The 555758-nt window shown below is 48.8% G+C and overlaps 6 protein-coding genes across 29 annotated transcripts; 4 read left to right on the top strand and 2 right to left on the bottom strand.

Moving 5' to 3' along the window:
- Positions 1-82714: 82714 nt before the first annotated feature.
- Positions 82715-120884, top strand: ELOVL3 (ELOVL fatty acid elongase 3). Of its 7 annotated transcripts, none has more exons than XM_050960310.1 (9): positions 82794-83008; positions 83421-83603; positions 83958-84062; positions 100935-101057; positions 102041-102180; positions 111478-111609; positions 116485-116636; positions 117192-117276; positions 119767-120884. In XM_050960310.1, exons 5-9 carry the CDS (start codon positions 102074-102076, stop codon positions 119951-119953), a joined length of 663 nt encoding a protein of 220 aa, XP_050816267.1. In that variant the 5' UTR covers positions 82794-83008; positions 83421-83603; positions 83958-84062; positions 100935-101057; positions 102041-102073; the 3' UTR covers positions 119954-120884. The 7 variants fall into 7 exon arrangements, with proteins under 7 accessions (XP_050816261.1, XP_050816265.1, XP_050816262.1 ...); XM_050960309.1 differs by having other exon boundaries at positions 117192-117505; positions 119767-119875; XM_050960304.1 differs by lacking the exons at positions 82794-83008; positions 119767-120884 and adding an exon at positions 82715-82776 and having other exon boundaries at positions 117192-117638.
- A 19189-nt stretch (positions 120885-140073) lies between these two features.
- PITX3 (paired like homeodomain 3) lies at positions 140074-232507 on the bottom strand. 4 transcript variants are annotated; one of them, XM_050960292.1, is made up of 4 exons: positions 232503-232507; positions 163061-163204; positions 147518-147723; positions 140074-142423 (listed from the first exon to the last, which is right to left on the bottom strand). In XM_050960292.1, the coding sequence occupies exons 2-4, from the start codon at positions 163167-163169 to the stop codon at positions 141860-141862; spliced, it is 879 nt and encodes a 292-aa protein (XP_050816249.1). In that variant the 5' UTR covers positions 163170-163204; positions 232503-232507; the 3' UTR covers positions 140074-141859. The 4 variants fall into 4 exon arrangements, with proteins under 4 accessions (XP_050816249.1, XP_050816248.1, XP_050816250.1 ...); XM_050960291.1 differs by lacking the exon at positions 232503-232507 and adding an exon at positions 183827-184137; XM_050960293.1 differs by lacking the exon at positions 232503-232507 and adding an exon at positions 181421-181480.
- Positions 197614-368328, top strand: GBF1 (golgi brefeldin A resistant guanine nucleotide exchange factor 1). 12 transcript variants are annotated; one of them, XM_050959900.1, is made up of 41 exons: positions 197614-197795; positions 203958-204063; positions 205463-205529; positions 295014-295145; positions 310809-310927; positions 311568-311676; positions 312065-312125; positions 316278-316332; positions 317652-317750; positions 324134-324281; positions 328785-329014; positions 331125-331293; positions 331492-331703; positions 332703-332801; positions 333321-333515; positions 333933-334119; positions 339703-339840; positions 340449-340537; positions 344166-344368; positions 344524-344647; positions 344955-345080; positions 345816-345898; positions 346842-347078; positions 347929-348022; positions 352874-353050; positions 353569-353633; positions 353737-353860; positions 354498-354569; positions 355302-355396; positions 356067-356220; positions 357280-357502; positions 359429-359592; positions 360100-360346; positions 360872-361071; positions 364002-364152; positions 364902-365032; positions 365473-365574; positions 366250-366363; positions 366596-366773; positions 367052-367168; positions 367758-368328. In XM_050959900.1, the coding sequence occupies exons 1-41, from the start codon at positions 197788-197790 to the stop codon at positions 368039-368041; spliced, it is 5688 nt and encodes a 1895-aa protein (XP_050815857.1). In that variant the 5' UTR covers positions 197614-197787; the 3' UTR covers positions 368042-368328. The 12 variants fall into 12 exon arrangements, with proteins under 12 accessions (XP_050815857.1, XP_050815858.1, XP_050815859.1 ...); XM_050959901.1 differs by lacking the exon at positions 197614-197795 and adding an exon at positions 197802-197900; XM_050959902.1 differs by lacking the exon at positions 197614-197795 and adding an exon at positions 197822-197910.
- Positions 368329-375040: 6712 nt separating this feature from the next.
- LOC127054249 (transmembrane protein 150A-like) lies at positions 375041-405879 on the top strand. The gene is made up of 7 exons (XM_050960311.1): positions 375041-375124; positions 381324-381371; positions 390300-390371; positions 393991-394058; positions 395396-395523; positions 400493-400670; positions 405514-405879. Exons 1-7 carry the CDS (start codon positions 375060-375062, stop codon positions 405756-405758), a joined length of 804 nt encoding a protein of 267 aa, XP_050816268.1. The 5' UTR covers positions 375041-375059; the 3' UTR covers positions 405759-405879.
- Positions 405880-410195: 4316 nt separating this feature from the next.
- Positions 410196-437124, top strand: NFKB2 (nuclear factor kappa B subunit 2). 3 transcript variants are annotated; one of them, XM_050960078.1, is made up of 23 exons: positions 410196-410248; positions 424430-424487; positions 424845-424923; positions 425538-425578; positions 425875-425973; positions 426374-426525; positions 428122-428228; positions 428639-428797; positions 429428-429532; positions 430246-430331; positions 430582-430720; positions 430891-431010; positions 431195-431407; positions 431594-431735; positions 432377-432491; positions 432975-433182; positions 433626-433795; positions 434270-434372; positions 434962-435194; positions 436021-436090; positions 436235-436407; positions 436486-436597; positions 436713-437124. In XM_050960078.1, the coding sequence occupies exons 2-23, from the start codon at positions 424467-424469 to the stop codon at positions 436850-436852; spliced, it is 2787 nt and encodes a 928-aa protein (XP_050816035.1). In that variant the 5' UTR covers positions 410196-410248; positions 424430-424466; the 3' UTR covers positions 436853-437124. The 3 variants fall into 3 exon arrangements, with proteins under 3 accessions (XP_050816035.1, XP_050816034.1, XP_050816033.1); XM_050960077.1 differs by having other exon boundaries at positions 410246-410272; XM_050960076.1 differs by lacking the exon at positions 410196-410248 and adding an exon at positions 422845-422885.
- Positions 437125-437556: 432 nt separating this feature from the next.
- Positions 437557-554889, bottom strand: PSD (pleckstrin and Sec7 domain containing). Of its 2 annotated transcripts, XM_050960138.1 has the most exons (18): positions 554798-554889; positions 518571-519651; positions 518341-518443; positions 517099-517591; positions 516735-516737; positions 511166-511609; positions 468942-469136; positions 468249-468329; positions 467547-467659; positions 466480-466538; positions 465848-465937; positions 447035-447078; positions 444505-444683; positions 443003-443073; positions 441821-441978; positions 441171-441315; positions 440159-440302; positions 437557-439565 (listed from the first exon to the last, which is right to left on the bottom strand). In XM_050960138.1, the coding sequence occupies exons 2-18, from the start codon at positions 519537-519539 to the stop codon at positions 439326-439328; spliced, it is 3531 nt and encodes a 1176-aa protein (XP_050816095.1). In that variant the 5' UTR covers positions 519540-519651; positions 554798-554889; the 3' UTR covers positions 437557-439325. The 2 variants fall into 2 exon arrangements, with proteins under 2 accessions (XP_050816095.1, XP_050816094.1); XM_050960137.1 differs by lacking the exons at positions 516735-516737; positions 517099-517591; positions 518341-518443; positions 518571-519651; positions 554798-554889 and adding an exon at positions 531922-531964.
- Between the last annotated feature and the right edge of the window lie 869 nt (positions 554890-555758).

The following is a 555758-nucleotide window of genomic DNA, read 5'->3' as shown; positions in this document are numbered from 1 at the left end:
CTGCCTGTTCCCCACCCTGAGGGCGTGGTATGGAGGTAACGCCAAGGACCAAGTGCCTGCAGCCACCTGAGCTGTGCGCTTGGGAGCCAAGTTGTGCTCTAGTCTTACAATCTACCTGCAACTGTATGGAAAATGCACTCGGCAATGCCTTGGAACCAGCATGAATGTTTCTGCGCTGGCAGCTTGGCCAAGCCTGTCACAGGTCTTGCAATAGCTGGCCCGTTATCCCCCCTCTGCCAATTGTTCTGCTGTGTTTCCTGGGCCCATCCCAGTCTGTCCTTATCTGAGTATATCTGTGGGACAGCACCTAGATTGCTGTCCTGAGTGTCCTGTATTGGAACCGGGCTCCACTGATGAATGGGTAGGGGCACTTGGCGCTTGCTTGGATTTTAGCTGGCTCAGACTCGTGTCAAGCTTCATGTCCTTCCAGTGCTGCTCAGCTTCCTATGAGGCACGAGTAATCACCCTGTGTACAACAGGCCAAATTCTAGCCCCTCCCTTACACCTTCTTGACATCACTGGGATGATGGAGAAGAGATGGTCAGCTGGTGTCCTCTGCTCTCTAGGACAAATCTAGAGGGCAAACTGGAGGGCATCTGTGCCCCCTCTCGGTTACACAGTGAGAGATGCTGATGTAGACCCTTGTCTGCTTACTGAAGTGTCATTTATGCTTCACGGGGATTCTTGCACTTTTCAGATGCATCTGTTCCTGGCTGCTGTCTGAGACCAACAACTGGGCTACCTTGGACCCCACTGGTTTCATTTTCTGGCAGTCCTATGTAACTTGCATCCCTTCTAACTTGAGACTGCTGAGTCTGAATGGGTGTAACTTGCATGCTGATGGGGCAGACAAGGAGCGTGGCAAGACAAGCAACTAAGAGGAGGTGTATGGAGGAAGAATAACCTGCTCCTAGCTGGTGGTAGAGGAAAGAGGACTATGAGAGTCAAGAGCGCTGGCTACCCCTGGCCTTCATGCCTTGGCCTAGAGATGGTTGAGATAAAAGGACTAGATGGCTTTTCAAAAACACAGTGTAACAAGTTTCACAACATGCCTGTCCTAGTGCAGCTGTGTCCAATACATCAACTATGGGTCACTGATCACCCTGGAGCAACTTGGAATGCGTGGGTGTCTCATGGTGGGAGGCAAGCTCATGTACTTCGTTCAGCTCTTCAGCCCCCTGAGGGGTGGGCCGTCGGTAGTTCCTCTGCAGCCCACGTCGTACCTCAGCGACTTAGTTCAGTGCAGCAAGGCTGGGGTCCATGGCTTAGCTGAGTTCCATATGCTGTTTGTAGCCTGAGCCAGCAAGGAGGCCAGTGCTCAGTACTGGTTCCCAGTAAGCCTCGCTGCTTGGGCAGTTTCTCTTGCTGTGCGCCGGGTCTGTTTTCACTGTCCATTCGCATTCCAGGTACAGAGCTAGTGCTGTGGAGAAGAGAGGCAGGGTTGGCCTTGCTTTCCTCTACAGCACCCTCTTTGGCCAACAAAGGAACTGCAGGAGTGAGCACCAAAGTTAGGTCTAGCTCGTATTCATCCTGGAAAGATATTGGTCACAGTTTTTCCTGGGGCAGGAACTCCGTGTGCAGGGAGTGGGCTCAGCCATGGAGGGGATGTTCCCATTTCCCTCTGCGAGTAAAAGGGCAGCATGTTTGACCCAAATGTTCCCTTTGTGACCTGCAGATGGCTAAGCAAGAACCCAGCTTCACCAGTGACTTGCTGTGTCGCTGTCAGCAAATCACTTAACTTCCTCTCTAAATCAATTAATTGTCTGTAAACGGTGCCCTCCTCTGTCGAGAGCTACAGAGGACAACGTGCTGTTGTATATCAAGCCAAAGCTATGATTTGTGGGGTACCAAGCAAGAGAGGTGCCCACTGGGAGACATGCCTCCCCATTCCTATCCTGGGGTCAAGAGGGGCAGGGCAGCTAAGCTCAGGAGCTGGGAATCTGCTCTGGGCCCCATGCTGCTATTTTGTATACAAAGCTGGCCTTCTGTCTGGCTCTCTTGGTTTTTGGAACAGAGTGCTTCAGGGGAATGCTGAAATGGTAGCATTCTTGCTGGTGTATGCAAAATCCCTCAGCAGGGACTGTGGGCCTCTTTAGGGGTGGAGATGTGCGTAGGGAGTGAATTAACTTGCTTTTCAGGTCTAGCTTGCATGGTCAGGTTCTTCAGAATCCCACTTAGCAATGAGGAAAGACCGGCTTGTGAACAGAGATCGCATCTCAAGACTCGGTGGGAAAGTTACTTTGGAAAGGACCAGTACAACCCTACATAGGCACTGCAGAAACTCTGGTTGGGAGAGTGTGCAGCTACTCCCTTTTCTAGGCATCTCCCTGCAGCGTTGGCAATGCAGCCATGCTCTAACTACTGGGCCTTTTCTGCAGCTTTCAACACCGTAGACTCCAAGGTACTGCTAACCTGGCTAGCGCAGCTGGAGAAGTCAGTGCATTGCTACAGTGGCTCCAGCTGATCCTTTCCAGCAGTCACAGAGAGCAGTGCATAGCTGCTGCTTCTCCCACAGGCCTGTTGTGCTGTGCTGCAGAGACCCAGCCTATCTCCCCTTCTGCATATACACAGATGTTATGGGCTTTGCTGCCAATAATGTGATGCTGGCATTTAGTTGGGTGCCTCATTTTTCACAGCTGCAACCAGGGGCACTAAGCTGTCCATGTTCAGAGAAAGCAGCTCTTGCCTGAAGAGCAGCAGCTCTAAATCTGCACAAGCAAGGATGAAGCTGTACAAGCTGGCTGGAAGGGGGAAATGTGTGGACAACCTAGCAGTGGTAACCCTTCCCTGAGTGGTACAAAGAATTAAGCCCTTTGTCTCCTCCATTTAGCCTCAATAAGCTGCTAGAGTATAACTAAAATCTTCCCCCTCCAGCTTGCTTGGAAACTTTCCTTCCTCCTAGCTGACCGATGCAGACTGTGGAGTCTCTGCAGATGCACTATCCCCCCTTCCCTCCACCATGCCTTAGGCTGCTGTGAGATCATCACCGCTGTGTCGTAGTGTGGTGCTTTTTTGGGCACCTAGGGCTGAGAGTCACCTTGTCACCGGCTGCCTTCAGCGGGAGGGAGTCGTGCCTGTGCCAGCTGGGTGTTAGCTTCTAGCACAAACCAGCCTGTCAGCCAGTCCAGCACTCTTCTCCAGGCTCTGCCATCTGACAGTAGATGCACCCCTGCCAAACATCTGCCTATGGTATCCATCCCCTGATCATCAGCTACCCCAGAAACGCCGCTCCTCTGTTCCCAAAGCAACAGTGTGCCCCACTTGATAAGTTTCATCTTAGCCAACCACTCCTGTGTCACACACAGCACATGAGTTTGATTGTAGTAAAACAAAAGGAAATGTATTTTTAAAAGATTCAGATAGAAACAAAGGCAAGTGATGGAAACAAATGGTCACATACAAACCCAAATCCTAAACCACAAACTAGGGCCCACCCTTATAAATTGTTATCTTTTGTAGCTAATAGATTCTAACCCAAAAGTTCAGTCTTTTGCAGCCTTGGCTGGTCCTAAGGAACTAGGCCCTAGTCTTTTACATAACCCCTGCCCATCCCTTGACAACTGGCACTACTGGGCCTTCATGTCACAAGGAGTCCCTGCACTAGCTCCCAGGCAAAAGTTTTGACTCTCTGTGTATAAGGCACACTGCAAGACCCTCCTCTTTGATGCTTTTTCCACTGTAATCAGAATGTTACCCTCCCCCATCTCCAGCAAGAAACCCTATCCCAGCCAAGAACTTTCTGTTGGCAGTATAAGTCTAACCACTAGGTGGCGCTGCCTCCTAGAAAACCTGCTGGTGTGCAAGCTGGGATGAGCTCAGAACTGTCCTTGCCTCTCCCACCAGGAGACACCGGGGATAGTGGTTGAAGGAATGGAGTGTTCCAGTCTAAGCCATCTTTGGGCAATAGGGATAATGTTCTGTTTCTCTAGCCTGGTGTCTCCTGTTCAGGGGAGTGCGGAAATGCTGAGCTTCTTCAGGGGTAGTCCCACCAGTAGGGGTCATGGCAGGACAGTGACTCAATTTGTTTTGTCCATGAGCTATGAAATGGCCAAAAACTTTGTCCCGGGACCCACCAGATTCTGCAATCCTTTCTGCTCTGTGAGCCTGGTTTGCCAGCCATTTTGTGGATGGGAGGAATTGGTAGGGGGTGGCTGCAGTGTCTAGTTTCTGCTCTCAATGCTCAGGCCTTGGAGCGCAAAGTCAGCTCATGTTTCCTGTTGTCCCAGTCTCTCCAAGGCACCGCAAACAGCTGACATGGATAAGCGGGGGTTGTGCTAGGAGATTGATGTTGATTTATGCAGATGATGAAGGAGGGGTGTGTGCTGCGGTGAGGGGCTGCATGTGTGCTGGAGTTTGTGGGGTGGGTGGCAGTGTTAATGTGTGGGGGTCAGTTTGTGTTGAGTTGTCGGGGTGTCAAAGCAACCTTTGAGAAGCTGTGGCCAAGTAACCCACCAACAGTGCAATCTCCCTCATTTCACTGACTCAATGCAACCTGTGAAACTGTTATATGCAAATTAGCTGCAGAGGAAGGATGGTGATTGGTTGAGTGACCTATGAAGTCACAATTGTCTCGGACCGTTGCTGCAGATAGATACATGGCGTATTGTTTTATTATATGGAGATTCTCTCTCCCTCTCTCTCTTCCTGACATAAATGAGCATGAGCTGTAGTTCTGAGTCAATGCCAAAGTTTACATGAGCCTTATCCAGTGTCTCACTCCCTATTTGTATTTCATGCCATCACATCTGTTAGCAGAGGTCAAGAGGTCCGTTCTCCTTTCCCTCAGCTGGTGAATGCAGAGAATCACCACAAAGAGATCCACCCATTCATAAGCCAGGGAGAGTGATCCTTCTGTCAGATGCCAGATGAAGAACGAGGAGGGCTCATTTAGGTCCCAGCCCAATCCAGGCGATGGGTAATAGAAAGTGAGCATAGCACACAGTAGCTGGAATACCTATGTGAGATCTGAGCACTTCCTTCCATGTCTGAGAGACTTGTTCTGGGGGTGACAGTAAACCTGTCAGATAGGGTTTGGATAAATTGGGAACAATATGATCAGCCCAATCCCAGAGAGAAAATCACCTGTCCAAGGCAGAGTAGAGTTTCCTATCTCTAGGTGCACTGCCCATCAAGGGGAAGGTTAGCACCCAGGCTCCCATGGCAGAATTTGGACTAAGCAGGGTGGAACCTGTACCCAGATATAGCCTCATTCATTGTAATTCAATTTGATTGGCTGATGAGTGACCTCTTTGTTTCAAGAAGCAGGAACACAGTGCCCTGATGCCTCTCAATGTGTGTGTGTCAGGATCAAAGATACAAAGTGCTGTATGATCTCTCGCAAAGCTGGCCGAGGTTTCTGCAGCATGTCCTCCTGTCTTTGCTGCTGCTCTTGCTCCCCCGACTATACAGGAGAGCAGGAGAGTGCCAGTGATAGTTTGTCCTGACTGAAGAAGCTGAGATTCTTAACTTGATTGACCTAGCATTGGACCGGCTGCTATGTGAGAAGCCAATAAACAAGCCTGTAGACAGGATCAAAATGGGCACTTGGATGAGATGATTAGGCCAATCACAGATCTTAGAAAAAGGTCAGATAGAACTTATCCTACTGGCAGAAGCAAAATCCATAGTTTAATTGCCACATTGAAGTGAAACAGCTTTGAATCCGTCTAGCAGGGCTCTAATGCTGGTGTATGAGTGTCCATCCGAAATGGTCCAGTGTGTCCATTCTCAGCCTGTTCAAGAAAAGGAAGTTTGGTGCAAGCCCCTGGCATTAGAACCTTAGAACCTCACTCTGGTCCTTACCTGCCAACTGTGTCATACTTCCTATCTATTAAAACAGGCCTCCTGGGAGCTACTACCAGATGAGTTCATGAAGCTGCACACACTCTCCGCTTTTAATTCAGACAAGTTGTCCTTAAGTGTCAGAGCCTTCGTTCCCAAAATAAATGGAATAAATATTCTTCTGTCAGGCATCAGAATCCAGTTTGTAGGAGCACTGACTGTGTCAAGGCAGAGAAGGCACAACTCCTGTATTAAGATCTACCAAGTGGCCATCAATAGCTATTCACCAAATTCTACATACTACTCATCAGTTGTTGTCCAATACCTTTTTTTTGGCAGAAGTATTTTCTGTGCCTCAGTGGCCATGCTTCCAGGGTGGGTAGATAAATAACTTACCCCACTGTGGCTGTCCCCTGCAACAAAGCTACCAGCACCCAGCCTGTAAACAGAAAGTGATCATTTCTAGGCCCAGTACATCCCTGCTTGCCTTCAGCCAGGAAAAAACAAAGGCCCAAACTCACAGATGGGGGCACGGAGCTTCCCAATACTTCAGTGACCAGCACTAACTCAGACCAAAGCAGAGGAGATGTTTGTTTGTCCCTTCAAGACATTATTTTTCCATAGCATTCGCCAACTCAGGCCAAATCTGAGCAATTTTATGTGCAATGTGAGAGGAAAATTCAATATGAAGAACTGTCTCTAAAAGAGGGGAGGCATCCCCCCGCTCAATGCAGCCTGTTTGTGCACTGACTTCTTCACTCTCCGAAGGTTCAGCATTAAGACTGGTCCTTTGCCCTGTGGGGACTGGTGCACTGCAAGCTAAAGTTCATGTGCTTCCCATTCCAGGGAGGTAATATCCATCCCTCCAACTTCCACTCCCAGCCTGGACACCAGAGCCAAAGTGCACTCTGCCTAAGGAGTGGAGTTTACAAGTACCCAACACAGTCCCATGGTTGTCATGGCAACCATTAAATAGACCAATCCAGAAGATTACTGTACATGGGCCCTGAAGGCTCCATGCATGACCAGCATTGGCAACTCTCATGCCACTCTAGTGAGAGAGCTGATCAGCCCAGGTAGGGTCGCGGTGTTGGGTCTGAGCAACCCTCTTTTCACTGGTGAGATTCCAGGTGGGAGACATCTGGACACTCAGAGGAGGTAGCTTTGTAGGGGGAGCCCATACATTCAAGGATAAATGAAAAAAACATAACTGCCAGCCAATTATTTTAAACCTACTTATTGACTTGCAGAGTCCCATGGAACAGCATTTTCTGCGCTCCCCACTCCTCGCTCAATGTTTTCCTCAGACCCAATTACTGAGAAAGAGGTACAGTGATGGAGGTGAGGGGCTAGAGATACTCTGCTCTGGGAACTTTGGTTGTTAGCAATACAAAGGTCCAGTGCAACTGAATGCAATTCCCTGGATTACACCTGGGGAGTGGTGGCAATTAAAGTACCTTTTGGTTCAGACTCTCAGCCATAAACTTAATGACTCCTAGATTCTGTAGAATGATGTAAAACCCTGCTCATCTTTAATGGTATTCCTTTCTCCACTTGGCAGCTGTCTGTAATATAGTGTGCTTTGCCCTTAGGCTAGGGCCACCCATATCTGTGTAGCCAAAGATGACATTAAAAGAGCATTAAGGCTGCAGCATCAAGCATTCAAAAGTTAGAAAATGCCAGACCAGGACTGGCCTTAGGGGTGGGCGATGTGGGCAACCGCCCAGCGTGCCATGGTCAGGGGGCCACCGTAGCCCATGCGATGTCCTGCCTCAATGGAAGGGGTGAGTGGATGCCATTTTCCCTATGGCCGGCTCTGTGCCAGAATTAAAGTTGGCTGGGCAACCTATTGCAGCCCCATTATATGTATGCATGATGATACGATTTCTAATGACAGGATCATATACTCTGTTCCAACCACAGGACCCCTGCCTCGTTCAGTGCATAGGATGGGCTGTGCACCGGGAACAGCTATTAAGTATTTTGACTTATCCCCATTGCTCAGTGTGTGACCCTAGGCCTTATTTATTGCATGCTGATTAAACCCTGCTCTGAAGACATAACTTTCCTCACAGGCTTTTCTGTGGTGCTCAGCACTGTGGTATCTGAGTGCTTCGAACCCTACAGAATTTATCTTCAAAATTCCCCTGTAAAGTGAGAGTTGGTATTATCCCCTATGTAGAGGTGGGCAATTGAGGCACAAGGGCCCAGATCTTCAAAGGTAGTTAGGCACCGAATGCCCATTGATTTCAACAGGCACCTAAACACCTTTGAGGATCTGGGCCAAAGAGATTAAGATCAAAAGTATCCATCAACTTCGGGTGCCCAAGTCGAGACCCTTGGGACCTGATTTTTTTCAAAGCACTTATGACGTGATAGATTATTATTATTAATCAGGGCAGTGCCTAATGGCTAGCCAAAAAGGGGGACCGTTGTGTTAGGCACTGTACAAACACACAGTAGTAGATGGCCTCTGCCCTAAAGAAATTAGAAATGAAATACACCAGACAGACACCGGGTAAGGGAAGAGGTAGAACACAAGCAAATGGACCAACGTGATGGCAGCAAATGCCATGTTAATGCCACGATTTGGGAGTGGGGTGGACTTGGGAGGGGATCAGCTAAGTGGAAAGAAAAGAGAAGAGGGTGAAGGAGACAGTCAGAGAACTTTCTACAGTTTTGACTGGACTGTCCAAAGGTGAGAAAAGTCCCTGCTTTGGCTGCTCCTGTTCCTACTATGAGCTACAGTCAAAGCCCAGCGCCCATTGACTTCAGTTGTACTTGCAAGTGCTCAACACTTCTGCAAATCAGACCCCAGAGTCTCAAGGTAGGTGCCCAGAAAATGAGGCGCACAGTTAGTGAGCACCTCTGAAATGTTTGGTTTGCGATTTGCCTAGCGTCACAGAGGAGGGATAGAATCCAGTTCCCCAGCGCAGCATTCAACTGCCTTAACCATGTGACCATCCTCTCTTGCTGCATCTCTGCCTCATTCACTACCATCCTTCCAATTGTAACCAATAGGGTAAGGGTCCTACAGACAACAGTCTCCGTGACTATACATCCCTGATTCACCTCCAGAGCAGGTCCAACCTGTGCTCTGAGTGAGGCAGGGGTCCTGTGGAAAATACAGCATGTGCCTGTGGTTAGATGTTCTGCTGTGTGTGTGTGTTCTTCGTATGTGCTGTCCCAGCTCTGCTCAGACAGCTGACACAGCAGACCTCAAGTGAATCGCCCAATGACCACGAGATCCGTTAAGGTACAAAGACACACAGCCAGGTTTATTGTCGATAGAAGCACTGTACTAGTATTCCACAGACTGTAGCGGATCACTAATACCTGTATGACTGTAACAATGGATGCAGCTTAGTCAGTGGCGGGACTTTCCACTGCCCCCTAAACTGGACAAAGACACTCCCTCTGAGACTCCATTTTATACATCAGTACAAACAAGTTACGTGCTGCCCCTCTGACATAGTTAGCTGACACCCTCTGACATAGTCGGTTACCACCCATCACCTTGTGCATCTCTATCCATCACACTCATCCTGACCTTATCTTTAGGAGGGGGTCAGTGTATTCCTGTCATCTTTGGGGAATGTGTTTGTACCATTCTTGGTATGGGGTGTTCTGGTACCACCCTTCTGGAATGTGTTTGCATGTGTGTTTTGTGCCTTGCACTTCTTAGGAATGTGTGTTTCTGCAATATCAGCCCTGTTCTTGCCAGATTCTGTGAGCAAGGCCTGCTTCTTGCTCACAACTTAACTTTGCTTTATAGCAACTGCCATAACTTTCCTACTCAGATCTGAACTTTAGAGTTCAGAACATGAGAAGCTAGCATGAAACCTCCAAACTTAATTACCAGCTTGGATCTGATATCGCTGCCACCAGCCAGAAAATTCCAGTGTCTGGCTCACTCTGGTCTCCCCAAAACCTTCCCTGGGGAACCCCAAGACTCAGATGCCCTGAGTCTCACCACAAAGGGAAATAACCCACTTCCCTTCCCCTTCTTTATCTCCTCCCAGATTTCCCCCCCCCCGGGGACCCTAGGATAGTCCCTGCTTCAAGTCCTTGAAACGCCGCACCGAGAAATCAAATATTTCTCTTCCCTCACCCAGAGGTTAGGCAAATTCAGGCTTAGTAAATCTAACACAAAGAGATTCTCTCTTCCCCCCATCTTCTTCCTCCCACCAATTCCCTGGTGAGCTGCAGACTCAATCCCCTTAAGCCCCCACTAAAAAAAAATCCAACAGGTCTTAAAAAGAAAGCTTTATATAAAAAGAAAGAAAAAGACATAAAATTGGTCTCTGTATCAAGATGACAATATACAGGGTTAATGGCTTAAAAGAAAAAAAATGAATAAACAGCATTAGCCAAAAAGAAATACAGTTTAAAACATTCCAGCAACTACACACATGTAAATACAAAAAAACAATATAAACCTATTGTCTTACTATCCTTGTACTTACAACTTGGAAACAGAAGATTAGAAAGCCTGGAGATAGAGAGATCACTCTCAGAGCCGAGAGGGCCACTGAACCAAGACAAAGAACACCCACCCAACAACTTCCTTCCCTTGACATTTGAAAAATCTTGTTTTCTGATTGGCCCTCTGGTCAGGTGTTTGGTTCCCTTTGTTAACCTTTTACAGGTAAAAGAACATTAACCCTCAGCTATCTGTTTATGACAGCAACAAAGTTTTGATGGCTACTTTAGCCCATGCCTCAAGCCTCATACCAGGCCTATGATACAAGGACTTATGTTCTTTGAGTGGTTTCCTGTGGGTGCTCCACTTCACGTGGTGGTGCATCCTGGTGCCATCGGAGATTTTTGCTATCAGTGTCTGGTCAGGAGGCCCGTGCACAGGAGCTGTCTCCCTGTGCTGCCGGCACCTCTTCTGGCAGGGGCACACCCCAACCCACTCAGTTCCTTCTCAATCATCCTTGACAACCAGCATATTTACCTCAGCAAAATCACTGAAAAAAGTAAATCTCAGATTTTTTCAGTGGAATCCCCTTGTATATGGCATGTATTTCTCAAATATTTATAGGCGACCGCTTATCTGGATTGGTATGCATTGATGTGATTGTTGATATAAATCAACATTTAATTTTCTTATTCATATCCAGTGTCCAGTTTGAATTATGTGTATTGCTGCTGACACATGAGAGCTTATTTCCTGAGTAAAATACATTTTTATTTCCCAGGCTGACAATCACAGCATTCTACTCGTCAAAGTCACTCTCGTTGGCCATGTTATCATTGTGAGTGATGGGTCTAGCAGGTTTTTTGCACCTATCTTGCACTTCTGACACACAAGTCTGGGCAGAAAAGCCCAGCAGCAAGACAGGAACCTCTCCCTGTTTGATATTTCACATGCTTGCAGACACAATGAACTGCCTGCAACTAGGGTGACCAGATAGCAAGTGTGAAAAATTGGGACAGGGCGTGGGGGATAATAGGAACCCATATAAAAAAAAAGCCCCAAATATTGGCACTGTCCCTATAAAATCGGGACATCGGGTCACCCTACCTGCAACATACTGTCTGGAGCTGGACTTCTCATCACCCAGCTGATGGGAAGCTCCTTTTTTTCTAAATGCCATCCATGCCCAACAGAGGAAGGAGCATTCGTCCTGTTAACAAGAGAGTGCCTCATTGTAGCAGCCTAGTAATTTGCCCACTTGCTGTGTTGGTGTAGAGCAGCACATAGTGGTGGCATGCTCTGTTCATTCAGCAAAGATGATACTGGGCAGAATACCTTGTATGTATCAGGCATCACTGACATCCTGTGTTGGAGCTTGGTCATGCAGATGGACACACATTCTCAAGGACACGGTCTGTATGTGTGGGGGCTGGTAGGGGAAGTTTGCTGGGAGAAAAGCTAAGCCCTGGTTGGGGGCGGGGCTTCTCTGACTAGGCTTCTCTGACTAGGCTTCTCCTGTAAAGGTAGCCAGCCAGTCAGACAGCGGCATAGACAGCTGCAGCGGCACCAGAGCCAGCAAACAGAGCTGTGAACAGGGGAGTTTGACTGGGAGTTTGGGGGAAGACTGAGAGGCAAGAAGAGGAACAGACAGGCTACTGAAGGGAGTGTGTGGTGTTCTAGCAGTGTCTTGGTGCTTGTTGGGGGTTTGTTTTGCTGTGGGTGGTGGTGTTTTGGGTTGGTTTGTGTTTCCCAGATTTACAGGATTTAGGTGGGAAACCTATGACAGGTACAGAGGCAGCAGTTGTAGTGACCCAAGCAGTGGAAGATACAATGAAGATGACTGGCTGTGGAAGCTGCGGCATGTACGTGATCCTGGAGGGGGTACCTGGAAAGAGTTTAGTCTGCATGAAGTGCCACCTGATAGAGCTGATGGAAGAAAAAATCCGAGGATCTGAGGTGCAGGTGGAAACTCTGGTCGAGTTTAGAAGGGAATTAGAGTGGATGATGGAGCAAAGTCATGATGAGGCTGAAGGGAAAAGTTCCAGCTTGCAGATGGAAGCAGGACCAAAGAATTCTGAGGGGGGACTGCTGGGTGAGGAAAGTGGACAGTGGAAGCATGTGACTAAGCGAACCAGGTAGAGTGAAGGAGCAAGACAGCTTAGGAACAGGTTTGCGGAGTTGGAAAATGAAGAAGGGGCACAGCAGGTGGTCACCGAAGGTGAGAGGGCAAGGAAGAAGAGAAGAGCAGCTAATCCTACAGGAAAAGGGGAAGAGTCAATGGAGATGACATCAAACATGAGCCCCAGGAGGATACGGGATGGGTTGCAGAGGATTGCAAGGGTGAATAGGAATCAAGAGGACTTGCAGACAGAGGGCATATGGGATAGACCAGATAATCGCACTGTCACCAGGAAAAGGCAGGTCTACGTGACTAGGGACTCCTTACGGAGAAGAATAGACAGGCCTGTAACCAGAGCTGATCCAGAGAACAGAAGGGTGTGCTGTCTGCCGGGTGCTAAGATACGGGATGTGGACCTGAGGCTGAAGAGGATCCTAACGGGAGCGGGAAAGAATCCGCTGATTGTCCTTCATGTGGGAACAAATGATACAGCTAGATTCTCGCTGGATCGTATCAAGGGAGACTATGCCAGGCTGGGGAAGATGTTTAAGGAAATCGAGGCTCAGATGATCTTCAGGTGGGATTCTGCCTGTTCCTAGAGAAGGGCGACAAAGGTGTGACAAGATTATGGCGATCAACAGATGGCTCAGGCAGTGGTGCTATAAGGAGGGCTTTGGGATGTATGGCCACTGGGAAGCATTCATGGACAGATGACTGTTCTCTCAGGATGGACTTCACCTGAGTAGGGAGAGAAATAGACTTCTAGGATGGAGGCTGGCACAACTGATTAAGAGAGCTTTAGGAATTGGGGGGAGATGGTTGGGAGATGTCCAGATAATCTCCACACTGGATTTTAACATTGAGAGGGAAGAAAACGAAGCAAGAAAGGATACAGCCGTGGGTAGGAGAATGGACATAATGGAGGAAGGGTAATGTAGATACAATTCTAATAGGTGATACTGGCGGTAGAACATCTGGGCCTAATTGAGTAAAGAATGTGAGTGAAGCCAAGCAGCAAGAATTAAGATGTTTGCACACCAATGCGAGGAGCCTAAGTAACAAAATGGAGGAACTAGAGTTGCTGCTGCAGGAAGTGAAACTGGATATTATAGGGATAACAGAAACATGGTGGAATAGTAGTCATGACTGGAGTACAGGTATTGAAGGGTATGTGCTGTTTAGGAAAGACAGAAATAAAGGCAAAGGTGGTGGAGTAGCATTGTATATCAATGGTGAAGTAGACTAAAGAAATAAGAAGGGATGGAATGGATAAGACAGAGTCTGTGTGGGCAAAAATCACATTGGGGAAGAAAGCTACTAGAGCCTCCCCTGGGACAGTGCTTGGGGTGTACTATAGACTGCTGGGATCTGATTTGGATATGGATAGAGACCTTTTTAACGTTTTTAATAAAGTAAATACTGATGGGAATTGTGTGATCATGGGAGACTTTAACTTCCCAGATATAGACTGGAGAACAAGTGCTAGTAATAATAATAGAGCTCAGATTTTCCTAGATGTGATAGCTGATGGATTCCTTCACCAAGTAGTTGCTGAACCAACAAGAGGAGATGCCGTTTTATATTTGGTTTTGGTGAGTAGTGAGGACCTCATAAAAGAAATGGTTGTAGGGGACAACCTTGGTTTGAGTGATCATGAGCTAATTCAGTTTAAACTAAATGGAAGGATAAACAAAAATTGATCTGGGGCTAGGGTTTTTTATTTCAAAGGGGCTAACTTTAAAGAATTAAGGAAATTAGTTAGGGAAGTGGATTGGACTGAAGAACTTGAGGATCTAAAGGTGGAGGAAGCCTGGAATTACTTCAAGTCAAAGTTGCAGAAACTATCAGAAGCCTGCATCCAAAGAAAGGGGGGAAAATTCATAGGCAGGAATTGTAGACCAAGCTGGATGAGCAGAGAAGTGATTAAGAAAAAGCAGAAAGCCTACAAGAAATGGAAGATGGGAGGGATCAGCAAGGAAAGCTACCTTATTGAGATCAGAACATGTAGGGATAAAGTTAGAAAGGCCAAAGCCATGTAGAGTTGGACCTTGCAAAGGGAATTAAAACCAATAGTAAAAGGTTCTCTAGCCATATAAATAAGAAAACAAAGAAAGAAGAAATGGGACTGCTAACACTGAGGATGGAGTGGAGATTAAGGATAATCTAGGCATGGCCCAATATCTAAACAAATACTTTGCCTCAGTCTTTAATGAGGAGCTTAGGGATAATGGTAGAATGACAAATAGGAATGAGGATATGGAGGTAAATATTACCACATCCGAGGTAGAAGCCAAACTCAAACAGCTTAAAGGGATGAAATCAGAGGGCCCAGATAATCTTCATCCAAGAATATTAAAGCAACTGGCACATGAAATTGCAACCCCATTAGCAAGAATTTTTAATGAATCTGTAAACTCAGAGGTTGTACCATATGACTGGAGAATTGCTAACGTAGTTCCTATCTTTAATAAAGGGAAAAAAGGTGATCCAGGCAACTACAGGCCTGTCAGGTTGACATCTGTAGTATGTAAGGTCTTGGAAAAAATTTTGAAGGAAAAAGTAGTCAAGGACATTGAGGTCAATGGTAATTGGGACAAAATACAACATGGTTTTACACAAGGTAGATCGCGCCAGACCAACCCGATCTCTTCCTTTGAGAAGGTAACAGATTTTTTAGACAAAGGAAATGCAGTGGATCTAATTTACCTCAATTTCAGTAGGGCATCTGATACAGTTCCACATAGGGAATTATTAGCTAAATTGGAAAGGATGCGGATCAATATGAAAATTGAAAGGTGGATAAGGAACTGGTTAAAGGGAGACTACAACGGGTTGTACTGAAAGGTGAATTGTCAGGCTGGAGGGAGGTTACTAGTGGAGTTCCTCAGGGATCGGTTTTGGGACCAATCTTATTTAATCTTTTTATTACTGACCTTGGCACAAGAAGTGGGAATATGCTAATAAAGTTTGCAGATGACACAAAGCTGGGAGGTATTGCCAATACAGAGAAGGACCAGGACATCATACAGGAAGATCTGGATGACCTTGTAAACTGGAATAATAGTAACAGGATGAAATTTAATAGTGAAAAGTGCAAGGTCATGCATTTAGGGATTAATATCAAGAACTATTGCTATAACCTGGGGAGGCATTAGTTGGAAGTAACAGAGGAGGAGAAGGACCTCAGAGTATTGGTTGATCACAGGATGACTATGAGGGTCGTATTGAAAGGTGAACTGTCGGACTGGAAGGAGGTCACCAGTGGAGTCCCTCAAGGATCGGTTTTGAGACCGATCTTATTTAACCTTTTTATTACTGACCTTGGCACAAAGAGCGGGAATGTGCTAATAAAGTTCGCGGATGACACGAAGCTGGGGGGTATTGCTAACACGGAGAAGGACAGGGATACTATTCAAGAAGATCTGAACCACCTTGTAAACTGGAGTAATAGAAATAGGATGAAATACAATAGTGAAAAGTGCAAGGTCATGCATTTAGGAATTAATAATAAGAATTTTGGATATACGTTGGGGGCGCATCAGTTGGAAGCGACGGAGGAAGAGAAGGACCTTGGGGTACTGGTTGATAGCAGGATGACTATGAGTCGCCAATGTGATACGGCTGTTAAAAAAGCAAATGCGATTTTGGGATGCATCAGGCGGGGTATTTCCTGCAAGGATAAGGAGGTGTTAGTACCGTTGTATACGACGTTGGTGAGACCCCATCTGGAATACTGTGTGCAGTTCTGGTGTCCCATGTTCAAGAAGGATGAATTCAAACTGGAACAGGTTCAGAGACGGGCTACGAGGATGATCCGAGGAATGGAAAAACTGCCTTATGAAAGGAGACTCAAAGAGCTTTGCTTGTTTAGCCTGGCCAAAAGAAGGCTGAGGGGGGATATGCTCACCCTATATAAATATATCAAGGGGGTTAACGTTAGGGAGGGAGAGGAATTATTTAAGTTTAGTACTAATGTAGCCACAAGGACGAATGGGTATAAACTGGATATTAGGAAGTTTAGACTTGAAATTAGACGAAGGTTTCTGACCATTAGGGGAGTGAAGTTCTGGAATAGCCTTCCGAGGGAAGTAGTAGGGGCAAAAGACTTTCCTGGCTTTAAGACAAAGCTTGATAAGTATATGGAGGGGATGTTATGATAGGATCGTTAATTTGGGCAATTGATCTTGAATTACCACCAGACAGGTCTGCTCAATGGTCTGCGGGGTGATGTTGCATGCGATGGGTACTGAGTTGCTGCGGAGAACTCCTTCTTGGGTGCTGGCTGGTGACTCTTGCCCACATGCTCAGGGTTTAGCTGATCGCCATATTTGGGGTCGGGAAGGAATTTTCCTCCAGGGCGGATTGGCAGGTGCCCTGGAGGTTTTTCGCCTTCCCCTGCAGCGTGGGGCACGGGTCGCTTGCTGGTGGTGTCTCTGCAGCTTGAGGTCTTCAAACCATTTTTGAGGATTTCAATAACTCGGTCCTGGGATAGGGGTTGTACAAAATTGGATGGGTGGGGTTCTGTGGCCTGCCTTGTGCAGGAGGTCAGACTAGATGATCAGATTGGTCCCTTCTGACCTATGAGTCTATGAGTCTATGAGTCTATGTGATATGGCTATGATAAAAGCTAATGCGGTCTTGGGATGCATCAGGCGAGGTATTCCCAGTAAAGATAAGGAGGTGTTAGTACCGTTATACAAGGCACTGGTGAGACCTCATCTGGAATACTGTGTGCAGTTCTGGTCTCCCATGTTTAAGAAGGATGAATTCAAACTGGAACTTCAGAGAAGGGCTACTAGGATGATCCGAGGAATGAAAAACCTGTCATATGAAAGCAGACTCAAAGAGCTTGGCTTGTTTAGCCTAACCAAAGGAAGGCTGAGGGAAGATATGATTGCTCTCTATAAATACATCAGAGGAATAAATACCAGGGAGGGAGAGGAATTATTTAAGCTCAGTACCAATGTGGACACAAGAACAAATGGATATAAACTGGCTATCAGGAAGCTTAGATTTGAAATTAGATGAAGGTTTCTAACCATCACATGAGTGAAGTTCTGGAACAGCCTTCCAAGGGTAGTAGTGGGGACAAAAGACATATCTGGCTTCAAGGCTAAGCTTGATAAGTTTATGGAGGGGATGGTATAATGGGATAGCCTAATTTTGGCAATTAATTTGTCATTCACTACTAGCAGTAAATATGCCCAATGGCCTGTGCTGGGATGTTAAGTGGGAGAGGGATCTGAGTTACTACAGATAATTCTTTCCTGGGTGTCTGGCTGGTGAGTCTTCCCACATGCTCAGGGTTTAACTGATTGCCATATTTGGGGTCAGGAATGAATTTTCCTCCAGGGCAGATTGGCAGAAGCTGTAGGGGGTTTTCCCCTTCCTCTGCAGCGTGAGGCACGGGTCACTTGCTGGAAGGTTCTCTGCACCTTTGAAGTCTTTAAACCATGATTTGAGGACTTCAGTAGCTCAGACACTACAGGATACAGGAGTGGGTGGGTGAGATTCTGTGGCCTGCATTGTGCAGGAGGTCAGACTAGATGATCATAATGGTCCCTTCTGACCTTAAAGTCTATGATATAAAAGAAAGCCCCAAATATTGGCACTGTCCCTATAAAATCGGGACATTGGGTCACCCTACCTGCAACATACTGTCTGGAGCTGAACTTCTCGTCACTCAGCTGATAGCAAGCTCCTTGTTTTCTATATGCCATCCATGCCCAACAGAGGAAGGAGCATTTGTCCTGTTAACAAGAGAGTGCCTCATTGCAGCAGCCTAGTAATTTGCCCGCTTGCTGTGTTGATGTAGAGCGGCACATGGTGGTAGAATGCTCCGTTCATTCAGCAAAGATGATACTGGGCAGAACACCTTGTATGTATCAAGCATCACTGATATCCTGTGATGGAGTTTGGCCATACAGATGGACACACATTTCTCAAGGACAAGGAATGTTGAGTGTTGAAGTGTGAAGTCTTTTCCAGGGTCTGTGAGAGCATCAAAGAGCTCTTCACCCTCAGAAGCCACAGCAAATGCCTCTCTCTTTCCTTACCCATAGAAGCAGGACTGGCTCTAGTGTTTTTAGCGCCCTAGGCGCAAGGCCATTTCGCCACTCCGGGCGCTGGTCCGCGGCTCTGGTGGAGCTGTCGCAGGCATGCCTGTGGGAGGTCCACCAGAGCCGCGGGACCAGCGGACCATCCGCAGGAATGCCTGCTGCAGCTCCACTGGAGCCGCGGGACCAGGGGACCCTCCACAGGCATGACTGCGGCAGGTCCACTGGAGCCGCCTGCCGCCCTCCCGGCAAAATGCCGCCCCCCAATAGTCCTGGCGCCCTAGGCGATTGCCTAGGCCGCCTAAATGGAAGTGCCGGCCCTGCATAGAAGGCACTTGCAGAATCACAGCCTGTGAATGTGTGGAGTCCAGTCAAGGAGGTACAGACTCGCGGGCCTTGAGCTGCAATGACTTTCTCCAAATCAATAATGCAGCTTTGGTTCCCAATGTCAGTGAAGAAATTCGAATTGACTGGCAGTTGTGAATGAATGCTGATGCCTATGACTGCAGCATCTGTAGCTGGGCTCAAAATGATTAGTCATGCCTGCCATCACTTCAGTCTCCTTATAACAGTGCTCTCATGTTGTGACAAGATCCAGCGATAAACTGCTGAGTGATTGTGTGTCCATCCAATCAAACCATCTTTGTGTTTGAATCTTTATTGCAGGTTTGTTCAATTGCCTGGTCACATGCGATTTAAGAGAATCCATGTCCACTTTGACATTGGACTGTCCACTGTCCTCAAGCACTGTGTTCTGTGTAACATTCTAGGTGTATGATGGGCAGTTTTTCCATTTCCAGTAAATAATACATAAGAACATAAGGAACAGCCATACTGGGTCAGACCAAAGGTCCATCTAGCCCAGCCCAGTGTCCTGTCTTCCAACAGTGACCAATGCCAGGTGCTTCAGAGGGAATAAACAGAACAGGTAATCATCAAGTGATCCATCCTCTGTCACCCATTTCCCAGCTTCTGGCAAACAGGCTAGGGATACCATCCCTACCCATTCTGGCTAATAGCCATTTATGGACCTATCCTCTATGAATTTATCTAGTTCTTTTTTGAACCCTGTTATAATCTTGGCCTTCACAACATCCTCTGGCAAAGAGTTCCACAGGTTGACTGTGTGTTGTGTGAAGAAATATTTCCTTTTGTTTGTTTTAAACCTGCTGCCTATTAATATCATTTGGTGACCCCTAGTTCTTGTGTAATGAGAAGAAGTAAATAACATTTCCTTATTTACTTTCTCCACAAGTCATGATTTTATAGACTTCTATCATATCCCCTAGTCACCTCTTTTCCAAGCTGAAAAGTCCCAGTCTGATTAATCTCTCTTCATACGGAAGCTGTTCCATACCCCTAATAATTTTTATTGCCCTTTTCGGAACCTTTTCCAATTCCAATATATCTTCTCTGAGACGAGGTGACCACTTCTGCACACAGTATTCAAGATGTGGGCATACCATGGATTTATATAGAGGCAATAGGATATTTTCTGTCTTATTATCTAACTCTTTCTTAATGATTCCCAACATTCTGTTCGCTTTTTTGACTGCCGCTGCACATTGAGTGGATGTTTCAGAGAACTATCCACAGTGACTCCAAGATCTTCCTCTTGAGTGGTAGCAGCTAATTTAGATACCTGGCATAGTTGGCCTGATCATAAGAGGTGAACCAGGGCATCACGAAGAAGATAGCTGAAAGGTGCAATTTCCAGTCAGACTCATGGGTCTCACAAAAAGGAGCAAGATTTGCTCTATGTTGATGTAAGAACTCCAGAGGTCAAATGCTGGGTTCTCTTTGCACTTCCTCTGGACAAAGTCTTCCTATTTCATGACCACGTTAAGGAATTCATCAGCTCTACACAGAACATCAAACAAGTCAACAAGGAATGCTCCCTTTATTTTTTTGATAATCTTTAGGTACTCCTCTGCTTTGCCCAGTGATAATGATTTAAGGAAAGTCTGTAATCCCAGATGCTGCATGCTTTCATACAGAAGTTTGTGTGCTTTTGTAAAGTGATTATAATGGTGATCATTCAGAACACCATTGACCAGGGCCGGCTCCAGGCACCAGCATTCCAAGCTGGTGCTTGGGGCGGCATTCTGCAAGGGGCAGCAGTCCCTGTTGTTTTGCCCTTAAGCAGCGTGCTGAATTGCCGCCGCGGGTAGCGGGGGCAGTCCGTGCGCCTTTAGGGTGGCAGGCGCATTTCCACGGTGGCGGCAATTCGGCGGCAGCTTCTATGTTTAGCTGTCCGCGGCGGCTTCAGCTAAACATAGAAGCTGCCACTGAACTGCCGCCGCTACGGAAACACGCCTGCCGCCCTAAGGATGCCCGGACTGCCCCCGCCGCCCGCAGCAGCAATTCGGCGCGCTGCTTGGGGCAGCGAAAACTGTAGAGCCCGGTCCTGCCATTGACTGATCCTTGGGTGACAACTTCTGACTCTATCAAGATGTCAGTAAGTCCTGCATCTGCAAATCTTTTGCAAGGTAATCTAAAAGTCACATGCAGTAATGGAATTTGCCAAGCTGTATGATTAAACATCTTGTATACTCATTGTCTTTCCATTGGATTTGTTGTGATTTAGCATATATTGCTTGGTCAAAGATCAAGACTACATGTTTAATTTCATGTAGCTGATCAGCAATATCAATACTTTGTTTTAGAATAGTGTAGAAAGGCATTACCTACAGAGATGTCTACTCAGTGACGGGAAGGTAATGGATAGCTGACATCTCAAGTGTACAATCACAATGAAGAGCAATATGAAAACCTGTCCAGCCAGGAAGTGTATGAGCCAGCATTGAGAGCCTTCATAAAAATGTGTGCCAGTCTGGTTCTCAGTCCTGGTTCCAAATTTGATATGCACCTGTCACCTCTAATAGAGCACGTGCAGCACAACTCAGATTTTTTGTACCTTGCCTCTTGTTCCGCTGGTGCTGCTCTGTCGCAAAACTAGGGAGACCTTTAAGAGAACACACTCCTTTTGGCAGTGGGGCTCCGCCTGATGTTGGTGTTGATTCAGAGATGTGGCTCTGCAGCATTATCCCATTTGTATGGTGGGTGGTGCCATGCCCGGATAGGGTTTCTTCTCCAAAATCAATATTATCCCAGTATAGAACTGTTGGCACCTTCTTTGCAAAGCCTGCTGGAACCTCATCAGAACTTTTTTAACAAGCTGTAACTGAGCCAGGCTTGTGTCATGGCTAATCACTGTATTCTAACATGCACAATGTCCCAGTTGGTTTAGTATGGAGGTCACTGAGATGACCCTGTCAAGTGTCTAATTGTCAATCCAAAGCAAAGGGATTTCGGGGTTTGTTTTTGACCTTGGATGCAAGGTAAACAATGTCTTGCCAAATGATAGGTGTTTAAGGTTGACATCATCACATAGTCAGCCAGACTTGGTGCCTCTGATGCTCCAGTAATCCAGACCATCAAAATGTAAAGTTCAGCAAGCACGGCAGACTTTGCAGCATCAACAGTTAAATCAATTTGATGTTGGTGACCAGAGACAGCTCATTCCAGGACTGTCCTCCAGTGTGCTCTTATAATCAGTGTGGCATTATACAGAGTTCTCAGTGACTTCACACCAGGAACTGGTGTGCGTACTGTTGATCTATAAGATGGTAGGTCAGCTTGTGAATTCATTCTCTTCACTCAGAGTTGACTCTGTATCTCTTCCTATCTCTGATGGCTGCTTGTTATAGGGTCCCTGGGCTGGAAGCCAGTATTGAGAGTGGCCCTGGGTTCCCCTACCAGCCACTGGGAAGTGGCAAAGGCTTTGGAGATGCCAGCCAGCCAACTGGTCTGGAAGGACTTTGAATTTGCCAGAAGAGGAGGACATTAGTGACCTGGTTGGAGGGCCAAGCCATGAAGAGGAGACTCCAGATCTGAGAGTGAGTGGGATCGCAGAGCAAGACAGGACAGGGGAAGACACAACTGGATTGCAAGCCTAGTGGAGCCAATTCCCAAGATGGCCAGCAGGAGGTGCTGGTAGCAGTGAGAGTACCCTGTGACTTTGTCATAATTGGTTGACAGCCAGGTAATTTTGGATACTGTGACAGAAAACTTCAAGGTTTCTTGGAGAGAGCTTTTAACACAAGATCTCTCAGGTTATTGCCTACATCAAATAGCATAGACTACATAGTGCCCCACTTTGCAGGAACAGAATGACTCAATAATAGACCTCACCATACAGCTTAGGAAATACCAGAAGAAGGTTACTAAATTTTGTGTATTTGACTTTGCAACCTTAATGTTCTTTTAACATTGCTTATATGCCACTCCCTAGGTTTTTAGAAAAGTAACCTGAAAAAAATGTCAAGTGGCATCATCTTGACACCCACACGATTCATCAGCTGGGCTGGAACCTTTAGATCCACAGCACAGAGCTCTGCCTCTTGAGGTGATGGAGTAGTTTATAGTATTAGTAGGTTGCCATGCTCCATGGACCAGCCACTGTAGGGGGATCAGACACTTTACTGGTCGGTGTCACATATTTGCTGGCAGCAGAGGAATGGTGAGATTCGGGGATTGCATTCCAGGTTCCAGAGGAGAGTGTGCTCTCCTGATCAGACCCTTCTGCCTCTGTTCCTTCTAGCTTGACCTTGTCCCAGTCCCATCTCTTCCCTCAACCTCACTGGCTCCTCATTCCTCTATCATAGCCTGCAGCGTCTTTCTCCCAGTCTTCTACTCTGCTAAACTGACCTGCTGCAAGGCCTCAATTACTGCTCCATCAAAAGGGCAACACTAACAACATTCCTGTTATTTATTCCCTTATGTGATCTGTGTTCTCAGCTCAGCCCCTGTGTTGCTGGTCTGTGAAGGTAATTATGGCTCTGGTCTGGTAAGTCCTGGGCTCCCACAAATAGAGATTCCATCTTGGAGGTCTAAACTCTCCTTTAAATGTGTAAGCTGAGTTTCTTTGTCCCTAGCAGAGGAGGCTATGAAGGACTCCTAGCTAGAGACAGGTAGGGCTAGCTGCTGGTCCTATTAATCCCAAGAGCAAGGCACCACAGGCAGTGACTCCACTCTTATAGAAATTGCAGCATTAGCTCTTTTCAGGGACTGATATTGACTAACTGAAGTCTCTTGAGTCCTCTCTTACTGCACCTTAATTGGTTTTAAGAGTTTCTCTGGAGCAAACTCCCAGACTAAACATGACCTGAGGCAAAGCTAAGCAATCTCCATATAAGATTGCAGGGCAGAATTTCCCATAACCATAGATGGTGCCAGAAGCTCAGAGTGACTGACTGAGAATATTTGACAGAACAGGCAAGAGTATTTAAGGAACTATGCAAGTCAGCTGGCTCAGGTGATACAAGTATTAAGGAGGTTAGCTAAGTTTCCTAACCCTGTCTTTTTGGCAGTAAAGTGACACGCAACAAAGATCAGCGCAATCCTGACAGTCATCATCCAATGTGTGTCATTTCAATCCTTAAAAAAAAAAATAGATCTTGACGTGATAGCTGAGCCTCTATTCTAAGGAGCATAGATCTACTTCCAAATCATGCCAGAAAATTTTGAGAACAAAATTGATGCCCTGTGCATGATAAATGCAACGTTGATGCTCTGTTCATGGTAGATGTGACACATTCAAGGTAACTGGATGAAATTCTAGGGCCTATGTTATGCAGGATGTTAGATTAGATGATCTAATTTTCTCTTATGGCCTTGAAATCTAGGAAAGTGAATTTAAAATTTACAATTTTTACTCTGTAATATGCCTTACTAAAATCTAAGGGTTGCATGTGTTGAAGACTGGCTGAAGAACCCAAGGCCAGGTAACTATCAATCATCATGCATCGTGGTGAGGCAGGGACTGTTGCAATGTTGTTAAGGCCTGTATTCTTTAACATCTAAATTACTTGAGAGAGGGATTAAATTTGTTAATGAAATTTGCAGGTGCAAACAAGTTGGTAAGAAGTTGCATGTACCAGTGAGAACAGAAACACAAATGGATGGATTGGCATAATGTATGTTTAAAGGTGAGTTTCATTTTGTTTCCCCAACCCATCTTCAGGGGCTGCATGGGGAGGAGGGAGAATTCTAAAGAGATATTCAATAGGAGGGAGAAACTTGGAAAGCAATAAAGTTCAAAGGGACCTGGGGGTGAGAGTGTAGAGCAAGTTAGACATGACTCCGATGTGACAGACAGCAGAAAAAACAATGCAGGCACAGTCCCTGTGGGCAGCGCTTGGCACTATGCCTTCTGTTCTACCCGCCATGTAGCCAGAAGGATGGTGACAAACTGCAGGGTTGAAACTGAAGTGATCAGGAGTTGGAGGATTTTAGAGGATGCATTAAAAAGGGCTATAAGTATGACCAGCTTGGCTAAGGATCCAGTCTGGAAGTATCTAAGGCATCTAAGGCCATGTCTACATCTAAAGTTTTGCAGCGCTGGTTGTTACAGCTGTATTAGTACAGCTGTATAGGGCCAGCGCTGCAGAGTGGCCACACTTACAGCAACCAGCGCTGCAAGTGGTGTTAGATGTGGCCACACTGCAGCGCTGTTGGGCGGCTTCAAGGGGGGTTCCGGGAACGCGAGAGCAAACCGGGAAAGGAGACCCGCTTCGCCGCGGTTTGCTCTCTCGTTCCCGGAGCCACCCAGCAAACCGCAGGGAAGGAGATCTGCTTGCTCTGGGCTCCGGGAACGAGAGAGCAAACCGGGAAAGGAGACCCGCTTCGCCGCGGTTTGCTCTCGCGTTCCCGGAGCCACCCAGCAAACCGCAGGGAAGGAGACCTGCTTGCTCTGGGCTCTGGGAACGAGAGAGCAAACCGGGAAAGGAGACCCGCTTCGCCGCGGTTTGCTCTCGCGTTCCCGGAGCCACCCAGCAAACCGCAGGGAAGGAGACCTGCTTGCTCTGGGCTCTGGGAACGAGAGAGCAAACCGGGAAAGGAGACCCGCTTCGCCGCGGTTTGCTCTCGCGTTCCCGGAGCCACCCAGCAAACCGCAGGGAAGGAGACCTGCTTGCTCTGGGCTCCGGGAACGAGAGAGCAAACCGGGAAAGGAGACCAGCTTGATTACCAGAGGCTTCCTCCTTCCACGGAGGTCAAGAAAAGCGCTGGTAAGTGTCTACATTGGATTACCAGCGCTGGATCACCAGCGCTGGATCCTCTACACCCGAGACAAAACGGGAGTACGGCCAGCGCTGCAAACAGGGAGTTGCAGCGCTGGTGGTGCCCTGCAGATGTGTACACCTTCAAAGTTGCAGCGCTGTAACTCCCTCACCAGCGCTGCAACTTTCTGATGTAGACAAGCCCTAAGTATCAAGGAACAGAGCTGGTTCAAACAATGCTGTCAGACCTGCAGCTGCTGGCTTCCTGGGGCCCCACCAATGCTAGTGGCATGTATTGTTCTATTGCCATGGGGTGATTACCAGCTGCTTCAAGTTATCTCAGAGGTCTATGGAAAAAGTCACTTTAGCAATCAGGACATCTCTCCCTTTGTCACAACCCTGGCTGTGGCACATTGTTTTCCCCACACACACAACCCCTGTTTTACAGGAAACTTGCTTTTAGCATTCCCTCTCTCCATTGCGCCCAGCTCCCCCGGTTCTGGACATATCTTTAATCTCTCCACACTGTGATTCTTCTGAATCAAACACTCTGGGTCCCCCTCCCTGCAGTCTGCCTGTGATAGGAATTTGAAGCAGGTGGAGGGAGAAGGACATGCTGAATCTTGGGCCCTTCACATGTGGACTCTGATCACGTGACTGCCAAGGCGTAGACATTTGAACCAAGCATGACCAGGAGAGGGACAAATTTAGGGCAGAATAGGGGAGAATAATTCAGGTTAATGGGGTGAAACAAGACAGAAACAATTTACAGATTTTGAGGAAAAACTTCTTAGCACCGAGTTCTGAGGCTGCAGAACAGTCTCCCAAAAGAAGGGGTAAAAGCCACAAGCAATGGTGCTTCCAAAACCAGAGAGGACAAGACACTGAAAAAGTGCCTTGTAGGGAACAATCCTAGAGTGGGTGTGTCATAAACAGATAGTTAAGGGTTAATGTCTCTTTTACCTGTGAAGGGTTAAGAAGCTCAGTAAACCTGGCTGACACCTGACCAGAGGACCAATAGGGGGACAAGATACTTTCAAATCTTGGTGGAGGGAAGTCTTTTGTTTGTGCTCTTTGTGTTGTTGTTGTTCGCTCTTGGGACTAAGAGGGATCAGACGTCCATCCAGGCTCTCCAAATCTTTCTGAATCAGTCTCTCATGTTTCAGACTTGTAAGTAATTAGCCAGGCAAGGCGTGTTAGTCTTATTTTTGTTTCCTCAACTTGTAAATGTTTCTTTTTGCTGGAAGGATTTTACCTTTGTTTGCTGTAACTTTGAACCTAAGGCTAGGGGGGGCGCCTCTGGTCTATAGGAATCTGAGTACCCTGTAAAGCATTTTCCATCCTGACTTTACAGAGATAATTTTTACCTTTTCTTTCTTTAATTAAAAGCTTTCTTTTTAAGAACCTGATTGATTTTTCCTTGTGTTAAGATCCAAGGGGATTGGATCTGGACTCACCAGGGATTGGTGGGGGGAAAGGAGGGGGATGGTAAATTTCTCCTTGTTTTAAGATCCAAGGGGTTTGGATCTGTGTCCACCAGGGAACTGGTGAAGTCCCTCAAGGCAACCCAGGGAGACGACAAAGTTTTAGGGGAACAGAGTGCCCCAGACACTGGAATTCTGGGTGGTGGCAGTATACCAGAGCTAAGCTAGTAATTAGGCTTAGAAGTGTCCATGCAGGTCCCCACATCTGTACCCTAAAGTTCAGAGTGGAGAAAGAAACCTTGACAGGGTGACCTTGGTTTTTGCATCTCTGCCTTCTTTTGGAAATGGGAGGACATGACTCTGACCAGCAGTCAGGTAGAACAGGAAGAGTTGCATTCCTTCCCATGCTTTCTAAGCATGTTTCAGACTCAATATAACACGTTTCAGAAAAGTGAACACAAACAAACTCAGAACTGGTAGGTAAGGCCCCAGGGGAAGAAAATCTAAGGGAAAAAAGGAGTTCCAGAGAGCAGACAGTGTCTCTGAGACAATATTAAGGGCACAACTGCAAACTATCCTGATGTGAAGGAAAGATAGGAAGAAAAGTCATAGGCCACTATGGCTCCATCAGGAGCCCTTTAATGACCTGAAAATCATAAAGGAGTCCTACAAAAAGTGGAGACATGGACAAATTGCAAAAGAGGAGAACAAAAGAATAGCACAAGCACATAGGGACAAAATCAGAAAGGCTAAGGCACAAAGGAGTTACACCTAGCAAAGGACATAAAAGGCAATAAGAAAAGGGTCTTTAAATACATTAAGAGAAAGACAAAAGAAAGTGTAGGTCCACTACTTAATGGGGAAGGAGAGCTAATAATGGATGACTCCAAGAAGGCTGAGGTGTTTCATGCCTATTTTACTTCAGTCTTCACTAAAAAGGTGGCCAGGTAACAGTTAATATTAACAACAAGAGGAAAGGAAAACAGTCAAAAATAGGACAAGAACAAGTTAAAGTATTCAAGTCAGCAGGGCCTGGTGAAATTCATCCTAAAGTACTTAAGGAACTAGCTGAAGCAATCTTGGAACAGTTAGCAATTATCTTCAAGAACTTGCAAAGGGTGGGTGAGGTCACAGAGAACTGGAAAATGGCAAACATAGTACCTGTCTTTAAAAGTGGGAATAAAGAGGACCTGCAGAATTATAGACCAGTCAGCCTAACTTTGATACCAGGAAAGATACTAAAACAAATTATGAAACAATCAATGTGTTAAGTGCCTGGAGGGTGATAAGGTTTTAAGGAATAGCCGGCAGGGATTTGTCAGTAACAAATCATGCTAAATCAATCTAATTTCCTTCTTTGACAAGGAGACTGGTTTGGTGAAAAGGAGGGAAGAGGTAGATGTGATATGTCTTGATTTTAGTAAGGCTTTGACATGGTCGCACATGACAGTCTCATAAGCAAACTAGGAAAATGCTGTCTAGATGAAATTACTATAAGGTGGTTAAACAACTGGTTTGAAGACCATAGTCAAAGAACAGTTATCAATGGTTTGCTGTCAAACTGGAAGGGTGTATCTAATGGGACTCCACCTGGAACAGTGCTGGGTCTGATACTATTCAATTTTTTTAATGACTTGGATAATGGAGTGTACAGTAAGTTTATAAAATTTGCAGATGACATCAAGCTGGGAGGGGCTGTAAGCATGTTGGAGGACAGAATTAGAAGTAAAAATGAACTTGACAAATTGGAGAATTGGTCTGAATTCAGCAAGATGGAATTCAATCCAGACAAGTGCAAAGTGCTTCACTTAGGAAGGAAAAAATCAAACGTACAACTACAAAATGGGGAATAACTGTCTAGGTGGTTGTACTTCTGAAAAGGATCTTGTGGTTATAGTAGATCACAAACTGAATATGAATGAACCATGTGATATAGTTGAGGTAAAAGGCTAATATTCTGGTGCATATTAACAAGAATGTTGTACGTAAGATAAGGGAGGTAATTGTCCCACTCTATTTGCATAAGTGAGGCCCCAGCTGTAATACCGTGTCCAACACTTTAGGAAAGACATGGACAAATCTGAGAGTCCCAAGGAAAGCAACAAAAATGATCAAAGGTTTAGAAAACCTGCTCTATGAGGAAAGGTTAAAAAAACTGGGCATGTTTAGTCATAAATAAGGGAGACTGAGGGGGGACCTGATACGTCTTCCAATACGTTAAGACTATTATAAAGAAAACTGATCAATTGTTCTCCATGTCCACTGAATGTTGGACAAGAAGTAACGGGCTTAATTTGCAGCAACGGAGAGTCAGGTTAGATATTAGGGAAAACTTTCTAACTTTAAGAGTAGTTAAACTCTGGAACAGGCTTCCAAGGGCGTGGGGAATCCCCATCAATGGAGGTTTCTAAGAACAGGTGAGACAAACACCTGCCAGAGATGGTCTAGGTTTACTGGGTCTTGCCTTAGTGGTCCCTTCCAGCCCTCCATTTCTAGGAATGTTTCTTCATCTCAGTGAAATTTGTGCTGCTCAGTGCAATATAAACACCTCATGCACAAACTTTTTAATGAAGGAGTGCATTTATTTTCCTAGTCTAAATAACCTGGATGTTCTTGCGTCCAAGTGTGGGATGTTTTGCAGTTACTGACCACTCAGGGGTTCTGTCACTGCCTGCCCTGTAACCTTGGGGTGCCTTACCATGCTGCTGTGGTTCAGATCTCTGACACCAGTAGCCAGCCAGCCCACAAGCACAAGGTCTCGGCCTGGCTTCCACCGGCCTAGTCACTTCTTGAATGGTGACACTAACAGGCCTTCCAGTCTCAAGTCTCCTCAAATCCATCCTTCCCAAGTGACTAGCTATCAGGCACATGGGCTTTTCTCCTCTGGTTTGTTGCCCCTCAAGGAGTGAAACCAGCCCCCTAGATACCAGCTCACTTTGGCCCCCACACTCCACCCAGTTTGCAGAACAGAGACCTGCATGGGGCAGAAATAAACAAAAGGTGTATTTGTAAAGGAGAGCAAACACAGACAAGTTACACAGTCAGTAAACACACAGATGCAACCTCAGGCTTTACACTGCCATATTCAATAACATCCCTTTTCTAATACAAGCTACCTATTGCCTTTGAACAGCATCCCAGCATACCTCATAGCTATAGGGAAGATGCAGAGTTTCAAGGACAGCTTCCTGCCTAGAGGCTGTCCCTCAGTTGCTGGATGAAAACACCAAACTGTTGTCTTTAAAAGGCTCTCTGTCTCTGTCTCCTTCTCGCCCCCCACCCCCAGTGCATGACGAGTCATATTTATTCAGAATGTGGAAACCCCCTCTTGACTCAAGAGCCAGGATGTCTCAATGTCTTTCTGTTGTCTCTAATGGTCCATTCTTGTCTCTTCCTGGCCCGGACAAGGGGTCATTTTTTGATGACAAGTTAGGTTTGTCTTTTTTCCCAGTTTGTTTTTACCACAGGAATATTAAGTCTTGTCTTGCTTGTATGCTACTGGTAGACTTATTGGATGTCTTGAAGTTAACATGAACTCAGCCCTTAATTGAAGGGACTGGGAGTGTTAAATCTTTAACATCTTTTCTTCCAGATTTTTATCAGGGGTGTGAAACAAGGCTGGTTTAAACAGCAAGCAAGCAAGTAAAATGAGAGGGAAAGTGACTTCAGACAGACATCTGAATTCTAGTCCAACTGTCCCAATTTCTAAAGAAGCTAAGCAGTTATGGGATGCAAAGCAAAGTTTTATCATGGCTCAGGACTGGCTAGGAGTAAATGATCCATTTGCATGATGAAAAGGCTTACTGGGGTGCATCAAGGTTGTGTACAAGGTTTAATATTTAATATAGTTAATGATCTGGAAAGGCAGCCAAGTAGTGAGATAGCAAAATTTGCACATCACTCAAATTCCAGTCCTCTCTTGTCTTGGCTAATGTAAATAACTGGTCTAAACAAGCTAGGTGAATGGGCAACTCAGCGGCAAAGGAAGTTCAGTGTTGATAAATGCAAAGTAATACGCACTAGAGGGAAAAATCTGAACTACTCATACACCTTACAGGGTTCTAAATTAGTTGCATCGATGCAGGAGGGGAACATGAGCAACATCGATCAGAGGGCTTCATTGAGCTGACTACAATTTGCAGGTGCAGTTAAAAGTCAATTAATCTTACACTGCATAAGGAAGGGCAAGGCATATATTGAGTGTGTATACCTTTATGTAAGTCAGCATTGTGGCCTCATCTGCAACACTGGCCACCCCATTCTAAAAAGGGCATTATGGAACTAGTGGGAGTTAGAGAAGGGGGACAAGAATGATCAAAGGCCTGGAAATATTATCTGAGGTGACTGAAAGGACTGGGACTGTTTACCTTAGAAAGAAGATGAGTAGGAGGGGAGCAAGAATGAGTGGCAATAACAGAGACTACAGGTCTTGAACCCCGCTTCACAGGGTTCTTAAGAGCTAGGCATGCCTGACCTGCCCACCAGTGACCTACTAATAGCTGCTAGAACAGGGGTCGGCAACCTTTCAGAAGTGCTGTGCTGAATCTTCATTTATTCACTCTAATTTAAGGTTTTGCGTGCCAGTAATACATTTAAATGTTTTTAGAAATTCTCTTTCTATAAGTCTATAATATATAACTAAACTATTGTTGTGTGTAAAGTAAATAAGATTTTTAAAATGTTTAAGAAGCTTCATTTAAAATTAAATTAAAATGCAGAGCCCTCTGGACCAGTGGCCAGGACCTTTGCAGTATGAGTGCCACTGAAAATCAGCTCGCGTGCCGCCTTTGGCATGCGTGCCATAGGTTGCCTACCCCTGTGCTAGAATAACAGCTGAACTTTAACAGAGGACTCTAGTCCTGGGATCTGATTGATGGCACCCTGGGTGTCCTGATTGGTTCACAGCCTCTATTTAGCCTAAGCACAGGACCAGGAAGTTGTCCATGCACTTGGTTCTCCCTGCTCAGGATTGTGTCCCCTACAATACCTGCACCTACTACTGATCTCCTACTAACCTGACCCTTCCTGACATCTGACTCTCAATTTGCCCTCTGACCTCTTGGTATCTGACCTGGCATGACTTCTGCTCTGCCCACTAGGTCAGAATGCCTACATCCCAGCCATGACAGGTAGAGAATGTAGATCATGAACTCCTGTTCTTACCCTCTCAAAATATGGAGACAGTCAATGAAGTTGGGTGACAAATTCATAAAACTGAAAAGGAAACACTTTTGTACAACACCATTGTGACCAAAAGCACCCCTGTATTTGTACCCTACACATTAGTGTAATAATCTTTGTGCAAAATATGCCTTGTGAGGTATCACTTAAACACTAACACACTGGTAATCGATATTCTTGTATAATGTAGGTACGAAATGTGTATTAAGAGTTATGACCATAACCTGAAATTATGACTACCGTGTGCTTACCAGACAAGTCTGGGGAGGGGATTTTACAAAGACAAATGACAAGCTAATGCCACTAGCCAGGTCTAATCAAAGATGATGAGCAATCACTTGTGAAGTCGCCTTGCTTTGGCAACAAAAGGGAACAGGAACAGATCGATCTGCATTTTAGCAAATACCAGCATGGAACCTCTTTCACAACAAGACTCTGTGTCTCCATTCTCACAGCTGGAAAGAACTTTGTCTCGAGGTAACCCTCAGGAAAACACATTTCCCAGGGTAACTGGACTATAAAAATAACGGGCAAAATCACCCTAATCCATAGGCGGCAGGTTTGTATAATTTTTGGTGGTGCCCCGAATGGTTGTACCCCCCCGCTCCCGCCCTGTAAGCCGATATAAAATGAAGCTACGATGCGTTGGCACCACAAGATTGCAAGGGTCAATTAAAAGTGAAAAGTCAGAAGCAGCATTTGCCTGCTTCAATATATGGTATTATATTTTGTTGCACCTGTTGTGACAAAGTGGGAATGTTCTTAATGTTTTCTCTGAATAGTGTGTGGGTGCCTCAGTTTCCCCTGCAAGGTGTCAACTGAAGATGTTGGGGACAAAGAGATCAGGTGGCCTCCTTCTCCAGAAGAGACACAAAGGCCAGAAGAGGGAGTGTCAGTTTGGAGCTGGCTGGGGAAATGGGGAGAGGCCCAGAACTTGGGTCTGGGCTCACCACTCCCCAAGATGGACCTGACTGAGGAGTCCTGTTTTCTGTACCTATAAGCTCTGTTTTAGACTGTGTTCCTATCATCTAATAAACCTTCTGTTTTACCGGCTGGCTGAGAGTCACGTCTGACTGCAGAGTTGGGGTACAGGGACCTCTGGTTGCCCCAGGACCTGCCTGGGCAGACTCGCTGCGGAAAGCGCACGGTGTTGAAGGGCATGCTGAATGCTCTGAGGTCAGACCCAGGAAGGTGTAAGCTTCTTGCCCTGGAGACAGTCTGCTCAGAGAGAGGAGGCTCCCCCAGAGTCCTGACTGGCTTTGAATGGAGTAGTTCCAAAGCATCCCAGCATCCCCTTCCACACCATGCACTTCCTGGAAGTCCGCATAGACACTGACACTCCCTCCTCTGGCCTTTGTCTCTTTTCCAGGCATTAGGAGGCCACATGATCTCTTTGTTCTCCAACACCTTTAGTTGGCACCTTGCAGGAGAGCGGCCCAGGTCATCAGTTGCCCGGAGGCTGGAGGGTTTCGGCCATTGTCTGTGCAGATGGCATCACACTGGCCCTCTAGGGCTCTACAACAATCACACCCCCTTATCCCACCATCTAGATCCTTGAGAAATGCATTGGGGAAACTGAGGCACCCACACAGTATTCAGAGAAAACATTATGAACATTTCCACTTTGTAACACCTGTATATGACTAGTTATATACTTTAAAGGTTGTAAAATAATCAAGTATCATGCTAAACACAATGATACTCCAAACTGACCACCAAATTTAAGTTGCACGTTTTTCGCCTAAGGTGAGGGCTCTGAGGTGGGGCTGGGGATGAAGTGTTCACAGTGCAGGAGGGTGCTCAGGGTTGGGATGCTGGGGCACAGGCTCTGGGGTGTGGCAGGACTGGGGATAAGGAACTTGGGGTGCAGACAGGTTGACCCAGGGCTAGGGCCAGAGAGGACCCCACCCACTCATTGGCAGCAGCAAGCTCCAGGGGAGAGACTCCTCCTCCCCCCCCCCCCCCCCGGCAGCACATTCACTCTGCACCACAGTCACTGCACATGCTCCTGGGGCCTCTCTCAGGTCCAGAAAGCCCACTCGCCTCCCCTATGATGGGTACCGGGGAAGAGGGGGGTTGCCATCACGCAGGGCCGGCTCTAGGTTTTTTGCCGCCCCAAGCAAAAAAAAATTTGGCTGCTCCCACCCCAGCCCTGGGCTCTTACCCCGCCCCCCAGCAGTGCCCTCCCCCACCCGCACCCCCGGCCGCCCCAGCCCTGGGCTCCCCCCCACCAGTGCTGACTTTGCCCACTCCCCCCTTGCCTCCAGCTGGCCTGGTGCTGGCCGGGTCGGGGTAAGCAGCAGGACTCCCAGGGTCCCTCCAGCCAGGGCTCCCACCTCCAGGACCAGCCGGGACCTGGGAGGGCAGAGCTGGGGGGACCACCCCAGCAGAGGCCTGAGGAGCCAGGGCAGGGTAGCCCAGCCCCAAAGGGAACGGAGCCCTGGAGAGTGGGATGCGGGCCCTGCAGGGCAGCGCCCCACCCTCTATGGCCCTGCTGCTTCTGGCCGCCCTGCCACAGTCCCTGCGAGGCTCAGCCCGCTTCGCTCAGCCCCGGCTGCGGCGCTGGGGGGCAGCCACTCTGTGGCACCCGCAGGCAGCTCCATGTGCCCCACAGGGCAGCCCCCAGCCCGAGTGTCCCATGCTCAGACCCTGCCCGGCCCAACCACAAGGTGTGGGCGCTGCTCCCCCAAGGTGCTAACTGCAGCAGCCCCAGAGCGCCCCCTGCACAACACGCTGCTGCTGCCGGGCTGGCAAAAAAAAAAAAGGAAAAGGTGTCCAGAATGCTGCCCCTGAAAATGTGCTGCCCCAAGCAGATGCTTGGTTTGCGGGTACCTAGAGCCAGCCCTGCCATCACATGTGGCCTCCCCTGCTGCTGCCCTTCACCATAGCCTCACTGGGGATGGGGCTGCCCCTTGCCCAGTGTGGGGCAGGGGTGGGGACTGCAGGGTGGTGGCTGGGGAGGGGGTAGGGTGTCACAAAGTTCACCCAAGGCCCAGTTGCTCAGGTCTAGGAAGCCCCCCTCCTCCATCTCCCCTCTGGTGGGTGGGTGCTGGGGGGGGGACTGCCATCACATGTGGCTTCCTTCCTCCCCTGCTGCAGCCTGCTGCCCCTCACCCTAGCCTCATTGGGGATGGGGCTGCCCCTTGCCCTGCATTGGGCAGGAGTGGGGGCTGCAAGGGGGAGGGGGTGGATCACAGAGTCAAACCTCACCGAAGCCCCAGCAGCTGCTCAGGTGAGTGAGGTCCTCTCCAGATGTCCATCTCCTGGCCAGAAGTCCCCTTGGTGTCTCCTCCAGGTGGGTGCCGGGGATGGGAGAGGGGCTCCCAAGATGTGCGTGCCTCCTCTCCCCTCCTCTCTCCCTCTCCCACTCCCCCTCCTGAGGTGCTCCATCTGTCTGCCAACCCCTGCTCTCTATGGCCTTAGGCAGAAGCAGCAGCAGGCAGCCGGCTGCACAAGCAAGGGAGAGAGGCATGGGCTGTTTTTTTTCAGGCAGGGAAGCTCCGAGAGGGGTGGGGGGATGACGCTTCAGGATGGGGGGCTCAGGTCCCGCTCCAGGCAGGGCCAGGGGAGAAACCCAGCTCCAAATATTGGTGGAGAACAGCCCCCAGCCTTGAATATTCCTGGTGCTCGGGCACCTTGAGCCCATATAACCTGCCGCCCCTGCCCTAAGCTATCTCACCTTATCTCTCTCTCTCTCTTTCATCTAAGAAGACAAAGGAACCAGTTCTTTGACTTTTGGGGAGTGCCTGACCTGAAGATTTGGTCAGCAATGTTGCTGGGAACCTCTAGTAAGGATTTTACCCTGAACCAAGTCTAGCTGTTAAGTTCAGCTACTAGAAAGTGTTTTTATCTTTATTTCTCTTGTAACCATTTCTGACTTCAATACTTTATTGTTCTACTCCCTTAAAATCTTTGTACATGAATAACGTTTGTTTTAATCAAAACCAATCCAGTGTTGTGTTTAAACTGAACTGTGGGTAAGGCCAGTTAAAGTAGCAAACTGTTGGAAATTGACCCCTTATGAGGCAAGGGACCTCTAACATCTGAACTGCCCAGGAGAGGGCTGGACAGTGCAGAATACGCGTTTTGAGGAACATTCGGGTCTGGAGGTCTGTTGGGGTCACCCTGAAGGTAGTAACCAAAGCTGCTGGAAGCCAGAAGGTGGTTGGTATGTTGCTAACAAGCTGCTAGGGTCAGACTGCTAGACCGGGGATATAGCTACACTCAGACACTCAGGGTGTGACCTGCATTCTGTTAGGCTGTGAGTGGCCCAGATTGGAACCTACAAAAGCAAAGCATTGTGAGGCAGCCAGGGTTATGGGACAGGTGGTGACAGCCTCTCTGGTCTGGATTGCACCCCAGAATGTGACAACTATGTAATAATAGGCTGCAGGGCTTGCTGCTAGAGGAAACTGCTGCCAAAAACTTGGCAACGTTAAAAGGATTTGGACATTTAGTGGACCAGAAGACTGTCCAGAGTTATGATAAGAATTTTGAAAGTGATATTTAACTTCATACCACCTGCTCCCACTCTGCTGCTGGACTTCTACCTGCATTATGTTTACTCTAGCAGGGTTTTATATTTGCTTGGGCAGGGGAGGGGGGCGGTTTATTGGCCTAAGTTTAGAGTGTGTTTGTTAGGTGTATCTGCCTCTCCCACTCCCTCTCTAAAGTCCTTAGCTAAACACCCCTGTTGGGTAGCTCCTCTGGTCACTTAGACAGGGCTGCCCGAGTGGGGGCAAGTGAGGCAATTTGCCTTGGGCCCTGCAGGGACCCCCACGAGAATATAGAATTCTACAGTATTACAACTTTTTGTATGTATGTTATGGAAGGGGTCCCTGAAATTACTTTGCCTCAGGCCCCCTGAATCCTCTGGGCAGCCCTGCACTTAGGAGCTGGCTTTTCAAACCCCTGTTCTTCCTGTGTTAGCTCTGCCCCCTTGGCAAAAGATCCTAAATGGATGAAGGATCAAAGGATAGCAGGCTAGAGCCTGGTTAGGAAGCTCTCAGCCTAGCCTAGCAGGCCTCTAGGCTTAGCACACCACCCCAACACAGACCACACTATAAACTTCAGTCAAGCAGGCTCTCAACAAACTAATGGACAGCATACTCAACCCAAGGATCACATGGTCAGTCCTCCATCCCATGGTCAGCCCTCCATCCCCTGGAGAACTCCCTCGTAGAACTCCATTTGCTAGCTTCCATTGTGTGTGGCATGCAGAAATGAAAGTTGTTAAAACAAGAAAAAAGTGACAAAATCACACAAACGTGAGTTCTGCCCCCTTGCCAAGTGTAAGAGCACACTGAAGTTTATTCTTTCCTATATCCATGGCACAGACTGCTCCACACTGGTTACTGGAGTACAGTCCCTGACTCTGCCTTTCGTTGGAAGACTGTAGTATGGAGTGCAATGCTGTACTTTGGAAATGTTTTAACTATTGACGAGTGACGCAGAGGTCTAGGGACGTGCTTGGCAACATTTATCTGGAAGCCTGGCTCGAATAATAGGCTTTTAGCATGGTTTTGATCCAGCAGCACAGGGTTCCAGGCACGTAAGACCCATCAGCCCAGCCAATGATTCATTCAACACACACACATAACCCTGGTGTCTGCTGGGTTTACCGTGAAATTTTTAATTCTACATTCGTGTGGGAGAGGGAAGACAGCTGCAAACCCACAAGAACTAAATCCAAACTGAACATGGGAAGTCCCCTTCAGAAAAGGGAATGATAAATACACGAGAATTTTGCTCAAGTAGAAACTGAATAAGGATTTCAGGGACTAGTCCTGTCTCTGAAAAGCATCCTGTAAATAATAAGAGGGCTCGAAAAAGAACTAGATAAGTTCATGGAGGATAGGTCCGACAATGGCTATTAGCCAGGATGGGCAGGGATGCTGGCCCTAGCCTCTGTTTGCCAGAAGCCGGGTATGGGCAACAGGGGATGGATCACTTGGTGATTACCTGTTCTGTTCATTCCCTCTGGGCACAGGCACCAACTTTCCTTGGCAGTGGTGGTTGCTCATGCCCCCCCTGCCCCATCCCCACCCCCACCCGCCATCCCTGCCCAACTCCTCCCCCTCCCTGCCCCATTGAACCCCTCCCCAAATCCCCGCCCTGGCCCCACCTCTTCCCCAAGCATGCTGTGTTCCTCCTTCTCCCGCCTCCCTCCCAGCACCTGCCGCGCAAAACAACTGTTTCATGGCGCAAGTGCTAGGAGGGAGGAAGGAGAAGCATGATGCAGCAGCGTGCCCCTAGGAGGGAGGAGGCAGACGCAGAGCGGAGGCGGAGGTGAGCTGGGACGGGGGGGCAGGTCGGGTTTGGGAGCTGCTGGCGCAGAGCACACACCAATTTTTCCCCACAGGTGCTGCAGCCCTGGAGCACCCACAGAGTCAGCATCTATGCCTCTGGGCACCTGGCATTGGTCACCGTTGGAAGACAGGATACTGGGCTAGATGGATCTTTGATCTGACCCAGTATGGCCATTCTTATGTAACACTATTATAGCTTGCGCTACCAGCAGTGCCTATGATTAATGTTGCTTAACACTTTCCAGTATGTGATCCTGTCTAGTTGCTTAAAACCTTGCTGAACTTGAAAGTTTCCCAGGCCAAGCATCTGCCTCAGATCAAATTTATGTTTAAAAGTTTCAGAGGAGAAAGAACCAAACAATGCCCCATCCCTTGCCCTCCGCATATTAAGTGTAAGAATTGTTTCATTTGGAAGCTCTGGTGCCTGTGTGCTTTGGAGCAGGGACTAGCAGGGGGTCAGGCACCTTCCTTTTGCCATTCCCACGAAAATCCACTCAAATCTGGCTAACCCATAAGCCTCTGAAAGTTATAGTTTGCTCATGCTCAGTAGAGTCACTTTGGCCACTAAGTTCCCAGTCTTCTCTGCTGGTCCAGCCATTGCATAGCTCCTATGGTCAACTGGGCTGCACATTTGCTGTGGGGATGGCACCTGAATATGCTCCAGATGGGCTCAAGGAAGGCAGAACTTTCCCTGCAATTGCCCAGTGCCCACACTGCTAGCAGGGAGGGAAAGGTGGCCAGGCTGGAACGCCGGGGAGTGAGGAGCTTGTGGAGGGGAGACAGGGACAGACTACTAGAGGGGTAGGAAGGAAGACTGAGACAGATCAGACTGCAAGACACATGGATAGAAGAGATCAGGTTTGTGGGGGGGAGAGAGGGCAGAAGGATCTGTAACCATTAGCACATACTTTCTGTCCTCAGAACCGGGACCTGGATTCCTGTGTCTCTACATGCTGCTGCTGTCAGTAAGTATCTGAAAACACCTGGCAAAGCATATGTGTTTGCTAGTGGCTGGTCCACACAGAGGATGATAACAGAAATAACTTTTATTTTACTCAGCTAGTTCATGTGGCAGATGCCTGTGGTAGAATCAAAAGGTTCTAGCCCTACTCATGAACAATGAGAGGGTCAATCTGATTCCATGTTTTGTGTGTGTGTGTGTGTGGGTGGGGGTTTTCTAAGTTTGCAACCTTAATGTTTTTAATGTAGGATTTTGCATTAGGGTCTGCAAAGGAACTCCTTCAGGAAGTTTTGTACAGAGAGCAAAACTTTAAGTGCCACTATCTAAAAGTGCTCTAAAATCCAAATTCCCTGATTGTCTTAAAAATTGCTAGGCCACATTAGGGCAGAGTAGATTTGTGATGCATGTTGGGGATCACTTGGATCAGATTCAGAAGGTTTTTTCCCCACCCCATTGTCTTATTTTAATTAGATTGCTCTCAAAGCCACACAGGGGGTTGTTGTCTTGAAAACTTGAGTGCCACAACAGGGCTGAGGGGGAGAACACCCACTGAAATGAATGACCCATTTCACACCCTTTAAAAATCACAAAATACCATTTGGTGTAGCAATGTTATGTGTCATGTTTGGTTCTGTGTATCTAGCTTCTGTTCTGAGTCTCTGGGATGCCCTCAGGACTTTTTTTTGTCTTCGTCAGTGGAAGTTGAAATTCTCATAAAAGCATGACTCCAGGAGCTGGAGCTTTAGGAACATCAAATATCATGAGACTCAAGATAAAACCATAAGATGGCAACACTTCTTTATCCTTTGTATCACTATTAGCTCGAGAACAACTTTGAGATCTGCTAGCACAGTAGTGCAGGAGCCTCCTGCAGATCCCAGTTCATATGCTAGGGAGTAGTTTATCCCTTCATTCCCACCCATTGATCATCAGCATCTTGAGCCTTAATTATCATGACTGGCTTCAGCTGCAAGGGTTCAGAGTGAGGATTACTCAAGCATTGTTTTGAACACACTCTAGGGAGGAGAAGGGAATAGTGAGGGGGAGTGCTGGCTCCAGGACAGTCTGGGTGACATCAGCCTGAAAGAGATCTATAAGAAGCAGGTCAGTTGGGGTTGGCAGTGGCTGTAGTTGCTGCCACTGTCCTGAGCCAGGGCCTGTAAGAGCAGGCAGACCCCTGAGGTAAAGTGCTGGAGTCCCTGGGGAAGGGAGCAAGGGAATTGTGCTGGGGAAGCAGCTGTCTAGGAGGCATTCTGCAGGGCCCAGGCTAGGGACAAAGCAGCAACCTTTAGAGCAGCCCAAGAGGGGAAGAAGGATTATTAGTTTGGATATGTTATTTGGACTTATAATTGAAGCTTCGTCACCCCGGCAGGGGATTGAACTTTTAAGGGACCTAGCCACAGACCCAGGCCATGGGAGACCCAGACAAAGACATGCAAGGGCAGGGCTAAGGAAGTGGCTACCAGCGGGCTGTTACAGATGGGGACCCTGGTAATGCCCTGAGTAGATATGAGGGGTGCATATGAGGTGAGAGTGTGTCATAATACCCCCCGTGATGGAATGCAACTGTGTAGTCACGCCCTACAAACTACTGTAATAATTAGAGCCTTACCAATTGCACTGCTGTGAAAAACGTGTTACGGACTGTGAAATAAGCCCTTCCCTATGAAATCTGATCTCCTCCTACTGCTGGGAGCACCCTAGCCAAGGGGCTCCTAGCTGTGAGTCCCTCCTGGACTGGAAAGGGCCAGGACTTGTCCTTTCCCTGTATGGCTTCTCTGGGGGAGAGGAGAGATCAAACCCACCTGTAAGTGCCTCCCTCTGCTGTAGGAAGCTCTGGAGCAGGGCAGCAGCTGCAGAGGTGCCTGCAGCTAGTGGAGGCTTGTGGAGATGGGTCTGATCTCCGCTTGTTGCTGGGAGTGCCCCAGCCAGGAGGGCTCCTAACTGCAAGTCCCAGCTGGGATGGGGAGGGACAGGACTTGTCCTTCCCCTGCATGGCTGCTCTGGGGGAGGTGAGGGGCGATCGGACCCACCCCTGGGTACCTTTTGGGTTGGGACCCCCACAGTTACAACACTGAAATTTCAGATGTAAACATCTGAAAATGTGAAATTGGTCAATTTCACAACCCTCTAGACACAAAATTGATCAGAATGGACTGAGAAGTTGGTAGTGCCCTAGTAATAATCTTTGTACCAGTTATGCCTTGTGAGCTATCAGCTGAAAACTCCTACCTTGCTGATCATGGTAAATGTATGTAACGATGTTAAGTATAAAGTTGTGAGCTGCAATCATGACTAGGGCCGGCTCCAGGCACCAGCCGAGCAAGCTTGTGCTTGGAGCAGCAGGTTCTACGGGGTGACAAGGCAGCTTTTTTTTTGGTTCGCCGCTCCAGCCACCCTGTAGGGGGCGGTGGCGCAATGGAGGGGAGCACCCTGCCGGGAGCAGGCTGCATGCTCTGCCTGCCCCAGCCGGTTCCAGGTCTGTAGCAAGCCTGGCAGGGCAGCCAGCGTCCTTCCCTCCCCGCCGACCGGAGCGGCACGTCTGCAGCGCAGGGAGTCCCCTGTGTTCTGGCTCTGGCTGCCCCACATGTTTGTTTGTTTGTTTTTTGCTTTGCGGTTCTGATCACCCCAATTTTTTTTTTTTTTTTGCTTGGGGCAGCAAAAAAGCCAGAGCTGGCCCTGATCATGACTGAAGTGTGTTTCCCAGATAGGTCTGGGGAGGGACTAAACCAGTTTCCCAAAGACACAGGGCAAGCTGATGCTCCAGCCAGGTGTCAACAAAGCTGATAGCCCATCACCTATCAGGTGGCCATTCTTTGGCAAGAAATTGGGGCAGAGACAAAGTGATCTGCATCTTAGCAAAGAAACAGCATGAGGTCTCCTTCCTCTACCAGACCTCCTGTCTCTTGGTTCCCAGCTGGAAATGCTTTTCAAAGAAAGACTGAAACTATAAAAAGGAGCAGCAAACACTCCAAGCTACTCCTCCTCTTTCTCCCTGCCCATCTCACTCTTAGCACCTCAGATGACAAAAGAAGCTGCTGTTGAACTCTAGAGGAGGGGTCCTGACCTGAAAATCTGGCCAGTAAAGCTGTTGAAAGCATGTGATGAAAAACTTTGCTTTGCAATTTAAGCTAGGCACCTGAAAGCATTTTTATCTTTATTTTCTTGTAACCATTTCAGATTTTTATGCCTCTTTGATTATACTCACTTAAATCTCTCTCTTTGTAATTAAGAGCGCTATGTTAGTATTTGATCTAAGCCAGTGTGTTTAAGGCCAGATCTACACTACAGACCTATGTCAATATAACTACATTGCTCAGTGTGAAGAATCCATGCACCGGAGCGATGTAGTTATACCAACCTTAACTCCTGGTGTAGACCGTGCTATGTTAAGGGGAGAGCTTCTCCCACTGACACAGCTACCGCCCCTTGGGAAGGTAGAGTAAGTACGTCAATAGGAGAGCATGCACACACCAGCATAGGAACATCTTCACTTAATTGCTACAGGGGCAGAGCTGCCTTGGTGCAGCATTTTAAGTGTAGACCTGCCCTAAACTAGTGTCCTCCACTTCAGGTTTATATTATTCCCTAAAGGAATAACGTACTTAATATATTTGACTATCCAGGAGAAGGCTGGACAGTATAGAATGCATATTTGGGGGGAAATCCAGAACTGAGGGTGTGTTGAAGTCACCCTGTAGTGTAACCCAGACTGGTGAGAGCCAGAGTGTAACCCAAGTGTGGCTGACAGGCTGCAGTTACACTCAGCCACTCCGGAGGTGGGAAGGCCTGCATGCTGGAAAACTGTGTGTGAGCAGCCCAGGTGGGAACTACTTCAGTAAGGTATTGTAAGGCACCTAAGGGTGCAGGGCAGGTGTGACATAGTCCCTCTCTTGTCTGGACTGCACTCTGGTATGTCACAGTGAGGTCAAGGCCTCTCTCCTGGACAGGGCATCTGCCACCGTGTTTTGTTTTCCCTTTATATACACAATTTCCATATCAAATTCTTGTAGTACAAGAGTCCGATGTGGAAACTTGGAATTTGAGCCTTTAGGTTTGTGCAACCAGATCAGCAGAGAAGGATTCGTTAATCCCTGAACTTTCTGTTGAAAAGATAGGGTTGTAACTGCTTTACTGCCCACACAATTGCATAGCATTCTTTCTTTATGACAGAATAACTTTGTTCCATGGGTGTCAATCTCTAGCTTAAGAAAGCAATGGGGCGTTTGTTGTCCTCCCTTGACTGCATTAATGCAGCTCCTAAAACAGCATCTTGTGTTTCTGTGCACAGCTCAAACATTTTGTCAAAATCCAAACTAGCTGGAGCAGGCTTTTCAGACAAGATTTTCTCCCCCCGCTTCTGTTTTTAGCTCCTGTAGGAACTGTGAGAACCCTCCCCCATGGAGTAGAATGCAATCATTCATAGAATGTCATAAATGTAATACAAAAGACACCAAAGATACTGCCTGGTGTTGCAATATCTGTCACAGCCCCTTCATGGAAATAGGGCAGCTGGGCATGAGGTCCCAAGTTCCAAAAGCCAGCACTGATACTCCACCCTCCCCAAGATTCCACATCCTCTCCCAGAGCTCCAAGCATGTGGGTGCGGTGGGTTTACAGTTCACCATCCTCTTCACAAACTGTAATAGTGGAAGGAAGAAGACACACCTACTTTGCAAAGGTACCAGCATACAATCATTCTATTGTTGTTAGCAAAAGAAACATAAAGCTCTAGACAAAATAACCACATCCTGCCTGCATTTCCCTGCCTCCATTTCCTTGCCACCCTTGGGGCTTAGGTCAGAGTCCTCTAAGGAGGCCCACCAACCGCACATTGTGTCTCATCTGCAGCCACAATGCAGTTAAACAGCACCTCTGTGCTGCAAGAGCACGTCTCTTTATCTCTCTCCTGCCCAAGCCAATGTGGTCTCTGTGGGTAGGTCTCTGCTGCAGCAGCAGTGTGATTGTAGCATGGGTAGATACGCCCTGTACGGCTCTAATCTAGCTAGCATAGGTCATAGTGGCAAAGATGTGGTGGTATAAGCTCAAGCTGGCTGCATCAATACAAGTCTACTGGGGACCTGCTGCTACATCTTCATTCCTATTGTTACCTGGATGTGCAAGATAGCACATGGATGCCTATTGTCTACTACTTGGGTTTAAATCAGGTTCCTGAGAGCCAACCTAATGATACAGTATATTGTGAGAGTTTGTCCTGCTGAAGGTCTGCTGTGACCTGTGTGGCATGTCTCATCCAAAAGCATTTTACAGGTAGAGCACATGGAACTACAGTCACCTCCAACAAACAGGCTGCTGCATGAGTTTGAGGGGAACATTGTGTACAACCAGTAAAGCCCGGTCCCTACAGCAAATAAGTGTCAGATGGAGGATGACAACCAGTTCTCTTGGCTCACACACCAACAGCCTCATGCTACCCTTCACCCGCAGCAAAGCCCTAGTTATTTAGTTCTTGTGGCAGCTTTCCCATCTGCCAAGGGCTCTAATATTATGTTTGCATAGCACTTTATCTGCATATCTCAAAGCACTTGACATGGGCGATTGATTAGCTGTTTTACAACCCTAACTAAACAGAGCTTTGAAGTAGTTTCTGAAGGCGCTATGTAGTCTTGTGCTGTATTGCGTCAGATTCTGGGATTGGGTCAGAGCTGCTACAAGATTCCAGTTCAGGCACTTTTAAGCAGTTTGGGTGTCTGGAGCTGAAGATGCTGACGTACTCATCAATGGCTAATTTTGAAGTTTTGAGCCTTAACCTGAGCACGTCACCATCTTCAGAAAATGAATGTAAAACCTATTGCGTCTATGCAGCCTGTGATTTCTGAAGGCTCAGCTTGGGTCAATCAAACCCAGTTTTACTGGAACTCACACTTGTCAGGAAGGGCTGTTTAGCTCCAAAACTGGGTATTGAAATCTGACAGGATAGTGTCTAAATGGAAAACATATAGACTTCTTAAAGTATGAACTGTTCCACTCGTTCTTTGCTCAGTCTTTCACACATTTGATCTGATTAGGTCTGAAACTTTTTAGCCTGATTGACGTTTCAGAAAATTAAGTGACTCAGAAGGCAATTGGCAGGGAGGGGGAGGAAGGAAACCAACCTTAACTATGATCCGTCCCATGCTATATTACTCTGAGTACTCCGCATGCCTCAAGCATAGACTGTTTGAGGAAATCCCCGTGTAACTGAGCTATAAAAATAAAGCATTCCCTCCTCCCAACGTTAATGCCACTTCTTTCTTTTTCACTCCAGTGCATGCCCTCTATGCATGAAGGACCTTACAGCATTGCTGTCCTCTTTCTACTCAGGCCCTTCTAATAAAACTCCTTCCATGCTACCCACAAGCCAAGTTCACGGTAATAGTTTAACAGCTATTCCCCTTTGCAATTCCTAGTGCATCCTATCATCTTTTGTTCAGACACAAGCTCTTTAGGGCAGGGACTGTTTTGATTTCTATTGCGTGTCAGGTCAAGCATGTTATAAGCACTAGAGACACAGCTCTGACTGAGGAAAATCCAGTACTGCCAACCCAAATAAACAAATCACAAGTCAGGCTGAAAAGAATCATGAGTAGCTTAGAACTCATGAGACTTTGAAATATATTTGGGATAATTTTATTTGCCTTCTGGTTTGAGCCACTAGGATGCTTTTAATTCTTGTTTTCAAGCTTTATTCTTGCAACCGTGACGGCTAGAAAGTTTGAAATGAAAGTCGAGATTCGCATTTAATTACTTGCCTGCAGGAATTTTGTGTCTTTCTTTAATGGTCCACAAGAGGTGGAAACACTGGGAAACTGAGTCTCGGGTTCGAGGGTAACGAGGGGCACAGCTGGGAACAGGAAACAGTGGCTGGCTATGCCTCAGCAGCTGCTGTGTTCTAATCTTTTTTTCCCCCCCAGTGTTCACTTGTGTTGATATATGGTGTAGGCAGCAGCTCTGCACTTCAGAAATAGCACGGTTAGAGACATTCCAGCAGACAGCTAGCTATATGGGCAATATATTCTGCTTCTTGAGAACTGCACCAGAGCAATGAATTAGCATGTCTGCAAAATTTAACTGCTCAGACATTTAGTCTTTCAACTTCTATTTTGTCTGCACTAATGCAATCCAGCAACTGCTGGTAACTTCTTGAGCTCTTCCTTTAAATAGGAAACAAGGACGGGCTCTGGGAGGAAGAGAGAAACTCCAGATTTGGGTTTGTGTGGCTGTGGCTATTTTCAGCAAACTGTACTTTGAAACATATATGGTGGTGGTGTTGGACCCAGGTACTCGATAGACAAGGTGGGGGAGGTTTATTGGACCAGCTCCTTTGGGCAAGTCCTGCTGTGTCTCACCATGTCCCAGACAAAGAGCCTCTTCTGCCTGCGGGACTTGCTATCTCACCCTGCAATGTGGCCCTCCCCTTGCAGACTGTGTGGGAAGTGGGCACCAAGTCAGATAGCTCTGCTCCAGGGATGCTTTCTCTCCACCTGCAATCCTAAACCCATGCGATCAGTGCACATGTCCTTTAGAAAGGCCAGTCCAAAGTGCTGTTCAAGTTCCCTGTAAGGAGGAGTTTAGGTGTTTGGTGCTTTGTATTGGTACAGGCATGTCCGTGGCATGAGACAGCCCCCCAGAAAATGAGTTGGTTTTTCAGTTCCTCCAGAAGCATCCATGTAAGGGAGTGTTTGGTTTGTCAGGGATGGACATGCTGTTCTGATGGGGACTGTTCATCTGGTAGCCAACCCCCTCCGCATAAGCCACATTCTCCAGGCCTGCTGAACCACTTCAATTCATCCCCTAATGGTCTTTCATCTGATGACAGCCAGGCTCCACAGTTAGGGTCCCCTGCACCCTGGGTCTGGGCAATGGCTTCTGGGAGACACCTCCTGGAGAATTTCCAGGGAGGTTTGAGGTTGTGCAGGCCTTACAACTGACCACCAACCCCTGTTAAGTCGCTCTGCTGGTTGCTCTGTCACCACCATATGAAATACAAAGGGGAAGGAGAGACACATGAGGCATTTTATACCTTAACCCCACCCAACCTAGCTGACCTAGTAACCTGTTGCCATGTCAACCGCCGTCATTGCTCCATGAGCATTCCCTGCCTTCTCCACCCACCAATCAGCTTTTCCCTTGAGCACCCCCATGTTGTTCCTTATGCACAGGAAGAATTCTGGTAAAATCTGAACAGCTGGTACCTTCTTTTCCTTTCAGCTCTTCTGCCATGATGCTTATAAAACCCAGCCTGACGATTGTGGCTAGGTAGATAAAGCCTGCCATTCCTCACCCCATCTCTCCTTTTCCTACTCTGCCCTCAACAGAAACAAGCTATGATATATGTGACAAAGCTGGGCCAATTCTTTGCCTTATTTGTTTCCTTGCTTCTTGTATTCATGTTTCCAACCCAACCCTGTTGGTCTTTCAACTGGAAACCCTTCAGGGCATGAGTTGTCCCTCATGTTTTGTATAGTGCCTAGCTCAATGGGGCATCTAGCATGCAACCCAAGCAACTATCCAGTTGGTGCTATCCCATCTGGCTTTGACTTCTTGCAGGGGTGTCTGCACTGGGAGGATCATTCATGGGATTCAGCAAGCCCTGATGTCTGAGTCGCCAGAGAAACAATAGGGAGAGTTAGAGAGGGCCACATTGGCATAAAAGAATCAACTTTCTGAAAGGACAGAAGTGGCCCATACAAAATCTGTTGTAAGACATCTTGCCACCCAATGCAGAGTCTGTGGCTGGACCTCTTGTGACCCTCTGTATCCTAGGTGTATTGGGCAGTTCTGGGGAAAAGGGATGGAGGTGACATTCCTGCAGTGCCTTGTAGTCTGAATATTCTGTCCCAGCATAACCGCTCACAGTGAGCTGTTACAAACCAGTGCAACTTGCAACCCGGGCTGGCTGTAAGTTGTATCTGATCTGGGCATGCCCACCAGGCAGGGCCAGCATTTGGCAGCACGAGGGGTACTGCAAAAGCCATCTTTGCCTGCTTACTCTTGTCTGGACCCAAGACAGGAAAGGAGAATTTGGGCCTTGATTTCTGAAACTCTCTTATAATAATGCTAAAAGAACTAGCTTGTATAAGATAAGTCTCTGCTTTAGGGAAAAGCAGTCGTGTCCAAGGGGTGCAAACAGTGGACACTTAAGATGGAAGCTCTGTGAGGCAAAGAATAGTTTGTGTCCAGTGTCTAGCACAGTGGAGCCTCAATCAGGGACTGGGATCTGTAGATGCTACTGCAATTCAAGAATGTGTACACAGACAGTATTGCTCGGGGTCTCCCTCCCCCGTGCTCATAGCTGCCAAATTTATGAAGTCCCATATGGGACATTTGATACAGATTATGTTCAAATAAGCAAATTAGCTTAAGGAACTTGCATATCTGCAAATATTTGGACCATCCTAAACTTAAGTTTAAAGTTAATAGGACATAGAGCTGCACAAAACTTGGTGGCTGGGTGAGGCGTAGGAGGGAAAGCCATGGTGGACATGTTTGTGGGAGTGTCAGAAGGAGAAACTAGTTGTTGAGGGGTTGACCACAGGGCATTGCATTGGCTTTTAGAAGCTGGGGCCAGCCTGGTTTGTGTGGAGCCTGCGCAGAAGCTTCAGCAGCTGGGACCTGGATTGGCCTGGGTGGATGGGAATATCTGAAGGCAAGGCTAAGGCCCCTCACCTTCTGGAGAAGTGCCAGACTCCATGAGGCCCCTCTAGACTCAGTTATTGATTGTAGGTGGAAGGCTTAATAGCATAGTAAGACTGAGCACCACATGACTGAAAGGCCATGCTATGGACCTCACAGGTGGTCCATGGGAGTGAACACCTGTGGGACTAGCTACCAGATCAGGGGCCAGCAAATGAGCTCCTTAAAGTGACAAGAGGCCTTAACAGAAGACAAAAAAAAAATGCCACTCCCCAAGAAATAAGCAGGTGTTGCAAAGTCAAAAGCAATGTTCAGAACATGGTTTTTGTTCAGCTTGGCAATGTCCAGTGTAGCTTGCCACTTGCCCAGTTACTCAGTGGGTAACTGGGCAAGTGGGTAAGCTACGTTGTGTGCGTTGCTACACTAAGCAACAACATGCTCATGTTGTTCCTTTGGGCTCTTCTTCCCACTTCTCCCCACTTGTTTCATCTGCCTGCTGGTGCTTCTTGTCTTTAGTCTAGACTCTAGCTCTGTAGGGCAGGAGCAGTCTTCGTTACATATGTGTACCTCCCCTCGGCCAGTGGGGTATGGGGCCTTCAGGCACTACTGTAAGATAACTAAGAAGGGGGAAGGAAGTCCCTTCAGCGACAGCTGGCATCAATAATCATCCTGTGTATCAACATCCCTTAAGGAAGGGTATGTGTACCTCCCAGCTGATTCCAATGGAATTACAATGAAAACAGATGCTGTGGTGACTCCTGAAAGGTTCCCAGCGGTGAGCACTTCTCTAATTCGGGTCCATATATACACTCACAATCTTGGGAAGAGGATTCATTCTGTACCTTCAAAAGCTTGGACTATTTTAGAGGAGAATTTGTTACAGGTGAAGACTGGAGCCTGAATCCAAAATAAAGGTTCAACCATAGCTGAGTTCATGTATTCCCATGGACTTAAGGCCAACTGGAGAATTTTACATAATTAGTCATACTTTCCTTTAGCTCTAACACATGCACTGATGTGTATTTTGTTACTCATCCTGTTCTGCAGTTATTGATACAATTGAATTTATAAAACAAAACAAAAAAAACACATGGCCAAATCACGCTCAAGTCATGCTTTGTTTGGAGAGCTAGCTTGGGGAACTTAACGGTGCATAGCACTTACACCGTCTTTTAAACGAGATTTGAGAAAGGAAGCTATATGAAAACTTTCAGTGCTTCAAAAGGAATGAAGTATTAACAGGGAATTAATGTAGGATACAGGAAAGCTGTTTTGAACTCCCCAAATAAAGAGAACGCAGGATAGAGTAGCTGTTAAATAAATTAGAGAAATTACATGAACCAAGGAGTACAAAGAGAAATTTTGTAACTTCAAAGAAGGTCAACACTGGCTTTTTCAGTTTGAAAAGTAATTGTTTTTACCAAGTGGAGGGTGTTACAAAATAGGGAAGGGAGAGCATGAAACGGGCATGGAAAAAAACACTCTCACTTTCTAGGCACATCAAAAACGAGCCGCAAACTATTCAAACTTCTACAGAGCTGACTCCAGAAGTGAAATACAAATATAAGTTATAGACGTATTGGAAGATACTACATCCCTAGAGATAGGGGTTGCACTCCAGTTTAATGTCCAAACAAGATGGCTGGCAAGGGTTTTTATAATTTTTTATAAAGCTAGTCCAGAAAGTTCAACACATCTGCTGCTGTGTCTTCAATGTTATATGAAATAGTGTCCTGCTTTGGTGACAAACCTCTATTATAGTGCTTCCAAATCAGAAGAGATCTTCCTATCTGCAGTGTACATGGATTAAAACAGGGGTTCCTAAACTTTCATAGGTTAGACAACTTTTAATGAGGAGAGTCTACATGAGCTGCCTCCTCTCCCACTGGTGACTGAATGGCTTCCTGGTGACACCCACGTGAACTTCATTGGGAGCTGTCAGTACACAGCATCTTTGGAAATCTGGCCTCCAAGCTTTTTGGCAAAATAGATCAATGATGACCCAAAAAAGGCAACCTTTCCTGGAAGAGCTGGGAATAGAAGAGAAGGAAAGGTTTAGAGACTTCAGCTGAAACAATGTACAGTAAAGCTAGGACCTTAGTATGACAAAATTGTTTTTAGTTGGTGTAGAAAGTATATAACTAGCACTTGAAGATTAAAAACAATTTACAGGGACGTTACAACTATCCTTAAATCAGACCCTATATATGGAGAAAAGTCAAAATTAAGGCTGAATATAAGAAATCCAAACATGTTAAGGCCCAGAAATGCACAGTTAGGACACCTAAAGTAACACTGCCCTGTAGGGAAGTCATGCAATAACAATACAGTTTTGAGTGATGTATATTAGTGCTTGTGATCAGGGCCAGCTCCAGCTTTTTTGCCGCCCCAAACGGCGAAGGGGGGAGGAAAAGCCACGATCAGCGGCACTTCGGCAGCAGCTCAACCATGCCACTTCATTCTGCTGCAGATCCTTTGCTCCAACGGGGACTGAGGGACTTGCCGCCGAAGATCCGGACATGCTGCCCCTTTACCTTGGCTGCCCCAAGCACCTGCTTCCTGCGCTGGTGCCTGGAGTTGGCCCTGCTTGTGATCTTAAGTTGGATGAAACCGGTTTTTAAAAATGCATTGAATTTCTTCATATAGATTCCTCAGCATTACTGCAGAGCAGAGTTAAATTTGTTTGGGTGCCTTGTTCATTTCCATACTTTAACATGTTTGGATTTCTTGTAAATTTCACTCTTCTTCTCCCCCTTTCTCCCCTCCCCCTGCTTTTTCTGGACATATAAAGTTTTAGTTCATGTGAATATTACAGTGATTCTGCAATTATACTTACAATCTTAATGTAGTTGCCTGTGAATTTCCTTGTCTTTTAAAAACTAAAGAATTGTTCTTCAGTATTGGCAATCAAAATCCAGTCCAGCAGTTGAAGAATGGTATACAAGTGGAAAGGATCTCCTTCCATAATAGAAATGAGTTCACTGATATATGGGAAGACTTTATAGAAGTGACGAAATAAATTTGGTGGGTTGGCTTGTGTTTCCTTCTTCCAGTACCCTCTCCCTTCCCTTTTTCCTGTTTGTCTCCTATTTCTTTATTACTTTTCATGGCTCTTGTATTTCATTTTGTGTGTAAAAGTGAATATGATAGAGGATAAAACTATGTGGTAACTTCTGCTGTAGTGTTTGGGTTTCCTTCTTTTTTATTACTGTATATACACATTACATTTAAAAAACAAGCTTTGCAGATTTACATAAACGGAAATAGAAACCCAAAGAGGTTGTTACCTTGTGACACTTCTAGTATTTGAAGACAGTTAGTGTCAACCTTAAAACATCTCTTCCTAATTTAATTTTTATTCATTGTCATGCTCTGGCTGCTGTATGCCATTCTGGGGAGGCAGAGTATGTATCCCATGTTCCTCTCCTCTCCATTCCATTGCATCCTCCATGCTGGTTCCTTCTCCTACCTTGCCTGTTGAATAGATCTGGTGCAAGTGTTTCTGATCTTAACTTTCTGCTGAAGAAACAATACATTCTGAAGAACAATGGAAAAGGAACATTAATTTGCAGAATTTATTTTCAAAAACTTCCCAATGTACCAGAGCTACTCAAGAGCCACTTCTCTGCCAGTTTTTGAATAGCTAAAAATACCCAAGCTGAGATCATTTGGGACAAAAGTCCAACGGGGCCTAAATTTCTTAAAGGACATACTTTTAATGAATTTTTAGCTCATTAACCAACAGATTTAAATTAATTCAGTACTGTCCTGATCCAATTTTGGGGAAGATTATTTGTGCATAAAATGTGGATCCCTGCTTTAACTGCACAACAATCCAACCATAATTTTGGCACCGTTACTGGCCCCTCCCAAAAGGCTCAAATGCATACTTTCTAGTACGAACCGCTATTCTGATTCATGTAAAACTGAAGTAAGAAGATTTTAAAAAGACACAGGCTTAAATTCACCCCTTGAGTCAAACTCTGTTGGAGTTAGTGTTGCTTTGGCCAGTAGTGAATTTGGTTATGTGACCACCACTATTTAAGCACCCCTGACAAGTAAGTCTCTTTCATGCAACGATATTGTCAGACCCATCTGCACTGCTGTCCTGTGTTACAGTTTAGATTGGACACAACCTTTATAAGTGTCTCCAAAATATGGACATGTCTGAGGCTTGAGCAGTTACCTTATCGTCCGCTGTACATGACCAAACAGAACTGGGTTGTAATCAAGGCCGATGCCATGGTTATAATTGTAGTGTGGACAGACCCTTGCTCAGCTGACATCATAGATAGCCTAATGCAGGAAATTGTCATACACCTACTCTTCCTGGTTGCTCTCTCTTGTGTGATTAACTGGTGTATCTACCTTAATCACAGTGGTGCTACCTCCCTACTGTAATAACACCAGTGAGAGAGATTTCACCATTTCCCTTAGGACTCTGTTGCATTGTTTAATTGGCCACAGCTTAGCCTTAGTTTTTGGATATCTTGTGTGCAATTGCCCTTGCTCAATTTTTTATCTTTGTCATTTAGTTACTGTAATTCTTCAACCAAATGAAACTGTTCCTCCCCCTCCTTAACCAAACTAAACAATTCCTCCCCCTCTTTAATGCACTTCAGCTATTTGGCTGTGGTTATCAAATCAGCTGGTGGTTTTAGCTTTTCCAAATAGGCCAGTTCTTTTGTGTTCTTGATCACCTTTATTGCCTTTCTTAGGATCCCCTCCAACTTGGCACCATTTTTTGTGGTGAACTAGAGCATGCAAACACACACTCAGTATTTAAAATGCAGTCTAGCCAATATTCTAGCAAAGGATGATCCACAATCAACAGACCAGTCTAGCTTTGACTTTTTTCCACTGTGTTGCTTTATATTTAGGTTCTTCCCCACTGTTGCCTCTAAGGGTCTCTAAGTGTTGATGTTTACTGACAATCTCTTTCTCATTAGATATTGGAGATGGGATCTCCTCTCTGGATGTGGGCTGCACCTTCCTGGTTGAATTGCATTTTGTTACTTCCTGTCATTTTCCGGTATAATCTCTAAATCTGTATCTTCTCTGCTACCCTCCCCAATTTTTCTATCTATCTCAGGCCTGGCCTCAGAGTCTTCAGTGTATTTGATCCTCACAACACCCCTGTGGGGTAGAAAAGTACTATTAGTCCCATTTTACAGATGGGGCACTGAGACACAGATTTGCCCTAGGGCACACAGCAAGTCTGCAACAGATCAGGGAATTGAACTCATAACACATGTCCCAAGTGCCATGCTAGACCCAGGGCCAGCTCCAGCTTTTTTGCTGCCCCAAGCAGTGAAGGAAAGGAAAGAAAAGAAAAGAAAAGAAAGGAAAGGAAAGGAAAGGAAAAGAAAAAGCCGCGATTGGCGACACTTCGGCAGCGGCTCTACTACGCCGCTTCATTCTTTGGCAGCAATTCTGCAGCTGGTCCTGCCTTCCGAGAAGGACCAAGGGACCTGCCACCAAATTGCCACTGAAGACCCAGACATGCTGCCCCAAGAATCTGCTTCGTGCGCTGGTGCCTGGTGCCAGCCCTGGCTAGGTCCTAACCATGGGGCCATCTTTCCTCTCATGCATCTGCTTGTAGGTTTTTGTATCCTCTGTAAACATCATTCACGTGTGTGGTGGAGTTTTTTTGTTTTGGGTTGTTGGTGGGGAGGTTTTATGCATCCTCTCCAAATTGTAATGTTATTTACGATTACCGCATAGTCTTGTCAGGGCAATAGAAGCTAATGACCTAAATTCACTAGCTGAAAAATCCTAACAAATCTGTGATCTTCATATCAGAATTTTTATATTTACAGATATATGGTACCTCTAGGAAGCCTAACCCTCAGGTAGTGGGGGAAGCCCAACCGCTAGGCAGGAGGAGTGGGGAAGTGGGTTCTCTGTTAGTCCTGAGCTGCTGTGAAATGTGGCATTCATCGCTCAGCTCATGAATGCAGACAGTACTTGGCTCGTGCCATGGTCAGGTTAATAGTACTCTTGTTTGACCCTATTCAATTTTTTTTTAATTTTTATTGTTGAGTGGCTAAAACTAATCAAATTGCCAGAGTGAGGAACTAGACACTGGGACACACAAGTCTTGTTTGAGATCCAATTGCCCTCTATAGTGTGCTAACAAAATTATCTGATGGTACAAAGTTGAGAGGCACCATCAATACAGAATAGGTGTGGACTATTCTACAGGAGGAATTGGATGACCATGAGAACAGTAGTAATAAAAATGGGATGAAATTTAATAGTACAAAGTGCAAGGTCATGCACTCATGGACTAAGAACAAGGGGGCCTTATTGGGTGGAAATGACAGAGGAGAAGACCTTGGGGGTATTAGTTGATCACACAATAACAATAAGTGACCAATGTGATGCAGCTGTAACTAAGACACAAAACAAAGAGGCAAGCAAACGCAACCATAGGATTTATCAAGTGAGGTATTTCCAGTAGAGATACAGAAGTATTAATGCCATTGTACAAGGCACTGGTAAGACCTCATCTGGAATGCTGTGCACAGGTCTGGTCACCCATGTTCAAGAGAGATTAATTCAAACTGGACCAGGTGCAGAAAACGGATCCTAGGATGATCAGGGGAATTTAGGGCCTATCTTATGAGAGAAGACTCAAAGAGCTTGGCTTGTTTAGCCTAGCAAAAGGAAGGCTGAGAGGGGATATGATTGCTCTCTATAAATACGTTAGGGGGTAAACACCAGGACAATGTTGGCACAAGAACTAATGGGTAGAAACGGGCCATTAATAAATTTCATTATAGAAATTAGAAGAAGGTTTCTAACCATCAGAGGGGTGAAGTCTGGAACAGCTTTCCAACAGGAGTCGTGGGGGCGAGAAACCTAACCGGTTTTAACATGGAGTTTGACACCTTTATGAATGGGATTGTATGTTGTGGTTGTCTGTGTCTCAGTGACCCAATAGGTCCCTTCCAGTCCCAAATTCCTGTATGATAGGGTTTGACTTTGTGAAAAGGGAAGACTTGTGTTCCTAAAAGCACAGCTGTAGTGCATTCACAATGTGAGCATAACAATTTTGTTAGTGTTTGGACAGAAACTCTTCTTGTTAGAGCAGGAGGGAACCTTTGTCATCTGTCAGTCTTTTACATTGGTTGGAACTAAGGGGGTAATTAAGGGAGTAACTAAGGGGGCTAATTTTGATAGCCTTTTTGAAAAAAATCTGTCTTGCACTGTGAAGGATGATATTGTGATGTGCAGGGGGAAACCTCAAGCAAAGGAATCAGTGTCCTAAAGGAATCTGAATATTTTAACATGCCAAAGACAGACATACCTAGTTCAGATACATATCGTGACTCTTTCAGAAGTGGGGTACAGCTTCTGAGAGGTTTAAGATCTTTCATTTGTGATCATAGAATCATAGAATATCAGAGTTGGAAGGCACCATAAGAAGTCATCTAATCCAACCTCCTGCTCAAGCAGGACCAATCCCCAACTAAATCATCCCAGCCAGAGCTTTGTTAAGCCGGGCCTTAAAAACCTCTAAGGAAGGAGATTCCATCACCTCCATAGGTAACCCATTCCAGTGCTTCGCCACCCTCCTAGTGAAAAAGTTTTTCTTAATAACCAACCTAAACCTCTCCCACTGCAACTTGAGACCTCTACTCCTTGTTCTGTCATCTGCTACCACTGAGTTCCATCCTCTTTGGAACTCCCTTTCAAGTAGTTGAAAGCAGCTGTCAAATCCCCCCTCAATCTTCTCTTTTGCAGACTAAATAATCCCAGTTCCCTCAGCCTCTCCTCATAAGTCATGTGCTCCAGCCCCCTAATCATTTTTGTTGCCCTCCGCTGGACTCTTTCTAATTTTTCCACATCCTTCTTGTAATATGGGGCCCAAAACTGGACACAGTACTCCAGATGAGGCCTCATCAATGCCAAATAGAGGGGAATGATCACGTCCCGCGATCTTTTGACAATGCTCCTACTTATACAGCTCAAAATGCCTTTAGCCTTCTTGGCAACAAGGGCACACTGTTGACTCATATATGCAGCTTCTCGTCCACTGTAACCTCTAAGTCCATTTCTGCAGAACTGCTGCCTAGCCACTTGGTCCCTAGTCTGCAGCAGTGCATGGGATTCTTCCGTTCTAAATGCAGGACTCTGCACTTGTTCTTGTTGAACCTCATCAGATTTCTTTTGGTCCAATCCTCTAATTTATCTAGGTCCCTCTGCATCCTATCCCTACCTTCCAGCATATCTACCACTCCTTCCAGTTTAGTGTTATCTGCAAACTTGCTGAGGGTGCAGTCCACGCTCTCCTCCAGATCATTAATGAAGATATTGAACAAAACCAGCCCCAGGACCGATCCTTGGGGCACTCTGCTTGATACTGGCTGCCAATTAGACATGCAGCCATTGATGACTACCCATTGAGCCCGATGATCTAGCCAGCTTTCTATCCACCTTATAGTCCATTCATCCAACCCATACTTCTTTAACTTGCTGGCAAGAATACTGTGGGAGATCCTTGACTTTAGCAAAGCTTTTGTTATGAATAACATGTCCACTGCTTTCCCTTCATCCAGAGAGCCAGTTATCTCGTCATAGAAAGCAATTAGGTTAGTCAAGCATGGCGTGCCTTTGGTGAATCCATGCTGACTGTTCCTGATCACTTTCCTCTCCTCTAAGTGCTTCAAAATTGAATCCTTGAGGACCTGTTCCATGATTTTTTTTCAGGGACTGAGATGACGCTGAGTGGCCTGTAGTTCCCCAGATCCTCCTCCTCCCCTTTTTAAAAGACGGGCACTACATTAGCCTTTTTCCAGTCATCTAGGATGTCCCCTGATTGCCATGAGTTTTCAAAGGTAATGGTCAATGGCTCTGCAATCACATCCGCCAACTCCTTTGGCACCCTCGGATGCGGTGCACCTGGCCCCATGGACTTGTGCTTTTCCAGCTTTTCTAAATAGTTCTGAATCACTTCTTTCTCCACAGACAGCTGGTCACCTCCTCCCCATAGTGTGCTGCCTAGTGCAGCAGTCTGGGAGCTGACCTTGTTTGTGAAGACAGAGGCAAAAAAAGCATTGAGTACATTAGTTTTTTCCACATCCTCTGTCACTAGGTTGCCTCCCCCATTCAGTAAGGGGGCCCACACTTTTCTTGACCACCTTCTTGTTGCTAACATAACTGAAGAAACCCTTCTTGTTACTCTTAACATCTCTTGCTAGATGCAACTACACGTGCGATTTGGCCTTCCTGATTTCACTCCTGCATGCCTGAGGAAAATTTTTGTACTCCTCCCTGGTCATTTGTCCAGTCTTCAACTTCTTATAAGCTTCTTTTTGTGTTTAAGATCAGTAAGGATTTCACTGTTAAGCCAAGCTGGTCGCCCGCCATATTTACTATTCTTTCTACTCATTGGGATGGCTTGTTCCTGCAACCTCAATAAGGATTCTTTAAAATACAACCAGCTCTCCTGGACTCCTTTCCCCCTCATGTTATTCTCCCAGGGGATACTGCCGATCAGTTCCCTGAGGGAGCCAAAGTCTGCTTTTCTGAAGTCCAGGGTCCGTATTCTGCTGCTCTCCTTTCTTCCTTGTGTCAGGATCCTGAACTCGACCATCTCATGGTAACTGTCTCCCAGGTTACTATCCACTTTTGCTTCCCCTACTAATTCTTCCCTGTTTGCGAGCAGCAGGCCAAGAAGAGCTCTGTCTCTAGTTGGTTCCCCTAGCATTTGCACCAGGAAATTATGCTCTGCTCTTTCCAAAAACTTCCTGGATTGTCTATGCACTGCTGTATTGCTCTCCCAGTAGATATCGGGGTGATTGAAGTTCCCCATGAGAACCAGGGTCTGTGATCTAGTAACTTCTGTTAGTTGACTAAAGAGAGCCTCGTCCACCCCATCCCCCTGGTCTGGTGGTCTATAGCAGACTCCCACCATAACATCACCCTCGTTGCTCACACTTCTGAACTTAATCCAGAGACTCTCAGGTTTTCTGTAGTTTCATACTGGAGCTCTGAGCAGTCATACTGCTCTCTTACATACAATGCAATTCCCCCACCTTTTCTGCTCTGCCTGTCCTTCTTAAACAGTTTATATCCACCCATGACAGTACTCCAGTCATGTGAGTTATCCCATGAAGTCTCTGTTATTCCAGTCACATCATAATTCCTTGACTGTTCAAGGACTTCCTGTTCTCCCGGCTTGTTTCCCAGGCTTCTTGCATTTGTGTATAGGCACTTAAGATAAATTGCTGATCATCCTGCTCTCTCAGTATGAGGCAGGAATCCTCCCTTCATGTGCTCTCCTGCTCATGCTTCTTCCTGATGTCCCACTTACCTCAGGGCTTTGGTCTCCTTCCCCAGGTGAACCTAGTTTAAAGCCCTTCTCATTAGGTTCGCCAGCCTGCTTGTGAAGATGCTCTTCCCTCTCTTCATTAGATGGAGCCCATCTCTGCCTAGCAATCCTTCTTGGAACACCATCCCATGGTCAAAGAATCCAAAGCCTTCTCTCCGACACCACCTGCATAGCCATTCGCTGACTTTCACAATTTGACGGTCTATACCTGGGCCTTTTCCTTCCACAGGGAGGATGGACCGGAACAACACTTGCTCCTCAAACTCCTTTATCCTTCTTCCCAGAGCCACGTAGTCTGCAGTGATCCGCTCAAGGTCATTCTTGGCAGTATCATTGGTGCCCACGTGGAGAAGCAGGACAGGGAAGCAATCTGAGGGCTTGATGAGTCTCTGCAATCGCTCCATCACATCATGAATCCTAGTTCGTGGCAAGCAGCACACTTATCTGTTTTCCCAGTCAGGACATCAGGTAGATGACTCAGTCCCCCTTAGGAGGGAGTCCCCGATCACCACCACCCGCCTCCTTCTTCTCTTGGGAGTGCTGGTCGTGGAACCCCCATTCCTAAGACAGTGCATCTCATGCCTTCCAATTGGTGGAGTCTCCTTCTACACCCTTCCCTCAGATGCATCATATAGTCCACTCTCCAAATTAGTACCCCAAGAGAGAACATGAAAATGGTTTCTCACCTGTTTCTGCATTGCTGGTACATGGATGCTTCTTTTTCTTCTGGAAGTCACATGCTGCCAATTCTCTTCACTGTCCTTCTGTCCCCGCTGCGCAGCCTGCTCTGATTCTTCAGAATGTTGTGCCTGTAGAAGCATATCCTGATGTCTGTCCAGGAAAGTTTCATTTTCTTTTACGCAGCTTAGGGTTGATACTTATTTCTCCAGACCTTGAACCTTTTCCAATATGGAGACCAGTTTGCACTTTGTACAGACAAAGTTGCATCGGTTCTGTGGAAGAAAGAAGAACATGGCACATCCTGTGCAGATCACAACAGCTGATTGCTCACCCTGCACATTACCTTCCTTCTAAGGTGTTAGCTTCATTGGTATTTCCCTGTCTACTGAGTAGGAAAAGTTTTTTTTTCCAGATTCTGCAAGAATTTCTCTTGTTTGGGCACTACTGTCCAGTTTTATGCTTTAGGATAGGTAGGGAGAAGAGGTTAGTCTGCATTAGATAAAACTAATTAGCATTCTTCCAGTGCTCTTGTGTTCATAGAATTGTTGCCTCATGAATGATTCTGATCTGGCTGTAATGAGGGAGTCTAGAGACTTTTCTGGTCTCTGTGACCAGTTTGTATTTCCTGGGGCAGGGTTCCAGGTTCTTTGCTTAAAATGAGGCTATTCTCCTTCCCTTCCTCCAGCTCGGGATAGTTCACCATTTTTTTTTATTGCAACTGTCATGGTATAATTCCCCACTCTGAACCTTAGAGTCTAAAAGATGGGGTACCAGCATGAATTCCTCTAAGCTCAATTACCAGCTTAGTACTTGTAGCGCTGCCACCAACCAGGAATTCCAGTGCCTGGTACACGCTGGTCCCCCTAAAACCTTGCCCGGGGACCCCCAAGACCCAGACCCTCTGGATCTTAACACAAGGAAAGTAAACCCTTTCCCTCACCGCTGCCTTTCCCAGGCTTCCCCTCCCTGGGTTACCCTGGAAGATCACTGTGATTCAAACTCCTTGAATCTTAAAACAGAGAGAAAATCCACCTTCCCCCCTTCTTCTCTCTCCCCCTCCCAGACTCTCCCTAAGAGATAAAGTAATCCTAACACAGAGAGAAAATTAACCTTTCTCTCCCCCTTCCCTCCTTTCTCCTCACCAATTCCCTGGTGAATCTAGACCCAGTCCCCTGGGGTCTCACCAGAATAAAAAACAATCAGGTTCTTAAACAAGAAACACTTTTAATTAAAGAAAGAAAAAACAGTAAAAATTATCTTTGTGAATTTAAGATGGATTATGTTACAGGGTCTTTCAGTTATAGACACTGGGAATACCCTCCCAGCCTAAGTATACAAGTACAAATTAAAATCCTTTCTGCAAAATACAAATTTGAACTCCTTCCAGCCAAATACACATTTGCAAATAAAGAAAACAAACATAATCCTAACTCGCTTTATCTACCTAGTACTCACTATTCTGAACTTATAAGAGCCTGTATTGGAGAGATTGGAGAGAAACCTGGTTGCACATCTGGTCCCTCTGAGCCCCCAGAGTGAACAACCACCAAAAACTAACAGCACACACACAAACTTCCCTCCCTCAGGATTTGAAAGAATCCTGTCCCCTGATTGGTCCTCTAGTCAGGTGACAGCCTGGCTCATTGATCTTGTTAACCCTTTACAGGCAAAAGAGATATGAAGTACTTCTGTTCCATTAACTCTTAACTATCCGTTTATGACAGCAACACATTAATTATACAGCCCTCCATTACTACCTGCTCTAATCCAAGAGAAATATTTGGCTTTACGTGGGCTTCTAATTATTCTTCTTTTTGCATGTAGCAATGGGGATAGTCTTCTCAACAGGTTTTCAGATTTGCATATGTTACCCATGTCAGAGAGGATTTTCTCATCTAGAGCAGAAATACAGGGGTGTGGTATGATTGGATGGCTAAGAGATACAATTGACTCCTGTCATCTGGCCCCCCAAAAGCAACTGATTCTGGTGTCTAGTTGGTCAACGTTGCCATGAAAGGCCATTTCCTCATCTTGTGTAAAATGCTTGTTCTATGCTTGTTTCTTGATAGAGTTGCATTTACAGTTGTCATAAACACATAGTAGGAGTTAATAGAACAGAAGTACTTTATATCTCTTTTGCCTGGAAAGGGTTAACAAAATCAGTGAACCAGGCTGTCACCTGACCAGAGGACCAATCAGGGGACAGGATACTTTCAAATCTTGAGGGAGGGAAGTTTTTGTGTGTGCTGTTAGTTTTTGGTTGTTATTCACTCTGGGGGCTCAGAGGGACCAGACGTGCAACCAGGTTTCTCTCCAGTCTCTCCGATACACGCTCTTATAAGTTCAGAATAGTGAGTACTAGGTAGATAAGGCGAGTTAGGCTTATGAGTGTTTTCTTTATTTGCAAATGTGTATTTGGCTGTAGGGAGTGCAAATGTGTATTTGGCTGGAAGGAGTTCAAATTTGTATTTTGCAGAAAGGATTTTAATGTGTACTTGTATACTTAGGCTGGGAGGGTATTCCCAGTGTCTATAGCTGAAAGACCCTGTAACATATTCCATCTTAAATTCACAAAGATAATTTTTACTGTTTTCTTTCTTTAATTAAAAGCTTTTCTTGTTTAAGAACCTGATTGTTTTTTTTTATTCTGGTGAGACCCCAGGGGACTGGGTCTGGTTCCACTAGGGAATTGGTGGGGGGAAAGGAGGGAAGAGGGAGAGAGAGGTTAATTTTCTCTCTGTGTTAGGATTACTTTCTCTCTTAGGGAGAGTCTGGGAGGGGGAGAGAGAAGGAAGGGAGAAGGTGAATTTTCCTCTCTGTTTTAAGATTCAAGGAGTTTGAATCACAGTAATCCTCCAGGGTAACCCAGGGAGGGGAAGCCTGGGAGAGGCAATGGTGAGGGAAAGGGTTTACTTTCCTTGTGTTAAGATCCAGAGGGACTGGGTCTTGGGGGGTCCCCGGGCAAGGTTTTGGGGGGACCAGCGTGTACCAGGCACTGGAATTCCTGGTTGGTGGCAGTGCTACAAGTACTAAGCTGGTAATTGAGCTTAGAGGAATTCATGCTGGTACCCCATCTTTTGGACGCTAAGGTATAAGGGAATTATACCATGACAACAGTGGAGACTTACTACCCCCCTTCCTCAAGAAGTCTTTGGACACTCACAATTCCCCCCCGCCCCGCCCTTTCTGTCAAGGGCATGTCTTTCCTGTTGATGGTATTTCACATTAAGAGCTCTTGAGTCTTGCTCAATATTATCCCTCTATCATCTTCTTGGTCAGCTCTGAGGCTGGATACCATCCAGATGTCTTTCCACAAGACACTTAGCTGGTCTGTCTTCTATCATCCTAACAACATGCCCTGCCCACTGAAATCATTGGGATTTCAGAACATTTAATATATTTGGTTCTCCATAGACCTCCCGCAGTTCCTGTTAGGTCTTTTCCACACATCATTCTCCCCTACTGGGCCAAAAATTCATCTCACTATTTTATTTTCAAAGGTATTAAGCTCTTTCCAAGTTCTTATAAGTCTGCCTTATAAGGCAGATTGTTTTATCTGAAGCTTGGTCTGCCTCAGTAGTTGTTTTGGAGCTGAAAATTATTTGCAGAAAGAAGTAACGGACCTTCATTTTGTCCCTCACCAAATTGTTGTTGGTGACTAATGCTCCTAGGTATTTAAACTGTCTGACTTGTTGATACATGTGGTCATCAGCTACTAGGTAAGATTATCCATGATCATCTGGTTAATTCACCACCATATGTTTGGTTTTGTCTTCTTTAATTATTAGTCCTGTTTTTCTTGACACATTCTTCAAGTCGCCAGTTATCCTTTGAAACATATCTTCTCTCTTTCCTGTGATAGCCAGGTCATTGGCAGATCCAAAGACTTGGTGTAGGCCATTTAAATTCACTCCATCATAAGGATTTTGCAGTGATTGTTCCACTTTATCCATAACCACATTAAAGAGTACCAGGGATAAAACCTTCCTTAGAACAGTATTGATGTCAAACAGGGCAGAGATGTCACTCCCTACTTATTCTTTACTAGAGTGATACTTAAAGTCCTGATATGGTATTCCCAAATACTTTCTTATAAGTTAAGATTCAAAGTGTGCTTCAATGGAGTCCTGCTAACATCCTCACAGAAAATAATTTACAGACCTTCTGTAACTGTTAGTCACCTAAACATTAGGAAGTTTGGTATCTTGTGTATTCTCCAACTGCTTTACACTTTCATTCACTGTAATCCTCACCATGCTACACTGCTTATTCCACCTTAACTGAACATTTTAAAAGTAATAAAGGTACATAAAACACTAATGATAAAAATGCAGCTTTTTCTTCAAGGAATGCATTTCTCTTATGCTATAAACATTTACACAAACACTACAGAATTATTCAATACATGAAGAGTACACGCAGCATTTCCTCTGCAATATAATTAATAATGCAAATCTAAAAGTTTTGCATACACTTCCTGTTGCCTGATCTTTAGATTATGTATTAATTATATTGATTACTTATGAATCCCAGTTATCACTTTGAGGGTTGACAGGTTCTTGTCTCAAGATCAGGCTCAGTATTTAAATTATTATGTAGTTGGGAACCCCAAGGTGCACAGTTGCAACACTCACACTATAGGAACTCTTTTATATTTACAAATATCATTCATTAATACATTTAGTCCTGTCACAAACACCCCACTCAGTAAGGTAGATAGAGATACTATGGAATGTACATCTGCACATCCATATACTCACACCATCCCTTGTAGAATAACCTGAAATGTTAACCATCATCTTTCTCATCACCATCACTTCACCTCCTTCATCACCACCAGTGACCATCAATCTGGCACCTCCAAAGGGCTACATCGCTCTCTCTCTCCTACTGCCTCTAGGCTGAGATACCACTCTTATAATATGTTACACTGATGCTGCTATGTTTGCTGCATATTCGGTAGGGGATTTTTCCTCTTTTCCTTTTTTGTATTTCCTCACCTTACTAATGTTGGAGTGTCTTTTTCCTATAGGTTACCAAATCAATGATCTTAACTTCTTACTATATACATCCATTCATTACTATGACCCTTTTGTGGTTAGGTATCACATTTGTTATTTCTGTCCTAACTGGTTATTTCGGTTCTTTCCAAGTTGTGGTGTACCTGTTAAGTTCAGACCCTTCTAAACTTAGGAGAGCCCCTATGCCAACCTGCTTTAATGCATCCTCTATGTTAAAGGTCACAGCCATACATGGACCTTATGCTTTAGCTCATCACTATCTATCAAGGTGAAAGGTCCCAGACATATGTATGCTAACTTTGCCTTAGCTCAACATACAGGATGTGGCCTGCAGGTCCCTTGTGTTACAGCCAAAATATACTTTAATATAAACCTATTATAATAAAACAAATAATCAAACCCATAAGAAAAGGTATATAGGTAAGCAAGCAGGCTAGCCTTAGATGTATCTCATGTACTTGTTATGTACATCAGTTTGTTGCCAGGACACTTCTGTGGTTGACTCACATACCTGTGGTCAGAACTTCCCTTTAAACTCTATTTTCAGCTCCCCAAATATTTGTGGTTTTCTGTTGGGCTGTTTACCTGTGCAAAGTTTATCTGTTCAAATTTTATAGGCCTCAAGCCTTATGTTAACTTGCCGAAGCTAATGTCATACAGGATAAAGGCCTGTAGGTTTCTTGCATTACTGCTGAATATAATGCGATGCAGAATATAATGCAAAACAGTGAATATAACAAAGGTAAACTAGCCCAACTGGGAGCTGGAACACAATCAATACATTTCAGAATACCCCACGTCTCGTTCCAAGTCTGCATAGTGGGAGTAGAAGATTGATTTTTATGAACTACAGAACATACTTAACTTCATAGACCTTGAATTTTTCCAGTCAGTTAGGCATCTAATAAGCACACAAGATCACAGGCATGCCTCTAGCAACATATTGATACTAAAGAACAAGACAGGTGAGAAAGTTAAGCCCTGTCTCTGCCTTGCAGGCTAGCAAGAGGTCCCTTGAAGCGTTCCCCTATGATATCCAACCCCTGACATGGGCTACTCACAGAAATCCTAACTGCTCTGCTCCCAAAGAACCTTGTACCCCAGTTTACCAGCATTCCCTTAAATCACCACTCCTGTATAATGCACAGCACCAGTGAGCACATACAGTAAAACAAGACATGGTTTATTTAGCAAGGAATAGAGATTCCATTAGAAATAAGAGTGTGATGGAATCAAATGGTTACAATACAAAACAAAACTATCAAATGGAATCTAGGACCAACGCTTATTAACAGTGACCTTTCCTAGCTAAGAAAGTAGGTCGCTGCCCCCTCCCCTCCCCTCCCCCCACCACCTCCAAAGTTCAGTCCCTTGAAGAGTGGGCTGGCTTTGCAGGAACCAAGATCCAATCTGTCATGATAGCTCCTCCAGATATCTCCACAGTGAATGGATGAAGAGTGTCTCTCCCTCTCTCTCCATCCTGTGATATACTGAATCAGACCTGATCTACCTGAGAAAATTAGGTTGGTTTAACGACATTGGTTCGGGTGTGAAAAATCCACACCCCTAAGTGTTGTTAAGCCAACCTAAGTCCCTGTGTAAACAACTCTAGGTTGATGGAAGAATTCTTCTGTCTGCTTAGCTACTGCCTGTCGGAGAGGTCAGTCACTTACACCGACAGAAGAATTCCTCCCATCAACATAGTTAGTGCCTACAATGAAGCACTACAGCTTGAATGGGCCATCACTGAGACATATGATTCCCTGGCAACTCATTTTCACTCCAAGACCACGAGGGCATAGTTTTCAATGCCACTGGGGCACCGGGCATTGGCCACTGTCGGAAGACAGGATACTGGGCTAGATGTAGTGAGTTTGTCAAGTCTGAGACAGTAGTTGCTTATAAAGAATAGTGAACCCTTTGTCTGTTGGCACCAATTGCCCTCAGCGTCATAGTGCTGATGGGTAAAGTGTTAGTGCAGAAGCATGTCATGGCAGTGCAGGAAATGTGTTGGATCCCTTGACTGCTCATTACCAGACTTCCTAACTTTTTATTAAAACATGTACACTTTAAAAACTCTTAAAAGTAATATTTTTAAAAAGCTGAAATCCATTGAAATACACTTTAAAACTTTAACATAGTTTAAATGAGCACCAGAAACATAAGCAAAGATGGTATATAAAATCTGCAGGATAGGAGCTGCTCTACAACAGACCTTGGAAGACTATGTGGGGTGAGGGGAGGGGAACCATCCTGCACGCAGACCTGAATGTTATGTTCCCATCGTACACTCAAAGAATATAGATTAAAAACCCAAAATACAAGAGTTGGAAGGTTGCACTATGACGCTACTTTATTTCTTAGAATTCAGAAAAGCACACAAGAACCCAAACAGAGAGAGAGGCAAAGCAGGCTGCTCCCTAAGCCTGGGGGAGACAACTCATGCTACCTTCCTTTAGGCTGGCTTTCTTCAGATTGACCGTATGATCTCATACTTCCCTGCAGAGCCCCCATAGCCTGCAAGCAGGGCCAGGAAACACCTGAGCATTAAAGCAACAGCTTACCATTTTAATATAGCTTTCCATACACCACACTGAGCAAAACTATAGGAAATGTATATGTGGTAATTACCTCGAGGTGAGGCATGGAGGGAGTGGAAGTAATAGATAGTGGAATGGAATGAATGGGTGAGGCTTTTATCCACATTAAGCTCTTACGCCTTTCAAAGATTTCTGCATAAGGAGAAAAGCATGAGGATAAGACGCTCCATCTTCCTGTTCTCCTCTAGGCCTCCTCTGGATTTACCCTTCCTCATGCTACCATTTCGCTGCCTCTCCCAGTCCATCTTTGTCCCCTTGCACCCTTGACCCCAGCCTCCTTCCATACACTGCCTCATCTGATCTCTGAATGGTTTAAAATAGGAGTTTGTAACTTTGAAAAACTGAATGCTTTAAAGTGGATCCAGGCTAGGAGGAGATGTGTGGTGATGGACACGGGGGAGAGAGCAGGGCAACATTAACCAGGTAGCAGTCTGGGTTTTAAACCTTTTTGTTTTTCAGTGGTTACAGTGTAAATTGTTTGGATTTTTAAAAACCAGGGCAGGGATCAGTGTTGTAGACTCCACACTCCTCCTCCATCTCCCCTGCTCCTTCGGTACATGGATAGGGAGTCAAAGACTTGTTCCCCCTTTGGACCCTAGTGGATGTTTTGAGGCCCTGGGGGTTGTCTCAGTTGGGAAGAGACATTGATGATGGAATCTGGTACATTTTGATGCAACCATCTTTATTTACAAAGTAGGTACAAAGATCTGTTTCTCCCCAAACTCCAGAGGAACCAAACAAGAGACAATGTCCTTGTTCACAGTGCCATTAGCTTTCTCGGCCAGCACCCCCAAAAGGCTCTCTAAGGCTTTTTCCAGGCTCTGCTCCCAGCCACCTCAGTGCCTCTACACTTGGTTCTCCTACATATACACATAGAAATACAAAAACAATACACAGGGTGTTCTCTGCCCACACAGCTCAAAATTCTGAGTGGCCTCGGGTGTGCACACCCTTCCCCGCTCGTCCCCAGATGTCTTGGAGACCATTGTTGTTTCTTTCATTTAACTTGAATGAAGGGCAGGTGCTACATTCATCTGTTTAAAAGGACTTTAAGCTAATTATAACATGCTTTTAAAGCTGCTCAGTAATTGTTTAAACTAGGAAAGTAACATATGGCAGTTCCCCTTAACAGGAATGTTGTACATCGACTGGATGACTGGTGTAAATATCTCTGCTGCTATGTTGGCGTGTAAGGCACACAGCTTCTCCCAGGAACAAAGACCATATTGGAGTTCCAGATTCTGAGCTAGCAGGCAGGGCAGGCAAAGATGGCTTGATGCCACTCCTATGCATCCCAAATATTGGGCTAGTCTGGGTTCCAATGTGGTCCTTAGATCAACTCTAAGGTCTGCTCAAATCTTTGGCAACTTCTCACAGCTGCTTGACAATACCAGGAGAACAGAGCACTCGAGCCACCCCAGGGTCCTCCTCACCTACAGGGACTGGGCTGCTGCAGGATCCACCCACCGCCTGTCAAGCCTGGGATCTGTAGGATCCCCCTGCTGTGGCTGGGCAGCTGCTGCAGGGTCCTCGCAGCAGGGTGGAGGCTGGGAACTGTGGGGGGGAGAGGGCAGGCAGCTGGGAGCTACAGCCCCGGGGCAGAAAATGTCACGGAGGCCTCTGGAAGTCACTGATTCCATTACCTCCATGACATAATCGTTGCCTTACTTATAAGTCAGAAAAGATAAAGTCCGTCTCGCCAATGAATAGCCCAAGAGAAACTTCTGTGTTTGTTTGCATACACCCAATGAGCACAGCACAAGCAACTACTGGTCACATAGCCACTCTCCACTAGCCACTCCACTAGCATTCTCATTAAACCAGATGCAGGAATGGATTTGACATGTAAACTAACCAAAACTGTTTTTGTGATTGTTCTCATTCGCTAAGCACAAGGCTTGAGTCTGATCAGTCAGCACTTCTGGTACTTGCTTCCTGCATGGGTCCGTGAAGGGGGGTCCCAGGATGGCGTGCGTTGGAAACCCTTCATCTCACACTTGCTGTGGCTTTATATTGAGCCATGTCAGTAGGCAGCTCTTTTTAAATGGTTCTAGGGCCACTTTTCATGAGGACACTATACAGGTACAGCTTGAGTTCTCTGGGGCATCCAGACTTTGCCCTATACAGGTGGCCTCCTGTTGTTCCCTTGCCTAACTCTGTACCTACAACAAGATGAAAGTTCCCCTTAGCTACTGCGGCAGGGGTTCTACCCGCCCTGCCCCCAGAAAGAATCACGCTGGGGTTAGTGATATGTGCTTACTTGGGTTTGAAGAGTAGCGTCTCTGGAATGACTGTGGTTGGGATGTCTCGGCTGTACAGGGAAGAGGAGTACTGATGACATGCAAATGGGGTTTATGGGAAACACCTATGCATTTGGGATCTCTCTGTGCAGAAACTTCCCCTTCTTTGCTTCGCGGTCCTCTTCAGCAGAATGTGTAGAATCCAAACAGCATTTAACGTGTGACTTACACAGACAAGTGCCCCAGACGACTGATGCTGTATTTGGAGTGTCGGTGAGATCTTTAAATGAGGGAAGAGCAATTCCAGAAATCCATGCCATACAACAGCAGTAGAGTTGTGAAAATCCCATCGTCTAAGTGCTCTGTATCTGTCTGCACTCTTAGATCCCTCGTGCGCCCATGACTGAAAGCAAAGTTCTCCTGATTCCAAGCACCCTCCCTATTCAGCTTTGAAAGTTCCCCATTCTTCTGAGCAGCCCTTTGCAAGATCCCTGGTACATAATTTGCCTGGTCAGACACTGTAGCCTACTGGATCAAATATTGTCCTTAGCAGTTGTTTTTACTTCTGCTTTGGCTCTGCTGTGATACCTTGGACAAATCACTTGTACCTCAGCTTTTCCATCTAACATGGTATGACGGGGTAGCCCTGCCCTGCACTAGCCCCAGCAGCATCAGATCGGTAGTTCTGACAGCGGAAGTCCCGCCCTGGCCGTACTGGGCATGCTCCAAGTGCTCTGGGAGTATAAAAGGAGGGAACTCAGCTCAGTCTGGGGTGGGGGCTGGTTGCAGGGGAAGGACCTAATTGGGAAGTGCCTGCGGAGGACCAGCTCCCACTCTTAAAGTTGCCGGGAACTGAAGCTTCTCCTGGCTGGCACAAAGCCCTACTATGGGAGGAGCCCGAGGAGGCAATGGACCCAGGGACCCGTGGAGAACCTAGGGACTTGTGGGAGACCCTAACTCTCAAGCCAGTAGGAAGCAACCCAGGGGGCGGGGGGTGATGGACTGGTACCTTGACCCCAGTAAGCCTCAGCATATTTCAGTAGGACCCTCCCGGCTGAGCCAGTGGCAAGATCCTACCTCACTGTTAGCGCCGTGGGCTGGGGCCTGGTGAAGTGGGAGAGACTCTGGTCATTAGGCCTTGCTGCCCTGCAACCAGGGGTGATTCTATGGATTCTGGCCACTAGACTGTGCTGCCCTGCAACCAGGGGCGAGCCTATAGACTCTGGCCATTAGGATGTACTGCCCTGCAACCAGGGGTGTAAACCCTCACACATGGGATAATAAAAAATTGAAGGTTTTTTTTTTAAGGGTTCTTTTGCTTTCTGGCTTCTGAGCCTTTAGGGTTCACATTTTCAAGGTTTTCTCCATAACCACAAGGGTTAGAAACTTTAGTCTTAGAGTAGTAGCTCTGTTAGTCTGTATCCACAAAAAGAATAGGAGTACTTGTGGCACCTTAGAAACTAACAAATTTATTGTAGCATAAGCTTTCATGGGCTACAGCCCCACTTCATCCTTTGCATGTAGTGGAAAATACAGAAGGAAGATATCTATATAGAAATCTATATATACACACACAAGGAACATGAAACAATGGGTGTTACCATCCACATTATAAAGGAGAGTGGTCAGTTTAGGTGAGCGGTTGTCAGAAGGAGAGAAAAAGAACTGTTTGTAGTGGTAATGAAAATGACCCATTTCCAGCGCTTGACAAGGAAATGTAAGGAACTGGGGGATAAGCATGGGGAAATAGTTTTACTTTGTGTAATGGCCCATCCATTCCCAATCTTTATTCAAACCTAATTTAATGGTGTCCAATTTGCAAATTAATTCCAATTCAGCAGTCTCTTGTTGGAGTCTGTTTCTGAAGCTTTTTTTGTTGTAATATTGCAACTTTTAGGTCTGTAATCGAGTGGCCAGGGAGGTTGAAGTGTTCTCCAACTGGTTTTTGAATGTTATAATTCTTGACATTTGATTTGTGTCCATTTATTCTTTTACATAGAGACTGTCCGGTTTGGCCAATGTACATGGCAGAGGGGCATTGCTGACACGTGATGGCATATATCACATTGGTAGATGTGCAGGTGAACAAGCCTCTGATAGTGTGGCTAATGTGATTAGTTCCTAAGTACTCCTAAACTTTAGTCTGGCATTTAAAACTGAGATTCTTACTTCATAGGGCTCCACATGTAGATTGCCACGTACTTTTATGGGAGAAAGAAAAATGCAGACCTGTTATTTACCAGGCTGCACGTGGCAATAGACTGTATAGGTAAGGGATGCAAGGAGGGTATGGGTCACGATGCAAACTGCAGGCACGCACACAACTAAAATTAATTAATTAAAAGTTTTATTGGGGATAGTTACAAGGGGTAGGGGAGCAGAGTATGATTAGCTAATAGGGTTAATGGAACTTAAAACATGCAATGGCTAAAGTATTTACTATCAAACAATATTTATAAACAAAGATGCAGTAAACAATATTTATAAACACGGATGCAGCATTTAGTAATAACCAATACTTACGAATACAAACCAACTCATAATGACCGGCAAACGTAGAAACTCTGCTTAAAACACGTGAGCTGAGAGGCTTTGAGGTGATCAGGCTCGGTTATGGGTGTGCACAAGGTACACAGGATTCGTTTTTCTTTCTCCTCTTCTGCCTGCACATGGCAGACCAGCCTAAAATACCCACTATGACATCATAGAAGTGTCATAGGGGATGGGGCCCAAAAACTGTGTGTGTTCGTTTCTGATTGGTACAAGCAAAGTTTACACCAAGTAGGGGAGCAGGTGCCTGAAAGTCTGGCTTCGCCCCCAAAAGGTGAGGAAATGCATATAGTTCAGAATGCCTTTAACACTGAATGACAAAGGAAGAGGCCAGGGCAATACCGGTATGGGCAAGTCTTTTAGGATGCAGACAGGAACTTATCTTAACACACAAGCTGAGGCTTTGAGAAAGACACCAAATAATGTGAGCTGGCAACACGGTAATAAGGTTCAGCTTAAGCCTTCTGTCCAGGCTTGGCTACTCTTCAGGACTGCTCAGCCCATGCACTAGCTCCTCACTCAGCAACCACGCTCAGCTCCCTTGTGGCAAGGTTGAGTAATAACTTGCCTCAGGGAATCAATTTAACTTTTCTTCTTCAGCAGGATCATACCTTAACAGGGTGGGATGTTTGAAGGAAACACTTCCAACCTCTTGGGCTTTGCCTCTGCTCTGTGCATCATCCTATATAGGATACCTGGCTGCTGCCCTCCACTGGAAACTTAGTGTAAAGTATTATAGCAATGTGGAAGCTCTTCCATAGATAAAACTGAGAGTCACTAAGGATATGTCTGCACTTATAGAGTTATTGCACTGTAAGTTTCACCGGTAATTGGGAACCGTTAAAAGTAAAGCACTGGTTTGTGTACTCGCTCAATTCCTTAGGCATCAGAGAGTGTTTACACTACCAGCACTTCCATCGCCAATGACAGCAGCACCGTAAGGCAGCTATCCCACAGTGCAGCTCTCTCCTCGCCTCAAAAAAGAGGTGGTCTCCTCACCTCAAAAAAGATATTCTAGCACTAGAAAAGGTTCAGAAAAGGGCAACTAAAATGATTAGGGGTTTGGAGAGGGTCCCATACAAGGAAAGATTAAAGAGGCTAGGCCTCTTCAGCTTGGAAAAGAGGAGACTAAGGGGGGATATGTTAGAGGTATATAAAACCATGAGTGATGTAGAGAAAGTGGATAAGGAAAAGTTATTTACTTATTCCCATAATACAAGAACTAGGGGTCACCAAATGAAATTAATAGGCAGCAGGTTTAAACAAATAAAAGGAAGTTCTTCTTCACACAGCGCACAGTCAACTTGTGGAACTCCTTACCTGAGGAGGTTGTGAAGGCTGGGACTATAACAATGTTTAAAAGGGAACTGGATAAATTCATGGTGGCTAAGTCCATAAATGGCTATCAGCCAGGAAGGGTAAAGAATGGTGTCCCTAGCCTCTGTTCATCAGAGGATGGAGATGGATGGCAGGAGAGAGATCACTTGATCATTGCCTGTTAGGTTCACTCCCTCTGGGGCACCTGGCATTGGTCACTGTCGATAGACAGATACTGGGCTAGATGGACCTTTGGTCTGACCCGGTACGGCCGTTCTTATGTTCTTATGTTTTCTCTCGATAGTTCTTGTGGGAAGGGGGGATGAACAGAAGGCATTCTGGGTCCCTGCTCAGGGCTGTGCGGGGGAGGCAAGTTGTGGGGCCCGACGAGCTGTTCAGTGTTTTTGGTGGCACTTCAGGGGCGGGCCCTTCACTTGCTCCAAGTCTTCGGCGGCGGGTCCTTCAGTGCAGCGGAAGACTTGGAGCAAGTGAAGGACCCACCTCTGAAGTGTTGCCTGAAGCCTTGGAGCGCCGCCTGGTGAGTACAAGCACCACATGGGGAAGGGGGGAAGCCACGGTCGGCAGCACTGAGGCTGTTCTTCTGCCGCCGCTGGTCCTTCCCTCCGAGAGGGACCCAACGCTGATTTGCTGCCAAAGACCCGGCCTTGCCTCAGGCCCCCTGAATCCTCTGGGCGTCCCTGGCCCTGCTTCATATCTCAGGAGCCCCCATTACCTCCTTGTTTCTTCGTGGCATTTTTTTAAAAACTTCCTGCTGTCTGGCTGCTTTTCCCACCATATCTACAAACAGGGCCGGCTCCAAGTTTTCTGCAGCCCCAAGCGGGCAGGGGGGAGAAGGCGGCGGCGCTTTGGCAGCGACACAATCATGCCACTTCATTCTTTGGCGGCACTTTGGCGGCAGGTCCTTCACTCCCTCTCTTCCTCTTCGGCGGCACTTCAGCGGCAGCTCAAAGAGGACGAGATGGACTGAGGGACCCGCTCCCAAATTCCTGCCAAAGACCAGGACGTGCCACCCCGATAGCGAACAGAGTGCTGCCCCTTTTTATTGGCCGCCCCAAGCACCTGCTTCCTTAGCTGGTGCCTGGAGCAGGCCCTGTCTACAAACAAAGGGAAAGGGAGCTTCAAACCTCCCAGGGCTTACAGGGAGAGGGGCGGACATTTCTGCGTCAGAGCAGCAGAAATGCTGGCCAGAGCGGTCGCTTTTGGAACTGTGGGATATCCTCCAGAGACCAAAAGATATTTATGCTGCTAGAACGTGTCTTCACCTTCACAGCAGCGCAAAAAGGACAACGGTAAGCGCTATATGCCTCTCATGAAGGTGGTTTTCTTTTTGCTGTGAAACTTCTGAGGTTCGCCACAAAGAGTCATTAACAAGTATAGCCGCTCCTGCAGCTTTAGCCCAAAAAGGGGACTTTTTGCACTTTAAATGGTAAGTTTAGGCGTTATACTGTTTAAAAGACAACTATTCCAAGTGCTCTAAAATCTATCTGTGCCTCACATTATCTTTACTTTGCTGTGCCTCATGGGGGTATGGGAGAGGGTTACTGGTCCAAATTTGGGATCCTTTGAGCATGGGATTCCTGACATAAAGCCCTGCCCTAAAAATTAACAGCTGATAAAAATTACCTGCTTTTATAATTTCCTGCACTCATGGGATTATCATTAGAGGACAATTCATACTTAATCATGAGCAGTTGAGATATCTCAGCTGGAGCATGGTGCCCATTGCCACTTTGGAGAGTAATAATGACAAAGTTATTTAGGATTAAGTTTAGAACTCTAGGTCAGCATCAGCTAAACTGATGCTGCAAACAGTGAAATGCACATGTGCAGCAAGACTAGCCTCTGTTGAATCTAGAAGTCTTATCATGGAAGCAGTGTGGCTCAGAGTGATGTTTTGTGGTCATTAAACCCGAGTCACACCCATGCACCAAGTCTGAGCCCTACCCCATGGCAGTTTTCAGAGAAAGGTTCATTAGTGGGGCACACAGGGCCAGTGCAATCATTTAGGCGACTAGGGCACTGGCATTTGGGGGGCACCATTTTCTTCAGCAGTGACCGCAGCGGCCGGATCTTCATCCGCCCCAGTCGCAGCCGGCATATAGGCAGAGGGAGCTGGGGCAGGGGAGCGTGGGGAGGGCCGCCTGCTGCAAGTGGCGGGGGGTGGCACGCAGAGGTGGGGTGCTGCCGCAAGGGAGGCACCTCAGGGTGGAGGGTGGGAGCTGCTGTGGGGAGGGGGGCATCTCAGGGCGGGTAAGTGGGCAGGGGGGGCGCAAGGTGGAAGTTTCGCCTAGGGTGCGAAACGTTCTTGCACTGGCCCTGGGCGCACATTCCTTGGTCTGTGCTCAAAACACTGCACAATCTTTTTGGAGTGTGATTAATACCATGTATAACTGAAAGTGCAGAGAGAATTTCAGAAGATAAAAGGTAACTACTTGAGCTGCAATTTGAGCAGCTCAGACGGATTCACACCTGTTTTTATGTGAAGTCTTGGTTCATTTCTGTCTCAGAAGTGTTTGTGTTAGTATAATGGAGACCCCAATCTCCATGTTGATTTGGGAAAGAAGAAAAGTAAAATTTAAGTGTAAAGCTAGTACATGGAGGTGAGGGGGTTGAAACTTCTGTCTCAAGGATACTTAGGCCTGGTCTAAATGAGGAAATTAGGTCAGCATAACTATATTGCTCCAGGGTGTGAAAAATCCACACCCTTAAGTGATGCAGTAAAACCAACCTAGCCTCTGGTGTAGACAAAGCTAGGCTGACGGGAGAATTCTCAGGGAGGTGGAGTATCCTGCTCACGGGAGAATTTCTCCCATTGATTTAGGTAGCATCTTCTCTGAATCAGGACAGTCGCATCACTTCAGCATTTTAAGTGTAGACTAGCTCTAACGGTATGGCTACACTTGCAGCTGTACAGCGCTGCCGCGTGAGTGCTCCTGCGGCAGCACTTTGAAGTGCGAGTGTGGTCTCCCAGCACTGCACGTACTCCACCTCCCTGTGGGGATTAGTTTACAGCCAGTGCTGGGGCACTGTTTACACTAGCGCTTTACAGCGCTGTATCTTGCTGCGCCCAGGGGGGTGTTTTTTCACACCCCTGAGTGAGAAAGTTGCAGCGCTGTAAAGCGCCAGTGTAGCCAAGGCCTAAGTGTCTTATCCCAGACAAAATCATTCTTCTTCCCAGAAATGAGCATGAAAGCTGGAAAGTCATCTCCTGAATAATTCCTTAAGTGTTTCAGATCATCCACTTGCCAAAAACAGTACCCAGACTGTGAGTGTGCAAGGCGAGGTGGGGACAGGAAAGGGCATCTGGAAGAAGAGAGGTTGTAGCTGTGTTTTCTTACTTGGCAGACTTTCTGTTGCTGGGACCATGCCCAAGGGCTATGCCCGTTCATATCACAGCAAAGGTGCAAGAGATTTAGCATAACCCTGCTGGGTTCAAAAAATGTCTGGACGTGAACAAATCTCTAACATAAGATTGTGAATTGGTAAACTTTGGTTTAGGTTATAATTTTATTATCATAAGTTTCCATATTTAGTGGGATGTCTTGCAAACAGAGTAAAACCAAAGGATACTTCCCCAAATATCCCCACTGCTGCTCCTTCTCTGTGACTAGCTGGAGTAAGAAGGAAACTCTCAACCCTCCTGTGACCTGTTAACTCCCTGCTTTAGCACCCCTATGGTTGGAGCTATTGCAAGGGTTCTCACCTTTCCCCTACTCCCCCATAAACCATCTGCTCTTGTGCACGTTCCAGCTCTCCTCTGACTGAGATGTGTTAAGGTCAAGCTCCTTTTGGGGTAACAAAAGGTTTAACTAATGTCCAAAGTCCCAACAAACCAGCCCATTCCCAGTCCCCTTTCTGATGTTACTTACAGTCTCCTCCACAGCTCTGATAGCAAGCCCTGGCACCCCAGACTGAGTCTTCATGAGGTGTCTGTTCCGCTGATCCTGGCTTGGGATCCTTTGCAGGATCCTCTTTGCCTTTCATAAGGCCCCAGTGTCCATTGACATTATCACCGGATCCCTCTGAGCCCTGCCTCCTTGGACTGAGAATCAGCTCATTAATTGCACTATAGATGCAACTTAGATAATGTTTTCACCCCTCAGCCACGAGGTCTTTAAGCCCTCTCCAGCTTGTGGTGGAGTTTCATCCTGCCACACCTCCTAAATTACCAGCAGCAGTGAGGCAGTCTGGGGAGGTCTCAAATGGCAGCAGCAGAACCATAAGGCCACAAGGTGGCAAAAAAACTCACTAAAATCTCTCTTCTAGTGTCATCATCTCCTTCTCAAAGCCACCATCAACTGACATGGCTGGGGGCTCCCTCACTCAGTTGACAGTTACTAAACCAGGGAGCCAGTTACTGGAATCTGGAGCCTGCTCTGAGCATGGCTACTCTAGCGAACTGGCCACGGGTCTGCAATATCCTTCCCCCACAGCTCAGCAGAGGAATGGTGTTGCAATACCACCAGAGAGGTTAGTCCGTCGTTAATTGGGTGTTACACTTTTTGTGGCTTTGTGTTTTTTCTCCCCATTTTATTTCTGTCTTCTAAGCCTCCCATAGGTGGTTTAACCACTGTAAACATGGTTATGGGAGGGAAAGAAGTGATTATATCTGGTTACTGTATTGTCCTAAAATATTTTCTTGTTGAAAATATTTACAGATTTAATATAGGGGGAAATAAGGCCAGCATGTGTGGCCCAGTGGCTTTTTGTCCCTGAAAAGTAGGTCTGAGGGGAGAGGGCAGGAGAAAGGAGGAAATAAGGGTGAAATAGAGGATAAAATGGTGATAACTGGGAATCAAAAGAGGAGAATAGGAGATTAATGCGTGGTCTACACAGTTGGATGGCTTAACTAAGGTGTGATTTTTATTACATTGCTGCAATTTTCTGTAGACAGCCTGGTTTACATGGATTACATTGCTTTTGCTTGCCCTTGTAAATTTATTGGGGTAAGGTTAGCAATCTAATCAGGGTTAAGCCAATATAAGTGTCACCTTTTTTAGCTGAACCAGTGCAAGCATGTGTGTAGACAAGGCCAAGGAGTGGTGAAGGGGATAGGTGCAAAGAGGCCAGAAAAAGGTAGAATACTTCACTTACACCTCCTGTGTTAATTGCTTTTCCTGCTACACACCTATCTTCTGGCTCCTCTGTATGTTAATTGCACCAATTTATATGCAAGGGACCAAATTCTGAGGTCATGAGTTTCCCAAAATCCAGTTATGCTTTTAATTTAACTACAGTGACTTTAATCAGATTAGAATAATTAAGAAAAAAAGTAACAAGCCTGAGATTTTTCTAATATGCCTATGGGGTGTTAGCAAGGCTTAAATTCAGCTGGAACTGTCCGGAGCAGAGCTCTAGTAAATATTTTTAAATCCACAGGGCTGATACCCTGAGCCCCAGCACCTCCTGAAGGGGGCTCTGGGAAATACTCTTTGAGAATTTAGAGTTAGACACCCAACTCCCATTTCAAATTAATTGGAGTTGGGTGTCTAACACCCTTAGACACATTAGAAAATGCAGGTCAAAATAATTTCAGTGAGCACCATAAGAGTCCCTTGTTTATAAGCTACCTCCAGCCTCACTTCCTCTTTCCAGGCTTTAAAGGTGCAGTCACTACAGTTCTTAAAGCTCCACATATCACAAGGTGTTAAGTGGTGTGAGTTGTACCAATGTACAACTCGCTCTCAGTGAGCGAGAGTCTAAGGAAGCAAGAATCTGCCTTTGTAACTTACCTCTGAGTGGGCTGGAAAATGTATGTTATCCTTGGACTCTTCTCTAAATTTCCCCCATGATGGGGGAAGGTCAGGTGATCACCAGAGATCAGACCTCAAGGCTTGATGCAAAGGACCATATTGTAAATAATTGCTCAATAACTGGGGATTAAACTGCTCTGTGATATTTAGAGCTCTGAGGAGACCAGTCCATGAGTGAATGGGAGGGGAGATGATCATTGAGCAATGTTGATCAGTAATTCTGAGAACTTCAAAAGACAAGCATTACTCAACTCATGTTGAAGGAAGATATCTAGACTGTCAAGCTCTAGTGGAATGTCTGCAGATATTATTTATAACTGAGGAGGAATTGAGTTGCTATTGCTAGTGACTAACCTGCGTTGGCAAAAAGGAAGGATGGGAGTGAGTAATCCTCTTTCATAACAAATAATAATGGAAATACCTCTGGACTAGATCTTGTGGGGTGATGCAGTGGGAAACTTTAGGAAGAGTTCTATCCGAGTTCTATAGTACTAACCCAAACTGTATTTTTTTCCAAGGTTTGAAAAGCATTCCCAAAGCACGTGCTCAAATGCCTTCATGTGGAGGGCAAGGAGAAGGCCCCCTGTTTTGATCTTATTGACATTTTGTATAATATCAAATGATCTCTTTATGTGGACATGTCTGAAATAATTTCTGGCTGGTCCATATGAGTTCCTTTTGGCAGTGTTCTGCATAAATATTAAAGCCAAAAAGGACCATTGTGATCATAGTGGTTTGGGACAGTGGATTTACTATGGTTCCTGTCAAGTTCTGTTTTCTAAACTGGTCAGTAATATTGGATCAAAACAGTTAACTCTCTTGACCTTTCTCCCTTCGGGGTGATAGCTGTTTTCTGAGAGGTGCTCCCACCACCGGAGTCTTACAGAAACTTGTTTCTTGAATTCTGTCTAAACTCATCCAGTCAAGGGGATTTTCCGTTGGGGAGGCCATCTGTAACTTCTCTCCCCTTTTCAAACATGCTGGCACCACTGCTCTTTGGTTCAGGGTAGAATTTGGAAGTTCAGGGTGCCCAGGGAATCCTGTCTAGTTACATTTGGACCTTGATTTTAACTAAGGCACCAATCCTGCCACCACTTGCTATTGGGTGAAATCAGTTGAACAACTCGCAGAAGGAAGCACTGCCCCTGGTACTAAGTGTTCGCAGGAGTGGACTCTAAGTTAAAATTGAATCCAGTTGGGCCTGAATATCTAGCAAATCACATGTTCTAGCCAATTTTCCTAGCATAAATATTTGCTGCAGATCATGAAACTTATAAAACAGAGCTGTTTAACAATCTTTTGTTTTCTTGCTTTCGACATGACCTCTTAGAAATGAATACTTCTAACGGCTACCTAAGTGAAACCCACCATAGTATGAGGATCATTTAAATAACTGAAATTACTGAGCACCATCTCAAATGTTACAGACTGTCCATTCAGGAAGCAGGTAGAAACCTCAATTAGTCAGCAGTTCCCTTTGGTGCACCAACTGGTACAAACTAGGGGCATGATCTATTACACGGGTCAGCAACCTTTCGGAAGTGGGGTGCCGAGTCTTCATTTATTCACTCTAATTTAAGGTTTCGCGTGCCAGTAATACATTTTAACATTTTTAGAAGGTCTCTTTCTATAAGTCTATAATATATAACTAAACTATTGTATGTACAGTAAATAAGGTTTTCAAAATGTTTAAGAAGCTTCATTTAAAATCAAATTAAAATGAAGAGCCCCTCAGACTGGTGGCCAGGACCCGGGCAGTGTAAGTGCCACTGAAAATCAGCTCACGTGCTGCCTTTGGCACGTGTGCCATAGGTTGCCTACCTCTGATCTATTACATGATCTATGCACACCTGCTCCCTCACTGCAATATGGTGACAACTGACACAGCTAATTAATCCTTCCCTTGTAGTAGGTAACTCCACTGCATGCCTGTTTGGTCTAACCTAAATGGTCCAAATGATTAAATTAAATGGAATATCAGATGTGATAGACCCTGGCCCATTGGGTACAGCAGAGTAGTCCAGCTGGGTACTGGGAAGTGGGCAGGCAGCAGCCCGCCTACAACAGAGTAGTCAAAGGCAGATATACTGGCCACTGGATAAGCAGTTTTCTGTTCCCTGACTAACCAGAGCAGTGGCTGATCAGGTTAGGCTAATGAGAACACCGGACTCCAATCAACCTGAAAAGAGCCAGGTGAGGCTGTTAAGCTAATGTGAACACCTGACTCTAATTAAGGCCCCTCTGAGACTGTAAAAGGGCTCACTCCAGTCAGGCTGGGGGGAGAAAAGGGAGCCAGAGGAGAGGAAGTGCAGCTGAAGGGCTGAGTAATGAAGACACCATCAACTTACTGGAAAGGGAGCCCTAAGATAAGGGTGAAGAAGGCATTAAAAGAGAAGTGGAAAAGCTGTGGGGTAGTGGCCCAGGGAACTGTAGCAGCTCTGGTGGCAAAAGATCAGCTGTCAACAGTTGCTACTAGTAGGGTCCCTGGGCCAGAACCCAGAATAGAGGGCCGGCCTGGGTTCCCCCCTGCCTGCCACTACAGAAACACCTTCTGGGAGGGGAAGACAGGCACCTGTCAGGACAGGAGGCTAAACTGCTCTTGAATAAGCCCCCAGGGACAATACAGACTGTGGGAAGTTCTCTCACCAATCTCCTTGCTGGGTTATGATAAAAAGGGCTCAGTAGACTGCAACCCTGGCCCTAGAGAGAGAAGGGCTACGTGGAGAGTCACAGTGAGCCTGTGATATCAGAGGGGTAGCCGGGTTAGTCTGGATCTGTAAATCGGCAGAGTCCTGTGGCACCTTATGACTAACAAGCGCATTGGAACATGCATCCGATGAGGTGGGTATAGAAAGCTCATGCTCCGTTTGTTACTTTACAAGGTGCCACAGGACACCCTGCTGCTTTTAGTGCGCCTCTGAGGTCAATACTGGATTTATAATGGCGCCGGGGGCACCCTTCTTCGCGCCCACCCCGCCTGCGGGGTCAGCGCTTAACGCTGCGAACTGCGGCAGCTCCGTGGCAGCCTGGCTCCTGCCCCGCCCCTTTCCCCAGCGTGCTACGTCTGCTTCCTCGCCCACATCCCCGATCAGCCTGGGCGGCAGGAGGAGGCAGCTTAGCCCGTCACTCCGGAGAGGAGGAGGAGGAGGAGGAGGAGAGCAAGAGGCGGGTGTGAGGCCTCTCCCCTCAGCGTGCTACATTCTCCGCCCCCCCGCCGGTCAGCTGGATCAGCCTTTTCCGGCAGGAGGGGAAAGAAGCCAGCCGCAGCACGCCGCTCCGGAGAGGAGGAGGAGAAGAGGCGGGGGTGAGGTGTTGGGGAAGGGGCTGGAATTGGGGCATACTCCCTCCAGCCCCCTGTGTGAGCACCCCCCCACACACATCCAACAGGAATCTTGTTTACCCCCTCCCCAGCCCTGCTGCGCTTGCAGTTTACCCCGATCCCTCCCTAGCTCCTGCCTCGCTGTCCTTTTACCCCTGGCTCATTTTACAATTATTCTGCCGGGGGGCCACCAAAAGTTAATCCGACCCTGTCTCAGGTTAGCATAAACCGCGGGGAAGCATGGGACTCTCAGGGTCAAGGTCGGAGCTCTGCCACACAGAGTACTTAGCAAGTATTCAAAAATATGAATAATTTGTCCCCCAGCTGCTCAGACCTCCTTCCAAAAGCTGATTACTTTCCCTGTTCAGGACAATTGTTTTTAAGAGTCTTGTTAAGATTATGTACCTATAGGTGGATTTCTGCAGTCAGAGAGATCTTCAACTTTTTTAATGAGTGAATGCTTTCTGTTTGTCTTTGTATAACTTATATATTTAAATCTTATTCCTCAAAGGCTGTTGATATAAATCCTTTAGTCTCAGTGGGTCTTGGTAGCAATTTTCCAATAGTTCCTGTAGTGTCAAGTACTGAAGAGTTTCTAAGTGCTTGTCTGAAACTCCTTTTTGTTATAGGTATGAAAAACCTGTTCAGGCTTTTCTGCATATCACAGTATCATTTTAGGCCCAAACTTTCCCATGTTGCAATCTTCTAAAGGTTGGGTTGGTTATCTACTGCTTCACTCAAGCCAGATATTACTGGGGTAGCCAGCCTTACACGGAAAAGGCTGCCAGTGCTGGTCAAGACTCAATCTATAGGTAAACTACAAAGAGGAGCTACTACTTATTAATAAACTTTATGCATTTGTAAATATATGTACTCCAAACAGAAACCACAGGAGATGCTTTTGCTGACCTAACACTAGCAATTACTGAACACTTACTCTGTGATGTTCTGATATGGGATTACTGTCCTAATTAAACATTGGTTAAAACCAGGTCCTATTCTACACCAAGCTCTGCTATCTAGCACATGTGTAGAGCTCTCTACTTTGCTTCTGCATAAGGTGTCTTCATGTTCTGTTATTTTTATCATTTTTCATTAGTCTCATACCAAAAATGCAGAACTGACAACACAATCTTAATCAAAGACCAATTCTTGTTTCCCTTCAGATAGCAGCTGGGCTATTATTGTAGTGCCTAGGAGCTTCCTTATTAACACAGTTGATACTGATAAAATGAGAGAACAGACATTGGATGGCAGTAAACTTAGGCCAGGTAAGTTTTGTCAGCATAGCTGTCTGTCATGTGTGTGAAAATACCGCGCCGTCTAGTGACATCGCTATGCTGGCAAAGTCCTCAGGGATGGTCAACACTAAACTTAGGTCAGCTAGGTAGTTATGCTGACCCAAGCCCCGGTGTAGATGCTGCTAGGTTGACAAAATAATTGTTCTGGCTGCACAACTACTATCTCTTGTGGAGGTGGATTTACTCAGCAATGGCCAAACCCCTTCTGTCTCTGCAGGTGTTCCATTGTAGCCTTTCCAGTGGACGCATACACATAAGCTCAGTACAGAGGCAACTGTGCCGCAGGGTGTGTCTGTTGACGTAACCAACATCACTGTGGTACTGTCCTGCCAAAAAAACTCCTCCTGTCAGCATATGCTATGTCTGCACCAAGGGACTCTTGGTCTAGCTATACCTACAAAGGATTTGTACTGTAGCTGAGGTCTTTGTTTTTCTGTGGGGCAAGGACCGTCTCCTTATCTGTGTTAGAAAACACCTACTGCTGCACGCACTTCTTCAATCTAGTGACTATTCACCCATGGCCTCTGTGGCAGTGCGGCAGCCATTATTACTAGAAGTGACAGTGTCCTTGACATTTTCCTGGAGAACGCTGCTTGGACTCTCCGGCTCTGTGCCTCCTGTCAGCTCCTCCCCTGCCCTGCAGTATTTGCTGCATGCCAGCAGGCCCTGCTTCCGCTTCCCTCCCCATGCCACCTGCCCACAGCAATCAGCTGTTTTGCTGTGTGCAGGGGGTATGGGGAGGAAGGGGGAGTGTGGTGTGCTGGAGGGAGGGGTTGGAACGTGAGAGGAAAGAACAGGGGAGTGCAGACACAAATCCAAGAGTTAAACCCTCAAGCTTTTTTTGTCCTATGCAGTTCTCATTCATTGAACTTGGTGGTCAGTGATGCAGCATCAGCTTCTAGTGAGGCTGCTGAATTTTTTTAATGTAATTCAAAGCATCTATGTATTTTTTCTCTGCATCAACAGGGTCGCCCAGAGGATTCAGGGGGTCTGGGGCAGGGCTGGGTCTTCGGCAGCAATTCAGCAGTGGGTCCCTCTTGGAGGGAAGGACCCACTGCCAAATTGCCACCGAAGAATGAAGCAGCGGCAGTAGAACAACCTTAGTGCCGCTGACCACAGCTTCCCCCCCTCCCCCCATGCTGCATGTGGCTCTTGTACTCACCGGGTGGCACTCCGAGGCTTCAGGCAGCACTTCAGTGGCGGGTCCTTCACTCGCTCAGAGTCTTCCGCTGCACTGAAGGACCCTCCGCCAAAGACCTAGAGCGACTGAAGGGCCCGCCCCCAAAGTGCTGCCAAAAACCCAAAGTGGCTCATGGGGCCTGGGGCAAATTGCCCCACTTGCCTTTTCCTCTCTGGATGGCTCTGCTCATCAATGGCAAATTTTGAGGCAACATCTGCGAACACTCTCTCTGATACTGAAACCACTGAGTGCCACGCGATGGGAAAGTCAAATGGAGGAGATAAAGCCTATCAAACACCAAATTGGGAAGACAGATAATGCCATGGTTGCCATTATGGAGGACAGTGCTATGACAGAACTGTTCATGGGAGAACAGTGGCAGAAGGAAATGGAATCACCAGAAACATACATAACTTCATTTCTGTGTGGCTTAGTGTTGTGACATAATACACTGTTTGAAATAAATGTTGTAAGCAAGACTCCAAGTTGTTGACCTTGATATATCTGGAGCAATGGAACAACTGGACAAAGCAAAGTCATACCTACAGTCTTACTGGTCAGATGAGGGATTTGAAAATGTTCTGAAGAGTGCACGGAAGTTGGCAGAGAAAATTCATACTGAAGCTATTTTCCCACCCATTCAAGTCACCAAAGAAGACATTTTGATTATGAGGCATGGGATAATCCCATAAGAGACCCCAAACAACAATTCAAAGTTGAATTCTTTAACCAGGTGCTAGACTGCAATACAGTCAGTTAAGAATGTTTCATGCAGCTCCAGGAACACAGCAGTATATTTGGGATGTTATCTGATATTCCAAAACTCCTCACTATACATGAAGGAGACCTACACTAGCAATGCAGGGCACTAGAAACAGTGTTGACACATAACATGTGCGATATTGATGCAAGTGATTTAGGTGATGAACTGAAAGCCCTTTCAAGATACATTTCAGCAGGATCAACTCCAAAGGCTGTTCTGGAATATATGTGCACAAATAAGATGACCACTCGCTTTCCAAATGTTTTTGTTGGTCTGCTCATACTTCTAACACTTCCTTTAACAGTTGCCAGTGGAGAACGCAGCTTCTCCAAGCTGAAGTTAATAAAACACATCTATGCTCCACAATGACACAGGAGAGGCTGGTCGGCCTTGCAACCATCTCAACAGAGCATGAGCTGGCCCAGACTGTGGACCTTCAGCAGGAAGCAGTTCAAATCTTTGCAACCAGAAAAGCACCACTTTGATTATTCAAACAGATAAAAATGCCAGTGTTTACTATGCAGACAAGAAAAGTTACATTTGTTCAGGCATTTGAAAGTTGTGTTACTTAAAATATTTGAACAAGGCATTTTAAGTTTAGTTCTCCTTTATTGGGGTACGTAGCAGAGCAGTACCATGAGAGGAGTAGAATTGAGACCTTTCAAAGTTTTGGCCCAAGCAAGGGGGCATGGGGGCGTCATTTGGGCTCCCCGCCTCAGATGCCAAAATGTTGTGGGCCGGCCCTGCTGGCACCTCTGGATTGGGAAACCCTGAATTAAAGTGAAACTCAGGCCCCTACTGACCTGACATTGCATGGGAATTTACAATGTAAAATGGAGAAAACTGTTTGGAAATTGACAGTCAAGTTGTTTGTCCCTGACATGGGTATGCAGTGTTAGAGGGGGAGGAGGCTGCAGGAAACCTGTTCCATTCTGGGTTGCATTCCAGACCAACAAGGGGCTGTGTCACTGCCTGCCCTGCAACCTTACACTGCTTCACTGTTGTAGCTCCCAACCTGCACTTCTCCCAAAGAGCCTGCAGGTCACACCCGGCGCGTTGGTGTACAGCTGCAGTCCTGGTTCAGCAACCTGTTAGTGACACACGAGCCACCCTCTGGCTTCCAGCCACCTATTACTACCCGCAGGGTGATTCAACATACCTCCAGCCCTCTCCTGGACAGTTCAAATATTAAAGGTCTGTTGCTCCTGCTATAAAGGGTCGATATTCAAGGTTGCTACTTTAAGTGGAGTTACTCAACAGTGCAGTTTAAACACAGCATTGGCTTGGTTTCACTGAAAAAGAATAAAACCAATTTTATTTAAAAAAGATGATTGAATTTTAAGTGAATTCAAGTATCAGGTGTGAAAGTCAGAAATGTTTTCTAGTAGCTAAACTTAACACGCTTGACTAGGTTCAAGGTTAAATTGTCACCCCATGTTCCCAGCAATGTGGCTGACCAAATTCTCAGGTCAGGATCTCCCCGAAAATCAAAGAGCTGGTTCCTTTGTGTTGTTAGATGAGAGAGATCCTTTGGGGTTTTCTGCCCCCCTTTTTTTTTATAGGCCAGTTAACCCTTGAAGTGGATTCTTTTGAGGGTTACCCCTCAAAGCAAAGTTTATTCAAGCAGTAAAGAAGGCAACATTGAGTCTGGTGGTGAAGGAGGCTCCCTATGTTTGCTGGAATGCAAATTTGGTTTGTCTCCTGCCCTTTAGTGTCCCAGGGACCCTGCTTACTCCTTCTATGTAAACTGAGGTAAAAACACATTTCTTCATTCAGGATACTTCTGCCTGGGCCGGGCTGTGTGGGTTTGAACACATTAAGAATAGCATGCAGGGGACTTCATACTGTACATCTAATGTTACATACACTTCACCATAATATTATTGGCCTGTGGGCTGTTAGTTTTCAGATGTTTCCCCCACAAGCCATATTTTGTACAAAGATTATTACACTAGAGTGTGGGTGTGAACCACGGGAGTGCTTTCAGTCTCACCTTCCTCCCACTGGCATGGCCCCATGAGGGTCACACAGTTGCAGTCCCTAAAATGGAAGCTGCACAGAGACGTTTTCCTCCCTTGTGGCATCCAGCACACCCAAGGCAACAGAGAGGAGTGAGAGCAAGAGACCATTCCATAGAAGGGGCATAGCAGCGGATGCACTTCCCCCTGCAAGCCAGGATTTCTTAGGGTGGAAGGGAGGGGTGCAGCTCTGCATTGCCCCAAATAAGAGGGGGGAGGAGGTTGGCTATGGAACCTTACCTCTTAATTTCCACGCTAACAGATGCGTGGAGATTTCTTTAACTATGCTGTAATTAGGGGGTGTTTTAGTTTAAGGACTACGTATTTTCAACCTTACCACTATCTAAACAGTGTCTTGTTTGGGAACTGTCTTGTACAGTAAGATGTACATGTAAACACTGCTGATCATGGATTTAATTCAGTGTATGTATTTTGTACATCGCTAGATGCACAGTTATTGGGCATGGAACACTTATACTTGTGTGAGTGTGTGGATGGTGTTCAATATTTAAATGAGAGACTGCATCTTCCTAGATACTGTACAGTGTCACTTTAGCCTGAGGCTGCGGTTGTTACAAATAACTCATTGGCTCCAATTAGCCTTGGGGATGTTTTAAGGTTCCATTTGCACCACATACGTTGTCGTATGTTGTAAAAAGTACTTAAATACAGTATTGCCCTGACTAATACCATGAGGCTTTACTATGTCTGTGCTCCCATAAGCAGACAGGCTGCGAGGGGATCCTTGCATCATTGCTGCTGCTCTCCTATGAGATTCTCTGGGTTTTGCACTAACCATCCCACACCACAGAGCCTGTGGAGGGCTTGAGGGTGGCTGGGAGGCAGTATTGAGACACAAGACCTTCATGTAGGTGACTATGGCCTCCACTGATACCTCAAACTTCAGTGACTAAACCCCTTACCATTTAAGGTGACCCACCCACTCCTACCTCTTGGAGGAAAGAATGCACTGTAAACTCAGGGCACAAACTTGCAGTGTCCCGTCATCCCACCACCGCCCCCTCGAAGTCTGGCCCATGGTGCTAATGAGATCAAACCATGTTAAGGAACTGAGACATGTCCTGGAGCATGATTCCTTAACAGGCTTGTAACTGTTGGTTTCTGTTCAGCACATGAGATCAAACCATACTATAACACAGGCTCTATCACATTTGCTAAAGTACAGTAGAATCTGTAGTCTAGGCAGGGCCTCATTCAAGCAGAGGCATAACTTAATTATTGCTAGCTGGGTTCCAACCCAGGTTTCCTGATGAGTGTGGACTGGCAACTCCTTGCTGGAAGACTATGCTGTGAAACTGTGACATGGATGACTTCATGTCCCTGTAGGATTGTGTCTAGCCCAGTCTTCAGGGATTGTTTTTCCCACAGCATAGACTGTTCAGAAAAGAATGGCAGGACCCTGCTGGAAAGAACCATTTAAACACAACTGTAGCGATGCAGTCCTGCTTACAAGAGATGTATATGCATTAGAAAATTGTATAGCCATTTTGCAGCAGTTATTCAGTTGCACTTCTGCTAGCAACAGTGCAAGCCCTAGTGCATACAATACTTGGCCATTAAAATCTGTTCTGTACCCCCTGTGAGGCAAGCTTGGTCAAACTTGGCTAGAAAGATCAGCTTCCATCTGTTCCTCCATGTAGATGCAGTCCTGCGGAGCAATCCTATCCTTAAAATCAGGATCAAAACCTTGATGTGGAAGGGCTGGATAGGGAGGGGAACTCTGCCTGGGTTAAAAGTGACAGAAGTCCTGTGGCACCTTATAGACAGACATATTGGAGCATAAGCTTTCATGGGTGAATACCAACTTCGTCAGACGCATGTGGTGGAAATTTCCAGAGGCAGGTATAAATATGCAAGTGTAAGCAGAGTCAGGATGAGCTCTACCCTGACATCTGGTGGTGAATTATGGGGAGTGTGGAAAGGAATTTTAGGTATTTGCATTGACACACCCACCCCACCTAGCATAGCCCACGGCAGCCTGGGATGGTTATTTTGACAGCTCTGGTATCCCCAATTTCTTTGTTATTGGGTCAGGAGGAATAAAGTGTTGTCACCCTGATTATGTGAATGACGACTATGAGACTGCTTTATGACAGAAATGTCTCAATATGAATTAAGTAGCACTCGCTGGACAAGGGACGTAGGTGCCAAAACCCATTGAAATGAGAGACACACCAATCCCCAACCTCTATCTGATGGTATGGGCCCCTTTTGCGGGCTTGGAACACCAATTGCACATCCTCCTCTCCCCACTGTTGAAGAGTAGAGCTAATTTTGATTCCATTAGGAGTCCATCTAGAGACTGCTGAGCTGAATTCACGTTGGGCCAATGGTGCACCAGCACCGGGGCTCCCCTACTACAAGCTGAAATCACTAAAAGAGCTAAGCTTACTGAGCTGAGATCACTGAGTGCTGTGTTAACTAGTGGGGGAGCCTGAAGATCTATCGCTAAGCGGCTGGCAGAGCGGAGCAGTTTGCAGCATGTTGGAGCAGCCCATGGAACAGTGAGCGGGGTGGAGCGGTTTGCGGGGACGGCTGGAGTGGCTCACGTTGGCTGGAGGAGCGGCACAGCTGGTGTAGTGGAGCTGGTTGTGGTGAAGGCTGCAGCAGAACTCCACGGAGAGGCAGAGCAGTTGGCCCTGGCCCACGTAAGGTGCCCCTTAACACCCTGTGTGTGACCCCCCCATTTCCACCCAGGCTGGGGGTGGTAAAACTCTGCAGATAAACTTTTGAACTCTGGAGTGGCACTGACCAGAGACTTTCGGGTTGTTGGACTTTGAGGTGATTGGACTTAAGACCCTAAGGGGGAAGCACATTGCCAAACATACTTGGAGGTGGGTTTTTTGCTTATGGTTTGTGTTATAATCCTGTTTGTGGTGTTTCTCCAACGTGATGCCGCATTGTTTCCCTCCTTTTATTAAAAGGATTTTGCTACACTCAGACTCCGTACTTGCGAGTGGGGAAGTATTGCCTCTTAGAGGCCCCTGGGGGGGTGGTATGTAATTGTCCCAGGTCACTGGGTGGAGGGTTGAGCCAGTTATGCATTCTGTTATTGAAATTGAACCTCTGGATACTGAACCCAGCCCTTGTTGCTGCCAACTCAGAGGGGCAGAAGGGTTACACAGGCAAGGATCAGTCTACAGATAACAAGGTTAGTTCAATCAGGGAGGATGAGGCCCTCTTCTAGCAGTTGAGGTGTGAACACCAATGGAGGAGAAACTCCTTTTGTAGTTGGCTAGCCATTCACAGTCTTTGTTTAATCCTGAGCTGATGGTGTCAAATTTGCAAATGAACTGAAGCTCAGCAGTTTCTCTTTGGAGTCTGATCCTGAAGGTTTTTTTGCTGCAGGATGGTTTCCTTTAAATCTGCTATTGTGTGTCCAGGGAGGTTGAAGTGTTCTCCTACAGGTTTTTGTATATTGCCATTCCTAATATCTGACTTCTGTCCATTTATCTGTTCACACAGGGATTGTCCAGTTTGGCCGATAGAGGGGCATTGCTGGCACATGATGGTGTACATTACATTGGTGGACGTGCAGGTGAATGAACCGGTGATGGTGTGGCTGATCTGGTTAGGTCCTGTGATGGTGCTGCTGGTATAAATATGTGGGCAGAGTTGGCGTCAAGGTTTGTTCAATGGATTGGTTCCTGAGTTAGAGTTACGATGGTGCAGTGTGTGGTTGCTGGTGAAGAATATACTTAAGGTTGGCGGGTTAAGGACTGACCTGCCTCCCAAGGCCTGTGAAAGTGAGGGATCATTGTCCAGGATGCGTTGTAGATCACTGATGATGTATTGGAGAGGTTTTAGCTGAGGTGATGGCCAGTGGAGTTCTGTTGGTTTCTTTCTTGGGCTTGTCTTGCAACAGGAGGCTTCTGGGTACACATCTGGCTCTGTTGATTTGTTTCCTTATTTCCTTGTGCAGGTATTGTAGTTTTGAGAATGCTTGGTGAATATCTTGCAGGTGTTGGTCTCTGTCTGAGGGGTTGGAGCAAATACGGTTATACCACAGCGCTTGGCTGTAGACAATGGATCATGTGGTGTGTCCGGGATGGAAGCTGGAGACATGAAGATAAGCATAGCGGTCAGTGGGTTTTCAGTATAGTGTGGTGTTAACGTGACCATCACTTATTTGTACCGCAGTGTCTAGAAAGTGGACCTCCCGTGTAGATTGGTCCAGGCTGAGGTTGATGGTGGGGTGGAAGCTGTTGAAATCGTGAAATCTTCCAGAGTCTCCTTCCCATGTGTCCAGATTATGAAGATGTAATCAGTGTAGCATAGGTAGAGAAGGGGCATGAGTGGACGAGAGCTGAGGAAGCATTTTTCCAGGTCAGCCATAAAAATGTTCACATATTGTGGGGCCATGTGGGTGCCCATAGCGGTGCCACTGTTCTGGAGGTATATATTGTGACCAAATTTGAAATAATTGTGCGTGAGGATAAAGTCACAGAGCTCAGCAACCAGTTGTGCTGTGGCATCAGCAGGGATACTGTTCCTGACAGCTTGTATTCCATCTGTGTGTGGGATGTTTGTGTAGAGAGCCTCCATATCCATGGTGACTAAGATGGTGTTTTCTGGAAGCTCACCAATGCATTGTAGTTTTCTCAGGAAATCAGTGGTGTCATTTTCTCAGGAAATCAGAGCTAGCTCGAAGTGCTGGAAGCATAGGGTCCGAGTAGAAAGTCCACATATCGGACAGTCCTTCAGTGAGAGTGCAAATTCCAGAAATGATGAGGCATCCAGGATTTCCAGGTTGCAGCTGGGATTTTTAAACCATTTGTAGTCTTCAGCAGCAATTTGGGTTGCCCTGCTCTGGGCATGGAAATATCTCCAATTAAAGTATTCACTTCTGACTGTATTTGGAGCAGATGCATTGGGAACTCCAGAACTTTGTTATTTTAAGGGAAATTTCCTGGCTTTACTCAGCCATTGGTGTCCTTTTGTGATTTTTTTTTTTTTTCTGGTTCAAAAAACTCTGCCAAAAATTGAGAATCTGAGAGTTGCTTAGAATAGAGATTTGGATACACAACTATCTTCAACCTAATATAATACATTTGTATCTGATGTTTAAAAGGCAACTATTGATCTGAGACTACAGTTTATTCACCAAAAGACACTCTTTCCAATATCCTGGTCCTGTCATCGGTTAATGATAATGGGCCTCATAAATGCTGACCTGTGTTGGAAATGGAACTCCTTTGGTGCTATATTAACATAAATTTTGGGGGTGCCTCTATATCAAGCATTTCTGGCATGAGGTGGGTCAAAGGACCAATTAGTTATTGGATGCTAACTTGGAGCCCTCCCCCTTAAGTTTTGTTCTTGGATGTATTCCTGATACCTGTAAGGTGACCAGATGTCCCGATTTTATAGGGACAGTCCTGATATTTAGAGCTTTTTAAAATATGGGCTCCTATTATCCCCCAATCCCTGTCCCGATTTTTCACACTTGCTATCTGGTCACCCTAGATACCTGGTAACAATGTGGCATGGTTCCAATGTGCAGCTTTAGTCACTACAAAATTAAGCCTGCACAAATGGAAAAATTGACCTCTACCAAACCTTGCTGCATGGCCCAGTGATATTGCTGGTTTCACAGGTAACACAGGCAGACTTTGTCATGAGGGGAGTTCCATTCTGGCTTGACCCAGCTTCCGCTGATGGCCAGTAAAGACCCAAACCTTCTAAAGTTTTTAAAATGAGGCAGAAAGTTTCCACAGGGGGATATATGCAGAGATGCTGATTCTAGCACATGGGGAAGAGGCATGTTCTGGCAGCTTTAAATAGTTATATTGTGAAACTGCAGAGATCCACAGATATCAGATACAGTGTGCAATGCTGAAATAGCTTCAGGACTTACCTTTTTGGGGAACCACTATGCAGAGATCTCGGGGAGATAATCCTTCAGGCCGTTCAAAATCAATAAGTCAATCAGCTGTTCCTCTCACTCCTAGCCCTCCTCCCTTCCCTCCAGCCTGGGGTAAATGAGTGGTCTCTGTCTTTGGAAAAATCTGAGATTGATTTGCGATTTTGTCTCTGTGTCCCCACCCTGGCCCCCCATCAGCACACTGATAACATCCATTTGCCTGAAACCTTGGTTTCAGTTACAGCCTCAAAGAGAATCCTTCAGTGGTAACCTGAAAATTCCTCTGCCATCACGCCAGGGAGTGCTGTAAATCTTCCACTCTTTAGGGAGTTAAACACCAGCTCATTGAAATAAAGTTGTTATAAACCTTTGAGTGCTAGGGGGAAATGCCAGCTCAGGAGTTCTGGAGTCGGAGATGGACATCCTCAATGCAGCCTTACAGCAGGAACTGTACAGGCAGAAGCCGTGCAAAGTACCCCCACCTCGATCTAGAGAGACCCCCTCGAGGGTTAAGAGGAAAGTCTAGGCTCCAGGTTTCACTTTGCCGTTGGCTTGTCGGTTGAGGTAGGGGACAGCTATTGCCAGTTGTGATAGTGTTTGTGAGGGGGCACTTGTGCTCTAGACACTTGGCTGTGGCCCACCAGGAACACTTCACATGACATGGCACTGCCCTGTCCCTCTTGGATGGTAACAATGGTAATTCTGTTTCGTTAGGCTAGATTTTAACTGGGGACCTAGATGTGAAATAAAGGGGGTGTTTAATTTTATGACAACCTAACTCGATGCTTCAGTGCACTTCCACGGATTTGCTAACTGCAGAGCGCATTGGATGGAGTTTCAGACATGGGAAGTTAACACCTCATCTGGAAAACAATGATAGTCTTGCCCACTCTCCTGTACATACACACGATGTCTCCGCTACACAAGGGCACAGGATTTGTGGCAGGCTTTTGGTGGTGCCGCAGGGTCAAATTATTGTGGCTGATCTTTGGTGGCATTAGCTGTCTGAGGTGTCAAGGGTATGGGCAGTCAAACTCTGTTAAACCAGGATCCTCCTATTTAGCAATACAGGGAGGGCAGGGTATCTGACCCCCCCCCCCCCAAGCCACCTACCCTCCTTTCATGTGTTCACCACCGCAAGTTTGAGAACCTATTGGTTAGGGGATGTTGAAAACATTGTATTTCAGAGTGCTCCCAACCTGTAGCTCCAGAAGAAGCAGAATGGCTCAGAATAAATCTGATTCCCTGACTGGGTATGAGGGAAAAAGCAGTGGAACTGCCAGCATCCTCACCCTCTTGCTTTGGCCTAATAATGGGTGTGAGGGAGACAGAGGGGCTGTCTCATCTAGTACTTGTACAGCCTGGTTGGACAAAAGAGAAATGCTGTTTTGTTATGTTGCATCTACGTCTTCCAACCCTTGGGATTTCTTTGCGAGGGACGATGCTGAGGAAAAGGCAGTGGCCTGAGAGCCACTGGCCCAGCTACTGGAAGGCTTTATACACATTCTGGTGGAATGTTTTCGTCTATTTTTTTATCTGAATATTGTAACAAACACACTGCAAAACAGAGGTAATTTTCAGGCTGCTCTTAGACTGGATGGCCTACCTAAACCAGTAATCTCCTAAATCCCATGCGCTCTGCCCCACTCACTGCTCCTGACACATCATCAATAATAGTGTTGTATCAGTGACATGCACCTGCATGTAAACAAATCACACCCACGATGAGGGGACACTGTTCTTATTGCTAAAATAAGGACAAGCACAACCCCAGTGTCTATATTACTGAAGGGCCCTCAAGAGACCCCACAACCCTCCCCCAGACAGCTCACTGTCTTGTTTGGGAACAACCTGGTAACCTGCTAACCTCTTCTGTCCCTACATGTACCGAGGGTTGATCTGGGATAGTGACCTCATCACATTCCTTCCTCCCTCTACCTGTGCCCTGGAGTTCTCCCCACTCTCCCTTTTCCCTTTCCTCTTTCTTTCATAGCAGTGGCCTCTATTTCAAAAGCAATGGCTCTCAAGGGAATCAAAACACACCAATCAGCTCCTGAATACAAGATCACCCCTCTGCTAGCCTGAGCCCCGGAACTGATCCATGCAAAAAAAGCTTGGAGTTGTAGGCTCCAGGTCTGGTCTCAGGAGCAAAAGTCTGTGCTCCAGATCTGCTTTTTTTCCAGGTTGCTACCAGCAGCTGCACAGAATTGCAGATCTGATGCTCATGTACTTATTAAAAGAACAGGAGTACTTGTGGCACCTTAGAGACTAACAAATTTATTTCAGCATAAGCTTTCATGAGCTATAGCTCACTTCTTCATGTACATATAGGCAACTGCCATAATACATTCCCTTCAAAGAGGCTGTTATGACAATATCCTGGACAAACCTTATGGAAATAAGATAAACACTATTGAACTGAGTTCAATGCCTTTGGAGTCCAAGGTATCAAAAATTCAATTGTTTGTGTTATTGTGATATTATATGTAATTTTGGGTATGCAAATGTAATTCCTCCCATTACATTACAAAGAGCTGTTAATTGTCAAATTAACAGCTCTTTAAAGCTAACCCCTAGAGAAAGAACAGGGGTACTTGTGGCACTTTAGAGACTAACAAATTTATTTGAGCATAAGCTTTCGTGGGCTAAAACCCACTTCATCGGATGCATAGAATGGAACACACAGAAGATATTTATACATACAGAGAACTTGAAAAGGTAGGAGTAGCCATACCATCTGTAAGAGGCCAATCAATTGAGATGAGCTATCATCAGCAGGAGAGCTATCATCTATGAGTCATGTCGATTATCACTTCAGAGGTTTTTTTCTCTCTCCTGCTGATGATAGCTCATCTCAATTGATTGGCCTCTTACAGTTGGGATGACTACTCCCACCTTTTCAAGTTCTCTGTATGTATAAATATCTTCTGTCTGTGTGTTCCATTCTATGCATCCGATGAAGTGAGTTTTAGCCCATGAAAGCTTATGCTCAAATAAGTTTATTAGTCTCTAAGGTGACACAAGTACTCCTGTTCTTTTTGCAAATACAGACTAACACAGCTGCTACTCTGAAACCCCTGGAGAGGTTTGCATATACTAGATCAAACTGAATTCTCCAGGGACCAGCAGACGAAGGACTTGTGATTAAATAAATAGCCTTGTTTTAAACAGGCTTAGGGCCTTCTTCCTGAGCCAGCAAATGGACAGGCCCCTGGAAGGACTTGGCCTGCTGTGGCCCCATAAGATTAGTGCTTTAATTTGAAACTACAGGGAAACCTTTGGGGGGTGGGTGTTGAAGGACTGCTCCTGCCAAAGCCTGTATTAGGGTTGGCGTGATCTCTGGTAAGCTTATTAGCATGCATACAGGTTCTTCTATTGCTTGTAATGTTTTCTCTTGTGTTTTTACCTTAAGAACATGGGCGGCAGGTATCGTAGGCTGGAGGAGGCTAAGCCTCCCCAAACAGCCCCATGTGTCCCTGCCCACACTCCACCCTGAGGTGGCCCCCTCCTACTTGTTGCTTTCCCCCTTGGCCCCAGCCCAAGCAGGCTGCTCCTCTTCTGAGAAGCAGGCTGGAGCTGGGGCTAGGGCACCCGGCATGTGGCTGGGACTTGGGGCTGCTTGGGGGGATTGGGGGTGCTGGGGCCGCGCTGCCCAGTGCTCGGGGTTGGGAGAGGGCTGGGGAGCTGGAGGCACTGGGGCTGTGGGCAGCGCCAGCTGCTCTAGGGCTGGGGGTGCTTGGGTGGGGCAGCCAGGGGCTGTGGGGGGGGGGGCCTGTGGCTGTGGGGGGTGAGGGGCTCAGGTCTTCCGCAGGAGAGGGGAGTGTAATGGGCAGAGGGATGGCGGGGCCTAGGGTAGAAGAGGCGAGTCCAAGGGCTAACCTCCCGCAACAGACAGCTCACGCACTGCCCATACTTAAGAATAAAATAGGCTTGCATAGGAAGTGCTGTGTGGTTACTATAACTATTGGCAGTTACACTGTGTACGTGTCTGAGGAGCGAGAGAGCAGGAAGACCTCGGTAGGCAGCCTGTCTTTGCTAGGAGTAACACAATGAAGGCAGTGAGCTGCTCAACCTGGAAGGACCATGGTCAGAAGGGGAGAGAGAGACATCTCCACCCAAGAGAGGAGACCGCCATGGGAACCAGAAGCCAGAGTGTGGGTGCCTTTGCTGGACCACAATAGGGGATGCCAGGTGCAGATGCCCTGAGCTGTGACAGAGGCTTTAGCCTGGCACTGTCCAGACATTTGGAGAATGCTCTCTCCTCACATCCACCCCTCCACACCCTCTGCTCCTGAATGACTGAGTGTCCTGGTCAAACTCCCTGTGATGCAGGGGGAAATATCAGTGATCTGTGGAAATTAATTTGGATTACTAGAGAGAGATTGACTGGGTTATACTGAAACAAGACCTAAACCATGTTTAGTCAGGCCGAGCTACTTGCCTCAGTATCATGCAGCAGTGTGTTGCCCAAGTTAATTATAGGCTGGATTAAAGAATTTGCTCTATTACCTTTAAAATTGTTGTCTTTTGGTTTCAACATGGCCTTGTGCAATGGGACATGGTAAACAGAAGCACAGAGAATGTTATGTACTGTTTGTGATTTCATACACTTGTCATCTTCTTTTACTCTTGCTAAAGTAAATTGATCTACGGACAAATCCTGCCCTCCGTCACTCAATAGGGCCATTGAATTCCAACAGACTGCATGGCTAAGTAAGTTGAGCAGTTGGCAGCTTTTAAAAGCCCTCCCCAAGTAACCATTTTGGGGGCTCTTCTCTGAACCTGTACTCTCTGATATAGCCTCATGTGATGAGGTAACCAAATTGGACAGTGTCCAAGGTGAGGCTTTGTACAATGCTGCCATATCTTCCATATTCTCTCTCCCTCTCCTTTTAATTAATCCTACTGCCACTCCTTATTGGGGCTTTTCTACCAAGCTAACTCCACTGGCTGATGTATCAGCAGTGATCACAACATGACCTTACTAAGCATCTAGAACAATGCCAAGATTATCCAACTTCACTCAACTCTTAATACTTCACTAGTATAAAATAATTGCATAGCACTATAGATGTGCATAGTGCTCCAGGATACAGATAAGGATGGATTCCTTGCCCTGAAAAGTATAGTTCAGTCAGCGGTTCTCTGCCTCCTGCACACTGAGACCCTATGTTGCAGCAATAAAAATATTGTGCTCACTCTTTTACCTAACCATTAAGAAAGCAAGTTGAGAATCTGTGTTCTAAGTGAAAACAAAAACATCTAAAGGAAGGCAATACAGGGAGGGACAGCAGAGGTGGAAGCCAAGGTAGAGGATATGAAAAAGCAATTAATGTTGTATAAAGAGGGGTGATGGTGCAGAATACAACTGGTGTTTCCCTTCAGGAATCTTCTAGTTTTTGAGTGTGATAAGGTATAAATAGAGGCTTACTTAGTGGTAGCCAGTCACAGGAGTCACTGAGGGCAGTGATCTCTAAGGAATGAGAGCTATGTGGTATGTTACTAGTAAAAGTTTTGAGGAAGGAAAGGTTCTTATAAGAGAAAATTTCAGTTATGCTGTTGGCCAGGTGATGCTTGTAGCACAGGTTACACAAGTCTAACAGGCTGGCTTGGTGCAGAATATTCTGATCTTGGTCTCTGCCTATTGTATTCACAATCACAGTACAACCTTGTCAAGCATGCCTGGTAGATGACAGGAGTGCAGTGCATGCAGGGACACAGACTAGGAAGGCTCTAAAAAAGAAGGTTCCAAGGTTTCAGGCTACAATTTGAGAAATACAGCTCTTTAAAAGCTAACTGAGAATCTTCCTGACCCAGCTGGAAACCCAGCTAGATGTAGTTTAAGAACCCTTGCATATCAACCAGTAGTATGTTTGTATGCACTTTTAAAGCATATACCACAAAAGTAGTCTAGATCAGTGGTTTTCAAACTTTTTTTTCTGGTGACCCAGTTGAAGAAAATTGTTGTGGTAGGGGCTCAGGGCTGGGGCAGAGGGTTGTGGGGCAAGGGTGAAGGCTCCAGGGTGGGATGGGAATGAGGGGTTCAGGGTGAGAGGGAACTCTGGGCAGGGGATTGAGGTGTGGGAGGGGGTCAGGACTCTGGGCTGGGGGTGCAGGCTCTGGCGTGGGGCTGGAGATGAGGGGTTTGGGGTGCAGGAAGGGGCTCTGGGCTTAAATGGGGGGCTCAGGGCAGGTGCAGAAGTGCAGACTTAGCTCCGGCAGCTCCCAGTCAGCGGCACAGCCAGGATGCAGAGGCAGACTTCCTGACTGTCCTTGCACTGTGCCCCGGAAGCAGCCAGCAGTAGATCCAGCTCCTAGGTGGAAGTGCGCAAAAGGCTCTGCATGGCTCTCGCCCACAGGCACTACCCCCCGCCCAGATCCCATTGGCCAGAAACCAGCCAATGGGAGTGCAGAGCCAGTGCTCATGGCAGGGTCAATGTGCAGAGCCCTCTCGTCTAGGACTGGACCTGCTGTTGGCCACTTCTGGGGCATAGCACAGTTTCGGAACTGATAGAGACTAGCCTGCCTTAGCTGGGGTAGCACCGCCAATGGGACTTTTAACCTCCTGGTCATCAGTGCTGACCAGAGCCGCCGCGACCCAACGCCTTACATTCTGCAACCCAGTACTGGGTCGTGACCCACAGTTTGAAACCACTGGTCTAGATGCTAGAATACTGAGCTAGCTTAGTCCCAGTCTGTCTCTGCAACTCACTGACCTTTTGTATAATTGTTTCTACCCTCTTCTGCTTCTTGCGTTTGCTGATGTGTCTTTTTAGTGGAAAATGGTTCAGTGCTGTGAGCCTTATTTGTGTTGCACTAAGGGGAGGCCACTCTTCCGGCAAGTGTGAAGACACAGTTCTTATGCCTGAGAGCTTACTCAAAATAGCAAATGTACAACGTATGGGGTTTAGGATGCAGAAAAGGTAAAATGACTGGTGATGTAGTGTGCACATCGTTTTCCAAGAATCATGCTTATGGTCATTGTTTTCAAATATAGGAACTCTGCCATACTGATTAGTCCAGAGGTCCATCTGGTCTCTGAGGGTGGCAAGGATCAAATGCTTCAGAGTATGGCACAAAACAGCCCATAGCAGACAACTGGTCTCTAAGTGCCTATAGGGTAAGTTTCTTCCTAATCCTAATCTATGTGCTATGTATATTGTTTGGATGCTACATTGTTGGATCAACCAATGCAAATTCTGGAATTAACAGGCCCTCTGAAAGGGAGTGCGTGTTAATGAGACAGTGGAGGTGGCTGGAGAAAGGGCAGCCTGGGTCAGAGAGGGAATCAGGTACTAGGTGGTAGAGCTGTTGGCTACCTTCCAGGTGCTGGGGCTTCCGAGGATAAAGGACCTGTACTAGTGTAACTGAAGGGAAATAATCTTTACAGGGCCAAGGACTCTGGCCCCTTTGATTTACACAGTAACTGCCAGCAGCAGGTTGGTTGCGGGCCAGCACCCTGGGGGAGGCCATAGATAAGTAGGCTGTGAGCTTCTTGCTGCCAGTGCCCTGTATGGGGTCTGGCTCTACGGAAAGCAAGGCTGAGTGTCTCAGAGGAGCGGCAGGGGCGCTACCCCATTTAGGCAGCCTAGGCACTCGCCTAGGGCGCCAGGATTATTGGGGGGGTGGCAGGCGGCTCCGGTTGATCTGCTTTAGGCATGCCTGCGGCAGCTCCACCGAAACCACGGACCAACGGACCCTCCGCAGGCATGACCGCGGCAGCCACTGGAGCCGCGGGATCACCGCGGAGGGTGGCGAAATGGCCGTGCGCCTAGGGCGCGAGAAACCCTAGCGCCGGTCCTGACCAGGCTGCAGCCTTTCCCCGGGGTGGAACGGCAGCGGGGTGTCCTGGTGCAGCCGCCTGTCAGTCATGAAGTAGGTGGGTGGGCGGGGCCACTCGCGCAGTCCGTTTCCGGGATTGGTGGTCGGCGGCAGGCGGGGCGGGGGCGGGGGCGGGGTCTGAGCCGAATCAATTAGTTGGGCTGGTGGCGGGAACACGCCACCTGCAGCCTGGCTGCGGCTGGGGGTCCCAGGTCCGTGCTGCTGCCGGCGGCTCCTCGTCCGGCGCCGGCCCAGCACTGACTCGCCCGCCTGCTCCTGCAGGGCCCGGCCCCGAGTTGCCCGCGTCCCTCCAGCATGGAGCTGCTGGGCGCCAACCTGTCCGCGCTGCCCCGCCTGCAGGAATACGACTTCGAGCGGCACTTCGACGAGCTGCAGGCGATCCAGTGGATGCGGGAGAACTGGTGAGCGGTGGCGGGCTGGCTCCGCGGGGGCACCGTGCTGGGGTGGGGATGGTCGGACTAGAGCTTGCGGTGCAGCCCCGAGGACCCGTCTGCTGCACTGGGACAAGCAGAGCTAAAGCGAGCGAGTGGCCGGAGCGCCCCGTACAACCAGCTTGGCGCTGCTGCTGCTGAGCGAAAGGGATGCAAAGCAAACCCTAGAGCCAGCCTAGAGATTCCCTGTGAAGCTGAGGGGTAACTGCCAATGCTGTTCTGCAGGGCCCGCCTCATGTAAGCAAGGCTGGCAGCTGGACGTGACATTCACAGGCTCAGATTTTTAATAGTGAGGGTAATCCACCATTGGACCAATTTACCAAGGGTCTCCTGATGGATTCTCTATCACTGGAGTGGGTCTCTTCTGTTTCTCTAGTTCACATGGGAATTAATCGGGAAAGTCTGTAAGAGGCAGGTTATGCAGGGGGTCAGACTAACACAGTGGTCCTTTCTGGCTTTATAATCTGTGACCCAACTCAGGAGAAAGTGCACCTGTAGCTTCTGTTAATCTTTTGGGAAAGAGGAGCTAGATAGTAAAATAGGAAACAAAACTATACTCTGAATGAAAGAGTGTGCAAGTACAAAAGCTAAATCCATATAGCCTTCCAGAAGGAGATGCAACTTAGTTAATAGAGCTCTTTAAAGTTTATTGTAACTGTTTAGTTTCAAGCTGCAGCTCTTCACCCTAAAATCTTTCTGCACTCAAGGAATGCAGATTTGGTTAAACAATTGCTGGTGAAAGTTTAATGTTAAACACCTTCATAAACCTATGCCTCTGAGGTCCTTTCAAGAGCCAAGAATTAAACTTCTTATGCTACTGGCTTGAATAGCGAAACCCATTGTACAAGGTTAGTTAACAATTGCTAGATTTCATAAAGCATCATTCAATGTGCAATTGTTTTCTGTGTCTCAAAGGAGATGTTAGAGAGCAGCATCTTTATACTCAATTCTTGTTTGAACTCTTTCTTCCCTTTACACAAGCATACATTGTAAAAAGAATGTCTACACTGCAATTTTTAGTCCCGAGTTAGCTGGCACCGGCCAGCTGCCAGTCATGCTGTGGGGATTTTATCCCTGTATAGACATACTCTAAGTAGCACCTTTTAGAGTAGCAATAATATTGATAATGACTCAGCCATCTTACCTAGTGCACAGATATTGTTTAACCAAATCTGCATTCCTTGAGCCACAAGATTTGTCAGGATTCTAAGCCCCCAAAGGCCTGAGGCGGTTTGCGTCCAGGGTTTTGGTTTGGGGTCCAGCTAATTTGACACCAGAACTTAAAATGCCTGAGTTGTATTGAACTTCATAAATATTTCTTCTGCATGCTGAGATTAGATGACATGCCCACAGCAAACACTTCTTTTTCTTTCAGAATCTCTCCCTGAGCATGGGGTAAAATCCATAATGGCTTGCTATTTGGGGATGCTAATTCTAAAAGAAAAGACTGTACCCTGTTTCCATTGGGACATCTATTGTGTATTCCTATCTCCTAGCATGGAAATATGATGGGTTGGAAGAGAAAGACAGAGATGGGTCAGGTAGTCTCTTTTTTTATTGGACCAACTTCCCTTGGTGAGAGAGACAAAGTTTTTAGCTTACACAGGCTCTCCTTCCGCTCCCGAGCAACACAGGGCATGTCTCCTGAGCAAACTTAACTTGTTTGTTCTTGGCTTAGTGCAGTTTGGAAGGATTTATGCCCTGATTGGGAGGGTGTCTCCTCAAAATGCCAGAGCACTTGATTACTTTGGGGTGAACTGTTGTAAGCATTTGATGGAATGAATGGGCTGGTTTTCATGAGTGCAGTGACTGCATCAGTAACACGTCACATTATGAAGCGTGGTTTAGATTTAGAGCAGAATCCTTCGCTTGCTTAGTCCCATGGCAAATATACTATGGGAGGGGATGAGAGATTCATCCCAAAGCTAAGTTTATTAATGGTATAGATGGAAGAATTCAAAATGAAACCAAGCATTTTGAAATAAAAATTAAACAGTTATTCACAAAACAATCTTATGCAAAACTCACAACTCCTATTTCAGAGAGTGTCTATTCATCCCTTATCTTAGAGTTTCTTACCAAAGTCCCTTAGAGCAGTGGTTTCAAACTGCAGGTCGTAACCCAGTGCTGAGTCACAGAATATAAGGCAGTAGGTCGTGGTGGCTCTGGTCAGCACCAGGCCGTTTAAAAATCCCATCAGCGGTGCTGCCTAGCTAAGGCAGGCTAGTCCCTACTTGTTCTGACACCGTGTTGCGCCCTGAAAGCAGTTAGCAGCAGGTGCAGGTCCAGCTCCTAGGTGAGGGGGGCCACAGGGCTCTGCACACTGACCCCACTCCAAGCACTGGCTCCACGCTCCCAGTGGGAGCTGGGGGGCAGTGCCTGTGGAGGGGAGGTGGTGCTTGTGGGCGAGAGCCGCACGGAGCTACTTGCACACCTGTGCCTAGGAACCGGACCTGCTGCTGGCTGCTTCCAGGGTGCAGCATGGTCCACTGTGCCAAGACAGACAGGAAACCTGCCTTAGCACCCCCGCTGTGCTGCTGACTAGGAGCTGCCACAGGTAAGCCTGTGCTCCATCGCCACGCCCCATTCACCTACCCTAGCCTTGAGCCCTCCCCAAACCCAGAGCCCTGTCCTGCACCCCAGAGCACTTATCCCCAGCCCTATCCCAGAACCTGCACCCCGACCCCCTCCCACATCCTGACCCCCTGCATCAGCCCAGAGCCCTCATGCACACCTTGAACCCCTCGTTCCCGACTGCAGCCCTCACCTCCCACACACTAAACCCCTCTACCCCAGTTCTGTTGAGTTACGGGCTTCACAGTTTTCTTCAACTGGGTTGCCAGAAAAAGTCTGAAAACTGCTGCCTTAGAGCCCTCCTTGTGGGGGATGGAGGAAAGGTTAATTCTGTTGATGGAGAAGAATGGCTTTCTGTTGACATTCACAAGACAGTCACAGACAGCTCATGCATCTGTTGTGGCCAACCTGTGTAACACCTCTGAGCCCTGGCTTGCTTGCTTCCCCCACCTGGCAGGTTTTGGCAGGTGCCTCTTTCTTTGGTTTTTCTTGGGCAAGCTATGTGGCTTCATGCCATTGTGCTGATGCCATGCAGTACAGCTGATCTCTGCATGGGGTGAGAACTAGTAGGGGATCCCATGAATCAAACTGGGGTCCTCACTGGTTTGGCAGTGATGGTCCAGTGTCCTCATTGGCATGTTGACACCTGGACTGCTCCATCCTTCACCTGTGAACCTGGAGGATTCTGGAGTGAAGCAGAGGCCTTCGGATATTTCTCAAGCAAACACCTCAGGAGCCCATGATCTTTCTCATTCTCTAGAGTCCCTGTTCAGCCTGACTTCCCATACACCAAGTCTGTCTAACTTCTGGTTTCAAATTTCTCATTTGCAAGTTGTAACCTCAGCAGAGTCCTTGGGTTGGAGCAGTAGCCTTCTTTTGTTAATACATATTCAATCTCTTTTCTATACCTTCTCGATCACCTTTCTTTATGTTACTGTGATTCTGTAAGCTTTCATCCACTTATCAATTACAGCTCAAACTGCAACTAGGCCTGCTATGTCCTATCAAGGCACCAATGCTACCCTAGTCAGGCCAAAGTTGAGGGCATTGCCAGTGGCTCATTTAGAGTAGAGAGAGCATCTTTGCCATGTGAAATTAACACACCCCCTCCTTCCTGAGCTGTCTAACAACCTGCCTTTGAGAAGTCACTTCCTCAAAATGAGGCAGTGGCTTGTAGGAGAGAAATCAATGTAGCTCCCTTTTGGTGATGGCTGTCTAACATATGGCATTGTTTTAACTGCTAAGCTACTGGTTGGGCCAAGTGTGCTGTGCCGCATACATTTCCTGGCGCCCAAGATCAGCTTCACACCTCTACACTATCAGCACTGAGAGCTGGAATGGAGTCTAAATTCGGACTTATAAAATGAAAGTGCCTGAAGTATTCCTATGAGGGAGGCCCCTTTCCTGGTGGCTGACTGTGTGTTGGGATTGGCTGATGGTTCTGCTCAGTATCAGGCAATGCTGCCAAACCCAGGAAAGATGGTCTTGTGGTCAGAACACTGGATTAGGAATTAAGAGGCCAGCTCTGCCTCAGACTTGGCGTGACCAAATACATTGCTTAATCTGGCTCAGTTTCCCATCTCTTAAATGGATTTAGTAGTACTTCCAGCCTGCCCTTGGTCACTCTTGTCTCACAGGGACAAGGGCTATCTCCTCCGTATGTAGAGAGCCTAGTACAATGTGTCCCTGAGCTCACTTGGGTCTTCCCAAACACTTCGGTATTATAGTTATGTATGGCCACAGGGGGCTTCAGTTTCATCAGGCCGCTTAAAATACTGCTTGGCGACGGCTACTGTCGTGTTTAGTATGAGCAGCTTCGTGTTGACTGTGATTCTGTGGATGTAACTTGAACTTCCTGAGGAACTGGAGCATCTTCCTTCTCTTTTGGCCCTGGCACAAGGGTCCTTCTGTTTAAGAGGAAACTTCTGTCCACTCTTACCCTTCACAGATAAAGCTCTTTTTGGGCATGTTGGGTCCAGTTCATCCTTCGTGGAACTCAGTTCCCATGGGACTGAATGGCCTGAGAGGCTGGGTTTGCGTGAGAGGTAGGAGAATTGCTGGCTGAATCTTGCGCCTTAGAGTCAGTGTGGACAACAGTATTGTTTGAACTGCTTCTCAGACCTGTCTTGCTCCAGTAGGGTGGGGAGTGTGTGAAGTCTTCTAGCAAATGAGCACAGCCCCTTGGGAGGGGATTATATTGACTCATCAGCCTACATGTCTGTGAGGTTACCAGATTGCCAGCTGCATACAAGAGTCCTCCTTGGTATTGAAGACGAAGTTGCACACAAACCACCACCAGAGTGTTTCCCTGGGGCTGCTCAGGCTGATGGGGGTCCCAGTGTTCAACCCCATCTGTGCTCTGCAGCCTTCCATGTTGGCAGCACTTGGCAGAAGTTCAGTACATAGGTGGGAATGGAAAGGGATGGGTGCAAAGGTCAGCATGCGTCATGCACAACTAGTCAATGCTGGGATGCTGGGAGTAGCTGTTTACTTTAGGGGGTGTCTTATCGAGGTGGAGAGGGGTGTTTTCTGGACTGTTCCTTGGAAAGTGGCTGAGATATGACCTTAGTCCCACTTGGATTTTCTTCACTGAGTCAGCTGGCCTCTAGGTACAACTGCACTGCAAAAGCAAAAAAATCTGCAGCAGTAAGTCTGAGCCTGGTCAACTGACTCAGGCCCTGGGGCTCATGCTACAGAGCTAAACATAGATGTTCCTGCTAGGGCTTGATCCTGGCAAGGGGGTAGGTGACAGAGCCCAGCTTCAGCCCAAGGGGATATCTGCCCTGTAGAATGACCCAGAATCAGCTGACCCAAGCTCTAAAACTCACTGCTGCTGGATATTTTTGCAGTGTCCCTGTACCCTTTGACCCTCCCCTGTTAATGAGGGATTCTTAAGTTCCTTTCTTACTGGCCTCTTGAGGATGAGCTGGGCCAACCTGTCATTTTCCTTGCCTCCCCATTCTCTGGACGTGGCTGGAGCTGCCACCTACTTGCTCCCACCTCTACAGGACAGATGAAAAGCTGAGTTGTTTTCCTGAGAGAGTGGAGCAGTGAGATTTCCTGTTTGTTCTGTAACTTACTAAATTAGAAGTCTTTCATATTTTTACGTAGCAGGGGCCATTGTGTAACGCACACCTTCCTCTTCCATTTGGTATCATGTGGCATGCCTCTGACAACTGCGATTGCTTAGGCGGAAAAGTAACATCGAAGTATTTAGTGTATTTTCTCAACGCCTTCCAATGCAACTTGGCAGTTGTAGGAGAGGAGTGAGAACCATGTGACCAGCTCGCTTTTCACTAGCAAATTCCTAGTGGGCCCCACATGACAATTTGGGGAATTTCATGTTAAACCAGGATCCTGATTCCCGTGGGTTTTATAGTGTTGAGGGGTGAGTCATGGCTGGACTGTGGGGAACGATGCTCCTGAATTATAGGCTGGATCTCTGGCATCTTGGATACAAAGCTCACGAGAGCAGAAAGTCTTATCGGAAAACCTTCGGGGTGATGATGAAATGCAGCCATTCAGCCCCTTCTCTTCCACTCACAAGCTGTGAATCACAGAGCTGTTGCTGCAGTTGGCAGCGCTGCAGATCAGTGAAATGTCGACTCCACCCCTGCGATGCCTCCGGCACCAGCTGTCAGTGCCAGTGCTTGCAGGTACACACCCCTGTGCACGCTCAGCAGGAGGGAAAGGTTAATCCTGTTCTTGATCAGTACCAACAACCTGCTGCCGCCTCCTTAGCAAACACGGATGTCATAGAAGCTTAACCCTGTCTGAGCTGGGTTCGCTACTACTTCTCGGGATGCCTTGGCACTTCCTGGTGCTGGGATCCTTCCCTGCCTGAAGCCTGCTTTTGCAGTGATTTAGATACAGTTGGGGGACAGGAGTGGCTTCATGATGCAGCGCTGCCCTAGTGTGGGCTGGGAGCTTCATTTTCTGCCATGCTGTTCGTTATTAAATTCAGCATGTAGTGCTTGAAGGGAGGTGCTGGCTAGAGCAAAGCCTAGTGCAGTTCTATGTATGCAGGAGGTCAAGTCATAATGGTCCCTTCTGGCCTTAATCTATTAATCTTTTTGTTTGGGTGAAGGCAGCATACCTCTGCCAGTACACCACAATCCTGACCTATAACATGTCCTGCTTTTGTCCCAGCCAGCCAGCTCTGCTCATGCATCTAAGTCTCCCTGCTACCAGGGCCGCCCAGAGGATTCAGGGTGCCTGGGGCAAAGCAGGGGATAGCTGCAGTGCTTGTACTCACCCGGCGGCAGTCTGGGTCTTCGGCGATGAGGGACCCTTCAGTCACTCCGCGTCTTTGGCAGCACTGAAGGGCCCCCTCTGCCGAAGACCCAGACCGCTGCCAGGCCAGGGCTCATGGGGCCCCTGTGGGGCCTGGGGCAAATTGCCCCACTTGTCTTCCCCCCTCCCCTTCCCTCTGAGCGGCCCTGCCTGCTACTTCAGTCCAGGCATTTGCTGCCCACCAGGCCACAGCTGACACCTTCAACCTCCTTGCTGTTAAGTGAAGTAGAGTTTAAGTTGGACTCGTGTCTTAGGGGTTGAAAGGTTTGTGCAGTAGCCTGAATTTCAATTGATGTACAGATTCTCCTAAGGCATAGTACCATACATACAGATTCCTGACCTGGGAGTACAGTCCTCGCTATAGTAAACTGTGGGTCGCATTTCAAGCTATAATTCTACTGTTTCCATGGAGACTTGTTCTGAATGCCTCTCTCCGTCCATGAAATATCTCTCTGTAAAACATCTGGCATTTTCAGTCCACATAGACCAGGCATCCCTGTGACTGCAGTGTGAATTCGAACAATACTGGGGCAAAGCAGGGATTCCCTCATGGCAATGCCACTTTTGCCCAGGAATCTGGTAAGCTCATTGCAGTGGGTCCTGGAAGCTAACTAATGTGAAGAATGTTAGACTTAAGCTGATTTGGCCTAGGATCAGAGAAAGGAATGCAGACCTCCCCTCTGCATGGTTGAAGAGGGATCAGGTTGCTTTGGTTCTTACCCTGGATGGGGATATGACTTACGGTGGCTGGAGTCAAGTCAGTGGGCTATGCAGAGCAGGCACATTCTGGTGGTGGTTCTCAACTAAGCCAAATCAAACTCATCAGCGGCTGGGAGGAAGGGCAGCTTCTCAAGGCCAGGGAGAGAAGAAGAGGGGCTCTGAGGAGCATCTGTGTTCTCTTGTTTACTCCCCCTAGCAAGAGGTGGGTATTTAATCCTAGGTCCTGAACTTGGGGATTTAAGAACAAAGTAATATAGGCAGACTGGGTTGAGTGGCTGCCTTGGGTTCTGTCCATCCAATCCACTCCATTCCCTGAAAGAGGGAAGATCTGCCCCTTTTAGAAATGGAGAAGGCAGCTGGTTGCTGGGACAACCCACTGTTACTGTGTTCCTTACAAGGGGCATTTCCGTCCAGCAGCAGAGAAATGGAACAAATAGGATTTTATGGTGCCTTCGTTACAGAGAGGACACAGCTGAATGCCTGTGTCCAGGCTGCTGCTCCTACTGCAGAATCCCCAGGCACGAGAGACTTGTAGGACTATTTGGAGGGGGGAAGATGGGGCATGATCCCTTACTGTGTGGCTGGAATCTTAGATTTTTTGCGAGCTGAGCCTAACTAGATTAGGACTTGGATGGGAGAGCTCCAGGGAACACATCTGGTGCAAGAAGTGGTATTTGTGACCTGCTAAGCTTTCCTCCTAACACAAACTCACAGCCTAAGATTCTGTACTACTCTTTGTTTGGTGGCGTCAGGCAGGCAACAAAGGCCAGACTCCAGCTTGTGGGTTCTGCTCTGCCACCCTAGGTTCCCCTTGCAGCTTCTCTTTGCTTCATGCCCTGTTACGTTACTGTGTGCTAGTGGGGCTGTGTGAGCTGGTATGGGGTTTGTAAAGGTCTCTAGGATGAAAGGCTTGTGAAACTCTAGTTACCCAGGGAGATAATTCTTCAGTTTTTTTTAAAGATAATTTAATTCTTCAAAAATGTATTCTGATGGCCAATATAGAGGACTGGATTTTGTCCAGCCTGGTGAAATTGTCAGGCCTTTTTTTTTTTTTTTTTTTTTTTTTTTTTTGGAGTGGGGAGGGGAGTGGTGGTAGGTTATTTAAAAAAAAAAAAAAATCAGACTGCATTATATGGATGGAGTATCAAAAATGGGGTCCCAAATTGGGGAAACTAAGGCCAGAACACATCACAGCACAACAGAATGTTGTTTTCAGCCAAGTCTGTTGTGAGGGTCAGCCCCCAGCGCTGCCTGTGTAGTACACAGAGGAAAGGGACAGCGTTCTAAGAGCAAGAAACTGTGGCCTCCTCACAAATTACAGTGAAGGAGCTAGTCTGCAGATAAATAAAACTGCTTGTTCTCTCAGCTTGAAATCGTTGCCAGCTGCGCCCTCATTTGAGACCTGAAGGGGCAGGGCAGCATTGTGGAAGTCTCCATAATGGGGGATCCCCTTTCTTTTTCTTCCCTCACCAAGGGTATTTCTACCAGCTCCACTTATGGCCAAAGTCTGCTCCTCCTGACTACAGCTAGGGGAACAGCAGATAATTCCAGTATCCATGGAAATGCATGGCTCCATTAGATTCCTTCTTGTCCGAGCTAGTGAAGCCCCCACCAGGAGCAGGGGGTAGGTATGTGCTGTACCACATGCCAGCTGGTCTGAGAACTCTTCTCCACTCACAGGCGTAAATCTTTCTCGTTCGCCTTGGCTTACGTGTTGCTGATCTTCGGAGGCCAGCATGTCATGAAGCAGCGGAGAGGGTACGACCTGCGCAAGCCACTGGTCCTGTGGTCACTCAGCCTGGCCTTGTTCAGGTAAGAATGGTATCTCTTGCTGTATTCTGCTGCTGACGGTTACTGGGCAGCCGTAGAGCCCCACCGGGCCAGCTGACCCTGGAGAGAGACATGGAGGCATTTCCTTCTGGAATGCTAACCCAGAAGGGGCAATAGGTTTTTGATAAACTGCTGAACCACAGACCATTCCCCACTCCCAGCCTGGCCACGGGGCTTTAATTTAAGTCCTTATTTTAAAACCTTCCTCCTCTTCTCCCCCACCCCCTGCCTCATTTCCTAACCCTGTAGAAGTGATCCCAAAATGGCAGGGGAGGGTCCTGTGAAGTCTCCCCCCCCCCCCCCCGACCCCGAGCCCTCTGGTCTCGGAGCCATCCCTGCAAGGCTTCTCTCTGCCTTCCCCACCAATAGCTGCAGTCTGTGGCAGGCAGGCAGGCAGCAGTGTCGGGGGTGGGAAGGCACTGTGCTCAGTTGTGGCTTTGGGCAAAATGGAGGGTGCTAACACTCAACAAAGCTCAGCCTGAACTAGAGAGAGGAAGTATGGGGATCTGAGCTGCTGCCCCAGATGAGATGGGCCACGCTGGGGCCGACAGCTTCTGTGCTCTTCTGTACAGGTTCTTACAGTGCCCTCGTCACCACAGAATCCGAAACCATTTGGATCTGTTGACTGCTGTCTTCATCTGAGAGCATTGGCTCTCCTAGGTACTCTGGGCCCAGGTGCTGGAGCATCTTGAAGATAAGGACCGAGACCTCTGAACTTGACTGCTCATCCACTCCCTGAGCATTTCCCCTAGCGTTTGGGTGGGCAGAGTAGCAGGCCTATCCCTACTCCAGATGGCTGGCTGACCATGAGCAGAGCAAAGATTGGCCTCTGCTGTGCAGGGCCCAGCTAGCCTGGTCTTGAGGTTCAGGATCCTGAAGAGTGAACAGATAAGTGCACGATCCCTGCCTTGCTCTTTGAGCTGAGACCCTCTGAATCCAGAGGAGAACATGAAAGGGTTTGCCAGCTCCTCTCTGGCAATCAGCACAAGCTGGCTGAATGTGTCAGTATGTACAGGCTTCGCCATTCCTTGTGTTGTCTTTACTGCACTTGTGAGGTGCTCAGGGAAACTTTCCAGTGTGGAAAACTTGCTGCTTGTTTTTTGCAGCGGTGAGGATAAAAGCTGAATAGCAAAACAACAAGGATGAGTTGGCTTATGTTAAACACAGATTTCTTTTGTGAACAGGGTATTATTTTTCAAGTTTCAGCAACACACATCATAAAAGTGAGAGCAATCTTACATCTAAGGTCTCTGTGTAAAAAGATTCAGTTCTTTGTCTTTAAGCAATCTATAAACTGTCCAGAAACATACTGTGCTGGCAGCTCTGGCTTCCTGTAGGCAGGGGTGGCATGTTTGTAGAAATTTTGGTGGTGCCCAGAACCGGCCCCTGCCCAAACTATTTCCCCCCCCCCACCTGCCCAAGGCTCTGGGAAGGCGTTTGGGTGAGAGAAGAGGTCTGGGGTGCAGGGCCTAGGCTGGGGCAGAGGATTGGGGTGCAGGCTCTGGGAGGGAGTTTGGGGATGGGAGCGGTGCAGAGGGATGAGGTGCAGGGGTGAGGGCTGTGGGGTGTGGCTGCAGATGAGGGGTTTGGAGTATGGGAGGGGCTCGGGGTGAGAGTAGAGGTGTGGGGGGACGAGGGCTCTGGCTGGGACTGGGGATAAGGTGTTTGGGGTGCTGGAGGGGCTCAGGACTTGGGCAGAGGGTTGAGGGTGCGGCAGGGGTGTGTGTGAAAGCTCTGACTGGGGGTGTGGGCTCTGGGGTGGGACGGGATGAGTTTGAGGTGCAGGCAGGCTGCTCCAGGACAGGGGCCAGAGAGGAGGACTCCCCCCAGCCCTTTCTCTGCCAGCAACAGCAAGCTCTGGGGGAGGAACCCCCCTTTCCTGCCCCCCCCAGCAGCACACTCACCCCCACCACTGGTGGTGCAGGTGAGTGTGCTGCAGGTGCTCCTAGTGCCCCTCTCAGGTCCAGTAATCTCCCTCGCCTCCCCCGTAGTGGGTGCCGTGGGGTGCTGCGTGCTCCTCCTCCCCTGCTGTTGCCCCTGACTGTAGCCTCAGTGTGGGTGAGAGATGGGGCTGCCTCCTTGCCCAGCATGGGGCAGGAGCAGTGACTGCAGGTGCTGGGGGGCTGTGCTGCTGGAGGGTCCTGCTGGAAAAGGGACGGGTTTGAGGGCGAAGGGCAGGCTGAGAAAGGGGGGCACTAGGACACTGTGGCAGCAGTTGCTGCAGGGAAGCAGCATGGAGGAGACAAAGACAGTGACGCTCTGCTCTGGGGCCCAGAAAGGCGGGTGGGGACAGCAAGTCGGGGCCATGGGACACTTGGGGGGGGGGGGCACAGGTGGGGCTGGGGGAGGTCGCCCTGGCCCCAAATTTTGGTAGAGCTGGGCCCCTGGCTCTGAATATTGCTGGTGCCCAGGCACCACGTGGGTATGGAACTCTCTGCCTATGCCTGTGGGGACTCTGAGAGGAGTCTGCCGAGAATGACTCAACCATAGCTTTGCTTTGTAATTTAGAGCAGAGCCAAGCCAACCTCCTTCAGTTTTCTCACCCTCCTCTCAGCACCTGTTTACTGCAGCTTCTGACTGGTTGGGCAGAGTGACACTATCATCCTCACGAGGTTAATTGGTGTAAGATGCTGAAACGTGAGGGGGATGAAGCTGGCTGGGAGTGATGCTGGATTCTGACTGGCCTGCGTGGTCCACGTAAGAGTGGAGGGTGTAGGGGAAGTTGTGGGAAGCTAGAATGACACCTTGCTGTGCAGTGTCCTGGCACTGATAGTGCATGCACAACCACTGTGAAGCCATGTCCCCGCTGTAATGTCTGACAGCTTTGGGTAACCAGCCCACAAGAGGTGCTTCTTGGCCTGCATGAGTGTCTTTCAAAGTACTTGAAGCTGAAGGTGGGGCAGGGAGCGCACATTCTTCACTTCTCTTGTCAGAGCCATTGCCTGGCGTCAGGGACACAGAAAGCATTTGTATACAGTGGGTTGCTGTGATACAGCTTCTTATCTCTTGTGTGGCATTTTATTGGTGGTGTCATTCTGACAAGGCAGTTCTGGGTGGAAAAACCACAACTGCTTACGCCAGCTCAGACCGCTTTCAGCCTGATATTAGTCATCACACCAGTGGTTTTCAGAAGCTCTCCTACTCAGCCATGCAGTTATGGCACCGGTGCTTTGTACATTAGCCTTTTTCTGAAAAACTCGCTACAAGCGGCTCCGCTCTCAGGAGGTTTGCCTTAGTTGGGGTTGGGGGCTGCATGGAACTTCTTGGTTGAATAGTTTATTCGCTGAAAAATGCAGTTTGGGAGCAACTGAAACTATTTAGTTGCGAATTTGGATCAAATTCAGGAAATAGCACTGAATGAATAAAGAAATTTCTAAGTCAAAGTGGTTTGTTCTAACACTTTTGAAATGAAAGACTTTGACTTTTTATTTCATTTTGAAATGTAGGTAGATTTGTTTCAAAACTTTTTAGATGGGTAAAAACACCCTAAATAAATGAGAATTTCCAGGTTGAACAAAATATTTCATTTGACTGGAAATGATTTTTTTTTTCATTTTCATTTTGCTTGCAAAATGAAAAATGTCAGTTGTTTTGGTTCATTCTAAAACAATTTTTTTTTTCAGTTTTACTTTTTGTTTCGGCCACTGAACAAAAAAATCCATTATTAGCTCAGCTCTACCAAAGGGCCTCCTCTAAACTTCAGTTTCTAAAATGGTGCTAAATGCAGTTAGTCAGCACTTGCAGCTAAAGAATGTGCAGGACTTGCTTAGCTGTCCCTGTCAACAACACACAGAGCTTGTCTAAGCTACAGAAGAAGTGGGGGAAAAACTACTATGTTTAAATACATTTGTCAACCTCTTGATTTCTTGCTGTGTGGAGAAGGAGAGGGGAACCATGGTTTAGCCTAGGAATCTACCGGGGGTAAAACATGGCTCCTTATTGTCTTGTCTGGTTAGTATCTCTAGCATACAGCAGACCTTGAAGTCCGTGCTGATCACTTTCCAGACCCAAACAGGTGTTGATTCCAGCCAGCAGCGCAGAGCCCATGTAGCCGTTAAGAAATGGATTTTTGAGATCCCAGCTGGGGTTTGCCCTGCAGCACAAGCTCTTAGATCACTTCTCAGTCTGTAAACTGAGCCAGCCATCTAGGGCTAGTGACATCGATTTCCAGTCAGATCAGAACCACACATCACATAGCTCTCTGTGTCATGTGTGCATGGAGTTCTTAGAAGTGTGTCTTATGGATGCTAGGAACAGCGTTGGGCAGCAAACCTTTAGAATGGCATTTGTGCATGTTGATTGTAGGGGCCGAGATGAGCGAGTTGAGTTAGTGGCTCTTTGCCTAATTCAGACTTTCCATTATGCTTAAGATGTGTAGTAGTTTTTGTATCCTTTGCTTGTTTGAGGCCCGGGCCTGGCCTAATGTGCTGAAACTCCAGTTAAGAGGTAAGAAGAGACTGGAATATCAGAGCATGTGGTAGCTCACTGTTGAGGTGCCCTGGAAGAACTTGGAGTAGGACTTGGGCAGAAAGGGCTGCAGGCTCAGAACTGAAATGTGTTGGCAGAGCTGCCTGGGGACTTGTGGCTGGCTGGATGGCTGCCCCTGTCTGAGTAGGGTCAAGTAGTTCTGCTAGTGACCCAGGCAGGGTATTTGAATCTGTGCTTCCCAAGACCAGGAGGAGCAGTAACTGGAGTAAATACAGTATCGGTTGCCCTGCAGGGCAGGAGACTGATTACTTGGGCTTCCTACTTCTCCTGTGGAGGAGATGGAGTTGCCAGAGTTTCTGTGGGGGGAGAAATCAGCCTTCCTTGTGTGATTTCATCATGTCCCATGATGCTCATATGGCTCTCTTGCAGTATCATCGGCACCCTGAGGACGTGGGTATACATGGGATTCGTCCTCTCCACCAGTGGATTTAAGCGATCTGTATGTGATCCAGGCTTCTATACTGGCCCTGTCAGCAAGTTCTGGGCATATATGTTTGTCCTAAGCAAAGTACCAGAATTGGGTGAGTGTAAAACCTCCTTTGCTTTTATCTGATGTGGTTATAAACTCTTTCCTTGTTACTGGCACACTCTCTAAAGGGCTCCATCTTCCACAGGAGGGGCTGACTCAGCCACATAAGTTGTCTCCCTTGTTCTAACGTACTGCAGCTCAATGCAGACAGTGTAGCACCATCCTGTGACCTCCCAGGTAACCTCAGTCTAGCTCAGTCCCCCCAGCATTGTCACTTACACAGGAAGGAGGACTTTGAGATAAGACACAAGACTGGCAATTAGGATTCAAGTCCAGACTCTGCCACTAACTCTTTGCCTGGAGGGAGAAGGGGTGGGTAAACATCAGTACCATGAAGTGTACGGTGTTACTTCTGTCAGTGCAGCGTTGTATGTTTGGCGGGGGGAGGGGCTGTCCTCTTGGAGCATGGAAATAATCTGGGCTGAATAAAAGTTCTGGTTGGGTCGAGTGAGGTGATAGATTTAGTGCAATGGTTTATCTCTTCACTGCAGCCTGAAAACACATCAGCTGCTTTGCCTTATCTGACCAGTGATGTCTGTCTCCCAAGGTGACACGATGTTCATCGTTCTCCGGAAGCAACGGCTCATCTTCCTGCACTGGTACCACCATGTCACGGTGCTGCTCTACGCCTGGTACGCCTATAAGGACATGGTAGCTGGTGGCGGCTGGTTCATGACCATGAATTACAGTGTCCATGCCTTCATGTACTCCTACTACACAGTGCGGGCGGCAGGCTTGAGGGTGCCACGCCCGTTTGCCGTGGTGCTCACCTTTACCCAGATCCTCCAAATGGTGATGGGCACAGCAGTGAGCATCATGGCGTACTCCTGGATGCAGGATGGCATCTGCTCCACCTCCTGGGTACAGATCTTCTGGTCATCCATCATGTATCTCAGCTACCTAGTGCTCTTCTGCCACTTCTTCCACGAGGCGTACCTTAAGGGGAGGGGCAAAACAAAAGGGGACTAAAACTGGGGGAGGGGTGCAGCTGGGAGTTGCTGGGACTCTTACTCCCTAGGCTGTTGGCGCTCTGGCACATTACAGGCCTGGTGTGATGATTTGGGGGTCGGGGGGGGAGGAGAAACTGCTTGCTGCCAGAACTTCAGCTGTTGGACCTATGAAGAGGCATTGGTATCTGCCTCAGAGGGGGCTTCTCCTTGGGCGTTCCAGCCAAAGGCTGAGTGCTGTTTGCTCTGCCATCTTTGGAGGGACGGGGGAAGAGAACTGGAGAGGCTGTGAATGCCAGAGAGAGGGTTGGAAGAGTGTCAAGAACCCATTACTGAATTTCAGGTTCTCCCTTTTCTGTCTCGCCAACCTGTCTCTCCTCCGCCCCCCAGGGTTGTGTTGTGTTGTGTTGTTCGTCTCTGGCACAGATCTAATCTTCCCTTCGGTTCTTAAAGGCCAAACTTTCCTAAGGGCGAGGAGTGTCTGCTCCCTGGCATGAGCTTCACACACAAGGGATGGTTGCATGCCTGTTGCACAATGGCTGGCTATGCTAGTTCTGCAGAAGAGGGTTGGGAGCCCAAGATTGAGTGCTGTTGCCAATTAGAGGAAGATCCTTGAATTCAGCAGCTCGCTGGGGCAGGGGGTGGGGCAGGAGATGGCAATGGAGGCTGCTTTGAATGGGAAAACACTCTAGTTTTCTCAAGTACCTAAATCTTTCTCCTGCAAGGAACTGGTGGGTGGAGGAGGGGAGGTGCTAGTAACAACTGGGAAGCCATGGTTGTCCTGATTGGCTTAGAGTCCCGAGGGCTTGAACTAAGGGGTTGAAAGCTCACAGGTACTGACCTTATATTAAGGGTTCTCCTGCTCCCCCAAGCTAGCTGACTTTGACTTGGCATTTCTTTTTTCTCTTGGATAACAAGAATCCTCCTCTTTTCTGGGTTAGAACGGTGAACACCAACTGGGGAAGAGGGGAAAGGGACAGTCCCCAGCTGACCCAGTACATATCTAGACTGCCTAGCTAGGGCAGAATGAAGATCATCCCAAACCTCCCACGTGCTAATTGCAGGAGATGAAAAGCCCTGGGACCTGCTGCTAAAAGCCAGAGCTCTAAGTAGCTAGTTCAAAAATTGATTTCACCCCAGTGATGGTCTCACTTAACTCCTCATGACACTCACTTTTGGTATGAACATGTGTGACTGGGGTGCTGGCCTAGATGTTCCCCCTCTGACATCCTGCCGCTTGTGATTACCTCAAGTTTTAATAGTGGATGGGCAGAGATGGTGTTTAAATCTGGCTTTGTGATCCTGGAGCTGAAATACTAATGCTCCTCATGAGACTGGAGGGGTTGTACCCAAGCTGGACCTTGGAGTTAACGTACACTGGCTGCACTTTAAAAACCTGCTTTCCCCGTTGTGAGTACAGGGAACTGCTCCGATTGGAGTACTGGTAGAGCTGCTAATCTCTGTAGGCCAATTTAAAGCTCCTGATGCTTTATTAATTGAGGTCTGTGTGCAGCACTGAGGTCTGGGTACCAGCCCCAGTTCTAACAGATTCCCTCTGTAGCCTTGGGCAAATCATTTCACCATGTTGTGCCTCAGTTTCCCCACCTGTAAAATGGGGGATGATCCTGACCTACCTCCCATGCAATTTGAGGCTTACTGTCTGTAAAGTGTTCTGAAGACTAACATTGTGCAAAGACTTGTCACTGTGTAATACAGCCCTGCCCCCAGCTTTCATCGCAGGAATTGCCTCTTCCAGTCAAAGCACCTGTCTGTTTCAGGCAGCTGTGCCGCTGGAGGAGGCTGAAGCCATTATCACAAACTCCCAGGGGACACCAAGCCCAAAACTTCTTTATGTTGTAAACAGTTGGAGGCAAGAGGTTTTTTTCCTCCTAAAATCAAGATGGGTGAAACCCGTCCCTTCGTGGCATGCTGTGACTTGTGACTGAAGATAACCAGTGTCCTCTTCCTTGAACAGGAAAATAAAGGGTAAGAGTCCCTGGAGAAACAGCAATGAGTGTTAATGAAGCCAGGAATCTTTGGAGTCCAGGTTCCCTTGCTAAGGCTACTAGAGTGCTGTCAGAGTCAGTGCATGTTTAATCAGGCGTACGGATTCTCAGGGTTTAAACTGCTCTTTCTACTTCAATTAAATCAATTTTATGCTTCCTCGTTTCTCAGCTGTTCTGCTGCTGACTTCCACTGCACCTTGGCATATGACTTCTTTCAGATTCCCCGGCTGGATGGCAATTCTGCAAGAGAATTCACCCCTTACTGGAGGGTGCTGAGCAGCTCCCACTGCGGTGATCTCTGCATGGGCAACCTGCTCCAGAAACCTCTCCCCTTGGGACTTGCATCCGAACACTGAAAAAGGGCTTTGGTGATGCTAGCTTTAACAGCAATACATTTATTATAACTAACGAGCAGGGTCCAGCTTATTCTACAGCATCAAAACTTGCTGCTGTCTTTCCAGACTTATGCAGCCAAATTGAAACTTTCATTTTTAAGTTTCTGGGTGTTAGTTATGAAGAAAACATTAATCTGAACTGAATGTAGAGTGGTGCGGTACTGTCTTCCTCAGTCTACAGCCAGCCAAAGTAATAGCTCTGAGTTAACGCCTTATTTAGCGCGAATGGATGTACACTCTGAAATCTAAGGACAGCAGTTTGCTGACCAATGGACATTTAATGTGAAAGTTAATCTGGAAAAAAACTTCCCGCTAAACTACTTGTTCTGCAATCCCAAATTACCTTCCCTCCATTTTCATCCTACCCGGTTTCCAAGTGTCTATTTCCTCTTGACAATTGCTAAGTGGAGTCCTACATCATTCCGGAGCTCTGCAGCACAGGGCAAAGTAGGTGGCAGTGTAGAATTAAATAAGGAACACTATGCTGATTGTATTATTCATATTTATATTAATAGTATCTGGTAAATTAACTGAGGTTGCCTCCCCATCATCCGTGCCCCTGGAGTTCTGCAGAATCCATCTCTAGCTTGCTGCAGTGTTGCGTGGGACCTTGTAGAAGTGCTGAGTACCTATGACTCCCCTCAGCTTCAGTGAGATTTGCAGGTTTACCCATCCCCGAAGACCAGGGCAAGCTGTAGAAAGGTTAGAAAGAAACTGTCTGCGTGTCGCTGGGTGTTTTGTCCTGGTTGTTACAAGACTTGCAAAGCAGCCAACAGCAAAGAACTGTAAATGTCTCTGAACCAGATCTGCAAATCCATTCCAACTGTTTCTGAAATGGTTACTATGTGATATGTGAATTTGGTTAATAAAGTGTGTGGTTTTTATCACTCTCCTTTGTATCTGGCCTATGTTCTGAATTAGAGAAAACAGCTAAGCAGGACTTCCCCTTTACAACCCTGATTCCTCATGAGGAAGAACTAGCCTGGATGTGGGCTAGCTACTTAACAGAGGCAATTGCAGCTTCACTTGCTGGAGGATTCTCTGTGCCTTGAAGTCTTTAAACCATGATTTGAGGACTTCAACAGCTCAGACATAGGTTAGGGGATTATTACAGGAGTGGGTGGGTGAGATTCTGTGGCCTGCATTGTGCAGGAGGTCAGACTAGATGATCATAATGGTCCCTTCTGACCTTAAAGACTGTTACTCTCTATGTGCTTATTTATATTTTTATCCAGCAACTTTTTCACTGAACTCTTGAAAAGCATCTGGTCCTGCTTTTATACTTCGCACACTGTGTGTCTAAGGGTCATCTTACTCCGTAAAGTAGGTTTAAGGAGAAGCAGAAAACAATTTGGTAGTTGTGGAATAAACAAAAGACAGTTAAACCATAATTATTTCTTGCTCAGTTAAGCAACTAAGAGCTTGCTCAAACCTTGTGAAAGGCCTCAAATCACTGAGCTGTAATGCACCCATTTGCACCAAGGGTTGAGTCCTCTTCATCCTGCTCATCAAACTGATTTTTTTTTTTTAATGCTCTATTGTTTTTGCTTGCCTAGTTCCTCGCCCACCCTTGCAGCCAGAGAATCAGGCTCATGAAATCAACAAGAATTCAGTAAAGACAAATGCAAAGTACTGCACTTAAGGAGAAGAAGAATCACATGTACAACTGCATAATGGGAAATAACTTGTGTATTGCTCAGAAGGAGCTGGGGGTTACAGTGGACCAGAACTGAATGAGAGTCATCAATGTGGTCCAGTTGTGAAAAAGGCTGTATAATTCTGGGGTTTATTTAACAGAAGTGTTGTAAGACAGGCTATCATAACCTTAGTCCCAGATTTGGACCTTAGCGTCCAAAATATGGGGGTTAGCATGAAAACCTCCAAGCTTAGTTACCAGCTTGGACCTGGTACTTGCTGCCACCACCCAAAAAATTAGAGTGTTTTGGGGCACTCTGGTCCCCCTGAAAAACCTTCCCTGGGGACCCCAAGACCCAAATCCCTTGAGTCTCACAACAAAGGGAAATACTCCTTTTTCCCTTCCCCCCTCCAGGTGCTCCTGGAGAGATATACAGACACAAGCTCTGTGAATCCAAACAGAGTGACTCCCCCTCTCCGTTCCCAGTCCTGGAAACAAAAGCACTTTCCTCTTCACCCAGAGGGAATGCAAGATCAGGCTAGCAAATCCAACACACACAGATCTCCCCCTGATTTCTTCCTCCCACCAATTCCCTGGTGAGTACAGCCTCAATTTCCCTGAAATTTCCCAGTAAAGAAAACTCCAACAGGTTTTAAAAAGAAAGCTTTATATAAAAAGAAAGAAAAAATACATACAAATGGTCTCTCTGTATTAAGGTGACAAAATACAGGGTCAATTGCTTAAAAGAATATTGAATAAACAGCCTTATTCAAAAAGAATACAAATCAAAGCACTCCAGCACTTATATTCATGCAAATGCCAAAGAAAAGAAACCATAAAACTTACTATCTGATCTCTTTGTCCTTACACTTAGAAACAGAAGATTAGAAAACAGAAACTACTTCTCCAAAGCTCAGAGAAAGCAGGCAGACAGAAAACAAAGACTCAGACACAAACTTCCCTCCACCCAAAATTGAAAAAATCCAGTTTCCTGATTGGTCCTCTGGTCAGGTGCTTCAGATGAAAGAGACATTAACCCTTAGCTATCTGTTTATGACACAGGCAAGGTAAGGGACAGCTCAGTGGTTTGAGTATTGGCCTGTGAAACCCAGGGTTGTGAGTTCAATCCTTGAGGGAGCTGTTTAGGGAACTGGGGTAAAAATCTGGAGATAACCTCCTGAGGTCCCTTCCAACCCTGATATTCTATGATTATGTGCCAAATCAACTGGGAGAATTAATTTAAGCAGAAAACTGTGAATGATCATTGGAAATCATCTAAGAACACTAGTAGATTTCCCTCAAGTGTGACTTTTGGGGCCAAGTCTGCATTTGGATAAATAAGTGAGCTGGTTTAGAAGGGAAGTGAAGGCAGATGTTTAAAACAAATGGAAGAAGGGGGAAGTTAGTAGTAATGAAGATAAATCAGAAGTTAGAAATGATAGAAAATTGGTAAGGGAAGCAAAGAGACACAAGGGGAAATCTATGGCCAGCAGAGTTAAGGACAATAAGGAATTTAACTCTGTTAGGAAGAAAAGGAATCCTGACAATGATATTGGTTCATTACAAGATGGGAATGGTAGAATTTTAAATAATAATGCAGAAAAGGCAGAAGTGTTCAATACATATTTTTATTCTGTAGTGGGTGGGTGGCAACAAAAAACTTCCACCCCTATGAGAGACTTTGTCTTTTCCCCTCACTTTATTGTTGACAATGAACTAGTGTAGACACTGCTGATTGTTTTGCCTGCCCTGATTGCTCAGTGTTTTGACTGCTGCTGCCCTGCAGGCATGCACCCCTCCCCTCTCAGAGCTCCAGGAAGTTTCTGTGCACTGCTCCATTTGGGGAAAGAGCAAATCATTGGAATGCTCCTGTTCTGCCCTGTACTAGGAATATAGCAGCAGGCAGACTGCTGCTCCAAGGAAAAGGGGACAGACTGCTGTGCTGTTTTGCCATTCCTCAGTATGGAGAGCTCACAGAGCTACCCATGATGCTGCTCTTGGCAGCTGAGAGGGCTGTGGGAGAATTCAGAGAGAATCCCAAGATGTGCAGCGATCAGCTCTTCCTTCCCACAACACTGCACTGTGGGATACATACCCATGGCGCATTGCTCACCTGGTCACTGATGGTGTCCCCAACGTGGACATGATGTGTCGACGAAGGCAGCAAGTGTGAACACCCTTTGGTGATGTTTTGTTGACACTTGGGTGTCGACATAAGTTTTGTCAACAAAACTTGATGGTGTAGACAAGCCTTAAGTCTTGGAATACTGGGGAAGTTCCAAAAGACTGGAAGAAAGCGAATCTTATACCAGTACTTTAAATGCTAATCATAGATCTGTCTGCCTGACATTGATCCTGGGCAACATAATGGAGCAGCTGATAGAGGACTTGATTTCATAATAAAGAATTAAAGGAGAGTAATGTATCTGATGCAAATCAACAGAGGCCTATGGAAAGTAGATCCTGTCAAACTAATTTGATATCATTTTTTTTTTATGATTACGTGTTGGGTTGATAAAAGTAATTGAGTTGATGTAATATACTTAGATTTTCCCTAAGGTGTTTGACTTGGTACTGCATGACATTTTGATTAAAAAAATTAGCCAATTTTTAATCCACTTAATGTATACTAACTGATAGCTCTCAAAATGTAATTGTAAATATGGAAACGTCACTGAGCAGGTGTGTTTCTGGTGAGATCCTCCAGGATCAGTTCTTAGCCCTACGATATTTTAACATTTTTATTCGTGACCTGGAAGAAAACATAAAATCATCGCTGATAAAGTTTGCAGATGATGCAAAAATTGGGGGACTGGTAAATAATGAAGAGGACGGGTCACTGATTCAGGGAAATTTGGATCATCTGGTATCATAGACTCACAGGACTAGTGCCCTCTGCTCGGTACAGTCCCTGAGAGGAACCCCCTTCAGCATTACAGCCCTCTTCAGGATTTACACTCTTTTGGGGGTTAAGCCTTGGGCTCTACCGCCTTCTGGAACCGCACCTCTGAGCCTGCACACCTGACTCTCTGTGAGCCCCCTTTGGGAGTCCACTCGCTCTGGACCCCTGGAGCTTACACACCCAGAGGGAGCAATTCAACCCTGATCTCTAGACTCCAGTGCCTCTCAGTGTAAAAGAGGAGGTTTTACTGAACTTCTGAACACAGCATGGGAAGTGCCCAGGGCCCTCAGGCTTAGAAAGTCAGCACAGTCCATCTGGGCCTGTCCAGCATCGAAGTGGGTTCAGGTTGCTCTTTGTCCCCAGTCCAGAAGCGACCTCCTTCTAGCCCACCACCCTATATCAACTTCCCAACATGCCTTCTGCCATCCTTTGTCTTCTTTCCTGGGCAAACAGATCACCCGGACCCTCTCTCTTCCACCCTTTTTTTCCCCACAGGCCAGAACCTGCTGCCTTCATGCTAATCAGGGCCTTCTCTCCTTAGGCCTTTGTCTTCCCACTGGCCAGAACCCACTGTCTTCCAGATCATCTAGGCCCTCTCTCCTCGGCCCTTTGTTCTCCCCCTGGCTGAAACTGGCAGGCTGCCAAGGTGAGGTGGGTCTCCGGGTCATCAGTTGCTATGTTATGCAATTCCAGGCTGTCGTCCAGACTGCTAGGTGGGGTCACACCTGGCCCTCTGCAACAACAACTACCCTCTTCCACCACCTCATTAAACACGCAGTACAAAGGGAAAACAGAGCCACAGGCTGTACTTATGCAAACCATTAAGAAAATCCCCCACTTCATCACACCTGGTAAATTGAGTCCAGGCATTGTGTATTTTAATACAGTTCAATGTAAATGTATACAGCTGGTGTGACGGCTTGGGTCACAGACATCCCTATGGGACTGCCACCTGTTGTGCTGAAACTACCTCTGAGCCTGTTTTCCTTGGCAGCTTTGGACTTCAGTACCCTGTCTTGTTGGGCTAGATACGCTAGCCTGCTGCAAAGACAGACCCAGGTCTGAACCACATACCCAACAAGCTGCAGGCTTAACTAAAAAGAGCTTAAGAAGTGCTCCTGTCTCTAGCGCCCAGATACCCAGTTCTCAATGGGATCCAAATAAATCTGTTTATCTATATAAAGCTTATACAGGGTAAATGCATAAATTGTTCACTCTATAACACTGATAGAGAGATATGCACAGCTGTTCACTCCCCCAGGAATTAATTATTTGCTTAATAATTAATTAATTATTAAGCAAAAAGTGGTTTTATTAAGTATAAAAAGTAGGATGTCAGTGTTCCAAGTAATAAACAGAACAAAGTAAGTTTCCAAGTAAAATGAAACAAAAACATGCAAGTCTAAGCCTGACATAGTAGAAAACTAAATGCAGGTAAATCTCACTCTCAGATATGTTCCAATAAGCTGCTTTTACAGACTAGACTCCTTCCTAGTCTGGATCTAGCAATTACTCATACCCCCATAGTTACTGTCCTTTGTTCCAGTTTCTTTCAGGCATCTCTTGGGGGGTGGAGAGGCTATCTTTTGAGCCAGCTGAAGACAAAATGGAGGGGTTTCCAGGCCTTATATAGTCTTTCTCTTGTGGGTGGAACCCCCTTTGTTCTCCTGTGTAAAATCCCCTCAACAAGATGGAGTTTGCAGTCACCTGGGCAAATTACATGTCTGTGAATGATTCAGCTTTTTGCAGGTCGACGCCATTGTTTACGTTAGTTTGAACATTCCTAGGGAAGCTCAGATGTGGATTGGCGCCTCCAAAGTCCATTGTAAGTTGTGTTTCTTGATTGAGCACTTACTGAGAATAGTCCTTTCTCAAGAAGTTGACCAAATGCTTCACTGAGGCTACTTAGAATCAAACAAATACATAGCCAATATTCATAACTTCAAATACAAAAATAATACACACATACGGACAGCATAATCATAACCAGCAAACTACAACCTTCCCATAGACACCCCACTTGGCCTCCTCTGTATAAGAACTGGTGCAACCATAGGACCCTGTTTGCAACAATGATCTATACGGTCACAGTTTATGTCAATAATGTCACAGCTAGGAACAAAGAATGTAGGCCATATTTACAGGTTAGGGGATTCTACCCTGAGCAGTAATGAATCAGCTGAACATGAGCTCCTAGTGCGACACTGGGGCCAAAAGAGCTAATGTGATTCTCAGATATATGAACAGAGGAATCTCAACGAGGAGCAGAGAGGTTTGGTTTTCTTCTGTGTTTTGCACTGGTGCACTGGAATCCTGTGTCCAGGTCTGGTGCCCACAATTCAAGAAGGATGTTGATATATCGGAGAAGGTTCAGAGAAGAGCTACAAGAATGATGAAAGGATTAGAAAACATGCCTGATAGTGATACTCAAAGAATTCAGTCTATTTAGCTTAATGAAGGAGAAAGTTAAGGGATGACTTGATTACAGTCTATAAGTGTATATATGTGGGGAACAGATATTTAAGAATGGGCTCTCCAATCTAGCAGAGAGGGGCCTAACACGATCCAATGGCTGGTAGTTGAAGTTAGACAAATTGAGACCAGAAACAGAGTATATGTTTTTAGTTGTGAGTGTAATTAACCATTGGAACAATTTACCAAGAGTCATGGTGGATTCTCCATCACTGACAATATTTTAAATCAAGACTGGATGTTTTTCTAAAAGATCTGCTCTAGGAATTATTTGGGGATGGTCTATTGTCTGTGTTATACAGGAAGTCAGACTAGTCTCCAAACTATGGGGTGTGACACCCCCCCCCAAGGTGGGACACAGAGGAACATTTGAAGGGGCACACGGTGGGGCCTAGGCCAGCCCTCACAAGGGGCAAGGAGGGACCACTACCCAGCCCCGCTCCAGACCCAGGTGCATCTCTGCTCCCCCTGCAGCTAGCTCTGCCTCTAGCCCTAGCTCCTCCCCCACTCCCAGTTCTGCCTCCAGTTCCACCTTCAGCTCAAGCTTCTTTGCTGAGCCCCCTGTGCTGTAATGGAGGAGGCAGCAGACAGATTCCATTGCTAGTAAGGGGGCGCGAGAGGAAAAGTTTGAGCACCAGTGGACTAGATGGTCATAATGGTCCCTTCTGCCTTTGGAATCTGTGAATTGTCCCACTCTACTAGGCAGCGGCGAGGCCTCAGGTGAAGTACTGTGTCTGGGTTTGGACACAAGAAAGATGTGGACAAACTGACGACAGTCCAGAGGAGAGCAGCAAAAATGAGAAAAGGTTTAGGAAACCTGATTGGTCAAAAAATTGGGCATGTTCAGTCTTGAGAAAAGATGACTGGGGGTGTGTGCATGGGAGAGGCATGATAACAGTCTTCAACTATGTTAAGGGCTGTTACAAAGAGGGCCCATGTCCACTGAAGGAAGAGCAAGAAGTAGTGGGCTTAATCTGCAGCAAGGGAGATTTACATTAGATATTAGGAAAAACTTTATAGGAGTAGTTAAGCTTGTGAACAAGCTTCCAAGGGAGGTGGTGGAATTTGTCTTCGGAGGTTGTTAAGATCCAGTTGAGCAAACACCATCTAGGATGGGCCACATTTATTTGGTGTTGCCTCAGCGCAGGGGGCTGATGAACTGCTGAGGTACCTTTCAGTCCTACATCGGTGGGGGCCATGGCTGGGATCTTGGGTGGAAGGAGTGGGCATATCGGGGCAAGGGGGGCTGCATGGCTGGGCTCTAGGGAGGGAGGGAATGTGGGTATCTGGTGGGGGGGCACAGCTGGGCTCTTTGAGGGAGGGATTGTGGGTGTCTGGCCCCCTGGTTGGGCTCTGGAGGGACAGGGAAGGGAGCAGAGAAACAGGAACTGGATTGTCGTTGGGGTTTCTTTAACTCTCTGCTCCTCGGGGAATTTTTGTGTCTCTGTACTGTTACAAACATACTCGCTGACTGGTATTTTGAAATAAATTACCCAAATAATTGAAACTGCCATGATTGTGTAGTGTTATTTTGGCAAATAAAATTTGCAGATTTTTAAAATATTGTGTGGAGAATTTTTATTTTTTGGTGCAGAACTCCCCCAGGAGTAGAGCTCTCATGTCCCATGTTCAGGACAGGGCCTGGTGCGGAGTGAATACCTCAGTAATTTCTCCAACTCAATCCTTCCTGACTGGCACCATGGCCACTGTCAGAGGCATGGGAATTGTGAGCTGACTCCTTTCCATGGGCTAGGAGGACGCCATAGCTAAGCCTAAGATTTTGTCATGGTTATTTTTAGTAAAAGTCACAGACACGTCAATGGCAATAAACTAAAATTCATGGAAACCTATGACCTGTCCGTGACTTTTACTAAAAATAACCATGACAAAATAGGGATTGGGGTCCAGCACCCACCACTGCCGCCACTCATAGAGGCTGGGAGCTGTGGGGTCCCCCCGCCGCCCATGGGGGACAGAAGCAGCTCCACACGCATTGTGGATAAAATAACCTCTACCGTTCAAGCCCTTCTGCAGCAGGTGGGGAGCCCCAGGTGGTGGAATTAATGTTGGACACTGGCTCAGCAGTTTCTATACTACCTGAATCAATGCACTTGCAATACTTTGGATGTGTGCCACTTATTGAATCAAGCTTATGTCCAGTGCACTACTTGCTGAACTGCATTCATGTGCTTGGTTGCTTACCTGTAACCGTGACTTTTCATACATGCTGTGTACCAGCAGAATATATTGTGCAGAAGGGTACTCCTGTCCTAGGCAGAGATTTGTTTGTTGCACGCCACATGCCGGTGGTCAATGGACAGGTTACTCCTATGCCACTAGCACCATGACAGCACAAACACCAGTCTCCGCCCTTAACAAGGATGGTAGAGAAGAGGCCCTTGGCTGTGCATTTGGATTTGTTCACAAAAGTAAACTTTGACCTAATGTGACAGCCATAGCACAGAAATTGCACTGTCTTCCATTTCCAATTGGGGCGCTTTATCACAGGGGCTTAAAAAATTAGTACAGAATGGGATTATTGAAGAGATGGCATCCTCTGAATCAGTCTCACCGATAAAGGTGATGAAGGAGAAAAATGGAGGTATTGATCGTTGCGTGGAACTAAGGGAGCCTAATAAAGCTGTTGTGATTTACAGCCATCCACTCCCCCTAAAAGAAGCGGTCAAGGGACTTTGTGGTGCAAAGATGTTTTCTACTCTTGATCTACAGAGTGCATCTCACCACATTATGCTACAGAAGGAAAGAACAGCTCTCACCATATTCATTATTACGCATGCTGAACTATTCTGCTTTAAACCTGGGCCGTGCAAGCTAGCATCAGCACCCAGTGCTTTCCAAAGAATGATGTCAGTGATTCTAAAGAGCCAGCCTGGAGTCCAGTGTTGTTTGGACAATATTATTTTGTTCAGCAAGACTCCGGAGGAACATGAAAACATCTTCAGGTTGCACTACACTGTATCACAACAGCAGGGCCGCACAAATTAGTTTTGAGACAGGAAACACTTTGATTGTAAATAGCCCAGCACTAACTTTGTTTGCACCTGCATTACCAACAATTGTGGCTACAGATGCCTCACACTACTGACTGGGAGCAATATTTATTCATCTCCACCATGGCAACATGGAAAAGCCTGTTGCATTTGTTGAAAAGGTGGCATTTGCTTGCATATGGGCAGGAGCAGCTCCAGGCCCCAGCACACCAAGCACGTGCCTGGGGTGGCAAGCCGTGGGGAGCGCTCTGCCGGTCACCGCGAGGGCGGCAGGCAGATTGCCTTCGGTGACATGCCTGTGGAGGGTCCGCTGGTCCCGCAGCTTTGGCGGACCTCCTGCAGACTGCCATCGAATTTGCGGGACCAGGGACCTCCTGCAGGCAAGCCGCCAAATACAGCCTGCCTGCTGTGCTTGGGGTGGCAAAATGCCTAGAACCGCCCCTGCATATAGGCTATGGAAAATTGAAAAACTTACTTTCAAACTGCATACAGATCGCAGCCCTTGGATGACATTGTTAACATCTAAAGGACTCGGACAAGCAGGAAGCTGAATCACTCAATGGTCAGTAGAAGTATTGCCTTTCCCGTATGACTGAGTAGAGGCTGGGAATGAAAAATGATTGCTGACCACTTGTCCCGCCTTCCCTTGCCTTTGCCCAACATACAGATGGATGGTGGCAAAGAAGTAGTTGCATTTATTCAGCCTGTTCCTCTTCCCCCAGCTCCCCACCACCCCACAGCATGGGAAGAATGGGACAGCTTCATTCAACAATGCACCAAGTGACTGTTACTATGCGATCAGCCTGATAGACTACTTCAGTAAATGGCAGAAGTGTTATTTACATCACAGGTCTCCACTGCTATGGTGATCAAGTTCCTGGCAGACAGGAATTTTAGACATAGCAGATCTGTGTATTACCCTCAGGCTAACAGAGAAATTGAATGATTCAGCAGAAGCTTGGAAGGCAGTCTGCAGACAGCTACTTTGGAAAGAAAAGCATAGATGACCTTCACTACAGATTTCTTTCATATCTATGGTGCCACAGTGCACACCTCACCAGCTGAATTATTGCATGGTAGGGAGATGTATATTAAATAAAATGTTGCTCAATTACAGGAATATACATCTGATATATCCCTGCAGCTGGATATAAGACAAATTGTTCAACAGGAACTGCACAAATGTAAGACATACAGATAAACAACATGAGGCCTAAGAACCCAAAGTCAAATATGGTTCATTTGTAAGAGTACAACATCTTATGAAAAGGAGACTCCAGGTTCACATCTCCACTGAAAATTGTTGCATAAAAAGAACCTGGCACTTACAAGCTGTGAGATGGTCCACTATGGAACGCCATTCAACTTGCACCTGCTTACCAAGAGCAAAGCAGAGATGTTTCAGACCATCTAACTGGTCCCAGTGATTTTACTTTGCCACTGACAAGGCAGGAGAAGAGACAGGACATTGGATCTGACACACATGCTATCAGAGTCACATGGCCATCCGGATGAACTAGAGACAATATTATATAATTATTAACGAAAAAGGGGACTAGTCCTCAGTTATAACTAGAAATTTATTTATAGTTACATAATTGTTTCTTCTTAGTTACTGTTTATTTATTTGATAATTACTTAATTGGCATTTTTTAATACAGTAGCAAGTTACTGTATTACTATTACTGTTGTAAGATCAGGATTATTCTTGAGACAGGCAAATACGGTGTTGCTCTAGCCAGTATGGCATGCTGGGAGTTGTAGTCTTTGAGTTCAGAAAATTTAACAGGAAGTAGGAAGAGAGTGTGGGTGAGAGAGAGAGAAATAGTTGGGGTCAGGGATTCCTGCTGCAACTACTTCTGGAACAGCGTGGCTGTTTTGTCTAACTAAAAACCTTATTGGATTTCACGCTTTCAGTCTTACCTTCCACTTATCACTCCTCCTGCCCTATAATTTTCTACAACAATTAACTAAACGTTAAACAATAATTCAGCCCAAGACTTTAGCTTTCAGCAGCTTTGGAAGAATCTGATTTCTCCTGTTTTCTCCCACTGATCTGCAGCTTCTCCTGTTTTTCAGCAAGAGACCCAGCCTGATGAAGTGCCAGTCCAGGCTGCCCCTACTGAGACACCAGCAATGCTGAGAAAGTCCTTGCTCACTTTCTTTACATTATGCTGCAACAAATAATCCACACTCCGCAGTCCTCTTCCTTTCCCTGCAGGCTCCTGGAAATAGGCTCAGGCCACTGACTGGGGGGAGGAGAAGGGTCTCTTTCAGAAGCAGCTGGTCTGTGATCCGAAAGTTGCCAGCAGTCCTGATTTTGGAGGGGACAGTCCTGAGTTTTTGCGTTTTTCCTCTGGACAGCCGGACACGGGAACAAAAGTTGGCTGCAGTTCTAACATTTGGCCCCTAGAGGGAGCTGGTGCCTGTGCAGATAGACGGTGCCCGCCGTGGAGAGCACAGGTGAGCGCCAGCAACTCACCCCCTGGGGGAGAGACTCAGAGGCGAGGGGGCACGTGGGGGAGGCCAGAGGGTGGGGGGGAGATAGAAGGGGGGAGAGGAAGTGGAGGACACACCTGGGTGCAAGACCCCAAGAGGAGGACAAAAAGGGGTGCTCAATGGGGGGTTTCTGTCACAAGGAGTGAGCGGTGGTGGGAAGCTGGGGGTGATGGTCCTGGGAGATGGTGGAGTGGGGGAGAATGGCTTGCCCAAAGGGGAGTACCAGCCCACAGGGCCCTCTCATCACTGGAGAGGCCTCTCTTCAAGAAGACAGGTGCAGGTGGAAGGGGCCTAGTGTGGGATGGACTGAGAGGGGTGGGAGGTCCCCAGCCAGGCTGTAGGGTGTGTCTCTGAACTCTGAACTGTGGGGTCTCCCTGTCACTGGGGTCTTTTGGGGCTTTGTACTGTTGGTCCATTCTGTGTCTGTGGTTTCCATGTCCTTTGCCTCATTTGGCCCCGTTGGACAGTGCAAAGTCCTGACTCAGCCTACAGGGCAGAGAATGCAAGGGTGGGGGAGCTTGGGTCTGATGGGCGAAGATACTGGAAAGCAAGGCCTGCCTCGACAACCCTCCTGAGGATTAGTGGCCTTGGAGCTCTGCCTTATGTGGAGGCTGGTCCTTGGGGAAAACCTTTCAAAGTCTTGTGAACTTTAGAGGCCGGGGAAGTAATGACCTTACCCGGAATAGAAGGAACCACTAGGTGGCATCATTGCTCTTGGTTTTACAACTGAGCTATTTCCTACTGCCTGGCTAGGGCCAGATCTCCTAGGGGGCTTTTTACCCATGTCATCTCTGGCTCCTTGTCTCTCTAGGGCTGCTGCCTGGGTCTGGGTCTCTTCCAGCAGTGCTGGCTGTGTGTGCGTGGGGGGGAACACCCATACCTAGCACCACCACCCCTCCTGGGTGTGTGAAGTGGCTCTGTTGACCCACCTAGGGACTGTCAAGCCCGATTGGCCATGGGGCTTTATAGCAAGTGCTAAACTCTGTTTCAGGGACATAAGGACTCCTCCTAGCGAGGGGCATGTTGTCTGGGCTCCTTGGATGTCCCCTCAGTGTAGCTCTGGGCTTCTCAAGGAGCAGGCCCATAATTGTCCTCAGGCCCCTGAATTTTGTGGGAACAGCTGGCGAGAAGGTAGCAAAGGGGAGCGCAGGAGGCTGTGTTGTAGGATTAGTGCTAAGGTGGTGACTCTGGGCGAGCTCCCTGCTAGTGGGTGTGAGAGGGGGCCAGTGCTGCAGATCTGACAGCCAGTCTGTGCTGGAGAGTGCTACACGGCACAGGAGTGGGCCCCTGGGGCCTGTGTGTCTGGGCCTCTCCCGGTGTCTCCCCTCAGTATGGCTGTGATGTGAGCAGACCTGGAGCCTCCAGCTGTGTCATACTGGGCCAGTGGGGACGGTTCTCCCCAGGCTCTGTAGTTAGAAACCTGCCTGCCCCATAATGGGGGGATGGGTAATGCATTCCCGACTCATCGCCAGCTGCACTAACCTCACCTCTGCACCATGGAGCCCCTTCTTGCCACCTTTGGCAGATATCTGGGGCTGCTAGGGAGGTTTTGGCCTAGGGACAGGTCTGAGCCAGCTGGTATGGCTGGGGGAACCGTGAGGGGCTCAGTGCCTGTGCTGGCTGGTGTGGGATGCACTGATAGACTGACACGGAGCTTTGGGGGGCTCTGCATACGCTGGTTGGTAGGTGGGAGCAGGACTTGATAGGCCAGTCACAGGGCTCATTGAAGGCTGTGCATTCCTCCAGGCCCTCCTCACTGTGTTCCATGTGGACTCACTAGCCCCTTCCCTCTCTCCTGTTCCCCGCCCAGATGCCTGTCACTGTGGCCTGCAGTCTGTCTCACTGTCTCCTTTGGGGAAGGTCAGAGGGTGCATTGCTCCATGGGAGGCAGCCAGCCTGAGCCTGTGCCATTCCGGCTGGGGTTTGGGGTTTTCTAGTTGTGATGTCTCTCTCTCTCTCCCCAGTGAAGGAGCAGGGTACAGAGTAACAGACAATCCCTGCCTCATAGTGAGGAAGAGGGCATTGCATGGGACCACCCATTGTGCCAAATAATGGGAGCCACTACCTGCCCCAGGAATCCTCACCAATAAACTGGAGAGGACCAGGGCCAATTACCAGGTTTGCATCTCCGTGAGCAGCCACCATGCCCTTTTCCTCTTCTCCAGGTACAGGCCTCTTGGCATCCCCACTATTTAGAGGAAGCGGGGAGAGACCCAGGTAGATCCTGGGTAGGTACAGAGCTTTGAGATCTCTCTCCCATCTCATCAGTGCACCTCTGTTAGATCCTGGTCTGTTAGGGCCTCTCTTCCCTATGCGTGCCTGCGTGGGGATCAGCTGCAGGTTCCCCTCAGCGCTCTCCCTCTATAGCGGAGGCTTCCTTGCTCGTGCTAGTGGATGGGTCCTGATTGGCTGGAATCTGAAGATCTCAGTTTCCAGAGGAGGCCTGGGCAGGAGCAAGGCTAGCACCAGCGCATCCCTGGGGGAAAAAGAGCTCTGGAGATGAGAGGGGACTTTGGTAAGCACCCCAGCCTGTTCAGTCCTGGGCTTCCTCGCTCAGACTGCCAAGGAGATGCCTGCCAGAGATTTCGGAAGTGCAAGCACAGGATCTGGGCTGAGACCCACCAACTGGTTTCACACAGGGACAGTAGATAGCCACTGACAAGCCAGAGAAATGCCCTGGGACGCTCACACCGGGGCACAGAGGGGGTTCCTTCTCCCTTCTTTGGGTATGTCGGTCTCTGAGCTCACTCGCCAGGGAGGATAGTTTTGGCGGTCGTGTTTAAGAGGCTCTAGTGGATGGAAGGGTCTCTGCTTTATGTGAGAGAATGTATCAGTGATGGGGAAGGTCCCTGCCAGTCCAGAAGATGCTATGGCTTTGACTTGGCTCAGTGCAGTAGCTCTTAGGTGTTGTCTCGTTGGAGGAAAACCAGGGGCACTGCTATCAAATAAGAGAGTTGTGATCACAACGAATGGCCTTGTCATTGTCTCCCTGAGATGACACACTGCTTGGGTTCCATCTCCTGGCAGCTTTCTCTATCAGAAGCCATCCAGAACTGCTTCTCTCCCTCTCTTACCCTGCCTCCTCCCTGTGACACAATGTACCCCTGTGTCCGCACCCTAAAAACTAGAGTAATCATCTTTGTACAAAGACTTTGCCTTGTGAGGGATCATTTGAAAACTCATAATTTGCTGGTCACTATTGTCCTGATAAAATATGTGCAGCAACATTGTATGGGAAGTTATAAGATTCCACTGTCTGGTGCTCTTAACACATGGTCTGTCTCAAACAACAGAACGTGTGCTTTGCTTAGTTTGCATTTAAGCAGTAAACAAAGTCATCAAGCAGGAAGGGTGGACAAAGAAACCTCAAACAGGTGAGGAAAAGCAGCAAGGAACATCCTTCTCCATAGACCCTTGGTCTCCAGAATCTCAGCTGAAATGTTTTCCCCGGGGGTGAGAGCAGAGGAGGGGGAGAGAACGGACACTACAAACACCCTAAGGCACACCTCTTTCTCTGTCCATCGATTCACTGCGCCAGAAGGGATAAAGGAGGCAGCCATTGAACTGGAAAAGGGGTCCTGACCTAAGAAGTTTGATCAGTAAGACTGTTGAGAGCAGGTGAGGAGAAACACTTTGCTTTGAATTTAACATAGTTTGTTAAGTTAAGCACCAGTAGTGTTTTATCTTTGTTTCTTGTAAACAGTTCTGACTTTTATGCCTCATTACTTGTACTCACTTAAAATCTCTCTCTTCATAGTTAATAAACAAGTTTGATTGTTCTGTCTAATCCAGTGTGCTTAAACTGGAGCATCGGTGAAACTCCATTTGGAGTAACAAAGTGTGCCTATTACTTCTATGAAAGAAATACAGACTTTATATGAATTTGTATTGTCCAGGAAAGGGCTGAGCAGTACAGTACACACATTTCTAGAGGGAAATCTAGGACTGATGGTGGGCTAGGGTCAGGGCCGGCTTTAAGCCAATTCCCCCGAATCGGGCCCCTCACCCTAAAGAGGAGTGCCTAATTTAGGCGCCTTTTTACTTTTTACTCACCCGGCAGCGCTACGGGTCTTTGGTGGCACCTTGGCAGTGGGTCCTTCACTCGCTCCAGGTCTTCGGTGGCATTTCGGCGGCGGGTCCTTCAGTGCCTCCAAAGACTCGGAGCGAGTGAAGAACCTGCTGCCAAAGTGCCGCCAAAGACCCGGTGCGCCGCCGGGTGAGTCATCCCTGCCAGGGCCCCATCTAAACTATTTTAATTAGGCCCCGCACTTACTAAAGCCAACAGTATAACCAAGACTGGTAAGAGCCAAGGTGTGGCTGGCTGGCTGCAGCACATGCAGACACAGCTGGGAGTGACTTGCATGCTGGAGGCTGTTTGTGAGCAGTCCAGGCTGGAGGGTACAGCAGCAAGACATTGTAAAGGGCGCCCCATGTTAGAGGGCAGCGGTGACACAACTACTCATTAGTCTGCATTGTACCCTGGTATGCCACACCCCACCTCTTTGTTTTTCCCCTTCAGTTAAGGAAATTGGGGTCAAGTGGCAGGTCCTTCCTTTGTGGTTAGCCAAAGGACCCTCTTGCCCTTGCAGGCTGGAGCAGCTGCACCAGGATAGGCAGCACTCGCCCTTTCTTTCATGTGTTGTCTTTCTTCTGAATTGCCATCCTGCTCAGAAGTGGTTTGTTCTGACAGTTTGCAATGAATCTTGAAAATCTCCATTCCTTTGGCCCCTCTAAGTCAGAACAGCTGACGCTTTGCAGCTGTTCTGCAACTGAGTGGCTGCAGGAGAAGCAGATGGACTCAATCCTGATGGAGAAGCATCAGAACATATGAGCACAGGTCCCTCCACTCCCATGGCGTACTGCAGCTCCTTCTGCAGGCATGAAAGAAGATGGCTACAAAGTTTCTTCCCTGATAGGTGAAGAAGAGGAGGGAGCTGCCCCAGGACAGTCTCTGGCATCTCCAGGTAGGAACCAGGCTGGTCAGATCCAGTCTGTCATCTTGTCATCAGCTCATGGCCATAGATTAAAGGGAAGAGAGGTTGTCACTGTGTTAATGCCAAAAGTAGCTATGGAAATAGCACGGAAAGATGCTCTGGGATCCAGTTACTCATCCCACAGATCTTCTAGCAGGAGAACCATCTCTTTGGGGCTAAGCAAGCCAACTCTGTATGCTCTGCCAGAAACCCAACCCAGCTGGGCAGAGATACCAAGGCGATACAGTTAGGAAGACCATGGCAACCAGTGACATGGAGGCTCTGAGGAAGATCTATGGGATGGAGCTCTCCAGAGCAACTCAAATAGCAATTCTGACATCTCTTCCGAGGACCCTTATGTTCAGCTAGGGTTCATGCTCAATCAAAGAGCGCCCCTAGGGAAGTATGCAAGCCACCGGGGCATGGCTAGGGTCCTGGTGCTAGAAACCAGGCTGCATCAAAAGAATGTCAAGCTTCTGAAATGTAAAACCAGGACATATTTCCCAATGGTGACATGGGGCAAGGAGGTTGTGGGGAGGGATTGGCAGTTCGGAGGGGGATTAAATTGTTGACAAAGGTCTGTGTGGAAGGCTTTGACAGCTGGGAGGTGGGCTTTATTAACCAACTGTTGAACAGTTCAGGACCAGCCTTTTGTCTTTCAGGGCCCAGCCATGGGTGGTCCTTGACAGGCCTTCAGCGCACCAAAAGAACACTGCTGCTGATAGGGCCAGGACACTGTGAGGCTGGGGCCTTCAATCCGCTGTGTGGAGAACCAGGAAGAAAGCTGCTTAGCTATCTCACTTGTAACTCAGTGAGATCTACATGAGCACGAGGTAGTTGAAAAATCACATCCGTCGTCCTTGATCCAGTGTGACTCTGAAGTTCAGTCCGTGCTATTTAGAGACAGAGCTGAACTGTCAGCTACTCCTCCAGCCCTAGGAGTCCCTACCAATGGAACATGGTTCCTGCTCTGGAGTCATCTTGCTGGGCTAGTCTCCATGGCTGGGTACCTTTCCTTTGGCTCCACCAATGAATCCCACCTCCTGACCTATGGGGAAAGTACTCCCTTCCCTGCCCATTTGCAGAATGGACTTGAAATCCCATTACAAATAGCCATTCCCTATGATCCCCACCAATAGGCTTTAGTGTTGACTTGCAGAGAATCCCCTCTCCTGGGTGCAGGGGGAGAGGAGAACCCACGCTCGCCACTCCCTAAAACCTAGACTTTCCCCACACATTGCTGCATCCGTGGCACTGAGCCTGGCCATGAGATCTAGCTTCTGGAGTGAGAAGGGAACCCACACAAATGACGCTTTAGCAGTGAGGAGGGCAAACCAAATTGTTTAGAAACAATTTGTTCAGATCAGAGTGAGTATGCACGCTGGAAGGTGCAGTAGTTAAAGCAGGTTGAAATGGGGGGAGCTCTCCCCACATTAGCTAGGGAGGAGGCCAGTGGGGAAGCTCTGGCTATATGCTTAGCAGCACCAACCAGTGGAAAGGGGGAGCTCTCAGCTCTGCTCCTCACCCCTGGGGTGGGGGGATGCAACAGGCCCTGTAAGACAAACAGCATTTCCCTGAGCCTGGCCACAGTCCCAAACAAGAGGTATGCTGGGAATTGTAGTCCAAGAGACAGTTGGGGCAGGAGGTATAAAGCATGCTGGGAAAGAACACACTATATAAGCAGCTCCATTCTTTCCTGAGAGAGAATAGATGGGAACTGGAGCTAGGGGAGGTACTGGCACCACCTGACAAAAGTCACAGATTGCGGAGGCACCCTGGGAAAGAGGATTTGGCAGCTGCAGTTAGTGATGAACTTTGTGGGGTTTGTTAGGTGCTTCAGTGATGGGAAGGACTTGGACAGAAGAAAAGTGTCTCAGGCAGGGGAGCTGAAAGGGCATGGGGTGGCATCCAGACTGGGTGCTTGCTTCCTTCTTTGGAGCCCAGAGCAGCCAACAGTGGGTGGGTGAAATTTGCTCTTCACACCACTGCATCAAGGGTGGAGGCTTGCACAGGCCCTCTAAAGAGAGGCCGTGACCCAGAGGGAGACTAGGACTGTGTGCCTGATCTGGTCTTCTGGTACTCTGAAGAGGAGTGGCTTCAGCTCGGCCAGAGAGCCGACCACAGAACATGGGCAAAGCCGCTCCAAACCAGCACAGCAGCAGGGAAAGCAAGGTGGCCTCTGCATTCCCACGGTGGTACGGTCAGACTCAGCCACACTGAACTACTGTGTCTCAAATGATTCATTTAATTGAGTAGCTTCTGATTACGTCAGGTTGACTGGGTTCTGTTAGAGCAAGAATAGCCTGTGGTTATTCCACGGCGGACATGAAGGGAACGGAAGCACTGAGGGCCGCCTGTGTGAGTCCCAGAAATGGTTATTGTGTGAAAATGGATAAGGCACTTGAAGCAGGAGGAGATTTCTCCCTCTCCTCAGCAGAGTCTCCGCTTCTGTGGCACATGCAGCCGTTGTGCATATGGAAATGCCAGCAAGCATGTACTGTGTTTCTAGCTGTCTGCTAACTGAACTGAGCCGCTGAAAATGAAGAGGCACCAACACCACGTGCCCAGCCGGCAGATGGCTGGCTCTGAGACGACAGCATCAAAGGGCAGGGGGCACCTCATTTGTCAATTTTTAAACAGCTTCATGCTTATCCATTGGGAAAGGCACATGTGCAGATTCCTTATGACCCAGTGGAAGCAAGAGTGATCTGTACAACCAACCTGCTTCTGCTGTGGTGCCAGGCCTCACCAGCTCCTCCTAGACTCTGCACAGCACAGTGCATAGGTGCCACGCCTCTAGCTGCTCCCGCTATGGCAGCTGTCCTCAAAGGGCACATCCCCCAGAGTAGCCGGGCAAGGCAATGTAAGTTCATGAAGGCTCTGCCTCTATTAAGAATTGGGTGTGGGTGGAGGAGGGGGAATCCAGAAGAGCCCAGGTCTGGTTCCCTACCAGTCCACCCAGTCTATAGCACCATGGACCTGAAACCCTGCAGGGACCCCCAGGAAGGGGCTTCCATTAGTTCATAGGGGAAGGCTTGGTGTAGTTTCTCCTTAATGCCCCCTCCCAGGGTGAGTGAGGAGAGAACCATGGAAATGGACAGTTCTGCAAGGGCTCCTGGGAGCTAGGCCACTGGCACTGTGTTCTCGAAAGCATTCCAGAGCATTTGAATTGCAAACATGTAGGAGGAGGATGGCTCAGTCACATGTGGGGGCCCCCATCCCTTGACTTTGCTTAGATGACTCTTCCCCTTCTGTTACTGGGCCCTCACCAAGAACTGGCGTCTCATAAACAGTAGCCCCCTTGCAGACTCTCCTCTTTCACAATGTGGGTTTGATTTGGACCCTTTAGATACAGTTGCTAGTCTTTCTTTTCCCCACGTTCTCATCTTGTGCGTGCAATAACCAGACAGATGGAAACCTCCAACAGGACTGCTCCAACTTTCATTTTATTGTTGAAAATGGAATTTGGGGGCGGAGAGCCGGGTGCACAAAAGAGGGTAATTTGTTGCAAAAGGGAAAAAAAAGGGATTCTTTGGATGTACATTGGCAAAGGAATTCCTACCCGAGTGGAAATTACTTAAGCAGTAAAGCGGACAGGCTGAATGCTCCACCGTGGTGGACATGCTTGGCTTTTCATCTGTAAGGTCTACTTCATGGATTATCCCATGTACAAAACAAAAAGGTGTGTTATATATATATTTATTTGTGTGTGTATATGTGTGTGTTATTAACACACACACACACACACATCCTACATCCGTACAACTCCTGATCCCTAGGGGGTTCAATTACCTGGCCATGCATATATCTTCAGTATAAAAATGTATTGCTGGCTGAAACAGTACTTTCCTGACTGGTGGCTGGTGAGACTGGCCATATGATAAATAAATGAGTGAGATGCCTCAAAATGAAATCTGACCGCTCACACCTGTGGGTGTATCTGTGTTCTCAGCCAAGCATTGAGAAGCTGCGCCACTTTGCCTGGGTCCCTGGCAGCTTTCTACAGCTGTGCCACCTGGCTGCCTATGCTTTAAACAGGGCTTTTGTGCCAGGGAGGAGCAAGGACAGCTATCACACCAAGGGGAGGGGGGAAGGGACAGATTGACATATGCTCAATTCTGCTGCCCAGGAGCCAGTCAAACTGAATGTCACAGGTTCCTGTTTCCCAGTGGGTCTTCCAATGAGCAGTTTCGGTTGCTTTACCAAAAAAAAAAAAAAAAAAAAGACAGTCAAAATTCACCATACGATAGTTAGACAAGTCTTCACAAAGGTCCATCTGTCTTTCTCTCTCCTGCAGGGCGTACGCTGTTGTAGGGCTAAAGGTCTCCTTTCGTCAGGCTAAGGTCGAGTCCCTGGTTGGTGGAAGGTGGCCCTTCATACAGGCCTGTCTACAGCATATTGGCAGGGGCTCAGGTTGGAAGCTGCCGTCTGAACCGCCGGGTAGGTAAAGTTGGCGTGCTGCTTGGCCTTCAGCCTCAAGCTGGCCAGGCTAGAGTTGCACGTGTCCCTGTACATGTAGGGGCTGGCAGTGGAGGCATAAGGGCAGGCACTGGATGAAACGGCAGAGTTGAGGCTTGGGCTGTTGAGGTTGTTGATGTTTCCCAGGTTGTTGAGGCTGGATCCTGGCACGCCAGTCACTGCTGAGGGGACCATGGAGGAAGGCATGGTCATGGAAGCAATGGAACTGGGAGGGGAGAACATGGGCTGGGAGGAGAGGGGGCTGACATTCATGGAGTTGAAGAAGGGGAAGCTCTTGGCTGACAGGGGGCTGGTAGCAAGCCCTTTGGTAGCCCAGTTGTTATACGAATAGCTGGAATACATGTCATCATAAGGCTGCATCAGTCCATTGAACTGAGCTCCAAAACTGTTCTTACAAAGCTCTGCCTGCTGGTTCCTTTCTCGTTTCCTCCACTTGGCTCTGCGGTTCTTAAACCATACCTGCAAGGGAAGAGAAGAGGGGGAGGGTCATTCCAGTTATTAATGGGGAAGCCTCTGCTTTTGTCAGTCATCCCTCCTTGTACTACCATGGACATCAGGACAACTGAGCATATCAGGAAAAGGACAGGCTGAAGTGAGCGAGGGGCTTGTAACTAGGAGTGATTAGTTAGAATTAACCACAGAAAACTTTGGCTGGATAGCAGGAAATGTTACTTAACTGGGGTATGGTAGGCTGTGGCATGGTTTCCCAAAAGGAGCTGGTGGAGGCCCCCTCACATAGCCCCCCTAAAACCAGAACAGAGCACTGGAGCATGCAGTACAGGGAGAATCCTGGGGCTGTGTGGGTGACTTAGCAGGTCCTTTCACATTCTAATATCCATGATTTGCAGTATTAATGTAGTGCTGTACGTTTGTGTACATATCCGGTTTCCACAGCTATCAGAGAGGCTGGACCCTACAGGAGTGGAAAATTCAGCAGACTCCCTTGACATCCCCTTTCTGATCTCAGTTAGTTTAGTCTAGTTCTCTGTTGCTAGTGAAGATCAGCTGGAGATTCTCCGTGGGGATTTCCACCAGGGCAGGGGACCTCAAACTGGGCTGGATCACAACTTACTAGACAGAGTGCCTCACAGACCCCCCCCTCCATGACCATTTGCAATCATGTGACCCACCTGGCCTTCCATTTTCGATCACACAACAAATACAGCAGTTGCTTACATAGGAAAATATTAGGAAAATACTTTGTGTATTTTTAACTGTGATCTAGCAGCTAGGAGCCGGTATCATATGACTTTGTAGATCTTCATAGACCATGAGCAAGAGCTCTGAGGTGCACGGTTTGAGAACTGCTGCACTAGGGGAATTCACTTTTTGTCTATATCTCAAAATCATCTTGATTTTGTGCTATTAATCTTTTGTATTCATTAGAAGGTGATAAAAGATTAGTTTTGCTGGGGTTCTTCAAAAACTAATAACAAATGTAAAAATAACCCCATAGGAAATAAATCCAAATGTTGACTGAAGACTATTAATGGGACACTGTCAAAAACCCTATTTGAAACTAATTTTTTCTTAAGTTACTAGTAATACCTCAGTTAAAAAATATAATTCGTTTTGCCATTGATGCACTTTGTTTTGTTATGGCATTTCTGTCAGCTTGGATGGTGAAATGACTGGTCCGTTTCACTCCTGGGTTCTTATGCTGTAGCCCAGTGTAGTTGCTTAGTATGGATTTAAGCTACTTGACAAGTTCCCTCTCTGAGAATCGTAATTCCAGTGCTGCCTACTCCAAGCATTCAAAAATCACGAGTCAGAACCCAAAATATCATGTGTCTTAAATTATAATTTTGAAAAACTGTCACTTTGTTTTGTTTTTTGCCTGCCATCTGACTTCCCCCCACCCTACCTTAGGGGGAAGCCACACATTTCCAACTTGTGTGGGATCAGGTTGAATTCAAAATTCAATCACAGAAATGCAACTAACCTGTTTGCAAATACCACCTACCCTCTTGTATCCCTTGGGGTCATTCTTGCCCTCTCTACCTCTTCCCTAGCTAGACAGGGTAGGCAGCTGCCCTATGCACATGCTCCCCTTCCTCATATGTTTGGAACTGGAGAAAGAGGGTCAGACTCCAGGGGAACCTAGTGTGATAGAGTTCAGTAGTTTCCCCATACTGACCCTGAGAGAAGTGTAATCGGGTACGGGTCACTTGCCAGGATTATCTGGTGTAGCTCACTTATCATTTCCGTGCGATTGCAGGGGCTTCAGGCATTGGTGTACCTCGGTCCCTCCTGTTCTCTGCCTTTGGCACACAATAGTCTAGTCTCCTGTGGGCTGTAATACTTTGGTCTAATTTCGGTTGTTTGGTTTAGCATGTGGGTGGTAAAGGTGGCCTGTGATACACAGGCAGTCGGTAGCTGATCTGGGGAGCCCTTCTGGCCTTCAACTCTATGACTGTATTTAAGTTCGGGGTGATACTGAGGGCTCAGGGATGGATGCTGGGGCTAGGCTGCTACCACACAAACTATACAGCCTCAGCATGTAACACTGGCCTCTCAGTCTGTTCAATATAGATCTCTTTCCTACAACTCTGGCTGTCTGCAGCATCCCCTTCAGTTTCCTACAAGTCACGCTCTTTCACTCTGGTACCCATAGGCCCTTTCACCCTCAGTCTGCCTCACGCTATCCACGTGTCCTTTGACTCCTAATATTGCTTCCTGTCCTGTTCCTTAGCTCCATCTCTGCTGCCCCCACTGCCACATTCTCAGCACCTCCACAGCTTCCTGGCTCTTGCTTGGCCTCACATGGTGACTAAGGGTATGTCTACACTGCAGTTAGACACATGCGACTGGCCCATGCCAACTGACTCAGGCTTGGGCTAAGGGACTGTTTAATTGTGGTATAGACTTGCAGGCTTGGGCCTGCAAGGTGGGAGGATCCCAGATCTTGGGATGCAGTCTGAGCAGGAAGTTCTACACCGCAATTAAACATCCCCTCAGCCTGAGCCAGTGTCAGCTGGTGCATACCCTAAAGGGCCACCATGTTCCCTCAGAGCATGGCTTCAGCCCCACTGGTAATAGCTAGAAATGGTGTCCATCTTTGCAGTGGGCAATCTTATACCCATACACACACTCACAAGGGGCATGTCAGCCAACAATTCAGTCTCATTGATGGGGTGACAGGGGCCCTTCCGGATAAGGGTACAGATTTGTGGGAGGAAGTCAGAAATGGGAAATTCATACAAACCCTTTTTAGAAAAAAACTAACCACCTAAATGTCACTGAGACTCATGCTAGAATCATGAGAGTTGGCAGGATTTCCCTTTAAAATGTGACACCCCTGCTTTTCTGGGAACTAATACTCACCAAGACAGAGAAACCTGAAGCCTGCACCAGAGCAAAGGGCCACATCAGGACAGGAAGAGTAAAGAGGAGGGGGAATGGTAGGAAGGGAGGGGGATAGACAAGGGAAAGGCAGGAACACAGGGCATAGGCAGGGTAAGAGTCCAGCGGATGAGAACATACAGAGGGAGATGAAGCAGGGGCATCGATAAGGGTTGTGGTGTTAATCTGTAGTCCCAGCTGAGATCAGAGCCCTTCCATTAGCTACACTTTGTGAGACAAGCCTGCCCCAAAGAGCTGGCAGTCCAAATAGACAAGCTAGAGGTTGCAGGGCAGAGAATGAACACCCGAAGAGAAGTAACCAGCCCACGGTTGCACAATGGGCCAGTAACAGAGCAAGTTATAGAGCCCAGGTATCTTGTCTCCGAGGCAGGGCTTAACATGCATCTGGTGGAAAGTGGGTGCAGACCCACAGATGAAATTTCAGGTACATCTGCACTATCATGCAGTAGTGTAGACGCTTCGTACAATGACAGAAGGGGTTTTCCCGTCAATGCAGTTAATCTGCCACTCCAAGAAGCAGTAGCTATGTGGATGGAAAAGTTTTTCCAACATGCTAGCTGTGTCTACATCAGGGGCTAGGTTGGGCTAATTTTTAGGTGTAGACCCAGCCTTCTACAACTACAACTCCAGCCATGTCACTGAGAGGTGCACACCTCTGCCTGGGAACACCCCCACTGACTGGCTATATTCGCCATTGCCCCACCTCCTGGGCAAGTGCAGCCAATCAGAGCTGCTGCAGCAAGCAGGCAGAGCTGACACATTCTTACAGGAGGGGAGCAAGGAGCCGAAATTGACCAGCAGCTCAGGATGGCTCCACTCCCCCATCTCCCAGACTCCTCCCCTCTCTGCAACATCCAGCCTGAGAAAGGAGAAAGAGGTGAAGAACCCCAGGAGGAGTAGCGATGAGGCTGGGGATGAGAACTGAGGGGGAACTGGACAGAATTTGGAGGTTGGGAGGACAGACATGCTGGACATGGGCCAGGTAGATGTGGGGATGAGAGCTCCTTCAGCGGCAGCCAAAATCCCCTTACCCAATACATTCAGGAGCACTGGAAACACTAAATGTGTGTGTCTCACACTCACATGCTCTCACTCACAGAGCATGGGCAGGGAGAGTTCTGCAGTCAAACAACAGACTGAAAAACAGACTTTTTTTTTTAAATCATTAGTTTTGGATCAATCTCCTGATTTTCTAGTGTCCAGTTCATGATCGTTGAACCTTTGGGGTTGGCCTCTGCTCCTTCCCTCCTCCCTACTCCATCCCTGCAACACCTGGTTTGGGAAAGGGGAGAGGGGACCCTGCTGCAGCCCCCACACCTCAGGCCTGTGAGACAGGGGTGAAGGGCTCCAGGCAGCTGCAGGAGGAGCAGAGATGAGGCTGGTGGGGCAGCATTAATGTGGGACAGGAGGACAGGCAGATGTGATGTCACTTCCATTAGTGTAGGAAATGACAGACCGTCCCACCCCACTTTTTCCAGCCTGCTGCCAGGCCCATGCTCTGGCCACTGGGCAATGCTGTCCCAAGGCAGAGGAACCATTGAGACACAGTGGAATGGACAGGGAAGAGGAATAGGGGATGAGCACTGAGGGGAAGGAGGGGGGAACAAGGCCTGGGATAGGGATGAAAGCAAAAGAGGGGATTGGCAGCGGTTGGGGGACAGGGGATCAGGAGAGAGAGGCGGAGGAAGAAGGGTATTTCCTGAACTGAGTAATGGCTTCTCCTCTGTATTGGGTGAGAGTTCTTCCCCAGGGCCCTCTGACCCTGAGCAGCCCAGGGAGACTTATCTTCCCTGGGGATCAGAGCACAGGAGAGATGTCTGTTTTTATATGGAACTGGAGGAAGATGGACAGTTCTTTGCCTGGGAAGGAGCCTGCCATCAAATCAATCATTCCCAAGGAAATCAAGTGAGATTTCCCTCTCAAACACCTGCCAGAATGATCGTTCTTGTGAACTTGCACTGAATCCAAGATGGCAGCCTGCAACGTGTCTGCAGCTGGGGCCTGTTGGGCACTGAGAGCAAAGTTGGATGGAATTGATGTGCTGGAGAAGCCACTAGTACCCTTGGCTCTCTGTTAAAGGCAGGTTCTGGATTGGTTTGGTGGCTTGCTGCAGAGCGAGTCTTGGGACCCTTCCTCCCCCAAGCTGTGGCTGCATTCAGAGACTGTGGAGCAGGAGATTGGCGGCCGTACCCGGACTCGTGCCTCCGTCAGGTTGGTCCAGACTGCTATCTCCTCCCTGGTGCTCATGTCTGGGTAGCGGTTCCTCTGGAAGGTGGCTTCCAGTTCCTGGAGCTGCTGGCTGGTAAAGTGAGTCCGCTGCCTCCGTTGCTTCTTCTTCAGAGAGCCATCCTCGGGGTTGGAGTCATCAGTCTGGTTCTGCTGGGACTTCTCTGTGTCTGTGAAATGCAAAGGCAGGTAACCCATCACAATGCAGCCCTGGGACTCTGGCACACGCCTCGCTCCCCAGGACAGCAACTTTCCCAAAGCTCAGTGGCTTGGGATGCAACTCTTTCTCATTACCCTGGTGCTACCTGCTCCAGGCTTCCGGCCTGCATCTCTGAGTCCCAGAACTCCAGGGCATCTCATTCCTGGTGCATGTAATCCAGGCATACATGAAAGTCACCTGCCTTCCTTCCCTAATGCAGCCAGCTGTGGTAACTATGTAGGGCTTCAGGAGCAGGCAGCATCCTATTAGACTAAACTCTTCTCTCATCAGCCCATCCTTACAGTCCCACCCATCTCTAGGTGCAGTGGCAGCTCCAGGCCCCAGCATGCCAAATGCGTGCTTGGGGCGGCAAGCCACAGGGGGCGCTCTGCCGGCGCTGTGAGGGCGGCAGGCAGGCTGCCTTTGGCATCTTGCCTGCGGAGGGTCTACTGGTCCTGCGGCTTTGGAGGCTTGCCTGCGGAGGGTCCACTGGTCCCGCAGCTTCGGAGGACCTCTCACAGGCACGCCTGCAGGAGATCCACCAAAGCCGCGGGATCAGCGGACCCGCCGCAGGCAAGCCGCCAAAGGCAGCCTGCCTGCCGTGCTTGGGGCGGCAAAATGCCTAGAGCCGCCCCTGTCTAAGTGTAAGAGGAGCCAAGAATCTATTTCTTGTTTACACACAACTTACACTGTTTTAAACTGATAGGTGGACTCTTGTTTTCATCTGAATACTTTATTGTAATGTAGCTTAAACTGTTCCTAACTGACTTAGGCTAAATTGATATAAGCCTGGGCTGAATAGATTTAAAAGTGTTCACTTAGTGTTTCTTATGCTTGCTTAACTAAAGCAATTTTCAATCACAACGTTTAGCAAACAGGGTGCAATCTTACATCCAGACAAGGCCCCAGAGACTACAAATACAAAGTCCACAGGTCAGGAAGAATGCCAACGGAGAAAGAAAATGGACAAAGGAGTCGGTGGGAGACACATGGGAGAAATGTTAGTCACGTCATTTATTGCGTTTCTGGAAAGCACCCGGGTACTGGGGTGATGGCTGCTGTATAAGAGCCAGGATAGAATAGAACTGTCAAGCCCTGGCTTGAGGGAACAGCAGAGACAAGAAGGGAGGGGAGCCAATCTGCCAGGATCATAAACTGAGGCTCCTACAGTAAGTGGACGCCACAGATGAAAGTAATGACTTTCCAGGAAACTCGGTTCAAATTGCATTTCTATTTAACAGGCACGTACATACATGATGGATATGACAGCTTGGCCTCTCTTGAATTTTTGTCAAGGAGAATGGCCAGGTTATGAAAGATTCCCCCATCCCCCATCCCATTGCCATGTCCCTTACAAGTGAATACTCTTTCCCCATTCTCTACTCAGTGGCCATCTAGAAATCCCTTCTATTGGATTTGTAGACTTCAGTGTCAGAAGGGACCACTGTGATCATCTAGTCTGAGCTCCTGTATAACGCAGGCCAGAGAACTTCCCCAGAATAATCCCTAGAGCAGATCTTTTAGAAAAACATCCAGCCCTGATTTTAAAATTGTTAGTGACAGAGAATCCACCACAACCCTTGGTAAATTATTCCAATGGTTAATTACTCTCCCTGTTGAAAAGTTACACCTTATTTCCTCTCTGAATTTGTCTAGCTTCAACTTCCAGCCATTGGATCGTGTTAGACCTTCCTCTGCTAGACTGGAGAGATCATTAGAAGTACCTACGTGGAGAAAAAATATTTAGTAGAATGTAATTGTCACCCCTTTAACTTCATCTTCGTTAAGCTAAATAGGTTGAGCTCCTTGAGACTGTCACTATCAGGCAGTTTTCTAATCGTTTAGTCATTCTTGAGGCTCTTCTCTGAGCCCTCTCAAATTTATCAACATTCTTCTTAAATTGTGGGCACCCAAACTGGATACAATATTCCAGCAGTGGTTGCACCCGTGCCAAATATAGATATAAAATAACCTCTCTGCTCCTACTCCAGATTCCCCTGTTTATGCATCCCAGGATTTGCTCTTTTGGCCACAATGTCCCATTAGGAGCTCATGTTCAGCTAATTATCCACCAGGACCCCCAAATATTTTTCAGAGTCACTGCTTCTCAGGACAGTGGCCTACATTCTTTGGTCCTAGATGTATACCTTTGCATTTAGCTGTAAACCCTAGTATTCCCACTCATGTTCAGTGAAGATAAATCAGTTCAAAAAACCAAAATATTTTCAAATTGTAAATCTCCTCTTCATAATACAAGCCTTGAAGACTAAAACAACCCCAGCAACCATATTCTTCCCTGCATTGAATCCAGTGGGACTACGTGCCCTGTGAATCGGGACAGAATTTGAACACAAAATTGCCTCTGTTGAGAGACAGCTGAGTGTTTTAATCGTGTGCAGGGATAATCCACCTCACGGAGTAACAGTGCGAGGAGGAAAAAGCAGCATGCATTAAAAATCTTCTAGTATGAGCAAAGATCTAGAGAGATCGCATAACCAATGAATAAGTATTGGAGAGTACTGGAAGTCACCAATCGCTAGTTAGAGATCTTTGATTTGCAGGATGCATTTTAAGAGGTTCAGTGCATGTCACATGTTTATGGGCACCAGAGGGGAAAGTTGATGGCAGAAGAACACGGTGCAGAAAAAGAGGATCCTTGATGGACGGGGTGCTATCCTGGGTGGATCAAAAGGACAATCCATCCACCAAGAGATTAGCAGAGAGGTTCATTCAGAATAGGCTACCATGGTTGCAGATCTCCAATAATGGAGAGGCCACATAAGAAGAAGATGAGCAATAAAGATAACATTCAGTGACAGGCTGGAGAAAGATATTTTGGGGGTGAGGAATAAATAAAGAAATAATCGTGGCTTTATCCCCTCTTTGATCTAGAGGCCTGGGGAAATGTGTTTAATTGAAAACCCAGTTTTCCATTGAAGCTCCTTCCCCTCCTTTTGTTTTTTAAATGGAAATGTTTCAACCAATCCTAACCATAACTGATCACAACACAATTGAATTGGGGGAGAAATCTTAACAAAAACTAGCACTGACACTCAACTTCAGGTGGGGGGATTAAAAAATTGGTGCAAGTCCAAGCACAACAAACTTGTCAGAGATGTTACTTATCTATATAGAGCTATAGCGACCTGTCTAATCACCTAGAAAAATAGGAAGGCTGGAAGAAATACAGGAAGATATAATGGCAAGGTAACAAAGGTTATTCAAATTCAATGGCTATCCTTCAGAAAATGGAAATTCAGCCCTAGTGAAGCCAGCAGAATGGAGTATATTAACTATGGCTGGTAAAATATAAGAAAGAAATTAGGAAGGTTTAAGAATGAATTTGAAGGGCAAATAGCCAAAGATACAAACTGCTAACAAGAATTTCTTTAATTATAGCTGCAGCAGGAAACCTGTGATAAAAATCAGTGGGTCTGTTGAATGAGTAGAGAGTAAAGTGTGCAATTAAGGAAGGTAAGGACACTGCAGAGAAATCAAATCATTTATTTGCAGGGCTCTACCACTAAGGATGGGGGAGGAGAGAGGGTAAGAGGGACTTATTAAGGAGCCCACTGGTCCAATAGATTCTCTTCTTGCATGGGAACTAAATTGGGTGCTTCTCTCTACCCTTCTTCATTTAAAGAGCAAAAAGGCACATGTAATGAAATGGAAAGGCAACCCGTAAAATTGACCAAGAAAAATGCCTTTTTACAAACTGCATATTTAGCCTGCGGAACTCCATGCTACAGGATACCACTGAAGTTAGTAGTGAGTCAAAAAAGGACTGGACACTTATCTGGATAAGCAGGAAAACACCTGCAGTTACATAATTAGGATATAATAATATAATATCCATCATGTTATATGCCAACTGCTAACTGACAGAGTTTAGGAGGTTTATGCCATAGTAGTTCATTAGTGGGCTCTTTGTCCCTTCCTCTGAAGTGTCTGGTTCTGGTTCTGTTAGAAATGGACTTCGGTCTGACTTGGCAGTTCCCAGATTTCCATTCTCTCTTTGCTTGTTCTCTAACAGTAGTTGTGTTTATGGTGCTATGCGTATCCTTGGCTGGTTATATGACATCTTCTCAGGCCAGTCTGCTAGGCTCAGTCCCTGTCCCGATCAGCCTCACTTTCCTGTGGTATCCCATTGCTGTACAAACAGTAGGGCCGTCTATACACCATTGCTGTGCAAACAGCCTTTGTCTAGGAGGTTGTTCGAAATCCATGGCCCAGGCTGAAGGAGCAATGTCTGGATGAGAGGGAATTAGCTGTGAATACAGCTTATTACTAGCAAAGTGATCAAGTACAAGAAGGAAGAGGAGTCCCATACCCAATCTAAACCTTCCAAGCAAATGTGTCTCAGTGTTAATGTGTGAACTGAGTGCTGGCAAAAGACACCGCATTGATCCCCTGGAATAGGGACGTTCTCTATACAGGCTTCGCTCATGCTGCCCCACCAGCCACTTCTTAAGGATGGGAGGTTAGTTCTCTCCATTGCCCATTTAACCCTTGGCCTCTCAGCTGCATTTTAGAAGAAGGGGGTGTCACCAAGTGTGGGGGGACACAAGGTCCTGCACCCCCAGCTTCCTGCAATTCACCACGACTCTTGGCCAGCCAGTAAAACAGAAGGTTTATTTAGACGACAGGAACACAGTCCAAGACAGGTCTTGCAGGTACAGACAACAGGACCCCCTTTAGTTAGGTCCTTCTGGGGGCCCCAGAAGCACTACAGCCCTCTTGGGGGCTCAGAGTCCTGTCCGGGTTTCCCTCCATTCCCCAGCCAGCTCCTGCCACTCTCTCACTCCCCAGCGTCTCCTCCTCCAGCCTTTGTTCAGCTTCCCGGGCAGAGGTGTCATCTGGCCTCTAACCCCTTCCTGAGTTCTCATGTTACATGCTCAGGTCTCCTCCCTCCAGGCCAGTCTCCCATCCCCCAATGCAGACCGTCCTCCCAGGCCAACACTCCCCACTCAGCATTCAAAGACCAAATTAAGAACAGTCCCAGTTCATCACAGGGGGCATGTCAATAGGCATAGACAGCTGACCATTAGGAAGCAGAGTGAGACCCCCAAATATTCAACATAGGCACCTAACCAAACATCAGCTCACGACAGCCAGGCATGGTTTGGCAGTGGAGGAAGGCTCCATGTCCCATCATCAAACCTCAGGCTCAGCCAGCTTCTTCAGCTAATGTTGTTTGAGACTATGAAAAACACTGAAGATGTGTATTCAAAAGGTAGAAATATGTAGTACCTAAAAATAGACCCACAGGAAACTGCTGTACCCTTGTGACACTCTAAGCACTGCTATAATTATCTAGCTGTGGGGACACTGCCCATTGCCTGAGGGCTCTTTGGAAACAGATGAATTTCTCTGGCCTCCTTTGAGTTGACGCTCTTTGACACCACCACCTGCTTTTAATGTGTATGTTACAGTTGTGGTTCCAGTGGAGACTATACTCTTATTCCTCTGGTCTGAACCAGTGTCAGAGGAGAGGGACTCAGCCCTTGTGGGCCTCTGAACAGATTAAAAAGGGAATGATGGTAGATGCCGCCATTTCTGAGCACGAAAATAATGGTCTGACTATCCACGAGGAGACAATATTCAGTTTAACTCTCATTTGTTTTATTAGGTCTGAAACCCTTCAAAGAGAGAAGCATGGGTGTAAGAGCCTGCTTGTGAGAGTCAATGGCAAAACACCACCAATGTCCAAAGGAATTGATGCTAAGGTAGTAATGACGTGCCCCAATCTGCAGGCTTTGCTCAGAATGCCTACTGAGGGCAGGGGAAGCTTGCAATGCACAGGACATAGAGGAATGGTGTAGACATAGCACTCTGCTCATGGGCTAGATCATCCCTAATCTCATGAAATATCTGACTTTGACACCATCTAAGCACCTTTGAGCAGGGGTGCAAGATTGTCCAGGTAATTGTGTGGAGCCCAAGGGGATAAGGGTAATCTTACAAATCTCAGCACACGTCTGCAGAGCAGCATGCCCAGTGCCCTTGGTGCCCTGTTCGCAGTGCCCCGCTCCCAGAAGACAGAAGCTCTGTACTACCAGCTAATGTTGCAAGTGGCTTCTGCAGAGCAAATTTCACATGGTGGTATAGTATTGCCACGGGAGCGCCATGCTTCAGGGAAAACACCTTCCTTCCCACTCTTGCTGGCCCTGGCTTCCCCTGTGTGGTGCTTGTAGGGAAGGAGTTTTGGCATGGCAGAACCAAGAGAGGATCATGCTGTGCAGTTGGAAAGGAAGTAGTGGAATTCTAGCTTCGGTGCAATTACTGCAGTTCCTCCCCGCTGCAGTGTGGAGAGGCACAGGGGACCCTATGGGAATGAGGGAGCAGGAGGGCTTTCACATGTGGGGCCGGAGACAGAATCAGCCCCCTGGGTGAATAACCCCAGGTAACGAAGTCCCCTTTAGTTCATTCAATGGATAGTTTTTATTTCTAGGTCACTCTGTTGTTTTTGACAGCAGTGGAAACCGACACATACAATAGCTGAGCATTTACTGGTAACCGCAAATCATGCATAGAATTATTACATGCGCCTTTCCCCCTCCATTAAACTACTAGAGCCATAGCTGGAATTAGCTGCCTGGCGTAACGGAAATGTCACTCACAGTCAGTCAGGTCAGTGCAATAAGATTATTTAATGGGACAGAACCCATGAATGGACAGTAAAAGCTCCAATCCAAAGCAGGTGACTAGAAGCCAGTACATCCTTAAGGATTTGCCCAGCTAAGGGCTTATCTACATGTGGAAATTTACAGTACAACCATAGTGACAAGAACAGTTATTTATTCTGAAAGAGTGCCCACAGAAGGAGTTACCAGTATAGCTATAGCAGTATAGTTATGCTGGTTAACTTCCCCACCTAGACCAGCCCCAAGACCTTGCACAATGGACAGGAGGGAGCACAAGGTTGTCACAGCCTAGTATGACTGTGAATGGAGGCTACACAATGGGACAATTAGGCTTAGGTGCTAAGGGCCTGATTTGTAGTAGTGTTGAGCACCTGCAGCTCCCATTGGAGGGGTCCTGTGGAAAAACATAGTGATTGTGCAATTAACCAGTATCAAGGCATATACACCAGGGGGCTGAATTAAGGTTACACAACTAGCTGTCATTCTGGCATCTTCTAATACTTGAATCCTTGACTTTGCAACTCTAACGTTCTTTTAATGTTGTTTATGTAATTTAACTTTTTTAAAAACTTAAATTGAAAAAAAAATCCATCATGTGGAACTATACTGCCCCCCCATGGGTCATCAGCAGAATGGGATCTAAAGATTCCACACACACACACCTCTTACCATTTGAATTAAGTGCATAAGTGGTAGGAAGTACCAGCTTTCACCTGCTAGGTGGACCTGCCACAAAAGGGGATGAAGCCACTTCAATGAGTTTCATAACTAAACAGCGAAGGAACTGCGAGTCTCAAATTGGTTTAGTTCCAGGTTCTGTAGTGGTTAGACCCCCTTCCCCTCCCAGCCTCTCCCTACACTCTTCCGCTCATCTCCTGCCCTCCCACCCTTCCTCATCTCTGTGCATTTGACTCAGTTAAGCTTCCTCCTCAAGGCTAGCTGGGCACTACATGGAAAGCACAGGAGAGAGTTTCCCTGGCCTCAGGGCTGGGCCCAGTCCCCCAACAACCTGCAGCAGCAATTTCAGAGAAAGTCCTGCTCAGCCTCTATAATGCTGGGCCAGATCATGCTCAGTCATTCTGTGGGCCTGGCCCATATGGACCAGTCATACACTGGAGAACTGAGGGAATGAAGCATGTCCAGTACTAATGCAGTCTTCAGAGAATTTAGCTGCCAGACTCTTACAAGTCTGAGCATATGTGAATGGAGATTTCTCAGGGGCTTATAATTTGGCCCAATTTGGACAAACTTTCACAGGGATGGTAAAAAATACATCCCTGACACCAGGGCAATGTTTCTGCGAAACCTGAACTCCTTGCTCCATAGAACAGAAGTGCTAGAGTTTCCCAACTGTAAAACTTTAATATGGGCAAAAAATCCACACCTTATTCTTGGAAATGGCTGAATCTTGTTCAGCTTGGAGCAGATCCCCGGCAAGGAAAACATTAGCCTGAACAATTTAAGCTTGGCAAAGTTCTAAGTAGCTGAAAACAGATTTATAATGGAAAGGGTCAGGCAAGCTTAACTGCAGGTATCACAGCCTGTCATTCCAGATGCAGCTGGAGAACTCAGAAGAGCTTCTCTTTAGCACCCTTCTGCAACCCACACAAATCCTCTGATGAACTTGGCTAAATACAATAAAACAGGGGCAAATGAGGGTAGGGGGATGATAATGAGACCTAATGGTCTGCATGTGCTTAGCTGACTCTACGCTGCCTTTTACAGTGGGACAAGTTCAACTGATTTCTCTCTAGCTGGCTGCCTTTTCTATCCTGACGAAAGGTGCTATTTAATTAGTGCATTCTATCCAAAGATGGACACACTAAACACACATTGATTAAACCTCACAGCTGCCCAGGACACTGAAGCTTAAGAATTTAGTCCTATCTGGTAGCTGGGGTAACCAAGCCCCAGAGCAGGTGGAGTGACTTGCCTGAAATCACAAAGCAAATCCAGAGCAGAATCTTGAATGGAAGTCCTGAATCCTCATCCCCAGTTCCAACCAGTACCCACAGCTACTTAGCTGCAAGGGAGTGTGTATCTCTAAAGCAGCAGGGTATTCTTTGCACTGGGGAGAAGGTGTTCATCTGGCCAGGGTTTTTCAACTGAGGAGGAATGGACCTGGGCTCTTGCAAAGAGAAGGGCCAGCCAATTTAGAACAAGGCAGAGAAATGGTGACATCATGGGGAGGCAGCTACCAGGGATGAGGGTAGAGAGAGAAAGAAAGGTAACTAGAAACAATTTGAGTGGAAGAAAAACTAAGGCCTAGGGACAATAGGTTAGAAGAAAGGCGAGATCGAGACTGTCCAATATAAATTTGATTTGAGGATTGTTCAGTTTGTTATGCCACTGGCTGCAAACCAGAGAGAGCCTGCTCTGGGTATCTGCCCAGACCTCTAGCAGGAGTTGTGCGCTCCGACAAACCCCAAGATGATAAATGGCTTTTGTGGCTCCGATATAAACAATTTCCCTTTACACCGAGATTCTAGATGCCTTTGAAACGGGCTCCCGGGATTTGAAGTGTAGTCATGAAGAGGGGGTTGAAAGGCTCTCCTGGGAAACTGGGTAGCGAGGCTTTGGCTCCAAAGGAAGGATCAAGGTGCTAATTACAATTGGTAACACCTGGTCAGAGAGGCAGGGAGACACACCTCGCTGGCACGCTGGAGAGGATCAGTAGGTTGAGAGCAGGGGCAGAGGGGAAGAAGGAGATTTTCATCTCACTTAACCAATATTTGCACTTCAGTTTAAGGCTCAGCCGTTTCTATCTAGGCGCTGCTTAGCTTTGATGGTTGTGTGATTTCCTCCTCCCCTGCCCCTTATTTTCTACCGAAGGCCAAACAAACAGTTCTTAATGAAGATACCTTGGGCTAACTGCGCAGGCTGTTCAATGGGGGAGGGGAGGGTGTTACTTTAGGGGCACTAGCTGGAGACAGCTGGTCCCTTGGGGAGTGGGATTAGGAGAGAAGGAACAGCGTGGGCCAGTCAAGGCTCGCAGGAATTGTTATTCTATCGCGGAAGGAACGCGGGCTGGTGTCTATGGACGGGAGAGCCCGAAGCCCTCGAGAGGGCAGATAGTTGGGGGCGGTGCACGTGGGGCAGGGGCTCGGAAGGATCGGGGACCAGGGGTGGGGAATGTTCCGGAGCGCAGAGGGTGGGGTCAATGTGTTGTTTAGACGTTGAGCTATTGCGGTTCTATTGTGGGTTCTGCCACTTCTGTGCAGCGCAGATTTGGTGCTAATGAAACACGGGGCAGAGCAAACAGCGCGCTGGCCGCTGGCTCTGCTCGTTGGCTACGTGGCACTCGCTGGAGTTACAGTTAGGGGCACGGACCGCTTTGCACGGCGGGCGTGGCAAGCTGGGTAGCTCTCTCTCTTCCACGGGTTCCCTGGTCCTCTGGCACTGGCCTGTGTAAACCGAGCCGGAGCAGCGAGAACTAAACAGGAAGCTGCTGACGCTCCAAACCCAGCTCTGGCAGATAAGGGATCGGTGCACTCTGCCTGAAAAAAACCAGATGGGTTACCTGGGAACCGGGCAGGGCTGGGGGAGAGGCTGTTCTCAAAGCTTTATTTCCAGGGTAAGGGGCAGGGCAGTTTAGAGGCTGGATTCGTTCCTCTTCGGGTTTAGCCGGGTTGATGGGGGTGGGAGGAGTCCGGAGAAGTTTTAGTCCTCAGGCTGCTGTCCCTGTTAGATAACCCTGGGGCTCAGAAAGCCCGTTTGTTGCAGGGAAAGCGCTGCTCAGCCGCCTGCCGGCGTCGGTGACTGAAGAGGCGAAGCGCTAGATCTCCGAAGGGCGCGTTACCTGCTGCTAGGGCTGGAAGGACCCGCCCTGGCCACAGACACGGGGCAGGGGCGCTCGGGGGAGCGGAGACAGGTGGGCCAGACCCCCGCAGATCTCTGCAAGTGTCCCTTGCTGACGCCTTTATCCGATCAGCCCGAGCGGAACCTGGGCCCAGCAGGCGGAAGCGCCCCGGAGATACTTGGTTCAGTGTAAAGCGGCCTGTAACCTAGGCTGCTCCTGAGGGCGGGCCGCAGGCAGGCGAGTCTGGCAGAGTTTCCCCGGGGCTGAAGGCAGCAGGGAAAGGAAGGGCGCTGTGCGCCCCGGTAGCGGCGGGGAGACGGGTACAAGTTTCTGCTCTGTGGAGCTGCAGCTCGCTAGCTCAGAGGCTGCCGCGGAGCGCCCAGCTCTCTGGAGAGGGAGCGCTGCATCGGCTAGGGAGAGGGGGATCCGCCAGGGCATGCGGGAGGCGATGGGCGGGGAAGGCAGCGATCAGAGGGAAACATCCCTTCCTCAGTCACAGTTCACAGTCCCACGAATCTCCTCCCTGCGGCTCTACTGCTCCCCGCTCTGCCTGCAGCGGGCGCTGGCCTGTTGGTGGCGCACATGTCCCGAACCGCTGGGCGTCCTACAGCCGGTGGAGGGGACAGGAGGGCGGTAGATTCCCAGGCAAGCCGGGGACCGACTCCTGCCCTCCCTCTCCTAAAAAGAACCAAGCCACGTTCAGTGAAAAGCAGGCGAGGCATCTCCGGGTGCCCCCGGAACGCTGTGGAACTCACTGCCACAAGGTGAGGCCAAGAGCTGGGTAGATGTGGGGTTGGACATTTACAACGGGTGAGATCGGCGCCGGTTCCATGAGCCATTGAGGATGCGGGAAGGCGGGTAAGGATAAATCCTTGTGGTTCAGGGAATGACCCGCCTGGCCTGGTTTTAGGAAGACAGGTTGATGTAATAATTAGCCGCTAGCAGAGCAGAAAGCGGTCCTGTGGGCTGAGAGCCCTACACCTTTCAGTCAGAACCCCCAAATTATAGCAAGCGAATGCTTTTCCGAGGGTCTGAAAAAGCTACGTACCCGCGCAGGCAGCGTCCGGCTCTCAGCCCTTAGCTCTGCGCCTGGCAATCCGCTTCTAACCTGTCCCTGGCAGGTGCACTAGCGGAGGTGCTACCAAAGCAGGGCTGGGCCCCTGTCAGTGCGCTCCTGCGCTTCCACCAACTGTGCCCGAGGAAGCCATGGCTGTTAACACACCTGCCACCAATACTGACTGCGCCCCATTTTCAACGCAGCTGGTTCCCCTGCGACCGCGAGAGAATAGCGCTGGGCTTGGAGCTCAGCCCTGTCGCGCTCGATCCTAGCCCTGATCGCTGACCCTGCAACCAAGTATCTCCACTGGGGGCTGCTTCCGGGCCGGGCCCTCTCCTGCTTCCCTCTCCAGTCTGCAGGGCAAGCTGCAGCCCCCCGCCCTGGCTCATCTTAGCCCCCTGCCTTCCTCAGCGCAGTTGGCAAGGGTTGGCTAGCCGGGCTCCAGCCTTGCTGTCGGGTGGCACAGCTCACCTGGCCGGTCTCCGCACAGCTGGTCAGCGCTAAACCCTGAAAGATCCGGAGCTGAGTGTCTGCTCGGGGCCGGGCCGGGAAATCGGGCTGCGCTGCAGCTGCCCCCCACTTGCTGTCCCTTTGCCCCGCACACATCCAGGCTGGGGATAAAGGCGAGAGACTGGCAGCGTCAGTGCGAGCGGAGGGAGTTTTAACCCGGTTTCGGCGGGGGCAGAATCGAGCCCAGAAACTGAGCATTTCCTTGTCCCAGTTACTCTCCGCGCCAGATCCAGCCCTCGGCTCCAGATTAATTCACAAAGCTCTCCTTCTACCTCCCAGTCCCTCGAACAGAGTATTTCATCAGGAAACTAACTGCACGGGGGCAAAACTGACCGGATCGCGCAGTTCTCCGGGAAAGAGACCAAAGTCTACAGGTGGGACCCGAAACAAGTTAGATTTGGGCTGGGAAATGTCATTGGAAAGCAAGAAAGCGCGTGTGAAATCCTAGCCCGGGCGAAAGGGAAGCGGAGAAAGCTAAGGAATAGCGTCGAATGGAAAACACCGGTACGAACGCCCAAAAAACTGAAACCAGATTGAATTGGGTCCTATGAAACCAGAACAACAAACAGACGCTCGGACCCGGGATTAATAATTTGAAATCGACAAACAAACCCCAACAGGGGGCCGTGGAACAGGATTTAATCATAAACAGCGCGTGAGGAACAATAAAAGCTCACTGCAAAAATGAAAACCTGACAGCAGCGCAGAGAGGGGGCCGTGCGGGGCACGAAATGAAGCGGGTGTAGCCAGGGGTTGTGTCTGGGGCGAGTTGTTTGTGTGTCTAGAGCTGAGCTGGTCGTGTCTGCAATACGGGGGTATCTCTGGGTCGGGGGGTGCAGGGGGTGTGTGGGCAGTGGATGGGGGGTGTTTGCCGGTGCAGTGTGTGTAGCTAGGGGCTGTGCGGGGCAGCAGGCAGGTGGAACTGTTAGCTGAGTGTGGTGGATGTGGGCGCACTGGTTGACACTGCCTGGCGCCCACATGCGTTCTGTACGAGGCACTTTGATTTGCCTGTTGGGCGCTGTCCAGCGCGTGTGACTTTGTCCGAAGTTGCCCGTGTGTGTGTCCGTGGCCATTTCACGCAGTGGACACTGGGGCGCTGTGAGTGCGGGTGACAGCGCGTTCTACTGCCCTGCGTGGGGGCGGGCGTGACAGCGTGAGAGGGGTAGGAGGGTTCGCGTTCCACTGCCCTGCGGGGGCTGCTCTCTGGGGTGTTGGTTGCCTTTTGGGGCAGCGCCGATCGCGGTCAGCCTGGGAAGGAGAGCGCTGCAGGGGTGCGGAGTTTGCAGCAGAGATTGTAACTTGGGCCTAGATCAAGTGGAAGCTGAACCTGCTAGTAGGAGGAGAGGGAGCGTCTCCCGGCTGCTTGTTGCTATTAAAGCCTCTGTAGCAAGTGTCCCCGGGACACTACAGGGTTACCAGATGGAGGGGCTCTCCAGAGTGCTGCAGGGCTCGCTGCTCTAGTCCTATGGCCTGGCTGTGCCCGGTACCCAGATGTGCCTGCATCCCTCGTCGCTCCGGAACCGGCCCTGGGAGGTGCAAGCCATTTCCGGGTTCTGCTCTCTTAGGAAGGGGGATTCTCAGCCAATGGGAACCTGGCCCTTCGCTTCCAAGGTAGTTGGATGGGGCCTTAAGCGCACAAAGAGCATTAAACCAAAAGTGATCTGGGAGGTTTGAACATAACTCTTTGGAGGAGCCTTTCTGCTGAGAGATTCTCCCTGGGTCTTCAGTGCCCTTTTCCCCACTTCCAGCTTTGATCCAACCAGGGGTGGCTCTAGCAGGGCGGCGTGTGGCGTGAGGCGCTCTGCCGGTCGCAGGTCCCAAAGCCGCGGGACTAGCGGACCCTCTGCAGGCACGCCTGCGGGAGGTCCACCTGAGTCGCCTGCCGTCCTCCAGGCAACCGCCAGAGCGCCCCCCGCGGCATGCCGCCCCAAGCACGCACTTGGCGTGCTGGGGTCAGGAGCCGCCCCTGGGTCCAACTCATTCATGGCGCTAAAACCGCAGCAGAGGAAGCCATTCTCAGCCAGAGGGCCCGAGCACTGAGGGGACATTACACTACTTAGGGACAGATCGATCTTCCCTCTGTCTATGGCTTAAACTGGGAAAGGGTGTGTCTCTTCCCAGCCTAGCCTGCCAAGGTCCAAAAGGGGGACCATCCACCGACCCACTCACAATACATGGTGGTGCCAAACCTTTTAAACAGACTTTGCATTTCTGTGGCCTTTCGTCTGCGGTCTAGCACCAGGGCATCCAGCAAGTCTGTGGCACAACCCAGGTCTCCCAACTTCCCTGCTCTAGATGCTGGACCATGCTCCTTCCAAGGGCCCAATGCTGCTCTCACTGAAGTCAACTGCTAAACTCTAGGTGATGTGATTGGATCGGAAGGGAACAGGGTGTACTTTGGATCGGATGTGTTTTATGCTTTCTATAGGTCAATGTGGGTCTATGAGAATGGCCAGCTGAGATCTGGAGTGAAGCTCTAATCAGAAAGCAAGGAAGTGCAGCGCCTCCCTGTGTGCTGCTAGGAATAGGATAATAAACTGTCCCATTCATAAGCTGGTTTCCTTCTCTCCTTTCCATCTCCCAAGGAGTTGCTTGATCTGCTGTCATCTCTCCTTCCCAGGACACAGGTGTGGGATCAGGACAGATCTGAAGCTGTCAGGCTTCTGACTAACCTTGTCATCAAAATCAGCATCCCTGAAACACACCCACTGAGATGTTTGTAGCCGTTAGCCTGCTTTAATTCCTAGCAGAAATCGAACCCTACAGCCTGTCTGCAAACTGCACAGTCAGCTCTAGGAAACTATCATCTATCTGCAGGCTTACAAAGAAGATACCATGGCCCCTTGTGTTAGTTGCTGAGTTTCTGGGGGAGGTAGAAGAGGGTGGAGCCTTTTAAGAAAGATCCCAAGATCTAAATGTCAAGAGTTGGGGGTGTTTTTTATTGGGCCCACTTTTAGATTGTAATGATTTTGGGTAGGGACTGTCACTGACTCTGTTTATACAGCACCAAACACAATGAGGCCCAGAACTAGTAAAGGCATCTGCCCGGCACCCATTTAACCAGATGAGTGTCCCAGGAGCCTAAACCTCTAGCATTATGTTGAACTGATCCCTGAGGCAGTGACACAGCCAGTTTTCTTGCCAGAGCAACTCCTGGCACTATCACCAAGGAGCATGCAAAACAGAGATGTCCATTCAGTGCAGGTACTATGTGGGAGAGCTGTGCCACCCCTTCTGGCCAGGCAGCAATGTTAGGGAGGGGGAAGGGAAGGGTCTCAAGAGAAGAGCCTGCACTTACCACTATGGTCCTGCCCCTTGCAGCTGTGTTCGTGTTGAGGGGTCCCAGAATCCGAGAGGGACAGAGCAGGGCTGCGAGCTTCTGAGTCTGTCAGCAGGTTGAAATCCATCTGGCAGGAGTCGGTGGTGGGGGAGGAGGAGAGATCTGCAGAAACAGGCACAGAGTGAGTGAGGAGGTAGAGCTCACATCATGCCCCTTCCCTACTCCATCTGGGAAGGGACCAGCCAATTCAGGGCACAGGAAGTTCTGCTAGGAAAAGTAAAGGAAACCTGCAGGAGCAGGACCCCAGCCCAGTCTGGGTTTCCTGGCTGGGAAGTGGGTAGACTGGCCGCAGCCCTCACTAAACTCCACAGTTAGCTGCCCTATAAATCAAAGATTATCTAATGGCACTTCTATTTGCAGCCTTCAGAGAAAGAGCCTCCAATTTATAGGTGACATTCAGACTGAAATAGAAACATTGGGAGCAGGCTGCGTAATGGAGATCTGAGGAAGTGGCCCTGTGGCTGGCCAAGTGCAGTTAGCACCTTCCCAAAACATCCAGCTCTCCCTCTTGTCCTCTTTCTTATCGCCCCCTGGTCTCCCTCGCCTTCTCCTTTGCTTCTTAACAAGCTGCTCTGGTCTAAATAATGTTACAGACATACACAAAAACAGGACTAGGGAGTCCTATAGAATCACTTCTAGGCATAACGCGAACACATACACAGGCATATATGCATAGAGACACATTAACAGAGGGACACAAACAAGAGGGCAGATACACGTGTACAAGTGCTGACACAGAGCTAGAATATTACAAGTGAATGCCATTCTTTTTAGTGACAGGCGAAACCCATCCAGATCCCTGTAAACCCTGCATTAATATAAGAGTAAACACCCTTGGGTGACTGAGGACAAAGCAAGCTTGGTTAAGATAGCCCCTTACTTTTAACCTAAAAAGGACTTAGCTTTTCCTTATGGCCCCCAGGTTCTTCTCTAATGGTGATTCTATGTGACCATATGCTTCCCCTTCTAACCTACAGTATCAGAGTTTGAGCGCTGGTAATGATCAGTGGCTCTGCAGGAAAGCATAGCACCCCCACCCCCTGCCTTTTGTATTCTTCAACCCCAGTGTCTTCCTGCCACACTTACGAAGGGACCAAAGCCCACAGATTGCTCTATGCTAAGGAAAAGCTAAGCTTTCATCCTAATTTTGAGGTACCTGAAGGTTATCAGGGGTCAGCTTCACATTCCTTCCAGACTAGTAAGAGTTAAAGGCCCTACCATTTGTGGCTAGAAAGGGAAGTTTCTCTAGATTTGCAGTAAGGTCTCAAATTTGACCTGTGACCTTGCTGTCAGGCAGCACTTAAGATTCTTATCCAAGTGCGCATGTGCAATATTTTCTGTGCTCTTGTTTCATTAAGAGTGAACAGAACACGCTGATTTCTAAAGTGACCTTTACCTGTGCTAACTGTTCCCATTCTATAACCAGGGAGCCCCACTAAAATTGAATAGCGGCTGACCTGAGGCAATACACTGGGATCCAGAGTAGGATTTCAAAGCTTCCAGAGTATGGGGCTGTTCAGACCTGGAGTTTTGTGACATTTGCATCCTGGTTTGGAAACATTTCCTACATTCCCAAAATTGAGTGGTTTAGGAATTGGGATTTCTAATCCAGGGCATTTGGATGGGATTCTCTAACATGTATATCATAAGCAGGGATAATAATCATTTGTCTACCTCATAGGGGTGTGGATGATAATTACATGGGGTGAGGTTTTCAAAAACGCTCAGCATTTGCCTAGTTCTGCCCTGACTGAAGTCAACAGAAGAACTCCTGTTGAGTGTAACAGGGAGAGAGGCCACTGCTGAGTGCCTTTAGTGCGTGTTAAGTGCTTTGAGAACCACCAGGAGTGGAAGAGCAGGGTTTTATTAATTCTGATTATTATCCAATAGCTGCGATGATGGATTTTGGTTTAAACCCATGAGTGATTTATCCTCACTCCTCCTACGTTCTCATTTAGTCAGCCCCTCGATTCAAAGAGCCCCCAGAGTTCTGATACACGTCTTGACACTGGTCTGAATCAACCTCCCTTTTTTCCCTGCTCACTTTGTAAGGCCTGTGTCTTCCCGAATGGACACAGTTGCCCTAGTGCCCATTTTCCAGTCATCTGTCTTGCTGTGGGCTTCCAATCCCCTGTCCGGGGGGGGCATGGCAGGAGCCCCTCATTTGTTCTGATGCAGGTTCCAGTTTCCACCACACTGCAAGCCTGGCCTTTGATGTCTGCAGACTGCATAAACTCCAGGCAGCGGCAGGGCACAGGCCATTGCTTTTTACCATGTGTATGTACACAAAGTGATGTGACAGGGGCTGTGTTTTCTTTAATACCTTTGCATGGAGTTGGAGGGAGTCCATCTGCTGCTGATATTGCCAAGGCTTTTAGCATTACTCCTGGAATTATGCAGAAACGCGCAGTGAATTAATTCCTTGGATTAAGGCTTGATTAAGATGTGTGTCACTTTGCTGTCTCAGAATTTATTAAGAGCCCTTCCTGAGGAGGCGGCAGATGGAATTTCTGCCCAATGTTTGTAGATGATAATTTCCCCTCTTCTACAGCCATTTGCATATGATTGCATCTGTCAAGCACAATTTCCTCTCTTCTAGGGCTTGACTCTGCACTGGACCAGATTTAAGGAGGAATTCAGACTCCTGCCTATCTGCAGCTAAAGGACATTTTCATCCTATGTGGGGTCCTATTTGCATAGGGGCCTCATTCTCTCTTGTCTTGCATCTTGTGGTGTCATTTACATCTGTGCCAACTGGGATGGAAACACTAGCAGACCAGAACAGGAGCATTTTACAGCCACTTTGCCCGGCTGCAAGTGACACCTAGGTGTAAAACAGAGAATCCAATCCCCATGGTTCAAAAAACACATTCATTTTTAAGCTGCTTCAGGCTGACAGTATAAACAAGGGTAAACCAGTAGTGTGGACACAGCATAATCTGTTTAAATCATGTTAAAATGCTTTTAACTAGATAGGGAACTAAACTAGAACCTGTTTTTAAAAGTGGTTTCAACCCAGTTTGATTCCATCTATTACCGAATCAGGTTAGAAACCATTTAGCTAGAACTGTCTTTAAAGAGAGTGGTTAGATTTCTTTGAAGCTTAGTGGAGTTTAAGAGATGGGTGAATTTTCCCCCTCATATATAGGGAAGACAGTGAAAGGTCTCAGTCTTTCAGACCACTGAAACTCCACCACGGGGCAGACTGCAGGTTAGCAAACACCTGAGAGTACCTGCCCACTCTGTCATGCTGTGGAAAGGATCTGTGATGGGGCAAGTGGCACAACATAAGCATTTACATTGATACAGCTTCCCCAAGATCATCTCAGGCAACTGGTAGAGAGGAGACATAGCCACTATTTCAAGACCACAGACTTACATTAACTTTAATTACTTGAGCTTTATACGGGCAGGGCTGGCGCTTCCATTTAGGTGACCTAGGCAGTTGCCTAGGGCACCAGGATTTGGGGGGGCGGCATTTTGCCACCCTCAGTGGCGATTCTGCAGTGGGGGGGTCCTTCCACGCTCCCGGTCTTCGGCGGCAATTCTGCGGCAGGTCCTTCACTCGCTCTGGGACCCAGCACCGAAGTGCCCCGAAGACCGGGAGTGCGGAAGGACCTCCCCGCCGCAGAATTGCCATCACCGACCGGGAGTGCGGAAGGACCCCCATCTAGGGCGCCAAAAACCCTGGCGCCACTCTTGTATATGGGTCAGGGCAGATTTCATTTTAGGTGAAGATTTTACACACAGAAAGAACACACCGAGCAAGAATATTTGAGCTACACTACACAGCATCACTGGATTTTTACCTTGTGATTTATCTGTCCTTGGGGAAACATTTTACCATTGAAGTCAGCATTTGCTCTGTTACCACATGGTCACATTTGAAATATCACTGTATCGTAAAGATAATGTCAATTTTAAAGCATGAGTTCTCAACCTTGGGAGTCATGAACACTCTAACATGCCCCTACTGCTAAATGAGAGGGGCTCCAGCATGGCAAAGTTCAAGAACCACAGCTTTAAGGGTAGCTACTGTAGTAGTAATATGAAAGCCAGGCTCGCTCACAGTGACTGTTGCTGTAGTCCTTGCAGAGCAGAGAGCAAAGAATAAATGTGTTTCCTTGCAGTGTTTTCATTGGACAAGCTTCAGTCCCTCCCCCAAGGTATTATGCGGAGTTCATGCACGCTGTTTGTTTGTGTGTTTGTTTGACTCTAGTACTGGGGGAAGGTGATGGCGTGACAGTCCTGGAGACAAAAGTTCTCAAGCAGCCTAAGACTGGCACAACATGGACAGTGGCAGGTGTTCTTCACACACTGCTCCGGTATTGCCACCCCACAAGCATTCATAATGGGGCCTGACTCATAAGACTGGTTTAAAAAAAGTTGGGGGGGTTGTGTGTTGCCTGTGCTTTCAGAGCCTTTAGGGTACACTCTTGTTATAAGTACAAGCATCTCTCCACAACAAAAAGCTTACTTCTTCAAAAGGAAAGCTAAGGTTCTCATGTTGTCACATGACTCCAGGAGCTGGGCCTTTAAGAAAAAAATAGTATCACAAGCCTCACAGTATAATCACAAGAGCAGGCAACACCTTCACTGCTTTGCCTTGGCCAGGCTGTAGAAGGAGGTAAGAAGAGACTGATCAGTCTGTGTCACTATCAAGAGATGGGTCAGTACTGGAACAATTTTTACAATGGGAATACCGAAGGTGGAAGCCATGTATTTGGGTTGTTATTACTATTTCAAGCCAGGGGGTGCAGCAGCACCCTAGTTCCAGCACCTACAAATGGGTCAAGACATACTACCCATTATAGCAGCTGCAGCAGTAGGATAAATAAGAATAGAAAGTATAACAGACACCCTAGATCTTCAAATGCTCTGACAGACACAACTACTTACATATAGCCAAGAGAGCCATACGGCTCAGAGAGACAGATTTTAAAATATATACACAAGAGGCTTTTTCCTTCAAATTGCTACCCATCCACACTCCAGGTTTTCCTCTCTCAGAGGCTTTCTGGCACCACCTGCTTCTGTTCTTTCAAATACTAGAGAAATGCTTCCATTGCAGAGGCCTTCAGACTCTTCCCCTTCTTTTCCCAGTGTGCTTTATGAGGCAGTGAAAGAGCAGCCCTTCCGTCTCCCACTCTGGGAGAGGAGTATATTTGTTGTGTACCATGTACTGTCTAGTTTCCTGTCAAGCATTATTCTTTTCAACCTTCATATTTTACCCTCTTTTCTAGTTTTGAGGAAAAAACTCTATCCTAGCCTGGCAATACTGGGTGGGAAAGAGGAGCATTCCTTCTTCTCTAAGGGCTCCCCTCCCTAGCAAACCAATAGAGACCAAGCCATTTGTTTAAAAAAATATGGCTTCTCTTTCCTAATTCTAGTGATACTCCGTCACACCATGGCAAATGCCCCATAACTTCTTGACTGAAATCTAGCAGCTGACATGGAAGCCAATGGTGGTTTACGTAGTGTAGACCAGTGGTTTTAAAACTAGGGCTGTCACTTGTTCAGGGAGAACCCCTGGTGGGCTGGGCTGGTTTGTTTACCTGCCGCGTCCACAGGTTCAGCCAATCGCGACTCCCACTGACCGTGGTACACTGCTCCAGGCCAATGGGGGTTGCAGAGTGGGCGGCCAGCAAGTCCCTCAGCCCACACTGCTTCCTGCAGCCCCTATTGGCCTGGAGCGGCAAACTGCCAGTGGGAGCCGTGATCAGCCGAACCTGCAGATGCAGCAGGTAAACAAACTGGCCCTGCCCACCAGGGGCTTTCTCTGAACAAGCGGCGGCCCTAGTTTGAGAACCACTGTTGTCCACTGAGAACTGCTCGAGACTGCCAAACTCATGACACATACAGGAGCGGCGCCAGGGTTTTTGGCGCCCTAGGCAGGCGTCCTTCCGCGCTCCCAGTCGGCAGCAATTCAGCGGCGGGGGGGAGGTCCTTTCACGCTCCCAGTCTTTGAGGCACTTCAGTGGCAGGTCCCAGAGCAAGTGAAGGACCCGCCGCAGAATTGCCACCGAAGACCCAGAGTGCAGAAGGACCCCCCGCCCCGCCACCAACTTGCCGCCAAAGACATAGAGCGCGGAAGGACCCCCGCCGCCAAATTGCCGCCGAGGGCCACAAAATGCCGCCCTCCCAAATTCTGGCACCCTAGGTGACCGCCTGGATCGCCTAAATGGAAGCACCAGCCCTGGACACATAGGTCCCTTAACTGTAGGGTGACCAGATGTCCCGTTTTTAAATGGACAGTCCTGTTTTGGGGGACTTTTTCTTATATAGGCGCCTATTACCTCCCACCCCCTGTCCTGTTTTTCACAGTTGCTATCTAGTAACCCTATTTAACTACCATCAGATAGCAAAAGCCTTTTCACATGACAATGCTGGGCAGACTTGGACTAGTAACTTAAAGATACAGAGTTGTCTGTCTGGTTGCTTGGTGCTATGAGGTAGGTGCTGTGGCTCACCCCCAAAGTGGCAATGTTTCAGTACTGGCTCGATAGGCTGTCTCAATAACTGCTTAGGATCCATCTTCGAGCTGAAAAGCAGTCTCTAAATGTCATAATATTAACTGGCAGAGGAGAAGAGCCAACCTCTAGTTATCATCTGAGATTAAGGTGCAATTGAATTATTACATTAGATCTCCTAAGGAAGGACCCTCTCTTCTACTCCATCAAGCCAAGATATCAGATGGCTGGAAAGGGCTCTTCTCCTGATGGAGTTTAGTTGATTAATTTCCCTCTCTCTCCTACAAGTCCCTATTCCCCTTGCACTCCTGTTCACCCCTCTCCTGCGGGAAGGTTTATTTTTAGCTGCAATAAACATTCTGAGGTTTATTTCATTGCAGTTTCATGAGGACAATGTGTTTCTCTTCACTTTGGTTCCTGAAAGACGCTGGCCTATGGTAGAACAGCTCTGCCTTCCTGTTCCGGCTCATCACAGGGGAATAGGCAGAGGGTGTGCCTGGGAACTGAGTTCCTGCCTGTCCGATCCAGGAGGAGCACTCAGGGATCCAGATTCAGGGAGTTCAGCAGCTTGGGGGTAGGCCAGCCAGGCATGAGGTGCTCATTGGGCCTGGATTTAAAGTGCCATTGCACCCCAGGCCCAGAAACACATGTGAGCAGGAGAATCCAGCACAAAAACTCATTCAAAGATGTTTCAGCTGCAGTGTCTTTATAGTGACGCTACAGCTAAAAAAGGAGGGCAGGTCCCAATTTTGTCAGGACTGCAGGAATAAGACTAAGGGCAGAATCTTCTGCTGCAAAACCGCTCAGTGTAACTCCCCTACGTTTCTGATCTTAATGGAATGGCAACAGGAACCGAGGCAGCCCATTAATCACTAGAAGATAAACAGCAGCAGCAAACCAGTTACCCAGAGTACAAATCCATTACAGGACAGGAGAGTAATCTGCTGTCCTCTACAGCCTTGCGGCTCTGTGTAGTGCTGGACTGGCTGAGTAGCATGTGCAGGCGCACTCAGGATGAAATGGTTCCCCATCCCTCAGCTCAGACTGAGTCAGTTTATTATAAACTTTTTTCTTGGTTTGGCTCTTGCACTCCCAACTGCTGGTGGGCTCTAACTCCAAACTCGGGCATGCTGGGAGATGACACGTCTGCTGGCCTTGGGACACTTTTCCCCCTGCCAAAGTCCTCGGGCCCCTGGATGTTTGTTGCCTTAGGGTTGGTTGTGGGTTTTTTTTTTTAACTGTCTGTTTATATAGCTGGACAAGTGGCTTCCTCGCACATGCAGATATTTCTGTAACACTGGTTTGTCACCGTGAGCGTCGCTGGGAAAGTGTCACATTAACCCCTGGCAAAGGGAACTCCCAGCCTTCAGGAGACAGAAGGACAAGCTGACTTTCCAGCCACGTTTGACTCACAGGTGTCTCCCTAGCTCGCTGATCACTTGACCTGGGAGCCAGGAGCACTGTCACTAAGTTAGTGAGTCACTCAACTCTTCTGGGCCCTCATTTCCTGTCTCTAAAATGGTGCTAATCATCCTGACCTACCAGGGGCGCTGCATTTCTGTGCTTCCAGGTCCGCAGAGAAGAGGTAACAGGGAAATGCATGTAATTATCAGACATTGCCTAATGCATTGTTGAATAAAGAGTGCCGATGCTGTAGGCAGCTCAAAGGATGGGCTATTCTTTTACTTCTTGCCCCTATTAATGGGCAGGCCACTGGGGAGGAGGGTGATCATTTAACCCTTGGTCCAGGCCAGTGGGGAGGAGGGTGATCATTTAACCCTTGGTCCAGGACAAGAGGTTTAATAAATCACTGGTGACATGTCGCGGTGGATTGTAATAATTACTGTGGAAATGTCCCAAGGATTGACAGCTTCATGTCAGTGTGTCCAGGGCAAAGAATTAGGACGGAATTAAATGTCCTTTATGCTTATTTGATGGTCTGTATTGTGTGCCCCAAGGGAAGAACTGTGACTTAGTGTCCCATACATAATAAGCATCCACCCCAAAAGGGATGGAATGCTGTTTTATATGCTTCCACTGAAACCGTGATGTATCCAGTGTCCTGAGGGACATTCATAGCTCCATTGAAGTGAAATTGTATTAGGTCTGAAAGAATCTCTTAATCGAGAGGGTAGAGTAGAATAGAGCTGGAATACAGCATGTTCCTTAGTTGGGCTATCCCAAAGCAGTTTGCAAAGTAATATGATGATAATAGGAATCTTTATACTCTTTAATGCTGCTGTTAAAAGGTATCAAGGGAAGGTATCAAGAAGGTTGACCAACTGGTCAACCAAAGCAGGAAATGTAGGTTTTATTCCTGACACGTTGTAAAGTAGTTACTAAGCAGCAACCAGAAACTTGGCCTCCCTGCTTCTTTCCACATCGAATGTTATATTTTGCTGTAGACTTTTAAGAATCTGCAAAACCCACTATAGATCTTGCTATGCTGGACAACTTTCCTGTGTGGTACGTGGATATGTAGGTCAGATCTATGCTACAAACTTTTGCCAGCCTAGCTTGTTGCAGAGGTGTAAAGAGGTGTGACCCCAGACCAACAAAGTGGTGCTTGCAAAAACTCTTAGTATGGATGTGTTTATACCAGCAAAATGCTCTGGTGGAGGGCAGACATAAGCTATACCAGCAAAAGTGCATTTTCACTGGCATAAGCTATGTCCTCACTAGGAGCACTTTGCCGATATAGTATCTTGGTATCGTTATACTGCCAAAACACTCCTAGCGTAGACATGGCATAAGGCAATAGGTGCTACAGAAGATTTTTTTTTAAGAAAAAATAATCACACTCATTTTGGTGAGGGTGGGGTTGAAGCTCATTTACCTAGAAATTATGTCTGAAGAAAATCTTGAGATTTAAACAAATGACCTGATAAAATAGAGAGAGATTCCGTGTTTGTCTAATCTGTATATACCTATAGTACTGATCTGTATTCACTGATGCCTCATCTGATCCTGCAGCCCTCACTCATAGGCATATTCCTATTGATTTCAAAGATGTTACTCACATGTACAGCCTCGGGACCAGGCCTATATCAACATGGTAGAAACTGCACTGCTGAAGCTAAAAATGTACAATGAATTCTGACACCCTGGTTGAGGTGGAGGCAGCGGTCAGAAATAAAGATTGCACACAGAACCATGCAGAGAAATGAGAGCCAAACACCACCTGTTAAAGCCCTTTCTCTGACAACCTAAGATCAACATCCTATACTCAACTGAATGAAACACACAAGAACTGTCTCTTCCACTCATGGAATGAAGATTTAGGGCCAGATACTGGCTTTGAAGATTTAGGCCTGGACTAAAAAGGTTTGGGTTTTTTTTTTTTTAGGACTAATACACTATTTTGGTGGGTTTTTTTGTTTTTTTTTAAATCCTGAAATAATCAAACCAGGACAGTTCTTAGAATGGATACAGTTACACTGCTATAAAGGTGCTTAAATCAGTATAGCTTATGCCTGTAAACTGAGTTTCTCAACCAACTGACAGTGGTACCAAAACTGCAGCCAAGCCCTTAGTATAGAAGTATATTACCCTCCATCCAGCCATGCAACTTCAGCTGATGTCACTAAGCTTTGTATGCGGATGGAAGGCAGCATATGACTCAGACATTGCTGAAGACATAAAGGGGCCTTTCAGTTAGTAAACCAGCTTAAGGCAGCCCCTAATCAAGAGAAATGAGAATGATGCACAGCACCAAAGGTAAGAAGCAATGAGCCACTTAATTTGGATGTAATGCACTCTACCTGTCTCTAGCTTCGGTGGAGTGACTGCTGCGTAGCTGATATATTTTACAATCTGCCAGCATTTCTGTAATGCATCTTTTCCTTTTGAGAGAAAGAGAGGGGATTATAACTTGCATAGACATTTATTTTGTGATGAACATCAACAAAGACCAACACAGTCCAATGGAATTTCGGTTTGGGGCTGACATTTTTTTTTCAAAATCAGTGCGGAGTGGAGTGGGCAGCAGTGTCTTGAAGTGAGAATACTGAAAATGCCAGTGGAGTTTGATACCCTTATGTGCCTGCCTCTCCAAAGACAGGCTGAATTGGTTATTGCAAGATTGCACAAGAGGGTGGTTTGCTTTGAAGGAGGTGTATGGTCTTAAAGTGCAAACCCACAGCACTGGAGGGGTTTAGTGTCAACTGCATCTGGCAACAAGATTTCCTGAGTGTTTTTTTTCTCCAAGCGATTCATACGTAGAAAAAAAAAATCTGGCAATAAATCCATTATGCAGCACAGCTCACCTGACAATAAAACAAGCCGATGATCTCAGAGCACAATGTACAGAAGAAAAGAGGATACAATACACTTCCGTGGAGAGTCCCTAGATTGGTATGACTCAGGAGAGCGCATCTCTGTTATCTATGCTAGAACTTGCTTCCCCAACTCCTCAGTCTGACAAAGCTGGAGTTTATGGACCTTGCAACATGCCCTGAAGGTCAATTTGTTTATGCAGTCATTGTTTGAGGGGGGCAGTGCGTGTATGTGGTGGCGGTGGGGTGTTACTGTTTGTAGTGAGGAAGAGATTCCTTGTTAGCTGATCCTGTAATTCCTTCATGAACAGCCCTCCCGCTTGGCAAATCAGTGCACAGAAGCTTTGCAGGATTGGGTCCGTGGGCTAGCTGATATCTTGCATTGTAAATGTGCCAAAAGATAGTTGATCCGTGTTTATAAATAGCAGGGAAGAGAGGGGATAATTAAAATCTATCAATAACTAGTGAGCACCCATCTCAACAAAATATATCAATATAGGGCCCAATCCCAGGTTCTGAACTCCCTGTGCAGCACACCCTCAAATGTCCTTGCTTACAGTCCCAAAGCTAACTACATTCCACACACAAACGCAGTGTCCCTCTTGCTTACTGTTGCAAATTATCAAAAATAATCATGAAGGTGAGATTCTAGAATAATTTTTTTGTTCTTCATTTTGAGTCTCTGTCATACATTGCTTCCCACATTTGAGCCTCGGAAGGTGTGGAATTTTGGGTGCATAAGAAAAACAGGATCAGGTCCATAATTAATTTGTCATACAATTATTGTCCCTAGGAAAATCTTTTCAAAACAGCTAAATAACCAAAACTTCCCATTTGCTAGTTTATGTCCACATTAGTTAAACAATTCAATGATTCCTCCTACTTCTGGAATTAAAATGGTTGCCCTGAGAAATATCTTGACCTCATCAAAATCAAAACGTGTAACTGCTTACCATCTAATGTAACACACAACTTAGTGACACTGAGTACAGATTCCTAAGGATTTGTACCCTGCATTCACTGGTAGGGGTGCATAATCCCTAGTTTGTTCTCGTGTTAATAGACATCTGAGCCAATACACTGAGCGTTCTGAATAGGAGGCAGAGGCATTTTTTTTAATACTGTCATTTATACCCACCAACAAAAAATTGATCCACAGAACCCTTTTAAACTTGACATGAAAGTGTATATATGACCCTTTATTTTACACCTAAAATTTCCTTTGACCTTAGCATGGATTCTGTACACAGATCAGGAGTATTATATGACCCTATGAATCAAACTTAAACCGAAGGTGTTGATTCAAATTTGGTCCAACATTTAGGTTTTGTAAAATGAACATTTTGCTATTAACTTCAGTTGCACCAGGATCAAAGCCAACCTAATATAAAACCTCAGACCCCAACAGAAACGAGCCAGAAATTTATTTTAACAGCAAATTAAACAAATGCAAATGTCCCCGCAGTATCTGCAGACCTAATGCAGCGGCATCGAAAACCCAAAAACGAAACTAATGGAACAAAGGGGAAATTAATTTCATGTTATTTTCCATGTCCAAACTCAGAAACAAACAAAAAAAATGGCTACAAATAAATAAAGCATTTTAAAAGTGTTCTAATCTGTGGTCTTTTTAGTAAAAATGGGTAAATAAATGTGTTTGCCAATTTAAAAATCTTATTTTAAATTCTTTAAATTCACAAAACCAGGTGGCTGAATCTCCATTCTCCCCTGTGACCATATATTTTATACAAAGATCACTTGTCATTTAGCACCACTATATATTTAAGGATCGCTAAAAAAGACTTGTTACAAAATATGTTGTGTCTCTCCCTGATGCAGTGGGGATAGATAAAGATGGCGTGCAGACATCAGAGATACCTTTAATTAGAAATGTGTTTTTAAAAAATGTAAGTTAAAAGTAATTTCCGGTCCTATGCTGGCTCATTTGATTTAACAATCGCACTTTCCTATTTTCAAATTTCAGTCCCCTCTCGCTGTGTGATAGGCTCAACCAGTGAGAGGAAGCAGATTGACTGTGGGCCCGATCTAGCAAGCAGCACAGGGTAGGCAGATCCCTGCACTCCTGGGAAGCCCCTCTGACCTGAGTGGCAGCAAATAGAGGCAGGGGACTGCCTGTATGGAACAGTTTGGAGGCTCAGGGCCTATGTGCGGAAACAATGAAACAGACCATACAAAGCACTACTGAATGCACAGAACGAATAAACTAAAACAGAGATGTTTCTCCAATCTTTCAGTTACTGGACTCTTAAGCATCGGAACATTATTTCAGAGAAATGGCGTTTTTTAATTCGGTGTCCCTTTAATTCAGGATGTCTCAAATAGCCACTGATTTTAGGGGCCAGTCTGAGACATCAAGGGCCCAATAGTCATAAATGGCAAGCCCCCACAATTCCAGTCGAGGGCAATGGGAGCTGTGGAGTGATTGGCATCATGGCAAAATCCAGCCCAAACTGTGACACTGGGCACTGGAAATTAACGGCTATGGATACATCTACACTGCAAAAACAAAAAACGCATCAGCGGGTCTCAGAGCCTGGGTAAATGGATTTGGGTGCGCTACCGGGCAAAAACCAGCAGTGTAGACATTTCCTCTAGGGCTGGAGCCCAGGCTCCAAAACCCAGCCTCATCGCCAGGTGATAGAGTCCAGGCTCGGGCCTGAATCAATTGACTTCGGCTCTGAGATTCACTGCTGCTGGGGGGCAGTTTACAGTGTATATGTACCCTTACTGTCTCTGCCTGCTCCTCCAGCTGTAAAATGGGGATAACGTCACTTGCCTGCCTCACAGACAGTCTGTGAAATGTAACTGCTTGCAGAGCATTCAGAGATGGTGGACGGTGCACCAGAGTGGGTCTCAGGAGACCTGGGTTCTACTTCCAGTTCCACCACTGGCCTGCTGGGTGGCCTTGAGCAAGACACTTCACTGCTCTGTGCTTCAGTTTCCCCATCTGCAGAAGGGGGATAATGATACCCACCTCCCTTGTAAAGGGCTTTGAGAGCTACTGATGAAGTGCTACAAAATACTAGGAAGTGTTATTAAAGGAAAGGCACCTATCAGCAAATTAAAAGTGTATGGGCCCAATCCTGTTCCGACTGAAACTAGTGGCAAAGCTACCCCTGGATTCATCAGTGCAGGATTGGGCATTTTTGTGCAAATATGTAGGGAAATAAACTGAATGAAAGTCCTGACTGACCCAGTTGTCAGAGAGGGGGGAAGACTTCCCATAATAATTAATATCTCATCTAAACACTTTTTACCAGTGGAGCTCAAAGCACTTTACAAAGGTGGTCAGTACCTTTATCCTCATTTTACAAATGGTGATCCCCATACAAGCTTTTTAAATCTAACAGTAACAGGATCATTTCTCAGTAGCTCTCTAATGCTAAAGAGCTGATCTATTTCCCTACAGAAAGGCAATGTTTAAATATTTAATTACTGTACATACTGCAAAATGACAGCTCTGTATATGAAGATATAACAGGAATCTCTGCTCTGGCTAAATCATATTCACCCTCTTGCTGGAGGTTTTCCCTTAGGTTAGACTGACATGTCGATTTCAGACAACTCTGCCAGAGAAGAGCCATGTTGCCCCATACACCCTCCCCAGCCTTTCTCTTGGCCCTTAGACTATTGATCCTTCAGTAACAGACATGGGGCTCCCTTAAATACATCAAGGAGTCCAGCAGCTAATAACCAGCTTCATTCAATTCCCAGTCACATTATTATCCAATCTGCCAGAGGCATTAATATTCAGAGGTGAAATGGAAGGGAGGGCAAGGGTGCCGGGGAGGGGGAGCACAAATAGGAAGAGGGGAAATCAAACGGCAGCCTGGTGTCATCAGAATCCACTTTTCTAGTCTTCTAGAAAATCAACTAATTTCAGCAATGTGTTGACGGGAGAGTCTTTCTGAATAGCTTTGGCATTAACTTTGATTCCAATTTGTAAACATGGAGCATGAGCAGATGAATGGAGTGACAGAATGCTGCACAGAATTTCTGCTCCTGGTCCCCTCTCTGCACCAATTCCAAATAGGAGGTTCACTCCTGCCAGGTGCTGCATGCTCTCAGCTCCCAGCGAGCTCAAGAGATGTGCAGGGTGCTCAGTATCTTTTAGAACCAGGCCCCAAATAGCTAACAGCATTTATCTTCCTCTTTAAAAAAAGGGAGGAAATAATTATGCCCCCATCCAGTTACACTCCAGTTTTTTCTAGGCTACCTTATAGTTCAAGTCTCCTCTCGCATTCACGACCATTTCCCTAGACCAGGTCTGCAGAACCACCATAATGCCCCATTCCCGAACCAGGGCTCCAGCCCTCATTCACTGTCTAATAGGCCAGATTCACCATTTGTGCTCATCTCCTGTCCCTACAAGCCAAGGTTCATATTCTGGGTGACATCCTCTCTGGGGCGGTCAGGGCTTAGATCCCATATTCATCCCATCCTCTGAGCCAGATCTCCTATTTCCGGTTCCTCCCTCTTTCTTTTTGGCAGAGTGTCTGTACTCAGGTTCACCCCTCTATCATAAGTTTTTGGGACGCTGTTCACAGAGAGCGGAGCATTTCCTCATATTGTTTCTGATTGCACGCAGGGAATATTAACTGATCCAGCTGCAATCCATTCAGACCTTTTAGAGCTATTGATTATCTGCTTTATACTCTAGAGAAAGACTATATATTAAAGGAGCATTGTAACTATTTCTCTGCCAGAAAAAAAGATACTGGCTCTAAAGAGAAATACAACTCAGATATGAAAAATTTAACTGGGCTCTGAATGAAGAATGTGGAGGGTCTGGACTGCAGTTCCTCAAAGGTCTCCTTTGTGAAAGGCAGGGGAAACTGTTTTCTGGCTTAGACCCTCAAAGGTATTTAGGTGCCCAACTCTGCCCTGTTGTGAAGGCACCCAAATATCTTTGAGGATCTGGGCCCTTCTTTTATAGGAGGGTTAGGGTTGGCGCAGGCAATTGCAAATAGAAATCAGGGCCTTGTCACTTTCTCAAATTTACCGCACGTTCAACATATCCACAAGTTGTAACTATCTGACAGGGGTTTGGTAGCCTCAGTACGTGGGGCCAGTTCCCAGCAGGCACGTGTCCAACACAATCACACATCACCACCAGTTTATACCACTTGTCCCCCTTCTTAGCATATCACAGCAGACAGAGACCAGGGATTCAGCATGTTATGAAGGCACAATTCCCCTCCGCACCATCAATGTGGGTCCTCTTGGTCATAGTGGAGGTTTGGCAGGACAGCATGTGGATAAGTTGTTCCGATGACTCCCCTCCCACCAGTTATACCTGTTCTGTGGATCAATAGGTTTCAATTGGCTAGCCACTTAGCCCAGCACTTTTCCCACACAGGGAGTGCTAAAGGAGCTTCAAGTGAGCATCACTAAGGGCATCTCTAGGTACCCTCTGCCAGGAGAGGGTCTGGCTGAATCTCAGCAGCTGTCTCCTTTAATCTAGATTAGGGAATTTAATGAAGACACTGAAATCTTGACCTTCTCTGAGGAATGCACTACATGTTTCGGACTGGTCCATCCCAAAGGAATCTCTGAGCTACCTCCTCCAAGAGATTAACAACAAAGCTATCCATTCCTCCGCATACACAGTGGGGTTTGGGCTTTGCACTGCTTTAGTGATGCCAGTTTAAGCTAAATTGATAGAAGGCCTGCAAGCAGGTTTAAGGGTACCACCTTTTGGGGGGGAGGTGCCAATGTGACTCTATGTATCTAAACCCTTTTAGTTTGATTGTGCAACTTGGGTGTGGACAAGGCCTTTGGTAGATGGAGAACTAGCATTTGTCTGCTCAAGTGGCCCCTGCTAAACTCAAATCCTTGAGCTTCAGCTGCATAAGCCTCATGTAATGCAACCTCTCTAGCTCTAGCTCCAGCCAGATGTCTGGTCTGATATTTAGATGTGAACAGAGGTATACTAACTAGAGTAGTGGTCTTGCAAGAGTTTGAGGTTATCCCTATGCACACAAACCAATTACACCCTCTGGGGGTTAGCTCTAGGCTTGCCCAAGAAAATCAAAAGCTGCGTTTAACAGTAACAAAGAGCTGGATAGAAAGTGGCTGAATTTTCATGGTAACATTGTTGAAAATTTGAGAAAGGTCCCCAAACTGTAACCCCAAACCTGTGCAAGCAACTTCCCAGTGGCCCCAGTGAGGTGCAGAAAGACAGATCCTCTGGCTAGGGGTCTGCAGGGACCAGCCCTAGGCAATAAAGCAAAGGCTGGAGGGACTGGGGCGGAACCTCAGTGCACCGGTACATGCAGGTGGGGTAAATTTCACCCCCTAGCTGCAGCTGGCTGGGCTTGCTCCCCGCCAGCCGGACCAGGCCCATCCCGAATATTTCTGCCTCTCTTCTCCGACTCCCCTTGGCCCAGGGTTTCACGGAACAAACGCTGCTTCCAGCGATCGGCCCCGCTGACTACTTCCACCGCGGCCTAAGGGAGAATCCAGGCCGGGCTCGCTGCCTCCTAGCAGGCTGCCCCAGGGCGCGCTTTCCCCAGGAGGAGAAGCTGGCTGCAGGAGAGGCCCCGATCCAATGGGCTGGCCCCGCTCGGCAGCACAGAGCGGGCGGCAGGCGGGTCCCTTACCAGGGGGAAGGGCGCGGGGTAAGTGGCTGCTTATAAAGGGGGAGTTTGCAGTGGGGTGGGGGCGGCTCAGTTCCCCCGGCAGAGGCTGAGGGCAGCAGGGGGCAGCTCTGGTGCATGCGGCCCCGCCCAGGGAAAGAGCCCCGCGGGCAGAGGACGGGCTCTGGGCTGCAGCCAGGGTCCGGAGGCCCGGCCAACCCTCCCCGCTGTCCCTGCGGGACTCACCCAGTCCCGGGACTGCCTGAGGCAGGGCCTGGCACGTTCCCTGCGGCTAGAGCCCGGCGCTCCGCATCCTGCAGAGCCCCGGGGGCCCGGCCGCTCCACCTCAATCGGGAGCCTGCGGACCTGGGCGCCGAACCCACCGGCCAGCGGGCTGCTAGGTGCATCAAGCCGCCCAACAATGGCTGGAGCCGGGTGGCCAGGACAGGCCGCAGCCCCGTTGCCACCAGCGCCTCGGCTCCTTTCAGTGGAGGCTTGAACGAAGGAGCCGCCGCGCCCTGCCCCGATTGAGGCTACTAGGAGGGGGCCTCCGGCTGCGTGCGGGGGTGGCGGGGCAAGCTGTATTCTCTGTAGGGCCGGATCAGGGCCCCACTAATCTGCTCCCTCCTCCCCCTGAACACCCTTCCCCTCCGCACCCCCAGCCAGAGGCAGCGCCTGGCCCGGGAAAGAACCACTGATCTTCCCAGCCTCCTCCTGGCTTGTGGAGGCAGTTGGGGAGGCGCTGGGACCTCCAGGGCCCTGAGGACGATCCAGGTGCCCGAGACCAGGAGACCCACAGGCAGGGAGGGCCCCGTGGGGGCTGATCTGGAGGGCCCGGCCCTGGCGGAGGTCCGTGCTCCTTAGTGGTGCATGGGCGGTTTTATTCTTGCCGGCTGCTAGGCTAGGAGAGACGCTGGTTTCTGGTGTTAGAGAACAGGTCTAGGGGGGGCCGGGTTTCCCTTCTGCTCCGCTCACCAGTTCTGCAGAGAAAGCGCACAGGGCTGGCGGGTGTGACACTGGAGAAAGCATCTGCAGCCCCGTGAGCAAAGCAGCAAAACAGGATAGTGCTTCTCGCAGCCAGTCCCTGGGGACCCTGGTCCAGCAGCTGCAATGGAGGGAGAGCCCCCCTCCCCAGCGATGGGGTAGGGGGGGCCTGACACTCTCTTAGAGGGTCACCCTAAAGGAACTATATATACACAACTCTAGAAGGCCACCCACTAGAGTCACTCCGTACAATCGAATACAAATATAGTAACTGCTTGTGATTTGGCCTGCTATAATCCGGCCCGGTGCAAATGCTTTTCTCCGCCGTGAAAGTGCTGGGCGAGTTCTGGGCATATACCTGTCCTGTTTGTGGGCATGAATCTAGAGAGAGAATTGCAAGGAACGGACAGGCTCGCGTGGGTGCGCTCCGAACTGGATAATAAACATTTAAAGCAGAGGCCACGCTGCAGGATTCTACCAAATATTCGTTGAATGAAATTTAACTTAGGTCTGGAAAAATTTCTATCGCTTTCGATTATTGCAGGTAGTCAATAGTGTACAGAGAAACACGCTATTTATTGCTATATTGTATACACACTATTTCCCTGTTATTAGACTAATATACACAATTACTGATTGTACACTATAATTCATACTATATTATACACTTTTCTGTGATTAGTAGAATACAAACAGCTAATACGCAGGATTTAATTATTTTATACTAGAATTGATACTATATTATATACACACACGGTTTCCTTGTTAGTAGAATATAGACAACTAATATACACACAATATTTACGTATTATTTTATATTAGAATTGATATGATTTGTTCTGTATACACGCTACTTACTCGTCTGTATTGTACAAAGTAAATCTAAACACTTTACTAAAATTAAATGATTGGTACTATATATAGTGTGTACATATACGTAATTTAGCACTAGTAAATCGTGCATATTTAGCGTCAAATTTTATACTATGTAAAATTTGATGTTACGTAGCAATTTTTACTCCTGTCCATTACAAATACTCCTCGTTGCTAATGTACACATTATAATACAGGTTTTTTTTAAAACGGAAGGTCTCTTTAAGAGGTCTTTGGTGGCGATTTCAGTTCATGTCAAATCTTGATGTTTAAATGTGAGGTGAATGAAAACGTGGCGTGGGGAAATGCGTAATAATTGGATATGGAGAATGTGGAGGCGCGGGGCAAGGAGTTTGTTGGAGCCGCTGTTTGTCGGTAACTAAATGCGCAGCGAAATAGGATTGAAATCCGGTTTCAGTGCCCGCATTTCGGCCGGGGAACGCAGGCTTTAGAACTCACTCTTTACTTGAGACATTTTAATGTTGAAGGAAACCCTACCGACCACTGCTCGGGGCTGGATTCGTTCCCTGCTCTCTGGATTTTAGTTAAAGCAAGGGAGCGGTGGCAACTTCAGCTCAGCAGCCGGATTCCGCAGAAATAATGGGGGAGGGGGTAAAGGAGGGGGGGTGACTCTGGCTAGGTATGCAAGGGTGCAGCACCCATGCGAGGGGGTGCAGGAGAACTGCCTAGCCCTCCCTCCCCTCAGAGCTGGGAACTGCAGGGAGGTCGCTTTGCTGTAAACAGGAGCTAGTTCGTTACATAAATATCATTTATCCAGCTGTCCAAAAGCCGTCGGGCTGCTTTCCTCTTCCCAGGCGGTGGCTCCCCGCCTCTGCTCCCCCAAACCCTCTCCCCTGGACTCTGCCACCAGCTGAGTTAGCAGCCCGGAATGGCATTATTTACAGCGAAAACCCAGCTAAGTTAAACAGCTCTGCCCCTCTCTCTCTCGGCTAAGTGGAAAATGACTAAGTTTAGAAACGGCGGCCGGGTGTCCCGAGCTAGTGCCCTAGGAAGTAAAGCCTGGCTGGACTTGAGGAGATCTAGGCTGTAGAAACTGAGCAACATAAACAGACCAAAATAGGCTAGACCTTCGGAAAAGGGTCGCTTGGCTTAACCCAGCTCCTCACAGGCCTCCATGCTGAAGGCGCTGCGCCTCGCTACCAGCCCGGCTAAGAAAGCCCGGTGAATAGCATGCCTGTCTGTTTTCCGACACTGGATTTTCAGGGCCCGATCCTGCCTTCTCCTGCTGACCCACGTAAGTGTCCCCACCACAGGGGGGGGCCGCGGGGAAATTAGAGGTGCGCCCCTGGCAGAGCTGGCTCCCTGACAGTGCCATGGGACGCGAAGGACGGACAGACACCTCTCCGTTAATCCGTTCCCGCGGGTGCTCTTTCTGCGGGACGCAAGGGCAGCTTTGCAGAAGTTGCAGGGAGCTGGCGCCTGAGTTTTAAAGGGGAAAACGGGCCCGGATAGCTGCATGCTGCAGCAAGGCGTCGCGGCGATAAGTGGCTGGGGAGCACTTACAGCGGTTCCAGATGCTGGTGCTGTCGTGTGGCCTTAATCCTGGGCAAAGGAGGGCAATTTGCCCCCGCCCCAGCGCCCGGGCTCCTCCGCGCCTGTCAGATGGTAAGTCCCCCTGGCTTGCTGCTGGGCACTCTGCGCTCTGTTAGCCTGTGACTCATGGAGAGAGGCGAGGAGGAGGAGGATTCCTGTCGACTGATTCCCATTCACTGTGGCCATTCACTTTATGGAAGGCAGCAGGCGCCCCCAGCCAGCTGCTCCCCGGCTCTGCGCGCTCAGCCCGCCCTATTTCCAGCTGCGCGCCCCAGCCCAGGCACCGGCCCTGTCCAGCTGTGAACCCTCAGGCACCGCCCCCAGCAGCAGGGACCCAATCACAGGCCGCTGATTTGCATTCAGAGGTGCGCCCATCTAATTGCCCGCTGGGGTGGTTAGGCTCCGCCCCGTCTCCCTCTATCCCCGCCCACTAGAGCTGCGCGAAGGGAGTGGAAGGGGAGTTGCTGCGCAGGCTTTGGGATGCAAAGGTCTGGGGGGGGGTTGGGGGAGCCGGCGGATTGTCGAAGCCTCAGCTGGCTGGTCCCCGCCTCTTAGACCCCCATTCAAGGGCTGTCCCTTCCTCTCGTTCCCAAACCTTCAGCTGCTCCCGCCCAGTGGGCACAGGGCTTCCACCGCGTGCCCGAATGCAGAGACTTCCCTCCAGTTCCACTGTCCCTGGGGAAGGCGAGAATGGTCAACCAGCTGATTTTGCAGAGATGCTGGCATCTTTTATCCTGTTGGAGACCTGCATGGGGATAGAGTCTTTGGGAATAGTCGGTACCATTACAATGGTGTTTTTAATAAACCCGTAGGAAGACAGGAGGGATTGTATTCCTTGGGTTCAAATATGAATCTCAGCTTACTTTGTAAGAAATGTAGGAAGTAAGTCTCCTTCTCAGCCATAGTTTGATCCTGTTTACTGCTCTGCTGCACCATCCAATTTATAATGATTTCTTTCTATAGTTTAGCATTTAAAGTTTGGTTTCTCTAAAATCCTTCTCAGAGGCTTGCTCACGTCAATAAGATTTTGCAAAGTATTTTGATATCTAGGAGGGAAAGCTCTTCTACTTTTGCAGCTGTATTGGGCATCTTCACCACTTCACAGATGGAGCCAGCAGCCAGGGTTGTTTAGGGAAAACATAACATATCAAACAAGTGGTTGATCGTACTGGTGGAATGCTTGTAATAAAGGGCCAAAGTGGAAGTCAATAACATACTAATAACTTGCACTCATACATGCCCTTTTCTCCAAAGGTAGGGTGACTAACTCTGGAATATATGTGATATTTTCTAATTCAGTTACATTCTGCCAGCCTAAATATCCCTGGCAGTTTTACAGTCTAGTTCTTCTGTTGAAGTCAACTGCAAAATGTCCATTCTCTGTATGGTGGTGCAGGACCCTGGCCCTTAGCTGAATGGATATTGTCTTCATGTCCTATCCTGATGTGTTTCTACAGTGTTAAGCCCCAATTCTGCAAATACTTGCATACATCTGGTGCTTAATTTTAGGCACATTAATAGTGCTGTGGACTTCATTGGGACCTGCAAATGCACAGACTAAGCATGTGTGCAAGTATGCGCAGGACTGGCATTTTAGCTGGCATGTTCCAACCTAGAGTGTCTCCGCTTTCCTGGAGATTACTGCATGGAATGGGTTTACCAGTGGAAGGTGTTTCTGGCACTGATGGGGGAATACCTATTTCTGTATTCAGTTTTTCTTGAGGTCACTTCCATGTCAGCCTTTCCTGAGATTTATGATGCCAAAGGTCACCCTCTAGCTCTCACCCTGATATGTTTTAGAGATTAGGAAGTAATGTTGTGAGGAGTGAATTTAACTCTCTGTGATTTATGAGCTGTATTTAGAGAGCCTGTTAAATGCATAACATGACATGGATATGTATGGAAAGATGAATGTGCCAAAAGCAGGCATATTGCAACAAGCAGGTTGTAAGGATTTAGGCTTTATGGATTAAATTCAGTAATATGAACACACATGTTTATCCAACACACAGTGCTGGATAGTGAAAAATTAATTTCTTATCACAATATTGACTGTCACTGGAAGCTGCTGCATTTTTTCTTTCTTCTTAAAATGCAATCATTTTAAGTTTTTGGCATGTGTCTTTTGATTTTATTACTACTATATGACCAGACTGGGGCCACATTCATTCTGAGGTCAGTAGTGATAACAGAGATGAATTTGGCTTCACTCTAAATTTTATAAAACCTGAGCCACAGGGAAAATCCTGCACTGGCAGAGGGACTACTAGATTTAGTAAATCTCTTCCACCTAACATCTGATTGCATATAATTCAGTGAAAACATATTTTCTCTTTGGACAGAGGGTGTTTTGTGACTCAACCTTCTTCTGGATTCTGAAGATGCCAGCTGGCAGGTGTACAAACTGTATGATGCTCAGATACTGTTGTGCTGAACGTGATATAAATGTTCAGACATAAATGCTCCTTTGGAGACATGTTTTGGTTTATCTGATTTAGGAAAGGATCTGTCTGTCATGCGATTCAGCTAGAAGAGCTTGGAACTCATCTTTCTCTTTTAGTTCTTGACAGGTCAAATCTTGAAGTCCTTTCTTACTTGGGCAAAATGCTTATAGCCCTCCATGGGACTTTTGCCTGTGCAAAGACTACAGGATTTGGTTCAACGTTTTTGCCTTCTGCAGAATTCCAAATGAGAACTTTGAGGGATAGGGTAGCAAACTGAACCTAGTCTTTCCCCTCACAAAGAATAATTTTTTTTTAGTGGAGGACGGATAGCTCAGTGGTTTGAGCATTAGCCTGCTAAACTCAGGGTTGTGAGTTCAATTAAAGAGGGGGCCACTTAGGGATCTGGGGCAAAAATCAGTACTTAGTTCTGCTAGTAAAAGCAGGGGCTGGACTCAATGACATTTCAGGGTCACTTCCAGTTCTATGAGGTAGGTAGATCTCCATTTATTTATTTAGACCTGTCTCAGTCATGGGATGTGCAAGTGTAGTTCCATTATCACAGTAGAGGAGACAGTGTAGCATTAATTATACAAATGTCCTGGGGCAACTTAAGTTTGAACATAAGGTTTTGAGTTGGAGGGAACACCCTGGAAATGACCATGGTTAGGATAACTGATGCATTGCACATTCTCTCCTCTTGGGGATCTGTTTTCTGTACTGGTGCAAGGATTGGGCTAGATCAGGGGCTCATGTGGTATGACCACATTCTTCGTGGAGACTGTCTTGTGTGTGCCTCTTCACAATCACAGTCACTATTTTCTAACTGTGTAACATCGCTACAGCAGCTACAGTAACTGCTTATATTGAAAAGTAATAAGGAAACAAAATTATTTTTCATCTGTTTAATTTTAGCTGCTGGAAACAAGAACCAGCACCATGTCAGTGGCTGGTTCCCCATGGACCACTAGCAGGTGTCCCATGGACCATAATTTTGAAACTGCTGGACTAGACGATCCTGACCTGAGCTAGGAAATCTTTAACTGGGCCAAATTCCCAGTAACTGTAGGGCTCACCCTCTAATAGTCTCTCTGGGATTTATCATGGTCTGTCTTTAGCCATTGATTTGAAAATACCCTGTAGTAGCAGCTGTTGCTGCTTTGTGCCAAGACTTCTTAGCTATCATCTTGTCTTCCTACAGTTCACTGCCAGAGAGGAAGACCAGAGATTCACCTGAGATCAGGAGATAGATGCTATTACTTTACACAAACACCGTAAAAACAAAAGTAAACTAAAACCACAGTGGAAGTAGCTCCCTTCTCAGCAGAGAGATGAAATGCACAGAGAACAAAGAGAAGGAAGTATTCTGGACCTAAACAAAACTTCTTTTCCCCCAAGTGTGATCACTTTTTTATTGAATAGTAACTGCCCCTGAAAAGGTGAGAGCATTATTCTCACTACAGCATCCCTCTTACTATAACCAAACAAGACTCTGGGATGGAGGAAAGGCCTGGAAGGAAGCCTGTGGGGCTCAACAGACAGGCTATCATCATATTAAATAATTGAACATTCACACATTTCAGAAATAGGCTTCAGATGTTGCTTACTCTCCTCCTTAGAATAAGATTGTGTGGATTCAGTTCATTTCTAGATACTACAAGGGTTGGTGCTGTATGAGTACCTTGGCTAGAGGTCTGTCTTGCTGCCTTCTCACTAGCTACCTCTTGACACCTTAGGAAAGTGTGCGACTTTCCCTTGGGGATATCTTAACAATTTTCAAGGGAAGGTTACAGTTTCAAGTTCAAGATATCCCAGACTATACCATGTCATAGTGTTTCTGTGGCACGTGTCCCTGAGCCCAATACTTCACTTCCTTGAAGAGACTGCACCTTCCATTCATTCTGTGTAGCTAGTGTTTATTGAGGAATGACTTTTCTGGGCATGGGGTTCCCAGTGATAGCTGCATGCAGAAGTTGCTGCTCATATCACTTCCTTATTGCATGTAGCATATTGCATTGAGGACAGCTATCTTCCCTGTAGCTTGGGAATGTGTGAACACTTCTCACAGGCTACAGCCTGAACATATTGTGTAGTGTCCATTGGTGCCCTGAGCTAAGACATTGTCTGGTGTTACTCCTCCTCTGGACAGAAAAGGAGTGATTCCTCCTTGGTGTCAATTCAGATTAGAATTGCTAAAAAGTGAAATCTAATTAAATGACTATACATATAGCATATACTGTAGTCTATAGTCTGTACTATACACTATTCAAACCCTCCATCTGGTTAGTCATCATGGTCCTCTCCACTGCCCTGCTGACAAAGATCTGTGCATAGCTCATCCTGAATGGCAAAATAAAGTGGCAGCTCTAAATAGTGCCCTGTTGAGTCACGTCTTGACCATGTGTAAATGTCTGTCAGCAGGGCTGGCTCTTTCATACAAGCAGTATAGCAGCCAACTGAGGCAGCAGAATACTCAGTAACTCTTTGTATGGGTGATTGTGGGCTGGCAGGGGTGGACATTTGCTTGTTTGCCAAGGGTAATGGAACTTGCAAAGCTGGTCCTGTCCATCAATGCAGGTTGCAATAACAGAAATGGCTGGCTGCAAATTATGGGTCTAGTAAACATTGCTAACAAATTTGTGGAGGAGGCTTATATTGATTTGGAGCAGGGTGAAGTAAGCAAGAGAGCAGGGTGGGGGGCAAACTTGGTCCAAATGAGGGCCAATATGGCAGCTGTCAGTCATCTAACAGTAGAGATGTGCCCTATGGAGACAGCCTGGAATTCTCCAGCTTGATCAAAGCAGAAGCCTGGCAGTTTGGAGCATGCAGTGTCCATAGACTGCACCTCAATACTGAAGAGCAGCGATGGTGGGCTGCTTTGTAGAATCACATGGCCTACCTCTCCTGAAGCTCTTCGTGGAATCAGTGTGATGGATCAGCAGTTCAGTTGTCTAGGCTGAGATCAGGTCCAGGGGCAATGACTGAATTAATTAGATTGCTGGGCAAGATCTAAGCTTGCTATATTCAGTGAGTTTGCTGTCTCTGGGGCTGACTTTCTATATGCTTCTTGTTGGTTTAAGGAGAACATACAGCACAGAAGTTATTCAGAGGCAGCATCATTGTTCTGGGAGTAGAACCCAGATTTGGTGGTAATAGGAGTCAGAGGCATTCATGCATATTCGTATCCTCTTTGCCTTGATTTAATAACACTGCTTTATAAGAACCAAGTATAATACCTTTAAAATTCAAGGGACACCCTTAAAACAATGGGCCTGTCCATGGCTATGTGCTGCTTTTACATCTGCAAACTCTTTGGTCTGAGGGAGCAGTGCCACCTGCATGCTCACAGGTTTGAGCAGAGTGATACAGTGTCATGTCAGTGTTTCTTGGTCCAGGCAGGGCAGTACCAAGTTATTGTTACTGTGCTCACTTGGTCTTGGTAGCGTGGTGCTGATCTGATCTGAAGAACTTGTCTGTCCAAATACTGTGTTACCGTATCAGCATGATGTCAGATCAGGAGCATGCAATGCTTGGGTTGCATATGACGGCTCTTCAGTGTGGGTAATGCAGTGCTGTATTGTGTGTGAACTTTCTTTTAGCCAGACAGTTGTGGTGCCGTATCATATTAATGTTTTTGTCTCCCAACAACGCAAAGCACGTTGCAATGTTTGCTCTTTATCAACACATTGAGATGCATTTGAGTGCATGTGGAAGGTTCCTGGATGGCTCAGTTTCAGGTTCCATGACAAGCTTCTATAAATAACAGCTTTGCACCTTCCAGGACAGACTGTCATGTGCACCTGAACTCTGCTCCTTCCATCTCCAAGAGTGAGGGGATATCAGTGATTTCCAGACCCTAACCCCATGATCCTGGAGGCTTGAGCTAGCTTTTACTGTTTGGAAACTTCTAGCCAGACTGCAGACTCAAGTTCAGCATACTCCAGCCACATCCCTACCAGGCCCCCATCACTGGGGTTGGATAACACCAGGAGTGGGTGGCACAAAATTGGCCAAGCTCTGTCAGCTGGGAATTCACATATGGCTGGGGGAAATCCACCGCTACCTCATCTTTCTGTCCCCTTTATGCTGCTGGAGCAGTCCCAAAGGGAAGGAGCCAAGGGCCAACATTTGACCCTCTGTCTTGAGAACTCTACTCATTACTTAACATTTGCAACCCCTCTGCAGTAGGTCAGTATTCTAATGCCTGTTTTACAATGAGGAAATTGAGGTACAGAGAAGTTATGTGACTTGCCTAAGGCCACAGAAAGAACCAGATTCAGTGTTAGGAGTCCCTGGTCTATGCTCAGGTCACTAGCAAATACTGTTTCTTATTCCACCCTTCTTGGTTGGAACACTGATTGCTGGTGGCAATTACCACTGATGGCCTGAAACTTGTAGCTCTGCAAGTTTCTAAATATTCTCATCGCCGTCCATGCTTAGGCGGTGTACAGGAGGCAAGAATGGGGAGGCCAAAATTGAACTACTCACAAAAGAATCAATGTCCACTTTAGGAAGACCTCCAAATCACACCAGCCAGCAGACTGCCTAGTGCTGTTATTGTTCTAGAAGGCAGACAGGCTTCCTGCCTTTTCCTTAAGCATAAAGTCAGGGTTGGAGCCACTTAACTCAGTCCATAAGAGCCTTACCTCAGAATCTTGAGTCAGAGCAACCAAATTTAGAGGCAGAAAACTAAAATCTCTAGGGTATAGGTCAGAGTAGCAACCTGTAACAAACAGCATAATTTCTAGTCCCCATCCGCTCAGTTTCCATTTCCTGTTTCTGTAGACCAGGGGTCTGCAACCTTTCAGAAGTCGTGTGCTGAGTCTTCATTTATTCACTCTAATTTAAGGTTTCGCGTGCCAGTAATATATTTTAATGTTTTTAGAAGGTCTCTTTCTATAAGTCTATAATATATAACTAAACTATTGTTGTATGTAAAGTAAATAAGGTTTTTAAAATGTTTAAGAAGCTTCATTTAAAATTAAATTAAAATGCAGAGCCCCCCGGACTAGTGGCCAGGATCCAAATAGTGTGAGTGCCACTGAAAATCAGCTCTTGTGCCGACTTCGGCATGCATGCCATAGGTTGCCTACTCCTGCTATAGACCCTGCCTCAGCACGGGATAGGTCTCCATGATAGCTGCCAGAATATTTTGGCCATAAGCTCTGGACTGTCCCTTAAATGTGTGGTACACCCCTGGAAAGGCAGTTTCCCTAGTCAGGGGGTGCCAGAACTGGAGTGTTCTTAAAAGTAGGGTAATTGTGCCCTAAGTACATTTTCAATGGATCTTAAGTTCTCCCTCTGATTCTCAGGCAGGCAATACTCAGGCGGTTTTAAGAGGGTTGATGCATTTGGGCTTAGAAGGAAATGGTGACCCAGTCCCCTGTGTACCCCTGCTGGTTAAGTCATGGAAGGACATTGCAGTCAGCCTTGGTGGAAGTTACTCCCTGGAGAGAAGAAACGTTTTACTTTGGTCACCTAATAGGGAGAAGTTGTAGAAACCTTTGGATCAGGGCCCAGCTAACTAGGGAAGGCCTTTGCTTCAGAGTCTTCTCCAAAAACTTTGTTTCTTCATAAAAAAACATGGCTAGGCAGGTAGAGTTGTGATTACTGCTTCTGACTGGCTAAATGTTGCACATCCTGTCCCCGTCCCCGCCCTCCCCCTTCCCCAGCCTGCTTGTTAGTCTGATCCACCTGTTGTCGTGGCTTAAACTGTAAGATCTCTGGAGCAGGGCACAACGCCTAGCAAAACAGAGCCCCAATCTAGCTGGTCCGTAGCCAGCACTGCAATTTGCAAATGCTTCATAATCCCCTCTCCCCCAAAGTTGAATTATATGAAAAATAGTGATTATAAAACAGTATGTCTGAATATCAAATTACTGTCAGTGATACACTGTGCATTCAAAAGCATTTTTATTGCAGTAGTTCTTAGGAGCCCTAGTCCTGGACCAGACGTCGATTATGCTAGACACTGTGCACACAGAATAAAGACTGCCCGTGCCCAAAGGGTATACAATCTAAGTACATTGTTAAATTCAGCATGGACCAGCCCTTTGCTCCCAGGCAGGCTGGGAGGAGTATCCTGCAAAGGTAGCCCACAGCTCCTCTGGCCAACTCAGGAACTGCACCAACAGTTCTGAAGGCAGGAATCCTGGAGAGGGTAGGTGCAATGTGGTAGAAGTAAAGCTGGTGTGGAGAAGGGGGAGTTATGTATATTTGTTATAGATATCATATTCCCCTCAGGTTATCTCTTTGATATTAACCTGCCTGACTGCAGGGAGTTAGATCAATAGAGATTGTTAAAGGAACCAAGCAGGAAGTGATTGTATGATTAAACGGTGAGAAAACAGGCCTTACGGTGACAGACTCAAGGAGTTCCATCTATTTAGCTCAAAGAGAAGGGTGAAAGGTGACTTGGTTACACATACGCAGGGAACAAAAAAAATGATAATGGGCTCTTCAATTTAGCATACAAAGATATAACAAAATCCAATGGCTGGAAGATGAAGCTAGACAAATTCACACTAGAAATAAGGCATACTTTTTTTTAACAGGGAGGATAATTAGCCGTTGGAACAATCATAGAATGATAGACTTGAAGATCAGAAAGGACCATTGTGATAATCTAGTCTGGCCTCCTGCACAACACAGGCCACAGAATCTCACACACCCACTCCTGTATCAAACCTGTGTCTGAGCCATTGGAGTCCTCAAATCATGGTTTAAAGACTTCAGGGTGCAGAGAATCTTCCAGAAAGTGACCCGTGCCCCATGCTGCAGAGGAAGGTGAAAACCCCCAGGGCCTCTGCCAATCTGCTCTGGAGGAAAATTCCTTTCTGACCCCAAATATGGCAATCAGCTAAACCCTGAGTATGTGGGCAACACTCACCAGCCAGACACCCAGGAAAGAACTCTTTGTAGTAACTCAGATTCCTCCCCATCTTACAACCCATCACAAGCCATTGGGCATATTTACCGCTAATATAAAAGACCAATTAATTGCCAAAATTAGGCTATATCATCCCCTCCATAAATGGGGGGGGGAATAGCTCTAGTGGTTTGAGCATTGGCCTGCTAAACCCAGGATTGTGAGCTCAATCCTTGAGGGGGCCATTTAGGGATCTGGGGCAAAAAACTGTTTGGGGATTGGTCCTGCTTTGAGCAAGGAGTTGGACTAGATGACCTCCTGAGGTCCCTTCCAACCCCAATTTTCTATGATTATCAAGCTTAGTCTTGAAGCCAGATATGTCTTTTGCCCCCACTACTCCCCTTGGAAGGCTGTTCCAGAACTTCACTCCTCTGATGGTTAGAAACCTTCATCTAAGGGTTGTGGTGGCAATACAATCACTGACAATTTTTAATCAAGATTGAGTGTTTTTCTAAAAGATCTGTTCTAGGAATTATTGTGGGGCAATTCTCTGGCCTGTGTTATGCAAGAGGTGATATTAGATGACCACAGTGGTCCCTTCTGGCCTTAGAATGTATGAACCTATGAAAGGTAAAACAATGACATAGATAAGAGTCCTGGAGGAAACAATAGAAATGGTGTTTATCGGGGAAAACCCCTTATCTGCCCCCAGCCAGGCTACAATGGATTACTCTTCCCAAGGCTAAAAGCTGAGATTAAAGGGGCTTCTAAACCTCAAAGACCCTAGAAAGGGAGGGGATATGGGTGGGAGAGGCTAAGAAAAGCACCCAGAATGTCAGTGAAAAGCTGACAAGCACACAGAGCTAGAAACTGCAGCAAGGGCAGTTGCTCCCTGCCAGAGATGGAGTTAGCAGGGCTGAAGGGAATTTACAAAGATGTATGTAATATGCAGGTAGGATGGCCTTTTGTTATTTTTACATTTTGCTCTTTGTACATTTGAGAAATGAATAAATAATGCATTGGTTGATTTGAAGACGCTGTTTCTGCATCACCGCAAACTTATGTTGTCACAAGCTCCCAAAGAAAACCTTACAGTTGCCAAAAGCACACTGCACCAGTGTAGCTAACATGGTTTGGAACCAGGGGGGCTGCAGCTCAAAGGGCCAGTCTGAATGACTGGCCCTGTGGTTGCACCCAGAGTGAGGTATGGGAAGGCAAGCAGGCTTTGCACCTTGGGTCTGAACTTGAGAGAGGCTACAACTCTGCCTAAGGCATAATTTACCCTGAAGCTGTGACAGCCAGATGTTATGGAGAGGAGCTGTTGGGTCCTGCCCCACCTCTCCAGGCAGGCTACCAGTCCTAAACTAGGTTTTTAAATACTTCTCCATCCTGCCTCCCACTGGCAGGTGAAGCAAAACTACTGCTTCCTTATCACTGCAACCAGTAGCAGACTCTGCTCTGCCCCTTCACTGTAGAAAAGGTTGGGGAAGAGAGGAGGCACCAAGAAACAACCATCTTTCCTTGGTCAAGGCTAGGGTTGTTGGAAGCAAGAATGGGTAGGGATGGGGACTGGAAAGTGTTAGAATGTCAGGACCATGGGGATAAGGAGCTAGAGGAGCTTAAAGATTGTGGGGTTCCTGAGAGGCTGAAGAGCTACTGGGTGCTCGGGGGAGGGGAGGCAGAAGAGAGACTTTAAAAGGAAACAGAAGCTTAATTAGCTATGGGTCTGACAACAAAGGACCTTGGAGGCAGGGCCGGCTTTAGGAAGTGTGGGGCCCAATTCGAACGTTTTCAGAGGGGCCCTGGCAGGGATGACTTAAACAAAAAAAAAAGTGAAAAAAAAAGCCTTTCATTTCTTTCATGTATTATTTACTTTCTATAACTATATAAATAAAATTATATATTATGTACATTGCATCATATATGCTGTTGATTGGTTATTAATGACTGCCGTTTCACATGTGTGGGTCCCAGCTGCTCCCTGCCCCCCTCATTGAAGCAGGTGTGCAGGGTTACTGCCCTGGGAACTGAACGGCACAAGTGGACATGGGGCTGGCTGGAGGCAGGGCAGGGGCTGACTGGAGGTAGGGTCTGGCTGCAGGCAGGGCAAGGGGTGCGGGACTGGTTGGAGATAGGGGGTGTGTGGGGCGGGCTGGCTTCAGGCAGGGCCGCGGGGGGATGCAGCAGGGGTTGGCAGGGCTAGAGACAGAGGAGTGTGAGATTGGCTGGCTTCAGGCAGGGGGGTGCAGCAGGGGTTGGCTGGAGACAGGGCAGGGTGTGCAGGGCTGGTGCGGGCAGCAGTGTGTGTGGGGCTGGCTGGCTTTGGGCAGGGCCACAGGGGTGTGTGGCAGGGGTTGACTGGAGACACAGCAGGGGGTTTGACAGGGACTGGCTGTGGGCACGGGGTGCAGAGCTGGCTGCGGGCAGGAGGAGCGGGGCTGGTGTGGGCAGGGCAGGGCAGGGGGTGCAGCAGAGGCAGCTGGAGCTCCAGCCCTTTAAATAGCCCCCAAGCTCCCTGCTATCCCAGGGCTTTGGGGGCTATTTAAAGAGCCCCGGGCTCCCCAGCTTCTATCCTGCCCTGGACCTTCTAAATAGCCATGGGAGCCCTGGGGAATGCATGGGGGTGGTGGGGCTCTGGCAGCTATTTAAAGGACCGGGGTGGCAGAGGCAGCTGGAGCCCTGGCCCTTTAAATAGCCCCCGGAGCCCCTCACTACCCTAGGGCTCTGGAGGCTATTTAAAGGCCCGGAGCTCCAGCCAGGAGAGCGGGGCCACGGGGCTTGCTGCGCTCCAGCCGGAGCTCCAGCCAGGAGAGCGGGGCCGCGGGGCTTGCCGCGCTCCGGCTGGGGCTCCAGCCAGGAAAGCGGGGCTTGCTGCGCTCCGGCCAGAGCTCCAGCCGGGAAAGCGGGGCTTGCTGCGCTCCGGCCAGAGCTCCAGCCGGGAAAGCGGGGCCTCGGGGCTTGCAGCGCTCCACCCGGGGCTCCAGCCGGGAAAGCGGGGCTTGCAGCGCTCCACCCGGGGCTCCAGCCGGGAGAGCGGGGCCTCGGGGCTTGCAGCGCTCCACCCGGGGCTCCAGCCAGGAGAGCGGGGCTTGCCGCGCTCCGGCCAGAGCTCCAGCCAGGAGAGCGGGGCTTGCCGCGCTCCGGCGGGGGCTCCAGCCGGGAGAGTGGGGCCTTGGGGCTTGCTGTGCTCCGGCCGGGGCTCCAGCAAGGAGAGCGGGGCTTGCCGCGCTCCGGCCGGGGCTCCAGCCGGGAGAGTGGGGCCTCGGGGCTTGCTGCGCCCCGGCCGGGGCTCCAGCCGGGAGAGTGGGGCCTCGGGGCTTGCTGCGCCCCGGCCGGGGCTCCAGCCGGGAGAGTGGGACCTCGGGGCTTGCTGCACCCCGGCCGGGGCTCCAGCGGGGAGAGTGGGGCCTCGGGGCTTGCTGCGCTCCGGCCGGGGCTCCAGTCGGGAGAGTGGGGCTTGCCGCGCTCTCGCCTGCGCTTCACTCAAGGGAGCGGGACCACAGAAGACCCCTGAGCAGATCGCAGCCAGGGACCCGGGGTAAGTTTTAAAAAAATAAAAAATGTCTAAGGCGTGGGGCCCTCTTAGGCGCAGGGCCCGATTCCTGGGAATCGGGCGAATCGGCCTAAAGTCAGCCCTGCTTGGAGGCCTGAAGCCAGCATAGCTGTCTCCAGATGACTCAGAACAAAGAGTAGGATGAAGTAGTGAATGCTGGGAACTGCTACTCATAGGAGTTTTATATCCCCTGGATGCACCAAGTGAGGGCAAGACCCTAGCGTGCTAGGTGCTGTATGGTCCCACTGGGACAATCCCTGCCCCAAAGTGGCTACAATCTAAACAGCCAGCACAAGGGGTGGGCAAGGAGAAGCAACCGATCCAGCAGGCAGCGCCAGGGGCAGACCCCAGCTCTCCTCGCCCGACTCCAAGGGCTCTGGCTGGCGGAGCGCCCGGTATGACGGCAGCTGACCGTGCACCGCTGCTGGGCTCAGGCTGGGAGCCACGCTCGCTGCGCAGCGCTGGCTGGTAGCTCCACCCCCGGGAGGCCTGGGACCTTTTACACTCGCTGTCCAGCGAAATTGTTCCCGGCCCAGTCGTTTCCTGTAGTACGCGATGTACCCACAATGCATCGTACAGGACCCTGCTGCAGATCTACCACACTTGAGTCACCCTCCTTTATTGTCCCGCCTCCCCAAGCACAGTCTGTTCTCGCTATTGGGAACTCTATTGCCAACTCTATTTACTTTCGTGTGATTGGTTCTCTTCCCTATGTCACTGGGGGCGTTGGCCTGCTGGACTTTGGATCCCGCCTCCTCGCTCAATGAGTTGTTATTGGGTAACTCGGCGACTGCCCGCAAGGTTCATGTTCTGGTTGGCCAAAGAGCTTGTTCGTCGGCGCAGTAACCAGGCAGCGTGGTGCGTTGAGTCTGTTTCCACGTCAGTGAGAGCAGAGCGCAGCCGGTTCCTCTTGCTTGTTCCCCACTGGCCTTTGCTCTGTCTCGGCCCCGCGCGCAGCCCTCGGCCGGCCGGAATCGCTGCTCCGCTGTCGCGTCCCCGGTAGCGCCGCGCGCCGACCCGATATGTGAGGCAGCCGCCGGCCCGCTAGCAACAGGCGCCGCCATTTTGGATGCGGGGGTCAGTGGTGACGGGTGGCGAGCCCCTATCGCGATATTGACGCGGCGCGGAGATCCCGCGGGTGGGGAGCGGGGCCCGGGGGAGCCCAGGCTGTGGGCTGGCCCGGTGAGCAGCGGTGTGTGGACGTGCCGGGGACGGAGCTGGGAGATCCTCGGGGCGAGGCGGCGGGTTGGGCCCTAGGGCGGTGGCAGCGGGGTGAGCTGCAGCGGCCCCGGTTTTGGGTGTACCCTGTGCGGGGTGTCGGGCCCCGCCATGGTGGGGGGGTGGGTGACAGTGTGTCCTGGGCAGGTTGCGGGGTGTCGGGCCCGGCCATGGGGGTGGGTGGGTGACAGTGTGTCCTGGGCAGGGTGCTGGCAGAGGGGGGTCCGGCCCGGCCATGGGGGTGGGTGGGTGACAGTGTGTCCTGGGCAGGGTGCTGGCAGAAGGGGGTCCGGCCCGGCCATGGGGGTGGGTGGGTGACAGTGTGTCCTGGGCAGGGTGCTGGCAGAGGGGGGTCCGGCCCGGCCATGGTGGGTAGGTGGATGACAGTGTGTCCTGGGCAGGTTGCGGGGTGTCGGGCCCGGCCATGGGGGTGGGTGGATGACAGTATGTCCTGGGCAGGGTGCTGGCAGAGGGGGGTCCGGCCCGGCCATGGTGGGTGGGTGGGTGACAGTGTGTCCTGGGCAGGGTGCTGGCGGAGGGGGGGTCTGGCCTAGCCATAGGGGTGGGTAGGTAAGTGATGGTGTGTCCTGGGCAGGGTGCTGGCGGAGGGGGAGTCCAGCCCAGCCATGGGGGTGGGGAGGTAGGTGATGGTGTGTCCTGGGCAGGGTGCTGGCGGGGGGGCCTCGGCCCAGCCATGTAGTGGTGGGGGAGATGGTGTGTCTTGGGCAGGATGCTGGCAGAGGGGGTATTGCCTCAGCGATGAGGGGATGTGGCAGTGTGTCTTGGGCACGGTGCTGGTAAAGGGGTGCTCAGCCCAGCCGTGTGTGTGTGTATGTGGTGTTGGTGTGTCCTGGGCATCCCCAGCCGATGGGGGGGTGGGGACATGTTGCCACAATTTCCTGCTGTGATATTTATCCCATTTTAGGCCTGATTTCCCCCTTCCCCAGGCTTCATCTTTCTCGTATGTGAACCTCCCTGGCTGCAAGGAGACAGAGACATATGTGTCTGCCTAGCGCTTTTCCTCTGAATGTGTCAAGAAATAACTCTGGGGTCAGGGTCAGTTTTGCCTTGAATTAAACTCATTCAAAGGTAAACGCAGATTACTCAAACTCTGGCCAAAGTAATATAAACCAGCCCTATACACTGATTGGTTCTCTGCATATGGGATCCCTGGAAGGGACAGACCTGGAGTCACTAGTCAGTTGCGTGCTAACGTCTGCCTGTGTTGCAGCAGCAGTTCTAAGAAAGTTGATTGGAATTGTTCAGTGGGGAGAGAATAAAATACAATAATGTGGCCAACTCCCAGCTGGAGGACTGTCTAGTTCTAGTCACCTCCCCCTAATTTAGGTGGAGCACAGATTAAAAAGGTTGAGTGAAGAGCAGTATGGTCAATCAGCAGGATGGTGGTATATACACATGACTGAATTTCAAACTCTAGGATTATTTAGGCTGGAAAGAGTTAGAGGGGACTTTCGTGAAGTGAGCAGTTATGAATAATTCACTGAGTATGAGTAATTTAAAAAAATGAAAGTGAAGACTACTTTACACAACATATAGATAACCTTTTTAATTGCTGGAGAAGGAAGGATCAAAGACAGTGGCCTTATTAAATGGACAGTATCAGTACAAGACTTTTTGAACTGTAAAAGCTAAGACAGTTTAATCAGTCATCAGTAAGTAGAGAAAAAGCATTCACCCCACTGTTCATGCTGTTTAATTGTTGTTTTTCACTCAGGTTTGATAGTTAAAAGAAGGTATTCCATTTCACTTCTTGGTTCCCATGTGCTAACTCAATGCTGTTGTATTTAGGCTTACAACAGCACTGCAGAGGAGTTATACCACTCTTGTCTCTCCTTTATACCAAGTAGTATGTTACAACTACTTTTGAGAGCACCCTAAATTGTCTCATCAAGTATAAATGCCACAATGTCTGTTTTGTGTCACCAGACCATTGTACAGTACAGTGAAATAAGAACCAAACCTCTTGGGTTAATAAAAGTACTCTTCTGTGTTATTTTTTAGATATTAGGAAAAGCTTTCTAACTAAAAGAGTGCTGTAATGCTGTAATAGGCTCCTAAGGAAGGTTATGGAATCCCTATCAGTCCAACAGATTAGACTAACACCTATCAGGGATGGTCTAGGTTTACTTGGACCTGCCTCAGTTCAGGGGGCTGGACTTGATGACTTCTTGAGGTCTCTTCCAGCCCTACATATCTATGATTCTGTGATTTCTGTCCAGTGCTGGAGAATTAGCCTTAAGAGGAGTTTCTTCAACTCTTTCAGCTCCCAGTTATACTGTGTGTAAAAAGCTCAAGTGAATTAGACTTCTAAATCGACTTTCTATATGAAGATTGACAGGCAAGTGCAGGCTATATCGCTATATTGACTTTGTTTTCAGGTAGCCTGGCTAGCTGTGCAGTAGACAGGAACTGTTGACGTGATTTGTGGACTGATGAATGTTCCCTAATCTTATTCCTTAATAGCACTTTATCTGCAGTGGAACTTGACTGACTGCATCCTACTCAGAAATTTTCAGATTACAGTAGAATCTCGATTTTATGAAAATCAACCTTATGAACCATTTTTCTGCAACCCAAGTCATTTTTCTGCTGCCGAATGTGACTTCAATCCTTCAACCAATGTTCAAACAGCTGTACAGGTTTGAAATGGCTGAGAGATGTGGTGACAAAGATGATATGCAGTTCTATCAAACAAAGAAAAATCAGGCATACTGTATACATTTATCATTTGTATCAGTGAAAAAATAATAAATTAACTTATGCACCATATGTCCTGTAAGTTTGAAATGTTTAATTTTATGAACTTTCACATACCCAGGTAATTCACAGAATAGGTGATCAACTCTCTTGTTATGAACATTGAGCCAGATATGGCTCAACAGCAGCCTGGTTTTGAACTAAATCACTGTTCCCAATTGTAGAAGTGGATTGGATCCATTTCTGTGATTGCTGTCCTTTGTGGTGGTTTCATTGGCATTGGGTCTGCAGGTAATTGGTATTCAGTAAGGGTCAAAAAAGGTGATAGAAAGAGGTGACTTGATGGAAATCTAACTGTTTAACCAGAGGATGGTGCTATTTCTTGGTTGTATTTCCCAAGGCACTAGCTTCCCAAAAGGACTCAGAGGTTTCCCAAAATAGCACACCTGACTCCTGATGTCTGTACCCATGAGATGTACATATGTATTTGACTATTATGTAACCAAGGGTTCCATCTGGGTGTGAGATAGTTGCATGTGCCTTTGATGGCACACTTTTGAAGCGTTTTTGAATGTGGAATTGATGATGTAAGATCACACACAAGTACTTCAATTGATGATCATTTGACTACTAGAGAACATTGCTGAAGGCTCTCATCAGCAGAATGATTTGACAAGAACATACTAACTGAAACTTGTAAAACATTTCAGACTGATTCTAGCCCCAGGATTTAGACCTATTAGCTAGAGGTTAATACAAAATAAGATAGGCATCTACAGTGGAGTTGCATCATAGGCATATTTAACTTACGCAATTTTAAGTATACGCACTCGGCAAAAAAGAGAAAAATAACAATTTAAATACTGTACCTGTAGTGCGGGTGATACAGCCACCATTTCACTCAATGAGTGTTTGATTATACGCGATTTTTGCCTTACACGCTGATTTCAGAACCTAACCCCTGTGTAAGATGCGACTCCCCTGTATAAGGGCCAGGACAGCATCTGATGGGAAGCACTTTATCTGCTGAGGTGGGGAAGAAGACTTTCTTTTCAAGGATGTCCTTGTACTCTGACTAGGGCACTATTTATTTCATATGGTGTCCATCTTGAAGACATTTGGTTATTGCAGTAACGAGGGCCATGTAAGGGACTTTATTCTTCCTCCCTCTACACTGCCCAGCCTACTGACTATTGGGGGATTCAATACTTCTTCCTCTCTTTTCAAGTCCTGTTCCCATGTGAATAACACCAATGTTTACTTTTGCTGCCACTGATAATGTTCCTGCATATTAGCTGTGGTAGTGGTACGACTTTTGTTATAGCTTCACTGCTGTCTCTAAAGATCTGAATAAAGCTGCACTGATTCTGAGTAGAGCTAGATTCAGGAAGACAGACCCTTCACCAGAAAGGAATATGTATTTGGGAGGGATGAGCTTTTGCTTCACGAAGCTCAATTCCTTAAAAGTAGCTGAAATTTAACAGGTGTCTAGTTTTTATAGATTTTAAAGCCAGAAGGGGCAATCTAGTCTGACCTCCTGCATTACATAGGCCGTATAATTTCATCTAGTTATTTCTGTATTGAGCCCAATAACTTGTTTGAAGCATATCTTCCAGAAAGGCATCCTGTGTTGCATTGGAGAATCTGCCATTTTCCTTGGTAGTTTGTTTCAATGGTTGTTAATAACCCTGCCTGTTCAAAGTTCTACAAACAAAATTCTGCAAAAAACTTTCAGGGTCATAAGAAAGCGTCAGATCCTCTGATTTTTTTTTTGTTGAAGTGTCTGCATTTGATGAATTCTGTAATTGCTACTTTATTGGCAAGTTAAGGATAATGCAGTAGGTTAAGTGACTTCCTATGGTCACACGTTTGAAGTTTACAAATGTGCTAACATAACTAAAAATTCAGGTGATATACACAGATTGTTATTTCAAATTCTCCTGTGGTAGCTCCACATCAGTTTGCTTCCTACCCTCCACTGCTGTCTCTTCATTTTTTCCCTTTACACTCTTTCTAGGTGACCCACTCCCCTCTCATGATGTTACCAGTAATACTCAGATTTACTGCTCTGTTTCCACCCCTCTGCTCAGCCTCTCAACTCCTTCTGGATGTTCTGTTGATGTCTCAAACTCAATTGATTAAAAATTAAACCTCTCCTCTTTGCTTCCAATCCCTCTATGCATCCTCATTCCTTGGCTAACCTTCCACTTCCTACTCATCTGGGTTTGCAGGCATGGTGTCCTGTAACTCTGGTCTCCTGATCAGTCCTGTTGCTTATTTGTCATAACCTTAATCAGTCTGTGTGTTACTTACCACCCCCCGTTTCTCTATCTTTGTCCGTGCCTGGGTCATATCTAGCATTAATTACTGTAACATTGTCTTCTTTTATCCGTGTCTCTTCACTTCTGTGTACCTCACAGTCCATCAAAAATGTTGCTGCTGCTCCAGTCATACCATTCTTTCACCCCTCCCTATGCAGATCCCTTCATTGGCTTTCTATCTCAGTACATCAAATTCAGGCTTTTCGCCCCTGCATTCAAGGTCCTGCATGACCTCAAGCTGTCTTGTACTGCATCTCTGCTTTTATCTGCTCCCATTTTCCCACCCTTTGGTCTGTCCAGTTCTGTAAACCTTACTTCTTCCTTGACGTTGTCCTGAACTTGACTTCATGCTTTTCATGCTTGTGTTCTTCCTGCTCTTAAGGTGCATGTGAAAGGAACCTCTAAAACAAATGGCTTTAATCTTTAAAAGTTTAGCATCCCAAGGAGCTGCTTTCCCAGGCAAATCAAATAGCAGTAGCCTATATAAAGGGCACAAATAAGAAGTCTAAGGGCTGGTTTCCTGTACTATATAGGGCTACAATATTTACATAGCACCATAGGTGTACATGGTGTTATACCATGGGTAAACATATACATATAAATAACAGGAATTCTTGTGGTTACTGGGAAATAAGTGAGACAGGTAGCTCAAGTGCAGTTGTTTATTACTGCACTTATCCCCTGATGTATCTAGGTAGCTGCTTTGAATGTTTCTTATATGGAGAAGTGTGGTGTCTTTCTCATAGTAGAATAACTGTATTGGTCTGCACGTGGAAAACTGGGAATATACCCAAATGGTTCTATTGGGAGCTCTCCTGTAACTAACCTACACTCTACAGATATTTCTCGCTTGTCAGTTGCATCCCAACCCTGTCCTTTACAGACCTGGGGACCAGATTGATTTCCTGCCCAAGGCATGGAGTGATTCAGTATGCTTTATTTTGAACAACTAGGAATTAACCTGGATTCTCTTTATTGTTAGGACTGTCAGGATGGTGGATAAGAATATTTACATTGTCCAAGGTGAAATCAATACAGTGGTGAGTGCCATAAAACGCAATGCTCGATGGAATACTCACACGCATTTGGTAAGTTTACTTGGGTTGGTGAGATCTGTCTCTGTTATGAAGAACCTAGAAACTGTAAATTTTAATAATATCAAACCTCTTGTCTCCTCAAACTAAAGCACCCTACAGTAGTTTTCTAGGTAACACAGGAATAATAATTTGCTATGGTTTGCTACTTTAGACAGCTTTGACCTTCTATCTTTATGTGCTTGTAAGCATGTATGTTGTATTGGTGAGCACTGAGAGATGGAGCTGGAAATCTATTTCCCCATGGGCTGGAAAAGTGACTGAATTGGGGATATGATTATACATCCTTGCACTCACTTTAACATTTTATTCAGACCTTTGTAGGAATCTCTCCTGGTGTCACAGGGGGTGTTTGAAAATACCGCCTGTTTCATTTTAACATCATTTTTATGTGCCTTTTGTGTTCTGCCGTGGCTGACAATTTAAAACCACAAGAGCCAAGAAACGTAAATTTGGGGCATAGAGTAAGTTAATAAAAATGGGGCATTTTTCACCCTTTGTGTGGTACATTGTCACTTTATCTTTTTATGTCTGTTTTGTGACTGCTAGCTATGCCATTGACTGAAATAATATTTCAAAACCTGATTTGTTAAAAAGTTCACTAATGCAAGATTTTTGGTTCACATGATGATCTCAGCCAGCATTTCAGTTTAGCAGTGTAATGTGTATGTGGTGTACTATATTTATTATGCACTGTAAAATGGCACATGAAACGCAGATGGTTCTAATCTAGCATAAATGGCTCTAATCTCAAACGGCAGGCCTTTTTGCCTTCTTAAAAGCATTCCTTCATTAGTGCTTGGTGCCTTCCAGTAGGAGTTGTGGCTGTATATGCATGTAGCTTGGAGGAACCTCTGCCTGTGCTCATAAAAATAGATATACTAAATTATGGCTGGTAACTTTCTTACAGTGGCTCTTTTTTCAAGTTACTGTTGCAGTGCCAAGTATTTTTGGTGTGTTCCCATTATAAATCACTCTGAGGATTAAATTGGTTCATAAGGATTTGCTATGGGTGTTAATGTGGCATATATCTACCCTGAACTTTATTGAGTAGTGGAAAGCAAATTAGAATTCTTTCTTAACGACAGTAAAGCAAAAACAGAGTGCTGAGTCTTGAGAGGGCATTCTGCTCTTGACACCCAAGCTATACAGCAGTGGAAAATTGTAAAGGAAAATTGAATACTTTCCCCAATCTTGATGGAATAAGGAGATTGAAACTAATGAACCCAACCTACCTATCTTCCCCTCTTTGGAAAATCTCTCAATACAGCTTGTCCTGAAGGAAAACTAAAAGGAGATGATATCTTTGTCTACCTGGCATATCTTTTTTTACTGTGTGACTTAGGTATCTGTCTGTCTCATTAAGTACTTCCTTTGTTTGTGTAACCTGTAGGATGAAGAACGGGATCCCCTGCTGCACAGCTTTAGTTTATTGAAAGAAGTGCTAAATAACATAACCGGTAAGTGCACATGTGCACTGTGCAGGTATGAATATACAATATAACATGTGTAAATATGGTATGTCTGTACCTGGGCACAAATATAGCCTCTTATGACTGTCACTTTTTACCCAAGGATCAGATATTTAGTAATGGAAAAGCACCAACACGTACACCCATTATAGAAAATAGTAAATCGATCCATAAATAGGGGAAATGCCTTTTTACTGGGAGTGTGTACACATGCTTATGACTAATCACATGCCATTTATGTGCTTATACCAATTACTCAAACATCTTGCCTGTGTTGTTAGACTTTCATCCACCTGAGAAATGTTGGTGTCAAGCATACCTGCTTGTTCTGAGGTATGGTATTGCTCTTAACTTTTTTTCTATAGCATTGGCTAATGAATCTCTGACCCCTTGAAGTTATTTCATGACCATATGCTCTGAGCTTTAGACCAACAGTTTACCCTCTGACGATCTGTTTTTTATATATTGTGTTGTGTTTATACAGTACATGTGAGGGGCGCTTCAAAATATATTTCTGTGCAATCTGTAGCCATTGTATCCATGCCTCTCTGTTCACCCTGATCTGTCTCTATAATCCAGTATGTTTGTAGTATTATATGAGATCAGTGCATAAACATATGTAGTCTTTCTGTCCAAGCTGTGATAAGTAATATATGGAGATATATCCATCTCATAGAACTAGAAGGGACCCTGAAAAGTCATCAAATCCAGCCCCCTGCCTTCACTAACAGTGTGTTTTATTCCTGTACGTAGTCATGAGTGACAGGAAAATTCTGCTTGGAAAGGAGCCTCCCATTGTTTGATTTCTTCCGTCTCCCATCTCTCAGGACTGCAGGTTTGGTCACCTGCTGCCTGTAATTAATGGCAAACAGACTGCAATTTCAACATAAATCTCCTGGGTTCAGAGATGAAACCCCAGTTAGCCTTTTACTGAAGGGAGGCCAGCAGCTGTGATAGATGTTCCTGCAATGATTGCTAGAATTTCACTGTTGTTCTTTCTTCTTTCTGGAAGTGAACCTATGTGGATTAATTTCCCCGAGCTTTGAGAGGACAGGTCACTCTTATGGTACATATAAACCAGTCTGACAGGACCTGATTCTGAGCCGGAATGGGTCATTGGTACACATTTAATGGGCCAGTAGCTCTCTGGAATGTGAGCTCTGCTAACTTTATTTCTTCTGGAGCAGAATGTCTTCTCTGACTAACAGTGTCAGGGCAGTTGCATTACTCTAAGCTAGTCATGTGTCTCAGACTCACAAGTCAGGTGTGCATTCTATTATATCTCACCAGATCCCATTGTCTCATGACTGAACGTAACAGAGAAGCAAACTTTGCAATATTATGCAATGGCTGCTTCACTACTGAACTCTGTCTAGAGCCACAAGAATGTTAAGCTTATTTTGAGCTGGTGTCTGCACATTCCCCCTGGTGGGCTTTGCTCATTACTCTTTTGGCACTGAGTTTAGGAACCCACTAAGAAAGCAGTGTTCATTTAACTCCAGGAGCATCATCTCCTGGCACTGAAGAGAGGTTATAGGAGTGAGTCATTGGAGAGCTTATAATTCCTTCTTTTTTTCATGACTATCTGCAGGCATTGGGGCTTCTGCTCTGTGTCTGGAGAACTTGCTTGGTCTTAAAAAAGAATCTAGTGTTAGCTTGTAGTACAGAAATTGTAGGTAGGTAGGTTCTGCCCTGTTAACCAAAACATAGTCGAGAAATTTCTGAGGCATCATGTCAGAACCCAAAGTCCTTGAGCAAGTCGGTTTAAATGCTTTGGAGCCTTCTGTCATCATCTAAGTTGGATGAACATACCCATTGCCTTAAGGACCATGGGAAGAACTACTTTCTGGAATCCCTTTATGCCTAACACTTGAAAGGGTAGGGACGTTCTGCTCCATTTCTTAGTTGTAAGAAGTGATTTCATACATTACAACTGCAATGGCTCTCACTTTAATGAGGCTGTGATTCTCTTTGAGGTGGGCCTCCTGAAGCCCTTTCCTGGCAGTAATTAGAGTAACAGACATTATCAGAAATGGTGTGTCAAGCAATATTGAAATTGAACTGGAGAGTCCTGATATTTTCATACAGTCACAATGAGTAGCTGGCAGGGCTTGGTGAACATTTGGGCACTGTCCACAATAACTTCTCTTGAATTAATTCAACCCAAACCACTAATTGCTCATTGTAAAGAGAGAGAGTTCCATGTGCTGAGTAACCCAGAAGCTTCCTGTGAGCTCCCGAGGGATTATGCAAAAATGGCCTGTGTTCATTCTGCCATAGTGGTGTCAAAAGAGTGCCTGCTTGTGTATGACATTAGAGTGTGATCTCACTTTGATTACAAGGTGCTCTCCTAAACAGGCAGTTTCAGCATCAGTGACTGCTCTGACTTTAATGCCTGAGAATAGGAGACGGATGCTTTGCCCAGCTTGACTGAGCCTTAGGTGTGCGATGGAATCCAAGCAGTGCTTTGTAGTATTGATGGAGTCTGCTGAAGGATGTCCACTACTGTGCTAAGCCCAGCACCTTCTATGGGCAGTGAGGCCAGAGCTTAGTTCTTGTCCAGACTTTCTTTTCATGTCTCTTTCATTAACTCATGGAAGCACGTGGCTTTTATATTTAAATTTATTCAAGCTGTAATCTTTGACATTTGAGTTAGCTTTTAGTACAGTTTTGCATTTATAGTAATATATATTATGTATTTTCTCAGTCCCCCAAGAATCCATTTTAATCTGTTCCGGATGCAAATTTCAGACTGCCTTGTCCCATCTCCCTTCTTGCTCTCCCCCTTTCCTCCCCCCATGGAGCATGTTTGATCAGGTGTGGCAGGAATATCCACTGTCAAGCTGCGCCCTTTATATTAGTCAATATTATCCTTCCCTCCCTCCCACTCCCTTCGTTCTCCTCTGGGTTTTACCAGTTGATTTATAATTTTGGAATTCTCATCGGAATCTGTAATACAGTTTGTTCATTATTTAACCAAAACCTGTTTAATGAGCAGAGAGAGGCAATGTAAATGTTAGGCAAGTTGCAGTGGAGTACCTTTTGTTCTCCTCTGAGCTGGTGGGTATTTAACTCTGTCCTGACTGTAATGCTTAAATACTCGGCCTGGGGTGTAGAGGTGCATCCCATTGCCTCCAGCAGCTCAAGATTTTCACTTCAAAGGGTTGCTTTTCAGGAGTCAGTAAACTGCATAATACAGTCATAATCTGAGTTACCAACAATAAGGCCCCACTAGCTTGTGGGAGCCCATCTATTCACAAGATAAGCAGAATTTCAGGTGGAACCATGTTCAAGCAGACCCCTAAGGGTAGTGTCTGTAGAAGAGACTCTTGTTCATTGGGAAATATTAGTGATGTAGAGCATGGGATTTGTTAAATGTCTAAAGTTCCTGTAACTTTCATAGCAAAGACCTCTTGTACTCCTTGGACCTAAACTTTGTAACGTGAGCCCTGGATTCTGCAGTAATTTGGCGCTGAAACTTAAACTGAAGCTGCCTCAGAATTTAAATTTTTAAAGATGGTTTTTAATAATTTGAAAATGGATAATACAGTTAGTACAGTAGACCCAGTGCGTTCTCTTGAATGGTGTCCCTAACCTCTGTTTACCAGAAGCTGAGAATGTGCAACAGGGAATGGATCGCGTCATGATTACCCGTTCTGTTCATTCCCTCTGGGGCACCTAGCATTAGCCACTGTTGGAAGATAGAATACTGGGCTGGATGGACCTTTGGTCTGACCCAGTATGGCTATTCTTATGTTTTTCTGTTTAGCTTACTTTATGTTCTCACCTTTTCAATCATCATTTTTGCTGTTCAGTGTTCTGCAGATTTTTGTATTGATACACAGTTGCAACAAAAATATTAGGTACACAGAGGTCTTGGTAGGGGGCATTTGGGGCTTTTGGCACATGGGGAAGTTTGGGAAGCAATCTGAGATAAGCTTATTAGCTGAACATTTTCTACTAAAATAGTCAATTTGCTTATGTAAGCCATAGTCTGGCTGGGTGTCTTGTTTTGCTAGGCACTACAAACATGAATGGCTTCATGACTGTCTCATAAACAACTAGAGACAGAGCCTAGATGAACCTAATATAAGGTGGGTGCACAACTGGTTGGAAAACCATACTCAAGAGCAGTTATGAGTGGTTTCCAACAGAGCTGGAAGGGTATGTTGGTTGGGGTTCCACAGGGATCTGTCCTGGTTCCAGTTCTATTCAATATCTTCAAAAATTATTTGGATAATGGCATAGAGAGTACGCTTATAAAGTTTACGGAGGATACCAAGCTGGGAGGGGTTGCCAGGGCTTTGGAGGACAGGATTAGAATTCAAAATGATCTTTACAAACTGGTGAAATGGTCTGAGAGGAAAAAGGATGAAATTCAATCAGGAGAAATGCAAAGTGCTAAACTTAGGAATAATCAGTTGCACAAATACAAAATGGGAAATGACTGCTTAGGAAGGAGTACTCCAGAAAAGGTTCTAGCAGTTATGGCGGATCACAGACTAAATATGAGTCAACAATGTAACCCTGTTACATCCCAGAATGATTGCTTTTTTTGTATTAGCAGGTGTGTTGTAAGCAAGACACAGAAGTAATTCTTCCACTCTACACAGCACTGATAAGACCTCACGTGGAGTATGGTGTCCAGTTCTGGGTACCACATTTTGGAAAGATGTGGACAAATTTTAGAAAGTCTAGAGAAGAGCAACAAAAGTGATGAAATGTCTAGAAAACATGACCTATGAGGAAAGAGGGAAAAAATTGGGTTTGTTTAGTCTGGAGAAGAAAAGACAGAGTAGTAGGGTTGCCAACTTTCTGATTGCAGAAAACTGAACACTCTGGCCCCATCCCTTCTCTGAGGCTCCATCGCCCACTCACTCCATTCCCCTCCCTCTGTCGCTTGCTCTTCCCGACCCTCGTTCACTTGCTTATTTTCACTGGGCTAGGACAGGGGGTTGGGATGTGGGAGGGAGTGCGGAATCTGGCTGGGGGAGTGGGCCTGGGTATAAGGGGTTTGTGGTGTAAGAGGGGACTAAAGGATGTGACAGTGGGTTGAAGTGTGGGGGGAGGGTGAGGGCTCTGGTGTGAAATCAGAGATGAGGGTTTTTAGGTGCAGGAGGTGTCTCTGGTCTGGGACCGAGGGGCTTGGAGTGTGGAAGGGGGTGTGGGCTCTGGGAGGGAGTTTGGGTGTGGGAAGGGGCTCAAGGCTGGGACAGGGGATTGGGGTGCAGGAGGGAGTGCAGGCTGCATGCTCCAGGAGGGGGCTCAGGGCTGGGGCAGGAGGTTGTTGTGCAGGAGGAAGTCTGTGCTCCAGGCAGCACTTACATCAGGCATTTCCCACAAGTGGCTGGAATGTCCCTGTGGTTTCTAAGTGCAGGAGCAGCCAGGGGGCTCCATATGCTGTCCTCGCCTGCAGGCATTACCCCTACTGTTCCCATTGGCCACGGTTCCCAGCCAATGGGATCTGGCACTTGGGGTGGGTGCTGCGCATGGAGTCTCCCTGGCTGCCCCTGCGGCTTGGGGTTACAGGGACATGTTGGCTGCTTCCAGGAGCTGCGTGGAGCCAGGGCAGGCAGGGAGCCTGTCTTAGCCTCAATGCGCCACCAACTGGACTTTTAACGGCCCAGTGAGTGGTATTCACTGGAGCTGCCAGGGTCCTTTTCGACCAGGCGTTCCGATCGAAAACTGGACGCCTGGCAACCCTACTGAGGGGGGACAACAGTTGTCAAGTACATAAAATGTTTTTATAAAGAGAGTGATAAATTGTTCTCCTTATCCACTGAGGACAGGACAAGAAACAAAGTGCTTAAATTGCAGCAAGGGAGATTTAGGTTAGACATTAGGGAAAAACTTCCTAACTGTAAGAGTATTTAAGCACTGGTACAAATTACCTAGGTGGAATCTCAGTTGTAGAAAGTTTTTTTTTTTAAGAACAAGCTAGACAAATACCTATTAGGAATGGTCTAGATAATACTTAGTCCTGCTTCAGTGCAGGATACTGGGCTATATGCCTTATTGAGGTCCCCATCCAGTTCTACATTTCTATGATTCTCTGTCCTGAACAACCTACACATAAACAGTGACAATTAAGCTTAGTCCACAGTAGTGAAATGGGTTGGAGCCATAGTATAGACAGGGCTTTTGAGACATGAACCTTATTTACCACAACTTAAACTTAGACCTGCTTTTCAGTAAGTTGAACTTAAATGCTGGTAGCAATATATCCAGGTGCCAGAGCCTTGGCTTCATTGGAGCTTCTGCCAGTTCTAATGTGGGTTCAGCCGAACTGGTAGAAGCCTTTATTTGAAATCAAAGACAACTTCAGTCTACATTGGGGAAACTTCCAAGGTAAGACCAGTTGAGTTGAATGGAGCAGTTAACACAGTTAAGAATGATGATTTCAGGCTGACAATAAACTCGAGACATTAATGCTATAGTTTGCTGTGGTTTGTGCATAAAAGTGTTTATCCTTGCAACTTTTGTGGCTGTTTAAGTCGTGGGATGCTGCTGATAGTTGTAAAGCTTGAGCAGAGCTGTAGCTACTGCTGTATGTCTCCTCCTTTTGGAATGAGTTATGAGTGGTACTCTATTCTAAAGGTGCTGGCTTGTAGCAACCTGTGCTTATCAGAAACAACCCATAAGGAAAACTGAAATTGATAGCACTGCTTGTCACCCAATGCTTTCCTCGCTCAATTCTCATAATCGGAGCAAGCTAGGATTTTAATGAATGAGTTGCTTCTTAATGCTGTGTACAGTGCCTTGTAGGCAGTCAATTCCTGTCCTGAACTCTCCTGCATAGAAGAATCTTGTGCATGTCTGTGGTGTAGTGGGAGAAGCAGGTGTCTGTGGAAATTGTGTGCATCAACTCTATTTAAATAAGGCTTATACTGGATAAACACAGCTGTAAGAAGGTGCCTGTTGGAGTAGGGGGACATGAGTGCCATGCTTGGGAGGTTTGAGTCCCTTCATCCTCTAGGCCCAGGAGTTCTGAGTTAGAGTATTTCAATGGAAGCTGCAGAGTGAGCCATTGGAAGCACTCTGACTTCATGCACACTCATGAAATTTTAAATGAATGTATGTATATCAGGGTCAGAGGAATCTCTCCATGGCTTATTTCAGACAAGAAGCTGTTGAAAAATCTCCATCCTGAGGGAGTTAGCTGGGTGCAGTTAAGAGCTGGCTAAAGGTCAAACAGTTGTAACCATAAGAGAACCTTTGCCCAGCCTGCTAATTTAATACATTTGTGGTAGCCATCAGTTTTCTGGTACTGAAACTGGATTCACACCTCACTTTCTCATGTCTCAACTTTTTATAGAATCATAGAAATTTAGGGCTGGACAAGACCTCAAGAAGTCATCACAGCATAGGTGGCTGGATTTGATAGGACCAAGTGAGCCAGGACCAAGTGACCCTAGACCAGTAGTTTTCAACTAGGAGTCTAGGGGCCTCCTAGGGGGGCCATGAGCAGGTTTCATGGGGGTCAAGCATGGCCAGTGTTAGATTCACTGGGGCCCAGGGCAGAAAACTGAAGCGCCAACACCTGGGGCTGAAGTCTGGGGCCCTGAGCCCCGCCACCTGAGGCTGAAGCTGAACTTAGCTTCATGGGGGCCCTAGTGGCGTGGGGCCCCAGGCAATTGCTCTGTTTGCTACCCCCTAACTCTGACCCAGTTGTTGTGGCACAGGTAGGCTGTGGAGTTTTCATAGCATGTTGTGGGGGCCTCAGAAAGAAAAAGGTTGAGAACCCCTGACCTAGACCATCCTTGACAGGTGTGTGTCTAACTTGTTTTTGAAAGCTTCCAATGATGGGGAATCCATGAGCTCCCTTGGAAGCCTATTCCAGACTTAACTACCTTTTATAGTTGGAAAGTTTTTCCTAATATCTAATCTGAATACTCCTTGTGGCAGATTAAGTCCATTACTTCTTGTTCTACCTTAAGTGGAAGTCCAAATATGTGCTTGAGGGAGGCAAAGGGTCAGAGAGCCACGTGCAATAACAGTGCAGAAATTCTGTCCTGGTTTGGAATTAATTTCAAAAACATTTTCTGAAACCTTAGTGTTGATTCAGCATTTAAAATCTAGTAATTTACGACAGCAAAAATGAGTGTGTGGATTTGTGACATAGGTTATTTTGATTCTTAGTGCAGTTGGACTGTTGCTAAACAGAGCGTGGCCATTTAGCTATGGCACAGTTGGAAGTGGTTGATATTGGCAAGAAAAATCCCTTTAAAAGTTGGAAAGTTAGATGACATGAATTGCCTCTGATGGTATTTTGCCCTCTCTTGGTGGTTTGGTTTCAGTCAGCAGTTATAAGTGATAATTCATTCTATTTACTATTGAAGTTCTGACTTTCTGCAGGAGGTTAGTGGACTTCCTTTCTTGATGACTGGTCTCAACTAAACAGTGATCTAGGACAATTTCTTGTATTTATACAAACGTCTGCAACGTTAGTGCTGCAGCTGAGTTAAGGAGAGGCGGGAGATTTGTACTTTTCAAGATAACTGTCTACACCAAGGACATTGACTGGTATATGCCAGTCAGTGTAACTGAGAGTAATGAGATGAGTCTGAGCAAGTGAGGACTTCCTAATGGTAAGATGTATTTAGATGTATTTTTGTTTTCCCAAGAGTAGGGATAGAAGAAAGCACTTTGTTTAGGTCGTTTAATATTAAACTGGAAGTACTGTACTTGAGAATAGATGTGGAACTGGTCCTTTGCAGACGGAGACCTATTAAGTCATCTGACCCGTCCCTTGAAATTATGAGTCTTTGGTTCATGTGGTGAGGATAGGGATGTTTCATGAACCTTCTTAAATGTAAAAGCCAGAAAAGAAATGCAAATAATTAGGCTGACAGGTTAGTCTTAATGAGGCTGTTGTCGTCCCTTTCCTCTCTTCTTGCCTCATCTTTCCTTCTAGCTCTTCCCTTTCCATCCCTTAAAATCCTTCCTCGTTTTCGTTCCATTCTGGCCTCATCACTGCTAACTTCTGAACAGCCGCAGTGTAACTTACAGGAACCAAATCAGGGACTTTAGGAAAGATGAATCAGAAATGACCAAATCACAGAGTAAAGTGCCATAGAAATTTCATTAAATAGGAGTTAAAAATTCTTCTTGTACCTAAAAATATCTTTCCCTGCTGGATTATCTAAGGTGAATCTACCCCTCATATATTACACAGAAGCCTGAGCTGGGGATGCTTCATACTGGTGGCCTCCTCACACACACTGTCTTCTCTTTCCCCAATATTGGACATTCAGTGGGTACATGGAACACTGCTCATTTTGCATCTACGCTTAATAGATTATTCCATATGTATGTAATAAGGAGAATAAATGGTAGGCAAGGCAGCTGGTATTTTGTCTTTGCTCTTGTTGAAGAGCTGTTGGCCTGTGGATACTCTACTCTTCTCTGACCTGTTGAAACTAAAGCTTGGGCCAGCTGGTCTCTGTTCCTCAAAACAAGAAAAAAGGGAATGAGTCAACTGTTCCTGATTGATGTGAAATTGAAATATGAGAGAGAAAGGGGAATGCTGATTCTGTCCGAACAGTTCCTTACAGAACCTGTAATGTTGTTCTGTTTCATCACACCAACAGCAGCATTTCTAGAATGAATTGCAGCTTGTGTATACAGTGGGTGGATATTAATCCTTGTGCTAGTAACTATTTACATAATTGTTACAAATGAGTCTTGAATGTGCCAGAGTTAAGGTTGCCAATGCCACCTTTATTTGGTCCCCTTGTGCATATGCATTATGATATATGATCAAATAACACTGCTCTACAGGCAAAATGCTTCTGAAATAAATGTAGTCCAACTTTACTAATTCTGGGTCATTGAGAACGAAAATGATGCTTAAAATTGTTGATTGGCTCTAGTTTTCAAGATATTCTATTGGGTCAGTATATACAACCCTTGACTTGGGAATGGCTGAGGAAAAGTGAGTTATAAAAGGAAGGGATCTCAAATTAAACCAGAAATGACTAAAATACATCTTTGACTGGATCTATGAATAAATCAATGACTGGGTTTGGACAGTACTTGCTTTTGAGGCAAAACAGTGAATGATGCAATCTGAAGCTGGTATTGTGTCATACATTATATGAATTGCATCATGTTATTCCTAGAAGTCATGGATGATGTAATCATAACGAAGCTTACATCACTCTGCTGAACAAATTGCCCTATATCAGCTCAAGAGAGCACGACACTGTATGATTTCTAATTTGTCAGTGTTTGATTTTGCAAAGGCACACATTTCTGTTTAGCCAAAGTGAGCAGAGATGCCTTGTACTTGTGTGAACAGTGCAGATAACTTCTGCTATGTTTGTGGTGAAGTGACTTTTGCATCCCAAAAGCGCAGTATAACCACTATGGTTAAGAGAGCCTATCACCTTTATTTTGGCTGCAAAATTGGAGATCAGGACAAGAGGTGGGCCCCACACATATGCTGCAACACTTGTGCAACAAGTCTTCGCCAGTGGTTGAACAGGAAAAGGAAATCTATGCCTTTTGCAGTGCCAATGATTTGGAGAGAGCCAACAGATCATACCAGCAATTGTTACTTCTGCATGGTGCCTCCAGTTGGGAAAGGTGTGTCAAAGAAGAAAAAGTGGACTATGCATTATCCAAACATTCCATCAGCTATACGCCCAGTACCCCACGGAGAAGGACTGCCGGTTCCTGATGCACCAGAATCTTTCTCACTTGAGTCAGGCGAGGAAGAGAATGAAACTTCTGGTCCTGAACCATCAATGTCACAGGACCCACATTTTCTCCCATCCTCCTCCTCTGAAACACACCTCATAACACAAGGTGAACTGAATGACCTTGTCAGGGATTTGGAACTACCCAAGAGTAAGGCAGAGCTGTTGGGCTCCAGACTATAGCAGTGGAATCTCCTGGTAGGCTATCAGGGCAAATGGAGCCCATCAATGCTTGCAGACTATTGCTGGACAGTGACAAGAGATGCTCCATTTAATGAATACAAGAGACAAGCCAAGAAGCGCCGAGTAGACACTGAATAGGACTAAACTATGTACATAATAGTTGCTTGCCTTTTGTTTCATAATAAATTTTATTTATATAACCCTTTTGCTGATTTTTAAAGTGTTACATAAACAGGACAGGTGAAATGTTATCATGTAAAGCAACCATAAACACATGTATGATTAAAACTCTACTGTCTACACAATATACATAGACATAAAATATAAAAACTTAAATCTCTTAGAAACAGTAGCCAATCAGTTGTTTTAATTGTCATATTTGAATTCAGCACATCAAAATAGATAATAAATATCACATTTTATCTCTGAAGCAGACGACTTCTCAAAAATTGTAGACCAGTGTAATTAGAGTGTGCTGTTTTTTCCCACAGGACCCCTACCTTATTCAGTAGGGCAGAGGTAGCTCAGGAAGCAAATCAGTGTTGTGTAATGAAAGAGGCTGCTTGTATGACCTCCTTAATGATTTGTTGTAGAACTTGGAAGGTATGTAGTGAATGGCACAGGGGTTCCAGGGAGAGGCAACGGTCTCTTGGTTAAGGCATTTGACTATCACTTTGGAGAGCCAGATCCTATCCCTGCCTCTACCAGATTTCCTGTGTGATGCTGGACAAATCACAAACAAAAATTTTCATAGGGTCCACTGATTGTGTGTTCCTCACTTTCTGAGTGTTCAACATGAGACACCTGGAGTCTGATGTTCAAAAGTACTGAGCGCTCACTCTGTTCCAGCTGAGATCAATGAGAGTTCTATTTGAAACATAGGAAGAGCTATAAAAATACTCTGGAAAAAATTGACTATAGTTGTCCAAGCTGGGTGCCCATAACTAGTGGACACTTGACAGTTTTGGCTTTAATCATGGTTTTATGCCCATTTTAAAAATGGAGAACTAATACCTCCCTACCTCACAAGAGCGTCATGAAGAGAAATTCCTTCATGTTTGTGAAGCACATAGAAGAGCCCATGAAGAAATCAATTCTGTCAGTGCAGGATTTGGATGGTGTGTGGTAAATCAGGCATGGACCACACTAAATAATGAGGATAAGCAGACATTGAATTAGCTGCTCATTCAGTGAGCCTCATCCATCCTAGATTATTAGGGTTGGAAGGGACCTCAGCAGCTCATCTAGTCCAACCCCCTGCTCAGAGCAGGACCAATCCCCAACTAAATCCCCAAATGGCCCCCTCAAGGATTGAACTCACAACCCTGCATTTAGTAGGCCAGTGCTCAAACCACTGATGAACTCAGGTTCTTATGGAAAAAAATAGTATGAGATTTTAATTACAGAATGTGTATGCACAGGCAATCTTTAATACTGGCACTTCCTGCCTTTTGTATTCCTTACTTTGTAATCTTACCATTCTTCTAATATAGTTTTTGGGATGTAATTGAAGAATGATGGGGGTGGATTAACACTGCAGTCATTTACCTTCCTATCTAATGGCTAATGCCTGGTGGGTAGTGGGAGGAGGCGGTGCTGTTGGAAGGAATTGTTTCCTGGCCTCTAGTCCTGCGGGACCCTTAGGAGTTAGATGGACAAGCACTCCTGTCTGTTCCTTGGTAGACTTCCCACAGTATGGTGTCCTGTAACACCAGCCCTCTGTTACCACTTCAAGACTGGGCTCTGAAGAGCTGCCACATGTGCACAGCTCGCACTGACCCTCTCTTGTTCCATGCTTGTTGAGCAATTACTTTCCCACTTGTTGAGCACTCCTTTATTTTCTTCAGTTACTGTTTCTTTGTGAAGTGGGGCCATAAAGGGAATGGCCTAATGTACTGTACGTTAGAGGGGAATAATTGCGGTTTGATTTGGTGTAAAGGCTGGGCCAGATGCGATGCTGAAGTTAAGATTTCTTGTAAGTCATCCATGGGGGGTTTGTTCCAGGGCTTTGTGACCGTGTTGTCTTTATCTTGGTCACTGGAGTCTTGGGATAAAAGGGACTGTGGGTGATTGCAGATTCCAAAGATATTTGTATGGTACTAAAAATCCTCTGGAAATAGAAGTGTTCATGAAATTGTCCTGAATTCAATAGGGGTTCATGGAATACATAACTCTTCCCCTCTTGTTCCCTCCTCCCCCTTTCTTGCTGGACATTAAAATTTTGCACATTGAGGATTAAACTTCAGTAACAAAGAAGTGTTTCCTCTCACATTCAATCAGGTAACAAAGAGGAGGATTTTCCGCTGGTGCATATCTTCATTAGCAGAATAGGACATAATTTGTATGCAATATATTACCGTATTGGCAAGAAGTCCTGGTTCAGGACTCTGCTCCTATTTGTGTTAAGTGTTGTACAGAACACCGAAGAAGACAGTCCCTGCCCCACAGAGCTTCTAGTCCAAGCAAAGTGACATACAAAAGGTGGAAGCAGAAGGAAACAAATTATGCAATTTTTATGCACACTTAGAAAAGCAAGTGGTTAACCCCTCAACCTGACCATCATTGGCAGATTGCTAATAGGTGTTCCAGCAGAGGTGGGTTTGGAGGAGGGATTTGAAGGAAGAAGGTAGTAGCCTAATGGGTCAGTTAAGGAAGAGCACTCTGGTTGAAGGGCAATGTGGAAGAAAATGCAGAGATGGTGTGTGATAAACTGACAAATAAGTAAGACCAGAGCCTGCAAATCCCATCAACAGCCAGCCAGTTAGTTACTTAAAAAAGATGGCTGTGGAGCTGTTGGTTAGCCAATGTAAAGCTGGTTTACACAAATTATTCTCTCTAAGGTGTTATATCTTGTGTCTCTGCTGCCCAAGTGCTGTGCGATGTCCTGAGAATTGCAGGGCAACTAGAGACCCTTTTTCTGTGCTCAAGGAGAATTTAATTTCTTCCCAGAGAATACAGGCCCTCCTCAGGCTAAGTTCTCCTCCAGGCCCACGAAGAGGTAACCTATATCTCCAATCGGTGACCTCCTTTACAATGACTCCAAGTGATGTGCAGAATGGCAGGTTTGGGGCACATCTTGTGCATTATTTTAACGTAACTTATAAGGGTGAGGACTGATGAGGTGCAGTGTAATAGGAGTGTGGATTGCCCAGTGGAAGAGTGTGAGTGGAGAGTGCAGAGTGGTAGTATAGATGCATGGGAGTGCATCAAAATGTGGAACCCTGGTGTCATAGGTACCAAAGAGAAGTGAGTATGACTTTGGGGAATGCACTGAGAATGTGATATGTTAATAGAATAAGGAACAATTATACTTGAGTTAAAGACATGTAAATATCAGTGGGTCAGTAGGTAAATAAGTTTCATTATACAATCAAGTGGAATAACATGTATTTCAGGAAGTGCTTTTTATCTACTTTTTGAGTTTTATCAAATAGTTGTAGCAGTTACTTTAGAAAATGTTATCTAAATCAGTATTTTGTAAAAGTGAGCTGCATCAGACATTCAGTTGGCCAACATGAATGCCTAAGCATTTGGAACATAAACTTCTGGTGGAGGGGCAAGTCACCTGCACTTCAAACCTCTCTTCAGCCTAAAGTCTTCATAGAATTTGTCAGAATATAAATTAGTGCTTGGGAGGTCCAGGCTCCCCATCCTGTGGTTGCACTACTAGACCGTAGTGTCAGCATTGCTAGGATATAGCTACAAAACAGTGCAACCTTTCAGAAACCATGTGCCTAGTTTGCTCCGTGCAGCTGTAGGAACACTCGCATGATCAGAAACTCTTAATGTGTCACAAATAAGACGCTGCACAATCTTAAATGACACAGCAAACATCAAAACACTGCTCGTCTTTGATCCATTTTAACTTCATCTATTTGGAGTTTGTCATTAAAATGGCTTTTCTAGAACTCCGAGTAGCTTGTAGGAAAGTGACCTTAATTTATGAAACGCGTAGCAAGGGAAAGCCTGTCTGGAGTTGTAAAACTAGATTCTGTCTTGCTTTGATTCAGGTTTAGTAGTTATTTAAATATTAGCCACTTACGTTCTTTAACAAAATACCTTATGTTTACAAAGTGAAGTTCGAAAATGGCCAGAGTAGTAGCAGTGGAGGCCAGGGGTGTGGTTGCCTGCTTTACTGAACTCTGATTACATCCTTATCATGGCCTGTTCAAGGTTTGGAGTCCACTAGGTCTGGATATGAAATTGGGAGGAACTTTTGTACTAGAACAGAAGGGAGTGGTGGAGGTGTTCTGCAACTGACTGCAGTAAGGTCATGCAAGAGCTGTTTACATAAGATGCTTCATTAACTGCACTTAGGAGTTTGGATGTTCTTCAGGGCCGGATTAGACAGTTTATATTGGGCAATGATTATTCAACTCTGTGTATAAGAACTGAACTGGCTGCTGTGGCACCACAGGAGGAGACATCGCTGGCTGATTGTCCACGCCAATCTGATGTTTTCACATTACTCATTCAAGGGTAATCTGTATTTCTTCTAATGTTTAAGTCTTACACAAAATAGCTGGGATTTCCTGCTCTGAGGAGCAAGTATGGTGACTCAGCACTCAGGTCTAGTAAATATTTTGAAAGTTTTCTCTCCTATACTCCTCCTCAACTCATCCACTCTTTAAAAATGCTTTGCCCTAGCTGAATGGACTAACTGCTCATACATTAAATTACTTCTTAAATTCTAAAATGGTCAGATTACTGGTGCAAATTGGAAACCATGTTCCTGACACGTATTCCAGTGACGTTGTTTTTAAGGGACATTCTTGAACATATTTGTTCAGGCATTTACCAACAGTTTATGATGAGCAAGCAGTGTCTGCTGGAATTTAAATATCTGTCTATTTTAAGAGTCTCTCATCCTAACACTGAGAAATTACACCCCCAAAAGCAATTTTTTTTTTGTTCAGGAAAAAGTAATTGCTTATTGTGAGGCAGAAGACTCAGCTTACTGAACACCACTGTTCCCTGAGCCAGGCATACTCCTGTTGACCCAGTCATTGGTGCTGGTACACAAATGGAGGGGTAAGCAAAATCCTACCTTGTTGGCTTCTGCTCCACTAGGAACACAGGGGAAGAAATATCAATGTTTGCTAAATGGAAAAGGAGCATCTCGTCAGGGAAATGTATGTTGCCTTTTAGTGTCTCAGAGGATGTTGGAAACAGTGGAGAGGAACAAATTAAAAGGCACAGCTATCATTTTATTAATTCAAAGAGATACTTGCAAACTTGGGAGAGGGAAGAGAACATTAATACAAAAAGCAAGTTTATTGGCCATTCCTTTATGTATTCCCTCTTGCTGCCAGTTCAGAAGGCTTCCTTTTGAATTAATTCTCCTTCTTAGTCTAGCTTCTCCTGAGGGATGCTTCAGAGACATTTTAGTGCTCAATTTATGACATCTTAGTCCTTTCCATGGTCACAAGGACAGTCTGTTACTGCTTTTCTATGGCCTTCAGGAAAGGATGGAAGGAAAAAAAATTAAGGAATCCCCTGCTTTAAACCTTGATCTTTGGGAAAACAACTTGGCCCCCACTCTACAATTGGTTCCATGTTAACAGACCTCTTGTGGTTTAAGCAGGATCCCATTAAAGTCACAGGGGGTAAGAGGAGAGGGGGCTTAGAAATGGAGCTTATAGTAACAGAGATTTCTTTTGCCAGTATAGGTTATACCGGTGCACTGATCAGAATAATATAGGTCAATATAACTGTCTACACTAGGGCTTTTGCTGTCACAGCTGTGTCAGTTGGGGGATGATTTCCCCTCCCCCTCACTTTGAACTGACACAGCATTGTCAGCAAAACTTAAATATAGCCCAAGCCTGGGGGTCTACATGTGTGCAGCTTGTGCTGATCTCAGTGCATAATCGGTGCTTTCAGGAAGGATATTATGAAAACTGAGAGGTGAAAGTATCAGTCCAAAAGAGTACCAGAGTGTAGTCTTAACTCTCATTTTGATGTATTAAAGGTCTTCTTTCAGTCGACTGTGTCCTGGGATAAAATTAAAGAGCCTTGTTTAGTAAAATTTCTTGAATTTAAAGTTAATTGCTGAGCACCCAAATTGTTGTAGTTAGGCAAAATCAACCTAGCGTCAGTTGCATCTGTGTTCATTAAAAGGAATAAGAAAACCATGAGACTTTCCAGCATTTGTGTTCTCTCAGGCTTTTCCCTAGAGCAGAGGTGGGCAAACTTTTTGGCCTGAGGGCCCCATCTGGGTATGGAAATTATATGACGGGCCCATGAATGCTCACGAAATTGGGGGTTGGGGTGCAGGATGGGGTGAGGGCTCCAGCTGGTGGTGCAGGGTCTGAGGTAGGGCTGGGGATGAGGGTTGGGGGTGCAGGAGGATGCTCTGGGCTGGGATCAAGTAGTTCAGAGGGCAGGAGGGGGATCAGGGATGGGGTAGGGGGGTTGGGGCACAGGAGGGGGTCAGGGGTGCAGGCTTTGGGCAGCGCTTCCCTCAAACAGCTCCCAGAAGCAGCGGCATGTCCCCCTCCAGCACCTACGCAAAGGGGCAGCCAAGCAGCCCTGCATGCCACCCCGTCCACAGGCGCCGTCCCTGCAGCTCCCATTGGCCACGGTTCCAGGCCAATGGGAGCTGCAGTGGTGGTGCTTGAGGCAGGGGTAGTATGCGGAGCCCCCTGGCTGCCCCTACACGTAGGAGCTGAGAGGTGGACATGCCACTGCTTCCGGAAGCTGCGTGGTGCCACGGCACGTGCAGAGTGGGGCAAGCTCCTTATGTTGCTTCTTCGCTGGAGCACCAGAGCAGGGCAAGCCCTGGACCCTGCTCCCTGGTGGAAGCTCAAGGGCCAGATTAAAATGTCTGAAGAGCTGGATGCGGTCCCCAGGCCGTAGTTTGCCCACTCCTGCCCTAGAGCTATAAATAAGGTCGCTCGTATGGCTTTCTTACACTCAGAATCAGTTTTTAGTAACCAGTGTTTACTTCCCAAGATAACCTGTGACTCTTCTTTCTTTTTCTTTAACCTGTGTTAATGAAATAAAGCTTATCTGTCTTAGGCCGGGTCTACACTGCAAATGTACATTGGTATAACTACTTCTTTCAGGAGTGTGAAAAATCTGCACCCCTGAGCGTGATGCAGTTATACCAGCCCAACCCCTGTTGTAGACAGTGTTGTGTCGACAGAAGTGCTTCTCCTGTCAGCACAGCTACTGCCTCTTGCGAATGTGGATTAACTACACTGATTAGAGATGCTGTCCAGTCAGCACAGTGACGTTTTCCCTGAAGTGCTACAGCGATACAGCCACGCGACTGCTGCGTTTTAAGTGTAGACCTGCCCCTAAATACAAGTTTAAACAAATGTGTGTATAAAATTTCTCAAAGTTCTCATCTTCACTGCAGAGTTAACTCTAGTTGTAACTCAAGTATTACTCCTAACTAGAGTCTTGTCCGCATACAAACCCTTAACTTGAGGTGGTGCTGCTTTCAAATTTCAAGTTGACTGGCCAGTCAGGAGGCTATAGGCCACATCTCAAGTTATCACAATGTGTCAGCTGCTAAAACAATCACTCTGTGCTGCTAGAGTGTTAATTTGCAGTGTGGCTGCCCTCGCTTGAATTAGTCTAACTCAGGATAAGTTAACTCTGTGGTGAAAACATCATATATAATCTTGTGAAAATTAATGAATAATATTTTAATAAAACATTCTAACAATCTAGTTCAGATTGGAGTAGATTATTAGACACTATTAACATGTGGTTCTCAGGCAACAGAAAACTAAAGTGAAATAATGGAGAGAAACCACTATAAAATTCTCTGGAATATTTATTGTAGTGATAGATTAGAAACTGACCATTGTTACTGTTGTATTAAAGGCACAGTCAACTGAAGTGACGATTTTAAGTACTATTAATATGTTACTAATAACCCATTAGAAATCTCCAAGTGAAATTTTTCACTCAGCTGTCCTCAGTTTTACAATTTGTATTTTTTGTGGCACTTCTCGGTTATGTGGAGTTTCACAGCCCATCCTTATATTTGTTATGCGTGGGCACTGGTGCACATGAATCACACTGGAAGGTCACACACTAGCTCTCCCTCCAAAGGAACAACAGGTGACAATACCAGCTGTTCAAATCTGTTAGATGTCTGAATTTGAGCATCTGTAGACTGGTATTAAATTATAATTTTCACCGCTTTTCACCTGACCCTACTTTGCAGCAGTCAGCATTTCTTATGCAAACATCTTTCACAAGATACTGGTTTTTCCCCTCACTTGTTGGTTCCCAGTCTTCCCACATATGATACCTCTCCCAGGGATACACAAATCATAGATGAGCATAGGATGCTATTATGGGCCAAACCTAAAAGAAGAACATCTGAAAAAGTAGTAGCATAGAAGGCTTTAAGTAAAGGGGAGTAATTTTTTTAGCATATATTTCTGTAGGCTGTTTCATGATTGCACACTCATGAAGTGAATAACTTACAATTTAAAAATACTAGGTCTGTGATCTAGAAGTAATTTTTGTTTAAAGCGAAGGGTATCCTTTGTCATCAAGAGGTGCCTTCTTCCTTGCAGTGTCCCCCACTTGAAATCAGATAGCCAGGGAAGGCTGCTTATACAAATGTGCTATTAAGAGAAGGTTGCAATGATTTTTAACTCCATCTTGAGTAATAAAATTGGTCTGACCATGAGTTTTAATATTATTTACCCACATCTGATTTCAACTTTTACTTTTTATTTAAAAAGCTTAATTGTGAGCTGTAAAAACTCTCAGTTAAGCCTGTTAAATAAATCCTGGAAAGGTTGAAACTGCCTGTCTGCTGATTCCAGGGGAGGGGAGGAGGGAGCTAAAGGAAGAAAGTTTTTAGAAATAAAAAACCTTTCACTCTTACCCTGGAACTTTTCTTCTTGCTCTCTTTCTTCCACCTTCCTCCTTTCCTCTTGCATCACTTGGACCATATCTTCACCATGGGGACTATAATGGCATAATTGCAGCGCCATAGCTATGCTGGCGTAATCTCATTATGTAGATGCAGCCTACAGTGACATAAGGGTTTATTTTCATTGCTGTAGGAACACCACCTCCCTGAATGATAGTAGCTAAATTGACAGAAGCATTCTTCCGTTGACCTAGCTGCATCTACTCTGGGATTTAGGGTGGCACAGCTACCTTGCTCAGGGGAGTGAAAAGACTACTCTTGGATCTTCAGCTCCCAATAAGATCTCAAAGTGGTTTCCCCCTGCCAATAAGGTCTCAGGAGTGGAGCCACATGGGGCAAAGCCTTGTGCAGAGCTTGTGAATAAGCATGCTTTAAAAACAAAGGACAGGAAGTTGAAGAGAGGTGTAACAGTTCTTTGAAGTCTTAATGCAGGAATGGGCAAATGTTTTGGCCCGAGGGCCACATCTGGGTATGGAAATTGTGTGGTAGGCTATGAATGCTCACGAAATTGGAGGTTGGGGTGTGGGAGGGGATGAGGGCTCTAGCTGGGGATGCGGGCTCTGGGGTAAAGCCATAAATGAGGAGTTCAGGGTATGGGAGGGGATTCTGAGCTGGGGTAGGGGGTACAGTGCGGGGAGGGAGGTCAGGGTGTGGGTTCTGGGATGGGACTGGGGATTAGGGGTTGGGGGTGCAGGAGGGTGCTCTGGGTTTGGACAGAGGGGTTCGGAGAGTGGGAGGGGGATTAGGGCTGGGTCAGAGGGTTGGGGTACAGGAGGGGGTCAGGGGTGCAGGCTCCGGGTGGCATTTCCCTCAAGCAGCTTCTGGAAGCAGCGGCATGTCCCCCTCCAACTCCTATGCAGAGGGGCAGCTAGGCAGCTCTGCGTGCTGCCCCGTCCACAGGCATCACCCCTGCACCTCCCATTGGCTGCAGTTTCAGGCCGATGGGAGGTGCAAGGGTGGTGCTTGGGGCAGGAGCAGCGTGCAGAGCCTCCTGGCTGCCCTTGCATGTAGGAGCCGGGGCGTGGACATGCTGCTGCTTCCAGAAGCTGCGCAGTGCCATGACACATGCAGAGCGGGGCAAGCCCCCGATCTCGTTCCCCAGCTGGAGCGTTGGAGCAGGGCAAACCCTGGACCCTGCCTCCCAGCGGGAGCTTGAGAGCCGGATTAAAATGTCTGACGGCCGGATGCGTCCCCTGTGCCATAGTTTCCCACCTCTGTCTTAATGGGACTGAATATCATGGTTCTTGTTGGTTTGTAGCAGCAAGCCAAGGACCATGGCTATCTTACAAAATGATTTCCTGATGGAGACAAGGGTAAGCTGCCTATAATGAAGTTATGCCTGGGAGGGACAGAACTGGAACAAGGATGGGTGCGTACATGTGTGCATGTGACTTGGCCCTCATTCTGTCTCTTCCAGGCATATATATGGTTGGTATTTTGTGAAGGTTGCGCGGGGTTGTGTGTGTGTGTGTTGTGTGTGTGTGTGTGTGTGTGTGTGAATATATAGAAAGTAAGGATAAAAAATGGGAAAGATCCGTTGCTCAGGGAAAACACCAGTAAAATACATAGAATTGTAGAAGATAAGGGTTGGAAGAGACCTCAGGAGGTGATCTAGTCCAACCCCCTGCTCAAAGCAGGACCAATCCCAACTAAATCATCTCAGCCAGGAAAATAATCGGCGTTATCATTGCTCAGCATGTGTAACTTGAACTATAAAATCTAGGATCCTTCTGCTTCATTTGGTCCTTTCCCCCTCCATGCACTAGAGTGGCAACTTGTCCAATACATTTTTCTGTCATTTGGAGTTGGTCCTCCCTTGACAAAATAACCCAGTAGCCTCCTGATTTAGCATCCAGCCCTCTTGTTTCAGGAAGCGGAGAGATGCTTTCTAGAGAACTAATAATAATGGGTTGGAACAGGCAGTTATTTTCAACGTCATACTTCAGATTTTTCACTGTTCAGGTGTCCCCTTCAGCCATCAAGAAAGGAGTTGAAATGAACAGCTGTGTCAAATGAAGTACCTCTTGTCCCACAACTCTTCCAAAATAAATGGGGGAGTAATGCGTTACATGTTTTGTCATCTTGTACTCCAAAGGCCAGCAGCAGCATGGATTAGCATGTAGTGATTTCTAGGAGCCGTTCAGATTCCTCTGTGCTCAGGCTGATTGACAGGGACATGTGGCTGGAGTACAGCTGGAAGTATATAACTGGCAAATTTTGGTTGGGTAAATATAGCAGGCACGGGATGTCAGAGCAGGAGACAGATTGTTCTGGGAAAGGAAGCGTTGTCTATCTTTTATCCAAATAACAATTTCCTACATTTCTGGGACTTCTTTCTTTCAGTATAGAGGAGGAGTTGTTGGGGGCTTGTCACATTCTATCTGTGTCACTGTTTGTTCATGTGATTGGTGTAGTGAAAACAATAATAGCTGTTTCATTGTGGTAGAAATACTCTAAGATGCAGAAAACTGGCATTGATCAATTACATATGGTTTCATTAGCATTGACATTTATTTCACTGTGGTTTGAGCTTCTTTGGAAGAAGGGAAAATAAGTCTTTGCTTGAAGAACAATTAAGAGTGGGTTCAGGGGGAAAGTGTTGGTAATATTGTTGCAAAGCTGACCTAAGAGATGCCAGGTGGAGAGCTACTAGGATGAAATTGGAATAAGTGTGTTAGAGAGTTGATTGGGGTGGGAGGAAATTGGGAGTGAGAAGAAAAGACTCATTCTGTGCCCAGTGTATCCTTGAGATTCTTGTAGTCACCAGAATACAAATTGATGTGACTTCATTGTTCTGTCTTGAATTAACACTCATACTAACTCCCTCTATTCAAGTTGACGAGATCGTAAGAGTGAGAGTTGGGAATGCTTGTTGTAAGTCTCACTATTTGTCATGTTTCTTAAAGCTCCATCTCCTGGAATCATGAGAATACATAAGAATTTCAACTTAAATTTCGTTTTAAAGTGAAGTGTCTAGCCCTCTTGGTTGAAAATGTGAGCTAAGTGCATCCTAAAGATTAAATCCGAAGATAAATAAAACAAAAGAATCCCCAACTTGTGAAAAAATCTCATGCTTAACGAATCTCAAGATTTTGGTGGTTAGCAGTATTGTCACCTGACCTGCTACTGCTTTTTTTTTCCTGAAATTTGTAAATGATATTAAGTAAACTGTGGGATAAAGGAGTTTACCTTCTGGGAGTTTGCTGAAGTGGGGAGGCGTCTGGTAAGATTATACTGTCCTTGACTTTGATTTCAATGTATCCACAAGCTAATACTTGAATTATGAAACAGAAATTTTGTGTTTTTAAGTAGGCCAGGTCTGTGCTAAAGAGTTAGCTGGTGTAGCTATACTAGGAAAAGCTTATGCTAGCAGTAAGTGCTTTTTCTGGTATACCTTATACCAGTTTCCCAATGAAATAAACTGTACAGGCAAAAACACTTATGCTGGTATAACTGCATCTACGTTAGGGATTCTTTTGGCATAGAAATGTCACTTAAAAAACAAAAACAAAACACCTCTAACACACATTACTATACCAGTAAAAGTTTCTAATGTAGACCTGGCCCCAGTTAGCCCTTAGCAAGCAGCAACTAGCAGTAAAAGTAAGTATTCTTGGAGGTAGAACCCCTGAACTGAGCTGAGAAAACTGAAGTAGTATTGTCAACTGCAAAAGTTCAAAAATCATGCATCAGATTAATAAAAACAAAAAAGAGAGAAAAAAAGTCCCCCTGCTCGTCCCCAGTGTGTGTAATGTTGCCAATTCTTCCGGTTTATTGAGTAAAGTGATTTTGGCCCCCAGAGCAAGAGCTCTTAATGGAGCAGACCTTCCCACTTCTTCTCCCTAGATTTTAAAATTCCAATTAATTCTGTCCCCTGACCCTCACATCTGTTCCTCCCCAGCCCAGCAATTAAGCAACCCCCATATCAGTTCTCCTCCCACATCTGTACCCTCAGAGCCTCACTTTTGTTCCTCTGAAAGCTCTTGGAGTTCTTTACCACCTCCCTCTCCCCAGGCCTGTTCTGAAGAGGATGACTGGGTCACTGCATTCTCTAGTTACTTGCTGAGCCCAGTAAGATCTGCTGAGCAATCATGGTTGGTACACAAGGTATGGCGCCCTGGATTGCGTCTAAGAGTGAAAGAATTGTGGGATTCCATGACGGCACCAGTGAAGCAAGAGGCTGAACACAGCTGCATAGTTCAGAGTTCAAATCCAAAAATTTAGAAATAAAACTTGCATGGCTAACTGGAAGAATTATACTAGTTTGGTAGGGCTTGCAATACATCCTTTAGTAGTCTTTACCGCAGTTCAGGGCTAGCTGCACCTCTGTCCTCTCTTCTGAGTGTACCCCTGACAGGTATTAGGCCTCTTGCTTCACCATTCCTGGTGTCGAATCCCACAATTCTTCCACTCTTACACCAGGTCCAGGGCTCTATACCTTCTGTACCAACCATGATTGCTCAGCAAATCTTTCTAGGCTCAGTCATCTATAAGGCTTCCCTTTGGGAGCTGTGACCATTAGTGAATGCAGTGACCCAGACAGCCTCTTCAGAACAAAATGTTGTCGAACCCCAATAGTAGGAACAATGTGTACTGGGAGAAGGGGTTTTAATGCAATAATAAGACTACACACACATCATGCTTACCTAAAAGCTTAGGTAGGCCTAGCTTATCCCAGATGCCCCAACTTCTGGGGAATGGGATTCAGATGCTCCCCAGAAGTCTCTACCTTACTCCCTCCTGTTCTTCAGGGGCTGTCTTTTTTTAAACACTCCAAAGTTTTGTTCCAAGGTTTTCCTGCTTAGTTTTCCCACCACCCTCCCAAGTTATGTGCCAGATGGTTGAACTCAGCACAGACAGAGGTGAAACGTCACAGTGAATGCCACCTGCTTTGTTCTTTAGGTATCAGAAAATTGGACTATCAGAAGCTGCTGTCTGCTTTCTTGCATATGTGCAGTCAGAGCCTCCTGGAATCATATAACAAACACAGGAGCAAACAGAATAGATAATATTCATAAAATATTATAGGCAGGTCTCACGTCCTTCACTGTCCTTTTATACAAGGAGCACTGTCCTTGTATAAAAGGACAGTGCTCCTTTTCCTATGGTAATATATTTCCTTTAGTACCCAATAGGACTTGGCCATTTTTAAAAACAAAAAAAATACAGTAAAAGCTTTGTTATCTGAAATGTTGGGGGAATCGGGGTTGCCGGTTAGTCAAAAATTCCGGTTGTCTAAGAGTTATACTTACTACTTGAATACCAATTTTCAAAGAATTAGAATGCAATAAAATGAACAAAGTATAAAATAGTATACAGGTACTCACCAGTCCAGTAGTAGTACTGCATTGCAGAGTGGTTGGTTTCTTGAAGCACTTAGGTGTATACAGGTAAAGTTTTCTATACAGTAGGTTATCTTATGACACTACATATCACTATGGGCAATGCATGGCATACACTCAGATCACTAAAAATACACTTAACACTAAAACTGTACTGAACATAATTTAATCTTTCTTTGAGTCAGAAGGCACTTTAGGATCTTGCAGTGCCCCAGGGTCGTCGTCATTAACATCAATTATCATTGTAGATGTAGAAGGAGTAGGAGTATGGGCTGAATCTGTAAGACCCTATGACGTACCCTGGAAGCTGCTTTTTTGAATAAATCCCTTATATCAGCTTGCTTGCTTGTCTTCTGCCTCTTTTTTGCTTAAAAGTAGAGTGCAGAATGTGCAATTGCATAACCTCCTGGGCAATATACTAGTCCTGTTTACTAGACTGAAGATTTGATTGGGAGATATCAGAAATGCTGGTTAATAAAGCTTTCCGGCTGACAAAGTGCCGGATAATACAGCTTTTACTGTAGTAAGTTTCTTGTTGTATCTTTGTCACAACACCCTATGATGTGGAAATGTATTTATTGTTAAGGTTTGGAAAAAATGCTAGAAAGAGCTAAGCAAAAGGGGATTAATTAATATTTGTACAGGCCATTGAAAATATAAAGCATTGTATACAGTAAATACTAACACTGTGCCCCCTATGCATCATAATGGTATGATTGACATAATTATGATGCATTTTGTATAAGATGTGTCATGTGAGGTGTCATTGGAAAAGTTACTTGCCGAATATGATTCTTCTTTGTGCGTATATCACTTTTGTATCTGGAGTTATGAATATTGACTATGTATCTATTTCAAATGAGCTTACTCTGGGTAATACTCACAACTAGCCTTTCTGGTACAACAATGAAGAAGCTAGACAGTGCTAATGGCTCATCAACAAAGACAGTGGACCATGGAAGTGCTTAGTTGTCCTGTGAACGTTTCAACCAGCCTATGGGTAATGGCTGGTATGACTCAGCAAGGAATGCAAGGACATGTGACCAGACCATGTGACACTGAACTCCATTTTGGTACCTGTATTTTCCCATAAACTGTGCTGGGAACTTAGCTTGAAACAAAGGGTTCCTGCCATGTGGAGAGACTATGTAAGGTGGGCAGTGACATTATAATTTGTCTTTACTCCCCCACAACACCTGAAAGAAGCTCTGAAAGACAAAGGACTTGGAACAGGGAAGAGGAACCCAGACTGCACAGCAATTTCAGTCTGTGCCTTTAGTCTTGAAGTCTGCTTGTATCATCAGTCGGGGTGAGAAATTGCGAATTCAAATCCTTTCTAGTATATTAGGCTTAGTTTGCAGTTTTGTTTATTTGCTAGGTAATTTGTTTTGATCTGTTTGCTATTAATTATAGTCACTTAAAATCTATCTTTCTGTAGCTAACAAATTTGTTTTATCTTAACCAGTGTGTCTTTAAGTGAAGTGTGTGTTAGCCAAGCTGAGATTTTCCCACAGGCTTGTTGTGCATATCTTTCCCACCTCAAGGGAAAAGCAAATTATATTAATGAGTTTGCATTGTACAGATCCCTGTGCAGTGCAACACAGTATAATACTTCGTTTATACTACAGAAAGGGAGCAAGGCTAGAAAGCTGGAAAATTGGCTATTTTCTCTTGCTTGTCCTTGAGTGGCTTAGGTAAAGTGCTCGGGTAGCTCAGTCAGGTGTGTAGCATCATAGCTGTTGTGTTGGGTGACAACAGGACCTGGAGAGGCTGGCTGAATCACCAGCAGCAGTATAAGAGGGACCAACCCAACTGAATTGTTACATGGCACAGCGGTTCCAGCGGCTCACAGACTGCAACCTGGGGGTGACACCTGTCACAAACACTACCATTGTTTACCAGTATTGGGCAGTACAAGAGCAGCAAGTAACTTGTATATTACCAAGTCTAAACTTCTCATCAATATTAGTGAGCTCTGAACTTGCAGAATCATCAGAGGAAAGACCAAGCAGCCAGTCTAATTAGGCAGTTATCTTTGCTCTACTAACAGACAAGATGAGTGGATGTGTTAAAGGGATAGAAAATATGGGAGATACAAATCATATAAACAGATAGACTATTCTTATACGCAGTGCTATGTATGCAGTGTTGTAGCCATGTTGGTTCAAGAATATTAGAGGGACAAGGTGAGGAAGGTAACATCTTTAATTGAACCAACTTCTGTTAATGAGAGAGGCAAGCTTTCAAGCTGAAGAAGAGCCCCGTGTAAACTCAAAAGCTCTTACCAACAGAAATTGGTCTGGTGAAAAATATTACCTCACCCACCTTGTAGCATAGTATTCCACAGAGAGACATCTGAAAGAGGAAAACTAAACTGAAAAGGGAATAGAAAACCCAGGGGGCGTATGGATGGGTTGTTTCTCCTATATGACATTGAAAAGAATAGGGGTATTTATCTTCAAACAGGGATGAGTTGGGGGAATATAGCTAAAAACCATGGAGGATTCAGTTGTTCTGAAATGTTGTTGTCTTAGGTCTTGACTACATGGGGAAATTGACCTGCATAGCTACAGTGGAATAAACTATTCCTGAATGGCTCCCCATATGGACAATATTCTGGAATACAAGTGACTTTATTCTGGAATAGTGTGGCCATGTTTAGGAACTATTCTGAAATAGCTGTAGCTGAACAGCTTGTTCTGCTCTAACTATACCAGTCAGTTTCCCTGTGTAACAAGGCCTTAGTCTGTACTGTAAAGAATAAATTTTTGCATTCTGCAATAAACTTCATTACAGCTGTCCAAATGATGTTGAAATCTTACCGTATTTGAGCCCTGTTTTTTTTTAAACTAACTGTATTTTTATTAGATTACAAGATGAATTGTTTAGTGGTTTTGCATATATTGAAAACCTCATTACTTTCGCTGTTTAAAGATTGTAGGCATTTCACAATTTAAGCATAACCCTCCTTCATTCAAGCTATTGGCCATTGTTACAACAACTAAGCATCAAAACAACAAACTTCAGGGAAAGAAGAGATCAAGCAGGGACAGTTAGCTGTTTTTTTTTGTTGGTCTGTGGCTCAGGTCCTTCATTCTTCACTTCTCTTCCTCCACTTGGGTATCTTTCTAGGAAGTAGCTTTCATGGATATTGGAACTCTCCAGATCACTATTATCAGTCTCTTAACAACAAAGCCAGGTAATTCAAATGATGATTTAAATACTTTGGTTGTTAAAAAGTACCAAGAGTGTTAGCTTTGTACAGTCTTTCAGTATGAATTCATTAAAGCCATCTGTGTTCAGAGTCTGTGGCTACAATAACAAGGTTGCAAAGTGTCTAGGCTGCAACCTGATTTCCTTGTCAAAAAAGGAAAATCAAAATCCAGAGGGGCTGCTTTGGGAATTAAAGCAAGGGAAGGAAAATCTTGGAAGTGGGAGACAGTGTCACAGCTCCAACTGAGAACCCCCTCTTGGTGACTGCTGTAAGGGAAACCATTTACTTGCTCCCCAGGTGTTTTAAACCTCTGGAGACTGAAGAGAATCCAGGTATTGCCCCTGTCTTGGAGTCCTTAGGCACAGTTTCAAGATGCAGAGCCTGTGTCTAGAATCCTTTCTTAAGCATAGACCATGTGGTCCTTCTCCCTGGTCCCTCTCCCAAGTCCTTGGCACCAGTGCTGACTCCTCAGACTCCACCATTCCTCAAACACACCCTCTCCCAGAACTCCATCTGAAGGTGTGAACTTTCTGGTTTTTCCCTTCAGAGAGGCATATGGTAGGTATAAATGCTTAATGCTCAGACAAACTGCACTAGATTCTAACACTGTTGCTCTTTACTCAAGTTCAGGAAACAGAGAGTACAATAATAAGGAAACAACAAACATCCTGAATGCAATGCCCCCGCATTCTAGCTTATTCTTCCTTTGGAGACTATTGTTCAGGTAGCAGGGTTCCCTCCACCTCAACAGGTTCCTGCAGCAGTGTCCCTCATCTTGTGCTAATGATAATGTCCAAAGTTCTAAATAGATCTGCTCCTGCTCTTTTTATAACCTTCTGGTACCTCTGTTGGGTGGCTCCTGGATCCTGGTGGCCTCTTCAGGTGATCCCAGACTCATGCTAGGTGATTTAGTTGCTAGACTGCCCCTCTTCTGATAAACTAGTTCTCTTGAGTAAGAGCCAGCCTCTTTAGAGCTATTCCATTGCAGTGGGAGAGCCCTTAAGTCAGTGACACTTAATTGTAAGTCCTGTATTACTATCCCTTAGAATTTCAGTCCAACGTGGAGGTAACTTGACAACAGAGAAGGTGATGAACCCCACATCCAAAATAGTCTGGTGTCTACCACAGATACAGATAGAGAGCCCCCCATATTGAATAGAATTCATAAGTTGTATATACAGATTCCCGAAATTGGCACATGTGGACCATTGTGCTAAAATGTAGAGCAATCTTAGGATCAGTTTTGCAATATGACTTAAATTGTGTAAAATTGTGTCCCATCCTTGTACTATAACTTATAGCACTTGCGGTGAAATTGGAGACTTCAACACACACATCCTTTGTAAACCCGGAGTTCATTTAGCAAAAGAAGGTTTTTCCCTGAAGTCTGTTTCTTGACATTCATGTTCTCAGTAACCCTAGTTCTTTCCTGATCTCTTGTCACTGCCCTTTTTGGAAATGACGTCTCATTCACCATCTTCCACACACAAACCCAGTAAGGCCAAAACCCTTGGGTGGTAAATGACAAGACATGTTTTCTCCTATTTAAAATGCAGGACTTCTTTCTAATATTAGCAAAGAATCCTGTGGCACCTTATAGACTAACAGACGTTTTAGAGCATGAGCTTTCGTGGGTGAATACCCACTTCATCAGATGCATGTAGTGGAAATTTCCACGGGCAGGCATATATATGCAGGCAAGCTAGAGATAATGAGGTATTTCAATCAGGGAGGATGAGGCCCTGTTCTAGCAGTTGAGGTGTGAAAACCCAGGGAGGAGAAACTGGTTTTGTAATTGGCAAGCCATTCCCAGTCTTTGTCATCCTGAGCTGATGGTGTCAAATTTGCAGATGAACTGAAGCTCAGCAGTTTCTATTTGAAGTCTGATCCTGAAGTTTTTTGACTGTGAATGGCTTGCCAATTACAAAACCAGTTTCTCCTCCCTTGGTTTTCACACCTCAACTGCTAGAACAGGGCCTCATCCTCCCTGATTGAACTACCTCATTATCTCTAGCTTGCCTGCATATATATACCTGCCCGTGGAAATTTCCACTACATGCATCTGAAGAAGTGGGTATTCACCCACGAAAGCTCATGCTCCAAAACATCTGTTAGTCTATAAGGTGCCACAGGATTCTTTGCTGCTTTTACAGATCCAGACTAACACGGCTACCCCTCTGATACTTTCTAATATTGTCCCCCCCACTTCACCCCTGCTCTTCAAGTCCTCATTATCATAGAATCATAGATTATTAGGGTTGGAAGGGACCTCAAGGATCATCTAGTCCAACCCCCTGCTCAAAGCAGAACCAATCCCCAAATGGCCCCCTCAAGGGTTGAACTCACAACCCTGGGTTTAGTAGGCCAATGCTCAAACCACTGAGCTATCCCTCCCCCCATCCCTTTGCTTAATCAACAGTGAGTTTTTGCTAGGCTTTTATACAAAGGAACTTAGAAAGGCAGGTATTTCTGAATTTGAATTTATGAAACTTCCAGACATAGAGTTTGTTGTGTCCCCCTGCTCCCATTCTGTAATACTTTATAGCCTGTAATAGGTTGAGTTGTAACATTCATTAAACCATTCCTCACATTCCCTGCTTTGAAAGCTTATCAGGACTGCTTTGATTTAGTTATCTGGAACAAAAAAGGCAGTTTGTGAAGGCTGGAATGGAGCTCTGGAGCAGTAATATACCGGAGATCAGATTCAGGTCCCAGTTGTATTATTCCTAGGGATTTATTTGCCTGTGTACACACAGGAGCAGAGTGGTATGTATGGAAGGCTTGCCGGAATGCAAATTGGACACATTTTGTTGGGACCTGTAGGGGATTTTCACTGCTTCATAATTTTTCAAAGGTTTGTTATATATCAGGCAGCCACTGCTTTTTCTTTAAAGCTTTAAATCCCCCCTCTTTTTGCTGTTGTAAAGGTCAGATTTTTTGACAACTGTGTGCAGGAACAAGATTTGCTAAATCCCTTCATTTTTATTCATACAAATATCAGCGTTTAGTGATCAAGAGTAACCCCAGGATTCAGAGGCAGGTAGAGCTCACCACAAGCCTTGTGAACCTAAATTCAGTTTAGAGACATTTCTTCAGGGCTGAACCTTCCATCTGGATTTTAACCCTTGGCTGTCTTGGTAAAGGGTAGCATCAGCTTGCCCTTTTTTGTGTAGTGCTAGTACTAAGTAAAACTAACCCCTTCACAAATGTGAATGTATTGTTTTGCTTAGCTGGTCAGTGGAAACTCAGGTACCTCAAAAGGGATGTAGCCATATTCTGAAGCTCAATTGCTAGGATGCAGACCTTGAGAGTTATCATAGTTGGGTATATCACATTCTCTTATCTAACCCTGGTTAATCATGGTGACACAGCAAAATATATTTTTTTGATCTGTTTTCCTTTTCTGGTCCAGTCATTCAAGTAGTGGAGTTCGTAACTGGAAGATCCTCGCAGAAGCTATTTTGCTTGCTTTTATGTAATTATGTGTGACTGTTACTCAACCTTGAACAAGTGATGTGGAGTACAGTTGGTTTTTGGTAAGTGTATAAAGACCTAACTTGTGTGTATCACCTTTCCTAGGAAAGGCTGACACTAATCTGGGCTTGATGGTGAAATCCTCAGGTCTATGGGAATTTAAGGTGATTGGTGGTATTAGGTTTTTATCATTGGGGGTATTCTCTAATTCAGATTGTTCGTGCACTATGTGTCTTTCGTTGATTAGCTCCTGCATCTGTCAAGACATGTGGGATCTTATTTTATTTTAGTTGGCCATGGCTGGAGGTGCAACTGGGGTAGCATAAGGGGATTTATTTCTGCTTGCCTACCATCTAGGGTATTGTACCCTAAAATGTTAGCAAAAAAGACATATTATTCTTGCTTATCTGGTTTAATGCTGTAATAAATACCAAAAGCAGCTGGAATTCTGTCTAAGTTAGGGCTCCCATCAGTGCTACCAATTCAGTTGAACCATTGGTAACATAGGAATTTCTATATAAAATAAAAAGAGATCAAGGAGTGTTAATACCTATATTTAAAGCAAATTGAAAATGGAATGTATCCCTTCATTTTTAGCCTTCACCAAAGGACTTCCTGCAGGCATTCTGGAATTAGCCAAATGTTCCTGTCACTCAGATTTCCTGACCTAGATTTAAAATGGCTAACCATCTCTAGCTTTTCCCGTTCACCTTCAGCAAACTTCCCACCCACACAATGAAACTGGCCAACTGTTCTTTGCAGACCTTGTGATGACTGACTGGAGTAGGCTGAGCCCTGGGGCCATGTCTGATGGCTGTTGTTTAGATACGCGAATCTTGCATTTGTATTCCACTGGCCCCAAAAGACTGGAATGCGATTCCACTTTCAAATTTGGTGCTCTGAGATAGAAATGTGCTAGTCCCAAGTTGAAGTTTATTTTAGTCTGCTCTGTGCCAGCCAAACGAGGTTGGGGAATGAAGAACCATTTCAGCCACTTGTACTAATGTGTTACTCATCGCCTCTTCTATGCAAGCAGGTTTCTTGCTGCTGAGTGAAAAAATGTAGTAGTCAAGGACAAATAGAGCTTGATGCCAGCAAAAGGAAGCCTGGCCTGTTGCTGTGCTTAGTAACTGCATCGGCTGTGTTTATACTTCTCATTCTTGGTGTGGGAAAACCCTGCCTTGGGCTCCATATTGTCCAGGATGACAAGGGCATGTGTAGGGGCTGGAAAGGAAAGGATACAGGCGGCTTTCTCAAAATAACGAGACAGCTAACACCACCTTGGAAAAAGACTTGCTGCATGGAGGAAGCTTGTTCAAACAGCATTGCTGGAATAGCTGAATGGACTGTAATGGAATCTGTTGTAGATTAGCCTTGGTGCTTTTTAAGCAAGCCTGTCCTTCAAAAGGGTTTGACCCGAGCAGACGTTTTAAACATAAGGTCATGGTTAATCAGTCAAAACTGGGGAGAGAAAAAAGGCGAAGTAAAGAGTGAAAAGCTTGTCCTTCTTGGTGATTGCATTAAGAGACTTCGGTATCTTAAGTGATTTTATTTTCTTTTGAATGATCAGTTTTAAATATGTTCCACCCAACTTCCTGGAGCCTTCAAAAACTGGTGGGGAAGGGCATTTTGAGGGCACAAAGGTAACAGCTAACCAAAAAAGCATGAATAAAATTAAAACAAAACAAGGGGAAATTGCCTTTTGTGTGGATAACCTGGCTTGAGAAATCTTGATTGTACAGATAATGCAGGCCAGATGCTGGCTGGAACAAGCCATGAGAGAGAAATTATTTTGTGGAGAACTGACTATGTGGAAGCGTGAGGGATTAGTCTCTTAATTCCTTAGAAACAAATGGGATTAGTTGAATGTGGTGCACACTTGATTTTTCTTTTCAGAATAATCACTTTGGCTGTTCGCTGCTCATAGGCAGTGTCTAGGTCTGACCATCTGAAAGGGAAGCTGGGGCTTCCTTAGCGTGAGCTTTGATGCATCTGTAAAAGTAGTGGCTGGGACAGTCTCTTGCTTACAGCTTCAGCTTCCTCCTTGTTAGGTCTCATGGCTGTTTTCAGTGTTTATCTACAAATGGATAGATATGGTACAAATGGTTTATCTACAAATGGGTGCATTTGAAGAACATCCTGTTTTTTCTTTATTCACTCAAATTAAGTTTCAGATACCACCTTGATCGCTAGAAATAAGTGTATAAAGAAGAAGAGCACAGTAGATTGTCCCTGTGTAAAGTGCAGTTTTAAATGGAGATGTGCCTGGGTGGGAAGATTGGACTTGTATAAAAAAGGGGAGTAGTGAGTTTTCTTTGAAATATAAAGCTGTTAATGTAACGCTGAGGATCCCATTTTAAAAAGTGATCTCGGTTAGTGGCTTTAAGATTTTTTTTGTTTTACATGTCCAAATACTTTTATTTCTATTTGTAAATCCCATGATTGGACTTGTAGTGGCATTTCTGTTACTTCTCATGTTTCTAGACACAGACACACATGGCTCGGTGCTGGTGCCTGTGTGGCTTCTAAAGGAGCTTGTAGCTAAGAGCAGTAAAGTTGGCTTTTGGGATGAGAGGTCTTGTCATGTGCATTACTCATTAGGAGTGCAGACTGGAGGGAGCAAGAGAGAATACAAGTCTCCATCTAACTTGGGGGTGAAAGGTAGTAATTAATAGAAACAATTGTAGTGAGCTGCCACTGAGCTGGTGGTTAGGAGCTGTAAATCCGGTCAGTTAATGGCACTTTAAACAGAGAGTGACAGCTTTGGCTTAGAAGAGGGGTGCAACTGTTGTCCTGCTTCAACAGCTTTCAACAATGTGCTGAGTGGATGGAGGGTCCAGACAAGAGTAATTAATCAGTTTGGGGTCTCTGAAGTGCTGACAGAAACATTGTGCAAGACACTTGCAAAACCAACTTCTGAACTGCAGCCGCTGTATCACTGGATTAACTTGACCAGTTGGGTTTGCAGAGGGATAACAGCAGTTACTTGACAATTGGCCTGCCAGTAGTTACATAAAATAATTGTAAATATGGCTTAGGCTGAAGGGTAGTGGTGAAACAGTAACTGTGCTCTCCTCTAGCATACCTTAGCTCTGTTATGTATATAACATTGGCTGTAGGTTAAGCCTTCTACTGGAAAGGGGATAGGCATCATTTTGAGAATACTGGCTGAACAGCAGAGATCCCAGCCCTTGGGAGTGGTCATGTTTCACTCACTTCTTAAAATGTTGATTAACAGGGAAGGACCTTGTGTGTTCAAGGAAGTTAAGAATTTCTAGGATGACCACCTTTGACTTAAGCCTGGTCCCAAAAGGACATTTATCCCTGAAACCACCAGACAATTCTTCATAGTGTAGAATGCTCGATAGCCTGAAAGGTCCAGTATTGGAGTGGAATCTGCCAGCCAATCAAATGACTAGATAGCTGAATCTTTGTCAACTTGATAACCATTCAAAAGCAAACCTAGTGCTGGTGAGTTTAGGTACCCAGCTGACCACATAGTGAATTAATTTTTTTAGTTACAAGGACAAAGGCAGCTGCACTGCCAACTTCACTAGCCTACTCCACTGATGTCTTGATCCTGACTTGGATGGACTACCTCTGGGTGAGAATTTCTCTGTCTCTCTCTTGGATTTGTCTGCTGAAGCATGGAGCCATTTGGTATCAGACAGATGTTTGCCTCACAAAATTTCTACCACGGCTGATAGGAACTTGACAAACTCACCATATTTATTTGATATAAATAACCATAGCTAAAACTTCTGCTTTCATGATGGAGGTGCCAGTCATAGCTCCATAGTTAGGGCTGTTGAGCACATATGTAAGGAAAAATATAGTATATTCTCTGCAAACTCATAGCACATCTGGAGTTCAAAATGAATTTTCTGATGATTCACAAGTAAACAGGTTTACGTGAAAATTAATTTAAAAATGGGTCCTTTAAGAAATGTTGCGTTTGACAGTCTTTGACCCCGATGAGCCTAACAGAACACTGTCTTCAAACTTTCCATATAGTTAAACTTACAGAAATCCTGTGCATAGGCTATATTTGAAGAAATTGTGTTATAATTAAGAAGTTAACTATCCTGTCTGTTATGTTACCTGAGCTGTAGGACCTCAACTTGTCTGTAGCTTATTAAGTTCTAAGTGACACAGTGACATCAGCTGTAACTTGATTGACTGGACACATGTAAAACTTCTTATTGGTAGGTGACTTGGCCAACTGCCATGGCTTTTTAAAGGTTGAGTTACTGTATGCTAGCTGGGGCATTTGTGTGAGAAAGGCTTATAGACTCATAGACTCTAGGACTGGAAGGGACCTCGAGAGGTCATCGAGTCCAATCCCCTGCCCTCATGGCAGGACCAAATACTGTCTAGACCATCCCTAATAGACATTTATCTAACCTACTCTTAAATATCTCCAGAGATGGAGATTCCACAACTTCCCTAGGCAATCTATTCCAGTGTTTAACTACCCTGACAGTTAGGAACTTTTTCCTAATGTCCAACCTGAATCTCCCTTGCTGCAGTTTAAGCCCATTGCTTCTTGTTCTATCATTGGAGGCTAAGGTGAACAAGTTTTCTCCCTCCTCCTGATGACACCCTTTTAGATATCTGAAAACTGCTATCATGTCCCCTCTCAGTCTTCTCTTTTCCAAACTAAACAAACCCAATTCCTTCAGCCTTCCTTCATAGGTCATGTTCTCAAGACTTTTAATCATTCTCGTTGCTCTTCTCTGGACCCTCTCTAGTTTCTCCACATCTTTCTTGAAATGCGGTGCCCAGAACTGGACACAATACTCCAGTTGAGGCCTAACCAGCGCAGAGTAAAGCGGAAGAATGACTTCTCGTGTCTTGTTTACAACACACCTGTTAATGCATCCCAGAATCACATTTGCTTTTTTTGCAACAGTATCACACTGTTGACTCATATTAAGCTTGTGGTCCACTATGACCCCTAGATCTCTTTCTGCCATACTCCTTCCTAGACAGTCTCCTCCCATTCTGTATGTGTGAAACTGATTGTTCCTTCCTGAGTGGAGCACTTTGCATTTATCTTTATTGAACTTCATCCTGTTTACCTCAGACCATTTCTCCATTTCCCACCCCATAGCTCTTCTGTCTCAGCTCTACTGCACACTAAGACAGAGCACTGTTGGAGGAATTGAACCAGGAACATAACGGATGGGTTTAAAGTGCAAGACTTTGGAACTTGAGGTGTGGGCATCCCCTCTTCTTTTTTCACACAACACTAACCTCTGTTAACCTTCTTGCAAATTAGGGAGAGATTCACCAGTACATTTTGCACTACAGCCTATGCAGGCATAGTGTAGATGCAGCCTACACCAACAGGAGTTTTTTTCAATCAGTATAGGAACGCCACCTCCATGAATGATGATGGTTGCATCAGCAGAAGCTCTTCCTTCAACATAAATTGGGGTTTTTGTCTGCATAGCTACTTCTGTTAAGGGTGTGTTTTTTTCACACCCTTGACCAGTGTAGCTATGCCAACATAACATTTAGTAGACCAACCCTTAGACGGCTTTGCACTGCTCTGGTGTATCAGTGAAACTACCTTTGCAAGTTAAAATTTAAACAAGATTTAAAGTTGATATTGCATATCTTCACACCATAAGAAAATCACCTGGTATAACACTCCTTGGGATTTTTATGCAGATTGTTTTTAATTAATACATGACATCTAAAGAATTCCCCAGACACACTATTAAAATGTAGTTTGTCATTATTATATACTGTAAACTCTAAGGTAAATGTACAGGGATGTTGGGATAGTTACAACTGAGTATTGCTGTGCCAGGAAAGTCAGGTTACACTTAAAGAAATGAAAGAGAGTGAGGCACCCGAACAACTTTAACTCTGCCTTGTAGTGATGCCAGGCAATAACCACACGGTTGTGATTAAGGTATGTTAGTATTTGTGCTCCAGAGTAAGAGGAAACTAATTTTTAAATACTTTTTAAAACATTTTTTCTCCTAATGCTATCACTACAGGACAGAGTTAAGGTTGTTTGGATGTTTTAACTATGTTTCTGTCCTCCATTCACCACACCATGCTTACTTATTAAAACTGCATATACTGTGTATCAATATCTGATAAAATATCAAGGGATAATATGAGTGAAAGACAGTTATCTACACAAAGTTGCAGAAGTTTAACCCAAAGATGTTGTTTTAAAATGTAATTTAAACCAAATAAGGCAGTCTTAAACCAAAATAAATGTCCATGCAGGGGATTACAATGGTTTAAATGAAAATGTGATTAAAAAAAAAATTTTTTTTTTTAAAGACCTGTTTAAATTGTAACTTTCTTGCTTGGACAAGCCCTTAATTCTTAATTTTCTGGTATTTGAGGATTTGCCATTACCTTACCAAAGGAAGTTGGAGAATTCACTTCCTCTTTCTCTGCCTTAGTTTTCCCATCTGTAAAATGACAATAAAGATGCCTACCCACCTTTATAAAATACTTTCAGATCTATGGAGGAAAATTGCTATAGCAGAGCTAAGTATTAATTTTAATCAAACCTTGATGCTAGAAAAATTGAGCTTTTCTGTATGACAGTGAGAACTTTATAATATTGCAATAAATCAACTTTTCTGCTGTTGTCAATTGTACTGATGATTAACCTTTTCTATCCCAGAAAATTATTGCAGTATATAAAATTAAACTAAACTTCAGGAACTGCCAATTGTCCAATCATGTGATGTGGCAAATAACTGCTGGGTTGCTATGAGGGGCACTGGTTATGGGCCTTGTGCCTCAAAGTTAGACAGCCCAATTAAAACAATCATGTGTTAAATAACACATCACCAGGCCTCTTTGTGTTTTTTTTTATTCTGATCAGCTGTCAGAAACCGTTAGGATCAATGCTATCCTTTTCAGTTAGATAATACCATGGTGTAGTCAAGGAGAGAAAGGGGAAGTTCAGGCCAGCAGTTCTGTAACTGAGTAAGGGCACCTTCCTAATTTCATTGTTGCCTATCAAAATTTGGGGGATTACCTGTATGCAACCAAAAGATGGTGGAGTGAGGTTCTGGTTCTGATCCCACCCTGTTGGTGCTCTTCCTTCTAGTGCTGAGTGCAACTTGGGGGGCTTAAGTAAATAAAGAGGTGGAGTGAGGAGAGCAATGTGCAATGAGGTAGAGAAAGTAGAATTGACCCACTGAGCTTTTAGAGACCTTGGATAAATCAGAAGTGTAAGTTAAAGGCACCCATGGGCTGCTAGACTAGCACTTATGCTTCAGAACGCTTTGACTTTCTATCACAATGTGCTATTACAGAATTATATGCAGATTTTCCCTTGCACCCTGTGTCTCCTTCAGTGAGGGAGTGCTGTGGTTAGTGTAAGGCTGTATCTTCTCTAGAAACACTGTAGAGATGAAAGCGTAGCTGTGCCATTGTAGTGCTTCAGTGTAGACTCACTACAGCAAGGGGAGGGGTTCTCTCTTCGCTATCGTTAATCCACCTCCATGAGATGGGATAGCTGGGTTGACAGATGAATTTTTCCATCGATCTAATGCTGTCGACACTGAGGATTATGTCATTTTAGCTGCATTGCTCGGTGTGAATTTTTCATACCTCTGAGCAACATAGGTGGGTCAACCTAACTTTTTTATTGTAGACCTGGCGTCAGGAACATCCCATTCTCCATTCATGTTAAGTTCCATATTTTGTGTCTTCTTCTCCCCCCCCCCCCACCCCCAACAGGGACTCTCAAAGTTAAGAGAGGTATATCTACACTACAAAGCCTATACTGGCATAGATATCTGTGTAGATGCAGCCTACGGTGACAGGAGGAATGTTTTGTCAGTGTTGGAACACCAGTGTTGGAACACACTCTCTGAATGATATTAACTATAATGACTCAGGCATAGTTGCATCTACATTGGGGGTTTTGTTGGCATAGGTATGTTGATCAGGCAAGTGTTTTTTTCGCATCTCTGTCCAATGTAACGTTTATGTGTAGGCCGAGCCTAAGTAAAAGTGTGACGTTCAAGCATATTAGGCCAGGTCTGCACTAAACAGTTAGGTTGATCCAGCTGCATCATTCAGGGATGTGAAAAATCCACACCCCTGAGCGATGTAATTAAGCTGACCTAACTCCTGGTGTAGACAGCGCTAGGTTGACTGAAGAATTCTTAAGAACAGAAGCCTACATAAGAACCTAAAAATGGCCATGCTGCGTCAGACCAGTAGTCTGTCTAGCCCCGTATCCTGTCTTCTGACAATGGCCAATGCCAGGTGCTTCAGAGGGAATGAACAGAACAGGCAGTTATCGAGTGATCTATCCCCTATTGTCCTGTCCAAGGTTTAGGAGGGCACAGAATATGGGGCTTTGTCCCTGATCGTCTTGGCTAATAGCCATTGATGGACCTATCCTCCAGGAACTTATCTAATTCTTTATTGAACCCAGTTGTAGTTCTTTTTGCTGATACAGACTAACACGGCTATCACTCTGAAACCTTTTATCTGAAGTATTCAGCTATCACAGAACAGAATGAGGGTTGTTCTTCTTGTGGTAGTCTGTACTGCATCCTCCTGAGCTTTTTGGATTGTTGGGCACTATGTGAATCTACGATGCTACAGACATATGATTGGCTGAGGATTTGAAGTTCTCCAGAGGATGAATAGGTGTGTTGCTAATTCTTGTAACGCTTTTTATATCACTGAAATCTCTGCATGCACTGTGGAGATTTGTTAGTGTTACAGCAAGTGGGTTTCTATGAGCCTCTACAATGGGGGTTATCTGGGAACAGCTCCTTTTGCTGATGGTAGGTTAGTTCTTATGCTCTGGGCATGCTGATCAAAGAAGGAAATGAAGTGATTCTCATAGTTGGAAGATGAAGACTGGACTATGTAACAGCTGTGGCTTCTAGAGCCATTTCCTGCTGCTAGCCTCATGCACTGTATTAGAAGATGACAGCAGTGGGCAAACTTGACTCATGAGCTAAAATAATCTGAGGTCAGCCTGGCATTGGCTTGTTGCATTCGTGGTGGGAGGAGGAAGTTCAGAAGTGAAGCGTTGACCTTAACACTGGTAAGGTCAGTCTGGTTGGAAGATCATTCTCTTTCCTGAAGACATGCTGCCTGTTGGGGTTGATGTGTGTTGGGTCAGTAGCTGCCGCATGTAATGCTTTTTAGCCTGTCTTTGTTGAGTGGTGCCTTTGGTTGAAGAAGGTGAGGAATCAGCAGCTTATAGCTTTCCACAAACTTGCAAAGGAGCACTTGTCTTGTTCCTGCTGGATGTTGCATGTGAATGACTTCCATTGACTGTTTACCTGGCATGTGCAAAGTAGTACACAACATTAAGGTGGTACACATGTCTGAAGTTGTATAGCAGTTGTATATTACTGAGTAATAGGATGTGATCCGGTCATTAAAGACTGAGGGTATAATTAAGAGTGCCAGATTCGAAAGAAGCTTGTTAAAAGGCAGTTTGACAGCTTGGAATAATTGAAAATAGAGCATTCTATTTTTAATTTTTGCACCATCCTATCTGCTAATGTGACAAGTGAGAATTAGTAATAGATAGCTTGATGGATTGGTAAAGGAATAAGTCACTGATTCAAGTGTAGCTGAGGGCAGGGGAAGGGATGGTTCAGCATTTGTTAAATGGGTGTGGTGTTCTAAACCAGTAGTTTTCAAACTTTTTTTTCTGATGACTCAGTGGAAGAAAATTGTTCATGCCCGCAATCCAACAAAGCTGGGGATGAGGGGTTTAGGGTGGGAGTAGGGGCTCAGGGCTGGGGCAGAGTTGAGGTGCAGGGGTGAGGCTACGGCGTGGGGCTGGGAATGAGCGGTTCAGGGTGTGGGAGGGGGCTCTGGCCTGGGGCAGGGGGTTGGATGCAGGAGGGGGTCAGGGCTCTGGGCTGGGGTCAGGGATAGGGGGGGTTGGGGTGCAGGAAGGGGCTCCAGGTTTCGGGGGAGGCTCAGGACAGGGGATTGGGGCACGGGGTTGGGACATGGGTTTACTTCCAGTGCTCCCAGTCAGCGGCACAGCTAGGGTGCAGAGGCAGGCTTCCCGCCTGTCCTGGCACCGCAGACTGCGCGGTGCCCTGGAAGCGGCCAGCAGGTCCAGATCCTAGATGGACGCGCGCAAGCGGCTCTGCGCGTCTCTCGTCCGCAGACATCACCACCACTCCCACTGGCCAGAAACTGGTCAGTGGGAGTGTGGAGCCTGTGCTCGGGGCAGGGACAGCACACAGAGCCCTGTGGCCCCCCTGCCTATGAGCCAGACCTGCTGCTGGCCACTTCTGGGTAGGGACTACTAGTTTTACTACTAGTTTTTACTGGCCAGCTGCCAGGGTCCCTGGATGCTGAGCAAGGCGACCCAGTGCCTTGCATTCTACGACCTGAAATTTGAAAACCACTGTTCTGAACTCTGTGGTTCTGATATGAATCCTGGTCAGGTCAGTAGTAACTGGAATTAATCTTGCAGCTGTTCAGTGGCCTATATTAAATGGGTAGTCTTAGTCCTGTTTCTAGTGCAAGTTTTCAGTTGATGTGGTACTGTTTCTCCTCTTGGTAGAGAAGCCAACAACTGAGTGGGGATGGAGACTAAACCCTGACTCTGGAGATGGCCCTTCCAGCTCAGAGTTTACAGCTTGCTAGTGGGAAGTTAGAGAATGTGTTCCCTGCCTCTGCTTGTTCTTCTACCCAGTCCATGAGTCTACTAAGGAGTTCAGTCTCCTGGGCGGGCAGATAAAGTAATTTAAAAATTTGTTTCAAGCTGTTGCAACTATCATTATCTTCCCTAGTCTGGCTTTGCCCAAGTGTTTACAAAGATGACAACAGCCCACAGCACAAACATTCAAGCTGTCTTTTGCTAATGCTGGCATGCATTTGTAAGGCTTCAGAGACTGATGCATGGCTTGGACTCTAATCAAATCTGGGTGTCAAGAGAGGTTCTTTCTAATTTCTGCGCCTGATCAGTCACTGACTGATATGACAGTCCATGTGTCCAGAGTGTCAAGCAGCAGGTAAGTGCTGACACTCTGATTGGACAGGTCACATTTTGGGGATTGACAACAATGTCTGCAATGACGTTGGAAGACCAGCCAAGAATTTACTTTCAGTGGACAAATGGGATTAGTTACTATGTTTAGCTGACATTAAGCTATAAATTATTTGAAAGGTGGAAGGAGATTTCACTCAGAGTTCACACAGAATTTCCATTTACTAATCTGGCTACATGAGGTCTGAATTTTTTTTTTCTAAGCTCTTCCTGCCCCACATTGTATTGCATTTTTTTGATTAATGTGTTTAGTATTTATATTGCAGTAGCATCCAGAGGGTCCAATCAGAATCAAGGGCCCATTTTGCTAGGTGCTATATAAACATAATAAAACCACAGACACTCCCAGAAGAGTTTACATTCCAAGGCCCTGATCTTGCAAACACACACATGCTTAATTTTTAAGCAAGTGAGTGGAGCCCCATTGATTAACTTTAAGCTCGCGAGTAATCATTCAAAGCCAATGAATATTACTAGGATATTTTCCTCTAATGATACTTCCTACCTTTTGAGTTGCTTCCACTGAAAGTCCTAGTATAAGAACATTGTTGTTGCACTGTTTCTCAGTTTGTGAGGTGTTTTCCAAATGCAGGAAATGGACTGTCTCTTTTTAGATTCTCTGCTGTGAAGGAAAGGGGTACAGCACAGGTTGGCATCATAGTAGGTACATACTTGTAAGACAAAATAAAAATTCAGCATAAAATCTCTCTCCACCATTCAGTTCTTTTACCCTACCCCCATTTCAGTTTGAGTTTCACCCAATGTTCAGCCTGTTTCCTCAGTGTAAACCGTGGGCCTTCAGGAAGACATTAATCAAAATGACTAAAACAGAAATGCTTTTTTTTCAGTTCATAAATGTAATCTGGCCTCTAATCTGAGTATGCACGTTTTTGAAGTTGCACTGTTTTGTCTTGTTTGATGGGGTTAATTTCTTGCATTACTGAGGCTTGTAGATTTCTATATAGTCAAGAATTCATGCTTGCTGTTTGCACCTATTTTGCAGAGGTGGTTATCAAAGCGAAAGTGTTCTGACCACTAGAGAAGGGGCAATTGATGTGAAATGACTAGCTCTGAATTGGATCTGATTGTCAGGCAAGAAGGATTAGCCATCTTGTGGTGATAGTAATGAAGATGACATACAATTAGCTTATTTCTGCCAATTACTGTTTATGGGGAGATGTTAAGGACACTTACTGCACAGCAGAAACTATCTAGTAGTTAGGCACATTAAAATGCCAGTTTAATTTTGCTCCGTGCTTTACTGTGAGTAGCTGCCCTCTTTGTAATTGTTGATCAGTCTGCAAGTGATTTGAAGAGAACCTTAGCAATGGAAGACTTGAACATGCTGCTCTAAGGTTTTTGCTAGCTGGCATTGGGTACTATGGGCAAGGAAGTTTTGTGGCTGATATAGTTCATGATAACGAAAAACTCTTGCTAGTCATTGTGCAGCAGCTGCCTGTTAACTCCAAGAAAGCTGAACGCTGGGGAGTTGGCCTTCTCTGCCACTTTTTCATCTTACCCTTTTGCCTGTTGCACTTCTTTCAACTTGTCATACAACTTTCATTTTACCTGTGCATTAAGGAGAATAACTTCTGTGTGGCTGAAGATACGCAAGGAAGGTGCATACAGTAATAGAGAGGGGAAGAGAGATGGAAGTCATGCCAGTTCCTTCTTTCCCTTGCTGTGTGCCTTTTAATGTAAATATATTTGTGATGATAGTGAAAGCATGTCACAGGCAAATTTATTTTGGAAAGATTACATTAATAAACGTATGTAGCAATCAGCTTGTTTCAGGAGATTAATATAACAATTACAGCAATAATTCAGCAAGTTTACCAAATACTGTACAGATTTTGATTTATCAGCAGACTAAAGCACTGTTCAAACTGTACCAATTTGTTGAGAGATCTTGGAATTTCTCACTCAGTCTTTGGTTTTCCCTGGCTTCCTTTTCCTTAACTGAGGTGCTACTGTTCAGGCAAACTTGAAGTTAAAATAACCAACAGGGTCTGTATATGTCCTTTAATTTCTTCATGTTCAAGATCTGGAAATTTAATCTGAATAGAGATTAAACGTCTGATGTCTTTACCCAGAAGGTTAACTGTATAAAACTTCAGAAGTTTAAGGCAGTGTTTGCTGTAAGGCTTTAAGGTGAAGAGTGCCATAAATAAAAGAATGGATGGTTACTCTGGTGGACTCAAATTCATGAGTCAGTTGTATGTTGTTGCTGCTATTGCTTATATGGAGGCATTTCAGCAATGCTGCTTACCATGCAGCTTAGCTGCTGCTTGGGACCAAAAAGTGATGCAAGAGGTATCCTTCCTTTTCCATCTTCAGTCATTTTTAGGGGGTAAGTTACAATTATGTCTAGCGTGAAGTATATCCCATTGCTTCACTGTCCATCAGTTTTTCTGTGGCTCAGACACCCCACCAAGGTCCCCCTCAAATTGGAGACATCTCTTGTGGAGTTTGGAAAAAGCAGTTTCTATAGGTAAACACTTTTTAGCCATGACATGAATGTCACCCTTTCCACTGAGACAGTATAAAATACTAAGGGGAGAAACTTGCACCTTGCTTGTGTTTAAATTCTCTGTCATGTAGTGTTGTCTAGGTCCTGCACTCAGATCTGCCAACGAACCTATTTCCCATGCTTTGGGAGAAGAATCCCTTCTATGAATGCTAGTGTTTGTGTCTTTCTGGCCAAGATGTTGTGTCCCAAAAGCACCGATTGTTCTGGTGGGAATGGGGAGAAGAAGCAGTTCAAAGAAATTCTCTGAAATGTCAAAATTTTCAGGAGTAAAGAGAACATATCTTGATTATTTTGAGTCAGCTTTTCTCTGCGGACTTTTCACTTTTAATCCTAAGAGCTCCTGGATGCTGTGTTAAGCATCAGCTTCAGTGCAGCGGTAGTAGAGTCCTGAAGAGTGAGAACTAAATTACTATGCTTGTCCCTCTCCATTGGGAACACTTGGTGTAAAGGAGAGAGAATAAAGGCTCCCTTCAACATCCATATCCCATTTCACCCACTATCCAGGACTGGTGGTAAACAGCTTGCAGAAAAAACGCCATTTGCTGTGGGATTGTTTTTCTGTTTATTGGAGGTGACATGAGCAATGGGGCAGTGGCAGAGAGGCCGTGTTGCCATTGCTAAATATACATCCCTGACAGTCTGATAATAGGTTCCAGGAAGTTCAGTGGAAAATTAAAACAAAGCAACATTTATAGCTGATTGAACTTGAAAAGCAGTTTTCATGTTGAATGGTAAATATGTGGACTTCAGCATTCCAGGAGACTGATGCAGCCCAAATGGATGGGCCTGACCTTGTGTGTGCAGAATGGACTGTGGACACAGCAGCATGCAGAATGGTTTCATCTGTAGAGCACTTTATGTGGAGGAAAAATTTGCTATCGTGCACAAAAATTGTTCTCACATACGCCTATATTTATACAGTGTCCGCAGGTCTGAATAGCGTCTTTCGTATGAGAGTTTTTTCAGCCTGTTAAGGGTACAAGAATGTCTGATGCTGGATTGTCTCTGCCAGAGTGCTATAAACACCCCCACCACCCACCCCTCCTCTGAAGCTGTAAGCAGACTTTGCTGCATTGTTAATGCACAATATTGTGATAGTTACTGATTATGTCCTAGGTGTAGGGGATGGCTCTAAATCAAAATTTGTTTCCACCACCACAAAGATTTAAAACAAACAAACAAACAAAAATAGCTGTGCAGAAACTGTTATTTAAACTTATTTTATTCCTTTGAATAGTGGGTAACAAACACCATTACACAGTGCAATTTAATAGAACAAGTGGAAGGAAGCAGCTAATTCAGCTGAAGTGATATATAATGTTGTTGTGATCAGGAATATTAGAACTACACCTCTACCCTGATATAACGCGAATTCGGATTTAACGCAGTAAAGCAGTGCTCCAGGGGAGCTGCGCACTCCGGCGGATCAAAGCAAGTTTGATATGTGGTTTCACCTATAACGCGGTAAGATTTTTTGGCTCCCGAGGACAGCGTTATATCGGGGTAGAGGTGTACAGATCTTGCTCAGTTTTTCAGTGGTAAAACACACCGCAAGCTGAACATCCATCTTCCATTGGGACCCTCTGAAAGAGAGCTGATGAAGACTGTGCCCTTACAACCTCTTCACGTTTAGAAGACCCTGTAAATAGAATTTCTGGACATCTTCCACTGTACAGCTTTTTAGTATGTTTTGTATGTTTGAATCATTTAACTAGACGGGCTGTAAAAGTAAATGTAGGGGTGTAATAGGATGACAGCATATTGGCCCATGAATCCTTGGCCAAAATTGTCCTCTACTCCAATTGCTATGTAGTGTGCTGCTTTCTTTTCAGTCCTAGTGGTGCCTCTGTTTGGCTGTCCCGTACGTACGTGTGTGTGTGTGTGTGTGTGTGTGTGTGTGTGTGTGTGTGTAACTATAATATCAAGCTTGTAAATCACTCTAGTGTCTTGCAGGATGAAAGATATAGAGGAATGTAAAATATTATGATTGGACTGCTAAAGGTTTTGATGCCTTCCCTCATCTGTGTAAACTTTTATAATTAAATATCCTGATGTTGCTATTGCTATTGGCTTGGAGAGGCCTTTCCTGAGGCATTCTCTTTGAGAGCTGCAGTGTTGCCATATCTCAGTTTTTAACATGAGTCTCGTGAGATGTTGAGGCCTTTTTTTAAAGGCCCAACTCCTAGTCGTGTGACTGGGAATCGCAACTTACTTTTTAAAAAATGAAAGTTGCTAGCCTTCATGGCTCTGAAGAGAATCTTTTAAATGTGAACCATAGAGTCTCAAACCAGAAGGCAAATACCTTCTCCCGTGCCCCAAACTGGCTTAATTATGGGATTTAAAAGAATGAATTAATTGCCTGATTTTTGGGGGCCTAACTCATGATTTTTGAATGTTTAATTTGGCAACACTGGGATTGAAACCTGTTAAGGTTTCATTTGTGAGGCTAGCTTTATACTTACTTGTCCTAGGACTATGAAAGAAGAAAATCTGTTAAGCGATCTGCATATATCTTAACCAGTTCTAAATGTAACATACTACTGAAAATGAAATGGCAGGGTCCTGAAGCTTTATTCTAAAAGGGGACACAATATAAAGCCAGCTAAACAAAAAGCCTTGCAAATTTCTTGGAACAGTTTTTCAGTTGCTTGGCACCACAGGAGCTTTGGATGGTATATTTTGAGTATTTGATGATGATGATTTCTCCCTACCCCCACTTTAATGAAACAGGATCATACAAGTGAGAAGATTGGACTAGAAACATTCTAGTATTCCTGTGATGGTCAGGGTCCAGATACCCTGGGGGGAGAACAGAGGGTCTGAACCCCAAAAAACAAGCAATTGAATCAACTGGTTGTGTACAATATTACTGTACTATAAAACTGTATTGAGTAAGGTCTTTTACGAAAGCCAGTGACACCCTTTTGTCCTGTATACCTGTGTAATGTATGCATTAATGCTATAGGAACAATCATGGATACTTATTTTAAAGGCTGTGACCAAACAGAGAGAAACAGATTCCCTTCCAAACAGATGGGAAGGCAACTGTCTACCTGTTCCCAATGTAAATTAAGCATTATGGAATCAAAACAATGGAATCCTCGTTTGTGCACAAATCAGTAGAGGGATGGGAAGTCAACAGGAAGGGCAGACCCAGCAGGAGGTTATTCTGACTATGGGGACAAAACAATGAATTTTGGGAAATATAAGCAGAAGCAAAAGGCCATTTTAGCAACCATCACTTAGTGGACAGGATACATCACTGTCTGAGCCTGTGAAAGTTGGGAGGGGTGCTGGTAACTTGATGTAAGTAAGAAAACTGCTTAGGCAAAGATTGTAACTTGCTAAAATTAACTTTTAGTCACTAGAAAGATGTTTTGTTTTGTTTGCAAGCATATCTTTTTTTTTTTTTTTTGGTTGGTGTCCCTTAAATCTCTGTTCTTTGTTAATAAACTTCAATTTAATAGCACTAAGTATGAGTCTTCAGCTAACCTAACAGTCTGATGTGTCTTTGTCACAGTGTCTTTGGGGGCAGCAGGCATAAATTTCTGAGGGCGCCCAGTGAGAGAAACTGGACACTGCAAGGAGATGTCTCTGGGAAACTCGGGAGCTGGGGTTTGCTGATTGTTACTTGCAAGGCAAAGTTTAGACCGGCAGAGTGTCAAGGAGTTTGCTAGTGAAGCAGACAGGCTGGTGTGGCAGGGAGCTGACACACAATCTATTCACCATCGAAGCTCCTTCTTGCTAAGGCAGTGAGGTAACACAATGGCTTATGGTTCTGGGCTGCCCTGAGGAGACCATCACAATTCCATGTATATCTGTGCAACTAGGACTGTGGGAATAGCGTTAGAAGTAGGCAAAGGATTGAAATTCTCTGAATCGTTGCAGACTAATCAACTATTTTAGTGTGTGCTGCATTTCAGATGAAAATCAAGATTCTAACTGAGATTCTGTCTTACTTAAAGAAAGAAAAGCCAGGTGTAAGAGTCTGAGCCGTGCCCCTTCCTCACTGCCAGATATTTCTCATGTGAAAGTGCTGTGAAATGTTTACAAATACAGAAAATGTCAACTCCATTGCCGCTCCATTCTGCCTTTAGGACTGTTGGATAATGCACTTAATGGATCCCTTCCCATCTGCTCAGCTGTGTGCAGTGCAGCTCCACTCTGTCTGTCTGCTGGCGTTTAGTTTATAAACTTCAGATAAATTGGCACCAGTCCCTCATATCACTTACATATTAGTGTAACAAAAGTTCAAGACTTTATTCTGTCCTTCTATTTATTGTAGTATTTTTTCTTACTCTATTGGCTATAAGCCACATGCTTGCAAAGTGTCTATACCGTATTCACCTCTGTACTGTATCCACTGATTTACTAAGGCAGCTGGTGGGCTGAGAAGACCTGTTGCGTTAATAATAGTTTTGATAGGCCTACTCTTCTGACTTATCTGTTTTGACTTCAGTGAGGATCTGTCAGGGCCCGTACAGGGACAGTCTGACCTAATGATCAAAGTCCAGTGTAGAGTTGGGATCCTGGTCAGGAGTCAGGCCCAGGCTCACAGCTTGAGTCAGAGGCAGGAGCCATGCCAAGAGTTGGAGCTGGAGCCAATAACTGGGGTCAGGATGTGGGAGCAGGAACAAGGAATTGAGAATCAGGCAAGGAGGCAGGAACTTAATCTTAGGGATCTGGTCAGCAGCAGGCCTAGTAACTAGTTGCTCAGACAAGGGGTGTGGCAGGAACAGGAAGCTTTCTGCTAGGAGGTGACTAGTCAGCCGTTGGCAGCTAGTCAGCTGATCCTGCTGAGTCTGTGGATATCGCTTCTCTTTGCAAGGTATCAGTTGCACTTTGCATCACTGAGCTGCAAAGCCTGGACAGGGAAAGAGTAAGGCTCCTGGCTCAGCACCTTGAGCTGGGATTCAAGACCTGTGGTGCCTGACAGGATTTGGAATTGCACTGTGAAAGAAAGATGCTGTCTGCTGTAACGCCTGTCTTCGTTTTCAATTTTTTTTCTCAGCCATGCTTAAGAATGCAGCTGTTTTTGACTTTTTTTTTTCTGAAAAGCTCTCTGCAGTCCATCTCACTGAATAACTGTGAATCTGTAAAAGGTTACTCCTTCATCTAGATGTAGTTTAATCTCCACCTGTAAATAAACCAGGATTTGTATCTGGAACTCTTTTTGTGCCAGAGTTTTCTGCTGATGTTGCTCAGTATCATTAGAAATAGAGACCACCATCATTACATAGTCTATGAGCTTTGCTGGGACTAGGCCTACCGTGAAAGATAGCTATCTAGATAGCTGATCTCTTAACAATCATGTCTGTTTTACCATTCTGATGTCTCTAATACCCAGGAAAGGGCTTCAGTAATGAAGTTTAACCCCCACCCCCACTTGTAACAGTTGGACTTGCAGAGAATCAAGCAGATTAGATAGCTTGGAGTCTTACGTATCCTTTTCACTTCTGTAAAATGAAATACGCTCACAGGTGTTCATGCCCATCCCACAGCTCTGCTTAGTGTCAGCACTCAAAACAAGGGGCTGTGGCCCTCTCTGAGCACAGACAACTTCTTGTAGCAGTTATTTCTGCACACAAGTCCATTTAAAAATTATAGTAATTTATGAGGTGTGTGCTCTTATGTGAAAGAAAACAAACCAGCCACTGTGCAGGCCTTTTAAATTCCTGAGTGCACTCGGAGGTGCGGCTTACAGGAGACGCATATAGTGAGGGGACACAATTCTATGCTGGCCTCAGCTACCTAAAGTATTTGTGCTGGTGTGTATATATTTATGAGCCTGTCTTTTCCGGGGATTCACTTGGAGGGTGAAGACTCCTGGGCAGAATGAGGAAGCTCTCATTAATCTTGCTTGCTCTTGTTTAGGATTTCTTATGCTGTCTGCTGCAGCTCCTGTTGGAGCAGGCACTGGCCTCTCTCAGTGAATGGAAATGGCCAAGATTAATATTAATCCCTCTAATACTGCAGCTCATGATATAGTCATTAGGTGACTTGAAACTAATCCTGCCCACCTAACTAGTGTGATTTATTAAATACACATGGAGGATTTAGTCTGAATACAGCTTGGTGGAATAGGCATCAAATAAATACCTCTGTGTATCTGTGTTAATGCTGGCAGATTGGGACACAATTGCAGGACAGGCTGGGAAAAACAGGAGTGGAAGGGATACTTATCGCAAAGTTCACTAGTTTCTACCTTGTTAGGATTAGTGTTAGTGACTTCTATAGCTGGAGGCTGCATATGTCAAGAAGTGAATTTGGATAGAGGGCTTAATGTAAGAAGAAGCTTCCTAAAATCTGCCATTAAAGTAAGACTTATTTTTGCTCCAAGGATTTAGAAAGTAAATGAAACGCAGCGGAATTTACGCTATGCACTTCACAGGAAAACCTGTTCAAGATCTTTGGCATACTGTGTGGAAAAAGCCAATCCTGCTAGCCTCAAATTCAGGACAGGGCAGTGGAATATGCCGATTAATAAAACACTCTCTTCTGCAGATATTCAAACAATTGAGTAGGAAGGTGAGAGTTAAGTAGTACTAGGCTAATTAACATTAGCAAGAGATCTCAGAATACCTATGACTCCAACATTGAAGGTATTTCTTCTTGATAGATTTCTGTTAAAATGAAAAATAAAAAGTACGTGAGGAAGGAGACATATATTTAAAGAGTGAGTCAGGTTGGATGGGGCCTCCCATTTGAGGGAAATGGAGCCTACCAGTTCACTCCACTCCAAAATTAGTGGGAATCATAAATTGAATTTCATATTGAAGTGCCTGCCTAGTAGAGAATTTAGAGTTCTATTCATTGTCACATAAACAGACCAGGGCTTTCTGTACACTGGAGAAAAATTAGCATTAGTGACAAACTTGCTAATTTTGATGCCAGTCACTCACTCACTTGACTGCCACTCTGGTCATTGATCATGGCTGCCAAACTCTTCCACCATGCTCACCACACCTCTTCTCTACCTCATTCTTTCCTCTCCTTCCCAGGTATCTTCATATTTTCTTCTCATGCCTTCTACTCTCCCTCTGTGTGTTTTTTGCCTCCACAAAATTTGCAATCACCCCTTTTTATCTGTGTGCTTCACAAATCCCCGTTTAACCCCTGCATCTTCCTGTGACAGCTACTGCACCACTGGCCCTTCCTCAGTTAACATCTTTGCCCTGTTGAACTCTCAGTTTTAAGCTTCACCCTTATTTCATCTTTCCCCTTCCCTTCCTTCCCTTCTCCTCTCTTTCTGGTGGGATGTGCGTGTGTGTAAATTATGAACAGTTCTTGACAGAGCTTAAAAACATGTTTACATTTCTTTAGGAGTTAAGCAAGTAGCTTAAAAAATCTCCCTGCTAACTTTTCTTCATGAAAATTAAAGGGATATTAATGGATCACTCGAGTGAGCTCCTGGAACACAGATTAGCTGCCACAACAATCCCTGCAGAGAGTTAACCCTACAAATTCCCTGCCCAGAATGAAGCTGGGTCAACCTGCTACTGTTTTATGGTTCACAGTAAAAGACCAGAAGGAATACAGTAATGCACAACTGTAGTATTGATATTTTCTTTTCAGAGTTCTGGAGATTAAATCCTTCTTGTTACTTTTAGGGTAGGTCTACAGTGCGAGCACTATAATGGTACAGCTATAGCTGTAGCACTGTGGTATAGACATGTGCTACAGTAACAGAAGGGTTTTTTCCTTCCCTGTAGTAAATGCACCCCCTCAAGAGCTGGTACCTATGTCAACGGAAGAATTCTTCTGTTGACGTAGCAGCATCTATAACTTGGCTTAAGTTGTCTTAACCGTGTCCGTCTGGGTGAGTGACGAAGCTAGGTTTACCTAAGTTTTAGCTATATATCACGTCTTATATATTTATGTCATTGGAGAGTCTTGGTGTTCACCTTTCTGCTGGCAAGGCTAGCCTTGTATTAACTGATGCTGCCTGCAGGTCCATAAAGCTGCTGTCAAAGTGCAAGGTAAGTTGCTTAGATCTTTACATTTCAGCCTTCAGGCAGACAGCTTTCTAACACGGGTGGGCAAACTGGCCTGTCAGGGCTTTCAATCCGGCCCCTGGGTTTGCCAGCCCCGTGGCGCAGCGGGGCTGAAGCAGGATCTCTGCCTGCCCTGGCCTCGTGCCACTCCCGGAAGCAGCCAGCACCATGTCCCTGCAGCACCTAGGAGGGCAGAGGGGTCTCTGCACTGCCCTCGCCTGCAGGCACCGCCCCCTGCAACTCCCATTGGCTGGGTACGGGGAACTGCAGTCAATGGGAGCTTTGGGGGTGGTGCCCACAGGCGAGAGCAGAGTGAGGCAGACCTGCCCTGCCCTGCCCTGCCCCACCCCGCCCCACCCCACCCCAGGAGCCACTTCCAGGAATGATGTGGGCCAGGGCAGGCATGGAGCCTGCCTTAGCCCTGCTGCGCGCCACTGCCACCCCAGAGCCACTTGAGGTAAGTGACACCGGGCCGGAGCCTGCACTCCAAACCACTCTTTCACCCTGCACTCCCACCCCCTGCCATGACACCATAATCCCCTTCCTTGAACCCCCTGCCACACCCCTCCTGCACCCCAATGCCCTGCCCTGAGCCCCCTCCTGCACCTCAACCCCCTGTCCTGAGCCCCCAACCCCAGGCTCTGGGCCCCCTCCTGCACCCACCCCCTTGCTCTGAGCCCCTTCCTATACACCACACTCTCACCCTAGCCCTGCATACAATTTTCCCACCCAGATGTGGCTCTTGCGCTAAAAAGTTTGCCCACTCCTGTTCGAACATGTCTGTATGGCCTTAACTCCACTGTGATTCTTTTTGCTTCCTTTTTATTCTACATAGGTGTGACAGCGTGCTGTTAGCAGCTATAAATTGAGCCCTTTGGAAGCCAGCATCCTGGTCCCTGACAACACTCAGGGCTCTGTGTGTAGTTAGAGTAGGAGGGGCTTAGGTAGTTTGGGCTTGGAAGGGTAGAAGGGAACACTTACTCTTGTAGAAAGCATGATGAACTAACGAGGTAATTATCTCACTAGCTGGATAGCTCTGGGAAGAAAGCAAGCAATGTAGAAGGCTGAGCCAGGAAGCAGAAGGGAGCCCCCCATATCTGCTGCTACCTTGTGGTGTACCTAGAGCATAAACAGTAATAAAGATACTTGGTGGAGGTACCCTAACGGAGACTGTATGTGCTGCTTAACTGACAAAGAGGGCTTACTAGCCAGGGTTTCCAGGAGCTGAAGGGGAGACCTGTTCACAGATAGGGTGACCAGACAGCAAGTGTGAAAAATCAGGACAGGAGGTGGGGGGTAATAGGAGCCTATATAAGAAAAAGACCCAAAAATTGGGACTGTCCATATAAAATCAGGACATCTGGTCACTCTATATTAGTGATAGATGTGCCGTTTTTTCCTCTCCTGCCTATTTACATGTTTCAGAATAAAGCAGCATCCCTATTATTCTCGCATCCTGGACAAGGATCTGTCAAACTAGGCAAATGAAGTTTGTTGAACCTCCAGTGCTCTTATGGTAGCAGACTCTTTGTGTCAGACATTTGTTTTCAGAGGCCTCTGGTATTTAGCAGGTATTTGGCTATCTGGGGTGGCAACACCTATTATGTTAACTATCCCTCTCAAGGTGGCTACCAATCGGGGATCTTCGTATTCCACTCACAAAGATTGGCCATACCAAATACAGGATGACCAGGCATATCAGCTGCATGGCTGCTCAGCTGCAGTACATGTTTTGTTTTAAAGCACTCACTAGAAAGCTAGAAATGTCTAATTATAAAAGTAGCAACTATTTTTTTCTAGAGAAGAGATGAATGAAAGTAGCTGTAGCTTATTTTGAAGAGAGGATGGGACTTTTTACACCAATATTCAGTTGCCTTTACCAGTCAGTGTGGGAATATAGCTGTGACTTTTCATAAGCTAGACAGGTTCATGCACCAGTTCTTCAGAGACCATATACAAATGTGGAAAGACTAAAGCTGGTTATAGCTAAGGAAATTCAAAATATGCTGGATATGAAACTTACTGAAATGTCTCTGGTGTTTGCCTGTTGTCTTGGTTCTGAAAAGGGATGGTCAAATGCAATTTAGTACTTTTTTGTAAGATAGTCAGTTTAGTTGCTATCCAGTGCCAAGAAGTGATGAATTATCAGGTCAGTTGGCATTAAATTTAATCTAGATATTGGATCTTACCAAAGGATATTGGCAAATGCTGAACGCCTCATGTTTTTAATAATAAAAAGAAAATAAAAGTTTACTGTTCTGTTCGGACTCCATGGTGCTCCAGCAACTTTTCAGAGAATGATAAATGATCTTTTGAATGACGATGCTTAAGCATGCAGTGTTCTACCTTGATAGTGAACTTCAACACGACTTGGGGAGGATTGCTCTGAATGTTATTGTAAAACATTGAAGAATCTGGATCGCTGTTAATCTGAAAGCATGCTATATTGTAAAGAAACTAGCTAGGTTTTTTTTCTGGAAAATTGAAATGCTAAGGTAGAGCAGAACAAGATGAAAGCAATTGTGGTGGCTAAACAGCTTAGGAAGAAGGAGAAGGTAAGGTTTCTTCTGGGTTTAGCGGGTTGTTACTAGCACTTTAGTCACCAGTTTTTTCTAAAATAATGGCTCACTTCATAAAAATAACCCTAAATGGATTTAAACTTTTTAATCAATAAAGAACACCTTTGTGTTCCGCACCAATCACATGCAATCCAAGTATCTGATATTTTTTACATACTTTGCTCAGTGAATATGGGAGGTCTTTAGAATTAGGCCATGAACATCTCCAGGTAAAGTAACAGAAGTTATTGTATAGGGGAAAAAACAGATTCTACTGTTGAGCGGCAATGTCTCACTTTGGAATGGGATGTGGAGGTTTTAAGGTATCACTACCAAGCAGATACTTTTATCTTAGTGACCGATTATAACCGATTAATACAGTTACAATAGGGGGTGTAACTCCAGATTGTGAGCTCTGTTACTGTCTTCACTCTGTTACATGTGTGTACAGAACCTAGCCAAACAGAGCCCTAATTGCTAATTGAGCCTGAGATGAGCTACTATAGTACAAATGTGGCATAGGCAGTCTAATTGTTTGCTTGAAAACATGCTTTTAAGGTTAAGCTGATCAGATACTACATAGTAACTCCCTATTTGTAAGTAACACCCTAGCACCCATATCCAGTAAGAAATGCCTCTTAAAATACAGACCAGGTGGCCACTCTTCCCTTAGGTAGGAAGGAATGTGAGACATGGGAGTCTCTAGCTAATTAGTTTGCTATTCTTGTATTTGGCTTTCAAAGACTCACTTTAAATATTATCCAGTAATTGCCTGTGTATTGTAGTAGATGCTTGGACCACTACTGGCATGTCTAAGGGTTTGTGTGTGTGAATGTTGGTGGTTTGTTTTCTTTACCTAGCCAACAGAATGCTTGTTTTGTTGTGACCAAGGGATGAATCATGCCTGTTTTAACCCAAGTCTTATTTTGTTCCAGTGAGGAAATATATTGGGAATGGGGGGATTTTAAGTAAAAGGAATTTTAGGGTAAAAGTAGATACTTGAGATCAACACTCTTCTGCCCAACCTTGCGGTGGGGAAGGGAAGTGGTGGGCCAGATATTGACACAAAACAAAGTCAGAAACTGGAGATTTGTATGTATACACCTAGGAAGATGGAGTGATTCTGACCTTAGGTTCTTGTGAGTCTGGGATATATAATCCAATATGCGGGGGAGAGGAGTGGCTTTTTTGTTATACAAATGTTTGTGACTGAGTCAAGAAAAGAATGTGCATTAAAGAACAACCTCATTAATGGTGAAATTATGGTTAATTTCATTGCACATGAGTTACTATGTGCTTTTTAATGAAGGGGGAAACTGTTAATTCTTTTGGGTGGGGGATTTTGGTAATCTTGTAGGATGTGGGCAGAGCAGATCTTCTGGGGGCACTTCTCAGCATGGGTTAGGCAGTGCCTGGCTTCAGTATTGAGCTTTAGGCTTTCCTTCTTTCTTGTAAAAGCAGCAAAGAATCCTGTGGCACCTTATAGACTAACAGATGTTTTGGAGCATGAGCTTTCGTGGGTGAATACCCACTTCGTCAGATGCATGTAGTGGAAATTTCCAGGGGCAGGCATATATATGCAGGCAAGCTAGAGATAATGAGGTCAGTTCAATCAGGGAGGATGAGGCCCTGTTCTAGCAGTTGGGGTGTGAAAACCAAGGGAGGAGAAGCTGGTTTTGTAACTGGCAAGCCATTCCCAGTCTTTGTTTAATCCTGAGCTGATGGTGTCAAATTTGCAGATGAACTGAAGCTCAGCAGTTTCTCTTTGAAGTCTGGTCCTGAAGTTTTTTTGCTGCAGGATGGCCACCTTAAGGTCTGCTATAGTGTGGCCAGGGAGGTTGAAGTGTTCTCCTACAGGTTTTTGTATATTGCCATTCCTAATATCTGATTTGTGTGTATTTATCCTTTTCCTTAGTGACTGTCCAGTTTGGCCGATGTACATAGCAGAGGGGCATTGCTGGCATATGATGGCATATATTACATTGGTGGACGTGCAGGTGAATGAACCGGTGATGGTATGGCTGATCTGGTTAGGTCCTGTGATGGTGTCGCTGGTGTAGATATGTGGGCAGAGTTGGCATCGAGGTTTGTTGCATGGATTGGTTCCTGAGCTAGAGTTACTATGGTGCAGTGTGCAGTTACTGATGAGAATATGTTTCAGGTTGGCAGGTAACTGCACACCGCACCATAGTAACTCTAGCTCAGGAACCAATCCATGCAACAAACCTCGAAGTGTCAGTAATGTGGCCCTCAGGCCAATGTACTAGTCCTCATGTGGCCCTCATGGTCATTTGAGTTTGAGATCCTTGCTTTAGGCTGAGTACAGGTGATCACTTTTGTGTCTTTTATATTTTTTCCCTCTCTCTTTAATCAGTCACTTTTTTATGACACCTTTTTCAATAAAAAGTCTCTGCATCTGACAGTACCTGTCTTTTTGCAACTGACCACTTCAATCTACTTGTGATGTTTTTTGCTGACAAGTTTCTTGACTTAAATCTTTTTTTTAATTCCTTCTGTGTCACTCTGACAGAATATGTATGGGTCAGAAACACATCACAAGTCTCCTGCTGAGGTGGAGATTCGTGGGGGTAAAACCCCACACCTCTGAAAAACTGTCAGTTTGTTCTTTACAATCATCCCTTTCTCCAGACTTGGAAGTGCTCTTTACCTGAGAGCAGCAATCTGACTCTCCAGAGGAAGAGTTGTCATCCTTCTACAGTTATTACTGTAGGGGATGATAGCAGAGCTCCACCTTCCCACCATTTCTGTGAATGAATAAGAACAGGTGGCAGCATGTCACCTCTGCAACACCCCCATTCTGTTTGGTCCAACTAGTAAAGGATTCCTTGCCCCGACACTGGGGCAAGCTGAGTTAGCTTCGCCAATCTGAATTTGTACAGAGTAACAGCAAAATTATTTTAACCCTGAAACCAGGGAAACAGTATAGCCATGTCCATTGTTGATGCAGAACCAATCTGCTTTGACTGTTTTTTTTCACTGCCTAGCACTTTTGGCCACTTCATCCTTCCCCAACCACCACAACTGTGTTAATTGGTTCTGATCAACAGTAGGCTTCCCCCACAGTTGACTATGACCAGCTAATACTTCTTGAAGTGGTTAAACCCTGTCTATTAGTGTTTAAAAACATGTTAGGTTGATGTTGAAAAATATAGAATATTAATATAGACATACTTTTGTCATTGTGGTCAGTTTATCTCTTAATGTACTTGTGTGGAACAGGTGCATCTTATCTCTTTATTCATGTGGTCTCTTAAGTGGCATATCTAATCTTTCGTAATGGAGTCTTCACTTCCGGATTCTCGTCTTGGCTTTATTGTATGTTTGCAGAAAAACTAGGGGAGCAGGAGGAAAGGAAGGCTACTTCCTCTCATTCATTCTCCCTCTTTCTCTGGCACCTCATCCTTGCCTGAAATGTGGAGTGAGTAGCAAAGGATTCTGGCATTCCCTAGAGCATGTCATCCATCTGAAGGAACCCAGCAGGTGAAGCAAATGTATAAGGAGCATTTCTTTTTCTCTGTGTCTCTCAAACGCACACACTGGTGGACGTTTGTACTCACAGAACTAGTGTGAAATTTAGTCACAGCCACAGCATGTGTTCCAATTTTCCGGGGAAACTCTCCTCCAGCTGTGGCTTTAACCCTTTCCCCATTCTGCATCTTCCTTCTGTTTCAGTGGTTCAGGATATTTGGAAAATGAGGGGAATGGTTGAGGCCAAAAGTAATCTTGAGAGAATGAGGCAAGATTTTAGTTTTAGTGATCTGACTGGGAGAAGGGAAAACAGTAAGCTGTGGTTGATTAGTAGGGCATGCTGGGGGATGCTCTTATTAGTTTTCTTCACATCATGGAGAATTACAAGTTTTCCTTTTTCATACATACCTTAATATACCATTTTCCCTTTAGCCTTCCATTTCTGCACATGCTAAGGGCTTATTTATAAACAATTTGTACTGCCTCACCCACCTTGTTACTTTCTAATATCCAGGGACCAACATGGCTACAATCACCCTGCAAATAAATTGTACTGCAGTAACTTTACTGGAATGATTAAAACAGTACAAACTACCTAATGTGGATGCAGTTACACTGGAATAAGTACTTTTAACTGCATCCGTGCTGGGAATTGTACCACCGTAACTATTTCAGTAAAATCACATCCCTAACCAAAATAGTTATCCCGCTACAAAAACTGTGTACACCCCAGGCCTAAGGGATCCTAAACGACTTCTCCTTGAAGTAAGAGGTGCTGTGCTAAGAGTACAGTTTTTCTCCTGTCTGATGCAGACAGATGCCGTTTGTATCCCTTGTTAAGTATGCTACTGATGAAGAATGAATGTGTTGGCATTTTTTCTTTCCTTGGGTGGGAGTAGCCTTTCTTTTAAAGCAGGTTTTCATGTTACCAGTATGTTTATTGAGCCAGACGTGGGAGACTTCCTGTTAGTGCATTGGAATAAAATATGGGATAAATGGACGCCGTGAGCCAACCCTCTTAACTTAAACCTAAAGAGGGTATGTAGTTTTGTAACTTTAAATTTGAAATTTATGATTGTGTCGGTGGAGGAGAGGGGGAAGAGCCCAAATCTAAGCCCATTTTAGTAATGTAATGTGTATATATATATATGGTACTTTACATTCTGAAGAATTCCAAAGCAATTGGCATGCTATATAGAAATCCTTTCCCCAAACCCTGAAATGTGGTTATGACTGGTGTGGAAAGCAGCATGTATTTAATAGTGCCCACTATTAAGCAGTCTTTGGCAGGGAGTGAATGCCACATCCAGTTCTAGAGTGGAGACATTGTGGCACACTTTTCTTCAGCTGCTTTTCTCTTTGGCTGTACTGATGTAGGTCATGTGGTCTTCTTTGTCTGCTGCTGTTCTTTTCACTCAATTCTGCATTTGGATTCTTTTTCCGTTAAGTTTCAGCCTTTAGCAGAGCTGGAAAACCACATCTTCAGGCTGTCTGCTGCCAGATCACAGCAGTTTGAATTGGACACTTAAAAAGATGAAGCAGGTGCTGGAAACCCTATTCCCCCTTTGGTGTGATTCATTGAGTGCCAGCTTTCAACTGAGAGTGGGGGAGGGGGCCTCTATTGCCAGTAAAATATATATATGTTTAATATCGTTAATCCTCTCACACAGTAGAATAAAGATTCTACCGGTTGTTGATAGTGTTGCATTTTCCTGGAGATCACAGTTGGCTACAGTGTAGCTAATGTGGCTCATCTTTTTGTATTGAGACATGGGTATGTGGCTCAAGAACAGAGCATTCCAGGTTTGGGCTTTGAGTTCTGCACACCACACCTCTTAAACAGGAGAGCCAGAGCAACTAATTGTAGTTCACGTGAGGCCCTCAGACTCTGGCAAGCTATTAATGTGGTTCTTGGGTGGGGAAAAAGCTTGAGTTCCTTTGTTGACTCTGTATTTGTGTTTAGGAGTCTTTGTAAGAAAATTATGAGTTATTTCTGGTACCAACTTTTTTGGCAAGGATGCTAAAGTGTAAACAAGGCATGCTTTCTGTTGCTCATGGTACTGACCATTAATGGGGCTGAGAAGAAGGGAATTGCTTAAGTTAGTGAATAGTATAATAAACCACACTTTTAGTGTAAAAAGTGTTGCAGAGCTATTTGCTTTTGGAGTAAGCAAAAATTAGAGATTCTTACTCTTCCTGTTGGAGAGATGTGATTATCTCTTTATATATAGAAGGTAAAAAGTGTTTCTGAATTCCACCTCTGCCTTGTTTGCGCTACTTTACATCCTTGGAAACTTTGCCAGGCTTTTCTTGGGTACTTGTTGGAGAAAGTAACTGGTTAGTGAGACTGTGGCTGCAGAGATCAATAGAGCTTCTTATCACTGGAGGAGAAAACCCCACAATCTGTTGGGGGTTGTCTAAGTAAAGATTTTTATAACACTGCTCTGGTAGAAGAGGGAGTTAAAAATTAAAGCGTTTTGAGGAGCTTATCCCTTTTCATAGCTTAGTCATTAGTTTTATAAAAACTGTTTAAGTCTCTTGTTCAGATGTCTGCTTCTGTAGATCAGAGCCCTCAGGAAGAACTCTATCTGGCGTACTTGTGTGTCTCAGAATGACCTGGACCTGGACTAAACTGTAGATACTTTCCTGTAACGTGGAAGCGTCACCTAACACTACTAAGGAGAGTGGTGAAAGAGTTAAAGTGGAATATCACTTGCATCACTTCTCCCATCGCCTCTACCAGGAACAACTCTTGCTTCTGCTCGTCACTGCTCCTCTTGTCTGTTGCTCTTTTTTCTGTCAATTTTTAATTCAGTGTGATAAAACATCCGTTATTTGTAAGTTGACTGAGCATAAAGTATTTCATTATAAAACGGTCATCCATCACCGGGAGGCTGGGGGCTGCGAAAAACATTAACTAGGCACTTTTGGCTGGAATTCAGCTTTGCCAGAATAATGCAGCTTCTGTGTAAAGTATGCAGCATAAAAAAATTGACTGTTCAGGAAAACAGGTGCTGGGCTTGCTCTCTCAGAGCTTTGGGATTTCATCCCAAGTTTTTTGGAAGGGCCTTCCAAGTCCTTCTGTTACCTATAGTCAGACATTCAGACAAATGGCCTCAAAACTAAGCTAAATCCTTTTTGTATATTGACATATCTGCATATGCTATTCTCAATAGAACCTCTTCAAGTGCTTTATATTTTAATTCTGATTCTTGAGCTGTGAGTGTAAGAACTGGTGGTCCAAGCTATTCTGCAGGTCCTGCATCTTTTCTAGCTAGTTAGGTGCCCTGTGGATTTCTAGGAGTGAGAGTGTTTCCCTGGGTAATACTTGGTTGGCCATAGTTTTCCAAATGTGCATCTTTTCAGAGTGTTTTTTATGCTGGTATTGCTGTGAATCTAGAAACTCTGCACTGGGAGAAGTAATAATTGCCTCCTTCTAGCTCCTGTTTTTCCTTGCTGCTAGTAGATGTAGATTAGTGTTGAAATGCCTCTTTGAGGTATGTGATCATTATTTGAGATGGTTGGAAAGCAAATTTGAGCATGTAATGGGAGCATGTTAACTGTCTGGGTTGTTGAAACAGTTTGGTGTATCTGGAAACAGGTTAACCTACAGGTTGATCTACTGAAAGAAGCTGAAATAGATCGAAAGAGGGTTTGCCCCTTTCATCCTTTCCTCTGCCTCTTATCCAGGAGGGGCAAACGCTCCTTGCCATAGGGGCAGTGGAGGAGGTTCCTTGGGAGCCATGGGGCAGAGGATTCTACACTAATTATTTCCTAGTCCCCAAGGCAAAATGGGATCTCAGACCTGTTTTAGATCTGTGAGGACACAACCAGTTCATGGTGCAGTTGAAGTTCCACATGGTCTCCCTGAGCACAAGCATCCCTTTCCTGGATCCGGGAGACTGGTACGCGCCCTCGACATGAAAAATACATACTTTCATATAGCCATTTGGCCTGTGCACAGATGATTCCTACGGTTTGAAACATCAGTCCTCTCTTTCTGTCTAGCAGTGGCTCCCTGAGTATTCACCAAGTGTATGTCAGTTGTAGCAGCCTTCCTCTGTAGGAGGCAGGTGCAGGTATATCTCTACTCGACGACTGGTTAATACAGGGACACTCCAGGGAGCAGATAGAGTCTCAAGTCCGATAAGTCAGAGACACTTTCGAGAGACTGGAACTCCTCCTCAATGTGAACATGTCAACCTTATCACTGACTCAAAGAACAGAATTTGTCGGGGCGATGCTGGACTCAGTATAGGCAAGGGCATTCCAAGCCATAACAGACATTATTCAAAACCTCAGGCGGTACCCGACCACTAAAGCCAAGGGGATACCGGAGTGTCCTCAGCCACTTGGCAGCCTGCACTTATGTGCTCCAACATGCCAGATTGAGGCTCAGACCTCTAGAAGTGTGGCTTGCATTGGTCTACCACCTGGTGCATGACAGCCTGGACTCAGTGGTCACTATGCCAGAGCAGGTACTCTAGTCCCTCCGATGCTGGCTCAGCGTTCGGTCAGTGTGCAAAGGAGTGCCTTTCAACCTCTCTGTCTCTAGTAATGGACACATCAATTCTGGGTTAAGGGGCTCTTCAGGGAGATCTCTGAATGCAAGGCCTATGGTTCCAGAACAAGCTCTCACTCCATATCAATATTGAGGAGCTCAGAGTGGAGTGACTAGCCTGCCAGACCTTCCTGTCCCGAGTACAAGGCTAGTGCGTGGCAGTGATGACCGCCAACACCACTGCCATGTTTTACATCAACAAACAAGGCAAAGCCCGTTCCTCCTCCCTGTATCGGGAAGCCCTCCAGCAATGGGAGTTGTGAATAGGCTGCTTCATTCATGTGGAGGCGTCATCTCCCGGGAGTGCAGAATGAACTAGAGGATCACCTCAGCAGGTCGTTCCGCAATCACGAGTGATCCATCCGTCCAGATGTCCTACATTCCATCATCCAAAGGTGAGGGTTTCTCCAGGTAGATCTGTTTGCTACATGAAGCAACAGAAAGTGCCCAACATTCTGCTCCTTCCGGAAACGCAGCCCAGGCTTGATCTCAGATGCGTTCATGCTACCCTGGGGGGACCATCTTGTGTATGCCTTTCTGATGATCCCACTCGTACACAAAGCACTGCTCAAGATCCGCAAAGACAAGACAGAAATAATCCTGTGGGCCTCAGCATGGCCACACCAACGTTGGGACACCACACTTCTGGAGCTGTCCGTGGACACCCCAATCCTGCTACTGCTTCATCCAGATCTCATCACCCAGGACCAAGGTCGTCTTCACCACCCAGACCTCCAGTCCCTCCATCTCACAGCGTGGAAACTTCATGGTTGAACCCACTGGAGCCCCCTGTGCTTTGAACCGGTAAGGCAGGTTCTCTTTGGCAGCAGGAAACCATCCACCCAGGCCACTTATCTAGTGAAGTGGAAGAGATTCACTTGCTGGTGTGCCCAACATTGCACACCTTCACCCAGGGGCCTATGCCACTCATCCTGGATTACATCCTGCTCCTGAAACAAGACCTAGCAGGGTCATCCAACAGGGTACACACTGCTATTTTGGCCTTCCACCTGGGAGAGTTGGAGCCTTCCGTGTTCACCAGCCCCATGGTAGGATGTTTCCTCACGGGCTTGGAAATATTATATCCACAGACTCGATGACCTGTGCCTGCATGGGACCTCAATCTGGTCCTCTTCCAGCTAAGGGGGTTCTTTTTCGAACCATTGGTGATTTGCTCCCTTCTGTATTTGTTGTGGAAGGTGGCATTTCTGGTTGCCATCACATCGGCTAGGAAGGTGTCTGAGTTAAAAGCACTAACCTCCGACCCACTCGTCACTCTTTTCCACAACAACAAGGTGCAACTCAGATCTCATCCAGTCTTCCTTCTCAAGGTAATATCCAATTTTCATACTAGCCAAGACATTCTTCTACCAGTCTGCTATCCCAAACCTCATAACAGTGCCCAGGAGCAGAGGTGTGCGCTAGCATTCTACATCAAGCATACTAAACCTTCAGGAAATCGAACCAACTGTTCGTTGTGGTGGCAGACGGGATGAAAGGGCTCCCAGTCTCTTCCCAATGCATTTCTTCCTGGATCACGGACTACATCCACACATGTTATGAGCCACATAAGGTCCCAGCCCCGGCTATTATGGCACTCTCCACAAAGGCACAAGCCTCTTCAGTGGCCTTCTCAGCCCAGATCCCCATTCAGGAGATATGGAGAGTGGCAACCTGGTCATTGGTGCATACGTTTACCACTCACTATACTATCACTCAGCATTCCAGAGATGATGTGGCATTCGGCAGAGCGGTACTCCAGTCAGCGATTCCTTAACTCCGACCCCACCTCCAGGGCAGAGCGTTGGAGTCACCTAATCGGAATCAATGTGAACAATCATTTGAAGAAGAAGAAAATGGTTACTCACCTTCTCGTAACTGTTGTTCTTTGAGATGTGTTCATGTCCATTCTAATACCCACCATCCTTCCCCTCTGTTGGAGTAGCTGGCAAGAAGGAACAGAAGGGGGGTTGGGTTGGCAGGGTTATATACTGAGTGCCATGAAGGCGCCACTCCAGGGGGCTCTGCAGCTGACCCAATGGGACTTGCCAAGGGAAAACATTCCGACACATGGCGTGCGCATACCTGGAATGGATATGAACAGCACATCTTGAAGAACAACAATTACGAGAAGGTGAGTAACCATTTTTTCTAGCTTTCATGATTTCAGAGAAACTGATAAACTGAGACTCAGACTAGAAGGCAAAAAGATCCCCAAACTATTATTATTTTTAAAAATCACATTTTTGAGGAGCCTTGCTCATGACTTTTGAATGTTTGGCCTTGGCAATAGTGTGCCCATCATGATAATATCTAGTCTCCTGATCAACAAAGTGATCTAAATGTTGCTCAGGAACTTGCCTACTTCTCCTTTCAGACATGCATGTTGGCATAATTTATCAAGGATTAAGCAGTGTATCAGAGACATTTGCAGAGTGACAGACCTGCTGTCAGAGTTAACAGGTTTTAGGAAGATGGAGTGGGGAGAGAGAATGTTTGAATAGGGAGAGGTGGATGTTAGCAGGGAGGCTGGAGGGTGAGGATGGCCAGACTTTTTCCATGAATAAATAACATCCCCACTGGAGTTGCTGAGGTACCGAAGAAAGATGAATTATGCTTGGTCTGGGTGTTAATGTTGCTGTATTTGGTTATTTCCGTGATTGGAAACCAACTGAGCAAGATGAACTCTAAGCTAATGATGCTTTGGTGGGGGGTGTATGGGAAGGGGGCGGCATTGATTTAGGATCTTGAAATGGTTTCAAAACTATTAAAAATAGCAACAACAACTTTCCATTTAATTTTTACATCTGGTCACTGTAACACTCAGTATTGTAATTATAATATATATAGTAGAAAACTGATGAAATCACTGAGAATCCTAAATACCATATAACAAACCCAGTGGAACTAGGAGGATAGGGGGTGAGGCTAGATATGTAAGCATCTAGATTGTGATGGGTAATAGTTCTGTGATATCTCTTCCAAAGTGTTTGTTTTTTTCCAGGTACCTTCCTGCTCTCAGTTTTACACACCCAGCAAAAATGCACTGTATCAGAGAAAGTAGAGAGAGGAGTTCTTTGCTGTGCAGTCTCGGCAGCAAGTTGGTGGGGTCTTGGTCTGATTTCACCTATTGAGTCACTTTAGAGAGAGAGGCAAGAATGTGGAGCTGAAGCAGAAGTGACAACTTGCCCAAAATCACCCAGGAGGCAAAAGTGGTAGAGTCAAAATTAGAACTAGTCTCCAGAATCTTGATCTAGTATTCTTTCCACTGGACTGTGTCACCATCTGATGGTTATCTTATCTGTATACACACTTCAGTACTGTCAGAGCCAAAATTATGTGGTGCCTTGATTAGAGATTTGAAAGAAACTCTCCTTTCTTTGTATTTGAGCAGGATTTTGAAATAAATGATTCTATCCCAAAGGTCATGGTAACAAAAATTCTGAGGGTGAGAGGTTAAAGCAAGGAGATTGTGTGCTGGTCTGTTAAATGTGTGTTTTATAATTCATTTGGAGGGCTGGCAGTTCTGTGCCCTAAGGGAAGGCGGGGAAATGAAGAAACCCACCAGTGTGTGAATTGGGAGGTGGCTTGAGCAAACAGGTTCTGTTTCTCTGTGTGAATTAAAATGTGTGCTGTGCTGTCACTGGCCAGCCAGTCAATAATGGTCTTAATGAAGTGAGGGGGGTAACATCCAGCTGAGCTTCCAAAGCACATTCACAGATTCAGCTGTTGTGGGTAGAAGGATTGGAGGAGTTATAGGCCCACACAGATAATTGCAAATATTTTGCTTCACCACTAACTTCATCCTGTAAGCTGGTTACAGTGCCAATGCCCGGTGTGCAGGAGAGTTCGTCACTCCTCACACTTGCTGTGTTGCTCAGAGTGTATTGGCTACTTGCCCTCTTTCTAAGGGTTGTGCCAAAAAGTTGATGGTGTAGGCGATAGGCTACATGTTGTGGCTCGCTGTCTGGGGCAGCGGCTGAAATAATATTCATAGTGGTGTGCAGACCTCCAGATAAGAAACCGTATCAACTTCCTGGAGGAGCTTATGTAGAGCATGGTACTGGAATACCCCAAATTTTTAGTGCTCAGTGAACTCCATCCTCTACGGATAATGTAAAGTATAGAGCAGTAGTTAATCTCATGACCAATGGAAACAATAGGATTCTCCTAGAGGGTCTGTGGGCTTAAACATGTAGCTAGGGACACACTGGATCAATCCTGTTTTTAGAGGAGTGGCCATTGAAGACCCATCGCCAACATACTGCTGTCTTGATCTCACCACCTCCTCCTACTCCAGGCAAAGTCAGAGCCTGCCTTCCTTCCTATTCCTGCCAAGGTAACCATGTTCATACTGCAGGCTCTCTCTGCAGCTTTTGATACAGTAGGCTGCAAGGTATTACTAACCTCTACCTGGCATAGCAGGAGTACAAGGATGACTCTGCTATATAGGGGCTCCACACACACTTCTCCAACAGAACTTAATGGTGATGGCTAGCTGCTGCTCCTTTGAAAGCCTCACCTGCAGGGTCCCACAAGGATCCATACTATCCCGTCTTGTACAACAGCTGTATGAAATCACTAGGAGAGATGGTGAGATTCCACAAGCTCAGCTGGCAACAAACATTATGCTGCTGATCCTAGACTAGATCTCGTTAACCATTGTCACTACTAATGTAACCACTGCTGCTCTTAAGATGTTAGAATATCTACAAGAGAGAAGCTCTTGGACGAAGAAGAGGTGGCTTAAGTTGAACCCAGGCAAGACCAATGTGGAGATGCTGTCCCAATTTTCCATTGAAGGAATTCAATCCTCATTCATCTAAGTGGTGTGAAACCTAAGGGTCTTGTTTGACTCATCACTAAACTTGAGCAGTCAAGTAGTCAACTATCTCAAAATACCTTCTTTTCCAGTTTGCCAGAAAACTTTTTTCCCCTTTCTCCTGGATATAGACCTGGCCACAGTGACATGCATTTATTTCTGGGCTGGATTATTATAATTCCCTATATCTGAATGTGAAGAAGATAAAGCACAGGCTCTTAACTGATACAGTGCCCACCTGCTCCATTGTCTAGGCTGCAGGGAGCCCATCTGGTCCATGCTCAGGTTCCAGTCAACATACCTTTTTGTTATTAAATGGAATTTAATCATTAACCAGTGATAAAATTGAAATCATTTTAAGACATAGTAGATATTTAAACTCTTCACAACTGCCTTCTGGCCCTGGTTCTGAGAGGGGTGGAAGATGTATGTAGTGACTAGGAAACTGGTGTGATTTCCCTAACATACAGGTGCATTGAGGTAACACATACTATTCTGGTTGAGGATCCCAGCTGAAATCTAAGAATTCACAGACCTATCATTCTTTCATTGTATCTGGACCTAGTCACTTTCACAGGTACTATGGAAGCAAAGTAAGTCTTGGTTGACTGACAGAGCCAATAGTTCAAACCTGCACATGAGCACTCTCTCTACCAACAGGTCATTACAACACACAGGGTTGGCACTGAAGTTTTCCCTTCTTTCCTAACCTATCTTTAAGAATGTCTGGCAATATCCATTTGTTGCTTTCTGAGAATCGGGAGCCCATTTCCTTTTTAATAGGAGTCTCCTGCTGCTTGGACTTTGTTCTGGGGCCCTTTATGCTGCATTTATAATGCTCACTTCAGTTGTTACTATGTTAAAACTGTTCTTATTCTGCTAACGTTTTATATTATGGGAACATCTTAAAGCCCAAATTTGTTAGATCCCCACTTTGGCAGTCTGGTGTTGCTTTTATTTTCTGATGTCTCTCATCCACCTCCAGAAGTGTGGAGCTGTAGTGTTTCTAAGGTATTTTGAAGTCTCTTAGTTGAAGCTCATCTATGAAAAGTTAATATTGGTATTTAGGCTATTCAGAACTCATGGAACTTACGTTTGCTGTTAGCATTTGGAATTGCTAATGGCAACAAGGTACAGAAGCACAATCCATCTCCTTCATTATTTACAGGTCTGCTAGAGATATGTTGTATAAAAGTCAAAATGACTAGGTGAAGAAGTTGTTTTGTGCCTGACGTACACGATGCCATTAAAAAGCTCCTTTGTTTCCTTTTGGGCTCATCAAGTTTTTCTTCACTCCTTTCTTTGGTTGTTGGGGTTTTGTTTGCTTACCTGATGCTTTTCTGATTCTCTGGCATCAGAAAGTCTCTTGACTTGTTTGCAATTTGTTTCCCTTTGATTTCCTTTTAATTTTTCCCCTTCCTGCTCCTGTGCTTCCCAGGAGAAAGGCATAAACAGAACATGGTAACAGCCAGAAAGCTAATTCATGATAAAACTGTAATTCTCCTTTTCCAGCCTCTCAAAAGCAATAGAGCTTTCCTTTTGACAGCACGGTGAATTTGCAATCAGAGAGCTACTTATAGTGTGCTGGTCACAAAAAGCTGCGGAGAATTACTGTGCTTTAAAGTGGTGTAGAAGAAGTTTTAATTTCTCCTGGGCTTTCAAATTGCCTGCTTAGTTTGGGTCTGGTATTGTGCAAAGCACGTATAAAATGCCTCTATGGAACGAATACAGTGACTGAATAGAGTTCTGTAGTGTGTTACAACCTAATTGCTCTTTCTTCGACATGTGCCAATTTTCAAAGAAGGGGAAAAGAGTGCTTAAAGTTGACACACATCAAACTTGTGCTGTCAGTAAGATGGATGGATCAGTCCATCCTCTGAACTTGGCAGTGTGCAATGCAATTCCCTGTGGGTTTCATTTAGCCGAGCTAGCCTTGTTAAAGCGGCCACTCTCTCTTTCTCATATTAGGAGGAAACCTTGGGAAACTTGGCCCTAATTCACAACAGGAGCAAGATCAATAACTATCAGTGTTTGGTCATGGGCAGATGAATTTGTCATGGAGTGGCTGCTTTTTGCTTTGGTTTAGTCTGTTTTAATAATTTCATTTGGAGTTGAAAGTCACTACCTCAGAGGGTATTGGCTGGCCATGGGCACTGAAGCTTGGAGCTGGGGCAAGTTCAGTCCTGCGGCTGGCCAGTCTCCTGTGTTTATTTACTTTGTGTAAGAAATCTACCCAGACAGTCTCAGTTAGTTGGAATCAGAGACAGCGTGAAGCTTATCTGTGCTTTTGGTGTGCTTTAACTTGGCTTTATGGCCACTTTCAGTAGTGATTTATGAAAAACAGTTTACAAAATGATGCTTTCCTTTCTCCTTTTCAGTAATTGGTGCTGCTGAGCTAGTGTAAATACTGACTGCTGGCCCTCAAGTGAAGGAATAGGGTTTTGTAGGCCACTACTAGAAATCTGCTGTAAGGTGAGGTGGTGGTTGTGTATCACAGTGAGTTGACCCCAGAGTGACTGGAGAGATGGCTGTCCTATACATCAAATGATAGTGCCTCTTGTGAAGTACATTACCGTGAGTTTATGGCTTTTATTTTAGTGATAAAATAATGTCTTTAAGACATCATCTTGCCTTTTTTATTAAAGCAGCCATGAAATGTTACCAAGTTAAAAGAAAGTGTTAAAGTTTTTTCTCTTGTTTCACTGAACTCTAAAGTTTACAAAACCTTATTTAGTTAGTGTCTGTTTTTTACCTGGGAGAAAAGGTAAGTGTAAGCCCACAGACATGGTTGCTTCTGGGGCCTTGACACGAAGGAACAGACAGTTTGTAATTCACTTGATCATTTTTGCACTGATTTTTCACAAATGATTCAGTTTATCTATTCTAGCTGTACTGAATCAGTTGAGGGACTCTTAGGACTTGTCTACGCTTATAACACTGCTGCGGCGCACTCGCACTGCTGTAGCGCTTCAGTGAAGACATCACCTACACTGGTGGGATGGTTTCTCCTGTTGGCATAGGTAATCCACCTCCCCAAGAAGTGGCAGGTAGGTCAATGAGAGAAACAGTCTGCACTGGGGGCTAGATCCGTTTAATGGCATTGTTCAGGGGCCTGGATTTTTCACACCCCTCTGCAGTGTAGTTAAAACAACTCAATTTCCTAGAATAGACTAGGCCTTATTGTATATCCACAGTTACGCTGTCCTAAATTGCTTCAGCTGTAATGCCCTCTGCTTAGAAATGCTTCCTCTCCAACCTGCCCCGAGAAATACTCATCCCCTGTTCTTGAGCCCTGCGGGGATCAGGCATGGTACCAGTCTTCTTTAGCTATATTTATGCTCTTTCAAATGATTGAAGCTCAGTTGATAACCTCTGAAAGAGCGTAAGCTGCCAGCATGCCTGATACCACCTTCAGTAAATGATTGCAGAGCTTGTGTGTGTAGGAGCAGAGTATACTGTAGTCATGCAAAGGGAAGCAGCAGTGCTAGTCATGGCAAATTTGTCAAGTATAATCAAAGTCTTGGTGACTGTTTGGAGGGTAGTAATGATCCAGTGTAGGGATCAGCATATAGCACAGAGCCTGAAAACTACCATGGTGTTGTAACATGGTAGACAGTGTTTCTATGCTAGGATTTTGGTGAGTTACCACTGAAGAGGTATTTCAGGTAAAATACAGAGGTGCATGAGAGTTTTTATATCATTATTGTTAACATATGCTGTCTTCTGAATACGTTCTACTTCTCATCTCTAGTCCCAGATACTTCCCTGCCCCCACCAATTTCAAACTTTCAGGTATCCATGAAGACTTCAATTTTTAGCCTGATTTGCCCATTGTGCTCACAGAATTTCTTTGGAGCAAAAGTGAAGATGAGACCCATCTTTTCTGAAAGATGGTTTCAATTCCAAGTGTCTCAGGTAACTTCCACCTTTGGGAGAGAATTCTTCAAAAAAAGGCCTCTTGAAAATAGTCTCACACCAGCATTTGTGAAGAAAGATAATTTCAAAAGACCAGTTCCTTGGGTAGGTAGTGAGGCCTTTCCAGTACTATTGGGAGCTAAGACTGTAAGTGTATTGATGTCTTTGAAAAAACTAGAATACTAGTATTCTAGAACCTGCAAGAGGATGAGCTTATCTGAATTCTTTTCTTGACCTGAGGGCAATTGATCTCTCCAGGATTGAGGTTGAGATCTATTTGTGAAGCAGTGTGTAGAGTTTGTATCTGTGGGTCTTAAACGTGCCCTGATCTAATGTGTCTCTTCCTGGAATATAGCAGTGCAATGTTTGATCGTTGTGCACAACTTCTACCTTGTATGCGATACGAGAGGAAAGTTCTTGGAAACTGGGTTGGAGCTATGTTTAAACTAAACTTTAATGTAGGTGGGTACCGCTCTTCATAAAGGGCTCTCAGCATTCCCCTAGGAATCTGAAATAGAGGCTATATGGTACAAGTAGATTATTACTGGGCAAATGCATAATGCAGAGTAATTGATTTGTTGACTTGATTAAGAAAAGCCTCCAAGTCACTGAAGAGGTATTCAGGTCATAGGGTGAGAGTGAGCTCTATAGGATTAATTTTAAATCCTTCTACCAGTGACCTTCAACCTTTCCATACCAAATAGCTGTTGGGTTCAGTTTTACTGCTGCCCTAATTCTGGAATAAAGCTTGTTGTACATGACATCCAGCTAATTACATATCAACTATAGCTTAAGGAAAAGTTTTTATGGTGTGATTCCATTCGGTGTTTCTTTAGTGCTAGTTATTAAGATCACAATTAATTAAGACAGGTTTCTTCAACTTCTGAATTAAAATCCACCCCCAAACCTATTTCTTCCACAAGGCCCAAACATTCAATTCTTTATCAGTAGGGTGACCAGATGTCCCTATTTTATAGGAACAGTTCCAATTTTTGGGTCTTTTCTTATATAGACCCCCTATTATCGCCCAACCCCCTGTCCTGATTTTTCACATTTGCTGTCTGGTTATCCTGTTTATCAGGAAAACACCACCACAGGGTTTTTTAAATCCAAAGAATTGTGAATGGTGTATCATCTTGGTCGGTAAATGCACCTCTTCTCTTTTGTCTCCCATGTTGTAAGCACCTCTGAGTAGGAACAAGGAATATTTGTGCTTTGTACTGCTCCATGCTTGACATTGGTGTTTAACACATTTGTTTTCCTTGTGAAGGAGTAATGAATACTTTTCAAATTTTTATAATGTCACTGAAATGCATCCACCTCTGGAGCAGAATACTGCAGCCAGGTGGACAGCATGTTGTGTAACAGGGTTAGTGATAGTGGAGTATTTTTATAATATTTTAGCTGAGGATGCCAGGGCAAATGCCTGCTCATGAGAAAAGTCAATGGATTTTTAATGAGGAGGAGCAGATATTAAAACTAAAACGCAGCAGCTAGTCTAAGCCAGAACTCTCAGCATTGCTACCACTGGTGGAGTTGGAGTTGTACAAACGGTAGCTAAAGAGGGAGACTTTAACAGTCACTAATGGAGACGAGCCCTTAAATGAGCGAAGATGTCCTGACCAGAAGACAGCAAGAGTAGCAAATGTTCATTATATATTGTATATCCCTTTCCCCCAAAATAAAATCTCAGTCTGAGCGGCTCTTGAGATCCCAGCACAGTGAAACAATCATTTGTTAAAGTCATGTTTAGTGAAAAGGAGATAAACGCATGAAGCTGCAATCTGACAAATGAAAGCATTTGTGCCATTGTAATGAAATTAGGCAAACAGAACGGGCTTGACAGCTCTGGGTTCTCCCTGTCAAACTGCATTTGTAATTGTAGCCCTCCATTCATGTGTGGCTGTGAATGGCACCGTTCTCCTTTCAGTAACACAGGCAGGGCCCCTGAATGCCTGCGCTAATTCACAGGGAATTAGACTTGGAGAGTGTATTTAGAGACTTTCTGAAAAGGACTGGTAATTAACCTCTCAGCTGTCCCTCATTAGCTGGGACATCCTTCATTTTAGACCCATATTTATCTCTGCCCCATACAAACTTGCTGTTATATTCCCATTTATTATTGTGAAGTATTGACTTCAGAGATTTACAAACTAAGAGTTCTTCCTCACAACATTGCTTCTGCAGATTCCCACAGTGAGCTCGCATGCTCTGCCATGCAGCAACATAACCCATTTACAACAAGGGGAATGTGTGTATGGCCCTCTCTTCAGCATACTCGAACCAAGGGTGTAAAGTCTCCCACTTGACAGCTGGCCCTCAGTCTCTTCTCACGCTGCCAGCCTGGGTGGATCCAGAACCCAATCTTTTCCCCTCGTTGAGGGTTTATGTAGGGGTGAGAGAGTGCATTTTTGGTGACCATTAGGGAAGGTCAGGTGGTTACAAGTTCTCTTTGGAGGGACTCTTATGATTCCTTGGGCTCGAGGGCTATACCTAGGCACCCAGTTGCTATTGTTTGAAGGTATTCATGCTATGGGATTCTGTGGCCAGATGAACAGGTAGTTCACTGGGGTAGGATCAGTCTTTGTAGAAGTAGCAGTGCTCTTTTTGGTTCCAGAGGCCTTGTCTAGACAAGATGTTTTGTTCCACTCTAACTTGAGTTACAAACCTGATTTTAGTAGCTAATCTAGACACTACACAAACATTTGTTCAGGGACACTTCAGACTAGGCTGCACCACAACCAGGAAAAACCACATGTCCTGGAACAAACGGATGAATTGCCTGAGTTTTAGTGTTGCTGTTACCTGATTGCTCAGGTTAATAAGAAAAAGACCCGTTTGTGATGTAAGTCAGTGCTTAATTAGGGAAAGTGCCTCATGCTGGAAACGTTGTGTTCTTGTCTGAGTTGTCTGGTGTGTGTTACAATGAGGTGCACATAATAAAGAAGGTTTCAATGGCCTTCCTTAAGGCTCAACATCAAAGGGTAACAGCTGTTGCATAGGAAAGGGTCAGGCAGGTCATGTGGTTTGCATTGCAGTTGCCTGTCCTGTGGATAAATGATGTTGAAATAACTTGTCATAAACTATTTTTTCTTGCTCATTTAATCTGATTTGAAACGCATAGCAGACCCTGATAAGAGTTACTCAGGAGTGAAGAGTTTAACTGCCAGAGAAAGCAGCTTATGTGAGCATTTTAGATCAGGAATGTGCCAACAGTGTATCAGCAATGAGATGAAATCTCTTCACAGAAGGACCCAATCTTCTATACCAGGAATGCAGGGGAATGAGAGGCCTTAATACACCTTGTTTTCTGGGATGCTGTTAGATTCACCAGCTAGGCTCTGGAGTGCAATTGGATGGGATTGTCGCCTGATAGGAGGAGACTGACGTTTGCCCTCAGTAAAATTAACTGTTGCTTGGAGAGAGAGGGAGAGGAAGGAATAGTTTCTAGTCTGCTATTGAAGGTGGCATGATATAACGGAGCTCAGTGGTGGGATGACTCCTAGTTTTTTCAGTACTAGAGAGATCTAAACTTGCAATAAAAGCAAGTGCTTCAGTGAGGAATAAGTGTCCTTAACTATACAACTGTGCTGCAATGTGAATGGGAGTTTATAACTTTGTTGTAAAAGCACAACCTGAGTTGGATTGGGTCTGGTGTTCTCATAACTGGAAATAGTCCAGAGGATCTGAAAGTGAAAGCACAGTGGTTGCAGGGTTTCTAACTTCATACTAAAAATCTGGCTCTTCTGGCTAAGCTGTTTTAATATGTTACTAAGATGACTAGGGACATTTCCTTCATTACTTGCTCAATCCACACACACTGCCTTGGGTTATCTGAGCCTACCAGAGAGCTGTTGTGATTTGCGTCTTTATTTGCCTTCTTGATGCTGCATTACAGTGACTCCTGAACTTTAGGTTAATGGAGAGTTGGAGGTAGGGTTACCATCTTTCAGGTTCCCCAAAAGAGGGTGGGGGTACAGTTGAGGATACTGGAAGGGGTATTTAACAGGGTGCTGGAGGGAGTGCGTGTGTACTGGGAAGGGGTATTTGGGGGGGGTGCTGGAGGTGTGTGTGTGTGTGTGTGTGTGTGTACTTGGAGGGAGTATTTGGGGGAGTACTGGAGGGGATGTGTGAACTGGGAAGGGTACCTGCAGGGTGCTAGAGGTAGTACCTCTGGCCTCACTCTCGAGGCGGGGGGCACTGTCGCTCCCTGTCATGGTGACAAGGCAGATGGGCAGGCCTGGGAGGCAGTGTCAGCTATCTATCAGCGCCTCCCTACCTCTTCTGCTCCCCAAGGCTGGGAGCCAGTAGCTGCAGCTGCAGTGGAGGGACCAATCAGGACACAGAGCCAGGTCTTTCTGAGCTGTGATGTCCAGATTTTTGTGGCGTGAACATTTTCTCTTATTTGAAAAATCCGCCTGGACAGAGAGGGGAGGATCTAAGAGGAGGAAATGTCTGGGAAAACTGGGATGTATGGTAATGCTAGAAGGTATCCTGGAGCTGTTTCCTAAAGGAGACCCAACCCCCCTCTATGGATCACTAGAACCCAATTTTTACTATAGCCTCCCCCCCACCCCTTCTGAGCAGTTTGCAGATAATGGGGACCTTTGGTGAGATTTTGATCTGCTTTTAACAGTCACTCAGTTTGTTTTTCTCCATAGTACACAACATTAATGTGGTGGCTGCAGTCTTTATTGCACAGCTGAAATCAGATGCCCAATGAGAGGAGAAATTTCCCATGTTTCTCAGAGCTCGTGCAATGAGATGCCCCTTGCTGGGAAGCTCACTTGGAGTGACATCTTTAATTATCAGTATTTCTGAGCCTCTTGCTGGTGTGGCCACTTTCACTGAAAAATGATGTGACATCTGACCCTGGCAGAGCAGGAACCCTAGGGACAAGAACACATGAATGCCTTTCCAAAGTGCTTTAAATAATGGCTTAGCTATCATAATTTTTAAGTCTGATCTTTCAAACACCCAATACTTTGTTTAAACAGATTTTATGATTGCTGAGATCGGAAATGGGTTTTACTGTCTCTTCCCTGACGTTCCCATGCTGCCAGGATATTGCACAATTTTGCTCGTCAGCTCCTTGTCTCCCTTCCCACCCCAATTCTTGATCAAAAGTTCTTCTCTATTAACTTTCAGGGCTGAGCTACTCCTTTAAGGATGTGACCCCTACCTTCTCCCCCAAGCAGTACATGAACCTTCAACCCAAGCCAGTAATAGAACAGGGAAATGGAAGATAGTCCTACTTTTACAAAAACAACAAGGAGTCCGGTGGCACCTTAAGGACTAACAGATTTATTTGGGCATAAGCTTTTGTGGGTAATAAACACACTTCTTCACTCCTCATTATTTTTGTGGATACAGACTAACACGGCTACCCCCCTAATATTTTGTCCAGTTTTTGTTATCAGTAGAGACTGGATGAGGGCGTAGTGCAGTGGTTCTCAAACTTTTATACTGGTGACCCCTTTCACATAGCAAGCCTCTGAGTGCGACCCCTCCCCCCTTACAAATTAAGAAAACTTCAAAATATATTGAATACCATTATAAATGCTGGAGGCAAAGCGGGGTTTGGGGTGGAGGCTGACAGCTTGCGACCCCCCCCCCATGTAATAACCTCACGATCCCCAGTTTGAGAACCCCTGGCGTAGTGGCAGAGAAAACTACATCGAAGGGGCACAGATGGCAATTGCAATATGTGGGCTAGAGTACTGGGCATATGATTTTGAACTTGACAGTTCTCTGCAATGTTGGCTGTAGTTCTGTGTAAACCTTTGATGGGAGACCTTCTGAACTACATTTTCAAAGCACAATAGCTCTGAATAAATGTAGAATTATTTTTATGGGTTTCTCTGCACTGCCACTGAACTTCAGTCCTCTTATGAAAAAAATGGTACAAGATTTCAGTCATCTTGCATGTTGAATCCTTGGTGCATCTGCCAATGCAACCAGTAAGGGGTCTCTAATGACATTATGGACACTAGTCCCCTAAAGAACTGGACTGAGACCAGAGATATCACATAGGCCCAGAACAGCCTTCAGATGGTGGTCACTAGAATCTTCACTGGGTTTCAATCTCTCTGCAGGTACTTGGATTTGCTCAGGGAGCAATCCTTTTCCTTACACTCCCTTCCCAAAAAATATAGGTAATTACTCCAAATATCAAACACTATTTTATTTGCATATTAATTTTGTTAACTATATATGGAGATCCTAATGGAAGTAGATCTTTAAATAGTGCAAAAATCATATTAGTAGAGAACTCAGTGAAGAATGGGAACAAAGATGGACAGCACCATCTCATAATTAGAGCTTCTATTTTGGGGGATTTATTTTTAGCAATTTGTGAGTCTTATGTAGATGTCCAAAAATTAGAGGTTTGGGGACTTTCTAATGTATATTATATTCTTCACTTATTACAGTAGTATATGCTGTAATGATTAATCTCTTTGTAATGTTTCCTAGTGGCCTTTAATGTAGTACTGTTTCAAACAGCACTGCATTGTAGCACACTAGGGAATCTTTAGTGCGCACCAGCAGGGTCTAGATGGACCTTTTAATGCACAACATGATAGTGCACTGTACAAATCATACCCCTGTAATCTGCATTACTGCTCCTTGTAGTCAGGCCCTTAGAGATAAATAACTATTTCCAGTGTTAATGTGATAAACACAGATTATTATTTTTTGTTTTTTGGGTTGTTTAACAGTATTGTTCTATTCAAACTTTAAATCTGAAGCTCTATTCATATTCAAATTCCCAAATGAGAAGTTGACAGAGCAACTGATTTTGCAATGGCAAGTAGTTTGTCAGTCCAATTTTTCCATTCTCTCCCAAACAGTTGTCTATGGGAGAGGATTACTAATGTCTGCTCGTCTTCTCTCCTTCCCCACAAATAGTATCTCTTTGCAACAGGGAAGGGACGATTGCTAGCTGTGAATCTTTGTACAAGTCTTCCTGCTCTGGATTTTGGTTTGTTGGTGGGAAAAGGAACATGTAGCTTTCCTTCTTCCCTTCCCTATGCTACTTTCACAAAAAGGGTTCAGATTATAATCTTCTCAGACTATGCCTCCTTCAGTTATTTTAGTGTGTAGCGGGTGAGTGATTATCCCCAAATTAACTCTTAAGAAGGTTGGCAATCCTGAGCAGTTGTATACCTTCAGAAAGGGGAGGAGGAAGAGCCTGATTGAGAATCTAGAGTGCACCTGGTTTCATCCAGCTCCATCTTCTCCTGGCAGGGAACCTCTGACCTCTGCTGGTTTGACTCTGTCCCATCTTTTCCTGCTTCTGGATCCTGCCACCCTTGCAGTATGGGTCAGGTGTCCCAGCCAGCAGCAGCTGAGCTAGGGAAGCATCCTCTCAACATGCTGAAAACACTGCCCAGTGGTGAGGGTAGGCAGGCAGAGAGCAGAAGGCATCTCCCCCCTCTGGGATGGGGGCCAGTTTTGGTTATTTGAATAGTGGAGAAGTGTGGGGAGGAGAGTTGCTCTTGGAGGAGCTAAGGACTTGTGTGCTTTTCTGTAGGGTTTTAAGGGAAAATCCAAGATTTAGTCAGAGATGGAACCAGAGTTGTTTGCATTACTGGCTAGCAGCTCTTTGTTCCGTGGGTTCTGATATTTCTGAGCCTTTTGGTACCACAGTAGTAACATCAGCTTAGAGTGTGTTCATTTATATTGTAAAGTCTTTTACAGCAAATTTCATGTAAAACACCTCACTACCCTAGAAGATGAGTGCTGTATCCAGAAATAAGCCTACGCTTTTGCATGCAAATGGGGACTTTAGTCTCTCTTGGTTCTTATTGCTCTATCATACCTAGGCCAGAAAACAACACTAGTTGATCTTCTGAAAACTGATCAGGTGTCAGTGCTGATTCATTTTGATCTGTCAGTTGCCTGTGATACTATTGATTGTGTGACATTGCTGGACACATCTGCTGGTGTCTCTAGCAGGAGTAGATGGGGTTGCTAGTGAGTGGCTGTGCTTCCTTTCAGAGACATCCCAAAAGATAAAGGTTCATGTTCCCTGAGGCTTCTCATATGTAGGTGATGTTCCTGGATAGGATTGTCTTTGGGGATTAAGCCCAGGACCTCTGGATGTAAAAGCATCAGATTTGATGATCAGGTCCACTGACTTGAAGGCGGTAGCAGACTTGTAATCTTCTCTGATCTTGTCTTCACTGTAGGGAAATTGGTGTATTAACGAAAGATAAAATCCTAGTGAAGACAGGGCAGTTGGTAGTCAGTTTGAGTGAGACTAGTTTTTAAACTCCTAATTTATATGAAGGCTGCAGACTGTCTTGTCTTCACTAGGATTTTAGTTAACCAGAGTTAAATTGGATTGAGAACACCTCTTTTTCTTTTCTTAGGGCTTATCTGCACTTACATTTTATAGTGCTCTAGTTTGCTGGCTCAGGGGGGTGAAAAATCACCCCCATGAGCGCAGCTAGTCTGAGCGCTTTAACACGCTAGTGTAAACAGGCTCTGAGTGTTGGGAGCCATGCTCCGAAAGCTTGCATGTGACCACACTCGCACTTCAGAGTGCTGCGGCGGGACCATTCCCGCGACAGCGCTTTGAAGTTTCTAGTGTAGCCATGCCCTTAGTTAAGACAAGGCCTATATGTGGTCCAGACGCTAGATGCGGGATAAAGAAACTTATTACTGTGTGATACGCACTAACACACTGTGACTCTGTATGCTCATCCCTCCTGTTCAAATAGTATGTGTGGTATTTAGTAGGGTTGTTGAGAGAGAGAGATGAGCTATGGTGTGTTCTGTATCCTGATACCCAGCTCTGTTTCTGTCTTGTCAATATAGTTGATGCAGTTTAGTTACTCGCTGGCTGAGGCTTCACACAGGTAAGATTAAGGAGAAGCTTGTTAGTAAGGGAAAAAACAGTAGAGATTTATACAAGTCCCCTTAACTGAGGCAGTGCATCTGTTTGTTACTCAGGATCTCAATTTGGGATTCATCGAAAAGTAAAGCTGGAAGGGACCTCCAGATGTCATGTGTGTCAGCCTCTCATTCTGAGGCAGGACTGTTAGGTCCTAAGCTTCCTTTGGGTGGGCAGGAGCAATTTTTTCATCTCTGTACTTTTCTTGACAAGCAATCTTAAAGGCCCCAAGTGGTATGGGTCTTGGGTACCTAAGACACCCGCTCTCTCCCAGTGTGGTACTGCTGCAGTTGTGAAACAGACACTGAGCGATCCGCCTTCGGCTTAAAAGGAAGCTGTCTAGTTACGTAAGGGCTCTTTCTATGAGTGATCCTCAGCGCTGGGACTGTTAGTATACATGGGGCTGATGAAACCTTGATTTATTAACATTCTGAGCACAACTCATCTATCTTTCTGGATTCTTGTAAGAGAGGAGTGAGGGAGGGGTGAATGGTTTGGCAGGTATGTACGACGGGTTGATTAACTTGGTGACTATTTTGATAGATAGCCATCCTCTTCAAAGCTGATCCTAAGTCTGTCAATATAGATCCGTTAGTTTTATATATTTTTAATATTGCATAGGTGCCTGTAACCTTAGAAAAGTGCGCTTATAAGAAGGCAGGGATTTTCCCAGCTTGCTAATGACTCACTGCCACGCCCTGAGTCTCCTGTAGGCACATTTATTGTCCAAACTTAAACAAAGTGGCTCCTCAGCTCGTCCGTTACATTTCTGGTTTTCACTGCCTCCCCTGGCGGTCCTGCTTCTGCTCTTGTTCCTGCTGCTTCTGCTTCTGCAACTTGCTGCCTCTTTCTCAGCCAGTTCCCCCTCACTGGGTCTCTTTGACTCTTTATAGCCCCAGCTGCACTCTTAAGCCTAACTAGGGTCATATGACCAGGCACAGGTGCACTGTTCCTGCTCCCTCTTAAAGGGCCAGTCACCCTGTGACAATTCTATAAAGCAAATTTAAGATATGTCTACACTGCAGTTAAAACCTATGGCTGGCCTGTGCCAGCTGAATCGGGTCCGTGGGGCTCAGGCTAAAGGGCTGTTTAATTGTGGTGTAGACTTGGGTCCTTGGCCTGGAGCCAGAGCTCTAGGACCCTGTGGGGTGAGAGTCTCCTAGAGCTTGTGCTTCAGCCTGAGCCAGAACATCTAAGCCAAAATGAACTTCTTAGCCCAAGTCCTGCAGTCCTGAGTCAGCTGGCACGTGTCAGCTGTGGGTGTCTAATTGCAGTGTAGACCTACTATTAAGCATTGTTGAAAGCATATCTCTTGATCTCTGCATTTCCATGAGCTATTGAGAAGTCGTACAGTTTTAATGTCATATCGGAATATTACCCTTTCTGTGCTCCTTGTGGTTTTTTGTCTACAGGTTTTCTTTCTCACTACAAATGGAGTAGAAGAAACCATATTACTTTGCTTTAGGCTACGTCTACACAGTTAACCTGGGTAATTGGCATCTGGGTCTGAGCACCCAAGTTGTCCTAATCCTACTGTGAGCAATTCCCCTGCAAAGCCCTAACCTTGTTACTGTGTCCTCACTGTTTCTGCTCTTGCCTCTAGTTCTTTATGGGGAGACAATCTAGGATTCTCTCCCTGTCAGCTGTGGGATAAATTGTCTGTCCTTCAGGGGGAATTGTGGGAAGACATTGGAGAGCTATGAGCACTAGAATGATTTAGCTTGAAAAGTAAGTGGGCTCCAGCCTGAGTCAAAGTTATGCCTGTGTTCTAACTCACAAGCCTAAACTTAAAGCATCTTCAAGCCAAGGTAGAAAGTTCCCTTCGCAACATACAACTCCATGCATCTGCCTGTCTCTGTGGCAGCTGTACAGAGAACTCCTTCTGTACAAAGCAACAGGAATTGGGATAATAGCACATTCTTTTTCGAGTGATGGTCCCCATTGCATTCTACTGAGGGTTATGCTCATGCACCATGTACCCAGAGCCAGAGCTTTTCAAAGTAGTCGTGTGTGTTGGTCCGCACATGTGCCCTTGCATTGCCTCGTGGTTTCGCCCAAGGTGATAAAGGGCAGGATTGACCAACCATGTCTTCAGTTCCTTCTCACCAACACATAATCCGAGTCGGAGCTGCTTCTTTTCTCTTGTCATTGGTGACTTAGACGCCGACTCCATATGTGCTCCAGTGCCAGAGCACTCGCAGAAAAAAAAAATTGGGTGTTTAGCACCCACCAGCAGCCAGCTCCTCCCCAGCACCTCCCACTTACCAATGACCCTGCCAATCAACTTCTCCCCCCTCCCTCCCAGCGCTCCTGCCCTCTATGTTCAGCTCTTCCATGGTGTGCAGGAGGCACTAGGAAGAAGGGAAGGGGGCAGAGCGGGGGCGGGAAGAGGTGGGGCCAGGAGTGGAGTAGGGGCATAGGTGAGCAATTAGGGGAAGAGGGTGGAGTGGGGGTTGAGCACTCTCCCCCCACGCACACACACTTATGCTTGGTGACACACTTTCGAAACTTTCCAGAAAAACTGTTTCTGTTCTTGTACATAGTTAGGATTTTACTGATTTTTTTTTTTTGTAGCAGCTTTAGTGTTCATAGTAATTTTTGTAAGATTAAAGACTTTGGGATGCCGCTTTGGTGGCAGGGTACTGGATTATATCAAAGATGAAGGGATTCAAAGTCTGTGCTTCCTGCCTTTGCTCATTTTCACTGAACGACAAGCACCAGTGGTGGCTGTACTGCTTGGGAGAAGTGCATGTAGTATCCAGGTGCAATACCTGCCTCCTTCGCTTCTCGTACCCAGGAAGGCCAGGCCCTATACCTGAAGAAGCATCTCATGGAGGTTGCTATGGGGCTGCAGTCAGCTCCTTGCTTCAATATTCGCCTTCAGAACAGTCTTGCTCAGCCCTAGAGGAATCCCCTGTCTCATCACCCAATCCTTCGTTGAGGAGACATTTGAAGCTGGGTCTGGACGATGCGCCAGTCAGCCCAGCTCTGGCTGTACTGACAGATCCAGAGAGGTTCACCTCATTGTCCTTGGATGCGACTATGTCGTTGACATCCTCCTCTGACCTGGATGACTACCATCAATTTCAGGAGCTGGTCAGGAGAATAGTTAATGCTCTTCATATCCCATTGGAGGAGGTGCAGGACAGTCAGCACCAACTACTAAACATCTTGCATACATCAGTATCCTCTGGAGTGGCCCTACTGATCAACGATGCCATTCTCCAACCGGCATGCACCATGTGGCATACTGTGGACACGTGCACTCCCACCGCAAAGGGGGCAGAAAAGAGATGTACTGTGTCCCCCCGAGGGGTCTGAGTTTCTGTTCTCCCCTCCTCTATCTAATTCCCTGGTGATCCAGGCTGATAAGGAGTGGTCCAGACAACAGCACTCATGCACCACCCTCTCTGACAAAGAGGGCAAGAGGTTTGACATTATAAGTAGAAAGGTATTTTCCTTGGCCAGCTCTGTATCTTGAACTACCTAGCGCTGATGGACAAACATGACTTCTTGAACTATAGGCAGATGGTGGATTTTGCAGATAAGCTAACTCAACAGGACTGTGCTCGTTTCCAAGCCATTTTGGAGGAGGGCAAGTTTGTCTCCAGGACTATACTTCATGCTGCAGTTGATTCCATGGACATGTCTTTGCACAAAGTGTGACTGGAATACGCATGAGGAGGGAATCCTGGTTACATTCCTCAGGCTTCCCTTGAGAGGTATAGAGCACAACTGAGGACCTCCCTTTTGATGAATCACCCTCTTCTACCAGAAGACTGGCGATTCTTTACACTCACTGAAAGACTCTAGACCAGAGGTCTCAAACTCAAATGACCATGAGGGATGTGTCTCTGACACACACCCCTCACTGCCTTTGGCCCTGCCCCCACTCCGCCACTTCCATTAGGCCCCACTCCTTCCCTGCCCCATTCCAACCCCTTCCCCGAAGTCCCCACCCCAGCGCTTCCCCAGGGGGTGCAGAAAGGGTGCAGGGCGCAGCGGGGGCTCAGGGCAGGGAGTTGGTGTGTGGGGTGCAAGAGGGTGAGAGGTGCAGCACAGGGTCAGGGTGCAGGGTACAGCAGGTGGCTCAGGGCAGGGAATGCAGGAGGGGTGTGGAATGTGGCAGGGGACTCAGGGCAGGGAGTTGGGGGCAAGAGGGGTGTGGGGTGTGGCAGGGAGCTCAGGGCAGGTAGTTGGGGTGCAGGAGGGGCTTGGTGCGAGCTCCAGCCCAGCACTGCTTACCTAGAGCGGCTCCGAGGTGGCAGCGGCACGCACAGGGGCCAGTGCAGGCTCCCTGACTGCCTGCCCTGGCCCCCAGCCCTGCGCCGCTCTGTTCCAGGAAGCAGCTGGAACCGTGTCCCTGCAGCCCCTGGGGGAGAGGGAGGAGCTCAGAGTTCTGTGTCTGCTGCTCTTGCCGCTCCTCCAGGTACCTCCCATGAAGCTCCCGTTGGCTGTGGTTCCCTGTTCCTGGCCAATGGGAGCTGCGGGGGTCGGTGCCTGGAAGGAGGCAATGCAGAAGCCCTCTGCCTCCTTCCCCCTCCCCCTGGACCGAAGGGGCATGCTGCCAGCTGCTTCAGAGGAGCAGCGTGGGGCTATCAGCGCCACAGGGGGCAATCCTGCAGGTAGGCAGAGGGATGGAGGCGGGGGATCGGCGGGCTCGGCAGGCCACATGCGAGAGCCCCACGAGCTGCATGTTTGAGACCCCTGCTCTAGACCCGCCCTTCAATCCCGAGGCAAATATACACCAGCACTGAAATGAAAATGTATATGCCATCGTCTACATAATGCTATTGAACTCCCCAATTCTACCACTAGCAAGCCTACGAACCTCCACAGAAGTGCCTGAAGGTTCACAGGTCTTGCCTGCCTGGTCTGCCGATGGTCAGCCCTTCATGCAGCGCACTTAGTTTTTGTGTAAGCGATATTTGTGAGTGCATCTAGAGAGCCATCAACCACTTCACACCATGCTCTTGCCAACTCACCCCCTTTGGTGCATTCAGTACTGCACAAGGGAAAGGGTCAGTGCCCATTCAGAAGGCGACACCCTGGTCGTCGACTGGTTGAACCAGATGAGCGATGTCTTTCCTCCCCTGCAATGCATCTTTCACAAACTCCAACGGGAGAGGGCAATGGTCATCCTGATTGCTCTATTCTGACCTGGCCAGTTCTGGTTTCCTCTGCTTCTCTGCATGTCAAAACATCCTCCACTCCTACTCCCAACGTTTCCGGAACTGCTTTCACAACACAACGGCAGACTCATATACCTCAATCCACAGATGCTTCACCTGACAGCCTGTTTTTTTGGATGGACACCTCTGCTGGCATGAAAATATTCGTCAGCAGTATGACATGTCTTCTCCAGTAGTAGGAAGGGTTCCATGAGATGAGCCTACTGAGCTAAATGGACGCGTTTCACCTCCTGGGCCCAACAGAAAGCTGTTGGCATCCTTATGCTCTTGGACTATTTCCTCTCTTTGAAGGTCTTGGGGCTTGCTCTCAACTCCTGCTCCCTTTCTCTCCTTTCCATGAAGGTCGCTTTTCTTGTGGCTATCACCTCTGTAAGGAGGGTTCGCAAACTTGGAGTCATGATGGTAAATCTCCCTTGTACCACGTTTCATAAGGATAGAGTTTCACTGTGCTTGCATCTCCAATTTCTACCAAAAGTGGTTTCCCGCTTCCACCTCAACCAACCCATATGTTTGCCATCCTTCTTTCCCAAATCACATGCCTCAGATGAGGAACAGCCGCTTCATTGTCTCAATGTCCATAGAGCCCTGGCCTTTTACTTATACAGGACGAAGCCCTTCCAGAAATCTAGACTACTCCTTGCTATAGTGGAGAGAATTAAAGGGCAGGCCATCTCCACCCAGAGAATCTCTAAGTGGGTTTTAGGGCGCATTACACTGTGCAATCAACTACCAGGACAGTCCCCACCAGATGGGATACAGGCCCATTCCATGAGAGCGCAGGCAACAACTACTGCTGTACTCCACGACAAACACATATAAGGCAGCCACATGGAGTCCAGTACACACCTTTTCTTCTCATTTATGCTCTAGTGCAGAGGTCCCTGAAGTTTGAGGCCCCCTCCTGCCCTTGTGGGGGGTGGAGGGGCGTCTGGGGGGGGGGTGGCAGGGCCTGGACCAGCCCCCACAGTGGTGGGGCGGAAGTACCACCCAGCTCCTCCCCCCCAGCTCTTCTCCGATCCAGCCCCCAGCTGTGTCCCCGGCCACCAGCCCCACGTGCGCCTGGCCCCATCTCTAGCCTTGTCTGCTGACTGGGGCTCTGTTCCTGGCCTTGCCCCCAGCCGCAGCCCCAGGCTGGGAGTGGAGCCTCACCTTGCTGTGGTCCTTGGTGCTGGCCTCCACCACAGCCCGGCAGCGCTGCCACTCCCATCCCTGTCTCCAGCCCTGGCCCCAGCCCCACCCGCAGCTGCAACCCCAGCCTCGTCCCCCTTACCTTGTTTGCGTTACTCCGTGAGACGCAGTCCCACTCCTGGGGAGCAATAGGGGGAGGGCAGAATAAGGGAGTTGCAACCCTCAACTTTGGTGACTGCTGCTCTAGTGCATGATTCTCATTCGGTGCAGTGGTCCTCTGTTCCATGGTTCCGTCATCTTCCCACACTCTCCTCCTAATTAACTACTGCTTGTTAATAATTCTCAGTGGAATATAATAGGGATCATCACTTGAAGAAGGAGGGGTGGTTACTTACTATAACTGGAGGTTCTTTGAGATGTATGATCCCTATCTGTATTCCAATCCCATCCTCCTTCCCATCTGCTGTGGATCTCGTAGATCTGCAGCGAAGGAACTGAAGATGTGGTTGGTCTGCTCTGCCCTATATCTGCTTGGCCAAAACCACGTGGCAATGCAAGGGCACAGACACGGGCCAATGGATGCTACTACTTTGGAAAGGTCTGGGCGCATGCACATAACCCTCAGTGGAATACAGATAGGGACCACTTGAAGAACCTCCAGTTACAGGTAAGTGACTGCCCCTTTTACACTCCCAAGTTTAGATGTATAGTTGAAGGCCAAGGTTGTTTTGGGGAGGGAAGAAGGTGTCTAAAATGGTTTGGCTCAGTTTCTCTTGCCTAAAAATGAAATTGGTCTAGAACACTGACTTCAATACAATCCCGTGGGACACACCCACCAAATGTGGTCATGTATTCACACTGTAGATGTAGGTGGTGGATATACTATGCATACAGATAGTGGATATTGTGATGGAAGGATGAGTCAGGTTTTATACAGCTAATTTGATCACATTACAGGCATCCAAGGAAAATGCTGCAATATCTGCCAATTAATTAAAGCATTAATATAAGGAGCAGCAGCTCTGTGATGTTTACATAGTGCTCTTACAATGGAAGCTCAGACAGGAGGCTCCAGAAGGCTGTTTAGAAGATCACTACATTTGCATAAGAATTAAGGAGCTTCATAACCCCTTCCTCTCTCTGCGGTGCTCATTTTTTGGGAGCAGCCCTCACATTCCCACCAATCTTCTGAAATGAGTAATGAGCCATTTATACAGCTTCCTCCCTGAGAGACTGAGCTTGGACAGCTACTTAGAGGGGAAATTAAATGCAACCTAATGAATGAGACTAATGAGCAAATTGGCAATGTGAGGATTTAGTGTGTAGTATGCTGTTGGAGTTTGCGAGCATCTTGTCTCAATCTCGAATCATCCTGCCGGTCACCAAAGGGATGATCATCCTGGCTGTACACCAAGGTCCCACAGAGCTTACTACCCTGTTACAATAATTTGTTTTTAGCACAAGTTGCTTTTAGTTCTGTGGTCCGGCCATTGGTAAGCTAAGACTCTAATGATGTTCTCTCTTTTTCTTCCAGAGCTTTCAGAAATTGAACCCAATGTCTTTCTCCGACCCTTCCTGGAAGTAATCCGTTCTGAAGACACTACAGGTCCCATCACGGGGTTGGCCCTGACATCTGTGAACAAGTTCCTCTCATACGCATTAATAGGTATGGGGCTTGGATCACTGGCATTTCCCAAAATGCCAGCCAAGTGTATGCTTTGGAAATCCCATGCATAATGGGGTAATACATATTTGCAGCCTTCTCAGGGTTGAAGTCTGCCTGAGCTGATGGTGTGGGGATGGCAGTCTTCAGTAATACTTAGGAAATAATGGGGAAGTGTTTTGTCTGTAAACTTTGTTCATGCGATGCTGACTAGTGCCGTTCACAGCTTTAGAATGGTGGTAGATGGTAGTAAATAGCTCTAGGACTTCTAGTCTTTTCTAACCATTGCAGGCATTTCAGGGCATCTGAAATATTTTTTAAGCACCTAGAAGTGTGTTAGGTATGTCACAGAAATATATAAAGGAGCAATCCATGCGCTGGAGTGTTTGCCATGTGCTTTCAGACACAGTATAACAAGGTGCGAAGGGAGAGTGGAGAATGAGGGCAAGGGTTACAATAATAGGTTCTCACACACAATAAACTCAGCAGGGTTACTTGGGGAGGTATTCCCAGATCTTGACGGTTCTGTGATAGGTGGATTTTTTTTTTATAGTCCAGTTCCTGTCCAGTGGCCTACATTGTGTCTGTCAGCTCCTGAAAAACTCACTTCTCACAGTTGACATGGCAGTAGTTTTGCTATTACTTCTTTGTTTGTCTGTATAAAGAGAGAGAGAGAGTACTTCTTGGGATCAGTGGGGGGGAAATCAACTTGTGGCACTAATATTTTTAAATGAGCCATATGGGAGAATAGGGTTCTTTGGAAACTTGAAACTCTTCCTGTGCTTACTAGACTGTAGGAACATCACTAGATTAGGGGTGGAGGGTGGTGCATGTTGCGTTGTTCTGTAGCACCCCCTCGTGGCTGTATGCACTGAGTTTTGTTCAGCAATCACTGCAGAACATGCTATGTGCCGCTGCTTGTATTGAGGTGGCAGAGAGCTAGCGGGAACAAAGAAGCCAGGCATTGCGTCTGAAGGATGGAAAAAAGTTGAGGTCGTCTCCAACATCGTGTGTTTATAGGGTGGAGTAGTTGTGGAGTTAGAATCTAGTGACAAATGGCAGCTCCTGCTTGCTTAGGTTTCAGGTACTTGTTACCAGAAAGCTTTGTATTGTAGGTGAATCTAATAATCACTTTAGCATAAGAAACCCAGTCCCCAAGTTAAGAAAAGAAATGCTAAGAAACTGGGATCTTCGTGACCTATTAAAATGGGCATCTCAGTCTGTTTCTTCTGGTTGGTACCTTGGTGTGTCTGCAGTGGTGTGTAATGGTAAAATTAAATGCTTAACTGGTGGGATATCTCCAAACTTTTTATATAATTTTAGTGTAATGTACTGTGACAATAAATGCATTAGGAACACACAAACCATTCTTAGCACATGCACCTTTGAAAATGTAAGCAACAGTGCAATTCTTGTATCCTGGTAGAAAGAGGACATGACAGTTTCTAAGTGGAATGAGTACACAGTGACTTCCTGTGTGTGCTTGTGAACTGGGAAGTAGGACCAAAATGTCAGATACACTTTTAGCTTTTAGCTTTGTGTTTTAACAGGTAGGATCACCTGTACAGTAGACACGCAGCGTTTCAGTCAGCAGAGTAACTGCATAAATGACTAAAGACAGTTGGTTTAGGATTTCAGTTGTTTATTTTAACAAAGCTAGATAGAAAAGATTGAGAGTTTGACAACATTCTTTAACTTCCTAATTAGCTACAGGTCACACCAGAGCTCCCCAGGAAGAGGCCATCTCTAAAGTGTGTGGGGTGTGTGATTTTTGCAGGCAATGGCAGAATCCTTTGGTTTTTGTTTTGGAACAGCACCTGTAATCCAAATTCTCAGTGATTGTTTGAGGTGATGTTTTCAGGGGCCTTGCCTTTTGTGCTTCTCCAGACACCAATGAGGCTGGGATTAACGGTGCTGATTGAATGTCTGGCTGGGGCTGCATTGTTATATGAAAGCCCTGTCATTCTTACCTTCCCTTTTGTGATATTAACTTACTTCACTCAAGCACAGAAACTATCAAAGTGCTATATAAAGATACACAAAATGTAAAACTCTTCTTAACAAGCAAGCTTTTCCCAGATTATAAATCGGGAACAAGAGTGGGGAAATGTAGTGTGGCTGATGTTTGCTGTGCTTTCTAACTCTGAGTAATTGAATGACCAAACCAGAACCTGTTCCAAAATTGGCATTTGTTAGGTCTGTGTGGGAGCAGATGGCCTGTGCTCTGCACTTGGGGTTTAAGACCAGTGTGCAGTGGAAGGACTGGCGTATTTAACACAACGTGTTTGAAGCGGTGTCTTGAGATGCGGTATGTTTTATAAACAGCTCCCTCTTCCTACTCCTCAGGGCTTTTTGAGGAAAACATGCATTTCTCATTCTCTCAGATGGAATCTCTACCAGCTAGTCAGGTGGTTGGTTGTCTAACCAGTATTGAGAGAGAGAGAGAGTGGTTGAAAACCCTTAAATCAGAAAACATCCTCTTCAGAGTAACGCAGTTCTTGAGTGCACTTTTTGACATCTGATCTCCAACTGGCCAAGGTCTGTTATGAGTTGGTATTAATGCAGCCATTTATTAATGGTGTAGCGTGCAGTCTGGAAGTCTGCTGTCCAGTCAGAACGTAAGAACGACCATACTGGGTCAGACCAAAGGTCCATCTAGCCCAGCATCCTGTCTCCTGACTAATGCCAGGTTCCCCAGAGGGAATGAACAGAACCGATGCCAGGTGCCCCAGAGGGAATGAACAGAACAGGTAATCGTGGTTTAAAAAAAAAACAGGTAAAACAATTAAGTGTCCATCTTGCATGTAGTTTGGTAGAAATAGTCATCATTACAGAATGTTGTCATAGGTTGTCTTCTGCTCTGACATAAACACTTCATGTTTGCTTGGACACTTACATTCTGTATATACCATGGCAATTTTTAGCTAATTTAGGAACAGGAAACCTTGTGACAATATTAACATCAGTTGAATTTTTCTTCATTGTTTCCCAGTGCATTTGCTTTTGGATTAGTTATTTTTTGAGCTTTACTATTTCTGCAGGACGACTAGCAACCAATTTCTTTGATAGATGCTGTAGAGAACATAAGAGCAGCCATACTGGGTCAGACCAATGGTGCATCTAGCCCATCCTGCCTTCCTACAGTGGCCAGTGCCAGATACTTCAGAGGGAACAGAACAAGGCAATTATCGAGTGATCCAGAGCATGGGGTTGTGTCCTTGACCATCTTGACTAATAGCCATTTATGAACCTATCATCCGTGAATTTGTTTTTCTTTTTTGAACCCAGTTATACTTTGGGCCTTCACAACATATCCTGGCAATGAGTTCCACAGATTGACTGTGTGTTGTATGAAGAAGTACTTCTTTTTGTTTATTTTAAACCTACTGCCTGTTAATTTCGTCAGGTGAGCCCTGGTTCTTGTGTTATGAGATGGGTAAATAACACTTCCCTCTTCACTTTCTCCACACCGTGCATGGTTTTATAGATCTCTACCATATCTTCCCTTTGTCATCTCTTTTCTAAGAGTCTTTTAATCTCTCCTCATACAGAAGCTGTTCCATACCCCTAAATATTTTTGATGCCCTTCTCTGAAACTTTTCCAGTTGAGATATCTTTTCTGAGATAGGGCAACCAAAACTGCACGCAGAGTATTCAAGGTGTGGGCATACCATTAATTTCTATAGTGGCATTATGAGATTTTCTCTTTTATTATCTATCTCTTTCCTAATGAGTCCTTACATTCTGTTAACTTTTTTGAATGTCTCTGCACATTGAACGGATGTTTTCAGAGAACTATGCACAATGACTCCAAGATCTTTCTTGAATAGTAACAGCAAATTTAGACCCCAATCTTCTTGTATGTATATTTGGGATTGTATTTCAAAGTGCATTACTTCGCGCTTATCAATATTTAATTTCATGTGCCATTTTGTTACCCCGTCACCCAGTTTAGTGAGATCCGTTACTTTGAACTTAACGATCTTGAGTAATTTTTTGTATTGGCAAATTTTTGCCATTCCGCTGTTTATCCCTATTTCCATATCATATGGAATATGTTAAACAGCACTGGTCCCAGTACTGATCCTTGGGGGAAACTGCTATTTACTTCTCTTCACTGTAAAAACTGACCATTCATTCCTACCCTTTGTTTTTATCTTTTAACCAGTTACTGATCTATGAGAGGACCTTTCCTCTTATTCCATGACTGCTTACTTTGCTTAAGAGCCTTTGGTGTGGGACCTTGTCAAAGGTTCTCTGATAGTCCAAGTACATTGTGTCCACTGGATCACCTGTGTCCACATGTGTGCTGACCCTCTCAAAGAATGCTAATAGATTGGTGAGGCATGGTTTCCCTTTACAAAAGCCATGCTGATTCTTCCCCAACATATTGTGTTTGCTCTTTACTATAGTTTCAGCCAATTTGCCTGGTACTGAAGTTAGGCTTACTGACCTGTAATTGCCAGGATCGCTCCGGAGCCTTTTTAAAAAATCGATGTCACATTCAGTATCCTTCTGTCATCTGTTCCAGAGGCTGATTTTAAGTGATAGGTTACATACTACAATTGGTAGTTCTGTAATTTCATAGTTGAGTTCATTCAGAACTCTTGGGTGAATACCATCTGGTTCTGGTGATTTACTGTTTTAATTTATCAATTTGTCCAAAAACTTCTCTATTGACACTCAGTTTGGGACAGTTCCTCAGATTTGTCACCTAAAAAGAATGGCTGAGGTGTGGGAACTTCCAACACATCCTTTGTGTTGAAGACCAGTGCAAAGAATTCATTTAGTTTCTTTGTAACGTCCTTGTCTTCCTTAAGTGCTCCTTTAGCACTTTGGTCATCCAGTGGCCCCACTGACTGTTTGGCAGGCTTCCTGCTTCTGATATACTTAAACAAAAAAATTGCTATTAGTTTTTTGTCTTTTGCTATTTGTTCTTAAAATTCTTTTTTGGCCTGCCTAATTATACTTTGACAATTGACTTTCCAGAGTTTATGCTCCTTTCTGTTTTCCTCAGTAGGCTTCGACTTCCAATTTGTAAAGGATTCCCTTTTGTATCTTTTACTCTGCTGTTCCTCATATTGTTTTTTTTTAATTTGGGATACGCATTTAGTTGAACCTTTGGTATGTTTTTGTTAAATAGTTTGCAGGCATTTCACCCTTGTGACTATTCCTTTTAATTTCTGTTTAACTAGCTTTCTCATTTTTTTTTGTAGTTCCCCTTTTTGAAATTAAATGCTACTGTGGTGAATGTCTTTGGTATTTTCTCCCTTACAAGGATGCTAAATTTAATTACGTTATGGTTGCTATTACAGATTATTTCAGGTATATAGTCACCTCTCAGACCAGATCCTGTGATCCACTTAGGACTAAATCAACAATTGCCTCTCCTCTTGTGGGTTCTAGAACTAGCTGCTCTAAGAAGCAAAAGTAATATTATCTAAAAATTTTATGTCCGCGTCCTGTCCTGAAATGACATGTACCCAGTCAATATGGGGAGAGTTGAGATCCCCAATTATTACAGTTTTTTCTGTTTTCTGTAGCCTCTCTAATCTCTGAGCATTTCACAATCACTATCCTGGTCAGGTGGTCAGTAGTATATTCCTACTGCTATAGTCTTATTATTCAAGCACGGAATTTCTATCTATAGAGATTCTGTGGTACAACTAGATTCATTTAAGATTTTTTACTATATTTGACTCTACCCTGGTATTACCATTTTCCATTGATAAGTTTCTGTGAAATATCCTAATTTGATACAAGGCACTCAAGTTGACCCATCTTAGTACTTAGACTTCTAGCATTTGTATATAAGCATTTATTAAATTTGTCAGTATTTAATTGTCTACCTTCATGTAATGTAACTGAATGGGATTTTTCCGTTTGACTGTTTCTCTTCAGTTCCTGCCTGTACTGTGTTCAACTTCTGTCCTCTCTTCTTCACAAGGGTAATAGAGTACCTCCTTTTAATAGACCCTCTCTAAAGGCATGTCCGTGTCCAAGCCATGTGCTCTTCTTCACCTGTGGGCTTTCTCCCAGGCCTTAGTTTAAAAATTGCTTTGCAACCTATTTCATTTTACATGCCAGCAGTCTGGTTCCGTTTTGCTTTAGATGGAGCCCATCCTTCCTATATAAGCTCCACTTTCCCACAAGGTTTTCCAGTTCCTCATAAACCAGAATCCCTCCTTCCAACACCACTATCTCATCCACGCATTGAGACCCTGTAGTTCTTCTTCGAGTGATTGCTCATATCCATTCCAGTTAGGTGTGCGTGCGCCGTGTGCATGTTCATCGGAAGATTTTTACCCTAGCAACACTTGGTGGGTCGGCTGGGCGCCCCCTGGAGTGGCGCCGGATATATACCTCTGCCGACCCAACCGCCCCTCAGTTCCTTCTTACCGCCCGTGTCGGTTGTTGGAATAGTAAGCGCGGCTTAGCTGATCTCCACCTCCCTAGCTACTCATAGTTTTCTCGTTGTTATTGTGTATATAGTTCAAATGTTTATACTTGCAGTTAATTATTTTCTTCAACATAGTTAGTGTATATAGTTAAGAGGGGTTCAGGGATTAGCCTCTTCCCCTCACCCGGGGCCGGGGCCCATGCCCGGTTCACCGGGTTTCAAACCGTGCTCGACCTGTCGCAAGCCAATGCCTACAGGAGATCCTCACGACTCCTGCCTTAAGTGCCTTGGGGAATCCCACCTCGCAGATAAGTGCCGCATTTGCAAGGCCTTCAAGCCGTGGACCAAAAAGAAGCGGGACTTTCGTCTTAGACAGCTCCTGATGGAGGCAGCTCTCACTCCTCCACCATTGGCACCGAGCGCCGGACAGTCTGCACCGGGGAGAAGTGCATCTTAGGCACCGGAGCGCATCGGTATCGCTAAGGCCCCTCGGCACCAACTGTCGCTGACCCAGATGTCTGCTCGGCACCACTTCCTCTTCCCGCGGGTAAAAAAACATAAGACTCCTGTGGTTTCCGTGTCCTCGCCGCAGTCGGAGCACCAGCCTAAGTCGGACCACCCGCCACTGACAACTGCCGTGGCAGCGACAACTTCAGCACCGTCGATTCTGGTCCCGCAAGAGCCGTCGAATCCGGTGCCTGACAGCTCCCCGGCACGCGCCGTGGTTGAGCTTACTATTCCCTCCACGCTGGACAATTTCTCTACGGCAAGGGAACTGATTGCGCTGACGGAGTCTGCACTGCCTCAACCCCCGGCACTGCCGGTGCGGGTTATACAGTCCATAGGCAAGCCTACCCTACTGAGACCATCCTCTGTCGGCACCGCTGAGAGGCACCGATCACGATTGCGGTCCTGCCGGCGTTCTCGGTCCCATCGCCGATCTCGGTCCCGACGCCGCTCGCAGTCCCAGTACCGTTCTCCATCTTGATACCGCTCGCACTCGCGGCACCGTTCAAGACCCAGTTCACTGGCCTGGTACTCTCAGTACCGATCAAGCTCACAGCACCGCACCTCTCGCAGCTGCTCCCGGCGTCGAGCTTCGAGGTCCCGGTTGACCTCCTGGCACTGTTCCGGCTGCAGGTCCCGGTCTCATTCCCGGTACCGGTATAGCGCCCAGTACCGCTCTCCGCTGCAGCGTACAAACAGACTACCCAGGGATGGAGACCATTCTCAGGGGTTTTCAACTCCTCCTTGGCCGTCTCGCCATGCATCTATGTCATTCCAACACTCCAGTGCTTCCTATGCACAGGACCGTGACTTAGATGTTCCCAGCCGTGTCTTTCAAGAGACCCCGGCTCAGGACCAAGGACCTCATCAGTGGTCCTTCTGGATGCCTTGGGCATATCACCAAGCCCAAGGTGGACCTCCAGTGCCATCACGCTCTGTACCATTGGAGCACCGGGTGCCGTAGGCTACTGTTAGCCGCCTCCCTCCTGCGGCTAAGGAGGACGTTCCCATTCGGGCACCAGACCCTCAGGTACCACCTGAGTCGGACGTCACCCAAGTCCATGAGACAATGGAGGACCCGTTTGTCCCTGGCCTTTCCTCTTCGTCTTCTCCAGATGAAGCGGTGGCGGGGACATCCTCCTTGGGCCCTCCTCCAATTGACCTAAGGTCACATCAAGACCTCCTGAGACGGGTGGCTCTGAACATGAACCTCCAGGTGGAGGAAGTTCCAGAGATAGAGGACCCGGTGGTAGATATTTTGTCGGCTGACACTCCCACAAGAGTGGCCTTACCATTTATTTGGACGATCCAAGCGAAGGCTGATACCACCTGGCAGTCTCCAGCATCTATTCCACCCACGGCTCGGGGAGTTGAGAAGAAGTACATGGTGCCCTCTAAGGGGTACGAGTACCTGTACGTACACCCTCCTCCCTGTTCCCTCGTTGTCCAATCAGTTAACGAAAGGGAGCGCCATGGCCAAGCTCCTGCCCCAAAACCAAAGGAGGCTAGGTGCATGGATTTATTGGGACGTAAAATCTACTCTGCCGGGGGCCTCCAACTCAGGGTGGCAAACCAACAAGCCCTACTTAGCCGCTATTACTATAACACCTGGGCGGCAGTTGACGAAGGTTTCTAACCATTAGAGGAGTGAAGTTCTGGAATAGTCTCCCAAGGGAAGTGGTGGGGTCAAAAGACATATCTGGCTTTAAGATTAAGCTTGATAAGTTTATGGAAGGGATGGTATGATGGGATAGCTTAATTTTGGCAATTGATCTTTGATTATCAGCAGATAAGTATGCCCAGTGTTCGGTGATGGGATGTTGGATGGGATGGGATCTGAGTTACTGCAGAGAATTCTTTTCTGAGTGCTGGCTGGTGAGTCTTGCCCACATGCTCAGGGTTTAGCTGATTGCCATATTTGGGGTCAGGAAGGAATTTTCCTCCCGGGGCAGATTGGCAGAGGCCCTGGAGGTTTTTCGCCTTCCTCTGCAGCGTGGGGCATGGGTCACTTGCTGATGGATTCTCTGCAGCTTGAGGTCTTCAAACCACAATTTGAAGACGTCAATAACTCAGACATAGGTTAGGGGTTTGTTATAGAAGTGGATGGGTAGGGTTTTGTGGCCTGCTTTGTGCAGGAGGTCAGACTAGATGATCATATTGGTCCCTTCTGACCCTAAAGTCTGTGAGTCTATGAGTTGAGAAATTCACAGAGCTAGTCCCTCAAGACTTGCGCCAAGAGTTTGCAGCCCTTTTGGAGGAAGGGAAGAAGATGGCGAGAACTTCTCTCCAGGCTTCCTTAGACGCAGCTGACTCCGTGGCCAGAACTCTGGCTTCAGGAATTACCATGTGGCGAATATCATGGCTTCATGTGTCAGGCCTTCCACCTGAATTGCGGTATATGATACAGGACTTGCCCTTCGAAGGTCAGGGCCTATTTTCGGAAAAGACTGATCCTAGGCTGCAGAGTCTGAAGGACAATAGGGTGATCATGCGCTCACTCGGGATGCACACACCGCAGACTCAGCGCAGACCCTTCCGGCCCCAGCCTCAGCGCCCTTACCCCCCACCTAGACAGCGGTAGGACTTCGGCAGGAGGCGTGGCCGAGGCAATCGTAGACGGCAGTCCAGACCCCAAGGGAGTCAGAATCACGGCCCCGCCAAACCACCCGCAGGACCTAAACCAAACTTTTGAAGGCGTGCCCGAGGGCGACGTACCAGTTGTTCAACAGGATCCTTTCCCTCCCTTTTGCAACCGCCTTTCCTCTTTCCTCCCTGCGTGGACCCAACTAACTTCAGATCGTTAGATCTTACGCACGGTAGAATTTGGATACCGCCTTCAGTTTATTTCACCTCCCCCCTCCCACCCTCGTCCCTCTTCAGGGACCCCTCTCACGAGCAAATCATCTGGCAGGAGGTACAGTCCCTCCTTGCCATGGGAGCTATAGAGGAGGTACTGGAGGACTTGAAGGGCAAGGGGTTCTACTCCCGCTATTTCCTAATCCCCAAGGCGAAGGGAGGTCTCAGACCAATTCTAGACCTGCGGGGACTCAACAAGTTCTTGATAAAGTTGAAGTTCCGCATGGTATCCTTGGGGACCATCATCCCATCCTTGGATCCTGGAAACTGGTATGCCGCCCTCGATATGAAGGACGCGTATTTTCACATTGCCATTTATCCTCCGCACAGACGGTACCTCAAGTTTGTGGTCAACCGTCAACATTTCCAATTTACAGTCCTTCCGTTTGGCCTCTCCACAACCCCAGGAGTGTTCACAAAGTGTATGGCCGTAGTCGCCGCCTCCCTCCGTTGTCGACGCATACACATCTTCCCATATCTCAACAATTGGCTCATTCGCGGGGCCTCCGAGACCCAAGTAACGCGGCACGTGGGCATTGTCAAGGACCTGTTCATCCAACTAGGCCTGATGATCAACCTAGAGAAATCTACTCTGATTCCCACACAAAGAATAGAGTTCATTGGGGCCATTCTGGACTCCAGTTTTGCCAGGGCCTGCTTACCACAGCTGCGGTTTCACGCAATAATATCAATTGTACAAGGCCTACAAAAATTCCCAACCACTTCGGCTCGAACTTGTCTCGGCCTCCTGGGTCACATGGCTGCTTGCACGTTCGTGACCAAGCACGCCAGGCTACGCCTACATCTTCAAACTTGGCTCTCCTCAGCATACCACCCGGGGAGACACAATATAGACAGGATCCTCACCGTTCCCCCGAGACTTCTAGGTTCCCTCGACTGGTGGTTGACGCCCTCCCTGGTGTGTGCAGGAATGCCATTCCGTCTGCTCCAGACTTCTATGGCCCTGAAGATGGATGCGTCATCTCTCGGCTGGAGTGCTCACCTCGGACATATTCGCACTCAAGGTCTTTGGCCATCTCAGGAGCTGGCCTTGCACATCAATGTCCGAGAGTTGAGAGCAGTCCGCCTTGCGTGCCAGGCGTTTCAACAGCATCTGCAAGGCCGTTGTGTTGTCTGTGAACACCATGACACAACGGCCATGTATTACATAAACAAACGGGGGGACACGGTCCTCCCCCCTTTGTCAGGAAGCCATTCAACTCTGGGACTTTTGGGTAGCCCATTCGATAGACCTGGTTGCGTCCTTTCTCCCACGGGTTCGGAACACTCTGGCGGATCGACTCAGCAGATCCTTCCGCTCTCACGAGTGGTCGATCCGTCCGGACATTATTCAGTCAGTTTTCCAGAAGTGGGGATTTCCCCACATAGATCTCTTCGCTTCCCACAAGAACAGGAAATGCCAGATGTTCTGCTCCTTCCAAGGTCTCTCCCCGGGCTCGATCTCGGACGCTTTCCTGATACCATGGATGAGCCAACTGCTCTACGCCTTTCCACCGTTCGCGCTGGTTCACAGGGTCCTGCTGAAGCTCCATAGGGACGGAGCTCGCTTGATCATGATCGCCCCAGCGTGGCCCAGGCAGCACTGGTACACCATGTTGCTCGACCTGTCGATAGCCAGGCCAATTACCCTGCCTCTTCTCCCAGACCTCATAACTCAGGACCACGGCAGACTTCACCACCCAGACTTGCAGTCCCTACACCTCACGGCATGGCTCCTGCGTGGTTGAGCCAGTCAGAGTTACGCTGTTCTGCCTCAGTACAACAAATACTCCTGGATAGCAGGAAACCTTCCACTCGGTCTATGTATCTGGCCAAGTGGAAGCGTTTCTCCTGCTGGTGCGAAACGCAAAATGTTACTCCCACTGAGGTCTCGATCCCCACCATCCTGGACTACCTCTGATTTCTCAAACAGCAGGGCCTAGCGGTATCATCATTGAGGGTGCACTTGGCGGCCATTTCTACCTTCCACCCAGGAGAGAGTGGCCACTCCGTGTTTCCACACCCTATGGTTTCCAGGTTCCTCAAGGGCTTGGAGCGCCTATACCCCCAAGTACGTCGCCCTGCCCCTACCTGGGACCTCAACCTGGTCATAACCAACCTTATGTCTCCACCATTCGAGCCGTTAGCACCTTGCTCGCTGCTATACCTGTCCTGGAAGACAGTGTTTTCTTCGTAGCCATTACATCAGCCAGACGAGTCTCCGAGCTTCGGGTGCTCACGGTGGACCCGCTGTATACTATCTTTCACAAGGACAAGGTGCAGTTGCGACCGCACCCAGCATTCCTCCCTAAAGTGGTATCGGCCTTCCATATCAATCAGGACATCTTCCTTCCGGTCTTCCTCTCGAAGCCGCATTCATCACGATGGGAGCAACAATTGCACTCCCTTGATGTCCGTAGGGCGCTCACATTTTATATCGAATGGACGAAGCCCTTTTGTAAATCGCCCCAACTCTTCGTCGCAGTGGCAGACCAAATGAAGGGCCTACCTCTCTCCTCTCAGAGGATCTCCTCTTGGGTGACGGCATGCATCCGCACTTGTTATGATTTGGCTCATGTTCCCTTGGGCCATCTCACCGCACATTGTACTGCCTTTCTGGCTCATGTACCAATCCAGGAAATATGTCGTGCAGCTACCTGGTCCTCGGTCCACACCTTTGCTTCGCATTATGCTCTGGTTCAACAGTCTAGGGATGATGCAGCCTTTGGCTCAGAAGTTTTGCATTCTGCCACATCTCACTCTGACCCTACCGCCTAGGTGAGGCTTGGGAATCACCTAACTGGAATGGATATGAGCAATCACTCGAAGAAGAAAAGACAGTTACTCACCTTTGTAACTGTTGTTCTTCGAGATGTGTTGCTCATATCCATTCCAAACCCGCCCTCCTTCCCCACTGTCAGAGTAGCCGGCAAGAAGGAACTGAGTGGCGATTGGGTCAGCAGGGGTATATATCCGGGGGCTTCCAGCCGACCCACCGAGTGTTGCTAGGGTAAAAATCTTCCGACGAACGTGCATGCGGCGTGCGCACACCTAACTGGAATGGATATGAGCAACACATCTCGAAGAACAACAGTTACAAAGGTGAGTAACCGTCTTTTTTTGCCTATCTAACTGGTCCAGTGCATGGAACTAGAAGCATTTCAGAGAATGCTACCAGGGAGATCTTTTCTTCTCTGCATCTAGCAACTTAAATTTGGCATCTAGAACCTCTCTCCTACCTTTCTCTACCTCACTGGTACCAACATATACCATGACCACTGGCTCCTCCACAGCACTTCACCAAACCTATCTAGATGTCTTGAGCAGTCCTTAACCTTCAGTCAAGGCTTGCAGTGAATTTCAAAAGCATATTCTCTACTTTTCCCTTTTGAAATGTATTTGCTTTGCTGCAATCACCATATATGTCGTGGACTTCAGAATGTTCATAGCAGCTTTCTACATTTCCACTTCTAAAACAAACTTTCACTCTCAACATCACTGGGCTCAGCATGTCTATAGGTGCAGGCTGGATTTTCACCAGTTAAGCTCTATCTTCAGCACCACAGGGGAGCCACTCTTTGAATTTGTATGCTGCAGTAGAGATGATCCATCTTGTGTAGATTGAGAGAAATAACTACCTCCTGCGGTAGTAGAATTGGTTTATATTGTGGGGAGAATAAGAATCCCCTTCCAGTTCTGACCTGGTTCTTTTGAGTTTTATTTTCTGGTGTATACATCTGCTACTAAGAACCTGTACAGCAGTCTGACCAGTAATAAATGACTAGCTAATTAGTCCAAGTTTTGGAGAATGAGTTAACTTCATGCTGTGCTATGACTATCTATAGGATAACGTGGGTAGGCCTTTAAGCTTTTTTTTTTCTGTGTTCCTAACTCTTACATGCTGCATTGTCCCTGAACCTTCTCATATTTATTAAAATAAAAAACACTCAATTGTTCCTTTTTCCGCATTCCTCCTTAGCGGAATTGATGAGAATAAATAATAGCAACTGTACCTTGGGTATGCTACCTGTTTTTACAGCTAGTTTGATTTACTACTTGAGTCACTTGGAAGTGTCTATCTTTGCTCCATTGCTCTTTGTAGCTGCAGAAGACCTTGCTTATTGAGAGGTTTGAAGCATATTCTCCTCACTCTGATTATTTCACTTCCCTTAAAGCTCCTGCTGAGAGGACCCCTGAATTGCCTGAATTCCTCAAAAGATGAGCCAGTAGTTAAAACCACATGGTCACCTGACCCAGCTCAGTTAGTCTGCACTAGCACCACCACGGGTGGAGCTGAGCTGGTGATAGCAATGGTAGAAGCCATTGTATATCCTAAGCAGTGAAAGGTCTACTTTTTAAGTCAGGCCACCAGATAGTTTCTATCACCTCTCTGACACTGAGGTCCACGTGTTGCCTTTTGCCACCAAGTGTCAGTGCTCAACAGGATGCCATTGACGTGGAGTCATAAATGACCAATCCAAATCTTTGACAGACTCTGATCAGTTTAATAAGACATTATATAACGATGGGTTATATACGCATTGCCCAAATATGTAAAAACAAACCCATCAGAGGAAGGCAAGATCTGCATAAGATAGGGATGCATGCTGTGTTGGTGGACCACTGCCCCTCAGTCAGTAGTATCTGTGCCTCATCCAGTGGCAGGCTGCTACATAGCATGATGCCATCCCTTGCTGTGTGTGTAGCTGTGAAAAATGTTTTTTACACAGTAGCTTTTCAGAACCTGCACAGCGCCATTGAGCCTGCTGTCCGTGATGGGACATGGAGGGCATGGAACACACCAAGGGCAGCTTTCTTTAATATGTACACTTTAGGGGTTGAGGTGTGAATGCTACTAGAGCTGAAGAGAGAATCTGCTGCAGCTTCTCTGCCAAGTGCACAAGGCCCATTTGTTTCCAGGGCTCTTCTACCAGATACGTGTTTGCTGGAGTTCATGGAGCCCTGTCCCCAATTAATGAGGTATTAACTAGTGTTTAGTTTGTCTCCTCTTTTTCCTAATGACTGTTTAGGTAAGATGGTAACAAGACTCTTACTCAATGCGGTATTGTTTAAGTGAGAATGAAATCAAAGCCAGAGGCAGCTTTCCCAAAGCCACTGAAATGTGGCACAAGATACGGTTACTGGCAACAATCCTATCCAGAACTCCCTCTCAGCTGCACCCTTGTTTGTAGATACAAGAGAATGAAATGGAGAGAGGGGCCTTGATGACTGATTGAAGTGGGAGGGTTGGAGCTCTGGTATCTCAGCCGTGGTCCTGTCTGTCTACCCTTTTCCCCCTGAGAGAGCTGCTGGCCTCTTCTCCCTCTCCTGCCTCTTGGGAGAGACCTTAGGCAGCAGAGGACAGCTTCCTTCCCTGTCAGGGAGAAACCCCAGGCAGGGACTCCTATGCCTGTAGTAGAAGTGAGTTTAGCAAATGGAAACTGGTTTCATATGTTGACATTTTTTCTCTCCACAGTGTGATGTGGTTAACAGCTGATTAGGTCATGGGTGTTTGGGGAGTAGTCTTATAACTTACCAACAAAAACATGATCTGGGGGGGGACAGGGGGACGTAATCAGCTTAATCACTTACTCTTCTCCCCTTTCCTTTGTCTGTTGGAACATATAAGCTCTTTGCAAACAGAAAAGGCAGTTCCTGTCCCCAATTAAGTGTCCTGTGTGCAATACTGAAAACGTATAGCAATAAACAAAACGCCTATCAATGCTAACGAAAGTTGAGTGGACCCTACAGGGAGAGGAGTTAACCCCCAGCCATACAAAAAGACAGCAGATGTAAGTGAAGCAGCTCTGTGTCAGTGTCTCCGCGTAGAGGCGACAGCCTGCAGCTGGCTTTTCCCTGTCAGTTTTCATTTCCTGTCATGGCTTCTTTGTTTTCTTGTGCAGATCCCAGCCATGAGGGCACAGCTGAGGGAATGGAGAACATGGCGGACGCCGTCACGCATGCCCGATTTGTGGGCACGGATCCGGCCAGCGATGAGGTTGTCCTGATGAAAATCCTGCAGGTAAGTGGAGAGAGGTGGCAATTACCATAATGGCTGCTGCCTGGCACTGAGTGGATCCAGTTACATGGAGATGCGGGGGGAGGGAGCAGTGTTTTGACTCTGCAGGAGCTTAGTGACAGACTTTATTTTTAAACAGATGGCTCATGTACCTATGGTAAAAGCTTTTCCAAATGAAAATAATTAAAAGCTTAAATGAATTGATTTTAAATAGAGTTCTTGATGTGCTATAGCCTTGATCCTAGCCTGTGTGTGTTCCTCTCCAGTGGTGGGGAAAGCAGGGATGGGGAACCCAGGAGCTTCTTTGGTGGTAGCCGAGGGCTGTAGGGGAGGAGTGAAAGGAGTTATTCTGAGACAAGCCTAGAGTTGTATATCGCTTGGATCTGCATTTGGGCTAAGGAATCTCAGCAAACCCAAGTGTTGGGCCTATGAGCAGAGCCATCACTCTTGCTCTCCAGCTTTCCAGCTTTCCTGCCTTGAGCACAACAGTCACTTTGAAGTGACTTCTGGAAACCCTCCTCCTTTCACTCATGGCAGTGATTCCTGGGTTCCAAGCAGACCTTTCCTGAGTGCCTCAACCCTGTCTCAGTGTGCAGGTGAATGGCATTGGTGCTGCATTATGTTTAAACTTTGCTTTTTGCAGGTTTTGAGGACCCTGCTGCTCACTCCGGTGGGAGCCCATCTCACCAATGAGTCAGTGTGTGAGATCATGCAGTCCTGCTTCCGTATATGCTTTGAAATGAGACTCAGTGGTAGGTTTGTTTTTCATATTCCCATGGTGGTGACTCCTAATAAATGGTCTGGGCTCTCCAGACCTCTGCATCTAGGCCCAGTGCATGAAATCCATCGAGGGGAATGTGCTGAGTTTACAACGTCACAAGCTTCCTCAGTTTCATGGAAACAGTCAGGTTCACTGTCCAACTTTTTGCTCCATGGCTCCTCTTGTTTTTTTTCCCCAGCTCCGTGGCGCCACCTTGTGAGTATGTGCCCATTTTGCAGCAAGGCAGAGTTGGAGCTGGTTTTAATAAATTTGCCATAATCCTCTGTAAACAAGGCTCGGAGGGGAGTCTGCTTGGAGAAGCCTCTTGATAATATCACAGTGAGTAATGACACCTGTGTTATTTGTTTTTGTCTTCGCAGAGTTATTGAGAAAATCTGCAGAGCACACTCTGGTCGACATGGTACAGCTGCTCTTCACAAGGTAAACCTGCTTGTGTTTGCCTCAGCATTGCTGAGATGGCCCTCTATGGACAGGAAGATTCCACACTTCCACTTAGGGGCCCACAGAAAATCCGTTTGATCAGACCATGGTTTCAGGGTGATGGGGAAGGGAGGATTTGGTCCTTCTCTCTTGGGCTGTCTCACCAAGACTGGAGGGGGGGTTACACCAAGTTGTATGGTTTAAGGAGCCCTTCAGGAACAGACAGACAACCAAACAAGAACTTTTGGTTAAGAAAAGGTTCTTTGGCCAGATAATGCAAATTCCACTCAAAAACCCAGAATCCATTTCAGTGCTTTAAAAATGTATAGTTCTCTTTAAAAATGTAATAGAAAGACCGTGTTAAATAGACGTATGCTTAATTCCAGCAGAGTTTCACCTCGGATGCTGAAAGGAATTTAAACTGCTTCAGGATCACTTGGGGCAGCTTGTCATTTGGATGAATCTTGTGCCCTGACCAACACCACCAAAGTGTTGAACTAGGGTTCCCTCTCCTTCTGAAACTCAGTACTTAATTCATTTTTGTAAGCAATGCCTAAACTCCTAAAGCCTTTCTCTGGATATTATACAAATATAGAGATCTGGTCAAAAGGAAGCAATGCAGTAAATTTGTTCCGAGAAATGCTGACTGGGGAATGCAGTGCCTCTGCTCTTTTTTTCAACCCTCTCAGTTCCCCCAAGCACATCCCTCCATCTTCCACATTCCCAGCCGCTTCAACTGGCTCTGCTAGCCCCATCTCTGTTCCACATCTGAGGTGAAAGAAAAACTTAAGAGTTTAATGGGCTCAGATCAGTAGCACTGGATAATTTCCATCCCAGAATACTGGAAAAACTAACACATGAAATTGCTAATCCAGTAGCAAGGATTTTTAATAAATGTATCTATTCAAAGGTAATGCGGTATGACTGGACAGTTGCTAATGTCATAAGTATATTTAAGAGAGAGAGAGAAAATGTGATCTGGGCAATTGGATTTGTTAGTTGAACATCAGTAGCACTCCAGGCTTTAGAACAAATTATGAAGGAAAAAATAATTAAATTCATGTAGGCAAATGATAAAGGTGAGGAAAAGCAACGTGGGTTCACCAAACATAGATCATTGCAGGCTAACCTTATTTCTGTCTTTGAGAAAATAGCAGATTTTTTTTATATAAGGGCAGTGGAGTAGATCTAATATACTTGGACTTCAGTAAAGCATTTGATGTGGTACCATGTGGGAAATTATTAGTTAAATTAGAGAAGATGGGGACCAGTACAAGAATTGTGAGGTAGATAAGGAACTGGCTAAAGGGGAGAAAGGCAACAAGTTATGCAGAAAGGTGAATTACCTGACTGGAGGGAAGTTACTAGTGGAGTATCAGAGGGGTAGCCGTGTTAGTCTGGATCTGACATGCATCCGATGAAGTGGGTATTCACCCACGAAAGCTCATGCTCCAATACGTCTGTTAGTCTATAACGTACCACAGACTCTTTGCTGCTGTTACTAGTAGAGTTCCTCAAAGATCAGTCTTGGGACCAACTTTTATTCAGTGTTTTTATTGATGATCCTGGCACAGAAAGTATAAGTCTGTATCATGAGCATATTTCATTAGTAAAGTTGGAAGGCATTATTGATGATCAATAAGATCTGGGACTGGAATATTATACAGGAAGATCTGGATGACCTTGAGGCCTGGAGAGACAGAAATGGGATGAAATTCAATAGTACAAAAGTGAAAAGTCATGCATTTAGGGTCTAGTAATAAGTATTTCTGCTACAAGCTGGGGGCTCATCAGTTGGAAGCAACAGAGGAGGAGAGAGACCTGGGTGTGTGGGTTGATCACAGGATGAGTATGAGCCACCAATATGATGTGACTGAAAAAAGCATGTGTGATCTTAGGATGTATCAGGCAAGGCATTTCCACTAGAGACAAGAGAAGTATTAATGCCATTGTACAAGGCACCTGTAAGACCTCATGTGGAATACTGTGTACAATTCTGGTCACTCATGTTCAAGAAAGATTAATTCAAACTGGAACAGGTGCAGAGGAGATACTAGGATGATCAGGAGAATGGAAGGTCTGTCTTATGAGAGGAGACTTGAAGATCTTTGCTTGTTTAGGTTAGAAAATGGAGGCTGAGGGGATATGATTGCTTTCTATAAATACATCGGGGGTAAATATCAGGGAGATGGAGAGCTATTTAAGCTAAAGGACAATGTTGGCACAAAAACAAATGGGCATAAACAGACCATAAACAAATAAATAAAGGCTAGAAATTCAAAGGTTTCTAACCATCAGGAGGAGGAGTTTTTGGAACAGCCTCCCACTAGGAGTTGAGGGCAAAAATTTAATTCATTTTAAGAGAGACAAATTTGAGTGTGATTGTTTGACAGGGTTGCTTGTGATTGTGGGGGTCAGGGCTCAGCAGCCCTTGGGCTCAATTCCAGTTTGTCTTACATTTCTAAAAGCTCATGCTTCGAGGTTTCAGCTGGCCACCTGCAGGTGTCAGGAAGGGATTCCTTTTGACCACACCCTCCATGTATTCTGGATTTTTAAAATCTCCTGTCTCTGAAGTCACAGGGATGGCCATGGCTGGAAATGGGATATTGGGGGGAGAGGGGCTGGGAGGTAGACTGAGTATTCTCTTTCTTGTATGCTTGGCTGGCTGGTTCTTGCTCACATGCTAAAGGTCTAACTCGGGGGATCAGGAAGGAATTTTCCCCCAGGTCAGATTGGCAGTGACCTGGCAGGGGGGAGGGTTTGCCTTCATCTGCAGTGTGTGGTGTGGTCACTTGCCAGGATTCTCTGAGTATATCTCACTTAATCATTTCCCAGCCATCGTGGGTGCTTTGGGTATTGGTGTACTTTGGCCCTGCCTAATCTCCGCTTCTGGCACATAATAGTTTTGCCTGCTGTGGGCTGTAATACTTCGGTCTAATTCTGGTTGTTGGGTTGGTGTTTGTGGTGTATGATATATTGAATGGTCTTTTGGTCCCTTCTGCCTTGAAATATGACTCTGATTCTGACCACATAGATAACTGGATGAATGCAAACACCCCGTGGTCTATAGGTCTTTGTGGCTAGGTTCAGAAGCAAGTGTATGATAAAGGAGCAACGATCAATGTATTGTTTTCACTTATTTGGCAGCTTGGCAGAGTTCTTATTCACAAATCCATATGCAGCTTCCTCTTTCCTTCCCCCTCCCAATTTAACTTGAAAATATCACCACCATGGCTAGTTCCTAAGAGCAGCTGAACTTGTATATATCTGTGGCAGTCACTGGGGCACGAGTAGGGTGAGAACTGCCTCTGGATGGTGGGCTTGCTCTGTTTGCCTTTCCTTTGGAATATTACTTTGTCTGTTCGTCCTTGGGCAAAGTTGGGGCATGGGCTTGCTGTCTCCCCAGCATGTGGAGGCCAGAAGTGTAAGGAAGCCAGATGAGAGGAGGCAAGGTGTGTGGGTGGTAAAGACGTAAATGCTGTTTATTGCAGAGACCATTTGGGAGGACAGGTTTAAGCTGCCCATCTCTGCCAAGCTCTGACCTTCCCATCTACTCTACAACCAATGAGAGGGCTGCTTAATGTGAGGCTTTCAGGCTGAGGACTGGAGAAAATAGTGCTGGATTTCTGATTATATACTGTGCAATGTGGAGGATAACAGGGCTTCTAGATGGTCCCGTGGGATAAGTTCCAAGTAATAATTACTCTAAATCTGACTCTGCTGCTTCTGAGAGAAGAGAAACTGATTCACAGTTCACTGGTGCTAGAATATTGGGAGCTCTTGATCTCCTGCTGCCATTTTCAGCAATGTGCTACTTGGACTTGCTCTGGACAAGTTTAATTTGCAGTGCTGAAACCAGCAGCTGGAATTTGCTACATAAGTGCTCCTGAAGCAATTAACATCAGCATAGCTGTACCACTGTTAGCAGCAGTGGGGTGCTTTCTATGAATGTTCCGTAGTGTGGAGAAGGCTTTTCCTATAGCATCCTCTACAGCAGAAAGAAAGTGGGAGAGGGCCACTTCCTGGAGAACATCTTGGGTCCAAGGTGGTCCTCCATCCTTAGTGTTGACAGCCAGATCTGAAGAGAGTGTTCTCTTCCTGCACCAGTGCCCGGGAGGCTGTGTGCATTCCTGCATGTTCTTTGTCTTTCAGATTGCCTCACTTTAAGGAAGAACCTAAAAGCTATGTGGGGGCTAACATGAAGAAGGTAAGAGCCAGTACACTCCCTGCTGTCTCCTCTGCCTCCTCTTGCTTGCTCACATCTCTCTTCTTTGCATTCACATCTATGGTTATGTTATTCCTGGAAATCTCTAGCTCAGTGAAGAAAGCACACTAAATAACATAGGGCTGAATTCACCACTGGTGTAAATGGGCACAGCTTTTTTGAACTCTGTGGAGTTATGTTCACTTTTATTCCAGCAATGAATTTTGCCTATGAATTATTGCCTGGGCAAGTCAGGCAGAGCTGTGGCGGTAGCCAACAGCTGCTCCTCATCTAGAACCCCTGCAGGCCCTGGGATCTGGAGGTGATGCCTTCCAAATGTTTTAACCCTTTCTGACATCTCTTCGGCTTCTTTTTCATCCTTCCCTTTCACAACATTTGTCTGTATTGCTTACCAGTGCACCTTGTTCCTGCTCCCCGACCTAAAAAGGAAGCCTTCCTGAGGGTAGGTGAGGCACTGTGAAAACTTCGTAAAAATTCCCTAGTGTTGACAAGGTTTTTGGAGGCTATTCTCATGAAGAGGTAGGAAACTAGGAGAGGGATGCTCCATGGTGGAAATCTGAGCTCAGAAGAGGGCTTCTGTCTTTGGAAGAGGATGTTCCTTCTCCCCTCCACACCCTCTTGGAGGAGAAAGGGGACTGTAGGGCTCTGGGTTGTTGCCTAGCACCATCTTGTATGTGCAGCTGCCTTGCCAATGAGTGTTAAGCATCTGGATGCAGTAGGGTACATACCACAAATGTGATCTCACATGTTTAAGAATGTTATACGTCTTTTCTTTCCTTCTGGATCCCTGACATTTTAGAACCACTCTTCTTAGACTGGTGCTCTACATAGAGGTGTCCTGGAAAATCTGCTGTCAGTGTGTGCTTATGATAAGGATCTGAACCAGCAGAGGCTCTGGTACTTCCATGGCAGCATTTGGTGACACACTATTGTTGCATGTTTCCTTCTTTGATGGAAGGAAGCAACAGATTTTGTGCTGAGCATAAGATTGGACAGTGAGAACAGGGTAGGAACTGGTCTATGTAAAATACTCTAAGTGCCAGAATTCCTAATGCCCATATACACAAGCTGTAGTATTCTGTAAGTAAATCCTCCCTCAAGCTATCCAGTGATCAGGTGATGGCTGCTTCCAGCTCATGAAGGCAATGCTCTAAGTCCAATCTCTGAAACATTGTCACCTTGTCCTGTCTGTTTACTGCATGCTACAATTCTCCCCCATAGTCTTGCGCTCTGCCAGGTTATTCTTTCTCTTTGGGTTTATTTTGCTTTGTTTAAACCATGCATTTGCCTGTCTTTCACAGATCTCTCCATGTCTCCTCAACAAACTGGAACTAAGTAGTGGGGAACAACCCAAAGCCCTGAACCAGTTAGAGAGGGTACTGCTCTTTAAGAACCTGAAGGTCTCTCTCTCCCTTCCTCCCTCCATCTCTCCTTCCTTCCCTTCCTCCTGCAAACACCACCTGGGATAGAGTTATGTTGTGTGTAGCAAATCTCCCTGTACCCTTTTGACACAGCATGGCTTTTGGGGAGAATGCATGCAGTGATTGCTTTCCAGTGTTGTGGATCTGCCTGGGGCAGGACCAGAAAGGAGAGAGTCTTGTTCTCACTGGATCATTAAATGTCTTGGTGAGTGGGAATTGGGACACTGTTGAGGAGTCTTCTGAAGGAAAGAAGTGGGAGGGTATGAGCAAGGGATGAATCATCCCAGTGGCCAGGGGGAAAACAGAGAAGGAGCCTGTTGCCCACAGCCTAAGTAACTCCTCAAAGACCAAGTCTTGCATGTCATTCTTGGGTGATGGCTGCAGAAGCATGATGGAGGAGTCACTTGACAAGGACACAGTCAGACATCTCTGGTTTGCAGACTCAGACTGTAAGCACCTTTACATGGCACAGTGATGGGGAGTTCATCTGCCTCCTAGACATTCAAATGGGGCTGTGATGTATTGGCCAAGTCTCTTTTTGGTTCTGGCTTCACTGACTTTTTGGAATAGTGTTTGAGAGCCATATTTAATCTGTTCTAACATGGCCTTAGCTAAACCATTCCACCCAATGGGTGTGAATGGGGCCAAACAGGATTAAAAACATCTTGGGAAACTATACTTTCCACTAGAACAGTATTTTTAAAAAGTGTTTTAGATCCACAGTTTGCCCCTGTCCATATTGGCACTACACAGTATTAGAAACCGGCTTAGCTGGAGCCATTTTTTGGCTTCCAAATTGAGTTCATAGACCAGTGTAGATTGAGCTTCTTTCACTGTCTCTATCTTCTTTTGCTCCTGGTAGAGCAAAAATGAAAGTGCATAGGGGTCTTCTGACTACAGAGACAGATGAGGCCATGCTGGACAGTTTGGAAAGACTATGGCTGGAGCTACTTCCACAAATGGGGTACTTATGCTGAGTTGCACAAGAATTAAACTTAAGTGAATCCCCTTTCTTGCTGATAGATGGTATTGTAGTTAACTGCCTGCTCTGAAGAAGAGAGAATGGGGACTGGTGTTTCTGGGTTTTTTCAGAGATAGAGTAACGGGGAAAGGACCTGTCGTTAAATGTGTAAAATGATGTTTCCCGAGGGTGTGGAGGTGTGTGAGATGACTGATCCCATCAATGTCTTTCCTGGGGCAGGACTCAGATCAGGGGCTGCATTCTCTCTGCATGCTATTGTCTTGAACGTCATTCGGTACGCTGACCAGTTCCATGCTGTATCTAGAATGAGCTCATGTGCTAGTCTCCTTGCTTTAGTTACTAATCATTGGCCCCTGCCCTTTTCTCTTGAGGCTTACAATATCTTGTGGAAAACCAAACGTGTGCAGGTAAGGTGGCTTGTTGAATAATGGACTCTCCCAGACCTCTTAGAGAAAGCTGTAATAGTACACGCCCACTTTTCTAACTCTCATCTGGGATCTTACTGTCAAAGCCTGGCAGTTCAAAGGGGAAAAGAGCAGGAGCCTCATGGCTCTGCTAGTTGCACTTCCTCTCCTTAGGCAAAGGAAACTCAATCAAACATTGATTTTTCTACTATGAGGCAATTTCCCCTAATTATCCCAGACTGTAAGCTGATGAGGGTTGTGGCCATGGAGATAAAGTAGGAGGAGAGAGCAAGTTAGCAGGATGGAGAGACTTCCTGGTTATAACTGGAGTTTGAAGGAACCCAAATGTAGAGGATTCTGTATAATTGGGACATTCTTGTAGCTATCGTACTGATTGCACTGGATGTATCCAAAACGGCCGAAGCTTGACTTGCAAATGGGAAAAAAAGGATTGTTCCCTTTTTTCTTTCAAATTCCACATTTTGTTTGTTTTTACTCTAGAAATTCCGTTATGGGCTATTCTGAAGGACACTGGTTGACTGGAGAACTTCTAACGTTATAACATCACAAGATGCTGAAAGTTAGAGAGGGAAAGAAATTTTTAATTTCTGTTTAAAACACAGCACTTTAAAATTCTATTCAACTTCAATACCTAATAAACACTGGGCGGAAAGGAAATTTTGAGGTTTCAACACGCCTGCCCATTATTTAAGGTGCCAGATGGAATAATACATATGCTTTTGAATACTCTTCCTTCACCCTCTTCCTCACTCCCACCCAAAAAAAGTTCAAAATGATCTAGCAAAATTAAGACAGACAATGCTTTTATGTTGTTGTTTCCAATGTAAAAACAAGCATGAGTGAAGGGAACCTCTTGTGGGAGGAGGAGAAGCTGTGGACAGCCTTTCAGGTCATGTTTATATTATCATAATAAAGCAAGAGGACATAAAAGCTATTAAATTGTTTGCGAGACACCTTTTAAATTAAGTACAATACAAAAAGAACAACAAAAAGGATCTTACTTTTCATCTTTGACTGTCTGTCAGAACCTCCCAAACATAGAATTTCATACTGTAACATCTTCTTCAAACATGTACCCAGTAAGTATAAATCTCATTAATTCAGTGTTGATTAAGCAGCAGTCGTTTGCTATCCAGTTCCCTGAGAGATGTCCTAATAAAACTATTTTCCTAATGAAGCAGAATATGGAATTCTGGACAGTAGAGACGAAAAAGCCCTACTGAGTAAATCTTAACTGTCCCCTAAATGTAAAACCAAAGATTTTAAATAGGCCTTGGCTTATATGTTTGTATTTTATAATATTTGAACGAATGTTAAAATTAAATCATAAAGAAATGTCATTGAGTCTCTTGTGTTCCTGGCCCAGAGGTTACATGTCTGCTCATGGCGTTGAATTTGAGCCTCTGGCAAGTGTTGCGAATTGGCAGTGTGTGTGTTTGTATGTGTGTGGGGGGGAAGATATAGAATTTAAAGCAAACTTCTGCTTACAGAGCTAGATCAATCAAACTAGCATCTTAAATATTTTAAAGTTAACCATGTTAAAATGGTGTTTGTAAAGTTCCCTGTTTCTTAAAATCCTGATTAAGGGAGAAGAGGTGAAACCAGCATGGCTAGTTTTCAATAAGAGATCTTGTTTCTGTGTTCCACTGGCTTGGCTTGACTTTGTTTTCACTCTTTACCAATCAGTTAATGAATGGTTAATTACTTAGGCAAGTCATGGAAACAGGCACAAGGTTTAGTAACTAGAAGCAAAATCTGATATCTTACAGTTGCTTTGAAATAAACCTTTCTGGGTTTAATGGTTAATGCTTCCCTTTTTCTCTTTCATGCTTACACCTCTTGGCATGCAATTGGCCATATAAAAATCTCTAAAAATCTTTCAAATGTGGTCCAAAAATGAGGAAATTAAGCTTATTTATTTCTAATAAAATAATCAAATAACAATACACTGATCAGATTTGATAGCTGTCTTCAAACCTCTACAAGCATTAAGGGCACAGAACCAGGAAGTGACCTTATAATTGAGAAAATTGGGACTTTTAAAGGATTTCTGGGAAAATTTAAAAAAGGAAAATGCAACTGGTAGAGATGAAATATGAAGGAGGAGAACTGGCAAAAGTCTAAGATCTACCTATGTTCTAGAAGTCAGGGCATTAAGCAGGAAATTCTCATGCAGGCGCCTATGCTGTCAATACAGCGGCACGGTGGGATGAGGGGCATGACTAGAATACCAGAATAGAAGGATATTGTCTATATAGGAAAGATCAGCAGCTGGTGTAATGATGTGGATCAAAGCTATGTATGTAAGCACTGGAGCACAAATAAATACTAGTGAAATCCTATGGTTAAAATAAAGGATTAACAAGCGTGGAGGATAATGAATAATAGCTTGTATCCCTCTGAACTGGGAAGCAGGGGAGATGAGACATCAAACAGAATGTCTACATGGAAAAAATGTTATCAGTTAGCTTTTTAAGTGATGGAGATCTGTTACATTTCACATTGTATATGTTTTCTATCATGTATGGAATAGTTACAACCTAAGGAAGGGTAGTTTCTTACTGAAAAACTGGAGGAAATAGTAAGGGACAGTGCAGTCCCAAAACTGTTGTTAATTAACTAGCTCAAAGGAAACTGTAATATCTCTAAAACTTGGGGATTAGCAGTCAAACAAATAGAATTTGTGGTGCAAGGAAGAGTTACACAAATGGGTTGCCACATTGGGACATAACATTTTCATAAGCTTTGTTGAAATAAGAGAAATTATAGGCCATGTAAACGGGTTACACAGTCTTAGATAGAAAAAAGAGGGTAGAGAGAGATGGTCTTCCAGTATTGTTTTTTCCAAAATGCTAACTGCTATACAAAGATTCAAACAATGGCTGAAAGGATGGGTGGTGAAATAAAGAAGCCCCTGAAACAATGGATAGCAAATGGAAAAATGAGAAGAGTGGAAAAAATATACCTTAGATGCTATGAAAGAGTTTAAACCTAAAATAAGGGAACAATTACATTAGATAAGATTAGATCAGTGAGATGCAGTGGGGTGTCTATGCTGTAGAGAAATTAGTGCTTTTATCACAACAGACATTCAACTGCAAATGTGTTAGGCCACTAAGAGCAGGCTTTCATGACATTGGTAAAAATACTGGAAGCCATAATGTATACATCCAGTTCTTCTAAAACTTAATTGTGCTTAGAAGAGATCTAACCTTAACTCTCTTATAGGCATGGCAAATCTGTCTTCTGATAGAAGATCCTAATAATGATATGGTCATAATTAAGGGTTCATAGATTAAGGCCGGAAGGCTCCATTAAGACTATTAAGTCTGGCTTCAATTCATAGGCCATAGAATATAACAAAATGATTTCTCCATCAAGCTAAGAACTTCTGGCTGATCTTGAACAATTGAATGGGTGCTTTGGTGGCCGCAGAGAGGAGTTGTGGAGGTGAGGAGTCTGAGTGGCTTTGGAAGTGTTGATCAGGTGGTAAAGCATGCAAATAGAGTTGATCTGGCTATTTCTGTGCTTCAACTTGCAATCTCTTTGACTTAATGCTACAGAAGTTTGATCAGAAGTGCATTTTTGTGGGGGATAGTCCATCTGGATCTCAGTCAGATATTCAATATACTGCCACATTGTTAACTGAAAAATTGGATAAATACCAGCTAGATAAAGGACTGAAGCCTGGAATAGAAATTGGTTGACAGAGGGATAATAGTAAGGCTTGCAAGGAAAAAACATCAACTAAGGGAACTCCAGGGATCGGCACTGGGACCTGTTTAATACTTTTGCTGCCTAGTTGAAACTCTCTGCTCTCAACACCCAAATCTGAGTGGTTATGCCTGCACAGAAGAACTACCCTACTGTAAAGGGATCTGTAGAGGTTGGATCAGTTGGCTGTAGCAACAAAATTCAGTACTAACAAGCATTAAGTCCTAGACCCAGTGAGAGGAACTAAGTCTCTCTCTGGGGGACATCTGTCAGGAAAGTAGCCATTTCAAGAACTAGCTGTGGCCGTAGATTTACTAAATGTGAACATGTGGGCGTGTGTGATGTTGACATAGCAGGGTAATAGTGCAACACTGCAAATCCTAGTCTGGATGCCTCTGAGGTACTATGGTCTTAGTCTGCACAACTTAGGAAGAATACAAGTACTAGAAAAAGGTATTAAGGACAAAAACAATTCAAAGGTTAGATTAGATGTAGAAACAAAGGGGAGTAAAAGTTAAAATCTAGATTAAAGGGGGCATGGTTGCTGTCTGATACCATCAAGTTAATATTAACAAAGAAAAGGAATTAGTTTCCCAAGAGCTAAAGGAAAAATAAGATATTAAGGAAATTGACTTGATCATGAATGAAGCAGACAAAAGGGAAAAATTGAAGGCCCCATTTCTGCAGAGATTCAAGGTCTGGTAAGGTGTGACAGGGTATAAGTGTGACTGAGGAGAACTGCAAAAGATATGGAGTTGCACTGGATGACAGAATCTTAATTCCTAACTCTCTGTCATTTTTATGGAAGCTCCCTTAAAAGGTTTGAATTGATGCCTACTTAAATGTCTTTAGAGTTGCTAGGAGAGTATTACTTAAAACATTAGCAGGGATTTAACAGGCAAAAGTGAAAATGTTTTTGAGATGCATCTGGAGGGCAGTCTTAAAGAAGACTGCATTTTGGTGTAAAGCAGGGAGACATTGATGTGAAAAATAGGGTCTGGGAACTTGGATTGAAGGACACTAAGTGAATTGTCTCCCGAATCGGGGTCGGGATGCGGACTTTTGGAGTAGGGTGATGTGGGCTAGTTTGCATGACTTTGAGGTGCTTGGTTTGTGTGATATAGTGGAGTGCTACTGTCTGTTTTTGTGCCTTTGGGGCAGCCTTTCTGGGCTAGATTTTTGTGGTCTTTTGTGCTGCACAGTGTTGCTGTTTTGATGTTCTTGGTGTTCACTATTCACAGCTGAAAATGAGAGCAGGAGGAATGAGTGATTCATCTAAATGGAAAAAACAGAAGAGATCCCCAAGGCCCACTCGCCATGCAACCAAGGTCTCCCCAGGGACAGAGCAACCAGCCACCAATGGTACTGTTATGCCTAGTAACATCACAGGTAAGTGGAAACCTGTTTCCAAAGGATGGATATCATCCATCTTGTAGCCCTGTGCGGTACCTCTTCATTTTTTTTTCACTTTTTCCACTCAGTTTTTCTGTATTTAGTCTGTGTTAGTCTTCAAATATCCTAGCAGCACACATCCCGCAACGATCTAAGCCCAGAAAGAAGTGTATATGAGAGAGGGAATACTTACTGCTCTGTGTGCAACTCAACAGCATTTCTCTGTTTGTTGGTAATGCACCTTATAGAGAGAATAGTGGCGGTGGGGGGAAGCTGCAGGGACTGGAGCAAAGGGGGCAGGGGGAATCAGGGACTTGAGGAAGATTGGGAGATTAGGTGAAGGTGGGGGAAGCAGTGACATGATGGGAGGTGGGGGACATGCAGAGACCTGCAAGAGAATGCGAGGTGGGAAGTAGTGGTAGTGATGGAAGCAAAGACCCAAAGGAGAGAATTGGGCAGGTGGGTTTGGAAGCATGGACCTTGAGTGGAGATGGGGAGGGGAGAATGGAAATACACAGACCCAGGCATCAAGGCAGGGGAAGAGGAGAATGTGGTGGGGCACACACTTTCAAGGAAGGGGAAGAATGGAAGGTCAGGGGGAGAGAGCCCTTGGCATGAGAGTGGGGGGAGTTGCAGGAAGTCCTTGTAATGAAGGGCCAAGTGAGGGTGGCCCAAAGGGAACTTGTGAGGGGACTAGAGAAATGCAAGGAGCCCTTTTTTTGTCCTTACGCTCTGCCTTCAGAAACCACAAAGTGTGCTACTCTGTATTACTGTGATACAGAGAGAAGGGAGAATTTCTTTGCCCCGTGGCTGTGCTGTAGTAGACAGACTGCACAGTGTCAGTCTTTAACCTTTAATTTGGGTACATGGGTTCTTTTGGCTGTGGAGTAGAATCTGGTCTGATGTACTCTTTAAATTTTGACAGATTAGATGTAAACAATAGCAGTGAAAGGAAGCAGACAAGAAAGTTGCTATTATAGTTATGTAGAGTACACAGCTCTAAAGCATACTGCATGCACAAAAAGGCTATTTAGGGCAGGGGTTCTCAGGTTGGGGGTCTGGACCCCTCAGGGTCATGAGGTTATTACATTGGAGGTCGCAAGTTGTCAGCCTCCACCCCAACCCTGCTTTGCCTCCAGCATTTATAATGGTTTTAAATATATCTAAAAGTGTTTTTAATTTATAAGGGGGGTTACACTCAGAGACTTGCTATGTGAAAGGGGTCACCAATACAAAAGTTTGAGAACCACTGATTTAGGGTGTTTCCTCACAACAGTGCAAATATTGAAAAGTAAGGAAATCATAAAGTAGAGCAAATTACAGCCAGCATAATACAAACATCCAAATATTAGCCTACTCCTTACATCAACACATTAATACCTTCTCTAATGTTCAATTTCAGTTTAACAATCTGTCACCCTCAGTGCATACATGAAAAAAATGATTCCTTCTGAGGCACACATCCTTAACTCTGACACTCTTGTGCCATTATTTAACAATTATCTCTCAATTGCAACAAGGTTGTACACCAGGGAGGTGGGAAATGCAAAGTTGATGCCAGAGTCCTTTTATCTTATGTAGCAGAAGTTTGTGTATTTTTTATAGTTGGCTTTTGTCTTTCAAAAAAACCAGCTCAGCTGTACAACATATACTACTAAGCAAAACCCCATGTTTCATATGCGAATTTATAATGTGCAACTCTGGCTCGTTCATTTATTCTGTTAAAGTCACATTGCAGAGCATGTTAAGTACTTGCTTCACATTTTCAAGGTTTTCCCTTACAACCATGAAGGCTACAAACGTGGGGGGTTGTCTTAAATGAAAACTTGGATTCTGGAGCATCCACCTGACATGTAGAGATGATGAAAATGTTCTGTCTCTTCTCGTGATGATTTGGTTTCTTCTGAAACTCAATTTGATTGACGAATCACAGGAAAAACTCTTGCCTTTCTATTTTAAATCGTTTTCCTTTCAAAAGTTCCTACTCAGTTTTCTTGCCATGCCAACATACTTCATTGAAATCTGAGACACCTGCCAGATTTTATAGATTCTGTAGGGCAAGGTGAAAATGCATCCTTCTCTTATTTCAAGGCATGTTGTATTCTTGTGTCCTAAATTATTAGATATTGTTTCCCTGGATTTTTCATTTAATCTTGGTTCTCTATATATTCATGACAGTTGTTATTGATTAAGTTGAAGGGAAGCATGGATCTGTGTGGATCTGCATCCTCGTCATATGCTGAAATGAAGTTAAGAATAGAAAGCAAATAAATAGACTCAGGCTCCTACCCATCAAGTTCCCTTAATAGGTGCGAGCACCCCCTCTAAAAGCCTCCATATCTGTCTAGTTCATTTCTCCATTAATCTGCCATCCTTTCACATAGTTTCAGGGAGAGAGTTTAGAAATGGTCTCAAATTCTGTTCATGGAGAGATAAAAACAGCAGGAATAAAGAACAGAAGTCACCAGTTCCTGCAAAGTTTGCTCTCTAGTAGTGATAAAGGTGAGAAGAGTCCCTCCCGTCCCAGGATTATTTTCCATGCTGCACCAAGGAACAGTTTTAGGTAGTTCTTAACTGAAGAAGGAAGCTCATGTTGTACAGGCACTTCTCTAAATAGAAGCCCTATAAGGTCTAAACAGTTGAACAATGTTGATGTTATCTTCTCCAGTGTGGGAAGCACAACAACCACAAGTGGTTCCAGTCCACTACTTGTATGCCACATTTCAGACATGGTCAACCCAGGGGAATAAATTAGCTTCTGAGCAGTCGAATAATATATAATTTGTGTACAGTTTCTCTTGCATCTGCTTCAGCAGTAACGCTAGAATGAGGTAATGTAATTCCTGAGAACATTAATCAACCTTCTGTCCTGTAGTATACCCCCCTGCTATTCTAACCATAGACATTTGGAGCCGGAAGCAATACAAGGGTCTGTGTTGTTCAAAATAGATTCTAGGTGAGTCAGGTCAGTTTCTCATGTATGCAATTCTCTGGAATGTTTCCACTGAAAGTAGGGAAAGAATTAGGATCTGGGAAGCTTTGTTGGTTTTTTTGTGTGTAGCTCTTCAGAGTTGAGCAGACCATGGGGATGAAATAAATCAGGCAAATAATTGTTTACCGTGAGCATTTTTTCATACCTGGCCTGGATAGGTTGGGAGAAGGAGTGATTTGGACTAGTTTTGATAAGGTTGCAAACTTGCCGGATTAACATGTTGCTCAGAGGGTAGCTGGTGAGGAGTAAATAGAGTTGGGTTCAGTGATATAGGGCCCAGTTGTACAACTCTTACTCCTGGAGGGCACTCACTTGTGCTAGTAGCACCAGAGAAATCAAGGGGACTTCTCAGATTGAGTAAATTCTCTGGATGAGCAAGATTGTGCACTTGGATCCTTAAAGTCAAGAGGAATTGTTGCAGTATTCAAAAATGAAGAAAATGCAAACTTTGGTCTTGACAGGAGCATAAGAACTTGTCTATACAGTGCTGGCAAAATGCACTAGATGAGTGTGATTTTTAAAGCGCTCTAACATGTTTTGCTCTAACTGTCCCAGGCAGACCCTGCTGGTATGCACTAAGGCTTTGTCTACACTAGCATTTTTGTTGGCAAAATGTTTTATCAGTCAGGTGTGGCCAACATAAATTTCACCAACAAAAGTGCTGGTGTGGACAACGCTATGTCGGCAGGCTCCTGCCAACATAGCTACTGCAGCTCACTGGGAATGGTTTAATTATGTCGATGGGAGAGCTCTCAACATAGAGCGGCTACACGGAGACCTTACAGCAGCGCAGCTGCATTGGTACAGTGATCCTATATTGGCCTCAACTACAGAATACGGAAGGTCCCTTGCTGTCACTTCTAGACTTCCATCCTTTTTCTGGATGCGCCAACCAGTCCTCCCTTAAAGTCCTTCAGTGTCCAGCGATGCTTTGAAGGGGCAAGGAGACATTTTAATGTAATTAAAACCTTCTGATTGGAGCGCCTCTGGTCTTTCCCCTTGTAGCTGTGACATATGAAGTGTCTGTCTCTTCTGCTCTGCCTCCCTACAAGTTAATCTGTACCTCCAGTTCAGACAACTTGGGGTGCAGGGAAAGGACCATCTCCTGCAGGATCTCCAGTCTCTGATAGATATCCCTGCTGGCATCTGCTCTGCCCTGTTTCTGCTCCAGATTGTGTCAAGTACAACCACCTTGCCTGCCCTCTCCCATTTTAGCTAAATGTTTGCATTCTGTTTTAATATGGTCTTCATTTGTTCACGAGGTCTACTAGATTCTATCTACTATGTGATAACAGGGAGTTGCCAGTCTTTCTCCTTGTGATCTGTTTGACTTGCTGATACCTCATTTATCCGAGTCTTCTGCATTCTTATGTCATTTTGAGAGTTCATTTGTGGTGCAGCATGACCCAGGTTAAAGCAATTATTTGTTGCTGTTTTGATGTAATGATAAGGATGGTGGAGGGGCGGTGTAACAGTTTTAATAACCTGTTGCTGCTGTTTCTTCTCAGTAGATGGAGTTACTTTTATTGATGCTCCTTCTCCCATCTCATCTGGAAGTTCAGAAAACATCTCCTCTGCAGTCAGTCCTGCTACAGACAGTGGCTTAGAGCTGTCCTCCCAAACCACCTCCAAGGAAGATCTTACAGACTTGGAGCAGGTCAACTCTTTGGGACTTAGTGCAGCAATGCCTTCAATTGAGCCCAACGCTACTGAGCATCCACACAAGCATGAACCCCAGGTATGAGCATGATCCTGTGCAGAGCAGGCAACTGCAAACCCAGTAGATCTAGTGTCTGTATTTGTGCCCTCCTTTTGGTCAGTGTCACTAGTGCTACATAATTAGGAGCTTAGAAAGTGGTCAGGAAGAAATTTCCCTTAATAGCATAGAATTGCATCGTTTGGGTGCATTATGTGTTCATACTCTCCTCAAGACTATCCGGCATTGGCCACTTAAAGGGTAACTGTGTAGTCCAGTTTCTTTGTAGCTGTATCCTTTCCAGTGTTTCCATTACGCCAGCCTTAAAGGAGTAACTAATAAAGGCAGAGGTGGCTGAAGTCTGCTGTGGTTCCTTTTTGCTGTCTTCAGTAATAATTTTCCTGCCTCTATTTTTTAATTTGTAGAGGAGTTTTTGATGATTTCTTGGTGCATGTGCACTTGCATTTGGTCTTGCCTAGTCAGGGAGTATGACTAGATATAATGTGGTGCAATTAAAAAGAAAAGTGTACTAGTGTAGATCAAAAACTACTAGCAGGCCGAGTGGATTGATTAAAATTTAAATAATGCAAGTCATCAAGTGAGAAACCTTGGTTTAATTGATTGATTTTAATCATGTTTTGCATTTGTACATTTTAGTTATTTTCCTAAAGAAAGGTTCATTCTCATTAGCTGGTAACCTTTAAAATATGTTGATTTGCTACTAAAGATAACCTTTACACTAAATTGTTTGCTTCTTTTTGCTAACTAGGCTACACTGTATCTATATACATTTATTTAAGCAATTATGCCTTAATTTGCATTTATTCAGACTCTTAATTTCTCCTGTTTGATTGTTAGAAAATGGTGAATGATGCATTTCTTTACTAGAAGATCAAGTTTTTTACTTGTGGTTTGTGAAAATTCAAATTCAGTTAAATGCGCAAACAGCATTTTAATTTTTTTTAATTAAACAAAGCAACCTTAAAGGTACTGAATTCATAAGAAGAAAATTTTTTATGAAAAATTTTTTCAAAACATGTTTTGCATTTAGAATTAACTGATTTTTTTAAACAAAGGAAGTATTATCTGTAGTTAGTGAATTGAACTGACTTTTTGTTAACCATGTCCTTCATGATTGTAAAACTAGTAGATCTCACCTTCTCACACCTAGTTTTATTCATAGATTGGAAGAGGAAAACAAGCTTTCTTGCTTTTTGAACTCCCACTTGGTTTTTTAACTTTGAATTAACTAGTCATTGAAATGAACTAGTTGAATAAACTGAAATGAAAATATTTTCTCTGCACTTTCAGAAGAGGCAAGTGCCGTCAAATGTTGGTTTAGCATTTCAGCAAACTCTGGTTCCAGGCACTTAACTGGTGTCTTCAGTGGTTTTTTAAAGACTTGGCAACAAACACTTGCTGCTTAATATTATTTTTATATGTAATTTATATGATTTTAATATATATAAGAAGGTTCAAGGATTGTCTGTGTGTATCACTCTGAAGCCTAGAATGTCAGTAGAGCCAGTGTGATATGATGGAAACAGCTACAAGGATTGTTGATAGCCCTTTTTGTTCAGAATATCCCGAGGTTCAATCATCACTGGGATTTGTGGTGTATTACCTTCCAGCTTTTAATTTCTTAGCCATTTCTGGCGTTGTTACACCCATTATTTTATGAATTACACCCATGCAACAGTATGGGCTTTTAGCCACTGATAGATTCTAATGAATTTAGGCCGTAACATGGATTGTCAATTTCAAATGTAATTTTAAATAGGTTTAACTAAACCTGTGTTAAATTTAAAAATACAGGTTTTTTTTACTTTTTAAATCAGTTTTTATCTGTCCTGCTAGCAGTAAGATCAATTGGGCTGTGGCAGAATCTTCCAAGTGAAGCTGCTGAAGCCTATCATTGTGGACATTTCTAAAGCAGACTGAGACACACACTAGAGGGTGTTCCCACACTGGCTGTAGGGGATGGACTATAAGTGATGTACAAGGTTTCTTCTGTCTGAATTTTGAGTTCTCATGAGTGCCCAGTGCTACTTTGGCCACTCTAAGAGAATGAGCCTCACCTGCAGCTGGTGCAGTATTTGTTTATACTTGCTCTGTTTTTTCCTTGCTTCCCAAATGACTGGTATGAATGAAGAATGAAGGTCTCAGGGTGGAGAAGACCCAGTCGGCTTCAGTAGAGTCTATCCCAGAGGTGCTAGAAGAGTGCACATCTGTGGCAGAACATTCTGACTCTGCCTCTGTTCATGACATGGACTATGTCAATCCCCGAGGAGTACGTTTTACACAGTCTTCCCAAAAAGAAGGTGAGAGTTTTCGAATACTGCCAGTGTCCTTTCTGCCTCTGTCTGTGCTACTCCACAGCTTGAGAGGAGGGAGATGAGTTCCAGTTCCTGAACTATTTTCTGTAACAAGTTGTTCCATACTTCTTGATGGGCATCGGTGAGAGATGGGAGCAAACTTGTAGATGCTCTACATTTTCTTACCAGCTCTTATTTCCTCAGGAATAGCGCTGGTCCCCTACGGTCTGCCTTGTATCCGAGAGCTGTTCCGCTTCCTCATCTCCCTCACCAATCCACATGACCGCCACAACTCAGAGGTGATGATCCACATGGGGCTGCAGTTGCTCACTGTTGCTCTGGAGTCTGCCCCTGTTGCAAACTGCCAGTCTCTGCTGGGGCTTGTGAAAGATGAGTTGTGCCGGCACCTTTTTCAAGTGAGTTTGGGCTTGGCTACTGGGTATGCTGTGCTAGTGAGTTTCCCTGTGTACCAGGTGGGAATGATGGCAACCCAACACACCTCCTCCACAGCTCACTTTGGCTAGAACTTTTATTTTGGAAACTGAGGTGAGGTTAGCTGTGATGTAGGATCACAAATCTGGTTGCTCTCCCAGTGAGAGAAGAGAGAGTGAGTGTCTCTGATAGAAAGAGGTATTCATAAGAATTTATGCAAGAGTCTATTAGTTTACTGTTGTTGTATATGGGAGAACATGACACATGGGCACTCTTCCTCCCCAACCTTTCCTGAATCCTTTTCCTCTCATACAGCAGATATCACCCCTGTTGGATCTGTTGGATCACCCCTAATCTCCAAACTGGTACCAGATAATTTCCCCTCACCATTTCTCTTCATCAAATTCTCAAATAGTTCTGAAGGGCAGAAATGTCTCCTCTTGATCCCTGTCTTCACTCTCCCTCATTAAAGCAATAGGTGGAAAACCTTCTGCCTCTTACCTCAACGTAGAGGGTGAAGAAGCTGATTTTAATGAGCTCTTGTGATTGGCTTGGTTCCATTGTCTCAGTCGCTTTTAACCACACTCTATGGCTTAGTCAGGGAAAATGGGTTTTTGAGATGCATCCCCAAGATGATAAGTGACCAGACTGGTGGCAGGTGGAGACTTGGAAATAAGTACTTAATCGTTCTTTAGAGTGACATCCTTGGAGGCAGCTATTCACCTAGCTTTCTGCTTAAAGGAGATATGCATGCTCTACAAAAAAGCAAGTATAGCAGTTGAAGGAGAAATTAGAGTTCTCTGAAAGCAGGAGAGGAGTGTTTGAATCATGGCCACTGCCATTCACAGCAGGAGAGACCTTGAGACGGGGAGGGCATTGCTTCCAGAAAATAGATCTGTTGTGTGATACAACAGTAGCACTACTCACCTGGGCAGATAGTATGGTTTGACCTCTCACTCCTTATGTTTCTGTTCGTTGCTCAGCTGCTGAGTGTAGAACGGCTCAATCTGTATGCAGCCTCCCTCAGGGTATGCTTCCTTCTCTTCGAGAGCATGAGAGAGCACCTGAAGTTCCAACTGGAGGTGAGTTTTTGAAATACAACCACATGGTCCCCATGGGATAGGTCAGTAATAATTGCTTGACATGTAGGGGTATACAGAATGGGGTGGCAACCTTACCCGATTCAACAGGGTATAGCCCAAGTACCAATCAGTTAGGTATTAGTAGCTGCATGGGGTGGTTCTGAGGGCTATTCTGGGTTCCTTCCTATTAAAACAGTAAAGTGCTTTTGAAACTTACACATTGCCTTGCCTTCCTTCTAGCTTCCTGGAATAGTGAATCTCAGTCCGCTGAATGGTAAAATAATTCAGTGAAACCCTTAAGAGTTTGCTGTTGAAATGTGTATGAAGTTACTAAATGTACAGGAACCTGAAGAGGTTCTTCCACTGGAGTGAGCATTCACTAAATGTGGAGGATTTCACACTGTGAATCACATGTGAAAGGGGAACTTGTAAATCTCCATTTAAATAGCCCTGAAAGCTCAGTATTGTCCTGTTTTCCTTTCTCTTCCCCTAACCTGAGCTGTCCTGTGTTTCTTCCAGATGTACATAAAGAAGCTGATGGAGATCATCACTGTGGAGAACCCCAAGATGCCCTATGAGATGAAGGAGATGGCCCTGGAGGCCATTGTTCAGCTGTGGAGGATCCCCAGCTTTGTCACTGAGCTTTATATAAACTATGACTGTGACTACTACTGCTCTAACCTCTTTGAGGACCTCACCAAACTGCTCTCCAAGGTCCTGAAAAGGCTCTGCTTTGCTCTTCCCTTCAGCTAGTGCTGCAGACTTCAGAACATGAGCTAGAACAGGGCTGGGAGGGAGGTGTAGGTGGGGATGTGGAGAGGAAAGTCCCTCTAGAGGAAGGATAACAGAGAGCCTGAGAGGAGGAGAGAGGAGCAGATGGTGGTGAATGAAAGGTTCTGATTGAACAGCTTTGTATGGATAAAAAAAACTACGTAGGTTCTGGAAGATCAAAGAAGTGGAAGGAGTACAGTAAGGTTAAGTGGGGGAAAATGAGTGGGAGTTCTCAAAAAGTTATTTGGAAAGTTTTGGGGGTTTTGTATTGTACATTTACGTATTCAGAGCACTGGGACAAACTCGCCTTGAAGGGTGTTGAATCTGAGACCATCTGACATTCAACTGTTTAATTTCCAGAATGCCTTTCCAGTTTCTGGACAACTTTACACTACCCACCTGCTTTCTCTTGAAGCATTGCTGACAGTGATTGATAGCACTGAAGCACACTGCCAAGCCAAAGTGCTGAGCAACATTCACCAACAGGAGAAGGAAGTGGTCAAACCCAGCACAGAAACTGCCAGTAGCACCAAAGAACCAAGCAACAGTGAGACCTTTCTTTTTAATATCTCCATGTTCAGCCCTAGCTTTATTCTAAACCCACTTGTATACCTCATTTTGGTCACTCAGCTAGTGAACACCTAGATAATGTATTTCCATTCTTCCAGTTTCATGCTTTCCAGTACTCTTTAGCATTTAAAACCTTGATGTCTCATCTCTCCACTTCAGGAACTTAGTCACTGGCAACTGAGATCAAGGAGATCGAGCTCAGTGTCTGTCCCAAGATACAGCCTGGAGAGGGCAGGAGGCATGGCCTTATCTGTTAACGGTTCTAGAGACATATCCGGAATGCTTTTCTGTTTCATGAATGCTATAGTCCATCTGTGGCATCCTTCAGGAGAAAATGTTTGATGTTGTGTATATATGCATGTGCACGAACCTTGCAGCTGTTGTTGCTCCACTTAGAGCATGTTGCCCTTTCTTTGAAAACATACTGTTCTTTGAGATATTGTCCACATGGATTCCACTCCTCCTGCCCCTCATGAAGAATCGGTGCCATTTACTGACTCTGGCAAAAGTCCACTGCAAGTGCCTTTTTTGCCTAGGAGAGGGACATATCCCTGAGTGGAGTTCCATACATCATTCCTTCTCTAAGTAGCCTCAGAAAGCTAGACCATCTATGCAATCCTCTGGATGCCAAAAGGAAGGACGCAGCTGGACTTCGCTTCTCTGGTCAGTCCCACTCGATGAGCACCCTTGTCAGCTGAGATTCCACCCTGAACTCCTGTGCTAAGTCAGCCAGGAGGCTCCAGTTGTCTTCTTCATTCCAGTGTCACTCTGAGATGGAAGTAGGCAGGAGAATCCCTCCAGAGATAAGTCGAGGCATAGGTCACCCTCTTTGCTTCCTACCAAGTCAAGACACAAGAGTCTTCAGGCATCTGACGGGTCTTGGGCTCAACAGAAGGGTAACTAATGACCTTATATAGCTCTTTTTGGTTCATGTGGTACCTACTAAACCCATAGCTTATGCTTTGTCAAGTATCCAGCACCTCAGTACAGCCCAGGTCTGTACCTAGAGCATATTCAGTCTTGAATGATCCATTTGTACAACTGGTACTCGAGTCACTTCTTCTTGAGAGGTTGAAGGTGTCGATAATGTAGCCAATGGTTACTGAATCATCTGTACAGCAGATGAAGGAGATATCTCTAGTACTAACATCAGCTTCTCCCCAATTAGGGAGGATACAGCAGAACCAGAGCACATGGACAGGCCTATCTTTAGAAGAGGTATACTTCTCTTAATCCCCATCATAACACAGTAGGGATTCATCTCCTAAGTACCCTCTCTCACCCGTTGTATAGCATAATTGTAGTCAAGAAAGGACTCTACAGAGGGCTCTGTCAGGCTTTCATTCAAACCAATCTGTAATGTATCTGTTTATTTTCTAAAACCTCATTTCTCTCTGGGAGAGACTGAACTTCATATCTTGGCCATTTCAAGGGACTTGGTATACTGTCTTCAGAAGACAAAGTCTTTCAGACTGTCTCCCTGTACTTTTATTGCCATCTCTGGTGCTTCAAAGGTCAAGCCATCTCTTCCCAGAGAACATAAAAACAGATCACATAGTGTATATCAATGTATCACATGATATTCTATGATATTCCTCTCCTTTCATATATTAAAAGCTCATTCCACAAGAGCAAAAACTGCAACCTATGCATCCTGTATCCAAAATTTGCAAGGCAGTATGTGGAGTAATCCCCTTTCTTTGATTTAAACACTAAGCCCTTGATCTGGATGCAAGATCAGATGCAAAAATGTGGCAGAGCAATGTTACCATCACTATTCAGTTAGTGACAATGAAGGCTCCTCAATCACACTTTCCAGATAGGGCACTGCTTAGCAGTCACCTCCAGTGAGATCTACACTGTCAAATTTTCTAAGAAAAGGAAGAGGTTACTTCCCTAATAGCGATTGTGGTTCTTTGAGGTGGTGTCATCTGTGTGGACCCTCTTTATTTGGGTCTCTGAATTAGTAAAGGAAGTGAGGGACGGTTATGGTTGCTCTGTCCTTAATGCCCTCAAGTAGGAGGCTATGCACGGTGCAGGTGCAGCTCAACAGATACTGCTATTCAAAAGATTTCAGAGTCACATGCATAAGAACATAACATAAGAACGGCCATACCAGGTCAGACCAAAGGTCCCTCTAGCTCAGTATCCTGTCTACCGACAGTGGCCAATGTCAGGTGCCCCAGAGGGAGTGAACCTAACAGGCAATGATCAAGTGATCTCTCTCCTGCCATCCATCTCCATCCTCTGACGAACAGAGGCTAGGGACACCATTCCTTACCCTTCCTGGCTAATAGCCATTTATGGAGTTAACCACCATGAATTTATCCAGTTCTCTTTTAAACATTGTTATAGTCCTAGCCTTCACAACCTCCTCAGGCAAGGAGTTCCACAAGTTGACTGTGCGCTGTGTGAAGAACTTCCTTTTATTTGTTTTAAACCTGCTGCCTATTAATTTCATTTGGTGACCCATAGTTCTTGTATTATGGGAATAAGTAAATAACTTTTCCTTATCCACTTTCTCTGCATCACTCATGATTTTATATACTTCTATCATATCCCCCCTTAGTCTCCTCTTTTCCAAGCTGAAGAGTCCTAGCCTCTTTAATCTTTCCTCGAATGGGACCCTCTCCAAACTCCTAATCATTTTAATTGCCCTTTTCTGAACCTTTTCTAGTGCCAGTATATCTTTTATGAGATGAGGAGACCGCATCTGTATGCAGTATTTGAGATGTGGGCGTACCATCGATTTATATAAGGGCAATAACATATTCTCAGTCTTATTCTCTATCCCCTTTTTAATGATTCCTAACATCCTGTTTGCTTTTTTGACCGCCTCTGCACACTGCTTGGACATCTTCAGAGAACTGTCCATGATGACTGCCAAGATCTTTTTCCTGACTTCTTGTCGCTAAATTAGCCCCCATCATATTGTATGTATAGTTGTGGTTATTTTTTCCAATGTGCATTAACTTTACATTTACCCACATTAAATTTCATTTGCCATTTTGTTGCCCAATCACTTAATTTTGTGAGATTTTTTTGAAGTTCTTCACAGTCTACTTTGGTCTTAACTATCTTGAGCAGTTTAGTATCATCTGCAAACTTTGCCACCTCACTGTTTACCCCTTTCTCCAGATCGTTTATGAATAAGTTGAATAGGATTGGTCCAAGGACTGACCCTTGGGGAACACCATTAGTTACCCCTCTCCATTCTGAGAATTTACCTTTAATTCCTACCCTTTGTTCCCTGTCTTTTAACCAGTTCTCAGTCCATGAAAGGACCTTCCCTTTTATCCCATGACAGCTTAATTTACCTAAGAACCTTTGGTGAGGGACCTTGTCAAAGGCTTTCTGGAAATCTAAGTACACTATGTCCACTGGATCCCCCTTGTCCACATGTTTGTTGACCCCGTCAAAGAACTCTAATAGATTAGTAAGACATGATTTCCCTTTACAGAAACCATGTTGACTGTTGCTCAACAGTTTGTTTTTCTATGTGTCTGACAATTTTATTCTTACAGTGGGATCTGCACAGATGACAACATCTCGAAGTACGACAATTACTATAAGGCAAATAACCATTTGTTATACAGAATCTTTTGCAAGTGGTATACCTATTAATATACTTGTTTGCCACAGTTCAGAACGAGAATGGACAGATCTGCTTTAGAGTGGTCTCCAGTCTAGGTTCCCTGTCACTTGCCTTTCTCATCCTTTGAATACTAGAACCGCAGTGTGCTTTCCCCCTCCCAATCCTCATGATACTGAGGAATTGAGGCAAGTTACTGAATCAGTGATCATGATACCCCTGGCATGGGCAAGGCAGTTCTGGTATTCAGATCTAGTGAACCTCTCATCGCAGCCCCCAGTCACTTTGCCCACTGTGCCTGATGTAGTCTTGCACAACAATGGTCACATCCTACAGCTTGACCCAGGATCATTATGTCAGACAGCCTGGATGCTGGCTGGCTGATATCTGTCCAAAGAAGCTGTTCAGCTGTAGCAGGAGAGCCTCAAGTAGACTGAGTTACAAAGCTAAGTGGAAAAGGTGTTCTGTATAGGCATCTTAGCACAAGCCGTCTCCCTTGACAACACTCATTTAAACAATATTGGATTATTTTATCCCTGAAACAGTTGGGACTTCTATTCGTTCCAGAAGGATCCAACTAGCAGCAATATTTGCACATTCTCTCTTCCCTCTCCTCCCCTCCCCCCCAATCTTGGGTCACACTGTATTTTCTCATCCTACAGTGGCTAGATTCCTTAAGAGCCTAACTCGTGTTTTTCTTCCAGTTTGGGAGACCTCACCCTCTTGGGATCTCAGTGTAGTATTAATGTGTTGATGTCTCTCCTTTGAGCCCTTGGTAACCTGTTTCCTTTAGGACCTACAATGAAGAGTTCCTTTTTAGTAGCCATTACATCAGCTCAGGTAGGGGAGAGTCGCACCTGCCTGGTGGGTCCCCCTTATAATAATGTTTGATAAGAATAGGGTCACACTTAGGCTTCATCCCAAGTTCTTTCCCCAAGTTGTTTCAGGGTTCCATATGAACCAATTTATTCATCTTCCATTCTTCTTTCCCAAGCCTCGTTCAACCCCCGGAAGCTAAATTTCACATACATTATGTAGTAAGGGCATTGTCGTACTACCTTACCACGACAAAATCATGCAGGAACTCACCTGGACTGACTGTGATCTTTGCAGAGGGTGTTAAGGTTCAGGTAGAATTCTCCAATTGTATAAGGACATATTATAAATTAGCCAGGTTAGATCCACCTACTCACATTAGAGCTCATTTCACTGTACCTAATGCAGCCTCTGCTGCCAGTTTGAAGACTGTCCCTATTTCTGAAATTTCTGGGACAGCTATAAAGAGCTTGGTTCAAACATTTAAAAAACACTATACTTTGGTAGAGGCCTCCATATCAGATGCCTATTTTGTCCTGCAGTTTTTCTTTTAAACAAGGCTCCTAGCACCTATCTCCAACCAAACTGGTAATTGTTTGTTACTCACCAAGAGTGAGATCTGTGTGGAAAATCACTTGAAAAAATGGTTACCTATCTTACAGGTTCTTTGAGGTGTGTTGTCAACACGGATTCCTCAACCTGCCCTCCTTCCCTGCTGCTTCAAAGTCCTGCTCCTCTGGGATTCTGTATTGGAAAAGGAACTGAGGAGCATTTAGACCCATTCTGCTCTTAATACCCTTGGATGCATCAGTTCCTTCACCAGTACAGAATCTTAGAGAAGGAACTGACTCAGCCAAGAATATAAAGGGCAGAGTGGATCCAGCTGCCCCTCAGTTCCTTTATCAATACAGAATCCCAGAGGAGCAGGACCCTGCAGTGGCAGGGAAGGAGTGGGGTCACAAAATCAATGAGGGCAACACATCTCAAAGTCTCTCAGTTCCTATAAGGTCAGTAACTGGTCTTTTCTTCTGGTAAGACATGCAAAGGCCTTCAAGTGGTGAACAGCAATTAAAGTAAAAGGCATTATGATTATTCAGAAGCTCTTGTTCATCTTCTATTGCTTCTTTCTCTTGCCTTCTCTTTTGCCCACAGACAATGAGAGAGTGAGTGAAGGGAACTCTCCGAATGTGGTCACAGAGCTGTCCGGCGCATGCCCACCCACCAGTGGGTGTCTTATGGCTGACCAGATGAAGCAGGGCTGCCAGGATTTGGAGGGAGGAAGTGATGCAGGTAATAGTCCCCACAGGTCCTTGACTCTGACTGAACATCTGCATGCAGGGAATGGTTCAGACCTATGTTCTTTGGCACTAATAACTTATAGTGGACTGTGCTACACTTGTTAACGGAACCTGCTCAGAGCCAGAAACACATGTGCATGGGATGCTCAAGTTACTTTAGATGTGGTGTATTTGACAGAGCATGGCTACTGTTGATGTTTGTATGTGTGGTGAGGGTTGGAACTGGTGGGTCCCCTTTACTTGTAGCAAAAGCAGATAGTCACAGTTAGCACAGCAATCTCTAAGACAAGTTCATCACTCTCAGGCTGCAACAACCCCAGAGGAGGCAGAAAAATAAACAGGGTGTGTGAAATTATCATGGCTGAGACGCTCCTGTGCATATGAGTGGTACTGGAGTTGCTGAGCAGTGACGGGAAGGTTGTGTGTGGTAGGGACCAGGAGGTAGTATAGTGAGATACTATGGCATTTACAGAAAAGGCAGTGCAGCAGGGCTTAGTGATTGCAAGGGGGCACTGAAAAATAAGTCAGTGCACCATAGTGAGCAATGCTGTTGTGGGGGAGAGGTTGGCTGTAATGACACTCTCTCACTTTCCTTCCTAGCTGAGAAGAACATCCCCAGGAAGCCTACTCGGTTTTCCTGCCTCCTGCCCAGAACTCAGGAACTAATGGAAATTAAGAGCAAAAAGAAGGTGCGGTCTGTTAACGTACTGTAAATAGGTTCTTTGGACATTGTCCTGTTTCTTCCTCCATGAAGTATTTACATTTTGGCTTGCTGTGTTTAATCAAACCTTTAGAATGTTCATTTGAGACCTTTGTGTATATAATAAATTCCATAGTGTCACACTGAGGACCAAACTGCATCAAAGGAGGCAGGATAGTGTCTCAAGGGAGTAGATATTACTTTGTGTCTACTTGAGTTTCATTCTGGTAGTGCTCTAAGTTTCACTCTGGAAGTATTGGGGAAATTTCATTCCTGAACTTGTATTCTGGATCTGTGGTGCTCCAGGCTGTTGGAGGCCATTGGGGAAACTGCTGGGCCTAATGTTAATGGAAATGGTTAACTTCTCCCTCAAGAAGGGTAGGTTGCTTGCTACTCTTACCGAAGCATTGGTACAGCCTGGTCTCAAGAAGTCCCCATTTGAAAATGGCATTCTGGCCAGTTGTGGGTACCCTTTATGGGTAAGATGATTGACAGATTGTGACAAGACAACTCTTCCCATGTCTAGATGCCTCAATTTCTTTGACCCTTGTTAATCTGAGTCCAATCAGAGTATGGCATAGAGACTGCACTTGCTTAGTAGTTGGTCTCCTCCTCAAGTTGGATGGAGGTCAGGTATCCATTCTGATGGTGTTAGATCTATCAGCTGTCTTTGATATCAAAAGCAAGATGGATGAGACTGTTCAGAGAGATCCCAGAGGATAGCATTGGGTAATTGCTCTTCTTTCAGTGGTGCGCTCGTATGGAGTTCTGCTGGGTTCCGTCTTGTTTTCCCTCTCACTCAGGCTTGGTCTACTCCTTAGTTAGATCAACCTAGCTGCCTTGTTCAGGGCTGTGAAAAATATCCTGTAACGTAGTTAGGTTGACCTAACGCCCACTATAGGTCTTCTGTCGACCTAGCTGGGTCTAGATACCACCTCTTGGAGGGATAGATTAATCATATCAGTGGAAGAACTCCTTCCATTGATGTAGGGAGCATCTACATTATGGCACTACAGTGGCACAGCTGCACCGCTGTAGCTGAGCTGTTGTACTGCAGACATACATTCAGCGTATATATGAGTCTGTTAGGAGGCCTAGGGAGGAAGCCAGGGTTATGATGATTTCAGTATGAGTGACAGAGGCCCAGTCCAGATGAAATAGGGTGGTGGTGTAGGCTGGGGCAAGCAATCAAAAGATATCATGATTTTAACTATCTCTTTATGGGTGGTTGCAACTTGGGTTGAATGAGTTGGCTTTCAGTGGTGGCCAGGATGGCTTTTTACACATGCATCTGGCTAGAAGGCTGCAACCTTTTCTCTCCAATGCAGATTTCACTACTGTGATTCATGCCTTTGTCACCTCAACTAGATAATAATGTGCTTTCTTGGGGCTATCTTACATCTATTCAGAAACAAAATTGTCAAAATGTATATGTGCAGGGTTTTTCACTGTGAGCACATTACATCTGTGCCTTATGATCCGCTTTGGCTGCCTGTGGGTTTGAATGGAGTTTAAGGCATTGGTTCTGATTTAGACAGCTCTGAACTGTGTGAGACTGTCTTGCAGTACCTCAGATCCCCCTTTCTTCCCCATAACGAATGTGAGAGCTGTAGGAGGGAATTGTTGGCAGGATATTCTCTCTAATGGCCTTTCCACTTTGGATGTTGCTCTCCTCCTTTGGTCCAAAAAGGACCAAATTTGTTGACTTTCACATCCCACTGTAAGGCTGCTTTTTATGGAGGCTGTTGGGGAGAGGAGGTTGTTTGAGGATCATTGTTTAAGAAAGGTGGATCTTATCTTTTGCTCAGAGGTTTAATTAGCCATATATCATACAGATGATTAATTTTTTTGTTAGATAACTGTCAAAGGTGCCCACAGTCTGGAATTGGCAACTCTTTTTGTCCAAATATATAGTAATGGTTTTCCATATCAAGGTAACCCCTCAGGCTATGTAGGCTAGGTAGCTATTTGGGCTTCATCACGGCAGCATCTATGCACTTCACAATCATTAACAGATGTTATCTGGACTGCATTCCTGTATTCTCTACACTACAGGAGCTGTGTACTTCATTGTACTTTGAGAAAGTTCACACAGGCATATATGGGGGATAGAGAGGAGTGGGGGATGGGCTCTGAGGTACTGAGAGCCCAGGAGAGTTAGAATTGGGATGGTCATGAATTTAGTTCACTAGGTCATTGCTAGTGGTTTCATGGTGATGGGAACTAACAGGGAACTGACATTTATTCTGGGGCTTTAGTAAAGTTCATGTCGCTGTTTGTGCATTTGGTTTTCTTAACACGACAAAACCTTCAGTTAACCCTTCCTTAACCAGGTGCTCTATTGCACTGTAGACATTTTGTTATATAATCCTGGTCCTGAAGCACAAATCCTGTAAGTATAAACAGAATTGAGTAGTCTTAAAAAATAAATAAATAAAATTCCATTTATGTTATATTGTCCCAGACTCTCAGTTGGTTTTGCTTGTCCTGATGGACCTCCAGATGTTCTTGTCTCACCTGCTGAACTCTTTATAGTTCTTACTTCTCTAACACCTGGTCTGCACTAGGAATTTACACTGGCCTAGCTGTGTGTCTCAGGTGTGTGAAAAATCCACATGTACCAATGTAACCCCTGGTATAGACAGTGCTAAGTTGATGGAAGAATTTTTCCATGGACCTAGCTACTACCTCTCAGTGAGGTGGATTAGCTACATCGTCAGGAGAACCCCTCCCATCGGCATAAGTAGTGTCTACACTAAAGTGCAGCAGCTATGCTGCTGTAGTGTTTTAGGTGTAGACATACCCCAAGCCCTTAGGCCTAGTCTACACTAAGATAGGGCAGGGGAATCGATCTAAGTTACGCTGCTTCGGCTACGTGAATACTTAGATCTACTCACTGCACTGAGTAGACTGCTGCTGCTCCCCCGTCAACTCCACCTGCACCTCTTGCACCAGTGGAGTACAGGAGTCAGCGGGAGAGTGCTCAGGGTCCATTTATTGTGTCTAGACTAGATGCGATAAATCGACTCCCGCTGGATCGATCGCTGCCCGCTGGGTAGTGTAGAAAAACCCTCAGTGTCTCTTGATTCTGCATTCCACATAGGTGCATAGGACTCTTACTACTTGCACTCCTGTAAATGGCTTAGAATGAGATTCCACTAGTCCAGAAAACTGGATAAAAGTGGCTACTGTTGTACAGGAGTAGCCCTGATCTCCTGGTATTTGTTCAGAGTTCATCTTGCGGTTTCCTCTGCTTTAGTTGAATAACAATGTTGGGGAGGGCTGGATACCCTGTAGTATCAGAATTGGTCACTGGGTGAGACTTGAAGCTTTTTGTGGTTTGTGCTGTTCACTGTTGTTTTGTTGCGTCTCTGAGGACGGAGGTCTGCAGATCTGGCTTTGAGTGATCCCTTTTGCAAGATCACACAAGTATAGCAACGTATTCAGTCCTGATGTCAGTCATATTTTCCACAGTGCCTCTGAAGTAATTTTGTTTTGTGGCTTTTGAGCCCCAAGAGCACCTGTAAGTAAAAAGTGGAAGTGAATCTCCGTAGAAAGGTTCTCCGCTTTGTAGGGCTCTTCAACCAAACTGGTAACTGTTGGCTTGTCTCATGCAGCTCCTGATAACTGGTACAGAGCAGTTCAACCAGAAGCCAAGGAAAGGGATACAGTTTCTGCAGGAGAAGAACCTTCTGGCCATCCCCATGGACAACAGTGAGGTGGCCCAGTGGCTACGAGAAAATCCCCGGCTAGACAAAAAGATGATTGGGGAGTTTGTGAGTGACCGTAAGAACATAGACTTGCTGGAGAGCTTTGTAGGGTGAGTATTTTTCCATAGTTGGTATTGTTCCTATATGTTGAGCCTCAGTGTTTTCCAGTCAGTAAATCTCTGAGTGCGCACATGCCTTGTTTTATCTGCCCTGCCCTCTTCTCCTATCTGTTTCAGTCTCTCATAGCATTTTGCTCTTATTGCAGGACTTTCAATTTCCAAGGCTTAAGACTGGATGAAGCATTACGGCTTTACCTAGAAGCATTTCGCTTACCAGGAGAGGCACCGGTGATTCAGAGGCTATTGGAAGCCTTCACAGAACATTGGCGGGTGCGTACTGGGTGGGAAGAAATTATGCTCCTTCCACCCCTTCTGTGTGTTTGCCATCCTTGACATATCATATCACAGTGTGAATTTAACTTCTTTTGAACTCCCGGTGTTCTATAACATTACTGTGTAGGTGGGGGATGGCACAGTGACTTCTTCCAGGGCATTGTCCAGAAGCTGGGAGTAGAGTTCTGATTTTTCAGACAGTCCATTTGTTGGATTCCGTTGTGCTGGCAGGAAAATGGCGATCTCAGGTCATGTGTGCATCTATCTCCCATGGATCTGACTTGTGGCTGTATTTGCCTTTCAGAAATCAAATGGCTCCCCATTTGCTAATAGTGACGCCTGCTTTGCCCTGGCCTACGCAGTTATTATGCTGAACACTGACCAGCATAACCATAATGTCCGCAAGCAGAATGTTCCAATGACCCTAGAGGTGAGAGCAGATTCCCTGGATGTGGCTGTTATGATGCCTCTTCTCTTCATTTTCATAGCACTATGTTCTATTTTCACCTTCTGGCTTTCTTTCATTTGCTGTTCCTCCCATCTTCTGTTTAATCTGTCCCACTCATCACTCTTCGATGTATGGTAAATAACAGTAGTGTTGGGGTTAAGTACAAGAGTGACGCAGTCTGAAGAAATGAAAGCTAAGCAGTAACATGCAGGGAAGGTTTGAGTTGCTTTTACTCTGTAAACACAGTTTTGTGACCTGCTGTATCATAAGACCTAGTAAGAGTGAAAAGAAGCAATAGAAAAAAGACTAGTTGATTAGAGAAGTGATGTTAAGTGAATAAGCAACTGGGGAAGTGCAGAGTACTCAAAGTGATGGCACAGTGTTCTTATAGAGGTGGTGTATTTCTCATCCTGATGCACAGTTGAAGCTAATCACATGTAACATTAATGGACCATCCCCATGTAACGTTGCCTGTCAGCAGCTGGGATGGAGGCTACTGAAAGCTCCCATGCCACTAAAAGGATTATTCAATGCTCCCTGAATTATAGTGTATTGGTCAGTGTATCTTGAGTCCCAGGACAGGCAAGCAGACAATTAATCAGACCCATGGAGTCTGCAAGCTGCATATGGGCCTCTGAGTTGCTGAGTGCCACTTAAGTTAGCGTTTTTGAAATATTCTTAAGAGAATCATCTTGGTGCCAACTGTAATGTTCCCAGGAATTCCGGAAGAACTTGAAGGGGGTGAATGGAGGCAAAGACTTCGAACAGGACATACTGGAGGACATGTACCATGCCATCAAGTAAGTACTTGGGCCTCTCTCGCATTTCCATGTACTCACCGAGCATAGTGGCTCTGTTTTGGTCTGTGAGATCTCTGGAGCACAATTAGAGAACTCTGCTGATCATGTACCAGTCTGTCTTGGACCATCTTCCATCTCAATCTGGGGCTGTGATAATAGATTTGTCACGGTTACTGAATTGGATTTATATAGTTGGATCCCTGCCATGGTATTTTAATCCGCAAGGCTTAAAATAAAGATTTTTTAAAAAAAGAATATGGCTTCTATCAACATGTGAAGGAACGGCAGGGTGAGAGCGGAACATGTGAAATACTGTAGCTAAGAAACCACTCCTCTAGGTCAGGCTTCCAACTGTATTAGAACTTGTAGTGCCAGAGGCAGTGTCCCTCTCTGATGCTGCATTGGTGCCCTGAGATGGTGTGGCCAGGTCTTGGTCTTGTGTATTGTCCCTTTCTATCTCATGAAACTGTCTGTTCCTGGTCTCTGCCTGGGGCTCCTGGCACACAGACCACTGCTTGGGGGAATTCCTGACTGCTGTGGTCCTTTCGTGCGCAGAGTTGGCTGTGGATGAGGAGGCTTTAATAACAGCTCAGAAATTATCCTATTCAGTAAATCCAGGCCCAGCCACTTCGAAGCTAAGGGGATTACAGCTTTGAGGAGGCAGGATGTGACTCTGACTCTCAGCTGGTTTCAATCCATGATTGCGTGCAACAACTAGGTCTGAAAGTGAGGCAGACTTCTTAGTCTGGGACTGCCTTTCAAGTCTCCTCCAGAAGGAGGGTCATGTAGCCACCTATGCTAAGTACCTAGAAGTTTCTCAAGAGGCATCTCCAGATTTCAGCAAATAAGTTGTAGTTTTGATCAGTGTCTATTGCTTGCTGGGGTAATGTTAGATTTTTTTCATTCTGAGCCAAACCTTAACCTTTCCTTCCATCCCTGTTAGAAATGACGAAATAGTGATGCCAGAAGAGCAGACGGGCCTGGTGAAGGAAAACTACATATGGAATGTACTGCTGCATCGTGGTGCCACTGATGAAGGCATCTTCCTGCACATGCCTCCAGGAAGTTACGATCATGATCTCTTCACCATGACTTGGGGCCCCACCATTGCAGCCCTATCTTATGTTTTTGACAAGAGCTTAGATGAAACAATCATCCAGAAGGCTATCTCTGGCTTCAGGTAGCCCTACTCTTCCTCCGTAGAGATCTAGTAGGCTTCCAGTCTGCGAGTGTAAATCATCCCCATTTTGAGCAGTGTCTCCTGTCTGCCAGCTGGAGGGCACATAGAGAAGATCAGCTGTTGGCTTTCCCTAGCAGCGTAGAAGCTTTTGCTCCCAGGCTGCAGCCCCACAGTACTGGCTAGTGCTCTTCCCTGGGCTCGTGTGGATTCAATCCTTAAAGACTTCTGATTGGTACCACTCAATCTTTGTGTGGTCTACATTGTTGTAATACATTATTTTTAAAGTAACGGCGCACCATTTAAACTTAGTTGTGGCCAGGGTAGGAACTAGCATGTTTTTTGGCCAACCTAGATCTCAAAACTCTATGGTCTGGCAAAAATCCCGCCCTAGACAGAGCAGTCTGTATTGGGGGGTCTTTGGTCACAGCTGAGTTCAAATTAGGTGTAAGCACATTTTACAAGCTCAATTATTACACTATTGTAGCTGGGGCCTTTTTGAACTTTGAACCTCAACACCATGAACAAATTTACCACTTGTACTTTTATGTTAAGGGTTGAACTGGGGACCTTGGTCCTGTCTGCATAGGTCTCTGAAGCTGCAGTTTGTTTTCTGTACCAGCACAAGGAAATATCAGGGTTTCAGAATCTCTACGCACCTGCCAGTAGTTTGTGCTGCAGAGAGGCAGCACAGAACAGAGGTGGGTTGCTAACATTGGCATGCATTGTGAGGTGGTGCGAGATGCAGGAGAGTGGTCCTGCATTGTCAGTGGAGAGGGAGCCTGACCTGGGGGTTCTGGACTGGGAATGTCCTGTGCTGTTGTAATTACATTGCTTGTGGTTTGTCTTTCAGGAAATGTGCAATGATTTCTGCACACTATGGCCTGAGTGATGTGTTTGACAATCTCATAATTTCTCTCTGCAAGTTTACTGCCCTCAGCAGTGAGGTGAGTTTGTTGGGAGGGGTCTGGAAGCAAATACTTGTCATATATTATCTTCTGTCTCAAAGTTTCTGCTCTGGAGAGTTAAACTTTTACAAGTGATGACACACCCTGCAGATATGTCTGTCCCGTTCTTCAGCCCCAGGGCAGGGATTTCTGGAGTGAACTCTTCAGTGCAAGTGAATGGAGAAATGTGATTTGTCTGTAATAAAGTAGGGTTTTCACATAGCAGCATATCCTGATATCCCCACCGTTTCCTTCTAGGTGTTGCTTATGTGGCATTTTCAGCAGCGGCTTCGTAAGGGATGGGAAGGTATCACCTGTGGCAGTCCCTGTCCCTCTTGTTTGGACTCAATAAACTTTTGTCCATCTTGCTGTGACCAAGGCCATGACCTTACACATCCCAAACCAGAGCAGGCATTGCAACTGTTCATCCTGTAATTTAACTTTTGAGTGTAATTTGATGCTGAGAGTGGCCATTTTCTGACCTAAATGTTTTCAAACATGCCTTAGTTTAGTTGCTTAAGTGTAAAGTGCTGTGGCAGGGGCTCTGCATTTACCCAGTATTAAGGGGTTAGTAAAATAAATGCTCTAAATTCTGACCCTTGATATACAGAACCTGATGAGAAGATCAGGTGAGTCAGCCCAACCCAAGTGCTAAAGCCAGTGAATCTGAGGTGGTCTCTGAAGATAGTCACATTCAGGGCTTGGTGCCCTGTATAAATTTTTGGCTGAAGTTTCCTCTGCTTGCCTAGGTTGGTAAGTCTTGGGCCAAGTTTTCCAAGGTATCCTGTATTTGCAGGGCCGGTGCAAGGATGTTTTGCATCCTAGGCGAAACTTCCACCTTGCGCCCTCCTCCATGCCTCTGCCCTGAGGCCCCCCCTCCTGCGGCAGCTCCCCCCCTCCCCCCGCCTTGAGGCACCCCCCTTACGGCAGCTCTCCGCCCTGAGGCACCCCCCGCCCCAGCTCACCCCTGCTCTGCACATGAGCACCCCGAGCACGCTGTGGCCACTTCACTTCTCCCGCCTCCCAGGCTTGCGGCACCTAAGCTGATTGGTGCCGCAAGCCTGGGAGGAGGGAGAAGTGAAGTGGCCATGGCATGCTCGGGGAGGAGGCTGCGCAGGGAGTTCCCTTGAGTGCCCCCCCCCGCCCCTTATTTGCTGCAGGTGGCCCTCCCCGCACCCCCCTGCCCAGCTCTGTCCGCCTAAATGCCGGCGGCGACTGGGGCGGCCAAAGATCCAGCTGCCGCATTCGCTCCCAAAGAAAACAGCGCCCCCCAAATGCCAGTGCCCTAGGCGACCGCCTAGGTCACCTAAATGGTTGCACCGGCCCTGTGTATTTGATAGATAGTGGTGGACCACGCAGTATGTTAAGCAGAAGCAGCATGATACTTCGATGCCAGGATCAAAGATGCTGAAGAAAGATTCATGAACCTACAAGTTGAACACATTGAGAAGAACACTGTGTGCACAGATGAAAAAACATACCAGATCACTTACGATATCAGGCACTGTCACAGGGAAGTAAAGAGAACAAGACGAGTGATCTCTGAAATCTTGTTGGGTGAGAGCAGGATGATGATCCTGGGAATGAATCCAGTGAAGAGGATTTTGGATTGTTGGTGATCGTCTTCTAGAGAAAAGGAACTGTTTGGACTGGATGCTTTACACTTAAGCAACTAAAACAAACCTCTGTGACTGAAGACTAGCCAGGTGGCTTGAATCATGGAAGTTTCTACTGAGTGTAGACGTACCCAGCGTAGCACTGGCAACAGCATATAGGGTATGTGTGGCTACATGTCAGTGAAAAACAGGCTGCATCCACACTGCAGCATGTATCTACATGCATCAGTGAAGGGCTCTGGCAGTGTAGAACTGTGGCAGTGAAAGGCTCCAGCAGCGGAGAGTTGCCAGAGCCTTTGCCTGCTGCCTTCCCTCTGGCAGAACCTTTCCTCTCTGCTGGAGTCTTTACCTGAGGTGGAGAAAAGCTCAGGCAGCAGGAAGACAGCGGGACACTACACTGCTAAAAATAGCAATGTAGACAGACAAGACATTGCTTGGGCTTGTAGAGTGCCATGTGAGGTACCTATCATAAGGTTCTGGTGTGTCTATACTCGCCTAAGCAGAGTCTCACTGTCTGCATTGGTGTTTATAGCCGTGCTAGAGTTGTGTATATACTCCATCCTGCTGTAAAGCATGTGCAGTTTAGACATATTATTAGGAAATAATAGAGCAGGAATTTGAAGAAGTTCCTAGAGTACATGTGTGTACACATTCTCTCTCTCTCTCGGCTGACATTACAGAAGCGTGGTCAGATAAATGAGTCTGGGTTGCTGGAGGATTTTCTTCCCCTCCCCCTCCCCCCCCCCCCCCCCCAAGAAACACAGAGGGAAGGAGAAGAAGAGTGCAAGCGTTGCGTTGTGTGTTTGGGGGCACTTGCAATGGCAATGGCAACAATGAAACCCTACCAGTTTGGTTATAAAGAGAGGCAAATAAAACAGATTGGTGGGTGTTCTAGATTCCATCCTTTTCTACAGATCAGGATCATAAGGATGAAACACTTGATAGTCCTGATCTGGAGTGCTTGGAGAGTGCCAGTAGATAATGGAAGCAGGAGAGTGTATGCCATCAAAAAACTGTTTAACTGTGTGTAAATCTGCTGATCCCAACCTTTTAGCGCACTGTACCAAATTACTAGAGTAAGCCCTGCAAGGCTTCAACAATTGCTTGCTGCATCCCATTCAAATGTGAGAGTGGAATTTGGCGCACTGCAGCCTAAGTTCTGTTGCAGTTTAACAAGTGTATCTTTTGGTGGGAGATGTAAAATCAAGGACTTCTAGTCCTGAAAAATGCCACTAGCTCTTCCACAAGAAATAGGGTCTTATCCTTAGCTCTATTCCAGTTATACCAATTACATTCTGCAGCCCTAAATTTCCATACAGCCTGGGTACCACAGATATTTGAGAGGTAATATAGTGGAAGGGAAGGCAGTGTTTCAAGGGGTTGAGAAGATGACTAAGAGCAACAGTGAAAAAGTAAGGAGAGACCTTAGTTTAGGTTAGCTGTTAGCCACTTCCCTAGGCAAACATTTTATTGATCAGATATCTTTTCTGAGGCACTACAACTGCAAGATGTCGCCATATTGGAGATCAGTTGTGAGAGAAGAGATGGAAGAGGTCTCTGCAAGGAATCAACTGGTTGTAAGCAAGGTCATCTTGCTCTCCAGTGGATTCAGTAGTCTCATTCTTTTTGCCTTTCTCTGCAGTTAGACACTCACCCACTGGGTGTTCTGGAGTTGCTGTCTGTTGGGATGAGTTAGATGTGGCTGGTCAGTGCACAGAAGAAGCCAAGGGATATTGAATTTCATATTTTGATGTGAGAGCTCACTGATGTTTGTTCCTGTGGTTCTGTCATAATAACATGGGGGCTGGCACTGGAAATGGAACAAAGGCAGCTGAAACTTTCCTGCCAAGCTTGCCACATAGAGCCCACTCATGCAATACAGCTCTTGTCACTAGCACTGACAGCAGTCCCTGCCAAAGCAAGTAGTTTTGCAGTTGGACCTCTGTCAGGGGCAATGGAATAACAGGATGGGACACATGTTTTCTGGGCTTCAAGTATGAGATCTGAAGAGCCACATTTCTGACTGGTCCAATCTTTTTCACCCCTTTTCAATTAGGAGTAGAGCAGAGTTATTGGCTTTTCTGTTCCTTACTTACACGGACTATTTCTTGGCATAGTGTTCCTCCTCTTGAGAGGTTGGTGGGCTCCCCGAAAACATTGGACATAGTAGTTCTGATCCTTATTCATATGGTTGCTCTATTGCTTTACTGAGCGACTCAGTTTTACAGCATGTGGTCAATTTGATGGAATGGCATAACACACTTTGTGTTGTGGGTCTATTGGACAGGTTGCCTTTATGAAGGGACTGTGATCTAGTAATTAGCACAGGGGACTTCAGATCAGGACTCATGGTTCTGTTCCCAGCCCTGCCATTGACTGAGTAGGAATAACTGTGCCCTTAAGCAGGTCACTTATATACTCATGTTACTTAGGGTTTGTCTAGACTTAAAATGCTGCAGCAGTGCCTCTGTAGAGCATCAGTGCAGGTACTACCTATGCTACTGGGAAAGGTTCTCCCATCAGCATAGGTACGCCACCTCCCTGAGAAGCAGCTGGGTCTACAGGAGAATTCTCCCACCGACCTAGTGCTGTCTACACTGTGGGTTAGATTGGTTTAACTGTCATTCGGGGAGGTGGATTTTTCACTCCCCTAATGATGTAATTATACCAACCTAATTTCCTGATGTAGACCAGGGCAGCGAGGAAAACTGAGGTACAGAGAAGTTAATAATTTCTGCCTCTCAGGGGAGTTGTGATGTTGAATGAAGTATTAGTAAAGAGCGTTGTGATCCTGGAATGAGTTACTGTAGTGCAAAGTCTTAAGTCAGGTCTTCCCTAGGAAATTTGGTTAGTATAACTTGGTTGCTCAGGGATGTGAAAAATCCACACATCGTTAAACCAATCTAACCCCTGGTGTAGACAGCACTGTATGGGCAGGAGAATTCTCCCGTTGACCTAGCTATTGCCTCTCAGGTAGGTGGAGTACCTATGCCAACATGAAAACCCCTCCTATCAGCATAGTAGTGTTGTCACTGAAGTGCTACAAAGGCGCATCTGTCTTCCCTCGGTGTTTCAGCAAGGGTCAGAGAAGCCAGCTGATCCCAGCCTTTCCCATAGCCTTTCTTAGAAATATCGTCTGTCCCATAGCAGGGTCCACGATGCACTCTGTCCTGGGTTGTGTTGAAAGGGAAATGTGTCTTGCTAACAGACGGCCACCCAATCTTCTCTCTTGCAGTCTATCGAGAATCTGCCCAGTGTTTTTGGAAGTAATCCCAAGGCCCACATCGCAGCAAAGACTGTGTTTCACTTGGCACATCGCCATGGCGACATTCTGCGGGAGGGCTGGAAAAACATCATGGAAGCCATGCTGCAGCTTTTCCGAGCAGAGCTGCTGCCCAAGGCCATGGTGGAGGTAATGACAACCAGCTCCTGGCTAATTCAAGACAGGGCAAGTGAGGAGCCCAGCTTTGCAGAGCCCCAGTTCAAAGAGGAAGAGAGCCCACTTGGAAAGGCATGGCTTTAGCAGTGCATGTATAGAGCAAGACAGCCCTTGAAGGGTTAGCACAGTAGTGACCTGTGGGTTCCTGCTTCTCAAATTGTGTTTGTGTTTGTTTGTTTTAACTGAATTTGATGAATTCCAACTGTGACATCTGCTAAAATAAATGACAAGACATGTCTGTACGGGGAAATACAGTGGTGTGAGGACTGCAACAATGCACTGTAGAAGGCTCGATTCTGTGGTATTGCCTGTGGGGTTGCAGGTTTGGTTACAGTGTCTGTACGTGGGGGCCGGGGTGTTTGCTGTGTATAGATCAGATAATGTAGACTTTCAGGAATGGGAAGGTAGAGTGGAAAATTGATTAGGGGATGTGAAGAAGATAGAGCTGAAAGAGGTGAACACTGGGACATGCACTCTGGTCTGACTTCCAGGTTGAAGACTTTGTGGATCCCAATGGCAAGATCTCTCTGCAGCGGGAGGAGACCCCATCTAACCGGTGAGTGGCACAGGGAGATGTAGCCCAGCGAGTCCCTCGTGGTTGCTAGGGAACATGCATGGTTTCTTGTTGTGTGGCTGATGTGTATGTGTTCTGTTTGCAGCGGTGAATCCACAGTGCTGAGCTTTGTTAGCTGGCTCACACTCAGTGGTACAGAACAATCTGGCATGAGGGGGCCATCTACAGAGAACCAGGAGGCAAAGCGAATGGCTCTGGAGTGCATAAAGGTAATGCACAGGACTGAAAAGAATCTGGCACAGAGTGCAATGCATTGAGCACAGTGTGTATGAGAGGACAGATCTCTACAGATAATGGGAAGTGGGGCTGTAACTCTAAGTACCCGCTTCCTGTGGAGGAGTGTTGACCATTTAGATGGAGCCAGGATCCCAGAGGACTTGAAAACTTCAAGGACCTAACAGACCCTGAAGAATACCTGCATATTCACAGCTGTAGGGAGCTGTAGTGTACTCCGTACAGGTCTAACAACACTCGCCCATGGGGAGCCATGTTCCATAAGTCCATAAAAATGCAGGTGCTTTCCCATAGGGAGCTGAGATATGCCCTCTAATTTAGAGTCCCATAACTAAACACAAGCTGAGAATAGATTTGTAACAAATATAGATTTTCCTTGATGTGACAGTCAGAAGGTGACTTGTTCTCTCCCCTAAAATCTGCCCAGTGGAGGCCAGGTTCTTTAGGAGGAATGGCTTCTAGTGATGCTTATTGGTTGGACTCAGTTATTAGAAATGTGCCTTTCCAATCTATTCTGTGTGTGCAGACCTGCATGAGCTGTGTTTCTTCAGGTTGTGTCCCTGCTCACAGCACTCTCCCTTTCCCTTTCCCTTTCCCTTCTCTTCTTTGCAGCAATGTGACCCTGAGAAGCTGATCACTGAAAGCAAATTCCTCCAGCTGGAGTCCCTCCAGGAGCTCATGAAGGTGAGAGGCATCGCAGGCAGATTGTAGAGCTGGAGGGTAGTGGTCAGGAGGATACGCTGTAATTACAGCCATGTATCACATACTCCAGTGGAATATTTCCCTGGCAGGTCCTTCTACAGAAGACTTATCTAGGAGTACTTTAAGAACAGCCCTCAGTTCAGCTTTTGGCTCAAGGTTTCTCACTGTCTCTGGGATGGGAAATTAGGTCCAGGGACTTCCTTAAGAGCAGAGCCAGGGGTTAATTTGTTGTATAGCTTCTTAAAGGATCACTGTGGGACTCAGCAGAGGCTAGAGAGCTTGCATAGCTGTGCCTAGGAGCCCTGGGGCCTTCCCTCTTGGCCTCCTTTGGCAAGCTGCATGCCTGAATGCCTGGTACACCTCTACCTCAATATAATGCGACACAATATAACATGGTAAAGCAGTGCTCTGGGAGGGCGGGGCTGCACACTCCAGAGGATCAAAGCAAGTTCGATATAACGCAATTCCACCTATAACGTGATAAGATTTTTTTGGCTCCCAAGGACAGTGTTATATCGAGGTAGAGGTATAGTTGAACATTAGTTAGCGCATCAGAAAAAGAATCTGGCAGCTCTGCTCTGCCAAGTGGCTGATCCAGTTGCAGAAGCTGCGAAGTGCTGTGTGACTGGGGGAATGCACAAGCTGGTCCCTCTGGGAGAGTTTTTACTGCATGTAGAGGTGAGGATGTGTACTGATGATCTTTGGCTCTTTCAGGCTTTGAACTCTGTGACTCCTGATGAGGAGACATATGATGAGGAGGACGCTGCCTTCTGCTTGGAGATGCTGCTGAGGATTGTGCTGGAGAATAGGTGATTCTTTGAGCTGTATGCCAATGCCTTCTTTCAAATGCAGTCTCTAGAACTGCTCCAGCAGTGACCAGCTGATGTGTAGGTCCAGGGGCTCAGTTCCTTGTGGGCTTGGTTTGCCAGCTGTACCTGTAAACAAAGGGGCCATCCCCTGTGAATCTCTGCTTACTACAGGGAGACTTAGAGGACATGGAGACTAAAATGGTATCTGCCCCAGCTAGGTATGGGGAGGTGGAGGAGACCTGACTCCTAGAGTAGCAGTGGGGGGATAATGTAGCCGCAGTGCCAAGTCTTATGATCAAGAATTACCCTTCCCCCACATCGCCTTGATGGTGAGGTGAGTGGCCTGTTGCAAAGATCTCCTGCTAAATATGGGAGGGCAGGCTGGTGGAGCCCCCATGCGCTTGGCACACCTGAGGTGGGGAAGGGGTTTGCAAAATGAGCAAAGGGGCCAGGAGGTTCCAAGGAAGCTGAGTTTAGGGTGCCCTCCCTCAGCTGTTGGCTTGTGAATCATGAAGCAATGAGCTCCCATAGATCTGCTGTTGGTAACTCTTCTGCAGCATCCAGTTGAAGCAGTGAGATACTAGGGCTGCGAGGTCTCTGAGAGCAGCCTCTCAGCCCTGCTGTTCATCTCCCTTCACCCTGCCCTTTCTCCTGTTGCTGTGTTGGCTAGGGATCGTGTGGGATGTGTCTGGCAGGCAGTACGAGACCACCTCTATCACCTGTGTGTCCATGCTCTGGAGTTCTGCTTCCTGGTGGAAAGAGCGGTGGTAGGACTGCTCAGGCTGGCCATTCGGCTCCTGCGCCGGGAGGAGATCAGTGCCCAGGTAAAGGGGGTGGTGGAGGTCGGTGCACTGGGTTTTGTGTCTACACTCCCCAGCCCATGAGGAATCTGTTGCTGCTGTTAGTCATCCTGGCATGGCATCACTTGTGTGCTCTGAGCACTGGCCTCCTCCCTGTATTTGTGGCAGCACCACTTCCCACCTGTTCACTTGTCTTGGGATTTGGTGCCCTGCTGCAGACTTAAGGGCAGTTTGGAAGCTGTTTGAATTGCTAAGGAGGGGAGAGTTACAGCTAAAAGGCAAAAGCCATGGAGTCTGATCTGATAGGTTCAGAGCAATGAAGATGAGGGAGAAGAATTCCCTTATGAGGGCCCTTAGCAAGAGAGAGACCCATCTCCAAAGGCATCTGAACGTGCCCCTTGTCATGGAGAAGGAGGGTAAGTGGACCTGGTTTGGGAGAGGGGAATCTCAATAGCCAAAGGGACCACATCCGCTTAAAGCCTAGTCAGTTAAAAGTAGTGTCAGGTCTTGACAGATTCATACCCTGTGGGGCATTTGCATCTGAGAACACATCTGACAAGTGAACAGACTGAACTGCAGACCGGTGGTTTTCTCCACCCTTTCATTTCTAGGGGTTGAAGGTGTTGTGTGGAACAGTGGTGATTAAAATGCTTTCACCCAAGTTTGTGTGTGAAGCTTATGTGCCTAAAGGGACACCCTTACAATCCCCTGGGCTTGTAGCCTCTCTGTACTAACACACTGCCTGGGTGATGGGGAGCTTTATACTCTTTACACACCACATTGAATGGCCTTGTCCCTGCTTGTGCTGCTTTGCTGACATCCTACTACAGCAGATTCCAGCTCACAGAAATTGTCTGCTGCCAACCACAAGGGGCTAAGGGGCCTGGCCTAAGCACACTGTATGTGACTACTGCACACCAGTGAGCAAGGGGGCTGGGTTAATCTCACAGTCCTTTGCAGTGCATGCAACTCTGCTGAGAAGCTGCAGCCTTTAGCCCTAAGTAACTGGAGAAGAGGACTGGTAAGAAATGGGACTGGATGTAGCGCTGGCCATGAGCACTCATTGCCACCTTCCTTGGCCAGGTTCTCCTCTCACTCCGTATCCTGCTAATGATGAAGCCCAGCGTGCTGTCCAGAGTTAGCCACCAGGTTGCCTATGGCCTCCACGAGCTCCTGAAGACCAATGCTGCCAACATCCACTCTGGGGATGACTGGTACACACTCTTCACCCTCCTGGAGTGTATCGGGTCAGGGGTGAAACCGCCCCCAGCCCTGCAGGTTACAGCAAGGGCAGATAATGACACAGGTAAGACAGAGGGCTGCTGCTAGGAAATCTGATGCCTGCTTGCCAGATAAGCAGCTGCTTCCCCGGGCTTTTCAATTAGCAAAGGGGACTGCAGGAAAACAAAGCTGATATTAAACTACATTAGCAAGATTAAAAGCTAGCACCTGCTGTTCACTCCTACTCATGATTTGTCCCTTTCTTTGCTCTGCCATCTCCTCCTGGAGCAGTAGCCCGCGCACTAGAGGGAACAATGGAAGGGAAGCTGAGATTGCACAGCTGCTGCGAGAGACTGCTGTGTTCCGAGAGAGGGAGGGGGGTCTTGTCCTGGGCAGTACAGATTAATCCCCCTCTTCGGGGATGTAATATAAACTGAGCTATTGTCCACATCTTACTAGATATTCTTACAAGGGGAGACAGCAAGGAAATGAAGAGACTGGCTCCTCTGTGGCTATTTTAAGAGCAGTGTACTGGGAAACTGCAATCAAACATTTGTGATTCTGAATCCATTTGGGCATAGACAGGGCACTGGCCACTCATACAAAACCTGTTCACCAGTCCCCCACTGTCTCACCTTGATACTTACTGATCACATGAGAGCAATCCAGTTGGGAGCGTGGGCAAATCCAATCCAACTCCCTCTTCCCCCTTCCCCCCCCCCCCCCCGCACATGGCAAAATGATTGATGATGTGCCTTCTTATTGTCAGAGGCTACAATGCAGGGCCTCCTTCCTCTCCCTGGCTCTTACTTGCGAGGTCCCGGGGCGTCATGCCTGCTGGTTTGGCAAGTCCTGCTGCCATAGACTTCTAGCTGCTGGAGACAGGGCTGGTGGGCCTTTCATCTTGGCTTCTCCAGGGGCCAGCCCAGGATTGTTCTCTACAGTCTCTTCTAGCACTGCTATCTGTTGGTGGCACAAGCACACAACAAGACCCAGTGGCAATGTTAGACCACAAGCTCTTCTGCCATGAGTCTTGTACCACGAAATGCATTCGGACATTCAGGGCCGAGTTCTACCTCCCTCCCCGCTGGCTAGATTGTAGCAAATGTGGGATGCTGGAGAACACCCAGCAATTGCCCATAAATAAGTGATTCCATTGGCTTCAGTGCTGCCCCCAGCAAGGACTGCTTAGCTGGGAATGTGTGATATCAGACTGAATGCCAGGTGGAGAGAAGGCAGCCCCTATGACATAGCATGCTAAAGTACACTGCTGGCTACTAGAGAGCATGAGATTAGTGCAGAGGTGGGGCTGGGTGAATGACCCCGAGGCCCTGTCTGGCGCATGAAATTCTCCAACACATTGGCTGTGCTGCCCTGTCCCACCATAGCAACTGCAGTAATTCTCCTCAAACTTACCTTTTCCATGTGATGTTTCTGATCTGTCCCCCTGGAGTAGAGGGCGCTGCTGAGGAGCCTGGAATGAAAGCATTTCCATGAGTACAAATGGGGCTCAGCGGTTCAGGCCATGTTTTTGGTTGGATCTGCATGTATACCCTCTTCTGTATGGCTATGCAGCAGGCAGTGTGGGTGCGGGGGGCACATGCACAAATGGGTGGGTGGGTGTGTGAAAGATTTTGCAAATGCAATTTTGGGAGGCCAGTTTTGGGGACCCCTGGCTGGGCTCCATCTTCATTTGTCCAGGCTTCAGCATTGGACTTTCTCCCCTTCTAGGTCCCCAGCCATGTTAGCCAACTGGAGCATAGGGAATCCTGTGGGAATTCCCAACATAAATCACATGTTCCCTCAGAAGAGAAAACTGTTACTAAGATCTGGTCTTTCTCTCTCTCCCCTGAGGGTGCTGCTCTGATGGCTGCACTCATAAGGGAAAAGCAAGAGGAGATGAGGCCTGGCCAGGTTCTCTAACTGGGAACTTGTGGGATGGAGCAGCCTCTTTGGCTTGTATCCTCTGGAGCTCTGGCTTTGGCTCATTTCTGTGCATTTCCTCTTGAAGGTGCGCAGTCTGACAGTGAGATCTCCTTGTCCTACCACCCGAGTGATGTCAGCCTGGACCGCGGCTACACCTCGGATTCTGAGGTGTACGCTGATCACAGCAAGCCAGGCAAGATGCATCGCACAGTGACTGACATGGATGTTGTGAACAGCGGCTGGCTGGTGGTGAGTGAGGGGAGAGCTGCCTGAGGCGAAGGCTCAATCCCTTGTAGCAGCAGAGTGTACAGAAGTGAGATAGCTGTAAGCACCACAGCTGGACATGTAGCCACTGAATTCGGGGTGCAGCTGTCATTGAGCTCCCTGCCCTGCAGATCCCATCCTCCTCAATGTGCATCTAGCTCGCGCATGCCCTGTAGTGAGTGGATGCAGTTCTCTGACAGCTCTGGGTGGAGGGTAGGATGGGGTCTGAAGGGAGTGGGACTGGAGAACAGAGCAAGGGGGGTGAGGGGAGGAAAGGAGGATGAGAGGCAAAGGTGGAAAGGAGGTGAACGGGAGGAGACAAGTGTGGAAAGTAGGGGAGATGGGTCCTGCCAGCAGCAGTACCTCCTGTTGGCGATAGAGAAAAGGGCCTGCCTTTGGCCTTGGGGATCGGCTGACGCATGTGTGCTGTGCTGTGCTGTGCTGTGCACACAGGGCTGCATCCTCTCACACTGCTGTTGCCCCGCATTGCAGGTTGGCAAGGACGACATTGACAGCCCCAAACCCACAGCTGGGCTCAGCAGGCAGGGTCCGTCTCCTCTTGTGAACCAGTATAGCCTGACTGTGGGTCTGGACCTGGGCCCACACGACACCAAATCTCTCATGAAGTGCGTGGAGTCCCTGTCCTTCATTGTGCGAGATGCTGCTCATGTCACTCCAGAGAACTTTGAGCTCTGCGTCAAAACCATCCGCATCTTTGTAGAGGCGAGTTTGAACGGAGGTGAGGCGAGGCTTGGTTAGTGTGCATCCAGCAACAGAACACAAAGGAGCAAGGGACAAGCAGAGCGCATCCCCAGAGGAGAGCCAACCGGCTGTGGGATTTTCTCAGAGGCAGGGGTGGAGGCCGGGGGAGGCCTTGTCACTTTGGTCTTTTAAAGCTTGGCTGGCTGCAGCAGGCAGATCACCCAGTGGGGGTCAGTCCGGCCATTGGTGCTGGAGTAGTGAGCTAGTGCTGACCTCATTCCATAGCTCCTTTCTGTCCCTCATTCCTACCAGTGAGGGTAACCATGTGACTGCAATGTGGAGAAAGAGGAGCAGCATCAGCCAGGTGGTGCTGCTTCCCAGGGCTTGGTTCCAACAGGCTCGGAGGATCCACAGACCTCAGGTGGCACTCGGCACCTCATGAGGTTGGGTCCTTTGTTTCAGATGGTTGTTAGCATGTAGATTGAGAGGGGCTTGCAGGCCAGTCTGCATTTGGATCCCAGTGTGTATGATGGAGTATGTTATGGCCCCTGATGCTCCCTAGGGTACAAGTCCCAGGAGAAGCGGGTGAAGAGCCATAAGTATGACAGTAAATCCAACCGGTTCAAGAAGAAGCCAAAAGAGAACTCGCTGAGGCGCTCGCGGGCCTCGAGCCAGCACCAGAGCCACTCCCACAGCGACGAGGACGATGACGAGAGTGTTCCTGCCAGCTACCACACTGTGTCTTTACAGGTTAGTCAGGACGTAAGTATAGCCAGGATTTCCTCCTCTCCTTTCCCATCGGGGGCCCCACTGCCCACCCTATCAGTGCTCAATTAGGGGGCAGGCATATGTCTGGTCGTAGTGTAGGAGGAGTTTAGGAGGTGCCTATGTGATGAGGGGAGACACATGCAGATGTGGGGGTGGGGAGGTTTAATGAAGAGAGGTGAAGGCTGTGTCTGGAGCTGTGGGGGTCACTGAAGAATGTGACTGGAATGGGGGGAATTTTGTGATGAGATAGTGAGGGCCATCTGTGATAGAGGAATGAAGGATGTGTGAGCCCTGGGGCGAGTCTGAGGTGGAGTTAGGTGTCATGCTGTAGAGTTCAGTAACTGAATCATTAGTCCCTGAGCAATAACCTTGTTACAGGCTTTACGCAGAAAAGATCAGACTGTTCCTGGTCAGCATGACTGCAATTGTCTCCCTCTCTCCAGCTGGACTGCTCCCTCCCCATGTACCTAGAAAGGCTCCGTTCTTTCCCATGCGACCCACTAGTCCTTCCCCTGATCCTCCCTCCTCCTCCCGGAGTAGTGCTTCTTCCTCCCATCCTTTAAAGACAGGCTCCTCTCTGCCAGTGTGTCTGTCCCCCTCTCTTGCATGACCCAGACGTGCTCTGTGTATGGTGGGCATAGAGGGGAGGGGACACTGCACACTGGTGTGGGCGAATCTGGGTGAGGCGTAGAAGTCTTTAGCCCTGGTTTAGGGTAAGGCAGGTCATAGCATTGCTTTGGACACTAGAGTCCTGCAAGTTGCAAGCTCGCCAGTTAGGGAGGGTGAGGGTGTCTTGCCCCACCCTGAGTTCTCTACAGGAGGTGGGCTCCCCAGGCAGACCTCTCAACTTCACAGAATTAGGGGGAATGTGAGTTCTGCAGAGGAGAGGTACTTCTTGCAGCTTGTGCTCTTGGGGCAGGGAGTCCGTGTTTTGTTTACAAACAGAGGCAGGATGATTAAGATAAGAGAGGTTGGTGATTAAATTAAGGATCTGGAAGTCTTTAGATGAACCTGTAAAACAGGAATCCCTGGGGGGGTGTTGAAGAGAGAAAGCAAAGGACTCAGAAGAAATACAGCCAAGCCCTCTGAGCCAAGTTTACGTTCAGAAAAGATCAGAGAGGTAGCTGTGTTAGTCTGTATCCACAAAAACAATGAGGAGTCTGGTGGCACTTCAAGATTAACAGATTTATTTGGGCATAAGCTTTCATGGGTAAAAAAGAAATGGGTTTTTACCCACAAAGCGTTTTCCCAAATAAATCTGCTATTCTTTAAGGTGCCAACAGACTCCCTGTTTTTATTCAGAAAAGAGGGAGACGTGAGGGGGTATGTAAAAAGAAGGAGCCAAAACCCAGGGAAGGGATAGCAGATATAGAGAAGTTCCCACTTTGTCTGTGGTACTTATGTGGCCCCATCATCGCAGTATGACTGCCTCACATCACAGCCCCTCGGTGAGATAGAGCAGTGCTGTTATCCCCATCATACAGATGGGGCACTGAGGGACACACTAGGGTGACCAGATGTCCCGATTTTATAGGGACCATCCCGATATTTTGGGCCTTTGTCTTGTATAGGTGTCTATTACCCTCCACCCCTTGCTCAAATTTTTCACACTTGCTGTCTAGTCACTCTAGGACACAGCCAAAAGGCCAGATTTTCAAAGGCACCTAGTGGGAAAATGTAGTCCCTGAGCCAATGCATATATGATGTGTAACTCTGGATAAGATGGCTCAGATATTTAAGTATGAACTGTACAGTTATTGACCACACGTGTAATCTATGTTCACTGTGATGTTAATATCTCTGAGTGGAGGCACTGAGGGCAATAGTTTTACTTGATTAATGTCTAGGAGATTTGACCCTCCAACTTTCTTTCAAGAGGAAGAGCTGCCCAGAACTCCAGTGCTGTTTGTTTTTCTTTCCTGCCTGCATTGGCCCTGATATACCTCAGAAGTCTCAATTCTTTTCTCAGCTTTAAAATGTGGAATTTTCTTGGTGTTTGGTTTTAGATATTCTCCCATGAAAACTGCAACTCAAGCACTGTCGTGTTTGTGTTTAAGACCCTTCTGGAAAGTAACTAGCCTCTAAAGAGAAGGCAGTGTTGCCAACTCTCATGATTTTGTCATTAGTCTCATGATGATTATTGTTTTCCTTAAAGCCCCAGCTCCTGGAGTCAAGTGTATATGTGATGATTTCATCCTTCATTCTTAAAGAGAAGTGACGTTTTTAGCCCTTGTGAGTGTGTGGAAAGCTTCAAAATTGACCCCAGTGCACTGTAAAGGCTCAAAAAAGCAGAATGTAAATAAAAAGAACACTAAATGTATTATTTATTCATAATCTCATTATTTTTAAAGCCAATCTCATGATTTTTGATGAGCCTGATAACATTTGGGATTGGCAATACTATGAAAGTGACTTGACAGTGTCAGTTTTTTCTCTCCTGTTTAAAGTCAGCTTCTAGTCTGTTATTTGTAGTGGGGTAACACCCCTAGAGCCCCAGGAAGTATAAACTCATGGGGTCTGGCCCTAGTAGGATGTTTCCAAAAGTTAAATGATCTGTTCCAAGCTTGATGAACTGCAAAAAAGTGATAGAAAGTAATCTAGATTTTTCTACAATTGTTTCAATTATTGTATTCAAGAATTAGTACCAAATAAAATTTTAAACCAAACCAGTGTCCATTAAGTGAAGTGACACAAGATATCAGAACATGTTAGTATTAGAGCTGAGTGGGTCTAATATTTATTTAATTTTATTTCTTTATATATTATCTGACAGGAGCACTGTATCTAAGATGTTGTTATCGGGGGAAAAAAAACCCGAGTTTTCAGGTGCCCAAGTAGCCTCTGAAATCATGGTTAAAGTTTCTCCCCTTCCCCCGCCCCCAGCATCCCTGGCGTGTTGCTTACTTGGATACTTCTAATTGCAGTTGCTGGACCTCATGCACACCCTCCACACACGAGCTGCCACCATCTACAGCTCCTGGGCAGAGGAGCAGCGCCACCTGGAGGCTGCAGGGAAGAAAATCGAAGCAGACTCTCAAACACTGTGGTCCAACTGCTGGTGCCCCTTGCTGCAGGGTAAAGTCTCTTCCTTTCCCGTCCTCCCTCCCCCACTGTTTTCATGTGCTGATGGAGTGGGGATTTCCAGTGTCAGGGTGGGGGCTGGTACACAGGGCCGAGCCCTGCAGAGGTGGGAAGGAGGAGAGTTCAGCTAGGGCTGCTCCTCGTGTCCTCTCCAGCTGGAAAAGGACACTGGACAGCAGCTGTATGACAAGTGATGTCCAGGCCCAGCTTGAGAAGAAATCAGTGCGTTTGCTCCTGTTCCTTGGCTGTTTTGACATGGCTGTTGCTACCAGTAACCTCCCACTGGCTAACGTCCTGTTTCATCCGGGCGAGGGGCCTGGCAGCTGAGATGAGCTTGCAGGGCAGCATGGGAAAGGGCCACAGTGACTAAGTGAGCAGCAGCACTTCTGTTCTGAACGGTCAGGGCTGGAGAGAGACGTGACTCAGTGCTCCGTGCAGGGCTGTGAGCCGAGTCCAACCTGGCATCTCTGCCACTGGCTCACTTTGGACTTGTCGCTTCACCACTCTAGGCCTCAGGTTCCCCATCTGTGACCTCGGTGCTGGACAGCCTCTCTCCGGGGGGTGAAGAAGGGGAAGCATATGCCCTTCCCTAAAACTTCTCACCCAAGGCTCCAGATTGCACAGCAAAGTGTTGCTCTGCATTAGAATGAGCTTTTACACTCGCCCACGGGGTGGCAGAGGAGGATGTGACACTGCCCTATGTTTGATGCGGAAATGAGATTCTGACTCTCACCCATGTGCAGGTATCGCCTGGCTGTGCTGTGATGCCCGGCGCCAGGTGCGGATGCAGGCTCTTACCTACCTGCAGCGGGCTCTCCTTGTTCATGATCTTCAGGCGCTGGATGCTCTGGAGTGGGAGTCCTGCTTCAATAAGGTAACTTCCCAGCTGGGCTGTGCACTTGAGCAGGGGAGCGCTGCCTCTGGGTACTGTAGCTGGAGTTGGCTGGCTTCCTATTGGCTTTAGCAGTGCTGTATGAGGGAGTCAAGGAGCACACCGTCCAGGGGCTGAGGGCACTGGCTTCCCATGCCCTGTGGCTAGCATGGGAGTGCAGCTGTTCCAGGCAGCTGCCCACTCACAGTGAGGGATTGGGCTTTCCCCACTCCCAGTCCCTCTGAAAACCCCTTTGTCCAGACTCCCAGCCGAACCTCTCTGAGGTGTGAAAGCAGCCCTGTCCTTCTCATATCCTGAGCTGCCTCTGCGCTTGCTGGCCTGGGTGTGAGTCCCCAGAATGCCATGAGCCAGCCACTCCGGCCAGGTTAGCAACCGCCTGTGCCGTGGTGACCCCCAGCATGTTCATGTCATTGATCCACTAGGTGCTGTTCCCTTTGCTGACCAAACTGCTGGAGAACGTCAGTCCAGCTGATGTTGGTGGGATGGAGGAGACGAGAATGAGAGCCTCGACACTGCTCTCCAAGGCAAGGATGCGCCTCGTTCCGCTTGTGTGTGCGGAGCTCTGTGGCAGACAGCTCGGTGACTCTCTGCTTGGGGTCTAGCTAAAAAGTTGTGCTTGGATTTTGCCCAACTCTGCTGTTGTGGGGGTGGGCTTGAAGGTTGACTGCCAGTGTGTGATCTGGACAGCCATTAGCCCTGAGCAATGGGCACCTCCCTGAGCTGCACAGGCTGTACTTAATGCTGCTATGCAATGCCTGCTTTTCAGGGGGGTGTCCTGCTGCCAGGCTGCAGCATGTCCCCCTCATCCCAGCATTCAGAAACATTCCTGTTCACAGAGGATGGAGACAGCCACTTTAACACTCCCCTCTCCTCCAGAGCGATCAGTGATAACGCCTTGGATCAGCTTTTGGCCCATGGCCCAGGGGAAGTGGGTGCCAAAGGCATGGAAGTGTGGGGGTCAGAGCTGAGCAGCAGCATGTGCTGGAGATCTAAAGGAGGGGAGATCAGATCCTGGACACTGCCTCTGGAGCCCTCAGAGCCCTGTGGCTGGATTCCTGCCTATCCCTCTCCTGAACCTGCCAGAAGAAGCAAGAGCTCTGGGATGGAGGGTTTGGCCCCAGAGCTGAGGGTCGCAGCCCTGTGGCTTGGTGCTGCCTCTTAACTCGTGTCCCTTACTGTGGTGGTGGTTGCTACTCTAGGTGTTCCTGCAGCATCTCTCCCCGCTGCTCTCCTTGACAACGTTCGCTGCTCTGTGGCTGACGATCCTGGACTTCATGGACAAGTACATGCATGCAGGCTCCAGCGACTTACTGGTATGGCACTGAGTGTGTGCTACAATGCTTCCCCTGTTCTCTGGGCCTCATGGTGCCTTCTCTTCCCACTCTTACTCCTTGCTCCCTCCTCTCCCCACCCTGTTCTGAAACCCCCCTGGTCCCATCTCCCCCTGTGGTCTCATGCTCCAAGACCCTCTGTCAGCTGTTCTGTGCCTCCATTTCTCTGTCCCTGAGTTGCCCCAGCTCTGTTCTAAAGCGTGTCTCTTTGCAGTCAGAGGCCATCCCAGAGTCTCTGAAGAACATGCTGCTTGTGATGGATACAGCTGGAATATTCCACAGTGCCGATTCACGCACAGGGTACTCGGACCTCTGGGAGATCACCTGGGAGCGGATAGATTGCTTCCTGCCTAGGCTGCGCGATGAGCTCTTCAAACAAACAGTCATCCAGGGTACGCAGGGATGGGGAATTGCCATCACGGCCCGTCCCTTGTAGGCCAGATCTTTGCTTCCTGGAGGGAGAGGGGAGAGCCTTCCTCCAGTGCCAGGATGTTGGTGAGCCCAAAAGCCTGGGATGGAGGGAATGCCTTTTGCGTTTGTTGGTGAGCCCGTAGGCTTGGAGTGGTGGGTCTTGTGAGTAGAGCACTGTGGTGAGAGGTGGGATGGTGGGGTTGGAGGGAGTATGGCTCATGGATGGGCTGCAGGCTCACTGCTTGTTTTATGTATCTAGAACCTGTCCCCAGTGTGCCAGCAGAGCCACATCCTCAGAAACCAGTGGCCCCTGCCCTGTCTGCTTCTGCTGCCCACCCAGCACCCTTGGAGAAGTCCTCTGAGCTGGGTGCCAGTGGTGAGTCTCCTGTGGGCTCAAGCACTTCTCCCTCCCCAGCAGCATTGTCCAGCTGGGACTGGGTTCAGTGGAGCCACTTTCAGCCTCAATCAGATGGGTCTGCAGGGGCTGAGTCTCCTGAGCAGGCTCTGAGCTGGTGGAGTGGGCTTCAGTTTTCAACTGGACAAGCCTAGGCCTCCATCCCTCTGCGGTTGTAGTGATGGGGGAGTGCTCGCAAGCTGCCCTGGCTGTGTCTTTGCTCAGGCTGCCTGACTGGGACTGGGGAGGGTGGCTCGAGGGAAGGCACCACGATCCCTGCTCGGCTCAGGGGTGGAGGCTGGCCCCAGGGGAAGGCCCTGTGATCCCTGCTTGACTCAGGGAGACTGGCCTTGGCAAGCCCCGCTATCCCTGCTTGGCTTGGGGGGAGGCTGGCCCGTGGGCGGCCCTGTGATCCCTGCTCAGGGGAGGGTGGTGTGAGGAAGGCCCTACGAGCCCCGATGGGCGTGGGTGGGAGGCCGGCATGGGGGCAGGCTCCATGATCCCTGCTTGCCTCGGGGTTAGTCGGGAGAGGGTTTAATACAAAGGATTGTTCTCTCCATTCCTTCCACAGACTCTGAGAGAGCCCCAGGCCCTGGCCCAGCCATCAGAGGCACCTCTGGCTCCCCTCTCTCTGCAATGACATCGGTGAAGATGAGCCCCGTCACAGATGTACCTCCTCATATGGCGCAGTCACCACTGATCCTGCAGCCTCTCGCTTCCCCCCTGCAGGTCGGGGTGCCGCCTATGACTCTGCCAATCATTCTCAACCCTGCCTTGATTGAGGCCACTTCCCCTGTTCCCCTCCTGGCCACTGCACGGCCCACCGATCCCATGACAACCTCTGAAGTCAACTAGAGTGAGGGGGCTTAAGGACGGCTTGCTGAGGAAGTGCTGCAAGTGGAGGACACCGGCTAGATCCTCCCTGGTAGTTGCCACGTTTGCTGTAGAGGACGGTAGCTTGAGCAGAAGGGCAGCAGGGTGCTTGGCAGGGCAGCTGCTAAAATCTCCCTGGAGCGTGTCGGCCTCTGCTCCCTTCTCATGGCTACTGCTCAGGAGTCACTGGCTCCCTTCCTTGGAGGGGGAGCTCAGTGCCACTGGTCACCACTGAGCGCCTCCTTGCCTTTGCAATCTCAGGAGCCAGGCAGCCTGTGACCAAGCCACTGCTGTTAGCAGGTGAAGAGGGACGCTCCGTGCTGTGGGAGCAGAGAGGCCTGGGTTCCTGGGACCCCTCTGATCATTCAGTCCAGCTGGTTCATCCTCCATGTCCACTGTCCTCAGCACTAGTTCTTGTTGCAGACCCTGGGCATCCCCATGCAGCAGGGGTTTGGCTTTCATTCCTCTCCCCAGAAACATACAGCTCCCTCAGCCTGGCTCTGAGCTTGCTGGCGGTGGTGTGCAGGCTGCGCTCTCCTGGCTCTGGACTGCAGTGTATCACTAAATTCCCTCAGCCCAATGGTGAGAGGACATGAGTGGACACCCTTGGTGAGACCGACTCTGCCCCCTCCCTCTGGGTCTGAGTGACACACACTGAGGCCTTTCTGGGAGGAGGGAGAGAATCCAACCAGCGTTAGCTATTGGGTGGACTAGATGGAAGCCAGCAGCTGAAAGCAGCCCCAGCAATGCCTCTACCACAGCAGCTCTTGGGGAGCAACTCCCCATGAAATAAACAGCATCCTCCTGCCTAGATACTACACTGGCCCTTCCTATTTCCAGCCGCAGGTGCTCTCTTCTCCAGCCATCGGGCCTGCATGCTCCTTAGCTTGAGAGAGGAGCTGGCTGCTGCTTGTCAAGTCCCACCATGGGTGTTGGGGTGCTCAGCTTCCCTCTTTCCCTGCCCCCAAAGCTCCAGCAGCTCAGCAAAGCCCTGGCAGCATTGCACTTTGCTTCTCCCCTATGCTGTGGATGCCGGTACCTTCTCTGCCATCCCTTCCCGAAGCGGAGCCAGCCAGCTGGAATGTACCATATCTCAGTTCTTCCTGTTTTCTGAACTAGTTTTATAAATTCTCCGGGCTGATTGCAGAAATCCCACTGGAAACAGGGAGCGATTCAGAGCCGGCATGTTCTGTACTCAGAGGAAACCCAGAGCTGCAGGGATAGACAATGTACATAAGGAATAAATGGCTGGGAATCCAGTGGACTTTTTACAGTGTAATAAATGTTGTATAAATGAACACTCTGGCTTGGTGGCTCCTTCCTTTTCTCTGAAGTCAGTGTCATTGATATCTGGGCTTTGGGAATAACAAGGATGTTGCCCCCTGTGCCAGGCTGGCTGGGCCCAGCATGTAGCAGGCTATGTCCTTGTGCAGTGGGACACCCCCAATGAGAAGGGAGCCTTTAGAAGGATGCTGCCAAGTTGGCTTGGAGAATGGCAGCAAAGAGTTAAGAAGAAATTGCTCTGAACTGAGCAGGGTGGGGCTGTCAGAGCTCTTGTGGACACAGAACTGCTTTAGTTTTGCCATAAAGCTCCTCCTGGCCTCTTGCTAGTATACAGCTGTTCACAGCCCGTGCTGAGGTAGTGAACCGGTGCCAGTGATGCCAGCCCTGCGATGTCTCCGCACAAAGCCTGACTGCTCTGACTGCAGCCATTGCCTACCCCAGAGGACAGTCCAGCACTGCTCAGAGAGAGGTCCTGGCTTCATGTCACCTGGCTTGGAATCTGCTGGGGCATAAAAGAGTGTGGCTTCCTGCGGGGTCCTAGAGCTTCTATGTGTCCAGAAGGACATGTGTGTTTCCCTGTGGGTTTCTGCCCTTTTATGGATCTTTTCCTAAGTGCTGCGACCTGTGCAGGACACAGCCCCAGTTCCCGCCCCAAGGCTCTTGGAATCTAAAAGATGGACATAGATCAGGTATGAGCACCTCCCGAAGAGAGTGCTTAAAACAGTGTGCTGGGTTGACTTTAATTGGAGGGCGAAGGCCTAAATACCTAGTCATGGGAGACATTGCCTTGGTAGCCCTTGTGGGCCTTCTGGCATGGTACCAGGAAGGGAGCCTTGTGCACTGTGATTGGAAGAGCCAATCACCAAATCCTTCTTCTGCTGCTTTTATGGCAGGCCTAAAAATCCATCCTTCCCTCTCCCATCCCTCCTACTAAAACTCTGGGCCATTCCTCAGTCACCTTCGCTGCTGCCAGCTCGTCCTCTCCCCTCCAGTGCCGCACCGCCACAGTCATCTTCCCTTCCCATTACTGACTTGTCATGCCCTTATTTGCATCCCTCCACTGATTCCCCAATGCCTTCCCTATCAAGTTCCAGCTTCTGGTCTCCTGCCTGCCCCTCTGTTCTCATGTCCTTTTCCCAAACTCCTCTTTATAACATGTCCAATGTAGATTGCTTGAAGTTTACAATCTTACAGCATCTTGGCTTCACTATGTCAACCCTGTGTCCCCGGTGCGTTGATTTCACAATGTGAATGCTGGCCAGACAGTGGCATTGCTACATTTTCCCAGCTACTTCTTAACTATTTTGTATGAACGCTGCATATTAAACAGGGTAATGCAAACCTGCTTCCTGCTCTGAGGAGTTCTGCATCTTAATTCAGACAATTAAGGAACCAAACAATATTGATGCAAGACCGTTTCACTTCTCCTGTGATCCCAACGTGGAAATTCTGAGTAGCTTTTTTTGTTTAAAGTGTAATTCTTCTACACAAAACAGTTTGATTAAACAGAACTGCAAACTGCGATAGACTCAATCAACCAACAACTTCCTTTACTTACAAGAGTTTCACCATCCACACTCCCCATACAAAAAGTTTTGGGTCTTTTTGATCTAAACTGTCTGGGAGGTTAAGGATCTATTGAGAAGTAATCAGCAGACACAATGACGTCATTGCATCAACTAGCCTGTGCTTATGTGCTAACTTAACTGTAAAAATAAATAGATGGCACATGTGAGACTGATGCTATCGTGGACAAACTATTCAGTTAAACCTTATTGAATGAGGTGTAATACCTTTGGGGTCCATTGTATTAACAATGTAATTGAGTACATGCTGTTGACGAGGAGGAGCAGGTTGCTAATGTAATTCCTCCGGTTATTAGCCCTTTGAAGCTGGAGAGGTTCACATATGCTAGTACAAACTGCATTCTCCAGGGACCAACAGACAAAGAATGGAGTTTCTACTAAATAGCCTGGTTTTAAACAGGTTCAGTCGTCTTCCTGATCCAACAGACAGACAGACGGCCCCTGGTCCACAGAGGGTCCTAGTCCTTAGGGAAGGGTGGGCAGGACTGGGCCTAGACCCGTAAAACTGGGTGCTTGTTCTGTGATGAACTTGAAACCACAAGGAAACCCAGGACTGCTCCTGCCAGAGCCCATGTTAGGGTTGGGAGGATCTCTGGTTATTAGCATGTGTGTAGGTTTGTATTATTTTTGTGTTTTCTCTGATGTATTTCTACCCTAAGAATAAATAGGCTTCTATTAAAAGAGCTGTGTAGGCAGTCACTGCTAAGTGTCTCTGAAGAGAAAGCAAGCAGGCCTGCTTGGGCAGCCTCTCTCTGCTGGGAATAACAGTGAAGGCAGGGAACTGTTCAGCCTGGAGATCCCTTGGTCAGAAGGGTGAGGGATGTGTCTCCATGCAAGAGAGGTGACAGCCAGGGGAGCTGGGAGCCTAGCGTGGGTGCCTTTGCTGAACCATAGCGATTGCCCTGAACTGCGACAGCACATGCATACTCTAGTCACACACACACACACAGTAGTGCTAACTGCTGCCACTGTGGAGAGGATGAGTACAGTACAATAGGAGCAAACTGTCAGCATGTACTTTCAGTAGGATTGGGCTTTTATTTTTCTTCTTTGCATATGTTTGACAAAGTGTTGCTAAAAAGGTCACTAAAAATCACACTTGGAATTTTTTTTACCTACTGTTGTTCCATGTAACAAGATGCCTGTGATGGAAGCAACATGGAAAAAAAAAGTTTTGTTTTACCTGTAGATTGACAGCACCTCATGTAGTCAGTGTTACTGCTTCACTTGTCTGCATGGGCCACACACCTGGCCTGTGAACTCAGGGGCAATTGTAGAACCTGCACCTAGTTGGGTCACTTTTAAATGAAATCCATGTAAAAAGAAATGGAAGTGTCCCTTTAACTCCAGTGATGTTTGGTCACTGAACTTAGCCAATCCGCTAGAGGGAGGAAAGTTTAATACCACAATCCTGGATGGTACAAGACCAGAGGTGAACGCTCCTGGATCCATAAGTGAGACCAGATTTTCAAATGTGGTTGGCAGCTTCCACTGCTCAGCCTCCTTGGAACATCTGGCCCTAATCTCTTTCAGACCACTTGTGCATGCAAATGAAAGCTTTAGCAATCCTAAAGCAGCCTTGTTCAGTTTACACTGTTCTTCCCATTGTTTGTAAACAACCTCATCCCTAACAAAGGATACTACGTCCATCAGCAGCTGCGTTATTAGCTCTGGCAACCTAACATACTGGAGTGTATTGTTCTTGCTAGCGGCGGTAACAATGCGCTATTTGTCTGTGCAGTAGTGCCTGCTGCCAGCAGAGGGGGTTTCAGAGCTATGGTCCATTGTCGGAGACAAACTGCGGCAGGAGCCTTAGCCCATGGCTCACATAATACCTCACCCACCTTGTCTTTTACCTACTATCTTCTATTGGACCAACTTCTGCTAGTGAGAGAGACAAGCTTCCAAGCCTCCTCTCTCACCCTGGGAGGGACCGACCTAGCTGCCCCTCCCCTGCGTGTAGTATGGGAAAGATGTTTCAAGAGCACAGCATACTTAGTGCAAACCTCCTTGTGGTTAGTGGTTGACGGCAGGCGATGTTTGGAAAGCCTGGGAACGCAGCTGTGATAGCTAAGGCTGAATTTGCTGTTTGGGACCATACGCTCCATGGACTTCAACTAAACGGCCTGTGCTTACTTTCAAGAGGGGGAGACCCATAGAGACTGCGCCTCCCAGCATGCAATACTCTGATTCAAGTGGCCTCCGTCCTAAAGGTGTATTGCCTCAGGGAAGCTGTAGCGGGAGCTTCAGGTATCTCAATGGAAATTAAGTCCTGCAATTGCCTCGGCTTTGGCGGTTCACTTGAAGCCATCCCGTGGCCAGGGGGTAGGTGCCTCTGCCGTGGCCGGCTTCTCCTTTGCTGGCCTGGGCTCTGGGAAGAAGGTTTCTTAGCCACTTGTTGCCAGCTACACAACATAGAATGCCAACTACTCTGTGTGCAGCAGTGGTGTATCCTTATTGCCCAGGATAACAGAGAGACGAGGTGGGTAATAAAAGATAATACCTCCCCCACCTTCCCTCTCTAAGGCTTTGCTATGTGGCCAGGAGTCTGACTACCAGCTTTGGCTCCTACCTTCACCACAGCCATGACTGGCTCTTCCACTGTCAACTTGGGCAGGTCTGTTTCCCCACCTATCGAAAAGAGGAAATTCCCTGTGTGACAGGAGTGTTGGGGGCTAATTTAGGGAGTGTCTGAGCTGCTCCAATAGAAGGGGGTATTTGTAGTGACAGGACATTTATGGACTCAGGAGTGCCCCAGAATCACACATGCAGCTCTCAGGCCCTTGACATCTCACTTCAGCATGGAGCAGAGAGCAGTTTCCGGCTCCAAGGTGGAAAGGCTGGGTGTAGTGACTCGGGCTCCTGCCAGATACAGCTGCAGCCAGAGGTGAGGACTGATCGCAGTGGAGCACTGCAGGCTGAGACTTGCAACGGAAAGGAAAGTGCACCTGGGGAGCAAACAGTTTCCCATCTACCTTGCAGAGCAGCCAGCAGGGCTGAGTTTAACTCCCAAGCAGGCAAACCCACAAGCTCCTGGACCTGGGTGCAGCTCTAGCCAGCAGGAGCTGCCTGCCGCGCAGGCTTCCACAAACAAACCCTTCCAGGCCTTGCTGCTATTCAGAGCGGTGGTGGTACAAGTAACTGCTCTTATCTCCACCTTTCTGAAGGAGGTGGTACTAGAGCCCTTCTCCCCCACCCTGTCTCCTTAGGGCTGAAGAGCTGCTTTGTCTGAAGATAACTACCGGCCAGGCCATGGTAGAAACGCTGGCCGGGGGTCGCAATGCAGGCCCTGCCGCCAGGGGCGCTGTTTCTACTCAAGCCAGAAGCTGGGCAAGGGCAGAGCCCAGCAGCTGCGTGGGAGAGGTACAAAGGGCTCTGCCTACAGCTGCCGCTGCTGGAGGGAACTGGAGGCTCCCTGTTGCTCTAACTTGCTCAGACTTGGGCCCCCTCCAGCAGCTCCATCCCCCGCAGCTGGCTTGCTGTGAGCGCTGGGCCGGTCGGCGGGGACCCCAGCCCTGCCTCCAGTGTACTGGGGAGGGGGCTGCTTGGACTGTGCTGAGGGGCGAGGATCAGCTGGTTCCTACCACGTCTCTCCCTCCTGGGGCAGAAGCCAGAGCAGCCGCAGGTCCCTCTCTAGGGCAGTGACTTTGCAGGGCTCATGCCAGGAACCCCCCGGCCCAGAGCCACCGAGGGGCCCCCACCCGTAGGGGACTGTGGGGAGGGCCCCACGGTTCCTGACAAGGTGGTGCTGCCCTGGCTAGGGGGGACCCGGCCTGTCCCGCAGGGGAAGAGCCCCGCGCTCCCCGACCTGCGCCGCGCACACGTGCCTGCTGGGGCAGGGGCGGGGCCGTCCCGAGCCGGGGTCGCTCCTCCCGCCTGCCCAGAGCTCGCTGCTCGCAGGGGAAGTGGAGTCCGGCTCCGGCGGGCTCTAGCGTTGCCGCTGATCGCGCTCCGCTCCCGGCCGGGTCCCTGCGGCCCCGGGCACACGGGCAGCCCCGTCCCTCTCCTGCGTCGCGCCGGGCCGCCGATGGGGAGGCTGATTCTGGGCGAGCTTCGGACGAGCAGCCCCCGGGGAGCCCCGCCCGGACCCCGGCCCGCGCCCCGGCCGCTGCTGGCTGCCCGGGGCCAGAATGCCCGCCTGGGGGATCCTGCCCGTCACCCTGCCCGCCGTCACCATCACCGGCATGTGGATCGTGTAAGTACCGGGCAGGGGGGCGCCGGGGAGCGCGGACACCGGAGCCCAGCCCGGGGGGGCGACCCCCTATCGCTGCCCCCATGGGGCTTGGGCTCCGGGCAGCGATTCCCCAGTATCTCTGCCACTAGTGAGCCTTGTCCAGCGATCCCCCCATCACTGCCCCTATCGGGGCTCAGCTTCAGGACAGCGATTCTCCCCTATGACTGCCCCCTGTGGGGGGTCCTGGGAAGCAATTCTCTCCTCCACTCTCCTATCACCGCCTCCTAGCGCGCCCTGTCCAATGATTGCCCCCCATCGCTGCCCCCACGGGGCCCCAGGCAGCGATTCCTCCCCCTCCATCACTGCCTGGTGATTCCCCCCATTGCTGCCTCCATGGGGGCCCTAGGCTCTGGGTAGTAATTTCCCCATCACTGCCTGGTGATGCTCCCCCCATCACTGCCCCTTACTGGGCCCTGGGCAGCAATCATCCCGTCACTACCCCTCATGGGTGCTCAGCACCAACCGAGGTCTCAGGGAAAGCTACAGGTGGGACACTATCCTGCAAATCAGGCTGGACTAGGGGAGCCCCGAAGCAGGTGGGCTGGAGGGGAAGAGGTGGGTGGATTGGAAGGACTGATGAAGAGATGGGAGGGCTTATGCTCCTTTCAGTGTCTTAGCTGGACAGCACAGCTCAAGGCTCTGGGTCACTTTGTCCGGGGGTGGCATGGGCTAGGGGAGATGTCAGTGTCTCAGGAGCTCGCCAGCCCCATAGCAAGCTTAGCAGCAGATGCTGAAGGTTCGATGTACCCACACCTGGTGCCTGCTGTGTGTTGTGCCAGTAGGAATTACAGATGGAGAATATCTCTTTAAATCAGCCCTCTCTCCTCCCTAAGGCAGGACCAGTCACTGCCGTGAACTTCCTGGGATTCTTGCCAAGGTGAATTCGAAAGGTCCCAGGCAATGGGTCTTTCGCCTCTTCCCACGGGAGGATTCCCAAAGGATAACATGTCTCATTACCGGGAAATTTTCTCTGAGCGTAGACAAGCCTTCCCCTTTCCTAGTTTAACCGAGCCGAGCTCCCTTTACACCCCATTCGCTGCACTAAGTAATTCCAGTAATTCCACTTTTTCTCGCCTCCTTACTCCCCTCCCATACTTTCAGACTCTGATTGCCTTCCCTAGTGGCTCTGCCAGACCAGACAGATCCCTTCTCCTGAATCCATTGCTCCTGCTCATTTTTACTGCTCTTCTCTGAACTCCCTGCAAATGGGTCAGTGTCTTTAAGGTGCCCAGAACTGAAAAGTGTGTTCTGGGCGTGGTCATCCTGAAGCCAGACACTGACTGTCACCACCCTGCTCGGTTACACGTCAAGGATGCTTTGATCTCTCTTGCTGTCCAGCTCATCTAATCTGCTGTCCTGTGTCACGCCTCAGCTTCTCCCCAACTCTCCTGCTTTCCCCCTCCCACGTGAAGTTGAATCACAGTTTATTTGCCCATGTTTCTAATCTCCAAGTCTCTCGGTGGTGTCACCTCTTTGTCTTCGTTGGGGCTTCTGATTTCCCGTCCTCCCCAACCACTAGTAGCTGCCTTGTGCTGAAGCTGTGGAATCAAACAGGCCACTTCCGGGTTGCCTTTTATCATTACCCATTGTTGGAACCTTTCAGCCCCCGTGACCCTGCTGGTATTGGAGCCACTCTGAATTAACGCTGAATTAACTCTGTCTCAAATGCTCTGGGTTCCTGGGAGGCCTGGTAGCTTTGTGGATTGACGCAAAGTTGAAGAAAATGCAGCAAACTCCAGAGTGAAGATAATGAACCCCCTGCCCCATCTGGAAACTGAAGTGAGGTTTCAGGTGTGTGGTGTGGTGTCTTTATCTTCCTTTGTTGCAGCTGGACAGGAGACAGGATTACTGGGCTCGATGGACTGTTGGTCCTATCCAGTCTGGCAGTGCCTAGGTTCTTACATCACTGTGCTTTAAGTGACTTGCCATGGATAAAGCTATTTCCTGTACACGTTACTGAATTCAGGCATCTGGCCGGCTGAGACGACCAACACGGAGCGTCTCAGAGTTCTCTGACTTCTGCAATGCTGCTATGCTAGAATTGTTTTAATAATCCTAGTCCAATCCAGGAGTGCAATATCCAGAACTGGACCTTTCTGTTCAGGCCAACTGGCCTGACCTGTATTAAAGACAGGAGAGAGATGTGCAGTGTTCTCAGTTCCTTACACATCCTCCCCTGACATGCATCCACAGCCATGTGTGTTCACCTAGGACCTCTGCATGCCTCCACCCACAGCCTCTCCTATAGGGACTCAGGTGTCATCCATGGGCTGCTGGCTTCCTAGCCCTATAAAACAGCGTGGATCTGGGCAGTAACGACACTAGTAGATCAGTCACCCTGCCTAAGTGACCTTTGTAAATAAACTAGGCCTCCAATGAATGTTGCCTGGTGAAGGGTCTTCAATGCCATTCACCTGCTCATACGTATAAGAGGGGACAACATAGTTCCTCCCACCCACAGCACTGCCCAGCTGGCTGCTGCTGAAACTGATATGAAAGGGGAGGCTGCAGCTCTTGCTCTTGGCAGTAAGTGTAAACCTTGGGCCTTCACTACCCAGGGCTGCTCCAAATGTGGACAAACAGCCCCTGGGTGCTGAGCAGACTTGTTCCTTGTGTGGCTCCAGCCTCTGGGCTGCTGATTACTCCGGCCAGCCCTGAAGATCCAGTGCAGGTGAGAGCGTGAGATCTGGAGGCATGTCCGATTCCTGCATCGCTGGCAGAACCTTGTCCCGGCGATGCAGGGAGCACAGAGTCTGGGGGCTGGTGGTGGTTTGCAGAGCCCAGGGGGAGCTTTCAGCACTGGGATGTCATGGCCCTGTGAACTGGGCCCAGGTGGCCTGGAGCTGCTGCGAGTATGTCTGAACTCCAGCCGGGTATGTGGGATTGCAGCAAGTGTGGACGTACGTCAGCTAGCTAGGATCTAGCTAGATCTACTCGCTGGAGTAACAGCAGCAGTGTCTTGCCCCTCGTGACTCAGGAGTAATGACCAGCTTCACTGTTGTTATTCCTGGAGCTCGCTTTGGTCTGGCTAGTTGAAAGCCAGCTCAGGTATGTCTGCCAATTGCAGTGCAGACAGACCTGTGGAGAGGACTCACCAATGGCACCTTGACAGCCCCTCTTCAGGGTAGAGTCTTACCTGGAGTCTTCTCTGGAGAGCTCCCTTGAGGCTCCCTTTCTCCAGGCTCTTCCCTCAGATGTGCGTAGTCCCTGACTGTGTCCTCAGGGCTGATTCTCATGGGCCAAATACCCCGAGAGGAGCTGTCTTGGCTAAAGCTGCCTCTGGCTGCTGTTGCAACCGCTGCACCCGGAGGGTCATAGAAGGGGAGCAGAAATGCACTGAGTGCTGCTCTCTCCAGGTGGCTTCTGCACTGTGCAGTGACGGTGGCTTCCACACCTGACGTGGTCGCTGTGCCGGTCGGAAGAAGCCCTTGAAATGCCAATGCCACAGATGCCCCCTGGGATGGGAAAATCCAGCTAGGTCCTTTGCACCTCTGGCATTGTCACCTGTCACACAGAGCTGGCTGCTCCACTGACAGATCCCGGCCTGTGCACATCAGAGGGACAGGACAGGAAGATCCTGTGGGAGAGCAAGGCTGGAGGATGTAAAGAAACTGGAGGAGAAATGGCGGTTTGTGCGCTGGAGGGGCAGGGCTGGAAGGTCTGGGTGATCTGCCTGCTTAGTTGCACTACCCCAGCTGGGCTCGTGGTGGGCACATTGGGATGAGCTGCTGCTGATGCCTGTTCTGGGAGCAGGGAGGGAGTAAAGCGGGGTGCTAAGGGTTAACAGCAGCCCCTGGGAAGGGAGAGCAGGACCTGGGGCGAGGTTGGGACCCCATAGCCCTATGAAATTGCACCTTGAGTGAGGTACACCAGCAGCGCTGCCCTCTGGCCTGGTTGTCTGTTCAATGCCCCTAGTACCCTGTAGCCCCATGGAATTGCATCTCAAGTGGGTGTCCCAGCAATGCTGCCCTCAGGCCTGGCCCCTAGTACCCCGAGTGTGTTACGTGGCCACCATGGTAACTAGAGAGGTTTCTTACTGGTGCTTGTGCCTATTTTTAATGGGTGTTGGTCATCGTTAGCGTCAGCAGCTGCCCACAATTGGAGCCAGCCCAGGGCAGGAGCCGCCCAATGCTCTAGGGCCAGCCAAGCACCAGGCTGCCCTTCTGAAAGCGGGAACTGGTGCAGAAGGGTCAGTGCAAAGAGATCGTGGAGAACCACCAGCCCCACCCTGCCCAGAGCCTTGGAGCACATTAGACGCTAACCATTAGGCCTTGTGCTTTCCGGGAAGCATTAACCATTCTGCAGCTGCATACTGAGGCTAAGTGATTATCCCAAGATGCCTCAGAGTTGGTAACCGAGTAGGAGACCTGAGCCCTTGTCCCCTGCGCTGGTCATTAGTGCGCTACCCCAGGGAGACCTTGATCCTCCATCTTTGCCCCTGACATCAGCAGACGTTGGGAATGCACAAGAACTACGGGCCTGCGCCCTAACACTTCCAAGAGGCCAGTGTGGAGTAGCACAGCCATGAGCAGTATTGGGTCCAGTGCCTGCTTTTCTGACTCTGTTCAGTCTCTCCAGTGTCCCGGCCTCTCCCTGGGAAAAGTGCATGAACCAAGCTGCCCACCTGTCCCTCCTGGGCAAACCTCTTAGACCCATCGCTGTAACTGGGCTTGGCTACCTTGGCAGCCACTGAGTTCTGAGTGATTGCCACTCCAGCTTTTAATGAGTCGCGTGGCTAATTTGTGATCCAAACCCAGCTGCCCAGCACTGTCTGGCAGCCAGCCTTGGATCCCAAGGGGCAGCCATCTGTAAATGCAGCTTGATGTGCCTGTGAATGAATCCTCTCTCTCCCTGTGTTTGTGAGTGTCACTGAGGTGTGGGAGAGTGTGTTTGGAGGACTGGACTGTGCGTGTGAGAGGGACGCACTGAGCCCTTTCCCTAGAGCCAGGCTGGTTGAAACAGTCGGAGATTCCTGCTTTGGGCAGGCAGCTGGAGTGCTGGGTCCTGGAGGTTTCATGGCAATGGGGGAGCGATGCTTGGCCCGGAGGAGGTGGCGGGCAGCATGGGGTCAGAGGGAGAATGTGCTTGGGTGTGTGCCAGCCGCTGCCAGGAGATGCCCCTTGGTGCTTGGGAAACTGTCTAGATGAAGGTTGGGGAGCGACTACGCAAAGGGGGCAGAGAACCCTGGGGGCTGCATGAGATGGAGAGTTTTGCTCCCCAGTCCAGTCTGCAGGGAATGGAGGGGATTTTCCCCTGGAAATGAAGGAGGCCCGGAGGGTCTCAGGGGAAAGAGACAGAAATACTGGGGAGAGCACAAGCCCTGGTGAGTGGGTGTGTTGGGGGGCAGGCCTGAGGAGAACACTGCTGGGGTACCAGAGATTCCTGGGGGCTGAGAGCAGGAGGGTCTCTGTGCTTCTCTGGGGCTCTGGATGGCAGTAGGGTTCGGCACCCCTCTGCTAGAATTCTCCTATTCAGTACCACAGTGGCTAGACTCTGCTTTCCCGGGCTTTCCATGATGCCCCCATGGCAAGGAAACCCAGCAATGATGGTTTGGCAGGTGGGGAACAGCAAGTAAGACCATTGAGTGGCTCTCAGGATAGCTGTGCAGGCTCCTTGCTGCAGCCAGGGAGGTGCTGTGACCAGATACTGATTCAGGTGCTCTGGCCAAGTGTCCACACCATGGGGGGTACAGCTGAGGGCAGGTTCTCCCTGGCCTGTTCCTCTGCTGTTCAGTGAATCTGAGCTGATGTTGTCCAGCCTAGTTATTACAGTGCTGCCCTCTCCTAACTCCCGCCAGGAGAGACACGCTGACCTGCATGGAGGGTGATCCTCTTAACGTAGCAATCCCCCTCCCCCTGAAGGTCCTAGGTGCAGTGGGAATCAATCCAAGCTCCTCACGGATCCAGCCCTCTTCCCTGAGTCTCCATCAATGGGCTGTGTAAACCTCGGCTGGGAGCATGGGGTCACTCTCCGAGCTGGAGCATTCCAGTGCTTGGGAGATGCTCCCAGAGGCTGCCTTTGGCTGCTGCCCTGAGTCTGTGCATCTCCCCAAGGAAGTGCTGCTGGAGGGGTAGGGTGATGGGTTGGAAGGGGTGTGGGTGGGGTGATCTAGTGAGGATCAAAGGTTGAGCTAATCCAGGCATTCTTCTGTCTCCTGTAGGTATGCTATGGCGCTCTCCAATAACCACATCTGCCCAGTCCACAACTGGTAAGGAGTCCTGGTGGGATGGGACCTTTGTTGGCTGGGAGGGGGTCCCCACCAACTGGCTGCGGACCCTGTTGTGGCAGGTCCTTCTCTGAGCAGGGTGGAAAGGCCTGTGCTGGCACCGAGACACAAGGTCATGCAGGCAGGTGTGTTGGGGGTGTGTGGTGACACAGTACTTCTCCCCACAGCCTAGCTACTGGGGGTTGGGCTGAGGTCAGTGACCCAGCCCGCACCCAGGCATTCTGTCTCCGACCTAGTTCCGGCCAAGGCTGGCCTTGCCCAGCAGATCAAAGGGAAAGTGGCTGCTGATCAGGTTAGATGGGTGATGAGGAAACTCCAGCTGCTTCCTAGTCCTTGTCATTTCCTATGGATCAGCTCCTGGTTACCAGAGGTGGCTCCAAATACTAGCATCGCAGCCTGGTGGTGGAGTAGTGTGTAAGGGGTGCTAGGGCTGGAGGCTGGTGTCCTGTTGATTGCGGGGCCTGGTGCGTTCCCCTCCATGGCACAGAGAGCCTGTTCCCCACATCCAGAGCCGGATTGTCCTTTAGACCTGGCTCTGGGTCGCTGAGGTCCTCTGTTCACCAACACACCCCACCCCAGGCCCTCTGCCCCTAGGAGGTGGGGAATTGGTGGATTGTTCACATGCTGGACAGAGACAGACTGTAGGGAAGCCAGAGCCCCGTGGGTTACAATCCTAACCAGTCTCAGCAGCTAAGCAGGGCCAGGCCCAGGCAGTACATGGATGGGAAACCGCCAGCAAAGGCCTATGTTCAGCAGCAAGTAGTGTTGCTGGCTCAGGAGGTGTTCCTCTTCAGCTGTGGTTCTGAAGCAATGCGCCAGCATGGCGCTGGGGGTGCTGTGTTGTAGGGTGTTATTTTGGGGGTCTTGGCCTGCTACACTCCACCTCCCCCTGCCATTGCAATGAAACGGTGCACACATCACTTCCTCCCCTGACCTGCGGGGCGGCGCCGCCCCTTGCTGTGAAACAGTCACCCTCTGTGGCTCATTGGCAGGGCAAGGCAAGCCTGGCATAGAGCTCATTAATTAAGGGCTCAGTCCTGCAAACCTTTCCTCCCTTGAGTAACCTGATTGGTGTCAGCGGGCCCACTGGCTTCAAGGGAGCTGCCGATATGAGTAATGCTAGTCATGTGTGTTAGGAGCCTGCAGGATGAGCCTCAAGCGTTCAAAGCCCTTTAGGATCTGGCCGTGTGACTGGTGCTATATAAAGCCCCCCACCAGAACACGGTCATTATGTGAGCAAGGCGGCTCCAGTAAATAACGTAACCCTTGTTAGAAGGTTTCCACTCAAACCCTCCAGAGCAAGAAAAAGTCTGCAAATAGGCAGTTAAGGGAACCGTTGAGGGGTGTGAGTCTCCGTGGAAAAGGTTGGAACTAGCTACTTTCCTCTGTTGAGGCTGGACGTACCCCTCCCACAACTTTGCCAAAACCAAACTGACCTTGCAGCTTCTCCTGGCAGATCTTAGCAGAGAGTCGACCTTTCTGGAAAGTTATGGACAGATCAGACCAGTATTGGGGAGAGGTGGGGATTAGAAAATTGACTTGCTTTTGGACATGTGTCTGAATCATGTTTGGTTTGCTGTGTCTTGTAAAGCACTCAGACCTAGAAGCGATGGGTAAGTGTATTCTGGCTGGTGTATACAGCTCTCGGTGCAAGGAAAAAAAATATACACTGCCATTTCCTGCAGAATATTTTATTTTGTCTTCGGACAAACGTATTATTCTCCATTGGCTTCATAGCATAAACAGAATGCTGACGATGAGTAATGCTAAAGAACTTGGTTTTAAGTTTGAAAAAACAAACCCAAACCTATGCAGGAGAGATTGCTTAGCTCCCCATCTCTGAGGTTTCATGGCTGGAAAACAGAGCCACATGGAAACGAGAAGGGTCTGAAAAAATGCCAATTCTAAGCTTTCCAAAGGGAAGTCCTTTTTAACTCTGTGGTTACCAAACAGATTCAGTTGTAACTCACCAGTGAGGCAGAGACTGAGCTCTCTAGTTCAGGAGGGAGTTCTGAGACCCACCAGCCTTTGTTTTTATTTATGTCTAGCAAAGACAACTTCTTTTAACTGTGAAACTCAGCCTTAATTATGGAGCTGAGAAGGAGGCCTCCATCCGTAAGGTCAGATGGCATTTTAGGCTGGGAGCCTGGATCCTAAGGGAACTAGGTGCCAGACACCCTGTGGTTCTGTTGAAATCCCAGCCGTAATGGTCTACTGCCGTCTGTCAGGGAGAATCTAAACTGCTTAGCTGTGTAACATAGGCCTCCAACTCACATGCCAGGGGCCTGTGTTTCTGGATCTGGAAGACATGAGTTCGAGGCCCACTGTACCTATAGAGCCCTGAGTGGGCGGTGTCAGTGCTGCTGGGGTTTGCAGAGCTGCAGCTGTGGTACACGTGTGTGTGGGTGCTGGGTGTACCCCCATTTGGGAGGGTGCTTGTCTGTCTGCCAGGGAAGGGCTGAGGGGGGTGGGGAGCAGGTTGTGCTGCGGATGAAGGGACTGCCTGAAAGTGTTACAGCGGAAGTTGATCAAAGTGGGAAGTGACCTGAGTTCAGATCTTTGTAGGGGCCTGGCCTTGTTCCAGCTTCCTCCCTCCCTGGCTCACCTACCCCCCCAAGTCTGGGAGAGAGCTTGGGGGCATGGGCCTGCCTCCAGCTGCAGCCCGTCATGTAGCCTGGCCTGAGGGACAGCCGCGTGCCACCAAGCTGTTTCCATACCAGTAGTCCTAGGATGGCTGGGATCTGCAGGTCAATATCTGCCACGCTCAGCTCCTGGTGCGGGAGCGGTGCCTCACTGGGATGGCTGGCAGGCGGAGAGGGAACTGTTAGCTAAGTAAGCAACTGACCAAGGCCCCCTGCCACCTCGCCAGCTCCTGCATTCCTGGCCCATCTCCCAGGGTGCTGCTGCTGCTGCGTTCCCTGGCCAAGCTCGGAGCAGCTCACACATCACTTCTGTCTGATGGTGAGGGAGGAGGCCTGAGCCTGCAGCCCTCTGGGACCCCCTGCCCCAATCCAGCCTTAGCCCTGCAGCTCTGAGAGGCAGCTCTGGCACGTCAGAAGTACTGGACAGACTCTGGGAGTCCTGCTGGGACAGGCACTCCACTAAGCCACTGCAGTTCCAGAGAGGCCCTTTGCAGAAAGGAGGGCCTGGGGGAGTAGCCAGGGCTCTCTGCACTATAGCCTTGTCTCAGGCCATCTGCAGGCAGAGCTGTGAAAATCAGTGGGAACGAACAGCCCTTTGCCTAGCCGGATTTGGCAAGCCTGTGCTTTGGGCCTCCCTGCTGGGCAGCAGGGCCCTGGGAGTGAGCATGGAACAGGCTGTGGAGTGGGCAAAGGCCCACTCTGAGCCAGACAGAGCCAGGAGCCAACCCCCCTGCAGGCCAGGATCCTGCCTGGTCTCCCAACCTAAGCAGGGTCCAGCCTGTTTGGTACCTGGTTGGGAAACCTGCAGGGCCGACTCAGGTGGTGCAGGAATTGCTGCTATTTCCTGAGTCAGTACAGAACCAGTGTCCAAACATGCTACTAGGGGCACTTTAGGCTGGTACCTAAAACCCAGCTGCTTGTCCCTTGTGGACATGAACCATCCCCTCCCCCTGCCCCTTTTCTGGAGAAATTGGGGTCTCAGCTTTGGTAGTTGTGTTCTGTCAACCACCTGCGTGGTCACTTGGCCACGGTGGCTTTCTCCGCTTTCCATCCTCAATGGCTGTGCAGTGTTGCTGTCTGCTGCTGAACAGCTCTCAGGCTCTGGCCCAGAGGTGGCTGTGATACAGAGCTGGCTGCAGCAGCTCCAGCATGCAGTTTCTGATGGGTTTGTTGCTGGGTGCTTTGGGAGTCCAGCCTGAAGGACGCTATAGAAATCTGTCATGATCATTTAGTACGGGAACCAGATGGGGAGCAGCAACCTGGGGTGGGGAGGGGGGTGGATCCCCTGGGCCCTGGGGGGTCTGCGAGCAGCCTGAGCAGCACCACTTCCCCTTGAGACTGGGTGGAGATGTTTCGCCCTGTGCTGTCAGCAGATGAGGGAAGGGGGCTTTGGGGCAGGTTCCCAGGGTTCTGGGTTGCCAGGAGCCCGGCTGCAGGGGGTTCTGTCCCTTTGCAGCAGGCAGGGGAGGACAGCACTGCATGTTCAGAGAATTCCTACCACCACCACCACCCCTGCTGGAGCCCTCCCCATCACCCCGTCTGGAGGCCTGTCCAAGCTTTGAGCTTCCTGAAAATTGATGGATGGGTTCCTGCTGTGTCCCCCACACCTCTCCTCCCCTCCCCACTTCTCCTGCTTTGTCTGGAGGAATGAGCCAAGGGTCATAAGTCAGGGTGGTCCAGAGTTCTGCTCCCAGCTCTTCCACCAGCTCCCTGGGTGACCTTGAGCAAGTCACATCCGTGCTCAGTGACTCAGTTTCTCCATCTGTGCAATGGGGTTAATAGCACTCTTCTTCTGACAGGGGTGTCAGGAGGGTGAATAATGTCTGTATAATGCTTTGATCATACAAAGGACTGTGTAAGTGTGGAATGTTAGTGGTGTGACTGTCTCTCCCTGCATCCCTTGCTGGTGAGACACATGAATGGCTCCCTTGCAGCCATCTCTGGGCTGGAACATGTTTCCCTGGGGATGCTAGTCCTTCATCGCTCCCTTCTGCACACCACCCTTTACCAAGCTGCCTGCTGCCGACAACCCACTGCTGCAGCCAACATCCACAACTGCCAGCGCTGGGGGATGGGAGGATAACCTGGTTGAGGAGTGTGTGCAGAGGGCAGAAGAGGACAGAGTTAAGGTTAACGTGGATGGGCTGTGGTGTCCGGTAGTCATGGGAATGGTGGGGGATGCGGGAGGAGAGGGTACGTGCTGTTAGGTGGGTTAATTTTCCATTTCCTTGCTTGTGTGTACATGAGTGTGTGTGTGTGTGTGTGTGTGTATACACACATACACATAGCAACCTGAACTGCTTTCCAATAAGATTTGTGTCAATATAAGCAGTGGTTATTCATCTGAAGCCTTCTCTGGGGTGGAGCATGAGAGCTGTTTCGCAGTTCACAGTGATAGTTTTAGGACAGGAATAGAAGAACGCTACCACATCCAGCTGAATAATCCAGGGAGAACAGAAGCAGCAAGATGCAACCACCCAGGTGGCATTTGGCCAGGTGTGTGGGGTTAATGCCCCAATTCACCTGGATGCTGCCTAGGCTCTTTACTGTGGGCACTGCCTCCTCCAACAGGACAGTGCTTCCTTGGCATGGGGGCACAACTGATTCCAAGGGAAGAGACCTCGTATAGCCCAGCCTTCCTGCAGCTCTGGAAGGTCTCTTCTCCTTGGACTGGCCTGGCCAGCTCTCCTCCATCCCTAGGGCCTGCTGTGAGGGCTCAGTGCTGGTGACTGGCTTGGGGAGATCTGTCTGATGAGGGATGGCAGAGGAGCTGGGGTCCCTGGCTCAGTTCCTGGAGGGGACAGAGCAGCACAGGAGCCCAGGACCTGCCCAGGTGAGCTTGGATTTGGCTCAGGGGACCCAGGGCCTTCTCTTCTTCATGTGGTGTTCCGCCTAGCAAAGCACTGGGGTGAAAAGATTGTTAACAGGTTCTTCAGGACCCGCTGGCCTGGCCTCTGCATCTGCTGCTGTGTCTGGCTGGTTTGTCAACAAAACCAGTCGTGGTGGTAGAACTAGGGGCAGGCTGGTTCCTTTCCCACCCGGGGGCAATTGGCCCTTTCTGCCCTGGAGCCAGCGGATTCCTGTGCTCGAAGGGCAGCCCTGTGGAGGAGCAGAGTGGCTGCTCTGTTGCAGAGGGGAACGGGGTCGCCGGGCAGATGTGCTGTGGCAAAATGGAACGGGGTCTTGTGGTGGCTGCACTGTAGCGCAGGGGACAGGGTCATGTGGTGGCTGCGCTGTAGAGGGAGGGACGGAATCGTGTGGTGGCTGCACTGTTGTGGGAGGGATGGGGTCATGGTGGCTGCGCTGTTGCGGAGGGGACAGGGTGGTGTGGCATCCATGCTGTTGCGGAAGGGACGCGGTCATGTGGCGGCTGCGCTGTTGTGGCGGAGGGGAACGGGGTCATGGGGTGGCTGTGCTGTTGTGAAGGGGACAGGGTCATGTGGTGGTTGTGCTGTAGTGGGAGCGATGGAGTTGTGTGGTGGCTGCTCTGGGCAGCAGTGCTGTGGTGGAGAGGAACGGGGTCATGTGGTGGCTGCACTGTTGCAGAGGGGACGGGGTAGCATGGTAGCTGTGCTATAGAGGAGTGGTTGGGGTCGCCAGGTGGCTGCGCTGTAGCGGAGGGGTCGGGGTTGCTGGGCAACTGCGCTGTAGCAGAGGGGATGGGGTTGCCGGGTGTCTGCGCTGTTGTTGTGGGATGGGGTTTCTGATGCTTTGCCATGACAGAAATTGGCAGCATGGGAGGCTGTCTCAGCACCAGCTCATTCTGTGATGACATGTGGTCAGTTTTTACCTTGGGCAGCTCACGGGTCCCAGTGGCTGCCCTGTGCATACAGTTTCTCCTGTGCATCTGCCCCATACTCAGAGGCGGTGGGGAGGAAGCACTCGGGCCAGGAGATCCCTGAGAGTCAGCACTAGCCGTTTAGAAGGACTTGGAAAAACCATCACCTCTGCCAGTGGAAACTCAGCAGTCACACGAGAGAGCAGCTGGAGCCAACCCTGCAAGTCTGGCCGGATTCACACACAGCAGCAGGGATCTGAACCCTGCTATGCACTGCTCTCCTAGAGGCAGCACTGGCAGGGCTGGCTTTCTCCACTGGCTGCCACATGGAGACCTGGGACCAGCGCGGCTACAGCTCCATTACACACACACAGACCCATCTGTCTGGAGCAGCGGGAGGGGCCTCAGTAGGTCAAATGGGAAGAGGTGTGGGCCCCCTTCCTTCCTTCCTCGCCCCACTGCTTCTGCAGAGCTGCCCGGGGCATGTGTGTGCCCTGCCACATGAAGACAGGACCCACGAGAAAGCAGCTCACCCGTGGAGGGGTGTGTGCGTGCCCGTCTGCTCCAGCATTCGAGAGCTGTATAGACTCCCCTATTCAACGGTCATCCCTCTGCCCACCTGTGACCATGCCAAGGGTGAGAGGGCAGCATTTGGGGACCCATTTGAGGAGGTCAGGTGGTTCCACGTTCCCCTGGAGGGTCTGTAATGATGCACAGGACTTGGGGCCGCAGCCATTGCTGTTCACAAGCATTCCTGGGGCTGGGGCCAGCTGAGAAGTGGCAGCTGTGCTCTTCGTCTGTCTGATTTCAGGGAGGCCACTCCTCCTCACGATGGCGGCTGTGGGGGCTGGGACCGGACTTGCTGCCCACAAGATCCCTTCTGGTCCTGTGTTCAGGGGGTTTCCCAACTCTGCATGTTGACCTGGCCATTCTGGTTCCTCGCCGACAGTGAGTGCTGATTGGCCAAAGCTATAAATCCTGCCCTGGGTTTGGCCTGGCAGTTTGGCTTGTGTTCCATCCTGGCACTTCCCCAAAGCTCCCTGTGATCACGTCTGGCTCTCTGAGCGATTTTTCTGGCTGTTCTCCTGGCCTTTCTGTTCTCTGCGATGCAGAGCTTGGCTCAGGACTTGGCCTTGGTCCCGGTCCTGCCCTGGCCGCTTGCTCTATTTTCCATCAAAGGGCAATAAACCCACTGGTTGCAAAAAGCCATGTGTGGCTCCTCCCTGCCTGCACAGAGAGGCTGTAGCTGTAAATCCTCTCAGTGAGAGTCGCCTCTCTCCACAGGCATGTGGGGATGGGCCACAAGATGGACTCATTTGCCCAGGCGTGAACCACGGGCCGTTTCTACGTAGTGAGCGGTCAGCTGTGGAAGGGGCTGTATGCATGCACACAGCTTGGAGCCCTGGGGAGAGGTCCCATCAGTCCTCTGGCTTTATCTTCAGCCCACCTTCCTGACTCTTCAGGGCTCCTTGGGGAGAGTGCTGTGAAACGGGGATCCCTGCATGTTTGCCCTTGCTGCTCCTCACTGACGTGTGGCTTTAGTGAGCAGGCGGGAGCATTGCTGTCTCTCTGGTTTTGTTTCATGGGGAGGAAGGAGTTATGCCCCCTTTCCTGGACAGCATGGGCACAGTTAATGGGCAGCCCGTCTCCATCTGCTCTTGGGAGATGAGGATTAAACTGCTGCAGAAAACCCATCCTGGTCCCTGGCTCTGGGCCCTGGGGTTGTTTGGCTGGAGCTGTCCGAATGGGTATTGCCCCGTGAGCCACTTCTTGGCACAGAACCGTGGACTCAGCTGGGCAATTCTGTTTGGCTAAAAGGAGAGCTGATCTGAATGTCAGCCCAAGACTCAAACTGCCCTGCAGCTTCTCCCGGGACATGGACTGAGCCCGTCCAGAGGATGGACTTGAGTTCATTCGTAACTCTCTCGGGGGCTTCTAAGCTTCCAGGGTCCCACTGGGAGCAGAGGGGTAAACCCTTGCCAGCGGGCAGCGCCCTGCCTGTGCCATCTCCCCAGGGAGCCCGACAGCTCAGCTTAGCGGGTCCAAGAGTTTCTGATCGTTTGGAGCAGCATCCAGATGCCACGTGAGCCGAACCGCAGCACTCCCTTGAGTTGTGCTTGATGCTGTCTGTAGTGATTCTGGGGAAACTGGAGAGGGGTCAGGTCAGGGGCAGGAGAGACTCTGCCCCCAATCCCAGAGTAGCTAAAAGGGTTTTGCTGAAAGGATTCACAGCGAAATTGTTAGCAGCACTGACGTGTCACTGGTAAGCTTCCGTGCGGGTGTCCCATTAAGCCAACTGAGGTCAGGCCCCAGTTCTGAGCTGTGTCAGCCTGGCTGCAGATGGCACTGTATGGAGTCACATTGGGCTGGTTTTCTCTGCAGCCAGCAGGGCTGGGAAACTTATTTTGATGAAGGCTTAAAGTCTCAGCAAGTCTGCTGCCCAACTAGTATTGACCCCTTATCTAATGTGCCTTGTTCCCTTCTCCCCAGGAGTTATAACCAGTCCTGTGGCCTGGACGGCCCCATTTCATGCTGCACTCTGGATCACATTCCTCTGGTCAGGTAAGAACAAAAATGCCCCCAAATAGCACAGCAATCCAGTGCCTGCTGAACCGGTCCAGTGCACATATGTGGGCGGTTCCTGGAACTGTGGGTTGGGGGCAGGATGTTCCTGGAATTGCCAGGAGCTGTGCTCCTGTGGCTTACAGCGTCTTGCTGACAACTTTTCCTCTTGCCCGAGGTGGTGGATCTCAGCTGCCTCATTTGTGGCCGTGAGTGCCAAGTGCTCCCACCCCTGTTGGCCCCTGCCAGCACGCTGCGAATGGAAAAGGAGTGAGACCGGGAGCCAGAGGGTGGGAAGGGTGGCATTGCCCAGGCACTGCTGCCATCCCATGCTACTGCTAGGGGCCCGGAGAACAACCCATGGGGTGTAGCTCTGCTGGCTCCCAGGCCCACCCCTGAGCAGGTGCTGGGGATGAAGTGTAGCCAGACAAGGAGCCTGTCTTGCAGATGGAAGGAAGGGACTGGGCTGAACTGATCTGGCTGGCAGAGCCTGCACTGAAGGTGTCCTGCTGCTTGTGTGGCTCGGGAGCTAGGACTGGCACTGAAGCTCGGAGCTGCTTCCCAGTGGGTGCCCGCGGGTGTTGCTGAGTTGGTGCCCCTGGGGCTCTGCGGCAGAGAGGTCGTCAAGTGGCTGTGTCTCGGTTAGCAGCAGCTGGATGAACCCAGTGCTGAGTGGGGGTGATGGTCAGGGCTCCATAGCAGCTAGTAGGCAAACCCTGCAGCTGGCACGACCTGCGAGTCCAGCTAGATTCCTGCCAGTCATGAACAGGAACCTTCTCGAGGAGCCAGAGGGGAAACGGCTCCAGAGCAGGTTGTTGGGTGGGGTTAGGCTGAGGTCTGGAGGCCAGGGCCAGCTTTAGGCACTGCGGGGCCCCATTCGAAAGAGCTGCTGCTGGAGACAATGGCGGGACTTTGGTGGCAGGGCAGTTGGCTGCCGGTGCCTTCGGCAGCACATCGGCAGAGGGTCCTTAGAGACTTTGCAGGGCCCTCTTAGAGGTGTAGGGCCCAATTTTGGGGAATCGGGTGAATTGCCCTAAAGGTGACCCTGCTGGAGGTATCTCCGTGGCTGTAGTGCTGTGGCGCTTGCAGCATAGGGAAGCCTGGTGCTCCATCCCTCCTCCCCAGTGATCTGGTGCTCTGCTCTCCCTCCACAAACTCCACTCCTGGGGAGTTTTCCTTGTGTATATGTGGGAGGGGTGACTGGTCTGCGTGGAGCTGGTCTCTGTGTGGAAGGGTGGTGTGTGTGTGTGTGTGGTTGATGAGCTCTCTGCAGAGGTTTGTGGCTGGTGGGTAGCGTGCACACCTGGGAATGGAGGGGGTGCTGGGTGCATGGAACAGGGGTCTCTGGGAAGGTGTCTTGGGGCATTTCTGTAGTGTCTGCGAGCGCTTGCAGAAAGGACCCCCGAGCATGTGTTTGTGGCATGGTGTGTGTTTGTGTGTTTGCGGCATGCTGGGGGTGTGAGCAGTGCGTCTGTGGCACGTGTATGTGTTTGTGGCATGTTGGGGGTGTGAGCAGTGCGTGTGTGTGTGTGGCATGCTGGGGGTGTGAGCAGTGTGATTGTGTGATTGGCATGCTGAGTGTGAACAGTGCATCTGTGTGCTTGTGGCGTGTGTGTGTGTAATGTGTTTGTGGCACACTGGCTGTGTGAGCAGTGTGTGGGGGGCACACTGGGTGTGTGAGCAGTGTGTGGGGGGGGAGGCCACTGGGTGTGTGAGCGGTGTGTGTGTGTGTGGGGCCACTGAGGGTGTGAGCGGTGTGTGTGTGTGTGGGGCCACTGGGGGTGTGAGCGGTGTGTGTGTGTTTGTGGGGGGGGCCCACTGGGGGTGTGAGCAGTGTGTGTGTGTGTGGGGGGGCCCCACTGGGGGTGTGAGCGGTGTGTGTGTGTGTGAGGGGGCCCACTGGGGGTGTGAGCGGTGTGTGTGTGTATGTGAGGCCCACTGGAGGTGTGAGCGGTGTGTGTGTGTGTGGCCCACACTGGGGGTGTGAGCGGTGTGTGTGGGGGGTGGGGCACACTGAGGGTGTGAGCGGTGTGTGGGGGGTGGGGCACACTGGGTTTGTGAGCTGTGTGTGTGCGTGTGTGGCACACTGGGGGTGTGAGCTGGGGGGGTTTCACTGGGTGTGTGAGGTTTGTGTGTGTGTGTGCGTGTGTGTCACACTGGGGATGTGAGCGGTGTGTGTGCATGTGTGGCACACGGGGGGTGTGAGCGGTGTGTGTGGGGCACACGGGGGGTGTGAGCGGTGTGGGGGCAGACACACGGGGGTGTGAGCGGTGTGTGTGTGTGGGGGGCACACTGGGGGTGTGAGCTGTGTGTGTTGGGGCACACTGGGGGTGTGAGTGTGTGTGTGTGCGCGCGCGCCCTGGGATGGGAGGCCGGGCTTGGCATCGCCTGTGGCAAAGGAAGATGGGGACGGCTTGCATGAAGTAGAAGTGGGCGCTGGGGTTGGAATTTCCCCTTGGCTTCCTGTTTGCGAAGTGGGGGAAAGGTCAGGTGCTCGCTGGAGGCTCTAGCTCGCTCCCAGCTGGGGAGAGACCGCCTGGAGCTCCAGCCCCTGCACCCCGCGCATCTTGCCTGCCTGAGGGCCTCTGCTGGGACAGCTTGTTGCCTAGGGGGTCTTCACACCAGCCCCCTCCAAACCTCTCAGCTAGTCCTGATCTGGGAGCAGGGAGCAGGGCACGGGGGGAAGCAGGGGTGATTGGTACAGGAAGGGAGGGGTCCCTGGCTTGGTGGCTAGCCTCAGGGGCTGTGTCTGAAGTGCTGGTTTGCCTACACCCACCTGGCCTGAAGTGAGGCGTTCCCAAGCCCTCCCCTTTGCCAGGCACAGCGCATGTGGCCGGTGCCCTGCTGTCCTGGCAGCCCGTCTCCGCCCCTCAGCACCTGGCCATGGCTCTGCAGAGCATGAAGATGCAATGGGAGCAGCTGGTGTTCTGTGCCCTGTGGGGGGCGCTCTGAGGGGCAGGTTATGGCAGGGCACTCTCTGAGGGCACGGGTGGAGCAGGCAATGCCCCAGCAACCATGGCACTAAGCCATAGCGCTCACCCTCCTACTTGGCAGCTCAGGGCTGCTGGCCAGGACTGCGGCTCCAAGGATCTCCAGTTTGCATGTGCAGGATCCCAGCTGAGGGGTGAGACGTCCCACTGTGGCACCCATACTGGGGATGGGCCCCAGCCCTGGTCCTTTGGCCTGGAGGTGAGAGCTGCCCGTGGACGCAGGTGCGCACCAAAGGAGTGAAGAGCCTCCTGCCTCCATCAAGCGCCCCTCTGTGAGTCCAGCCCGTCAGGGACCTGGCTGCAGCATGGTGTGCAGTGTGGGGGTGTGCCAGCTGTGAGCAGCCCATCCCACTCCAGCGCTTCCTGATGAGACCCGCCTGTGCACCCTCAGCACCACATCTAGGCAGCCAGGAGCACCACACTGCCTGCAGGGAGAAGGGACCGCAAATGGCCATGGATCAGCCAGGGGGAATGGAGGCAGCAAGTGGGGCAGCAAGGCCAGAGCTGGGAGGGCAGCTGCCCCAGCTATTGGTGGCACTGCCAGCAGGCCTGGTTTCCCCTGGGCTAGTGGCCCACCCAAGGCCTGGTGCCATGTGGCATCTCTAACAGGCCCTGTCTCCTTTCCTCAGCAAGTGTGGCACCTTCCCTCCAGAGAGCTGCTTCTTCAGCCTGATCTGCAGCCTGGGCTCGTTCATGGGTAAGTCTGTGCTGCTCGGGGATGGGGACGCAGAACTGCAGGAGCTCAGCCGTCCGGGGCAGCGCTGCCCTTCCCATACGCAGGACCATCAGCTCTCCCTGACCTGTCACAGCTGATGGAAGAGGGTGCAGAATTGGGGGTGGGGGGGCACAGGCCCCTGCCAGCTGCTTGTTTTGCTGGTGCCTAAGGCTGAGCTGACCCAGATGTACCCGCTGCAGAGCCCAAGCTGAGAGGCTGAGGAGGGCATGGCCCAGTGGGGTCAGAACTCCAGTGTGGGGAACCTCACTGGTTTCAGACATGGAACTCAACCCGATGGGAGGGCAGGGGTGAGCGCCAGGGCAGGGACTGATCCAATCTGCATGGAGAGGAGGCGGCTAGGGGCAGCGTGCAGGGCACAGCTGTCCATGTAGGGAGGGGTCACAGAGTGGGGGTTGGGAGGTGTCTGTTTGCATATAAAGCGAAATAGACCCAGGTGCCCTGCTCGCGAGAGCTTCTCGCTGCAGGGGGCTTGCGCGGGAGGGCGGGCAGCGTGTCTACTGCCCAACCTGTCCAGGCCCTAGAAATGTACCCTCCAGGGATGTGCAGGGACCCCATTGCTCCTGGGAAGTCCGGGGGGTGGATCTCTGGCCCTTGATCCCTTGCTGGTGAGTGCTGTGAATTAGTTCTCTGTATCAAAGTCCAGGTCGAGTAACTACTGCAACCTGGCGTCAGTGTCACAGACCCCCGCCCCTTGCAGCCTGTTAGAGCCCCAGCAGCTTGCTATGCGACTGGTGCCTCCCGCAGCCTGGCCCTAGGAGAGCCGTGCGTGGCGGGGTTCAGTTCCCCACTGCTGTGTGTGAAGTTTTACATGTCAGATCTGCCCCGAAGCATTGTAAGCTCTTCAGCACAGGGCCTTTGAGTCTGCACTTCACCCACAGAGAACATTTAATCCAAAATCTTTGCAGGTTGAGAAGGGCCCTCAGCTTCTGCTCTCCTCACCCTCCCCACTGCAATCCCGGCTTCCGGCCCTAGGAGCAGGAGCAGATTGCCCTGCAGTATGTGCTGGGAGGGCTGGCAAGGCCCCTGGCATCGCCCCAAGGCCGGGAGCTGTGGCTGAAATGAATCAAATTTGGCCCTTGGGCCCTGTGACAGAAGGAGCATCTGTGTCATCATCTCCAGGTGGTAGCTGTTGCTGGCCAGGGGTCTGCTTGGCCTCTCCAAGACAGAGGGGTGGGCGAAGAGCTCCTTGTTCTCCTGCCCCTTGGGCAGGCTCAGGCAGGGCAAAGATGGCTCTGGGAGGTGAGACATTGCAGCTGGTGGGCGTGTGTCTGACGGGATACCTTGTCTCCATCTCCCAGTGATGCTCGTTGGCCTGCTGAGATACGCCCATGTCATTGAGTGCTGTGGTCCGTCCCTCCTCAACACCCTGGGGCTGGCAGCAGGCTGGATCTGTGCCGCCGGCCTCACCATGGTTGGCAACTTTCAGGTAAGATTCCTCCTCTAGGGGGGAGGGAACAGATGGGGGCTATGGGAAGCCAGCGCAGGGTTCTAGTTCAGCTGCAGGCAGAGGGATCCCAGTGGCCCAGTCGTGTGCAGAAAACCTCCTTATTGAAGCTCTTGGGGCATTTTGATCCACTCACAAATCGGTTGCGTTTGTCCTGTCAAATTGAATATCCTGTATTCCCTTCCCTGTGCTCCTATTAACCCTGCAGCGTGTTAAAGCCGAAGGAGCAGTACGCACCATGCTCATCACCACACTCATTCCCACCGCTGCTCAGTGTGGTTACTTATTGCCTGTCACTCGCCCTACAAGGCTGAACCCGGGCCGAAGCGCGCTCTCCCAGCACTTGTGTTTGGTGTTTCCAGCATCACAGAGGAGTATTTAGGATCAACCCCCCATTTTCATTAATTTTTTCACTTCATTCTAGTAAATTTCCTTTCCTCTTAGGCTCTGGAATTCACCTTCGTTTGCTCACCCCTAATGGGCCCAGACAAAGCTGCCAGTCTCCATTTAACTCTTATCTTGTAAAGTAAATATTTGTGGAATAACATATTCCTGCAAGCTCTGATCTTGTCACCAAAACCTGTCTAGCAAAGCCCGCCAGCCAGCCAGGGGCTGCAGCAGGAGCTGGCTCAGGCAGTTGTTCTGCATTTCAAATTTCAGTCTGCATGTTGCATTGACATGCTGGCTTAGCATTTACTGTAGACATGGAAATAGCGAGGATTCATCTGCGCTGAGCAAGATTGGGTGAGCAGGTGCTGAGAGACCCCATCTCGCTGTATGCGCCAGCGTTCCCAGATTGGACATTGATACCAAGATCCATGTAGGCCTCCTGTTCCCAGTGGGAATCTAGAGCCTAGAAACCAGGGTTTGATCTTGTGTGAAGGAGACTTGCCCTGATGTTAGCAAACCTGCTGCCTTCCTGCGAGAACCACTGAGGGCTGCCTCTGGACCCTAGGAGTGTGCCTGTAGGTGCAGGTTTGTAAAATTTTTGGTCGGTCCCAGGAGTCTTGGGGCAAAGAGGAAGAGCCCCTGGTACTCGAGAGTTAGGGGGATGGGTCTCCTCAGGTAGGCAGGCAAGACAGCGGGGCAGCTGGGCCAAATTTGAGTGGGGCTGGGGCCCTGTGTGCAGGGTTGCTGGAACAATTTATATAGTAGGGGTGCTAACAGCCATTGAACCAAACTTTAAACTGAGATGGGCAATAATTTTTGCAGGGAGGCCACTCCACGAATTTTGGTAAGTCATCATGGGCCACACATTTCTACTATATTAATGGAGGGAGTCTGGGGTCTGGGAGGGAGTTTGGTGCAGGAGAGGGTGAGGGGCGTGGGCTCTGGGAGGGAGTTTGGGAAGGAGGGGGTTCTGACTTGGGGCAGGGGGTTGGGGTGCGGGAGAAGGGGTGCAGGCTCTGGCCAAGAGGTGCTTACCACAGGCGGCTCCCGGCCAGCGGCGCAGCAGGGCTCAGGCAGACTACCTGCCTGTTGTGGCCCCACACCGCTCCCAGAAGCGGCTGCGGCTGACTGCTGTTGACACATCTCTGCGCGCCCCTTGGCGGCAGGAGGGCAGTGGGTCTCCGTGCGCTGCCTGCGCCCACAAGCACCGCTCCGCAGCTCCCATTGGCCGGTTTCTGGCCAATGGGAGCTGTGAGGATGGTGCTGGGGACGGGGACAGCATGCAGAGCTGCCTCCCACCCCTGCCAGGGGCCGCAGAGATGTGCCAGCAGCAGCCTGCTGCTTCTGGGAGCTGTGTGGGGCTGCAACAGGCAGGCAGTCTGCCTGAGCCCTACTACACCGTGGCCCAGATTTTGCCTACCCTGCTGTAAACCCTGTATGTGATGGAAGCCAGCACTCCTAGTTCCAGCCCCTATGCCTGTGCACCAGGTCACAATGTTAGTCAAATCTGGGGCAGTCGGGAAGGTCACCTGGGCCCACTCCTTAGCAAAATCCTGGTTGCGCTCCTGGCTCCAACATGTAACCTGGCACTTATGAGTATGTCTCCTTCCAGCTTTGTCACAGGGTCATCAGAGATATTCTGCGGGCTTGAGGCCAGAGCAGCCCCTTCCTTGCCCCTGGGCTGGATTGCTTTGCACTAGGGATGTTCGCATAGCCACAGTCCAAGGTTCCTTCCCTTCGGATTGTGTCACTAACACAATATTTGGTGCCCCTGTGTCCTGGACTCTGGGGTTTTCCATCAGACACGGGGCAGATAAGAGGACCTGGATGAGTGGATGCCGTCACCAGGTCAGTTCCAGCTGTCAGATCAGCGGGGACTATCCCACTGTGCTCATCAACTTCCCCCCGCTTGATTGGCTTGTGTAATCTGGCATCGGAGGGCAGAGACCATGCAGAGAAACTGCTTCCCTGCAGTGCACTCTGGAGTTGACAGCTAGTGGCGGGAGAGAGGCGCAGGCAGGAAAGAGAAGGCCTGTCTTCAGCTGATGGCTCTTCCAGATGTCAAGAGCTGCAGAGGGGAAGGCTCTTGCACCAGGCAGAGGAGGCTGATGCCAGATGAGTAGGGCAGGAGTTCTGTGAGGTTGGCTAGGAAGGGTTGTAACGGGCAGCACCCTGAAGTGTCTGGGGAGCCAGGGGCAGGGTCTTGGGATTTGCTCTGCTCTGCATCCGCAAGAAAGTGCATGGCAGGAGGGTGCTGCCCATGTGGGAGTCTGGTGAGCTGGGACTCACGGGAGCTGATGCCATAAGGCAGTGCAGGGGGTGGGTGCAAGGAAACTCAGACTGCAAAGCAGTTGGCAGCGCAGGGAAAAACGCTTGGCAAAGCAGTCTGCTCCCGGAGGGCCTGATCCTGTGAGCAGCTGAGCCAATGGGAGTCAAGAGCGCTCAGCACCTGTCTAGGAAATGGCTCTGAATTGTGACTTGGATCGTAGGTGCATGGCTTGGGTGTGACGGGATCTGCTCCCTCCAGCTTTGGGTGGGGGTGTAAAGTGCTTTACCTGGAATCAGCATTGTCTGTGTGCAGCCGGAGGCTAGGCTGCCCTAAGTCCTCCGTGCTCAGCTTTGTGGGCACGCTCACACCGTGGTTCACGCGAGCTCATCCTTGTGAACTGGCAGGCGTTCGGGAGTTCCAGGCGACGGGGGCAGACTGCACCAAAATCAACCTGAGGATGCGGTGCCAGCTAATGCCCTGGATCAGAGACCAGAGCCTGGTGCGGGGAAGGAAGACTGTGGAGGCAACGTGCCCAACTCTTGGAGTGGGCAACCCCTTCCTTGTCCCACCTGAACCCAGCCATGGACTGGCCAGCTTCGACCCACTCTGTGGGGAGCCCTATCCCCTGGGCTGAGTTATGGAGAGCTTTAGCTGGGAGCAAGGAATTTTCCCCCACCCCAGAAACAAATGACCCAATGCCAGGGTTTCCAGTCTGAGCGGGAGGGGGCAAGAGGTTAATGGGTTAATCACTGTCCGAGGAGTAAAGGTGGCCTAGGCCCTGGGGGATGAGCCCCTGGATTTGGAGTCAGGGGACCAGGGTTCAGTTTCCTGCTCTGCCAGACTCTGTGCACAACTTTGGGCAAGTCACTTAGTCTCTGTGTGCCTCAGTTTCTCCATCTGTAATGTGGTGGTAATGGCACTGCCCTGTCTCCCAGGGAGCCGTGAGGTTGGATGAATAATTGCGAGGTGCCCAGATCCTGAGGGCTGTGTGGAACCTAGCTTGGCTCCCATGGGGTTAGCTGAGATTCTCCCCTCAGCTTCAATTCCCAGCCAGATGTCACTGGGGCTCCTGGGTTTGTGCATGGCGGGGGCGCCAAGCCTCTGGGCTCTGTCAGTGGCTCTCCCCCCCATCAGAAGAGCAAAGCAGATGAATCACAGATGTGTTTGTTCTCCCTCCAGCGCCAGCCAAGGGTGGATATTTGCTCCTCCCGAAGTGATGCCAGGAAACGTGTCTGGGCAGACGCTGCTTTCTAGTGGTGTCTGCTTTTCTCTGCCCACATCAGGCCATCCTGAGGGAGGGGGATGTTTACCTACAGGCAAGAATAGGCTCGCCTTGGCCACCCTCGAAACTTCGTGGGGGATGCTGGGCTGGCACTAGGTCTCTGGGCACCCCCAGCTCTGCGATGGGCTGCTGGGCCATTTGTAACCAGTCGCCTGCCTAGAGCACCCAGCTTCTCTCCTTTCCCTTATGTGATAGGTTCTGGCTTCACTGCCCAGGAGGCTGCTGTGGATGCTGTATTCCAAGGGCACAGCTCAGCTGGCTGCATTGCCCCGACCCTGGCCCCAGCCTTGCTCTAACTCACTCCTTGCATCAAGCCAGCCAGCCAAATTCAGTGTATGTGTCTGAGCCTTCTGGGCAGCCATAGAGCCAGCCTGGGAACAGCTGGGAACATGCAGCGAGTGACATGGGGCCCCCTTCCTGCGGGAATGCTGCCCTGCCACACCAAAGACTAACCCGCTGAAACCGTGTAAACATGGATTCCCTTCCGGGACAGAGGACAGTACTTGGCCAAACCTGTTCCATGTCCCCCTGCTGAATCCATTGTCAGTCTGGCCTCATCTCCGAGTGCTCTCTGGGGAATCCTCGGATCTCACCGTGGGGACCCAAACAGCTCTGCCTATGTGTGAGACCTGCTCCCAGGTAGAGGGAGAGCTCTTTCTCTTCCTCGCCCTCGTTGTGGTGGTTTAGACCTTGAGCCTCATGTTAGAATCCGGGGGAGAATGTATCTGAAATCAGGTGCCAGATGCCCCTTAGGTTCTAATTATGCAGCTGCTCATATGGCAGTCCTGGGATCCTAACTCTCCGGTTAGAAAGGGTGCATGCGAGTGACATCTGATGCAGGGCACCCCAAGCCAGAGAGGGATGTGTGTGAGAGACAGAAATCTGATTAGGGGTTAGAACCCAAACTCTAGGGTTAGAAAGAGGAAGGCCAGAGTGCTGGGAACTGTAGCATCTGGGCGACGGAGCAGAGTGGGACTCTGTGCCCTGACCTGGTTGTTTCTGTCTCCCAGGTGGACTATGCCAAGGTGCTGCATTACATTGGCGCAGGTGTGGCATTTCCTACCAGCATGCTGTTTGTGTTCCTGCAGTCGGTTCTGACTTACCGCATGGCGAAAACCAGGGGCCACTGCTGGACCGGTCACTTGCGCAGCATCCTCTCCGCTCTGGCCTTCATCACCCTTGTCTTCAGTATCCTTTCCTTGGCAATAGCATGTGGGTAAGAAATGTGCAGCTGGGGTGTGTGAAAACAAATTGCCAGTGCTGGCAGCTCTGCGGGCTGGGCAACAAATCCAATGGCTCAGACTGTACCTAGGGAAAGTCGTTACTGGCGTCTGCACTGCTCGGAGCAGCCCCCTGGACTGAGCACCGTGTCTGTTATACAGACGCCATCCTCCAAAAGCTGTACAACCTTTAGTCCAATTGCAGGGAGAAATAGTAGCAGCAGGGGGCCTGGGCAAGGGAGCGGGACCTTGGCTGCTGAGATTAGAAATGGGACAGAGAGTTGAGGCGGGGCAGTGGTCTGGGGAGGGTGCTCTAGACAGCTGCAGAGGAGAAGGGTCTCCTGACTGAGGTGAGCTGGAGTGAAGGAGAGGGAGGCTGGTGCTCGCTGAGTGGAGGGAAGGCAGAAGTCGGTGGCCCACACACTAGGTTTTACTGGCTGAAGGAAGACTTGAGCCTGGGTGTGGCATAGCGCTCGCCCCCTGGGCAGCGCGATTCGGTGGCTTGTTTCAGCACTCCTGGAAAGTGCATCCCTTGCTATGAGTCCCCCTGGCCCTGCTGCTGACAGTTTGTAGCTTTCAAGGAAACAAGCTTTCTTAGCCCTCTTGAGTTCCAGTCTAGCTGGTAGCAGGGGCAAGCATCTAAGGGGCTGGATTTAGGCTCCAGGCTCCTTGTAAGTGTAGGTTCAGATCTTGCCACTACCAAGTCACAACCTTTGTTCCATCAGACAGTAAGTTCTCAGGGGCAGGGAGTGTCTTTGGGTTCTGTGGTTGTACAGCACCTAGCGCCGGGGGGTCCTGGAGCCTACAGATCCTAGGTGCTACTGTAACACAAATAACAGGCGGCTGCAGTGTTTTGAGCCCACAGCCCTGGGTAAGCTAGCCAACTGCAATGTTATTTACTAACCACCCAGGTTTAAAAGAGGGAGCTGGGCAGAGCTATAAATGTGTTCTGTGCAAACATAGGAGCAAACCCAGCGGGGTCACTGACTGGGAGCCGTGCGGTGAGGGGAAAGGTGAGGTGGAGTTGGTTAAACTAAGGCCCTTCGTGGGCAGCTAAATTAACAGGCGGGGTTTATAAAGAGAGCAGTAGGAGGGGTGTCTGGGGGAGAAGAAGGGAATATTGTGTTAGCCGGAAGAAAGGCCCCTAGTGTCTGGGCTGACACAGCAGAGGGTTATTTGGACTGAGGTCACGGACGACATAGGAACCAAGGTGATGGTCCTGTGCAGCTCGAGAGCCCTTGGGCAGGATGGCAGGAGAGCCCAGGAGATGCCAGTGCAGATACAAGAGCTCAGAGGGGACTCTGATGATGCGGCTGTGCCGAGTAGGAGAAGCGTTGTTTAGAAGGGCGGACTGGGTGCATGGTGGCGGTGATTGTAATGCGTTTCCTGATGCAGCACACTGGAGACAGCCCGTTGCTGCAGAAGCTATTATAGATGGGATGGGTGGGAAGGAGGCAGGCATGAGCTGGGAGCATCTAGGATTCAGTGATAGTCATGTGGGGCTGGAAGTGCAGAGGAGGATTTGTATGAAGGGCAAGGATGCAGAATGCTGAATGCTGGGGACCATGAAGTGGAGTGTTGGCTGGGTAAGTGGGACACATTCCCAATGCCTAGGGGGAGGTTGGGATCCAAGCCCCACATCAGTAAACTCCAGGACAGTGAAAGGGCAACAGAAACCAGTGTGGCTGAGCAGGGAGATGCCAGGGATTGAAGGAACAGGCAGGGGCGTATAAGAACACGAGAGGAGGGTTGGAGCCAGCACCAGGCACTGTGGTGGCTGGCGCACTCTGTGAATACCTGGCAGAGAGGAGAGCAGAAACATGGCAAGAGCAGTTGGAGAGGGCTCCTAGGGCACAGGCCCTGGTGCGAGTGATGTGTCGTCATGACCTTCTGCTGGCTGATTGGCGAGTTCAGTGCCAATAGCTGTGTGGCCTCAGCAGCCAAAAGGCATAAAACCACCATGACTGAGGCCCATAGCCCAGAGCTGGACAGGGCTCTGCAGGGCCGATTCCCCTCCCAGCCTAGAGGTTGGTCCCTTAGGAGAAAAGTTGCAGTCCATGGGAGATATTCTGAGGGATGCTTACGCTGGGGTTGGAAGGAATGCAAAGGACATAACCCGCTAGATAAGAGTAAGGGATTTCCCTAGGATCGCATGTCCTAGAAGGAACTGAGGGAGAACTTCCATCCAGTTTCTGGGAAGGCTCTTCCGTTTTATTTTCCAAGATGGTGTAGATCTGCCCAAACCAGGCATCAGATTTCCATGTCCAGACGAATGGATAAAGGAAAGCCATGGAATAAGCAGTGTAACTCCTCACTTAATGTAGTTATGTTCTTGAAAAACGTGACTTTATGCAAAATAGTGTTAAGCTAATCCAATTTCCCCATAAAAATTCATGTAAATGGGGGGGGTTAGGTTACAGGGACATTTTTTCACCAGACAAAAGACATTATATACATATACAGTATAAGTTTTAAACAATTTTAAACGAACAGTTTAATATTGTACACAGCAATGATGATTGTGAAGCTTGGTTGAGGGGGTGGAGTAAGGGTGGGCTCTTTCCCAGGGAATGCCTTGCTGCTAAATGATGAACCAGCATCGGCTGAGCCCTCAACATTTAATACGCTGTTGTCAATGTAGCCTCACACTCTACAAGGCAGCATGGACTGAGGCAGGAGGGAGGAAACATGATAGATGCAGGGCAGTAGCTGCAAACACTTCCCTGCAAAAACTGAATAGGATGATGAACCCAAGCTATGCAGCTGGAACACACCCCTCCCTTCTCCTGACAGCACATGCAGGGCTGCACAGGTGCTGACTTTCCAAAGTGCTGGGGGGTGCGTGCATGAGTGAGAGAGATGTACATTGCCCCTTTAAGCATGCACAGCTCACTCCAAGTACATTGCCCTTTTAAGCAGATCAGACAGGAAGCAACAGCTTCCAGCAAGCTCCCTCCTTTCTGTCCCTCTCCTCCTCTTTGTGGAGAGCGGGTATGAAGGGGTGGGAGGGGGGCAGAGGCAGGAGCAGCTCCAAGGCAGAGGGCAGGGTAGGAGTTGCACAGCAGTGGGTGGGTGGATGGGGCACCTGAACTGCTGCTGGGCAGCTCCCGAGCCACATACCTTATGGGGAATTTAGGGGAGCTGATGTGGGGTGGGGGGCTGCCGGCCCCCCTGATTCTAATCCCCACAAGGAGGGGCTTCTCTTCCAGAGAATCCTGCAAGCGGTGGACAAAGCAGGCAGCTGCCAAAGGACGTTATAAGGGAGCACTGCACAACTTTAAACGAGCTTGTTCCCTAATAGATCAGCAACAAAACAATGTTAACGGGGCCAATGTTAAGTGAGGAGTTACTGTAGTCAAAGAGGAGGCTGGGAGCAGTCAGAGCTGGAAAGCAGTTTGGAGTGTAGTATGCAGAGCAGAGGTGCACAGTCCTAAAATGAAGGAGCTGAGTTCCCCAGAGAGCTGCAGGCCAAGGCAGGGGAAAGGGGTCCCAGGGGAGGAGACGGTAGGTTGTAATGAGTGGTTCTCATACAGGAGTGTGGGCAAGAAACAGGCTGGAGATTTCAATAAGTCCTAAGGGTGTTGGGCACCCAGCTGCCCCTGAAACTCAGTGGGTGTGAGTGCTGGATTCCCATGGGCTCCTTTGAAAATGGCTGGGCAGGAGATGGAGAGAGTCCTTGCTGGGGAGGGAGGGGATTGACAGCTGGGGGTGCGGTAAATGGTGGTAGAGGCAGCATGGGGACTTGGTGGGCTGGCCCTGCCCTGATGGGTATTCCCTGAAGTGGATGAGATTCTGGACTCTTGGCACAGGGCCCACCCTTGCGCCTTGCATACCAAGCACCCTTTGTGACAACAGACTTTGTGCTGAAGGATCACGCTGGGATGATCATTAACCCCCCAGTATCCATGAGAGCCCTGTTCCGCCCTGGAGACTGTTTACATTGGGCCTGGCCTTGCAGCTCATGAGTTTATATTCAACCCGCTGGGATGGCTCCCTGCAAACTCACTCCAAAAGGCCACTTCTCGTTCCAGATCAGCACCTCTGTAAGCTGCCCCAGCAATAGCTAACAGACCAAGGGGCAGAGAGAGAGACAGGCTGCCTGAGCCACAGCGACCACCCTGCCCTGCTTGTGAGGAGCTGAGGGTCCCTGTGGCTGTGTTACTACTCATGCTCACCAGCAGCGGCATCCAGCCTAGGGCCTGCTTCTGCTCCTGCTGACGTTAAAATGGGAGTTCTGCGGCTGATTTCAGTGGGAGCAGGATTGGGTCCCAGCTGTAAGCTAAGGATCAGCCCTGTTGTTGGCAGACCCCTCCTGGGGCAGTGGGACTGGCACGGGGTGGGGGTGTTCAGGGTTGTACACTTTGCTCTGGGCTGGTAGATCCCTCCTGGGGCAGTGAGATTGGCACTGGGGGGGGTTCAGGGCTTTATCCCTTACCCTGGGGCTGGCAGATCCCTCCTGGGGCAGTGGGACTGGCACTTGGGTGTTCAGGGCTTTATCCCTGCCCTGGGGTTGGCACTGGAGGGGGTTCAGGGCTGTACCCCCTGCCCTGGGCTGCCAGACCCCTCATGGAGGCAAGCCTAGCATTTGGGGTCAGGTAATTCCCTGTATCCAGGAGCAATGCTCCTTTCCCCATAGAGGCTCTCAGTACATCTCTCATTGACTCAGCCCAGCCTCACATGTCTCGGGGAGTTGCCGGCCCCCCTTTCCCTGGCTGCCCGCTGCAGCTGCCTGCCCTGCCGGCTGGAGAAGGAGAGAGATGCTGGTGCCTCTTGCTGTGGGTTGCTGGTTTCCTTGACTCTGGCGCCCCCAGGTGGCGTGTTCTTCGTCCAGGAGAGTTTTGTGCTGCAGCACGTGGCCGCCCTGTGCGAATGGATTTTCATCATAAATGTCCTTGTCTTCTATGGCACCTTCACTTTTGAGTTCGGAGCCATCTCCACAGACACGTTCCTGGTGCTTCTGAAAGCCAGCCAGGCTCCCAAGAGCTACAAATCCGACAGCAGCACAGCCAGCACGCCGCACAGCCACAGCCACTCCGAAGGCCTGGCCATGGTCTGAGGGGACCTGACCTCGTCCCTGGAGAGCTGGGACTGGCAGATCAGCCAGACCAAAAATCCAGACATTGCCAGTGATTCTCTTGCCTTGAACATATCCAGGAACCAAAGTGCCTCCAATTTGAGGGGGAAGGGGGAAGGATTGAGGGGCTGATCCTGACTTCCCCTCCCCCTCTGACTCATGCAGACAATACACTAAGAACATCTGGACCCGCAGCCCCAGTGCCTTTCAGGGGCTTTTTACCTCCCATCAAAGAGCTCTCCCTGCAGGAGCAGAGAGATGCTAAAAGGGGATAGCGGGGAGGGGCAGGGAGTAAATGGGACTCTGAGGTGGAAGCAGGATTAAGATACTTGGTGCTCTAGAAGTCCTAGGGTTACCCTTCCTTGATGGTGAGACAGAGAGACAATCCAAGCATGAGCTGCCCTTGCAGAGAGATGTTTAGCGTGGCCTGCGGGCTGAGTTTGGGGAGGGGAGTCTGCCACCTTATAAATATATGGAGATCTACCTATCTCATAGAGCTGGAAGGGATCCTAAAAGGTCAGCGAGTCCAGCCCCCTGCGTTCACTAGCAGGACCAAGTACTGATTTTGTCCCAGATCCCTAAATGGCCCCCTCAAGGATTGAACTCAGAACACTGGGTTTAGCAGGCCAATGCTCAAATCACTGAGCTATCCCTCAGAGTAAGAAAGCACCTTGTCCCTCAGGGAGAGGAGGTAAGGGCACAGATGCTTATGCCTTTGAGGAGGTGGAGGAGAAAAGGACTTGTTCTGTAGGGAGGAAGGTGGGAGAGGTGGCAGCAGGGAGGGGGGCATGGGGAAGGCAGAGAGGCTGCCCTCTGGGGACCATGGTTGGCACGAGATGACAAAATCAGAATTTTTTGCTGAGCCACCAGAGTCCTCTGGGGTAGCTAGGCCTGTCAAAGAGACTGAAAACCCCACTCTTCTGGTTAGCTAGCTCAGGAGCAGTGGGGGTGCTTATTGTAGAACAGTATCTGATCTCACCGGGCTGATCAAGGGTGACCAGATGGTTGGAGCCAAAAGGCAAGATGCCTCTCTTTTCCCAGCAGGGTTGTCATGCTGGCACATCTGGCTGTGAACAAAGTCTAAGTGACTATGACAAAGATGAAATCTGTAGCAGTCTAGGTCTTTTATAGTAGACCCCAGTTCTGTGGGCCCACGTGGCCGGTGCTTACCTGGCTGAGCTGGTGCCTGATGGCTACACAGGAGGGCCATGGAGAAAGCAATCCATGTGCCAGCCACTCCAGAGAGGCAGCACTTTAATTTCAAGGAAGTCCCTATTTCCATGGGCTCTTCTCAGGAATGCCCCCCTTGTACTGACCTGCTTCCTGCTTGTTCCCAGCCCAGAGCTGGTGCAGCTTTTTGTCCTGTGTTTTTATAGCACCTAGCCACAGTGCGGTCCTGGGCTGAGTTGAGTTCCTAGGTGCTGTCAGATGATAAACAGTAAGAGGTTTGAAGCTGCAGCGTGGGCGTGCCTGAATTCTGTCCACAATCTTCACCTTCTTCCCTCAGGTCTGCATATGTTTAAAGAGTTCTTTGCATTAAGTAGTGCCCCAAGGCCGCAGTGTGCTAGGTGCTGTGCAGATACAAAGGCCCTGTGCTGAAGAGCTTACAATGCTTCAGGCCAGATCTGACATAAAACTTCACACACCTGGAGGTTAGTGCTCGGAGGAGAGGAGGACTTTATCCTACAGCTCTCCTGCATCTCTCCTCTCACTATTGAGGCATTCAGGGTACTTTGCTTCTCATTAGTGAATTCAGCCTCCCAGCCCCTCTGAAGGTGGATTATCATCATCATTCCCCTGTTACAGGGGAGGGAAATGGAGCAGAGGCTTCCCCAGTGTAAGCCTATGGCAGATCCAGCTGCGACTCTTAGCACAAGACTAGCCTTCCTCTACTGCCTATACCTTATAAAGTGCCTTGAGCACATTGTAAAATGTTTAAAAACACTGAGGATGTGATTGAAAACTGCATGCTCCATACAGGGATGCTTTTTTGCCTTCATTACGTGTAGACCAATGCCATCTCTTCCAAGGGAGGATGAGTGGATCCTAACCTAACTCAGGACATGAACAAAGTCAGCCAGTCCTATCAAGTGTATGTCATCTGGTCTCCTTACCAGACCACAAGAGGAGGGCTGATGGGGGTGAATCTTAGATGTGTATGCGTGTGAATGTAACGGATGTGTATTTTTTCCCCCTTGACAGGGGAGTTTGCTGCTGCTGCTGTGTGTGTTAATGGGGCTCTGCTTCCTGATTTGCCCACCTCTCAAAGGGAATTGCCCTGTAAATTCACCAGGCATGTGGTTCAGAGTGGAGTGCGAGGAATATTTGATATGTAATATATGGAAAATATATGTGGAAAAATCAATTTGCAATAATAAAATGGAAAACCAGCCAGATGTGAAGAGTTCACTTTCTTCCCAGGAGGAACAGCACTGGTGGCCTGAACATAGTGTAAGTGGGGGAATGGTCCCACTATTGTGGGGAACTTTCCTGGCTTCTGCACTACCCTGGTGAAGTGGGCTAGCGAAAGGATCTGAGTCCTCACTCCCACTTCCTTTACCCAGAGGCCTCCCCTTCCACTCTCCTGTCTGGCAGAGTCCTCGTAACTCCGACAAGGCTGGGCCCAGGATGCCTGGGGGGCTTGACCCCCCAACCCTGCTGTGGTCACCCAGGACAGGGGCTAGGGTGTCCCCACTCTGGGATACCCTCTCTGCACTGGGCACCTCCCTGACCCACTGATTATTCCATACAATTTAAAGCAAATACAAGTTGTTCAATAATTTAATTTTAAAAAAGAATAAGGAAAAATGGGAAAGGTTACAGGAAAACACATCACCCTGCTCTGTGGCAGGGAACATTACAAACAGTGTCCTTGGACATGAAGGCAGTTCACAGTTTGTTCCTTGTAGGTCCCAGGCCTCCGTCTCAGGCACTGGCTGTGCTGCAGGGACGCTGTGGGTTGGACACCTGCAATGGTGGTTATCACACACCTCCAGGCTTTGGGTGGTGGGACCCTTCTTCCCAGCAGCAGCCCCCCATCAGATTAAGAACCACCTCCCAGCCTGGCCTGCAAGGACCTTGGCTGGGGATGTCTTTTTGTACTGGGCCCTTTGCCCAAGGTCCCCCCCTTGGCTGGCCCTAGTTGCTCACCACACCTGGCTCTATGGCTGCAGCTCTGCTCCCAGCACAGGATCTGCTCTCCCTGGGCTGTCTCTGGCTCTGTGGCTGCAGCTCTGTTTCCAGCACAGGGTCTCCCCTCCTGGGCTGTCTCTGGCTCTGTGGCTGCAGCTCTGGCCCCTCTGGATCTGGTACGGCTCTGCTCTCCAGCTCAGCTTGTGCCCCTGCCTTCTCCTTAGCTCAGCCCCACTCTGTCTGACCCAGGCAATTCCAGCTCATACAGAGGATGGGACCCACCCTGGCCTTCTATCTCCCTGATTAGCCTGCCCACCCTGTGAATCAGGTTGACCTGGAGCATTGGCCTCTCCCCGTTGATCCTGGAGACTGTTAGTCTCAGGGTCCTGATTTCCCATCTGCCCTTCCCCTTTTAGTGCTGGGAGCTAGCCAACCAAAATGCCCCTCACTGAATGTTAGTAAAGGGGCAACAGTTCCCTTACAATAGCAAGTACCCAAATCTCTATGGCAATAGTTCCTGAACTGTGGCCAGTGGCTCTCTCAGCCTCTGCTGGATACGGATCTGGCTCAGTTCTGTTTCCAGTAGCATTTAAGAGTGAGCTTTTTCCAAACACTGTGCATGAGTCCCAGGGAAAGACTGTAAATCCCACCCCAAATATGTCATTTTCCTGGTACTCCCTTTCCATGTGGCTGTCCCAGGGACGTTGTTTGATCATTCTGGGCCCTGCCATGGTGAACGGGCGGGGCAATGTTTGGGTGACAGTCTGTTCGGGTGCGGCCTGTGATCTGCACGATCCTTCTCCTGAGGCCTCAGCTTCCTGCCCAGGCGCTGGGCTCTGGGGCACTCTGCGACCTGGGGAAGACGCTGCAGTTCTGCTCCCTTTGTGCCCGGAAGGGTGGAGGCGGCACTTAGGTCCTGGCTGAGTGGTGCGGGGCATCGCCAGCTTTGCTCCCCGTTCCCCGAGGACACCTGGCTGGTGGCCCACCTGAGCCGTGCAGGGAGAGGGGAATTTCACTACCCTCCCGGAAAGGGGGCAGAGTTCAGGCAGGGGCAGTTGGCTCAGGCTGCAGGAGTCCCAAGTCCGGAGTGGCCCCTTCCTGTGAAACCAGCCGTGCTCCTAGCAGCCCTGCAGCCAGGGGAACGCCTGCCCTTGGGCTCCACGCTTCACTGCTCGGCCCCCAGCTCAGCTGCAGCCCCGCTCGGGGGCCCGCGCACCCCGGAACACGAGTAGGGGCGGGGAAGGGGAGGCCCCGCCCCGGCTGGTCCCGTGGCGCAGGAGGCGGGCTCCGGAATGCCCGGGAGGCGGGGGCAGAGACGGGACTTTCCTGGGTCAGTTGGGGTGAGGAGCTGCTGAAGCCGGAGGGTGAGTCCGCGGGGCTTGGGTCCGGGTCCGGCGAGGGGCGTCAGGGTGCTGGACTGGTGCCTGGGGCAGGTGTGTGTGCAGAGGTTGTTGGGGGTCAGGGTGGAGTGTGGATCCGGGTGCTGGTTTGGTACCTGCATGCGGGGGAGAGAGGGGGGAGATCAGGGTGTTGGTTTGGCACCTGGAGCAGGTGTGTGTGTCTAGGGGTCAGGGTGGAGTGGATCATGGTGCTGGGCTGGTGTCTGCATGGTGGAGGGAGTGCTAGTGGTCAGGGTGGATCAGGGTGCTGGACTGGCACCTGGGCCGGGGTTGTGTGTTTGGGGGGTGTGTGTGCTAGGGGTCAGGATGGGAGGGGGGTTGGATCAGGATGCTGATTTGGTACCTGCATGGTGGGGTGCAAGGGGTCAGGGTTGGTGGATCAGGGTGCTGGCCTAGCACATGGGGCAGGGGTTGTGTGTGTATAGGGAGTTCCAGGGGTCAGGATGGGGTGGATCCTGGTGCTGGTTTGGTACCTGCATGGTGGGGTGCGAAGGTACTAGGGGTCAGAGTAGGGTGGCTCAGGGTGCTGATCTAGCACATGGGGGCAGGGGTTGTATGTGGATTGGTTGTTGGGGTTCAGAGTGGGGTGTGGGAGTGGATCAGGATGCTGGCTTGGCATCGGGGTAGGGTTTGGGGCATTTTGGGGGTCAGGTGACTAGTTTGGCATGTTGAGGAGGGGAGGGGTGCAGATTACTTTTGGATTCTTTTCTTCATTTCCAGCTGTTGTCCAAGCATGTAACAAATCCCTTTTGTTGTGGTCTCTTTCCTGGCCAGTTAGTTGGCAGCCCTGCCTTTCACTTCCACTGCCGTCATGCCTCTGTGTGTTCCGTGTTCTAGCCAAATTTGCTTCCTCCCAGAGTCCTCTCTCTCCACGCACTCTGTGTCAGAGTAAGAAGCATTTCTTTTTCTCCATCTCTTTCCTCACCCTGGATGCAGGCTCCTCCCTTTCCCAGTTCGCACTGGCCTTTGTGCCTAGTCCTCTGTTCACTGAGCCTGTATTTGCTGAAGATCTGCCTGTGTCCTCTATGTTCTACTGTGCTAAGCTATTGGCTAGTGTTAACCTCTGGTTAGTGCCTGTGACAGACCAGATTGGGGGCCCAGCAGTACAGTGTAGGGTTTTGTTTCCTTGGGAATCTTAGGTCTGACTTGATTTTGTCTAGGGTTCTGTGCATGTCTGGCCTTGAGTTGGATTGCTGGCTCTGTTGTGCTGGAGGTTGATAATGTTGACACTGCTCTGCACAGTGTCTGGTGAAACGCCATTGTGGGGTCCTGCATTGATTCTATTAGCGATTCCAGGCTAAATGGGGTCAATTCACAAGTAGAAAGAATGGTTTTCTGTCTGCCAGCCCTGCAAACTCAGCCCGGGCTCTGAGAGCCATGCTGGGATCTTTCCAGCTCATGTATCAAAGGGATCGGCCAGTACACCTGTGGGGCCCTGTTGGTCTTGATGGACAAGCACAAGTCTAGCTAACTGGAGTTCAGTGCTCAGATCGCCCTCCTGTAGCTGTGTTGGCTCTGCAGGGAAGGCAGCAAAGGCAGGCTTGTGTTCCCCAGCGTTGTGCCAGCACCCTCTTGTGCTGTGCAGCAGGGGGGTTAGGTAGGGTGCATGTGCCTGCTTTGATTGTGTTTACACCAGAAGTAGAGGACCCCCTTTGTGTGCGCTGACAAGCTAACCCTAGTTCTGCCCTCGCTGGAAGGGTTCCCGCGTGCAAAGGATTTGCAGAATTGCACATGTAGAGGTGGGGATTTGTCCTATCCAGTCAGTTGCTATCAAGGTTGGGGTCCAAGAGTGGAATGGGGTGAATTATGAAGAGTCTTTCTAGGGCTGATTGTAGGTGTCTAGTGATCACTTAGGGGCAGGGATCAGAGGGGTAGCCGTGTTAGTCTGGATCTGTAAAAGCAGCAAAGAATCCTGTGGCACCTTATAGACTAACAGACGTTTTGGAGCATGAGCTTTCGTGGGTGAATACCCACCAACGAAGTGGGTATTCACTCACGAAAGCTCATGCTCCTAAATGTCTGTTAGTCTATAAGGTGCCACAGGATTCTTTGCTGCTTTTAGGGGCAGGGAGGCTCACGGTGCTTTGTCCTGCCTTGTTGGGAGGTGCGTGTCATTTGGGCTGGTGAAGTAGAACTTCATCTTGTGGTGGTGGCGGCTTCTGGGCTTGCTCTGGAAGTTCCTCACATTTTCATCTCAATGGACTCGAAGGTCCTGTGTCACCCTAGGTCTGGGGCATGCCTGGATCCCTTATCAGGCCCTCCTGGGTGGGCCAGGGTGACAATGCAGAGTGTCTAGAAAGCAGTTTATCTCTGAGTCTTTCAGTGGCAGGCTTGCATTTGGGATTGAGAAGAGCTTGGGGAGGCTGCAGGTGGATTGGCTTGAGAAGGTTTGAGGGACTCCACTCCTGTCTCTCCCCTGGTTTCAGGCATCTGGTGTCTGTCTTTAGCAGTCCTGTGGCGGATGGATTGGTACATGGCTTTAATTATGGTCCTATGTTATGTCTCTGATCACATATTGTAACAATTGAAAGTATAGGCTGGGGTGCCAGACTGCTTCTCAGGTCGCTGAGCCTGTGGTTTGCAAGGGGGCGCAATCTGAGCCAGTGACTTGCCCTGGGTTTTTGAGGCCAGAAGTCCCTCTCCTTGAAAGGGGTAGAATGTCCATCCTTCTCTTCAAGTGAATCGCTTCTGGAACCACACTGGTTGGGGCAGGAGGGTTGGACAGGGGGCGTGCAGTGCCCTTGGTAGCTGGTGTGGAGAAACATCCCAAACTTATCAAATATCAGCCCAGCAAACCCTTCATGGAGAGTGGCTGAAATTTGTGACTGGGATATCCTGTGGATGACCTGAAAATGGAACAGTCCTGGAGAATTCTGGACAGGTGATAACTTGGCCGGATGCTGGGCCTAGGGAAACGAAGGAGCTGCCAGGGATGGGGCAGGGAGAGCTGTGATAAATTCCAGGGATGGCATGGCTGAGGGTGGTAAACCCTGGTGATCATACACATGGGCAGGTGGGCTTGGGGTGAATGCATCACCCACATGCCATAGGGATTAGCCGAGAGGCAGAGCTGAAGTAGGAAGAGTTGAGGGAAACGTCATTTATAACATGAGTTCTCGATGCTCTCCCTTCTCTAGGGCCCCTTTGTGCCCAAAGAGCTGTACAAGCTCCAGCGAAGAACAGTCACTGCCCATGAGGGAATAACCCCTTGTGGACCTGCCCCTCCCCCCCGGTGGTGTTTCAGGGAGATGGGCTTCGTGCAATGGCCTTGGTTAGTGTACTGCAGGGGTTGGCAACCTTTCAGAAGTGGGGTGCCGAGTCTTCATTTATTCACTCTAATTTAAGGTTTCATGTGCCAGTAATACATTTTAATGTTTTTAGAAGGTCTCTTTCTATAAGTCTATAATATATAACTAAACTATTGCTGTATGTAAAGTAAATAAGGTTTTTAAAATGTTTAAGAAGCTTCATTTAAAATGAAATTAAAGTGCAGAGCCCCCCCGACTGCTGGCCAGAACCCGGGCAGCATGAGTGCCACTGAAAATCAGCTCGCATGCTGCCTTTGGCACCCATGCCATAGGTTGCCTACCCTGGTGTACTGCATTGGGGGAGGGAGTGGTCTGTGACTGCACTGAGGAGGGGTAAATGACTGTGCATCTTCCTAGGGGGTGGTGAAAAAGCTGGGGAGTTACTGCACTGGGAGGCTAGGTGGAGAAGGGGGCTGTGATTCTGCCCAGGAGCAGTGAGTTGAGATTCACTAGTGGTTACAAGTAAAGTCTGTGCCAGAGGTTTGACAGACTCCAGCTAGACAACAGGGCAGAGGAGGATTCATAACTGCAACGTGCTGCAGCCTTCGCTGGACAAGCTACTAGAGCTTAATGCGCTGAGGGCTTGTCCACACTACCGCAGGATTGGTGGACAGCAATCGATCCAGCAGGGTTCGATTTATCGCGTCTAGTATAGATGCGATAAATCGACCGCTGAGTGCTCTCCCGTCGACTCCAGTACTCCACCAGAACAAGAAGCACAAGTGGAGTCGATGGGAGAGTGTCAGCTGTCGACTTGCGACAGCAAAGACACCGTGTTAAGTAGATCTAAGTGTGTCGACTTCAGCTATGCTAGTCACATAACTGAAGTTGTGTATCTTAGGTTGACCCCGCGTGGTAGTGTGGACAAGCCCTGAGAGTGAGAAGGAAAGGGCAGGAACCAAGGAAGAAGCAGGCTGATATGAGAGAAGGTTGTAAACCGAGCGTGGTGCTAGGAGCCTGTGTTCTCAGCCTGGCTTTAACAGCTGCTTCTCTGTGGCCTCAGGCAACTCAAGGCAGGGGCGACTCCAGGCACCAGCACGCCAAGCACGTGTTTGGGGCAGCAAGCCACGGGGGGCGCTCTGCTGGTCTCCACGAGGGCGGCAGGCAGGTTGCCTTCGGCGGCATGCCTGCGGAGGGTCCGCTGCTCCCGCGGCTTCAGCGGACCTCCTGCAGGCGTGCCGCCGAATCTGTGAGACTGGGGATCTCCCACAGGCAAGCTGCTGAAGGCTTCGACTTCCCTGCTCACTGAAAGGGTTTAATACTACCCAATCCCACAGGAGGATTGCAAGTTAATTCTTTGTTTGTAACCTTGTATGCCTTGAATCTGGAGAGAGCTGTCTACTTGCTAAGCACTCATAGTAAAGGTACTGTCCCTAGTCCCCAGGAATGCATGCCAGTCGGCAGGCTTGGATGGAGTCACCCTGCAGGGCTGCAGGGACTAGCTCGAGCAGTATTGATGCCACTGGTGACTTGTAAACACATGGAGGGTGAATGAAGTTCCAGGGATGGGAAAACGGCAACCCCAGAGCCAGTGGTCTGAGAAATTGGGGTGTTGGGGGATTGAGCGTAGTGGGGAGAACAGATAATGGAACAAACTGTTTTAATAAGTAAATGAACAAAACTGTTGATTTATAAGTAAAATAATTGGAGGATTAAAAAGTAGGCAGCCTGGATTTGTCAGAACAAATGTAACTTCTGTCTGTGACTGGACGGAGAATTTAGGGAATGCTTTAGGCACAGTGAATGTCAGCTGTAATCAGGTCCCCTTGAATGCTCCTATGGCGAGGGGAGTATTTGACTGCTCTGAGGTAGAGGGCTTTCATCTCCTTTTTGTCAGGTCAGGGGATCTCTCTTTGCCACACTTTCATGGTAAAACGATATTCTTCTTTAAGTGCTGGTCCCTATGGGTATTCGCGATAGGGTTGCCCATGTGCTCCATGCACCCATTACCGGAAGAGTGATCACTAGCAGTGTTTGTGCCCTGCACATTGTCATGCACTAAACCGAGGGCATAAGGGGTGCTGTGGACTGCCTGCCTTTCCAGTTCTTTCTGCCACTCATGGCTCAAGATGGAACTCCAACAACTGTCCGCAGCTTCTCTAGCATTCGTGCCTCTTCCCAGCCTACTGTTTGGATGGGTGACAAGCATAGAGAGTGCTCAGAGGAATTCCAGTCCATCCTCAGTAACAGCAGAAAGCTGTCCATGAGAAAATGCTATGCCGTGAAGTGGAAGAGATTATCAAGCTGGTGTCAGCACCGCCACAAAGCTCCATGGGATGCTGATATTTCTACCATCTTGAGGTATCGCCTCTCCTTGAAATCTTTGGATTTACCCATTAGCTCATTGCATGCACACCTGGCAGCGATCAATGCTTTCCATATTCCCATAGACAACTGCTCGAAATTCTCCCATCTTACAACCATGAGATTTCTGAGAGGTCTTGTCAGAACCTTCCCTCCAGTATTCGCACCAGCTCCTAACTGGGACATTAACCTAGTGCTCCTGGCTCTTATGAATCTGCCATTTGAGCCATTGGCCTCCTGCTCCCTTCTTTGTCTATCCCTGAAAGTAGCCTTCCCAGTGGTAATCACTAGGAGAGCAGGAGAACTTGCAGCTCATATGAACTTGTTTGTAGGGAAAGAACAAGTTAAAAATTACTTAGACAAGTTATATGTCTTCAAGTCACCAGGGCCTGACGAAATGCATCCTAGAAGGAACTGACAGAGGCGATATCTCAGCCATTAGTGATTGTCTTTGAAAAGTCATGGAAGACGGGTGAGATTCCAATAGACTGGAAAAGGGCGAATATCGTGCCAATCAATAAAAAGGAGAATAAGGACAACCTGGGGAATTACAGACCAGTCAGCTTAACTTCTGTACCCGGAAAGATAATGGAGCAAATAATCTAGCAATCACCTTGCAAACACCTAGATGATATTAAGGTGATAAGTAACAGTCAGCATGGATTTGTCAAGAACAAATTGTGTTAAACCAACCTGATCGCTTTCTTTGACATGGTAACAAGCCTTGTCGTTAGGGGTAAGCAGTAGATGTGGTCTGTCTTGATTTTAGTAAGACTTTGGATACTGTCTCACATGACCTTCTCATAAACAAATTAGGGAAACACAACCGAGATGGAGCTACTATAAACTGGGTGCATAACTGGTTGGAAAACATTCCCAGAGAGTAATCATCAGTGGTTCACCGTCAAGCTGGAAGGGCATAACGTGTGGGGTCCCACAGGGATCAGTTCTGGGTCCAGTTTTATTCAATATCTTCATCAGTGATTTAGATAATGGCATAGAGAGTACACTTATAAAGTTTGCAGACGATACCAAGCTGGAAGGGGTTGCAAATGCTTTGGAGGATAGGATTAAAATTCAAAATAATCTGAATGGTCTGAAGTAAATAGGATGAAATTCAACAGGGACAAATGCAAAGTACTCCGGTAAGGAAGGAACAATCAGTTGCGCAATTTCTGTAGAGTGGGAAATGGGAAATGACTGCCTAGGAAGGAGTACTGCAGAAAGGGATCTGGGGGTCATAGTGGATCACAAGCTAAACATGAGTCAACAGTGTAACACTGTTGCAAAACAAGGGAACATCATTCTGGGATGTACTAGCAGGAGGGTTGTAAGCAAGACACAAGAAGTAATTCTTCTGCTCTACTCTGTGCTGATTAGGCCTCAACTGGAGTATTGTGTTCAGTTCTGGGCGCCACTTTTCAGGAAACGTGGGCAAACTGGAGAAAGTCCATAGAAGTGCAACAAAAATGATTAAAGGTCTAGAAAACATGACCTCTGAGGGAAGGTTGAAAAAATTGGGTTTGTTTAGTCTAGAGAAGAGAAGACTGAGTGGAGACATAACAGTTTTCAAGTACATAAAAAGTTGTTACAAGGAGAAGGGAGAAAAATTGTTCTCTCTTAGCTCTGAGGATAGGACGAGAAGCAATGGGCTTAAACTGCAGCAAGGGTGGTTTAGGTTGGACATTAGGAAATACTTCCTAGAAGTTAAACACTGGAATAAATTGCCTAGGGCAGAGGTTCTCAAACTGTGGTCCACGGACCACCAGTAATCCGTGAGCTCCTTCAGGTGGTCTGCAGCTAGTTCCCTCTAAGGTGCACGCCTGGGTGGCTGCACACAAGAGACTGAAGGCCATCCACCAAATTAGTGGAACCGTGCAGGTGTGGCTCCACTAGTTAGGTGCCTGTGACCTGGAGAAGACGCACAGGTAAGATAAGGTGGTGGCCTTGAGGGGGGTAGGTGGGATGAGACAGTGGGTGAGAAGGGGCAGCGGGGGGGATGTGCAGGGCTGCGGTAGCCAGAGAAAAAGGCGACTTTCCCCAGCTCCAGGGCTGCGGCTGCCAGAGAGAGATAGTCCTCCTTCCCAGCCCCAGCTCGAGGGCTGCCGCAGCAGGGGAGAGAGTGAGACACTCCCTCCTTCTCAGCCCCAGCCCGCCTTCCCAGCCCCAGCTCAGGGGCTGCTGTGGTGGGGTAGAGAAGACCCATCCATCACATTAGAAAGCTAAGACTATTGATATTAAAATATGAGTTGTGCACTTTTATTTGTAGAACAAAAAAAGTTCATTAATTTTTTTTATATAGCTCTGTTATCCAAAGCACTTTACAATAGTTAGCTAACGGTACAAACAACATTTGGAAAGATCATTAAGTGGTCCACCAAGACCCTCAGCAATTTTCAAGTAATCCGTGAAAAAAAAGTTTGAGAATCAGTGGCCTAGGGAGGTTGTGGAATCTCCGTCATTGGAGAGTTTTAAGAGCAGGTTAGACAAACACCTGTTAGGGATGGTCTATAATACTTAGCCCCTGCATGCAAGGTGGTACTGAACTAGAAGACCTTTTGCGGTCCCTTCCAGTCCAACAATTCTATGATTCTATAATGGACTCTCTACGGTATTCTATATGGATTAAAGTGTCCCTATGGGTACATCCTACATTCATCCCAAAGATTCCCTCTGAATTCCACCTGAATCAGTCCATCCATCTGCTGGTATTCTACCAGAAACCTCATGCCACCCGGGAAGTCCCTCTATGCAGGGGACTAGACCAGATGACCTCTCAAGGTCCCTTCCAGTCCTACAATTCTATGATTCTACATTGGGAAACTTCATTTCTGGGATGTTTGGCACAGCGGTCTTCAAACCCTTGTCCTCAGTGAGTACCTATGGGGAGCACACATCCTAGAGAACTCCAGTTACTATAAAATAAATAGCCTTCCCTTTCCCATGAAAAACATTGAACGCAGTCGTTCTTTGTGTCCAAGTAGAATCCTGTCGGGTCTGCGCTGCCCCTGTGCTTGCTGTTAGTTATTGCATGAACTCTTCGAAGGACAGAGTAGAGGGCCAGCCAGGTGTATCTGTGCAGGAGATGAGGGTAGGTTGAAAATACAGCAGGATGCTGATAAATAAGACATGACCTGAGATTAGGGATATGACATCCAGTAAAGATAAATCGTGAGGAGGCCCCCATAGGGAGGAGGGGTAAGATGCACAGATAGGAGAGGAATAGCTAGTTCTACGCATACGTCGGGTACTTCAGCAATGGATCTGGGACTGCACATCATCCCCTGTGTGTGCGTCTCTGAAACATCCATCCTTGTAGCCTCTGGGTGCTCTTACGGTATGCATCTCGTGCATGAGATGCATTCCACTCCCTCCTGGAAAATGATAAGCTGTATGAGTCAGCATGTTGAGAAGCTGCTGCAAAAATAATACCTGGGATACTGGGTCATATTTATATGAGCTGAAAGCATGAAACAGTTAATCAGCTTTACTTGGCTCTGGCAGGCCCTTAATTGGAGCCGTCTGGTTTTGGACAGTCAGAGCAGCAATTGCTGAGCTATCCTGCAGAGAGTGCTATGTGGCTATCGTGCTCTCACTCTCCCAAGGGGCTCCAGGCGCTTGCTCTATCCATGCAAAATAGGCCAGGGAAATGAAATTCTTCTGGCAAGTTTGATGTTGTAGCTGTCGGCACCTGTATCGCAACCAGAACTCAGTAGCTGGACTCCTTGCTCTCTGCATCCTCCATGCGTCAAGAAGCTCACCACAGCCTCGAAATATATAACTTACAGGAGGGAAAATGTCACTTTGCGGGTGGATGGGGAGGGAAATTGCTTACAAAGGATAGTAACTAGATAGTGTATGTCTGGGGAGCTGAGACTAGGGGATCAAGGACAGAAGATGACACATCAGACACAATATGGAAAAGGATGCTGCTCCAGGCTGCGTATTGTCTTCTGGTTTTGTAGTCTCTTCCATCCTGAAGGAATCCAAAGTGCTTCCACAGGCTGCATCACTGAAATGCAACCATTTCTGGGGGGTAGTACAGTAGCCCTACACTTGCTTTCTGTAGAATAGCAAATCAAGGTCTCTGGCCTTATCTTCAAGAAGCACCATGGCCTGGGCCCAAGGTATCTAAAAGAGCGTTAAGTGCTGGATGAAGATTGTGGTTGACAGCTTGGCTCCTCTGGCACAGTGGAACTCTCTATGATAAGGGTAAAGCTCATCTGTGCAGGAGCCAGACTTTTCCCAAGGTTGGCCCAAGACTGTGGAACAAACTCCCTCGGGATCTAAGGACCATCCCAGACCCCCCCACCTTCTGCTCCAAGAGCCAGGTGTGTTTCTTTGACCTGCCTTCACACATGTATTGCTCCATGTTAGAGTAGATGATAAAATATTCCAAAAGAACACTCCACGGCACACAACCACATGACTGATGTTAGTCACGTCACTCAATGCACTGCTAGAATAAAACAACGGATGGGGGAAATCCATTTTGCCCAAGGATATTGGTGCAACCCACCCACTATCCTTTATGAAAATGCCAGCAATCCTTTAATGTCCACAGAGCGCAGACAGCCTAGCAGAAAGGGTCTATGGATCAAGCAGTCAAGTCTGTTATGATGGGCTGGTCTAGATCTGACTTGCTGGAGATTGTCTCCCCCAATTCCAGAGCAAGGAGAGGGGGTGCCATAATATGCTGTCCATGCTCTGGTCACAAGCTGCTGTTGAGCAATGGCTGAGTCCCAGGTTTGCTTTGTGATGCTGGAGTCTGCCTGCAGCCAAATAGCCCTGATCCTTCTCAGACTCCTAATTGCATCCCCAGAGGTTTCTACAGAGCTCCCCTCCCCATTTAACAGCATGTCTTTGTAGTGCTTCCCTGCGATACGACTAGCTGGTTGGATTGTGGAAGAGTTTGGCAAGGCACGTAGACTCGGGAGTGAAATGCAGCTGCAAGGCCCCACCGTGGCCATGCATGCAGGGGCAGCCTGTGGTTAGACCTTGAGCAGAGGGAAAATCTCCTTGAAAAGTTTCTCCTCCCTTTGACTTCTGAAGAAAATGAGTCACTGACTGTGCAATCCCCTTCCTTCCCCTCACTCTCCCCCACACACCCAAAATCCCCAAAGTGAGACCTGCTAGCAGCCAGTGATTCAGAAATTCATGGTATGAGAGCACTGAAGAATCAGAACCATGCCGCTATTGCTGCATGGTGGGGAGAAACCAATCTGGAAAAGGACTAGATGGTGCTGAGGGCTCCACTCTGATACTGGCCCACATCCGTAGTACCACTTTCTGACCATTCACATTTCTGTCCTGTGGGCAGGACTTGAGCCCTGTGGCTAGCAGTGGCAGCAGAAGCCAAGGGCTGAGTGGGCCATGGAGACAAACTCTTTCCCCACCCTGCTGAGGGAGGGGAGACTCACTGGCACAGGGTGGGGGGGAAGTTTGCCCCACTGCTGCTCCGGCTGTGCCTATTCTAGGTTTAGACTGAAACCCTCCGTTTTCAGCCCTGCACTCTTTAGCAGCACTGACTTGCTGTTAACACTCCCTCCTCCATGGCTGGTTTAGATGTGACCAGTTTTGAGTGTCTCAACTCCGACTGTCCAGTACTGTAGCAGGGGCTGAGTGCCTGCTTCCCAGAGGGAGAGGGACCTCACTGCAGGCTGGATGCATCCCCACAGAAGCCATTCTGCTGCTATATCTGGAGGGTGGGGTGAGATGGGAAAGTGCCGCCTCCTCGCACTGTTCTCTGGGCATCTGGCTGGGTCAGAACATCAGCGCTTGAGGGTTGGGGGCAAGGAGCTGCGGAGATCTGTGCTCGGATCCCCGGATGGGGGAATAGAAGGCAGCAATTGGTGTTGGGAGTTATCCTTCAGCCCTCTGTGACTGGAGGGGGAATCAGGAGCTGTTACGGGTGTTGTGTCTGAAGTGGAAGGACAACCAGGACCTCGCTTGAAAGAGGACTGGCTGTGGTGGACTGTCTCAGTGCTTAGAGTGGGGTGAGGGGGGACAGTGGCAGTGGTGCGAAGGATGGGGCCGTGGGTGAGTGGCTCTGGAGCAAGGCCACTTTTTGGGCATGGGGAGCATTGTCAGTTAGCTCTGAGCACAGAGGGTGTTCTATCCATGTGAAGCTACTGACAGCAGATCTCGGGGAGGTGGGAGAAGATTTGAGCTGCACCTCCCCTCCTCCCACCTTGAGCTCAAAGTCAGTTGCATGTACACCGGGCTGGTTTGAGATCTGTTCTTCGCAGTCTGGTGTTGCATTGCCTTGCAAAGGTTTCTGTCTTTGGAGGCGCAGTTCATGGGGAAGGGACCTGTGGAGTTGGATGTAGCTTGGCATCAGAAGGTGTTATCCCTGTTGCCTTTCATCTCCAAGGATCCCAAAACACTTGACAAGCTCGCCACCTCTGAAATGCAGCCACCTCTGGGATGGAGAGGTCTGCCAGCTGGAACATAGCATGCTGCACACCAGCAGGAGGGAAGAGGGGACTTAGGTGGAGGAGGCAGGGGCAAACCCATGACGCTATAGAAAAGGCCATGGAATCTTTGCTGGACTCTCCGGCAGAGCCTGGTGCTGGGATAGCTACTCAGACAGAAGCGAGAGTTGGCAGTGGGGAAAGCAGGCAGCCTGCTGGAGTTTCCGGCCTAGGGCAGGGCCAACCCCATCTCTGTCTCTCTGCAGAACCCTTGGAGTGACTGACTGATTGTGAATCTCTTGTGCTTGAGGTGTAAACTCCCTCTGTTTCAGAAGGGTAGGAAATGGTTTGCATAGCTCTCCCCAGCACCACCTCCTGGGAGTCACACAGCAAGCCTGGCAGCACTGCAGCAAGCTGGCTACTGCTTTGGACTGGCACCTGAATAAGGGGTGTGTGTGTGTGGAGGGGCTCAGACTGTGTGTGTGTGGAGGTGTCCACAGACTCTGGGATGTGTGCAGAGGAGTCGATGTTCCGGACTAGCACACAACTAAGGTAGGGAGTGTGTGTGCGCATGCAGGGGCTCAGATTGTGCGTGGAGGAGAGTCAGTGTGTGGATAGTGTAAACAGTGGAGTGGCGTTCGGTGTGTATGTGGGGTGAGGGGTAACTGAAGGGGTGAGTTGCAGCATGTTGTGAATAGGGCCGGGTGCGAGGAGTTGGGGAATGGTGCTTTTTTGTGTGTCAGGGGAAAGAGTTTTAGGGCAGCGTGTGTCGGGGTCCGAGGAGTCTATGTGTGCAGGGGTTAGTGTATGTGGTGTAGGAAGAGTTGAGGTGTATGTGTAGGAAGGCTGGGGGCATGTGTGTATAGGGGGTGTGGAAGGAGCCTTTCTGGCTGAGGAGTGGGGGAAGTTAGAGGGGTGGCTGGGGGTTGGGAGGAGTTTGGGAGGTACTGGGGAGTTGGTGGGGTGCTGGGGGGTCAATAGAAGGAGTTGGCAGGGGCAGGCAATGAGGAATCCAGTGGTCTGGCTGGAGCAGAGGGCGTTAGTGGGCACAGGACAAGGGGGCCTGGCTGGGGGGCTGGGAGTGCCCGGGATAGTGGCCTCATGGGCTGGGCAGTCGGGAGTCCAGGGGGCACCATGGGTCTGGCTGGGGAGGAGAGGGAGTTAGTGGGGGTTGGGGGCCCGGGAATGGTCAGGGGATTGGCCCCTCAGGGTGGGGGGAGTTAGCGGGGTACCAGGGGGTGGCCCTGCGGGGCGGGGGGAGTTAGCCGGCGTCGGCCCGGCCGGGGCACCGGGAGCTGCCGGAGGAGGGGCCCCGCGGGGCGGGGGGAGTTGGCCCGGCCCGGGTCGGGGGCCCCGCGGGGCGGGGGGAGTTGGCCCGGCCCGGGTCGGGGCCCCGCGGGGCGGGGGGAGTTGGCCCGGCCCGGGTCGGGGCCCCGCGAGCGGCCGGGGGAGGGGCCCCGCGGGGCGGGGGGAGTTGGCCCGGGTCGGGGCCCCGCGAGCGGCCGGGGGAGGGGCCCCGCGGGGCGGGGGGAGTTGGCCCGGGTCGGGGCCCCGCGGGGCGGGAGGAGTTGGCCCGGGTCGGGGCACCGGGAGCTGCCGGAGGAGGGGCCATGCGGGGCGGGGGGAGTTGGCCCGGGTCGGGGCCCCGCGAGCGGCAGGGGGAGGGGCCCCGCGGGGCGGGGGGAGTTGGCCCGGGTCGGGGCCCCGCGAGCGGCCGGGGGAGTTGGCCCGGATCGGGGCACCGGGAGCTGCTGGGGGAGGGGCCCCGCGGGGCGGGGGGAGTTGGCCCGGGTCGGGGCACCGGGAGCTGCTGGGGGAGGGGCCCCGCGGGGCGGGGGGAGTTGGCCCGGATCGGGGCACCGGGAGCGGCCGGGGGAGGGGCCCCGCGGGGCGGGGGGAGTTGGCCCGGGTCGGGGCCCCGGGAGCTGCTGGGGGAGGGGCCCCGCGGGGCGGGGGCGGGCCGGCGGACCGGTGACGCGCGGGCCCGTCATTTCCAGCCCCGGGCTGGATTTCTAGGGACTTTCCGGGCGGCGCGGCCCCAACTTTCCTGCCCCCCCGTTCCCCGCCGGCCCGCTCAGCGCTCGCCTCTCTCGCAGGCCCGGCCCAGGCCCCGCAGTGCAGCCCGGCTCCGCCATGGACGAGCCCTACAACGCGGTGAGTCCCGGCCGTCCCCCCACCTCCCCCCCGTGCTGGGGCTGTTCAGCCCTGGGGCTCCCGCTTGGGCCCGCTCTGGGGTGGGGGGGCTCGGGAGAGGGTCTCACTTGAGCCAGCTCTGGGTGGAGGGTCGGCTCTGGGTTGGGGGCTGGGGCTTGGTGGGAGGGTCTCGCTTTGGCTGGCTCTGGGGTGGGTATTGGGGTGTGGCCCTCAAATGGGCTGCATCTGGGTTGGGGGTGGCACTTCTGTGCCGTGCTCATTGAAGGGGGTCCCCCCTCTTGTTCTGCCATGTGGGGGTGCACCCTAGGTGCTAGCAGGGTCTCACTCTCTGCTCTCCTCCTCTCCTTCTCCATGAAGTGTCTGGATGGGATCGACTATGACGACTTCCAGTTCAGCTCCCACATGATGGAGCAGAAGGAGCCGCTGATGGAGACGGGTAAGGTCCTGGCCACCCAGTGCTCGCTTAGGGCGGCAGCGGCTGTGCCTGTGTGTCAGGGAGCTGCCTCATTCCAGGCGCCTCACTCACAGAGCGCAAGGAGAACAGGAAGAGGGGAATTCCCGAGAAGCTGGCTCACATCAATCAAATCGTTTCTTGGCCTGACCAGGATCTTGGGTCAGAGTGACAGGGTGTGAATTCTGCTGGGAGCAGCAGGAATTCCCCACTCTGCTGTGGGGAGCCTGCTGTACCTGGCTGGCTGCAGTCTCACGCATGGGATCAGCCTGCAATCAGTTCCCGGGGGTCTCCATCCCTCCCTATGTGATCTTAGGGCTCTTGTGAGTGGGAAGACCTAGTCTGTCTCCCTCCCTCCTCAGCATGGCTCTTACCCCCCATTAATGCTGCTTCCAGAAACACTGTTACCTCACAGATGCTATGGGACCCCTCCCTGGCTCTGCTGTAGCGCACGGGTGAACTGACTTCACCTCCAGCATTGACCCTGCCTCCCCTTCTTTTCTCTCCCTTTCGGCCGCTGTCGGTGGGTTTTAGACCATTGACACCCACATGTAGATAAACGCATTTTTCACTTGGTGTCTTTCCTTTCTCTTCTCCAGCTGAAGGTCCGTATCTCATCATCATCGAGCAGCCAAAACAGGTGAGGACTCTGTGGACCATCTCTCTCTGGGTAGCTGTGAGCTCCCCACAGGCAGCATCTCCTCACTTGTTCCCCACAGCGCCCCTTCCTAGAAGAACCTGGGGTGGGAGCAGCTGTGAGTTCCCCTGGCCAGTGCTCTCATTCAGTCCCCCCAGTGCTCAGTAATGTGTGTATTAGGTTGGTAACTCGACTGTCTGCAGCATGAAATTCAGGTTTTTCCCCTGATTGCTCAGTGTGTTGGGGCTCTTTGGCTGAGTGGCTCTGCAGTGCAGTGACCTGATGTTCTGGTTCTGCAGCGCGGGTTCCGGTTCCGGTACGGCTGTGAAGGCCCCTCACATGGTGGGCTTCCTGGAGCATCCAGCGAGAAGGGACGCAAGACTTACCCCACTGTCAAGGTGAGTGTCATGTATGCAGGAGATGGTGCTGCTCTGCATGGCTGTGGGTATCGGGGGTTACCCGCAGCACCTTGTCTGCATGTGCAGAGGTGACTGCTCTGGGGCCTTGAGGAGGCATGTGAGTCTCCATGAAGATATTAATAAAGCCCTGATTGTTCACAGTGCTGAGGACAGGACTTGTTCCTGCCCCGAGGGGCTTGCAAGAGTTCTGGGAGAAGTTGAGGGGGAGTGTGGCCCCAGGGGAGCCGTCAGCCAGAGACAGTGCTGCAACGGAGCAGGGTGGTGACCCCAGGGATAGAATGCCATGGGGAGAGGGTGGAGGTTTCAGCCTCTGCACCACTCTCCCACGCCTGCCAGGGAGAAACGCTCTGGCTTCCTCTCACCCCCCTTCTCCCATCAGATCTGCAACTACGGAGGTGTGGCACGGATCGAGGTAGACTTGGTGACCCACAGTGACCCTCCACGAGTGCATGCTCACAGCCTGGTGGGGAAGCAGTGCAACGAGGCTGGCAATTGCATCGTGACCGTGGGACCTAAGGACATGACAGCACAGTACGTACTGGTGCCTAGGGCTGGGGAAGGCTTGCTTGGGCACCTGGCCAGAGGCCGGTCTGTGACTGAGTGGGTACCAGGTGGTGTTAGTGTTACTCTGATGTGCTGAGCAGATAGAGCAACTGTCCTCTGCACCGCTCCATCCCTATGGGATCTCCTCTGGCTCTTAGCCTGGCATCCTCTGCAGGTGTCCTGATGGCTAGCAGTCAGTAATATATTCCATGGACTTCACTTCTCATTCTTTGCACTAAGCAGCCCTTGAGCCCCAGCCCTCTGCTTTCTAGCCAGTGCCTTGTCCACCTTCACAAATGCTTAGCCCACGTGGAAAGGGCTTATCCGCTAATCCGTTGCGTGAAACTCTCTGGCAAGCCTTGTGCCATTGCCGAAGCAGGCAGAGCTCATAGCTGGCTGTAGCGAGTGGGGGACACCGTGAAAGAGTGAACTAATGTGCAAGAAACCCACCCCTGTGGGGGAGGGATGACTCTTTCTCTGAGGACAGCAGTTCTGTTTTGAACAGCAGGTGACTCACAGAGCACTAGTGAAAGTCCTGTAAAAGCAGTGAGATTGTTAGGAAGGTGCGTGAAGTCTGCTACAGAGGCTTTCCTCACAGCTGGGCCAAGGCAGGGGCTATATGTGTGGTTCTCTTGAACATTAAGCTTATTGGTCTCTAGCCCTAGGAACTTTCATTAAAAATCCAGCTCATGGCTTGTCTACAGTCTACCTGCACTAGCCTGTGCCCTGTTGACACACGTTAACATTTCTTAGAGTGCTTTGATCTGCTCCTCTTTGAATCAGAACTAGATTAAAGCACACTAGTAGACTGGACACGGACAGTTAGACCTGCAGTAGGCTAGTGCAGGTTAGATTCAGATACCTTTGCCTGACTCGATTTGCATGCCCCCCAAATCAGTGCTGTGTCCTCATACTTGCCAAGAGTGTCACTCGCAGGCCTACTTGTCTAATCTCCACACCAGGTAAAGCTACTGACTGTCTGGCCTTTCCCTAGAATGCCACTGTCTGTGCATCGTCATCAGACTGACCCTTTCCCAACTGCTGTGGATGTTTTCTGCATCAAGGCTTCCTTGAATAGCCAACTCCTTGCTCCCTAAATCTTCCACCCTGCCCTGAACCCAGGGACTACCCAGTGCTTTTCCTCCCTTTGTCTTTAGCTTTGTTTCAGTGACTGGCATCCACCTCTCCCCCCTCCCGCTATTGCTGGTGGGCAGATAGCGTGCAATCAACCTGAGGAACTCCTTGCCTGAGGAGGTGGTGAAGGCTAGGACTATAACAGGGTTTAAAAGAGAACGAGATAAATTCATGGAGGTTAAGTCCATTAATGGCTGTTAGCCAGGATGGGTAAGGAATGGTGTCCCTAGCCTCTGTTTGTCAGAGTGTGGAGATGGATGGCAGGAGAGACATCACTTGATCATTGCCTGTTAGGTTCACTCCCTCCGGGGCACCTGGCATTGGCCACTGTTGGTAGACAAGATGTTGGGCTGGATGGACCCTTGGTCTGGCCCAGTATGCCTGTTCTTATGTTCTTCCCCACTCTCCTGTGCTCGCTCTCTGATTGAGCCTTGGGCTTCACTCTCTCAGATTCAACAACCTTGGGGTGCTCCACGTGACCAAGAAGAACATGATGGAGATCATGAAGGACAAGTTGAAGCAGCAGAAGATACGCAATAGAAATCAGGCGCTGACAGGTGAGGGCTCTTCCATAGTGGAGCCAGCTGCTCTGGGCACAGCAGCAAGGAAGGGTGCCCAGTAGGTCTGAGAGCCGAATTGGAGGCGGGCGGGAGGGGGGGGAGAGGCGGGCATGGGTCTGTCATATGTTGCTAGGAGGGAAGGGCTGTGGAATCAAGGTGGGGGGACCTAGACATGGGTTGTAGAGGGTCTTGTGACTCTGGGGATCTGGAGTGGGCCTGACCCCTTGCACAGTGTGCAGGGGAGCTGCATAAACTTGGGGGTGGGCTGATATAGCCTGCAGGAGGGGTGCACTGGTGTAGGCTGTGTGCTGGTGTTGGGGAGGGAGGGCTCTGGGAGCTCTGAGCCAGAGTCCTTTCCCGTTGCCAGGCAGTCTGTAACCGAGACTTCTGCTCCCTCTCTCATGCAGAGTCTGAGCTGCGGGAGATTGAAGTGGAGGCAAAGGAGTTGAAGAAGGTGATGGACCTGAGCATTGTGCGCCTCCGTTTCACTGCCTACCTCCGTGACAGCAACGGAAACTTCACACTGCCCCTGAACCCTGTCATCTCAGACCCGATCCACGACAGCAGTAAGTGCAGGCACTGGCCAGACCCAAGGGCAGCTGCCGTTGCTCTGAGCCGCGGTGGATTTAACGTGCCCAGCTCCTCCTGAAGGGAAAGATGCTGCACATGTACCTGGAACCCCCTTGGTCTAGAACTCATTGTGGGCTCTGCTAAACCCATCTCCCCTCTCACAATGCAGGCAGTGGCCAGTAGGAGATGTGGCCTCCTCAGGGCACGTCCTTGCTGGGCCCTGAACTTGCCTATGGGGTGGCTGCCAGGGAAGGGTCTGTCCTTGTTGGGAACCCTCATTTGGCAGCTTGATGGGGCATTTCCCCTGAACCCACTGATGTGAACTAAGGGGTATTTCCCCTGGGCTGTGTTGCCAGTCGGTGGGCTCGATTGTGGCAAGTGGGTGCCTGTTCTCGCCATAACCCCTGCCAGGAGCAAGGAGCTGCCCTGTGGGGCATGCTGGGGGAAGGGAGGATGGCGGATGAGTCACAGATCAGGGACTTTGCCATGACTCATGTGTGACTCTTTGGAGATTTCCCTGACATTCTCTCCCTGTTCCCACCTCTCCCCACTGCATTACTGCCGTGCATCCCCAGGACTGGGCAGTGCCTCTGTGGCTGAGCTCTAAATGCTTTCCTGCTCCACAGAGTCACCTGGGGCTTCCAACCTGAAGATCTCCCGGATGGATAAGACAGCTGGCTCGGTGCGGGGAGGGGATGAGGTCTACTTGCTGTGCGATAAAGTTCAGAAAGGTAAGGAGCCTGCCAGTTGGGTCTTTTACTGTCATTCCCCTCCAAAACCCACCTGGGCGTGCTTATGTGCTGCTCCTTGGGGGCGGGTGGGGGGAGAGCAAGTTGTCATGTGGGGTCTCAGGGTCTCTCAGCACCCCATGTTTTGGTAGGATGCTCTGAGGGTTAGCAGGAACTCCCTCCTTCCCGTCTGGGTAAGCCTTTTTTGGAGTCAGACTGGCTGGACAGCAGGCTGAGTCTTGGTTCAATGGCCAGGTTGTTGGTGGTGGGAGGGTGAACTGAGAGAAGCTGGAGGCAGAGGCAGTGGGGGAAGATACATGTGTCTCTGGCCTGGCCTTCTGGGGAGTAGGGGGTGCAGCCTGAGATGGATTGGGTTGTAAGGAGAAAGCCCATCCGAATCATATTGTTTAACATAACCCTATGACGGGCATACCTCTGCCCCATGCCCCTGTGAGCACCATGTCTCCAAGACCTGCGTTACTTGGAGCCATTTTCGTTCATCCTTGCTGAAGCTTGTTGCTCTGGGGCTGGTGTTTGTGGTCAGAGCCGTGTTGTGCCTCACGCTTGGGGAGACAGAGAAGGATAAGGATAGTGGCTGATTCTAAGGCAGCTGTGGGAGAGCAGAAGGAAACAGGGTCCTTGCGCTGTGTGAGAGGGGTCAGGCAGACTGGGCACTGCTGGAGCCCCCATGGTAACTGCTCCGCTCTCCCCCACAGATGACATTGAGGTGCGGTTCTACGAGGATGATGAGAATGGCTGGCAGGCCTTCGGGGACTTCTCACCTACGGATGTTCACAAGCAGGTGCAGTGGGCAGGATGGGGGCAGGGCTACTGTATGGGTGGAGAGTGGGGGAAGGTCCCTGTGCCACCCGAGTGGCATGAGGGTTTTGGCATGGGCAGCACCCGGTTCTGCCAGCTGGGCTGGGGATGCGCTATTGCCAGGGTGGTGGGATCCTAGGGGTGGCCAGGCTGTACTGCTGGGGTTGCTATGGGGAATGTGGGGCTGTGAAGGTGGCACCAGTGCATAACTCCCTCTCCTGGGTTGCCTGCAGTATGCCATCGTCTTCCGCACTCCGCCCTACCACAAGCCCAAGATCGACCGCCCCGTCACTGTCTTCCTGCAGCTGAAGCGGAAACGTGGGGGGGACGTGAGCGACTCCAAGCAGTTTACCTACTACCCAGTGGTGGAAGGTGAGTGGTGCTCGGCGCAGGGCTCTTCAGGTTGACTTGACTCAGCTCGGAGCCGCTGTCTGCCTGCAGTGAGCCCCAAGAAGGAGCCTGCGGCTGCCAGAAAAGTGCTGTCCCAGCACAGGTTGGGCTGGGTCCTGGCTCTGATCCTCCCCCATGTGTCTTGCTTGCAGATAAGGAGGAGGTGGAGAGGAAGCGGAAGAAGGTGCTGCCTCAGTTCCCCCAGCACTTTGGTGGGGGCTCGCACATGGGAGGGGCCGGCGGGGGAAGCAGTGGCTTTGGCTCTGGCGGAGGTGAGTTGAGCTGTTCCCCGCTGTGGGGAGCTATGGCATGGCAAGTTCCTCATCCCAGGCTGGCCTGGGAGACCCCAACCCTCCTGATCTGCCTCAGAGCCAGCAGCAGCAATATGGGGTGTGGGGGAGCTGGCATTCCCCCAGATCCTGCCTTTGTCACAGCTCTTTCCCTCTTGGTCCGCAGGCGGGAATCTAAACTATCCATACTCCTCGGGGCTGACTTACAACAACATCTACTCGTCTGGCCCCCACCCCGTGGGCGGCTACCAAGGGGGGGTGCAGATGACCAGGGCCACCAACATGGAAGAGGAGGGGGATGGCAAGCACCTGCCTGGGGAGACTGGGAAGCAGCCCAGTCCGCCAGAGGAGAGCCACCATCAGGAGTTGCATTACCACGGTATGGTGGGTGGGGAGACGGCGAGGGAAGGGCTGATCCCCGGTCTGGGTTGAAAGAGGGGTCTGAGGCACAGTGTGTGTGGTGGGGTGGGGGCAGAGTGGAGGACTAGCAATTCCAGTTAGGTGGTGGAACTTGTTGGTCCATGAGCTGTCTGTCCAGGGGCCAATTCCCGGCTTTGCTTTCCAGCCCAGCTCTGCAGCATGAGGATGCTGGCTCTGGCTCAGCGCAGCGCCCATGCCCTGCTGAACTACTCAGTCACTGCTGACCCACGCATGCTGCTGGCCGTGCAGCGGCACCTGGCCGCATCCCAGGATGAGAACGGAGACACGTGAGTCCTCAGGGAACGGGGATTGGGGGCTTGAGGACAGCACCAGCTGTGGAGGGCTCTGGTTTTGTGGGAGTGGGGCTTGTGCTGGAGCTGTGCTCTTACAGCTTTTGCGCGATCCTTTCCACTCCACCCCTGGAGACTCCCAAATGGACCCTGCTCCCTGGGGATGGGCAGACCCAGTTCTGACCAGGACTCTACAGAGCCCTGCTCTGGCATGTGGGGTCTAGGCTGAGCCAGCTAGCTCTCTCTCCCCCAAGAGCAGATGTCTCTCTCCAGCGGCTCCGCGTTGCTCCGTAGCCTCGAGCCAGCTCCCTTTTTGGCCCAGGAAGCCAAAGCTCCTTCCATGCAGGGCATGGGGCCAGGTCATGTGGAATTCATCCCCCCCTAGAGTGGGGTAAGGCCATGGATGGTGGCTCAGGGCTCCATAGGGTGCAGGATCCCATGCAGCCTCACACTGATGGTCACTGGGAGCAGGGATCTGCTGGGAAGGCCAGAATGGAGGGAGAGCTGGAAGTGAGTTTGGGGCTGGGGCCCGCCTGGGGCGGAGGCATGCATGTGGACTGGGCAGCACAGTGCCGGCTCACCGCAGTGAACAGCCGCTGAAATGCTGCTCTGAGCTCGCCATCCCTCCTTGCCTGCAGGCCTTTGCATCTCGCCATCATCCACGAGCAGACAACTGTGATTGAGCAGCTGATCCAGGTTGTCCTCAGCATCCCCAACCAGCAGATCATCAACGTGGCCAACCACTTGCAGCAGGTACAGTGACACCATCCGCTCCCAGGGGCCCCACCTGCGCTGCCCAAGGCATCTTCCAGGATTCCTGCCTTTCTCTGGCTGTTGAAGGGCTGTTGTGATCCTCTAGCTGGAGCCATCCTCTTCCTATCCCTCTGCTCGCAGAGCATGACCCCACGCTGCCCAGGCCATGCCAGATCCTGCCAGAGTCCTGGCTTGCCAGTGCCGGGAGCCCTTCCTCCAGCTCCAGCTGGCTGCCTCTGGGTGCATCCCCAGGGTAGGCGGGCGCCTTGGTCTGTAAACCACGTATCCTGAGTTGGGATGCAGCACTGCCCCCTCGCTGGAGGGAGATTAGGCCGTGTTGTTGGTGCGTCTGGAAGGTGCTAGTGTGGTGGGAAGGTTCGGGTCTCCTGCTGTGAGAGCAAAGGGAGTGGGGCTGTCTGTTTGAGAGTATCCTGCTGGCTCTTGGCCCCTTGGTGAGCTGGCTGTCTCCTGTCTCCCTCCCAGACTCCCTTGCATCTGGCAGTGATCACCAAGCAGCACCAGGTGGTGGGGTTACTGCTGCAGGCCCATGCGGACCCCACTCTGCTGGATCGCTATGGCAACTCACTGCTGCACCTGGCGCTCCAGACGGGTGACGAGGCCATGCTGAGGACGCTGCTGGGGCACTTGGGCTCCGCCATCCCCTGTCTGCTCAGCACGCCCAATTACCATGGTGAGAGGGGACCCCGGGCAGGGAGAGCTAGGGGATGGGATGGTACTGAGCCAAGGGCAGACTGGCTCTCAGCAGGGCTCTGCCTCCCTATGGGCCGGACTTCCAAGAAAGGGCTGGAAGCCCCAAAGCTGGCCTGTATCCTGTAGGTCACTAGTTCAAATCCAGGCTTAGTGACCTGTGTGAAATGAGACAGGGAGGGTCCCTGTATCCCCCCCACCACCACCACCTCGCAGAAGTCACCTGCCCTGGTACATGAGCCTCCAAGCCCTTAGTGGCCATGTATCTGTGTTGCTAAAGGCCCTTGCCAGCGTGGGCCAGAGTCTGAACTCCCCTGCAGGGCAGGGCTCGGGGAAGCTTGCCCTGCTGGGGCTCCAGGTGGAGCTGGGGGAACACATCCTCCTTGTGGGGTGAGTTGAGGGGCTAAAACTTGCTCCATGTTCCAGGCCTGCTCCCTGTGCACCTGGCTGTGAGGGTGAAGAGCCTGGCCTGCTTGGACCTGCTGGTGAGGATGGGAGCGGACGTGAATGCTGTGGAGCGGCAGGGTGGCAGGACGCCCCTGCACCTGGCCGTGGAGATGGAGAACCTCAACGTGGCCGGCCACCTGGTGAAGAAGGTACAGGGCAGGGAGCCCTCCGTGTCCGGGAGTGTGTGGGGGTGGGGGGCAGGGACAAGGTTCCCAGCTCTGGTCTGCCTCGGGGCTGGGCTCTTGGGACAGGAGTGGCAGGTTCTTTGGTCGGGCTTCAGGGGGGCCCATCGGGTTGGTGTGGGATTGGGCAGGGGTTTAGAATTGCCCCTGACCATCTAACATTGGTTCGGTTGGTTTCTGTTAGAGCCTGTATGTGGTTACAGCACACAGGCTGGGGTGCAAGGAGGCCTGCCTGTGGGGCATGTGGCTGCCTGGCCCTGCTGTGTGGGGCAGGGCTTGTGCCTGTCCCTGGGCTCTCTGCTGCCCAGAGAGCACACTGCTACTGCTGAGACTGGCAGCCTGTGTTTCCCCCATGGTGCTGCGACCGGCATGCAGGGGCTGCGTCTCTTCTTGGTGTGTCGCTGCTGCCTGTTATTCATTGGTTCTTGCATTTCTCTCTAGCTGGGAGCTGATGTCAATGCTCGGACATTTGCTGGAAACACCCCTCTGCACCTGGCTGCAGGCCTGGGCTCCCCGATCCTCACCAAAATGCTCATCAAAGCAGGTAGCTTCTCTCAGCTCCCCTGGGGCTGGCAATCCCAGCAGCCCTTGTTGTTGCCTGCTAGACCTGTAGCGCCAGGAGCTATGCTAGGTGCTTCTCAGCATAAGGAGGCAGGCTCTTTCCTGGTGCCCCAGTGTCTGGCCCTCCCACCAAGACTAGCCTCCAGAGGAGGGGGCAGGGCTAATGAGTGGGCTCTCTGCTTGTGGTACTGGCCCAGCCAGTGGGAGGTGGCAGATGGAGAGCAGCTGAGGTACAGACAGAAGTGATAACTCCAGCAGAGGGTGGCCTCTGATGCTGTAACCTCCTTCCTCTGCATACGCTGGGCCAGGCCAGTTGCCCTGAATCCTGGCCCAAGGAGAGGGATGTGAAATGGAAGCCGAAGCCTGCAAATCCAGGCTGGCTAACAGGGGCACTGAGGAGTGCATGTGAACGACCCTTCCTGGACTGAATCCGTGCCCCCCAATGGAGACAGGCGAATTGAAGGAGGTGTGGGTGCTGGGATCTGAGCCAGCCACAGCCTGGGCAGGTGGGTGGGGCCATACCCTCTTCCGGGTACCGTTCTGTCTGGGCTCTGACCTCACTTTGTCCGCAGGAGGGGACATCCTCTGTGAGAACGATGAGCCGGTGAGGTCGTCCTCGTCCGAAGCCAGCAGCGACATGGACAGTGGGCCCGAGGATCAGGAGACAGGCATGGAGCTGGGAGAGTCAGACACAGAGCACACAGATACCAGTAGCGCTGCTGAGCACAGAAGCAGGGAGCCTGGCACCCGGGGTACAAAGCAGCGCCGGAGACACACACCGTTTGACTTAACCAGGAGCCACAAGGTACAGAGCACTGGGGTTAAACCAGAGGAACTGGAGTCTCAAAAGCATGGGTTGGCTCTGGGGAGGGAGCTGCCCTGCGAGGGAGCGGTGGGTCCCAGAGCACTGGTTGCGCATGTGAATCTGGCAGCTCTGCCATCCCTCCAGCTGCTGAATCCCATCAAAAGAAGCTAAAGGACAAATGTTTTGCTCTTCTGTGGCAGGTGTTGGCACCATGGTGCTGTGTGAGGTGGGGTCCCAGAGTCACTCCTGGGATGCGGGGCTCGCTATGGGATGAGCTTGCGATGCTAGGTGTGAGGGGTGTGGGGCTCTGGGGGCTGGTCTGACCAGAGGTCTGGTGAGGCCAGTGCCAGGCTTCAAGGCGGGTGTTGGGCTCTGTAAGGGCCAGTGCAGGAATGCTGGCCCCCCAGCCAGTGGCTGCTTCCCAACCTGAAGGCTGGACCTGCATCCTGTCTAGTATTGGGTGTTTCTGTTGCCCAGGCTGCCTGGGGGCCCTGCTCAGTCCTTGGTTTCCGTGGCAGCCTTGGGCTGGTGTTGAGGAGAGGTGTGTTTGCCCTCCAGGCTCCTCTGTACTGCAGCTCCTTGAACCTGCAGCTCTGGCAGGGTGGGGTTCCAGGAGCTTCTCCTGGGCCTGTGGTGCTGTCAGGGGCCAGCAGAGCAGCAGCATGTGGGCTCACTCCCTGCCCTTGCTCTCCCCACTCCCTGCATGTTCTCTGGAGAGTGCTGGGAGCCTGGCCTGCACTTGTGAACCCAGTGAGGGAATGAGGGGAACAGGCTGTGGGGATGCTCTCGGGATACGGCTCAGACATCTTGTATGTCTCTCTCCCAGGTGCGGGAGATCTTGCTGCGTGCTTCGCTGCAGGGCCCAGAGTCGGAGCAGCCTGCTACCCCCAGGCCAGGTGAGCAGGGGTCCCCCTAGTCACACCCCTCCCTTCTGAGGGCTGAGCATACTGGAATGGCAGTGACAGCCCGTCTCTGGGACGGAGGCGGTGTCTGGGCAGGGCTGGGCCCATCAGTGGGCTGATGTGTTTTCCCCCATCTAGGGACCATCCTGTCACTTGACAGCAACACCCTGCAGGGCCTGGAGCAGTTACTGAATCAGGACCGCAGTGGCTCAGACTGGACTGAGCTGGCCCAGAGACTCGGCCTGCGCAGCCTGGTGGAGACGTACAAGGACACGGCCTCCCCCAGCGGGAGCCTCCTGCTCAGTTACGAGGTGAGTCCCCCCTGCAGGGAACCCCCCTCCTCTCCTTGGCCACTTGCCAAACCCGCTCTCACTTCCTTCTCTCTCCAGCTCGCTGGTGGCAGCCTGGGGGGCTTGCTGGAGGCACTGGACTCCATGGGGCTCAGTGAGGGGGTGAGGATGCTTCGCAAAGCAGAGACGGCCGACAAGCTGCAAAGCACAGGTAAGGGCTGGGACAGGCCTGGGAGGCAGTGGAGCGCACCTGGTGCCCCAGCCCTCTCCCTGGGGCTGGCGCACAGGAGGGGCCCTTGTCACCATGCTGGCTCTTTGCTTTTCAGAGCTCAAGGAGGACAGTGCCTATGGGAGCCAGTCGGTGGAAGAGGAGCAGCCGCCGGCCCCACCGCTGAAGCTGCACCCGCTGCCCTCTGCAGAGCTGCTGGGAGAGACCCCCCACAGCCAGCAGCAGCAGGTGCACTGACCTGCCAGTGCCTCCCTCTGGACCCGGGGTAGCCCGGCTGTGACTGACACTTTGGAGGGGAGGAGCTGCGGCAGGCTCGGAGCCCCTGCACCGAATACAAGTGCCTCTTGGCCCCAGAGTGGGCTGCCCGTGCCTCTTTGACTCTCCTCTGGCAGGGCTGGCCGCAGCCTGGCAGGCCCTGCTGTGCGGCACCCAGCCCCCTCTCTGCTCTTATTTAAAGATCCCTCATCAAGTTTCTTGGTTTAGTTAAATAAAGGGTGCGATTCCCAGAATGTTTGCACTGTGTCTCCAGTGTCCTGCTGAGAGCACCCTACCCAACTGCAGAGGTGTTCTGAGCACTGGGAGCTAGGGGCTGCGTGCTGCTAGGGTCACATCAGCCCTACCTGTGTCCTTTGGCCTCGCCCCTTCTTTTAAGCATAGTTCTCTGCTCCTGCCACTGATTCACTGTCAGCCTGGTTGAGTCACTTTGCCCCTGCCTCGGTTTCTCCACTGGTTGTGGAGATAAGGGCCTTCCCATGGCCTGCCTGCACCATCACAGCATGGCGGGGAGAGGCAGTGGCCCTGTACCACTCCTGCCACTGACCTGTGACCCAGGCCCAGTCACAGTGCTGCTCTGCATGAGGCAGGATTGAGAACTTGTCTGACAGGGAGCCCTTGGCTCAGTGCTCCTAGCGCAGGGGAAGAACTGACTCCAGCCCAGCAGCTTAAGGGCAGGTTTTACTTCAGTAACTGATGGAAGAAGCTGTACAAAGATTTTTTGCAATAGACTCGAAAGAGCAGAATAAAAAGAGAGAGACATTCGCAGTCGGGGCGGAGGGCAGCAGCTGTCCTGTTGCCATTGACCAAGGTCCCTGGGTAGGTGCAGTCCTGTTAGCTCCTGGATTGCCTGCTGGCTGAACCTGCACCCTTGTGCTATGGCTCAGCCCTGAGCTGCAGTTGACCATGCACTGATCTAGCCCCCTGCTGGGGACAGGATCCCCTTTGCCCCCAGCCCCAGGCATGATGCTGGGATGGTCAGCTGCAGCCTGGGCCATGAATGTAGCAGGTGAGCTCTTCGGCTAGAGCTCATGCTGCTCCCCTCATGGGAGAGGAACCTCCAGTAACCAAAACAAGCTGGGGGAAAAGCTCCTCTTAGCTCTGGCTTGGTTCCTAGGCTGTCCTGGCCCTTCCCTTGCTATTCTTCCAGGGGTCAGGGATGGCCAAGGCCCTTTAATGCTGGAAAAAGCTTGTGAGAGGGAGGGCCTGGGTGTGCTGTTCAGGGGCACCAGCTCCAGAGCTGCAGCCTCTGAGCCCTTTCACATGAGAGGTAGAGGAGGCAGGACTGGCATAGTCCCTCCCTGGCAGAGGAGCCTTCAGGTGAAGTGGCCAGCAGGCACAGGTTGAATTCCAGCTTTCAAAATAACCCTGCTCTTCCCCCCCGACCCTCGCCATGCCCCGAGCTTGTCCAGCTAGGGAATGGGGAAAGCCACCCGTGTCACTTGTCCACAGTGATCTGCACTACGATGAGCCGAAGGGGCACTGTGTGCTCATGAGACACACCCTGGCCCCTCGTTATGGCTTCATGGCTGAGCCAGGGCTTCCTTAGCATCCTCCTTCCCTGCACCTTACTGCTGCAGCCAGGGCTGGAATGCTAGACTTGGCTGGTGGTTGTTTCCTGTGCCCCAGGGCAACACCACCTCAGCGTGGGAGGGCAGGAGCCAGCTGTTGCCTAAGGGGCACAAGCCAATCCAGTGTTTTGAGTGGGGCTGTGCAGAACTAGCCAGCTCCTCTGCAACATAGAAAACTAGTGCTAGGCTAGCGGCTGCGGATGGGGCTGGGCCTCTGCTCCCCGCAGTCACAAAAAAACCTGCAGCAGCTCTAGGAAACAAATGCCTTGGAGGGAAAAGCCTCCTTTAAGTCAGCTCAGTCAGGTACTAAAAAGTGCAAAACTGTATCACAAAAACGTTCAAAACCGTAAGAAACCAGCAGATGGGAGGGTGGCATCACAGGAGCAGCCAGGGCTCTGCCCATCTGGCGGCTTTAAAGGAACTGGCCCCTGGGTGGCCAGGGCTGCGGTGATGCTGTATAAAAGGGCCCCCTTGGGTTGTCTCCCCGAGTCTGTCTGTCCTGGGAGCCATGGGCCCTGAGCAGGAGAGAGCGCTGCTTTGCTTTTTACACTGAAGAATTTAGCTCAGTGGTTGGTTTTTGGTTATTCCCCCCCCCCCACCCCCTCAGGAAACCTGCACCCAGTTCCCAGGGAATTTGGAGGGGGGGTAAGTCTTGTAGTGTGAGCCCCGTGGGCAGGGGCTGGAGACGGCACTGCACAGCATCTGTATCCAGTGGTGTCGGTGGAGGGCTCTGGTTCCATGCTGAGCTGGCATGGGCTGGTGCTGGTGGCTGGGTGAGAGCTGTCAGCCCCATGGCTTGTGCCCATGAAGGAGGAAGTCATGCAGATTCTTGGTGGCAGGGGCCCGGCTGGGAAGGAGCTGTCCCTCTAGGATTTCTGCAAGTTGCTGGTGGGCTGGCGGCTGCTGCGCTCCGAGATGTTGCGCTTGACCTTGGTGCCTGTGCTAGGTGGCTCCAGGTTGAGGGAGGGGCTGGAGCGGGATTTTTTGAGGCTGTCCTCCTCGCTGATGGCTGCATCGAACAGCGTGGCCTCGAAGGCCGCCAGGTCCTCGGAGCCGGCTTTCAGCTTGGCACGCAGCAGCATGGCATAGGTGCCGTAGCGTGTTTTCTGCAGGCAAGCAGAGGAGAGTGGGTGAGAGGCAATGAGTGCAGCCTCACTGCTGGGACCTGGAGTTGGCTCTCTGCCTCAGTGGGCAAAGCAGCCAGGTGCTTCTCATCAGCATTTCATACTGGCCTGAAAATGCAGCTGGGTTTGCACTGCGCCCCTGCTGCTGCCTCACTGATCTCGGGGGGAGGGAGGGAGGAGAAGGAGCTGGGTGCCAGCAATAGGTGCCTATGAGTCTTAGTGTTGCTTGTGCTGAGCCAATTCTCCCCCTTTGTGGGGACTGGAAGCTGGGGCAGGGAGTGGCGGGGGCGGGACTGAGGTGTTTGGATGGTGCGAGCTGGCAGGTGGGTTTGTGGGCAGGGAAGGGAGGAGGGCTCTGAAGCAGCCCCATGGCATGTTCCCTGTTCTTACTGAGCTGTTCCCATTGCTCAGCCTGTTGGTTCCCCCAGGCAGTGAGATGTCTCAGCAGCCCCTGAGCAGCGACTGGGGGTGCTGATGAGCTGGCTGGAGTGGGGATGGTAGGCAGAGCCAGGGAGCGGGGCCACTGCCAGTGGAAGGGCAGAGGGCTCCCCCCAGCAGGTGGGTGCCCAGCTCACCTCGAACTCCAGGTACTCCTCCTTCTGCTTCAGTTCCTCGTACTCCTTGCCCTTCACCTTCTTCTCAGGCAGCGAGGAGCGATGCTCCACCAGCTCTGCCGACATGGCCTTGAACTTGGACTCCTGGCACTTCATCTGCTCCTCCTGGGGCCCAGCAGGACTGTGTTAGTGGCCGTTCCCGAGCAGGCCCTGCTCGCAGCACCCACCCACCCACGCCCTGCTGGGGGAGCCCTGGCCACACCCCACTGCGCTCTTGCCCAGGACTTCAGCTGGGCACTGTACCACTTGGCTGTGGTGACTGGCATGCTGGATTAGCCTAAGGGCCCAGTGAGGCCCAGATCCTGTCTCTGAGCGTCTGGTAGCAGAACCCCTGCAGGGGGCACTTAGGGGATAACCTGCCCCAGGAAATGCTTCGCCCAACCCCCACCAGTCCAGTTCCTGCCATGAAGGCTTATGTCCCTTCCAAAATTAGGTTCTTTTACTAGCCTGGGACTGGGCTGAATTTCCCACCTTTTGATTTCATTCAGTGTCCCTTGTTTGCGTGCTATGAGCCAGGCGGAGCAGAAACTCCTGCTCTACCTGCGCTGGACCGAGTCAGGATCCCTGCAGCCCTCTCTCCTAAGGCCACAATCCCGCGCTTTCCCTCCGAGAGCAGCCAGGCCCTTGCTCTTTCTCTGAGCCCCTCCTGTTCCCTGCTGGAGACTGCACAGTTGCTCTGCGGTGTGGCATTATCTGTACAAAGAGGCCCAGGCTTTGAGCACAGCAGTGCGCTGAGCAGAGGTCTGCACTGAGCTGTCCCCAGGCACAGCCCGGTCCCTTTCCCGAGCTGACAGTTAATTTGCACAGCTGCTCCAACTTACTCCCTTCTACCTTACCCCTCCATGGTGCACTGTTTGGCATGGCAATGTTGAATTTCTCCTGCTGTTGTGTGTTGGCCCCTCTTCAGTGCCTCCTTAGTGCTGCTCCTGCAGCCCCCATCCCTAACACAGTGAGCTGGCTTGTGCCCTGTTACCTGGGACAGTCGGGTGGTAGAGCTGGGCAGCAAGGGTCGTCTGAACTTCTTCTGGGACCCGATGGCTGCGGGGAACTGGGGAGCAGAGAACATGGCTGCCACCACGTTGATGCGTGTGATCCAGGAGTGCATCTGTTCTGTATTCCTGTTGGGGAAATGCCAAAGCACTGAGCCATGGGCCCAAAGCTGCATCCTCCCTACCCGCCCCCCTCCAGGGATGGTGCTAGCCCCAAGGCTGGAGCCCTGGGAACAGAGCAAGTGCCCTACCGGAACAGGCCCAATGGGCCTCCTAGGCCAGCATCTGCCCATGGACCATGGTAGTGGCAGCTGGTGCATCTAACCCCAGCTAGCAGCTGGCTTCTATTGATGCGAGCGTGCTGGCCAAGTGGCAGGGGCACTCCCTACAGTGCGGTGGTGAGGGGGGGCCTGGCAAAGGAGTGCTCTCCTCACTTCGCCAGTTCTTCCAGGAGAAGCAGTCATGGGACTGAAAAGCGGAATGCTGCCCTCGGCCCCACAGGCCCACTCCCAGCCTTGGGGGTGGTGCTAGATGGGTAACGCTCGCTCAGTGCGATGTCTGTAGCTGATGCCCCTCAGCACCGTCTGCCTGGCCTGTGCAGCCAGAAGCTCCCGCTGTGGCCCGGGTTACTCACTGGGCCTGGAACAGAAAAACCCGCCACTCGGCTGTCCTGAGGTAGAAGACGTTCGGTCTCTTGCTGTAGTCGGATGCTCGTGTGGCAAGCGCGTGGTGGATGCTGATGGCGTTCTTCAGCTCCTCCTCTGCCAGGGGCTTCCCAGGCTTATATTCCTCCTGTAAGGCCAGGCTCTGGTTACAAATGAGTCCTGCTCCTCACAGCTTGTCTGGGTGCCGGGGTCCTGCTCTAGCAGGATGCGGGGAGCTACAGTGGCCCTTGCCACTCCTTCTAGGAGCTCACCAGCACCAGCCGCAACAGTGCTAGGGCATCAAGACTGCTCCCAGGGCCTACATTTGGTGCATAGCAACCTGCCATGAGCTGGCTGTGTCCGTATGTTCCCCTGGGGGAGGACTGCATGTATGACTGGCCTATGGGAGTCCATTCCTTATGCTGCTAGCCCAGTGCAGGGGCACTACTGCTGCAAGCAAACGCTGCAGTCTCAGGCAGGAGGCCAGCTTGGAGGCTGGCATGTCACTCCTCCACCAGGACCCTGCTGTAACACAGTCCTATTCTGCAAGGGTCATAGCGCTAACACCTTCCTTGAAGCAGCAGCGCTGCTGCCTTGGCAGGGGATGGCTCACTCTGCCCTGGGCCAAAGGCTCACAGCTAGTGCCTGGTGTCATGGTGCTTAAATGGATGCTATCTCTAGACAGCAGCAAGGATCCTTCCAACCGATCTGTCTATCACTGCACCAGGGTCCCACGCAGGGCCAGCGCTTCCATTTAGGTGACCTAGGCAGTCGCTTAGGGTGCTAGGATTTGGGGGGGGGTGGCATTTTGCCACCCTTGGTGGCAATTCGGCGGCGGGGGGGGGGTCCTTCCGCGCTCTGGGTCTTTTGGCGGCAATTCTGCGGCGGGTCCTTCACTCGCTCCAGGACCCGCCGCCAAAGTGCCCCGAAGACTGGGAGCCGTGGAAGGACCCCCCCCCCCCGCCGCAGAATTGCCGCCAACAACCGGGAGCACGGAAGGACCTCTGCCTAGAGTGCCAAAAACCCTGGCGCCGCTCCTGGAACCACAACCCACCAGGGTAGTGGGGGCGGGGGCAGAAGTCCAGACTGGCCCCCTGGGATTCAGCTGCCTGGCCTGAGTTCAAGCCCTGCCCTGGGGTCACCAGGTGGGCAGCGATCTCGCTACACCGTACCTTCTGCAGATAGAGGATCATTCCCTTCAGAATGGCGTGGAAGGTCTTCCAGCCTCTCTTTCCTCTGGGGGCTGGCAAGGGAGAGAGAAGCAGAGTCAGTGGAAAGTCAATGCCAAGCGCGATGTGATACAGCGTGCTCTGCCAGCGTGAACGTCAGCCCACCCAGGGGACGAGCAGCTCTCCAGCGGAACTCACTCCCCAGCAGCATACCTGAGCTGTGCCCTCTGTGAGGGTCAGCAGCTGGCACTGCTGTGGGGGGAGGGTCTTGTGGGCTGCCCCCCTGGGGCCAGAGGCTGCTGCCAGGCAGCCAGGGCATGGTTCAGTGCGCTCCTTGCTGTGTTTAACCACAGTGCTAGCCGCTCAGAGGAAGCAGAGGCAGGCAGCATTTCCTGCCAGGCACTGCTACGCCCAGCAGCAGATGCAGAAAATCCGGCCAGGTTCTAATCAGATCAAGGAGGCATCAACAGGCCTTGGATTAGGGAGGATTGGGCAGTGGAAAGGTAGCATGTTCTGCGGCTCCCAGCCAACTGGATCTCTCTGGATAGCTCTGTCACTGCAGAACTGGGTGGCTCCCTTTGCTGCCCCCGCCCTGTCCCTGAGCTAGATTTAATCATCATTGCAACAAGAGAGCAGCCCCCATCCAGTGTGAACCCAGAGCGGGGGCTCTGGCTGCTTCCTCCCCCACCCCCCAGGGGTCCAGGCCTGATTAGCACCTTGGAAAGAGGCACAGCAAAGTCCTGTTAAAAGGGGGGCGAGCTGAGCTATTCACTAATATCCCCAGCTCTCTTCCCTACCCCCGCCTCCTTCCGCACACAGCTAAGGCAGGGTGGGGGAAGGGTCTCTCCTGCAACCGGCCCTGCACCTAGCTGCCTTTCCCCCCACCGCCAGGGTGGCGATGACACTAGTATAGAGCACACTAATGCTATCTCCCAATGGAAGAGAGCCATGCAGCCCCAGCGCCCCCACAGGTCAGGCCCTCTGGTCTGCTCCTCCCAGCACAGGTACCACAGCTGCTCCTGTTACCTCCGCTGCTGCTTTAATCTCTGTGGGGGTTCCTGCTGCGGGTGGCTGGGGTGGGCTCAGCAGAGATGCTGGAAGTGCAGGGACAAAAATGAATATCAAATGGAGTCCTTACTCGCTAAAAGGCCCCTGTCCCCCGGGAGCACGGCACGTGGGCGTGTGCAGGAGCTGCAGACAACAGTGTGGCAGGAAGCAGCGATTTGGAGGACCTGGCTTGTGTATTTGAACGTTCAGCTGTAATTTTACATGACCGCAGCTTTTTAAATGGACTCACTAAACAGTGGGAGGGGACTGAAGAGGGGTCGGGGCATGAGCTGGTTCTGAGACAGGCATTGTCCCAACCGACACCCCCTCGCCATGAGGATGCAGAGTGGCACCGCATCACTGGTCCCGCTGTAACCCTAGTGACTGCAAGGGAGCGGCTCCCCACTGAGAACTGGCTCTGCCCTTAGCATACCCCAGCCCCGCCTCCAGACACCTACTCTTCTTGCAGTCGGAGTCCGCATGGCTCTTGCGCACCAGCAGGCCGTACTTGTAGGTGGCGATGCTGGGGTCCTGCGAGAAGTCCAGGAAGGGGTTACTGCAGCTGCTGATGCGCTTGATGGATTTGGGGTTGGGGTCGGCCAGCTCAGAGAGTGACTTCCTCAGCTCCTCCTCATCGCTGTGGGCACAGACGCTGCGGAGGTTAGTGGCACCAGGGCTGGCCAACACGCCACCCAGCACTCTAGCTAGGCCATACCAAATGGGGTGGGAGGGGGAGGCCATTCAAATCACCTCTGGAGAGACACCAACAGCCCCCTCCATGCCCCAGGCCCCTTCACTGCTCTGCCAGTCTGGTGGCTCTCGCACCAAGTCTCTCCCAGGTTGGGGGCTCGGTTAGGCCAGTCTCGAGCTGGGCATGGGAGCCTGCCGGCTCCTTGGCAGCCAGTGCTCAACTTTGGCTAAAGCAGGAGAACTTGCTGGCAACAGGGCCAGGCTGGGGCCTGCTGCGCAGGGAAGGGCCAGTGCCCTAGCACTGCAGAGGCCATCTTGGCTCATGTCCACCTCTGATGGGCACAGAGCCCTGGAGAGAAACTTCAGCCTTGGCTCTGACACCTTCGGGGGAGCAGGGGGCAACACAGAGCCCTGGCCCACTGTGGGCTTGGTTGAGGAGGCACTGGGTCCCCAGACGGATAAGCGCCCAGTTAGGAACCTAGCCACAGGCCTGGGGAGGGGCTGCGGGACATCATGAGCCAGCCCAGCAGATCCCTTCAGCCCCGTGGGCTGGGGCGCGGGGGGAGAGGGGCAGGAAGGGGAGTGCATGTGTGGGCGGGAGGTGGGCACATGGAAGGCAGCCGACAGCCAGCTGGCGAGGGAGGTGGGCCCCTGTTCACATGCTCGCAGCCTGTGAATCATGCTCCCTGCTGGGCTCTGGACTCCTTGGTGTCGCTCTTCCAGTGCAAAGATGTGGGAGACCCGCTCTGCCACCTCCCCTCTTCCTCACAAACACAGCACTGCTAATTAAACCCCTCAGCAGCTGCTGGCCGTCTCCATGACAGCTGCGTCGGCTCAGAACTGGGATTACGTGAGCTCCCAGCGACACGGCTGCTGCCGGTTATGGGGATGGGCAGCTGTGGGCGAGGGGCATGGCCCCTCCATTGAACTGGCTGCATGGGTACTAGGACCCTACCCTGAGCCCCTCCCAGCCCTGGGAAAAAGGGGGCCATCTCCCTGTCACAGCCATCACTCCTTGCCCCTCCCCCAATCCTATAGCCTCAGCCCGCTGCTCCCTGCTCCTCTCTGGTTCTTCTCCACCCTGGCCTCTTCCAGGCACCAGGTAAGGGGCTGGGCCACAGCCAGGGCAGGCCACAGGCAGACTGGCAAGAGGGGATGGCCTTGGGAACTGGCTCTAGCCAGCCCCCCCGGCAAACCACGCCAAGTCCTTGGGACCAGGCCAGTTCTGCAGATGCAAGGGCCCCACTCGGCTGCACAGACTCCACCCCCCCACCCGCCCAGGCTGGCAGCTCTGCAAATCTCGCTCCCTAGTCTACCCCTCAGCTACACTGTGCAGACTTGGTCAGGGCTACTCCCCCATTTAGCCTGGATGAGCCTCTTTCCCCCGTTATGCCCAAGCAGACCCTCAATGGCTCTCATCTTATACAGGCCTTGTCCCTCTTGGCCTGGTCCAACAGTCTGTGCTACTCTCTGCCATGAGCGACCCAGTGTAGATCCGGGCAGGGGAGGGGGAAATCCCACTGCCCCCCCAACTCATGGTCGGCTCACAAGCCGCCTACCCTACCTCCCGGCTACACTGGTGAATAGCGGGGCTATTCCACCACCCTGGTTAAAGCTGTGTGAATCCTGCCTCAGCTACGCCCCCACTGCTACTGCCTACAGAGATCCTACTCCACCCCTCAGGCCTGCTGAGATCCTGCCCAGGTTATTTCCCTCTTTGGGCCTTCCTGGCTCTCCCCAGTCCCTGAGCTAGTCCTCCCAGGTGTTAGCTGAGCCTAGTCTGACTTGCTTTGCTATACAGCTTCCAGCTGGGTGAAAAGCTGGGACCCTTCCTATCCCCCCTTTGGACAGCCCAAATCTAGTCTATGTTCAATTCCCCCCATTGCTTTTTGCTGCCCTATCAGGCCCCTCTGTACATCACTCCTGTTCCTGGGCAGTGAGCTCTCCAGCACACACAGCAGCTGCGCTCTTCCTCACCTAGGTCGGAGCCAGAGCCCCGAGAGCTCACGCAGAATCTTCTGATGGACTTTGCTGGGCTCTGGCCCCTCCTGGAATCAATCTGCCCTCTAGGTCACACCTGCCACACACACCCCTCCCCCAACAGCTGGCCTGGCCCACAGGGAGAGGTGGGGATGGTTTGGAGCCTATGAGCAAAGCTATGAGGAGTGAAACTAGCGGCTGAAGGATTCATCTGATAGGGGCCATGTGTCCGCACTGCCTGGAGCTCTCAGGCCAGAGCCCCCGTAAGCCCCATCTAGCCAGTGAGAGAGGCTGGCCCATGGCTGGGGCGCTACTCACATGGCCCACTGCAACTTCTCATTCTTGATGGAGCTGTACAGAGCCTAGGGAGACAAGAGAACAACGGTCAGCAGGGCCAATGCTTGCCACGCTACCCTGAGTGGGGCTCGTCGCTCCATCCTCACTGGCATCTACAGGGGTGGGGCAGTTGAAGGTAGGTGTGGGTGTGTCCCTGAGGCCAGAAGGGGGACGGGCGAGGATGAGGGAGTTGTGTTGTTTTTTTCACAAGCCAAAGCAGCTGCGTCGCCCTCCCGAATGTGCGGGACAGGGCAGTGCCCGTGACATGCTGGGACCGGCCAATGGGAAGCGGGGAGGTGGAGTGGGAAACTCCCTGCCTGGAACTAGGGGGGGGGTTGTAAGGAGGGATGGGCGGCTCTGAGGCTCAGGCAAGAAGCAGGGCTGTGAATGAGGGAGTGCTGGAGAGGCCCTGGGGACCAGCAAAGGGACAAGTGGGGCCAGGCCAAGTGAGGAGTGGCAGAAATCCCATCCAGCAGGAAGGGTGAGCTGTGGAAGGCTAGGAAAAGGAAGGCAGCTGCCATTGGACAAGCACAGGGTGCAAACAGAACGGGAAAGCTGGGGACAGCCTGCACCCCAGCACCTCTCTCTGGACAGCGGGGAAAACTGTACATTGAACAAACCCAGCACCCGCAAGTTGGGGAGGAGAAAACAGTGGTGAGCCGAGGTTCTGTAATGCCTTCTCTGCACCGCAGGGTGTTCTAATAAAGGGGTTACACACAGGGGCTGGTAAGCAGCATGGGACTGGGAGTAAACAAACTCTCTGGGGAAAATGCAGCTAGTGAAGCCGCCTGAATCCTCCTGAGAAGGGGCCTGGCAAAGAGCTGGGGAGCGGGGGATGGAAACAAGAGGTACAAGCAGCAGGCTCAGAAGCAGGGGGAAGCGACATTGCACTATAGGGTGGATCATGCACACTGGCCACACCTCCTTTTTGTAAGCCACACCCACTGCTTGGCCCCTCACCAGAGTGGGGTGTGCTGCTGCTGCGTCCCTAGTGCTCCGTGAGCAGTGACAGAGTCTCACACACATACACACACGAGTTTCAGGGGAACAGGTACCTTCTCCTTGGCTGCCCCGCCCACGTTACTGCTAGGGTAGCACCTACTGATCAGGCCTGGTGCCATGCCAGATTTTGCCACAGACTCACTGTGTAGCCATGGACAGCTCTCTTCCCCTGCACCGCCCCATCTGTACTACGGTGCACTGACCTACTTGGGAGGGTGGCGGTGAGGCCTAATTAATGTTTTGCGAGCGCTCTGAAGATGAAAACCACTACAGTTGTGCCAAGGCCGACTCCACTGGGCTTTCCCTCCTCCTCATGGCTTGCGTTCTTCTGAAAACTCGTTGGCCCAGATGTTCAAAGTCGGGGCTCACATTCGCATGCACGTCCCTGGCCAGACCTATTCAAGTAGCCGTATGGGACACTGATATCGTGGCAGCACCCCGAGGCCCCAATCAGGACTGCAACCCCTATTGCACTAGCCACTGTACAAGCAGAAAAGATCCAAACCCTGCCCTGCAGGCATTATGGCAAACCCCAGTCCTAAGCCAGGCCTCCCTAAATACTCAGCTTGGGCACTCATATATGCACATGGCCAGCGCAGTGCACACCGCCCGCATGCACCATAGCGAGGGAGGCCCTTTGGGGCAGAGACTGTCTCTCTCTTCTGTGCTTTAACACACGGCACAATGGGGTCCTGGGCTGTGATGGGGGTTCCCGGGTGCCACTGCAATGCAAATTATGACTCATGACAGTTGGGGCAACAAAGGCTCCTCCTGGCCTTGCAGGTCCTGTACCTTTTCTAGTACCCCTACCCACAGATTTTGGGCTGTGCAGTAATGCCTACTTGGGCTGTGACAGCCTCCCAGCTCCTGCCCTGAGCCTAGTGGGGCCTCAGCAGGACTTCAAGAGCTCACCAAGTTGTGGCAGGCCTGGGGGGAGGGATGACTCACCCCCACTCCCTGAGTGAGCTGTGAATCAATGCCCCTGAATGGTGTTGCGGAAGGCACCGTGATGCTGTTGTTCAGATATGCGTATTAAAGATCTGAGTGCATTTTCTGCGCAGTATGGATGTGAATGTTAGGGCCAAATTCCACTCTGGGTAGCTAACATTCTGCCTCCCTAAACTTCACTTCTGGCCCCAACTCTTCGGGAGCATTGCTGATGAAGAATCCATGCTGGTGTCTGCATTTCACTGGGAAAGACACACTTCATATACAGAGAGATTCATTTCTACAGGGCCAAAGCCTCAAGTCCTCCTTCAGTTTTTACTCAGGTTCAAGCCCCCTGATTCAGCCAGCATTTGGACTATGTAAAATCTGAGTATGGACTTCAGGGTTTGGGCTAATGGTTGGGAGCCTTGAGGCTGAACGGCTCTACAGAAAAGTATGTAATTGTCCTTCCAGCCCATCTTCACACAGCCTGAACAGCAGACACCATTCAGCCAGTCATTTATAATGTGGAAGGAGAACAGACAGAGTTGCACTACCATGGGAAGGTACCTGGAATACTTGTCTGGGGCTCTGTCCCCATTGGCATCCTTGCGGGGCCAGGCCAAAGCCGGCCCTGCCCAAGCAAGGTGCACTGAGCTCACAGAAGTTCATCTAGGAAGGCCCAGGCTTGAAGGCCGTTATTTACTGACCAATGGCTTTGCTGGTGAAATCAATGCAGGTTTGATTTTTTTGGAGGAGGTCAGAAGCCACCCCCATTGCACCTCTGAGAGAAGCTCTATGTAGATGGAGAATTGAACCCAGCCTTGGTAGGAAAGACATTCCCCAAGACTAGGATCATGTTCATATGGACCTGGGCCCAACCACCCTCAGTGCTCTAGAAAAGTTCAGATCTGGTCACACCCTTTTCAGCTGTGGCTCATGGCTATTATCATGTGATTGAGAAGCTGAGGTACACTAAGCAGCCGTCTGCTGGAATTTCAGCAGCAAGACAACTGAAGGAGTGCAAGGTACAGTGCCAGACTGAAGAAGGAGAATCCAGTCACAGAGGGGCAGGGAGAAGCAGACCTAGCTATCGAAGGAAAGGAGCAGATGGCAATGAATCTGCCATAGGTAAGGAGGGGAAAGGCACCTCGTCCAGTGCTGCAGTATTGAGTTGAGAGATGCTAAAAACTCTGGAGAGAAACAACAAAGAGATTTGGAAAAAGCACAAAAAGGAGACTAGGAGTACAGCAGGTGCCTGCAAAGTTCCATACAAGGTGTAGGGAAATGTAACATGGGCAAGAAAGGTGCACTGAGAGGGAGTGGAATGCGAACTCAGGTAGTTGATGGCAGAGCAATGCCGAGAGATCAAGTGATGGAGGAAGTGAGATACATATCAACTAACCAGGAAGCATTCTGGGTAAATTCATCCAGCTGGAGATTTGAAAAGTCTTGGAGATGACTGGGGATGCTCTGACCACAGCCCTCTAAAGGGCTGATGAGAGGACTTCTGCTCCAGAAGAGGCAGCAGAGCAACAGCTGTGCCCTGAAAACTCAGAACAAGATGGACATGTGCACAGCTCTGGAGAACAGCCCAGCAGAGCTGAATCGTGCAACAGTTGGGGCTCCAGGATAGTCTGTGAACACTTCAAAGGACTAACAGCTTTGTGGATTCAGAAGGAACGGCTGTTACATGCACTGCATGCATCACAAGGAGCTGCTGAGCCAGAGTAAGTGCATGATAGGGGAGGCGTGGCAGCCTGGTGAGCTTGGCTGGGGAAGACCAGGAGCTCTGCAAGTAGAGAGGATGGAAAGGCATACAGCATCGCCGTCCCATGCAATTAGGGAACATTAACAAACAGGAGTGCTTGGGACACCAGGACAGGAATAGAAGTTTTTCACTTCCACTGAAATCCTGCCATTACTAGAATAAAAGCTGCCCCCAGCTGACAGCTGCCTGGTGTCCAGTAGGAAATGAATCTGGGGGGGGTCTCAGTCCAAGCCCAAAGATTTGTGGTGGACCACAACTGGTGTCCTGGTTTCCCTGCTCTCCCAGTGTGTCCTGCTGCCTGTCTGTACATTCTTTCAAGCAAGGATTTGGGCAGGGCTGAGCCCATTGCTGGGGCTTCAAGAATCACTCCTAACTCCCTTTGTTGGCTGCCTCAGCAGAGGACAGGAGACTGAACTCCCAGCCCATGTCTGGGGGGGAGAGGGGGACAGTCCCTTCAGGGAAGAGATAGCAGGGGTGAAACTTGCCTTGTGGCTATCCAGGCTGTACCTGTTCTGGGGATAGACTGAGGGCTCCAGTCCAGCTCTAAACTCCTCCACAAAAGGAAGTTTTTGGTGGTGCTGACCCTTTAACTGGTTGAGGCTTCAAGGTTCTTGCCTTCTGGCAGGTGCTATTAATCAGAGTCGAGGCTGAATTCTGCTTTGCTTTGTGCCCTGGATGGAAGGGGAGTGTGTGATGAGAGGGAGAGAGGACATGCTGCTGTGCGTATAAACAGGGCACTGCTGGTTATTGGCTCACATTTGTCTTCGCCCTGCCCCTGCAGTGAGGGATAAATCCATGCCCTGTGCCTATAGGGAGTTGTGGCATCGGTATAGGGTATGAGCTCACTGTAGCAGCAGGCAGAGGGGGAATATGGGCTGGGAGGGGGACAGCTCTTACCCTGACACTGATACACATGCAGGGAGAGAATCTGGCTGTCCTGCCCCCTGGTTTCTTCCTATTGCTATCACTGGCCCACAACTGTGGGAAGCTTTTCTGCTGCAAGTGCCCTAGGGTAAAGCCATCTGTGCACAGGAACAGAGAGTTTCTGCACAGCTCTCAGCCACAGATCTCAGCGCACTTTACATTTTACACACAGGGAACTGGTCCCATCACAGGGTGCAGGCAGAGAGGGGCACTGAAACCAGGGCTTCAATTCTTCCACCAGACACTTGGCTAGTGCATGAATCAATGCAGCTGAAAGAGAGAATTAACCCCTTTCTGGGCCTAGGAGATTGGTCACACAGATCTCCTACTCGGAGAAGGCTCAAATAGCTTATGGTTTAGTATGATGATGTCTGAGCTCAGGAACATGCCACAGGTTTCTAAGCCTTTTTGAGGCCAGAGCCCTTTTGGACCATCAGCATCCCTAACAGTCAAAGCCATTGCCTATTTTGCAAAGATGTCACAGAGACACAGCACCCTCCCTGCAAAGATTCCTCTTGGTCTCTGTACCCAGGGGCATCTCACGATGAGAGCTCAACCCTGGGCTTTTCCCATCTCCACCTTCACAAGGACCTGAGCTCAGCCATGGGCTACATTGCAAGGTGTCTCCCTAAGCCACCAAGAGCCCTTTGCATGCTGTCCTTGGCTTTGCTAAGCTGAAGAGAACTGCAGTATTGGTTCAGTGTGAGCCACCCTCTGTCCAGAGATTTGGAGGGTGGAGGGGCCTCTCTCATCTCTACCTGCCATGGCCTGTCAGCTCTCTTCTTGACACCCCTCATTCCACCTTCAGTCCATTCCCTTATTCATGTTCACCGAGAGGCCTTGCACATGCTATACAATACTGCTCTGCTGGTGTGAGAAATCCTGGCTCTCCTCTGGAGCAGCTGGGGAACCACCAACCCTATTCCAAGCTTGTTTCCCTTCTGCTCCCCATGCTACTGGCATCTCAGTGGGGGGAAATACATTCTTCCTCCACCCCATGTGAACATACATGGGTACACACATATGCAGCAGATGTGTGTAAATGTGGCTTGGGACAGCATGCATGGTCCCATCCTGCCACACTTCATCCCCCTCCCCTCCGTGCCATGAGGTGTCCATGGCTCCCAACCTGCAGTGGCTGCAATGCTAGCTGTCATACTAGCATCAGCTTTTGAAGAGGGCTAGGAATTGCATCACCATCCCAATGCTCCCAGGACCCTTCCCCTTCTAGTGCCTTGATCCTGCAGGCTGCAACATCAGCAGCGTGTAGGAGGCAAAGAGCGGAGGATTTCTGTGCCAGGTGGCCCTAGTGCGTGGTTACATCTCAGTGTGTCACAACGTGACGCGGATGCAGCCTGCCCCAATGCTGTGTTGTGCTATGACGGGATGTGTCATTGCTAGGCCATGCTCATGGTGGGATCTCCCCCTCTTCTTCCCCTCCCTGGGCCCAGCTTGGCACTATTATGGTGGCTGATGCTTTGTAGGAAGACTTCTCCCCCTGCTGCTGTCTTTGGCAAGGGGCAGTGCCTCTTTGCTCCTCCTCACCCAGCATCCCCTTCTACCAGAGTCCAGGACTAAACTCAAAGGAGCACATCCCCTAAGCAGGTGTAAATTGGGCTAGCTCCACTGAAATCAATGCTGATTTACATCAGGCAAGCACCTGGCCCCAAATCTCCCTCTCTGCCCCTAGCGGGCTAAGGAAACCTACCCACCTTTCCAGACCAAATTTCAGGTTGCACAGGAACCTGAACCCGCCCTCCACCCCAGTTCTGTTGAGCCCATGGTGGGCTCTCTCCCCATTCTTCCTGCCACATAGGGGTTCTGAATGGCGTGATGCACCTGGGTCTAAGACTAAGACTGGAGGAACAGTCCTGCGTACCCTGGCCCTGATCTGGCTTGCAGGGTGTTTTAAAGAGAAGATGGTTGTCAAGCCAGTGTGAGGCTGCACACAGTGGTGCAATGTCACACTGTCGTTACATAGAGCCACGAGACTGGCACTGCCAGGAGGCCAGGCCTGGATCTCAAACCCCCGTCTCTGCACAACGTGAGCGAGCAGGTTTTGAAGTGCACCCCGTGCCTTTCTGTTTCCAACTGCAGCCACTGGGGAGACCCCCCAGCCTGCGCGGGAAGGGAGTTGAAAAGAAAGGCGAGTCCCAAGAGGCCCGACTCACATTTAAGGAAGACTGGGGCTTTCATCTGATGGTGGCACAGAACTGCCCTTAGGTTAGATCGGCTCCAGCGCTGCAGGCTGGGCTCTGCTGTCAAGTTTGGGGATCATTAAAACCCTGTTGTGTCCCTCTTGCACCAGGCAAGGGTGGGTGCGCTCTTGGCTTCTCGCTGCCCGCCCTGCGCACACCCCGCTGTGTAGCCGGCTGGGGCTGAGCGCAGGGGGCTGTCCGGGTGCGCAGGGTGCGAGCGCACGACGATGGGTGTGTGGCTGTGATGGAGGGGCGCACCTTTCTCCCGGGGGAGGGGAGACACAGACAAGTCTGAGCTGCCGTTTCCAGGGGGTTCAAGCTTTCTCTGCCCCCGGGTGGGGAGCGGGCCCCCGCCGCCAACCCCCGCCCGACGGCGGCCCCCACCCCAGCCCGAACTCTCTCCCGGGAGCCGGCGGCGGCCCGTGCCCCCAGCCCTTACCGGTTTCTTCTTCCTGCGGCTCTGCAGGCGGCTGACCACCAGGTCGGTGTAGAGCACGGGCTTGAGCGTGCGGGAGCGCTGGGGCCAGCCGTAGCAGAAGGTCTCCATGCCCCGGTAATTCCGGCCGTAGCGCACGGAGCACATGGAGCGGGACCGCATGCGCCCGGCGCTGCTGTTGATGCTGTTCACGCCGATCATCTTGCCGGCCGCAATGGCCCCCGGGCAGCCGGCCGGCGCGGGGCTGGGCTCGCCAGCAGCCTGTTGAAGCGGCCCTGGCTGCGCGCCGCCAAGGAGCGCGCTCCGTGCCGCAGCCGCAGGCCGTGCGCGCAATGGCGAGGGCGCTCGGCTGGCAGGGGAGCGCAATTCTCTCGCAGCAGCAAGCCAATGGCTCCCCGACCAGGCGCTGGGGCTGGGGGGAGCCGGCACGCTCAGGGACGCAGGGAGCTAACGACGGAGGGGTCCCGGCAGCGGGGAAAGGGGAGCGCAGCCAGCCGATGGTGGGGAGAGGAGACGGGCAATGGGGGAGCGGCAGAGGAATGAGAAGGGAGGGGGCAGATACGGGGAGCGGGGGGAGAGGGAGGAGGCTGGACGAGAGGGAGTGATGGGGGAATGGGGGAGAGGAAGGAATGGGACTGAGGGAGAGGAAGGTGGAAGAGATGGAGCGGTCAGGAAGAGCACGGGGGAGGTGGGGTGTGAACAAAGGAGACGATGGGGCTGGAGAGGAGGAGGGGAGGGAAAAGCTGGAGCGAGTGGACACTTCCTGTTAGGCTACAAGGCTAGGCCCCCCTGGTGAAGCCAGATGGCACAAGTTAGGGAGGTGCCACGCACCAGAAGTGGCTGCACACCAGGGGTGGGAGGGGTGCCCCCAAGCTGGAAAGTGCCATATCCTTTCGGATGAACAGCTTCAGTGCGGTGCGGCTGGTGTCCAAGTCCTGGCCCGAAACCTTGTGATTGCAGGGGTTTGTGGAGGCCTGGAATTTTCAGAAAGTCTTATATGTGGAGTAATGTCTCCTCTTTCTGGGTGTCTCTCTCCAGGGAGGGCGTTCAGCAAGCCTGGCACTCACCCCCCATGATCAGAGCCAGCGAGGATTGTCATCATGCTGTCCAAGCTTTACGGTGCCACTTCACAGAGAAGATGCCATCTGAGGCAGGGTGATTATCCATGACACTGACACGCTTCGCTCTTAAAGGTCAGGCCTTAAGACACGTGGGCAGGCCCTTGTGTACCCAAGGGCTTGGACATGATGCATTGGTGGCTGGCGATGAGCTTGAGCTAGCAGCAGCCAGGCACTTCAGGCTGCCCCCGCCTCGGCTGCTCGGTTCAGCTGGCCCTGCTGCTCTTCTCACACTGCTGCTCCACACAGAGATTAGCCAGCGTTTGCCGCCAAAGATGGTGCCTGGCACACTGACCATGGCAGGGGCCACTGTGGGTCCAATCGTAAGTACTTACACTAGGATTTTCAAAGGGAGTGTGCCACTCGACTCCCATGGAATTTCAACGGGAGTTAAGCTGTTAACTCCCCCACGTGCCTTTGAAAATCCCTCCTTAACTTCTGTGGGGAAGGGGGGTTGGCCACACCGGCCTGAAACAGGCAATGGCAAAGCCTATGAAGTGTGTCCCTTCTCACCCAGAGGGAGGGATGGGGTCAGGAGGAGATGTGGAGACCCAGGTTGGCAGATGTAACCAGGGATTTTTGCCAGGCTCAACTTGAGATGCCTTAAAAGGGCATCTGCTGAGCACTTGCCTTCTGAAAACTGGGCACTAGTCATTTGGATGTCCCTGCCAGAGCCCTTATGCAATACTGTACAGGGCATGTCTAGCCATACTTTTTGTACAGCACCAGTTACTGCGATATCTAGACACTAAAATATATTGACCAAAAAAGGGCATAACATTCCAACTCAGTGCAAGCACCACGCCTTCTTTCCCAGGGTTCAGTCACTTGCCTTGACCTTTATATTATACAGATACATGGTGTCAACTCCTGTCATCGCTGTGATCAGTACTGGCCTTTGCTCACAAGGGCCGCAGGTGAAAACATTCTCATCACATCTAGAAGGACGGTCTATCATTTAGCCAGCACCGACCACAGTCCTGGGTCTCATTTCTGCACCTCCGAGGAGGATAATCACAGTCCCACCATGGAGCTCACAGCTTCTGCTCGTAGCCTGCACTGCTAAACAAGCTTACTCAGCAACAACCAGCCTCTTTAAGTTCTCTTCTCTCTACCTGCATACCATGCTACCATTGGCGTTGATCTCACAAGCCCGGCAGGGTCAGGACAAGCCTAGGGGTAACGAAGGCTGCTCCCTGAAGGTGGGTGGTGATTTAGTGTGTGTGTGTGGGGGGAGTGTCCTTGTGAGTCAGCACTAAATCACTGCTTCAGCTACACTACTGCTGGCTGGCTTCCAGGTGAGGCGTAAGACTGAAGCCCTTGTCACTGAGTGCTAGGTCCTCAAAAGTATTTGGGTGCCTAACTCCCATGGCACTAGCCTCTATTTCTTGGCCAACTACATATTTGAGCAAACAAGTTCTGGCTCCTTCAATCCCCCCTGCAGTTTTAATTGGCTAAGGTACTCTGCTTCACTTCCTGCTCTAAACTGTTGTTGTGGTTAAACAGCTGCCACATTCCACCCCAGAGGGGCTGCAATTCAGTGGTGGGTGACGTGATTCATTTTAAATATATCAGAGGGGTAGCCGTGTTAGTCTGGATCTGTAAAAGCAGCAAAGAATCCTGTGGCACCTTATAGACTAACAGATGTTTTGGAGCATGAGCTTTCGTGACATGCATCTGAGGAAGTGGGTATTCACCCATGAAAGCTCATGCTCCAAAACGTCTGTTAGTCTATAAGGTGCCACAGGATTCTTTGCTGATTTTAAATATAGAGAGAAATACAGCAAGCAGGAGAGTGTCTCATTTGAGTGTTTGCGGATGCAGCTCTTTGGCAGAACCCCTACACACAGGCACAATATCAGGAGCTAGAGCTTGTCATGTCTCTGTTCTGCTCTCAGCGGCTTGTATAGGGGGTGTATGACAGGCTTCTGGGCCTCTCTGGATCCACTGTGAGAACTGACTTAACCAGACTGGAGGGATCAAGGAAATGGCTCTGATCGCCCATTAGGATGCCTGTAATGCTGAAGGGATTATACAGGCTCTTGGGGATTCTATGCTGGAGAGCTTCAGGTTGGAGCTGACAGCCAGGGCAGGGCAGGGAATCCAAAATACATGAGCCCAGTCCGACAGGGCCCAAGCAGCACCCCCTAGCCCATTGGAGACCTTAGGAACAGTGAACAAAACACTTCAAATGGCTGCACCAGCTGTGTCCCTCGATTAGCGAAAGGCTTCTGCCATGTTTCTGCACAGTAGCTAGTGCTCCCATAGCCGAGGGTCACTTACATGTTACCATGATCACACCCTGGGAGGTGGAGATTTTCAGCTGCATGTTGCAGATGAGGAAACAAGCACAGAGGGTCTAAAGGCCATATTTCACCATCGGTGTCATGCAGGCAAGTGCCATTGATTTCAGTGTGCGCTGAGCGCACGTAGCCAAGGTGACTGGGCTCAGGCCTGCGTCCAGCTGCCTGCACTCAAAGGGAGCAGGGAATCTGCCCAGCATAGGGGGCCACATCTGGGATAGGAGCATAGCCAGAGCATTTCTGCACTTCATCAATCCCCAGCAGGCAGATGGCCCCATGGGGCCACAGCCAGCTGGGCACACTTCAGAGCAGCTGCCAGCCTCCTATCTAGCTACAAAGAACTCCCCATCTCAATTGTACAGAAGAGGTACTTGGCACAATTGACCACACGACCACCTTTCCTCCCACGGTAAGGAAAACTAACACCCAAGAGGCATGGGGAACATTGGTGGGCTGGCGGAACCACTGGCGAAGGATAGGAAATAGATGTAATGAAGAGCAGCTGCTTCTTGTGCAGAGATGCTAAGAGCTGTTCTCCGGGGAGTCTGTATGAAGGTGGATGTTATGTAATCCATGTCAGCGAGGAGGGGGCCAGCAAGAAGGGGGAATTTCCCACCGAGACATGTTTGGCATACTGAACACCAGAGAAGACTGCAGGAGACTGGGGGAACCGGACAGCACCTGACTGCAGATGTCATTGAGCACATGGCAAAAGTAAGCATTGTCCACTGACGGGCTTTGGTCACATGGATCCTCTGCGGGCTGCGGGAGAGAGGATGCTAGTGGAATTAGTGAGAGGGAGGGCAAAGAGTTTTGTGGTTAAGCTCAGCTCTGGGAATCAGGGTTTTCTTCCCACCTCCTCAAACACTTTCTATGCAACCTTGGGCACTTTATCTCCCTATGCCTCTGTTCCTGAGTTGTACAATGATGCTCCTTGCCTCCCCTACATGGGATGCAAGTGGCTCATGAGACTTCATTAATGTTTTTAAGGTGCTCTGAGTGCGGATGGCAGGAACTATGGCCATGCAAAGGGTCATTCATACAATTACCAAACAACGCTGCGACTCACTTTGGAGTGCTGGGATGTGGTTTGCCTCACTCACACCACAGGCAAAGGCTTCGGGAAGGGGAAACTAAAGGCTGAGCAAGCAGATCAGTAACTTGAGGAGCAAATCCATCTGACTGTTTTGTTCAAGGACTAATGGCCACTGGAGACTCAGGGACTTCAGGGCTCAAGTCAATCACCAGGGCACCCAAACATTTCAAAACATGGAAATGCAGAGTTAAGCTCACTGAGGTTGAGGCCAGACAGCCTCACCAGATCAAGTAATCTGACATCCTGTACATCACAGGCCACCACCACCACCATCACCAGACCAAACACACAACCAGATTTAGACCAATTCTAGCAATTCCATCATTCCGGCTTTGTTTCTTTTGTAGTTACTGTGTAAGCTGTGTTGGTTTGGGCTCAAGAACTCTTTCCTAAGGAGTCTCAAGTCTATGGCTTACATTTTGAGAAAGTGGGGTATTACAAATTGGCACCACAGCGTATTGGCTTATCATGGGTTTCAGGTCTCCATTGTGGCTAGGCTGGCTGTGGTCAATGCTCCTCATATCAGTGAATGGCCCACAGCAACAAAAGGCCCAGTCCCGTGAGGACAAGGAGAGGGGACTGAAGGCTTACTGATTGCCTAAGAAGGAATTGGTTAAGTAGGAGGTGTTTTGTGGGGGAGGGCAGGGGTAGTTTATCAGTAAAGGAGGCTGGAGATGGCACACCCATAGACTGCTATGGATGAGAGTAAAGCATTTGAGTTTATGTGGTTATATACTTGTGTCCTCTTATATGGATAGCACAGTTTGAGTTTATTTTCTCTGGTGATTTGAAAGGGGGCAGAGTTAAGGTGGTTTTGTGTCCCTGAACTGTGACTTTCCATGCTTTCAAATGTTTGGGTTTTTTGTAAGTTTAAACTTGATTTTTCACTTCTTGCCTAACAGGTGGTAACATTCGTGCATGGCTCTCCAACTCTGAAGTTACTGTTATATATTGTCAACCTTCACCTTAACAAACTTTTTGTCTGTGAATTTTCTTAGTTTTTATGAGCGTTTTAAGGTGGGAGTGTGGCACGTGTGGAGCTTGAGGAGGCTGTTCTCCAACTTCTTGCTGAGTTCCCTGCGGTCTGCAAGAAAGAAGCCCCATAGTACAGACGGTAACTGCTGCTTGTCATGCTGATTACAGCTCACTGTTACCATGCGCTTCACCCCATGTGGCGGCTCCACCTGATCTCTCTCCTCTTATACCCAGGACTTGTCTATACAGAGTTCCATTCTGAGCTATGACCTACTGCTCTTTGGTGCAGGCATCATCATGATGTACATGTACATGTGTACAGCACCTAGCTACTGCCCTACAAATAATGAGGAGGTATGCAGAAGACAGGGGATCCCTTCTAAGGGAAGGAGGCAATGGGGAGAATAGGGGCTCCTGGGGTAAGGGAGTGCAGAACTCCCCTCTCTCTGTGGACCTTCAGATGCCCACGCGAAGGGAGACAACACTAGCTACCTTAGGAAGTGGACCAGAGTGCCACCTAATTAAATGCACCAACTTCCTGGTGTTGGATCGGAGGATCTTCTGAGGACCCTCCCCAATGCCCTCTCCCTGCAGACATTAGGGGCACGTCAAGACCCTCTGCCAATGCCTTAGCAAGCTTCAAAAAGCTCCTCAGAGGTCAGCCAGCCCTTCCTTTCCTCTGCAAACCCAGTGTGTTCCTGGTGAGCTATAATTAGACAGGCAGCTGTGCGACAAGGCTAACTAGGCTCCTTGGTCTCCAGACAGCCCTACGCCACTGTGTCAGAGAGCTGATGAGCATACGTAGGCTAGTTGGAAGCTACCAGGCTAACAATGCTCTCAGTGACCCGGGGCACTTGTGAGGGGCCTACTGGGGCATGCAGTGGTGGCAGCCCAACAAGCCCCCACACGCTTGCAGGAGTCTGGAGGGGACTGGTGTCCCAGGGAGCCTCCGCTGGTCTGTGGAGTGGAATGTCCCACTTATGCCCCTTCTCCACTCCTTTCCATCACCCCCTTTGCCCCTCAGCTCTCTGGCACTGGCCAGGATTTCTTCTCTACTGCCCTCAAGCGCTGTGCTCTTCTCTCACCCCACACTTCTGCCCGCCAGCCTCCTACTACCCTCAGGAAGCAAGCACCTCTGCTGGTCCATGGGTTGCGAATGCACCCAGCGGTGGGGAGGTGGGGGCAGCAGTACTGTGAGCTTTTCCTCCTATCCCTGCTAGTTCCTGCCTGAACTCCCATGCACTTCATTTCAAACATCTTCTGCTCCCTGTTCCCAAGCGAGGGGCTGGAGAAAAGTGGCAGAAGCATGGTCTGACTGTAGTGAGCTCTGCTTTTTAATACCTCTTTATTTAAAAGCAGCTTGTCTGGGGCCCTTCATCTGTGGTGGAAACAGTCGCTTTTCATCAGCGACGAACCTCCCCGCTGCTCAATTACACGCAGAGGTCTTAGCTCAGCAGGGGAAAGGGCTAGATCCTCTGGGCCAGATCCTTAACTGCTATAAATCAGCATCCCTTTTTAAAGCCCAGCCATTGTTTCTGCTATTGCCCAGACCCAAATGCTGCATCCCAGCTGTGTTCGCACCACAGCCAGCTAGAGAAAAGCCATCCCTGTTCTTGGTGTGAGGTCTGGTGCCTCAGATCACATTGCAAACCAAGATCCTGGCTCACAAGGGGTTAAAAGCTGTTTGTATCGTGCCTTAACATGGTGGCTTAGCATTTACTATTTCCATGCCTACAGTAATGATCTAGGCTAAGCAGATGCGGGGGTGGGGGGGAAAGGAGGAAGCTGAGGGACCCCAGACTTTGCAACAGTTCCCAGATTGGACATTCACCCCCCCAAGCCATACACACCACCCATCCTGGGCAGGAGTCCAGGGCTTGGAAATCTAGCTGGGAGTAGACCCTCCCTGCTGCCCTCACCCATTAGGCTTTATGGCTTGCTGTCACATCGGCTGTAGCCCTGCGAGATCAGTGCCTCTTTCACCGGCCCTGCATCACAGCTCGCTTGCGTCTCTGAAATCTTGGTGTTTCACATTTGTTTTCCCCTCATACAAATCAGCTGTGTTTTCCAAGGCTGTTCTTTCTGGTCTCTGCTTAGCTAGTTCTGTGTTCATGGGAGGGGCGGCTCACAATCTACTGAGATGCCAAAAGAAGCTTCTCTCTAACATTATACTTTTAAGACAAAATTGGCCTGGTTCTGATCTAACTTGGGCCAGTTTACACCTGTGTAACTTCCTGGACATGAATGGCGTCAAGCCTGATTACCAGTGGGGTAATTGATGGAACTGGCTGAGGCTCTGGTCACAGTACAGAGCAAGCCTGAGTAAACAGCCCTGCCTAGCCCCAGCTAGACACCAAGAGAATGAGGCATTTGGACTGCGAGTGTGGAGATGGGGGACCATGCAGCCCCGAGTGGGGAACAGGATCAGGCAGTCCTGGGGTGACCCATAGTGGAGAGTTCTTGAATGTTGTCCAGCACGATGTTTGCAGAGCATGCCCTATGCCAGCTGCACAGTACCCCAGAGCACACAAGATGTGGGATCAGCAGGCTGGGAGCCAGGCATGTGCAGTTTGGAACCACTGAGCAATCCAGGAAAGGTCAAAAACAGAACTGGGCAGAATCAACAAGATTTCCTCCCCATTATTAACTCTTCACCAATCTATCTACCAGTACTAGCACCCCTGGAACGCTGCAGCATCAGCCTTTCCTGCTTCTCTGGTGCTTTCCAGCTGCCACTCTCAAAGCATTGCACAGGTCACTATAGTAATCTCCATCTTACCAATGGGGAAAGTGAGGCACAGGGACATGGGGGCCGCACCCTGGTTCAATGGCATAGCATCTAGGCCTCCTGCTTCCCAGGCTCATGTGTTAGTCACAAGGTCATCCTGGCTCCTGCTAGCCCTCGGGGGACAGTAAGGCTTTCAGCAGGCTGACGCTGCCCAGCACAGCCGCCAGACAGGAGCACTTCAACAGCATACACGTGGGCTGATGTCTTGGCCCCCACCTGTGCCTGCGTCAGTTACCATGAGACCCATGTACTCAGATCGCTTGCACAGGTGAGGCAGTTAGAGGAAGGCTGAGCTGCATGTCAGGGGCAGCCCCTGTGCCGTAGGGCACGTCGCCCCAAGGACTGGAGCTGTACAGCGTAGGGTGCACACTCATGCTACCGCTGAGCCAATGGGGCTGAGGAGCAGCCGCTCAGAGATGCAGGTGTCTTTTGGCTTGGTTTGGTTCCTTGGCCTCAATCCTAGTTGCAGCATAAGCTTCGGCAGCACCCTAGACACATCCAGGGCTCAGTGAGGAGCTGAGGTCAGTGGAGACAGCCTGCAAGGGGCAGGAACAGTGCGGTGCTGGTGACTCAGGGCCCAGGATGGGAGAGTGAGGGGAGGCTGTTCTTTCCCACACAACAGCTTAGTCACGAGAGCTAAGTGACTCCCTGCGGAGTCGGCGCGAATGCTCCCAGGTGGAGGCGGCCAGCTTCCTTCCACACTGTGAATCAGCCCTGCAAGCCATCTCGAGCTGCTGTCACCATCGCCCTGTCATGGCCTGGTGCAATCACCATCAAATCACTGCCACCTCCCCCTTCCCCACCACCTCCTGCAGCCTGGCATCTCTGCCACCAGCACCACAGCAGGCTGTGCCTGGCAGCTTGCCACCGCTAACTCCGCTGCCCTCCCCGGGCACCTCCCATCTGTTGACGTCAAGGTGCTTCACAGTCGTCCCCAGATTCAGCCTCACAGCACCATGCTCAGTGTCTCTATGTCACATAGCAAGTAAGTGCTGGGAATTCCTGGCTGCCTCACCTCCGCTTTAACCAGTAGACCATCCCGCCTCCTGGTGCTGCTGCGCACAGTGCCAGCAGCACCCCATCGCTGCTCGTCGTGGTCGCGCTCTTTGGGAGGATGGAGGGCCCCAGGGAGCCGAGCTTGGATTTGGATCCACAAAAGGGAGGGCAGTGGAGCTCAGCCAGGCCAGCAGTGAGGGGAAGCCATACCTGTCACACTTCATGGGCTTGGAGAGAGAGTGCACCCCCCCGCCACACCCGCCCATGTTCATGTGGGTCATCAGCTCTTGGGACCCTCACCCCCACACTCCCATTCTGAGATAGCTGGTCACAGCAGCCCTTTACTGAGCCACCTCCAGAACAACCTCAACAGACAGAGACATGCTGGGCCAACACAGCTGGCAGGGCTCTAGATCAGAGGTGGGCAAACTTTTTGGCCTGAGGGCCACATCTGCGTATGGAAATTGTATGGCGAGCCATGAATGCTCACAAAACTGGGGATTGGGGTGCGGAAGTGGATGAGGGCTCCGGCTGGGGGTGCGGGCTTGGGGGTAGGGCCAAAAATGAGTTCAGGGTATGGGAGGGGGTGCCGAGCTGGGGCAGCGGGGGGGTCTGACTGGGGATGTGGGCTTTGGGGTGGGGCTGGAGATGAGGGGTTGAGGGTGCAGAAGCATGCTCTGGGCTGGGACTGAGGGGTTTGGAGGGCATGAGGGAGGATCAGGGCTCGGGCAGGAGACGGGGCACAGGGTGGGGGTCAGGGGGACAGGCTCCGGGCGGTGCTTCCTTCAAGCAGCTCCCCGAAGCAGCGGCATGTCCTCCTCCAGCTCCTACACAGAAGGGCAGCCAGGCGGCTCTTTGTGCTGCCCCATCCGCAGGTGCCACCCCTGCAGCTCCCATTGGCCGTGGTTCCAGGCCAATGGGAGCTGCAGGGGCAGCATGTGGAGTCCCTGGCTGCCCCTAAGCATAGGAGTCAGGGGCTGGACATGCCGCTGCTTCCAGGAGCTGCACAGCACCACGGCACTTGCAGAGCGGGGCTAGCCCCTGACCCCGCTCTCCAGCTGGAGTGCCACAGCAGGGAAAGCCCTGGACCCTGCTCCCTGGTAGGAGCTCGAGGGCCAGATTAAAACGTCTGAAGGGCTGTAGTTTGCCCACCCCTGCTCTAGATGGATGCCTAGCTCCGGGAGCAGAACAGAGAGATACAACACAGAGGGCCTATGCCTCTTCCGCTGACTGCTAGGGATGGTGCATTTGCAGTGCTCTGCCCCGGTGCATGGCCAGGGAGAGGGTTCCACTTGAGCAATGGGCCTCAGTCTATGCTAGCAGCTTGAACCAGTTGCAGCACATGCCGGTCACTGCCTTCGCATTACCCACGCTGGGTGGTGTCAGGGTTGCCCCAAATCTACACTAGTGGTGTCCTAATCTTCTTCAGTTGCAATGCCTTCTGGGCATCTAGCCCACAATTCCTGGCTCAGCTTCCAAAAGCAATGCATTCTGGGGCACTGTGCGGGACCACTGGTTTCCTGGGGACCTTCCAGGACTTTCAGCTTATCTGCATCCTCACAGGCACTAAACCAGTTCAGCGTCAGTCTGAACCAGCTAAGCTTTGCCCAGTTATTCACTCTGCTGAGACACTGTTTGTTTTTCTGACCCCTGGGGCATTGTGTGTGGATATAGAGCATCCCACAAATGTGCAAGAGGCTGTACAGGGGTTAGTTTCTCTAGTGGATGCCAGGCCATGGCACATGGAAAGAAATTTGCTTTGTACCAATTTACAGTCATAGTTCAGGACAAGGAATTGCTCCTCCTAGCAAACACTTGCTCTAGGGAAAGCCTCTGCCCAGGCAATGCTGCCTATGCCAGTGGTTCTCAAACTTTTGTACTGGTGACCTCTTTCACACAGCAAGCCTCTGAGTGTGACCCCCCCCCTTATAAATTAAAAACAATTTTTTACATTTAACACTAGTATAAATGCTGGAGGCAAAGCGGGGTTTGGGGTGGAGGCTGACAGCTTGTGACCCCCCCATGATATAACCCAGTGACCCCCAGAGGGGTCCCGACCTCCAGTTTGAGAACCCCTGGCCTATGCAGTCTGCTCTGGGTGCAAGACTGCTCCCCACTCAGTGACCCAGACAACGCCTGAGTGTGCCAGCCAGGCCCTAGGGGATCCTTTACTAGGAAGTGCATGAGAGCAGTTTTCTAAGAGGGATCCCAGCCTTAACTCCAGCCGGCCTGGCTCAGCTGGGGAGACTGATCTGAGTTACCTTGAGCAGCTCCTTGGGGAAATCACTCCCTCCGTTGAGGCCTTCCAGGTTCCCAATGAAGTCAGAGCAGGACATTCTCTTCCCGATGTTCTGGGGGTGACAGGGGCAGAGAAATGTGGCTGGTTACCTTTGGGGAGTGGGAGCAGCAGCTGGCCAGAGAGACCCCCTGCACCATAGTGGTAGGACAGCCAAGCATTACAGAGCAGTACTGCCTGGATCTCATGGAAGGCCACTTGGAGACGTGGAGAACACAGCCCCCTTTGCTAAGGGTCAAGGAGCTTTAAAAAGCCATTCCTGTCAAAATTCAGAGCCTCAATCTCCTCCCTTGTCTTCCTCACCCCTCCTTCCCACTCCTCTTTTCTCCTCAGCCCCATCTCAGCTTGCTGCTGCTTTGCCAATGCCCTTCTCTCTCCTGCAACCTTTTCTATCCGCTCATCACGCCTTCTCTACTCTTCGTTGCTTCTCCTTCCCATCCCCTTAATGCCTGCACACAGCTAATGGGCTGGCTCCCACATACGCCAGGTGCCTTCTGCTCACATGCAGTCAGACAATGGCCACTTTGCCCCTCCCAGATGAGAAGACACCTAGTGGAGGAGCAGAGCAGGCAGGCGCTGGAGCTCGCAGGTACTCACATGCCCATGGAGGTCTGTGTTTAAGAGCATCAGGGCACAGGTCAGTGTGTGAACTCCGTCTGTAGCACAAGCACAAGAAAGGTGATCAGAGCCCCCCTGAAGCACTCCTCTGCATGTGGCTGTTCACTTATCCATGCCTCCAGACATGGGTCGCCTGATTGATGGATAGGTGATTGATTGCTGTTTGTTTCCCATGTGTTTCCCTCCAGCACACAGGTTGGGCACTGGAGAAGGTGCTGACCTGGATACAGCTTCGGAGACACTCCCAGCCCAACACAAATCCATGCCCCTTGTCCATGCAGCTCAAGGTGCACAGCATGGGCAGTACTCAGCTCTGGGCACCACTCAGATCAGCTGTGCAGGCTGAAGTTCCATTTAATTCTATTGTGTGGTCCTGGCCCCAAAGCAGCTGCACTTGATGGGATTTTGCACAGCTGCTTTGGGGTCAGGACCACACAATAGAGGAGCAGTGAAACCAGAATTAATGCTACAGAACCGTGTCACCTTTGACATGGCATCCGGCACTCAACCAGTCCTAAATCCCCATATACATGGAGCTGACTCAAGGTTGATTCAAGGTGAGGACATGCAGGCATGCGGTGGTAAATTAAGTCAAGAAAGAAACAAGGATGTAAAAAGTCCAGATGAAATAATGAGATCTGGGAAACTGCTGGTGGCCACTTGAGCATCTGGTTACCCTGGCTACTTCTCTTTGAAAGTCCCTGCTGTCCTGAGTCACGGGACTTGGACATCCAAGGACACAGTTACACTTAGAGTAGCTCCCTTCTCTCTCCTGGTGATGATCTACTACAGAGTTACAAGTGGCGAGTGTCCTAACTGTGCATGTCTAGGCCATAATGTGTCTGGCTTTCAGTGAAGACTTATCTCTGAATTTCCTACGTTTACAACATTTAGTTGGGAATAATTATAACATCTTTGTGATTTATCTGTCTGTAAGGTACTGGCACGTGCTCTCCGCCTTAACTCCAGCTTAACCTAGTTTTGGTCAGCGAATCTGCACCCAGGTTTACAAACACACACACAGCCACGTCCATATGGTAGCTCACCCTCAGAGGAGACAGCATTGGGGTTGCACTGATAATAGCGTTGTGAAAAATGAGCCAGGACTCGCTCTCTCTCCTGAGTCTCCCCCATCAGGGCCAGCTCCTTCAGAAAGGACCTGAAGAAGAGTGGGTCATGCATCAAACCAAACACCACCTGCCCCACCCCACCCTGTCAAGGAGCAGGAGAATTGTCCTTTCTGTACGTGACAGGAAAAACACCAGTGCGCGCAACTCTTACATTGTTATTTCATCTACTTGGAGGATTCCCCACCGAGCATGTGACCAGTCAGTCCCATGTGCACATCCTAGAACTCTACATCAGGTAGGAGCATCTGCATGGGAACAGCGGCTGAACCCATCCCAGAACTGTCTGGGCTCTGAGACTGAGATTGTGGAAACTCAGCTGTGGCTGGAGGGGATCCAGAATCCATGACACCTCCCTCCACTACACTGTAAGGTTTGGCATGCTCCTCCCATGCTCTTAGACACCAGCCCACATGATGGTCCTTGGGAAAAATTACATTTCTTGGGTAAGAGAAAAAATCTTCTTGAGAGGTGAATGGCTCTGCAACCATCTTTAGGTGCTGGGTCTAGGGCCAGCCTGTGGGGGGACCTTTTGCTCTAGATGGCCCGTGTTGCCGGGGTGCACATAGATTCTGGTGAATGGCCCCTAAAAACATACATGTCCCCATGAAAGATTCTGACCTGAGAGCCTGGTCCAGACTCATCCCAGTGAACACGAAGAATTTCAGATATTCCCCAGCCACCATCTTACTGAACTCATTACTGAAAGAGAGGGGAGAGAGAGTTGAATAGACCAGACCAGTGACAGACCAGTGTAGAGAGAGAGGGAGGGATGGAGATGGGGGGAGGGGGAACAGATGAGATTTTAAGAACATAAGAACAGCCATACTGAGTCAGACAAAAGGTCCATCTAGCCCAGTAACCTGTCTTCCGACAGTGACCAGTGCCAGGTACTTCAGAGGGAATGAACAGAACAGGTAGTCACCAAGCGATTTTAAAGCCCTTAGAACCACACCAGGAGACATGAGACAGGACAGTGGAAAGTGTGATGGGGGTGAGGACCCCCAATACAGTCTCCAGTTTTGAGGTGTATTGCACTGATCTCCAGAGGGCAATATTCTGAGTTCTCTGTGGAGCCTGCATGCAGTATGAACTTTGGGCATACGTGGCCTTTTAGATGTGGGTTGTGAGGAGCGCTCCCATGAGCTCCTGCTAAGGGCAGTCTGTCCTTGGGTGTGGCTCTCTTTCCTACCACTCTCTGCATGCTCCTATGCCCCTGTGGCAGCACCTATGCATGCAGCAGGCTGCTCTGTCTCCTCAGTGACTGAGCAGTGCCCTGGATGGACAGCCTCTCCTCATAATACCCACACGTACTTCTTCCCCAAATGGCGAGCCACGTCTGCTTTTTTGAATCCGTCCAGGTTGTAGAGCCTCTTTGCCAGGCGCTTAGCAGCCTCAAGGTCGGCCTTGTGCCCGTTGGACAGCGTGTCTGTGCTGCCCAGCGCCAGCTGCTCCGTGCTGTCCATCTCGGAGTCTGAGTCCAAGACCAGCTGACTCAGAGGATGGTCACTGCAACAAAAACAGAAGCCTCGGGTAAGTCTTGCAACAAAACTTTTTCCACTGCATCCTGCTAAGGCACCTGGGCTCCTGACCCCAGGCGTGCCGTCCTTTCTGCAGCTCACTACCTGGCTCTCCACAGCTCAGTGAAGAGAGTTGTCCCAGGAGCCTTCAGCTCTAGACACTGCTACTAGGCCGCAGAACTGGCTGGAAGTACAAGGAGTGGGATCTGAGTGTTCCCCACTTTGATTTTGTTTGATGCCCAACCTAGAGTTTGGAGACAGAGCTGTAACTCTCAGTGACACATCATCTGACTGCACCAGGCTGTCTCCTGCCTTGGGGCCAAGGGGCCTTTCCTGTTAGGGAAAGGGATATAATTGAAGATTTGCTCTGTGTATTTACCCTGCTCGCCAGCTGTGCAGTGTCTGACACATCCCCCGCTCTGAAAGAAGCCAGCCACACCTTGCTACAGGGACCCAGCCCCCACTGTGCCCTCTCTTCTCTTTCCCAATACCACTGCTTGCTCCCTCCCATCCTCTGCATCAGACTGGGACAAGCTAGACAATTTTAAATCCTTTTAGACTCCCAGAGCCAAATGTTCACAGATTCCCTGGAGAGACTAAGGTTCACCTAGCCCATGATTCCGGTTTAAGCAGGTGCACTAGGGTCCCAGCAGCCTGGTCAGTGGAGAGGATCAGTGGCAGCCAGGCTCAACAGAAAAACTAACCCAGCATGCTGTGGGAGACTGGGAGGGAGGATAACTCCTCTGCAGAAGCAGCTGTCTCCAGAGATGCCTAGTCCAGGGCTCTCCCTTGGTTCTGAAAGGCCCCCTCCAGCCCCTTCTCCACTGATGCAGAGCATGTTTCTCATTGCTCTGTTGACTCAGCCGTCTCCAGCCCTGTGGAGCTGAAACACAACTTTCAGAGCAGGGAGGAAATTCCCCCTCTCCTACGGGCAAGTGACACTGAAGTGGAGCCAGGCCCTTGAATGGGGAACTGGGGGTGCTGCTCAGCTGGTATCCCAGAGAGCTGTGCCTGGGTGCAGCACCCTGCAAGGAGCATGGAAATTGCATTGGTTTATAGCCACCACTGGCCCAGAGAGAGGATCCAAGATAGAAGAATTCTGGAGACTTTCCCTGCTGGACTGACTGGATTCACAGTCCCATGGCCTTCAGCTCAGCTTAACCCCTGAGTGCTGGCCTGGTGAGGCTCTAATAGTACAACAGTGGTCCCCAACCTTTTCTGGGTGGCAGGCGCTGGACAACGAGCCACCAAGGACCGTGGCCGGCAGACAAGCATCCGCCGAAATGACGCTGAGAAGCGGCAACATCAAGAGGCGTTGCTGCTGAAATGCCGCCAAAAATCAGCAGCATTTCAAGGCGACGCCTCTTGGTGATGCCGCTTTTCGGCAGTGACACCTCTTGATGACGCCACTTTTTGGCAGCATTTCGGCAGATGCTGGTCTGCTGGTCAGTACGCGGGTGCACATAGATGCACCCGCGTACTGACCAGCACTGCATTGGGGACCACTGTAGTAGAGTAATACCTAGATCCTCTAGCTGTGCAGTGCAGGTGTAGCCCTGTCAGCCCTAGGCGATTAGTGGGACAAAGTGGGTGAGGTCATAGCTTTTCTGGGACCAATATAAGCACCCCGGTAACCTCAGCCTTGTGCTGTGGATACATCAGCAGGTACTTTAATGGTGCTACCCCAGGGGTAAGTTTGGGACTATCCATAACACTGTACAAACTCGACTCTTTGGTTAGATGGCGCCAAGTTCTGCGAGCAGCCGCCCTCCTCTGCAGTGGGCAGGCCCAATCCCAGTCTCAGTGCAGAAGGCCCAGGGGAAAGCCCATATGCACCAACCAGGGAAGCTGCCAGTGCTGTGTGCGGTCCCCCAGCACCCACGTGGGTTCTGGGCCTTCCTCCAGGAGCTGCTGGTACTGAAAAGTCCCTCTTTGCCCTCTCCAATGCAGGCAGGTGCCCTAAAGGCACAATCTAGCTCTTAATCATATTCCTTATAATTGCTTGTGCTATTTTATCTCTGAAATTCTTCATGGCTTATGGAAATACTGTCCCCAGCCAAAGGACTATGGGCCAGTGAATTTTCACAGTTAAATGGGGTTTAGACAGGCCCATTCATACGGTCACGCACACAGAACAGAGCCACCAGCTCCTTGCATGGCCATCAAATGCTCCTTAGCCCATGTCCTCCCCTCCCCGTCCCTCCCTGCATATTGAAGGCATGCAACAAAGTGCCGTTCATCCTCCAGGTCCCACAAAGCGTGCGTCCAATTTATGCAACAGGTTGATTGCAGGATCTTCATCCAGTGTGCAACACCCACCACTGTAAATGCCTTAATGGACATTTTAACTGGAACAAATTCCCTGCATTCCTAGGAAAGCAGTAGTTTATAATCCAGACCCGTATGCTGACTTCTTTACTTAGCACTTCTCATCCATTGATCTCAAAGCATTTTACAAAGGAAGGGCAATATTATTATCCACATATTACAGATGGGGAAACTGAGGCACAGAGGGAACACCAGAGATTAGTGCCTATGTCTCCTAACCTGCAGTTCAGAGCCCAATCCTGTGTATGCTGCTTCCTGTACTACTTCACTCCTTGAGGTCTTAGACTGACATGTTAAAAGAGCTACTCTAGGGTTAGCCTTCAGATCAGACTGACCCAGAGACAGAGAAGTTCTCCCAATCAAAAGCATCCAGAATCCACTCAACGCTGACCTCATCCAGATTTGCTGGCAGCCCCATAATGTCCTAGACTGATTTATTTTTACGGTCCTCTAATTGACTTTTAAGAGGCCTCCTCTCCTGAGCCAGTTACAGAATCAGATCTCCTGCAGAGTCTGCTTCATCCACTAAGGACATAGACTCCTCTCCGCTCCACATGGCTCTAGTGCACTGTGCACACTGCATATGTGGAATTTGGGAAGCCAGCCAAGCACGCTCCACACAGGGGTCAAGTGCAGAGGATGGCAAAGAGCTCTCCTGAGTGCGAGGCGGGGGTGAGGGGAGGAGATTTAGAGGCGGATTTTGCTGCTTCTGAAACCATTGGCTTCCATTTTCCCCAACTCCCCAGTTTGGTTTTTGAACATGGTAGGTAGTCTTGATATTTGAGTCAATTGGCCAAATTCAGCTCTGGTGTAAGCAGCTGTAACTCCCACTGAATTTTTTCCAATATCTGCCTGTGATTACAGTAAGACCAGTGGCTAGGGCACTAGCCTGTGTTTTGACACACCTGGGGTCTATTGTTTGTCTATCACAGATTCCCTGTGTGAACCTGGCTGAGTGCCCGTGCCTCAGTTTCCCCATTTGTAAAATGGCGATAATAGCATTTCCTTCCCTTTCAGGAGTGGTGGGGGATAAATACATTGATGATAGCATGGCACTACAATATGGATATCATAGATTAGAGTTTGTTTTCAACCCCAGTCTCATCTACTGTGGGCAAGTATTGCTGTTGGGAGCCACCTCTTGTAGCTAGATAACTCATAGCCAACCATGTCACAAACACATCAGGTGACTCCAGGGAGCCAAGTTTTAACTGATCCTAACAGCAAGCGAAGCCTGACTCTTTAAGGTGGCATCTACAAGCAGCTCGCAAATCACGTTCCAACTTGTTCCCGGCTGAAGGCCCTTTTTGTACCTTCCGTCCACAATCTACTAAAAACCCACGTCTCCCTTCCAGATTCTGTCCACTTGCTGCCAATGTGATGCTGCTTTTGCATTCTGTTAATGAACAATATCTCCACTGCGCTCCAAATAAGACAGGACATTTCAAGCCCAACTCAGGGAGGTTATGAGCTCTGTTGGGCCTCTCAAAGTGACCTCTCAACTACCTTCTCCAGACTGATTTTCTGGCTATATCTGAAGGCAAAATCTTGCATTGATCTTTACAATAATTTCTATCTTTCTCTCTCAAAGTTCACATCTCTCTCCAGGTTCTCCCATCTGCTTCTGACTGATAGGTGGGGTTCCCCTTTGCCACTTTAAACTGGCTTGCATGGATTAGCTAGTGTATTCCTGAAAGCTGTGTAGTATCTGAAATCCACCATCTCCAGCCTGCAATCCTGATTTCAGGCTCTAACTCAGCAGAACCTAGGGCAGAAGATAATATATCTGGCACTTAACATTTTAAGACAAAAATGAGCTGATTCATGCTCCAGGCTTTGAAATTAACTTTTTTTCCCCTAATGGCAGAGCTACTACACTAACTTTAAATTGGAAGCATCAGCCTTGACTCCTAAGTCCTCAAGTTTGGCTACACAGATGACAAGCCAAAATTCATCCCTCACCAAATCAAAGTCACTGATTTTTAAACAAAAGTGCCTTCAAGAAAGAAAACCAATAACCAAGTCTTTCAATCAGTGGTGACCAGAACAAAATGTGCATGGATGTGAGGGTCGTAACCAAGGTGACTCTAGTTTTCCTGTGAATAATAATAATAATAATAATAATAAATGGAGGTATACCAATCTCTTAGAACTGGAAGGGACCTTGAAAGGTCATTAAGTCCAGCCTCCTGCCTTCACTAACAGGACCAACTTTTGCCCCAGATCCCTAAGTGGCCCCCTCAACGATTGAACTCACAACTCTGGGTTCAGCAGGCCAATACTCAAACCACTGAGCTATCCCTCCTTCTGTCTCCAATGATCTAAAACATCTCAAAGCAGTTTTTCAAACTGTACTTTTTCAAGCAGCACTATTGTTTAGCTTGAAGAACTATTTAGCTCACATGTAAGTCTAACATAAAACCTTAACCAGAAGATTGGCCTGCACTTAAAAAATAATCAATATTCAATCTAGTACTGTACAAGCATCTTCTGTAAGTCATCTCCAGACTGACCTGAAACCCCCCCACTATTCCAGTATGGCACTCCTCAGTCCCGACCAGGAGCCCCTGCTATGCCCCAGGCTCCTCAGAGCACACTGCTATTCCAGGCTGGGGTTGTATTCTCAGCTCTGCTGCTGCATCTCAAGCCTAACCTGCCACAACCCCTCACCATTTCACTAACAGGTCAGTTCCTAGGATACCAGTTGTATAATACCACTTCCTGTTTTTTTTACAGCTGTTCTTGTGGAACCCAGTTCATGTAATGCCACTTCCTGAACTCACTACAACTGTTGCCAGGGGACAAGGAATCTTTTCATGCCACCTCCTACTCCTGTAGTCATGGGGACAGATTAACATTGTATTTTCTCCTGTTGCCTGCTACAGCTGTCACCTGGGGAAAGATTCCCATTGTGCCACTTCCTATTCTTGTTGTAATAACTGGCAATGGTTCACACCCTGTGCGAGTTTATCTGTTTGTCCAGGGTGTGGGTGTTGTCTGCATGGAGTTGGCTGTCCTCCCACATGCTGTACAGCTGTGCGCTTCTAAGTCATGTTCTAAGGGGAACATTCATTCTATTATTTCCCAGTCAGTCATTCAACACTCCAGCTGCCATTTCTCAACTGTCCCTCTCAAAATCCTGCTGTCAGCCCCTTCTAGTTGCTAAGCACCCTCTGCCTCCCTTTCCTTGTTGCCATAGCATCCCCTGTCAGCCAGCCTTGGTTAGTAATCGGTGTTTTCTAATTAATTACAATCACAAGTAGCTACAGCGCCCCATCCCAAATCTAGACACCCCTTACAACATTTGATTTCTGAAGCAGCCTTCTGTCTTGCCACCAGTGAGTGCTTCATACTGGTATAAAGGCACCAACCAATTCCCTTGTTCATGCTACAATTCCCATCACTGGCATGAATTCATGTTGTGCTTTCTGTCCACACCAGAACACGCCCCACTCAGAATGACTGAAGCCCTGCCCCTTCCTACCAGGGAGTATGAGGTTCTCAGTCGCTGGGTGCGTTTGGGACAGACTCAGTTTGGTCCTGTACAGCTCCAGTGTGTTTGAGTCTGGGAAGGAAAAAGATGGTCGACCAGATAAATACAGAGCAAGCAGCATAAGGTTGGAGTGGTGTTTTCAGAGAACTCCGCACTCCTGGTGCTGTGCACATCAACTTGGGTTCCCCAAAGGTGAAGGACTGTCCAGGTCCCATTGCAGGACAGAAGGGGGTCATCTCCAGGCCTTGTCCAACCACCTAGCACTCAGTCAGTATTAAGGACACAATCCTCCAGCCACTGTGTGCACAAAGCTCCCACTGACCAGAGTGGCACACACATGGGGTAGGATCTGGCTCATTTAAACTGGCTGAAGGATGTTCAGGAGGTTTCACTGGAGGATGAGCAGGGCCAGGGCAGTTGGGTGAGGCTCCTGGCACTCAGGCTGGGAGTCACATTGTATTGTCCAGATTTGACAAAGTGGGGAATTTTCTTAGTGTTTTGCATGAATAATGTGTGAGTTTCAGTTTCCCCTGTGTGTGGTGTATTTAATGAGGTGCTGGCAGAGGGAGTTTGTTATTACCAAAGACCAGGTGTGACCTCACCTAGCATCTGGGACCTCGGACAACTGCCTGGAGATAGGGGACTCTAGCGACCGGTGACCAGGAGGCCCACCCAGCTTGGCAGTCAGTTGGTTCTGGGCAGTGGGAGGACAAAGGACTGAGGAGAGAGGATCCTGGTGACCTGACCAGCCAGTTCCAGCCAGAGGGGAACAAAGGACGGAAGACAAAGGGCTCCAGTGACCTCTTCATCGAGCTGTTGTGGCTGGTGATATAGGATGATCGGCTGGAAGGAGGGGACTTCTGAACTAGGACGAAAGAGCAGCCAGAGCCCACCTGGATGCAAGGGAGACTTAGATGTACTGTGCTGAGGGAGGGCGGCCCTGAGAATTTCCTATGCTGTGTTCAGATGCTCAATAAACCCTCCTGTTTTACCCTGGCTGAGAATCGCTTCGGTCCAGAGATCAGGGTTGCATTATTCCCTGTGGGAATGGAGGCCCTGGGAGTCCAGAGTGAGCAGACGCCCTGAGGGGGCCCACGGGGAGATACAGGCATGCTGGAGGCTCAGAGAGGTGCAGTTCCAGGAGGCAGAGGGGCTAACAGCTTAACCCCCGAAAGAGAGTGGACCCCTCAGGAAGGGCTGTCACACTGAAGCGGCTTCCTCCCAGGGACCGTAGGGAGCTGAGACAGAGGAGGAGTCCTGTGAGTCCATGACAACTTGGTAGCAGAGGATGGTTGGTAGATGCACCCTGTAGACAGTTGGCTGCAAGCAGAGAGGCTCTGCAGTGAGTGGCTGCCAGAGATAAGACAAGAGGAATTGAAGGAACCAGCAAGGAAAGGGCCTAGAACCAGCTCCCTAAAAGGGACCTTGCACGTCTGTGCAGGGAGAGAGGGCTGAGTGTTGGGAGGCTCATCCAGGAGCAGCTGATTGCCTGGCTGGTAGACAGTGACCAGTCCAAAGAGCAAGGGCCAGATCTCAGTGGGGCTCCCCACATGCCTAGAGAGCCTAGGAGTAGCAGGGTGGCAGTCGGGGCAGCAGCAGTGGGTCCATCAGACCCGGTTCCCTGGACGGGAGGGGGACAGCCCAATCTGGGTTCCCTCCAGTGGAGGTGAAGAGATGGAAACGAGCTGAGAGTGAAGGAGCTGGAGGAGCAGAGGCTAGCAGGTTAGCAAACTGCTTGGAGCATCGGAAACAGGAACTGGAGTTGGAGGAGAGGCAGGCAAAGAGGACTTGCTATGGGGTAAGTGGGAAGCCTAAATTCCAAAGTGTGCCCCAGTGTAATGGGGGAAGGATATTGATGCCAACCTCACTGCCTGTGAGAAGACTTCTGATTCAAACTCAGCTGATCTTATGGATGAGCTCCGCTCTCTAACCCCTCTACCCCCACACTTGGTCCCAAATCCATAAAGATGTTCAGAATCCGGGGATTTTAAACGGTTCAAACAGGCATTACTGCTTAAGTTTGAATTGACCAGTGAAGCATGTAGAAAACATTTCCAGGATTATGCAAGACCCCAGGTGTCACCTACAAGGAGTTCACCACCCCACTGGGAGAATATCCCCACAAAGACATGTATAATCTGATGGGATTGGAGCAGCTGTCTAACATCTGCCATCCAGACCTTAAGATGTGGTTAGTGGACCACATATGCTGGCAAATGAGTTTATAAACAGTGGATCTGGAGTGGGAGGAGATTCAAGTTGGGGACTCAGAAGGGGAGTCACCCAGAGACCTCTCAGAGGTGAGACTTTAGGAAGCCAATGCAGGGGTTCCCACAAATGCCAGAATAGGCAGACACCCATATGGGACCCGAGAGACCTGGGATGTAATTACTGTAGGCAAAAGGACACAAGGTGGTGCAATGCCTAAAAACAAAGGAAATCTTGGCCCAAGAGAGCCCTCAAAGGGTTAACTTGGCAAAGGGAAGACAACCTGTAATACAGGCTCAGAGAGAAAAGCTCTATCCCTTCAGAGGAAGCAGTCACCCAGCCAGCTCCTGGGGGCAGAGCTGGCCAGGGAGGAGTGGCAGACAGGCTTCTACCCCAAGTCCAGCAGACAGGTCTTGTAATACACTCCTGGGCTCAGGCACCTCTGATACCTGGTGGGAGCAGAAGGTGGTGATCAACTGGGAGATATTCACGGGGTGGAGACATTCTGGAACTGAGAATTCTTGTCAGTGTGGTGCAACTCCACCAGCTGCTGAGGCACTATATAAATTGGGTGAAGGTCCCAAATATAAAGCCATTCACCCTGCCTATGGCCCAGATTCCTGTGCAGACAGAGGAAGGATGGGGGGAGGGGGAAGGCTGGTAACTGGGGTCTTTCAGCACATCAACTTTGATGTACCCTTGGATAACTGTGTCTCTTTAAGACAGGATCCAGACCCTGTAATGGTCAAAAAGCTGAACCCAGAGATAGGAAGGCAGAGAGGGCGAGAGCCAATGTGCATGTGAACAGCCCGGCTGCCAGGGATGAGGGGATGTTCCCCTGGCTAGTAGCATAAAGGAAGATCTGTGAGGCTTGAGTTGCCTTCCTATCTGCAGCCAGATCCCTGGAGTTGAGCGTGACAGGCCGGTCCTGCACTGGGAAGAGGTGGCTCATGCTGGCTCTGATGCTATAACCAAAGCAGTGGGCTCGTTGCCTAGATGGGGGCTAAAGTGATGACAGCCTAGGTGGTGGACCCAGATCCAGTAGTGCCCAATGCATACCTAACCCTGAAGGGGGTGATCAGACCCCAAGTTAAGGTCCTGTAGTGAAGATACATATGAAATGGGGGACCCAAAGCTGGCCCCAAAGAGGTTGGGGTGCATAATTAGCTACCTGTGAGGTGCTGATGGGGGATGTATTGGAGACCTGGCCAGACAGCACCTTGGGTCTTGGCTGTAGCTAAGGGGGAGGGGGGGTGCTTGGCCTGGTACCAGCAATCTACCCAGCAGGGGGCGTGGAACCTCCAGTGGGAGGAGGCGAGTTATCAGGAACAGGGCTGAGACCAAGAAGTGTGGAAACTGAGGCACAGCCAATGAGGGCTGGGCCTGAACTCAGCAGCCGAACTTTAGACCGAGCAACAGAAGAACTCCTCCTTGAAAAAGCTGAGAGTCCTTATGGGCCCTGATGTTGCAAGACCCTGGGGAAGAACTGCAGGGAAAGATCCCTGTAAGAAAAGGGATCCACTACTAGGAAAACTGAACATTGTGGGATCGGGGGCAGCTGGTGGTTCACCAGAAGTACACCATGTCCCTCCCTCTAAACATCAGGGGGACCAGTGCACCAGGTGAGGGGGCTGCCCCAGAAATTTACAGGGGTCCACCCTTTTGAATTGGTGTATGGAAGACCCCGGGACTTGAGAGACAATTGGGAGGGAAAGATGAATGGGAAACTGGTGGTGGTGGTGGAGTACATTCCGGAGAAAGCTCATTGAGCCCATGGGCTTGGCCGGGAAGAACCTTGCCAGGGCCCATGTAGTAGAGAGAAAAACTGTGTGATCATGGGAGACTTTAATCTGAGAAACACACAGCTGGAAGTCTCATGCTGCCAGTAATAAAACATTCCTGGAATTTCTGAACATTACAGCTGACAATTTCCCAAGTCAAAAAGTGTTGCATCCAACATGGCAGAATTATATATTAGACCCCATCTTGACAGGTAAAGAGGAACTGATCACAGAACTATTAGGTACAATGATCATGGACAATGGTCATAATGTGCAAACAGAATACAGTCCAGACCAGTAATTATATATATAATGCAGTGTTTCCCAAACTTAGGATGCCGCTTGTGTAGGGAAAGCCCCTGGTGGGCCGGGCTGGCTTGTTTACCTGCCGTGTCCACAGGTTCCTCCGATCGTGGCTCCCACTGACCGTGGTTCACTGCTCCAGGCCAATGGGAGCGGCTGGAAGCAGTGTGGGCTGAGGGACATACTGGCTGCAGCTTCCAGCCACTCCCATTGGCCTGGAGCAGCGAACCACGGCCAGTGGGAGCAGCAATCGCCCCAATCTGCGGATGGGGCAGGTAAACAAACTGGCCTGGCCCGCCAGGCACTTTCCCTACACAAGCGGCATCCCAAGTTTGGGAAACACTGATCTAATGCTTTAAAAGAGCCAGTTTCACAAAGCTGCAAACAGTTATGAGCCAAATCAGCTGGGAGGAAGAATTGAATGGGAAAAACCTTTATGATAATTGGGACTTATTTTAAAAACTCTTTACTAAATGCCTGAAAAGCCACAATCGAGGAAGAAGGCCATATTGTTTAAAAAAACGACATGGTTTACAGGGGAACTGAAGGCAGCTATAAATAACAAAAAATGATAGATCACAAATGGAAGAAAGAGGAAGTTGATAATATAAATCAGAAGCTAGGAACTGTAGAAAATTGATAAGGGAAAAATCTGTCACTAGCAGAGTTAAGGAAAATAAGGATGAGTTTTTTTAAAGTATAGTAGGAACAAAAAGGTTCCTGACAGTGGTATCAGTCCCTCCCCAGATGGAAATGGTAGAAATATCAATAAAAATACAGAAAAGGCAAAAGTGTTCAATAAATATTTCTGTTCTGTACTTGGAAAAAACAGATGATATAGTCTCACCATAAGGTGATAAGACTCTTTGGATTTGTACAAGATGGAACACCACCAACCGTGCTGCCTAGTGAGCAAGCAGGGGTATGGCAGGTCAACTCCCAGTTGCAAATATCATCCTGTCCTTCAATGCCCCTTGAAGGGTTTCCAGTCTTTCCCTTTAGCACGGGGACTTAGGGGGGTCTGGGCGGTCAAACGGTCAGGGTCTTCCCCATCTGGGTTCTTCCCCAAGGTGAAGACTCCTGTTGTTCTCATGTCTTCTTGGAATGGGTAGGGAAGCACTGCCCTCTCCACCGGGCTCCGGTCCAGGGCCCACTGATGGGCAGTTACGCTCTGCACCTTGGGGTGCTAATCAGCACTGTCCCCCAACCACTTCCTACACAAGTCTCCTTTTCCCCACAGTGTAAATCAAAAAGTCTCAAGTAAAGTCTGTGACCTGCACAATCAGTCCTCTGCCTCTTTTTTGTAGGTTTGCTCAAGTCTCTGGCAATGAGCTCCTGAGCTGTACTTCTCCCAAGAATTCAGAGCAGCTATCTGCTCCCTTCCATTGCCTGCCTCCTTCTGAGCTGCTCTGTTTCCCCTTTCAAGCCCCTCTTCCAGCTTGTGCAGGCTTTGCAGGTGTGATTGTGAGGAGGCTGCCTGGGCCCGGAGCTTTTCCTTAACACCTTGCACTTCAGTGTGGGGTTTGTACGCGTCATCATACCATTCCACTAGTATTTCACAAGGATGTTAAACAGCAGCTACTAAGGTTAGACGTTTTAACATCAGCAGGTCCAGACAACTTGCACCCAAGAGTTAGAAAAGAGCTGACCGAGGAGCAAACTAGATCATTAATATTGATTTTCAATACGTCTTGGAACATTGGGGAAGTTCCAGAAGACACAAAGAAAGCCAATGTTGTGCCAATATCTAAAAAGGGTAAATGGGATGCCTCAGATAATTATAAGCCTGTCAGTCTGACATCAATCCCACGCAAGATAATGGAATAGTTGATATGAGACTTGAGTAATAAACAGTTAAAATAGGGTAACATAATTACAGTAATACCAGTCAACATGGGTTTATGGAAAATAGATCCTGTCAAACTAATTTGATTTTTTTAATGAGATTACAAGTTTGGTTGATAAAGCTAATAGTGTTGATGTAATATACTTAGACTCCTGTAAGGTATTAGACTTGGTACCACACAACATTTTGAGTAAAATTCTAGAACAATATAAAATTTAGTCCACATTAAATTGATTAAAAGCTGTCTGATAGATCTCAAAATGTAATTATAGACATGGAACCATAATTGAATGGTTGTGTTTCCAGTGGGATCCTGCAGGGATTGGCTCTTGGCCCTACACTATTTAACATTTTTATTAATGACTTGGAAAAAACAAAATAATCACTGACGAAGTTTGCAGATGACATGAAAATTGAGGGAGTGGTAAACAATGAAGAGGACAGGTCGCTGGTATAGCACAAGCTGCATTACTTGGTAACCTGGGCACAATCAAACAACATGTGTTTTAATATAGCTAAATGTAAATGTATCCATCTAGGAATAAAGAACACAGGCCAGACTCACGGGAAGGGTGAGGGGAGCAGACTCTGTCCTGGGAAGCAGTGGTACTAAAAAATACTGGAGAGTTGTGGCAGATAGTCAGTTGAACATGAGCTCCCAGTGTGACACTGTGGCAAAAGAGGCTAATGTGATCCTCGGATGCACAAACAAGGGAATCTTGAGTAGGAGCAGAGAGATTATTTCACCTCTGTGTTTTGCTCTGATGCAGCTGCTGCTGGAATACTACATCCAGTTCTGGTGTGCACAATTCAAGAAGGATGTACATAAATTGTAGACAATTCAGAAAAGATCCATAGGAATGATTAAAGGATTAGAAAACCTGCCTTAGAGTGACAGACTCAAGGGGCTTAATCTATTTAGCTGAATCAAGAGAAGGTTAAGGGGGGGACTTGATCACAGGCTATAAGTACCTACATGAGGAGCACAGATTTAACAAATGGCTCTTCAAGCTAGCAGAGAAAGGTAGAACACGATCCAATGGCTGGAAGTTGAAGCGAAACAAATTCACACTGGAAATAAGATATACATTTTTAACAGTGAGGGGAATTAACCTTTAGAACAATTTACCAAGAGTTGTGGTGAATTCTGCATCCCTGACAATTTTTAAATCATGATTGCTGTTTTACTACAATATCTGCTCCAGGAATTATTTTGGGGGAAAATCTCTGGCCTGTGCTATACAGGAGGTCATGCAGTCATAGGGCTTAAGGCCGGAATTGACCACCAGATCATCTAGTCTGACTTCCTCTATATCACAGGCCACCAGCACCTACACACTAAACTCAATACCTGAAATTAGGCCAAAGTGGTACAGCCCTGAGGAGACTCAACTATTACGTTCCACAGACAGATAATAGGAAGGACCAAGGTGCACCAGTGCCTGAGGCCCCCACAGTGGCAGAGAAATGATTACATGAGATACACCCAAATAATCCTGGCATGTGACTCACTCAGAGGAAGGCAAAGGAAAAAACAAAAATCTAAGGTCACTGCCAATCTCTATGCCATGAGATTGCCAATTTCTATGCTGGAGAAAAATTCCTTCCAGGCCCTACATCTGGTGATCAGTTGGACTCTGGGCATGTGGGCAGGAACGAGCCAGTCAAGCACATGAGAGACAGAATACCTCACCCCAGCTCACCTAGTGTCCCACCTCCGGCCATGCTGGAGGATGCTTCAGAGGAAGGGGGTAGCAAAACCCTCCCATAATACATTGCTCCTTCTTTACCCCACAAGTGGATTGCTTTATAAGCTGGATGCACGCAAACAATACGTATTTTAATACAGCCAGCTGTACATCTAGGAGCAAAGAATGCAGGCCACACTTACATGGTGAGGGACTCTATCCTGGGAAGCAGTGACTCTGGAAAAAGATTTGGGGCTCATGATGGATAAGCAGCTGCACATGAGCTTCGAGGGCAATGCTGTAGCCAAAAGGACTTGATCCTTGGCTATCAAGTAGGTGTACAGTTTGTGTTACCTTTGTATTTGGCACTGCTGGAATACTGTGTCCAGACCTCACTTCAAGAAGGATGCTGATAAACTGGAGAGGGTTCAGAGAAGAGCCATGAGAATGATTGAAGGGTTAGAAAACCTGCCTTACAGTCATAGACTTCAGGAGCTCCATTTACTTAGCTTAACAAAGAGAAGGTTAAGGGTGACTTGATCACAGTTTATAGACTTCTACATACGGATAGAGCATAAATCCTGTGGGCTGGCCTCTGTAGTTCCTGCACCAGCCATCACAAGGGTGTTAGATGGCTTTGGAGTGAGCCTGTAACTCTCTGGCTTGGGCCTCAGTGAGGAAGAGCTTCTGAGGCTCCTAGACTCTATTAGGGCAGTAATGGAGCCTTCTCCTTTGAGCCCCAGCCTCCATCCTCTTCTTCCTCCTTGCACTGATTTGTCCAAGTACTCGCTGTGATAGGAGATGGATTGCTCCTCTGCCTGCGGGTGGGTGGACTGCTTTGCCAGTGGTGCCTTGTAGATATACCTCCCCTCTGTAATTCTCAGGCTCTGGCTCCACGGTGACATATCTGGCTTATGCCCAGGTCACAGGGTGTGTGTGGTCATGCAAGTGACTGTGCTGTATGGAGGGTGCTCACACTGAGATTGAGAAGAGGTGGGGGTGTCTCTCTCTAGGGAGCTCCCAGGTTGAATCAGATGTCTCATGGGAAGCCAATGTCCCACATGGAGGACTGAGGCTGAGCATAGGAGGTGAATGATGGCTTGGCCACCTGCAGTAAGGCCGCCTCCTGTGTCTGCTGTTCACCCAGCATGTGTCATATCCTCATGGCCCATATCAGGGTAACAAGCCTTGTGGATAGGGGGGAAGTGGTAGATGTGGTATATCTTGACTTTAGTAAGGCTTTTGATACTGTCTCGCATGATCTTCTCATAAACAAACTAGGGAAATACAACCTAGATGGAGCTACTACAAGGTGGGTGCATAACTGGTTGCAAAATTATTCTCAGAAAGTAGTTATCAGTGGTTCACAGTCCTGCTGGAAGGGCATAATGAGTGGGATCCCACAGGGATCGGTTCTGGGTCTGGTTCTGTTCAATATCTTCATCAATTATTTAGATAATGGCATAGAGAGTACACTTATAAAGTTTGCAGATGATACCAAGCTGGGAGGGATTGTAAGTGCCTTAGTGGATAGGATTAAAATTCAAAATGATGTGGACAAACTGGAGAAATGTCTTGAAGTAAATAGGATGAAATTCAGTAAGGACAAATGCAAAGTACTCGACTTAGGAAGGAACATTCAGTTGCACACATATAAAATGGGAAATGACTGTCTAGGAAGCAGTATTGCAGAAAGGGATCTGGAGGTCATAGTGGATCACAAGCTAAATATGAGTCAACAGTGTAACACTGTTGCAAAAAAAGCAAACATCATTCTGGGATGGATTAGCAGTATTGTAAACAAAACACGAGAAGTAATTCTTCCGCTCTATTCCGTGCTGATTAGGTCTTAACTGGAGTATTGTGTCCAGTTCTGGGTGCCACATTTCAAGAAAGATGTGGACAAATTGGAGAAAGTCCAGAGAAGAGCAATAAAAATGATTAAAGGTCTAGAAAACAAGACTCATGAGGGAAGATTGAAAAAACTGTGTTTGTTTAGTCTGGAGAAAAGATGACTGAGAGGGGACATGTTAACAGTTTTCAAGTACATAAAAGGTTGTTACAAGGAGGAGGGAGAAAAATTGTTTTTCTTAACCTCTGAGGACAGGACAAGGAGCAATGGGCTTAAATTGCAGCAAGAGCAGTTTAGGCTAGACATTAGGAAAAACTTCCTAACTGTCACGATGGTTAAGCACTGGACTAAATTGCCTAGGGAGGTTGTGGAATCTCCATCATTGGGGATTTTTAAGAGCAGGTTGGACAAACACCTGTCAGGAATGGTCAAGATAAAACTTAGTCCTGTCTTGAGTGCAGGGGACTGGACTAGGTGGCCTCTCTAGGTCCCTTCCAGTTCTATCATTCTATGAAAGCAGAAGGGCTAATACAGCAGCATGCTGACTCCTATGGCACCCAGGACCAGGAAAGGGATCTTGGCTCATTGCGAAGGGTGCCTGGGACTGGGACAGGCTCCTGGGACTGGGACAGGGACAGGCCTGTGAGATCATGAACCAGCTGAAGGTGAGTCATGTGCTGGTGCAGCCCAATCGGATGACTGTACCATGTCGACACAATGAAGCCACATGTTGACAGGGAGCAGTTGGTGCTGGTTATGTGTGGGCGGAGGCGGGGCGGGGGGCGGGAATCTCCTGGTGTATCTCTTCCCTGAGACAGGAGTCAGCCTCCCGCTGGAATCAATCCTCTTCTCAGACCAGCTAACCCTTGCCCAACAGGCAGCTGCTCTCCAGCCTGGGCTCACTAAAAGCTGTCCACGGGGGGGAGGGGAGACAAAAATAACACACCCACCAGCTGTTCCCCATTCACAGTCACTGGGAAAAAAGCCCAGGACCTGGAGATAGAGGACAGTGACATGTTGGTTCTATGGGTGATCCAGCTACCCACCAGCCCTGGGCCTCTCCCGTGGCGCTGATCCATCCTTCTTGGGGACCAATCAGACTTTGTGTGTATTGGAATCTCAGTGCTGTCACCACGTCCAGTGAATGCCCCATGTCTAGGGCTAACAAGTTCCTAATCAAGTTTGGCAGGGGGTGAGAGTGCTTACCTCACTGGGATATCACCAAAGGCTACTGGCTGGTACCTTTGGATCCAGATGCTGGGTTGGAATCTGCTCTCATCACCCCTATGAGACTCTTTGGGATCCTAGTCCTACCTATCAGCCTCAAGGCAGCACCTGCCACCTCCCAGTGCCTGGGGAATCCGTTACTGAGGGGGGTGGAGGACTGTGCCCGGGCAAGCATAAATAATATCGGTGTCTTCAGGCCAACCTGGGAGGACCATGTGTCCCAGGTGAAGAGGGGGCTGAGACACCTCCAGGATGCTGAACGACTACAGAAGACAAAAAGGGTAAGGTGGGGATGGCAGAGGTGTCATAGCTGGGCCACTAGGTTGGAAGCGGCCATCAAAAAGCTGAGCCTGTCAAGGTGGATGGGATCAGAGACTGGTCCATTCCTCAAACCAAAAGACAGGCCCAGGTCTCTAATGGGATGGCAGGGTACTACTGGAGGTTTGTACCCCACTGTGGCTGTGTAAGAAGGGCAAGCCGGACAAGGAAGTCTGGATCAAGCAGTGCCAGAGGGCACTCTGTGTGTTGAAGGCGGCTCTAATCCAGGGGCCGGTCCTGGTAAACCCAGACTTGGATAAACCCAGACTTGGACAAGCCTTCAGGGTGTCCACAGATGCTTCAGATGCAGGGCAGGGCTGCACCAACTGAAAGGGGCTAATGCGAAGCCCTAAGATGGAGTCTGATCCTCCAGGGTTATGAGATGGACGTGATCCATGTTGATAAAGGTTCAATTGTTCTAGCCAATGCTTTGTCCCAGAGAGGGGTACCTGAACTTCCCCAGGTCACTGGCTCGATTGACCCCATTCAGTTCAGACCTGAAGCGGGGAGAGATGTGATGAAATGGGGGATTTTCTTAGTGTTTTGCATGAATACTGTGTGGATCATAGTTTCTGGTGTGGTGTGTTTAACAAGACGGTGGGAGAGGGAGTTTGTTGTTACAGAGGATGACGTGTGACCTCAACTAGTAGCCGTGACCCCAGACAACTGCCTGGAGATGGGGGACCCTAGCAACAGGTGACAGGGTGACCAGGAGGCCCACCCCAGCTTGGCAGTCTGGCCAGTTCTGGCCAGTGGAAGGACAATGGGCTGCAGAGAGAGGACCCTGATGACCTGACTAGCCAGTTCCAGCCAGAGGGGAACAAAGGACAGAAGACAGAGGGCTCCAGCGACCTGTTTACTTGGGAAGGAAGACAAAGGACAGGGGAGGAGCTGTTGTGGCTGGTGATATAGGCCAGGGGTTCTCAAACTTTGTTGCACCTCGACTCCCTTCTGATAACAAAAATTACTACACAATCCCAAGGGCAGGGCCAAAACCAAAGGGCTTCAGCCCGTCTGGGATAAGAGAGATCGCCGACAAAGAGCCCCAGGCAGGGACAGGCCTGTAACCTGAGACCCACCACCCAGGGCTGAAGCCCTCAGGCTTCAGCTTCAGTCTGGACAGTGAGGCTCAGGCTTCGGCTTCACCCCAAGCAAGTCTAATGCCAGCCCTGGTGACCCCATTAAAATGGGATCAGGACCCACTTTGGGGGTCCTGACCCACAGTTTGAGAACCGCTGATATAGGATGATCGGCTAGAAGGAGGGGGTGGGGGGGGGCTTCTGGACTGGGGCAAGAGAACAGCCAGAACCTACCTGGATGCAGGAGAGACCTAGATGGACTATGCTGAGGGATGCTAGGTCTGAGGCCCTGAGAGTTTCCCATGCTGTGTTCAGACGTTCAATAAACACTTCTGTTTTACGCTGGCTGAGAGTCACGGCAGTTTAGAGATCAGGGTTGCATTATTCCCTGTGGGAGTGGACTCCCGGAGGTGGGCCTTGGCGAGAGACAGGCATGCTGAAAGCTCAGAGAGGTGCGGTTCCAGGAGGGAAAGGGGCGTATGGCTTTACCCCCCAGAGTGGATCCCAAGAAGGGCTGTCGCATTGAAGGGTGTTCCTCCCAGGAATCGTACGGAACTGAGAGACAGTAGGAGTCCTGTGAGTCTGTGACACCATACAACAATAGAACCCTAAAGGTGCACGCACCATGGACCTGCAGATTTACACCAAGCATGCATGCAGCAGGGGGTGGAGGGTGCCATGGGGGCTCCCATGGGGGTAGGGGAGTACATCTAGAGGCTCACACCGAGAGGAGATAATACCAGATGACTTGGTAGGACATAGGGTGACCAGATGTCCTGATTTTATAGAGACAGTCCCAATTTTGGGGTCTTTTTCTTATATAGATTCCTATTACCCCCCACTCCCTGTACCAATTTTTCACATTTGCGGTCTGGTCACCCTAGAAGGACGTGTTGGGGGAGGCAGGATAGAGGCCCACCTTGAGTGCCCACCCCAGGAAAGGGTGGGACATGCAGCAGAAGTCACATGTCAGAGTGGCTCACCCGAGGAGCCAGGCACAGGGCACATGTCGGAGGCACATGCACGTGCAGGCAGCTGAGTCTTACCGTGGTGTTTGTGAGAAGCAATATGAACAAGCTGTGTGCGTGTGTGAGCGCCTCCTGCACGTGCTGGTGGTATAGGGCCCACCAGAAAGGCAGCACCATGCTGCCAAGCTGGCAGAGTGCAGCACGTTCATGTAGCCCTGAGGCTGTCTCCAACTCACTGCCACCAGCAGCTCCTCCTGCCAAGAGTTCTCAGCTGGCCAGGCAGCCGTCTGCTCTGCTCTACGTCCAGCTAAGTGGGGAGACAGCAGAGTGGCATTGGCTCAGGAAACGGGCACTTCCTCCAGCTGGGACACGGCATTGCGGGCCTTCCTATGTGACCCTCCTTCTAGCACAGAATGGCTCGTGTCCACCTACCCAGCCTCTTCTCACCAGGCACAGCTGAAGGGGGATGTTCTCCTAGGCACGGCTCAGCCAACATCCCAGCTGAGGGAGGTTCAGAAATGCTGATGACACTCCAGCCCTTCCCTTCCCAAGCCATGCCTCCATCTTCCTCTCTACCAGCAACTCCTGCAGACTTTGCTCTCCAGCTCAGCAGGGCTGTTCCTTGTGGTGGAACATGGCTGGCATGGGATCAGTGCTGGGGTTTGACTCTGTTCTGGAATCTGAGATGCACCTGCAAGGACAGGGGCTCATTACTCTCACACATTGGTCAGAGGTTAGGTAGGGCGGGCTCACGCTGCAATCAAGCTCGCTCCTCTCTGGCCCTTCCAGTGCTGATGCTAAGAACATGAGGGGCCAGATCTTCAGCTGGTGTAAATCAGCTAGGGAGCACTGCTGATTTACAGAGCCCAAGATCCAGTCTAGATTAGCATCAGGATTGAAAGGGCCAGAGGGGAGCTAACCTCTGGTCGGCATGAGACACATATAAGCCGCTCTGCAGGTACATCTCTGCCCCAAATCAGGATCCTCACAGAGAGGTGTCCCTTCTCTCCTGGGGCGGGGCAAGGCCTCCCTTCTCCTCTGACCTGCTCCCTAGCATCCCTGGCCCAGCCCCCACCTCCCATGGTACAGCAAGCTCTTGTCATATGTATGCAGAAATGCCCCCTGTGAATAATGAGAGCCACCACAAGGATTGGTGTTCCCCCCACAAACCAGTTCCCAGGGCAGCTAGGCGCCAGGGGCCTTAGAGTTGGTGTACTTACCATATAGCTTTGGTGGAGAATCTGAGAGACGTGGACCATATGGCAGGGGGCATCTGAATCTAGTGACATCTGGATCTCAGAGCTTGGGGCCTGGTACAGCAAGGAGTGGGGAGGTGGAGGGGGAAGAAATGAAAGATGCTGTGGACTCCCTCCCAGCTGGGGTCTCTGGCACTGACCCCAGCTGACTGAAGCAGTTCTTCAATTCTGAGCTTTACGATCAACAGCAGCCAGTCTGACAGCAAGAGCTGATCGCAGGGGGAAACCAGGTCCTCAGCCCTTGCTAGGGATAGGGCTCTCCTGCATGATTAGCCACACCTGACTGTGTGCTAGTGCAGGGACAGAGGCCATGCCACTCCGCCACTGCCAAGAGTGAGCATGGCTCTACGCCTAGCTTTTCATCTCCCCCAAGCCAGAGTCCAGCCCAGCAGACCAGTCCCTGAATGGATTTTAGATTACCCTGGACTGGGGGCTAGTCCCCACCCAGTGGCCTCAGCTAGCAAGCCCAGGCTCTCCAGTAGTGCTTACCATGGTGGGTTCTGCCCTAAGGCCTAGGTCAGAACCCAGCTAGGCCAGTGCTTGGTCCCAGGGTGTTGCAGTGGTTCCCTGCTCCTGGGGCAGCACCCTGATTCCAGCCCAGCTCTCCTGTGCTCCAGAGGCCCTGTCTAATGCTCTCTCTCCAGCCTGCACACCCAGCCCTCTCCTCCTCCCCTTCATTGCCCTCCCGGGATCCAGGTGCTCCTCCCCTTCCCCCCCCCCTTTGCCTCTGCCTTGGCCTGCTGGCTCCCTCTCTTCCCCATCTTCTCCCATGCAGCCTCCAGGTCAGCCCATCTCTCCTCCCTATGTGTGTGGCCATCTGGGCCTCTCTCATGCTCTCTGCTCTCCCCACTCCCAGCTCACTTATTAGGGTGGGGTGTTATCTTGTTTGTTCTGTGTAATTCTCGCTCTCACCAGGTGAGCCCCTCGCTTGGTCTCCCTGTGCATGCAGCTCACTCTGCCCGCCTCACCCTCCCGGGCCTCAGTGCTTGTGTGCTTTTCTCTGTCTAGCCCTGTGTCCAAGGGGTGGGGGGGAGGAAGGTGTCTTTACTGCTGAGCGCGCCCATTCTGGGTGTAAGTCTCTCCCTATGTGTGACTGACTACAAGTATCTCTGTGGAGGAGTCAGAGTGTGCACACACATGCATCTGAGTGTGTCCGTTCCCACACATTATGTCTGAGTGCTCCTGTCTGTGACTGTGTGTCACTAACCTTCCCTGTCCCCAAGTACGTGTCTGTTGTGTGTGTCACTCTCTCTCCCCCTTCTGGAGATGTCTGTCACACGTGTGTGCTCACAGACACACCCTGTTGTGACATCCTGAATCAGACACTTGCAATCTCCTGAGGAATCCTATTGCCATTCTCTGACCTTGCTGCCTCCAGACAGCACCACTGCTGAGGAAGTTCCTGCTGCCCTTCAGCTCTCGACCTAGAAACATCCCAGTGACCGGAACTGTGTGCTGGGATCCAGTAGCCAAGTGCAGGCCCCTTGGGTAGCCACAAGCCCCTGCTCCCTGAGTCCCTCTGAAGCAACTAGGCCTCGGGAGAAGACAGAAAGCTGCTCTCCCCGGCTCCTAGCAGGTTTCATAGCCTGGAGACTTTTCCATGGAGTGGAGGCCTTCTCTGTCCTCCAAACTCAAGGCAACATTTTCTGCCCTAGATCAGATACCCTAACCCTAACCCTGGTTAGCACACGAACAGAGCTGAACTGAGGATGGCAGCTGACGCCCAGTCTTTGCCCAGAGGGGGCCCTGCTGAGCCCGCGGCCCCCTGCTCCAGTACAAGCATAGAGTCCACGGATGAGATCAGGGTCCTGGACCGCTGCAGGGCTTGCACCCTTGATTCTCCTCATGCCACATCCAGCCCCTTCTGCCAGGAGACTCCAATCCTCTGACAGGGAACAGCAATTGGTACAACCTGCCTCCTAGTTTTGAGAAGCCAACTCCTCCCTCACCCAATTCCACACAGTGGTACAGTTGATTTCTCGCTTGGGAGACTGGCTACAGCACATCCACCTGCTATACACCCTGGGCAGGATCCAACCCAACACTGGGGAGACTCTCGGCCCCCTAGGCCCTGGCACACCACTCATTAGACTAGCGGGTGGCAGCAGTGTGACCATGCCCCCGTCCTCCCCTACACCACTCCTCCCATAACTGCCCCCTGTACCCATTACCTCACCCTCCTCCTACCACCCATCATCAGCCTGCTCCAACCACCCCAAACCCACCATCACACCATCCTCTCATCCCGTATCTATCCTCCAGCCACCCCTAACCCCATCACCCTGCCCTTCTCATCCCTCCAACACACCCATCACACCATCCGCTTATCCTGTATCTATCCTTCTGCCACCCCCAATCTATTACCCTGCCTTCTCCGACCCCATCACCCTACTCCCTTCCAACTACCCCACACACCCATCACCTCCCCATCCTCCAACCACCCATCATCACCCTGCTCCAACCACCCCCAACCCACTATCACACCATCCTCTCATCCTTTAACTATCCTCCAGCCACTTCCGACCTATCACCCTGCCTTCCCTGACCCCATCACCCCACCCTCCTCCAACCACCCACTGCACCCAGACACCCAGCTCCAATCACCCCAACACCTATATCCTGTCACCCTCCTCCAACGTTCTTCTCCTCCCACCCCGGTGCCCCTCTCCCCAGCTCCCGCCTTGTCCCAGCCTCCTTCAAACATTGCTGCCACACTCCCATCCTCAAACTCTCCTGCTGCTTACCTCAGCCCCCTCCTGCTCCCTTCACTCCCCAAGCCGCCCCCCTCTCTGCTTCCCCTTCTTCCTGTTCCCTACTGTCACCCCATCCCACTCTGTTCCCCAGCTCTTCACCCTCCAACCCCCTACCTCTGCACACATCCTCTCGCCCATGGCCCTTTTCATCGCTGCAATGGCTTGCATCTCTCTCTCTTACTGCTGAGAACCCCACACTGGGCCCAGCGTCCCACAGAGCCAGCTAACCAGCCTGCCCAGTGAGTGCCCTGGAGAAAACAGTCCTGCACTGGCTTCTGGGAGGGAGAGGTCTGATCCCCTAACTGTCCCAATATTTAAAGGGACCTCAATGCATGTACACGACTGAATTTACTCCCACAACCCTCGCCCTTCTTGGGCATGCTGTTTGCATGCCCTCATGCACTAGCAAAGGCTGTGTCCTCCTCTGCATTGGTGGTGGCATCATCCCTGGGAGCTTGCTGGCCCTCTTACCAGTGCCATGGCATAGTGTCCATAGTCATCCACCAGCCCCCTGCCATGGGAAGCCCAGCCTGTGACATCTCCATGACCATTTTCTCCCAGGTTTCTGTCCACAGCTGATTCTCCCTAGCCAGGCTTCTAGGATTCTGCCCATCACCGCAGCGTCTGACTCCCCTCTCCCTGCCCAGCTGCTGCTTCCTCGGCATGCTTTCCTGCCTGCCCTTCTTTACATCCGGCCTCATCTCGCTTCAGCCGATGCCCCAAATTTGCCCGGTCCCTCGGGCATGTGGTTCTATCGCCTCCTTCTGTGGTGTTGTTATACAATTAGTGTGATTAGTGTCAGCTCTTCGTTCCCCTCATTGTCATTAAGGAAAGCAATCCAGAACACTGGCCCCTGGGAAGGTCAAGCAGAATCCTGTCTGTGGCACAGGCCTGAGCCCAGCATTAGAGGCATAGCACCAGGGATCAGACCCGCTAGGTAGCAGACCAGAGCCCCTGCAATACAGCACTGAACTGTGGGGTTTGGGACTAGACACATCTCTTACATGGCATGCTGTTTATATCTATGTGGGTTCAGTCCCCAGGGATCTCCAACCTCTGCATATGGAAGGAGCCAGAAGCTCTGGCATGGCATGTATGGTATTAGTGTCACTCAGCCAGGACCCTGGGTTCCCAGACTTCCCATCACACCAAGGGGCATTGCAAAGCCCTGGGATCTTGAACACTAATTGCAAATTCTGGCTAACACTGCCTTGCTCAATCCCCCGCCCCCGTGCCTCCTGTTGCCATAGCAGCCACAGCTCCAGTCTCTCCATCTCTCCAGCACAATGTCTTGTCTGCCCTTGGCAAGCAGCTCCGTCCAACTGGAGAGTTCTCCCCAAAACGAGCTCCCCACCTGCAAGGATGGGATGGGGCACACTGTCCCCCACCCCATCACGTAGAGGGACTACCTGTACCCTGCCCCCCACACCCCACTGCATGGACTGATACACTGTATCCTGCTCCCCCAAGAGGGGAGCAAAAAACGGTTACCCACCTTTTAGTAACTGTTGTTCTTCGAGATGTGCTGTTCATGTCCATTCAAAGTAGGTGTGCGCGCGCCGTGTGCACGCCAGCCGGAAGATTTTCCCCTAGCAGCGTCCGTAGGGTCGGCCCTGGCGCCTCCTGGAGTGGTGTCACTACGGCGCCCTATAAAGGGGCCCACCGACCCTCCACCCCCTCAGTTCCTTCTTGCCGGCACTCCGACAGAGGGGCAGGAGGGTATTGGAATGGACATGAACACCACATCTCGAAGAACAATAGTTACTAAAAGGTGGGTAACCGTTTTTTCTTCTTTGAGTGGTTGTTCATGTCCATTCAAAGTAGGTGACTCACAAGCCTAACCTTAGGAGGTGGGGTCGGAGATCACTGCTGACTGGAGTACTGCGCAACCAAAGGCTGCATCATCCCTAGCCTGGTGCGTGACGGCACAGTGAGACGAGAACGTGTGGATGGAGGACAACGTGGCTGCTCTACAAATCTCCTGAGTTGGAACCTGAGCCAGGAACGCTGCAGAGGAGGCCTGCGCCCTAGTGGAGTGGGCCGTGACTGGAGGGACATGGGTCTTAGCTATATGATCACATTCCCGGATGCAAGTCACGATCCATGAAGAGATTCACTGAGAGGAGACCGGGAGCCCCTTCATCCTTTCTGCCACTGCGACAAAGAGTTGGGTTGAGCGTCTGAACGGTTTGGTACGCTTTCTGTAAAAGGCCAAGGCCCTGTGGACATCCAGGGAGTGTAGCCTCCACTCTTCGCTGGAGGCGTGTGGTTTCGGATAAAACACTGGGAGAAAGATATCTTGGCCCATGTGGAACTGTAAAACGACCTTGGGTAGGAAAGCTGGATGAGGTCTCAGTTGGACCTTGTCCTTGTAGAAGACTGTGTACGGGGGCTCAGATGTTAACGCTCGAAGCTCCGACACCCGTCGGGCCGAGGTTATCGCCACCAGGAAGGCGGTCTTGTACAACAGGTACAGCAGGAAGCATGAAGCCAGAGGCTCAAAGGGAGGCCCCGAGAGGAAGGAGAGGACCAGTTTCAGGTCCCAAGCAGGGGTTGGCTGACGCACATGCGGGAAGAGCCTGTCCATACCCTTGAGGAAATGCCCAACCAGCGGATTCACAAACACCGAGGCACTCCCCTCTCCCAGATGAAAAGCAGATATGGCCGCCAAGTGAACACGAATGGAGGAAAGGGAGAGGCCCAGTTGTCTTAGGTGAAGCAAATAGTCAAGGACAGCTGGAATTGGTACCCCCAGCGGGTCGAGACTCCCGCTGACCTGACCATATGGAGAAGCGCCTCCATTTAGCCAGGTAGGTGGCCCTAGTTGACGGCTTCCTGCTACCCAGCAGCACCTGCCTGACCTGCTGGGAGCACTGCAACTCCACAGGGTTCAGCCATGGAGCATCCAGGCTGTGAGGTGAAGGGACTCAAGGTTTGGATGGTGGAGGGAGCCCCAGTTCTGCATGATCAGGTCCGGGAGGAGGGGCAGCGTAAGGGCGCCTGAACGGACATGTGCAGGAGTGATGTGTACCAATGCTGGCACGGCCATGCCGGAGCTATCAGGATTACCCTGGCGTGATCCCTGCAAACCTTTAAAAGCACCTTGTGTATCGGGAGAATGGAGGGAAGGTGTAGAGCAGACCGTCCTCCCATGGCTGAAGGAAAGCGTCCGACAGAGACCCCCGACTGTGGCCCAGGAGGGAGCAAAACCGTCGGCACTTCCTGTTTTCCCTTGAAGCAAACAGGTCTAACCGGGGAAAGCCCCAGAGCTGGAAAATTGAGAGCACCACATCCCATCGGAGGGACCACTTGTGACCCTGGAACAAGCGGTTGAGGGTGTCCGCCAGACCGTTCTGCTCCCCCGGAAGATAGAACGCCGTCAGATGAGTGGCATTGTGAACGCAGAAATCCCACAGCGCGAGGGCTTCCCTGCGGGTGACTCACAAGCTGCAGGGCCCTCCCTGTTTGTTGATATAAAAGACTGCCACCGTGTTGTCTGAAAGGACTGAAACACACCTGCCAGCCAGGTGAGACCGGAAGGTCAAACACGCCAGGCGGACTGTTCTCAGCTCCCTGACATCGATATGCAACTAGAGGTCCTCTGGTGACCACAAGCCCTGCGTCCTGAGGCGTCCCAGGTGCGCTCCCCAACCTCGATCCGAGGCCTCTGTCACCAGGGAAAGGGAGGGCTGCGGGGCAGCAAAGGGGACACCAGGGCCGTCCTTAGCCATTGGTAGAACAGGCAGCCGCCCAGGGCACTACTAGGTCTGGGGGCACCGCTCTGCTGGGAGCCCGGACAGATGAGAAGCAGTGGAGCATGTAAGAGCAGGGCTGCTGGGCCCTAGAGAGAGATGAATGCAGCACAGTCTGAGGGAGGGGATTGGCTGCTGGGGTCTCTGGGAAGGGGTGTGGGAAGGAGCTCACCTGCAGGGTGACCAGATGTCCCAATTTTATAGGGCCAGTCCCGATTTTTGGGTCTTTTTCTTATATAGGCTCCTATTCCCCCCCACCATTTGCTGTCTGGTCACTCTAGGTGGGGGTAATTGGTACCTAAATAAGACAAAGCCCCAAATATCGGGACTGGCCCTATAAAATCAGGAAATCTGGATCTGGTCACCCTAGCTGGGGAGTGCTTCTCTCCCCCGGGCTGGCAGTGATCCATCTCATCCGGGGGGAAATGCACAGGGCAGGATGAGCTGCTGTGGCTCCATGGGTGCCCCATCCCTGAGATCAGATGCTGTGCTAACTTCACCATGGTCCGTTGGGCTGGCGGTGGTGCCCATTGGCGTGTGATCGGACCTGAGGTTTTGCTGCTGCTCTTGCCACTCTGCACCCCAAGAGGTGGATTTTGGGGTCCTGCGGTTTTCCACCTATCTCCTCCTCTACTGCAGCTGTTGGACCAGCAGGCTAGGGGGTGAGCCAAGCATGAAAGCAGTACTGTGTTGCCATTTAGATTGTCATTAAACAAATTTGTTCGCCAAAAATGCTTGCTAACAATCCTGAATTCAATTTCAATATTTTTTTAAAAAAAATCAATATCTTAGCCAAAAACAGAAAATTAAGTTGTTGACAATTATTTGTGACAAGTTTGGTTTGGGGAAGGGAGTGGGCCAGTTTTCATCAGAGAAACAAAAAATGTTGACTGACTTTCCTATAGCCCTGTTACTGCTAAATAGAGCCCTCCAACAACTGTAATATGCTCATGTCCTTACTAATGTATAGAGCAGGGGTCGGCAACCTACAGCACATGTGCCAAAGGTGGCACGCGAGCTGATTTTTGCTGGCATGCAGCGGTGGGCTGAGTGACTCAGCCCGCCACTGCTCTGGGGTTCGGCTGCTGCCCCATTGCCTCCCAGGGTCCCGGCCACTGGCCCCACTCAGCACCCACTGCTGGCCTGGGGACCCCCAAGGAACCCTAGGTTGGCAGCAGGCTGAGCAGGCCAACGGTTGAGACCCAGCTGAGCCACTCAACCCGCTGTCGGCCTGGAGTTCCATTCACTCAGCTGGTAGGTGGGCTGAGCAGGACTAAATTCAATGAAATAGGAAAACAAGAGCAATTAATGACAAAGTGCAAGAACCTAGAGCAGTGGTCCCCAACCTTCTTCATCTGGCGGTCACCAGACGAAGGACCGTGGCAGTGAATGAGCATCTGCCGAAACGCCGCCAAAATTTGGCGGCATTTCAGCAGCGATGCCTCTGGATGACGCTGCTTATCGGTGGCAAGTGGCGTCATCCAGAGGTGTCGCTGCCGAATTTCGGTGGCATTTCGGCAGATGCTTGTCCACTGGCCAGTACGCAGGTGCACTGAGAGGCCCCTGCGGGCGCCATGGAATCTGCAGGCACCTCATTGGGGACCCCTGACCTAGAGAGCCTCCTGAAGCATGGCAATCGTTTTGATTTAAATGGAGTTGAGCTGTATGAAGAATTGAGTACACTGTCATCAGTGTTGCCACATGCAAAATCGATAATGGACACTGTACAGTTTACTCATACCAGCAAACTTGTTGATATATATCCTAATGTGTACATTGCCACTCGTATTCTACTGACAATTCCTGTAATAGGAGCATCAGGAGAAAAGAGTTTCTCAAAACTAAAGCTCATTAAAAACTATCTCCGCTCTACAAGGAGTCAGGAACACTTGACTGGTCTTGCTATTCTTGCAATCAAACAAGACATCACTTTGTCTTTGTCATACAATGACATTATTCCTGATTTTGCAGCCAAAAAAGCCAGAAAGATTGCTTTTAATTAAAGCTAATCCTTGTTTCAATACCTCTTCATAGAAATTTCCAATAAAATGTTGAGAAATTAAAAAAATTATATTATTTGTATCATTCTGTCAAATCAGAATTTTTTCTATAGTGCTGCTTCTTTAGTGCTAGTCCATCAGCATTACAGTGGCTTCACTACGTTCAACTGGTTTTAATAACATGCATGTGGCAAGTTTTCCAATAGTGTAAGCTTATGTTTGTGTTGCTAAGAGCAAGACAGGCTCAGGGGCACCAGTTTAATAATCCCGCCTAGGGCACCATAAATCCTAAGGACGGCTCTGGGGGACTGTGACGAACTAGGAATGTTCTTAATGTTTTCTCTGAATACTGTGTTGGTGCCTCAGTGTCCCCATGGCAGTTCTTAAGTATCTGGCAGAGCAAAGGGCCAGTGCACCTAAATGCCTGGCACTCTGTCTCCTAGCAACTGATGGCCTGGGCCCCTCCCCTGCAAAGGTGCCAGCTGAAGGTGTTGGAGACAAAGAGATCAGGTGACCTCCTGGCCCAGGAAAGGGGCTGAGCAGAGAGGAGGGGCTGGGGGGGTTGTTAGTCTGGAGCTGGCTGGGGACGAGGAGTGAAGTGCAGACGTGGGGGCTCTGGTTCACTGCCCCCCAGAATGGACCCGGCCGAGGGGTCCAGTTCGCTGTACCTACAAGCTCTGTTTTAGACCCTGTTCCTGTCATCGAATAAACCTCTGTGTTACTGGCTGGCTGAGAGTCATGTCTGACTGCAAAGTGGGGGTGCAAGACCCTGTGGCTTCCCCAGGACCCCGCTGGGGTGGACTCGCTGTGGGAAGCGCACGGAGGGGCAGAGGATGCTGAATGCTCCAAGGAGAGACCCAGGAGGTGAAGACATGTGAGCTTCTTGCCCTGAACAAGTCTGCTCCAAGGGAGAGGAGGCTCCCCAAAGTCCTGACTGGCTTGGTGGGGAGCAGTTCCAGAGCATCGCCCGGTGACTCCGTGACAGGGACACCCATGCAGACTTCCCGCGGATCGAGCCACCACGGTAGCGAGCTCAGCACCAAGCGGGGAACGGACACCACTGAGTCCAGGGGGTCCCTGCCTGGGCGATAAACTGTCGCCAACCAGGACTGCAGCGGGCGAAGCTGGAGTCTGGCATGGACCATCACATAGGTGCATGCCGCCATGTGACCCAGCAGCCGGAGGCAAACTCGCGCTGTGGTGACCGGGGTGCGGTGCAGTCTGAGGATGAGCTCGGAGATTGCACGGAACCTGGACTCCGGCAGATACGCTTTGGCGCGTGTGGAGTCGAGAACCGCTCCTATGAATTCTATTTGTTGCGTCGGAGACAGGGTGGATTTGGCTTCGTTCAAGAGGAGGCCAAGATCGAGAAAGGTCCACCTGATGAAGCACACCTGGGTCTCTACCTGCTCCTTGGAGCGGCCCTTTATGAGCCAGTCGTCCAGGTAGGGGAATACCTGGATGCCCTGCCTGCGCAGGAAGGCCGCCATGACCGCCATGCGCTTCGTGAAGACCCTGGGAGCAGCTGACAGGCTGAACGGGAGCACCGTGAACTGCAGATGGACGTCGTCCATGACGAACCTGAGGTACCAACGGTGCCATGGAATTATGGCAATGTGGAAATAGGCGTCCTTTAAGTCGAGGGCAGCATACCAATCTCCTGGATCCAGGGAGGGGATGATTGAGGACAGGGAGACTATGCGGAACTTGAGTTTCCTCACAAACTTGTTCAGCCGCCACAAGTCTAGGATGGGTCTCAGGCCCCCTTTTGCCTTCGGTATGAGAAAACACTGGGAGTAGAAGCCTTTGCCCCTGAGCTCCCGCAGGACTTCCTCCACTGCCCCTGCCTCCGTGAGGGACTTCACTTCTTGAATTAGAAGTTGCTTTTGAGAAGGGTCCCTGAAGAGGGACGAGGAGGGAGGTTGGTGGGACGGAAGGGAGGAGAACTGGATAGAATATCCCCTCTCTACCGTGCGGAGCACCCATTTGTCCGACATAATTCGGGACCAGGCACGGTAGAAGTGGGACAGACGTGACCCAAAGGTAGGGGTGGAAGGATCCAGAGTCTCGATTGGTAGGTCGCCCTCGACCGTACCATCAAATAGGGGGTCGAGGCCCAGATGCTGGTCTTGATTGGCCAGACGCCTGGCCGGAGGGTTGGCGCTGGTGACGCCTCCTGCCATTTCTGCCCCACCTGCGCCCCAGCTCCTGGCGAGTCTGTGGCTGGTATGGGCGAGGGGCCACCTGCGGCCTAAATTGTCTGCGCTGGGTAGTGGGGGTATGCAAGCCCAGCGAGCGAAGCATGGCCCTCGAGTCCTTTAAGCTATGGAGACGTTTGTCCATTTTCTCTGAAAATGGCATCTGCCCTTCGAAGGGGAGGTCTTGAATCGTCTGCTGGACATCATAGGGCAGGCCCGAGACCTGGAGCCAGGCCCCTCATCACATGACCAGGCCTGTGGCCAGGGTGCGCGAGGCTGAGTCCACCACATCTAAGGCGGCCTGGAGGAAGGCTCGAGAGATCAGTTTGCCCTCCTCCACTAGGGCTGAAAACTCTGATCTCGAGTCCTGGGGAAGGAGCTCCGCAAACTTCGACATGGCCAAACACGTGTTGTGGCCATATCGGCTTACTACAGCCTGTTGATTGGCAATGCGGAGTTGGAGTCCCCTCGTGGAGTATACCTTTCTACCAAAGAGCTCAAGTCTTTTTGAGTCCCTGCTCTTCAGTGTTGACCCCTGAAACCCTTGACGCTCCCGCTAGTTAGCTGCATCTACTACCAGGGAGTCCGAGGAAGGGTGGGTGTACAGGTGTTCATGCCTTTAGAGGGGACGAAATAGCACCGCTCTGTCCTCTTGGCGGTAGGGGCCAATGAGGCTGTTTGCCATAAGGTGCAGGACGTATCAGCTATAGTCTTTATCAGCGGGAGTGCCACCCTGGATGGCCCTGAGGGGGCCAGAATGTCCACTACAGGGTCCGTGTCCACCTCGATCTCCTCCGCTTGGATTGGGAGGCTTTGAGCTGCTCGCCGAAGCAATTGTTGGAGGATTCGGGTGTCCTCTAGGGCCGGTGCCACAGCCGTGCCTGAGACCGCCTCGTCCGGGGAGGAGGACGAGGAGATTACATGGAGCGGCCCTTCCTCCGGTTCATGCGGCCCTTCGGGGACCTGCGGTACACAGTATTGAGTTTGTGGTGCCGGTTCCGAGTCTAAATGTGGCACCGCAGCCGGTACCAGGGTTGCCAGTGAGCGACTTGGCGTATCATGCAGTGCCGGCGGAGCCTGAACGAAAGCCGGTGCCGGTGCCGCTGCCCGTTTAGGGGGTGCTGAACTTGACGATGGCACACCTCTGCCCAGCGACGGTGCCGGTGGGGGAGGCAGCTGTGCCAGGGCCACCGACATCGAGGACACCAAAGCCGACTGTGACCGAGGGCCAAACATCTGGACTACCGACTGATGGTAGGCCCAGGGAGTCCAAAACAGCCACTGTGAGGGCGGCTGCCATTGTTGCTGCGTAACGTTGGTGGCTCACCCCCGACACTGATCTCCTGCTCCGCGACTGGCTGGAGCAATAGGAGTCTGCCTCCGAGTCTGAGGTCTCTGAATACGAGGACCTGGGGGGAGCAGCACCCGGTGCCAAAGGAGAGCGGTGCCGAGGCAGCGGGGAGCCTCTCATCTGGTCCTGTGCCACCTTCACAGTGCGGTGCAGGGAGGGAGGCAACAGCATGGCTGACTTGCCTCTAGATTGCACTGGTGGACGGGCCACAGTAGGCAACTCCCTACGATGTGGGGAGGCCGGTGCCAGGAGACCCATTAGGCCTGAGGCCTCCTCGAACGCCTCTGGCATCAATTGGGGGGGGAATGTCTCAGCTGAGGTCCGGGGAATTGGGCTGGTCCGGACTCGACCGCCCTCTCTGCGGTGCGGGAGCCGACGGAACTGCCGAGGGCTGCAGCCTAGCCTGTCCGCTTACACCTGCGGACGGCGTCGGCCTCGGATCCTGGTGGAGTGACCGATCCCTCACCGGCTTCCTTCTCTTGGCGGGCACCAGTGAAGATGAGCAGTGCTGCACTGAGGCCAACTTCCTATGATCCAACTCCGTCCAGTGCCAGGTTTTCGACGATTTGGGCTGGGCCCTAAGTCCTGATGCCGGTGCTGGGGCACTCTGCACCGAGGACGACATGCTTGGCCCTGCCTCGGCCGGTTCTGGGTCTCAGGGTGGTCGTAGGTCTGCCTCCTTCAGGAGGACTCTAAGTCTTTGAGCCCTGTCCTTAAGAGTTCGCGGGCGGAAGCCTCTACAGATAGAGCACCGGTCTTTTTGGTGGCTCTCTCTGAGGCACCTCAAACACAAAGAGTGCGGGTCACCCTTAGACATGAATTTCCTGCAGTTCTCGCAGAGTCTGAACCCGGGGGAACCAGGCATGCCCCAGCGAGGGACGAAGACTCTGGGGAGGGGGACCCCCTAACTACGAAAACTATCTACAAAGATCTAACTAACTATAAAATAACTGACTACACGGACTTAATAGTAAGGATAGGACACTGCCAAAATGCTACACAAGAAAAGTTCCAGCTAGCCGTCACCGGCGGTAAGAAGGAACTGAGGGGGTGGAGGGTTGGCGGGCCCCTTTATAGGGCGCCATAGTGGTGCCACTCCAGGGGGCGCCAGGGCCGACCCTATGGACGCTGCTAGGGGAAAATCTTCTGGCTGGCGTGCATGCGGTGCGCGCACATCTACTCTGAATGGACATGAACAACCACTCGAAGAAGAACACCATATAACTGGGAGTGCCCCCCCACCAGGCACAGCCCCTTAGCCCAGAATGGGAAGGGCCACGGATGCCCTTGTCTCCTGCCTTGGACAGGGCGAGAGCCTGTAACGGTCCACACACTGCAGGCAGAGTGGGATCTGCTCTCACCCACACACCCTGCCAGGCCTGTCACATCCCCCACCCTGGCTCCATGGGGCAGGGATGCTGTGTAGCACTCTGTGCCTATGCAGGGGTGGGACTGCCTCCACACATGCAGGATGAGGAACCAACCCCTCTACCTTGAATCCCGGCCCTGGACAGTAGAGAACTCTCATTAACTGGATCCTCTGCTGGGGAAGGGGAAGAGGCCCACTGGCACTTAACTGGGGCTGGCACCTCATACAGAAGGGGGGGCATGCAGCTACCTGATGAGCAGAGGAGACCAGCACCTCACTCTATAATCTGCAGGGTGGCTGCCTGGCTGCACATTTACAAACATGAAGCGCCACCTACTGGGGAAGAGGGAGAACAGGACAGCAAAGCCAGCATTGTGATGGCTACATGCAACACTGAAGGGGGAAAGGAAATCGAGAGCTTGGGGAAGTTACTGAGCAGCAAGCCAGATTGTAGATCTACGGCACGCCAGCCTGTGGCAAGTTGGTGCACTGTGGAGTCATGCCCTGGCTTGCCATGCAGTAACTTTCCCTCGAAACAAGCCCCCAAGCAACTGCAGTTAAATAGAAATAGATCTAACCATCAGAGGCTAGATCCAGATTGGGAACAGGATTGTCCCAGAGTTCAAGCCTTTTTGCATTGAAGGTTTTGGCTTAGGCCTATCTCTTCTCCTTGTGGATCACCTGAGATCAAAATGTCTTGATATTCAAAGGGGTTTATAACTCACCGGGACACTGGAAAAGGCTCAGAGGCTTGAATGCAGCTGCAGAATCTGCTACGTTACCAGTTTACACTATACAGGCAAGCCTCCCAGCTTGGTGAGGAGCTGGTAGATCATCTAATGATCACCACTTTTCAAGTCTTAGGGCCAAGCCTTGAGGATCACTCTGGTTCACAGAGCGAGGTGAGTGACCCAAACAGGCAGACACTGGAACATTATTTGCACTAACCACACTACAAATCTATCCACCAACAGCCTAAATATAGTAATGAGAGCAGAGAGAACCCACTGTTCCATCAGCACTGAAGCTGCAAACTCACAGCCTACAGAGCTAATCCACACTGGACCCAAGCACCAGCCACTGCAAGCAGCTCTCATCCAATGTCAGAATACAACAGCTGGCTAAGAGAGGAACTCACTGAGGCAGTACTATTAAATCTAGCTGGATGGCATTAGCCACTCCATCACACATGATGAAGCACTTCTTTGGGATACTCAAGCCACCCTCTATGGATAGGTCTATGCTCTTCTTAGTCATTCTTCCCTGGCTTTCAGTAGCTGTATCCACTAACAGAAATTATCAATGTCTTCTGCAGGGTAGCCAGGCTTACAACTTCCCTGAAGAATGCATTAATCCACTTCTGAAAGCTTGAGGCAGAAGAATTCTCCCATTATTGTCCTGGATGCAGCCTCCCATTCCTGGGCAAAATCACTGGGGAAGTGGTGGAAACCATGCTCCAACACGGGGACCTACCAACATCCTAGATGCTTGGCCAGTGGGCTTCAGGCCAAGACACAGCATGGAGACAATTTTTTGTGCCACTAGGCTTATCTTCCGCAGGCAACGGACAGAGGTTACATCTCAATGCTTATGGTACTTGGCCTCTGAAGCTTATGACATAGCTGATCACAATGTACTGCAGAGCTGTTAACATGACACAGCTGGTGTAGATGCAGCATTGTGATGGCTACAGTCATTCCTCTCCAAAAGGACCCAAAGAGAAGTAATGGATAACTATTTCCCTTCCCATAGAGCCCTCAGCACAGAGTCCTACAGGGATTTATCCTGACCCTGCTTCTTTTCAATATCTATGTGAGACTATTTAAAGAGGCAGTGAAATGCCAAAGACTGCTGCCAGCAAAACCTGGATGCAGCACATCATCATTTCTAAAGATGCAGCCAACAGCATCGCAAGGATATCACAATGCCTGAAGAAGATCAGCATCTAGATGAAAAGCAGCTGGCTCAAAGCCAATGGGGGTAAGACCAAAGGGGAAAAGACTTCGAAGAACTGGCCCAGGCATTCTCCTCCCCGACCACTGTGGGAATCTGGCTCCATTCGTTAAAGTGGCTGGAAGCTTTGGGGTCCTGTTCAACTTGGCAAGTGGCCTAGAAAACAAGATAATATCAGCGATGGAAAAAGCCTTTTTTCTACCTCCAGCTTGCTCGGAAATGCTGCCCCTTCCTCCCAGAGGAACGCCCGGCCATAGCGATCTATCCAGGTGTTGGGTTAGTGTAACTAACTGTATCTGGGTTGGTAGGCAGCCACTGGAGAGACTCCAGCCCATGCAGAATGCAGCAGCAGGATCCTCAACAGGATGGGCTGCCTTCTCATTTCTACATTCCACTCCTCTCACTGGCTCCCAGTTCAAGGTCCTAGTCCTGATTGTCAAGGTTGGCAAGACACCAAGTCCCAGCTACATCTGCAACCACATCTCCATTCCACCAGGAATGAAGTGATTCTCTAGGACAATGCAGCTCACTAAGCCCAGGAGGAGACATGTGAGAGCTGGAGTCAAATTGCTCTTGGTCAAAGGGGTTTGGCTGTGGAAGAAGTTTGGAAAGAAAGAGACTAATTTGGAGTCAGGGCACCCTGAAAGAGCCTCCTCTTTGACAAAGCTTTCCATTGGACTTTATCCAGCTTGGCTTAACAGTGAAATCTTCGATGAGCTTAAACACAAAAAGGAAGCTTACAAGAAGTGGAAACTTGGACAGATGACTAGGGAGGAGTATAAAAATACTGCTCGAACATGCAGGGGTGTAATCAGGAAGGTCAAAACACAACTGGAGTTTCTACAGGTATGTTAGCGACAAGAAAAAGGTTAGGGAAAATGAGGGACCCTTAATGAATCGAGGAGGCAACTTTGTGACAGACGATGTGGAAAAAGCTGAAGTACTCAATGCTTTTTTGCCTCCATCTTCACAAACAAGGTCAGCTCCCAGACTGCTGTCCTGGGCAACACAGTATGAGCAGCCCTCAGTGGTGAAAGAACAGGTTAAGGACTACTTAGAAAAGCTGGACATGCACAAGTCCATGGGTCCAGATCTAATGCATCCAAGGGTGCTGAGGGAATTGGCTGATGTGATTGCAGAGTGATTGGTCATTATCTTTGAAAACTCGTGGCAATTGGGGGAGGTCCCGGACAATTGGAAAAAGGCAAATATAGTGCCCATCTTTTAAAAAGGGAAGAAGGAGAACCTGGGGAACTACAGATCAGTCAGCCTTACCTCAGTCCCTGGAAAAATCATGGAGCAGGTCCTCAAGGAAACCATTTTGAAGTGCTTGGAGGAAAGGAAGGTGATCAGGAACAGTCAACATGGATTCATCAAGGGCAAGTCATGCCTGACCAACTTGATTGCCTTCTGTGACGTGATAACTGGCTCTGTGGATATGGGGAAAGTGGTGGACGTGATGTATCTTGACTTTAGCAAAGCTTTTGATTCCGTCTCCCACAGTATTCTTGCTAGCAAGTTAAAAAACGTATGGATTGGATGAATGGACTATACAGTGGACAGAAAGCTGGCTAGATTGTCGGGCTCAATGGGTAGTGATCAATGGCTCGATGTCTAGAGGTATCAAGAGGAGTATCTCAGTGGTCAGTCCTGGGGCCAGTTTTTTTCAACATCTTTATTAATGATCTGGATGATAGGATGGATTGCACCCTCAGCAAGTTCACAGATGACACTAAACTGGGGGGAGATGTAGATACACTGGACGGTAGGGATAGGGCCAAAAGAAATCTGATGAGGTTCAACAAGGACAAGTGCAGAGGCCTGCACTTAGGACAGAAGAATCCCATGCCCTGCTACAGACTGGGGACCAACTGGCTAAGCAGTAATTCTGCAGAAAAGGACCTGGGGATTACAGTGGATGAGAAGCTGGATATGAGTCAGCAGTGTGCCCTTGTTGCCAAGAAGGCTAACGGCACATTGGGCTGCATTAGTAGCAGCATTGCCAGCAGATTGAGGGAAGTGATTATTCCCCTCCATTCAGCATTGGTGAGGCCACATCTGGAGTACTGCATCCAGTTTTGTCCCCCCTTCCCCTCACTACAGAAAGGATGTGGACAAATTGGAGCAAGTCCAGTGGAGGGCAACAAAAATGATTAGGGGGCTGCGGCACATGACTTACGAGGAGAGGCTGAGGAAACTGGGCTTGTTTAGTCTGCAGAAAAGAAGAGTGAGGGGGGATTTGATAGCAGCCTTCAAGTACCTGAAGGGGGGTTCCAAAAAGTGTGGAGCTCGGCTGTTCTCCGTAGTGGCAGATGACAGAACAAGGAGAAATGGTCTCAAGTTGCAGTGGGGGAGGTCTAGGTTGGATATTAGGAAACACTATGGCACTTAGTGGTTGGTGAAGCACTGGAATGGGTTACCTAGGGAGGTGGTGGAATCTCCATCCTTAAAGGTTTTTAAGGCCCAGCCTCACAAAGCCCTGGCTGGGATGATTTAGTTGGGGATTGGTCCTGCTTTGAGCAGGGGGTTGGACTAGATGACCTCCTGAGGTCTCTTCCAACCCTAATCTTCTATGATTCTATGATATGCTCTGGAAGAGATGTGTGATTGAGCAGCAAACTGCTGACTGCATCTGCACAAGAGCTCCACACTGGAGGTAGAGATGGAGCTATCAAGAGATAGGAAGCAATTGGGACACTGAGGCCACAGACACTTGGGTTGTAAGACCCTATGACACCCAAAGAATGAGGGTGTTGCACAACTATGGGGTCAGTACAACTAGTGCAACTATGTTCAGAACCACTTAAGTGCTCGCTGACAGTAAAATGGCTGGAGAGGTTTGCATGGGTGAGGGACACAGAGACAAGTATCAGATCAGACTCCCTCTGCCCAACTGCTTACCAGTCCCTTTGAAAAATCTCTGCTATGCCACTTCTACCTGTCAGATGCCTACCCCCAGCCTTCCTTGCCTGTCTCCCCTCTCCTCTCGCCCCTTCCTGCTGGGTTGGATCATGGCTGTAACGGCCCTGGGCTGCAAGATAACTGGGTACGACTCACCCATTGTCAAATTAAACTCACCCCTTAAATCTGGGATGATTATGGACTAGAGATTGCCCTCGACCCCAGCTGCTCTGTGCTGCTCCGAAAGTGGACAGAAGCTGGGTAGCTGCTTATCTGATGTAGTGTCTCCGTAGCTACTCCTGGCCCTGGGGGAAGGGTGAGCGCCAGGGCACCCTTGTGCTCCAGCTGCTCCTTGGGCTGCTTTACCTTACACCAAGGACCAGAATCCAGGGATTCCAAAGACGGTGTAGTCGTCTCCTCCCGCTGGAGCCAGGCCATGTGCAGCTTGGGCACAGCACACAATCTGTGCTTTATGGTTTTCCATAGATATCTGAGCCTTGTTTACAATGAGGAGCATGGGGCAGACAGACAGACATGGTCCGGTTACCAGCGGGCACCACTGACCATCACTTCCACTGGCAGAAAGTATGGCAGACCCCTCACTCAGCATGATTTAGCTGTGATACAGTGAAAGGTCAGCAGGCAGCACTTCTGCCCCTCCCTAGCTGCGTTCCTGCAGCACAGGCCTCAATCCTGCTTGGGACCTTGCACGGGACTGCTTAGTACTTTGCCAAGTGACTGTCCCCAGGCCCCTCCATACAGCTTAAGATTCCTACCTTGGGCCTCTTGTTTCTTACTCTCCTGCTTGGAGCTGGTGCCCTTTAAGTCCAGAAGCAGGACATGACGTGGAGACAGCAGATCCATTCCCACTCTTGGTTACACCCATTGGGACCCCCCTGAATATAACAGGCTGTGTAGAGGTCAGTGGGAGCAGGGTTGAGCCCAGTGTCGCTAGAAAAATGAAACTTCCCCCATGTGGAGTTGGTGTCAAAGCTGGCAACAGAGCCACAGAGCACTAGCTCCAGAACAAGACACCCTGGCATAAGGTATTGCTACAACACCGAGGGTCCCTGACGAGATGGGATCTCTGGGTGAGGAGACAGAAGTAAGAGCCCTGAGGCTGCTGAGAAAAATCAAGAGTCATGTAGCTAACACCTGGTCTACACTAGAAATGAAGTCGGTAGAACCACATTGCAAAGGGGTTTGAAAAATCCACCCCCCTGAGCAATGCAGTTAAGTCAACCTGAGCCCTGGTGTAGACGGTGCTAGGTTAATGGATTACTTACGCTGACAGGAGAACTCCTCCTGTCGGCATAGGTAGTGTCTGCACTGAAGCACTCCAGTGGTGCAGCTGCACCGCAGCAGCATTTTAAGTATAGACAAGCCCTTAGAGACAAAACTCCAGGGGAAAGCCCAGACAGACCAAGAGCCCTGGAGAGCCCAGGAATACTGGAAGGAACTGCATGGAGATGAGAAGGCAGGAAGCAGATGGGTGGGAGGGAGGAATCCCAGAGGGATACAGAGAAACTCCATTGGCCCTGGAAGTCCTCATGAGGGAGTAGTTACACCGGAGAGAAACAGGTCAGGCAGCACAAGCTGCAGAACCAAAGACAAATGGTCTCCACACCTCTCTGGGTGAACAGCTTCCTGCAGAGGGTTCTTGAGCAACTGTGGCAGACACAGGCAGAGCACTAAGAGCTCTCCAGAAGTTTGGCCCTCCAGCAGAGCACTGACAGGCCAAAGGAATGCTGTGCTAGAGAGCAGCTGAGAGCCAGCGTTTCTCCACACAGCCCTACAGCAGACTCTATTGCTGCACAATATGCTGAGGTGGATCTTTGCAAAAGGCAATCCATTTCTGCCTCACGCCTCCCCCTGTGTGTCCCAGAGTGCACCGTCTGTATGCTGGAAGCAGGCAGTGCAGAGCAAACCACAGAAATTGATTCAGCATGTGGCAGCATTGCCCCCTTGGTAGCCATTAAGAAAACAAACAGCACTTAGACTAACTAACCTCAATAAGAGAGAAGTGGTAGAAGATTGGTGTGGCTTTAGCATAGACTTGGGAGCCAGGAATTCCCAGCTCTGACACCAACTCATCACGCAATCTTGGGAGTAAATCTCATCTCTTCTCTGTGCCTAGTTCCCCAGCTGTGAAGAGGATGATACTGACACTGGGTGCTGTGTTAGTCAACATGTGTACGGTGCTTTAATGATATGCTCTGACACACTGCTAAAGGGGAAAACAGGAAGCTATGACTCCAGTAACTGACCTCTCGTCACCTGCCCTCACGAGTTGAAATGGAAACACCACTGGCAATTTAGCTTCCCCATCTCCTAAAAGATGGGCCCCAGAGGAGAACCCCTGAGCAACCAGAACCAACTCCTGGTCAAGAACAGCCCATAAACGGACATCACCTTTCCCCCTAGATGGGCTGGGGATTGTGTCACTGACTGCAGTCACCACTACGTAATGCCCCCTGCCCAACAACACCGCTCATGTGGTCCTTCCCTGAGCCCCAGAGGGAGCGCGTGGGAAAGCAGGGAGTGTGGATTCCTTCATCCATAATAGCTCTGGATAACTTCCTCCCACCCACATTTCCTGCTGGCCCAGCTTTGCCCTTTTCCTCTCGTGACACATGTTCATGAAAGCTGGGAATAGGTTATGCTAAGAAGCTACTTGGGGATGCAGGGAGGTTTGGTGGTCCAGAGTGGGAGTCAGGTCCAGGAAGCTGCTGACACAGGAGTGTGAGATTCTGGCTGCTGAGCGGACAAGCCGTTGCTTGTCAGCAGGGAGGGGTGTGATGGTAGCAGGAGGTCTCTGCAGCTGGGATGCAGGCTGTTGCTCTGAGTCTTATCACAGGCTTTGGATAGGCCCCTCTGCCACGATACCTGCAGGACCATTCTATGATAGCAAATATTGCAGCCAAAGGGATGAAGATCCCAGCAGACCCAGGCCTCCTGCTTCCCAGCTCAAGTAGCCTTGGTTCCCTTTGTAACTCAGCATCAGGGATATCTCATGACGCTGCAGGGGGGGAGGAGACCACAAGAACCCCCAGCCAGAACACAACAACTGCAGGGACATCACAAAGGCCTCTTGTGGCCAGCCAGCTAACGGTACAGGGCCCGTCCCAGCCCGCCACAAACCGTGTCCATCCGGGGAGCTTAGAGGGAGACAACTTGCTCTTAGTAGAGTTGTTTTACCCTGTGAATCCCTCTGCCTGAGCCCCTGGATGTTCCCTCCAAGCGAGAGTTCGGCATTCTGAATGGCCCCCCTTCCCAGATGCTCTAACCTGGGTTTGAGTCAACTGACTAACCCAGGCAGGCTGCATGCCTGTTTCGGGTGGGCACACACATCCTGCCTTCAATGGCTCTGATGGAGGTAGCTTGGGTCACTCACCTTACGATGGAGGCCAGGGGTAGTCCAAAGCTGTCCTCCGAGCGGCAGGGGCTGTGAAAGCCATTCTTCCCCCTTCTCCCCTGCTCCTCTTCCCTCTCGGTCCAGGGGGCATCGGTGGCAGAGCTGGTTCCAGAATCTGGCTCCAGGTGCGCCAGAGGGGCAAAATTCTGCTCAATCAGCTTGGCGCTGTCTCGGATCTGGTCCTGTATTTCCGGGGTGAGGGTTGGGAGGTCAAAGGTGAAATAAGTACCACGGGTTCGGGCTGGGGAGGAGAGGACGTCAATGGAATCTAGGCTGGTGTAGGACGTCCCCTTGGCTCGATGGGACTCCATGATGCTCTCGAAATGCTTGCTGAAAGAGTCCATCCCATCCTTGGAGAGGCTGTGTCCTAGGAGGAAGGGCACTGGTGACTTGAGCAGGCCCTGTTCATCTCTGTCCATGATCCTGGTGGGGGGGGAGAGAGAAGGAACAGCTGGTCAGTGAGAAGCATAGAACGGCGCACTCCTTACCCTCTGCTAGCCCATCAGTTCTAAATTCATCTGCTACTGAGACCGATAACTGGGAAGGATGGCGTCGCCTCAGAACCGATACAGGACCATAACCCACTGGGGAGCCAGGTTATGGGGAAAAAGTCTGGCCAGTCAGATAGGACATTGCACACACTAAGTGCTCTGGATGCACATACCAATTTAATACAGCACAGACTTTGTTCCCCACCAGGAGCTCATCTACAAAGACCAATGACTCCACTACTGCAATCAGACTTGGTCTGTTGGCTCAGGCAGTAAATGCTCAATCTTTCAGACACAGAGGTCCTGGGTTCAGAATCCACTGAGGACCCAGCCCTGTACCCCATGATCAGATCTGTATTGGGATACAAAGCCTTTCTCCCCTAGGTCACTGGTTTGAACCCAGTCTAGATCAGAAGTGATCAAAAGCCATTACAATTTGACAGCATGGGCTGTTAAATGAGGTAGACTACAGCCAGCCAATCAAATTGAGCATGGAGCAGTAAGCAGCTTTCCAGCAAAATGAACACAAATCCACTTCATTCATAAAAGTACAAATAGAATCCTAAAACTCCTCTCAGCTGGTATGCTGCCATCAGTTTAATAAAGTAAAGGGAAATTACTTTAGGCCATGCTGGTTTCCAATTGGCTAGAACACAGGAAAATGTATCCAATCAGAAAGCATTCAATCCCACTGCTGGGTTATTGGACATCATGAACACATCTTCATTCAGAGGACTTGAAAAACTCATTGTCTAAACACCTGCTGTCTCATTGACTGAATGCTATTAATTCATTAACCTGCTCAAAACACAACTCTGGTAATCTCACTAGGCCAACCTCTCCATGACTTCAGGGGGGGTTGCCTAAGCAAGGCAGTAGGTAAAGAGGGGAGAAACCCAACCTCAGATACAATATTCTCCACTTCTGTTGTGTAGTGTTACTTGGGTGCTCAAACGTCTACCACGTTCCATCCCATGGGTGGCTGCGTTTCAGCAGTGGGTGAAATGACTGCTCTACATGGTAAAAATCAGTCTATTATATTTGATGGAGGCCTTTGTTTCCCCCAAGAAGAAAGATGCCATAGAAATGTAAATTCCCTATCATTATAATTCAGGAAGTGTACTATTAAATCAATTTAACAATGGCTGGATCATTTGTCATTAGAGTCCATCTGGAGTGCCATGTGCTGTACCAGAGGCCGAGGATTATTGCTGTGAATGGGATGCAGAGTAGGGCAGCAGCAGTGGCACCAGGACAGAAGAATATCCATTAAGGGAGCTGGTGCGGATTATCACTGGAAAGCAGAGGTCAGAGAGGTGACCTAGGCCAGGTTGGTTATGAAATAACAGATGGGCCAGACGGGGATGGTTCCCACACTCTGTTGGGGATCAGAGCAGAGGAGCACCATCTCAGCAAGAGAGAACTGCAGGACAGGGGTAACAGACATGGGGGAGTAGACGGGAGCAGAGCATAGATTGTAATTGGGCTCCTGTGCAGAAGCACGGACAAGAAACAAATCATTTCCAGATGCCAGTCACATGTGCTAGGGCAAGAGACACAGAGAATCCTTTCCAGAAGGGGAAGGGATCATGGGAGAGGGGAAGGAAGTAAAGGACAGTAGGGGCGGCACTGCTTCTGGAGGGTCTTCTCTGTGCTCCTGCCTCGTTAGTGGTCCATACTGACAGCTACAGGCCCACTGAACTAGCAGGATGCAAACTCTCACTGCTGTTATTGTCCCAACCATATCTACTTCAAGGTGTAATTACACGAGGGGAGAGAGCTGCGGCTTCAGCATCCCCAGCACTGTCAGCAGCATCCAGCTGGGCCCTTCCCCAGCTGCTGTATCTCAGCATGCCCTTTCCTGGGACAGCACATGATCTCCAGCTGGAGTCCACCACAGATTCAGAGGCAGCACACAGTCCCAAGACTGCCTCCTGCTTTGTATGCAGCTCCTCTGCTAAGACAGTCAGTCAAGAGCCTACTTCACCTTTTATTGCAGCTCTTCTCTACACCACAGTCAACGGATTTTTTTCCACAAGGCCCCCCATCCCCTCCATGCTGCCAGAGGCAGTGCTGGTTAATTCTGCCATTTAGCACCTACACCTTGAACTGATCCTTGGTCCCAGGCTAATTAGGAGTATATTTTTGGTCACAAAAATCAGGCCCCTGGCTCATTGCTGCTACTCTGCTGTAGTTTGACGTTACTAGCAATTGTTTTTTGTAAGCAATTCTCACCAATTTGCTGTCCTCTTCCTTTAGCAGATACTTAATAAAAATACACAGGAGTGAACTCACTGGACTATTCACTCCCCTTCATTATGGGCCAGAGAAATCAACAGGGTAACTTGTAAAATAAGGTGTAAGGTATCCAGAATCTGGCCCCGATCATCACATGTACAGATTTCAATGGAACTTAGGCACCGAGATATCCTTTAGGATCTGGGTGTCTGTGACTTGGTTTCCCATCACTGGGGCTCTGATTCAGCAAAGCATTTAAGCAAATGCTGAAGTCTCCTTGGAGCCAGTGTAATCATGTGTTTCCAGTTAAGTGTGCTTAAGTGTTTTGCAGAACCAACGCTTGCACCTGTTTTTAATTCATAGGACTCTGCCTCTCACCCTGTAGTTATTTACTGTCCTTAAAGCGAGGCTCTACTCCCCGGAGTGGCTCTCTGAACATAGCATTATGGGGCTTCATGAGTATTGAGTCTCAGTCATTTCCAGAGCAAACCTGCTCCATGTGCAAGTAAAAGATGGTTTCCTCACTGACTGCCAGTCATGCAAACTCACCTGGGATCTGAGTCTAGCTGGGACTCCCCTTCACACCCCATCAATAATGCTGATGGTTCTGCAGGCCAAATTCTGCCCTTGGCCACAAGTGTGCAACCCCACATGAGGTTTGCACAGGTGCAACTGATTGGAACTTAGCAAACAATTCTGAGGCACAGCAGAGTAGAATCCAGCTCCCTCTTTTAACTGGGAGCATGCCTGCACTGCGGGCAAAGATGTGACTGCAGCATGGAAGAGTTAGCTTTGATTTAGCTAGCTCTAATAACAACAGCAGTGAAGTCAGGGTAGCTCGGGCAGCAGCATGGCTAGCTACTTTGGGTCCCTCTTTGTTGGCAGTGCTGCATCTACACTGGGGGTTTTGTGTACATAGTGATGTTGCTATGGGGTGTTTCCACACCCCTGACTGACGTAGCTATCCCGGTATAAGCTTTCAGCATAGACCAGGCCGCAGGTTTGTCATTACAGTTAGCAGAGCTGAAGATCCCCTGGGAGTAAGAAGGTGCCCTTTCTCCAGTCACTTTTCGTCTCTGGTTAGCTTGTGCTTTTCTTTTCCCTTTGCTGACCAGCCTGCTGTTAGCAATGTGCTCCTGGCTCTGGCATTTGTCATCCCCCAAGGAAAGTCCCCTCTATTGTGACAATCAGTGTAACTACTCCAGTATAGTTAAAGCAGTACAACTTGTGTGTGTAGACAAGGCCTCACTACGCTAGCAGATTTGGCAACTTGAATCTCTTAACAGACAAGATCTTGGTTCCCTCTCTGATCGGGAGGCCCATCACACAACCCTACAGTGCTGGTACATTACTGGCGGGCCACGGAAGAATAAGGCAGTCAGCGCGGCACAGTGATATCCACATGCTAGGAGTGATAGATTGAGTGATCCATGCAAGGGAAAATGCAGCTGGGTGGTATGATTCCACATTGGCCCAACAGGGGAGCTGTTTGTTCTGGCTCCCATCACATTAGAAGAGCTATTCAACTGTAGGGAAAAGAGTGGGGCTGGTGCTCAAAAGAAGAGGGAGCAGCTTTGGTGTGTTTTCACTGTGTGATGACTAATGCATGAGCTGCCCGCTGTGAAGACACAGTGAGACGAGATATCGTAGTTTCACCACAGGTAGACTAGATGAGCCCGTTCCTGCTGTGGGTGTAGTGCTCTCCTCATCTTGCCATCTTGCAACAAACACTACAAGTGCCTTGGCTCCACCTAGGATTTTCCTGCAAGATAACTATCCTCTTGCTGCACCACAGCCTCCCTCGGCCAGGTGTTCAGCACAGCGAGGCTGCCATCCTCTGCCAGGGGCTGCTCAGTGCATGCAGAATGGCTGTCCTCCCTTACTGTGACCAGAAAGATGATTCCTTGATAAGGGGAGTAGACAGTCTGCTCCTTCCTGAGATCCACCTGCGACAACGCTGCCTCACCAGAGACACAGAAAGGCAAGCCCAGAAGTCCCCCAGAATACCTTGACATTGCAGCCTACAGTTTGCTGTAGGACAGGTCTCCAAGTCCTAAGTCTTTGTCTGAACTGGAGTCCTGGAGCCCAGAGCCACTCACATCTGATCACATGCAGCTCATGGAGAGCAACGGCATATATAGCTCCTGATGAGACACAGTGGGCCACAACTGGCTGGCTATCTCCACTGGTCTCCCGGCTCCAGCCAGGATCCTCACCCAATGCGCAGTGACCAGCCATTCAGGTCAATGGGAAATGTTCCACTGACTTCAATGGCCTTTGGATCAGGCTCCAAGCCCTAGCCACTTCATGATCCGTCTCTCCATGCTCTCCTGGTGTGGCATTCATCCCAGCGCACCTGTCCCTTCCCTCATCCTACCATTACCCTACTCACGGTGTTCTCCATGCCTCGCTATCATCCCATGCCATCCCTTCAGAAAGCATTTTGTGTTAATAAGTAATACGTGCAGGCAAACAATTATACCTGGCTTGCTCTTTGTATTGAGAACTCTCTCCATCTCAAAAAAATTTGCAATCTCATGCCCTAGCTATGCATAGAAAGTTGCTCATCTAGTACTGAAATGCAGACCCATCTGGGGTGGAGCATGGCAACTGTTGGACAACGCACAGCAACATTATGCTTAGGACAGGTAGTGAAGGACACTAACGTCCAGCTGAAAAAGCTCAGGGGGAATTTAGGGAGGCAGAACATAGTTATCCTGGTTGGAATTTGACCCTTATTTGCTAGAAGGGCCTTAGGATCTCTGATCACCCCAAGTGACCTTAGTCCTAGGTCTCCAGTAGCTCCCACAGCACAGCACCTCCTGCTGACTTACCAGCACCACTGGTTTTCTTTAGCAGTTTCCCACCTGAGTGCATCACTCAATAATTTCCCTATCCCATTCATTCCCTCTGAACCATCTGGCATTGGCCACTATTGGAAGACAGGATGCTGGGCTAGACAGACCATTGGTCTGACTCAGTATGACTGTTCTTATGAGTGCTGGCCAGTCCAATCCTCCTTAGCTTGTGGTACTGGACAGGACCCCAACCCAATGTGAGGATGCTCTACACAAATACACTGAATTGTACAGGTCACATGTGTCCGCAGTGTACTTGAGAGATGATGGAGAACAGAGCAATCCACCGCAACGCACCATCTCACTCCCCCTCAGCAAACCTCACCTGCCTCTGTTCTCCTGCCTCGTTGCCTCAAACACTTCGTCATCCTCATCCATCTCTTCACCCTGCATCCCGTTCCTCAGACACTTCCCGTCCTGCTCTCCCCTGTGCTGGGGAAAGGAGTCCTCTGGCACGCTGTTCCTTCTCCCCAAGGTTCCCGTGACACTCGGATTGCTCTCGCTGTCCTTCTGGCTCTCGATGGCCGAATCCCCTTCGTCCTTCTCAGCCAGGATATCATCAATGTTGGTCTCACGATAGCATCGCAGCGGCACTGAGTCCAGATCTGTCTCTGAATACTTCACCGTCCTCCTTATGATGCCAGTTTCACAGGATCCTGGCTTCTTACTGCCTGCAGGAACCATCTCTATTTCCACCTCGACATGACACAAGCTGCGCTCCGCCATTGGCTTTGCTGGTTCTGGTGGCAGCTGGTGGTTGGGCTTCTGCAGGGGCTTTGCCAGTGACGGAGACTCAAGAGGTGTCTGGGGGGAGGCGCCTGGAACAGAGAGATCCCAGAGTGTTTACATACAAGCAGCTGTAACCTCGTTCTAAGAGCAACCCAGCCTACACTTCAAATGAGGGAGTTGCACCTGAGAAATGCAGAGTGACCAATTTTGCAGCTGCGACGTATGAACACCTCTAGCCTAGTTCAACCTGGAGCGGCAACATAACCAGGCCCAGAGAAGGGATGAATCCAGAGGGACAAAGGTAAGAAGGGAGGTACTGGGGCAGTTTCCAAAAGAAGAATCACCTCTGCCAGCGTGTCTGAGTGTTTGGGGTGGTTAGACGTACCCAGGGCTGTACAAGTGGGGCCCACACCATGCTGGCCTACCCAAACTAGGTTTTTAATCTTGAAGCCCTCCTCAAACAGGAAACCAAGAGCTGCATCCAGCCACCCAGAGTCAGCACGGATAGATTTTCTGACACCACAGTGGCGCTTAGGGGTTTGGACAAACAGACTCTGATGGCAGTAGAGCCATTGGCCTCAGAGGGATGAGGGCCTGGCCATTTTGAGCCTGGATTTTATTAGATATGCCCAAGCTGCAGAATTTGCATCCAGCTTTCCAAACTCCCCATCATAAGGCTTGGGGAGGGAGGGCTTGGTTTTGGGGTGGGTTTGGTTGGACCAGGACAAGGAAAAGGCCAGACAGGGTATTTGGATCTGGATTTAGCAAGCAAATGTCGGTCGCAGTGGAAGGTGAGGCTGTCCCTCCTTCCCACCCCTAATAACGAGGGACCCATTACCCATCTTCGGAGAGTCCACTGAGCCATAGAAGAATTCCCACTTGGCCTTGGCAATGCGCTGGGCATGGGCTGAGCTCTCCCGGGAACATGCCCACGAGCCCCCCTGCAGGAATGAAAGAACATGTCAGCTGAGAGCCTCCCAGGGGGGAAAAGGACAGGGGTGGGAAAGCAGGTATGTGGCCTCTGAAGGCGAGGGCCCAGCTCTCCCTCAGAGACACACTGTGCAGTACCTGGTTGTGGGGCTCCATGCCCAAAGGGTTGCACAGGAGCGCTGAGATGTGCTCGGATGGTGTGCCCAGCCCATTGGAGAGGGAGCTGAAGAGGCAGTTGGTGTTCAGAGCATGGGAGAGTCCTGCTGCCCTTCCATTGCCAGGACTCAGAGAGGGCTGCTTGCCCACAAGAGAGCGGCTACTGGCCAGGAACGGATCTGAAGCAGAGACCTCCAGCTTCAGCTTCCGACTGAGGTGCTCCTGGATTGGGCTGTTCTGGGCGGATGGGGGGCACGTGCCTCCAGGAGGCCCCCTCACAGAGCCACACGTGGGTGGCCGGGCTGTCAGCTGCAGGCTCTCGCTTATGCCCTGCCTGATGCCTGGGGAAGGCTGGCTTTGCATGGCAGGGCAGGAGCTCCCCTCTTTGCTGGAACTGCAGCGGACAGCCTCCCCGAACTCCAAGCTGCGGCTCAGGCCGTGGGGGCTTGGTCCGTTCTCCCTGCTGGGCTCACCCAATGGGAGGCCATTGAGTGTTTTCACGCTGGCCTTTTCGATGAAGCGGAACGTCACCACAGAGCTCTGCCCCTCGGGTGCCGGGGCCACCAGCGGGCTGCGGCTACCTGGGGAGGACAGCAAGGAGCTTTGCCTGCTTCTCAGCGGGGTGCATGGCGCTGTCACCCGCCCAGAGCTTGGGCAGTTGCCGTTGCCAAAGAGGCCGGCATCTGGTGCCTTGCGGATTAAGGAGCCGGTGCTGTTATACATGCCCAGCTGACACCGCTGGGCCTCAGGAGCCAGGCTCTTGCGCAGTAACTGGATCCTGCCCGTGCTGAGATTGGGCGTGAGGCAGCACTGCGGGCTGGAGGCAGTGGACTCCATGCTTTTGGTGGTAGGCAGCCAGGGTCTCTGATCCAGGTTGCGGGTGAACCGCGGGGGTGACACGGCGAAGTCTCCTTCGGGGCGGAAGTGCACGACTCCCCCTGCCTGGGCCATTGAGAAGGAGGAATCAGGTTTGAAGCCAAAAGGGCCAGGGCAGGGAGGAAGAGCTTTTCCAACACCCGTGAGCCAAGAGCTCCACCAGAGGACTAAGCATCCTTACGCGGCCCTGAAACAAAGGAAAAAGCATCAAGTTAGGGCAAAAATACAATCAGAGACACAGAAAAGGGAAAGATACAGACTGGACCAAGGCCCAGCACTATCCTAAGCCACCAAGGCTCCTCGGCTCCCCACACAGGGATTGCGCTGGTGTAAGTGAAGGCAGAATTTGGCCCAGCTGGTGTACGAAGAGAGACAGAAAACAGGGCTACAGTCTCAGAACTGGCCACCTAAATGGCATAATGAGGCAGGGCTTGAAGTGGCCTGAAAAAAGTGGTGGGGGGGGGGGGGCGGAAGAGGGAGAATCTATAATTTTCTATAAATTAAAGTAACATCACACCTGCCTGTCCCCCTGCCCCCATCAATTTTGGCCCCAAGTCTGTTCTGCCCTCCCAGCCCCACCTCTGCTCCTCTAGCATCTCTGGGGCTCTTCCCCCCATCACTCAGGCCTGGGGGAGCCGCAGGAAAGCTACCTATCCCCCTCCCACAGGCTGGGTGTTGCAGAGGGAAGGAGGGAGCAGCAGAAGCACCACCCGCTTACTCCCAGGAGCAAGGGGGAAGCCGGGAGCGGAGCCACCTTGAGAGGCCAGGCTTCTGTGAGAATGTAGCTGGCTCCCGAGGACATAGCTCCGCCTACCTGCTGCAGGAGCCCTGAGTGGCTACTCTTCCCCAGGGTAAAGCTGACACCTGGGCCCTCAGCAACACGGTTGGAGTTGTAGGCATTTCTTTTGCCCACTGAGCAGCCCCTCTGGATCAGGCACACTTTAAGCCTGGCAACTAGAGGCCTGCCTCTAATGCATGACTTGCATGTGCAGAGAGCCACCGAGGTGAGCAATGACCTCATCTGCATGCACAACAGAGCTTGGCAGCCCTGAAAAACAGAGGGAGAGTTAAAAGACACAGAGAGGACATGTGCATGCACGGTGTGTATGCGTGAGCAGCCCCAAGAGGAGAATCTGGACCTTCGTGTATCAGGCAAACAGTGTGAAAAAGAGAAAGAGAGAGAGAGAGAGTTGGGCATGTGGCTTGATCATCCCATTCAGTGCCAGTGTAATTGGCCCTGGGAAACTGCCCCTAAGGCCAGCAGTGGGATGCTGTCCAAGTACCCAGGGTGGAGAGCACATGCCAGGGAGGTTAGTAGTCCTCTCCCAGCCCCTCCCTTTGGTGCAGGAACCACCAGGTCCAGGAACAACGCTGCCACAGGACTCTACATCCTTTACAGGGAAGGAGTTGTGAGCCCCAGCCCTGCTCTTCCAGCATTCACCATCACCTGCTGAGCAGGAAGCCACTTAGCATTCAGTAAGGACTAAGTTACAGCAGGAAAGTCCAAGCTCTCACCCCCTCTCCATCTCTCTTCCAAAGTTGGTAAGAGCAACAGGGACATCATGACAACACAGGTAGCTTGTTTCAAGGCAGTGGATGCCTGATGCTGCTGACATCTCCCCTTTCTGCTGGTCTCAACCCTGTCCATTATTGTTGTCACTTATTTCTGTTGTTGTTCCACCATGCTTCCAGCACACCCACCACTACCCCAGGAAGTGACTCTGATCTGGCTCTAGCCATACCTAGGACTCAACCAGGTCACAGTTCCTGAAGGCTTGCAACAGGCTTGCCCTTCCCAAGGCATCTGATGACCTAGACAAGCATCCCTCCATTCAGCTAATCCCATCCACAATCGACTACCTCACCTATCACAGTCCAAACTGGGAGGAAGTCTCCTAGGAAACAAAGCAGACATAAGAAACCAGCTTGCAGACATCTCACATCTGCACAGGACCTTTCCCTTGGCACAGGCCAGAGGCAGCCAGCACAAAGCAACACAAATTAAATCTATGCTGATCAGTGCAAGAGCTACCAACAGACAATACACAATCTCTTCAGAGATGAAACACCTATATGGCCTGTAATATCTGATATTGCAAGCCTAGTGCTAGCCCATCTCATCTCTGCGGGATACTTGGTGCATTGCAGACCCAGACAGGACAAGACAGCAGGAGGCTCTCCATTAGTCTTCTCTGCAAACTTCAAATCCATGAGAGGTCCCTCAGGTGAGACAAGTTCATTCAAGTTCACTCATCTGACAATAGAAAGCAGAGCCAAAACAAACAGATTTTATGCACAGACTAAAAGATTTATCAAGGAACTCATGGATGGCTTGTTGGCAACAGTGATGAAATACCCTGGACTTTTCATCCTGGGGTACTTCAGCAGGCATGCTGAGAAGCCCAAAAACTCATCTTCCCACACGCCTCCCTAGGACTCTCCTTGGTCATCTCTGGTTCCACCTGCACAGCCAGCCACACCCTGGACTTGATCTTTGGCCTAGAGGGCAATACTGAGGCCATCACAATCCAGCCACTGTGTTGGACAGACCATCACATTGCTAAGCCAGCTCCCAGGCAACAAAAGAGATCCAGGAACCTGAGGCCACCATGTGAACTTCTAGACTCTGCCAAATTCCAAAGCCTGCTTAAGGACAGCGGCACAGGGAGAGAAGCCGTGGATCTGGTGAATCGATGTCATTGATGAAAAGAGATGGGTGGGAAATTGAGTGCCAATGGCAGAACCTGAAGGCTGATACAGACAGGAGGAAATATAATTCATTCCTCCAAGATACACTGAAGCTGTATTATAAGACAAGAGAACCTATCAGCTGCCACATCCCACCCCAAATCAGAACTGAGTACCAAGCCCCCTTCCCTGAGCACTACCCACGCAGAGATACTTGGGCACTGTTATGATCACAGGGCCTACAAATCTACCCTAACCATAAGTTTAACTGTAAAAGAGTTTATACAATGTTCCAATAACTTGTAACAACAAATGTTAATGGGAAAGTGCAAGAAAACCAGACAGAAAAATGGAATTAGTATAAACAAAAAAGGCCACGTTGCTGTAATCCAAGGACAGTGGAAATTATGCTTGTTAAAAACAGACAAGATGGAGCCAGAAATTAAGCAACCAAAATTGGCATGTCGGCTATTAGGCCAAATTGGTAGACAAAATAATGAGGGGGTGGGCTATTCCACCCAGTCCTCCCTTTCTGAAGAAAGATTTTGGGAAGGAAGAACATTTGAAAGAACAACAAGGGAGAACCCTCAGGGAGAACAAACACAGGCTACTGGAGTGAGCTTCACCATCATGGCTGCCAACCCCATCATCTCCTGGGACCTTCTTCGTCCTAAACTTGAGGGATGCCCTGACCAGACAGGCCAGAGAGAGGGACCCACATGACATCACCACCCCTACCAGTTCCAGTTGAATGCCAACCACCACCGGGGATGAAAGGACTTTAGCTTCAGCAGCATAAGAACATAAGAACGGCCACACTGGGTCAGGCCAAAGGTCCATCCAGCCCAGTATCCTGTCTACCAATAGTGACCAATGCCAGGTGTCCCAGAGGGAGTGAACCTAACATGTAATGATCAAGTGATCTCTCTCCTGCCATCCACCTCCACCCTCTGACAAACAGAGGCTAGGGACACCATTCCTTACCCATCCTGGCTAATAGCCATTAATGGACTTAACCTCTATGAATTTCTCTCGTTCTCTTTTAAACCCTGTTATGGTCCTAGCCTTCACAGCCTTCTGAGGCAAGGAGTTCAACAGGTTGACTGTGAGCTGTGTGAAAAAGAACTTCCTTTGTTTTAAACCTGCTGCCCATTAATTTCATTTGGTAGCCCCTAGTTCTTATATTATGGGAACAAGTAAATAACTTTTCCTTATTCACTTTCTCCACACCACTCATGATTTTATATACCTCTATCATATCCCCCCTTAGTCTCCTCTTTTCCAAGCTGAAAAGTCCTAGCCTCTTTAATCTCTCCTCATATGGGACCTGTTCCAAACCCCTAATCATTTTAGTTGCCCTTCTCTGAACCTTTTCTAATGCCAGTATATCTTTTTTGGGTGGCGCAGCAACAGCAACAGCAGCAGCAACAGCAGCGCCACCCATCTCAACTACCCACTTCTCTTTTCCCCAGGACAGCTATTACCATCTTTGATACCATCTAAGAGATTGTCAACCCAAGGGTTTTTTTCTTCTTCTAAAACTCTCGCCAGCTACCAGGAAAGGGAACAAGAAATGTTAAAATTAAAGCTGGACTTAATACTTTACATTTCAAATGCTTTGCCGTTTTTTTCTTCTTTTCTGTATCTTTAATAAAAGGTTTAAAGAGTGTGCATCATGGTCCTGAGCTCTCTGTATACCCGGGCCTTGTTTAACATGATTTAATGTTTGACAGTGACTGGGTTACGTTAACACCTTAAGCCCATATATTCCATCTAAATTAATACAACAGCATCTGTCAATGGAAGGCCTTAACCTTTACTACCCATTCTAGCACATTTCGGGGGGTTTCTTTCACACTTCTTGATGTTGAATGGCCAGAATATGTGAGGAGAGTGTGTGTGGCGGGGAGAAGTGGTGGAGCATACATGGGTTTGAAAGAGATTTCAAAATAGGCTGCCTTTTGGCACAGATGGTAAATTCTAGAAGTGCAAAATTCTGGGCCCCCACATATACTAAAGCAGCAGGGCCAGCCTTTGGGGTGGACGGTCCAGGTGGCAGCCTAGAGCATCCTGCCAAAGAGGGCACCATGTGAAGGGTTTGCCTGAGTCCTACCTGACCTGCTGAGAGCCAGCTGGGCTGGTGGAGGCAGCAGGCAGGCAGACAAGCAGCAGTTTCTGGAGAAGGCAGAGGGACCCAAGCCGCTGGGGAGAAGTTAAACAACCATCCAGGTGACTTCTGTAGAGCAGGGGTGCTCCTCCTCCCCCCTGCTCCACTGCTGTGTGCAGCTGCCACTGCTGCTGTGTCCCCCCTCCTCCGCAGTCTTCCCCTGGAGCCCCCTCCCCCCAGCCATTCTGGACTGGGAGTGTTCTCTGCTGTGTGTGGGGGGGTGGTGGGGGAGGTTGATGTCAGGGTGTCCCCCTCCCCCCACCTATGTACCCAGTCTCCACTGAGCTGACAGGACAGGGGCAATCTGCCTCTCTGGGTCCAGAGCTGCTGGTGTCTGAACAAGCCTTCAGGCACCTGATCCTGAGTGCTTTCTTAAAGAGACAGTGCACTCATACACTAACTCAGGTGCACACACACACTGCCCTCAACAAACACACACACACACACACGTCACACACTCCCCTCAACACACACATGCACACACTCCCTCTCTCACATGCTCCCCCAAGCACCAACACACACGCTGTCTCTCACATACACACAATCTGTCACAAACATGCTCTCTCTTTTGCACTCTCTCTCTCATACACACAGTCTCCCCAACACACACAACACCGAACACTTCACCCACCCCTAGGGAGCTGTGTGTGTGTGTGGTGAGGGGGAGAGAGGAGAGATGTCAGGGCTCCCTGCATCCAGGTCACTTTCCCCACCTGGGCTGTACTGTGAGGCATCAGGAGCTGCTGCTCTCCTGCCCTCTTCTTACACAGTCCAGCTGGGGAAAATGACCTGGATGCAGGGAGCCCTGACATCGCTCCTCACAGCCCCCTAGGGGTGCATGGGGCAGAGGAGCAGCAATCCAGGGTGGGAACAAGCAGTAATGCCAGCTGCTCCATACATCCAGGTCAGTTTCCACATGGGCACAGGAAGGGAGGTTGCAGGGCTTAAGGGGTGAAGGGGGTACAGTGCAGGGATTAGGGTGTAGGAGGGGAGCAGGGGTTAGGAGTGAAGGGATGTAGGGATATGGGGTGCAGGCAGGGAGTGCAGGGATTAGGGGTGAAGGGGGCACAGTGTAGGAGTTAGGGGTGAAGGGAGAGTGGGGAGCCTGGGGAGCCTATGGAGGCCAGGGGTAATGTGGGGGTGGGCACTGTGCCCATGGCCAAAATGCAAGTTCACTCAGGGTGCCATTTTCTCTAAGGCCAGAAGGTTCTGACAGCCTGCACTATCTGCTCTGGAATAGCTTCAAAGAGTCCAAGGCCAGAAGCAACCATTGTGATCTTCCAGTCTGACCTACAGTATAGCACTGGCCAGAGAACTTGCCCAAAATAGTTCCTAGAGCAGAGCTTTTAGAAAAACAGCCAGTATGATTTAGAAATTGTCAGTGATGGAGAATCCATCACAACCATTGGTAAATTGTTCCCACAGTGAATTGCTCTCACTGTTGAAAAGTTACACCTCATTTCCAGTCTGAAGTTGTCTAGCTTCAACTTCCAGCCATTGGATCACGTTAGACCTTTCTCTGCTAGATTGAAAAGCCCGTTATTATTTTCTCCCCATATAGGTACTTCTAGATTGTAATCAAGTCACGCCTTAACGTTCTATTAAGCCAAACAGATTGACCTCTTTGAATTTATCACTATAAGGGAAGTTTTCTAATTCTTAAATATTCCCATGGCTCTTCTCTGAATCCTCTCCAATTCCTCCTGAATTGTGGATACCAGAACTGGACACAGGATTCCAGCATCAGTTGCACCAGTGCCAAATACAGATGTAAAATAATCTCTCTCCTATTCAAGAGAATGATCATGGAGGCTTCATCTAAGACAGGGGTTGGCAACCTTTCAGAAGTGGTGTGCCGAGTTTTCATTTATTCACTCTAATTTAAGGTTTCACGTGCCGGTAATACATTTTAACGTTTTTAGAAGGTCTTTTTCTATAAGTCCATAACATATAACTAAACTATTGTTGAATGTAAAGTAAATAAGGTTTTTAAAATGTTTAAGAAGCTTCATTTAAAATTAAATTGAAATGCAGAGCCCCCTGGACCAGTGGCCAGGATTCAGGCAGTGTGAGTGCCAATGAAAATCAGCTCGCATGCCGCCTTTGGCGCACGTGCCATAGGTTACCTACCCCGATCTAAGACAAGTCATAAGAACTGTCTATGTATAGAAGTGCGGAAACATCAGAAAGGGAACAGGGACCAATTACTGTCTAGTCAAGATGGACAGAGCAATAGAAAACAGGCTAGAAGTAACAGGCTCCAGTTGAACCTGAAAAGTTTTGGTAAGCTAGCAAGCATGTTTATGGATCAAGTTCATCCTTGGGGTAATTCCACTGATGTTACAGGAGGAATTATTTTGGGCCTACTGTAACTCTACACAGAGTCCAGCTATAGAACAAGTTGCCAAGGAGGGACTCATGATAATTGGTGGACCCCCATCTATCAGGATGAGATTCAAGAAAATCAACTCAATTCCACCGAGATGATGGGGGACAAACCAGATCTAACTCACTAAATTCTGTGGTCTGAAGATGCCAGGGAAGTTCACAGAATGGGTTGCCAATGTCGACTGAGAGCAGTCTACTGCTGAGCTTCAGTTCATTTGCAAATTTGACATCATCAGCTCAGGATTAAACAAAGACTGTAAATGGCTAGCCAACTAAAAAAGCAGTTTCTCCTCCCTTGGTGTTCACACCTCAACTGCTAGCAGAGGATCTCACCCTCTCTGACTGAACTAACCTCGTTAGCTCTAGACTGATTCTTGCATGCATATTTATACCTGCCTCTGGAAATTTCGATCACATGCGTCTGACGAAGTGGGTATTCACCCACAAAAGCTCATGCTCCGATACATCCGTTAGTCTTAAAGGTGCCACAGGACTTTTTGCTGCTTTTTACAGATCCAGACTAACATGGCTACCCCCCTGATATTCCACACATGGAGTTATTCCGGAATAGCAAGTCCTCATATTCAACTGACTTTTCAAACCGCCCAGTCAAGCTGTGAACCGACTTCCGTCTAGCTCAAAGGGACACTGTAATAAATAGCAACCACAGATCAGTGTACAGATCATTACGTTGTTTACCTCCATCCTAGAAACATTCCCGTTAAGTGGATTTATTGGCTAGGAAGGACCCATTTTATTGTGTTAGGGGATGCATGGTGATATTCACAGCCCTCTCATTGTTACTATAATCCACCTCTTCTCCAACTCTCCCGGCCTCCTCAGGCCTGCTGATTTGAATATGTTGGACATGGACCACATATTAAATAATAAAAGAAACAGGGACAATGAGAGAAAATGGCTTATTCTACAAAGAAAGCCATTTAAAAGAACACTGTGCTTCATTAAAAGATGATGTTACCTACAGGCCACAGGGCAACAAAAGGCATACAATGCACACCAGAAAGACAAAGAAAGAAACCAGCATTCAGGAATGCTACCTATAGACGCTACCTGACACAACATACTGTGGTGGAAGACAGGAAAACAACCATCTTCCTGGGATATTACCATCAGGACACAACAACTGGCCAATACACATTGGGAAGACAGAGAATCCACCAACCTATGAACTTCTAGTCAGGCTATAGAGAACAAGCAGGTGTATTTTCTAAAGGGATTTTAAGAAGACCTGCTTTGATTCCACAACAATAGGCTTAGAAAAATCTAAGCTCACTAGAAGATGCCAGATGGAAGATGCCCCTTCTTTGTACAAAGCAGTTTCTTTCTTGACAGAGAACTGGTTGATTCTACACCCAGTTCATTAGTACCCCACAACCATGAGGATTTGTAGTCTAGAATTGGCCTTTGGCTATTACTCACTGGCTGGGGGCAGCAGATACTCATGGACAGAGATTTCTGACAGGAGGGATAGCCACACAACAGGCAGGACAGTGTTTTCAGAAATTCAGAAGCGATCCCAGGGACCCACAGGCACTGTGCACCCCACACAGTCTCACACCAAGGAGGTACAGGATGCCCAGCTAACACTGAGCCTATGAAGCACACCAGGACAGAAATGACTCTGAACCAGGTGGAGGGTTGAAAAGAGAGCACAGTTAGACGTTCACCGAGTGCTCACATTGGAAGGTATATTAAGAACCCTAATGAAGGGTCAAAATGCCCCAAATCCTTGATGCTCTTTTCCTTTTACCAGGGGTAGAGGATCCCTAAGTAGGTCAGCTGTGGCCTCCTATGGCCCATGGGGTAGCAACTGCACTCCATCTTAGCTCTCGAATTCAATTCCTTCTGCACAAATTTCAAATAACTGTAGTGTTTCCAGGCAGCAAGGACCTGAAACTCCATGGCCAAGGCTCCTAAATTCAAAGGCACTCCAGGCTGGCTGACTGGAGTTTCTGGGGCAACTTCAGAACAATTAAAGTCTGAAGACTTTGACTGAATTAAAGAAGGAAGCAAATACTACTATCAGGACAGAATTCCTTGTGTAATTTCATCTGCTATTACACGCAATTCATTTTACTTGAATTTTCAATGTGATGCAGAGTTCAGTACCAGCAATGCCTGGGCACATCATACTGGTTGCCCTCGGGGAAGCTGGAAGTTTGAGTAGTTAGGCAGGGGGCGGATGGGGGGGTTGGATGTGTGTGGAAGGCAGCAGGAAGTTTCTGTTAAGGTAAACAGCAGTGAAGTAATTAATGCTAATATTTAAGTTTCAAAGTTACCCCCTCACTAAGATGCACAGGGAAGTTTACCCATTGCTCTCTGAGCTATTGTTTTAGGCTCTCTGTAAACTCAAGTAGGTGCCACCACATCAGTTTACCCTGGGTTCACGTCAGGAAGGTTTTCTTTCCCCAAAAGAGGTTTTGTTTTGTTTTGTTTTTAAATGAGAGATTAGCATTCACTGCCCAGTTCTGCAGCAAACCTTGCTACTATCAAAAGGCCTGCGAACATGCAGTAGCTCTTGAGCAAGATGTCCATGGCATCAGCTCATCCTCACCCCAACACCCACCATGACGGGAGCTTTACTGATCAGTTCTAGAGCCGCATCCTGTCGAGGAGGAGGCAAATTACCCTCAAGCCACTGTGCTAGCCAAGGCATTTATTCCCAGCACCCTAGGCCAATGGCAGATCCTGTCCTATCACCCCCCAACACATACATTGCCTTTATCTCAAGTGTTGCAATAGGTGTACGTTTTTGATCAAGTGCTCTGGGCTCCCACCAAACCTTTACTCATGCCTTTTATGCCAAGGAAATCCATGGCAGCTGCTTTCAAGAGTCCCAGGTCTCCATTATGGCCAGGCCCTTTGCTCCCAGCTGCCCCCTCTCCCCCATTTGGTTCAGAGTCACCGATTTCAAGTGCTTTAGGCTCTAAGCACAGTCAGGCTGCAATTCCTGGGCTGGGACCCCTAAGCCCCCATCACATTCTTCTGAGCACCCCAGCCTCATCACATACATCTGAGCCCCCTACATTTGTGCCACCCGCAGAATTGTAATCCCAAGAGCCTCCAAATGCCATCGCTTCCAAGGCCATTGCCCTCATGTACCCCAGACCTGTCAAGTCCAGTTCATCTTCCAGAATGGGATACAGGATGTGGAGAGCACAGGTACCAGGTGAGAGCTTACAGAAGTGCAAGGTGGAGGTACAGGCCGTGGGAGGTGGGGAGGAGTGCTGGGGGGTGTGATGCACAGGTGCAGTGTAGAAGATGGGGTGCCCTCATGTATAAGAGGGAATGTGGTACTTGGCTATGGGATGTAGGAGGTGGAGAGTGTGGGGTTTAGAGGCACCAGGCGAGGGAATATCTGAAGGCAGTGGGGGTGCAAGTGGCTGCTCTCAGAGGGGGGGGATGGGCGCTTGGAGTGGAGTTTTGAAGGGCGTTCCAGCCTCTGAAGGAGTAGAGGAGTGGGTGTGGCATGGAGCTTTGAGAGGCACCGACTCTGGAGATCTGTGGTTGGCAGCCCATACCCCGACTGGGGTGACGGGCATGAGTGAGTGAGAGTGCTGAGGGTATGGCTGCAGAATACAGGACATGCAGGCATTGGGTATGCCTGCTCCTAAAGTCTGATTTCTTCACAAGGTTGGATGGAGGTGGACATGCCAGTTCCCATCCTGGGCAGAGCCTGTGCTGAGAACTGCTCCTGCTAGATCCTCCCACTCCTCTCGTCCTGAATCCCACTCTGCCATCCCACGCCCTGGGCTCAACCAGACAGGGCTCTCAGTCCTCCCAATCCCTCCAACCAGCCAGACCGGCCTCCCTCGCCCTCTGCCTGGCCTCTTCTCAGCTCACCAAGGATCAGCTCTGAGTGGAAGTGACATCCATCCGGCTCAGGAGGGAGCAAGTTCCCAGAGAATTCAGGACACAGAGACTGTAAACAAACTGCCTTCCCTACACCCTACCTCTCCCTAAGAGGCATCAGGGCAAGAGCTCCCTGGAGTCACACCGAGAAGGAACTGTGCAACAAACATCAACAGCTCATTATTGTACTTGACTGAAAAGAAGAAAGGGAGCCCCACTGCTCCTGCCAGGGCCAACGAGAGAAGGGGAAGCCGGTACAAATTACAGGGGCCCAGCAGTCCGGAAGGGGGCCTGGGGCCCGGCTTTCTCTGCCCTGGTTAGCCGGTCCGCCCTTGCTGGGGGACTCGAACCTGCTCTCGGCAGCCCTGGGAGAGTCTGGGACTGGAGTAGCTGTGAGCTCCCCCCAGCCAGTGTCCCTATACCATTCCCTGCAGTACCTCCTGCTGGTAGAGAGTGGAGTAGCTGGGGAGCCTCCAAAGCCACTGCTGTTACATTGTCCCTCCAGCAACTGCTGTTGCTGGCAGATGGTTGAGACAGAGAGAGCAGCCCAGAGGCAACTTCCCTATGCCCAAGGCTCCTGCACCATTCCCTGCAGCTGGGAGCAGCCCGCATGGGTTAGCACCCAGCTCCCTTGTAGTGCCAGCAGGCAGCTCCTCTCTGCTCACTGGATCTGGATTCAGCAGCATACCCAGGTGGGGTGACCAGACAGAACATGTGAAAAATTGGGACAGGGTGGGGTGGGGGGTAATATGAGTCTATATAAGAAGAGGACCCACAAATTGGGACTGTCTCTATAAAATCGGGACATCTGGTCACCCTATGCCCAGCCCAGGCAAATGCGGACGTGCCCCCCCCCCAAAACACACACACGCGGCGCTGATGCACATCCCAGCCAGGACAGGGAAAACTTCAGCGCTCCTCCGTAGCCGGGGCCAGAAGGGATCGGACCCGGTCCCCGAACGGGCAGCGCCCCACCCCCGCCCCCGCGCGGTAACCACAGCAGCCGATCCCGCACCGCAGGCTCCCGCATAAAGCCCAGCGCAAGGAAAAAGCAATGGGAGGGGGGGGCATCCTCCCCTTCCCCGGGCACCCCGGGCGCAAACTTGCAGGGCTCCAGCATCGCCCCTGGCCGGCGCAAGGCGGACAAGACTGCGCGGGGCTCGGCAGGCTGCGCGCTTCTCCTGCGCTCCCCTAATGCCGGCTAATTACGGGCTCCTCTGAAAGCAGGAATCCGCTGCCTGCCCTGCCCTGCCCTGCCCAGCCGCGGCACCTTCCCCCGCACCGCCGGGCGGATCGCAGCCCTGGGCGGGCAGGTGCGGAGGGGGCACGGCCCCCGCTTACCCGAGCCGGGCTTGTTCCTGCATCCTCCTCCCAGCCCCGAGGCGGCTCCCCCGGGCGCAGGTGGGTGTCGGGGCAGCTCGCCTGCTGCGGGTCCCGCGCTCTGCCTGCGGAGCGACCCGGCTCCCTGCCCCTCCAGCGCGTCTGGCTCCGCTGTCGCTCTGCGGCCCGACACCGCCGGCAGCCAATCGGGGCTCGGCTCCGGGCTCGCGGCGCCGCTCAGCGGGGATTGGCCGGGTGGGCAGGCACCTGCCCGGAGAGCCCCGTGGGGGCAGGGAACAGGCTGGGGAGAGGGGTGTCCCCGTGTCGCTCGGAGAGCTGGGCAACGGGCGGGGCTGGAAACACGGATCCTTCTGAGCTGGTGCATGGTCAGCCGCTCACACACGCACTGTCCCTAGGGAACAGGGTCCCTCCGGGTGTCAGTGTCTCTCTCAGACACACACTGTCCCTAGAGACCAGGGTCCCTCCAGGTGTCACTGTCTGTCTCACACACACACTCTCTAGCCAACAGGGTCCCTCCAGGTGTTGGTCTCTCTCTCTCTCTCTCACACGCACACACACAGAGTCCTAAGGGAACAGGGTACCTCTGGGTGTCAGTGTCTCACACACACTACCTAGGGAACAGGGTCTGTCTGGGTGTCAGTGTCTGTCTCACACACACACTCCCTAGGGAACAGGGTCCCTCCCAGTGTCGGTGTCTCTCTCACACATACACTGTCCAGAGGGAACAGGGTCCCTCTGGGTGTCAGTGTCTGACACACACTGTCCCTAGGGAACAGGGTTGCTCTCTCTCTCTCTCTGTGTCATACGCACATACACACAGGCAGTTTCTCTCTCTCTCCTCCCCCCCACCCCGCCTCCCCAGGGAAGATGGTCTTTTCCAGCGTCAGTGTCTCTCTCACACACACTTTCTAGAGAATAGGTTCTCTCTGGGTTTATCCCTCACACAAAAACTCCCTAGGAAACAGGGTCTCTCTCTGGTGTCAGTGCATCTCTCTCACACACTCTCCCTAGGGAACAGTCTCTTTGGGTGTCTCTCACACACTCCAGGGTATGGGTTCCTGTGTGCACCTGTTTCTCACATCCACTTGTTAAGGAACAGGTTCTCTCTGTGTTTCACAAAATGCTGTCTAAGGACAGTTTCTCCCTTGCAGTCTCTGTGGAACAGATTTGCTCTCTGTTGCATCCACCCTCAGGGAGCCAGACAATCAGTCTTTAAAATGGGACCTTGTGTTTCTATCAGAGAAAGGGGAAGTTTTGGGCCCAAGCTTTCCAGCCACTTGCACCCACTGATGTCAACAAATGGGATGATGGGGGCCCTGGGCCTGTCTTTTCTTGGGACTGAATGATTCACTCTTTCTAGAGACCAGGACCTCAGACTTGTTCTGCCATGGAAATGATCTCTCCAGAATGAGGCCTCCTATTGGGGTCATAGGGAAGTGGGCTACAGTGCCCAGATATAGCCTTTTTCCTCTTGAATAATTCTGATTGCTGGATCAGGCTACACTGGCTGTTTTGAAATCCCATAAGGAAATCCTGGTGCATTGGGAAGGGCGTGATTTGCTTGGGGATCTGTGTGTGCTGATTACGACTAGGCTGTGAACCAATCACGCCGCATGTATTATTGCTAATCTGGACATATTTCAGGCAGCCAGGTGTATTAATGACATTCTGCATGATGGTGATGGTGGCAGCGCATTAGGGATCCATATGCAATCCCTGCTGGAGGGTGTACTTATCTATCTCTTTGCACACACAACTGCCTAATGCATAGTTGTTATAATGCTTCTTGCTGGGGATCATGTTCCATGCATCATAATTGCTTAAATGAGGGTGTTTTTCACATTGAACACTCTCTAGGATGTGACTCTCTCTCCCTCTCTCTTATATAAAATGATGCCACCTGGGGCTCACCCTGGTCCCCCTCTCATGGGATGATCTAGGGTTTTTCCTCTCTAGACTGGGGTGATCTCTCAGTTGCTCTCTCTAGAATAAAGGTGACAGGTTTTGCTCTCTCAAAAGTGGGGTCTCTCTCTCATTCAGTTGCTGTCCCTAGCAGCTTGAAATCTCTCTCTCTCTCTCTCCACTCTCTGGGGAGTGGGATATGTCCCTGGAGGTTGGGGGGTGGAGGGAGGTCTCTATCTCTCTTTGGCAAGGAATGATTCCCTTGCAGAGTGTCTCCCTGTTGGTGCATTAGTTTGTAGGGGGAGACCACAATCTATTTCATGAGGCTCTGGCCTGTTGGATCAATTCTTAATTAAACTGTGCTTTATTGCACAACCCCAGAAATCAATATTAAATCGGGGGGGGGAGGGGCTGGGGAGAGCTGGCTGCCAGTGCTTAGGTAATCCTTTAAGAAGGAAGTCAGGAATGCCTTCCTCTTCCACTTCCCATTGCCCCCTCTGGTTGAGTTAAGCCCAGCCCCACATTCCCCCTAGCCCAGCAGGTTCCTGGGAAGGCGAGCATGGCCTCACCTCCCAGGGAGCATGGAAGGTAAGGAAGGTGACAGGCTGAGATGCCTCTTCCTATATGTTATACACAATGGTGAGAGAGGCCATTTTCTCTCCTTTTCTCCAGCCTCCTGTATGGGTATCAAAGCTCCCCTTTGTGTCTGGGACCATGTCTCCCTGAACTGCTCCATGCTCAGAGATCTAACATCAGACCCTGGTGACTGGCTAATTAGCGAGCCTGGTTTCCCCAGGATCAACAGCCTGAATCCTTCAGCTGCTTCCCAGATGGAGGGAGGGTAGGGGAAAGGAGGGGCTTTTCATTAATCTGCTGTGGAGCCCAAGCGACAAGCTTAACCAAATGGAAGAGTTGAGTGGTACCATGACTCAAATCAGGGGAAACCACAGGCCCATACCCAGCCCCTCTGATCAAAGATGCAAGACACACAAAGAAAGGATAGTGGCAGGTGTGTGTGTGCGCGCACATGCTCACACAACATACATGGAGCTGGCTTGCCTGACTCTTCTCTCCTGAAATCCCTCCCCAACCCCAGGGTAAGTAATGTAAACACAATGGCAAGCAGATTTCCATCTCAGTCATTCAGGTTTCCAGTAAAGAACCAGCTGGAAAACAAAGTCGACTTTCCCCCCATTTCTTGCTGCTCCAGCTCTGTCCCCAGTCTGTATGGGACCCGAGCAATATCCCCCCAACACACACACTGACCAGGATTTGCCTCCATCAGTCACTGCTGTCTCTGGAGTTCATGCCCTTTTCCACCCCCTCCTGGCAGCACCTTCATTTCCAGAGGTAAATCCCCTCCTCCCCTGACCAGCAGAGTGTATGGGAGGGGGATAAAACTCTCTATCACTGGCAGGCCTTTTTTAGAAGGGAAAAGGGTGATGGTAAATCACTCTGGCAGACAGTGGGGAAGAGAGGACAAAGTCTTTCATCCCTGGCTGATCCAGTTCCAGGATTCCTTTGCCCTTAGCCCAAGGATCTCCTCTGCACCTCCCCGGGACGTAGCTGCTTCTCTCATACATGACTACATTTCCCTTTCTCCAGGGGCCACGGCAGAGACACACACATCTATCCCCCTGCCTCCTCCTGCTGCTTCTGTCTGCCCACTAACCACTGAACCATCATCCTTTCATCCACCTCTTAAAGAGGCCATCTCCCTAAAAGGGCCACCCAACATAAAACCCTCCAAAGCAGCAGCACTTCTCCTTCCGCACATCACGTGACCAGGACACCTGACACAAGGAGCAAAGCAATGGGAAAAAAATCAAGCCTCTTCTCTTTAATATAAACCCTCCAAAACCAAAACCCAAACAAACCCTAGACACTTCCAAACAACCTTAACTCTGACTCTATTTCACCATGCCCATATTTTGTGTAATACAGCTGCTGAACAATTTGATAATAATTTCCAGGACTCTGAGGCTTTATTCTTGGCTCTGCCATTGTCTTGAGTGTAATGTTGGGAAGTCACTTAGGGTCAGCATTTTTAGAAGTGGCTTCTAATTTTGAGTGCCCAACTTCAGACACTTAGGCTCAGATTTTCAAAGGTATTCAGGCACCTAACTACCCTGGATCTCAATGGAAGTTAGGAGCCTGAATACTTCTAAGGGACTGAACTGGACCATTGGAGCCAAACCCCCTTTGAACTCTGACTAGGTTTAGATCAAGTTCTAGAGCCAGGCCTCAGCCTTTGTGTTTAGCTCTGGTTGGAAGGGTGCTGTCTTCTGACTGTCATCTCTTTGTGAACAGCTGTGTTTTGTGAATCAGATTAAACCTTCACACATCCGAAATGGCACGCAGAATAGATTTGCTTGGCGGAAGTTAGTGGTGCCAAGAAGGAGGGTCAAAATGTGGCTTAGAAGGAAAAGCTAGTGACAACCTTAACTAGAAAGCTGTGGTCGCTGCTCTGTAATAGCCAGCTAAAAACGTTCCTCTGCTCAATTTAATCTCATTTCCCCTAATCACCTCCACCGAGTCCTCCTCCTCCTTGTTATTTAGCCCTTTTCAGTCCTTGCACATGGTTATCATGTCCTTCTTACTCAGAGCTCTGCCAAACCACACGCAATCCCTTCTCTCTCTTTCTCAGCCAGTCCCTCAAGCCCAGCCATGTTCGTTCTTTTCAGAACTCTGTGCAATTTATCTATGTCTTTCCAGTACTGAGGAGTCCAGAATATCCCAAATGCAGTCTCACCTGTGCCATATAGGGGATGACTATCCACACTCCACTCTGCAGTGAGGTGACACTGACACTGAGGTGCCAGGAATGAATGCAGTAGGTCATGTGTGGTCTCAGCAGAACCATACAGGCCAGATTAGCCTTAGCCCTAGCTTGGATAGGGGAGCGAGCAAGGAACCTTCTCCACCTGAACAAACTCCAGTGACAACTGCAGTTGCCGGCAAGGCCAGTCTTTGCTGGTTCTCTGTAAATATTACAATATGTGGGTTGTTTGTACCAGGCTGGTGGTATGAAGAAAGGCAGGCCACAAAGCTGGGAACTCATAAAGCGTTAACCTTGCACATGTGATGCCTGGATGACAAAACTTCTGTAGCAATTAGTTTATTTTATCATTCATTTATCATTGTGTTGTCTAGTGTTATGGTCAACGCATAGAATCATAGGGTTAGAAGGGACCGCAAGTGTCATCTAGTCCAATCCACTGCCAAGATGCAGGATTTGTTGGGTCTAAACCATCCAAGACAGATGGCTGCCCAGCCTCCTTTTGAAAACCTCCAGTGAAGGAGCTTTCATGACCACCCTAGGCAATCTGGTCCACTCTCCTATTGTTGTTATGGTTAGGAGAACAGGAAGTTTTTCCTGAGATTCAGTCTAAATCAGCTATGCTGTAGTTTGAATCCATTGCCTTTTGTCCTGCCCTCTGTGGCAAGAGAGAACAACTTTTCTCCATCTTTTTTATGGCAGTATTTAAAGTATTTGAAGATCCCTATCATTTTCCCCTTAATCTCCTCTTTTTCAAACTAAACATACCCAGTTCCTACAGCCTTTGCTCACATGGCTTGCACTCCATCTCTTTGATTATCCTTGTTGCTTGCCCTCTGGATCCTTTTCAGTTTCTCTACATCCTTTCTATATGGTGATGACCAAAACTGGACACAGTACTCCAGCCGAGGCCTAACTAGCACCAAGTAGAGTGGTACTATCACCTCCTGTGACTTGCATGCTATGCCTCTGTTAATGTTATTTAATATATAATCAATGTGTGATACATAGATTTAAGTTGTAGGTACAGGTAGAAATAAAATAGGATTATAGAAGTATAAGGTTAACAAGTATTTAGGAGAGATGAATGTGTATTAGGTATATAAGTAAAACATGGCTGTAATGGAAGGCCTACTGGCAGAGGCTGTAAGATTTTACCTTAGCCACACTAGGCCTCAGGCTTACAGATGCTTAACATGAGTGTGTGACCTAAGAATAACCCGATGCCAGTAAGGTTACAAGATTACTGCAAAGAATGTGCCAATAGGTGATGTTCTGGCAATATGTTATAAGGTACCATCTAGACACCTGATTGTAACCTCAGGGGATGTCCTGCTTTGACCATGGGTACATGCTGTGTGTAGATGCTAATGAGATTAAGGGGAACTAAGAGAACAACCTATGAAAAACAGGGCACTCCAACATTCCTGGGGTGTGGAAGTTCTGATAAGGAAAGGAGGGTTGAAACCCTCATGCATATGCATAAGGTGTGAGGCTTCTCAGGCTGTTCTGCTCACCTGTAGCACTCTCTGCTGTTCCAGGTGTGGGCTCCTCAGACAGCTCAGGGCCACCCTTCTGCTCCATTTCCCAGGCTCCACATAGCTCTGCCAATGCAGCACACTCCTTGGCTGAACCCCCGCTCCCACTTTTCCCACTCCACCCCGCACCCCTTGCACAGCCTGTCACTAACATGGACACAATTGCCCGCCCCACCCACTTGGACAGGCCTAATCCAACTGCCAGTGCAGCCACCTTCTCCCACGGACAGGCTGTTTTTGCCCTCTGGTTTGTCATGAAACATCCATGACAGGATGCAGCCCAAGACTGGAGACCACAGCTGCCATTCATGCCCTAGGGGAGCATTTGTAATTGATTTGTAATGGGGTCCAAATGGGGCTATTCTTTCTGGGGGCAGGGGGCTGTCAATGGATGGGGAGGGCCCTGTGGCCCAGATTCTGCCTCTGGTACACCTGCATGACTCCTATTGAAGTCATCTGGAGCTGTGCTCCCACAGCTGAGAACAGTTTAGCTCTGTATCTATTGGCAGCCCCTACGTTAGTGATAGTTCGTAGCCTGTCTAGCTTAGGCCACTGGCCGAACCACACAATAAGCTGAGTGCCCCCAGTTCCTACTGAAGTCAATGGGAATTGAGAGACCCTGGCAGCTCCAGCATCTTGCCAGAGCTAGGGCACCGAGTGGGCTGCTGAAGGTTACCATAATGCAGAGAGCTGACTGCACAGCTTGGACACAGCCTCTGAGTAACCCCTGCAGCTCTCAGGACCATGCTAACCCGCCAAACACCTGAGCTGTAGATTTAAAAAGCTGCTGCTGTTTAAACTAATTATTTTATGGGCTGATGATGCACTTATCTGTTACCTCCCCCAGCCTGGTGACTAGGGATACACTCTCTTCGTGCACTCTTCCACAGATCCTGCTGTACTCTACACTCTAGGCAAACAGACATTAACGGACAGGTAGCCTTCCTCCTCCAAGTCCCCAAACAAACCTAGTCATTTTCACACGTCACTTCTTGCCCTGGACTCTTGTTCAGTGTTGCTATGTGCTGTTAAAAAGTCACCATGCTCCACCCCAGAAATGGGTGCATGTAAGAAGTGATTTCTGTTCGTATTTGGCCAAGCACAGCCTCCCCTCCAAAGTTGGCACAGGTCCGTGCCACAGAGGCAATATTAATCTCAGTTCAAAATCTGCTGGTTGTTAGCAGCAGGAATAATCTGCACAGGATGACCCTGCACAGTTGTAATTGCAGAATCCTGCATGGACCTGAGGGCCACCCCCAGGCTCTGCTCTGGAACCTCCATCTGCAGCTCTTGTTGCCAAGAGACTGCTGAGCAAACCCTCCAAGGATCTGGAGTGGATCCAGGATAGCAGGAGATTCCCAGTCCAGTCTTCCCTGCAGGGTTTCTGGCCCACAGCTGTGCAGTGCAAGCCAGTGGGATTTGGTCAGCAGTGAAGCACTCTGGGAACCTTGGGGTGAATGGTGTGATGGAAATGGAAGCTAAGCCTAACACTAGCCCCTCCCAGGAGAAGCCTGAATGTGGGTCCCTGCTGGGTGAAAGCAGCACTCTTCTCTCCTCACTCCGGTGGTATGCTGTTCAGGACACAGCTATCACTCCTCACAGGTATTCCATCTGTTCTGCAGAAGGGAGGAAGCTAATAACAAGGGGCACTTCTCCCCCTGCAGGGGAGCCTGGCACCAGGCTGCTCCCTCTTGAGGACAACCAGGCCAGTGCAGAAGGGGCACGGAGCGGGTCCTCAGCTGCTCTGTGGTCAGGACTCACAACAGCTCAGGATGGGGAGGGGAGCACACGTGAATCGGCTCCCAGCCCCCTCTGGATCCTCCTTCCCTACACAGGGCTTGGAGGACTTGCTGAGTGGGGTGCATGGGCTAGAAAGAAGGGCTAAACAATGGAGGGGGAACTCAAGATAAGTCCCCCCAAACACAATGCTTATGGATGTGGGGATGACAAATGCCCCCCTGTAATTTCCCCTGGTTGCAGGGAGCTCTCCAGGCTAATGGGTCCTTATGCTGGCCAGTTCCTATGCTGGGAAAGGATGGGGCCCACTCGACATCTCTCCAGGAGTCAGTCAGGTGGGGAGACCCATCCTCCTCATAGACAGGGAACCCTGCTGGCTCTGAGTTTCAGGATTTAGAACATTCACATCTCAAAACTTCATGCTGCATTAACACAGTTTCCTACCTATAATATCCAGGCTCTAATGGGTGGTGCACTGAGCTGGGAGTCAGCAGACCCAGGTCTGCCACTGACTCACTGCATGACCTTGGCTGGTCACTTAAGGCTGGATTTTCAGAGAGGAGTTCAAAGGGGTGCTGTGGGTGCTCAGCCCTTTTGAAAAACAGGGCTTCACCTCACGGTAACTCAGTTTCTGCATCTGCCATAGGATGCTAATACTGACCCACCATCCCGGGGGTAGAGGGATTGAACCTGTGTGTGCGCAGTGCACCGAGGTGTTCTGCTGAGAGGGAGAAGGACAGGGCACATGTGCTGTGTTACCTCAGAGGCGACACAAAATGATGGCAGGGTGTTAAAAACAGCAGTTTAAATTCATTTTTTTTTAAATGAAATTCAGCACAGGAAGTTGCTCTAAGCCCAGCCTGGAACATTCCGATCACAGCGGAGAGAAGTTAGCGAAAGTGGCTAACAGCAGGAGACCAGTGTAGCAGGAGCTCTGAGGCAGAGTAATGAGGTGTTTACATGATCCCTGGCACTGGGGCAAAGAACTTGCCACTAGAGAAACTAAAGCTCACTTTGGTGTAATCTCTATGCTGGGTCCCAGCAGTGGGCTAGCAGGGTTCCCTCTGAGACAGCCAGAAGGCATCCAGTTACCCAGCTCTCGGCACTGGACAAGCTCCGGCCCCTCCTCAGTGTTTTATGTCCTGAAAAGCAGGTGCTGAAGGGGAGGAAAGGGGGGATGGAAGGAAGCACCAAATAGAAAAAGGCACACAGATCCCTGATAATGATAACAGGAAGCCTGGCACCACTTCAACAGCCTCAGTGATGTGCTGTCAGCCAGAGGCTCCGTTCACCCCCAGAATTAGCACACAGTTTGCACTCACACTTAAGTTTCCCACGCGTGTTAGAATCCTGCTGGGGGGAGGGAGTGGGGGTAGAACAGGACTTCAGGGTTGTTTGTGGTAGCACATTTGTTGAACAACAGAAATCTCTCTTCCCAGTGGCTGGTGGGACAGCAATGCCGGGGCAGCCCTGTCTGGAAAGGGTTGATGAGCACAGTTCTTGTAGGCATAGGCTTGAGAATCATTTTCTAGCTAGTTTGATTGTGCTCTGCTGAGAATGGGGCCTTGTGGGGTGAAGGTAGAACATTCAATCCATCCCTGCTTAACGATGTTGACTTCAGTGATACACCAGTGATTTCTTTATGATGGGGCCTACCAGAATGTGGGCTGAGGCCTGGTCTACACCTAAACCTTAGGTTGACGTACTTATGTTGCTCAGAGATGTGAAAAATTCACACTCCTGAGAGATGTAGTTAAGCAAACCTAGGCCCTGGTATAGACATTGCTTGTTCAGTGGAAGAATTCTTCAATTGACCTAGCTACCGCTGCTCTTGGGTGGATTAACTACAGCAACAGAAAAAGCTGTCAGTGTAGCAGGTATATCCATTATAGTGCTACAGCGGCAGCGCTGTAGCTGTACCAATGCAACATCTGTAGTGTAGACACAGCCTGAATCTCTGGTGCCAGGCTGTCTGCTGATGCCACTCCAGTAGCGCCAGGTCCCCCAGCAGTCTGTGCTGACAAAAGATTCGTCCCCCAAAGACTGACTGGAAAGACTCATCTCCAGGAGAGAAAAGCTTCAGGTGTTGCTGGCGTTTGTGGAAGGGAGGTTTGAGAGGATGAGGAGTCATGTGAGAGAAGTCAGAAGACAGGGGTGAGACTGGGGAAACAATAGAAAACAAACCCAGAGCCACAGCAACCTCCCAATATCTATGATCAAAACTAGCAATACTAGGGAGAGGGCTGGATGGCTCAGGGGACAATGGTCACTAGCTCCCGCACAGGAGAGGAGCCATGAAAGGTTCCTAGCACATAAAAGCTGTTCTTTGGGAAGTGCACTGAGAAGCATCGGTCCAGCTCCTGGTGGACTGGAGACCAAAACTCAAATCCAACCCAACCGCGCCCTGGGACTACCAAATGCTCACACCCAGAGCCAGTCCCTGCCGGCTGAGTCCAAGGGAGGCTGATGTGAGGAACTTCCCTGCCACTGCCCAGCCTGTATCTGGTACATCTAAACAGAGAAGTCTTCAGTCTGCAGGGCTGCCACCTGCCCCCTCTCACCAGCACAGTAACAAGAGCAATGGGATTAGGGGAGAAGTTTCCAGCTGCTGCCTTCTCTTCAGGAGGTCCCAGCCTGCTCTGTAATGGAGCCCCAGAAGGGCTGTGATGGGAGCAGGGAGAATGCTGGGTGGGTCCCGCAGAGTGGCTCAGTGTTTGGAGTTCAGCACAGATGGTTGTTAATGCCCCTAAGCTTCCAGGCCAATGGCTACATCCTGAGGGCTGGGCAGCAGGAGTGGACAGCTGGACAGCTCAAACGGTAGGAGCGTGGCCATATGCCAGGCCCAGGAACGAGGCACTACAGTGCCGATCATCAAAGGTATTTAGGTGCCTAGCACCTACTGATTTCAAGGGGAGTTAGGTTCTTAAATACCTTGAGGAGCTGGGCCTTAAACTAACTCTGCTGGCAGGATCAGGCTCCGGGGAGCAGTAGAGGCTAAAATGTATTGCTGTCCCAGACCACCTTATCCACACTGGGCACTTTTACTGTCTTCATCTCTCCTGAATTCAGCACTTCCTCCCACTCAGCTATGCGTCCTTTTCCTTCCCAGGGAAAGCTGCTGCTGCCTGAGCACAGGGAGCAACCTCCTCTTCTGAAAGCAGGTGCAAACCTGCTTGCTGGGGTGAAAATGGGCATCGGAAACTGCCCCCTGCTGCCTGGGCAGCACACTGCTGGGGAAGTGTCTCTGGCAGAATAACCAGGCTGGGGCTTGGCTCTCACACGGCAACTTATGTTGGCTGCACAAAATCAACTGTGAACATTAAGGGCTGTGTCTGCTCCTGTTGACATTTGCAGCAGGCATCACTGGGAGCAGCATCCAGGCTTAATTAGGCCCCCTGCGAGGTAAGCATTGTTACCTCTGTTTTTCTGATGCATAAAGAAGCTGAGGGGTGGGTAACTGACTCACCCAAAGTCACACAGCAGGTCGGGGCAGAGTCCTGGATAGAACCCAGGAGTCTTGACCCCCTGACCCCTGCTGGAACAACTTGCCATCACTGCCTCCACAAATTTGCAAAGGGAAAATAGTATTCTGGGACTAGCTCGTGTAGTGTACATTTTGGAAGGTCCTGTTTGCCTCCAACAACCTGTACAAATTTCTGCTGAGAACGAGCAGGGAGGAGGAAAGGGGGTGTGTGGAAAGACATGCTGAGTTGGCTAATCCAGGGCCATCCCTTCTCCATTTGAATCCACCATTTCCTCCTACTGGCTCTGGGGAATCTTCAGCTGGTTTCATTACACTTGGCTTTGCACAAGGCCAGTGTGTCATTTTCAGATGTTGATATGCTGACTGGATTCACAATTGACCTTTCACTTCAGAGTCCCCCAGGTTACACTGAGGTCTGGTCAATCTCCGTCCCTTGGCCGTGAAGAGAACAGTACCCAGCTACTAATTATTCTGCACCCACGGACCAGTGCAATATGGTGTAAGGGTAGCACACTGAAATGGGAATCAGGAGACCTGGGAGCTAGTCCCAGGCCTGCCACTGAGCTGCTGCGTGACCTTGGGCCACTTCAGATCCCTGGTGCTCATTTTCTCCTCCCACTGTTTGTTGGTCTTGTCTAGTTAGACCGCAAGCTCTTTGGAGCAAAGACTGTCTCTATTGTGTGTTTGTGCTGCACCTAACACCAAGGGGCCCTGGTCTCACTTGCTGTTATAATGCAAATAATAATATAGCACGTGTTAATAAACAGAGCCCAGGAGGCAGGCAGGCAAGAAATAAGCAGGTGGAGCATATGGGTCAATGATACACCAGAAAGGTATCATCTACCAGGAGAAAGTCCAGGGAAGAGCAGCAGCAGTTAATGCAGGGTAGGCAGGACTGTCTATGGAAACCAGTGAGAACACTATGGATCCCCGCAGCCTGGCAGGACGGGATAATAGAATGGAAGTAACTGATAGGTTACACGGCTAACTCTCTGATACGTGATAGGTGTAGAAACACCAAGAGTTCCCGGGATGGTTTGGGGAGGTGTAATTATGATTAAGGGATGAAACTGAGTGCAAGCAAATCTAGGCTGAATATCAGGGAAGAAACATCCTGACATGGAGATGTATTAGGCAACAGAATCGTCTCCCAAGGGAAGTGATGGAACCCACATCCTTTGGGGGCACTGAAAATATGGCGAGACCTGGAGAAGAAGCTATAGGAGTGATCCCGCCCTGGCTGCTAGGCAGGAGCCAAGAGGTCCTGTCCAGCTCCTATGTGGGTGATCTACTTCCATAATTAAAACAAGGGTTTTACTCTGGCTGGGTACCAGGATCCACCTCTCATCCAGGTGTCTGTGTGCAGGACACCATCTGCCAGAGCAGGATGAGAGGTGGATGAAAGATTCCTGTGACATGAGAGAGGCCCCTGCCTGCCATGCGTGACCAAGAACAATGGTCAATGGGGTGGGGTTGCACAGGGCTCACGGTAGGCAGAGCTGGCCCCATGAATTAAATAAATCTCTTCTTCCCCCCTCTTACACAGAGTCTGTCCTCTGGGCTGATACGTACTGTCATGAGCCATGTGGTGAAGTCAGCCTGTTGCTAGGAGGTTAGATATAATCTGATCATTGGGAAGGACACTCAAGGGATCCCCAGGAAAGGTCCAATCTGGGGGTTGCTGAGCACCCCCAACTCTCAGGCCCTGGGGAAGAGCATTGCAAAGCTGCAGCTGGAGGAAGAGATCCTGCCCCCTGCTCCTTGAGAGGGTTTTTGGGGGGAAGTTACCCAGGGCTTGGCTAGACCAACACCGTTTGTGACTAATCAAGGGTGCACTAGTCTGCTGTGTGCTAACTGGCTGCATGGACCCTGTAGCCCCACACTAACTTGGATCTATGCTGCTTTGAAATGCGACTAGGTCAAAGTGCACTAAGGAATGGTTAGCCTGGGGCAGCAGGGTCCAGGTATACTGGTAGTGCGTGGCCAGCTGATGCAGGGTAGTTTCACACCCCAGCTTTCTGTAAACTAAGCGTTTGCATTGATAAGCCTCCAGGGACCACCACCACCTTCACTGCCAGGCAAAAATGTATTTGGCCAGTTTGGCAACAGCTCATTCCATCAGCCAGTGGCAGCTGTTGAACTCTCTCTCTCAGGGAAGAAGGGGGCTTGTTTTTGTGGTGCACTGACCTCCTAGTAATACATTAATACTGGTGCTTCCAGAGCACCCATCCTTTAAGAGTCCCCAAAGTGCCTCCTGAACAGAATTCAGCCTCACAACACACCCCTGAAATGGAAAATGCTACTCCCAGCACAGATGGGGAAACTGAAGCACAGCAGGGTTAAATGAATCACCAAGGTCAAATAGGAGCACAATTGGGAACACAAGCCGGGAGTCCTGATGTCAGGTCACCTGCTCTAACCATTATGCAACAGTCTGAAGGGACCCTAAAATATACACCTTTGAACATCAGGGAAATGCCAAACGATAGGTCTTATCATTTTAAGTGAGTTATTCCGTGCTTATATGTCAACCCCTCTCTTGGTAGTTTCAACCAGGGACCTCCAGAGCTGCATGAATCGCTACAGTTTGAGTGAAAGAGCCAAGCCTCTATGGGTGGTGGCTATAGCAACACCTAGCCTGTGGATTGGCACAGAGTGGGACCTGCATCCCTCATCGCATGCAGAGCTGTGTTCTCTTAGCAGGGCTGCTGCTAAGTATCTGCAAAGACGCAGGGGTCTTTGCAGACCAGCTTGAAGTATTGGGGCCTACATGGAAATTTGCCTGCCTGTAAAATTCACAAGTCAGTTACAATTCTCGTCCCAGAAAGGGTGACCAACAGCGGGTGGGTCATGTGATGATTACCTCTTCTGTTCATTCCCTCTGGGGCACCTGGCATTGGGCACTGTCGGAAGACAGGCTACTAGGCTAGATGGACCTTTGGTCTGATCCAGTAAAGCTGTTCTTATGACCACCTCCTTGCACAAAGGGAAATTTTGCTCCATAGAGCAATGGTGGGGGCAGCTTTCAGCACAGCGGAGATCTCTTCCCTTAGGGGAGAACTTCTGGCTCCCCACCATGGCAACACAACAGGAAAGAGATTCCCTGGAAACTGAAGGTGCTCTTCATGTTCTGGATCAGGGCCCGCATGCTCTTATCCTTTCTAGTTTTCTAGTCACCAACTTGCACAGGGGGTGAACTGTCCAAGGTGGATTAAATGCAAACTATGCCCCAGAGTGCTTTAAAGCTAATCCACAGCAGCCATGCCACCAGGAGACCTGCCAGTGAACGGATAGTTCAGAATCCGTACCATTGCCGCACTGGATCGCTGGCCCTCTCAGACATCCTGCAGGTGTCAAACCCCTCTCAACACATTCATGTATAGCAGAGCACCAGGCCCCACTGAGCCACATAGGTGTGGAGCAGACCTATACAGAAGAGATAAGGGACTCTAAGAACTAGGATGGAGTTAAGGAGAGGTTTCTGGCTCAACTGGGCAACCCTTTATAATTGGCCCTGGTAGCGCTGCCTAGTTAGGTTTTCTGACACATATAAGACCTTGTTTTCAGTTGCTTATAATGCTGCCAAATTTTAACCTTGTGGGCTCAAATTTTCCATGCAGGCTGAATTGTCTTGCGAAGTTTCAGCCAAAATTGTTCAACTGCTTCAAAGAATGAAGCTAGGGGTAAAATACATTGTTCTGCACTGTTCAAAAGATTCTGGTGACCTGTTCTTTGACTGCCTCTATTGCTCCTGTACTTCTGCTGAAACTTGGCAGGGGATGGGGGGGCGTTTGTCAGGGATGTGCCTTTTGCTGTTCCTGTGAAAAATCGTCCCAACTTTGGCAGAGTTCCGAGACCCTGAAAAAATCTCACATTGCACGTGCCCAGTAGAGACTTTGCTTTTAGCAGCTTCTGTGCACACCAAGCATGCTTGAGCCTTTCCCAGCGCTGACCAGACTGTGTGTGCACTATCCCCACAGACTGGTGGAGCATGCTTCCTCCAGCCCTGGGCTGAGGGCAATTCCTTCATATTTATAATTGCAAGGAGTCTGTCCCTAACTCTGGGCACTTTGGACAAACATTTACAATATACACCACCAAAGGAGGAAAATGCCCCAGGACAGAGACCTGCTCCAGTTCAGTACCTCCTCCTAATAACTCACCCCAATGCAGCCATTGACTCCCTCGGCCCTGCCCCCCAGGCTCTCCCACCTAGAGCAGATTTGCAGTGTGCTGGGAAAGGCAACAAACTCAGGCTGAGTTGGACTGAAGTTCTAGAGTCAAGGAACCCCCATGGAGGACCCCTGCCAGCAGCTTCCGCTTTATTAAACCAGGGATGATTATCCCAAAGCTGCTCCACTGCAACTGCAGTGGTATCACCTTGGCAAACAGCTGGTCATTGAGACAGTCAAGTTCAAACGCTACTCAGGGCTTTACAAGTCAACACCAACCCTGGAAGCTGCATCTGGAAACGAACAGGCAGTCCAGACTAAGGAGCCCCAGTGTGATGTGATGTGCACGCAGCACCCCTTCATACCTGGGCAGGTGTATATTGGAGTGACTTTAGTTCTGCAGGTCCCACAGGGTAGCCGGATGGAGAGTGCTTTGGTGAGTCTGCTCTCCAGGTGGGTAGATGTAACAAAGGCCCTGAATCCAGAAGCAAAGGTTACATCCTTCTCATGGGACACGGATGGGAAATTTGCTCCTAACCACTGCTGCTACCTGTGCATCCAGGAAAAGCTGGGATCTACCATGAACCCCAAATCTACACTAGGCGCATTCCCTCCATCAAGGGAGTTAATCTCATCTTCATCCTCTATTCTGGATGCTCCCCCACAATTTACCACTGCCACTGGAAGTGAGTCTAGACTGAGCCTCTGGCAGGCAGCTAGTCCTTCTCCAAGCCCTGATCTCAGCCAGACGCTGAGGAGCTGACTCAGTCACCCAGACAGAGGCGTGAAGGTGGTTGTCAGGATACTGAAGCATATGGAGCATAAATGGGGTGACAGTAACCTCCCAAGGCTACTTTCAGACAGGGACAGTTGCTTTGGACCCTCCCATCAGCCCCTTAGGAACAGCTGTGGCAGCAAAGCTTCATGGTTGGGGGACTAACGGCGGCTGGCACCTGTAGGAAAATCAGTATGGGCGTTCGAGCTTCATCCATTGCAACAAAGTCAACACAACCGGTGCAGTTTGCCATAAACAGGCGTCAAGCCTGACTGGTTGGGGTCATGGAAATCCAAGGACTCCAGGTGCTGCCAAAACTGCCTGGCCGTGACCTCACCTGGAATAATCCCCCAAGAAAGGGAGATGGAGACAGGCCACTGGCTGGCAAGAACTTAGCATCAAGAGGTTGTTTCTTACACTAAGGGCAAACAAGTGCTGCCTTAGACTGACAGGCACTGTGCCCTCCTGCAGGGAAACACTGACAGTCTCCATGAACAATGGGCCCAATGCCTGTCCCAGCCCCAGCCCCCGCCATCCAGGGAGGACGTGGCCTAAGCCCACATGGAAGCCACAGAACCCTGATCTGTTAGCACAGAGGCAAAGAGCTTGGGCTGGGGTAACTCTATCTTCAGAATAAACAACGATTTCTCATGGCCAGGGGAGCAAAACACAGCCAGCCACGACTTGCTAGCTGGCCAGTCCTCCTGCTCAGGGCTTGGCAGGCAGTACGGTAAAGGGGAAGAAATACCTTCTTTGCCCCCCAGAGACAGAGCAGAAGATCACAACAGTCTGTATTTCAGTTGTCCATATGAGGCGAACTCTCATGGACCTCTCCTCCCACTTTATCTGCTGTATGCCATATGTGAGCCATGAAGCCAGCAGAAGGTGTTCAGGATCCAGGGTATCGATACTTGAGGACTTAAGTCCAACCAGACCACCAGCAGAGTGGGCAGTCTGGTGAGCTACCTAGAGATGCACCAGTTCCATAAACAGCAAAGGGCAGAACATCAAAATAGTCCCCTCACCCTGGCAGGAGGGCTGTGCCTGAGGGGGAATAGTGGGTCCCTCCATGCAGTCTCTGAACCTCAGAGCCATGTCCAGAGAGCGACCAGCTATGTGAGTTGTGCTAGAAACCCACCGGCTCTCACATATGGGTGTCACCCACCTGAAGATCTTGGGCTAACGCAGATGGACTGTCATCTGCCCAGCCACCAAACTCACGCAGAGCAATCAGCCTTGGTGACTCGGAAGCCACTGGAGCGAGGAATTCAGTCAGTTCACAAAGGGGCTGGGCAGCATGGCAGGGCAACCTAAACACTCAAACCAGTCAGACCTTTGTCTGTGGGACTCTTAGACAAAGTGAAGACACTCTGTCAGATGTAGTTTTTGCGGTGGGAGACCTGCAGTTAAGGCCAGATGCAAACAACACAGCCCGCCCACCTCCCCAGTCTTTCCTCACCTCCGCCTGACCCTCATGCCCAGACAGAGACAACTGTGTCAACAGCAACCCTGCAGCGTGCTCCAGACAGGACTTGGTTATAGGTGCAAAATCATGAAGGCTGGTAGCTCTTAGCCACCACTCTCACATTTAACAGCACAAAGCAGGATCACCTCTGGTTAGTGAGTAGAGACATCAAGCAAACCAATGGCACTGAAATGAACCCTCTCAGCCCACATATACACACATGTCTTACACAGGAGACTGGCTGTAGGCTCTGCCCCTGGGGGATGGGCTGATTTTTGCTATCACTGGGAGCTGTCCACACATGCCCCCCAGTTAGCTGAACATGGACCTACAGACCCAGTCATGACCTTGGCCTCTTGTGAATTGCCGCACGGACCCTTTCTGGCATTAAGCAACCCCATTGCTGGTTTATTATTGATCATTTCACCCATAGTCTTAAAAGCAGAGCTTTGTCAACCCCTTCTCCTCAACACCAGGTTCTCCCAGAGCCTTTTCATGGTACACTGCTCCATTCCCCAGCCCCAACAGTCAGCCAACACGAATATCCTCCCATCTCGTGACAGAGTCTGTTTGCTATTTGAATCTCTGTCCTCCCTGGGCCTATCTTCTTTCCACTGTCCTCTTTCTGACCTCCGCTCAGGACTCAGCTTTCCACAGAGATTTCCCCTCAGCCCCTCCCTGGGCTATTCTTCTCACACTTCCTCCATTTTCCCTTTTGCAGCTGCCTAGTTAGCTTCTAAAGCAGCTGTTGCACCCTCATTAGCCCAGAATGGAAGCACCAGACAAGTCATCGGGGTCACTGGACTTGCTTCATTTAAAGGAGCAAACCACTCTTTGCCAGGCACTCTGCCTGCAAGGATCTCGAAGCATTTTACAAACAATACATCCGGCCTCATAACATACCTACCTTTGTAAAACAGAGAAGGGTTATTACACCCATGGGGAAACTGAGGCACCGAGCTGCTGAGGCCTTGGATCTCTCAGTGGCTGAGTATGGTGTCGATGGAGAGGGAGGAGGCACAAGCAATGCAGGGAGCTGGTTGCAGTTCCTTGATTTAGGCCTGATCAACCTTGCACGGCATAAGGGCAGCCCTGATGTCACTGGAGGACCACCTCTGTCATATGCATCCTCTCTGACCTTAGACAAAGTGCATCTCTCTCCCCAACAGAAGTTGGGCCAGTAAAAGAGCTCACCCCACCTGCCTAGTGTCTCTTAGTTCAAACCACTCCGATCCAGCTCCTCAAGGTGTTTAGGGGCCTGACTCCCAGTAATTGTTGAATCTAGGCCAGAATTTCACAGGTGCCTTGTGGGATTTTCAAAAGCCCCTAAGTAGGTTTGAACTTTCAAAAATCTAGGAGCCTAAATACCTTTGACTTGCTGGACTTCTGCACCTTGATTCCCAGTCTTCACAATGGGATGAGAGCACTTCCCCACCTCCCGGGGTGTTGTGACAATGACGATTGGGTACTCTGGTGATGGGGGCCAGACAAGGCAACTGCCACACAGGATGCCCCCTTGTGGCGCAGCATCACCCTGCAGGTGCACTGACCTCTACTCCCCCGCCTGGCTCTTGTACAATGCCACTCCCAAGCCAGAGTACTGTGAACTGAGATTTCCTCTGCAAGGGGTCTCGTTTATTACATCTCTTATGGTACATCCCATTAGTCCTTAGCGCTCCAGTGCATCCATGGACCTCCTTGATTCAGGGTTCCCACAGCCTTCCTCCTTGGGGGCAGCACAGATATCTCTGTTTGGCTGCAGACCTGTCAGCTTCTCCAAGCTGACCCCGTCCAGATCTGGGTCAGCAGACAAACTTCTTCCAAGCTCTCTGCCCCCTTTCTGTTTGGCTTCTCCTGCATCTCCAGGCCTGACCTGATTTTGACATGACTGATCTGTCAGGTGGCTTCCCTACCTTGGGAGGAGAGCCGAACGAAGCATAGATGGATCTTACTTCTTCAATGGCCAGTCACCCTGTGACATATCCCTAAAATTGCCCCCCATGTTGGCATGCAACCAGCCAACCATGCCAATCAAACTGCCCACTCCCCTTTGGAAGGGAAGCTTGCACCACTGTCCAGGCTGTGAGTAATGAGGGGCATTCAGTTCCCAGGTCTGTCAAACCAGCTCTAAAAAATTATGACGCAAATAGCATATTATTAAGAGCAGGAAGGACTCTCAGAAGTAGTAGCTGGGCTCCACCCTCAGGAAAGCAGCTGAGGAGTGGTACTTTGGGCCCAGGTTCTGGCGTGTGGAAAGCACCTGAGGAGTGGTTCTTTTGTCAGAGGACACTTTGTACAGCTGCCACTGCTAATAGCAGTTATCAGCATTGCATTATTTGTAGAGAGTGGCATGGAGTTCAAAGAGATCTGACTCAAGCCAGGATTGGAGAAATCGACTGAAATGCAGTCAGGGGTCAGCACTCTGTTTCTGGATGGAAATGACACCATACATAGTAACACAGATTACACGGGGCTGGTGCTTGGACAGAGGTGGTACGCGCGAGGAAAGGTCAGGCACCTTCTGGCTGATCCAAGAGCCAGCCTTCAGGAGCAAATTTAGCACTGGACTGGCAGCCCTAGAGATGGAAATGCTCTCCTTTGCTACAGCATGGGCATGCCCTATGTTTATCCATAGCACGGGCACAAAATATGCCCTACTAATTCCTTGGTCTCTCTGCCTAGACCCCCTACACAGAGAGACAATTAGTTCCATCATTTCTGTCCATTGAGACCTACCAAACTCATTTCCCATGGCCCTGTTAATGTTCCTTTGCCACACCCCAGAACGGCCCAGCCACTTAACCCTTGGCTGTCTCCCCATCAGCCTGTTGCAGGGCTCCAGACACAGCCTTTGGAGATGCTGGGGTAGGGGCTGCTTTGCCTTACCAGCCTCTCTTAATTGTTACTGACACTGTATGAAATTCATCAGAGGCAGCCAGACCCACCCAGCACGGCAGCCCTGAAAAGCAGGGGGAAAGCAAGGAGAAACAATCACTTCTATTTTTAAAGAAGCCCTGCACAGAGTTGTTATGGTAACTGCACTAATAAGAGAACACATCCCCTCGTCTCTCCCCGACTCAACGACACAGCAATGGGGGAAACATCCTCCCACACCCCTTCCGAGTGCCAACAGGAGGGGGACCATCCATGTGAGGGGAGTGGGTGAGGAAGAGGGCAGACAGAAGGAGCCTAGGGAGGGTGATGGGCAGAGGAAAGGTGGGGGATGGTAAAAGGGTGGGCGGGGGTGAGAGTGGAGAAGGGTAAGGAGCTGAGGGGGCTGGATGGGAAGATGGGGGTTGGTAGCAGGGGGAGATGAGCAGTAGGGGGAAGATGGAAGTCAAGGGCATAGAGAGGGCTAGAGGGAAGATGGGGGTCAAGTGGGCAGAGGCAATATGGGGCAGGGGCAGACTGTGAACAGGATTGGCAGGAGGGAGGGGGACAGTGGGGGAGATGGGGAGCAGCTTGAGGAACAAAGGGGGTGTGTGATGAGTGTGAGAGCCGGAGACAAAGGATTTGCAGCTTGGGGGATCCAAAGGAGTTGGGTGAACTGAGAGTCCCAGCACTTTCAGGGGAGCTGCATGGGCTGCTTCTCTGGGGGAACCTCCCTGGGGGACACCACCCATGGGGGGAGGGAAGAGAGGCACCATGGAAAGGAAAAAGCATAACCCTGCAGACCCGCCTCCAGCAGCGTAGGGAGAGGGGCAGGGACCCAGGAAGTGCATTAGGGAACTAGACACCCTGCAGCCTGAATTTCCCTGGGAAGGGCTTGGACCTTGGCAATGGGTGTGATCACTCAAACCTTCCCCACTCCTCTCCTCCTCCCTCACCCCGTAGCTTCCCTCCTATCTCACCAGGGGCAGGTGAGGCAATCTGAAGTGGGAACAGCAGGAGGCACTGGAGTTTATGGTGCGCCTGATGGGAGAGGGACTGTCTGAGCTGGGAGCCCCCCGGCTGCCTCCTTTCTGCCCCAGGAAGATCTGGAGCCATGCTGCACTGGAGGTGGCAGAAAGGAAAAGGAGCAGATCCTGCTGCCTCCAGCTCTCTCTCACCTCCAGCCTGTCCCAGCTCCTCCCCTAGTCAGAATGGCCTGGCTGCCCCCTGGCACTCTCGGGGTGTGTGTGGGTGGGGGCAGAAGGTTGAAAGCAGAAGCCCCACACTGGGTGCACCATGTGTGGCTGGCTTGGCATCTCCTTTCTGATACATTCATGCCCTATTCCCTCTTCTCCACCCAACCACAGCCCCATACATAAGGGGATGCACCTGATGGGCAACTACCTCTGTGTGGACATGCACCTGCCAGCACACCAGAACCTGGGGCTCCCCGCCCCCTTCAATCCGATAACTGCTCGGTGAGAGAGGACAGGGGCAGTGGGGGAGATGGGGGGCAGGGTAGTATGTGGGGGCCAGGTGGGGGCAAGGGACAGACAGAAGGGGTGGAGGGAGAGAGTGGGGGAAGGGGTCACTGTGGAGGGGGAAGGGGCAGGGATGGTGGGGTCAGGCTGAGGCCACCGAGGGAGAGCCAGGCCAGTGTGGGGAAGCTGAAGAGAGGGAGGGCTGGGGGCTGGAGAGGTGGGGCAGTGTGAGGATGCTGAAGAGCGGTGGGTGGGGGGAAGGGGCTGTGTGGTGCTCTGGCAGGCGGGGGTGTCTGGGTGGGGGACGTGTGGGGCTGGAGAGGGATAGGGGAGGACATCTGTGAGGCTGGGGGCAGAGTGGGGAACAGAGGGTGGGAGATGCATGGCTGGAGGGCTGGGAGGAGGAGATGTGGGTGGAGGCAGAGGGCTGGATGGTGTGTGGGTGAGGGAACTGAGTGTGGGACAGAGGCTGGGTTAGAGGATGAGGGGCAACAGTGGAGGGCAGAGAGGCTGGGTGAAGAGCAGAGGGTCTGGGTGAGGGTGGGACGGGGCTGGGCAGTGGGGCAGGGTGTTTCGGGGGCAGGATCGGGGTGTGCATGGGGATGGGGGAGGGCGGGATCTAGGTGGGGGCAGGGCGCGGTATTCTCCCCTCCTCCCCACACATACACTTACCCGGCAGCGCCGCCCCGGTCTGGTGGGGGGTCCCAGCTCCGCGTGGTGCTGAACGGACAGCTCCAAGCGGGCAGCCCAGCGCGCATGCGCACCGCCAGCCCCTCCGGCTGCTCCTCCGGCCGGGGAGGAGTGAGATAGGAGCGGGGGGAGGTGAGGTCAGTTGCGTACGAGTCTGTGTGAGGGGTGGTGGTGATTGTGGGTGGATGAGTGTGGCTGTGAGGGGTGGTGGTGACTGTGGGTGGGTGTGAGTGGTAGTGGTGACTGTGGATGTGAGTGGGTGGTGGTGATTGTGTGTGGCTGGGTGGTGGTAACTGTGGGTGGGTGTGAGGGGATGATGGTTGTGCATGGGGTGATTCCAGGCCCTTTCACACAGGATGGACACTCCGTGGTGCTGGGCCAAACACTGTGAGCACAGAGCTGAGGCTGGTCCCTGGCCAGCATGCTGGGAGTGGGGTCTTCATCTATGGCAGGGGCCTGCCATTAGGAGCAGCGTGGGCCAATCTCCATGGCACTACAGCAGAGCCATGCCAGCTTCCGCCACCCCAAACTGTGCCCTGCCATACCCCCAGCCAGCACAGCCCTGCAGTGACTTTCCGAGCACAGCCCTGCCCTGCCCCAGCACAGCTCTGCTGTACCCCCCAGCACAGCCCTGCCCTGCCCCAGCACAGCCCTCCCCTGCCCCAGCACAGCCCTGCCCTGCCATACCCCCAGCCAGCACAGCCCTGCAGTGACTTTCTGAGCACAGCCCTGCCCTGCCCTGCCCCAGCACAGCTCTGCTGTACCCCCCAGCACAGCCCTCCCCTGCCCCAGCACAGCCCTGCCCTGCCATACCCCCAGCCAGCACAGCCCTGCAGTGACTTTCCGAGCACAGCCCTGCCCTGCCCCAGCACAGCTCTGCTGTACCCCCCAGCACAGCCCTGCCATGCCCACCCCTCCCACAAGCAGTGCAGCACAGACACCC

Source organism: Gopherus flavomarginatus, chromosome 6 (assembly GCF_025201925.1).
Source record: "Gopherus flavomarginatus isolate rGopFla2 chromosome 6, rGopFla2.mat.asm, whole genome shotgun sequence".
In the NCBI taxonomy this organism is placed as follows: Eukaryota; Metazoa; Chordata; order Testudines; family Testudinidae; genus Gopherus; species Gopherus flavomarginatus.
The sequence above is the reverse complement of the archived record's forward strand: the minus strand, read 5'-3'. Positions and strand labels throughout refer to the sequence as shown.

Bases quoted from the DNA above. Each gene is read 5' to 3' on its own strand.
- GBF1 (XM_050959900.1), top strand. The intron at 360,347-360,871 runs GTGAGGCGAGGC...GATGCTCCCTAG, and splicing joins AGAGGCGAGTTTGAACGGAG to GGTACAAGTCCCAGGAGAAG. The intron at 366,364-366,595 runs GTATGGCACTGA...GTCTCTTTGCAG, and splicing joins CAGGCTCCAGCGACTTACTG to TCAGAGGCCATCCCAGAGTC.
- PSD (XM_050960138.1), bottom strand. From the start codon at position 519,539: ATGGCCCAGGCAGGGGGAGTCGTGCACTTCCGCCCCGAAGGAGACTTC. The intron at 518,444-518,570 runs GTACTGCACAGT...TCATTCCTGCAG, and splicing joins GCATGGAGCCCCACAACCAG to GGGGGCTCGTGGGCATGTTC. The intron at 441,979-443,002 runs GTACGGTGTAGC...CTGGCCTTACAG, and splicing joins TGATCCTCTATCTGCAGAAG to GAGGAATATAAGCCTGGGAA.
- LOC127054249 (XM_050960311.1), top strand. From the start codon at position 375,060: ATGCCCGCCTGGGGGATCCTGCCCGTCACCCTGCCCGCCGTCACCATC. The intron at 381,372-390,299 runs GTAAGGAGTCCT...CCTTCTCCCCAG, and splicing joins ATCTGCCCAGTCCACAACTG to GAGTTATAACCAGTCCTGTG. The intron at 395,524-400,492 runs GTAAGATTCCTC...TCTGTCTCCCAG, and splicing joins CCATGGTTGGCAACTTTCAG to GTGGACTATGCCAAGGTGCT.
- ELOVL3 (XM_050960304.1), top strand. From the start codon at position 102,074: ATGGAGCTGCTGGGCGCCAACCTGTCCGCGCTGCCCCGCCTGCAGGAA. The intron at 102,181-111,477 runs GTGAGCGGTGGC...CTCCACTCACAG, and splicing joins CAGTGGATGCGGGAGAACTG to GCGTAAATCTTTCTCGTTCG. The intron at 116,637-117,191 runs GTGAGTGTAAAA...CTGTCTCCCAAG, and splicing joins AAGCAAAGTACCAGAATTGG to GTGACACGATGTTCATCGTT.
- PITX3 (XM_050960292.1), bottom strand. From the start codon at position 163,169: ATGGATTTCAACCTGCTGACAGACTCAGAAGCTCGCAGCCCTGCTCTG. The intron at 147,724-163,060 runs GTAAGTGCAGGC...TGCATTTCACAG, and splicing joins CAAGGGGCAGGACCATAGTG to ACACAGAGAAGTCCCAGCAG. The intron at 142,424-147,517 runs GTACGGCCGCCA...CTTCCCTTGCAG, and splicing joins TGACGGAGGCACGAGTCCGG to GTATGGTTTAAGAACCGCAG.
- NFKB2 (XM_050960076.1), top strand. From the start codon at position 422,860: ATGTTCCGGACTAGCACACAACTAAG. The intron at 428,229-428,638 runs GTGAGGGCTCTT...TCTCTCATGCAG, and splicing joins TAGAAATCAGGCGCTGACAG to AGTCTGAGCTGCGGGAGATT. The intron at 430,332-430,581 runs GTGCAGTGGGCA...GGTTGCCTGCAG, and splicing joins CTACGGATGTTCACAAGCAG to TATGCCATCGTCTTCCGCAC.